The sequence below is a fragment of the Pan troglodytes genome, chromosome 2, assembly GCF_028858775.2.
Source record: "Pan troglodytes isolate AG18354 chromosome 2, NHGRI_mPanTro3-v2.0_pri, whole genome shotgun sequence".
Classification (NCBI taxonomy): domain Eukaryota; kingdom Metazoa; phylum Chordata; class Mammalia; order Primates; family Hominidae; genus Pan; species Pan troglodytes.
Window position 1 is genome coordinate 145,478,086 of NC_086015.1, and position 456,235 is coordinate 145,934,320.

The window sequence follows — 456,235 nt, forward strand, 5'->3', positions numbered from 1 at the left end:
GAACATGGGAAACAGACTTGACATTTCTTAAAAGAAGTGACACAAATGGCCCACAAGCCAGTGAAAAGATTCTCATTGTCATTAGTCATTAAGGAAATGCAAGCTAAAACCACGACTACATACCACTTCACACCCACTAGGATGGTCATAACTTTAAAAAATAGAAAATAAGTGTTGTTAAGTATGTAAAGAAACACAGCACATTGCTGGTAGAAGTGAAAAATGATACAGCTGCTGTGGAAAATGCTTTCCTTTCAAGGCATCTCAATAAGTTAAATCATAACCCCCAGCAATTTCATCCTAGGTATATGCCCTTGAGAACTGAAAACAGGTGCACAAATAAAAACTTGCACATTAATGTTTACAGCAGCACAAGTCACCATAGCCAAAAGGTGGAAGCAACCCTCATGCCCATTAAGCAGCTGAGTGAATAAACAAAATATGGGATACAGTGGAATATTATTCAGCCTTGAAAAGAAAGGACTGATACACGCTGCAACATGGATGACCCCTGGACGCACTATGTTAGGTGAGAGAAGCCTAACGCAAAACGCCACTGTAATAGAATATTTCACAAGTTCTATCTTGACCCAATTTTGAGTCAAGCTAAAACTTGGCTAAAAGTCTTGCTGCCCCTTTGTGGACAGTTTGCTAACTCTCCATCCTGGCGACTTCACACCTCAGGTTCTCGTTGTTCACGGGTGCTATCCTGTCTTATTTCACAAATGCTGTCTTGATCCTGTTTTGAGGTCATGGTAGTAAAATCATATTTCACAAGTGCTGTCTTGACTCAGTTTTGAGGTCATGTCTACACCTCTCAATTTCCCTTCATGGGCAGTTTGCTAAGGCTCCACCCTAGCCACTTCCTTTCTTGGGCTGTAGCACTCTGGATTTCTGTTCATACACACTCAACTGCAAGAGGCCCCAAGGTACCCACAGCCAGGGACTGGCTCTTCTTCCTGGGGCCCATGGAATTATTCAGAATACCCAATCTTTAGGAAGCCCACAACACCCAGCTAACCCCACCCTGTTTGTCATACATACGCTGCTTCTACATTTCCAGCTTGCTGTTACCCTGTCCCCAGGTGTGGTCCTGCATGGTAACGTTTTTGAGTGTCCGGCCATGCAAAGGAACTGTAATTATACCTTGTATCATATAATCACAAAACAGCCACATACTGTATAATTCCATTTGTATGAAATACCTATAGTAGACAAATCCATACAATAGGAAGCAGATGGCCGGGCGTGGTGGCTCATGGCTGTCATCCCAGCAGTTTGGGAGGCTGAAGCTTGTGGATCACTAGAGCCCAGGAGTTCGAGACCATCCTGGGCTACATAACAAAACCTCATCTCTATTAAAAAAAATACAAAAAAATTTAGCCAGGCATGGTGGCCTGTGCTTGTGGTTCCAGCTACTAGGGAGGCTGAGGTGGGAGGATCACTTAAGCCCAGGAGGTGGAGGTTGCAGTGAGCTGAGATTGTGCCACTGCACTCCAGCCTGGGCAACAGAGCAGGACCCTGTCTCAAAAACAAACAAACAAACAAAAAACACAGTAGACAGCAGATTTGTGGTTGCCTGGGCTGTGAGGAAAAAGAGTAGAGAATGACTTCTTAATGGGTACAGAGTTCCCATGGGGATGATAAAAATGTTCTGAAATTAGGTAGTAGTGATGGCTGCACACCACCATGAATGTTCTTAATACCAAAAATGGCACATTTTATTATGTGTATTCTACCACAATAAAAAACTGCAAGTCCAAAAATAAAATAAGACAGGGTCTAAGAAAAGAGAATGCAAGTACATTTAAAAATATCCTAATTTTCGGCAGGGCGTGGTGGCTCGTGCCTGTAATCCTAGCACTTTGGGAGGCCGAGGTGGGAGGATCACAAGGTCAGGAGATCAAGACCATCCTGGCTAACACGGTGGAACCCCGCCTCTACTAAAAATACAAAAAATTAGGCTGGCATGGTGGCGGGCACCTGTAGTCCCAGCTACTCGGGAGGCTGAGGCAGGAGAATGGCTTGAATCCGGAAGGCAGAGCTTGCAGTGAGCCGAGATCGTGCCACTACACTCCAGCCTGGGTGAAAGAGCGAGACTCCATCTCAAAAAACAAAAAAAAAATTCCTAATTTTCCAGTGGAATTGTCTACCAAAGGGAAAAAAAAAAGAATATATAAAATAAAATATTCTAATTCCCTGAGTACAAGAAAACAAAGTTTTATCAATTTCTCTAAGTGCGCATGACTGATATTTCTAAAAATAACCTGACTTTGTTGTCTAAAGTAGAAAAAGTAAATAGATCTGGTTGTGTTAATGTATTTATCAAAAAATAAATAAGTTGGCATGGTGGCTCATGCCAGTAATCCCAACACTTTGGGAGGCTGAGGTGGGAACATCGCTTGAGCTCAGGAGTTTCAGACCAGCCTAAACAACATAGTGAGACCTTGTCTCTACAAAAAATTTAAAAATTAGCCAGGCGTGATGGCACATGCCTATAGTGCCACATACTTGGGAGGCTGAGGTGGGAGGATTGCTTGAGTCCAGAAGGTGGAGGTATAGTGAGTGAGTCATGATCACACCACTGCACTCCAGCCTGGGTGACACAGCGAGACCCTGTTTTGGTAAATAAATAAACAGAACCCCTATATATCAAACAGACTGGCAAAAATTGAAGACTGACCAGACAAATGTTGGCGGGGACGTGAAGTAGCCTGGATTCTCATCTGTCATTGGTGGGAACGTAAAATGGCACACCCACTTTACAAAAAGCCTGACAGTTTTTCTGAAAATAAACAAATGCCTATCTTATGACCCACAAATTCAATTCCTAGGTATTCACCCAAGATAAAGGAAAACAAATGTCCCCAAAAAGACTTGTACAAGGATGTTCATAGCTGCTTTATTCCTAAGAGTGGCAAACCGGAAATAGCCCAGCTGGCCATCAGTTAAAGAATAAATAACTAGCTGTATTCTCCACACAATGGACTACTATTCAGAAATAAAGAGAATCAAATTACTGATGCACACAATAGCATGAATGAATCCCAAAACATTATATTGAGAAAAAGAAACCTTACGCAAACAATACATACTGTATTACTCCATTGATATAAAGTTCTACAACTGGGCAAACTAATCTGTGGAGGAAAAATTTCAAAACAATGGTTGTTTCTGGGGGTTGGGGGTGGAGAGTCATTGGATCAGCTATGAAGGAATTTTCTGTGGGTGATGGTGATGTTCAGTGTCTTGATCATGGTTTAGGTTGCATGTGTAATATACATGCTGGACCTCATGAATTAGTACACTTAAGATTCGTGCATTTCATTTTTTGTAAGTTTTACCTCAAAAGAAACAAAAACAAACCATACAAATATTGAACTCTAGTTGATGATATGCACGTTGAAATTTTGGGGAAGAAAATATACTGATGTCTACAACTTACTTGGAAATGTATACAAAATAAGATGGATTGTTAGATGGAAAGAGAGATGGATAGAAGGAGTAGTATACGCTGAAGTAAGAAGAGGAAAATGTTAATGGTAGAATATAACGAATGTGTACATGGATGTTCACTGACATATTGTTCCCTTTTTATGTGCATTTGGAAATATTTATAATAAACTGTAGTGGGAAAGCAATAATAAGTAAAGAAATAACAAAATATACATCATCAAACTCATCCTTCTTACTGTTTGGAGTCTTAAAACTTGGCAAGGAAATTGGACAGACATTTTTTTCAGCAAGCCAAAGACCCCACATTCTAAGAATGATTTTTCTTTGCCTAAAACTCTCAGTGATCACCATGAGCAACAACAAAGCTTCTTTGTCAGTCTTGACTGTGCTGACTTCATGACAGCTGGGCCAAATGCTGGGAGCCAAAGTCTCTTGGTATCAATTACTAAGCTTTAATAGCCAATTACAGTGTGAGCAGATGACACTCTCTCATTTGAATGAATTAGTATTAATTCTTTGTTGCCTGGGAGTAATCACTCTGCAATGTCAGTCTCAACTTCCTTTCCCAGCCAATATCTGATGGTGTTCTTTTTATCTCCATGTTTTTTCTTCTTCCTTTTTTTTTTTTTAAATTATACTTTAAGGTCTAGGGTACACACGCACAACGTGCAGGTTTGTTACATAGGTATACATGTGCCATGTTGGTTTGCTGCACCCTTTAACTCGTCATTTACATTAGGTATTTCTCCTAATGCTATCCCTCCCCCAGCCCCCCACCCCATGACAGGCCCATGGTCTTAATCTCCCTGACCTTGTGATCCGCCCGCCTCAGACTCCCAAAGTGCTTGATCTTCTAGAATTTTTATAGTTTCAGGTTTTAGATTTGAGTTGGTTTTTGCATAAGGTGAGAGATGAGGATCCAGTTTCATTCTTCTACATGTGGCTTGCCAATTATCCCAGCACCATTTGTGGAAAAGTGTGTCCTTTCCCCACTGTATCTTTTTGTTTGCTTTGTCCAAGATCAGTTGGCTGTAAGTATTTGGGTTTATTTCTGAGTCCCTATTTTGCTCCATTGGTCTATGTGCCTATTTTTATACCAGTACCATGCTGTTTTGGTGACTATGGCCTTGTAGTGTAGTTTGAAATCAGGTAGTGTGACACCTCCAGATTTGTTCTTTTTGCTTAGCCTTTCTTTGGCTATGTGGGGTCTTTTTTGGTTCCATATGAATTTTAGAATTGTTTCTTCTAATTCTGTGAAGAATGATGGTGGTATTTTGATGGGAATTGCATTGAATTTGTAGATTGCTTTTGGCAGTATGGTCATTTTCACAATATTGATTCTATTCATCCATAAGCATGGGATGTGTTTCCATTTGTTTGTGTTGTCTATGATTTCTTTCATCAGTGTTTTGTAGTTTTCCTTGTGGAGGTCTTTTGCCTCCTTGGTTAGGTATATTTCTACCTTTTTTTTTTTTTTTTTGCAGCTATCGTAAAAATGGTTGAGTTCTTGATTTGATTCTCCGCTTGGTCCACTGTTGGTGTATAGAACAGCTACTGAATTGTGTACATTGATCTTGTATCTGGAAACTTTGCTGAATTCTTTTATAATTTCTAGGAGCTTTCTGGAGGAGTCTTTATGGTTTTCAAGGTAAAGGATCATATTGTCAGCAAACAGTGACAGTTTAAATTCCTCTGTACCTATTTGGATTCCCTTTATTTTATTTTAGGTTTTTTTTTTTTTTTTTTTTTTTTTTTTTTTTTTTTTTGAGATGGAGTTTCACTCCTATTGCCCAATCTGGAGTGCAAGGGCCAGAGCCTCAGGTCTAGAACTGGGAGGGGAGCAGAGGGAAAAGATGAGTTGCAGTGAGCGTGGGAGAACTGCAGTAAAGTCACTGAGAGACATCTATCTGGCTGGAAGAGAAAGCTTGAATCTTTATTTTACATAATGTTTTCCCTAACACTACTTTTACATCAAACAATGGGAAGAATCTTATGAATGTTTTCCGTTAAATTGTGGGAGTCCACACATCTCTTGGCACTACCATTGCAAGTCAGCTAGATCTCCACACCTGCACCAAGCATGTCAGCTACATTTTTATCTGCTTTATATAGAAGAATAGTGCTTTCAATCTTATTGATTAAAGGATTCTATGGCTTTAAAAAAGATTCCCTGCAATTGGCAATGGGGTGTGATTGAAGAATTCTGAGCCAGGAAGCAGGTCAGTTTCATTTTAGGAGAAGCCTCTGATAGCAGAGTGGGGAGGCAGGCAGTGTTGCATGGTGTCTCGGTCTCTGGCTTTAGGATCATGCAGATTTAGATTTGAATTCTGCCTTTACCATTCGCCATCTGTGTGTTCCCATGTAAGTCACTTCATTTCCCTGAGTTTTAATCAGAAAACAGGAATAATAATGGCTCTCTCATGACAGTGTGGTAAAGGTTAAATGACAGAATGCTTATGAAGTGCTTGATCTGTGAACAGTATTTCTTACAGTTATTCTTATGGACTGAAGTGGTTCAAGACTGAAAGGAGGGAAAATAGTGGACTATTGCAACAGTCCAAATATGAGAGGAAGAGGACCTGCATGAAGGCATTAACCATACGGATGGAGAGAAGAGGGCAGATACAGGAGATAACAACACACTAGGACTTGGGAACCAACTGGATTTGGGAGGCGAGGAAGGGGGAAGGAAAGGCAGAATCAAAGATGATTCATATAATTGTAACTTGTATTACTTGCTGTTCATAAGTGTAGAAATACCAGATGATGTTATTTCTGGCAAAAAATGATGACTTACTTCACTTAGTGACCTAGAGGAAGTGTAATTGAGAAATCATTATCTGATAACCCCATAAATACTGGTTAAGACTGTAGGTTCCTCTCCTTGCTTTGTGGTTAAAGAGAGAGAGAGACTGCTAGTATTTGACTAAGTTCTTGATTTGGGAGAAGTGTGTGTGTGTGTCTGTGTTTGTGTGTGTGTGTGTGCATGTTTTGAATTCAGGGAAGATTTATCTGGCAATGGTGGATTATAGGTTAAAAAAGTCACAGGCTGGGTGCGGTGGCACACGCCTGTAATCCCAGCACTTTGGGAGGCCAAGGCAGGCGGATCACAAGGTCAAAAGATCGAAACCATCCTGGCCAGCAGGGTGAAACCCTGTCTCTACTAAAAATACAAAAATTAGCTGGGCGTGGTGGCGCACACCTGTAGTCCCAGCTACTCAGAGGCTGAGACAGGAGAATCACTTGAATCTGGGAGGCAGAGGTTGCAGTGAGCTGAGATTGTGCCACTGCACTCCAGCCTGGCGACACAGTGAGACTCCGTCTCAAAAATAAATGAATAAATAAATAAATAAATAAATAAATAATCACAAAGGCCACAAAAACTGCCTTACTAATTTGTTTCAGTTTATGCTGCAATGTGTGCAGATTCTGGGGTTTAAACTCCTGAGTCCTTTGCTTACAAACACCAGCATTTGTCTCATAACTGCTAATTTGAGATTGGCATCCTACTCTTAGTTACTTTCTTATATCACCCTGTAGTGATTTTTCCTTCTAGGGAGGAGTAGATGAAATCAACGAGCTGTGACTAATATCTGCTGTTCTCTAGCAAGGGCCTCTGTGCTCATTCTCCAGAAAATACAGTATGTAGCAACAAATGAAGAGAGTAAAATTTTCTGTCAAAAGAACTGCTTGCCTGGAAATTATGCCAGCTTACTTTTTTAATGTTCTGATAAGAGTGAAGAAAAATTGCTCCTTAAGTTCCTGAGTGAGGCAAGAGCATTGTGTAGTAAGCACACAGTTCCCCTTTCTGTGAAGGGATCGAAATCTGTATGCTGGCTGAGCCCAGGGTTCTCTCCCACTCCTTCAGAGTTCTTCTCTGGAAGACCAGATTTCCTGGCAGCTTCTGGAACACAGCAGGCCCCTGCTATGGTTTGAATGTCTCTATGGTATGTTCCTCTCCATTGGAACTGAAGTCCCAAGGTGATAGTATCGAGAAGTGGAGCCTTTGGGGAAATGATTGTTATGGGGGCTCTGCCCTCATGAATGGGATTAATCCCCTTATTAAAGAGGCTTCAGAGACTGACTGACCTTTTGGCCCTTTGCCTTTCACCACGTGAGGAGGCAGCAAAAGACGTCACCTATGAAGCAGAGAGCAAAGCTTCACCAGACGCTGAATCTGCTGGTGCCTTGATCTTGGACTTCCCAGACCCCAGAACTATGAGAAATAAATTTCTATTATATATAAATTACTCAGTCTAAGGTATTTTGTTATAGCAGCAGAAGGGACTAAGACAGCCCCCAGCTAATACTTACAAAACTGCATTGAATGAACTCCTTTGAGCCGTGTCACAAGTTTTCCCTTCTGCATGGCCAGCCCCACTGATTCTGCCCCTGGTCCTTGTTGACATTTCCTCCAATAATGTCCTGCCCTCTGGCAGAAGGCTCACCTTTTTGGCACTGCATCATCTCTCACATGCTTCAAGGGACACCTTTGAGTGGGGATGCCACATTGGCCTGCCTGCTCTTACATGTCATAGGCCCAGTAACCTGAGTCACAGACGTGGGAACATATTCCTGGAAGAAGCCTATGTGAAGAGCCCCTACAGACAACACTGCAGCTAGAATGCTCTATGCCCCTTAAGTCTTGCTACAAGTAGTCAAAGCCAGTTTTGAGATTCTGCTTTATTTTTTGAAACATTGATTCATCTACTGTTAGTCACATTCTTTAAAAATAATAGATGTGGAGGGATACAAAACCTGGCAAGTTGATACCTAGAGGTCTGTACTATCTTAGCCTGTCCATCTGTAGGTTTAGTCACACTTGATCACAAATTCCCTTATCTCAAGTGAAATAAAGATAGACTTATTGTCACAAATGATAGTTCTTGCCATTCTGGTGCTGCAAATAATTGGTTCAGGGCTGTTGCACCAGAAGTTTGGGAGTTGGATAGGAAAAGACATTGATCCATTTTGGGAAGTCATCCTTGAAGTCTTCTTCCTTGATGTTCATCTGGATTCTTGACAAAGTTCTCCTGTACCTTCTTTTGAAAAAGCAAATGGTTTATTTTTAAATTTAATTTTTATTTTTGGAGACAGAGTCTCATTCTCTTGCCCAGGCTGGAGTGCAGTGGCGTGATCTCAGCCACTGAATCTCTACCTCCCGGGCTCAAGTGATTCTCATGCCTCAGCCTCCCGAGTATCTGTGATTACACTGGTGTGCCATCATGCCCAGCTAATTTTTGTATTTTTAGTGGAGACAAGGTTTCACCATGTTGCCAGGCTGGTCTCAGACTCCTGACCTCAAGTGAGCTACCACACCTAGTCAGAAAAGCACATAGTTTTGCTAGTGCTCCCCACTCATGCAATGTGGCATAATAGTTATTCTTTGACATTCTAAGCAGAGAAGATGACTCAACACGGTGCTCCCAGGAGCTCTTCCAAGATTAAAATATTTCCATAGATGGATAGATGAATGGATATATAATAAAGCAAGTACAGTAAAATGTAAGTGGTAGAATCTAGGTGGTGGGTACATGGATGTTCATCTGATAATATTTTAAACTTAGATTTATCTATTAGAAAATTTTCATAATAAAACATTGGAAAAAAGAAAAAAGCCCTTAACAGTGTCTGTTGCTGTCAGTGGCTATTATCAGCTAAGACCTTTAGCACTAAGAGTTAAGAAGAAATTACTTAGGCAGATATTGAGGGTATTGGTAAAGTTTTCCTTTTAATAAAAAGCAGCCCTCAAATCATTTTCTTTTCTAACAAAGAACAGCCTGTAAAATTGAGCTACAGACATGGACAAGCAAGCTGGAAGCTTGCACAGGTGAATGCCAGCAGTTGTGCCAATAGAAAAATACTATGTGGGACTAGGCAAGTTCAAAATGGTGGCTCCATCTTCCCTTCTCTTTGTCAGTCATGTGTATAGTAAGGAGCAGACAAGATGGCGCTGGCCAAGTGGAAAGCCCATTTCCATAATAAGATTAGGGTGGGGAAACCAGCCTTCCCTGTGGGCTATGTAAACGTCAAACCTGATTGAACGGATCAGTGGGCTTTACCAAGCCTGCCTATAAAATCTGCTATGGTCTGCCACTTTTCCCTTTTTCGGACACCTCTCTCTCACAAGAAGCTGCTCTTCTCTCTCCTTTCTTCTGCCTATTAAACTTTCTGCTCCTTAACCCACCCACATGTGTTTGTGTCCTTAATTTTCTTGGCATGAGACAATGAACCCTGGGTATTTACCCTAGACAACAATGCCGCTTCATCTGGGGGCTCATGCAGGATCAGAACCAAAATGGAAAGTATAAACATCAGAGCAGTAAGGGTGGAGCAAACCTCAAATCTGACCTTTAATTTCAAGGCTCTCAGACTCCATTTAAAAATGCTTCAAACCAGTTTCCTTTCATGGAACTCAATTGCTTAGTTCCTCTGGTTCCATGGCCGGGGGGGTGGGGGCGGGGGTCACACTCCCAGCCATTGCGTGGGGCTGGGAGAGGTCCTGGAGCAACTAAGGATTTCTGGCCAGGGCACACCCTGGTGTTATCCAGAGGCTTCTGGGTTGAACCCAGCCTTTGGCCACCCATCTGAGTGCTGGCAAAAAGGATCTCTAGCTATCCTGTCACAAAATTTTCCTCCTCTTCTATCCATGGTCACCATGTCTCCTATTTTCTCTGCATGCAATATGCAGGAATTTTTATAGTTCAGGGAAGTAATCCTGTTAGGAAAGATCAGGAAATGCTGTAGTAACTGGAATATAGCTCAGGGGACTGCCATTGTGATTTCCTAGGAACAGAAAGTCTTCTCCCACAGTGAGCATTTCACCCTCTGCCCTTGATCTGGAAAGCACATGGCATCTCCAAGTCACTCTCTGCCCTTGAGCTGGAGAGCACGTGGCATTTTTAAGGTCAATATCGCCACCTAGTGAACTAAAAATCATCTCCATGAGGCGTTGTCGGTCCTTTGCCATAACACTGTACCTTCCCAATTCTTCTCCCATTTTGCACCTCTCTACTAGAGACCAAGCTTTATGCTGCTTCTGTGGATGGGAAAACTCTGCATTCAACAATTAGGAGCAAAATGTCCTCCAGAACCAAATTTTAGTTCCAATACTGTCCCATCAGCCGGAAAATCACCATTAGGTCCCTATGTTCCTTTAAGTCACCTATTTATGTCTCCAGTTAAAGCAATACTTAGTAAGGGGATTTTAAGTCCAGAAGTTAATGAGAACCATTCTCTAGGGGGAAATGCTTCAGCATGGGCCATAATAGCAAAATATGGAGTTCAATCTAATACCCTCCAAAGGCAACGACCTTTTTTTTTTTTTTTTTTTTTTTTTTTTTTGAGATGGAGTTTTTGCTCTTTCACCCAGGATGGAGTGAAGTGGTCCAATCTTGGCTCACTGCAACCTCTGCCCCCTGGGTTCAAGTGATTCTCCCCTCTCAACCTCCTGAGTAGCTGGAATTATAGGTGCCTGCCACCAAGACAGGTTAATTTTTTTTTTTTTTTTTGAGATGGAGTCTTGCTCTGTCGCCCAGGCTGGAGTGGAGTGGCGTGATCTCGGCTCACTGCAAGCTCCACCTCCCAGGTTCACACCATTCTCCTGCATCAGCCTCCCAAGTAGCTGGGATTATAGGCGCCCACCACCACGCCCAGCTAATTTTTTTGTTTGTTTGTTTGTTTTGTTTTTTTTGTTTTTTAGTAGAGACAGGGTTTCACTGTGTTAGCCAGGATGGTCTCGATCTCCTGACCTCGTGATCCGCCCACCTCGGCCTCCCAGAGTTCTGGGATTACAGGCGTGAGCCACCACAACCGGCCTAAGACTGGCTAATTTTTGTATTTTTAGTAGAGATGGGGTTTTGCCATGTTGGCCAGGTTGGTCTCGAACCAACCTGGGTGACTTCAGGTGACCCACATGACTCAGCCTCCCAAAGTGCTAGGATTACAGGCATGAGCCACTGTGCCCAGCTCCAAAGGCAACTATTACATAGTCCTTCCCAATATCCATTTTTCAGGGAGGCACGCAGATCACACAAGTCTAGGAAGTCAAAGGGAAATCACAGGCAGAGGACTAGAGTCACATGGGTAAGCGTGACTAATCTCAATTGCTTAGTTCCTCTGGTTCCATGGCTGGGGGGGGGGGTCACACTTACAACCATGGGTGGCATGTTCAACAAGGTGCCAGGACCTAGGAACCAAGGAGGGAAAACAGCAGAGAGGACGCCCCCATTATCTTTTCCTCCACACTTGGTCACACCAAAAGGAAGGAGACAAAAGGGATGCCTTTTTCTTGCTTCTCTTTCTAAATGGGTAACAAACCATCTTCAGCTTGCACCCCTCTGGGGTGCATCCTGAAGCACAGGGACTCCTTTAACCCTGAGACTTTGAAGGAAAAGTGGCTCACTTTCTTTTACACAAGGGCATGGCCTTCTTACTAGACCTTTGCAAGCATTGCACAATCAACCCAGCTCTTGTAGTAGTCATATCAGACAGGCCTATAGAGAATGATTCCCCAAAATTGGAGAAGCAACTTCTGGGGGAACCATCTGAGGATCCCCCTAACTTGGGGCCCCCTAAAGTTCCCTTATCATTACAGGACCTTAGGTAAATAAAGGGAGACTTAGGCCGATTTTCTGACAACTCTGATAGTTATATAGAAGCTTTCCAAAATTTAACTCAGGTGTTTAACCTCTCATAAAGTGATATTATGCTGCTCCTAAACCAAACCCTAACCGTAGCTGAAAAACAGGCAGCTCTGCAGGCAGCAGAGCATTTCAGAGATGAGCAATATGTTTCCTACAGCAGGCCAAAAGGGAAAGGAGAAAATAGAGAATGTGAAGAAATAGGGGAAACACCATTCCCAATAGAAAGAGAGGCAGCACCTCTTGACAATCCTAATTGGAACTCCCAGACTTTTCTGTGGTAATTTTCCTTCTTTCGTTGTTTAAAATGGCTTCTATCTCTTCTTTTATAATGTTCTTCCAACCTGGGAAGAGCTAATTTCCTCAAACCTTAAAATGCTTGGCTTAGAGTTGAGCTAGGGGTAAAGGAACCCAGAAGCCTGACATGCTGAAAAAAGGGTAAAAGTTATGTGTGTGTTTTGTTTGTTTGTTTTGTTTTTTACCAGTTGAGCTTTTGGCTTCTCTTTCCCTGAGTAAACTGGTAAAAGGGGAAATAAGGATTATTGTTTATATTCTCTATATAAAGTTTTAATTAATGAAAAAGGATTTGTGCAGTTGGTCTTAAGCTGTAGCCAATCCGTTGTGTTTTGTGTGTCTTTCTGCATGGTTTTGTCAAAAGAAAGGGTACGTTAGGATGCAGGGCCAGGACCGCATAAGACTGCTATTCAAGCCAGCCTAACAAAATGATCAGTAACAAACTTGGCTACAGGCCTCCATCTTGTTTCGTGTCCTTGGAAACATGACCTGTAACCACGTGGCAATACTTTTAGTCTCCATTTTACAATGGTGGCTGTCTTCTTGTGCTAAGTCAGTTCCTGGGTGGCGGCCACAAAATCAGATAAGCCAGTTTATCAATCTGGGTGGTGCCAGATGATCCATCAAGGCCAGGGTTTACAAAATATCTTAAGTGCTGATCTTGAGAGCAGCTTAGGGAGGGTCAAAATCTTGTAACCTCCAGCTGCGTGACTTCTAGGCCATGGTTTCTAATCTTGTGGCTAGTTTCTTGTCTGGTCCCCAGGCAAGAGGGAAGTATACCTTAGGAAGGGGCTGTTATCATCTTTGTTTTAAACTATAAACTGCAAACCAGGGTTCTCCCAAAGTTGGCTCGGCCCACGCCGAGGGATGGGCAAGGACAGTTTGCAGGCTGGAGCAAGATGGAGTTACTTGGGTCGGATCTCTTTCACTGTCTCAGTCACAATTTTGCAATGATGGTTTCAAAAGCTGCTTACCACCCCTTTGAAAATACCTCATACACTGGAGGTTAAGTTATAACCTAATTAAGGCTTGTTGGTTTCACCTGTGGGGTTACTTTTTGTAAAGTTCAAAAGCTGAAAATCTTAATTGTTTTGCATGGCTGAAGTCGAGTAACAAAAGATTTAAAAGGATTTTCTTAAATAGTGCTCAGCTTAATTAAAAATGGATAGCCAAGTTATAGGTATATTTAAAAGGCATTCATGTTTTTCTCTTCTTGGATCTTATTTTTCTGGAAAAAGGTTTTTTTCTTCTCAGTCGACTGAATTATTTTTCTCCATTTTTTTGTCTTTCCACTCTTAATGCACACATGAGAGGCCCTAAGATAACTTCTGGTAGCCTGGGACTCCTTGGGAAAAACAGAGGAGGCACCATAGATTCCATTTTGGGGGGAAAACCCCCTATTTTCCTCATGTAACCCCAGGAATTAAAAGTGGATGGATCCCTCTCAAAATCAAAGGCTCTGTTCTGTTTTGCATTGTGTTATCTGATGGTTTTAAGTTTTGGGGGTATCAAAAGTTACCTTGCAGTATGAGAGAGCTTTGGTGTGTAATAACTAGGTAGGAAATATACTTTAAGGGATGGCTAATAGTGTTCATGGAGGGATACTTAACTCTTTGCACATTTGAATCAGAGAAGCATGCTCTTGTCCACCTGGAAGATATGGAAACATCCCCACTCCCCATTAAGAGATGAGACTCCATGGAGGATGGGCTAATTACAAAACAAGCCAATTGGCTTTGGGTTGCCTTGCAATGATATGCAAGGTAGAAGCACTGCACTGTCTCCTCCTGTAGCATCTCCCTCATTTTGGGGATCCAAGATCCAGTATAAAATGGCACCCTTAATTTTGGGGATCTGTCTTTGCCTTCAGCTGTGCCTGCTTATTAGGCCCTAAAAATGCATTCCTTCCTGTTCCTCCAACGGCTTTACCCTGAAGCAGGTAATCCAATTAATAAACTTACAAATGAAAAATCTCAGAAGTGCTGAATCTTCTGTCTGTCTGTGTATATATGTGTTGTGTGTAATGTCTATAAAAAGAGCTCTAATTGATTGGCTTAAAGAAAAATAAGTGCTTAAATCAAGTATTTTTAAAGAAAAAATAAAAAGCTCTAATGCTTTTTAGTTCATATGACTTTAATCTTTAAGAAATAAAAATAGTCTTAAGAATTATTGGTAAAATACAAGGGTCATAAACATGTAAATAGGTGGTCTAAATCATGTAAGTCAGATACTAGGTTTGCTAAATGTTCCAACGTTGTAAACTACCTGCTTTACAACTTGGTAAGGCCTGGGGACATACGAAATTAACCACACCCCTAAGTATGCTGGAAAAAGTCAGAATTTATCTATGCCTAATACATAATCAAAACAACCTACCAGGTTTCACATTAAAGTTAAAAATTACCCAAAGTTACCACCATAATGATATAGGAGTTAAGAATGTTTCACGTGTCCGTGTGAAGAGACCACCAAACAGGCTTTGTGTGAGCAACAAGGCTGTTTATTTCACCTGGGTGCAGGCGGGCTGAGTCCAAAAAACGAGTCAGCAAGGGTGGTGGGATTATCATTAGTTCTTATAGGTTTTGGGATAGGTGGTGGAGTTAAGAGCAATGTTTTGGGGACAGGGGGTGGATCTCACAAAGTAACTTCTCAAGGGTGGGGAGAATTACAAAGAAACTTCTTAAGGGTGGGGGAGATTATAAAGAACATTGATCAGTTAGTGTGGGGCAGAAACAAATCACAATGGTGGAATGTCATCAGTTAAGCTATTTTCACTTCTGTGGATCTTCAGTTGCTTCAGGCCATCTGGATGTATATGTGCAGGTCACTGGGGATATGATGGCTTAGCTTGGGCTCAGAGGCCTGACAAAGAAGAAATTACTTAGGCAGATAGTGAGGGTATGGAAGTGCTTGGTACGGTTTTCCTTTTAATGAAAAGCAGCCCAAATCATTTTCTAACAAAGAGCAGCCTGTAAAGTTGGGCCTCAGACATAGACAAGCAACTGGGAGCTTGCACGAATGAATGCAGGTAGGAAAGAACTAGCTGGGACTAGACATGTTCAAAATGGTGGCTCCATCTTCCCTTATCTGTCAGCCACTGTACAGTAAGGAGCAGACAAGATGGCACTGGCCCAGGGGAGAGTTCATTTGCATAATAAGATTAGGGTGGGATGAGGAGCCTTCCCTGAGAGCTATGTAAACGTCACACCTGATTGAACCAATCTGTGAGCCCTATGTAAATCAGACACTGCCTTCTCAAGCCTGACTATAAAATCCAGCACATTCATCGCTGGCCAGTTGTTTTTTTTTTTTTTTTTGCTCTCAGAAGCCCCCTCTCTCTCACTAGAAGAGTTGTTTTCCTTTCTCTTTCTTCTGCTTATGAAACCTCTGCTCCTAAACTCCTCACCTGTGTCTGTGTCTTAAATTTTCCTAGCATGAGATGATGAACACTGGGTATTTACCCCAGACAACATAGCCACTTCAATAACATGTAATTTAAACTACTAAAAATAAATTTATATGCAAGGTGTGTAAAAACAGTAGAATGTATTTTCTAGTAAAAGATTATGAGAAGGCATGGAAATGTACATTTTTCCTAGTCATAAAAGATTGTCTTAAGTTAGATAAGAAAGCTGAAGGTTTAAGCAAGTTATAGAAAGGTTGTAAAAATTAATCTTGCAAAAATTCCATGTGTAAACATTAACTAAATTCAAAAGGGAATTATATGGTCGTTTCATAAATTAAGCATTGAAATAAAGGTTGTCTTAAAACGCTAATCTGCCCTTTAGCAAAAGGGTTATAAAAGGTTTGTAAAGATTTCACCTCATGGTCAAATTGGTTAAGATGAAATGGAATTGTCTATGAGGTTTCATCAAAAAATTGGGGTTAACAATAAACTAATGCAAGGGTAAAATTTTGCTTTGAATAGGATTTTCATGTAATAGTAAAGGCTAATAAAAGGTTTTTGCCTTTTGAGTCATCATTTTGGAAAAATAAATAATTTATTGTAATCTGGAATTCTACTTCATAAAATCAAGTGTTTTAAACCTCTAACATTTAACAGCCTCCCCAAAATCAAACTTCAAATTTCAAAATTGCCTTTCCTGATGTCTGGCTTTCTGGATGGTTCAGAGGGCCCCTGAAGCATCCAGAGAGGTGGTGAATAGAATTATTTGATATGTTTAGTTAGATGGGATTGCCAAAATGATGTTCAATCTTTAAGTTATATTTTGGTGAATAATACTAATATATGTTCCAAAATTGGGGATTTCTAAAATTCTAATGTCTGAATATATGCTATCATCATAATTAAGGTTGTTATGTTAAGTCATTGTAAACCATAGAGATAACCAAACTTCTTTATCAGTTGCATTTTTAACTGTACCTTGGAAATTTTTTCACTTGCAGACAATTATCTTGCTTTGTTCCTTCTGAAAAGATGATTTATAGTCAAGCTATAACATGTTAACAGGTGTTCTCAAATGCAGGTTTCTAATAGCTTTGAAGATTATAACATTGGAATATAAAAAAGAGTACAGAACTCATGAAAAGCTAAAATGTTCACAAATATCAACAAAACCAATAGTTAACTAAGTGAACTCAGAAAGCTAAAGCGACCTTTTCAACTTTTGCTGGGAATATTGCTGATCCTTGTTTTGTTTTTCAGAGTCAAGGAAACTTATTTTGAACTAGTTACAGCCTTTAATAATAATAATACCTCATGAGTAAGGTATACTCCTGTTAATAAAATTTGGAGCATGTTTGTTTCCCTCTGTCTGGTTCCTCTGGAATTTGGAAACTATCTGTGAGTATTATTAACTTATGGCAACATGGTTGTTGGCATCAGTGCAATAAGCATCCATTTTTCTTTTACAACAGGACACCATTGGAAAAAAAAAGTGCTTATTTTACCAGTGCTTTGACTGGAAGCATGTATTTCCCTGTAAGGAATCAAGCTTGACATGCAGAGCAAATAAAAGCCCCTTGGGGAAGACTGGCCTCATTCCTTGTCTACACAGTCCCCATACAGGGTTCCTGACCTGTTGTCAGTAAAGAATGTCACTTTCTAACAGGTCCAGGAGCTCCAAGTTTATCTTGAGAGGATCACCCAATTCACAGGCATTTGAGAATAAAATCCCACGGCTGGGCTGGGCTTTTAAAAGTCTTATTTCAGTTTCCTTGGGGAATAGAGTTCCAACAAAGCCAACCCAAAAGGCCCATGTAGAAATAGTTATTCTTGCTGGACTTCATGCAAATAATCAGGTCAAGTATAAGACTAAAATTTATTCTATGAATAACATGGTCCTATCATAATTTGTTTTTACCAAAATGAGGACAACAGGGAGAAAAATTGTATTCCAAAACTTATACATTTGTCATTAAATTCTAGTCTCATTTTTAAGTTTTTTTTGCTACATTTTAGACTAAACTTGCTTATTCCTGTGAATCAAATCATGATCTCCTGCAGCTCAGAAGAAGCACAAAAGGATGGGTAATGTAAAAATCTGGATCAATATGCTAGTTCTGGGCAATTATCCTGAAAATCCTGCCAGGTAATGAAAGTTAGTAGGGTGTCCATAACCCAGAGGTTTCTTTGTTTGGGAAAATAAAGCCAAGGAACTTCATAAACCTCCAAAGGGAAATTGTGTATCTTGGAAAGTAAAATTTTAGATGGAAATAATCCACTATGTCACCCTTGCAGGAATTGCAATACTCACTCTACTATTTGCAGTAAAGCCATATATGATAGCACCTTCTAACTGAAATATTGGACAGACAGTTTCCATTGTTGTAGTATTTTGCTTAATTATTATACTTATAGCAGGGATAATAGCTACCGATCAAGAAGTAAACATGAAGGTTTTACTATCACTGAGTCTGCCAAGATTTTTTATTGGCTTTGGTAATGTGTCATACCCTAGCTATGCAAAGAGGGTTATAAAGAAAATAAACTTTATATAAGAAGGGATCTTGTATATTAAATTCTTGTCCTAAAGAGAATTACTGGTTGTTTAAAAAGAGGGATGTTTAGGACAAGCCAGAAAGTCTAAGCATGTCATAAATGGTCTGTGAAAGTCACGAAGGGATCAATAATTGCAGGAAAGATTAAAGGTTAACACTAAAGTTATTCTAGTCACCCAAATCCAATGTCACTTATCCTAAAAGAATGTTACTTTTATATTAATGTTTCAGCAGCATCTGGTGGAGGCAAACCAGTATCACAATCCATCAGAATGGGTGACTGCAATCAACCTCCAATGGTGCTGCACATAGAAACACATATGGACATGGCTTTCTTCTGTGGAACCTTAGACCAACCCCAGGAAGAGCCCTAGCTGCTGTTCCCCACATGACACCACTTTTCAGCAGGAAGTAGCCAGAAAGAGTTGTCATCCAACACATCCTAACAGCAGTTAAGCTTACCACTCCTGAGGGGCAGAATGATACAGGAGTTAAGAACAAATTACTTACACAGATATTGTGGGCACGGGAGTCCTCGGTAAGATTTTCCTTTTAATAAAAAGCAGCCCCCAACTCATTTTCTTTTCTAAAAAAGAACAGTCTGTAAAATTGAGTTGCAGACATGAACAAGCAAGCTGGAAGCTTGCACAAGTGAATGCCAGCAGTTGTGCCAATAGAAAAATACTACATGGGACTAGGGATGTTCAAAATGGTGGCTTCATCTTCCCTTCTCTTTGTCAGCCACATGTATAGTAAGGAGCAGGCAAGATGGTGCTGGCCAAGTGGAAAGCCCTTTTGCATAATAAGATTAGGGTGGGGTGACCAGCCTTCCTTGAGTGCTACGTAAATGTCAAACCTGATCGAGCCAGTCCATGGGCCCTACATAAATCAGACACTGCTTCCTCAAGCCTGCCTATAAAATCTGCTGCACTCCACTGCTTTTCTCTTTTTCGGACACCTCTCTCTTGCAAGCAGCTGCTCTCCTCTCTCCTTTCTTCTGCCTATTAAACTTTCCATTCCTTAATCCACCCACATGTCTGTGCCCTTAATTTTCTTGGCATGAGATGATGAACCCTGGATATTTACCCTAGACAATGATGCTGCTTCACCAGGAGATGTAGCCATGTGTTACTTGTATAATTAAAAATTAATTCAAAAAGGAAAAGAGAGAACATGTGTTTTGGGATTCAACAGGCCTATTTTGAATCTCAGTTCAGCAACTATCTTTGGGCAAGTTAACAGTTTTGTGTCTTAGTGTTCTCATTTGTGAAATGAGATATATTTATTTTATTTTATTTTAATTTTTTGAGACAGGGTCTCATTTTGTTACTCAAGCTGAGTGCTGTGGTGTGATCATGGCTCACTGACGCCTTGACTTCTTGGGCTTGAGCAATTCTCTGCCTTAGCCTCCTGAGTAGCTGGGACTACAGGTGTGCACCACCATGCCCGGCTCATTTTTTTTATTTGTAGAGATGGGGTCTCACTATGTTGGCCAGGCTGGTCTCAAATTCCTAGACTCAAGTGATCCACCCACCTTGGCCTTCCAAAGTGCTAGAATTACAGGTGTGAGCCAATGTACCTGGCCCATACCTTTTTTTTTTTTTTTTTTAAGACATGGAATCTCACTCTGTTGCCCAGGCTGGAGTGCAGAGGCACGATCTCAGCTCACTGCAAGCTCCGCCTCCCAGGTTCATGCCATTTTCCTGCCTCAGCCTCCCGAGTAGGTGGGACTACAGGTGCCCATCACCATGCCCGGCTAATTTTTGTATTTTTAGTAGAGACGGGGTTTCACCGTGTTAGCCAGGATGGTCTCGATCTCCTGACCTCGTGATCCACCCGCCTCGACCTCCCAAAGTGCTGGGATTACAGGCGTGAGCCACCATGCCCAGCCAGCCCATATCTTATATTATTATAATATTATTAGTGTTTGGAGGATTGAAAGTGTTATATAAATTGATTGGTACCTACCTAGTAGATATCCCATAAGTAGTAGTAGTTGTTATTACTGAGTCTTGAGAACAAAACTTAGTTTTGGGTTCATGGAGACATAATTAATGATATGACAATGCTTGTGAACAATAGAAGTTATAAAGCCCTGGGGGGAGGAGCCAAGATGGCCGAATAGGAACAGCTCTGGTCTACAGCTCCCAGCGTGAGCAATGCAGAAGACGGGTGATTTCTGCATTTCCATCTGAGGTATCGGGTTCATCTCACTAGGGAGTGCCAGACAGTGGGCGCAGGTCAGTGGGTGCGCGCATCGTGCATGAGCCGAAGCAGGGCGAGGCATTGCCTCACTTGGGAAGCACAAGGGGTCAGGGAGTTCCCTTTCCTAGTCAAAGAAAGTGGTGAAAGATGGCACCTGGAAAATCGGGTCACTCCCACCCGAATACTGTGCTTTTCCGACGGGCTTAAAAAACGGCGCACCAGGAGATTATATCCCGCACCTGGCTCAGAGGGTCCTACGCCCACGGAATCTCACTGATTGCTAGCACAGCAGTCTGAGATCAAACTGCAAAGTGGCAGCGAGGCTGGGGGAGGGGCGCCCGCCATTGCCCAGGCTTGCTTAGGTAAACAAAGCAGCCGGGAAGTTCCAACTGGGTGGAGCCCACCACAGCTCAAGGAGGCCTGCCTGCCTCTGTAGGCTCCACCTCTGGGGGCAGAGCACAGACAAACAGAAAGACAGCAGTAACCTCTGCAGACTTAAATGTCCCTGTCTGACAGCTTTGAAGAGAGCAGTGGTTCTCCCAGCACGCAGCTGGAGATCTGAGAATGGGCAGACTGCCTCCTCAAGTGGGTCCCTGATCCCTGACCCCTGAGCAGCCTAAATGGGAGGCACGCCACAGCAGGGGCAGACTGACACCACACACGGCCGAGTACTCCAACAGACCTGCAGCTAAAGGTCCTGTCTGTTAGAAGGAAAACTAACAAACAGAAAGGACATCCACACCAAAAACCCATCTGTACATCACCATCATCAAAGACCAAAAGTAGATAAAACCACGAAGATGGGGAAAAAACAGAGCAGAAAAATTGGAAACTCTAAAAAGCAGAGCACCTCTCCTCCTCCAAAGGAACGCAGTTCCTCACCAGCAACGGAACAAAGCTGGATGGAGAATGACTTTGACGAGCTGAGAGAAGAAGACTTCAGACGATCAAATTACCCTGAGCTACGGGAGGAAATTCAAACCAAAGGCAAAGAAGTTGAAAACTTTGAAAAAAAATTAGAAGAATGTATAACTAGAATAACCAATACAGAGAAGTGCTTAAAGGAGCTGATGGAGCTGAAAACCAAGGCTCGAGAACTACGTGAAGAATGCAGAAGCCTCAGGAGCTGATGCGATCAACTGGAAGAAAGGGTATCAGCGATGGAAGATGAAATGAATGAAATGAAGTGAGAAGGGAAGTTTAGAGAAAAAAGAATAAAAAGAAATGAGCAAAGCCTCCAAGAAATATGGGACTATGTGAAAAGACCAAATCTACGTCTGATTGGTGTACCTGAAAGTGACGGGGAGAATGGAACCAAGTTGGAAAACACTCTGCAGGATATTATCCAGGAGAACTTCCCCAATCTAGCAAGGCAGGCCAACATTCAGATTCAGGAAATACAGAGAACGCCACAAAGATACTCCTCGAGAAGAGCAACTCCAAGACACATAATTGTCAGATTCACCAAAGTTGAAATGAAGGAAAAAATGTTAAGGGCAGCCAGAGAGAAAAGTTGGGTTACCCTCAAAGGGAAGCCCATCAGACTAACAGCAGATCTCTCGGCAGAAATTCTACAAGCCAGAAGAGAGTGGGGGCCGATATTCAACATTCTTAAAGAAAAGAATTTTCAACCCAGAACTTCATATCCAGCCAAACTAAGCTTCATAAGTGAAGGAGAAATAAAATACTTTACAGACAAGCAAATGCTGAGAGATTTTGTCACCACCAGTCCTGACCTAAAAGAGCTCCTGAAGGAAGCGCTAAACATGGAAAGGAACGACTGGTACTAGCCACTGCAAAATCATGCCAAAATGTAAAGACCATCGAGACTAGGAAGAAACTGCATCAACTAATGAGCAAAATAACCAGCTAACATCATAATGACAGGATCAAATTCACACATAACAATATTAAATTTGAATGTAAATGGACTAAATGCTCCAATTAAAAGACACAGACTGGCAAATTGGATAAAGAGTCAAGACCCATCAGTGTGCTGTATTCAGGAAACCCATCTCACGTGCAGAGACACACATAGGCTCAAAATAAAAGGATGGAGGAAGATCTACCAAGCAAATGGAAAACAAAAAAAGGCAGGGGTTGCAATCCTAGTCTCTGATAAAACAGACTTTACACCAACAAAGATCAAACGAGACAAAGAAGGCCATTACTTAATGGTAAAGGGATCAATTCAACAAGAAGAGCTAACTATCCTAAATATATATGCACCCAAAACAGGAGCACCCAGATTCATAAAGCAAGTCCTGAGTGACCTACAAAGAGACTTAGACTCCCACACATTAATAATGGGAGACTTTAACACCCCACTGTCAACATTAGACAGATCAATGAGACAGAAAGTCAACAAGGATACCCAGGAATTGAACTCAGCTCTGCACCAAGCGGACCTAATAGACATCTACAGAACTCTCCACCCCAAATCAATGGAATATACATTTTTTCAGCACCACACCACACCTATTCCAAAATTGACCACATAGTTGGAAGTAAAGCTCTCCTCAGCAAATGTAAAAGAACAGAAATTATAACAAACTATCTCTCAGACCACAGTGCAATCAAACTAGAACTCGGGATTAAGAATCTCACTCAAAACAGCTCAACTGCATGGAAACTGAACAACCTGCTCCTGAATGACTACTGGGTACATAAGGAAATGAAGGCAGAAATAAAGATGTTCTTTGAAACCAATGAGAACAAAGACACAACATATCAGAATCTCTGGGACGCATTCAAAGCAGTGTGTAGAGGGAAATTTATAGCACTAAATGCCCACAAGAGAAAGCAGGAAAGATCCAAAATTCACACCCTAACATCACAATGAAAAGAATTAGAAAAGCAAGAGCAAACACATTCAAAAGCTAGCAGAAGTCAAGAAATAACTAAAATCAGAGCAGAACTGAAGGAAATAGAGACACAAAAAACCCTTCAAAAAATTAATGAATCCAGGAGCTGGTTTTTTGAAAGGATCAACAAAATTGATAGACCACTAGCAAGACTAATAAAGAAAAAAAGAAGAATCAAATAGATGCAATAAAAAATGATAAGGGGGATATCACCACCGATCCTACAGAAATACAAACTACCATCAGAGAATACTACAAACAACTCTATGCAGATAAAGTAGAAAATCTAGAAGAAATGGTTAAATTCCTCAACACATACACTCTCCCAGACTAAACCAGGAAGAAGTTGAATCTCTGAATAGACCAATAACAGGAGCTGAAATTGTGGCAATAATCAATAGCTTACCAACCAAAAAGAGTCCAGGACCAGATGGATTCACAGCCAAATTCTACCAGAGGTACAAGGAGGAACTGGTACCATTCCTTCTGAAACTATTCCCATCAATAGAAAAAGAGGGAATCCTCCCTAACTCATTTTATGAGGCCAGCATCATCCTGATACCAAAGCCGGGCAGAGACACAACCAAAAAAAGAGAATTTTAGGCCAGTATCCTTGATGAACATTGATGCAAAAATCCTCAATAAAATACTGGCAAACCGAATCCAGCAGCACATCAAAAAGCTTATCCACCATGATCAAGTGGGCTTCATCCCTGGGATGCAAGGCTGGTTCAATATATGCAAATCAATAAATGTAATCCAGCATATAAACAGAACCAAAGACCAAAACCACATGATTATCTCAATAGATGCAGAAAAGGCCTTTGACAAAATTCAACAACTCTTCATGCTAAAAACTCTCAATAAATTAGGTATTGATGGGACATATCTCAAAATAATAAGAGCTATCTATGACAAACCCACAGCCAATATCATACTGAATGGGCAAAAACTGGAAGCATTCCCTTTGAAAACTGCTGCAAGACAGGGATGCCCTCTCTCACCACTCCTATTCAACATAGTGTTGGAAGTTCTGACCAGGGCAATCAGGCAGGAGAAGGAAATAAAGGGTATTCAATTAGGAAAACAGGAAGTCAAATTGTCCCTGTTTGCAGACGACATGATTGTATAGCTAGAAAACCCCATCGTCTCAGCCCAAAATCTCCTTAAGCTGATAAGCAACTTCAGCAAAGTCTCAGGATACAAAATCAATGTACAAAAACCACAAGCATTCTTATACACCAACAACAGACAAACAGAGAGCCAAATCATGAGTGAACTCCCATTCACAATTGCTTCAAAGAGAATAAAATACCTAGGAATCCAACTTACAAGGGATGTGAAGGACCTCTTCAAGGAGAACTACAAACCACTGCTCAAGGAAATAAAAGAGGATACAAACAAATGGAAGAACATTCCATGCTCATGGGTAGGAAGAATCAATATTGTGAAAATGGCCATACTGCCCAAGGTGATTTATGGATTCATTGCCATCCCCATCAAGCTACCAATGACTTTCTTCACAGAACTGGAAAAAACTACTTTAAAGTTCATATGGAACCAAAAAAGAGCCCGCATCGCCAAGTCAATCCTAAGCCAAAAGAACAAAGCTGGAGGCATCACACTACCTGACTTCAAACTATACTACAAGGCTACAGTAACCAAAACAGCATGGTACTGGTACCAAAACAGAGATATAGATCAATGGAACAGAACAGAGCCCTCAGAAATAATGCCGCATATCTACAACTATCTGATCTTTGACAAACCGGAGAGAAACAAGCAATGGGGAAAGGATTCCCTATTTAACAAATGGTGCTGGGAAAACTGGCTAGCTGTATGTAGAAAGCTGAAACTGGATCCTTCCTTACACCTTATGTGAAAATTAATTCAAGATGGATTAAAGACTTAAATGTCAGACCTAAAACCGTAAAAACCCTAGAAAAAAACCTAGGCAATACCATTTGGGACATAGGCATGGGCAAGGACTTCATGTCTAAAACACCAAAAGCAATGGCAACAAAAGACAAAATTGACAAATGGGATCTAATTAAACTAAAGAGCTTCTGCACAGCAAAAGAAACTACCATCAGAGTGAACAGGCAACCTACAAAATGGGAGAAAATTTTCACAACCTACTCATCTGACAAAGGGCTAATATCCAGAATCTACAATGAACTCAAACAAATTTACAAGAAAAAAAACAAACAACCCCATCAAAAAGTGGGCAAAGGACATGGACAGACACTTCTCAAAAGAAGACATTTATGCAGCCAAAAAACACATGAAAAAATGCTCACCATCACTGGCCATCAGAGAAATGCAAATCAAAACCACAATGAGATACCATCTCACACCAGTTAGAATGGCAATCATTAAAAAGTCAGGAAACAACAGGTGCTGGAGAGGATGTGGAGAAATAGGAACACTTTTACACTGTTGGTGGGACTGTAAACTAGTTCAACCATTGTGGAAGTCAGTGTGGCGACTCCTCAGGGATCTAGAACTGGAAATACCATTTGACCCAGCCATCCCATTACTGGGTATATACCCAAAGGACTATAAATCATGCTGCTATAAAGACACATGCACACGTATGTTTATTGCGACATTATTCACAATAGCAAAGACTTGGAACCAACCCAAACGTCCAACAATGATAGACTGGATTAAGAAAATGTGGCACATATACACCATGGAATACTATGCAGCAATAAAAAATGATGAGTTCATGTCCTTTGTAGGGACATGGATGAAATTGGAAATCATCATTCTCAGTAAACTATCGCAAGAACAAAAAACCAAACACTGCATATTCTCACTCATAGGTGGGAACTGAACAATGAGAACACATGGACACAGGAAGGGGAACATCACACTCTGGGGACTGTTGTGGGGTGGGGGGATGGGGGAGGGATAGCATTGGGAGGTATATCTAATGCTAGATGATGAATTAGTGTGTGCAGCGCACCAGCATGGCACGTGTATACATACGTAACTAACCTGCACATTGTGCACATGTACCCTAAAACTTAAAGCATAATAATAATAATTAAAAAAAAAGAAGTTATAAAGCCCTGAAACCAAGGTAGTGGAGAAATTTCCAGCTTTGGCCATAACATGAGAGATTTTTTTCCACCAATCTGTGCCCAGTTTTCTTTTGTAGAACATGCTGTTCTAACATAATAAGCAAAGGTAAGGTGATGCATTACGGGTAAGAAATAGGAGCTTATGCTCTTGGTAATAATCCATGAATGTGATTGTAGAAGTCAACATCCATTTGACATTCTAGGAAATTCCATAAGGCTGAAAGACTTCTTGGAAGGAACTTCTACATTTCTTAGACAATAAAGAGATTCAGCAGGTCATATATTGGAGAGTGTGGGAGAAAGTAATTCACCTCAATTAGGCTTGATGGTCTCGTGTCATTTCTGAAGCTGATACACCTGAAATGCAACACACCAGAGAGAATCTTAATAGGTCAGCCTCAGAGGGTGATCTTGGAGACTCTGCTTCCACATTTCTTGTTTCACTTCAATATCCAACATGCTGAACAATACAAGAGCTTCTAAGAGTGCAGCCACATCATTCTCACTTGAATTACTAAATAGCTTTCTGTCTCCCTGTCTATGCTTTTCACTCTCTGTTCTCTTCAATGCCACCAGTTTTCATTTTCAAACCAAGTAACCCTTCAAAAAAATTATCAAATAGGGCCAGGTGTGGTGGCTTATGCCTATAATCCTAGCACTTTGGGAGGCAAAGGTGGGAGGATCATTTGAGCTCGGGAGTTCAAGACCAGCCTAAGCAACATAGTGAGCATTTACATTAGTTGACCTTACTTGAATTAGGCACAGAGGTGGCCATCTGATGTAAACTTACCACATTTGGAGTTGAGATGGAGATGCTCATTCTAGACTGATTGCTGGAACCAAGGCAATGTGTAACTGGCATATAGAAGCCATGCATGTTAAATAGAAAGGCAGAGGTGAGACTAGAGGAGGCAGCTACCCCGGTTCCTGATGGCTTTCTTGTTCTTGGTCAAAGTCCCTTTAAAACCCAGCTATGTTCCTGTCTTTGGAATCTACATGATTTTCCTGCATCCTTATGGATAAATCTTCAACCCCATTCTTATTTTATTTTTTCTCAAGCTAGTTTAAGTGAGATTTTCTTGTATCCAAACAAAAAAGCTCTCACTAACATGGCATTTAGGATGAAACTCAAACACTTTCACCTGGTTTGCAATGTTCTTTATGCTGGTGCCTGCTTTTGCTTCCATTTTACCTCTCTTAATGTGAATCATACATAATCCAGCTCTGATCAATCTCCTTTAAAGCTCAGCTCCTCCAAGAAAAGTCCCCAATAACTTCCCAGCCTTTGAAGTACTTCTTTCTTGTATATTTGTCATGCTGCTCTTGTGTCTGGTGGTTTCCCCATCCCTCCTCTACTAGGCTCTATGGACAGTCAAGATTAGATGTTCTATTCGTAGCCCCCATGGTTGTGCTAGGCCCTTAGGAGATACTAATAAATAGCAAATAAATGAAAGAATATATTTGTAATAAAACTATCCACTGTTGACATAAAAACCATATTATAAAACCTAGACCTAGGCCGGGCGTGGTGGCTCATGCTGTAATCCCAGCACTTTGGGAGGCTGAGGCAGGTGGATCACTTGAGGTCAGGAATTCAAATCAAGCCTGGCCAACATGGCAAAACCCCATCTCTATTAAAAACACAAAACTGGGCCAGGCGCAGTGACTCATGCCTGTAATCCCAGCACTTTGGGAGGCCGAGGCGGGTGGATCACGAGGTCAGGAGATCAAGACCATCCTGGTCAACATGGTGAAACCCTGTCTCTACTAAAAATACAAAAATTAGCTGGATGTGGTTGCGTGTGCTTGTAATCCCAGCCACTAGGGAGGCTGAGGTAGGAGAATCGCTTGAACCCGGGAGTTGGAGATTGCAGTGAGCTGAGATCGTGCCACTGCACTCCAGCCTGGCAACAGAGCAAGACTCCATCTCAAAAAAAAAAAAAAAAAAAAAAAAAAAAAAAGAAAGAAAAAAAATTAGCTGGGCTTGGTGGTGCTCGCCTGTAATCCCAGCTACTCGGGAGGCTAAGGCAGAAGAATTGCTTGAATCCAGGAGGCAGAAGTTGCAGTGAACCAAGGTCGTGCCACTGCACTCCATCCTGGGTGACAGAGGGAGACTCTGTCTCAAAAAATAAATAAATAAAACCTAGGCCTTATAGTAGAGCAAAGTAGTTAGGAATGTAGGATTTCGAATCAGTCTACTGCATAGGTGAAAACCACCTATTCCATAGGGTTATAAGGATTAAGTGAGATAATGTATATAAACTACTCAGGACATTAGCCTGGGATATAATAATTAATGAGCATTTAATAATCAGTAGATATAGGTCTTTTTCATTCTATATTTAGAATAAAAATATATTTAGAATGTACATCTATTCTGTATTTTAAAACAGGGTTAGGACTCCCAGAACTATAGGGATCAGTGACTCTATAAAGCACTGGAAATTTCTAAAACCAACATTTTGCAACTTGAAGGAATTTAGCTGGGATTGAGAGCTGACTACAGATGTGTCATAGACAATAAGCTTTGGTGAATATTTGCCAAAGCTGGTTTGCAGACCATCTTCTATGTAAAACTCTTTAAGGATTTGACTGACTGCTGGCCCAAGGTGTGGTTGTTGCTTAAGAGCCTACCCTGGATTGGTCAGCATTTTCTCACCTGCCTGTCCAGATTCCGTAAGAGAAGTTGTCCACTCACAGCTCAGCAGGGACTGCCCCTCCTCATGGTGGCCTTGCTCTCCCCATCCCTCCTCTGGATAAATGAACAAAGACCTGATCTGCAGAGTCATAGACCACACAGACCCCAAGACCCCATGGAGAAGAGACAGAGTGAATTGGAAGGTAACATCCCCAATGAAGCCTGATTGTCCTTCCTAGATTGGATTCTCTGAGATTGGCCCACATTCTTACAACACACTTCCTTTTCATAAGCTAGTTTGAGTGGGTTTTGGCTTGTTTTGTTTTGATTCTCAAGTAAAAAAAAAAAAATTACCAAGATGGGAGGCCCAATGTGGGGATAGGAGTTGGGTGAAGAGGGGCAGTCCCTGAGAATCTCGGTGTGGGGAGCCAGTAGCCTGGGGAATAAAGTAGAAAGCCAGCCAGCTAAGTCTCCACTGGTAGTCCTAGACCACGTTTCCTCCTGGATCCAGGTGGCTGAATACCATATCAGAATGTGAGCACTCCTCCTGGTCATATTGTATTCATAAAGTACAATAGGAGAGATAGGTTTATGGGGCAAAGCTGGAAGCAGAAATAGCAGGAAGGCTTTCTTCCCTCCTTACTGTCTTCTTTCCAATTCCTTCCTACCCTACCATAAAGGGATTTTGGTAAAAAATGCATCAGAGTTATACTCTAAGACATGATCAATATTGGCAAGGTTTGTTAGTCTTGTAGCCTCTCCAGTCTTTAAACAAGATTTTAAATTTCAACTTTTATTTTAGTACATGTGCAGGTTTGTTAGATGGGTATATTGTATAATGCTGTTTTGGGGTAAGAATGAGTCTGTCACCCAGGAAGTGACATAGTACCTAATAGTTTTCAACCGTTGTCCCCTACCATCCCTCCCCACTCTAGTAGTCCCCAGTGTCTATTGTTATCATCTTTATGTCCATGAGTACCTAATATTTAGCACCCACTTATAAGTGAGAATATGCTGTATTTGGTTTTCTGTTCCTGTGTTAATTTGCTTAGGATAATGGCCTCCATCTACATCCATGTTGCTGCAAAGCACATGAATTTGTTCTTTTTTATGGCTGTATAGAATTCTATGGTGTGTATGTACCACGTTTTCTTTATTCAATCCACCGCTGTTGGGCACCTAGGTTGATTCCATGTCTTTGCTATTGTGAAGACTCCGTTTTTTGTTTGTTTGTTTTTTTCTCTGTCACCCAGGCTGGAGTGCAGTGGCGCCATCATGGCTCACTGCAACCTCTGCCTCCCGGGCTCAAGCAATTCTTCCACTTTAGCCTCCTGAGTAGCTGGGGCCACAGGTGTGCACCACCACACCTGGCAAATTTTTTTGGAGCAACTTATTTAAACTCCTGTGTCTGATCTCTATTAATTTTTTTAAAAAAATAGAGATGGGGCTTTGCCATGTTGTCCAGGCTGGTCTCAGACTTGTGAGCTCAAGCAATCCGCCCACTATGGCCTCCCAAAGTGCTGGGATTACAGGCATGAGCCACCATGCATGGCCGTCTCCAGTCTTAAGAATAGGAATTAATAGGAACTAAGCCTCTCCCTACATTGCTCTGTAACAATCTTCCACTGCATGGGAGGAAAGATAGAGGGAATGATGGAAAGGAAAAGGAGAGAGAACAGAAGAGTCTCACAGGACCTATAAGACAAAAATTCAATGAAAAAAAAAAACAACAACCAAAAAACCAAGGTATATAGGCAACAAACAGCACAATAAATGGAATGGTACCTCACATCTCAATACTAACATTGAATGCAAATGGCCTAAATGCTCCACTTAAAAGATGCAGAATTGCAGAATGGATAAGAATTCACCAACCATCTGCTGCCTTCAAAAAACTCACCTAACACTCAAGGACTTACATAAACTTAAGGTAAAGGGGTGGAAAAAGACATTCCATGCAAATGGACACCAAAAGCAAGCAGGAGTAGCTACTCTTATATCAGACAAAACAAACTTTAAAGCAACAGCAATTAAAAAAGACAAAGTGGGACATTATATAATGATAAAAGGCCTTGTCCAACAGGAAAATATCACAATCCTAAATATATATGCACTTAACACTGGAGCTCCCAAACTTATAAAACAATTACTACTAGATCTAAGAAATGAGACAGACAGAAACACAGTAACAGTGGGGGACCTCAATACTCCACTGACAACACTAGACAGGTTATCAAGACAGAAAGTCAACAAAGAAACAATGGATTTAAATTATACCCTGGAATAAATGGACTTAACAGATATTTACAGAACATTCTACCCAACAAACGCAGAATATTCATTCTATTCATCAGTGCATAGAAATTTATCCAAGATAGACCATATGATAGGCCACAAAACAAGCCTCAATAAATTTAAGAAAATTGAATTATATCAAGCACTCTCTCAGGCTACAGTGGAATAAAACTGGAAATAAACTCCAAAAGGAAGTTTCAAAACCATGCAAATACATGGAAATTAAAAAACCTGCTCCTGAATAAGCATTGGGTCAAAAATGAAATCAAGATGGAAATTTAAAAATTCTTCAAACTGAACGACAATAGTGACACAGCCTATCAAAACCTCTGGGATACAACAAAGGTGGTGCTAAGAGGAAAGTTCATAGCCCTAAACTCCTACATCAAAAAGTCTGAAAGAGCACAAACAGACCATCTAAGGTCACACTTCAAGGAACTAGAGAAACAAGAACAAACCAAACCCAAACCCAGTAGGAAAAGGGAAATAATTAAGATCAGATCAGAACTAAATTAAATTGAAACAAACAAACAAAAAAACAAGATAAATGAAACAAAAAGCTGGTTCTTTGAAAAGATAAATAAAACTGATAGACCATTAGCAAGATTAACCAAGAAGAGAGAAAATTCAAATAAGCTCAATTAGAAATGAAATGGGAGATATTACAACTGACATCACAGAAATACAAAGGCTACTATGAACACTTTTGCATGCATAAACTAGAAAACCTAGAGGAGATGGATAAATTCCTGGAAAGTTACAACCCATCTAGCTTAAATCAGGAAGAATTAGATACCCTGAACAGACCAATAACAAGCAGCAAGATTGAAATGGTAATAAAATTACTAACAAAAAAAAGTACGGGACAAGATTCACAGCAGAATTCTACCAGACATTCAAAGGAGAATTGGTACCAATCCTACTGACACTATTCCACAAGACAGAGAAAGAGGGAATCCTCCCTAAATCATTCTATGAAGCAAGTATCACCCTAAACCAAGGACAGGACATAACCAAAAAAGAACAGTATAGACCAATATCCCTGATGAACATAAATGCAAAAATACTAGCTAACCAAATCCAACAATGTATCCAGAAAGATAATCCACCATGATCAAGTGGGTTTCATACCAGGGATGCAGGGATGGTTTAACATATGCAAGTCAATAAATGTGATATACCACATAAATAGAATTAAAAACAAAAAATCACATGATCATCTCAATAGATGCAGAAAAAGCATTAGACAAAATCCAGCATCGTTTATGATTAAAATTCTCAGAAAAATCAGCATACAAGGGACATACCTCAACATAATACAAGCCATCTATGACAAACCCACAGCCAAAATAATACTGAATGGGAAAAAGCTGAAAGCAGCTGGATGCAGTGGCTCACGCCTGTAATCCCAGCACTTTGGGAGGCCAAGGTAGGCGGATCACGAGGTCAAGAGATCGAGAACATCCTGGCCAACATGGTGAAACCCTGTCTCTACTAAAAATACACACACACAAAAATTAGCTGGACATGGTGGCACACGCCTGTAGTCTCAGGTACTCAGGAGGCTGAGGCAGTTGAAAGTATTCCCTCTGAGAACTGGAATAACTCTCACAAATTCCCTTTAACATAGTACTGGAATTCCTAGCCAGAACAATCAGACAAGAGAAAGAAATAAAGGGCATCCAAATTGGTAAAGAGGAAATCAAACTGTCGCTGTTTGCTGATGATATGATTGTTTACCTAGAAAACCACAAAGACTCCTCCAGAAAGCTTCTAGAACTGATAAAAGAATTCAGCAAAATTTCCAGATACGAAATTAACGTACACAAATCAGTTGCTCTTCTACACAACAACAGCGACCAAGCTGAGAATCAAAATAGCTGCAAAAAAAAAAAATACTTAGGAGTATACCTAACCAAGGAGTTGAAAGACCTCTACAAGGAAAACTACAAAACACTGCTGAAAGAAATCACAGATGACACAAACAAATGGAAACACATCCTATGTTCATGGATGGGTAGAATCATTATTGTGAAAATGACCATACTGCCAAAAGCAATCTATAAATTCAGCGCAATCCCCATCAAAATACTACCATCATTCTTCATAGAACTAAACAAAAACAAAAACAAAAACAAAAAACAAATCTGGAGGCATCACATTGCCTGATTTCCAACTATGGTATAAGGCCATAGTCACCAAAACAGCATGGTACTGGTATAAAAATAGGCACGTAGAACAATGGAACAGAACAAAGAACTCAGAAATAAACCCAAATACTTGCAGCCAACTGATCTTCCATACAGTATCAGGGAACCTGCCCTGATAGTCACATAGGTTCTTTTCTATTTTCCCTAAGCATCGGCCAGGTTGAGAAAAAAAGGGACAGAGTACAAAAGGGAGAAATTTTAAAGCTGGGCGTCCAGGGGAGACATCACATGTCGGTAGGTTCCGTGATGCCCCACAAGCCACAAAACCAGCATGTTTTTATTAGGGACTTTCAAAAGCGGAGGGAGTGTACAAACAGCGTGTGGGTCACAAAGGTCACGTACTTCACAAGGTAATAGAATATCACAAGGCAAATGGAGGCAGGGCGAGCACAGGACCACAGGACCGGGGCGAAATTAAAATTGCTAATGAAGTTTTGGGCCCCATTGTCATTGATCACATCTTATCAGGAGACAGGGTTTTGAGAGCAAACGGTCTGACCAAAATTTATTAGGTGGGAATTTCCTCTTCCTAATAAGCCTGGGAGCGCTATGGGAGACTGAGGTTTATTTCATCCCTACAGTTTCGACCATAGAAGACGGCCACACCCAAGGGGGCCATTTATAGACCCACCCTCAGGGGTGCATTCTCTTTCTCAGGGATGTTCCTTGCTAAGAAAAAGAATTCAGCGATATTTTTCCCATTTGCTTTTGAAAGAAGAGAAACATGGCTCTTTTCCGCCTGGCTCACCGGCGGTCAGTTTAAGGTTATCTCTCTTATTCCCTAAACAATTGCTGTTATCCTGTTCTTTTTTCAAGGTGCCCAGATTTCATATTGTTCAAACACACGTTGTACAATTTGTGCAGTTAATGCAATTATCACAGGGTCCTGAGGTGACATACATCCTCCTCAGCTGACAGGATTAAGATATTAAAGTAAAGACAGGCCTAGGAAATCACAAGGGTATTGATTAGGGAAGTGATAAGTGTCCATGAAATCTTCACAATTTGTGTTTAGAGATTGCAGTAAAGATAGGCATAAGAAATTATAAAAGTATTAAATTGGGGAACTAATAAATGTCCATGAAATCTTCACAATCCATGTTCTTCTGCCATGGCTTTAGCCGGTCCCTCTGTTTGGGGTCCCTGACTTCCTGCAACAATAAAGCAAACAAAAACATAAAGTGGTGATAGGACACCCTATTCAACAAATAGTGCTGGGATAATTGGCAAGCCACATGTAGGAGAATGAAACTGGATCCTCGTCTCTCACCTTATGCAAAAATCAACTCAAGATGGATCAAGAATTTAAATCTAAGACCTGAAACTATAAAAATTCTAGAAGATAACATTGGAAAAACCTTCTAGACATTGGTTTAGGCAAGGATTTCATGACCAAGAACCCAAAAGAAAATGCAATAAAAACAAAGATAAATAGCTGGGACATAATTAAACGAACGAGCTTTTGCACAGCAAAAGGAAGTCAGCAGAGTAAACAGGCAACCCACAGAGTGGGAGAAAATCTTCACTATCTATACAATTGACAAAGGACTAATATCCAGAATCTACAACAAACTCAAACAAATCAGCAAGAAAAAAACAAACAATCCCATCAAAAAGTGGGCTAAGGATACGAATAGAAAATTCTAAAAAGATGATGTACAAATGGCCAACAAAGATATGAAAAAATACTCAACATCACTAACAATCAGGGAAATGTAACTTAAAACTACAATGCGATACCACCTTACTCCTGCAAGAATGGCCCTAGTTAAAAAAAAAAGAACAAAAAATGATATACATTGGTGTGGATGTGGTGAACAGGGAACACTTCTACACTGCTGGTGGGAATGTAAACTACTACAGCCACTATGGAAAACAGTGTGGAGATTCCTTAAAGAACTAAATGTAGAACTACTATTTGATCCAGCAATCCCACTATTGGGTATCTACCCAGAGGAAAGGAAGTCATTATATGAAAAAGATACTTGCACATATATTTATAGCATCACAATTCGCAATTGCAAAAACGTGGAACCAGACTGGGTGTGGTAGCTCATGCATGTAATCCCAGCACTTTGGGAGGCTGAGGCAGGTGGATCATCTGAGGTCAGGAGTTCAAGACCAGCCTGGCCAACATTGTGAAACCCTGTCTCTACTAAAAATACAAAAATTAGCCGGGCGTGGTGGCATGTGCCTGTAATCCCAGCTACTGGGGAGGCTGACGCAGGAGAATTGCTTGAACCTGGAAGGCGGAGGTTGCAGTGAGCCGAGATCACGCCATTGTACTCCAGCCTGGGCGATAAGAGCAAAAACTCCATCTCAAAAAACAAACAAACAAAAAAACAAAGTGGAACCAACCCAAATGCCCATCAATCAACAAGTAAAGAAACTGTGGTGTGTGTGTACATATAGACATATGTGTACATATAGACATGTGTACATATAGACATATGTGTACATACACACACACACATAGTGTATAGTGGAATACTACTCAGCTATAAAAAGGAATGAATTAGTGGCATTTGCAGCAACCTGGATGAGAATGGAGACTATTATTCTAAGTGAAGTAACCCAGGAATGAAAAACCAAATATCGTATGTTCTCACTCATAAGTGGGAGCTAAGCTATGAGGATGCAAATGCATAAGAATGACACAATGGATTTTGGGGGTCAGAGGGAAAGTGTGGGAAGGGGGCAAGGGATAAAAGACTACAAATTGTGTGCAGTGTATACTGCTCAGGTGATGGGTGAACCAAAATCTCACAAATCACCACTAAATAACTTACTCATGTAACCAAACACCACCTGTTCCCCAATAACCTATGGAAATAAAAAAAATTAAAAAATTGGCCAGGCATGGTGGCATGTGCCTGTAGTCCCAGGTACTCAGGAGGCTGAGGCAAGAGAATCACTTGAACCTGGGAGGTGAAGGCTGCAGGGAGCCGAGATCTCCAGCCTGGGCGACAGAGCAAGATTCTGTCTCAAAAACAAACAAACAAAAAGACTAATGTTTCTACTTTTGGTATCAGCATAGTAATAAAAGAACAAACAGCTTATAAAATCATTCTCAAGTCTTTAATTAAAATCCATAGAGCATTTAACATGAACAGATGTTTAAACTCTTTCAGTGACTCTCATATTTTAAAATCCTTTGCACAGCATCGTGAGGCTAATTTCATGCTAGAAATCTACGGATAACGTAACACCACAAAAATACATTCGGAGTCCATTCCAATGCAAGTTTAAAACACTTTAATTGGCAGACAATGTAAAGATATTTAAAAACAAAAATTACAAAATGAGCACATAAAAGTCTTCCCTTTTGAATTTTTAATAAAATACTTCTCTGTATAAGATCTAATGAAAAATTCCAGTTACTTATAAAATAGTTGAGAAAAGAAATCAATTAAGATATGTATCTATACATGTATGAATTACACTTTTGTTTAAATGAACAAAATGTTGAACACTTCGATGACAGCACAGCATCTATTACTCACATTAAACTAGATGAAAATACTCAAAGAAGCAGTTGGATACAGGCAAAAGAAAATATGATACTTAAAGCCAAAGGACAAAAAAATCCAAAAAATGAAAACAACCTCCCCATCCCCCACCAAACCCTTAACTGTAAGGGAAAGAAAGGAAGAGAGAACTTAAAGCTAACTATGGACCAAATTCTCATTCTTTTTAATGAGAAACAGCATGAGAATTTGGCTTCAAATTACTAAAACAGCTACAGAAACCTATTTGGCCTGGACAATTTAATAGTATACCAACTGCTGAAACAACCAAGTGCAGTTGGTGTACGGCTGGAGGAAAAAAAAAAGACTTTTTACAGGTTTAACTTTGTAAAAAAATGTATCTTTTGGAAACCATAGTCTCCTTCACAAATTGCACTTGAGATGGCTGAATGCATTGATTGAGCAAGGCATTATTATTTGTTCACTGACACACACACAAAAGCAGCTACAGATAGTTGACATTTTGGACTACTAAAACTATTTTATACATGTTTTTCTTCTTTAAGAAAAGGATCTATGATGTTTGTGAAACTTAACGGCCTGTCTGCTCTGCCATGTTTCTGGAGACTTGATGCTGATTCAACACTATCTCTTACTGTATTGGAGAAGTTTGATGGAAATATGAATAAAGTCAGTCCGAACGACATTAATTTCTGGAATTTTAAGCTTTATCTTGACTAGGAAAGGGAGCTCCTGCAAAACCGATGGTTTCACTGACAAAGCTTACAAAATGTATATACTGAGCACTGCCAGTTTGAGTACTATAATTTATCTCTAGAAAAATGACAAATGAACTTCTGCAATTGATTTTTAAAGACAGAGAACGACTTTCACAGCCACTTCTCTACAATAAATTAATTGTCTTCTACAGTAAATACAAAATTTGGAAGCAACATGATACCAAGAAATACAGCAAGCTCATAAGGCTGAGAAATTGTACAGTTGCTTTAAAAAACCGTGCTCTAAATAATGGGAAGAAGCGTGACAGAACTAACTTGAGTGAAGATCTGCACAGCTCTATCTCATATAATAAAGTAAAAATTAGACAACCACTATGAACAGTTATGACTAACACAAATAGAACACATAAATAAAAAGTGAGTAAAAAAGACCCTACAGTTTATCTATTTCCTTGTGCTAGAAAGATACGGTATAGTCCAAAAATGCAGTGACTGGGTATGTCTTATTTAACTGTTTTTCTTCTTCCATCTGCCTCCCCCTCTCTGCCTCCTCTCATTAAAACCAAGAATCTAGCTTAGTTTGGAAGTAGCAGTCTAAAATGAAAGCAGGTACCTGATCATAGAAAGAAACAATAAAAAAACTTGCATCAATAGTTCTTCATTCCTCCACCAATCGGGAAAAAAACCCTTCAATCTTTATTAGTTACCCCTTTGAAAAGCAAGAAAAATCTTAAATTGAAACCAAGGTTCAGTAGAGGTGACTTTAATTTTTTTCTGCAACTACAACTGAGTCTTAGATGTTTAAGACTTTAGTCTACATGATGTTTAAATCAATACATTCAGTCAAATTCTAACTTTGAGGTAATTATTAGGTAATGCAGGAAAATGTGAAAAGGAACGAGACTGGAAGGAGCAATCTTCAAAATTCACTTAAGTTGCTCAAAAAAGAAAAAACTTATTGAATAGAAATATTTAGAAATAATGTTTCAGTTAGGAGACAAAGGCTTAAATAGATTGAAGTGCTCTAGTTATGTGGAAACATAAAGCAATTTGGGGAATCTGTCCTATGCCCTAAACAGTCCACCATTTTCACAAAAAGTCCTCAGAAGATTCAAGTTGAATGAGCATATTTTTAAACTTTGGGGGTGGTCTTAGTCCACCCCATCTCAAAGAGAAAATTTTAAATTTCTTGAAGTCCAACTGCTTTTCAGATATACTCTAAATTCCAGGCCTATCAACAGGTTGTTTCCTCAACATGGGGCAGAAATGGCCTCTGCTTCTTACATCCTCCATAGGGAGGGCACATCTCCCATTGACCTCAGGCCCACATTTAGAATGGGTCTACAGGGGGAAAAGAATAGAGAATGCCTGACCACTATCCAGCCATTATGGAGCTCTCTCCTATCTTAATCTCTTTTCAGTTTTGACCTTTAGAATAATAATGTTAAAAAAAAAAAGTAAGGATAATAAAACTTTTTTCTTTTTTTTGAGACAGAGTCTTGCTCTGCTCTCCAGGCTGGAGTGCAGTGGTGCAATCTTGGCTCACTGCAGACTCTGCCTCCCGGGTTCAAATGATTCTCATGCCTCAGCCTCCCGAGTAGCTGGGACTAAAGGCATGTGCCATCACGCCCAGCTAATTTTTGTATTTTTAGTAGAGACAGGGCTTCATCATGTTGGCCAGGCTTGTCTGGAACTCCGGACCTCAAGTGATCCGCCTGCCTTAGCCTCCCGAAGTGCTGGGATTTGAGCCACTGCGCCTGGCTGGAAAATAAAACTCTTTCACTGCCTATCTGTATAGAACTGTCAGCTTGCTGTGTTCAAATATTGGTCAAGTATCCTTATGGGTTTAGTGCACTATGTCTACTGAAATTTCCCTTTGGAGTTTTCAGAAGATGGCAGGTGTTGCTTCTTCTATGCTCTAAAACAGATGTGAGCTGTATGCTATTTATATAACTGTCACACAGGAGTAATGAGTGAGGCAAATTCTCAATGCTGGAGTTTGTACAGCTGAGGTGAAACATTTCACACTTTAAAGTAGGAAGAGGTTAATATAACATTACTGTCACAATTTAACTTTTCTTTGTATTACCATAATAGATGTTTCCTTTAAAAACAAAGAGAGAGTTTATGAGGCAATAATTATAAACATTGAGGATTTACTTGAGCCTCATTACTCAAGATCCCACTACAGATAAAGAAACAATGTTGGGAACTGATAAACATCTGAACTTATGAAAATAACAGAAAATAAAATCATGGAAACTTATACGACTATGATAAATGACAGATAATGAATATTTCTCTCTTATACTGAAGGCACTGCTAATACACAAATATCCTGCTAACATTTAAACTCTGAAATCAGCAGTTAGTGAAAGGAGTCCATTTAGTTTAATACCAGCATTTTAAAAAACAAGCAAGACTACTTTAAGAGTCATGGCAGAGTTTCCAATGAGTTACATTAAAATCAGATATAACAAGCTGCTCCATATAAAGATTGTGGTTCCTACTTTTAAAAAAGTATGCTATAACTTACTTCCTTAAAAATATAAGCATATCACAAAAACTAAAGAATAAATATATATATATATAAAAACATAGGCCCTGCTGAGAAATCGTCATAAATTCTAAAATAATTTCAACAGTTACAGCTTGAACCACACATTCACATATGACATGCAAAGAGAGAATCCCAGCATCATTGAACAGCTCAGCATAAAGCTAAAAATATAGAATCAGAATGAAATAGGCAGTAAATAATGTATGTCACAAACTGATGACTGTGCCTCCTATATTGTAGCACACCTTGGAACTTAAACAACAATTAGAATTTCTTCAGTCCCAAGAAGCACTACATACCGACCAACTATGAAGCTCTCATAAAATGTCAGGTAAGCAAATAAAAAGCTATACAAAATAATACAGTTTATTAATTAACATGACTAATATTTCATATTTTATTTTGTTAGAAGATTAATTTGTAATCATTGTACCCTGTAGATTTTGAAACAATTTTACTAGAAATTACTAATGCTGGTTCTTGAGTAACCTAAAAAATTGTATTTACTCAAATTTAGAATGCTATTTATAGTTCTAAGCAGTTAGATGAAATATTCTGATTATTCTAAAGTTGCTTTGGTACAAAATTTAGAATAAAGCAAAACTGGCAGCACCACAACAAATGTGATCCTTTCACAGCAGGTCTAAAGACCCTCAGAGGCAACAAAGCATAAGTTAAAACACACATAAATAAGAGCCATTCTCCTGACAATTTTCTTACATCATTAAAAAGAGAAATAAAATCCACATTCAGTAAGTTATACTGGAGGCCCAAATTTCATGCTCCATGTAATTATTCCTCAATGATAGTGTAAAAAATGCTTATTATTGCTAACTGATGTCTAATTCATAGTTCAGGATGCTTCAATCATGAGGCCAATGATTAGAGTGGTACATTTTAATGTTTAGTCCACTGATACTGTGATATTATTTTAATGCAAGGTTTAATTTAGTTTTTTATTACAGATTTATTGAGGTATAATTGACATACAACAAACTGCACATACTTAAAGTGCACAATTTGATACACAGTCTTTTAAACAGCATGAAAAGTGCCTGATAACTTAAAAATGAAAAAATTTCAATTTACACATATTATTTTAAAATAGTACATTCTAATTTTTATGAGACATAGATATGTATTTATAAAAAGGTAGATGGAAAGAGAAGAAATTAACTTAATTCTAAGAGCCAAATTTACTCAGAAGGTTTAGAAACACCAAAATTAACAGCCAGTTTTCTTGATTTTCTTCTTGAAGAAGAGATTGGTGTTGACTTATGATGAGATATACTATGGCCTTGAGAGGCAGTTTCAACTTGAAAAGATGCAGGTTGAGCAATCGGAGAGGACTTCAAAGAAGCTGATGAGCTCTCCCGTGGACTTACTTTGACAATGTTGGAAGAATCTGGCTGGCTAGTCTGAACTGGAGTGGCTTGAGAACTCTGGGCTTCCTTATTCTCAAAGTTCTTTTTGTTTGCAACCCTTTTTTTAGTAACCTGTTAGGAATAAAAGCATCACTAATTAATAATGTAGGCAAAAAAATAGCTAGTGTTGGAAATTACCATAAACCATGCATGCTGTTAATATTTGTCAATCACAGCTGATCTGTGACTTCTACTTATAATTGCCAAGTAAGACTTTAGTAATTCAAAGGACTTAGTTACAAACAAAATATTTAAAATTCTTGGGCTGTGTGCAGTGGCTCACAACTGTAATATCAGCACTTTGGGAGGCCGAGGCAGGTGGATCGGTTGAGACCTAGGGTTCGAGACCATGGCAAAACCCCATCTCTACAAAAAAATTACAAAAACTAGACAGGCATGGTGGCACATGCCTGTAGCCTCAGGTACTCGGGAGTCTAAGATGGGAGGATCACTTGAGCCCAGGAAGTCAAGGCTGCAGGGAGTCGAGATTGTGCATGGGCTGCGTTCCAGCCTGGGCTACAGAGTGAGATCATTCTCCAAAAAAATGAATAATAATAATAATAATAATAATAATAATAATATTACAATTCTTCATAGGTTATTTTAAAAATATTTGTGATTTTATTTATATTACTGATTTTAATCAATCTGTATTAGAATAGCATATTACTTGGTACAATTATTATTTATTAGAACACAAACTCAGAAAGCAGAGACAGGTCAGACTTGTCAACCATTGCCTTCTTACTACCCACACTAGTACTGAACTTCTAGTTGGCACTGAATAAGTAAACTGAATAAAAAAATGTTTATCAATAGTCTTTCAGCATTAAACAAATAATTATCTTAAAAATATTATTTTTCTTACCTGCAGAGGTATAAACTGATTGTGCACACCCCCTGGTATTCCCCCAGCCATGGGCATGGTCCCAGAATATAAAGTATGATGGAAGGGCTTCCCAGGAACTGGCACCGATGGTCCCCATGGCATTGAGCCAAAGAGATGAGACGATGAAGGCATTATATTAGCTGTTAAAAACCAAGGAAAATTTTTCTTTTAGTAAAATGGTATAATCAAAGCTCTGAAATTTGAGACCTCCTTCTGCTAGCCTTTTTGGGCTTTTTTTTTCCCCTTTGGCAAAAGGCCTACACTTACTTCACCTATAATTACTCTTCCTTACAACATTCAACCTCAGGATCCTTTCCTAGGACTGTGTGGACTATCTACACAAATGAATTTATCATTATACTGGCCTGAAAAGGAGAATACTACTACTAATATCATATGCTGATACAAGTTTTAGGAATATTTGCAATTATATTTATAAAAAAAATAAAAGGGTCATGAAATTGTCCCTTGTGAGAGAAAAGCTTGGGCACAAATAGAGAAATCTTAAGGATCTCACCTGCCCCCAATGCATAGTTGCTTCCATAGTGATCCCAGCCTACAAAAAAACCAAAAAACCTCAAGTCCTGAAATCTCATCACCTTCATATGACAGGTAGAATCTTTCTTTTCTCTATTTTAATATTTGAAGTCAAGGCCTTTTTTCACTTACAGTTTGTTTATTAAAAATGTAATGAACCAATGGGTGCCAAATCTAATTTGTATATCTGAATCACTTGAGGAGTTTGTGAAATACAGATTCCTGGACAGGGCCTCAGACCTAGTAAGCCAGACTCTGAGGGGCCCTGGAGTTTGTATTAAGCTCCATAGGCGATTCTTATGGAGACAGCCTGTACCAGTACAGCATTTGAAAACTACATTAAACAGTGACATTCAAGGCACCAGCACACACCACTGAAGAAGATATGCACTATGTTCAAATATTCTTTTCATAGAGATAAAAAGCAGCCAGACCTGTAAAACAGTATAGCTTAATTAAAGTTCAGCTATTTAAGACATTTTTGGATTAGGAGAGAAGAATCATAATATATTTCAGTGTTATGAAATACACATACACAAATTCTAAGAAGAAGAAAACTTTTAATATGAAAAACACTAATAAGATTCAGAAAATTAGGCGAGGTGCAGTGGCTCATGCCTGTAATCTCAGCACTTTGGGATGCCAGGCATGGCACGTGGCTGTGGTCCCAGCTATTCAGGAGGCTAATGTGTGAGGATTGCTTGAGCCTGGGAGGTGGAGGTTGCAGTGAGCCAAGATCATGTCACTGCACTTTAACTTGGTTGACAGAGTGAGACCTAAGAAAAGTAGAAAATTAGGTCTTGAAACTATCTACGAGCAACTTTGGTGGGAGTCATAATGCTAAGAAGGTCTATTTAAAAGATGCTATGCTAATCTTATACAATGGTCAACTCCGTAATTTCCCCAATAAATCACTGTTACAAATATGAAATACATATTCCTCAACTGGGACATTTTACATCACAAATTTTTTTATACCATAAAATAGAAATTTACAAAATAACTTTAAAATGTTAATCTAATGCTTAAGTTGTTCTCTGCTGATTAACCTCCAAATATCTTGGCATTTATGTATTTACATATTTTAACTGGAATATTTGGAGAACACCTTTATAGGACCAAAAGCATTCCAATTATAACCTTAAAATTATTAGTAGGTATGAATAAACTAATCAACATGAAAAAGGTTAAAATATCAATAATAAATGGGGAAAACAAACATTCCTCTTAAAAATATATGATCATAAGACAATTCTTCTTTAGAGAAGTTTGTGTGCAAACTTTTAGGTACCCTACACATACTAATTACTTAAAATTAATCTATACATAGCTACTGTATTCATTTTTGAATGTGAAGCAGCAGCAGTCAAATTAGATTTTATAAGTTATGGTGATACTATTATATTGAGCTATATAAAAACATCAGATCCATTACGTCATGAAAACTTTATGACTAAAACATTGTTGGCTGGGCACAGTGGCTCATGCCTGTAATCCTGGCACTTTGGGATGCCGAGGCTGGCGGATCCCTTGAGCCCAGAGTTTGAGACCAGCCTGAACAACATGGTGAAACCCTGTCTCTATAAAAAGATACAAAAATTAGCCAGGTGTGGTGGTGCGTGCCATAGTCCCAGCCACTTGGGAGGCAGAGGTAGGAGGATCAACTGAGCCCAAGGAGGTTGAGGCTGCAGTGAGCCCTGATCATGCCACTGCACTCCAGCCTGGGTGACAGAGTGGGACTCTGTCTCAAAAAAAAAAAAAAAAAAAAAAAAAAAAAATCCAAGTCTGTCGTCTGTTTTTTTTTTTTTTTTTTTTTGAGACCTAGGCTACAGTGCAGTGGCACAATCTTGGCTCACTGCAGCCTCCGCCTCACAGGCTCAACTGATCCTCCTGCCTCAACCTCCTGAATAGCTGGAACTACAGGCACATGGCACCACACTCAGCTTAATTTTTTCCATCTTTTGTAGCAGTAAGGTCTCCCTATGTTGCCTAGGCTGGTCTTGAACTCATGGCTCTAGTGATCCTCTGAGCTCAGCCTCTCAAAGTGCTGGGATTACAGGTATGAGCCACCACACTCAGCTATCTGTTTTCAAAGCCCATGCTTTTGTTACTGTACTGCACTGGCATTCCTTTGACTGTATAAACAATGTTTTGTTTTGGTTTGGTTTGGGCCTTTGGGGGTTTTCTTGAGATAGGCCTTCCAAAGTGCTGGGATTATAAGCATGAGTCAACAAGCCTGGCTCAGACTTGGATTTTGATGCCAGTTCTGCTAGATAGTAACTTATGACCTTAGACAAATTACATTTAAAAAAAAAATCAAAATACTACATATACATTGTACTAAAAAAGATTTTCTTTTTCTTTTTTTTTTTTTTTGAGACAGAGTCTAGCTCTGTCACCCAGGCTGGAGTGTAGTGGCACGATTTCAGCTCACTGCAACCTCTGCCTCCTGGGTTCAAGCGATTCTCCTGCCTCAGCCTCCTGAGTAGCTGGGACTACAGGTGTGTGCCATCACATCCAGCTAATTTTCGAATTTTCGTATTTTTAGTAGAGACGGTTTCACCATGTTGGTCAGGCTGGTCTCGAACTCCTGACCTCAAGTGATCCACCCACCTCGGCCTCCCAAACTGCTGGGATTACAAGCGTGAGCCACTGCGCCCGGCCTAAAAAAGATTTTCAACAGAAAACAGCAGACATCTGTTCTACTCCAGGTTTAACTGTTTTAGATATTTCCACACTGTTCAATTATTTGCTTATGCTACTTGTTAATAATTTATTAATTTTAGGCATTTTTAGGTCTACTGACTTCCTATTCAGATAGAACAAAATTTAGTTTTTTTGCATTACCCCTCACTACTTACCCTGTACTCCCAATGTAAGTACATTACATCATTTGTTTAAATATACAAGCAGTGTTATCTATTTGTGGTATGTGGCTATGTAAATATTATCACTGCAGAGCCAAGCTGGGTACTCTGATAATGTTTCTTTTCTTGTAAAAAGAGATCCATTATGTATTTTCTTGTAAAACCTTTTGTTTTTACTTGAGTTAGTCATTATCTTCTTTTTTTTTTTTTTTTGAGACAGGTCTCATTCTGTCACCCAGGCTGGGGTGCAGTGGCACGATCACAGCTCACTGCAGCCTTGACCTCCCAGGCTCAAGTTATCCTCCTGCCTCAGCCTCCCAAGTAGCTGGGACTATAGGTGCATGCCACCATGTCTGGCTACCTTTGTATTTTTTGTAGATTAGAGATGGGGTTTTATCATGTTGCCCAGGCTGTTTTGCCACGTTGCCCAGGCTAATACTTATTTTTTAAAAGCTTAGTCTTGCTCATATCAATTCTTTAGGAAAAATATAATAAAAGCTGCTTAGTCTTCTCTATACCCATCCTTAATGTTTTCCCATTGCTCATCTATTAATAACCTTCCTTACTGCCAAGACTTCCCTCTGCCTGTCTAGTTGGGACTAGTCACTTTCTAGACCCACTGAGCAGCTGGCATCCTGGGATTTCCATTCATTGTATAACTATACTACATCTACAATTTGTTATTTTGATTTCCTAATTTTCTTTTAGTTTTTAAACTACTGCTTTGTTTTGTTGGAGCATGTAATTCAGTAGCTTCTTAAGAAAGGGTAGGCAAGGCATGAAGGCTCACGCTTGTAATCTCAGCATTTTTGAAGGCTGAAGTGGGAGGATTGCTTGAGTCCACGACTTTGAGACCAGCCTGGGCAACATAGTGAGACCTTGTTGCTTAAAAAAAAAAGGGTACATAAGAAATAAATTTGCGTATCTGAAAATATCTTTGTGTCTCCTTTGTATTAGATTCACAGTTTGGCTATACAGAGAAATTAGGATGAAACTCATTCTGCCTCAGGGTTTTGAGTTATTCAATGCTTTCTGGCTTCTAGGCACTGTTCAATAGTGCAGTACCATTCTAATTTTTGATCTTTGTACATATTTCTTCTCTGAATCTCTTAGGACCACCTTTTTATCACTAGTATTCGGAATCTGAAGATAATCTGTGTCTTTATTCATTGTGCTCAACATTTGGTGGCTCTTTTAGAGATGCATATCGTTTTGTTTTAGAAAAGTTTATTATTTTTTTGACACTTACCTCCTTTCCTTCATCTCTGATCTCTTTTTCTGGAACTCTAATAAGGTGGGAGCTGGATCTGTGCACTAAATCTCTGTTCTTTCTTATTTTACAGCTTTTATCTTCCTTGGCTTTGCTAGGACTTTATCTACTAAATTTTAAAATTTTACTTAACAATTTTACCTGTACTCTATTCTTTCTTCATCTTTCAATTTCCTATCTGGGGAGAAGGGTATGACTGGCTACAATCTGAGAACAGGATGAGAAAAAGGGAACTTTTCCTTGATCTTTGTGTTTTCAGTCTCACATTCCATTCTCTTCTCTGCCTGGTATTCCCATATCTAGATAGCTCCTCTAGAAAACACACCTCCAGTTTTTTGCTTGCAGAGGTCTGGCTGCGTCACAGAGGGAAGACGGGGGTAGTCTCACCACTTCGCACATAGACTTTCAACCAATCCCTCTCTTTTCAGCACATGCCTCCTCTTTATCTTCTCTAATAGTTTCTGATGCCTCCAAGTTCTGAACCTCTTGGGAACGGCGAGGGACAATCTACTTATGCTCATTTGTAGTCTCTTCTACAGGCACTTTAGCTTGTAGCTTTTAAACTTGCTCTGCTAAAATGGTTACTTCTGCAGTTGTTTTTCTCAACACAAACTCTTTTCAAATCTCTAATCTGCTGATATTTCTTCTATGTCTTCATCCTCGCAGATTTACACTTTTGAAATCCTTTATTATTCAGTTTAATGAGAAGAGATAACTGCATGTCATAAATTTAATCAGTATTATTCACCTTTCTAATGCTTATTGTAAGCATTAGATATTTAGAATTCCTGGAGTATTACCTGGCAGTAGATGCAGAAAAGGGATTTTCTAAACTTAAATAAATTATTGGCTTTAAAACAATAATAATTAAGATAAAGGGAAGCCAACTGCTATTAGGAAAAAAGCTGAGTGATTTAGAAAATCTCAGAACTTAAGATTTAGAATTACAAAATGTTAGTCTCAACAAGATTTTGGACATAGTCTACTACCAATAAGAAAATACAGTCCTGAAGAAATTACATGATTTTTTTTTTACCTTTTGATGTCTAACTTAAACACAAATTTATCTGTTAGCAGCTATTGGAGAGTAAGGGCCTGCCCACTCAACCTCTTCTTACTACTCTAGCCATACTAGAGGCTGTAGGAAGAGAATGGTACTTTTAGATGAATCTGCAGGCTGTGGCTTTAGGCTTTCTCACAATTTCTTCTTACATTCCTAGATATTTGAGTACATTCTTGATTTCTTAAAAGAGCTTAGTAAAAATAACCACTCAATGACAAATACTTATAAATGAAAAATATCTTACCAGTAGGTGGGGGAAAGACTGGAGGAATGGTTCCAGGTGGTACAGCTGAAGGATAATTTGCAAATACTGGTGAAGGCAAAGGGAAATTCATGCCTAAGGAGCCCTGTGGAAGTATTTAAAAGTTACAAGACAATGCAATACAAGCTTTCTATAGGGACTAATAAAAATTTTAATAGAGAAGTCATGGACAGTTCTTACCAACTGTTGTAAAGCAAAAAGTGCAGCTTTTTCTTTGGCTTCATTTTCAGAGTGGCACTGTGGCCCATGTACCAGTAAGCCATTAGATAATTTTACTTGGCAAACGGTCATTGTCTAAAAAAAGAGAATATATATGTCTATGAAATTCTCTGTCTAGGAAGTTGACCTCTCCCAAAGTTTAGTCTAAATAAGTAAAATAATTTTATCAAGAATTTAAAAAAGGGCTTTCAGTTCAAGTTTTCAATTGCCAGGCAAAAATTTTAGAGTTGTTGCCTTATCTTTTTCAGTGTTTACAAAATAAAAAGCTTTCTAAGCTGGCTGAAGGGTCAATCCACCTAATGCAAATGAAAGCCAGCAAAACTGTTTTCTTTATACAAGGAGTTGACAAACTATGGAGTTCTGCCTCTTTTTGTAAATAAAGTTTTACTGGAACATGGCCACATCCATTCTAATGGCTACTTTCACACTGTAACTGTAGAGTTCGGAAGCTGTGATAGAGACTATCTGGCCCACAAGGCCTAAAATATTTACTATCTGACTCTTCACAGAAAAAATTTGCTGACTCATGTTTATACCATCCTTTACTTAGGAGATATTTTGGTAAGATAAGTTAATTGCCAAAATATAAAAGACTCAGAGATTCTGATGTGTTTTCTACTCATATTTAAATTATAACTATATTATACTTTAATTTTCTGTTTTATAAAAAAGCTTGTTTTGTTTTGGTTTACCCTAATTTTTTTTAAAAAATAGATTTGGGAGTACAAATGCAGTTACATGGATATACTACGTAGTGGTGAAGTATGGACTTTAGTGTACCCATTGCCTGAATAGTATACATTGTACCCAGTAGGTCATTTCTCATCCCTCACATCCCTCTTAACCATCCCATCTTTTGAAATCTCTAATGTCTATTATTCCACTCTGTATGTCCATGTTTAGTTCCCATTTATAAATGAGTACATGTGATATCTGACTTTCTGTTTCTGAATTATTTCACTTAGGATAATGGCCCCCAGTTCCATTAATGTTGCTACAAGATACGTGATTTCATTCTTTTTATGGCTGGATAATATTACATGGTGTGTGTATAGGATAGTAGTACATGGTGTGTGTATACACAAACACACACACACACGCACGCACATATACCCACACACATTTTCTTTACCCAATCATCCACTGATGGACACTTAGGTTGATTCCATATCTTTGCTACTGTGAATAGTGCTGTGATAAACATACAAATGCAGGCATACTTTTTATATAATGATTTCTTTTCCTGGGGTAGATACCCAGAAGTGAGATTGCTGGATTAAATCATAGTTCTATTTTTAGCTCTTTGAGAAACCACCATACTGTTTTCATACAGGTTGTACTAATTTACATTCCAACCAACAGTGTATAAACACTCCCTTTTTGCTACATCCTTGCCAAAATCTGTTTTTTGACTTTTTAATAATAGCCATTCCGCCTGGTATGAGATGGTATCTCATTGTGGCCCTAAAATCTGCACTTCTCTGGTAATTAGTAATGTTGAACATTTCTTTCATGTTTGTTGGCAACCCCTTGAGATGTCTTCTTTTGAGAAATGTTCACTCATGACCTTTGCCTGTTTTTAATGGGGTTATCTGTTTTTTACTTGTTGAGTTCCTTATAGATTCTGGATATTTAGTCCTTTGTCAGATATATAGTTTGCAAATACTGTAGATTGTCTGTTTACTCTGTTGATTATTTCTTTTGCTGTGCAGGAGCTTTTTAGTTAAGTCCCATTTGTCTATTTTTGTTTTTGTTGCATTTGCTTTTGAGATTAGTCATAAATCTTTGTCTAGGCCAATGTCCAGAAGTTTTTCCTAGGGTTTCTTATAGGATTTTTATTGTTTCAGGTCTTACATTTAAGACTCATTTCATGAGTTCTCTATATATTCTGGATATTCTTTATCAGATATATCATTAGGAAGTATTTTCTCTTATTCTATGAGTTACCTTTTTCACTCTTGTTATTGTCTTTTGATGCACAAAATGTTAAAATTTCCATGAAGTACAATTTGTCCATGTTTTCTTTCGTGGCCTGTGCTTCTGGTGTCATATCCCAGAAATCACTGCCAAATCCAATGTTGTGAAGCTTCTGCCCTAAGTTTTCTTCTAAGACTTTTATAGTTTTAGGCCTTATCTTACATTTAGGTATTTGATCCATTTTGAGTTAATTTTCATATATTATGTCAGTTAGGTAAGGGCTAACTTCATTCTTTAAAATGTGAATATCCAGTTACCCAGCACCATTTGCTGAAAGATCATCCACTTCCTTTTTTTTTTTTTTTTTTTTTTTTGAGATGGAGTCTCACTCTGTTGCCCAGGCTGGAATGCAGTAGCGTGATCTTGGCTCACTGCAACTTCTGCCTCCCAGGTTCAAGCAATTCTCCTGCCTCAGGCTCCCAAGTAGCTGTGATTACAGGTGCATGCCATCATGTCCAGCTAATTCTTTGTATTTTTAGTAGAGATAGGGTTTCACCATGTTGGCCAGGCTGGTCTTGAACTCCTGACCTCAAGCGATCCGCCTGCCTCAGCCTCTGAAAATGCTGGGATTACAGGCATGAGCCATTGCGCCCGGCTATCCACTTCCAATTGAATGGTCTTGACAACTTGTCAAAAAATATTTTGAACATGTATGCAAGGGTTTATTTTTGGGCTCTCTGTTCTATTCCATTGGGATTTTGATAGGAGTTGCACTGAATTTGTAGACTGCTATGGGTAGTATTGAGATCATAACAATATTAAGTTTTCCAATCCACGAACAGAGTGTGTTTCTATTTGTCTTTTTACAAGTCTTTCAGCAACATTTTGTAGTTTTCGGTGTATAAGCACATCATTTCCTTTGTTACTTTTATTCCTTAGCATTTTATTATTTTTGATACTATAAATAGTTTTGATACTATCATAGTTTTCTTAATTTCCTTTTCAGATTTTTCACTGTTAGTGTATAAAAATACAACTGATTTTTGTGAGTTGATTTTGTATTCTGCAACTTTGCTGCATTTATTAGTTGGGATTTTTTGTGGAATCTTTAGAGTTTTCTACTATAAGATCATATCATCTGCAAACGGATACTGCTTTACTTCTTCCCTTCTAATTTAGATGTCTTTTATTTATTTATTTTTCTTACTTAATTGCTCTGGACAGAACTTCCATTACTGTGCTGAATAGAAGTGGTGAAAGCAGGCATCTTTGCCTTGGCCCTGATTTTAGAAAAAACTGCTTTCTGTTTTAGGTTAGAGGGTATCAAGAACTGGATATAAAGAGAATAAAACAACTTTCTTGCGGTCAGTAGGTCTCAAAGTGCAGTCTGGGGATAGCTGAGGGTCTGTGAGACCCTTTCAGGGAGGCACTGAGATCAAATTTTCATAATTATATATGCATATATTTTTTAGAGTTGGGGTCTCACTCTGTTGCACAGGCTGGAGTACAGTGGTGTGATCAAGGCTCACTGTAGCCAACTACCAGGTTTAAGCAATCCTCTCACATCAGCCTCCTGAATAGCTGAGAATATAGGTGGGTACTACCACGCTTAGCTGTTTTTAAAGTTTTTTTAGAGATGATGGTCGGGCACAGTGGCTCATGCCTGTAATCTTAGCACTCTGGGAGGCTGAGGCAGGCAGATCACCTGAGGTCAGGAGCGTGAGACTAGCCTGGCCAACATGGTGAACCCTGTCTCTACTAAAAATACAAAAATTAGCCGGGTGGGGTTGCATGTGCCTGTAGTCCCAGCTACTCAGGAGGCAGGAGAATCGCTTGAACCTGGCAGGTGGAAGCTGCAGTGAGCTCGTGCCACCGCACTCTAGCCTGGGCGACAGAGCGAGGTTCTGTCTCCAAAAAAAAAAAAAAAAAAAAAAAATTTCTTTTTAAAGAGATGAGTTCTAGGCCAGGCACGGTGGCTCACACCTATAATCCCAGCACTTTGGGAGGCCGAGGCAGGTGGATCACGAGGTAAGGAGTTCGAGACCAGCCTGACCAACATGGTGAAACCCCGTCTCTATTAAAAATACAAAAATTAGCCGAGCGTGGTGGCGTGCACCTGTAATCCCAGCTACTCAGGAGGCTGAGGCAGGATAATCGCTTGAACCCGGGAGGCGGAGGTTGCAGTGAGCTGAGATCACAGCACTGCACTCCAGCCTGGGTGACAGAGCGAGACTCTGTCTCAAAAATAAAGAGATGAGGTCTTGCCCAGGCTGATCTCAAACTACTGAGCTCAAGTGATCCTTCTGCCTCAGCCTCCTGAGTTGTTGGGCTTACAGGTGTGAGCCACCGCATCTAGCGCATGATAATATTGAGGTGCTATGCTCTTTTTCGCATTACTTTTTCTTATTTCCTACTTTCTCACAAGTATATGGAGGACAAAAATGTTTATTGATAAGGTTTCAGATTCCACACTGCAAGATTCCACACTGCAACTAACCTTAAACAAAATACCACTCTAAAGGTTTTTTTTTTTTTTTTTTTTTTAAATGGAGTTTTGCTCTGTCATGCGCCACCACACCCGGCTAATTTTTGTATTTTTAGTAGAGATGGGGTTTCACCACACTGGCCAGGCTGGTCTCGAACTCCTTACCTCAAGTGATCTGCCTGCCTTGGCCTCCCAAAGTGCTGGGATTACAGACGTGAGATACCATGCCTGGCCCACTTTTAAGTTTTAATGTAATATTAAAGTATAGCCAAAACTATCTGAAAAGGCTATTAAGATTCTCTTCATTTTTCTAATTTTGTATCTGTATGAGGACATAGATTTCTACAAAAAAACACATATCACTAGGGATTGACAGTATTAAGCAGACAGGAGAATCTAGCTTCTCCTATTACTATTGTGGTGAGAAGGATTTTTAAAATGTAGAGCAGGACGGGCATGGTGGCATGTGCCTGTAATCCTAGCACTTTGGGAAGCCAAGGTGGGAGGATTGCTTGAAGCCAGCCTGGGCAACAAAATGACACCCCATCTCTTTAAAAAAAAAATTCGAGTAATATCACTCTTCTAACTAAATTTTTTAAGTAGTTAATATTTTTTACTTTCTATTTTTTTTGTTTCTAGTTTTATGAATACATAATAATTATAACACACATTTATGGGGTACATGTGATATTTTGATACAAGGATACAATGTATAATGATCAAATCAGAGTAACTGAGATATCCATCACCTCAAGTATTTATCATTTTTGCTGTGTTAGGAACATTTCAATTCCACTCTTTTGGTTATTTTAAAATATATATTATTGGTTTTTTTTTTCAGTTTTTTTATTTTTTATTATTTTTATTTTTTTTACTATAAGTTTTAGGGTACATGTGCACAACGTGCAGGTTTGTTACATATATATACATGTGCCATGTTGGTGTGATGCACCCGTTAACTCTTCATTTAACATTAGGTATCTCTCCTAATGCTATCCCTCCCCCCTCCCCCCACCCCACAACAGTCCCCAGAGTGTGATGTTCCCCTTCCTGTGTCCATGTGTTCTCACTGTTCAATTCCCACCTATGAGTGAGAACATGTTGTGTTTGGTTTTTTGTCCTTGAAATAGTTTGCTGAGAATGATGGTTTCCAGTTTCATCCATGTCCCTGCAAAGGACATGAACTCATCATTTTTTATGGCTGCATAGTATTCCATGGTGTATATGTGCCACATTTTCTTAATCCAGTCTATCGTTGTTGGACATTTGGGTTGGTTCCAAGTCTTTGCTATTGTGAATACTGCTGCAATAAACATACGTGTGCATGTGTCTTTATAGCAGCATGTTTTATAATCCTTTGGGTATATACCCAGTAATGGGATGGCTGGGTCAAATGGTATTTCTAGTTCTAGATCCCTGAGGAAATGCCACACTGACTTCCACAATGGTTGAACTAGTTTACAGTCCCACCAACAGTGTAAAAGTGTTCCTATTTCCCCATATCCTCTCCAGCACCTGTTGTTTCCTGACTTTTTAATGATCGCCATTCTAACTGGTGTGAGATGGTATCTCATTGTGGTTTTGATTTGCATTTCTCTGATGGCCAGTGATGATGAGCATTTTTTCATATGTCTGTTGGCTGCATAAATGTCTTCTTTTGAGAAGTGTATATCTTGAGAAGTGTGTATATATATACACACACACACATTTTCTTCATCCATTTATCCATTGGTGGACACTTAGGTTGATTTTGTATCTTGGCTTTTGTGAATAGCACTGCAATAAACATGAGAGGACAAATATCTCTTACATATACTGATATTTTTTCTTTTGGACCTATACCCAGCAGTGGAATTGCTGGATCATATGGTAGGTCTATTTTTATCTTTTTGAGCAATTTCCATGCTGTATGTCCTTCATAGTGGCTGTACTAATTTACATTTCCACCAACAATGTATGAGGGTTTCCCTTTCTCTGCATCCTTACCAGCATCCATTATTGCCTGTTTTTTATTTTTTGGTAAAAGCCATTTTAATCGGAGATATATCATTGTAGTTTTGATTTGCATTTCTCTAATGTAGTGATGTTGAGCATTTTTTCATATACCTGTTCGCCATTTGTATGTTTTCTTTTTAGAAATGTTTGCTGAGATCATTTGCCCATTAAAAATTTTTATAGTTATATTTTATTTTTTAAAAATTCAACTTTTGTTTGACACATGGGGGTATACGTGCAGGTTTGTTACATGGGTATATTGCATTTGCCCACTATCAAATGGGATTTTTTGTTTTTTTTCTCGTATTGTTTGAGCTCCTTATATATTCTGGCTATTAATATCTTGTCAGATGGGTAGTTTGCAAATATTTTCTCCTCTTCTGTGTATTGTCTTTTCACTTTGTTGATTGTTTCCTTTGTTGTGCAGAAGCTTTTTAAGCTTGATGTGATACCGTTTATGCATTTTTGCTTTAGTTGCCTGTGCTTTTGATGTCTTACTTATCTTTGCCCAAATCAATGTACTGGAGTGTTTCCCCAGTGTTTACTTCTAGCAGTTTAATAGCTACAGATCTAACATTTAAGTCTTTAATACATTTTGATTTGATTTTTGAAAATGGTGAGAGATAAGCACTTAGTTTCATTCCCTTAAATATGGATATCTAGTTGTCCCAGGATCATTTACTGAAGGGGCTGTTCTTTCCCTAACATATGTTCTTGTCATCTTTATAAAAAATAAGTTGACTGTAACTGTGTGGATTTATTTCTGGATTCTCTATTCTGTTCCATTGGTCTCTGTCTGTTTTTAAGCCAGTACCATGTTGTTTTGGTTATATAACTTTGCAGTATAATGCCTCCAGCTTTGTTCACTTTGCTCTGGATTGCCGTAGCTATTCAGGGTCGTGTGCGGTTCAAGATAAATTTTAGGATTTTTTTTTTTTTCTATTTCTGTCAAGAATGTCATCGGTATTTTGAGAGGAGTTGCACTGTATCTGCAGATTGCCTGGGGGTGGTATAGACATTTTAACAATATTGAGTCTTCCAATACATGAACATGGACAGTCTTTCCATTTCTTTGTGTCTTCTTCAATTTCTTGCATCATTGTTTTATAATAAGTTTTCATTGTAGAGATCTTTCACTGCTTTGGTTAACTTGATTAATTTCTAGGTATTTTATTTATTTGTAGCTATTCTGCAGGGGATTAATTTCTTGGTTTCTTTTTCAGATTGCTGTCAGTATATAGAAATGTGACTGATTGTACGTTGATTTTGTATCCTACAACTTCACTGAATTTATCAATTCTAATAGTTTTTTTCTAAATATAAGATTATATTGTCTACTAACAAGAGTAGTTTGACTCCTTCCTTTCCCTTTTGGATGCCTTTTATTTATTTCTGTTGTCTAATTGCTCTGGCAAGGATTTCCAGTACTATATTAACAGTGGTGAAAGTGGGCATCCTTGTCTTGTTTCCAGAATTTAAAGGAAAGGATTTCATTTTTCCCCCATTCAGTATGATACTAGCTGTGGGTTTGTTGTTGTTTATTATGTTGAGGTATGTTCCTTCTATACCCAGTTTGTTGAGAGCTGTTATCATAAAGAGATGCTGAATTTTATCAAACACTTTTTCAGTTAGTATTGAAATGATCATATGGTTTTTGTTCTTCATTTTGTTGATGTGTCACAGTTATTGACTGCATATATTTAAACATCCTTGCATACCTGGGATGAATCCCACTTGATCATGATGAATTATCTTTTTAATGTGCCTTTGAATTCAATTCACTAGTATTGTGTTGAAGATTTTTATATCTACTTCATCAGATATATCAGCCTGTAGTTCTCATTTTTTGTGGTGTCTTTCTTTGGTTTTGGTATCAGGGTAATACTGGCAAGTTTGGAAGTATTTTCTCCTCCTCAAGTTTTTGGAACAGTCTGAATAGAACTCTTATTAGCTCTTCTTTCAGCGTTTGGCAGAATTCAGTAGCGAAAACACCAGGTCCTGGTCTACTTTGATAAGAGGCTTTTTACTACCGCTTCCATCTTGTTAATGTTGTTCTATTCAAGTTTTGGATTTCTTCATGGTTCAATCTTGGTATGTTTTTATGTGTCTCGGAATTCATCCATTTCTTCTAAGTTTTCCAATTTACTGCATATAGTTGCTCATAATAGTCTCTAAAATATTTTGAATTTCTGTGTTATCAGATGTAATGACTCCTTTTTCATCCCTGATTTTATTTATATGGATATTCTCTCTTTTACAGTCCGGCTAAAGGTTTGTTGATTTTGCTTATCTTTTTAAAAAAAAACAACTTTTTCTTTCATCGATCTTTTGTACTATTTTTAGTATCAATTCATTAATTTCTGCCCCAATCTTTATCATTTCTTTTCTTCTAATAATTTTGGGTTTGGTTTCCTCTTGCTTTTCTAGTTATTATTTATTTAAAAAATTTGTATAAACGTAAGGGGTGCGAGTGCAATTTTGTTACATGGATTTATTGCAGAGTGGTAAAGTCTGGGCTTTTCTTATATTCATCACCTGAATTATGTACATTGCATACATTGCAGCCATTAAGTAATTTCTCACCATCTACTCCCTGCCCATCTCCCACCCTTCCAAGTCTCTATTATTTCACACTCTATATCCCTATGTACACATTATTTAGCTCCCACTTATAAATGAGAACATGTGGTATCTGTTCTGAGTTGTTTGCTTAAGATAATGGCCTCAGTTCCATCCATGTTGCTGCAAAAGACATGGTTTCATTCTTTTTTAAAATGTCTGAACAATATTCCGTTGTGTATATATACACCACATTTTCTTTATCCAATCATCTGTTGATGGACCCTTAGGTTGATTCTACATCTTGGCTATTGTGACTAGTGCTGCAATATACATACAAATCAGGTATCTTTTTTATACAATTTCTTTTCCTTTAGATAGATACCCAGTAGTGTGACTGCTGGAACTAATTCTTCAAGACACACTGTTAGGTTGTTTATTTGAAGTGTCTGTACTTTTTGGATGTAGGGATTTATTGCTATAATATTCCCTCCTAGTACTAGTTTTGCTGTATCCTACAGGTTTTGGTATGTTGTGTTTCCATTTTCATTTGCTTCAGGAAAATTTAAAATTTTCTCTTAATTTCTTCATTGACCCAACGGCCATTCAGAAACATAATGTTTAATTTCCATTTATTTGTATAGTTTCCAAAGTTCCTCTTGTTATTGATTTCTGGTTTTATTTCATTATGGTCAGAAAATATACTTGATTGAATTTTAATTTTTTGAATTTTGTGAGACTTGTTTTGTGGCTTAACATTTGGTTTATCCTTGAGAATGTTCCATTTGTTGAGGAAAAGAATGTATATTCTACAGCTGTTGGATGAAATGTTCTACAGATGTCTATTAGGTGAAAGTTATTTTTAATAAACAATGGATTAATAAACATATAGGTTTACTTGTAATATTTTATATATATATATATATATATGTATGTTTCAGAGACAAGGTCTTGCTCCGTTGCCCAGGCTGGAGTGCAATGGCATAATCGTGGCTCACTGAAGTCTTGACCTCCTGGGCTTCCGTCCTCCTGCCTCAGCCTTGTGAGCAGCTGGGACTACAGGCTCACAACACACATGGCTAATTTTATTTTTATATTCTTTTGTAGAGATGAGGTCTTGCTTTGTTGCCCAGGCTGGTCTTGAACTCCCAGCCTCAAGCTGTCCTCCCACCTTGGCCTCCCAAAGTGCTGAGTTACAGGCATGACCCACTACAACTGGCCAATTTTTTTTTGTTTTAATTTCAAACACAGTAAATATGGATATAAGTAAACAAAATCTCTTTGGGGTCCTCCAAAAAAAGTGTGAAGTTTCTGAGACCAAGAAGTTTGAAAATTGCTACTGTAGGCCAAGATCCCTGGCTCTATTAGTTTGAGGAATCTTGCCAGGATACCTGCTGCCCAGTTCCTCCCTGTCAGCTTCTCTTAGGGCTTTGGTTATGTATAAATATTAGAGCTAGGGTAAGAAGCATAAATCTATGCTGCTCATAAAGTTAAGAAAAATAGGCCCCATTTTATTTTTTCTAGCTAAACATTTTCAACCGATTTATTTAAGCTTAATGTTAAATAATTTATATAAATAGAACAGTAGTATACTATACCTGTGGCGTCCTAAGAAAGGAGAAATCAGGTTGTGGCATTCCAACAAGGGAACAAATTCGAGAAAGTTCAGTTACTGGTGTGGATACAGGAGGGATCTGGCTGGGGGCAGGCCAACACATATTGTCCATAGACTGAACATTATGGTACTCATTAGCACTGTGAGGCTTGTTCATATAAGATGCTACCAAAAAAGAGAAAAGAGTCTATCTTTATTAATAAAATACTATCTCAAATTATGCACTTATTGTAGGGTTTTATAGAAGAGCAAGCAGGAAACTGCTAAAAAGTGAAGTGAATTGCTTAAGGCCACCCATTATTAAATAACAGAATCAGGATTTCAGGTGGCTCTAGTTCCAAATCCTGGACTCTAGCAGTACAACCTACCATCCAAGTGACTGTCAGCTTACCTTCAGTGGTCCTCTGGCCACACACCTTATAAATTTGGTCGAAAACCTTGAGAAATTCAGTTAGACGCTATAGAGCCACCAACTGCATTAAAAAGATGAGTCTTCCATGAAGCACATATAAACAACTATTTAGTACTTCCTAAAATTATTGTGACTTCAGTAAAGGTTTTTGGATGAGTATAATTGATTAATGATAAATTATTAAGATAAAGATTTTAAAATATAAGTACCTAACTGCCAAAAATTAAAACCTTGAGCAGCTAATGACTACATGGTACTGCTACAGGTAAAATTTGAACAAACAAATGGCTTTCTTGTTTTGCAGAAGTAAGAAGAGAAAAATAAAAGAATGAATAAACAAATGGCTTTCTTGAGCTGAAATATAATTCATCCTTAAGTTTTGAAGTTTTGGCTTCCACCTCAATTCTTGCAATTCCGCCTTACATTCTGAGACACATGGATGAATATTTTTGTGGCTCTGAAATAATATTTCTTAAAAGTTTTTTTTGAAATTGTCTTCTAAGTGTTTTTATATGGAAGATGATTTTAAAATTCTGAGTGTTCACATTCTTTATGATTAACAAACTCACTAATAGAACAAGAGCATACCTCATTGAAGAATTAATCCAAACTTCTTACTAATATAGATTAAAAAAGCAGTTAAGTGGCTTGCTCAAAGTCACAGAGCCAGTTAGTTCTATAACAGGGGCTGGATTCTGAGCTAGTGACCCTAAGACTCTAAAGCCTATGAGTTTTTTTTTTTTTTCCTATGCTGAAATAAAGTAAAACTTACTTGTTTTTGACAATGGGACCATCTTTATCTAATTTTGTCTTAAAATTAATTTGGTTCTATTTCAGGACCATGTCTGTCACTATAATAAATAATCACTTTCCTAATATTTTTTGGAATTTTTAATTAATTATCACTGGAATATAAATGGGGTTAGGTTCTGCTTTTATTCCAGGTTTTGTTTTTGTTTTGACAGAGTTTCGCTCTTGTTGCCCAGGCTCGAGTGTGATGGCGTGATCTTGGCTCACTGCAACCTCCACCTCCCGGGTTCAAGCGATTCTCCTGATTCAGCCTCTGAAGTAGCTGGGATTACAGCTACTTGGTGGCGCCTCCCACCACACCCGGCTAATTTTTTGTATTTTTAGTAGAAAGGGGGTTTCACCATGTTGGCCAGGCTGGTCTCAAACTCCTGACCTCAGGTGATCCACCCGCCTTGGCCTCCCAAAGTGCTGGCATTACAGATGTGGGCCAACGTGCCCAGCCAATTCCAGGTTTTGATCTTTAATACGCTTAGATCTGCTTATTCCAAAATGTTTTTGACTTCTCTGAGAAACTTCTGCCCACATCCACTTTTGTATCAGTCATTCTTCCTGGCTGCCTTTAGTAGATCATTATACAGATAAAATGCTAAAGTATAGAGGACATTCAGGGTAGGAACAAATATGGCGGATATTTACTGAAATCCAGTTATGTGCCAGATGTTATGCTATAGGCTTTACAGACTTAAGAGTATGACTCACTTTCCTATATCTAACTCTATTAATGATTTTTAATTGATTTTGTAGATTTTTCTATTTTTACAATGGTTAGGTTATTTTAACATAATATTAATATCAATTATTAGCACCTACAATGTGTTGGACATAATGCTGTTTTATATTTATACATGTTATATAATTACCACAAGTAATCTGAAATGTATTATTCTTATTTTATAAATAAGAAACAAGATTTCAGAAAAGTTAAATAATGTATTTAAGTTACATGATAATTTTTAAATTACCGAGGACAAAAGCTAGAATGTGCAAACTTTTAAAGGTTTGGATGTCTACAGAATGAATATCTATAACACTACAATTAAGTAATCACAAGAAGACATTTAGTGACTGTAGATCTATTGGTTACATGGTTGTATTATTATTGTTCTTTTTGTTTTTTGAGACAGGGTCTATCTCTGTTGCCCAGGTTAGAGTGCAGTGGTGTGATCTTGGCTCACTGCAACCTCTGCCTCCAAGGCTCAAGCAATCCTACCACGTCAGCCTCCCCAGTAGCTGGGTCTACAGGCACACGCCACCACACCTAGCTAACTTTTGTATTTTTTAGAGAGACAGAGTTTCCGCCATGTTGCCCAGGCTGGTCTTGAACTCCTGAGCTTAAGAGATCCTCCTGCCTCAGCTTCCCAAAGTTCTGGGATTACAGGCATGAGCCACATCTGGCCAGTTATATTATTATATAACTGAAACAAATATAAAAATTATAGTTTTAAGAATAAAAGTAGTTTTGGGCCAGGTGTGGTGGCATATACCTGTAATCCCAGCACTTTGGGAGGCTGAGGTGAGAGGATTGCTTGAGGTCAGAAGTTTGAGACCAGCCTGGCCAACATAGCAAGACACCATCTCTAAAATAAATAAATACATTAAAATAAAAGCAGTTTTATCTTTAAAAGTACACGATTAAAAAGAACCAAATGAATTGAATTTTTAAAATGATATTATTGATAATAGTATTTAGTTTACTTACCTAATTTCTTATTTTGTTTAGGCTGAGAGGGTAATCCATATTCATCTCTTCTGTTAGAGGAAATAGGGATTTCATTAGCAATCTGTTTGATTTCATTCTTATGGTCCACAGTGTTAGAGCCATCAATTTTTAGAATTTCTTTAAGCATCCGTGTTCCCTTCTTTTTGAAAATGATTCACATGGAGATGGTGAGGGTGAAGAGAACAAAGTCAACATTACATCTGTAGAACTTATTGATCTTTCTTGGAAAGAATTCCATTGTTAACAATTAAGACATTAACTACATTCAGATAGAAACTGAAAAAAAAACAAACCCAACACCCACATTTCTGATACAGAAACGATACTTATCCTCCTGCTTAACTTTCATCCCAGTTACCTAGTAGCAATGTTTGAAAAGCAGGGGAACTGTGGTCTAAAGAGAAAAAGTATGGCTAAATTGCCCAGGGCAGCCTGGTTTCCTCACAAGATGACAATAATGATGTAACATACCAGCCTCCATGAGGGAAGTGTTTGAACACTTGCATGGGATATGTCTGCATGGTCAACAGTCGAGAAATTACCATAGTAAGAAAGTTCCTACAAAATACGAACCATGGCAAATGACTGTGGTGACAAATGCTCTTCACTTGGAGGCTCCCCATGATGAGATGACTGTACTTCATTTTCTTTGGAGATATTCAAAGATGCTAAAAAGTTCTCAATTCCAGAGTTAGGCTAAAAGAATAAATATTTTGGGCATGAAGATGAACGTATAATACAAGAACACACAAAAAGCTGAGTTTTATGTACAAAAATGGTCATTCGATTTTCACTCAATCATCTTCCCAGGTGTTAAAGTTTGGGAAGAGAATTGGAATAAATAGTTTTTTACCTTATCAATAGCATTTGGATAACCAGTCACAACCTTTTGGGTTTCTGAGACTTCTGGACTTTCATTTCTCTTCAATAGCTTAATATTATATTTGGCAGGCCCTTCCAAAGTCTATTAAAAAAGTAAGAATAAACTTTTTGTGCAAATATATTTATAGTTAATATGTAATAGTGTTCTAAATAAATTGTTGCAAAAAAATTTTATGTGCTATTTTCCCTTTTATATCATAAGAAAAGGGGCCTATAAACTTGGATGGGGAAAATTACACCTTAATCTTCATTAACCTCTCAATGAGATTTAGCATTTCCTGCAATTATGAATATAGGCAACAAAACACTTATATGGTCTGCATGTTTGTATTCCCCCAAAATTCTTCTGTTAAAATCCTAACTCCTAATGGGATCATATTAGGAGGTGGGGCCTTTGGTAGGTAATTAAGTTTAGATGAGGTCTTTAGGGTGCAACATCCGTGATGGTATTAGTGTCCTTATATGAACAGAAAGAGAATACAGCTCTTTCTCTCCATCATGTTAGAATATGAGAAGACGCATCATCTGCAAGCCAGAAAGGGAGCCCCCACCAGACAATGGCACTTTACCAGATTCTAACTGTATTTCAATATAACTGGTTTTCTCTTAAATCTTTTTAGCATTAAAGACATTATTCTGCTAGTGCCTTGATCTTGGACTTCTCAGATTCCAGAGCTGTGAGAAATAAATGTTTATTGTTCAAATGTACCTAGTCTATGGTATTGTTATTATAGCAGCCCAAATCAACTATGAAAACCACAACAGTGGTGATTCTTTTTTTTTTTTTTTTTTAATTTTTTATTATACTTTAAGTTATAGGGTACATGTGCACACTGTGCAGGTTAGTTACATATGTATACATGAGCCATGCTGGTGCGCTGCACCCACTAACTCGTCATCTAGCATTAGGTATATCTCCCAATGCTATCCCTCCCCCTCCCCCCTCCCCACCACAGTCCCCAGAGTGTGATATTCCCCTTCCTGTGTCCATGTGATCTCATTGTTCAATTCCCACCTATGAGTGAGAATATGCGGTGTTTGGTTTTTTGTTCTTGCGATAGTTTACTGAGAATGATGGTTTCCAGTTTCATCCATGTCCCTACAAAGGACATGAACTCATCATTTTTTATGGCTGCATAGTATTCCATGGTGTATATGTGCCACATTTTCTTAATCCAGTCTATCATTGTTGGACATTTGGGTTGGTTCCAAGTCTTTGCTATTGTGAATAATGTCGCAATAAACATACGTGTGCATGTGTCTTTATAGCAGCATGATTTATAGTCCTTTGGGTATATACCCCGTAATGGGATGGCTGGGTCAAATGGTATTTCTAGTTCTAGATCCCTGAGGAATCGCCACACTGACTTCCACAATGGTTGAACTAGTTTACAGTCCCACCAACAGTGTAAAAGTGTTCCTATTTCTCCACATCCTCTCCAGCACCTGTTGTTTCCTGACTTTTTAATGATTGCCATTCTAACTGGTGTGAGATGATATCTCATAGTGGTTTTGATTTGCATTTCTCTGATGGCCAGTGAAAATGAACCCTAGAAGAAAACCTAGGCATTACCATTCAGGACATAGGCGTGGGCAAGGACTTCATGTCCAAAACACCAAAAGCAATGGCAACAAAAGCCAAAATTGACAAATGGGATCTAATTAAACTAAGGAGCTTCTGCACAGCAAAAGAAACTACCATCAGAGTGAACAGGCAACCTACAACATGGGAGAAAATTTTCGCAACCTACTCATCTGACAAAGGGCTAATATCCAGAATCTACAATGAACTCAAACAAATTTACAAGAAAAAAACAAACAACCCCATCAAAAAGTGGGCGAAGGACATGAACAGACACTTCTCAAAAGAAGACATTTATGCAGCCAAAAAACACATGAAAAAATGTTCATCTTCACTGGCCAACAGTGGTGATTCTAATTGTATATCAGTATAACTGGTTTTCTTTAAAATCGTATGTATTTTATTTTAGCATTAAAAATACTATTCTGAGAATAATAATGGCTTCACCAAAAGTCCATGGGCTTCACCAAAGATGTCTATTGCACAAAAAGTTTATCAATCCCTTTTCTAGAAGAAAGGAAATTACAGTATAAGAGTTTCAAATGGAGAGGGCCTTAAAAGTCAAGTAATTAAACTGTTTACTGGTATCTAAACATTAATGGGTTCCATTTACTACCTGTTATGTGCCAAATATTCAGCTAAGACCTTTTATAAATTTAATATATTACTATAAGAGATCAATTTTAAAAAACATATATTAAAATACGATAGGCATACAGAGAAGTACACATCTAACAAATATACGTGTCAAATTTTTTTAGATCAAAGATTTGTTATTCTTTCATTATAAAATGCATCCATAATCCTTGTAAACAGCAGAGACTATATAAAGTAAAACATAAATGATCTCGGCTTCCCCCACACCAATCTAATTCCACAGAAGTTAGCCTGTTAAATTTGCTATTTTGTTCCATGTACTTCAATTGTATATGTAAATATATATTTCTATGTATATATATAAGACCATATATATGTCTATGTGTATATATATAAGACCATATATATATGTCTATGTGTATATATATAAGACCATATATAATGTCTATGTGTGTGTGTATATATATGTCTATGTATACACACACACACACACACACACACAAAAGACCATATATATTGGGAGCAACTACAAGTGATTAATTTTTTTTTTTTTTTTTTGAGACAGAGTCTCACTGTTGCCCAGGCTGGAGTGCAGTGGTGCGATTTCAGCTCACTGCGACCTTTTCTCATGGGTTCAAGTGATTCTCCTGCCTCAGCCTCCCGAGTAACTGGGACTACAGGCACACGCCACCACGCCTGGCTGATTTTTTTGTATTTTTAGTAGAGACGGGGTTTTACCATGTTGGCAAGGCTGGTCTCGAATTCCTGACCTCAGGTGATCCGCCCACCTCGGCCTCCCAAAGTGCTGGGATTACAGGCGTGAGCCACCACGCCCGGACAAGTGATTAATATTTTTATCTCCACTTAAAGATGAGAAAATTGAGGCTGTGAGAGGTAAAGTGAATTGCTCAAGGCCACCCAACTATTAAATGAGAGAATCAGGATTTCAGGTGCCTCTAGTTCCAAATCCAGGACTTTAGGTGTACAACCTCCCATCCAAGTGACTGTCAGCTTAACTTCAGTGACCCTCTGGCCACACGCCTTATAAATTTGGTTGAAAAGGTTGAGAAATTCAGTCCAATGCTACAGAGCCACCAATTGCATTAAAAAATTGGTAACTAGAAATTTGATTTTAAGGAAGCTTACCTGCTTATTGGACATTTTTTGGGACCAACACTCAGCTTTAGGACTCTTACACTCTTCTTTAACTAGAGACAAGAAAACAGAAATTTTCATAAATGGAAGTGTTTACTGCACAATTAAAACTACCAAATATTTATAATAGCAAGGCACTGTGTTAAAAATTCAGAGAATTTCAAGACACGGTCTCTGAACTTAAGGAATTTATAACATAGATAAGGGGGAGAACAGACACTTAGATAATAATAGAGAAAATGGAAAGGTGGCATCTGAATTGGGCCTCGAAGGAGGTAGGTTCTAAAGGGCAGACTAAGAAGTTAAGTACTCCAGGCAAAGCAAATAGTGGGAAAAAAGACATGGAAGCAGAAAGCAAGTTCCACTGGAAGTTAAGGGTAAAATGGAGCTTGAGAGAACTAAAAAAGCAGGTTAGAGCCATAATCTGCAAGTCACTGAAGACTACGGTATTATATTAAGTTGGTAGGAAATGGACAGCCAGTAACAGAAAGGTTTAAGCAGGTAGTAATCTGATGAGAACTGTGCTTTAGGACGATTAAAATATGGCCATAGCCTATTGGCTAAATAGAAGAATAGTACAAGACCAACTCAGGCAGCTATTTTAATAGTTCTGTTAAGGGGAAATTGGGGGATGGTAGGAGAAATGAAAAGAATGAATTTGAAAAATTCTAGGATTTAGCAAATGACAGGATGTGAAGATGAAGGAGATAGGAAAGGATGAATTTGAGAGATTATTTTCATAGGATTTGGTAAATGACAGGATATGAAGATGAAAAATATGAGGGGCATGAGGTAGATATGAAGAAGCACAAAAAGCATAGTTTGTAATTACTGCATAATATTCTATTATATTGGATATACTGGATTATATAGCTATATAGATCTACTATAACTTATTTTTACCACTTTCTATCACTAGAGTGTTCATTAAGCCAGTCTGAAAAAATAAAAAGGTGGGTGGAAAGAGAAGAGGAAAAAGGAAGGAAGGAAGGGAAGGGAGGGAGGGAGGGAATATTAAAAAAGAAAGAGAGGCTGAGGAAAGAAGCAGGGGAAGGGGAATAGTGAGGAGGGCATGGGAGGAGGGAATGAGATCAGAGACAGGGGAAGGAAGGACAAAGGGGAGAAGGAAGGGTAAGAGAAGGAATAGAGAGGAAAAGAGAAGGGGAGGAAGGGGAGTAAAGGAAGGTAATGGAGGCAAGGAAGAGAGGAAGGGAAGAAGGTAATCTTACAAAACAAAGGAAAAGAAAATGTGAGCTGACATGCATTAACACTAAACATTTGTTGAGACATACACAAAAGAAAACTAACTGGAACTCCACATAACTCAAATAGTTTATATACATTTATGTAAATATTAATTTGGAGAAAAATTAAAATCCATTTGAATATAACACCTTTATGCTATATTTATCATTATCAGATTTACAGGGACATTAATCTGTATTTAACTTAAAGAGTAAAATAAACCAAAATAACATACAGATACTGGTATTAAAAAAAGGTATAGCACTTACCAAACTGAACCAAAGTTAAAAACCACAAAATTTTTTTGAAAATAGCTTTTTAGAAAAATGTTTAAAAGATTTTAATACCTATAATATATAGATAAATAAAATACCATGCATATATAAAATATAATAAGTTAGACTCAGGGGTCTGCACTTGATATTTCCTCTACTGGAAAGTTCTTCAACCAGCTTTGCATAGTTCATGCCTTCCTGAGCCCTTTATTAGGGTCTCTGCTGGAATCTCATCTCCTCAGAAAGGCCTTTCTTGTAAACCCAATTTAAAAGAGCACCCCTGTCACTCTATCCTCTTAATCTGTTTTACTTTTTCATCATAGCACTTATTATTATTTCAGATTATGGAATTTACTGTTTACTTGCTTATTATCAGTCTTCATCTTAGAGTGTAAACTCCATTATACTCTAAGAGGTCAGAAAATTTGTCTTCCTTTTTAGTCATGTATCCCCAGCATCTAGAACAGTGCCTTGTACTCAATAAATAGTAGTTGAATAAATAAACGAATAACAAATGAGTCATATTTTGAACATAAAGAATAATTTTCTGCAATTTGGAAATACTTTGGTCAAGGGAAGAGAAATAATTACCACAGGATGAAGATTCTCATTCCCGACTGTGCCTGAACACAGCAGACACTACTGAAGAAATTTAAAGAGTATAAACATATAAATTATGTGAGAGAATATTAACAAAATATTTGCACCTATTTTAAAGAAAAGCCTGTAATATAATTTGGAGTACATAATAGGCAAGTGTTTATAAGCAGAAAAGTAACTGGATCACTCTAAGATTTATCTCAAGTTGTTAGGGAAGGGACATCAGCAAAATGTCAGAGTAAGGACCTCCAAAAATTCTCTCCTCCATAAAAGCAACAAGAGAATGGGCATAAATTAGCAGAATTCATATTTTCAGAACCACAGAAGTTAACCAAAGGCTTGCAGCAATCTAGGGAGTGTTTATTCAAGAAAAAAGACAGTGGGAACTTGAGTACCTGCAAGCCTTGCCCCCATGGACTGAAGTGCTTTGGAGCCTTAAATAAACCTGAAAGGCTGTCTAGGCTACAAGGACTACACGTCCTAGTGTTGAGTTGGGCTTGCAGCCTTTTACTTGCTAGGCATGTGACTTACTGAGACTCTTGCTGGGGCAGCTAAGGGAGTGCTTGTGCCACCACTTCCCCAACTCCCCCAACCCCAGGCAACACAGCTTGAGGCTCCAAAAGACATCCCTCTCTTCCACTTGACGAAAGAAAAGGGAAGAGTAAAGAGGACTTTTGTATCTTGGATACCAACTCAGGCTTGTGTCAGAGTCATGAGACCCCATTTCAGGCCTTAGCACTCCTGGATGACATCTCTAGACATGCCCTGGGCCAGAAGGGAACCTACAGTCCTGAAGGGAAGAACCCAGTCCTGGCAGGATTCATCACTTGTTAACTAAAGAACCCTTGGGACTGAAACAACCAGCAGCGATACCAGGTAGTATCCATGTGCCTTGGATAAGAGTCTGAGACATGCTGGCTTCATAAGAGACCCAGCACATGCCCAGCTGTGGTGATTATACTGAGAGAGTCCTGCTTGAGAAAAGCAGAGGGAAAAGTAAAGGAGATTTTGTCTGCATCTTAGGTACCAGCTCTGCCAAGTGGGACAGAGCACTAAGTGGGCTCTCAGGGTCCCCAATTCCAGGGTGTGGTTTTTAGATGGCATTTCTAGATGTGCCTTGGGCCAGAGGGAACCCCACTGCCCTGAAGGGTGAGTCCCAGGCCAGGCAGCATTTATCACAAGCTGACTGAAGAACCCTTGGGAGTTCATCAGCAACAGCCTAGCAGTACTCCCCATGGGCGTGTGGTTGGTGACGGCCACGGGGAAATACTCTTCTGCCCACAGAAAGTGAAGGGAAGAGTGGGAAGGGTAGTGTCTCAAGGTTTCAGGGCCAGCTTAGCTGCAGTACAACACAGATTTCTAAGGTTTTTAAATTCAGACCCTGTCTCCTGGATGGCATCTCAGGATCTACCTGGGACCTAAGGGAACACACTTCCCCAAAGGGAAGGACACAAGCCTGGCTGGTTTCACCATCTACTGATTATAGAGCACTAGGACCTTGAGTAAACACAGGTTGACAGCCAGGTATGGCGGGCTGTGGGCGAGATCCAGTACTGTGGTGGCTTCAGGTCTGACCTAGTGCAGTCCCAGTGGTGGTGGCCACAGGGGTACCTGTGTCACCCCATCCCCAAGCCCAGGTGGCTCAGAAAGAGATACCCCATTTGTTTGGGAGAAAGTAAAGGAAGAGAACAAGAGTCTGCCTGGGAATCTGGAGAATTCTTTTGAATCTTCTCCAAGACCACCAAGATGGCACCTCTGATCCTGTAAGAACCACAGAATTATTGGTCTAGGTGTGCTCCTTAATGCAGATGTGGCTTAGATCACAAAATCCAAGTCATTTCAAATACTTGGAAAGTGTTCCCAAGAAGGACTGCTACAAACAAGCCCAGACTTTGAAGACTACGAGATGTATCTAACTCTTTAATCCCCAGACACCAACGAACATCAACAAGCATCAAGACCATCCAGCAAAAAACATGACTTCAACAAATTCAGTATGGCACCAGGGACCGGAGAAACAGAGATATGTGACCTTTCAGACAGAGAATTCAAAATAACTGTTTTGGTCAGGTGCATTGGCTCATGCCTGTAATCCCAGCACTTTGGGAAGCTGAGGTGGGAGGACTGACTGAGCCCAAGCGGTTGAGCCTGCAGTGAGACGTAATAGTACCACTGCACTCCAACAACAGAGCAAGACCCTGCCTCAAAAACAAAAACAAAAAATAAAAACAAACAAACAAAATCCCCAAATAGCTGTTTTGAGGAAACTCAAAGAAATTCTAGATAACACAGAGAAAGAATCAGAATTCTATCAGATACATTTCACAAAGATAGTGAAATAATTAAAAAGAATCAAGCAGAAATTCTGGAGTTGAAAAATGCAACTGACATACTGAAAAATGTATCAGAGTCTCATAATAGCAGAAGTGATTAAGCAGAAGAAAGAATCAGTGAGCTTGAATGGGCCATTTGAAAATATATAGGCTGGGCGCGGTGGCTCATGCCTGTAATCCCAGCACTTTGGGAGGCCGAGGTAGGTGGATCACCTGAGGTCGGGAGTTCGAGACCAGCCTGACCAACATGGAGAAACCCTGTCTCTACTAAAAATACAAAATTAGCTGGGCTTGGTGGCATATGCCTGTAATCCCAGCTACTTGGGAGGCTGAGGCAGGAGAATTGCTTGAACCCAGGAGGCGGAGGTAGCGGTGAGCTGAGATTGCACCACTGCACTCCAGCCTGGGCAATAAAAGTGAAACTCCATCTCAAAAACAAACAACCACACACACAGAGAAGACAAAAGAGAAAAGAATAAGAAAGAATGAAGCATGTCTACAAGATCTAGAAAACAGCCTCAAAAGGGCAAATCTAAGATTATTAGCCTTAAAGAGAAGGTAGAGAAAGAGGGGTAGAAAGTTTATTTGAAGAGATAATTTCACACAACTTCTCATATCTAGAGAAAGGTATCAATATCCAAGGACAAGAAGGTTATAGAATACTAAGCAGATTTAACCCAAAGAAGACTACCTCAAAGCATTTAATAATCAAACTCCCAAAAGTCAAAGATAAAGAAAAGATCATAAAGCAGCAAGAGAAAAGAAACAAATAACATACAATGGAACTACAATACATCTGGCAGCAGACTTTTCAGTGGAAATCTTACAGGCGAGAAGACAGTGGCATGACATATTTAAAGAGCTGAAGGAAAAATTTTTTTACCCTATAATAGTATATCTGACAAAAAATATCCTTCAAACATGAAGGAGAAATAAAGACTTTCTCAAACAAAAGCTGAGGAATTTCATCAACACCAGATCTGTCCTACAAGAAATGCTAAAGGGAGTACTTTACTCAGAAAGCAAAAAACATTAATGAGCAGTAAGACATTATTTGAAGGCACAAAACTCACTGATAATAGTAAGTACACAGAAAAACACATAATATAACACTGTATGGTATGTAAACTACTCTTATAACTGATGAACCAATGAAAAAAATAACTATGACAACTTTTCAAGGCATAGACAATACAATAAGATATAAATAGAAACAGCAAAATATTATTAAGCAGGAGGATGAAGTTAAATTATAGATTTTTTATTAGTTTTCTTTTTGTTTATGCAAGCAGTGTTGTTAAGTGTTAAGTTGCTTAAAATAATGGGTTATAAGAGAATTTGCAAGACTCATAACTTCAAATCAAAAAACATAAACAGATACACAAAAAATAAAAAGCAAGAAATTATGTCACACCACTAGCGAAAATCACCTTCACTAAAAGGAAGCCAGGAAAGGAGGAAGAGAAGACCAAAAACAACCAGAAAACAAATAACAAAGTGGCAGGAGTAAGTCCTCACTTGTCAATAATAACAAAAGGAAGAATAATAAATAATAATAAAAGGAAGAATAATAATAAAAGGAAGACAGGAAAGGAGGAAGGGAAGACCAAAAAACAACCAGAAAACAAATATCGAAGTGGCAGGAAGAAGTCCTCACTTGTCAATAATAACACTGAATGTCAATGAATTAAACTCTAATCAAAAGACATAGAGTGGCTGAATGGATTAAAAAAAGGACCCAATGATCTGTTGCCTAACAGAAACACACATCACCTATAAAGACACATGCAGACAAATAAAGGGATGGAAAAAGTTATCCAATGTCAATGGAAACCAAAATGGAGCAGGGGTTAGCTATACTTATATTAGACAAAATACATTTCAAGACAAAAACAATAAGACACAAGGAAGATCATTATATAATGATAAAGAGGTCAATTCAGCAAGAGGATATAACAACTGTATAAAAACAATTGTAAAAAAATATATATCCAACACTGGAGCACCCAGGTATATAAAGCAAATATTACTGGAGCTAAAGAAAGAGATAAATCCAAATATAGTAATAGCTGGATACGTCAAGATTCCACTTTCAGCATTGTACAGACTTTCCAGATGGGAAATAAACAGTATTTGGAAAAACCTGAATACTCCACCAAAAAACTATCAGAACTGATAAATTCAGTAAAGTTTCAGGATGCAAAATCAACATACAAAAATCAGTAGCATTTTTATATGTTAACGGCAAACAATCTGAAAAAGATATCAAGAAAGTAATTCCATTTACAATAGCTACAGATAAAACTAATTACCTAGGAATTAACCAAAGAGTTCTCTACAATGAAAACTTTAAAACATTGATGCAAGAAATTGAAGAGGACACAAAAAAAGAGAAAGATATTCCAAGGTTCACAGACTGGAAGAATCAATATTGTTAAAATGTCCTATTACTCAAAGGGATCTACAGATTCAATGCAATCCCTGCCAAAATACCAATGAAATTCTTTACATAAATAGAAAAAACAATCCTAAAATTTACATGGAACCACAAAAACCCCAGAATAGCCAAAGGTATCCTGAGCAAAAGGAACAAAACTGGAAGAATCACATTACCTGACTTCAAATCATACTACAGAACTATGGTAATGAAAATGGCATGGCACTGACATAAAAACAAACACACAGACCGGTGGAACAGAACAGTGAACCCAGAAATAAATCCACACATCTCATTTTTGACAAAGGCACCAAGAACATACACTGGGGAGAGAGTAGTCTCCTCAATAAATGGTGCTGGGAAAACTGGATATCCATGTGCAGAAAAATGAAACTAGACCTCCATCTCTTGCCATATACAAAAATCAAAATGGATTAAAGACTTAAGTCTAAGCCTAAAGTATGACAGTACTCAAAGAAAACATTGGGGAAAGTCCAACACTGGACTGGGCAAAGATTTCTTGAGTAGTCCCCCACAAGCACAGGCAACCAAAGCAAAAATAAACAAATGGGATCACATCAAGTTAAAAAACTTCTACACAGCAAAGGAAACAATCAACAACATGAAGCGACAATACACAGAATGGGAAAAAATATTTGCAAACTATCCATCTGACAAGATGGATAATAACCAGAATATATAAGGAGCTCAAACAACTTTCTAGGAAAAAAATCTCATAATCTCATTAAAAAATGAGCAAAAGCTTCTAATAGACTTTTCTCAAAACAAGAGGCATAAATGGCAAACAGGTATATGAAAAGGTGCTCGGCCAGGCGCTCACACCTGTAATCCCAGCACTTTGGGAGGCCGAGGCATGTGGATCACAAGGTCAGGAGTTTGAGACCAGCCTGGCCAAGATGGTGAAACCCTGTCTCTACTAAAAATACAAAAACTAGCCAGGCGTGGTGGCACACGCCTGTAATCCCAGCTACTCAGGAGGCTGAGGCAGGAGAATCGCTTGAACCAGTGAGGCGAAGATTTCAGTGAGCTGAGATCGCACCATTGCACTCCAGCCTGGGCAACAAGAGCGAAACTCCGTCTTAAAAAAAAAAAAGAAAAAAAGAAAAGGTGCTCAACATCATTGATCATCAAAGAAATGCAAATCAAAACTATAATGAGATATCATGTCACCCCAGATAAAATGGCTTTTATCCAAAAGATAGGGAGTAACAAACGCTAGTGAGGATGTGGAGAAAAAGGTACCCCTGTACACTGTTGGTGGAGATGTAAATTAGTACAAACACTATGGAGAACAATTTGGAGGTTTTGTAAAAAACTAAAAATAGAGCTACCAAATAATTCAGCAATCTCACTGCTAGGTATATACCCCAAAGAAAGGAAATCAATATATTGCAGAGATTATCTCCACTTTCACGTTTGTTGCAGCACTGTTCACAACAGCTAAGATTTGGAAACAACCTAAGTGTCCATCAACAGGTGAACAGATAAAGAAAATGTGGTACATATACACAATGGAGTACTATTCGGCCATAAAAAAAGAATGAGATCCTGTCATTTGCAACAACATGGATCAAACTGGAGATCATATGTTAGGTGAAATAAGCCAGGCACAGAAAGACAAATTTCACATGTTTTCATGTATTTGTGGGAGCTAAAAATTAAAAACGACTGAACTCTTGAAAATAGAGTAAAAGGATGGTTACTAGAGGCTGGGAAGAGTAGTGGGGGGGAGGGGTGGGAAGTGGGGATGGTTAGCAGGTACAAAAAAATAGATGAATTAGACCTAGTATTTGCTAGCATAATGGGGTGACTATAATCAAAATAATTGTATATTTTTAAATAAATAAGAGAACATAATTATGTTGTTTCTAACATAAAAGATAAATGCTTGAGGTGATGAATACCCTATTTACCCTGATGTGATCATTATGCATTGCATGCCTGTAACAAAATATCTCATGTAACCCATAAATATATATACCTACTATGTATCCACAAAAATTAAAAATAAAAGATAAAAAACAAATAAAAGGCAAGGATGCATGTTCTCACCACTTCTATTCAGCACTGTACTAGTTGTTGTAAACACAGCAATTAGGCAACAAAAGAAATAAAAGGCATTGAGATTATATAGGAAAAAGTAAAACTATCTCTATTTGCAGAAGCCACAAAAAATTAGGGCTAATAAACAGTTAAGGCAATATACAAAAATCAGTTTTATATCTATAACAGAAATGATCAAAAAATAAAATTAAAAACCCAGTTCCATTGAAAAAAGCATGAAAAAGAGTAAAATATTTAGGAATAAATTTAACAAAAAAGTGTAAGACTTGCATAACTGAAAACTACAAGACATCATGGAAAGAAATTAAAGACCGAAATAAATGGAAAGACATCTTGTGTTCATGGACAGGAAAACTTAATACTGTTAAGATGACAATACTACCCAAAGTAACCTACAGATTCAATGCAATCCCTATAAAAATTCCAGCTGCCATTTTTGCAGAAATAGGCAAGATGATCATAAAATTCATATGGAAATGCAAGAGGCCCAGAATAGAGAAAACAATCCTGAAAAAAAAACAAAGAGGGCTCAAACTTCCTGATTTCAAAACTTACAACAAAGCTACAGTAATCAAGACTGTGTATTTCACATAAGGACGGGCATATACATTAGTGGAATGGAATTGAGAGTCCAGAAATGAACCCATACATCTACAGTCAATTACTTCTTAAAAATGAGATGGTGTCTTAATATGTTTCCCGGGCTGGACTCAAACTCCTGGGTTCAAGCAATCCTCCTGCCTCAGACTCCTGGGCAGCTGGTACTACAGATGCATGCCTGGCTCTATAGTCAAATAATTTTTGACAAGGGTGCCAAGACTATTCAATGGGGTGTCAAGAAAATTCAATGGGGAAAGAGTAGTCTTTTTAACAAACAATGTTTGGATAAATGGATATCCACATGCAGAAGAATGAATATGAACTCCTACATCATACCATGTATAAACTTTTACTCAAAATGGAAAGAGACCTAAATCTAAGAGCTAAAACTATACAATTCTTAGAAGAAAACACACTGTAACTCTTTGTGACTTTGGGTTAGGGAATGGTTTCTTAGATGTACACCTAAGGTACAAGCAACCAAAGACAAAGCAGAAAAAATACACAAATTGGACTTCATCAAAATTTAAAACTTTCGTGTTTCAACAGAGTATAAAGAAAGTTAAAAGAAAACCCACAGAATGGGAGAAAATATTTGCAAATCACATATCCAAGAAGCATGTAATATCTAGCATGTATAAAGAACTCTTACAAACCAAGAAAAAAAGATTAAAAAATCCAATTAAAAAATGAACCAAGGATTTGAACTGACATTTCTCCAAAGATGATATACATGAAAAGATGCTCAACATTATTAGTCATTAATAAATTACAAATGAAAATCACAAGAACATTCCACCTCACACCTAGTAGGATGACTATTGTCAAAGAGAGGGACAATAACAAATGTTGTGAAGGATGTGGAGAAATTGGACCTTCACACATCGCTGGTGCAAAGGTAAAATGGTAATATCCAAACAGTTTGGCAGTTATACAAAAAGCTGAACTTAAGAGTTACCACTATATGACTCAGTAATTTCACTCATATGCATATACCCAAGAGAACTGAAAACATATGTTCACACAAAAACTTTTCCACAGATATTCATAGCAGCATTATTCATTATAGCCCCAATGTGGAAACAACCTCCATGTCTACAAATGGATGAACCGATAAAATGTAGCATTCATACAATGGAATATTATTCAGCCATAAGAAAGGATGAAGTACTGATACAGTTGTCCCTCCATATCTGTGGAAGATTGCTTCCAAGACCTCAGTTGGCTATCAAAATCCACATATGTTCAAGTCCCTTATAGAAAATAGTGTAGTATTTGCATATAATCTACAAACATACTCTTTATATATTAAATAATCCCTAGATTACTTATAATGCTTGATACAATGTAAATGCTGTGTAAATAGTTGTCATACTGTATTGTTTAGGGGAATAATAAGATTAAAAAGTGTGCACATGTTAGGAGCAGACACAATCATCCTCTTTTTTTTTTTTTTGAGAAGGGGTCTCACTCTGTCACCCAGGCTGGAGTGTAGTGGCTGATCTTAGCTCACTGCAACCTCCGCCCCCCAGGCTCAAGCAATCCTTCTACCTCAGCCTCCTGAATAGCAGGGACTATAGGTGCATGCCACCACACCTGGCTAATTTTTGTATTTTTGGTAGAGATAGGGTTTTGCCATGTTGCCCAGGCTGGTCTTGAACTCCTGGGCTCAAGTGATCTGCCTGCCTTGGCCTCCCAAAGTGCTGGGATTACAGGCATGAGCCACCGTGCCCTGCCTTTTCTGAATATTTTTGATCCTCAGTTGGTTGAATCCATGGATGTGGAACCCACAGGTACAGAGGGCCGACTGAACATGCTACAACATAGATAAATCTTGAAAATACACAAGTGAAAGAAGCCAGTCATAAAAGTTCATATATTTTCTGATTCCATTTATATGAAGTGTCTAGAATAGGCCTATCCATAGAGGCAGAAAGTAAACTATGGGTTGCCAAGGCCTGGAGGAGTGACTGCTAATAGGTATGGTGTTTCTTTTTCAGGTGACAAAAAATGTTCTAAATTTAGATGGTGGTGTTGGTTATACAATTTTGTGAAAATACAAAAAACCACTTATTGTATACTTTAAAATAATGAATTTACTTTATGGTATGTAAATTATATCAATAAAATGTTTATTTTTTAAAAAAAGAAGCAGCACACACAAGTACACCTTTCTAATTTAAAACTTACATTTTCTGTGAGGGTCATGTTTTCTTTGCTGATATTTAACACTGTTGTCATTAAAGCCAGATTTATGATGTTGATTTACTTGGCTTATTTCTTGAGGTAGAACTGCACCCTGAAAATTAAAATTCTTATAAATTAAACAAAATCTTAATATTATAACTACTTATTATCTTCAACTTTTAATAAATACATTTTTATAAAAATTATATAGTTCCTTAGAAAAAAACTTAAGTAATACAGAAAAGTATAGAGACTTTTAAAGCCACTTGAACTCTATCACCAGACTCATTAACGTAATGATCATCACTCTAGATATTTTTTCTATGCATTAGTTTGCAAGATATAAAGAAAACAATCATTTTATAAAAATGCTACTTTTTTTTTTTTTTTTTTTTTTTGAGACAGATTCTTGCTCTGTTACCAAGGCTGGAAGTGCAGTGGCACAATCTCAGCTCACTGCAACCTCTGCCTCCCGGGTTCATGTGACTCTCATGACTCAGCCTTCTGAGTAGCTGGGACTACAGGTGAGTACCAACGTGCCTGGCTAGTTTTTGTATTTTCAGTAGAGACGGGGTTTCACCATGTTGGTCACAGTGGTCTTAAACTCCTGGCCTTAAGCAATTCTCCCACCTCGGCCTCCCAAAGTCCTTGGATTACAGGCATGAGCCACTGCACCCAGCCAAAAATCCTCCTTTCAATAAAAGAATTAAATCTAATTTTGCTTGATGTTAACAAATGCAGAAACCAAACAAAATACTAAACTTTAGGTAAATGTTTCTTCACCTTTAGAGAAATATCAGTCTCTAAAGATCCCCCTAGATTTGCTTCAAAATAATCCCATCCCTTGGGTAGGTGGAGGTGGGAAATGAGTAGGGGTTATAGAAGAAATAGTACTGGACTAGAGCATGGCAGGGAATGAGTACTGGTGGGTTCATTCATTCTATTTACTTGATGTCATTATGGTTAAACTTTTCCATTAAAAAGTTTTAAAAAATTTATCATTTCTGGCTCTATATTATGAAAATTGAGGATGTTAGCACACTTACATTCCCTTCCATGTTAATTTTTATTAACCCCATGTTTTATTGGGATTAATAACAATCCCAATACCTGATTTTTATTAATATTTATATTGTCAAGGTTTTTAAATGTTGGAAACTTTCAATATTAAATAGCCAGACTGATGATAAAGTTACAGTAATTGAGACAGTTCATAAATAGACAGAATTAGCAAAATGGCATAAATTTCATATGAAGATTCTATCAGATCCTTTCATTTTTGGATAGGGAGAGAAAGCCTGAATGCAAAAAGAGATAGACAATTTCCCACAGTTGAAGCAACAAGAAGAAGCAGAAGTGGAGGCTAGAGAAGGTCAATACAAATGAATTATTTCACCGTTTTGCTTTTGGTAGGCCCTATTTACTTTCTTCTCAGCACAGACAAATGGACACTGGGTACAAAGACACAACATGTCCTAACTGGTAGTGGGCATGCTCCAAAATAGTTGTGATATGCATGGGAGTACCAAGGAAGACCTAATGAGATCACATGGACAGAAACACTCAAGACTCTTCAGTTTTTTAAAAATCTATTTTTCATTTTTTTGTAGAGACAGGGATCTTATTATGTTGCCCAGGCTGGTGTCGAACTCCTGGGCTTAAGTGTTCCTCCTGCCTTGGCCTCCCAAAGTGCTGGGATTACAGGCATGAGCCACTGTGCCCAGCCCAAGGCTCTTCAGTTTTGTTTTTTGTTTTTGAGACAGGGTGTTTGCTCTGTCACTGAGGCTGCAGTGGAGTGGGGTCATCCTGGCTCACTGCAACCTTCGACTCCTGGGTTCAAGTGATCCTCCTGCCTCAGTCTCCCGAATAGCTGGGGCTATGGGTATGTGCCACTATGCCTGGCTAATTTTCGTATTGTTTTGTAGAGATGGGATTTTGCCATGTTGCCCAGGTTGGTCTCGAACTCCTGGGCTCCAGTGACCTACCTGCGTTGGCCTTCAAAAGTGCTGGGATTACAGGTGTGAGCCACTGCGCCCGGCCAGCTTTTCAGTTATTAAGAGTCAAAATGGCATGAGATTTCTATCATCATGGCACAATGGCTGGTGGGGCTTTGGACTACAGCAGTACATTATGGGTGATTTTGACTCTAAGGAGAAGAATTAGAACATCAGGATAGAACAAGTATTGTCTGAGTGTCTTCTATGTGCCAGGTATGGTAAATGAACTGTGTACCCATTGTTTTAATATCATTATAGTAATGCCACTAACTAAATAGTAAAATAAATAAATAATATAATATTATTATTTACATTATTTTGGAGCTCTAACTCCAAAATCCATGTTCACAGTACTACTTCAGAGAAAAGGTAAGCCATATGTTTAATTAGTAAGCAAATATTTGGGTATAGTTCTTTAGGGGGTTCTGTTTGATATCTATATAAAGGTATTTGTACACATTGCCATGTTTTGCCAATGAAAGCTTGAATATTTCTTATCACAGTGAATTCTCTTGAATTTGCTCATCAGGTTAGGCTGCTTATTAATGCATATGCATTATACTTGGGATCTCATAATTCTTAGGACATTTAAGAGATAAAACATAAGAGTGTTGAGCTGAAATAAACAATGAAATAGCACCAAGTAAGAGGGGTTGCATGTAGGAGATAATGAGAAAATATAATATCAAGTGATTCTCAAGGAAATAGGAGATTTTGACTGAGACCTAGGGGGTTATTTGTAGTGAGAGAAAAAATGGGCATTCTAAGTGGAAGGAACAAAAAGAACACATAACCCCAAATGGGAATCATCTGTGGGAAAGAGAAAGTAAAGAGACCAGTCTAACTAGAATAGACTATTATGTCCAAATGGTTGGACATACATCATATAATTAGGTGGGGTTAGATTATAGAAGGCCTTAGACATTAGTTTGAGGAGTTGAGGCAGGATTCCAACCCTGGAGCTGTATATATTCCAGAGTACTACAGCAATACTATTTTGTGGCTGGAAAAGACCTTAGAGGTCATCTAAGTGAACTTCATTGTATACATGAGGACACAGAAGCCTAGGGAAATAAGCCTCTCTCTGAGGAGAGAGAGTATTCCAGACAAACTCAAAGGCCCTGTTGTGGGGACCATCCCTGGCATACTCAAGGAAGAGAAAGAAGACCATTATGGCTGTAGCAAAAATGTGAGTTATAGAAAATGTGATTAGAGAGGTGACACATCAATATTGTATGGGACATTCCAGGCCATTATATAAAAATAATGGCTTTTACTCAGTGAAACGGGGAATCAGTGGAGGGTTTTGAGCAGCAGAAGGACATGATCTCTGACATATTTTAATAGCATCACTCTGCCTGCTGTCTTGAGAATAGACTGTAGAGGAGCCAGGATGGAAGCAGATTACTAGACTACTGTAACCATCAAGGTGAGAGTTGGTATGAATTTGGAGTAGGGTAGTAGGAGCCTGTGAGAAATGGTCCAATTCTAGACATATTTGAAAGAGATTTACATATGATAATGAATTGGATATGAGGGTAAAAGAGAAAGGAAGGAATAAAGGATGTGACTCTTAAGGTCTGAGTGAAAGGAGGGAGTGGCTATTAATTGAGATCGAAATGACATTAGGTAACGTAAGTTTGTGAGGGAAGAACAAGAGTTCAATTTTGGACATGGTAATTTGAGATGTATATTAAGTACTCAAGTGGAGACACAGAGTTGGACATTTGAGTGGAGATGAAGGGTTGAACACTGAGTCTAAATATCATGGAGGACTTCCAAGCTGGAAAGAGAAGTTTGGGAGACATGATGTATGTATTTTTGTAGGTATATATGTTTGTGTGTGTATCTATATCTATCTTATCTAAATCTATTTTTTTCTCTATCATCTATCTATCTGTCTATAATTATCTATGTATCTATCTATGTATCTATCTATCTATGGAAATGGATATAGATACAGAAGAAGTCCAATAATTTAGCCCTAGAGGATTCCATCTTTAAAGAGCCCGAGAGATTAGGTGAAACTGACAAAGAAGACTGAGAAACAACAGCCAATGAGACAGGAAGAAAAACAGGGAAGGGTGGTATTCCAATGACAAGTGAAGAATGGATGACAAGGAGAACTGAGTGATCAACTGTATGAAATGCTGCTGATGGGTCAATTCAGATGGAAACTGAGACTTGATCACATGGTTTTTGCACACAAAGGTCATTGGGAACCTTGAAAGGGCAGTTTCCATAAAGTGATGGGAATGAAAGACCGATTAGGGTGGGTTTAAGAGAGAAGGGGGGAGAGAGGTGCCAGTATAGACAATTTTTTCAAGTTTTGTTCTAAAAGGAAGCAATTCTTGCCTTTATCTATTTGTTCAACTTTTTAATTAACTCCCGCTCTCTTAATCTTTTACTGAGGAATGTTCCTCCAAATCCAACAATAGTTTTCTTTTCATTTTTTGCCTTACTGCTTGACTAATGACTTTGACTGTAACCTCTCTGCTAAGTATTACTAATCTATATCTCTGATTTGAACCTCAGTCAAGATTTAATCCAGTATCTGCAACTTTCTAGGACAGATATTACAGCTGGATACTCCACCATCACCTCAACCTCAAGGTGTCCCATCTTAGACAAGGCAGCATGAGAGAAGAACAACATTTTTTTTTGAGTTAAAAAAAAAAAAAGGTCCCAGAATCGGCCTCACCTAAAATTACTTCTCTTACCCTTATTTCTAACACCACCATTCCTCAGGCATATAATCTAAAATGCTTAGAGTCAAAAATTTTTGCTTTCTAACATTATTTTTACAATGATATTATAAATCATTCTATCATTCTACTCCTCCTCAGTTCCTGCAACTGGACTTTAGATCGTCATCCTTGGCCTAAATTAACCTTCTAACTATGATTCTTGTTTCCTATCTTTTTCACATATAGTCCTTCTTACATACTGCTGCCTGATTAATCTTTCTTAAAGACCCTGTCATCTGTTTTGGCCCCAAGGCATAATTGGGCAAAGTATCTCTTGGGTTTGAACCCAGTTTATACCCTGAAGCAGTGTGGTGCAGTAAGTACAGTACTGGACTCAGAATCAGGAAATCAGGTTTTGTGATTCAAATAGTTTAAAACAAAATAATTTATGGATAACCTAAAGAAAGCTTATAATAGCATATTGGCTGAGGAGAACTATGTATCTTGTCACCTTAATTTTTTTCTTTATTCTTTAAGTTATGACATATACACTAATTTTTTATGTTTATTTTATTATTTATATTTATTTTACCATTTATGTTTATATTCCCTTTGTAATTTTCTCTTTTATCTCTGATAATGCCACCATTACTGCAGGACATTAGAATAAATGAGGGTCTGAAAGTACAGGCTACTGGTTTATAAACTTGAACACTCCTTTTTTTATTTTTTGAGATGGAGTCTTGCTCTGTCATCCAGGCTGGAGAGCAGTGGCACAATCTTGACTCACTGCAACTTCCACCTCCTGGGTTCAAGTGATTCTCCTGCCTCAGCCTTCTGAGTAGCTGGGACTACACATGTGTGCCACCACAGCACCTGATTGATTTTTTGTATTGTTAGTAGAGATGGGGTTTCACCATGTTGGCCAGGCTGGTCTTGAACTCCTGACCTCAAGTAATCCTCCGGCCTTGGCTTCCCAAAGTGCTGGGATTACAGGCATGAGCCACCACGCCTCGCCAAACATTCCTTTTTGATCTAAGCTGAGAAGATAGGTAACTAGCAAAACATGTAGTAGGAATTTATTCCTTTCCTCTTCCTTTCTTTGAGTCTCTAATCTTTTAGCAGCACTTTTTCTCTCTTCTTAATCTCTACCAAGGAATGCATATTTGTTCATTCATATTTAAGATAACCAACTACCAGCATAAAGTGACACATTCAAGTGGAAAAAGTAAGTTGTTAAATGCGATAACGGCCTTTGTTGAATTTAAAATATAGTTACTATGACTTTGTAAATAACTAAAAAAAACCTAAAGCTGATTTAAAACAAAAATTATCTATACTCTCGACTCATTGGTCCAGAAACTAAGGTCTGAAAATAATTATGAAAATTCATGATTACATGGAACCAGAAAAAAGCCCAATAGCCAAGGCAATTTTAAACAAAAAGAACAATGTTGGAGACATCACATTACCTGACTTCACGTTATACTGTAAGTTTATATTACCATGTATCTGCCATGTAACAAAAGTAGCATGGTACTGGTACAAAAACAGACACAAAGACCAATGGAACAGAATAGAGAACCCAGAAATAAAATGGCTTACTTACAACCACCTGATTTTTGACAAAGTCAACAAAACAAGCAATGGGGTGAGGACTCCCTATACATGATGCTGGATAGCTGGCTAGCCATATGCAGAAGAATGAAACTGGACCCCTACCTTTCAGCATATACAAAAATTAACTCAAGATGGATTAAAGACTTAAAATATAAGACCTCAAACTGTAAGAATCCTAGAAGAAAATCCAGGAAATACCACTTGGAGTATTAGCCTTGAAAAAGAATGTATGACTAAGTCCTCAAAAGCAATCGCAACAAAAACAAAAATTTACAAGTGGGACCTAATTAAACTAAAGAGTTTCTGCTCGCTAAAAAAATTATCAACAGAGTAAACACAAATACAGAATGGGAGAAAATATTCGCAAACTGTGCATCTGACAAAGGTCTAATATCAAGAATCTATAAGGAACTTACTTCAACAAGCAAAAAACAAATAATGCCATTTAAAAATGGGCACAAGATGCTTGCTTCAGCAGCACATATACTAAAATTGGAATGGTACAGAGAAGATTAGCAAAATCTTAAGAAAATTTATATTTTAATTAAAAAATTAATTTTTAAAAAATGGGGAAAAACATGAATAGATGCTTTGTAAAATAAGACATATCAGTGGACAAGAAACATATGAAAAAAATGTTCAACATCACTAATTATCAGAGAAATGCAAATCAAAACCACAAGACGATACCATCTCACACCGGTCAGAATGGCTGTCAAAAAATAACGGATGCTGGTGAGGCTGTAGAAAAAAGGGAATGCTTATAAACTCCTGGTAGGAATGTAAATTAGTTCAGCCACTGTAGAAAGTAGTTTGGAGATTTCTCAAAGAACTTAAAACAGAACTACCATTCGACCCAGCAATCCCATTGTTGGGTATATACCCCAGGGAAAATAAACCGTTCTTCCAAAAAGACACATACCCACATATATTAGTTGCATTTGCTATTCACAATAGCAAAGACATGGACTCAATCTAAGTGCTTATCAATGGTGGATAAGACTGATTGATTAACTGATTGATTTAGAGACTGAGTCTTACTCTGTCGCCCAGGCTGGAGTGAAATGGGGCGATCTTGGCTCACTGCAACCTCTGGCTTCCCAAGTTCAAGCAACTCTTGTGCCTCACCATCACGAGTAGCTGGCTAATTTTTGTATTTTCAGTACAGATGGGGTTTCACCATATTGGCCAGGCTGGTCTCGAACTCCTGACCTCCAGTGATCCACCCACCCCAGCCTCTCAAGGTGCTGGGATTACAGGTGTGAGCCACAGTGCCCGGCCAGATTTTTAAAAATGTGGTATATATACACCACAGAATACACACTATGGAATACTATGCAGTCATAAAAAAGAATGAAATAACATCCTTTGCAGCAACATGGGTGGAACTGAAGGCCATTATGCTAAGTGAATGAATATAAGAACAGAAAACCAAATACTATATGGTTCTCACTTATAAGTGGGAGCTAAGCATTGGGGACACATGGTCATAAAGATGGGAATAACAGACACTGGGGGTTACTACAGATGGGGGAAGATAGGGAGGAGGGGGGAAGGGCTGAAAAACCACCTATTGGGTACTATGCTCACTGCCTGGGTGACAGGATCATTTGTACCCTAAACCTCAGTGTCACACAGTATATTCATGTAACAAGCCTGTACATGTATCTCCTGAACCTAAAACAAATAAAGTTGAAATTATTTAAAAAAAAAAAAGAAAATTCATGATCAAAATTGTCATTTTCTATTTTATGAGATGTCACAGAAAAATAATCATTGTAGTCTTAAAAGAAAAATATAAAAATATATTTTCTTTAAATTAATTGTCCATCAAAACAAGGAATACTAACCTTCTCTTGTACAGTTGGCTGAAAGTGTTGCATCTTTCCAGATCCCTGTAAGGACTGCCAAATGTTGCAGAATTCATCATCATCTTTAGTAGGTACCTAGCAAAGTACAATTTCTTGAGAAAATGAAATAGGAAGAAATAAAAATACATCTTAAAAATCAAATAATTCATCTATTAATGTTATTCAGTGGTAGACAGGATATTAAACCTTTTTTTTTTGACTCGGGGTCTTACTCATGTGGGGTCTTGCTCATGTCGCCCAAGCTGGGGAGCTGTGGTGGGGTCATAGGTGATTGTAACCTCGAATTCCTGGGCTCAATCCTCAGCCTCCTGTGGAGCTAGGACTACAAGCGTGTACCATCATGCCCAACTATTTTTTTTTTCTTCTAGGGATGGGTTGCCATGTTTTGCTGTGTTGCCCAGGCTGGTGTTGAACTACTGCCTCAAGCAGTCGTCCTGCCTTAGCCTCCCAGAGTGTTGGGGTTACAGATGTGAGCTACCACGTCCACCCCTAAACTAACTTTCATTATGTGAAATCTCTTAGTTCCTTTTTTTCTAAAGCTCAGCATAGTAATCTCAAAAGTATTCTATGAGAGTGAAACTGGTGTTCTTTATATGCATTAGTTTTGAATGGTTTTATTTGTTGAAAAATATTTAAAGCATAACAAACACTATAAAAGATTATACTGAATCAATATCCCACCAATAGGTTTTTTGTCTTCTAATGTATTAAAATACATTCTCTCACTCAAATTGACACCTAAAGATTTTATTTTTAAAATCTTCACCTTACACAAAATAATCTAATAAATTTAAATATCAACTATTAAGATTAAAACTCTGGAAAAATAGGCACCAAATTTTGACAGTGGTAACCTATGAGATTTGAGAGGACTTTTGCTTGTGTTTCCTTTGTTATCATCTACTTATCTGTGTTTTCCAATTGGTTTATAATAAACAGGTACCATTTGGGTTAAAAAACGTACTTAATAATCATGAGATTTGGGGTCATGGAATTAAATAAAGTGTCTCACACAAGACAACTCAATTTTTGTCCCCAGAAAGAGGAAATAAAGGAAATCACCCATAAATTGTATGGTAGAAACTTGAAAACTGCTTTTGATAAACGTGATATAATCCTTGCCCTTTATCTTTCAAATTTATGTTATTTATAGCAGATAGCATAGGACATTTGGATTATACAAGAAAAAAATTAAATGTTAACTTGAAATGTAAACATTTACAGAGAAAACATGGACATTCTTAAGTTCCTTATTTAAATACACTTTTTTCCTTTAATACAACTGTTATTTTATAGCAGAGGTAGAATGCTAGCAATAGCATTCTTTATTAGCCTAGTATCTTAAATTTGGAATTGACCTGAACCAAAACTTTTTAAATAAAAGAGGGAAACTAAGTTAAATTAGGTTTACATTTACAAAGTCTGCTGTGATTTGTGATTTGTAAAAGGAGTAGAGGAGAAGTTAAAGACTGAGAGTCTTACTTGAGTAGGAACAAAAAGTGATTGAGGGGAATGGTTGAGGCCTCCCAAATGCCCAGAGGAAACTGATGAACTTGAGCTATGTTGATGTACAGCTGGTTGTGGTTTTACGATGGCTGTCAACTTCTGATTTCCAGTTTCAGAGCGACTCCCATGAGAAAGGTTCACCAAGGCACTTGTTGGCAGTCGATAACCTCTACCAGGTGAGCATCTAAAAGTAAAAGTTATATCAGGGTTGGAAGGAAAACAATACTAAATGTGTTAGGGAGAAAAGTCAAATAATTTTTGGTGGACAATCCATCATCAGCGTTAGTAAACATTACTTTTTAATTCGGTAGAGGAACCTCAAATCACAGCAATAGCTCAATTTATAAGATGATGTATTTCTAAAAACTTTCCTAAGAGCATATTTAGTATTTACTAAGTAGAGAAAACCCAACTATGTTCTAGGGGTGTGTGTCGATTTGTCGTTAAGAAGCTTGCATCTTAATTGCTGAATACAACTGAAAATTTATGAATTAATTTTTTTTTTTTGAGAGATGAGATCTCACTGTTATTCAGGATGGAGTGCAATGGTGCTATATCCTAACTCACTGCAGTTTCGAACTCCTGGGCTCAAGCAGTCTTCCCATCTCAGCCTCCTGAGTAACTAAGACCACAGGTGCAAGGCACCACAACTGGCATGCTTTTTTTTTTTTTTTTTAGAGACAGGGTCTCACTATGTTGCCCAGGCTGGTTTTGAACTCCTGGGCTCAAATGACCCTCCATCCTTAGCCTCCCAAAGTGTTGGGATTACAGGCATGAGCCACCATGCCTGGCCTCGAACGTCTTAAAAACTGTGGAGCGGGCATGGTGGTTCATGCCTGTAATCCCAGCCACAGCACTTGGGAGGCCGAGGCAGTTCCATCACTTGAGGTCAGAAGTTCAAGACCAGCCTGGCAAACATGTTGAAACTCTGTCTCTATTAAAAATACAAAAAAATTAGCCAGACATGGTGGCACACACCTGTAATCCCAGCTACCCGGGAGGCTGAGGCAGGAGAATTGCTTGAACCTGGGAGATGCAGGCTGCAGTGAGCCAAGATTGCGCCACTGCACTCCAGACTGGGCAACAGTGTGAGAATCTGTCTCAAAAAACAAAATAAAACAACAAAAACAAAAAAACGAAAACTATGGTTTGGGCAGTCTAGGTTATGAAAGCTCAGGAGCATGGAACCATTCTCAGTATGGCTCTTCCTAAGCAACAGGGTAAATGTCAGCTTTGATCTCATTTGTCTATTGGTCAAATGTGGAGTCCAGCCCTTTTTTCCCTCATTTTCCCATCTTAAAGTTCTGGGCCTGTACCTGGAAAGGCTTAAGAGACAAGTATTTGTGATTTCCATCTTTCATGGCTTTGATAAACGTGTCAGATATTAAAGAAACCTTCTCTTGTTAAGTTTTCAACTCTATCACCTATTTTTTTTCTCTTTGAGAGTATAATTTTCTTATATTGAAAGAAAGTGGAAAAGTAGATTTCTATGAGAAAGCTTTGTAAGTTCAAGGTTGCTAGGAAGTATCTATTTTCATGAGAACTAAACTTACTAAAGATTCTGTATTACAGAAATGAATACACTGCAGGCAGGTAATCTTTTACCCAGCTCTCTATCAGTCAGTAAATTCACTGTCCCTTACTAGGAGAGGGGGAAAAAAAGACACTGAGGAAAAAAACCACAAAAATATACTTAAAATATATTTTGGAAAGTTAGTGAATCAAAGGTATTGGTAATCAAACACTTTCATGAAAAATAAAATCAGACAGGAGATCCGGATTCTGCTGCTGTATGTGAAGAGTGTAGACCGGAGAAGTCTTTGAATAACAAGCATATTTAAGTTGCAAAACAATAATCATAGCATCCTGAAGGTGACTACTTGGTATAACAGCCAAAGACTGTGATTTCATGCAAGGAGGTTAAAAAAGGGTAATTAATTTTTTATTTTAATTACTCACTTATCAAAATAGAGGAAAAAAGGAAACTAACCTAAATTCAGTTCAGTTTTCCAGCTGATTTTTAGAAAGTAGAAAACTGGAAAGGATTTCATCTCATCCTCACAATAACCTAGGGAAGTATGTATATATCTTCATTATAGATGAGGAAATTGAGGGTCAGACACTTAATTAACCTACCCAAGGAAATACAACGTTTAACTGCAAGTTTACACCATGGTGCCTCTCATTTTATCATGATACTTGTTCCTATAACTTTAAACTTTCTATTGGCACTTTCCCCCAAAACACTTGTCTTATCTGTGTTAAATTAAAAACAATTTAACCCTCTTCCTTTAAACCTCCTAACCTCCAGTTAACTTTCTCCTTTCCTTTATAGTCAAACTTCCCAAGTGTTGCCTCAATTTCCTGTCTCCATTACTACACTTGCCATTCACTTGTCAAATCATGCCAATCTGTCGTGAGTACCTACAACTCCACTAAAATTGGTGACAAAGACATACATGTCACTAATTTCAAAGGACATTTCTATTCCTCAAGTTATTTAACCCTAATAGCATTGTTTACATATGCTATTCCCTCTTCCTGTGCAAATGTCATTATTCCCCCCTTTTTTCCCTGGTTAGCTATTATTCATTCTTCAAGTTCTATCTTAAATACCACTTCCTCAAAGAGGCCTTTCTGTTACTCTCAGGATGGGTCATACTCTTTATAAAAACCTGCACTTCCTCCTAGCACTTGCCATGCTTTAATTAAATAATTAATAATGTAATCAGTTGCTTAATTACCTCCCTCACTAAAATGAAAGCTCTCTGAGGGTAGAAAGCATGTCTGCCTTATTCAGTGTTACATCCCTAGTAGCAAGTACGTCTTACACATACCACAAACTGAAATTGTAAACAAATAAAAAGTAATGTAAAGTCACTGGCCACATGAACATATTCACAAAGGGCAATTATCATTGGGAAATACAAACCTTATTGTTAACCCTCCAGGAAATTCTTCATCAAATAATACTTCAAATAGTACATCGGCTTCTCTATTAGCTGTTACAATAGGGAGAGAAAAAGAGACACTAAAAAATCATATGATGAAAAATCAACAGATAAGTTTTTGGAGTGTTTGGAAGTATTTATTATAAAATTCTGGATATGATATAAAATATTCAGGATATGAACAATGGCATAATATTAATATAAGGAACATTATATAAGCTAAGAAACAGAATACCAGTGCCTTAGAGGATCATTATTGTCCCAATTCCCAACTAGGTAATATTATCTTCAATTTGGCAGTTATGATTCCTTATGTTTCTTTATACTTCTACTACATACATATGTATCTATGAATAATACATAGTATTGTTTTGCAAGTTTTGAAACATATACATGATATCATAGAGAATATATTATTTTTCAACTTATTTTTCTTTCAACATTATATTTGTGAGATTCACCCACGTAAACATGTGCATTCAGTTTTCTGGATATATAGTATCCCATCTATGGGTATACAATAATTTATCCATTCTCCTGCCAATAAACATTTAGGTGATTTCTAACTTTTGCTATTATAAACAATGCTACAATGAACATGCAAATGTGTCCTTTATGCAGGTGAATGTTCCCTAGGTTAAAAGTGAAAACTGCTGGGTCTTAGGGCATGTACTTTTTTAAAAAAAAAAACAGCCTTACTGGGCTGGGCGCAGTGGCTCACGCCTGTAATCCCAGCACTTTGGGAGGCCGAGGCAGGTGGATCACGAGGTCAGGAGATCAAGACCATCCTGGCTAACACAGTGAAACCCCGTCTCTACTAAAAAAAAAAAAAAAAATTAGCCAGGCATGGTGGCAGGCGCCTGTTGTCCCAGCTAGTTGGGAGGCTGAGGCAGGAGAATGGCATGAACTCGGGAGGTGGAGCTTGCAGTGAGCTTAGACTGCATCACTGCACTCCAGCCTGGGCGACAGAGCGAGACTCCGTCTCAAAAAAAAAAAAAAAAAAAAACCAAACAACAACAAAACAGCCTTACTGAGGTATAACTGACATATGATACACTGCACATATCTGAAATATACAAGTTAATGAGTTTTAACATACATAATTAACCATAAAGCCATGATAAATAGGATAATCACTTCCAAAACTTTCCATGTCCTTTTGTAATCCGAATCCTCCTAATCTAGGCAACTAAAACTCTGCTGTCACCATAGGTTACTTTACATTTGTAGAATTTTATGTAAATGAAATAATATAATGTGTATTCCTCGTTTGTCTGGCTTCTTCGAGCATAATTATTTTGAGAGTCACCTATGTTGTGTCTATCAGTAGTTGCTTCTTTTTTATAGCTGAGAAGTATTCCACTGCATATGTATCCAAGAATTTGTTTATCCATTCATCTGCTGATGGGGATTTAGATTATTTCTAGTTTTTGGTTATTACATATAAAGCTGCTATGAAGATTCATGAACAAGGCTTTATGTGGATTTAAGCCCTCATTTCTCTTGGGTAAATACCCACCTATGAATGGGATGGCTGGGCCCTATGCTATGATGTATGTTTAACTTTTTAAGGACTTACCTACATCATGATAGCCCACCAATGGGGGGAGAAAAAAAGAACCCACTAAACTACTTTCCAAAGTGGTTTTATCTTTTACATTACGACTGGCAATATAGGAAAGTTCTAGTTGCCCTATATCATTGTCAACACTTGGTATAATCACTCTTTTAAATTCAAGTCTTTCTAGTCTGTATGTGGTAATATCTTATTTGGTTTTAATTTGTATTTCCCTAACAACGAATGATGCTGAGCATCTTTTCATGTGCTTATTTGCCATCCATGTATCTTCTGTGGTAAAATATCTGTTCAGCTATTTTGATCATTTTAAAAACTGGGTTAAGTTGTAAAAAAACTTTTATATAGTCTAAATAAAAGCATTTTGTTGGATTTATGTTTTGCTAATATTTGCCTTTTCATTTCTGTAATGGTGTCTTTTGAAGAGGGGTTTTTTTTTTTTTAAATTTCGATGAAGTCTAAAGTAGCAATTTTCTTTTTGTTTCTTTTCTTTTTCTCTCTTTTTTTTTTTTTTTTTTTTTTTTTTGAGACAGAGTCTTGCTCTGTTGCCCAGGCTGGAGTGCAGTGGTGTGATCTCAGCTCAGTGCAACCTCCACCTCCTGTGTTCAAGAGATTCTCCTGCCTCAGCCTCCTGAGTGGCTGGGATTACAGGTGCCTGCCACCATTCCTGGCTAATTTTTGTATATATATTTTTTGAGATGGAGTCTCGATCTGTCGCCCAGGCTAAAGTGCAGTGGCATGATCTCAGCTCACTGCAACCTCTGCCTCCCAGGTTCAAGTGATTCTTCTGCCTCAGCCTCCCAAGTAGCTGGGATTACAGGCATGCACCACCATGCCTGGCTAATTTTTGTATTTTTAGTAGAGACAGAGTTTCACCATATTGGCCAGGCTAATCTCAAACTCCTAACCTTGTGAGCCACCCGCCTTGGCTTCCCAAAGTGCTGGGATTACAGGCATGAGCTACCGCGCCCGTCTCTAATTTTTGTATTTTTAGTAGAGACGGGATTTCATCATGTTGGCCAGGCTGGTCTTGAACTCCTGACTTCAAGTGATCCACCCGCCTTGGCCTCCCAAAGTGTTGGGATTACAGGCATGAGTGCCCGGCCTTTTTTTCTTCTTCCCCCCTACCCCCGCCCCCACCCCCACCTCCATCCCTCCCCTGGCCTTTTTCTTTTTCTTTTCTTTTTCCTTCCCTCCCTCCTGCTCCGGCCTTTTCTTCTTTTCTTTTTCTCTCCCTCCCTTCTGTTCTTTCTTCCCTTCTTCTCCTCCTTCCCTCCCTCCCTTCTGTTCTTTCTTCCCTTCTTCTCCTCCTTCCCTCCCTCCCTCCCTTCCTTTCTTCCTTTTCTCTCTCTCTCTCTTTCTTTTTTTGACAGGGTCTCAGTCTGTCAACCAGGCAGGAGTGCAGTGGTGCAATCATGGCTCACTGCATCTCCAATCTCCTGGGCTCAAGTGATTCTCCCACCTCACCCTCCTGATTAGCTGGGAGTACAGGTGCACAACACTATGCCTGGCTAATTAAAAAAAATTTTTTTAGTAAAGACAGAGTTTCACTTTGTTACCCAGGCTGGTCTCAAACTCCCGGGCTCAAGCAATCCTCCCGCCTTGGCCTCCCAAAGTGTTGGGATTACAAGTGTGAGCCACGGCACCAGGCTGGCAATTTTCTTTCAGACTCTCTATGTGTTATTTAAGATATCGTTACCGAATTCTAGGTTATTAAGATTTTCTCCTAAAAGTTCTATAATTTTAGCTCTTACATTTATGTCTTCAATTCATTTTGAGCTAATTTCTATAGAAGATGTAAGGTAAGGAGTTGTGGATTATTTTTTTTGCATACGGTGTCTAATTGTTCCAACACCATTTTTTTTCTTTTACACTAAACAAGTCCTCAATATATACCGCACGATTTTTAAATTAAATTACATTTTTTTTCTTATTACTCACCACTATACTAATGGGGACAGCACCATTTGTTAAAGACATTATCCCTTCTTCATCAAATTATCCTGGCACATTGTTGTAAAATCAATTGACCATACAGGTTTGGGTCTATTTCGGGACTCTAATTATATTCCATTGATCTATATGTCATCTTCATATTAATTCACACCGTTTTTCAGTGCAAATTTTACTCTAGCTTTGTAAATTTTACTCTAGCTTTGTAAATTTTACTCTAGCTTTGTAAAGTTTACTCTAGCTTTGTAAAGTTTTGAAATCAGGTAGGGTAAATTCTCCAACTTTGTCCTTCTTTTTCAATTTTTTCTGGTTAGTCTAGAGCCTTTGCTTTTTAAATAAATTTTACAACCAGCTTATCAATTTCTACAAAACAGGCTGCTGGGATCTTGATTGGGATTTCTTTGACTGTATAAATCAAAGCAACTGATTTCACTGACATCTTAACAATAGTGAGTCTTCCAAAAAAGTAAAAAAAGAAAAAATTAGGGAAGAAAATTCTTTTAGTTATGTGGGCAGGAAGATTCAAAGAGGATTTACAAATGGAAAATGTACAGAACCACTGTTCAAATTTAGGTAGGAATCAGGGGAAGGAGTTCAAATCCCAGCTCTGCCACTTATCTATGTAAACAAAGGAAGATTACTTAACTTATCAGGTGAGGAAATAACACCCACCCCTTGGGTGATAGTGAGGGTTAAATGCAAAATGTGTTAGTGCCTGGCACATTGCTGGCACTAATTAAGCAGTTCTCTTCAGCTAGTGGCCCGTCTGTTCTTCCTACTTTTGGGATAGTGAGACCAAGAGGTTCGGTGCCTGGGATATATATAGAGGAATGGTGCTGCCAGCACACTGACTCCTGGGTGCATGATGCTGCTTCATGCTGGCACTAACTTTTTTTGAATCTATGCTATAAAGCTGGTTATTCCAGGAATATCTTTGGGGGCACATTCAGATATTTAGCTGCAGCTTCCTTTTTTTCCCCCTTCTCTGATTTTTTTTTTCACCATCTTAGCCACTTTTAAGCGTATGGTACAGTAATGTGAACTGTATGCACTGATAGGTCTATTTTATATATGTAATTTAGTTGTATTCATAAAGTCCAAATTAATATACACATTTAATTTTCAAATCTTTTAACTGTAACTAACGTAATATATATTTAATCTCAGAAATTAAGTGATTACAATGAAATTTAATCTCAGAAAATAAGTGATTACAATGAAAATAAAGCTCTGAGCAATGAAACTCGGGAGAAGCAATGAAAATTATCAGTTTCATGAAAACATATGTATGCTCACCAAGATCTTGCATAATTTTAATGTGATATAAAACTACTAAATTCTCAGCAGCCCCTTCTCAGTTTCTCCTTTTAATCTCTTTCCAGATTATACAATAAAAAACAGAAGAGATTTTTTTTTCTCTGAAAAGTATAACCTAAAAAAAATTTAACTAAAACATAAAAAGATTTAGTTTGTTCCTGATTTATAGTCACTTTCTGGTTAGATATAAAAAAACAGACAAGCCTGTGTATTACTTTACAATATAAATTACGTTGAAGACATTTCAAGTATTAGGATATTACCTCCTTTTATTCCTATGATGGTGCCTCGAAGGCCAACTGGAACTGAGAAGTTTTCTCTCACATTTACAACACGGTCAAAAAGACAAAATTCTGCATCCCGATCAGGAATGACTCCATGTTGCTGTTCTAAAGGCTGAAGAGAAGAAAGCTATTAATTATAATAAACAAAAAAATTTTCATACTAATATACTGAAAACATCTTTGCTCCTTCCATGCATTCAAAGTGAAAGCAACAACTCTGAATTCTTTGATAGGAAACTTACTCTGTATAGCAAATGGGGTTTCACTGTTACTCGCACCTTCTTATTATTCTTTCTTTGCTGAGGAAAAAGAAAAATTGTTAAATATTTTTAAAATATAAAATTATAAAATCACTACCTACTCACTACTTCCACATGTCTGAATTTTAAAAAGCCAAATGAAGAGATTAATTTTTAAAATATTTAAAGTTCTGCAGCTGCAGCAAGAAGAAATAAACACATATAAAATGCCTATAGCCTAAACTATTATTTAAAAATTTTTTAAAGTAAAATTTTTTGCTGAAGTATAAGACAGCATGGGGAGGAAAATGCAAAATTATAAGTATATAGGCCAATGAACTTTTATAGTGTATCTATGTATAACTCAAGAAACAACATTGCTAAGCACAACACAAGAAATCCTTTCCATCTCCTCCCAGTTACTACCCTTTCCAGAAGTAACCTTACTTCTAACACAAAAGATTACATTTGTCTGTTTTGGCCTTTATATAAATGCTATCCTATTCAAATGTCTTTTTTATAACTATGAAAAGAATTACATACAATGGCCAACAAAGATGTATATATTTTTAAAAAGTATCAAGTACTGACCTATGACAATACCATGAATTTTGTGGCCACTTATAAAAATTATGGTGGCATTCATTTGACAAAACCCTTTGCTTTGAATTTATTGTAAAATGCGATATTAGAATCTTTTCATTATCTAAAAAACGCTGGAAGAAGACTTTTCTCCTATCTTTGATACTTGCTAGTTCTGTGAACTCACACTTAACTACTTTAGGCATCAGCCTCCTTCCATCTGTAAGATGGACATATTATCTGTTCTATCTAATAAAAAAGTGAGAAAAATTTATATCCTTTACAATTTATAAACTACTATTCATACTAAAAAAATTTAAAGTTAATTCTTATCAAATTTTAAAAATTACAGCAGTTTAATTATATGGCAGTCACCTCTCTTTAGAACATAGCTTATGGGAATAAGTACAAAAGGACACAGAACAGATCCAGGCTATAGAATCCATAAACTATAGGGTTCATGTATTTACATACTATAAAATGCTCAAGCCTTTAAACAGTGTCTATTTTCTTTTGTTATGAGACATTTCATTTATTCTTTCAATGAATATTTACTGAGATCCATTTGTGTGCTATATATTGATTAATCTAGGTGCTGGGGATAAAGCAGTTAACTGTTCTCTTACTCTAGTTGAGGGAGATATACAAGAAACAAAATAAGGAAGATATATAGCATGCTAGCAGGTAAAAAGCCTAGAGAAAAATGAAGCAGTTAAGGAGGACAGCAGTAGGGGGAGACATTACAATTTATTATTAATAGAGTGAACAGTGAAGGCCTTAATGACAAAGTGTCTATGCCCACAGCCGACTAGATGCACTAAAAGACTACAACAGCAAAAGGAAAGACTATGAAGAGATTTAAGGGAACTTTAAAAAGCAGGCACAGTGGGGTATTGCACATCAAAAAACAACCCATATGCTCTAAGACATTAACAGGCATTATTACACTATAGCATTGATTAGAGGACATGGATCAAAACCGATTCATCAGGCAAATGAATAAGCTGGGTAATGTTCATAATAGGCCCAACCCATATCTAATGTATGAGAAGTTTGGGGACTGGCTATTCAAAATATGATCACCTAAGAGCTTATTAGAAATGCAGAATCTTGGCCAGGTGAAGAGGCTTACGCCTGTAATCCCAGCACTTCGGGAGGCCGAGGCAGGTGGATCACCTGAAGTCATGAGATCAAGACCAGCCTGACCAACATGGAGAAACCCTGTCTCTACTAAAAATACAAAATTAGCCGAGCATGGTGGTGCCTGCATGTAGTCCCAGCTACTCAGGAGGCTGAGGCAGAAGAATCGCTTGAACACAGGAGGCAGAGGTTGCAGTGAGTCGAGATTGCACCACTGCACTCCAGCCTGGGCAACAAGACTGAAACTCCGTCTCAAAAAAAAAAAAAGAAAGAAAGAAATGCCAGAATCTCAAGTCACACCCCAGACCTACTGAATGAGAACTATATTTTAACAAGATTCTCCGGTGATTTGTTTGTACCTGAAAGTTTGAGAAGCACTGCTCTAGAGGAAGAACCCAGAATTTTATTCTAATTTTAACAATGAGGAAATAGAGGTATGGAAGGAAAGTTCTACCAGTAATTTTGATAATTAGCAGAGTTTGGAAACCATGTTCCAACAAGAAAACTGACTCTTTTTTTTTTAATTTTTTTTGAGACAAGGTCTTGCTCTGTCACCCAGGCCAGAGTGCAGTAACGTGATCATAGCTCACTGTAGCCTCAAACTCCCTGGCTCAAGTGATTCTCCTGCCTTGGCCTCCCGAGTAGCCAGGACCACAGGCGTGTGCCACCATGCCTGTCTAATTTTTTTATTTTTTGTGGAGATGTTGCCCAGACTGGTCTCAAACTCCTGACCTCAAGCGATCCACCCTTCTCCCAAAGTGCTGGAATTACAGCTGTGAGTCACCGTGCCCAGCCAACTACTGATACTTTTAATGATGATCCTGCATTACTAAGAAAAGTTTAAATGATCTTCAGAATTACAGTGTTTTTTAGTTTTTTCTCCTTTTATTGCCCTAGTAACATAATCCTGAAAGAAAAAAAAATCACTCATAACTGCACCTCCCTGACAAATTAACAGGTTTAAGAAAACTCCTGTCTTATCTATATGCATATATGTATGATCATATATATGATTATATATAATACATATTAAATGATATGGAGTTAATATATTACATGTTTATATATAAATATGTATTTATATAAACATTTAATTTATAAACATATAAATTTAACACATATATATAAAAAATGATATGGAGTCTTGCTCTGTTGCCCAGGCCGGAGTACAGTGGCACAGTCTCGGCTCACTGCAACCTCCGCTTCCCAGGCTCAAGTGATTCTCCTGCCTCAGCCTCCCGAGTAGCTGGGATTACAGGTACCCGCCACCACGTCTGGCTAATTTTTGTATTTTTATTAGAGACAGGGTTTCACCATGTTGGCCAGGCTGGTCTCGAACTCCTGACCTCAGGTGATCCACCCGCCTTGGCCTCCCAAAGTGCTGGGATTACAGGCGTGAGCCACTGCACTCAGCCTATATGCACATATATATTTTAAAATGTAATCAATATCACAGACTAAAACGTTGTATATGTATCTTCCATTTGTAAAGTAAAGGGAAAATGTGTGAAACATTTTAGAAAGCTCTGAATCCAAATGGGTTAAAATTGGGGGGCTTAAGGTTTTAAACATTTGTTAACTGGAAAACTCACCTCAAAAATGATGCTGAACAAACTGATTTCACTCTACATTGAAAAGCAATTAAAAAGAAATACAGGCTTTCTATCCTCAGCTGAAAATAAATGACCTTTCAAAAATTAAACTCTTGGCTCTGAGCCTTATATTTTTTCCTAAAGAGAAAAAGAGTCATCTAGTGGTGATTTTCTAGACTATAATCACAGCTCTTCAGTGTGTGATAGGATAATTTAAATAATAATTAATAAAAACATCTAAGCATTATTAGGCATTAATAATAGCTAGGCATTATTAGAAGTAGTTTACGCAATATTAACTCAGTTTATCTTTTTGAGGACACTCTGAGGCAGGTACTATTTTATTCTAATTTTACCAATGAGGAAACAGAGGTATGGAAGGAAAGGTTAAGTATCTTGCCTAAGGTTATTAATATTGAAAAACCGATTCAAACTCAGGGTGTTAGGGGAGACAGCTCCAGAGCCCAGTTCTTAACTTATTCTGCAATTAGTTCGAACAAGAGAATGCTGTGTTGGCAAAGCAACAGCATTTTAATACAAAGGGCAAATTTGTGAAACATGAAATAAAAAGTTGAAAAAGGCAAAATAATCAATTCATTTTCTATAGATAAAACAACGCAACTCTACTATAAAAGTCTACTCCTTAAAAGAAAGCGAGACGTAAGAAATAGGAGAGATTGAGGGAGTTCAAAAATTTTTAGTAACTCAATGAGTGTATGAGTAAGAAAAGTACATTTTAGGCCAGGCACGGTGGCTCATGTCTGTAATCCCAGCACTTTGGGAGGCTGAGGCAGGTGGATCACCTGAGGTCAGGAGTTCAAGACCAGCCTGGCCAACAAGGCAAAACTCCGTCTCTACTAAAAAATATAAAAATTGGCTGGGCGAGGTGGCAGGTACCTGTTAATCCCAGCTACACGGGAGGCTGAGGCAGAAGAATCGCTTGAATCTGGAAGGTGGAGGTTGCAGTGAGCCGAGAGCATGCCACTTCACTCCAGCCTGGGTAACAGAGTGAGACTCTGTCTCCAAAATTTAAAAAAAAAAAAAAACAAGAGTATATTTTAGAATTGACTGTCAAAAGTCAATTAAATTTTTTTGTTCTACAAAAAGATGAACTGTGTCTTTAAAGAATGTAGTTAGAGGCTGGGTGTGGTGACTCACGCCTGTAATCCCAGCACTTTGTGAGGCGGAGGCAGGCGGATCACCTGAGGTCAGGAGTTCAAGACCAGCCTGGCCAACATGGCGAAATGCCATCTCTACTAAAAAATACAAAAATTAGCTGGGTATGGTGGCACCTGTAATCCCAGCTACTCAGGAGGCTGAGGCAGGAGAATTGCTTCAATCTGGGAGGCGGAGGTTGCAGTGAGCCGAGATCCTGCCACTGCACTCCAGCCTGGGCAACAGAGAGAAACTCTGTCTCAAAGAAAAAAAAAAAAAAAAAGAATGTAGTTAGAACAGGAAGAAATAGGGGATTATTAACCTTATTCTCAAACTTTCTACTGTAACTAAAATCACAAAATATTAATTCTCAATATTGGAAACACTACAAGGGCATAAAATTTAAATACTATGGCTTTTGTATATTGAAAATATAATTTTATAAGTTTATAATTAGTTATGATGGCTAATGTAGCCATTAACATATTAGTGCTATACAATATAAATTTGGCATAACACTATTGGCTACTAAAAGCTACTATAAATGGTTAGAACTTTTTTAAATTACAGGATTATTTGATACTAATTAGAATCACTAAGTACATGTTTTATTTGGTTGAAACACAAATGAATTATTTGTAAAGTATAGTCCATTTAATTCCAAATCTCATCAATAATCTTGGTGACTGAAAGTTAGTACCTTGCACTTTTCGACTTCTTCCTCAATTTTCTCAACAATAGCTGCATCCAGAATTTGTAAATCACAAGAAGAACGAGATAAAGTACTGACAGGATGTCCTTTTAGCCAAGTAATAATTTCTTGAACTTTTTCAGCACTAAAGCAAAAACAATAATTTTTAGAATTTGATTAAAACTTTCTCAGGGCTATAAATTATAAAAGACATAAAACTTATATAACTAATAATTAGTCACTGAACTTAATCGGGACTAATTATAAATCTAATATAAATATGGACATGTTACCTCTTAGTAATTAAAAGACACACAAAAAGATTAGTTTAAAAGTATTTGTTGATATAAATGAAAGAAAATTTGTTAAGCTCTTAAAGCAAAAATGTAACAATGCAAAAAATAAAAAACAAAACAAAACAAAACAAAAAGAAGTAACAAGACACGCCTGTAATCCCAGCACTTTGGGAGGCCAAGGAGCATGGCCTGAGCCTAGGAGTCAAAAAAAAAAATTAGTCAAATGTGGAGGCGTATGCCTATAGGCCCAGCTACTCAGGAGGCTGAGGTAGGAGGATTGTTAGAGTCCAGGGAACCAAGGCTAAAGTGAGCCACATTTGAGCCACTGCATTCGGGCAAGAGAGTAAGAACCTGTCTCAAAAAAAAAAAAAAAAAAAAAAAAAAGTAATATGAAATTCTTGAGAAACCAGCTGCACTTGTCATTGAAAACACTGAATTGAACTATGAGGTAATAAATATCATAAATCTTGCTTACCCATTCTCATTTTCTCCAGGCCAAATGTCATCTTCATAGAACACATCCTCTTGGCTATTTTTGGCTATATAACTAAATAGTTCTGGAGCTCTGGTCAAACAAACAAAAATATTGTCTAAAAATATATATGGTTAATTTCAGATAAACTTCCTACATAATAATTTCAGATCCTAAAGAAACATATAAAGCTTACTGAGGACTACTATAATATTAATAAGGGATATTATTAAAAGTGATAGAAAGTGTAAGACTGGTAAGTCAGAGTACTCCTAGACCCTCAAAAAACTCCCACTGGCTAAGGTTCAAGTCATAAACTTATAATAAACTTCAATTACTGACTCTACCCTCTTTCATTATAATGACAGCTGATAGACAAAAATGGTATCTATAAGTTAGTTTTCTAATTTTCACAACAAAACTAGAGCACTCCACATTACAACAAATTAAAATAGATTAAAAGCATCTTCTGATAATTTTCAAAACTCCATTTCTTTCTGAAGAGTACAGGACTTTTCGATACATATAGCAAACTGAACGTATATGCTTATCTTCCATCCCTCTCCAATCCATTAAAATGACAATATAGTATAAAAAAGAGCATAGACCTAGAGAGACAGATGAAAAATGAAGCACGGTATCTGGTGGCATATACAACCTGTTAAAATTTTAGAAACTGGAAACTGGATGAATGAATATTATCTGATTTGACAGACAGGAATAAGTTGAATCTTGAACTACCAGTGGGGGAAGTCAATAAGAAGCAAGTTGATTTAAAACACAGAACACTCTGAAAAAGCTCAGGAATTATAGGTTCCAGGTACATTTGAAAGTGTGGGGTGAGGTTTAGTAAGATTTAAAGTTTGTATAACAAGCAGTTATACTGTCATGTGGTTGCCTGCCTACCACCCCAGCATATGACCTGTTGCGTATATTTTAGAGAGGTCAAATAGATACTCTAGCCTTGTGTATACCAGTCACAGGGACTTAGGGGTGAGGAAGGCATAAGGAGGAGAGGACAGGTGTTATACTGAAAACAGTGAATTAATGAGAGCATAAATACTATACAATGTGTCACTAGGAAGCATAAGGTCTCTAGGAATGGACTCTGGGATGGAGATAAGCATGCAGGAAGTTTACTAGGGAGTGCTTGTTTGATCAACACCCGTGGAAGGGAAGGGAGAGGAAGAAAGCAGAATTGGGCACAGGAAGAGGCTGGGCTGTGACCAATTCTCAATGAATTCCTTGAACAGCCCCACAAAGATCTCAAACTGGGATGGCCCTTCAGACTTGCCATGAATTGGGACAATCAGAATGTCTGGGTTTCTATACTTCCTTATAGATCGGGCATTGATTTGCGGCTGTTGTGGGAAGGGAAAGTAACCTTAGTTGAGGCAGTTCTCCTCATCCAGGCAATTACTAAAGAGGGCTCACAGCTGAGGGCTGCCAGAAAGCAGCATTCCTGCTGCAAGGGGATAGGTCTTTCAGTCTTGAAAAGTGGTCTGGGAGGTGTATCACAGTATCCACTTGGTAATGAAACCTTCTTTCCCTGGTTAACTTCCAGAATACTGGCAATCAGTTTAATCCACTACATTCATATCCACTGTCAAGGAAAAGGGTGGAGGCCACCTCTCTGGGAAAGAAAAGATAAACATGCAGGTAGTGATACTAGGAGGTCCTCTGTAGAAACAGGAAAGTCCCTCCTGATCCACCTGATAAACCCCACCTAAGTACACTAAATTTCCAATCAGCTATTTAGTGCCTCATTCTTAAATATAATTGGATATCAAAGATCACCAGACAAGAACAACAACAACAAAACTTTAACACTGAAAGAGAGACTAAATCAAACAGGAGGAAAAAAAGCAATTAGAGAAAACAGAAAACACAAAAAATAGAAGGATAAATCCTAGAATTATCTTCAGAGAAATAAATGAAGATATTCCATTCACTGTAAGAACAAGATGCTATATTTAGCTAGAGAATAAGGACACACTTTTAGAAATTAAAATGATTAAATCAAATAGAAATTTTAAATGATAAACAATAAAGTTGAATGAATTTCCCTAAGTAGAACAGAAGTATAACAATATAGGAAATGGATGAGGAGAGATAAAACTAAGAGGATCAGTCCAGAAGGTCTAAGATTGAACTAAAAGGATTCCCAGAAATAGAAAGCAGGAAAAAAATAGTGAGGAGAAAATTATCAAAGAAATAATACAAGAAAGTTTCTCAGAATGGAAGGGCATCAGTTGCAAGCCTGAAAGAGCTGAACAGGAGAAGGGAAGAAAAAAGATCCATACCAAGGCACACATCCTTACATTATTAAAAAGCACCAGTAAAGGAAAGGTGCTAAAAAGATTTCAGAAAATGAAAATAGATCACATACAGAAATTCAGAATCAGAATGGCACAGGCTTTATCAACAGCAATACAGAAACGAAAGGAGAATGGAACAGTGGTTTCAAAATTCTGAGGGAAGGCCAGGTGTTGTGGCTCATACCTGTAATCCCAACACTTTGGGAGGCCGAGGCAGGCAGATCACTTGAGGTCAGGGGTTTGAGACCAACGTGGTGAAACCCCATCTCTACTAAAAAAAATACAAAATTTAGCCAGGCGTGGTGGCAGGTGCCTGTAATCCCAGCTACTCGGGAGGCTGAGGTAGGAGAATCACTTGAACTGGGGAGGCAGAGGTTGCAGTGAGCTGAGATCGTGCCACTGCACTCCAGCCTGGGTGACAGAGCGAGACTGACTCAAACAAAGCAAAACAAAAATAAAAACAAAATTCTGAGGGAAAATAATCTCCAATCTAGGATTCTACACCCAGGCAAACTATCAATCAAGTGCAGGAGAAGAATAAAGACATCTCCAGACATGCAAGTTTTCTCAGGAAGCTACTGGAGTAAGTGCTCCATCGAAATGGAGATATAAATCAGAAAGAGTGAGGCATGAAAGTCAGAAAAGGAAGGAATCCTATATGGCAGACTGGTGAAGAAAACTGAATTCCTAGGATGACAGTACCAGGAAACTGCATAATGAGAGCTGCACAACAGCCCTAGAGAGCAATCAGTTCAAACTGAAGCAGGAAGACACAGGTTTTAAAAGAAGTCTCCAAGAGAAAAATGGAACTGAGCAATCACCTGATCTGTTTGACCATAGTGTAAACAGCTATGGCACAGAATTTGTTATGTGAACACAGATAAGAAGCAAATGAAAAAAACAGCAAACAAAAATGTGTACAAGAAATAAAATGTAATCTTAATACTCCATAAGGTCCAACTGTGAACATTTACTTCATCATAAGGAAGTAAACCTTTAATACAGATTTAATAAAAAATCTTGATAAAAGTTTAGTGAGCGGGGAAATATGTGTCTGAGGGAATCCAGAGTGGTGGAAGTCAAAGAAAGCTGAAGCTCAGGATAGGAAAGCCACTCACAGCAGAAAATCCATAAATATGTCAAGTTGAAAAATTAAGAAAAAGTAGTTTAAACATGACCTTTTAAAGAAATAAGAAAGTGAACAGAAGAAATAATCTAAATTTCCAGATAGTAATATGGGATTGAATTGTGTCCTGCCCCACTCAGAAGTTATCGAATGTGACTTTATTTGGAAATAGGGTTTTTAGTAGAGGCAGTCAAACAAAATGTGGTCATTAGCATGGACTCTGATCCGACTGGTGTTCTTACAAAAAGGGGAAATTAGGACACAGAGACAGACATACAGAGATGAAAGATGATGTGAGACACCCAGCAAGAACATGACATAAACACGGAGGATTGCAGGGATGCATTTACAAGCCAAAGAACATATAAGGCTATGAGAAGGCAGAACAGAGGTGCTTCCCTAGTGCCTTCAGAGGGACCATCATTGTCCTGCAATATCTCGATTTTGGACTTTTGGTCACCAGAACTGGTTGAGACAATAAATTTCTGTTGTTTAAGCCACCCAGTTCGTGGTACTTTGTTACAGGAGCTAGCCTAGGAAACTAATAAAGAGATCTTCAAATACAAGGTTAGAAACCAGTGGAATAATGGAAAGAACATTAAATTATGAATCAGATGTAAATATACTTCCTGTAAATCTTTGTCACTAGTAACTCAGTGAATCTTGGTACTTGGCTTTCTCACTTTTGGTATGAGTTGACTTGCTGATTTCCTAGATAATTTCAGCAATAAAATTCAATAATTCTAAGATAGTAACCTGTGTAGCTACATAGTTCTAAGAATCAGAAAAAATCCACTATGCTAAGAGCTTTGTTTATTCATATCAGTTCTCTCAGTGCTGACATAGGTATGCAAAGTAGTGAACAATGTATGATAGTAAGTTAAGAAAAATTTTAACTAAAGAGGGCAATTCTCATTATATATTTTCTTTTTAATAATATGGTATTTTTCTACTCAATTTTAGCTAGTGCCTATGATATTCCATGATGCAAAATTAAGTTTACATGTAACATATGCCAGATTTTACTAATGGAAATATTTGTCCTCTAAAACTAATGTCAGCAAGGCAAAATAAACAGTATTTTCCTAAGATTTTGGAATGACTACTAGTATCTTATTATGTACTTACCTCTCTAAGTACTCTGCCAGAAGTTGTTCTGCTGCAGATGAATACATCCATTCACTTCCAACTTTCTTAGTATATCCAGGTACCTCCTCATTTTTCTTGTTGAATTTGAGATTTAAACCCACATTTGCTTTATGGTCTCCATGAGGGCTGAATTTAAACCACACATGCGCACACGTGCACACACACACACACACACACACACACGAGTTTTAAAATGTCGTTCAAGGAACAAAAAGTTTTGCTTTCAATTCTTAGAAAAGCTCAGTTTTGATTATTCTTCTATATTTTAGTTATTATGGTTATTTCCAAAGTAGCAGTAATTGAAAAACTAGAAGAAAAGCTTCAAAACCCAAGTTAACAAAGCATGTAAATAAATTATGTAATTATAGAGGAAAATGAAATAACAAGATGCAAGGAAATATACTACTGAGGTTCACACACACCCTCTGATACCTTTTTTCAAGGTTCAATTTATTAGCTGCTAAAAAATAAGAACTGTCTTTTCCAACCACCTAAAACATGTGCCATTCAGATGAAAGATTACCATCAGAGAAATTTATGCACAATTTTAAGACAATCCAGAGCAATTAATAAGAAAATAAATACTGAAATATTAAGCATTTAATCTTTATCATTTAATTTTTCTGCCACTTTAAGTAAATTTCTCTAACATAAACTTACTTTCTCCTAGATCCTCTTCCAATAAAAATACTTCCTGTAAACCTTGAAACAAGGTATCCACTCACTCCAAGGCGACTGGCCAACACATATCCTGGGTTGTACTTTATAGAATATTTCTTTAAATATAAAAACAAAAAGGTCAATTATGGAAACACAAGTTTACATTAAATGTTATTTCTTTACCTTTAAAATCTGGAGATAATCAAGACATCACTAACCATTGGATTGTGGCAATATAAGGATTTTCACTTAGATCCATTTCCCCTTTTTTTTGAAAGGATCTGTAGGCAGAATTTTTCTGCTCCTCTCTCTTTCTCCTTAAAGGACAGAATTCCCAAGGATGGATAAAAGGGGGGAGGAAATATACAGTTTGTGAAACTGTCTTAAGAAATAAACTCTACTGTAAGTACTAAATGGCAAACTCCACAGGCAAGTTTTTTGTTTGTTTGTTTTTGTTTTCGTTTTCTACTAATTTTCATATTCCAAGCAGGGCCTAGCAAAGTACTTGGGACAAAATGAGGCCTCAGTAATTATTACATTGAATTAAAAAATAGGTACATCATCAAAATTGTTGCTACTGAGAAAAACTAAAAGTGTCCTTCATATATGGATATAAGTAATATTCTTTTCCCCTAATATTTACTATCATATGAAAACATACAAGCATGTATAGACCCATAATTAATACAGTCAATGAAATGTAACCTTAATTTATATACTTAAGGGAAGAAAACATATTGTCACATTAAAAAAAAAAAAGAAGTAACAGATCATATAATATTTAACCAGGAAGCAAATGATTCATGAATCCAATACTAACTAGGATAAACTACCATATACTCTTACCATCATGTACATAACAATAAAACATACTTAAGAACATAATCAGATTTAGCAATAATGTAATACAAATCAAGTATGCTTTCCAGAACAGTTCAAAGAATTAAGGTAGTAGGTCTCAAATATAAGTAGCAACACTTTTCTAACAAGCATTTGGAAACGTGTAGAGGCACATTTAATTACAATAACTGGCATGGGCTACTAGCACTTAATGCCCTTGAGCCAAAGATGCCAACTGTCCTGCCATATACAAAACAGTTTTATTTAATACATAACTGTCCTGCCCAAATTGCCAACAGTACTCCTTTTGAGAAATAATGGGTTTTGCTATAATTTAAAATTCATTAAAACCATCACAAACATCCTAGAAAATATAAAATAAGTAGCTGAGAATGTTGTGGTAAAAAAAGAAGTCAGCTTGAGTGAAAGTTAAACGTATATAAAGAGAAGGAAACAACACTGTACACTATCATACAACAGGACAGGCTCTTCTAGATCTAGAAAAAGCCAGGGATGAAGGAACACAAGTTATTTAACCTTCACTGATTCCCAGTACAAAGCTCCAGCTACTTTATCTAAAGAGCCACTCTCCTGGTTTCATGACTGCTGTCTAAATTTGTTCTTCAAATGACACCAGATGGTAAGATTTTAGGGATGACTGCCTTCCATACATAAAGTTTCCTCATGGGTGTGCTGATACATAATGCCTTAAATTCATTTCACAGGATATAAAGCTTTATATTTTACTATTAGTGGAAAAAAAAAGGCTAAGTAGCAATAGCTGGTTGATTGTGAATTAATTTTAGCTAAGTTAATTATCCAACCAACCAATAAGAACAAATGACAGATATCAGAACCTTCCCTCTGTTTTAACAGGAGAAAGGAAAGCCACTGGAAATTTTTGGTGAGAAAGTCCTAAAAAAGATGCTGTTAACTTAAATGCAATTTTCCAATATTCTTGAGGGTTGAGACTGTTCATTCTTAGCTGAGTGGATACATACAGCTTTTGCAGAAAGGCCATTTGTCACTTCCAACTAAAAATGCAGGTGCTGAATTGTTATGAAAGGTTTAACAGAAAACACAAAAAATAGAAGGATAAATCCTAGAATTATCTTCAGAGAAATAAATGAAGATATTCCATTCACTGTAAGAACAAGATGCTATATATAGCCAGAGAATAAGGACACACTTTTAGAAATTAAAATGATTAAATCAAATAGAAATTTTAAATGATAAACAATAAAGTTGAATGAATTTCCCTAAGTAGAACAGAAGTATAACAATATAGGAAATGGATGAGGAGAGATAAAACTAAGAGGATCAATCCAGAAGGTCTAAGATTGAACTAAAAGGATTCTCAGAAATAGAAAGCAGGAAAAAAATAGTGAGGAGAAAATTATCAAAGAAATAATACAAGAAAGTTTCTCAGAATGGAAGGGCATCAGTTGCAAGCCTGAAAGAGCTGAATAGGAGAAGGGAAGAAAAAAGATCCATACCAAGGCACACATCCTCACATTATTAAAAAGCACCAGTAAGGGAAAGATGCTAAAAAGATTTCAGAAAATGAAAACAGATCACATACAGAAATTCAGAATCAGAATGGCACAGGATTTATCAACAGCAATATGGAAACGAGAAGAGAATGGAACAGTGGTTTCAAAATTCTGAGGGAAGGCCAGGTGTTGTGGCTCACACCTGTAATCCCAGCACTTTGGGAGGCCGAGGCAGGCAGATCACTTGAGGTCAGGGGTTTGAGACCAACATGGTGAAACCCCATCTCTACTAAAAAAAAAAAAAAAAAATGCAAAATTTAGCCGGGCATGGTGGTGGGTGCCTGTAATCCCAGCTACTTGGGAGGCTGAGGCAGGAGAATCACTTGAACCAGGGAGGCAGAGGTTGCACTGAGCCAAGATTGTGCCACTGCACTCCAGCCTGGATGACAGAGCGAAACTCTGTCTCACAAAAAGAAAAAACCAAAACCAAAACCAAAACAAAATTCTGAGGGAAAATAATCTCCAATCTAGGATTCTACACCCAGGCAAACTATCAATCAAGTGTAGGAGAAGAATAAAGACATCTCCAGACATGCAAGTTTTCTCAGAAGCTACTGGAGTAAGTGCATCAAAATGGAGATATAAATCAGAAAGAACGAGGCATGAGAGTCAGAAAATGAAGCTGGTTGATTGCGAATTAATTTTAGCTAATTATCCAACCAATCAATAAGAACAAATGACAGATATCAGAACCTTCCCTCTATTTTAACAAGAGAAAAGAAAGCCAGTGGAATTTTTTGGTGAGAAGGTCCTGAAAAAGATGCTGTTAACTTAAATGCATTTTTCCAATATTCTTTAGGATTGAGACTGTTCATTCTTAGCTGAAGAGATACATACAGCCTTTGCAGAAAGGCCATTTCTCACTTGCAACTAAAAATGCAGGCTCTGAATTATTATGAAAGGTTTAAAACACCTAAATCTGTTCCCAGAGGGTGTGCTAATCAATGTGCCTCTTATAAGCTTGAACACAATAATCCATAACAATCACTATGGATTAATAACGGGATTTCAGTGATTTCCCCCCCCCCCAAAGATCTACATGAAGTTTTGAGCACAGATTCCACACTTATTTTTAAATACTAGATGCAACTGGGAGAGAGAATCTAATCATTATTAAATAAAATATCTGAAATAAATTCAAAGGAGGTGGCAAAAATATCCTAATATTTTAAAAGTTTATCAATTCTAAATGAAACAATACAAACTACTGTACTCACATGCTGGTTCTGTATTAAAGCATCAAGATTGGGTTCACATGGAATGCTGAAAATCACACGAATCCTACCTTCTGTAATCACATCACCTGAATCCTGAACCTTAGAAGAAAAAAAAATCACAGTATAGTCTCTTTCAGTACATTTTATTTTTTAACTTATTTGAACACTATTATTTTTGAAATACAGTATGACAAGTTGGATAGTGGAAATTCTCTTGAAATTTGTTAAGTGGGTATGAAAATACTGTAAATTTGAGTCACTGTATCGTTGCTTTAATGGTTGTTAATTTGTTTTTTCTTGTTTTCTTTTTGACAGGATCTCATTCTGTCAGACGAGATCAGGTGCGTTCAGGGTGGTATGGCCGTAGACAGGATCTCGCTCTGTCATTCAGGCTAAAGTGGTGGAATCACAGCTCACTGCAACCTTGAACTCTTGGGCTCAAGTAATCTTCCTGCCTTGGTCTCCCCAAAGTGGTAAGATAATAGGTGTAAGCCACTGCACCTGGACAATCATTTTTTTTTTGGCAACAGGGTCTTGCTCTGTCATCTAGGCTGGAGTGTAGTGGCACTATCATGGCTTGTCGACTTGCTGCACTTGCCTTCCTGGGCTCAAACAATCTTCCCACCTCAGCCTCTCAAGCAGCTGGAGCTACAGGTATGCACCACTAAGCCCAATTATTTGCAGAGATGGGATTTTGCCATGTTGCCCAGGCTGGTCTCAAACTCCTGCACTCAACCAATTTCCCCACGCCCGCCTTGGCCTCTCAATGTGCTGGGATTACAGGTGTGTGCCACTGTGCTTGGCCCAATCATTCTTTTTTAAATTAACTTTTTATTTGCAAATAATTTCAAAGTACCAAAAAGTTGCAAAAAAAAAAAAAAAAAGTGGAGGTTGCAGTGAGCCCAGATCATGCCACTGCATTCTATCCTGGGTAATAGAGCGAGACTCTGTCTCCAAAAAAAAAAAGAAAGAAAGAAAAGAAAAAAAATTTATTCAGATTCACCTGTTGTTAGCATTGTAAAACAAATGCCTTTAACATTTGTGTACTGTGTATTTACTTATACATAGTTATCTTTCTGAACCCCTTGAGTATATATTACATACATCATGTCCCTGACCTCAATATTTCAGTGTATATTTCCTAAGATAGATATTTTACTATATAATCACAGTACAGTTATTAAGTATATAAATTTACATTGACATAATACTTTCATCTAAGCTACCATCTATATTCCAATTTTGTCAGTTGACCAAATAATGTCCTTTATAGAACTATTTTCTTCCTTTATTACAAGATCCAGATTAGGATCAGATATTGCATTTAATTGTCATATCTCTTTAGCATCCTTTAATCTAAAATGTATCCACTGCCTTTTTTTGTTTTTATAACACCGACCTTTTAAGTTATTGCTTTTTTTTTTTTTTTTTAAGATAGAGTCTCACTGTGTCATCCAGGCTGGAGTGCAGTGGTATGATCTCAGTTCACCACAACCTCTGTCTCCCAGGTTCAAGCAATTCTCATTCTCAGCCTCCCAAGTAGCTGAGATTACATGCATATGCCACCATACCCAGCTAATTTTTATAATTTTAGCAGAGATGAGGTTTCGCTGTGTTGGCCAGCCTGGTCTTGAACTCCTGGCCTCAAGTGATTGCCTATCTTGGCCTCCCAAAGTGCTGGGATTACAGGAGTGAGCCACCATACCCAGCCAACATTGACATTTTGAAGAATATATAATTTGTCCCTCCCTCTCCAACCTGCCTTTTAAAAACAAAACAAAACAAAAAAACAGTTCCTTATTTTGGGTTTGTTTGATGCTTCCACATAATTAGGTTATGGTAATACATTCACAGCCAGAATACTGCATAGGTGATGTGTCCTCCAAAGGGTATTACATCTGGAGGTACACAATGTTCATCTGTCCTTTAACGCGATGCTAACTTTGATTATACCATTAAGATGTTGCTCAATTTTTTTCCTGCATAATTACAGTTTTCATTTCCCTTGCAGCTAATAAATAATCTGTAGGAGATACATTCTAAGACCATGCAAATATCCTGCTCCTGATTTAAAAAAAAAATTCCCCCTAGATTTAGTTCCCAAAGATGATTCTTACGTGATTCAATCTTTATCATAATGGTTGCACAATGGTTTTTCAACTGCAGCACTCTCTCCAAATTTACTTCTTACATGCTACTACAGACAAGAGCCCTTCCTTTCCCTATTTATCTTTTTACTGTCACTACGGAATCATGAATTCCTGTTTTCCCCCCAGTGGTTTATAATTAATTACTGAATTTAATTATTTTGTCACTCAAAGTATCCAAGATTTGGGCAGTGGTAGTACCCTCAACCTGGTTCCTGTGTTTACATGACATACTCCCACCATTCTTCTGAGCACCTCCTTACTTTCTGACATAACAAGATGTTCCAGGTTCATCTTGTATCTTCCCTGCCCCAGATCCAGAATCAGCAATTTCTCTGAGAAGCCCTGTTCCTTTTAGTGAGGTATGAAATTAGACGTCAAGATCTGGGTGGTGCATGTGCTCATTGTGCTAAGGTGTCTTTGCTTCTTATTCCTTTCAGCAAATAGAGCTAGAAACATATGCATACGTGTATATATATACACACATATATATGTGCCTATATACACAGATATACAAACATATATACATATTTTAGAAACCAAGAGTTCACACTAATACTTCCAAATCTGTCCCTATAGGTTCTTTCTTGCTTTCTCTCCTTCCATATTTACTTTCTCTCCTTCCATATTTGCATGTACCTTTTTCCATTTAAGAACCAAAGTTCCTCAAATATGAACGCATTTACAAATTCACTCAAGCCTATTACATGTCTAAAACAGTTACAAAATCGTTTCATCCATACCACTACAATAAACAAAACTGCTAAAAAAAAGAGATCAGGATTTGAACACACCACCTCTTGATCCTAATCTGCTCAAGACTAAAAGTATATGGTCTTTAGTCTTAGATACATAGTATTTAGATATATAAGTCAAACACTGTGTTCATAAGTTACATGGATAAATTCTTTATTTTTTCCCTTATTTTATTTTAATTTAAACCTAAATGAAGAGAAGTTAAGTAACTGCTTTAAACTAGAGAAAAATGTATCAGTAACAATAATGGAAACTAACTTCTCCAGTGCAGCCATAATAGGGAGTTCCCAGCATAAAGACCATACTTCTCAGAGGAAACAAATCATCCAATGTTTTGATATTGGAGAAACGGGAGTCGAAAGCTCGGATGTCCTACATAAAATAAAAGTAAATAATCTTAGTCATAATTTCTATAGATTGCGTATCAAGTTTTTTTCCTATGGGATTATGACTATGCTGTTTGCAAATGTCAATGTGAAGATTTTTCTACATAATGCCAAGAGCTAAAATTTGTTGACTGGTTATATGGCAGGCACTCTTCTATGTGCTTCACACATTTATTGAGTTCATTTAATCCTCATGACAAACCTCTGTGGCAGAGACCATTATTAGCCTCACTTTACAGATGACAAAACTGGGGCACAGAAAGGGGATGAATCTTGTCCAAGGTCATGCAGCTAAGAAGCCAACTCAGGCAGCCAGTGCTCTTAAGTCACTTAATCACTACACTGTACTATAACACCCCAAATTACAGGATCGCTACATACTTAAAAAAATTTTTGTCCTTTTATCATATCTAAGATTATAAATGCAAAAATAAAATGCCTTTTACATTTATAAGATGATTTAAGGCAAACATTTTTGAAGAATAAAAATATAAAATTCAAGGGTGTAAGTTAATGGTGGGATTTTTTCTTTTAGAGACTAAGTCCTTAAAAAAAACCATAAAAGGCTGGGTGCAGTGGCTCACGCCTGTAATCCCAGCAGTTTGGGAGGCCGAGGCGGGCGGATCACGAGGTCAGGAGATTGAGACCATCCTGGCTAACATGGTGAAACCCCATCTCCACTAAAAAATACCAAAAAATTAGCCAGGTGTGCTGGCGGGCACCTGTAGTCCCAGCTACTCGGGAAGCTGTGGCAGGAGAATGGCGTGAACCCAGAAGGCGGAGCCTGCAGTGAGCCGAGATGGCGCCACTGCACTCCAGCCCGGGCAACAGAGCGAGTCTCCGTCTCAAAAAAAAAAAAAAAAAAAAAAAAGCATACAAAAGCATAAAAGACAAGTTTCCTAACTATATATACTGAGTGTCTGAGCATGTAATACTTCTTACAAATAATAAGTTATTTTGTAAATTATATTAAATGATAATCTCTATTATACATTGCTGAATTAGTCTATTTATATTAACATATCATCTTTTCATTATACAGTGAAGTGTATTAATAGTGTATATTAAGACAGAATTGAAACTTGATATAGACTTACCTTGACAATAGTTTGATAAACAAAAGGAACAACTTGTTTTGACCACTGTTTCTCTAGACGAACTTCACCATTTTGATTTATTTGATATTTACGACCTGTGAGTAACTGAGCATACACAACTGCAGATGTTTCATTTATTATTATTCCTTTTCTTCTCAGGTAGCTAAAATAAAGAATAAACATGAAATATACATATGAATGAGTATGCAGATATTCTAGGACGATAATAAACTATCAACTCATAATCAAATGTGTAAATAAACTTTAAATAAATACGCTAGCAGTTCCAGGTACCTAACTTGAGACTTTTTGCATTATTTATTTTACTCTGTGGGTACTTCTCCAACTGTCTCTGTGATTAAATAAGAACTCATAGAGCTATACGAAACTCCTGTTCTCACATCCACTAGGATCGTTATAATTAAAAAACAGGGAAAAAAAATAAGTTTTGGTGATGACATGGAAAAACTGGAACATCTGTACATTACTGGTGGGACTGTAAAATGGTGCAGCTGTTGTGGAAAACGGTTTGGCAGTTCCTCAAAAAGCAACATATAATTAACACATGACCCAACAATTCTAAGCATTCCAACCCCCCCGGATTGGAAACAGGTACTCAAACAAATATTGATACACAAATGATCATAGCACCACTATTCAAATAGCCAAAAGGCAGAAACAATCCAAATGTTCATAAATGAACAAATGGATAAACAAACAGTGGCATATCCATACAATGGAATATTATTCAGCCATAAAGAGGAATAAGCACTGACACATGCTACAATGTGTATGAACTTCAAAAGCATGCTAAATGAAAGAAGCCTGATACAAAAGGCCATATATCATATGATTCCATTTATATGAAACATCTAAAATAGGTAAATCCATGAAGACAGAAAATAGATTGGGGGTTGCCAGGAGTATGTGATGGCTTTTCCAATCTAAAGTAATTCAGACAGCCTCCTAGTTTTTTAGATAAAAGTTTACTGGAACATAGTTATCCATTTACTTCCTGTCTATGGCTGCTTTTGCGCTACATGGTAAAGTTGAGTAGTTGTGACAGACATTGTAAAGTCTACAAAGCCTAAAATATTTACTATTTGCCCTTTACAGAAGAAGTTTGCTGACCTTTCATCTAAATATATAATCATTCTTCATTTAAGGAATACTTTCTTATCTCCTTTCCATTTTCTCTTTCTAGAACTCCTATTAGATAGATATTAAAATTCTGACTATATTATTTTCATCTCTTTGTGCTTTTGTACTGCTTACTGAAGGAATTCCTAAGGTTGATATTTAGCTCACTGATTCAATTTTTAGTATGCCCATATTACTACTCAGTCCATCTACCGAGCTCACTTTACCAATCACACTTTAAAAGTTTTGTTTATACAAATATGTCATAAAAATAGTATATAATATAGACTATATAAATAGCATACAATATAGTATATAATTATATAACACATTATATATTTTTTCATATCAGCTTATACTTTAATAATGTTGTCTATGGCAAAGTTGGTCTGAAAAAAGTCATGTCACCTTAGCCAGAAACAAAAGTTTTCCAACAAATTTTTGAAACACACCATTTTCTAAAAATTTATTAGAATTTTTTTCTACCACTTTCACTTAAAAGTCATTTAGCCAGTAATCTTGATATCAACAGCTGACCAGGACATTTCAGGAAATCTTTATAATTATGGGCCAGTATTTCTCATGAAAGTAGATGCAAAAATCTTAAAACAAACTTAAACAGATAAAATCCAATTATGTATAAAAGGATAATATATCATAAATAAATGGGATTTATTCCAGAAATTTAGGGGTAGATTAATATTGGAAATTCAATCAATGCAATTCATCAGATTAACAGGATAAAAATAATATAATCAGTTTGACAGCTGCAGAAAAAACATTTTACAAATCAGCACCAATTAATGATAAAAACTCTTAATCAGAATAGAAGGAAATTTCCTTAACCCGATAAAGAACAGTAATTAAAAACAAGCTACAGTGATAATTTTATTTAAAGATAAATTACTTAGTTTTCCCCTGAAATTGAGAATGACACAATAAGCCAGTAAGAAAACTATAAAGTAATGAGAAAAAGATAATCAACCCAATTTTAAAAAGGGCAAAAGACTTGAACAGGCATTTCACAAAAGAGTATGCATATTCAAATGGCCAACAAACACGAAAGGATGTTCAATTAGTCATCAGGGAAATGGAAATTAAAGCAAAATTAGATACTACTACTATACCAAAATGGCTAAAATGAAAAAGCAATAGTAAGTACTTATGAAAACAGAAATCAACATAAGTTCTTATAAACTGCTGGTAGAGCGTAAATTGATACAAAGAGTTTGCAAACCTTTTTGGTAGTATCTGTTCAAGCTGCATGTAGGCATATGCTATGAAGCAGTAATTCTACTCTTAGATATATACCCAAAAGGAATGCATAGACATATACCCAAAAGGAATGCATATATACACGTTCACCAAGAGCCCCAAATGAGAAACAACTCAAATATCCATCCACTGTAGAATGGAAAAATTGTGCTGTATTCATACAATGTAATAGTATCATTAGTGAAAATGAACAAACTATGATTACAGGTAACAATATGGATATTAGAATCACAATACTGACCAAAAGAAATCAGGCTCAAGAAGAATACACTCTGTGTGAATGAACTTATACTGCATAAAGTTCAAAAATAGAAAACACAAATGTATATGGTTACAAGTCAAAATAGTTATCCTCGTCACTGGGGGTGGGGAGGGAGCAGCGGATGGTAATGGATAAAAGGGTGTACAAGGGACTTCCTTGGATTATGGTAATATTCCTGTTATTGTTTCTTGACTTGTATTCTTGTTCCACATGTGAAAATTCATCAAGTAATATACTTATGATTAATACACTTATAATTTGCAAGTATTTTTTGCTCCATATGTATACAGCCATACTTTGGGAGACATTTCAGGTTCAGTTCCAGACCACCACAATAAAGTGAGTCACATGAATTTTTCTGTTTCCCAGTACATACCAAAGTTATGTTTACACTGAGTCTATTAAGTGTATAATAGCATTATGTCTTTAAAAAATGTATATATCTACTATGGTTTGGATATAGTTTGTTTGACTTCACCAAGTCTCACGTTGAAATCCAATCCCTAATGTTGGAGATGGAGCCTGGTGAGAGATGTCTGGGTCATGGGGTGGATCCTTCATAAATGGCTTGCTGCTGTCTTCTTTGCAATGAGGAGGATACGGGGGTTTATCACTCTACTAGTTCCCATGAGAACTGACTGTTAAAAAGAACCTGGCACCTCCCTCCCTACCCCTCTCTTGCTTCTTTTCTTGCCATGTGATCTGTACACGCCTGTTCCTCTTTGTCTTCTGCTATGAGTGGAAGCTTCCTAAGGCCCTCACCAGAAACATATGCTGATGCCATACTTCTTGTGCAGTCTGCAGAACTTTGAGCCAAACATACCTCTTTTCTTTATAAATTACCCAGCCTCAGACTGGGCTAAGACAATACTTTCATTTTCAAATACAGCTGACACTTGAAAAACACAGGTTTGAATGACATAGGTCCACTTACATGCAGATTTTCCTCCTCCTCTAACACCTCCAAGACAGCAGATGAACCCCTCCTCTGCCTACTCAACATGAAGATGAAGATGAAAACTGTTATGATCAACCACTACCACTTAATTAATAGTAAATATATTTTCTCTTATGATTTTATAATAACATTTTCTTCTATCTTACTTTATTGTAAGAACACACTATATAATACGTATACAAAATATGCGTTATCAACTACTTATGTTATCGGCAAGTCTTCTGATGAACAGTAGGCTTTTAGCAGTTAAGTTTTGGGGAGTCAAAAGTTGTATGTGCATTTTTTTTACTGTATTGGGGGTCAGCACCCCTACCTCCCACACTGTTCAAAGATCAACTGTACTTTATTGCTCAAAAATGCTAACAGTAGGCTATTAGTAGTTAACTTTTTGCTAGTGGAGGGTCTCACCTTGATATTGATGGCTGTTGATTAGTCAGGGCAGTGGCCGATGAAGGTTGGGATGGCTGACGCAATTTTTGAAAATAAGACAATAATAAAGTTTGCTATATCAGTTGACTCTTCATGAAAGATTTCTCTGCAGAATGCAATGCTATTTTATAGCATTTTACCCACAAGAGAAGTTCTTTCCAACTTGGAGTCAATGCTCTCAAAGTCTGCCACTGCTTTTCAACTAAATTTATGTAATATCCTAAATCCTTTGCTGTCATTTCAACAATGTTCACAGCATCTTCACTATGAGTAGATTCCATCTCAAGAAACCACTTTCGTTGTTCATCTATAAGAAGCTACTCTTGGCCGGGTGCATTGGCTCATGCCTATAATCTAAGCACTTTGGCACGTTGGGAGGCCAAGGCAGGTGGACACTTGAGAGCACGAGTTTGAGACCAACCTGGCCAAAATGGCAAAACTCTGTCTCTACTAAATATAAAAAATTAGCTGCGTATGGTGGCGCTTGCCTGAATCCCAGCTACTCAGGAGGCTGAGGCACGAGAATAGCTTGAACACAAGAGGTGGAGGTTGCAGTGAGCCGAGATCGCACCACTGCACTCTGGCTTGGGTGACAGAGCGAGACTCTGTCTCAAAACAAAACAAAACAAAGAAGCAATTCCTCATCCATTCAAGTTTTATCATGAGAAAGCAGCAATTCAGTTCCATCTTAAGGCTCCACTTCTAATTCTAGCTTTTTTTTTGCTATTTCCACCACACCTGCAGTTACTTCCTCCACTGAAGTTTTGAACCTCTCAAAGTCATATAGGAGGGTCGGAATCAACTTCTTTCAAATTCCTGCTAATGTTGATAGATACTTTGAAATCCCATGAATCATGAATGTTCTTAATGGCATCTATAATAGTGAATCCTTTCCAGAACGTTTTCAATTTACCTTGCTCAGATCCATCAGAGCAGTCACTCAGAGTCTCGCTCTGTTGCCCAGGCTGGAGTGCAGTGGTGTGATCTTGGTTCACTGCAACCTCTGCCTCCCAGGTTCAAGCGATTCTACTGCCTCAGCCTCCCAAGTAGCTGGGATTACAGGTGTCCGCCACCACGCTCAGCTAATTTTTGTATTTTTAGTAGAGACAGTGTTTCATCATGTTGGCCAGGCTGGCCTCGAACTCCTGACCCCAGTGATCCACCCACCTCAGCCTCCCAAAGTGCTGGGATTACAGGCATGTGCCACTGTGCCCGGCCAAAAATGTATTTCTTAACTACTAAAACTTGAAAGTTCAAAGTACTCCTTGGTCCATGGGTTGCAGAATGGATGTTGTGTTTGCATGCGTGAATGGATGTTGTGTTTGCATGCGTGAAAACATTATCTCCTTGCATATCTCCATCAGAGCTCTCAGTTGATCAGGTGCACTGTCAATGAGCAGTAATATTTGGAAAGGATCTTTTACTATGACCAGTAGGTCTCAAGAGTGGACTTAACATATTCAGTAAACCACACTGTTAACAGATGTGCTGTCATTCAGACTTCGCTGTTCCATTTATAGAGCACAGGCATAGATTTAGCACAATTCTTAAAGGCCCCAGGATTTTCAGAATGGTCAATGAGCACCGGGTTCAACTTAAAGTAACCAGTTGCACTTTTCCCTAACAAGAGAGTTAACCTGATTTTTGAGGCTTTGAAGCCAGGCATTGGCTTCTCCTCTGCACCTATGGAAGTCCAGGATGACATCTTATTCCAATAGAAGGCTCTTTTGTCTATGGTTGTTGTTTAGTGTAGCCATCTTCATCAACGATCTTAGCTAGATCTGGATGACTCACTACAGCTTCTACATTAGCATTTGTTGCTTCAGCTCACACTTTATATTATGAAGATGGCTTCTTTCCTTAAACTTCATGAACCAACCTCTGCTTACTTCAAACTTTTCTTCTGCAGCTTCCTCACCTCTCTCAGCCTTTATAGAATTGAAGAAAGGTAGGGCCTTACTGTGGATTAACCTTTGGCTTAAGGGAATGCTGTGACTAGTGTCATCTTCTATCCAGACCACTAAAACTTTCTCCATATTAGCAGTAAGGTTGTTTAATTTGCTTATCATTGGTGTATTCACTGGAGTAGCACTTTTGATTTCCTTCAAGAATTTTTCTTTTGTATTCACAACTATTTGGTGCAAGAAGCCTAGCTTTTGTCCTGTATCAGCTTTTGACATGCCTTCTTCACTAAGCTTAATCATTTCCAGCTTTTGATTTAAACCTAGAAACATGTGATTCTTCCTTTCACTTGACTACTTAAGAGGACATTGTAGGGCTACTAACTGGCCTAATTTCAATATTGCTATGTCTCACGGAATAGGGAAAGAGAAAGAGACTAGGGGACCGTTGGTTGGTAGAGCAGTCAGCACACACACAACATTTATTGATTAATTCACCATCTCAAATGGGCATGGTTGATGGTGCCCAAAAACAATTACAATAGTAACATTAAAAATCACTGATCATAGATGACCATGACAGATATAAAAATAACAATAATAAAGTTTGAAATATTGTGAGAATTACCAAAATGTGATACACAGGCATGAAGTGAGCACATACTGTTGGAAAAAGTGGCACTGATAGAGTTGCAACATGGTTGTCGCAAGCCTCTAATTTGTAAAAAAAAATGCAACTATCTGTGAAGCACAATAAAGAGAAGCACAATAAAACAAGGTATGGCTGTATTTCGATGCTTCCATTAAAATAAAATCCCCCAAATAGTTAGCTCAAAACTTTTAAATTCCCAAGTGGTTGGAAGATTTTCGTCCATTTACTTTTTCTTTTACTATATACTTCTACTGCTTTGGGGTCAGTGTTGTTGTCTGTTTTAAAATTTCTTAGCCAGACTTGGTGGCTCACCCTTGTAATTCCAAGTACTCCAGAGGCTAAGGCAGGAGTATCACTTGAGGCTAGGTGTTCGAGACTAGCCTGAGCAACACAGTGATACCCCATCTCTATAAAAAATTAAAATAGTAGCCTGGCATGGTGGTATGCACCTATAGTCCCAGCTATTGCAGAGGCGGAGGCAGGAAGATTGCTCGAACTCAGGGGCTCCAGGTTGTGGTGAGGTATAATATGAATGTGCCACTGCACTCCACCCTGAGTGACATAGTAAGACCCCGTCTCACTAAAAAAAAAAAAAATATATATATATATATATATATGAATGAAATAAAATTTATTGTATTTTCTTACTATCCTGCATGAAAGGGTTTTTAATATATGGTGCATAATCTGATCTATAACTTTTACAGCAATGCATTATATTATTTTGATTCTATTTTTGCATATTTGTTTTTTGATTACTAGATCTGTCAGGAGCTGTTCTCCAAATTATCCTCTATGTGCATCACTTTCTCCATGATGTCCCATAAAGTACTTCCTTGCCCCCTTTTCCAGGTCTTCTTCCATTCCTAAACCTTTTCACTCCATTTTATCCTCAATTTCTACCTCCTTATCTGAAGGTTCCACCACTTCCCTATCAAATAGTAGTTGTTTGTTTTCATACCATGCACCCTCAGGGGTAGGAGAGTGTTTTGGTATTCTCCTTACAGCCCACTGAGACCTCAAAATCTCTAGTAGTAAACTACCCTCCACTTCCCATTCTATTCTTATGTCAATGTCTACATGTATGATCTACCCACCACTGTAACTCATTTTCATAACCTCTTTATCTCCAATAACCTCCTTCATTTCACCTAAGCCAGCAATTTCTTTTTTTTTTTTTTATTATACTTTAAGTTTTAGGGTACATGTGCACATTGTGCAGGTTAGTTACATATGTATACATGTGCCATGCTGGTGTGCTGCACCCACTCGTCATCTAGCATTAGGTATATCTCCCGATGCTATCCCTCCCCCCTCCCACCACCCCACAACAGTCCCCAGAGTGTGATATTCCCCTTCCTGTGTCCATGTGATCTCATTGTTCGGTTCCTACCTATGAGTGAGAATATGCGGTGTTTGGTTTTTTGTTCTTGTGATAGTTTACTGAGAATGATGATTTCCAATTTCATCCATGTCCCTACAAAGGACATGAACTCATCATTTTTTATGGCTGCATAGTATTCCATGGTGTATATGTGCCACATTTTCTTAATCCAGTCTATCATTGTTGGACATTTGGGTTGGTTCCAAGTCTTTGCTATTGTGAATAATGTCGCAATAAACATACATGTGCATGTGTCTTTATAGCAGCATGATTTATAGTCCTTTGGGTATATACCCCGTAATGGGATGGCTGGGTCAAATGGTATTTCCAGTTCTAGATCCCTGAGGAATCGCCACACTGACTTCCACAATGGTTGAACTAGTTTACAGTCCCACCAACAGTGTAAAAGTGTTCCTATTTCTCCACATCCTCTCCAGCACCTGTTGTTTCCTGACTTTTTAATGACTGCCATTCTAACTGGTGTGAGATGGTATCTCATTGTGGTTTTGATTTGCATTTCTCTGATGGCCAGTGATGATGAGCATTTTTTCATGTGTTTTTTGGCTGCATAAATGTCTTCTTTTGAGAAGTGTCTGTTCATGTCCTTCGCCCACTTTTTGATGGGGTTGTTTGTTTTTTTCTTGTAAATTTGTTTGAGTTCATTGTAGATTCTGGATATTAGCCCTTTGTCAGATGAGTAGGTTGCAAAAATTTTCTCCCATTTTGTAGGTCACCTGTTCACTCTGATGGTAGTTTCTTTTGCTGTGCAGAAGCTCTTTAGTTTAATTAGATCCCATTTGTCAATTTTGTCTTTTGTTGCCATTGCTTTTGGTGTTTTAGACATGAAGTCCTTGCCCATGCCTATGTCCTGAATGGTAATGCCTAGGTTTTCTTCTAGGGTTTTTATGGTTTTAGGTCTAACATTTAAGTCTTTAATCCATCTTGAATTGATTTTTGTATAAGGTGTAAGGAAGGGATCCAGTTTCAGCTTTCTACATATGGCTAGCCAGTTTTCCCAGCACCATTTATTAAATAGGGAATCCTTTCCCCATTGCTTGTTTTTCTCAGGTTTGTCAAAGATCAGATAGTTGTAGATATGCGTAAGCCAGCAATTTCTATGGCTATGACTTGGTTTTTGACATTATCCATAACTACTGAACCTCTGAAATCACTAACACAAACATCTTACTGTCTGATAACTTCCTCTTCATCCAACTTGCATGTTCAACTACTTTGTTCAATTTTATCTAGGATTTCCAAAACACTAAACTTTCTATCTTCTCCCAGACTTTTTTTTTTTTTGAGACAGTCTTGCTCTGTTGCCCAGGCTGGAGTGCAGTGGTGTGATCTTGGCTCCCTGCAACCCCTGCCTCCCAGGTTCAAGTGATTCTCCAGCCTCAGCTTCTGGAGTAGTTGGGACTACAGGCAGGCGCTGCCATGCCCAGCTAATTTTTGTATTTTTAGAAGAGATGGGGTTTTGCCATGTTGGGCAGGCTGGTCTTGAACTCCTGACCTCAAGAGATCTGCCCATCTTGGCCTCCCAAAGTGCTGGGATTACAGTCATGAGCCACTGCACCTGGCCTCCCAGACTATTACTACTATTACTGTCTACTTTCGTCACTTCTCCCTCTATCCCACTTAGATTTCACCGTCCACCACTTCAGTAACATTCTTGCCAATATTCTAAACTCTCTTGCCTCTTGGTCTCTTCATTGTGCTTATGTGTCAAAATCCAGTGCTGAGTAAATCCAGCCATTTGTTTTTTCTAAGGCTGTGACTGGTGAACTCACTTCTATCCCAAAAACACAGGGTAGAATGTTTCATTATAAATTATGACTCCAACTTCAAAAAGGATCCTCAATACTGCTTACCATTCTACCACATTTTCCTGATAAACTGATAGTCTTCTATTTCCCTGAATAACTATTTTCAAACCTCCTTCACTCTACTTCAACTTATGACCAACCTTCCTTTTCCTCCAGCCATCCTCAATAGCTAAACTCAGCATCTGCTTTACAAGGAAAATATAATCAAATGAGAGCTCCTCAGCTTTCCCCATGCCAAACACACAAACCAACTTATATTTGCTTCCCATACTGTTAAAACAGAGGAGCTATCTCATATCCTATTTAAGAATCCATCTCCTTCCATCTTAGAATTTATTGTTTTCTCTCTGCTCCTTCTCATTGTTTTTATACACAATTAAAACTCTCTGAATAAACCAAAAACCAGCTCTACTCAATCCTATATCCTTCTCTCTTACTGGTGATTTTCATCAGAAAAAAAATTTGTTACACAGGTATACAGAAATTTATTAGGTACATCATATGTGCTTAGAGGGTTTCTCAAAATAAAACTACATGATTTGGGACTTATGGAAATATTTCATGTATATGTTTATAGGAAAAGAATATACTCAACTTAGTAGAACATATCTTAGTTAAGATACATGGAGATATGAGATAAGTAATAGGTTCTACATTCTTCCTGCAAAAGTCATAGAGCTAAGAATGGTCTGCATAAAGATAACTCCTATTGTTAGAGCCATGGAATCCTCACCTCATGCTACTAACATTCTAATGTGCAAAAATCACAAATAAGTAAACCCTCAGGGGCAGAGCAACAGTAATCTTGTGAATTTCACCTTGGAAGACAGAAGAGCTAGGGAGGCATGAAAGGAAGGGACAAAAAGTGAGATGGTATCAGGGGGGAATATGGTAGCAAAGAAAAGCAGTCTAAGAAAATGGTGACCAGAATAAAATAAACCTAAGTGCTCATGAATCCACATAGCCTTGTCTACCCAACTTGGTTGACAAGGTTAAACAGGACAGCCTGAACTGGCAGGCACTAGAAACGATTCTCGAGTGAACGAGTATACATTGTTATCATCTCCAGCAGTCTTCTGCATTGACGACTCTCTCTGTCCTTTGCTGCCCTCATAGAAGTTCAAGCTCATTCAGAAGGGGAACAACAGATAAGAGGTCAAGATCTCTTGGTCTCTCTCTCACAGCTAAACTTTTTGAACAAGATGTCAATTTCTACTGTGTCTCCACTTCTGCAACTCTCAATCATTCCTTTACCCACTCTAGTTTGGCTTTCAGCTCCATGGCTCAATCAATACAGCTCTTGCTAAATCTCTTCAAAATATACGGTGTGGTTTATTACCTTGTTCTTGAAATAATCTTTTCCTTTGGTTTACATGATATAACCCTCTTCTAGCTGTCCTCCTACTTCTGAAGTTGCCACTTTCTTTTTTCTTTGTTGCCAAATCTTCCTCAATACACACTGCTTTTCCTCCTGCCATAGGGCTTTTCATGTAAGTCTTCCCTCATCATGAAACACTTCCTTTTCATTCCTTGCCTAACTCCCAGTCAGCATTCAGATATCGATTTAATCAACACTTCCTTGGGAAACTGTCCCTGACTATGACAAATTTCTCCCTAGCTAAGTCAAATGGTCTCAGAGCACTACTCCTTCAAGTGCAATTACCATAGTTGTCTCCCATCTAGCAGCTGTAAATATCATAAGTGTAGGAACTGTGTGTTTTTACTCATTATTATTCATTACGTGTTTTTATTCATTACAATGCATACTACTGTATCTATTATGGCAGGTATCCATACATTGATATTCACATATCAATGTTACATATATAAACAAATGACTAAACACTTTACCCGAAGTACTTTGAATGATTTTTTTTTTCCAATTAAAGGAGTCTTGACTAAAATATTATCTATTCATTCAAACAATAACTCAGTAATTGAGTGCCTAGGCACTAACCAATAAATTGGAATAAAGAAGTAACAAAAACAGATATGCTCTCTACTCTTATGGTGCATACTATCTAAGAAAGAGTTATTAAATTAATCATACAAGTAAGTTTATTATGGTTTTATTTATATGCTACAAAAGACAATTTAGAATGATATAAACTATGATGGGGTATCTAATTTACACTGTTGGGAGGCAAAAATATGCTCTACCTCTCGAGAGCTATGTTTATCTCCTTTGGTGTTGGATGGTTTTTCATGGTCTTTGAACGTTTTCCCGGTTTATTCATCTTTGAATAAGGATATTGTGGCCTGGTATTAGCCCCAAAATTAGAAGGAGTATCCCTGAATTCTCCGAAAGCTTATCCATGGATAGGAAGGCTGATGGTATACATTTAAAACATTTCATGTGCCAATGCCAGCCTCTCGTATTCTGCTTTTGTTTTGGGAATTCTTGTGTTTGGATGGCAAATGAGAGGTGCTGCTGGGGTGGGATCATGGGACACACACCACTCTGGTGATCCTGAAAACCAGCATTCCCAGGTGGGTTAGCATTTCAGTTTGGCTGCATTCTAAGCCCTGGGGAATATGGCTTGGGTGGAAGAGAGTAAAGGGAATGGGGAACGGGAGAAGATGAGGAACAAAAGAGGATTTTTCTTCCAATTTTCATGACTTACATGTGGCCAAAAAATTCAATGGCCTTATACAGTTAGTGAAAATAGCTCTCAAAATCAGTCAATGTATTAAGTGTTATTCCTAGTATTACATTAATTTGTCATTTTTTTTCTATACTTCATTAGGTATTTTAGTGACAAACTGGGCAAGGCTGTAACTACTGCTAATCAGGTATCATTTTAAACTAGAACTCATTACTTTCTAACACAGGATGAAGGTGTAATTAGTATTCAGAGTAACTACTATGTTAAATGGAAAATAAGTTAGAGAATGAGTACATTAAAACGGATTTTAGTTCCATGATATTAAATACTTTTAACGATACTCACTGTTCTGAAATTCCTTGTACTTCTTTTGCCCAGTTAGATTGTTCTTTATCTCCAAGATGAACCACTTTAGATGGTGGGGCAGTTCTTCCTGAATAAAGCTTCTGTGTTCCTGGAGGTTCTTCCAAGTAAAACCTTAAGAGTTAAAATAAAAATTATATAACCAAAATGTTCTGGTTTAATATAGAGTTCTAGCAGTGTGAGTCTTCCAAATGAAATATTTTTTTCACATGGTATACTAGCAAAAAACCCCACAACTGTAATGTAAATTACAAAACTATAACAATTACAGGTCTTTTTATAAACTAATATAAATTACAGAACAAGGGCTTGTTAATTTCATTCAAATTTTAAAAGCATGGGAAGTACAGAGGAAGAAGAAGATAAGTTGGTTAATACAAAGTTAGATAGAAGGAATAAGTTCCAGTGTTCTATAGCAACAGTAGGTTGACCATAGTTAACAATTTAGTGTATACTTGAAAATAGCCAGAAGAGATTGAAAATGTTCCCAACACAAAGAAATGATAAGTGTTTGAGGTAACAGATAATTTGAAAATTACATGTCATATACATGGATCAAAATATCACATGTATTCTACAAATATATACAATTATTATGTATCAAAAAAATTTAAGGTTGGGTGCGGTGGCTCATGCCTGTAATCATAGCATTTTGGGAGGCCGAGATGTGAGGATTACTTGAGGCCAGAAATTCAAGACCACCCTGGCAACATATTGAGACAGTGTCTCTACAAAGAAAAATAAAAAAAAATGCCAGGTATGGTAACACATATCTGTAGTCCCAGATACTCGGGAGGCTAAGATGGGAGGATCACTTGAGCCCAGGAGTTTGAGGCTGCAGTGAGCTATGATTGCCACTGCACTTGGGGCGACAGAGCAAGACCTTGTCTCTCCCAATCAGTCAGTCAGTCAATAAAATTTAAAAGCATATTTTTTTCCTAAGAGACTAAACATATAAAAATAAACATTTTTAAAGAGTTAAAAATACAAATTCAATATGAAGTATGCATTATCTACAAAGTTTTTTTTTTTTTAAGAGATGGGGTCTCATTCTGTCACCCAAGCTGGAGTACAGTGGAGTGATCATAGCTCACTGCAGCCTCAAACTTCTGGGCTCAAGCAATCCTCTTGCCTCAGTCTCTTGAGAAGCTAGGACTACAGGTGCACACCACCATGCCTAGCTAATGATTTTATTTTTTGTAGAGACAGAGTCTCACTATGATGCCCAGGCTGGTCTTGAACTCCTGGCCTCAAGAGATCCTCTCACCTCGGCCTCCCAAAGTGCTGAGATTACAGGCGTGAGCCACCACACCTGGCCCCTATAAAGTATTTTCACCAAAACAGTTTAACCTGAATCTAATTCAGCTACTAGCCCTAACTTCTAGCTTACAGGAAATATGTGGGATAGAGGACAAAGTTAAATGACACTAAAAGGAAACAACAGAGTAAATCCAGAATTCTACAAAATAACTGGCTGTCCTAAACTCTAAAAATAAAATAAAAAGGAAAAAATATTCTAAGATATAAAATCAAAATAAAAAATCAATTGTATTTTTATATACTAGCAGGGGAAACAAATTTAAAACATAATACCATTCATACTCCAAGAAAAATTACATACTCAGGTATAAGTCTAACAAAACATGTACCTGATCAGTATGATGAAAAAAACCAAAACACTGATGAGAGAAATCAAAGATCTAAATAAATGAAGAGATATATTGTGTTCATGGATAAGAATATTCAACATAGTTAAATCTCCCCAAATTGATCTATAGGTTTAATATAATTCGTATAAAAATCCCTCCAAGATTTTCTGGAGATATAGGAAAATTATAAAATGTATATGAAAAGGCAAAGGACCTAAAATAGCTAAAACAATTCTGAAAAAAAAAAAAAAAAAGTGAAGTTGAAGGAATCACACTACCTGATGTTAAGACCATGGTAATCAAGCCAATGTGTTACTGGCATAAAAACAGACATGGAGGAAGCACAGTCTTTTCAACAAATGATGCTGAAGCAACTGAATATTCATACACAAATATATGAAAGTAGATCTGCCCCTTATACCTTATACAAAAATTAATTCAAAATGGATTACTGATTTCATATAAAATGAGGTAAACCTATAAAACTTTTCAAAGAAAATACCAAAGAAAATCTTCAGGATCTAGGGCTAGAATAAGAGCTCTTAGAGATGACACCAAAAGCATAAAAAAATTAATAAATTGGACTTCATCAGAAAGGTAGGGGAATTAAATTCTGATAAAAAAATCCTCAAGATTTCATATACAAAAGCAGATGCCAACAAAGGAAAAAAAACGTACTGGCACTGACTTCTCATCAACATTACATAAAATAACATAATGGAGAGATGTATGCAGAGCTCTAAGAGAAAAGGAAAAGAAACTGGGCCTCCAAAATTCTAAACCTATGTGTAAATTTAAAAAAAAAAAGACATTTTGGATGTGTAATAACTCAAAATCAAAAAACATAATATCTACCCATCTTCTCTGAAAAAAAATTATTTCAGAAAATTCTAGCCATATGAAAAATAAAATATAAGAAATCAAGATAAAATTTATATGAAATAGTAAAAAACGACAAAAAATAATTTATCTAAATATTTATTGATATAAACGATTGTGAATTTCAATGAAATGTTAAGATATTTTTCTTAAAACAAAAGATATGTGCCCTAAAAAATTAATGTACAATTTAAATGAAATCCAGATGGGGCAGGGAAAAGGGAAGATTACATATGCTATTAATTCTTGTTAGAAAGAGAAATGTATTTGCTAAGTAATATAATGATAACCACTTCTAGAAAAGAATTAGGATATAGAACTTCCAAGAAATTAAAAGGGAAAAAATAACATATGCATCTAAAATATCTTAAGAGAGGTACAATAAACTGTCAATAGTGTTTGAACTTCAAGTGGTGTCATTAGACGACTTTCGTTTTTGGTACAGAGTGTAAATGTTCTTAATATGATTTTGTCAGTTAAAAAAATGAATCAATAAAAGCCATCAAAGTCACAAAGCAAATATATGTTAGAAAAATTATAAATCAAATCTTACTTACTTAGTTTCTCCATCTGATACAGCCACAACTCTAGCTTCCTCAAGGTGAGGCCAATTAACAAAGACAGATTTTCCAAGCACTGATGAAGCTACATTTTCTACGGTCTTAAAGTAAAAGCAAAAAAGTTCATTCATGATTTCAGGTCTAAGAGAAAACTTTACACAGGCAAAATTTTCCAATCTCCATTTAAGTTTTTTTAAATTCTAAAATAAACAAGTTGGGGCCGGGTGCAGTGACTCACACCTGTAATCCCAGAACTTAAAGTACAGAGGTCAAGACCAGCTTGGCAAACATGATGAAACCCCATCTCTACTAAAATTACAAAAATTAGCCAGGTGTGATGGCACACGCAGTAGTCCCAGCTACCCGGAGGCTGAGGCAGCAGAATCGCTTGAACCCAGGAGGCGGAGGTTGCAGTGAGGTGAGATTGCACCACTGCACTCCAGCCTAGGCAACAGAGCAAGACTCCATCTCAAAAATAAATAAATAAATAAATAAAGTGAACAAGTTGAATTAGTTGCTTTACAAAATTCCATCTTCCATCCAGGTGTAAAACTCTATCATTCTAATTATCTTCCTTATTTTTTTATGGTAACTGAGAAAAATAAAAAGAACAGCAGAAATATCTAGAAAAGAACTATTGACTGTTTCATATCAAATAGTCAATTATTTAAAACAGGATCTAAGAAATACAAGCTCATTTCAGTTTATGGTTGGTGTGACGAAAAAAGAATATTAGACTTAAAATCAGGAGACACGGGTCCAAATTTGGGTTCTACCACTTTTTCAGCTATAGAATCTTTGGCATATCATTTAATCCTACTGAATCTCAGTTTTCTTTTATGAGGAAAAGGAATAACATCTACCTTACAATGTTGAGGATAAAAGAAAATCATATACATGAAAGCTTTCATAAACCATAAAATGCTCTACAAATATTCTGTAGGAAATAATATCTTAAGTAAAAAATTCTAGTTTTAAGAAACTGTAGGCTGGGCGCTGTGGCTCACGCCTGTAATCCCAGCACTTTGGGAGGCCAAGGCAGGTGGATCACGAAGTCAGAAGTTCAAGACCAGCCTGGCCAAGATGGTGAAACCCGGTCTCTACTAAAAATACAAAAAAAAAATTGGCCAAGCGTGGTGACAGGAGCCTGTAATTCCAGCCACTCGGGAGGCTGAGGCAGGAGAATCGCTCCTGGGCAGCAGAGGATGCAGTGACCCAAGATAGCGCCACTGCACTCCAGCCTGGGTGACAGAGTGAGACTCTGTCAAACAAACAAACAAACAAATAACTTCTTGACCAAGGGCTTAATACTTGCTACCTTTACTTCCCGTCTACACAATCTTAGCCTAGTTCTCAGAAATTGAAATTCTGCTTCCACCAATCTACCGAAATGGAATTTTCAAAGATCAACATTGATGTTCTAAAAGACAAATTCACAGATCTTATTTGAGTTTTTATTATTCTTCAGATTTATGCAGCTTACATCCTCTGCTCCATGTTTCTGTGGTACTATTTAACTTTGGAATCACTCTTCCTAACCTCTCTGTTTCTACTGGCTCCCTCTCCACCATTTATAACTGTGGGCATTTCTTTATGCTGAGACCATGAACACTCAATGCACCTTGTCTTCAAGGAAATGAACCTCAAAGTCATCAATTCTCTGTTGACAACTTGAATATCCTTCTCTCTCTCCAAGCTCTAGCTCCAGGTATTTAACTGTATATAAATAGCCTTTCTTTTTTTTTTCCTTTTTTGAGATGGAGTTTCGCTCTTGTCACCCAGGCTGGAGTGCAGTGGCGCGATTTTGGCTCACTGCAACGTCCACCTCCTGGGTTCAAGCAATTCTCCTGCCTCAGCCTCCCGAGTAGCTGGGATTACAGGCACCCACCACCAAGTCTGGCTAATTTTTGTATTTTCAGTAGAGACGGGGTTTCACCATGTTGGCCAGACTTGTCTTGAACTCCTGACCTCAGATGATATGCCCGCCTCAGCCTCCAAAAGTGCTGGGATTACAGACGTAAGCCACCATGCCCAACCATAAACAACCTTTCTAAACAGGTTTTTCATCTGAATCAGAGAACACAAAATATGTCTACTTTCTCTGTTCTCTCAAAGATGGTACATAACTCCTACTGTTCTAAATGCACAGAAGATAAGTTAATTTATTGCTTACAATGAATGACTTAGGGCATTAGGGCTTATACATCTTGTGGAATACTGGTTAAGAAAGGCTGGCAAGGCAGTTCCGGTTAAACATCCTAGTGTCACCTTAAAATTCCATCATTATTTATCATTTCATCCCCCTAAACCATCAACTCCCCTGTTTTAACTTTTCTAGTCCAGTAAATTACAATTTTTTTTTTAGTTAATTAGCCTGGATATCTCAGTCACATTTACTATTAATAGTTTCTCTTTTCACCCCCTGTATTTGACAAAATAATGAAACCTATCAGTTTTATTTCATCTTGTTCATCTAGATCTATTGCTACTTCTGAAGTTTATGTCTCTATCACCCGATGCTACACCCGCAAGCTTTCCCGCTTTCTTTGATTTCTCTTTTGTGCAATTTAGTTTATTATACTGCCACCAAATTAATCTTTATGAAAATATCAATTCCAAAATAATGGTCATGGGAAAATAAGTCCAAACTCAGCCTGGTACTCAAGGTTCGACATAATCTGGCCTCAATCTGATTTTTCAACCTTATCTTCTACTATTTCCAAACACAAATCCTCTGCTTCAATAAGGCTTATTTATTCCTTCTCCTCAAATATATCACATTTATTCTAAAGAAAAGACTAAGTGTTAAGAAATAGTTCAGATACACAAAAAGGTTAAAAACAATAATATATGACATTTTTGACTGAAATGACTGGCTCATGATATTTCTTTTGACTAGAATGCCTTTCCCCTCCTTTTCTGTGTCCTAACCTGTTTTTCAGCCCTCAGCTCAAGCCTATTCTCATTTACAAGTCTATACTTAACTTTTGGTTTACATAGCTCTTCTCCTTTTTAAAATTTCTAGAAAATTTGTATATTCATTGTGTCACAGTGATACAGGTTCTTGAACTATTATCTAATTTGTATGAATGTTTCTTTGCTTTATCCTTATTTAGGCTCCAAATTTCTAGAGTTACAACATATAATACCTCCCTGGTAAACATCCCAGCAGCTACAGTTTAATACATTATAGGCATATAATAAATGAATGATAAATAAAATACTTACAAGTTCATCTGATTCTGCATCCACTAAGATTTCCAACATCATGTTTTCTCCACGACTGCTTTGCTGGAATACTTGAACACCACTTTTCTTCAAAAAAAACTTTAAAAGAATTCAAATAATTTAATTTTAATTCTTTCTCCATAATCACTTCACACTTAATAAAGTGAAAAAATTCTGAACTAAATAGCCACTGACTTTGTGTTTGATGTGTTTCAGAGTAGGAAATCCACAGAAATATAATGCTTTCTGGTCAATTCTGGTTATTTTGTTTTTGTTTATGTCTACACGCCAAGCATCTAAGGATATTATTTTATACCTAGAAAATAAATCAAGGCATTTAATTTAAAATTAATACATTACAAACAATTACAGTTTTTTAACTTTCCCTTGAATATTTCGTAAGAGTCATCCTTGCTTTTAAAGAAGAGAATGACGATTAGTTCCAGACAAAGAAAACACAAGCAGATAACCAGCCTCTCTATTGTTACTGGTCTAGACACAATCATGCCTGTAGATTACTGAGTTGAGATTTTCCCCATTAATCTAAAACAAAACTATATATATAAGTTTTAAGAGAAAATATGACACATAACACAAATCTCTATATCCTCCATGTTCCAAAACCCAGGATGGAAAATAAACATTTTATAATGCCTGTTTTATCTTTCTCTTTCCTTTAACAAAAGGAAAAGTTGTAACTGAGAGATGTTTACTTTATTTGCAACTCAATTGCCATCTGGGTAGATTATTTGCAGGGAAGGTGAGAGGAGAGAAAAAAAAAGGAAGATATTTTCATGAAGAGAAAAAAATGGAGCTCTTTATTTCTTATTTCCTTCTTTCTAGTTGGGTGGCTGGGGGGTATAATCAATGTCACAGCGTATCAAATAATGCTAGGAGCAGAAACATTGACAATGGAAACAAAAATTCACATATCCATTCAAGGGAGACAAAATGCAGGGATATACATTAGAGAGAAAAAATTCAAACACTTTTAATAGAAGAAGGAAAGAGAAACAAAGAATCTGACCAAAGTAGAGAATTATAGACACAAGTGTGAGAGATCCTTAGATCCTCTGCAAGTTAGATGTAACTCATTGATTATCAATTGACTATAACTGTCATAAACTATTTGCTAATTCTCCAAATAGATATTCAAAGCTCCCCCTTCCCCACTTCTCGCACCCTTGTGTTAGGAGGGCTCTTTTGTTGTTGAAAAATTACCAAGTAACATTACCTTGTACAACATCGTTCTATGGCAGGGAACTTTTCTGGCCATGGAGAAGGATAGATAAACTCTGTGTCTCTATCATACCAGTACATTAGGCACTCACTATGTTGGTTTCTTTTCCTCTCTTCCTTTTTGAGGGAGTGGTTACATGTCTCCATGGCTTCCAATAATCGCTTCTGAATATAAGGATTGAAGAGAAGGGTTACAAGCATAAAAATTCCATAATCTCAACAAACAGAATAAGTCTTTTTCCTCCATATACAGAATAACCATTTGTGCTCTTGAAAAACAAAAAACCAAAATCTTAACTAATGAAACTCTTCCATTTTATTGCATGAAAAATATGCTATTTATTGTTTCAAAGGGCCCTAGAATACTGCTACCACTGCAAAGTTCTCTGAAGCTATTACCCCAACAGTTGCCACTAAAGTGCAAATAAGCAAGGCAGCAGAAAATCAAATTTTAAGTGTGAATCTATTATAATACTATATCATAATTCACAGAGCATTAATCTCTTACTTTACAAATTCTGTAGTAGTATAGTAATGTCCATCTTTCCAAATTAACTTATACATTTAAAGTAATTCCAATCAGGACATCAATGATTTAAAATATCTTTTTTTAAAAAAAAGAATAAGATACCAGTGTTAATATGGAAGAATAAATGTATGGACAGTAAAAAGTAACCAGGGACTTGTCTTACCAGATTCTATCACTTTTGATAAAGCTACTGTAATCAAAACACTAGTACTGACACTACAAGAGACCCACAGACCAGAAGAACAGAATAGAGTTCAATAATAGACCCAAATCTATGCCAAAACAGTCCTTTAGGTATTTAAATAATGACAATGTCCTAACTAGCTATCCAGCTGAAAAAAAAGCACATGCACTTCTGAACTTCCTACCATATATAAAAACAAGTATCACAATAACAAAATAACAAATGTATCAGAAGAAAATCTAGGTGGTATTGATAATTTAGTGTGATAAAGTTTTATTTAAGGAAGACAGAAAAAAAACGAACAGCCTTAAGGGGAAAGACATTTTTTAAGTAAAAGATAATGTATATGACAGAAGATGCCATATACAAATCAAGAGACAGATGTGATACTGGGGAAAACTATTTCTAATATATAAAGTAGCTAAAAATCAAAAGAAAAAAAGAAAGAGAAATGGGGAGAGAATATAAACAAGCAAATTACAAAAGAGAAAATGTAAAAGGTAAACATACATAAAAGTATTTTCAATAAGACATATGGACCAATGGAACAAAATAGAGAGCCCAGAAATAAATCCATAATTTATAGCCATCTGATTTTTGACAAGGTTGCCAAGAACACACAACAGGGCAAGGATTGCCTCTTCAATAAATGGTGTTGGGACAACTGAATATCCATATGCAGAAGAATAAAACTGGACTTTTATCTTAACATAAACAAAATCAACTCAAAATGGATTAAAAACCTAAACATTAAGACCTTAAACTATAAAACTACTAGAATAAAACACAGGACAAAAGCTTCTTGACACTGCTCTTGGCAATAATTTTTTGGATATGACTGGTGACATGGCTGAATTAATAAAGTCATATTTGGGAGAAAGTAGACGGCAAAAAGGCATAAACATTTTTGTTTTTGTTTTGAGACAGGGATTTGCTCTGACACCCATGCTGGAGCGCAGTGAGGCAATCATGGCTCACTGCAGCCTCAACCTCCTGGGCTCAAGTGATCCTCTCACTTCAGTCTCCCAGGTAGCTGGGAATACAGGTATACACCACAACATCCAGTTCATTTTTTTTTTTTTGGTAGAGGTTGGGTCTTGCTGTGTTGCCCAGGGTGGGCTTGAACTCCTGGGCTCAGGCAATCCTCCCAAAGTGTTGAGAGTACAGGTGTGAGCCATAAACATTATTTTTGATGAGAATTTCAGCTGGAGGATGAGCACAACAGTTGTTAAGATATAACAAAATCTTGCAGTCATCATCCAGTCAGCTTCCCGGCAGTAAGCACAAGCTGCTGGTACAAAATGTTTGTGAAACCAATCTGAAAAGATGTCCCTGGTGATCCATGCCTTTTTATTAGCATAATAATGGATTGGTATGAAATTCACTCCTTGAAAACAGTGAGAACACAAGCTTTTGCTTATAACAGCAAGTTTACACTTATGCATGCCTGCTGCGTAAGTATATCTCAGCACAGTTATTTGGTCTTTGGCATCCTTAATTCTTGCAAGGGCTGTTTCATCAGCTGCAGTCAGTGTCTTTCTGGGGCAATAATGCCCGAACAGTGATGTTTCATCAGCATTACAGTCTTGTTCCAACATCACTAGCAAAGACCCTGGCAAACGTGTCATTGAATTTCTCTAGCTTCATGATAAGCAGGTGCTTTATCATCCCAAACATTTAAAAATTCAATGCTGTGACTTTTAAATTTTATTTATTTATTTATTTATTTGATGGAGTATCACTCTGTCACCACGCTGGAGTGCAGTGGCACAATCTCGGCTCACTGCAACCTCCACCTCCTGGGTTCAAGCAATTCCCATGCCTCAGCCTCCTGAGTAGCTGGGACTACAGGCATGAACCACCAACCTGGCTAATTTTTGTATTTTTAGTAGGGTCAGGGTTTCACCATGTTGGCCAGGCTGGTCTTGAACTCCTGACCTCAAGTGATCTACCCAACTTGGCCTCCCAAAGTGCTGGGATTACAGGCATGAGCCACTGTGCCCGGCCTACTTTTTTGTTTTTATCATTACTATTTTTTAGTATGGAATGCTTCATGAATTTGTATATCATGCTTGCGCAAGGGCCATGCTAATCTTCTTTGTATCATTCCAGTTTTTTTTTTTAAGTATATGTACTGCTGAAGAGAGCACTATGTCTTTTTTTAAACTTTTGCAACCAGTCTGTTAAATGTTCACAGTTCTCTTCAATTTCCAGTTCACTGTGATAGATCTGTTTGTTTCATTATCAGCCTGCCATTAAATGGCATGTATTCACAGCAATGCTGACAAATGCAGTACTTCAATACATGATTGATATCTTCATTTGTAGCTTTATGCAGTATTCTCTTTTTCATTAACTTCTGCTCATCACTTTCAGCACAGAATGTCAACAGCTTACCCTTCTGTTTCTTCAGGTCATATATGGACATTCTAATAGCATACTCTTCTAAAAGACAGTTCACACACCGCTGTCTAGTTTCTCCAACAACTTGACTTTCTATGCTACAGGTAAACATAAATGCTTCCTATTTTTCTTGACACCAACACCCATAGGGGTAGCTGCAGTCCTTTTTGACATTGTCAACACTATCTTCACACCAGACTAAAGAATAAGCGAAGTAATACAGTGAGTAATGCACATAGGCCTGGGGCCCATTTGGGGCATTGTGGGGAATGTGCCATTGGCGCATCTGGCCTATACATGTGCCACTTTATTACCCTTTGTGGGGGTGCTTGGGTGGGGGAATCTGGGTGTGTGCAGAAAAGGTATATTGCAGCTGAAGAGGGCTGGGAGGGCCTTCTATCCCTTGCGATGCAAATAAGCTGTGTTGTGCACCTGCATTTTGACTGCAACCCATCCCATGACACCAGGTGCAGATTTTCTATTTGCGGCATCAGATTGATGCTCAAAGTTTCTAATTTTGGAGCATTTCAAATTTCTGATTTTCGGATTAGGGATGCTTAATCTGTACCACAATTTACTTATCTATTGTCCTGCTGACTGGTATTGGGCAGTTTCCAGTTTAGTTATTATGAATAGTCTTGTACAAAACATTTTTTAAACATACTTTCCCCTCCTCTTGGTAAATATCTAAGAATGGAATTGCTGGGTCCTAGGGTTAGGTGTATAATTTACTTTATAAGAAACTGCCAGATAGATATGAAAAGTGCTTTTATCCATCTTATACTCCCATTAGCAGTGTATAAAAATTCCAATTGCTCCACATTCTTGCCAATATTGGGTATTGCCTTTTAAGTTTTTTCCATTCAACTGGGATTATGGTATAGTGGTATCTTATCATGCTTTTAATTTACATTTACCTGATGCCTAATGATGTTGAGCACTTTTCCATTATTATTTGTATATCTTGCCTTGTGAAAATGGCCCTTCAAAAATATTTTGCCATTTAAAAAATTGGGTTGTGTCTTTAACTTGAGTTGGAGGAGCTGGTTATATACTCTGGATACCAGTCTCATGTATGTGTATGTTCTGCATATATTTTCTTTCTCCTACACTGTGGCTTATCTACTCTTTTTTAAATAGCATCTTTTGATAAATGGAAATTTTTTTGATTTTGGTGAAATCTATTTTCTCAATTCTTTCCTTTTATGGTTAGTGATTTCAGAATCTTGAAATTTTCTCCTAAGTTTGCTTCAAGAAGTTTTATGGTTTTAGCTTTTATTAATACATTTAGATCTATGACATATTTTGAATTAAGTTTTGTGTATGGTGTGAGGTATGGGTCAAGATTCACTTTTATTCACAAATATAGCCAGTTGTTCTAGCACCAACTTTTGAAAAGCACTTTCTTTACTCACTGAATGCTTTGGTGCCTTAATTGAAGATGAATGAACTGCATAAACATACATTTGGGTGGACTATTTCTGTTCCAATTTATCTATTTGCTTATGGCTATACCAATAACAGACTGTCTTGATTAATGTGGCTTCATGGTTAGTCTGGAAATCAGGTCATGTAAGTCCTCCAACACTGTTCTTTATATGGATTGTTTTGGTTTTCTCCTTTGCAATCTTATAAAAACTTTAGAATCATATTTTCAATTATATAAAAACCTGCTAGGATTTTCACTGGGATTGAATTTAAAGATCAAATTGAGGAGGACGTACACCTTAACAATATTAAGTCTTCAAATCCATGAACATGATATAATCCCTTCATTTACTTAGGTTTTCCATCTCTTTCAGGGTAGAGGGCTTCCACATATGTTGTTAAGTTTATAGCTGTGTATTTTATATTTTTAAATGCTATTTTAAGCAGAATCTTTAAGCTTCTTATTTTAAAAGTTTTGTATTTTCAAATGGTTTGTTGCTAGTATATGGAAATACAATTAGTTTTTGTACAGATCTTATACTCTGTAACCTTGCTAAAGTTACTTATCAGTTACAGTTTCTCTTTTGAAGATTTCTTAGAATTTTTACATAGATAATAATGCCACCTGCCACTAAAAACAATTTTACTTATTTTCTTCATCTTAACACACTGAACCTCCAATAAAACGTTAGGAAGTAGTAGTTAGAATGGACATCTTGTCCTATTCTTGACTTTACAGGAAAATGGTCCTTCTTTTACTATTAAGTATGTTGTTTGCAGTAAGATTTTTTATATGCCTTTATCATAAGGTTGAGGATGTTTCCTGTTATCCTTGTTTGTTGAACATTTCTATTAAAACTGGATGTTTGTGAAAAAAATATTCTTGGTCAGATAGTGGAAGGTGGAAAAAAAACTGGATGTTGAATATTGATAATGTGGTAAATTACATTGCAAACTAACTTTGTATTTCTAAAATAAATCCCATTTGGTCATGAGTATTATCCTTCTTATACGCTGTCAGATTCTATCTCATGTTTTTTTTTTTTTTTTTGAGATGGAGTCTGGCTCTGTTGCCAGGCTGGAGTGCAGTGGCTGGATCTCTGCTCACTGCAACCTCTGCCTCTGAGGGTTCAAGCGATTCTCCTGCCTCAGCCTCCTGAGAAGCTGGGACTACAGGTGCCCACCACCACGCCCTGCTAATTTTTGGTATTTTTAGTGGAGACGAGATTTAATCTTGTTAGCCAGGACAGTCTTGATCTCCTGACCTCATGATCTACCCACCTCAGCCTCCCAAAGTGCTGGGATTACAGGCATGAGCCACCGTGCCCGGCCTCATGTTATTTTCTTAGGAGTTTTTGCATCTACTTTTAGGAGGAGTATCAGTCAGTAATTTTCATTTCTTTTAATGCCATGTCAAATTTGGGTCTCTGGAATATGCTAGTCTAATAAAATGTTGGGAAGCAATTTCCTTTCTTCTGTTTTCTGAAAGTTTGTGTAAGATTGGCATTATTTCTTAAATGTTTGCTAGAATTCACAAGTGAAGACATCTGGGCCTAGAATATACAAAAGACTATTCAGATTTTTATATTTTTTTCTGTGAGTTTTGATAAGTTGTGATGAAATATGTTCACTTCATCTAGGTTGTTGAATTTGTTGACATAAAGTTTGACCATAACATTCCTTAACTAACCTTTTACTATATGAAGGAACTATAAGATAGCTCCTCTTCATTCCCAATATTGGTAATTTATTTCTGCCTTCCCCCCTTTGATTTAACTTTCTTGATTAGTCTAGGTAGGATTTACTGACTTTATTAATCTTTTCAAAGAACTAACTTTTGATGTCATTAATTATTCTCCATTGTTTGTTCATTTTCTGTAGATTTCTGCTTCTTTTTATTTCCTTCATTCTGCTTGAGTTTAATTTGCTCTTCTTTTTCTATCTTCTTAAGTTAGAAGCTTAGGTAATTTATTTTAAACCTTTTTCTTGTTTAGCGTCTAGAACCTTAAATTTCCTTTTAAGCCCTGCTTTAGTTGTATCATACTGACCATGGATCCTTTTTTTTTCTTTCCTGAGGGAAAAAAAGCAATCCTACAGTCTTGGCCTCCCAAAGTGTTGGGATTACAGCATGTGTGCCACCACGCTCAGCCCCCATTATGATGTATTGTATTTTAATTATCGTTCAGATCAAAATATTTTCTAATTTTTCTTTTAATTTCTTCTTTCATCATAGGCTATTTAGAAGTGTGCTATTTAGTTTCAAAATGGATTCCCCAGATCTTTGTTACTATTTCTAATTTAATTCTATGAGTAGGTTTATAGCATTACTCAAATCTTCTTTATCCTTACTGAAATTTTTTTTTTTTTTTTTTTTGAGATGGAGTCTCGCTGTCTCCCAGGCTGGAGTGCAGTGGCGCGATCTCGGTTCACTGCAGGCTCCGCCCCCCGGGGTTCACGCCATTCTCCTGCCTCAGCCTCTCGAGTAGCTGGGACTACTGGCGCCCGCCACCTTGCCCGGCTAATTTTTTGTATTTTTTTAGTAGAGACGGGGTTTCACTGTGTTAGCCAGGATGGTCTCGATCTCCTGACCTTGTGATCCGCCCGCCTCAGCCTCCCAAAGTGCTGGGATTATAGGCGTGAGCCACCGCGCCTGGCCATCCTTACTGAATTTTTGTCCTCTTGTGTTATTAATTCTTCAGAGAAAAGTGTTGAAATTTCTAGCTATAATTCTGGTAATTTTTGCTTCATGTATTTTAGGTTCTCTTATTAGATACAACATATTTAGGATTTTTATGTCTTCTTGAACTGAACTGACTCCTTTATCTGTATAAAATATCTCTTTATCTCCAGTAATATTACTCCTTGTTCTGAAGACTACTTTGTCTAATAATAGTAAAGCCACTTCAGCCTTATTATAATTGGCATACCTGGAAGTTTTTATGCACATAATGAAGAGGGTAGCTAAATCTCATTAACAAAACATAAATGGTGATTAAAACCCATTGCTCATTAACCTATGTGAAATAGTCTCTGATTAAGAATGTATGTGTATGTAATGATTATTTCATGCACTGACCTCATCAATAAAAGGGATTAACACCACAGCTTCCCATTCCTGTTGTTTCCCATTTAGGTCAGTTTTAAAATCAGGTGGGTAATATTCTATAATTGGTGAGTCTTCATTGGTCATCAAATGCTGTGAAAATATAAAATAGTATAATAGAAATATAAGAACTAATATCAATATAGTTTTTTGTTAATGTATTTATAATATTTCCTCATATGTTAGTTTAAAATTTCTAAGCAAAGCAAACTAAATTTTTGTATCTTTGATATGTCACAATATACTTGCTATATTTTGATTTTCAACTATAAGAATTCTGATTTCACTACTACTCATCATTTATACATTTTACTGACTTAGTTATGCAGCAAAGTCATCCTTACTCTCAACGTTCATTTTAAATTATTTTTTCTTGTTTTTTCACTCTACAAGACACACAGCTAAATTGTTTTTCTATTCAGACTTCATTTCAGTTCATCTAAAAGGCACCTAGTAGTCCTCTATTTTTAGCCTCAAATTGACAATTTACTTTCATGTCCTGAAGAACTGATTCTATTAAGTAATGTAACATCCAAGATAGTTTAAAATAAAAATATCCTAAAATCCAAGAACCACTGCACCACTAATATCAAAGAGAAATAGTCCAATAACACATTTCTATGACTTTATAACGGAGGTAGACAAAGAAAGCATAAGGAAATAAGGCAGTATACTCTCAGGGTAATATTCAAAATATTTAAAATAACCAGTATGGCATGGGCACTGTACGATAAAACAGACCGTAAAACACTTGCATGGTCATGCTGGTTCAGAGTGGTTGGGTATTAAAGCGTATTGTATCCAAAGGCAGGGAAAAAACAATCAAAGAAACTTACGAAGAAAGGGAAGCCAGGATCAACAACAGTTTAAGGTTCAGAAAGATGCAGAAGGGAGTCTGACACTGCTAAAGAAGTAAAGGGGGTGTGTGTGTCTACTCCAATTCCTGACCAAACCACAGAATTAAAAGAACAGATTGTTACCCTCAAAGAACGATATAAAGTATAACTTCAGAATCACCTTACTAGGCTTAGCGTAATTTTGGTAACCTTATCAACTCCTGAAATATTTTCCTCCTGTTACATGAAATATGTTAACCAAAGAAAGCTTTTTATTTCACAATTTGATAAATAAAATGTTTAAAAACAAACATATACTGAGGTAGTACTGCTGTTGGGATAAATGACTTATTAGAACCATCCCTATACCAAAATGTAGACAGTAAAGGGAAGAGAAATGAATCTATAAATGTTTAGATAAAGTAGATAGCTTCAGATTTTGTCGGTTTTAGCCTACTTTCTTCAGTGTAGAGACAAACTGAAAATCTGTTTAAAGGTGCTGAAAATGAAGCCAGGCTCTGAATGATTTACGGAGTTTCTTTGCATCTTTAAAACAAAGCTAACTTGAAATCAAAGAATTACTTTTCAAGGGACTTGTTAAAAAATACTATGGTTTAAAACTGAAAATAACTACTTAGCTACCAAATAAATTTGAGTATTATTGTTTCTAGGTTTGGAGGAAGAGCTTCTAAATATCAAAAAGGACATAAAAACATTCAATTCTAAGACCCACCTGGTAGCATGCAGGAAGTAAATTTTTGCTGGCTGCTGGAAGTACAGCAAGAAGCTGTTCAAATGGCTTAAAAGGTTTTCCTAGTTCAAAATGGATTTTGAGTGTACTGATGTTGTGTATATCAGACAGGAAAGGTGCATAATGATAAGGATAATACCTATAAAACAAAACTGAGTTTTAAACAAGTGGCATCTTTATGAATTAGGTTAATAATAAGCATATACTTTTCCCCATATTTTAACAACATATAAAAATAATTTTAAAAAATTAGTACTGCCCATAATTCTACTATCTGAATATAAGAAATTAGCAGTGTTGGAAAATTTAGGTCATCCGATGGCAACAAATGTTACATTTCCTGAATTTTTTTTTTTTTTTTTTTTTGAGACAGAGTCTCGCTCTGTTGCCCAGGCTGGAGTGCAGTGGCGCGATCCTGGCTCACTGCAAGCTCCGCCTCCCGGGTTCACGCCATTCTGCTGCCTCAGCCTCCCAAATAGCTGGCACTACAGGCGCCTGCCACCATGCCAGGCTAATTTTTTGTATTTTTAGTAGAGACGGGGTTTCACCTTGTTAGCCAGGATGGTCTCGATCTCCTGATCTCGTGATCCGCCCGCCTCGGCCTCCCAAAGTGCTGGGATTACAGGCGTAAGCCACTGCGCCTGGCCTATTTCCTGAATTTTTAAAGTGTGGTTTCACATTTCTGAAATTGGGATGAATCAGGTAATTGAAAAACACGTATAATGTAATGCTTTTTTAAATTCTCAAAATGTTGATAGTGAATCTTCCAATCAATAGATTGAACCAGAAATAATGAGGTAGTCAGAAGACTTTCAGTTTGGTCACTTGAGCCTGGATCATTTAAGCAAGAGGCTAAAAACAGTTGAACGTTCTGGTAAAAGCTCACAAGGAGAGGAAGAAAAGTGACTCTGAGGTTATCTGGCCATTACCAGTCAGATCTAAGAACTTTTATCTTTGAATTAGCATGCTTATTATTGTATTTGTGATAAGGATGAAACCATGTATTGATCACATACACTAATTGTTTTTGTTTTTATTACCTTCTCATCTTAATTACAGGTATAAATATTTTATAAAGCTTTGAACAAACAATTTTTAAAAATTTCAATATGCTTCTAATGTTTGAGTCAGGATACCAAAAACATTGAAATGTTTTTGTATTCCATAATTACGGCATACATTTCAAAAAAATGGAGGAGTTTAGGAGGCCAAGTGCCATGTGGAATAGAAAAAGGGTAGACTTTGGAATCAGACAGGCTTTGACTTAATTCTTGGGTGTATAATCTTTAGGAAGATTACCTAACCTTTCTCAACCTTTCAGAGCCTCAATTTCTTCATCTGTAAAAGGGAGAAAACAATGTTTACTTTAAATAGTTATGAAGATTATGTGAGAGCATGCTTTTTATGTGCTTGGCCTTAATGTAAGTTACAACAGGAATAACTTACATTCACACTATTTTAAAAATGGCAAATCAAGGATTTTCTTCATGAGATTGCTCCTCAGAGAGGCCCTGAGAATCAGGTGATTATAAAACTTTTTTCAAAGGCTTTATTTAGTAAGTGAAACCATAATTAATGTCACATTATTTTGCACTGGTTTGTATTGCTAGATGGAGCTCTGAAACAGAGCCTAGCACAGGTGCTTTAAACAAAACCAAACCAAACAGAGTTGTGTTATCATCTAAAAGTCTCTAGTATTCACTGTATCATTTTTTGGTTTTTAATTTTTCTACTTTGGTGGATGGTTTGAAAATGCAGATGGGATTTGCTAGAATAGGAAACATGAGAAATAAAATGATTACTATTCTCCATAAAAGCAAATAATTGGGAGGCTGAGGTATGATAATTGCTTGAACCCGGGAAGGGGAGGTTGCAGCAGTGAGCCAAGACTGCACCACTGCACCCTAGCCTTGCTGACAGAACGAGACTCTGTCTCAAAAAAAAAAAAAGAACTCCTTTCTCTTTTCTTCTTCACCTTTCTAGCCCTTCCTAGAAGTAAGCCCATTTTTCAATGATTATTCTGTTTATTTATTTATAATTTTTTTGAGAGACAGAGTCTTGTTCTGCTGCCCAAGCTGGAGTGCAGTGATGCGATCTCAGCTCAGCTCAATTGCAGCCTCTGCCTCCAAAGTTCAAGCGATTCTCCAGCCTCAGCCTCCCAAGTAGCTGGGACTACAGAGGCACACCACCATGCCCAGCTAATTTTTGTATTTTTAGTAGAGATGGGGTTTCACCATGTTGGCCAGGCTAGTCTCAAAACTCTTGACCTCAAGTGATCTGCCCACCTTGGCCTCCCAAAGCGATGGGATTAGAGGCATGAGCCACTGTGCCCGAACACTTCAATAATTATTCTTGATAGAGAATTTTTTAGCAAACACAAAAAATGTAAAGAGAATATAATGAACACCCTCACATAACCATCACTCAAACCCAGTAATTATCAAGACTTTGCCAAACTTGACTAACTTTGATAGAGAACATTAAATCTTTACATTAACTAAGACCTCTTATTATGAGCCTTCTGTTAGGGCTGGAGAAAACATTACCTATATTTCATTTAAACCTGGTTGTATGGAACTTTTAAAAAATTACCATAAGTAGAGGCCGGGTGCAGTGACTCATGCCTGTAATCCTAGCACTTTGGGAGGTCGAGGTGGGCGGATCACCTGAGGTCAGGAGTTCGAGACTAGCCTGGCCAACATGGCGAAACACCATCTCTACTAAAAATATAAAAATTAGCTGGCTGTGGTGGCGCATGCCTGTAATCCCAGCTACTCAGGGGGTTGAGGAAGAATTGCTTGAACCCAGGAGGCGGAGATTGCAATGAGCCGAGATCATGCCACTGCACTCCAGCCTGGGCAACAGAGTGAGACTCTGTCTCAAAAAAAAAAAAAAAAAAAAAAATTACCATAAGTAGAAATAAAAGGAAGTGCTTCCTAAATAAGACTCTAGTAGAATGAATCATTATAAAAAGACAAAACTTTATTTTTGTTTTTATTCTCTCACCAGCTCCAGGACTGAACTCCATGATAGTAATAGTGCAAAATCCACTGTATTGCCTGAACATAACATGCAGCTTGATCAGCCAGAAAGTCACTGAAAATAGAATATTTTCATTATAACATATTTTCTGAAGACAGGCCCGTGTCTTTAGAGCACGGTATCTGCTGATACAACATTTTACCTCAGATGATTTATTTAATCAATGAATTAGCTATTTATGGCTAAAAATTATAATCCTAAAAACTCCAAAATATTTTTAAAAATTACATCCTGTCACATTACAGTTTTCCTAAACCAACTATCAAAATAGATAAGTCTGTTATTCATATTTACTCAGTTAATGTACCACTCCCTTGGTCCAAAGGTTGAAGATTTACCCAATGAAGCTTTCCATAGTGACACTACCACTGTCTTAAATAGTGGGGGTGAGACGGGAGAAAGGGATGGGAATCTTCTTTACATGGGATGATATCTGAGAGAAGCAAAGCAGCAAATCAGGAAGATCTTAAAATTTGGTCACAGAAGCTAGAACGCTTTCAGAAGTGCTGTATGTGAACAATATTCCTTCTAATCCTTTCTTTGTCAAAAACCAAATGCCATCTTCTAAGTTTGGGTAAAATAAGTCTTCAAATCATCAAAACAAAACAAAACAGAGCCCTGGGCTAAAGGCAAAAATATTCACTTAGAAATTACATAACTACATATTTCCGGGAGGTAGTTTTTTAATATGAAAAATATTGCTTTTTTATTATAAAAGAACTATTTCCTCAGGAGTGAAAATCTGGACAATGAAGAACAGCATTTTTATCATCTTATAGCCATCACTTTTACATTTTTAGTGTTTCAGTCTTTTATCTATATCTAGGTTTTTTTAAGTGTTAATGAGAGCATACTGTATGTATGATTTCATGTCTTGCCTTTACAATTTGTACTTAATAATGTACTATAAGCATCCTTCCAAATTGTTATGAACTTTCTGCAAGTACCAGTTTAGCAGTTCTGCAGATTCCGGAGATGGAAGAGGTGACAGAGATGGTGACTGTAATGAAGAAGCAGTGGCCAATTATGATGAACCTTCTTATTGGACATTTAGATTATTTCTAATTTTTTTACTATTATAAACAACTTTGTAACAAAAATCCTTATACATAAGGATCATTTTCTCTTCAGCAATTTTTATCACAGGAATATAATACAAGTCAGAATTAATACCATCTTCTCCAAAACCAGACTAGTTGAAACATACACAATAATTCATGAAACCAAAAAATCCTTTTTCTCCCACTACTTCATCAAAATCATATTTTCTGAATAACTGCAAAATCTAATTTTTTCTATTTTAAAATAAAAGCATTGGCAAAAACGTACTCAGATACTACGTCAACCCCCATCTTCGTCATGTAATATGTTCTTTTATATTGTCTAAACTCAGTTTCAAATAGGTCATCATCTTCAGTCTCATCTTCTAAATTATCTGGGGAAAAAAGTCAGAAAGATAGTGACTGACAATTATGAATAGCCTGTTTTTCCACCTAATGATCTGATAAATGCATATCCAAGTTGATGCTTATATGCTATCACAGAAATCTGTTCCACCCAAAATTAGTAATAATAAATAAAAGGTATAACAATTACCCTGTCAAAGTAGTAACATATCAAAACACATACTTCATACTTACCCTTAGAAGTTATCATTTCGCCTTCATTTTTGTCTAAAGCAGCCCAACACAGAGAATTTTCCTGGCCCTGTAAATTGTAAATCAACATAAAATGAATGGCAAGATACATTTCAAAATGAGACGTCATTTCTCTTCCATGCACCCATTTGCTTTTCTATAGTTCTTCCATGTTATAACATCCTTCATATCCTGCCCATCTGTTTTTCCTCCCTTGTGATCTCAATCCTTTCTCTCCTCTATTCTCTGATTTCCTGTCTACTGCCAATGACTCTCTTTAGTTCTTCCTACTCCCTTATCCCCATTTCCTTTCTTTCATCCAACTTATGGCCTCTACCAACTTCCTGTGTCTGGGCTATTCCTGCACAGTGTCTCTAATGTTAGCTGCATATGGCTGGAAGACTGGTGAAGTTTAAGTACTGAATTGTGGTGGGGGAGCCAGGGATTACTGACAGGTAAGTTTTGTGTGTACAGGTTCCCAAAAAGTTGCAGAGCCCGTTTTCTTAGGGGGGGAAAAAAAGACACACACACACACAAAAACCAGTGGAATGCAGACTGACTGCTGCCAAGTTCCAGTGAGGAAGAGCTAAGCAGCGAGAAGGACTACACTAGAGAAAACAAGGACAGTTGCCCCTCCTGGAGCAAGAGTCATTAAGTTTGAACCTAAATAGAACCAGTACAGCAAGGAGAGTAAGAAACTCAACAGAATCTTGGCCGGGCATGGTGGCTCACGCCTGTAATCCCAGGACTTAAGGGAGGCCAAGGTGGGCAGATCACGACGTCAGGAGTTCGAGACCAGCATTACCAACATAGTGAAACCCCGTCTCTACTAAAAATACAAAAATTAGCTGGGTGGTGGCGCGCACCTCTAATCCCAGGTACTCAGGAGGCTGAGGCAGGGGAATTCAAGCAAACCCAGGAGGTAGAGGTTGCAGTGAGCCAAGATTGCGCCACTGCACTCCAGCCTGAGTGACAGAGTGACATGCTATCTCCAAAAAAAAAAAAAAAAAAAGAAACTCAACAGAATCCAATAATTACAGAGAGGCTGAGGAATTTTTCACAAGAGGTTTACTTTTCAAGTTAACACAAGACATTCTTTGGAGATTATCAGAGATGCTCTGCAGGGTACTATCATATTCTAATTGACTCTATTATTCATTTATTAAGCACATAACATTTACTAGATATTGTGCTATTAGGCTGGCGCAAAAGTAATTGTGGTTTTTGCCATTACTATTAACTTAGACTATTGTATTTTATATGTAAATCATTTCTAGAGAAAAACCACTGATCTAGTTAATGTCTCATATCATTAAACACTATAAATATCCACATTTTAAAAACTAGTCCATTGTTTTAAAATAACAATTTTTTTTTAATTAAAAAAAAATTGCCAGGGGAAAGTGTGAATGCAGTCCTCCACTACCATAAGTCACGCAGTTGTTTCCCACATTTGGCGAAATCGCAGGGCATCAGCACATCCAGAGTGCAATGGATAAACCTCGCCCTGGGAAAACCACCTTCATGATCATGGTATCCTCCCTGTCAGGTTTTAAATAATTGTTTTTCTTTTTTATGAGACAGAGTCTCACTCTATCAGCCAGGCTGGAGTGCAGTGGCCCAGTCTTGGCTCACTGCAACCTCTGTCTCCCAGGTTCAAGTGATTCTCGTGCCTCAGCCTCCCAAGTAGCTGGGATTACAGGTGTGTGCCACCACATCCAACTAATTTCTGTTTTTTTAGTAGAGATGGGGTTTCGCCACATTGCCCAGGCTGGTCTCAAACTCCTGACCTCAGGTAATCCACCCATTTTGCCTCCCAAAGTGCTGGGATTACAGGTGTGAGCCACTGCACCTGGCCTTAAATAATTGTTTTTAATAACATGTTTTAAGTAATTTTTTTAAAAAGCCCAGAAAATAATTCATTTTCTGGGCTTTTATGTTTAGAAATGTTTTCCACATTTATTAACATAAAACAGTGTACCTCTTCAACAGTAAAAATAAGGAACTGATTATTGAAGATCTCATTAAATGACAGAAGCTAATAGAAAAAAAGAAACCAAATCAATTTCTGAAATGCCTATAGAGAGGAAGAGAAATAAAACGAGGCAATCCCAAATCATAAGAAGGAAAATGAGAAACAAAGAATATAATTTTTGCCTTTACAGTTAAAACAATGAAAGGACACCTAAAAAAATAGACACCTTTAACTTTTTCTTTTCCTTGTAGTTCCTGGCTTCTTCTGCTGCGACACCTGCTGCTTCATTGAGGTACTTGTTACCAACTTTGCTTTCAAACCATTTTAGGTCCACAAAAACTTCACTGAAGTGCTCCCGATCAAACTGTACAGAAATATTTAAATTTATTTTTAAATAATTTAAGTATATCTAGAAGAATACAAATCAAACTTAAAACAGTGACTACTACTGGGGTATAGGAAATTGGAGAATGTTACTCTTTTATATATATGGGAGACCTCATGTGTTACTCTAAAAATACAAATAGAAAGCAAACAAAAATAAAATTAATTTAGGTAAAAGTGTTTATATTGAATAAGCAATTGGAATAGAATTATAAAACCCCTTTATTCTGGTATTACATAATTGGTGACTGATCATTTACAGCTACTCTGCGACAGGAAACCAAAAATTTCTAGTTACTTACATCTGATAGTTTCACAAGGTATTTCTCAAATCGAGGTAAGTTGAGGTGCCCACTTTCATTAATATAACCTAAAAGAAACAAAAATTTAAATCTGTACTAAAAGCTGACATTTTTTCTAAACAATTCTACAAAACTCTTTCTACAAAATGTTGAATGTTCATGTTCTACAGTACTAATCAAGAAAAAACAGTGTTGGACTATATCCAAACTGGCCCTAGTTTCTGTGAATTTTATGCTACTATAATATGCAACATGTAAGCACCAAAGCCAAATATAAGAAATTCCAGGTTCCACATAATAATAATCCAACATTTGGTAACAATTAATTAAATTAAATATGATCTATAATCTATCTAGATCATTTAATATGATATGTTAACTTAAGGACTGATGTTCTGCTACCCTGTGGTCTGTTTTATTCGGCATCACTATGTTTGTCAATTTTCTGTTTTCATTGAAAAATCACTGCTTCATAATAAACACTGTGATGCATATCCATTCGAAAAAAATTGAATTTCTATGCTTAAATATGGAAAAAGTAAAACCAATAAAGTATGCTGGCTTTCTTAAGGAATTAAAGGCAAAGATTAGACCGGGTGTGGTGGCTCATGCCTGTAATCCCAGCACTTTGGGAAGCCAGGTCACTTGAGGCCGAAGTTTGAGACCAGCCTGGTCAATATGGTAAAACCCCATCTCCACTAAAAATATAGAACTTAGCTGGGCATGGTGACACATGCCTGTAATCCCAGCTACTCAGGAGGCAGAGGCATGGGCATAGCTTGAATCCAGAAGGCAAACGTTGCACTGTCGCCACTGCACTCCAGCCTGGGCAATAGAGCAAGACCCCGTCTCAAAAAATAAATAAATAATAAAAAAAAGGCAAAGATTAGTTAGATATCAATAATTGAGGTTCGTTAACTCTGTTCACTTTCTTTCCTTGTGAATCACTGAAAATGACAACCTCAGAGGTTAGCACCTTAGACCAAAATAAATCCTCAATGTTTTTCTACTTTAGCTGTGAATGCAATAATCTACTAAACTAAGTCACATTTTTAGGGTAAGGTGGCACTAAATTAAAGTATCCTCGAGAGATTATTAAATTCTTCTTACCCCCAAGTTCTGGCAGGATGGTAACATATGTTCCATAAAGAAGAGGCAGTGCATCATGATTAATATGTAAATGAGGTAGATGAGGGATAAAATCATTACCAACAAGAAACCCCATCAAAATCCAATCATCTATTATCCTTTCAATATCATATTTAAATGTGATCTTTTCCTACAGTAAAATGGAGAACAAAGTCAAATCCAGTGAAAATTTCTGCAATGGAAATCCTTGGTCCATGGCTTTATTAATACTTACTTTTAATACTGAAAACTCATAGTCAATATACTCTCTCATTAAAGACAAGTGTAGAAGGTGAAATGTAGTTTCTTCTGGAGCACATACCCTGGAATTAGTCAGATGATCAAGATACAGTGAATTTTATTTTTAAGGTCCCAGCTTAAAAATGTAACAAAGCTTAAATCAAAAGTATCATCAGAAGATAGTAAGGTCTTGTAATTAAGGCATACAATTTATATGAAAGTTGCAGGGTAACAAAGATAAAAATACAATTGCAATAATAGATAATACATGTTAAAGTTCAAAACAATTGGTTTACATTATGTGTTCTGTGGAAGGATTCTCAGAATTAAGAAGTCCTAAATAACATATAGTAGAAGTAAGAAACTACTGAGATCTGGCCCATTTAAGGCTGGTCTTTTCAACAAATAATGCAAGGAAGATTGGATATCCACATGCAAAAGAATGAAGTTGGGCCCTTACCTTACACTACACACTAAAATTAACTCAAAATGAATCAAAGATCTAACCATAAAAGTTAAAACTTGAAAACTCCTAAAAAAAAGAAAAATAAATGAGTTGGATTATAACAAAATTAAAAACGTTTGTGCATCAAAGGACACTATCAACATAGTGAAAAGGCAACCTACGGAATGAGATAAAGTATTTACATATCATGTATCTGTTAAAGAATTACTATCCAGGCGTAATTTCTTTCTTCCAACATATATGCTATATAATTTACCGTTGTGTTTTTTTGCCACCAAATCGAACTTCTTCTCTTAAGAGAGAAAAATGTGCCTCATGACTTGTTAATCCAAGCATAATCTGTTGAAAAATGATTAAGAAATGTTTTTATTCTCCCATTTTTAATAATATTAGGTTCACAAAAGCAATTAAAAAACAATTCTATACAAGGAAGAATAAGAAACAATTAGCACATTAAATATACAAATAACAAAATATGATCTATTTGTAGGTAATGAATGAGATAAAGTGTACTTTTCTAAGAAAAATATGTTCACCTTAGCTCACATGCTTTTCATAACCATTACCCTATCCCCTGTCCCCTCTCCTCTTCCTATCCCTCCAAATCCCAAACATCTTCTCTTGGTTTTCACATATTTCTACTTGCCGTGGGGGAACTGGTTAGAAATTAGAGGCAGCAGCTTTTCTATGACCAAAGAATGCATGACTCTTTTGGAAACCAGGATAGCCCCAGTGTATGAAAACTCAGGAAAAAAAAAAAAACGGAAAAGAGCGCTTCCAGTTAATTTTCTCACATAGTATTCTTTTTTTTTTTTTTTTTTTTTTTTGAGACAGAGTCTCGCTCTGTTGCCCAGGCTGGAGCAGTGGCGCGATCTTGGCTCACTGCAACCTCCACGTCCCAGGTTCAAGCAATTCTCCCTGCCTCAGCCTCCAGAGTAGCTGGGATTACAGGTATCTGCCTCTATGCCTGGCTAATTTTTGTATTTTTTAGTAGAGATGGGGTTTAGCCATGTTGGCCAGGCTGGTCTTGAACTCCTGACCTTAGATGATCTGGCCGCCTCGGCCTCCCAAAGATATGGGATTACAGGCATGAGCCACCTTGCCCGGCCTCTCACACAGTATTCTAATACCCCAAGTAAGTCAACAGTCTGTTGACACATATCAATCAAACGCCATGTACTTGCATACTGTTTATTTCAATCTTGATTCAAACAAGAAAACAAAATGAAACATTTATGAGGCAATCAGGGAAATGATAATACTAACTGGTTATTTCTATATTAAGAAAAGGTTAATTTCTGTTTTAGGTGGGATGATGGCATTGTGGTTATATATTTTTTCTTAAAAAAACACCTTAATCCTTTAGAGAAACATTATGAAACATATACAAATTAATGATAAAATGTTTAGGATTTGCTTTAATAATCGGGCGGGGAGCGGGTAGGAGGGAGAGGAGACAGATGATAAGGGGTAGAAATTTAAAATTATTTAAGTTAGATGAAGGGTATACGATGTTCATTATATTACCTTTTCTATTTTTGTTTATGCTTGAAAATTTCCATAATAAAAAGTTAATGCCAAAAAAAGTCTACTAAAGGTATATGGAGCATGGAGTTTTCAGATAAGGAGGTATTAAAAGCCAAGTATTAAGCCTGAGGGTAAAAAAGCAGCCCCATTTCTCTGACCTCGGCAAAGTATTCACAGCACTAAGATTAGTCACATCTGTAGACTAATTATAGAGATCTGTTGGTCAATAAACTATGGCTAAAAAGCTCATTTTCCAATGATTTTTAGAAATTTGGTAATGATAGAAGTAGCAATCATTATTGTGTCTCCAATATTTGTTGCCACAGCCAGTAAGCTTCCTGTACAAAATGAAATCTCTTAGACATTTAACTATCAATGCATAAGTTTATAATAATAAAAATTATACCTACCAAGTCAGCATCTAAACCATAAAGACAGTGTCTGGTGTTTGGATCATGATCTGGCTTTGCTTTCTCGGATCTGATAAATTCCATGATTTTATGCTCTCCTTCTCCAGGAGTCTAAATAAAATTGTTTTTTAAAATGCAGTAATATGGTATATGCTTGAGAATATTAAATAATTTTTTAAAACTCTTTAAATAAAAAAAGATAATAACCTCATGGCCTGAGAAGTAGATGGTAACTCCTTGCCATGACTTGTCTGTGGAAATTTTCATATTTACAAAATACTTCAGATGTTCATGTAACCTGGCCATAAATTCAGTTCCTAAAAATAATATTTTAAAAAGGTTAATCTAAGAAAGACATAAAAACATTAAGTTCTCAGTGACAACACATAACTGAATCTGAGTACGCAGGGAATAGCTAGGTAGGTATAGGATCTCCAAAGAAGGTCAAAAGCTCTCTTGCTTATCCTGAAAAACAAGTAATGTACTTTTCCCTTGCAAATATCACAACTGTTTCTAATGTCACCAGTCCCCCTAAATAGAATCAGTGTCACACAGGGAAAGTCAAGGAATTTTACTAGTGTCTCAGCACTGTGCTTCAGGAATTTTCATATAAGGGCAGAGTTTGAGATCTCTAATGAACCCCAACCTTCTATTTCTTCTGCTGAATTCTGAAGGTTTTTTTTTTTAAGGCTTGCAGCTTAAATCAGATTGTCAATAATAATAATAATATTACTACTGAAATTATTATTCTGAAAAATTATTATTAATTTGGAACCTGAGTCTATAATGATTACATTTTGGGAAAGGCTCAGATGGTCAACAGTCAAAAGCAATACAGTCTAAAACCACAATCAGGATAAAACCGGTTGTTAAACTGAGCAATGTGTGACCAATGCACTTAAAGAAAGGGCAAATTACCACTGTTAGTAAAGAACTGATGAGAAAGTTAGATTTTAAGATTTTCATTCAAAGTAAAGAATTATATGATGTTAGACAAAGGTTGTAGAAGTATATAGAGTATGCTGCTGCATACAAAATTAAACATAATACTGATAAATTCATTTTCCTTAAAGTCATAAAAATCTTAACTAATTTTGAGAAGCAGAGTAGTAAGTGCCCTGGACTAGGAGAATCAGTTTCTTACTCTGACTACCACAATCTAGCTACATCAACTTGATAAGCTACAACCTCACTGAGTCTGTTTTAACATAAATAAATGGCAGGAATAGGACAGAAAGATATATAAACATAAGTTTCTTCAAGGTCTGCAATTCTGTCCACCTGGGAGATTCCTGCCCATATCTGCTCTAATTTATCTACATCTGAAAATCCCTACAGTTTTTGTAGGAGTATTTATGACCAAGGTGACCAAATCGTCTCATGAGCAAACATAAGTGGGAAAATACAGTAAATGGAACCCTAAGGCCAAAATAAATAGAGCATAGAAAATAAAATACATTTAAAAACCAAGTTTTCAATTTATATTTCAATTCTGTCATAATTTGTCTCTCAGTGAATTTACCTGGTGTGATACAGTTGGAATCAAATCTGGCCTCTGTAGGAAGAGTTTCTCCCTTCTCTACTGCCTTTTTAATTTTGTCTTCTGCCTCCTTTGCTGACCTTAAAGGTTAAGGGAAAAAAGTACCTTAAGTTTTCTGAAAAAAAGTGAAGATCTTTATATAAACTGCTATGTAGGTGCCTTTATAACTAAAATAGTAATTCACCAGTTTTAACGTTCAAAACATACAAGTTTTGAAATGATTATGATTGATAAAAGTGAGCCTCAGACTTGTCTGTTTTGTTTATTTAAAGAATTGAATTTTTCAGGCCAGGTGCAGTGGCTCATGCCTGTAATCCCAATATTTTGGGAGGCCAAGGTGGGAAGAACAATTGAGTCTAGGAGTTCAAGACCAGCTTGGGCAACAAAGCAAGATCCCATCTCTACAAAAATAAAAAAAATTATTAGCCAGGTACAGGGGCATGTGCCTATAGTCTCAGCTAGTTGGGAGGCTGAGGCAAAAGGATCCCTTGAGCCCAGGAGCTCAAGATTGCAATGAGTGATGATTGTACCCACTGCACTCCAGGCTGTGTGACACAGTGAGTCTCTGTCTCATTTAAAAAAAAAAAAAATTGAATTTTTCGGATTAGGAATACAGAAGTAGGACATTTTAACAGAATGCTAAAAACATAAAATAATTCTTGTCACAAATATATGGCAAATTCATTCTAAAAATAAGATCAAAAGTATAGCTTTAAATGTTCATTATATATACATCTAATGATAATGACATTTAATGATCTTAATCATCATTTAATGTATACATTTAAGATCATTAAAATTATCCCTAAGATTACATAAAAATACAATTATAAAATTGAAATATCTATCTTTGTGTTTCCTAAAAACATTTAAAATGAAAGCCTAATGACATTAATGAAATCAACTGCAAAATCATCACATTTTTGAGGCAACAGAATTTACTAGAAAGAACCTGAGTTTTACAGTCAGGCAAACCTGGATTTGAATATGGGTGTCCTACTACCTGCCTGACTTCTACTGCCACCCCTTTGCAGCGTACCAGCATGCCACATGGCATACAAGTTAGGAAGCTCTGCTTTGAGTATAGTTTCTACAGCCTTGCTACTAGCTTCATCTACTGTGCCCCACAGAATTCTATTTCTGTGATGAACAAACTCTTCTTCAAGTTTAACTTCTCTCTCACCAACCTCTTTAACATAACAAAAACTCTGAGGATATCAACTCGTTTGTATTATCTGCAATGTCTTCTTTCCTCTTTTCTTCCCTTCCTTCTTTGGCTGACCAAACGATTATTCAATGTTGTTATGTCACAAGGTCTTGGGATATAACAAAAGAGAAATTATTCTTGGCCAGGTGCGGTGGCTCACACCTGTAATCCCAGCACTTTGGGAGGCCAAGGCAGGTGGATTATCTAAGGTCAGGAGTTTGAGACCAGCCTGGCCAACATGGTGAAACCCCATCTCTATTAAAAATACAAAAAGAATTAGCCAGGTGTGGTGGTGCGGCCTGTAGTCCCAGCTACTTGGGAGGCTGAGACAGGAGATTCGCTTGAACCCAGGAGGCAGAGGCCATAGTGAGCCGAGATCACATCACTGCACTCCAGCTTGGGCGAGACAGAGCAAGACTCTCCAAAAAAAAAAAAAAAAAAAAAAAAAAAAAAAATTTATGTTCTGAGATTACACTCTAGTAGGGAGGTAGAAAATTAAACAGCCATAATGTTTAATCTGGATGCAATAAAGAAAATGTTTGACAGGAACAAGGTAAGACTATTGAAGTAATCTAGATTAAGATAATGGTAGTCTAGGCTGAGACAGTAGCATTAAAGATGAAAAGAAGTAGACAGATGTGACAAATTTGAGACTGGATAAAGAGGACTGGATGTGAGGAATGAGGAAGAGCGAGAAGTCCAAATAACTCTTGGACTTTTGGATTAGGTAGCTAGTGGCAGGTGTTGCCATTCATTGAAATAGGAAACACAGAAGGCAGACTGTTTTAAGGGGAAGATGAGTTCAGTTCTAAATATGTTAACCCTGAAGTATATCTGGGGTTTCCAAAAGGAGACATTCAGTAGGCATTTGGATATATAGGAGCTTAGGAGAAAGCGATCCACCAGAAAGATAAATTTAGAGTCATCAGCAGAGACATAGTAATCAAAGCCATTGGATGAAATCACTCAGAGCCTAGGACAGAAACTTAAGAAACATTAATATTTAAGAAACACAAAGGAAGAAAAGAAGACAAGGAGACTAAGAAAGTACAAAGAGAGAATGTGGTTACATGATGGTCAAGGAAAGGGAGAAGCTCAAGCAAAGAATGGTCAACACTGTTAAATGCTGTGGATAAATGAAATAAGTTGAAGAAAGAAGTATTCTTTGGATTTAGCCATAATCTTCTTTTTTTTTTTTTTTGAGACAGAGTTTCACTCTCGCCCAGGCTGGAGTGCAGTGGTGGGATCTCGGCTCACTGCATCCTCCGCCTCCTGGGTTTAAGCAATTCTCTGCCTCACCCTCCCGAGTAGCTGGGATTACAGGCGACCACCACCACACCTGGCTAATTGTTTTTGTATTTTTAGTAGAGACGGGGTTTCACCACCTTGGCTAGGCTGATCTTGAACTCCTGACCTTGTGATCCACCCGCCTCGGCCTCCCAAAGTGCTGGGATTACAGGTGCGAGCCACCACGCCCGGCCTGGATTTAGCTGTAATCTTGTCAGGAAATTTTAGTGGCATGGTGGGGATAAAAGAAGGCAGATTTAGAAATAAGTAAAACAGGGAATTATGAATGGAGAAGGTCATCACTGTAGAGAATGGCAGAAAACTGACTAGGGGATTTCTAGGAAAAATGTAGTGCTCAATACCAGCACAGTATTTAATAAATGCTTGTGGTGGTTATAATGCATTGGCCCTCAACTTCCATTCCATTTCCTTTTAGTTTACCTTCTGATACCAGGTAGGTTAGAAAGTTCTCAGGCTTCCCTGAAGCTAAGAGTCTTCATATGACTCAGATTTTGCCAATTAGATGCCTCCATATAAGGTTTGGAAAGTGGAAGTGTGGTGGTGCCTGCATCACAATTGAGGCACTGGAGCTCTGGTATGTCTGTATATCTCAGCAATGGTAAAGAAGATCCCAGTATTCAGTATCTTTAGAGGTGCTGATAAGCAAGGAACAGGGAATCAGTTTTTTTCAGTGCAGATCTAGCAGGTGCACTGTAGCTCTGGAACAGATGCAGCTGTAGCTTCCTAATTGCTGAATTGTAACTATAGTGATGTATTCTTAGAGCCCCAAGTGACAGCTTCTTAATTATTGGATCACAGATAAAGGAGTAAGTTCCCGAAACCACCCATTTTGGTAGGGGGCTCTGAACTCCTCATGTTACCTGAATGTGGTAATAGTTCTGCCACTGGTGAGTCAGTTCTGTAGTGCTGTTTGGGAAGTTATCCCTTACGGCTCATCTAGATTCCCGCCCTTTTGGCTTTACAGTGATTTTTATAAACACCCAATTCCCTGAATTACACCCCTTTTTGTCTGAAATAGCTAGAGTGCTTTCTATCACCTGCAACTGAACCCAGACTGATGTAGTAGGTTTATAAAATCCCTCCTTAACACTAGATTTTCTAGTCTAGTGGCTCCCAAAAACTACTTTAACAAATACCAGGTTGCCTGTTCACTCTGATGGTAGTTTCTTTTGCTGTGCAGAAGCTCTTTAGTTTAATTAGATCCCATTTGTCAATTTTGGCTTTTGTTGCCATTGCTTTTGGTGTTTTGGACATCAAGTCCTTGCCCATGCCTATGTCCTGAATGGTAATGCCTAGGTTTTCTTCTAGGGTTTTTATGGTTTTAGGTCTAACGTTTAAATCTTTAATCCATCTTGAATTGATTTTTGTATAAGGTGTAAGGAAGGGATCCAGTTTCAGCTTTCTACATATGGCTAGCCAGTTTTCCCAGCACCATTTATTAAATAGGGAATCCTTTCCCCATTGCTTGTTTTTCTCAGGTTTGTCAAAGATCAGATAGTTGTATATATGTGGTGTTATTTCTGAGGGCTCTGTTCTGTTCCATTGATCTATATCTCTGTTTTGGTACCAGTACCATGCTGTTTTGGTTACTGTAGCCTTGTAGTATAGTTTGAAGTCAGGTAGTGTGATGCCTCCAGCTTTGTTCTTTTGGCTTAGGATTGACTTGGCGATGCGGGCTCTTTTTTGGTTCCATATGAACATTAAAGTAGTTTTTTCCAATTCTGTGAAGAAAGTCATTGGTAGCTTTATGGGGATGGCGTTGAATCTGTAAATTACCTTGGGAAGTATGGCCACAAAATGGGAGAAAATTTTCGCAACCTACTCATCTGACAAAGGGCTAATATCCAGAATCTACAATGAACTCAAACAAATTTACAAGAAAAAAACAAACAACTCCATCAAAAAGTGGGCGAAGGACATGAACAGACACTTCTCAAAAGAAGACATTTATGCAGCCAAAAAACACATGAAAAAATGCTCATCATCACTGGCCATCAGAGAAATGCAAATCAAAACCACAATGAGATACCATCTCACACCAGTTAGAATGGTGATCATTAAAAAGTCAGGAAACAACAGGTGCTGGAGAGGATGTGGAGAAATAGGAACACTTTTACACTGTTGGTGGGACTGTAAACTAGTTCAACCATTGTGGAAGTCAGTGTGGCGATTCCTCAGGGATCTAGAACTGGAAATACCATTTGACCCAGCCATGCCATTACTGGGTATATACCCAAATGACTATAAATCATGCTGCTATAAAGACACATGCACACGTATGTTTATTGCGACATTATTCACAATAGCAAAGACTTGGAACCAACCCAAATGTCCAACAATGATAGACTGGATTAAGAAAATGTGGCACATATACACCATGGAATACTATGCAGCCATAAAAAATGATGAGTTCATGTCCTTTGTAGGGACATGGATGAAATTGGAAATCATCATTCTCAGTAAACTATCACAAGAACAAAAAACCAAACACCGCATATTCTCACTCATAGGTGGGAATTGAACAATGAGATCACATGGACACAGGAAGGGGAATATCACACTCTGGGGACTGTGGTGGGGTGGGGGGGGGAGGGATAGCATTGGGAGATATACCTAATGCTAGATGACGAGTTAGTGGGTGCAGCGCACCAGCATGGCACATGTATACATATGTAACTAACCTGCACAATGTGCACATGTACCCTAAAACTTAAAGTATAATAAAAAAAAAAGAAAGAAAAATAAAGATTCACATCCACAGTTTCAAAAAAAAAAAAAAAAAAAAAAAAACAAATACCAGGGGAGTATGGTAAAAAATAGTTCCCAGGAGTTTCTCAACTACTAGAGATTCTGATAGAGTAAGTCTTGGGTGGTATTTGAGAATTTAAATATTACTCAGAGACGGCCCTTGCCTTCAAAGATCTCACAGTCTTTCTAAAAATTTCAGTATCTTTTTTCTTTTGATATTGAAATCAGTACTTTTTGCCATCCTCTTCCTCTCACCGGCAGCCTTCTTCAAAGCACCGTCCCACCTTCTTTGATGACTTCCACATTGGATGTGCAGATGGTCTTTCCACTCCTTTACTTGCCATTATGATTGAAGGACTCATTATGCTAATGACCCGTCAAACACTCTCCACTAGGGATTTCTTGCCTTCAATTCTAACCTTTACTTCTGTTACCCATGAACCGGGACACAGCCTGATCTCACTGTTACATAGAAATATTCCACATGTCCAGGAATGAACTTTAAAATCCTAGTGTGTAACCTCTTCTCATCCTTTTACTTCTCCTACCGCCTAAGTCACACAGTGGTGCTGATAATACCCTGAATTTCCTAACTTAGCTCACTTCTCACAGTCCATCAATTGCATTCTGATCTCACTTGCCTTTCTGCCCAGTCTGGACTTTTGCTCAGTCAAAAATCAGCATCTAACCCAGAGTCTGGGCATTCAATACATGTTTGTTGAATTAAGTTAAGTGTCAATAATGTTCTCATTAGAAGAATCTCTTAGTTCACTTTCTAGTTACCATCCCAGGGCAGACTACTATTGGAGCTTTTCTCTACTACAGTACTATCATTTGCAAATTATCAATGAGAAGTATAAAAACTAGTGACAGAAAACAAAAGTGTGACTTTATAAGCAAGGAACAGGGAATCAGTTTTTTTCAGTACAGATCTAGCAACTGCACTGTAGCTTGGGAACTAACAGATGCAGCAGTAGCTTCCTAATTGCTGAACTGTAACTACAGTGATGTATTCTTAGAGCCCCAGGTGACACCAAAACCTGGCCAGACGTGGTGGCTCACACCTGTAATCCCAGCACTTTGGGAGGCCAAGGTAGGCAGATCACTTGAGGTCAGGAGTTCAAGACCAGCCTGGCCAACAGAGTGAAACCCTGTCTCTATTAAAAATATTAAAAATTGGCTGGGCACAGTGGCTCACACCTGTAATCCCAGCACTGTGGGAGGCTGAGGTGGGTGGATCACCTGAGATGAGGAGTTTGAGATCAGCCTGGCCAACGTGGTGAAACTCCGTCTCTACTAAAAATACAACAATTAGCTGGGTGTGGTGGCGGGCACCTGTAATCACAGCTACTTGGGAGGCTGAGGCAGGAGAATCACTTGTGCCTGGGAGGCGGAGGTTGTAATGAGCCGAGATCGCGCCATTGCACTCCAGCCTGGGCGACAAGAGCAAAACTCCATCTCAAAAAAAAAATTACATATAATATTAAAAAAATATATATTTATATATATTATATAAATTATATAATATATACAATAATATATATAATATATAATATATAATATAATACATTATATAATATATAACATATAATATATTATATATTATATAATATATATAAATATATTATATAATATATTATATTATATATATTTTAATATATATATAATTTTTTGAGACGGAGTTTTGCATATATATGCAAAAATAAATAAATTATACATATAAAATATATAAATATACAAATATATTTATATATAAAATATATAATATACATTTTATATATAAATATATTAAAATATGTTTTATATATAAAATTTATTTTATATATATATAATTTATTATATATATAATTTATTTTATATATATAAAATTTATTTCATATATATAAAATTTATTTCATATATATATATATAAAATTAGCTGGGTCCGGTGGCGCTTGCCTGTAATCCCAGCTACTTAAGAGGCTGAGGCACCGATAATCACTTGAACTGGGGAGGCAGATATTACAGTGAGCTAAGACTGTACCACTGCACTCCAGCCTGGGTGATAGAGTGAGATTCTGTCTCAACAAACAAAGAAACAAACGAACAAGAGAACCTCCAACATATGTTTTGAGAAAGGACATCTCACTGAGTTCCTAACTCATTACTCGACTGGTAAAATATGACACTGAGATATTTCCATTTCTGGGGGAGTTTACGCAGAAAATAAACATGAACAGAAGATTGTGTTAAATCAATTATCTTTAAAATAACATATTTTTACTAAGCTAAATAATATTCCAAAATAAAACATAAATGTTTTACCTAAAACGCCTCCCACGCTGCTGGTTCATTTTTGCTCGAGGAGCCACACCATCTACAGCCATAAAGAACACTTTCCTGGGTTTAATAATGCGAAACAACACCTCCAGGTAGTGAAAAATATCAGTAAAGATTTTATCATCTGAAATTCTAAAGTGAACATCATCATCATTAGGATGGGAGCAGTGATGTATAATTCCATTCATATCCAGGTACAAGTTGTCAAATTCAGGAATCTGAAAAACAAAGAAAAATGCTTGAGATCATTTATTTTAATCAACTACAGATATCTTAAGCAGCAGGGAAAAGTGATTATAGAATGATAAAAAGCAGGATTTGTGTATTCTATTATACAAAAACTGAGTAAACAATCACAGATGAATACAAAAAGTAAAGAATTGGTAATATGGTGACAAATTTGGTTTTATATAATGCACCAATGACTTGATCAAATTTACTGTCAGAAAATAATCTACTTATTCAAAATAATAAGCTCCAAGAAAACACCAAATAAAGTGCTTGGTTCATTTGGTACTCAAAATATTAGTTTCGTTCCTTCCTACCATTTGACACTAACTCCTCAAAACCTCAATTTCCTCTATAATGGGTAACAAAAAGCCCATTTACATCAAAAGGCTGTTTGTACATGGTTACTGAAACATTTAACATATGATGTAAAGCCTAATTGTATACTTAATTTCACTGAAGCAGTCACTGATTGGTTATATTAATTTTTAAAATGTTAGATTATGCCAAGAAATTTATGAAACTGAAACCTGAAAAACAGATTTCTTGTTTGTGATATGTGGGTTAATAATTTGTAAGCTCCGAATAACAAACATCTGCTTTTATAAGAAGACCTTAATGGCTCTCTCATTTATTTTTCCTCTATTTAAATGTTTGTGTTGGAACTCTTGGTCCCACCAGGAACAAAAATTTTTTTAACTAAAAAGAAAAAAAAGTAAATGTTTGTGAGGAAGGGGAACATTACTGAAACAAATACACATTAAGATGGAACTGAAATGGGTGAAGCTAAAGAGTTATATTTTGTACTGTAATAAAAGAATCTTAGAATAGAGTCTGCCTTACATATTCATTAAAGTAAATTACTTTGAATTTTTTCCTTGTATAAACATAATAGAAATCACTTCTGAAACAGTAATTCAAGTTTTACAACACGTACAAGTAACAATATATTTTCCTGCTACTGAGAAAATGGCATGCCTTTGAGTTTTGGGAGTGAAAAGTTTTGGTCTCTGAATCAATGAACACCATCAAAACATATTTTTATGAAATACCTATTTATATAGTATTGTATGTACAAGAATAACATAAAAATTCTGGAATGTTCTTACTAACAGGCTGAACTGAAATGACAGTTGTAACCATGAGATTTTTAAAGTGCACTCAAGATTTACTGTTTATTCCAAGAAATCTTAAAACCTCAATGAAAATCTCAGTGTGACTTTTCAACAGGGGTATTTTATTTATTTTTATTTTTATTTTTTGAGACATGGTCTCGATCTGTCACCCAGGCTGGAGTGCAGTGGTGCGATCTCGGCTCACTGCAGCCTCCACCTCCCAGGCTCAAGCAATCCTCCCACCTCAACCTTCAGTGTAGCTGGGACCAGTGACACATGCCAACAAACGTGATAATTTCATATCTTTTTCACACGCTAATTTTCATATCTTTTGTACGAAAAAATACCAGCCATGTTGCCCAGGTTGGTCTTGAATTCCCGAGCTCAAGCGATTTGCCTGCCCAGGCCTCCCAAAGTGATGGGATTACTACAGGTGTGAGCCACTGCGCCTGGCCTCAGCATCAACGACTTGATCAAATTTTTTTTTTTACACTTTTTTTTTTTTTTTTTTTTTTTTTTACATTTTACAGAACGATTTTCCAAAGTTTTCCTAGGAGAATAAATACGCAATAATAGCCAAGACGAGTATTAAAAAGAAGAGTAAGCTGGGTGTGGCAGCACGTGTCTGTTCTAGCTACTTGAGAGACTGAAGTGAGAGAATCTTTGAACCCACAGGTTCAAGGCTGCAGTGAGTGGTGATTGCATCACCAAACTCCAGCCTGGGAGACAGAGTAAGACCCTTTGTCTCTATAAAACAAACAAACAAAAAGAAGAATCAAAGGAAATTTGCCCTAGATAAGTTATCAGACAGATGGTTTGAATGGAAATTTAGTATATAAAAAATAAAACTCCATCTTACGCTAAAACAAAAGAAATTCCAGAAGGATTAAAAATTTTACTGTAAGAAATGTAACAAAAAAATTACATACAAATATTTTAAAACTCTTAGGGTAGGAAAAGCCAGAAATCATAAAGCAAATAAATGGTAGAGTTATCTAAAAATGTATTGTTTTACATATATAGGGTTAAAAAGCGCCATATATAATTCAATTAAAAATGACAAAACGTAGGGAAATGTTTGCAAATTAGAAGTCAACATCTCTGGCCGGGCGCGGTGGCTCACGCCTGTAATCCCAGCACTTTGAGAGGCCGAGGAGGGCGGATCACGAGGTCAGGACATCGCGACCATCCTGGCTAACACGGTGAAACCCCGTCTCTACTAAAAAAATACAAAAAAATTAGCTGGGCTTGGTGGCAGGCGCCTGTAGTCTCAGCTACTCGGGAGACTGAGGCAGGAGAATGGCATGAACCCAGGAGGCGGAGCTTGCAGTGAGCGGAGATCGAGCCACTGCACTCCAGCCTGGGCAACTGAGCAAGACTCTGTATCAAAAAAAAAAAAAAGAAGTCAACATCTCTAACACATAAAAAATACTGAAATACTGAAATATAAGAAAAAGAGCAAATTTTTGACTGGGCACGGTGGCTCACACCTGTAATCCCAGCACTTTGGGGGCCAAGGTAGGTGGATCACTTGAGGTCAGGAGTTCAAGATCAGCCTGGCCAACAAAGTGAAACCATCTCTACCAAAAATACAAAAATTAGCCTGGGTGGTGGCGCATGCCTGTAATCCCAGGTACTTAGAAGGCTGAAGCATGAGAATCGCTTGCACCTGGGAGGTGGAGGTTCCAGTGAGCTGAGATCATGCCACTGCACTCCAGCCTTGGCAACAGAGTGAAACTGTCCCCACCCCCCCAAAAAAAAAAAAAAAAAAAAAAGGCCAGGTGCAGTGGCTCACGCCTGTAATCCCAGCACTTTGGGAGGCCAAGGCGGGTGGATCACAAGGTCAGGAGATCGAGACCATTCTGTGAATGGTGAAACCCCATCTCTACTAAAAATACAAAAAATTAGCTGGGCGTGGTGGTGGGCGCCTGTAGTCCCAGCTACCCGGGAGGCTGAGGCGGGAGAATGGCGTGAACCCAGGAGGCGGAGCTTGCAGTGAGCTGAGATCGTGCCGCTGCACTCCAGCCTGGGCGACAGAGCGAGACTCCACCTCAAAAAAAAAAACAAAACAAAAAAAAAACCAAATTTTTAAAGCAATCACAGAAAATGGAAAGCAATTCAGAAATGAATAAACAAAAAAGTCATAAGTCTAATAAGCACATGAAAAGATGTTCACCATCCAAAATTTCTCATTGAAATAACACATCATTTTCCCACATTAGTAAAAATTAAAGAGACTGATGTTACCCAGTATTAACAGGGCTTTGGGGAAGCACATATTTCATGTTATTAAAAGCAATGGCTGGCATTTATTATGCAATTATTAGGTATTAAACATTAGGCTAAATATGTATATTCATTCTCTGACTTAATTATAACAACCTTAAAAGATAAATATTTAGCATTCTAATTTTAGAGAAAAGTCGTGGAGCTAGAAAAACAGAAATAGGGTTTATACCCAATAGTTTGAGACTAGAATGTAAATTGGCATAACTAATCACAAAGTACAAATTAAAATTTGACCCAGGATTTCTACTAATGAAAATTTATCCTGAAAAATAATCAGATATGATTAACTTGTAAAGATGAAGTATAAAATATTCATGGCAGTATTGTACAGAAAAGATAAAAATAGAAAACTGATGATGGTACATCCATACAATGGAATTCAACACAGCAATTACAAATTATGAAATAGATTCATATTTGGCATGGAATAATATGCATAATATATATCATCAAGTGACAAAGGCAGGGTATAAAACAGCAGGTAAAGTATCCTATTTATAGGAAATATTTATTTACATACATATCTGCATAGAAAAGTTAGAAAGTATATAAAAACAAGATGTTACCATGTTTTTATATGGTTAGGGGTCAACCATGGATGATGAAAGCTTTTTACTTTCCTCTAGACTATACAATAGTTTTTATATTTTTCCGCATTATCTGAATTTTTTAAAATAATTAGCATATATTACCTTTATAATCTAAAAAATACCCCATATAATTTTCCTTTTAGAGAAGAAATATTTGAAAAATTCTCTTAGGTTTCAGACTAGTAAGAAAGACAAAGAATAATTAATCATTGGCCAATGTGTTGAATAAAGTGAGAACATGCAGTAGAACTTTGCTCCCATACAAAGAGATTACTGATAATGTAGTTTCTCTCCTCAGTTATTACATTGGCAAGTTAGACATTTCAAGGTTATTTTATACTCTCTGCCTTCTCCAATCCCATATCCAATTAGTCACTGAGGTATTTTTCTTTTTAATTTAACATCCAAAATGTTTCTAGAATCTTACCATCTTACCCATTTCCACTGTCTTAGGTAATCTCATCCTTTTCTCTATGCCCAGATCTCCCACACTGGTCCATGCCCCTCAGTTTCCCAACAGAACTGCTTGCTTCCAGTTTTCTCTCTCACCACAGTTTAGCTATTTTTCTAAAACATAATCTGATCACATTGCTTCCTTACCTAAACCCAAAGGATACTACAAATCCTTAATAGCATAAAAGGTCCTGCATGACTTGGCTGCTATTTTCCCCACCAATCCTATATTCTTTCCTCTTTCTACATATCTTTACAAGCTACTACAAGAAAACATTTAGGAAAATCTCTAGGACATTGGTCTGGGCAAAAATGTCTTAAGTAATATCCCACAAGCATAGGAAACTAAAGCAAAAATGGAGAAATGGGATCACATCAAGTTAAAAAGCTTCTGCACAGCATAGGAAACAATCAGCAAAGTGAAGAGACAACCCATGGAATGGAAGAAATGTATTTGCAAACTACTCACCTGACAAGGGATTAATAATCAGAATATACAACGAGCTCAAACAACTCTATAGGATGAAATCTAATAATCCAATCAAAAATGGGCAAAAGATCTGAACAGATATTTCTCAAAAAAGGACACACAAATGGCAAATAGGCACATGACAAGGTGCTCAACATGACTGATCATCAGAGAAACGCAAATCAAAACTACAATGAGATATCATCTTACCCCAGTTAAAATGGCCTTTATCCAAAAGACAGGCTACAACAAATGCTAGCAAGGATGTAGAGAAAAGGGAACCCTCGTACACTGTTGGCAGGAATGTAAATTAGTACAACCACTATGAAGAACAGTTTGAAGGTTCTTCAAAAAACTAAAAATAACTAGAATCCAGCAGCCCAGACCCCTTTCTTTGTGGTCAAGAAAGGCGGGAAAACAGGTGCAGGACTGCTACATTGGGGAGCGTAACTAATCCGATAGGCAGAGGTCCGTGGGGGGTTACGCACCCTGGAAAGGAACTCACCCCTGAGCACAAAGGCAATGTTGGGCACGCTGGTAAAGGACCACTAGAATCCAGCAGTCCGGACCCTTTTCTTTGTGGTCAAGAGAGGCGGGAAAACAGGTGCAGGACTGCTACATCGGTAAGCGTAACTAATCCGATAAGCAGAGGTCCATGGGTGGTTACGCACCCTGGAAAAGAATAAGCATTAGGCCCTTACAGGACGCTCTAGGACTAATGCTCATTGGAAAATGACTAGGGGTGCTGGCATCCCTCTGTTCTTTTTTCAGATGGGAAACGTTCTCCCCCGCAAGGCAAAAACGCCCCTAAGATGTATTCTGGAGAATGGGACCAATCTGACCCTCAGACACTAAGAAAGAAATGACTTATACTCTTCTGCAGTATCGCCTGGCCACGATATCCTCTTCAAGGGGGAGAAACCTGGCCTCGTGAGGGAAGTATAGATTATAACACCATCCTACAGCTAGACCTCTTCTGTAGAAAGGAGGGCAAATGGAGTGAAGTGCCATATGTGCAAACTTTCTTTTCATTAAGAGACAACTCGCAATTATGTAAAAAGTGTGGTTTATGCCCTACAGGAAGCCCTCAGTCTACCTCCCTATCCCAGTGTCCCCCGACTCCTTCCCCAACTAACAAGGACCCCCCTTTAACCCAAACGGTCCAAAGGAGACAGACAAAGGGGTAAACAATGAACCAGAGTGCCAATATTCCCCGATTATGCCCCCTCCAAGCAGTGGGAGGAGGAGAATTCGGCCCAGCCAGAGTGCATGTACCTTTTTCTGTCTCAGACTTAAAGCAAATTAAAATAGATCTAGGTAAATTCTCAGATAACCCTGATGGCTATATTGATGTTTTACAAGGGTTAGGACAATCCTTTGATCTGACATGGAGAGATATAATGTTACTGCTAGATCAGACACTAACCCCAAATGAGAGAAGTGCCGCCATAACTGCAGCCCGAGAGTTTGGCAATCTCCGGTATCTCAGTTAGGTCAATGATAGGATGACAACAGAGGAAAGAGAACGATTCCCCACAGGCCAGCAGGCAGTTCCCAGTGTAGACTCTCACTGGGACACAGAATCAGAACATGGAGATTGGTGCCGCAGACATCTGCTAACTTGCGTGCTAGAAGGACTAAGGAAAACTAGGAAGAAGCCTATGAATTATTCAATGATGTCCACTGTAACACAGGGAAAGGAAGAAAATCCTACTGCCTTTCTGGATAGACTAAGAGAGGCATTAAGGAAGCATACCTCCCTGTCACCTGACTCCATTGAAGGCCAACTAATCTTAAAGGACAAGTTTATCAGTCAGCTGCAGACATTAGGAAAAAACTTCAAAAGTCCGCCTTAGGCCCAGAGCAAAACTTAGAAACTCTACTGAACTTGGCAACCTTGTTTTTTTATAATAGAGATCAGGAGGAGCAGGCGGAACAGGACAAACGGGATAAAAAAAAAAAAGGCCACCGCTTTAGTCATGGCCCTTAGGCAAGTGGACTTTGGAGGCTCTGGAAAAGGGAAAAGCTGGGCAAATCGAATGCCTAAAAGGGCTTGCTTCCAGTGCGGTCCACAAGGACACTTTAAAAAAGATTGTCCAAGTAGAAATAAGCCGCCCCCTTGTCCATGCCCCTTATGTCAAGGGAATCACTGGAAGGCCCACTACCCCAGGAGACGAAGGTCCTCTGAGACGAAGTTCTCAGGAGACGAAGGTCCTGCTGAACCAGATGATCCAGCAGCAGGACTGAGGGTGCCGGGGGAAAGCGCCAGCCCATGCCATCACCCTCACAGAGCCCTGGGTATGCTTCACCACTGAGGGCCAGGAGGTTAACTGTCTCCTGGACACTGGCACGGCCTTCTCAGTCTTACTCTCCTGTCCTGGACAACTGTCCTCCAGATCTGTCACTATCCGAGGGGTCATAGGACAGCCAGTCACTAGATACTTCTCCCAGCCACTAAGTTGTGACTGGGGAACTTTACTCTTTTCACATGCTTTTCTAATTACGCCTGAAAGCCCCACTCCCTTGTTAAGGAGAGACATTCTAGCAAAAGTAGGGGTCATTATACACCTGAACATAGGAGAAGGAACACCCGTTTGTTGTCCCCTGCTTGAGGAAGGAATTAATCCTGAAGTCTGGGCAACAGAAAGACAACATGGACGAGCAAAGAATGCCCATCCTGGTCAAGTTAAACTAAAGGATCCCACCTCCTTTCCCTACCAAAGGCAGTACCCCCTTAGACCCGAGGCCCAACAAGGACTCCAAAAGATTGTTAAGGACCTAAAAGCCCAAGGCCTAGTAAAACCACACAATAGCTCCTGCAATACTCCAAATTTAGGAGTACAGAAACCCAACGGACAGTGGAGGTTAGTGCAAGATCTCAGGATTATGAATGAGGCTGTTGTTCCTCTATACCCAGCTGTACCTAACCCTTATACTCTGCCTTCCCAAATACCAGAGGAAGCAGAGCGGTTTACAGTCCTGGACCTTAAGGATGCCTTTTTCTGCAACCCTGTACATCCTGACTCTCAATTCTTGTTTGCCTTTGAAGAGCCTTTGAACCCAACGTCTTAACTCACCTGGACTGTTTTACCCCAAGGGTTCAGGGATAGCCCCAGCTATTTGGCTAGGCATTAGCCCAAGACTTGAGCCAATTTTCATACCTGGACACTCTTGTCCTTCGGTACGCGGATGATTTAGTTTTGGCCGCCCATTCAGAAACCTTGTGCCACCAAGCCACCCAAGCGCTCTTAAATTTCCTCGCCACCTGTGGCTACGAGGTTTCCAAACCAAAGGCTCAGCTCTGCTCACAGCAGTTTAAATACTTAGGGCTAAAATTATCCAAAGGCACCAGGGCCCTCAGTGGGGAATGTATCCAGCCTATACTGCTTATCCTCATCCCCAAACCCTAAAGCAACTAAGAGGGTTCCTTGGCATAACAGGTTTCTGCCAAATATGGATTCCCAGGTACGGCAAAATAGCCAGACCATTATATACACTAATTAAGGAAACTCAGAAAGCCAATACTCATTTAGTAAGATGGACACCTGAAGCAGAAGTGGCTTTCCAGGCCCTAAAGAAGGCCCTAACCCAAGCCCCAGTGTTAAGCTTGCCAATAGGGCAAGACTTTTCTTTATATATCACAAAAAAACAGGAATAGCTCTAGGAGTCCTTACACAGGTTCGAGGGACGAGCTTGCAACCGTGGCATACCTGAGTAAGAAAACTGATGTAGTGGCAAAGGGTTGGCTTCATTGTTTATAGGTAGTGGCTGCATTTGCAGTCTTAGTATCTGAAGCAGTTAAAATAATACAGGGAAGAGATCTTACTGTGTGGACACCTCATGATGTGAATGGTATACTCACTGCTAAAGGAGACTTGTGGCTCTCAGACAACCATTTACTTAAATATCAGGCTCTATTACTTGAAGGGCCAGTGTTGCGACTGTGCACTTGTGCAACTCTTAACCCAGCCACATTTCTTCCAGACAATGAAGAAAAGATAGAACATAACCGTCAACAAGTAATTGCTCAAACCTAAGCCGCTCGAGGGGACCTTTCAGAGGTTCCCTTGACGGATCCTGACCTCAATTTGTATACTGAATTCGCATACAATTTGTATACAATTCATTCGTATTCATATACATAAAATGAATTCGTATACAAAAAGTCCTTCGTAGAAAAAGGACTTTGAAAAGCGGGGTATGCAGTGGTCAGTGACAATGGAATACTTGAAAATAATCCCCTCATTCCAGGAACTAGTGCTCAGCTGGCAAAACTAATAGCCCTCACTTGGGCACTAGAATTAGGAGAAGGAAAAAGGGTAAATATATATACAGACTCTAAATATGCTTACCTAGTCCTCCATGCCCATGCAGCAATATGGAGAGAAAGGGAATTCCTAACTTTGGAGGGAACACCTATCAAACATCAGGAAGCCATTAGGAAATTATTATTGGCTGTACAGAAACCTAAAGAGGTGACAATCTTACACTGCCGGGGTCATCAGAAAGAAAAGGAAAGGGAAACAGAAGGGAACCACCAAGCGGATATTGAAGCCAAAAGAGCCGCAAGGCAGGACCCTCCATTAAAAATGCTTATAGAAGGACCCCTAGTATGGGGTAATCCCCTCCAGGAAACCAAGCCCCAGTACTCAGAAGAAGAAATAGAATGGGGAACCTCACGAGGACATAGTTTCCTCCCCTCAGGACGGCTAGCCACCGAAGAAAGAAAAATACTTTTGCCTGCAGCTAACCAATGGAAATTACTTAAAACCCTTCACCAAACCTTTTCACTTAGGCATTGATAGCACCCATCAGATGGCCAAATTATTATTTACTGGACCAGGCCTTTTCAAAACTATCAAGCAGATAGTTAGGGCCTGTAAAGTGTGCCAAAGAAATAATCTGCACTGCAGGCCATACATTTCAATCCCTGTATCTTTTTATTTTTATTTTTATTTTGAGATGGAGTCTCGCTCTGTTGCCCAGGCTGGAGTGCAGTGGCGCAATCTCAGCTCACTGCAAGCTCCGCCTCCTGGGTTCACGCCATTCTCCTGCCTCAGCCTCCTGAGTAGCTGGGACTACGGGCGCCCAACACCACGCCCGGCTAATTTTTTGTATTTTTAGTAGAGACGGGGTTTCACCGTGTTAGCTAGGATGGTCTCGATCTCTTGACCTCATGATCCGCCCGCCTTAGCCTCCCAAAGTGCTGGGATTACAGGTGTGAGCCACCGCACCTGGCCCAATCCCTGTATCTTTAACCTCCTTGTTAAGTTTGTCTCTTCCAGAATCGAAGCTGTAAAACTACAAATCGTTCTTCAAATGGAGCCCCAGATGCAGTCCATGACTAAGATCTACCGCGGACCCCTGGACAGGCCTGTTAGCCCATGTGCTGATGTTAATGACATCAAAGGCACCCCTCCCGAGGAAATCTCAACTGCACCACCCCTACTACGTGCCAATTCAGCAGGAAGCAGTTAGAGCAGTCATCGGCCAACCTCCCCAACAGCACTTAGGTTTTCCTGCTGAGAGTAGGGACTGAGAGACAGGACTAGCTAGATTTCCTAGGCCGACTAAGAATCCCTAAGCCTAGCTGGGAAGGTGACCGCATCCACCTTTAAACACGGGACTTGCAACTTAGCTCACACCTGATCAATCAGAGAGCTCACTAAAATGCTAATTAGGCAAAACAGGAGATAAAGAAATAGCCAATCATCTACTGCCTGACAGCACAGTGGGAGGGACAAGGATCGGGATGTAAACCCACGCATTCGAGCCGGCAACGGCAACCCCCTTCGGGTCCCCTCCTTTTGTATGGGAGCTCTGTTTTCACTCTATGTCACTCTATTAAATCTTGCAACTGCAAAAACAAACAAACAAACAAACAAAAACAAACTAAAAATAGAGCTACCATATGATCCCAGCAACCCCACTGCTGTCTGTGTTAATATAACCCAAAGAGAGGAAATCAGTATATCGCAGATATCTGCACTCCTTTGTTTGTTGCTGTACTGTTCACAATAGCCAAGATTTGGAAGCAACCTAAGCGTCCATCAACAAATGAATGGATAAAGAAAATGTGGTATATACACAATGGAGTACTATTCAGCCACAAGAAGGAATGAGATCCTGCCATCTGCAACCACATGGGTGGAAATGCAGTTCATTATGTCAAGTAAAATAAGTCCAGCACAGAAAGACAAACATTGCATGTTCTCACTTATTTATGGAATCTAAAAATCAAAACAATAGAACTCATGGACATAGAAAATAGAAAGATGGTTCCTAGAGGCTGGGAAGGGTAGTAGGGGAGTCAGGGGAGAGGTGGGAAAGGTTAATGGGTATAAAAGAAAAACTGAAAGAACGAATAAGACCTAGTCTGGGCACGGGGGCTCATGCCTGTAATCCCAGCACTTTGGGAGGCCGAGGCGGGCGGATCACTTGAGCCCAGTAGTTCAAGACCAGAGTGGGCAACATGGCAAAAACCCATCTCTATTTTTAAAAAGATTTAAATTAAAACAAACAGAACAAAAAAACACAGGCCAGGCACGGTGGCTCATGCCTGTAATCCAAGGACTTTGGGAGGCTGAGGTGGGCGGATCACTTGAGGCCACCAGGAGTTGGAGAAGAGCCTGGCCAACACGGCAAAACTCCATGTCTACTAAAAACACAAAAATTAGCTAGGCGTAGTGGCACATGCCTAATCCCAGCTACTTGGGTGGCTAAGGCACAAGACTTGCTTGAACCGGGGAGGCAGGGGTTGCAGTGAGCCGAGATTGCGTCACTGTACTCCAGCCGGGGTGACAGAGCGCGACCTTGTATCCAAAATAAAAAATAAAAAAAAAGAATGAATAAGACCTACTATGTGATAGCACAACAGGGTGACAATAGGCAACAATTTAAAAACAACTAAAAGAGTGTAATTAGATTGTAACACAAAGGATAAATACCTGAGGGGATGGATACTCCATTCTACATGATGTGATTATTACACACTGCATGCCTGTACGAAAACATCTCATGAACCCCATAAATATATACACTATGTTTCATAAAAATAAAAAATAAAAAAAATAATAATCCCAGGCTTCATTTCACTTTTTAAAAAAATACTGTTTTACAACATACTAATATACCATGTCTATTTTAATATGCATTTCTATATACTATATTTTATATGCTATATGCTATAGCTAATAAATTAATTCACTCAAAAAATATTTACTGAGTACCCATTCTGTTATGCTGCTTTGGTTTTTTCTTTTTCAGGCACCTCTACTATTTGTCTTCTTTGCCTATCTTTCTTATCGTTACTTTTTCTTGAATCTTTTAAATCTACTTTATTTTTTAAAATTTCATCTTTCCACTGCCGATTGTCTTCTTAAATGGTATCATTTGCTCGTCTTGCTTCTATTTGAGCCTTCAGCCCTGCATTTTTTTTTCATTTACTTCTAACTTTCTCTGTCATCTCATTCTCACATTTTCATAATTGATACACGTTGTTCTTTCATGTCTTACCTCATTTTCTTAATGCCTTTTAACTCATTGTGAAATAGATAATAGTTTTGGTTATAATTTTGGTCTATTTTGTGTGCATTTTTTTCATTGCAAGTTTTTATGTCTGAAGAGATACTCTGTCCCTTTTTCTCGTATAATAACTTTGTATGTAATTTGATCTCAATACCTTTCTGTAGCTCATTTTTATGTGAATTTAATTTTCTTGAACTTTTAGAATGAGTAGAGGTTCACGGAATATAAGTTCACAAAGCTGTTCTGGGTAGTGTTAAAAAATACAGTGGTTTGCTTTGTGGTTTGTTTTCTAAGATTTCTTGATTCTATGACTTTGCCTCACTTTTATATGGTCTATCTCCTTCTCTTCTTGTCTCTATTGTCCCTTTCATAAAATTTTATTCCACTTCCAGCATAACATTTCCGTAAGACTTTATTCCACTCCCTTTTCCTTAGGGCTCTGGTCTAGAATGGCACCTTGGCAAGTCAGTTTTGAGTGTTCACAGGAGGTAGACTACTCCTGCCTGTTTGGTCTTTCTTATGGTAGACCTTCACCCAGTCAATAATGGAGTGAATAAAACTCCTCTGTTTCAGCTACCGTTATCTAATTGGCCAGCATAGTCTTTTAGTGGATACCGTTGGCTATTCTGGAATTCTCCTGTTCTAAGGTTCATCAGATGTTGCCCCATTGCTTCCTTCTCGCTTTTGCACAGATGGCAATATCAACGGTGTCTAGAGACTATTGATAGTTTGCCTCACCTAGTTATGTTTTGAGTTTCATGGGGATAGCATGTCACATGGTTTGTTGTAATTGTTTTATGGATTTTAAACTTTGGTTTCTAGTTTCTCTTTCTGTTTTTACAAGATGATTCAGAGAAACTGAAAACCTATGCTACTGAGGCCACACCACTGACTTCCCGTAACTCACTTCTTCTCCCTATCCTTCCCGCCCAGGACTAGCTTTTGAATGCCTGTGACTTATTTAGGCATTACCATCTTTAAGTTCTACTTAACAGAGAAGCTGATAACCTTTGGTCTCTTTTTAATCAAACATTTTTGAAAGGTATCACAACGATGAACCAAATTTTAAAATTTATTTACAGTGAAATTTAAAAATAATTCTCCTCCCAGTTTCTATATAAAGCTTTCATAAAACCTATCCTTAGTGTCCATGTCATAAAACTGCATTAAAGAGATTTTCATTCTTCAGTAACAAAATTCCTCAGGATGGAGAGAATCTAAGATATTTTCACCAAACCAAATTCTGTGCCACAGACTACAGAATAAAAATATTACTGAACAAATTATGTATTAAATCATCACGAATAACAATCGCATTATTTTTGCACTTTAGAGATAAAGTGACTGATGTATAGCAGGTACTGACTGAAGGATGCAAGAAAAGCCAAAGTTGGTTGTCTCCATTTCTGCAATGTACTGGTTTCCTTTTTAGCCCTCCCCGGGGGAAAAAAATACCTCTCTAAACCTAACTCAATCTATGTTTCAAATAAATTCAAGCTAAGCTAACCTTGGAAACTTTTTGTAGTCTATTTCTCATCTACCAAATCTGACTGGAATCCAGCAACAAAAACTCCTTTCCAGAAGTAAACTACCTTCATGTTCGTAAATGCCGATTAAACCATAATTTAATAGGCTATTTACAATACTACCCATCACAACTGATTCAATCAGCTACACAAATTTCAAACTTTTTGTTTTTCTGTAAAACATCAGAAAAGAGATCAAATTCATTAAATGTGACAAACACCGAAGTATCACCCAAAGTCTAGTTTACCTAATAGACGACTGCTTTCTCCTCTCTTTCCACAGTTCCAATATATAAACTACGTTTTCAGAATCTACACATTAACGTTGTCCTGGGGTCAGTACATGCCAAATATTATTAGTAGTATTAATGTTCTATCAATTCGTTTCCCAACCCCCTCTGTCACACAGTGAGGCCTCCAAATAAAAGGTCCTACGTCCCACTCCCCAGCTGGCCCAAGAGTTTTTTGTTTTGGCAACAGGGGATTGGTGCTGCTTTTGAAATAACAGAAAGTAACAAAAGGCATCACCAATATGACCATCAGCCACGTCGGAAAGTCTAGGCTCCGGGGGCCGGGTGGGCCGCGCTCTAGATCAGGGAAAGTAAACAAGGTGACTGCGTGCGGAAGCGGCTGTTATCGTTTGTAAGTGGGTCTGCCGCTCTGGGTGGGATGGGGGAACCTACGAGGACACCCACTCCAGCTTCGCAGCCTCTGTAAGGAAAAAGGCAACTTGCAGCTCCCCGGGAGGAAACCGGAGAACAGTAAAAGCGTTCTTTCCCAGGACTTCATTTCGGAGTCGCGGAAGGACCAGCAGAAGCAGGAGCTGTCAGAGCAGCCGTGAACCCAGCGGCTCTGTCCACACACAGGCAACCTGCGTCCTTAGCCCCTTTCGGCTCATCCGGGCGTCCTCAAACCTTCCGTCCCCCTCCCTAATGCCATCGTCCAGACGACGAAGGGAAAGAGGTGGCTCGAAAGCCCCAGCTCTAAGGTGGAGAGGGCCGCGGAGCCCCGGGTCCTCGGCTTTCTGAGCCATTGCCCCTCGCTCACCCACCTGATGCTCTTTCACCACTTCGCTGAGACAGGGATACCGCTCTGAGATCCATCGGTAAAACTTGGGGACTCCCATTTCGATCGTCAACACTAATCCCAGTCAGGGCCAAACCGAAACCAAACGCCCCGCCGGGGCTCCGCCGCAGCCTCCGGTCGTCGCTCCGCGGATGACAACACACCGCCCGGCCGACCATAGAGAGCGCCCGCCGGGCCTAGAGCGGCAGGATCCGAGGCCGTCCGAGGGGCGGGGCTTAGGCCTCCGGGCCTCGCGCGGCAGGGGCCGCGGTACTGTCCAGTGGCGGTCAGGGGATCTGCGGAGGTTTGCTGGTGTGTTGCAACTTAGGGGCGAAAATGCCCCATGATAGAGTTGTGCTTTCTAAGTGGATTTGGAAGTGGCATGAAAACCGCACGAAGGTGTGGGAAGGGTATCGAACACTGATTTTTGTTCCGCTTGTCTCCTAGGGTTGCTAATCTCAGTATTTTTCATTCAGATTTCGAAAGATCTGGTGATTTACTTGGCTTAGTTTGTTGTTTTGTCAATAATTTTTTTCTCTGAGGAATTTAAACTTACGGTTCTTAATACATACGTTTAAAAACGTTCTTTTCCAAATTGTTCAAAAAAATGTCCCATGTACCCGCCCCCCGCAACTGTTAACATAAGACCGGATACGAAATCATTTAATGTTTAGTTTTGACATTCTTGCATCCGGGTTTATCATATTTTTCCCCATCACACTTTCAACCGGACAGCAAAGGAGAGTTCTATCAACTTAAGTGAAATTATCAGTTTTAAATGTAAGAGTTTTCCACTTATTTGAATGTATTAACCCGTTACTTTGTATTTAAGTCTTCTGGATGAAAACTTACAGAAAAACCTTAAACATTTAATACTTTTTGGATTTTAAGATCTCAGGAAATGTTAAGTATCGCTGTCTTTCATGACCACTGGATTCTGCATTCTGGGACTGCAGTATGGCAGCATCACACAAGTTACAGAATGTTTATTTCGTTTTCACATTCACGCTTCTTGGCTTATATTTTTTCCCTATCACACTTTAAAACAAAGTTTTATTAAGTGAACTTAATGATATGCTATTTATATTTCTCTCTTACTAGACTGTCACTTCCTGGAGGGCAGGAGAGGGTAGCTCTATGCACAAGTCTGGCACAACGCCTTGCCCACAGTATTTATTTCATATAATTTTGTTCTTCAAGTGAATCCTTACAATAGCTAGGACTTTTAAAAGGAAATCAATAGAAGTTGTAAAATGAAATTAGACTTGCTTGTTTCTTGCAAATATAGTTTTTGACCATAAGAACACATGATATTCTATTTCTCCAATTATAATGCACAGTATGTATTAAGAAAGCAGTTTATTTCTTAATAACTGAATGTATATTATTTTACATATAATTAATGATCAGAGAGAAATAACAGTTGCTGAGAACGTAAATTTATGTTGTACTTTAGAATTGAACAGATACAACCACAGACTCATACCAAATGCATTACTTTTAGATTATTAACATATTCTTTTATATAATTTCATTTCACATATATGGAGTCCAACCAAGATACATCTGGCATAGTAAGTTTTCATCAGTAGCTTCTTGTATAAGGTAATGCACATGTCCTTCAATAGATAACGGCAGTCCTGTCACTCTATTTCGAGTCTTGATTACACCTTGTAGTCGCTGCTCAATGTCAAGAACATGGGTCTTGGCCTAAAAAGAAGAAACATAAAACCAAAAACAGATGTTAATAATTTGGAATTACTACCTTTCTTTATATTTTGACATTTAATAAATGTTAATACCATTTTACTGACCAATACCCCTTTTGTAAGAGCAAATACAGGAAAAGAAGAAATTAAACAAATACAGTTAGCTTGTGATACTGATTTTGAGGCTCGCAAGATTGATTCAACATCAACTGCTTGGACATGTTTCTGGACTACGTGAAATACCAGGGAATTATTTACACATTACAATTCTAGAAAAATAATTTTTTAAATCTGCTTTGGAAGTGTTTAGGACTTAAACATTTCAATGAATATTCAAATAACAATGCTGTACTGCCTAATATTTACATTATGTTAGTACATGCAAATGGGTGTTCTAAGTGAGCTACTTGGAACTGTACAATTTCTTAAGCATATCTGAATGCAAAAGGAAGAATAACGTTATTAGAAGAATAATTCTCAGAGGTGGTGCTGGGTGGGCTGGTGGGCTGCGCTGCAGCCCGCGAGCACAAAGAGGAGGGCCACGGGGTGGAGACTGTTGCTGTGCCATCTGCCATCGACTTTTCCACCAAGAGCCTGGACTCCAAATATGACTTATGTTCCAGCAGAACTCCAGGTATTAAAATAACCCCTACAACAGCCAACTTTCCCTTTTGCAGTTGCAAACCAGCTGCCGCTTATTTCTTTGGTGAAGCACTTGAGCCATGTGCGTAAACCAAACCCAGTTCATTCAAGACAGGTGTTTAAGTTACTTTGCCAGACCTTTACAAAATGGGGCTGCTGTCTTCTTTCACTTGTGACAAGTTTAGCTCATTGAGACTACATCACCACAGAGCTATTACTCACTTAATGAGGTCCACTAAAGAGAGAGTTCATCAGGATCCTTGTGAGGCTATTTCTCATATCCAGAAAATCAGATCAAGGGAAGTACCCTTTGAAGCACAAACTTCACGTTACTTAAATGAATTTGAAGAACTTGCCATCTTAGGAAAAGGTGGATATGGAAGAGTATACAAGGTCAGGAATAAATTAGATGGTCAGTATTATGCAATTTAAAAAATCCTGATTAAGGGTGCAACAAAAACACATTACATGAAGGAACTACGGGGAATGAAGGTGCTGGCAGGTCTTCAGCACCCTAATATTATTCGTTATCACACTGCGTGGACAGAACATGTTCAAGTGGTCCAACCACAAGCAGACAGAGCTTCCATTCAGTTGCCATTTCTGGAAGTGTTCTCCGACCAAGCAGACAGATACCAATACGGTGTTAAAAATGGTGAAAATAGCAGCTCACCCATTATCTTCGCTGAGCTCACCTCAGAAAAGAAAAACCCTTTGCAGAATCTGACACTCAAAATCAGAATAACAAGCTGTGAACTACACCATCAATTCCGTCTTAAGAGACACCAGTGAATTTGAATCATCCCTGGAGCTCCAGGAAAATGGCCTGGCTGGTTTGTCTACCTGGTCAATTGTGAAACAGCCCCTGCTGCTCAGGTGTTAATTCCCTCCTAGAGGAGAATTTCACATCCACTGAGGAATCTTCCGAAGAAAACTTCAACTTGTTGGTGATCGAGGTGCAGTACCACCTGATGCTGCACATCCAGATGCAGGTGTGCAAGCTCCAGCTGTGGGACTGGCTAGCTGAGAGAAACAAACAGGGCCAAGAGTGTGTGGGCAAGTTTGCCTGTCCTTATGGCCAGTGTTGCAACAAAAAATTTTCAAGATTTAGTGGAAGGTGTGTTTTACATACATAACATGGGTATTGTAAACAGAGATCTGAAGCCTAGAAATATTTTTCTTCATGGCCCTGATCAGCAAGTAAAAATAGGAGACTTTGGTCTGGCTTGCCCAGACATCTTACAAAAGAACACAGACTGGACCCATAGAAACAGAAAGAGAACACCAACACCTATATCCAGAGTGGGCACTTGTCTGTATGCTTCATCCCAGCAGTTGGAAGGATCTGAGTATGATGCCAAGGGTCTCACTCTGTTGCCCAGGCTGGAGTGCAGTGGTGTCATCATAGCTCACAGCAGCCTCCAACTCCTGGGGTCAAGTGATCCTCCCACCTCAGCCTCCCAAGTAGCTGGGACTACAGAAGTGTGCCACTGAGCCCGGCTAATTAAAAAAAAACAAAAACTATTTGTAGAGACCAGGGCTGGCTTTGTCCAGTTAGATATGTATATAGCTTGAGTGTGATCCTGCTAGAGCTCTTTCAGCTGTTTAGAACAGAAATGGAGCGAGCAGAAGTTTTAACAGGTTCAAGAACTGGTCAGATATTGGAATCCCTCAGTAAAAGGTATCCAGTACAAGCCAAGTATATCTATCACTTAACGAAAAGGAACATGTCCCAGAGACCATCTGCTCTTCAACTGCTACAGAGTGAATTTTGCCAAAATTCTGGAAATATTAATCTCACCCTACAGATGAAGATAATAGAGCAAGAAAAAGAAATTTTTCTTTTTAGTTCTTTTAGAAGAACTAAAGAAGCAGCTAAACCTTCTTTCTCAAGACAGAGGGTTAAGGATGACATGAAGGATGGGGGCGTACAGGTCTAGCCTTCCTCGAGCTATATCAGTAGGATGAAAGTGGACTTAAACTCTTAAGGTAGTTAACTGGAATGTAAATTTTTAATCTTTATTAGCGTATAGTTGGTATAATTCATTGTATTTAGTAAGCCTGTACAAGACTTATTAAAGATGTAAGAGTGCCCCCCCCCAAAAAAAACGAATCCTCAATCTATTCTAACTTATTAAAAACAACTATCTGAGCTAGGCACAGTGGCTTATGCCTATAATCCCTGCATTTTGGGATGCTGAGGTGGGTGGATCACTTGAGGCCAGGGGTTCAAGACCAGCCTGGCCAACATGGTGAAACCCATCTCTACTAAAAATATAATAATTAGCCAGCTGTGGTGGTGCACGCTTATAATCCCAGCTACTTGGGAGGCTAAGGCAGGAGAACTGCTTGAACCCAGGAGGCAGAGGTTGCAGTGAGCCAAGATCGTGCCACTGTACTCCAGCCTGGATGACAGAGCGAGACTCTGTCTCAAAAACAACCACCACCACCACCACCACCACCACAACAAAAAAACTATCTGCAAACTTTGCAGCTTCAACTAAGTAAGAAGTGAATTGCTGCATTTGTTAACATAGCTTGTGACATACTGGTATCATGATATTAAGGCTCAGACCTGTTGTTCTGTAAGTTCAGGCAATTTGTACTTTAGTTTTTCCTACTGTATCTCATAACTGTAAATTGTCTATGGTTAAACAAGTGTGCCATGAACTTTTATTATACAAATGCGAATACTGTTAACATTACTGACAATAAAGAAAACTTATGGCATTGTGATACTAGAGAACTAGATTTCAGAGTAATCAATAGTCACTAACAGTTTTTCCAAGCAGTTGTCATGCATAGAGATGAGAACTATAGCTGCATATCAAGTTCATTTGTAGAGATAAGGACTGCAGCCCATATCAAGCTATACCTTCTACTAACCTTTTCATTGACAACTTCTCCAGTTTCATTCAGTGGCGCTTTGGAATGCCCTTTCACTGGTTTACTCCATTCCACAAGAGGATCATGTAGAAAAGTCTTTAAGACACTAAAATTGAAACAAATATTATGGTACGATGTTATCTTTGCAAGAAGAAATCTTGCTGACATCAATATTTAAGTGAAGGATGAGAAGCTAATGGTAATACTCTTATAATACACATTACTACGTCTTCATTAAGTTATGTGAAATTTCTGTTTTGGTGTGAGGGGAGGGTAAGAGAAGGGAAGGCAGGAAAAAAGGCAAGATAGAGGGGAGTCAGAGGTGTTTTGGAGAATAGAGTAAGATGGGTTCTATGTGCCATCTCTAAGTGTATACTGTGAACTGGTAAATGACTATATGTTGAATGAAGGAATTTTATCCCTTACCATGTCTTCAATAACGATATAACATCTATAGCTACCATATAGACCTAGCCCAGACCTTTTTTCTGCACCCTAAACATCAAATCCAATTACCTATGGGAAATACCCAGTTGGATATGTTTCAAACACCTCAAACTCAGTATCTCCAAAATAAAATTAATTACCTTTTCCCAACGATTTCTCCTGTATTCCCCAAATCATCATCCACCCATTTGCCCTAGACAAAAATCTAGGAATCATCCTTGCCCTGTCTTCCTCTAACATGCAATTACAACTCCTAAATCTCTTTGGAATCTCTTCAGTTATCTCCGTCTCTACTGCCGTGACACTATCCAGTACACCATCATCCTTTCCTGGGTTACTGCAATAAACCTCTAACTAGTTTTCTGGCTGTTGGCCCAAACTAGGACCCTATTTTTTCTACAGTACAAATCAGATTATCTCTTTCCACCCCTTGCCCCCTTTTTATTCCTTCTTAAAATCCTCAATGACTTCTGGTTGCTCTGCAGGCAAAGTTATAATGTAATAACAGGCCCCATGTGAGACCTTCATAATCTAGCCCCTGCTTACCTGTCCTGCGTCATCTCTTAGCACCACCTCCTGGAAGTATACCCTCTGGAATACATACTGTATTTCTCAGGCAGGCCATGACTTCACTTGCCTTGATATTTTTATCACTCAGAACACTCTCTTCTCCCTTGCATGGTCAACTTTATTAACTTTTAAAGTCTCAACTACTTCCTCCAGAAATTATTTCTTGACTGACCCAGACTAACACAAGGGCTCTTGGTAACTGTTCCACATGATGATATACTTCCTATTTCAGAGAATTTGCTTTTGCATATGTCCAACTAACCAGTATTCTACCATAATGTCTGATAGACAGCTTTTAAATAATGAAGGTGAATAAATAAGCTTTAAAAGTCCTTTCAAACAATCTGTTTCCCACAGCTAACATCATACTTAAAAGTCAAAGACTGACTGCTCTACCCCTAAGATCAGGAACAAGACAAGGATGTCCACTTTTAGCATGTCTATTCGACACTGATTTAGTTAGGGCAAGTAGGCAAGAAAAAGAAATAAAAGGCATTGATATTAAAAAGGAAGAAGAAAAACTATATCTGCAGGTGACATGTTATTGTGGAGAGAAAATCTTAAGGAAGCCACAAAAATAATTATTAGAACTAATACATGAATTCAGCAGATTGTAAGATACAATATCAATATATAAATATCAATTATATATCTATGCACTAGCAATGAACAATCCAAAAATGAAATTAAGAAAAATTCCATTTAGAATAAAATCAAAAGGAATAAAATACTTAGGAATACAATTTTTAAAAGTTAAATATAAAACTTGACCCTAAAAACCACAAAACATTGATGAAAAAAATAAAATTCAAATAAATGGAAAAACATTCTATGTTCATTGATCAGAAGACTTAATATGGTTAAGACAGCAGTACTCCCAAATTGTTAAGACAGCAATACTCCCTAATTGATTTACAAATTCAATGTCCTTCCTATCAAAATCCAAGCTGATTTTAAAATTAATATGGAAATACAAGGGACCCATAATAGCTAAATAATCTTGGGGGAAAAAAAGCAAAGTTGGAGCACTCACACTTTCTGATTTCAAAATTTACTACAAAGGTACAATAATCAAAACACTGTGTTGTTAGCATAAGGTTAGGCATATAGATCAACAGAATATTGCTGAAAATCAATTGACCATTTCAACAAAAAAGCCAAGATAATTAAACAAGGGGCAAAATATTCTTTTCAAAAAATGGTGCTGTGACTAATGGATATGCACATGCAAAAAAATGAATATGGACCCCTACCTTACACCATATATAAAAAATAACTGAAGACAGATAAAAGATTTAAATAGCAGAGCTAAAAGTCAAAAATGCTTAGAAGAACACATAGGTGTAAATCTTCATGACTTTGGATTAGGGAATAGTTTCTTAGATATGACAACAGAAACACCAAAAATAACCAGAAGAAAAAAACAAATTAGACTGCATCAAAATTTAAAACTTTTATGTTTCAAAGGCCATCATCAAAGAAAGTGAAGAGACAACCCACAGATGGAAGAAAATATTTGAAAATCATATCTTAAAAGGTCTTGTATCCAAAATGTGTAAAGAACTCTTGCAACTTGGCTGGGCGGGGTGGCTCATGCCTGTAATCCCAGCACTTTGGGAGGCTGAGGCAGGTGGATGGCTTGAGCTTACGAGTTCAAGACCAGTCTGGGCAACATGGCAAAACCCCTTCTCTGTTGGGGAGGCTGAGGCAGGGAAATCGCTTGAACCCAGGAAGCCGAGGTTGCAGTGAGTGGAGATCACGTTACTGCACTCCAGCCTGGGCGACTCTGTCTCAAACAAAGAAACAAACTCTTGCAACTCAAGAATAGGCCAGGCATGGTGGCTCATGCCTATAATCCCAGCACTTTGGGAGGCCAAGGCGGGAGGATCACTTGAGGTCAGGAGTTCAAGACCAGCCTGGCCAACGTGGTAAAACCCAATCTCTACTAAAAATGCAAGAATCAGCCAGACATAGTGGCTCATGCACACATGCTGTCCCAGCTACTTAGGAAGCTGAGGCACGAGAATCGTTTGAACCCAGGAGGCAGATGTTGCAGTGAGCCAAGATCACGCCACTGCACTCCAGACTGGGTGACAGAGCGAAACCCTGTCTCAAAGGAAAAAAAAAAAGAATAAAAAAACCCAATTTGAAAGTGGGCAAAGGATTTCAATAGACATTTGTCCAAAGATGATCTACAAATGGCCAACAAAGACATGAAAAGATGCTCACCATCACTGGTCATTAGGGAAGTGCAAATTAAAACCACAATGAGATACAACTTCACATCCCTAGAATGGCTAAAATAAAAAAGGCAGACAATAACCAGGATAGATAAAGATGTTATCTAAAGATAGAAAAGATGCAGAGAAGTTGAAACCCACATACATTACTAGTGGGATTATAAAGTGTTACAACTGCTTTGGAAAATGATTTGAGAGTTCTTCAAAATGTTAAGTATAGCATTTAACATATGACCCAGCAATTCCACTCCCAGGTATACACAAGAGAACTGAAAACATATGTCCACATAAAACTTGTGCACAATGTTCACAGCCACACTATTTATAATACACAAAAGGTGGAAACAATCCAAATGTCTCTTAACTGATGAACAGAAAAAGAAAATGTAGTATATCCATATAACAGGATACCATTTGGCAATAAAAAACAATGAAGTACTGATACATGATGAACACTGAAAATATTACATTAAGTGAAAGAAGACAAACACAAAAGGCCACATATTAGATGATTCCATTTATATGAAATGTCCTGAATAGGTAAATCCATAGAGACAGAAAATATTATAAATGAGTGGTTACAAGTAGATAGCAGGGGTGGGAGGGGGAAGGGATCAGGAGTGACTGCTAATGCCTACGGAATTTCTTTTTGGGCTGATGAAAATGTTTTAAAATTAGATAGTGGTAATGGATGCACAATCTTGTGAATATACTAAAAACCACCAAATTATGTACTTTTAAAGGGGTGAATTTATGGTATATAAATTATATCTGCATAAAGCTATTATTTAAAAAAACTATTTCAGTCAGTACAAAGTGGTTTCTACATAAAAACAAACATATGTAGGGGCCAATAATTATATTCGAGGTTACTGTTAAATTATTTACAAAGTATAGGTGATTACCTCATTAAAGGCTCTCGCTGATCACGCATCAGCCTCATTGTAACTTCACATGCTCTTCGAAAAAGACCCTCTGTTCCCATAGGACCCATTCCATTAACCATATTATGAGTCAGGCGAAATGGTACAATTTCTGGAACTTCAAAGGTTTCTCCCTTAGAAACAATACATTTTATTACAAACTAACAATGTTAGAATTTCAAAATCTTTACTCAAAGAACTTCATGTCCAGATTCTTTTAGCAAAAAGCAAAAATACCCTCAAAATATTTATGTTGTAATTACATTAGAAGTTTGTAACATGAAGGAGCCGTGTAGCTCTGCCTTTGCTTTTACGGAACTGAAACCATACTTGATCTTGGATAAGATCTAGGAGATAAGTGGACTTACCTTTCACTGAGTTTAGTACAGTGAATAAGCTGTATTACAGAGAAACTTTATGCATTCAATATTTAGTCTCATATTAACTTCTTTAATGTCTTTCTTGAATAATATGAAATACAAATATTCTCATATATTTCTACTTTTCTTTAACACTTTCATCTTAAAACAACAGAAGCAGCCAAGGGTCAGATGCTCACATCCCCTCATAAAGGAAATAAAACATGTCATATAATGAGGTCCAGTTGTTCATTTTCTGCTGTCCTCTAATCTGCCTTTTCTAGGGACCTTTCATCCCTTGTCCAATCAGTTACCCTAAATTCCTCTCTTGTATGGTTTAACCCATGCCAGTATTTTATCTCTGATTTGTTCTCAGTTGGATCTATGATCTTTCTTGGTTTCTTGTGACAGCACAAGGCAACCTGTAGATGATGGAGGTGAAGAAAATAGTGCGCTAACCTACCAGTCTGCCCTGCAGGATTATAATATTGGAAAATTGTAGGGGGCCTTAAAGATGGGTCCAATTGCCTCAATTTATTCCCAGGCCCCACTCTGGACCTACAGAATCTGAATCTCCTGGGTATCTATAAATTTTTTTTTAATTCTTGGATAATTCTGATATGTTGCTAGAATTGGAAACTATCGTATTAAACTACTCTGTCTCTCTAAAACTGAGTCTCAGTAAAATGAACTGATCTGCCCTTATTCACATAACTAATAACTAATTGAGTCAGAACCTAAACCTATGCTCTTGGACTTCAAATTCAGTACTAGCTTTACAGTATCACTCTTCTAAGTTCTCTCCATCCTAATACGCATTACTACATGATCCACTGATGAAAACTAGTCAACAAATCCTCAATATAACTCAACTGTGAGTATAACTGCTACTAACAGGTATGTCAAGGAAGATACAGTTGTTGAGAAAAGGAAATTGAGAGAAAACACAATTAGTAAGAGTAACTCACATCACATACCTTATTGAAAAGACAATTGAAATCTACATGTACGCATTCACCAGTCAAAGAATCAAAGAGAATATTTTCACCATGACGGTCTCCAAGCCCCAGAATATAACCAACCATTGACATTACTGCAGTGGAACGGCAGTAAGCTGATCTACTACTGTACCTAAAAGAAACACAATGCCTATGAAATATCCATATACCATATGAGGCAAATATAAATCTAAAATATTAAAAATAAACATTCAACCATAACAACGTATTATATTCTTGGTAACTTACCATGATGTAGGATCAGGGAATGTTCTCAGAAACCACTCATGAAAAATAGGAGGATGCCTGGGCAGGAGAAATTCTCGGAATACTTTGAGTTTTTCAGATAAAGCTGCTGACTTTGGTAGCATACACTGGCGAAGTTCTTTTCCTGTCATATACACTCCTGCAAGGAAGAGTGATATCCATTAATCACATCAGCCAAATTAAAAAAGGGGCAAAGTTTTTTTTGTTAAAATTGGACAAGAAACATCTACTTTTATTCAAATTGTTATTGAAAAACAAGAATAAAGGAACATTTTTCAATTAAGCATACATAAAGTTACTGATTGTATAATAAAATAATAAACCACATCATCTTCCCTTAATACAGATGACCCTTGAACAACATGAGTTTGAACTGTGTGGGTCCACTTACATGTGATTTTTTTCAACCAAACATGGATCAAAAACATGGGATGCAAAATCAGTATATACTGAAGGCTGACTTTTCATACATGCAGGTTCTGCAGGGCTGACTGAGACTTGAGTATGTGTGGATTTTGGTATGTGAGGGTATTCTGGAAGCAATCCTCCAGATAAGGAGGGACCACCGTACTTACCCAAGTGAAGCCTCTTATTGATGAAAATTAATGTCAGTTAAAACCAGTGTTGTGAAATCAAATAGTTCCAGAATACAAGACTCAGAATTAAGTCCCATATGAATGAACTTATTTTGCATATATGTGTACATATCAATATATATGTATATATACATATATTTTTTACACTGACACAAATTATCAAGAAAAAATATATTTTCAAATCCAAACTCAGACATATACAATATGTCATGTTCATAAATAAAATAGTCAACAGCAAGTTCTTTGAACTCTGACTCAAGTGTCTCTGAGTTTCAGTTTTGCAACTGTGAACTTAGACAAGTTACGTAAGTTCTCTGGCACTGTCCATAAAATAGGGATGGATAATCAGGCGTGTTAACAATAATAAATAAAATAATGTACATAACATACTTGGCACAATACCCATTATATAGTAATCTGTCAGTATTACTTAATGTTATAAATTGAACTTTATCTCTCAAAAAAATATGCTGAAATCCTAATTCTTGGTACCTGGGAATGTGAGCTTATTCAGTAACAGGATCTTTGCAGATGTAATGTTGTTAAGATAAAGTCATTAAGGTGGGCCCTTAATTCAATAATCCAGTGACTGGTGTTCTTGTGAGAAAATAGAGACACAGAGACATAGAGAGAATGCTATGTAACAATAAAGGCAATGTGGTACAATACATCCAGAAGCCACAGAACACCAGAAGGTTAAGAGAAAGGCAAGGAACATTAGCCTTCAGAGAGATCATGGTCCTAATGACAACTTGATATTGTATCTTTAGCCTCCAGAACCGTGAGATGATAAATTTCTATTGTTTAAAGTCGCCTAGTTTGCAGTAATTTGTTATGGCAAATACCATACAAATTATGTATGAAAACATATACTTATTTTCTACTTCACTTTGACAACTTGATCTATTCATTTTTAATGTATTACACCATATGAACTGTAAAAACGTCTTATTTTAAAATAAGTTTAGATGTTACAAAAAGTTGCATCAATGATACGGAGTTCCCACATATTCTTCACCCAGCTTTCCTTAATGTTCATATCTTGCGTAACAATAGTACAATTATTCAAATCAGGAAATTCTTATTGTTACAGTATTATTAACCAAACCTCTGACCTTATTCAAATTTCACCAGCTGTCCCACTAGCACACTTTGTTTAGGGGTCAGGATCCAATCCAGGATTACACATTACATTTAGTTGTCATCAAATGTCAACTCCTTAATGTCATCAAATCTGGGAAATCTCTTTCTTTGTCTTTCATTACTTTGACATTTGTAAGGAGTTCGGACCAGTTATATTTATATTTCTCTACTGTAAAGTTACTATACTTTTCCCTTTATAATTGTTAAGTATCTGATAGGGAGATACTTCAAGATTCTTCAAATAACCTGTTTCTCATCTTTTGCCTATTAATTTTAGCATCCATTAATAATCACTGCCTGCAATAATAATTACTATAGTGTTTGCTAATTGGTGATTTCCTATTTCCATCATCCTTTCTACATTTATTCATTGAAATTCTATTAGTACATAAGGAAGAACTATTCCCACTTCCCTATTTATTTATTTACTCAAATATCTGTTTATATCAGTATGGACTCATGTTTATTTGTTTATTCCATGGGTTATAATAGTTTACAATCATTATTTATTTTGCTACTCAAATTATCCCAGGTTTGGACAGTTGGAGCCTCTTATTCCAATCTAAAACGTCAGACTTCATTCTAGCCTTCTCTCTTTCCTTTCTCCAACAGTGAGAAAACTGGCTCTCATTATACAACATATTTACTTACTTGCTGAAGACTAGTACTGTATATACATAGTTTCAGAATTGTTAACCAATATCTGTGAAAAACAAATATTCATATATAGTTTTGTAAGCTACCTCAAATCCTGTTGGGATGAAGACAGGGAAGGAATCAAAATGGAAGGAAGGAAGGAAGGAAGGAAGAAAGGAAGGAAGGGATGGAAACACTTAAGTGTTTCTGTATATAAAATCTAGAAATTTCACTATAGCTTATATCAAAAAACATATGCTAGCATATATTAATACCAATTATACCCATATTATATAACTTAGTACCCACACTGTATATGTATAAGAATTAATTTTAGTACCCTTTTCTTTATATAGTTTGGTCAGAATAGGTCTCAAACCAGCAGTGTTGTTCACCCATTCAATAATCCCACATTCATCATTTAGTGGAATAACTGCATATGTTCGAATATGAAGTTCTCTTCTACGAGACTCTGCATCTTTTCTTAAGCACTGTTAAAAAATACACATAAATTTAAAAACAAGATAGAACTCAAAATTTCTAAATGTTATATCAAATATATTTAAAGATTGTTCATTTCATAACAAAAGAATGTCATTGAAGGCTTACTATGTGGTATACATGAATAATTCTTCTGAATGGTAGGAAGGAAGCTACTGGGACAGTATCTCTAATCTATTTACAGATTATTAAAAATGTCCTGGGTAGGTCCTTCTTTTTAATTATTCACTATTAATGTGACAAGAATATTGTATTTAAAATATTTAAGTTGTATATTTAACAATGACAAAATACTGCTGTTTTATTTTCTATTGCTTTATAGGTATTACTGAAACATTAAGTCTTTAGGCACAGAGACTGCTATTTAATTTTTCTTTTTTTTTTTTTGAGATGGAGTCTTGCTCTGTCGCCCAAGCTGGAGTGCAGTGGCTCAATCTCGGCTCACTGCAAACTCTGCCTCTCGGGTTCTTGCCATTCTCCTGCCTCAGCCTCCCGAGTAGCTGGGACTATAGGTGCCTGCCACCACGCCCAGCTAATTTTTTGTATTTTTAGTAGAGACAGGGTTTCACCGTGTTAGCCAGGATGGTCTCGATCTCCTGACCTTGTGATCCGCCTGCCTCGGCCTCCCAAAGTGCTGGGATTACAGGCATGAGCCACTGTGCCCGGCCAATTTTAATTATTTCTAAAATACATAAACAAAAGAGCATGAGTTCTATGACATCCTCAAAATGTATTGCTCCTCTTGCGGTTTATCACAACCTTATTTCTAAAGCTATCCCTTAGCAGAAGAAAGCCTTACATATTTCATCTGATTGATCCTGATATATCAGGTGGAAATAAACAGTATTATGTTTAATTCTAGACCTGTATGAAGTAAGCACACATCTGTAATTGTAACCTGCTCAATTCAAAAGCACAATCACTGATCAAAAATACATTTTACTTTAGGAAATAGGTTCCATAACTACCAGGAAAACAATATGGCCATAGAATCTCATATAAAGATCAGTGTGTGGCCTCCAAAACTAACATAGTTTTTTACAAAACTATGTTAGTAAATATGTTACTAACTAAGTTAGTATGTCAGGCTATTTTATTTTACCATGTTTATGAGGGAAAATGTAACAAAATACTTTAATTAAAGTAACAAAGCTGATTAATGTAAATTTATAAACTAAAGCCAGGCCACTTGATACTCAAGTAAATCTGATACTCAGAAAAACACTCAGGGAGCTTTGGAGAGAACATACTAATGGTTCAGTAGTTAGTGAATTAAGGTACCATTTTAACAAACAATACTTTTTTGTTGTTGTTGTTGAGACAGAATCTCACTCTGTCACCCAGGCTGGAGTGCAGTGGCACGATCTGGACTCACTGCAACCTCCGCCTCCCAGGCTCAACCAATTCTCATGCCTCAGCCTCCCAAGTAGCTGGGAATGCTGGCATATACCACCATGCCTGGCTAATTTTTGTATTTTTAGTAGAGAAAGGTTTTTGCCATGTTGGCCAGGCTGGTCTCGAACTACTGGCCTCAAGTGATCTGCCCGCCTCAGCTGGGATTACAGGCATGAGCCACCACACCCAGCCCAAATAATATGTTAAAATAAAAAATAATCCTCCTTTTCATATTGCTTTTGAAATAGCTTTTTAATGTGGTATTAATTTTTAAATTACTTTTGGTTAAACAAAGCAGACTGTAACTTCTTTTTTTAAAAAACAAACTCATCTACTGCTATATCTTTTCTATGCTAAAGATCTATGACTTTAAAATGTGGGAAGGCAATGAGAAGAAGGGAGAAAAAGCTTGTAGAAAAATAATAAAGTTTCATCTTTCCACAGTATGGATCAATTTTTACCAATGGAAAAAGACATACACTATGCATTTACAAATACCTGGTTACAGAATAATTCAAAATACATAAAACCATACATTTATAATAACCCTTTAATAAGATTCCTCATATCATCTTTGAGATAGAAATCAAATACCAACAGAACTGAAAAAATGCTAATGATTACCTTTTATTTATCTATTTATTTATTTATTTATAAGAGTCAGGGTCTTGGCTCTGTCATCTGGGCTAGAGTGCAGTGGCATGATCATAGCTCACTGTAGCCTCAAACTCCTGGGCTCAAACAATCCTCCTGCCTCAGCCTCCTTAGTAGCTGGGACTACAGGCATGTGCCACCATGCCTGGCTAATTTTTTTTATTTTTTGTAGAGACAGGGTTTCACTATATAGGCCAGGCTGGTCTCAAACTCTTGGCCTCAAGTGGTCCTCTTTCCTGGGCCTCCCAAACTGTTAGGCTTACAGGTATGAGCCACTGCACCCAGCCTATTTATCTTTTGATAAATATATTAACACAATAGCCAAAAGGTAGAAGCATCCAAATGTCCATCACTGGATAAATAGATAAATAAAATGTGGATGGAAAACAATAGACTATTATTCAGCTTAAAGAGGGAGAAAATTCTAACACATGCTATAAAATGAATGAACTTTGAATAATGCCAAGTGATTTAAGCCAGTCATAAAAGGAGAAATACTGCACTTATATGAGGTACCTCAAATGGTTAAATTAATGGAGACAAAGTAAATGGTGGCTGCTGGAGGCTGAGGGGAAGGGAAATAGGAAGTTAATTGTTTCATAGACACAGAGTTCCAATTTGGGAAGATGAAAAAAGTTTTGGAGAGGGATGGTGGTGATGGTTGTACAACAATGTGAATGTACTTAATGCCACTGAACAATATACTTCAAAAACTGTCAAATGTTAAGTTTTATGTATGTACATTTTATCTCAATAAAAAAATTAAGTGAAAATGAAAAAGACTTTATATTTCATTCCTGCTTTTTAAGAGTGATCTGTTTGTATACTAAAATGCCTATATCAGATTGATAGTAATTATAGCAACTCTGAAATAAAACCAATCTGGTTTTATAATAGTCAAAATTTTTTTTAAATAAAAAATAAATAAATAAAATAAAAGCAAACTATCTCCCAACCTTATTAATCAAGGAATTGAATTCCATTAGTCTACAATCCTTTCTCAGGTCATCTTTTGGCTTACACATCATGATGTAGAACTTTCCATCTGAGCCTTTTAAAGAAATCTTCTTTGGTTTCTGAAGAGAAGCAAGAATTTCCACCTAAAAGATGATGAGTTATATATGAATTAGGGCCAAAAATTTCTGTGTAAATGTCTATATATTATAAACCTTGAGTTATGTTAAAAAAAAAAAAGAATATTACCAGCTATATTATGTAGTGAATTTGTATTTTAAAAATCTTCTATTTTAATTATCTATGACCTATGAAAAGAATGACTGTCTATGAACAGAAACATTTTCACCCATTAAAAATAGCTATGACATAAAAAGATTACTTCATCGCCAATAAGAGTACTTACATATTCAAATTTAGACACCCCCCTTCAAAGCAGTCAAAATGTTTAAAAGATTTTTGAAACATCTTTTCAGGATCTTTCTGCGGAGCCTGAGACTCTGTTTTTCAAGCTTTATCAATTAAAAGTAATTTGATTTTTGAAAAAACAAACTCCTTCAAAATTAAGTGTACCTAATGAAGTGAGTAAATAAGATGAATAATACTGCTTAAATTAAAAACAAAGCATAGACTGGGTACAGTGGCTCATGTTTGTTATACTAACACTTGGGAAGGCTGAGCAGGAGAATGGCTTGAGCCTAGGAGTTCAAGACTAGCCTGGGCAACATGACGAGACCCCGTATCTACAAAAAATTTAAAAAATTAGCTGGGCATGGTGACATGCACCTGTAGTCCCAGCTACTCAGGAGGCTGAGGTGAGCAAATTGCTTGAGCCTAAGAGGCAGAGGTTGCAGTGAGCTGAGATCGCACCACTGTATTCCATCCAACCCGGGCAACAGAATGAGACCCTGTTTCCAAAAAAAAAAAAAAAAAAAAAAGAAAAGAAAAATCAAATTGTGAAAAAATAAAGATTATAGTCATACTAAAACAACAGGAGCATTTGAAAAATCAAAACGTTACGGTGAATGTGAATCATGAATCAGAACTTTTTTTAATCACTGAATTTTTTTTGCCATCAGTACAAATGAGTTTAGTTTTACTCTTCTGTATTTCCAATTATTTTTCTTCACAAATAAGATTCACGTAGATTTTGTGAAATACACTTTTTATCTTAATTTGAAGTTTTTAACAACTAAATTTTAAAATCATAGTCATATAAAACTGAAGTTTACCATATCATCAAACCCTGCAATATAGGCCCAATGTCCAGGAAATGGTTCATGGCTAGCATGGTTAGCATGGGTACCCAGAATTGATGGAAGTGTAGGTATCATGACTGATTGTAGAGGAATGAGGATTTCACTAAATGTTGCTTCTTCTACCAGCTTTTTAAGCATTTTAAAATGAGTGCTCATGCTTAATGTGGAACTACTTCCATCAACCTGAAAAAATAAATAGTGCATTTTAATTTGTTTTTACCTTAAATTCCACTATAACAAAAATTTCACTTTTACAATATTTTGATTACAAAGGTTCAGCAGTCTGTGGTTTTCTAAGTATTTCCTAATCATCCCATTTTAACCTCTGTCATTTACCTCATTAATAATAGTACCTACATCATAGGATTGTTTAATGATTAAAGGAGAGAGTAGAGGCCTATAATCTATTATCAAATATTAGAAAATCCAAACAGCTCTGTAAATTAAACTCTCACTGAAGAAACAGTTATGTGTTTGATTATGGGATACTCCAACAGGTTACCCTCAGTGGAAATATCAAATATTAAATATGCACTAAAATCTTAAAAATCCTAAATTTCTAAGTGTAGCTTGCCACAAAGGTTTCAGATAAAGAACTGGAAACCTGTACATGTAAAGCACTTACAACAGTGTTAGTGTTTTAATAAATGTTGGCCACCATAACACTGTTTTTGATAATGTCAAGTGCATCAGAGGTCAAATGGGATTAATGGAGATAATAAATGCAGATTACCCTTTTGAGATGTTTATTGATAAAGGAAAGGTGAGAAATAGTCTGTATCTTTTCATCTATAAACACTGATGGACTCTGAATATTTGTCCAGTGAAGTCTAGCTATGTACCTTATTAAAGAACTTCTCTCTCCCTCCTTATAACCACCCCCACCTCCCACTTTTATCTTTCCTATACATCCTTGGGGGTTTTCCTCTAATACTTAGGTAGAATTATGGGGTTACTCCTGTAACCATGTTCCTACTTTAGTCACAAATCTACTGAAAAAAGTACTTATTACTCTAGATAACCATCTGCTTAGTTCCCTAAAAGACTGTAAGCACCTCAGGCATGAGAATAGATTTTATTCATCTTGTTTCCCTTAGCATAGTGCTTGTCCCCTCATAGGCACTGAAATGTGTACTAAAAGAATGAAAAGCAAAACCCCAACCGTCTTCCCTATCATAAGTGTAGTTTAATAATGTATATGAATTTTGAAAGTTTAAAGATATGATATAATCATAGACTACCATAAGTAACTTAGAATATTTTACATACTTATATTTTTATGGCTTATTTCATATTCTCTACTAAAAATTGCTGAGAAACATGGATATCTACTCTCGGAAAATTCTTAATTCACACTAAGAGGAACTTTTAGAAATATTAGAGGGTATTTGGAAGTAAGATGTATTAGAAATATTAAAAACTGCTTTATTAAGACAAATCATACATAATTAAAATATATAATACATTTTGATATATGTGTACACCTATAGTTAGAATTTTAATTTAATTAATCAAATGAAAAAATCTGCTCAAATTATATACATAATTACCCAACATCAGTTTATAAGCACTAAGATTATGATAGTACCGGTTTATTGCACAATTCTAGAAGCTTATCTGTTAGGCGAGTTGCATCTCCAACAAACTTCTCTAAGGATTTTTTCATATGAATAGCTTTATTGAGGATTTCCTTGCATCTGTTCACACGCATGGGATAAGATGACTGTCATAAAAAAGAGTTAAATGTCATAAAAAAGAGTTTATACAGGATTTTTAAAAGATAAATTTTTTGCTTGACAAAAAACTTAAAAAGTATTCATGATGAGAGTTTATATGATACAAATTTTCTGAAAATTTATTTGGCAATGCTATCAAGAGCCATACAAATATTGCCACCCTATAACTTTGTGAATTATAAAGTTATAGGGATCTGCCCTGGAGAAATAATTACAAGTGAGAATAAACATAGACATATCTAGATGTGTTACAATTGCAAGAAAAATAGAAATAACCTTAATGATTAACTAAACAGTTAAATAAGTTATTGAAGGCTATTTTTTAGAATTTTATATATTAAAATTATATCTTCAAATTATATTTAATAACATGGAAACAATAAAGTGCAAAATATGAAATTGTACGGCAACATAATTAAATTTAGTGTTAAAATATGCTAGAAAATATACAAATAAAATTACATCAAAACATTAATGAATGGCCCAAGGTGTGAATTTTAATTTTTGTTTTATGTCTCTGCATTGTCTAAATTCTCCAAACATTTACTTATTACATATATTGACCAACATATGAATTCCCATTAATGATGCAATAACGGTTTTTTAGTATTAATAATTCAGGTACTGGCGGGGCACGATAGCTCATGCCTGTAATTCCAGCACTTTGGGAGGCCAAAGCAGAAAGATCACTTGAGCCCAAGAGTTTGAGCCCAGCCTGAGCAACACAGCAAGATCCCATCTCTACAAAAAGAATTTAAAAATTAACTGTACATGGTGACACACCCCTATCATCCTAGCTACTGGGAAGCTGAGGCAAGAGGATCACTTGAACCCAGGACTTTGAGGCTGCACTGAGCTATGATCCCACCACTGCATTCCAGCCTGGGCAACAGAGAAAGATCCTGTTTCTTAAGGGAAAAAAAATAAAAATTCAGGTAGTTTGGATTAAAATATTTGTGAAAACATAGGTAACCATTTTGCATCAAGCATTAACTGTTTACTAGACTTCATAAAGAAAACACATGCTGAATTATTTGATCTTAAACATACTAGTTACTTCATTTCATATGGTAAATATATCCAAATATTAAGATATAATGCTATAAATTTCTCTCTTTAAAAAAATATTTAAAATTACTAATCTAATACAGGAGAGACGCCCTGGAACTTGTATCTACATATTAGTATTACATAATCAAGTTCATATAAAATGGTAAAAGATCTTTTCATATAAAAAGGTAAAAGACCCTTTTACCTTTGACACAGCTGTCATCATCCACATTGCTTGTTGAGGATAGGCTAGAAATACTTTGGCTATTATTTCCATCAAGACAACAAAAACTTCATCGTGAGAATGACAAATTCGAGAGATCAATTGTGAAAAAGCAGTCAAAAATTGATATGGAGCTAAATAGTTTGTATGCTCTGTGATAACCTTGTTTATTTTACCCAAATCATTCCTCATTTGTACACGATCGGAGCGGCCAGCTGGGGGAAGAAATAAGTTTAAAAAACAGTAAAGGAAAGAGAAAAATCAGTATATCAGTTCATTTCACAGAAGAAAAATTTTGTTTTAAAAATAGCTTTAAAGTATGTTATTCCCAGGCCCAAGGTTAGGTCACTTGCCAATTTGTGAAAAGATAGTTGTCTCTGTCCAACCAGAAAAAATATTTAGAGCCATTCAAAAACCCAAGGGACATTAATTTTCACTATCCATTTTAATTTTTAGGGTAAATTATTTGGCTAAAACTAACACATCTTAATATGTGTTAGGTTCATTAAGAAATAATCAGATTTGTATTTGTGGCCCTGAATTAAAACTACTTTAAAACTCTATGATTTGTCTTTCCTTTTTAACATTTAGTATCTTATTCACACTTACATAATATCTTAATTATCAAATTCATTCCAAGCTTCTAGGAAATTAGACTGTCCAGCCAAATCTGACTTTATACCAAAGTTATAATTCCTAGTCCTTTAAAACTTTTACGTGAAGAGTTATACCTTTTTCCCATTCATATGCCTTTGTACCATAATCAAGCCATAGAGTTAACATTCGTGGCATTGACTGATATATGAACTGATTTCCATATTGTAGAGATCTGCAATTATATAGACAAGAAACACTATTAGCATAGCTGTCATTTTTATATTATACGAATTAAAATTTAAAGATTCAAACTACCACATACCGTTTTCACAAAAATTATGGTATCAATATTTCTTCCTAGAAGTTATTTTTGACTCCTCTGTCTCCTTTTTACCTCACTTAGTTCTACATTCCCTGTACCAAAAACATGTACATACTGTATGTTTCCACTTACAGTATACAGAATTTGTACATTATACAAATTCTGCTCTAATCAAAGTCTATCAATACTTCTTTCAATTTTTCCTTAGGATCTCTGTGCCTTCATTTGCATTCTTTGGCCATAAGCCTAGGTTAGGTCCAATCATTCTATTTCTGGGAAATTATAATAACTTGGTCACCCTAAATCCATATTTCTACCCTTCAGTAAATTCCAGACTAACATTCCTGAAATTCTGGCTTTATCATGCTCTCCCCTTATTAAAAAACAGGAATCAATACCTACATATTAAAACTATATAAATGATTCTGCCTGGGATTCAAACATTCAGAATCTTTTATCTCCATAATTTTCCAATCTTAGTGTCTTGCCACTCACCAGTATATATCTTCCATCAGGTCTAGTTTCTGCACCATCCTACAAACCAACCACTCAACGCTGTTTCTGGTAAAATTTGTGAAAAGTTAAAGTTCTCTCCTTCTTGAATTTTTTAGGGGCCTGGACATCAGTTTATTTTCAAAAGAAATTTTATTGTGGTAAAACATACATAACATAAAATTTACCATCACAACCATTTTTAAGTGTACAGTTCAGTGTTATATTAATATGGTTGTACATTCACATTGTTGCGTAATCATCACCACCATTCCCCCTCCAGAACTTTTTTCATCTTCCCAAATTGGAACCTCGTACCTATTAAACAGTAACTTCCCATCTCCTTCCCCACCCAGTCTCTGGCAACCACCATTGTACTTTCTGTCTTCATGAATTTGACCATTGAAGGTACTTCATATAAGTGGAAACATACAGTATTTGTCCTTTTTGTGACTGGCTTATTTCACTTAGCATAATGTCCTCGAGGTTCATCCATGTTGTACCATATGTCAGAATTTCCTTCCTTTTTAAAGCAGAATAATATTCCATTGTGTCTACATCACATTTTGCTGATCAATTAATCTCCCAATGAACTCTTGCACTGCTTTCATGTTTTAGCTATTGTGAATAATGTTGCTATGAACATGAATGTACAGATATCTTTTTGAGACCCATAGAGACAGTTTAATGACATAGAATTGCATTTACCATTCTACAACTATAGAAGAAGTGGGGACTTTCTTTTCCCCTTCTTATTTTGTCAAGATTAATTTAACCAGAAATTAGGAGAGCTAGCAGGTTTTTTTAAAGGTGCACAACATAATGTTTTTGTTTTTAAACATTTCATTTATTTATTTAAATCGACAAATAAAAATTGTGTATATTCATTGTGCACATGTTTTGAAACATGTATACATTGTGGAAGAGCTAAACCAAGCTAACTCACGCATGCTAATTATTTCACATATTTATTTTGTTGTGGAATAAAATCTATTCTCAGCAATTTTCAATACAAAACATTTGTTAACTATAGTGACCATGTTGTAGAGTAGATCTCTTTAACTTATTCCTTCTATTTAACTGAAGTTTTATGTCCTTTGACCAACATCTCCCCAACTCCTCACTACTCCAACCCCTGGTAATCACCATTCTACTCTCTAGTTCTATGAGTTCAACATTTTTAGATTCTACATATAAGTAAGATCATTCAGTATTAATCTTTCTGTGCCAGGCTTACTTCACTTAGAATAATCTCCAGGTTCATCCATCTTCTCATAAATAACAGGATTCCTTCTTTTTTAAGCCTGAATAGTATTCCATTGTGTGTGTGTGTGTGTGTGTGTGTGTGTGTGTGTATAAGTATACATACATATGCCACATTTTCTTTATTCATTCCCATGTTGATGGACACTTAGTTTGATTCCATAGCTTGGCTGTTGTGAAGATGCTGCAATGAACATGGGAGTGCAGATATCTCTTCAACATATTGATTTAATTTCCTTTAGATATATACCCCATAGTGGGATTGCTAGATCATATGATATTTCTATTTTTAATTTTTAAGGAATCTCCATACTGTTTTCCATAATGGCTCTACTAATTTACCTTCCCACCAACAGTGTATAAGGGTTCCCTTTTCCCCATATCCTCTCCAATGCTTGTTATCTTTTGTCTTTTATATGATAGCCATTCAAACAAGTGTGAGGTGACATCTCATTGTGGTTTTAATTTGCATTTATCTGATGATTAACGATGCCGAACTTTTTTTATATACCTCTGTTGGTCATTTTTACGTCTTCTTTTGAAATATGTCTGCTCAGACCCTTTTCCCATTTTTTTTAATTGGGTAATTTGTTTCCTTTTTTCTATTTTTATTTTTATTTTTTCAGACAGGATCTGGCTCTGTTGCCTGGGCTGGAGTGCAGTGATATGATCCTGGCTCACTGCAACCTCCACCTCCTAGGCTAAAGTGATGCCCCTGCCTCAGCCTCCTGAGCAGCTGGGACTGCAGGTGCATACCACCACACCTGAATAATTTTTGTATTTTTTTGTAGAGATGGGGGTTTCACCATGTTGCCCAGGCTGGTCTTGAACTCCTGGGCTCAAACGATCCATCTGCCTGAGCCTCTCAAAGTGCTGGGATTACATGCATGAGCCACCATGCCTGGCCAGGTGATTTGCTTTCTTACTATTAAGTTGTTTGAGTTCCTTACCTATTTTGGCTATTAACCCCCTATCAGATGTGTGGTTTGCAAATACATTCTCCCATTCTATAGGTTGTCTTTTCACTCTGTTGATTGTTTCCTTGGCTATGCAGAAGTCTTTTGGTTTCTATAATATCATTTGTCTATATTTGCTTTTGTTGGCTGTGCTTTTTGGTTCATATCCAAAAAAATTATTGCCCAAACCAATGCCATGAACCTTTTCCTCTATGTTTTCTTCTAGTAGTTTTACAGCTTCAGGTCTTACATTTAAGTTTTTAAGCCATTTTGAGTTGATTTTTGTATATGGTGTAAGGTAAGAGTGTAATTCCATTCTATTGCATGTGGACATCCAATTGTCCCAACACCATTTATTGAAGAGACTGTCCTTTCTGCATTGTGGGTTCTTGGCACCTTTGTCAAAGATCAATTGACTGTAAATGCGTGGATTCATTTCTAGGGTCTCTGTTCCACTGGTCTATGTAGCCATTTTAATACTAATGTCATACTGTTTTGATTATTATAGCTTTGTGGTATAATTTTGAAGTCAGGTAGTGTGATGCTGTCAGCTTTACTCTTTTTTTTTTTTTTTAGAGACATAGTCTCAGTCTGTCACCCAGGCTGGAGTGCAATGGCACAATCTCGGCTCACTGTAACCTCCACCTCCCGGGTTCCAGCAACTCTCCTGCCTCAACCTCCTGAGTAGCTAGGATTACAGGTGCATGCCACCATGCCCAGCTAATTTTCTGTATTTTAGTAGAGACGGGGTTTCACCGTGTTGCCCTGGCTGATCTTGAACTACTGAGCTCAGGCAATCCACCCACCTCAGCCTCCCAAAGTGCTATGATTACAGGTGTGAGCCACCACGCCCAGCCAGCTTTGTTCTTGCTCAAGATTTCTTTGGTTATCTGAGGTCTTTTCTAGGTCCATACAAATTTTAGGATTTTTTTTTCTACTTCTGAGAAAAAAGTTATTGGATTTTTTTTTTTTTTTTTGAGACTCCCAGCCTGGAGTGCAGAGGCACGATCTTGGTTCACTGTAACCTCTGCCTCCTGGGTTCAAGCAATTTTCCTGCCTCAGCCTCCCTAGTAGCTGGGATTACAGATGTGTGCCATCATGCCTGGCTAATTTTTGTATTTTCAGTAGAGACTGAGTTTCACTATGTTGGCCAGGCTGGTCTCAAACTCCTGACCTCAAGTGATCCACCTGCCTCAGCTTCCCAAAGTGCTGGGATTATGGGTGTGAGCCACTGTGCCCAGCCAGAATTTTTAAACAAAACAAAACAAAAAAAAAAGGAAAGAAAGAAAAAGCTATTGGAATTCTGATAGAAACTACATTGAATCTGTAGATCACTTTGGGCACTATGAACATTTTAATAATATTAATTCTTCCAATACATAAACAGGATATCTTTCCATTTGTTCATGTCTTCTTCAATTTCTTTTCATCAATGTTTTAGAGTTTTCATTGTATAGGTCTTTTGCCTTATATTTATTCCCAAGTATTATATTTTATTTTTGTAGCTACTGTAAATGAGATTGTCTTCTTAATTTATCTGCAAGTACTCTGTTATTAGTGTATAGAAATGCTACTTACTTTTGTATGTTGCCTTTATATCCTGCAACTTTATTGAATTCATTTATTTGTTCTAATAGTCTTTTATTGGAGTCTTAGGGTTTCAGTATATAAAATCATGTCGTCTGCAAATAGAAAAAAATTGATGACTTCTTTTCCAATTTGGATGCCTTTTATTTATCTCTCTTCTCGAATTGCTATGGCTAGGATTCCTGGTACTATATTGAATATAAGTGGCAAGAGTGGGCATCTTTGTCCTAATCTTAGAGGAAAAGCTTTGAACTTTTCACCACTGAGTATGATGTTATCTTTGGGGTTATCATACATGGTCTTTACTGTGTTGAGGTACATTCCTTCTACACATAATTTTTTTTTAAAAAAAAGTTTGTTTTTTTTTAAAAAGCCTCTTTTATTTTAAAAAACAAAGGAATGAAAAACACAAAATTGGGAATAGTGGTTGCCTCCAGGGATAGAGGGGTGACATAAAGGTTAGACTAGATTGATGGATGTTCATTCTATTATTATGCTTTACAACTTATATACATGTTATGTTTTATATATATATTTTTTAAATTATACTTTAAGTTCTAGAGTACATGTGCACAACGTGCAGGTTTTTACACATGTATACATGTGCCATGTTGGTGTGCTGCACCCATTAACTTGTCATTTAACATTAGGTATATCTCCTAATGCTATCCCTCCCCCAGCCCCTCACCCCACAACAGGCCCCAGTGTGTGATGTTCCTCTTCCTGTGTCCAAGTGTTCTCATTGTTCAATTCCCACCTATGAGTGAGAACATGCGGTGTTTGGTTTTTCGTCCTTCGATAGTTTGCTGAGAATGATGGTTTCCAGCTTCATCCATGTCCCTACAAAGGACATGAACTCATCATTTTTTATGGCTGCATAGTATTCCATGGGGTATATGTGCCACATTTTCTTAATCCAGTCTATCATTGCTGGACACTTGGGTTGGTTCCAAGTCTTTGCTATTGTGAATAGTGCCGCAATAAACATACATGTGCATCTGTCTTTACAGCAGCATGATTTATAATCCTTTGGGTATATACCCAGTAATGGGATGGCTGGGTCAAATGGTATTTCTAGTTCTAGATCCCCGAGGAATCACCACAATGACTTCCACAATGGTTGAACTAGTTTACAGTCCCAACAGCAGTGTAAAAGTGTTCCTATTTCTCCACATCCTCTCCAGCACCTTTTGTTTCGTGACTTTTTAATGATCGCCATTCTAACTGGTGTGAGATGGTATCTCATTGTGGTTTTGATTTGCATTTCTCTGATGGCCAGTGATGATGAGCATTTTTTCATGTGTCTGTTGGCTGCATAAATGTCTTCTTTTGAGAAGTGTCTGTTATATCCTTTGCCCACTTTTTGATGGGGTTGGTTTTTTCTTGTAAATTTGTTTGAGTTCTTTGTAGATTCTGGATATTAGCCCTTCATCAGATAAGTAGATTGCAAAAATTTTCTCCCATTCTGTAGGTTGCCTGTTCACTCTGATGGTAGTTTCTTTTGCTGTGCAGAAGCTCTTTAGTTTAATTAGACCCCATTTGTCAATTTTGGCTTTTGTTGCCATTGCTTTTGGTGTTTTAGACATGAAGTCCTTGCCCATGCCTATGTCCCAAATGGTATTGCCTAGGTTTTCTTCTAGGGTTTTTACGGTTTTAGGTCTGACATTTAAGTCTTTAATCCATCTTGAATTAATTTTCACATAAGGTGTAAGGAAGGATCCAGTTTCAGCTTTCTACATACAGCTAGCCAGTTTTCCCAGCACCATTTGTTAAATAGGGAATCCTTTCCCCATTTCTTGTTTTTGTCAGGGTGGTCAAAGATCAGATAGTTGTAGATGTGTGGCATTATTTCTGAGGGCTCTGTTCTGTTCCATTGGTCCATATCTCTGTTTTGGTACCAGTACCATGCTGTTTTGGTTACTGTAGCCTTGTAGTATAGCTTGAAGTCAGGTAGCGTGATGCCTCCAGCTTTGTTCTTTTGGCTTAGGATTGACTTGGCAATGCGGGCTCTTTTTTGGTTTCATATGAACTTTAAAGTAGTTTTTTCCAATTCTGTGAAGAAAGTCATTGGTAGCTTGATGGGGATGGCATTGAATCTATAAATTACCTTGGGCAGTATGGCCATTTTCACGATATTGATTCTTCCTATCCATGAGCATGGAATGTTCTTCCATTTGTTTGTGTCCTCTTTTATTTCCTTGAGCAATGGTTTGTAGTTCTCCTTGAAGAGGTCCTTCACATCCCTTGTAAGTTGGATTCCTAGGTATTTTATTCTCTTTGAAGCAATTGTGAATAGGAGTTCACTCATGATTTGGGTCTCTGTTTGTCTGTTATTGGTGTATAAGTATGCTTGTGATTTTTGCACATTGATTTTGTATCCTGAGACTTTGCTGAAGTTGCTTATCAGCTTAAAGAAATTTGGGGCTGAGATGATGGGGTTTTCTAGATATACAATCATGTCATCTGCAAACAGGGACAATTTGACTTCCTCTTTTCCTAGTTGAATGCCCTTTATTTCTTTCTCCTGCCTGATTGCCCTGGCCAGAACTTCCAACACTATGTTGAATAGGAGTGGTGAGAGAGGGCATCCCTGTCTTATGCCAGTTTTCAAAAGGAATGCTTCCAGTTTTTGCCCATTCAGTATGATATTGGCTGTGAGTCTGTCATAAATAGCTCTTATTATTTTTAGATATGTCCCATCAATACCTAATTTATTGAGAGTTTTTAGCATGAAAGGCTGTTGAATTTTGTCAAAGGCCTTTTCTGCATCTATTGACATAATCATGTGGTTTTTGTCTTTGGTTCTGTTTATAGGATGGATTACATTTATTGATTTGTGTATGTTGAACCAGCCTTACATCCCAGGGATGAAGCCCACTTCATCATGGTGGATAAGCTTTTTGATGTGCTGCTGGATTCGGTTTGCCAGTATTTTATTGAGGATTTTTGCATCAATGTTCATCAGGGATATTGGTTTAAAATTCTCTTTTTTTGTTGTGTCTCTGCCAGGCTTTGGTATCAGGATGATGCTGGCCTCATAAAATGAGTTAGGGAGGATTCCCTCTTTCTCTATTGATTGAAATAGTTTCAGAATGAATGGTACCAGTTCCTCCTTGTACCTCTGGTAGAATTCGGCTGTGAATCCATCTGGTCCTGGACTTTTTTTGGTTCGTAAGCTATTAATTATTGCCTCAATTTCAGAGCCTGTAATTGGTCCATTAAGAGATTCAACTTCTTCCTGGTTTAGTCTTGGGAGGGTGTATGTGTCCAGGAATTTATCCATTTCTTCTAGATTTTCTAGCTTATTTGCATACAGGTGTTTATAGTATTCTCTGATGGTAGTTTGTATTTCTGTGGGATCGGTGATATCCCCTTTAACATTTTTTATTGCGTCTATTTGATTCTTCTCTCTTTTCTTCTTTATTAGTCTAGCTAGCAGTCTATCAATTTTGTTGATTTTCTCCAAAAACCAGCTCCTGGATTCGTTGATTTTGTGAAGGGTTTTTTGTGTCTCCATCTCCTTCAGCTCTGCTCTGATCTAAGTTATTTCTTGCCTTCTGCCAGCTTTTGAATGTGTTTGCTCTTGCTTTTCTAGTTCTTTTAATTGTGATGTTAGGGTGTCAATTGTAAATCTTTCCTGCTTTCTCTTGTGGGCATTTAGTGCTATAAATTTCCCTTTACACACTGCTTTAAATGTGTCCCAGAGATTCTGGTATGTTGCGTCTTTGTTCTTGTTGGTTTCAAAGAACATCTTTATTTCTGCCTTCATTTCGTTATGTACCCAGTAGTCATTCAGGAGCAGGTTGTTCAGTTCCCATGCAGTTGAGCAGTTTTGATTGAGTTTCTTAATCCTGGGTTCTAGTTTGATTGCACTGTGGTCTGAGAGACAGTTTGTTATAATTTCTGTTCTTTTACATTTGCTGAGGAGTGCTTTACTTCCAACTATGTGGTCAGTTTTGGAATAGGTGTGGTGTGGTGCTGAGAAGAATGTATATTCTGTTGATTTGGGGTGGAGAGTTCTGTAGATGTCTATTAGGTCTGCTTGGGGCAGAGCTGAATTCAATTCCTGGATATTCTTGTTAACCTTCTGTCTCGTTGATCTGTCTAATGTTGACAGTGGGGTGTTAAAGTCTCCCATTATTATTGTGTGCGAGTCTAAGTCTCTTTGTGGGTCTCTTGGACTTGCTTTATGAATCTGGGTGCTCCTGTATTGGGTGCATATATATTTAGGATAGTTAGCTCTTCTTGTTGAATTGATCCCTTTACCATTATGTAATGGCCGTCTTTATCTCTTTTGATCTTTGTCGGTTTAAAGTCTGTTTTATCAGAGACTAGGATTGCAACCCCTGCCTTTTTTTGTTTTCCATTTGCTTGGTAGATCTTCCTCCATCCTTTTATTTTGAGCCTATGTGTGTCTCTGCACGTGAGATGGGTCTCCTGAATACAGCACACTGATGGGTCTTGACTCTATCCAATTTGCCAGTCTGTGTCTTTTAACTGGAGCATTTAGCCCATTTACATTTAAGGTTAATATTGTTATGTGTGAATTTGATCCTCTCAGTATGATGTTAGCTGGTTATTTTGCTCGTTAGTTGATGCAGTTTCTTCCTAGCATCGATGGTCTTTACAATTTGGCATGTTTTTGCAGTGGCTGGTACCAATTGTTCCTTTCCATGTTTAGTGCTTCCTTCAGGAGCTCTTTTAGGACAGGCCTGGTGGTGACAAAATCTCTCAGCATTTGCTTGTCTGTAAAGGATTTTATTTCTCCTTCACTTTTGAAGCTTAGTTTGGCTGGATATGAAATTCTGGGTTGAAAATTCTTTTCCTTAAGAATGTTGAATATTGGCCCCCACTCTCTTCTGGCTTGTAGAATTTCTGCCGAGAGATCAGCTGTTAGTCTGATGGGGTTCCCTTTGTGGGTAACCCGACCTTTCTCTCTGGCTGCCCTTAACGTTCGTTCCTTCATTTCAACTTTGGTGAACCTGACAATTATGTGTCTTGGAGTTGCTCTTCTCAAGGAGTATCTTTGTGGCGTTCTCTGTATTTCCTGAATTTGAATGTTGGCCTGCCTTGCTAGGTTGGGGAAGTTCTCCTGGATTATATCCTGCAGAGTGTTTTCCAACTTGTTTCCATTTCCCCATCACTTTCAGGTACACCAATCAGACATAGATTTGGTCTTTTCACATAGTCCCATATTTCTTGGAGGCTTTGTTCGTTTCTTTTTATTCTTTTTTCTCTAAACTTCTCTTCTTGCTTCATTTCATTCATTTGATCTTTAATCACTGATACCCTTTCTTCCAGTTGATCGAATCAGCTACTGAAGCTTGTGCATTCGTCACATAGTTCCTGTGCCGTGGTTTTCAGCTCCATCAGGTCCTTTAAGGATTTCTCTGCATTGGTTATTCTAGTCAGCCATTCGTCTAATCTTTTTTCAAGGTTTTTAACTTCTTTGCCATGGGTTCCAACTTCCTCCTTTAGCTCGGAGAAGTTTGATCATCTGAAGCCTTCTTCTCTCAACTCGTCAAAGTCATTCTCTGTCCAGCTTTGTTCCGTTGCTGGTGAGGAGCTGTGTTCCTTTGGAGGAGGAGAGACCCTCTGATTTTTAGAATTTTCAGTTTTTCTGTTCTGTTTTTTCCCCATCTTTGTGGTTTTATCTACCTTTGGTCTTTGATGACAGTGACGTACAGATGCGGTTTTGGTGTGGATGCCCTTTCTGTTTGTTAGTTTTCCTTTTAACAGTCAGGACCCTCAGCTACAGGTCTGTTGGAGTTTGCTGGAGATCCACTCCAGACTCTGTTTGCCTGGGTATCAGCAGCGGAGGCTGCAGAACAGCAAATATTGCTGAACAGCAAATGTTGCTGTCTGATTGTTCCTCTGGAGATTTCGTCTCAAAGGGGTACCCGGCCGTGTGAGGTGTCAGTCTGCCCCTACTGGGGGATGCCTCCCAGTTAGGCTACTCAGGTGTCAGGGACCCACTTGAGGAGGCAGTCTGTCAGTTCTCAGATCTCAAACTCCGTGCTGGGAGAAGCACTACTCTCTTCAAAGCTGTCAGACAGGGACATTTAAGTCTGCAGAGGTTTCTGCTGCCTTTTGTTCCGCTATGCCCTGCCCCCAGAGGTGGAGTCTACAGAGGCAGGCAGGCCTCCTTGAGCTGCAGTGGGCTCCACCCAGTTCCAGCTTTCTGGCCACTTTGTTTACCTACTCAAGCCTCAGCAATGGCGGGCACTCCTCCCCCAGCCTTGCTGCCGCCTTGCAGTTCGATCTCAGACTGCTATGCTAGCAATGAGAGAGGCTCCATGGGCGTGGGACCTTCAGAGCCATGCACGGGATATAATCTCCTGGTGTGCTGTTTGCTAAGACCATTGGAAAAGCGCAGTATTAGGGTGGGAGTGACCTGATTTTCCAGGTGCCGTCTGTCACAGCTTTGCTTGGCTATGAAAGGGAATTCCCTGACCCCTTGCGCTTCCCAGGTGAGGCAATGCCTTGCCCTGCTTCGGCTCATGCTCGGTGTGCTGCACCCACTGTCCTGTACCCACTGTCTGACAAGCCCCAGTGAGATGAACCCGGTACCTCAGTTGGAAATGCAGAAATCACTCATCTTCTGCGCTGCTCATGCTGGGAGCTGTAGACTGGAGCTGTTCCTATTCGGCCATCTTGGAACCGCTCCTGTGAAACTTTTTAGTCATAAAAGGATGTTGAATTTTGTCAAGTGCTTTCTCTGCATCTATTGAGATGAGATGATCATATGGTTTTTGTCCTTCATTCTATTAATGTGGTATATCAAATATATATATTTGGATATGTTGAACCATCCTTGCATTCTGGAGTAAATTCCACTTGGTCATGGTGAATGATCCTTTTAATGTGCTGTTGAATTTGGATTACTAGTATACCTTCTTCATGAGGTCTACCAGACTTTTGTAGCAATTCAATGCAAAGAAGTACACTTTTGAAATCATAAAGCCAGTGGCTTGTGGCTTGACTTTTGACCTCCATGACTTCTGGACTTGTTTGGTTCACTTTTGGTATCTGGCTAATATAGCCTCCCACATAGCTGGGACCATGGTTGTACACCCTATGCCTGGGTGATTTATTTATTTTTTGTAGAGATGAGGTCTTGCCATGTTCTCTAGGCTTTTCTTGAACTCCTGGGCTCAAGCAATCCTTCCATTTCAGCATCCCCAAATTCTGGGATTACAGGCATTAATCACCGTGCCCAGCCATATCTGATATTTACTACATTTATTTTGATTTATTTATTTATTTATTTATTTTTTTGAGATAGAGTCTTTCTCTGTCACCCAGGCAGGAGTGCAGTGGCATGATCATAGCTCTCTGCAATCTCCACCTCCTGGGCTCAAGCAATCCTCTTGGCTCAGCTTCCCTTGTAGCTGGGACCACAGGCGTGCACCACCATGCCTGGATAATTTTTGTATTTTTTTTGGTAGAGATGGGGTCTTACCATGTTGCTCTGGCTGGTTTTGAACTCATGGGCTCAAGCAATCTGCCTGCCTCAGCCTCCCAAAATTCTGAGGTTACAGACATGAGCCACTGAGCCCAGCCTATTTTGATATCTAATCACACATTCTATTATGTACCATTATTTAAATGTTTTATGTACTTAAGGTTTCTATCCCTAATTGGATCCTAGATTCTTAAGGGCAAACATTGATATTTAATCAGTAATAACACAATTATTCAGTCAGGGGATAAATATGTCTCAATAGCTAAGTTTACTCCCTTAAGCATAAAAATATTTTATTTTAACTACTATGGATAGAAACAGGTTTTAAAATGTACTTACATTCCTGAAGGGTACTTTAAAAATACTCACTATACATAACAGTTTTATGCATATAGAGGACTTTATATAGCCACTTGTTTTAAAAGAAATGTGTTAAGTAAATTCTATATCCCAAGGCACATGATATATACTAAGACTAAAGAGCAAACAAAAGAAGCTATTACTCATTTTTCAAAAGAACTGGGCCAAGAGTGATGGCTCACACCTGTAATCTCAGAGTGTTGGGAGGCTGAGGTGGGAAGATTGCTTGAGGCCAGGAGCTCAAGATCAGCCTGAGCAACATAGTGAGACCCTGTCTCTACAAAAAATTATTTAAAAACATAGTTGGGCATGGTGGCATGTGCCTATAGTCCTAACTACTAAGGAGGCTGAGGCAGGAGGATCACTTGAGCCCAGAGTTCAAGGTCATAGTTAGCTATGATTGTACTGCACTCCTGCCTCAGTGACAGAGTGATACTTTGTCAATTAAAAAAAAAAAAAGAAGAACTGCCTTTAGTACCTTTACTCATTTTGCTACCCTAATACCATTGATGATGAACAAATATTGCTTTTTTTTCCCATTTTTTTTCTCGTGTGACACAGCCCTCAGGAGATCCTGAGAACATATGCCCCCTTTCTTTCTTCTTTTTTTCTTTCTTTCTTTCTTTCTTTTTTTTTTTTGAGACAGGGTCTTGCTCTGTTATCCAGGCTGCTGTGCAGTGGTGCAATCACAGCTTACCACTGCCTTGACGTCCCAGGTTCAGGTAATCCTCCCACCTCAACCTCCAAAGTAGCTAGGACTACGGGCACACACCACCACCCGTGGCTTATAGATATTGCTTTAATTTCTGAAAATATTTAACTGAGAAGTCATAGTACCTCATAATAGGCAATTTTAACAGATATATTGATCTGAAGACATCCTTCCATGTAAAGCAATGGTACATGAGTATGATAAGGAGAATGTATGGAATGATATTGTTTCTTAGCAATTAATAATTTATAAAAACATAAACAGTAGGCCTGAGATTATACTTGACTATAATATACCGATATATGAAATTAAAAGTTATATTTCACCTATTAACTAGTTTAAGAATAAGTACTTTCTACAAGTCTAATGTCAAAATCATTTTCATGTATATATATTATACCACTTCTTATTGGAATGGGCTAGAAGGAAGTACTCCATTGCAATAAAATATAACCACAAAGGCTGAGTGGAGTGGCTCACATCTATAATCCCAGCACTTTGGGAGGCCGTGGTGGGTGGATCACGAGGTCAGGAGTTCGAGACCAGCCTGACCAACATGGTGAAACCCCGTCTATACTAAAAATACAAAAATTAACTGGGTGTGGTGGCACGCGCCTGTAATACCAGCTACTCAGAAGGGTGAGCCAGAGTCGCTTAAACCTGGAAGCAGAGGTTGCAGTGAGCTGAGATCGTGCCATTGCACTCCAGCCTGGGCGACAGAGCAAGACTCTGTCTTAAAATAAATAAAATAAAATAAAATGAAATAAAATAAAATAAAATACAATAATAAAATATATATATATAACCACGAAATATGACATTAAGGGTCTTCTGGAATTCTATGGTTGGGGACTCAGGGGATGAGGGTCTGGAATGAGAAGGATACTTAATTTGGTGCTGTTGAATTTTTTTAAAAATCCAGGCTGTGGTATTATAATACATATATTGGTTTTAGTTCACAGTTACTGGCTCCTAACTCCTCGTTTTAATGTCAGGGCACTTTAGGCCTCAGGAAACAGAATCTCTCTCTATGAGCTTCTCCTGTCCTTCACTCATCTGCCTAAGGGAGGATTCTAATCTGACTGTGAGTCAAAAGATCCTCATCCCAGAGAGGATCCTGCCCCATATCCTAGAGGAAGGAATGCTACATAGAAAAGGCCAAGAAAAGTCTGAACAGACAGACCTTGCTGGGTTTACATTATGAGCTATTTGTCCACTCACATTTCTACATGGTTGTCAATCATGCCCATGTAATAAAGACTCCATTAAAAACCCCACAGGACAGAGTTTGGAGAGCTTCCAGAGAGTTGAACACGTGGAGGCTGACAGGAGGGTGAAGAAGACCTCATCCACGCGCCAGGAGGATGGCACAGCCCATCTCCATGGAGACAGAAGGTCCTGTGCCGGACCCCTCCAGACCTCACCCTATCTATCTCTTCATCAGACTGTTTATTTGCATCCTTTAAAATATCTTTCTTAATAAACTAGTAAAAATGTTTCCCTGAGTTCTGTGAGCCACTCTAGCAAATTTATTGAACCCATGAGGAGGTTGTGAGAACCCCAACTTGAAGCCAGTTGGTCAGAAGTTCCAGAGGCCCAGACTTGCAACTAAGGGAAGGAGGAGATGGTCTTGTGTCACCAAGCCCTCAACCTCTGAGGTATGACACTGTCTCCAGGTAGAGAGTGTCAGAACAGAATTGGAGGACACCAAGCTGGTGTCCACTGCTTGGTGTATGGGGAAAAAAACCCACATCTTTGGTCATGTAAGTCTTCTACTGTGTTGCTGATTGCTGTGTTGGTGTGAGAGCAGAGGAATAACATGGTTAGAGAGAGTTTCCAAAACACATGTCTATATCACTTTTTTCATTTAAAAAGTTTTTAAAGTGAAGAAAAAAGTTGCATAAAGGAAAAATTTACATCTTATCTAAGGTAATACACTGAATCAGTCATAAGCCAGAAAATACCTAGAATATGCTAAGACATGTGATAACAGTTTCAATATTCATAGTCATCCTTACATATTTAATCTGCAAACACGCAGTTCTCATACTCACCTGCCAAAATGAAGAACTATATACCGGATGAGATCACCTTGCTTTTCCATTTTGTTGTCTGTGACCATGGGCATCAATTTGTCATAGTACTTGGCAAGGTAAAAATGCCCATCCTCCCATTCTGGCAGGCATGCGGTCACATCCTGTAAAAAAGAACATAGGATACCCACCTAAGGAAATCCCACGCTATGCTGGGAAGTAAAATATGAATAGATGATTAGGGATCAAAAGTATGTGACCTTTCACTGGGAAAACCAGGATCTGGTCTTTTATAGGGTAGGAAGTGAGCCCTATCTTTTGTGTAGATTTGTGGCAGGGAGTTTCCCAAGCATGGGAAATGGGCTCAGATGATGTGGTTATAAAATGTGAATGTCCATTAAAAGGCAGTCAGTGTTGGCTACTCTAAGCCTTCAAATTGTTGCTTTTCCCCTTCAACAGGGACCAAGGGGAGATACTGGAAACCTCTGAGCTTCAGATGTTGGTTTTTGGGTTTTGTTTTTGTTTTATTGAGATACAGTTCACTTAACTATACAGTTTACCCATTTAAAGTATACAGTGTTTTTTAGTAAATTTACAGAATTGTGCAACTAAAAAAAAAAAAAAAAAAAAAAAAAAAGTATGTGACCTTTATCTAGGCAGAGCAAAGTCAAAAGCAGACTCAATCTTTGATGTGGAAAAGGAATAGCTACCTTCTTGTAAAGGTTTTCTCAGGAGGGCTGATTTGTTCTGGTGGGTTGCCCACTGCCCAACATGAAATAGTGCTGGAAGAATTCGCAACTTAGGAGAAAACTCCATTTATGTCACCACTTTAAAAGATACATCAAAGTAGTGTCTGGATGGGTTAAATTTTTTTATACATATATATGATAGGTGTGTGTGTGTATATACACATATATCATGAAAGGCATTTTTAAAAATCTTCAAAGCAGAAGTAATATCAAGTCTCTAAAGAGTGTAGGACTTTAAAAAGCATAAAAATTTTGGTAAAATAAAAATCACATATTTTGTTTTTCTCCAAGATCTCTCACAAGTTATTGCCCTTTCTCTCAATTCCTTCAGAAGCAGGCTTCTAAAAAGGATTCTCTACCTCACATTGATTCCTAAAACTATGTCTTTTCAGCTTCAGTCTTCACCACTCCACTAAGGAGCTCCTTAAATCCAAGAGATATTTTACAACTCTGATCTCATTTGAACTCTCTTCAATATGTTTCTGTAGTCCAAGTCACTTATTTCAAATGCTTTCATCCCTTGACTTCTGTGAGGCCACCATCTTCCAAGTTTTTTCCTCTCTTTCTGGCCACTCTCACTTAGTCTCCTTTGTCATTTCTTTTTGCTGTTCCTGCCTTAAATATTCGTGTGGTTTATTAATTTTTAATATTACATGAAATGTGATGGGAAATACACAGGATCACTGACAATTTTTTTTTTAATTGAAGTTCCACTTTTCATCTAAAGAAGTTTGAGAACAGTTTAGACCAGAAACCTTAAGTGAGATCTTGAGTTTCTACTGACTCTAATCTTGAGACTCTACAGACACAAACCTGCCTGGGAATAGAGGACAGAATGATATGATTAGATGTGTGGCACATGCTAGGTTCATGTACCTAATCAGCCACACAGGGTAAGGGCTGCCAGAAAAACATATTAGTCAATCTAGTCTTTCCTTCCTTTCTTCTTTCCTGCCTTCCTTTCTTCCTCCTTCCCTAACTTCCTTCCTCCTCCCTCTCTCATTTCAGCTTAGATTTTAAATATTTATTTTGAAAAGTAAAATTCACATACTGAAAAATACACTAATATTACATTTACAGCTTGATCAATTATCACAAAGTAATTACCTTTATATAAAATCTCCTTCCTCCCTCCCTCTCTTCTCTCTCGCTCCCTTTTTAGTTAAGATTTTTAAGTTTTATTTTGAAAAATAAAGTTTATATACAGAAACATATATGAATCTTATGTATACAACTTGATCAATTATTACAAATTTATCATCCTCATACAAGAACTCCAGGAGTTTTTTGTCTGTTTTTGAACTTTCATATAAATAGAATCATACTATAATAATTATTATTATTGGCTGGGCAAGATGGCTTATGCTTGTAATCCCAGCACTTTGGGAGGCCCAGGTGGGCAGATCACGAGGTCAGGAGATTGAGACCATCCTGGCTAACATGGTGAAACCTGGTCTCTACTTAAAAAAAAAAAAAAAAAAAAAAAAAAACAATTAGCCGGGCGGTGGCAGGCGCCTGTAGTCCCAGCTACTCGGGAGGCGGAGGCAGGAGATTGGCCTGAACCTAGGAGGCGGAGCTTGCAATGAGCCAAGATCGCGCAACTGCACTCCAGCCTGAGCGACAGAGCGAGACACCATCTCCAAAAAAATACATATTATTATTAGAGACAAGGTTTTGCCCTGTTGTCCTGGCTGGTGTGCAGTGGCATGCTCATGACTCCCTGCAGCCACAACTCCTAGGCTCAAGGCAATCCTCCCTCCTCAGCCTACGGAGCAGCTGGGACTAGAGGCATGTACCACCACACCCAGCTAATTTTTGTATTTTTTGTAGAGATGGAGATTTGCTATGTTTCCTAGGCTGGCCTTGAACTCCTCAGCTCAAGCAATCCGCCTGCCTCAGCCTCCCAAAGTGCTGGGATTATAGGCATGAGCCACCATGCCCAGCCCTACGTGTATTATATTTTTTATCTGGCTTATTTCATTCAACATTACATTTGTGATATCAATCCAAGTTATTGCATATAAATTTGGTTTACTATATAGTATTCCATTATAAGAATATGCTACAACATATTTATCCATTCTATAACTGATTGCCATTTGGATTACTTCCAATATAAAATCTACAAATAATAATGTTATAAACATTCTTGTGTTTATCCCCTGGGGACATGCTGGGTCATATTCCAGATATGAGCCTCTAATGTATTGCAAATATCTTCTAATCTGTAGGTTGCCTCTAACTCACAATGGTATCTTCTGATAAACAGAAGTTATTGTTTATTTTATGGTTAGTGTTTTTGTTATGTTTAAGAAGTCCTGACCTAGATTAACAATCTACCTCAAGTTTACTTTTGTTTATGGTGGGAAGAAGGGATCAAGTTTGATTTTTTGTTTTCCTATAAGATACCCAAGTGATACAACAACATTTATTGAAAAGACTATTTTGGTTATTCACAGTTTGCCCCTCCAGATAGATACACTTGCCAACTTTAGCCTTTTCCACTCTGCTCAGTGCCCCAGGAAACTGAAATTGATGATTTATATCAATGGGCCTGTTTGCCCTCTGGCTTCCTGTGAAGTTCAATCAATGGAAGGTAGCAATAGATTAGAGGGTGAGGGGAAGAGTGAGGTTAAGGTCTTTATACCTGCTGGTTTCCTTCCTGCTGGGCTGCAGTTGACAGTGGTGGTGTTTCTTTCCCTAAGGTTAAGTTCTGGTCCAATGGTCCTTTCCTACAAATTTAGCTCCCTGTACAGGTTCCAGTAAATGCCCTATCCTTTTGCTCCTTCAGGTCTAGAGTTAGCAACGACTCTCTGTTGTTGCTAGCCATGGGGTACTTTCACCATCCTTTGTTAATTTCCCTTAATCTAGTTTTTCATTAAACTCTCCCCAATTACCTCTTTTGATTGGGCCAACTATTTTCTCCCTGCACCTGACCTCACACGATACAGTAAAGAGCATCTCAGATAGATTGGAGGTCACTAAGGAGATATGACAACTAATGCTATATGGAATCCTTAATTCTAGACAGAAGAAGAACACTATTGGGAAAACTGGTGACATGTGGTCTACAGATAGTTAACAGTATTGTTTATCAATGTTAATTTCCCACTTCTGATACTCTGGTAGTGTAAGATATTAAAATTAGTGGAAACACGGTAAAGGGTAGATATGGAAATTCTCTATACTACTACTAACTTTTTAGAAGTCAAAGATTATTTCAAATTAAAACTGAAAAAATGAAAGGTGACAGAAAAGCTTCTTGGTTATTCTTGGCCTTTATGTTTCCACATAAGTTTTAAATTCTAATTGTCAATTACCTGTTAGCATTTGATGAGTAATGCATTAAACCTCTAGGTCAGTTTGTAGAGAAATAATTATATTATTGAGTCTTCCCATTCATACATGTATTCTAGCTACCAATTTATTTAGTTCTTTTTTACTTCACTCAATTTTAATGTTTTAATTTTTATTTTGTGGAGAGGTCTTGTGTGCAATTTAATCCTAGGCATTTCATCATTTTTATTGCTATCCTAAATGATATCTTTAAAAATTTTAGGCTGGGCATGCATGGTGGCTCACTATAATCCCAGCACTTTGGGAGGCGGAGGTGGGAGGATCAGTAGAGGCCAGGGAGTCTGAGACCAGCCTTGGCAGAACAGCAAGACCCTCTCTCCACAAAATAAAAAATTAGCTGGGTGTGGTGGCATGTGCCTGTAGTCCCAGCTACTTGAGAGGCTGAGGTGGGAGGATCACTTGAGCCCAGGAGGTTGAGGCTGCAGTGAGCTGTAACCATGCCACTATACTCCAGCCTGGGTTGACAGACCAAGACCCTGTCTCAAAAATAAAATAAAGTAAAATTTTAAATCAACTTTCTTAAGACATATACACCCATGGAACCATCATTCCAGTCAAGAAGATGAACATTCCTAACTCTCGAAAGTTCTTATGGGCGCCCACCCTTGCCGTCACTCTCCTGCCAACTACCCAGGCAACTACTGATATAATTTCTATGCATATACGTTAATTGTACCTGTTCTAAAATGTCACATAAATGAAATCATATAAGCATATAGTCTTTTATGTCCCTCTTCTTTCATTCAGCATATCTATGACATTAATCTACCTTGTTGCGTGTACCAGTAGTTCATTTCTTCTTACTGTAGGGTAGTATTCCATTATACAACTGTACCACAGTTTGTTTACCCATTCTTCTCTGGATGGCCAGCTGGCCTATTTCCAGTTTTTGTGACTAAACCTACTATAAACATTTGTGTACAAGTCTTTTTATTGACATATGTAATTGTTTCTGTTGGATAAACACCTAAGAATGGAATGGAATATGGTAGATTTAACTTTTTATAGTCCCCACCAGGTGCATTTATTGCATTAATAGGTATTGCTAGTCTTTCAGACTTTAGCCATTTTAGTGTGTAATGTGTTATTTCATTGTGGTTTTAATTTGCATCTTCCTAATGACTAATGATGTTAAGCATCTTTTCATTTGCTTTTTGGCCATTTGCATGTATTCTTTATGAAGTGTCTATCCAAGACTTTTGCAGATCTGTATTTTTTTTCTTTTAATAGACAAAGTTTCACTCTGTAACTCAGGCTGGAATGCAGTGGTGCAATCATAGCTAACTGTAACCTTGAACTCCTAGGCTCAAGTGATCCTCCTGCTTTAGCCTCCCGAATAGCTAAGACTATAGGCATTCGTCACCATACCTGGCTAATTTTTATTTTTGCAGAGACAGGTTCTCACTATATTGCCCAGGCTGGTTTTGAACTCCTAGCTTCAAGTGATCCTCAGGCCTCGGCCTCCCAAAGCACCGGGATTACAGGCCTGAGCCACTGTGCCTAGCCTCACAGATCTTTAAATTGTCTTACTAAGTTGTAGGGTTCTCTATAATTTAGCTACAAATCCTCTGTCATATATGTATTACAAGTATTTTCTCCAAGTCTATGGCTTACCTTTTCATTTTCTTAACTGTCTTTCTTAGAAAAGGTTTTAACTTTGATGAACATCTAATTTATCAGGATTTTTTAAATGCTTAATGCTTTGTGTGACCTAAGAAAACCTTTGCCTACCCTAAGGTTGTAAAGATTTTCTTCTATTTTTTCATCTAAAAATTCATAATTTTAGCTTTTCAGTTTAGATCTATAATCTACTTTTTTTGAAGCAATTTTGTCTATCGTATGAGGCAGACGTTGAAGATCATTTTTTTCCTCATACAGATATCCAACTGTTCAAGTACTTTCTGCTTGTAAATGGTACGTTTTAAATTCCTTTCTTGTTGTCATATAGAAATAAAATCATCAGGCAATCTTGTTTAATTCACTCAATATTTTGAATAGTTTATAATCTTTTGAATTTTCTACATATGTATTCATATCATCTGTAATTAATAACTTTCCTATATTTTTTCCCTAGTCCTTGTATCTTTTACTTCTTTTTTTATTTAAAGATTGCCATTTGGGTAATATTTTAAAATGACAGCTCTATTGGGATATAATTAATATATTATAAAGTTCACACTTTTAAAGTTGTTGTTAGTATATTTACAGAGTTGTGTAACCATACCACTATTTAATTCCAGAACATTTTCATCACTCCAAAAAAAAAATTGTACCAATTAGCAGTCACTTCCCAGCCCCAACCTCAGTCTCTAGTACCCATTAATCTACCTTCTGTCTCTATGGATTTGCTTATTCTGGCCATTTCATGTAAGTGGAATCATGCAATATGTGGCCCCTTGGATCTGCATGTCATTCTACAGTAGTCAGCCTCTATTCTTTTCTCTACTCATTTCTGTCTACATCATGTATAGGCAACCAGAACAAGAGAAGCAGCTACTGAGGCCTTTATGACAGGAAATTAGGGGTGTATGCAGAGGAAACAGAACCTGAAAAGTTGGTAGTCTGACAACATCTCTCTTCCCTAACCCTGGCTTTAGTACCCAGGCAGAGATGGGAGAACTGGAATATTTGCTATCAAATTCTGCTGTTAAGTACTGGTGAGTTTTTGTGTGCCTCATAAGTTGTTGTGCCTTACATACTAGAATAAATTCAGAAGATCTCTCTAACTGGGAAGGTGAAACTTACAAGTATGGTTTCAGAACTTGCCTCATTATCACTGCCCTTTAGGATAATATAGTTTTTAATGCAAATCAAGGTTAGTTTCTTAGGTGGCATGACATCTTCTTGTAACCAAGGAACAGGAGCTGGACTCCTATTTATCTTCATCAGAATGCAACACTTCCTGGATCTAAAGATTAGCACTGTCTGTGCCATTTGCTTTGGCTGTTGGTCCCATTTAGGTCTTTCTTGTATCTTTGATTTCTCTCTCTTCTCATCATGCTCTTATTTTTGTTTATGTTCTTAAACTTATGGAGCCTATATACAATAGCTGTTTTTAAATCCTGTCATTTCTAGAACTATTTCTACTGATTTATTTATTTTTCCTATCTATGGCTCAAATATTCCTGCTTCTTCATTCACAGAGTAATTTTTTAATGGATGCTGGATATATTTTTACATTGTCAAGTTTTAGATTTTGTTGTCTTGCTTTAAAGAGTGTTAGGCTTTGATCTGGCAGGCAGTAAGGTTACTTGAAGATCAGTGTAATCATCTTAAAGCTTGTTTTACTGCCCTTCTAGTATGGATATAGAGTAGTTTTTAGCCTAGGACTAATTTAGTCCTACTTCTAAGGTGTGGCCCTTTTAAGGTCTTTACTGAATGCTCCATATTATGCAATGAGGCCTCTTAATCTGGCTGGTGGACTGAATAACTCTCAATCCTGTAATCTGAATGAATCTCAATCCCGTGTGAGCTCTGGAAATTGTTCTTATAGCCTCTGCATGTTTATTCTTTCCCCAGCAGTTATTCCTAGCTTGGCCTCATAGAATTCTGAATTATTCATGTGCAGGCTGGTATTCAGCCAACACAATTCCTATGCAGATAGGAACTACTCTGTTTAACTTTTTTCTCTCAGTTAATCTGTCCCACAAATTCTAGCCACCTGCTCTTTGCTTTATTATTTCCTTTCTTCTACTTTTTTATTTCTCTCCCTACTTTTTAAGTTCCTTTTCTAACTCTTTGGGATAGATACTTAACTCATTAATTTTGAACCTTTATTTTCTTCGAATATATGCAAATAAAAATTTAAATCCCTTTTAAGAATGGCTTTAGCTGCACAGGATATGATATGCCATTTTTATTATCATTCAGTTCAAAGTACTTTTAAATTTCCATTGAAAGTTTTCATTGACCCATGGATTATTGAGAGGTATATCTCTTACAACACCATCTATATAAAGTTTAATACCTAGTAAAGAAGTTATAAATTGGTTTTGCTGAAAAATTTTCAGGCTAGGATGTAGTTAACTTTGAGACAGAGGGTGAGAATAGTGATTACTGGGATGAAGGGTAGTGGGGTTATAGAGCTCAAATAATATTCTATTTCTTGACGTGGTGGCAGTTTCATGAGTATATTTATTTTGTGATAATCCATATACTTATATACTCACTGAAAAGTCAAAAAAATTTCCTGGTTATTTTTATACATGTGCTTTGCCATATAGACTTAAGTCATTTTACCTAGTCAACAGAGTTAACTGAAACTGCATTATACATATACTTGCCTTATATTTTTTCATAATTGCATTGCTTTCAAAGTTAGCTGTTTCTTCCATAAATCGGCCCACTAGTAGCATAGCTCGACCATGGATTAACATGTTCTTACCCTCAGGTGGGGTTTCATTTTCAGGAAAACATAATTCAACACCTTTTTGAAGAACAATTAGTGCCTGGTGAACATCACCCTAAAATAAAAAAAGCAACAATAAGTCTTTTAATTTAAAAACATACTTCTATTTTCTGCAAAAGTATTAGTTCATTATGTTTTTGTACAAATCCATTTGTAATTTCATGTTTATCTTTTATTTGCCTCTTATTAAAGTAAAATTCTAAAACTGAAACATTGCTTCATCTCATTCATTCATTTACTAATTAATTTTATAACCGCAGTTGGCTCTCTGTATCCACAGGTTCCACATCAATGGATTCAACCAACAGTGGATAGAAAATATTAGGAATGGCTGGGCACAGTGGCTCACCTCTGCAATTCCAGTGCTTTTGGATGCCAAGGCAGGGGGACTGCTTGGGGCCAGGAGTTTGATACTAGCCTGGGCAACATAGCAAGAACCTGTCTCTACAAAAAATTTAAAAATTACCCAGGTGTGGTGGCTCATGCCTATAATTCCAGCTACTCGGGAGGCTGAGGGGGAAGGATCGCTTGAGCCCAGGAATTCGCAGTTACAGTGAGCTATGACACACCACTGCTCTCCAGCCTGGGTGACAGAGCAAGATCCTCTCTCTTAAAAAAAAAAAAAAGAAAGCTAGGCATGATGGCTTATGCTTATAGCCTTTGATACAAAGTGCAGGGTGAGGTGGGAGGATTGCTTGAGAGCAGGAGTCCAAGGCATCAGTGAGCTATGATCATGCCACTGCACTCCAGCCTGGGCAACAGAGCAAGACTCTGTCTCTCTCAAAACATAAAAATTTAAATTAAAAAAAAAAAGAAATATTACAAAGAAAAAATTAAAAATAATACGAATAAGCAATACAAGTATAACAACTGTTTACAAAGCATTTGCACTGTATTAGGTATTATAAGTAGCCTAGAGAAGTATACAAGAGGATGTCCGCAGGTTATATGCAAATACTGTGTATGCCACTTTATATAAAGGACTTGAGTATCCACGGATTTTGTTATCCATAGAGAATCCTGGGACCAATCCCTCCATGGATATCAAGAAAGGACTATAATCAAAGTTCAGGGAATTGAAGACAATCACAAACAAATTAAAATCCCTGACATAAAAAAAGTTCATAGTCACATAAGAAAAGAAACTATGTGAAATAAAAGCATATTTGCTAAGTGTTACAACAGAGGAATATACATCAGCATTATACAGGATAGAGAAGAGAGTCCCTTAAACCTACCTGAAGAATATAGGAAAATGGAGAAGAACTGCAGTCAGGAAAAGTTATCAACGAAGAAAATTTGAATTAGGTTTTCAAGAATGAGTAGAAATCTTCTTGGCAGAGAATTTAGTGAAAGGCATTCTAGGTAGATGGAATAATAATTTTAATTGGAAGAAAAGCACATAGTCTGATTTTAGCTGAAGTTTAAAGGGTTTTTGAGATGGTGATGAATGACACTGAGGAAGTAGGCCAGGACTTGATCAGAAAGGGATTTGTGTAGTTCCTAGAGTTAGGCTTAATCCTAAAGGTATGAAGAATACTTTGTAGGATTTAATCTTTTTGAAGGAGCAACATGATTCGATGTGGATTTTAGAAAGATCACAAACTGCAGTAACGTATACAGGGAAATGGTGAGATCCTAAAATGGTTGTTAATATTGTTAGAGGAAGTAAATAATAAAGTCATAAGTTAAAGCAGTGGAAATAAATAAGAGGGAGAGGATTCAAGAGATATTTCTAAGGTTGAAGAACAAAGATTTAGTCTCCAGCTGGATGTGAAAAGTGAGGTTGCAGAAGGAATTTAAGATGATGTCCAGATTTCTGCTTTTGATGGGAGGATGGAATAAAGTCTTGTTCAGAGAAGTAGGAAACATGAGAGGAGAAAGAGATATTGAGTATTAGGTAATAAATTGCATTTTGAACATTTTGAGTTTAAGGTATTATAATACATAGACTACCACTAGCTCAATAAAATGACCAGGTACTGACTAATGCACACTGAATAAATTGCTTTCCCCTCTCATCCAGGAAACCTCTCCTGTCCTTTCTCAGCCACCACAAGTTGGTGTAACCACAAATGGCACCAACAATAGTTGCTAAGTATCAATTCCAGAACATGCTATTATTATTAGTAATGCCTATTACTAATTCTAAACTGGTGACTAGCCTGAGGAGAAATTTAAGTAACAGCCATTAAATCTGGGTTATTGGCCAGGCGCGGTGGCTCACGCCTGTAATCCCAGCACTTTGGGTGGCTGAGGCAGGTGGATCATGAGGTCAGGAGATCGAGACCACCCTGGCTAACACGGTGAAACCCCATCTCTACTAAAAATACAAAAAATTAGCCGGGCGTGGTGGCACACACCCGTAGTCCCAGCTACTCAGGAGGCTGAGGCAGGAGAATCACTCGAACTCGGGAGGCAGAGGTTGTAGTGAGCGGAGATCGTGCCACTGCACTCCAGCCTGGGCAACAGAGCGAGACTCCGGTTCAAAATAAATAAATAAATAAATAAATAAATAAATAAATAAATAAATAAAAATAAAAAATAAATCTGGGTCATAAACCTTGCAAGTAGTTCCAATGTTTAAAAAACCCCCTTCTTATTACTTTGGCTTTAGTCTGAGGTCTGCCGTGAACTTCTGTTCAGATGCTAGGCCCTTTCTGGCTAGATCAGAGCTGAATATTTACAGTAACACTGGCAAGTCCACAGAGAGCTAATTATCTGCCAGCGACTAAGTGACAGAGTTACATTCATTTAACCAACATTTACTGGGTCACTACTATATACACCCTGTATACATACATAAGGTGAAAAATTAAGAGGTCGTTTTCCTCAAGGAAAATGTAAGATAGATGAAAACTGAAAAAACTCCACATTCAGCCTTGAAATGGGAAGGTATCTGGGGACTGTAGAGTAAAAAGAACAATTACTTCCAGGCTATGGTAGATAACTAATGAAGAAAAGTGATAGAAAAGGAAGGTTCTTAATTTGGATTAGTTATGTTCTCTCAGTTGGCCTTTTAAGGAAGTACATAATTCCCGAATATATATATATATCTGATGACATTTCCCTGGCCATTACCTTGGACCAGAGCCACTTTGCCCTTTCCACGTACAGTTCAGCGAGTCGTGATTCCCCTGCATTAAGGAGAGCATTGTAGGCTGTCTGGTGGTGACCAGCCTTTCTAGCTACTCTGGCACTCTGCAGCCAGCATTCTCCAACCATTTCATTGTAATCTGGTCTAAAGGAAGTAACAACACATCGGTGAGAGAGACTGTTGGTAAGTGTACACAACAACTTAACTTAAAACAATTTAAATCTAGGTCATAAACTTTGCAAGTAGTTCCAATGTTTTGAAAGCCTCTGTTCCCAATACAGAACCTTCTTCATATACTATTTCAAAGGAATTAATTATTAATTTGTTTAAAAAGCCTTGACTTAACTTTTCTTACAGTGTTCTGTTTTACCTATTATGAACCTTATTCTTGATTTTTATCAGTAAAAAACATATCCCCCAGATATGTTTTTAACATCTTAAAAAAGAGAAAGAAATGGTGTCTAAAAGTGATTCTTAAGTTCTAGGTTCCTTTCAACCAGATAGTGTAGCCCTGATAATTAAAAATAGAAAAATGTAGATTCAGACAGAAAATTAAGAAATACAAACACCCCCAAATAATATCCAAATATCAAATTCAAGATAAGTGACATTTTAAAAAAAAGTAGTGTGAGAAACCTTTTGTTGAGGCTTAGTAAAGCCCTCCGGAGAGCCAGGATAGGCTCCTTGGCTCTGTAGGAATTCTGGGTCATTTCTAGTCGAGCTACCCAGTTTAGAGAATCTTCTTGAGAACTGTCACCTGGAGAATGCTGGAAAAGTGGTTTGATGCTATGCTCCAACTCACACAACATGTGCAATCTGAAGATAGATAGAGCCTATGTTAAAATGTTATCATATTCAGCCTTATTAATCTCATATATAAAGCATGTACTTTAAATCAGAAATAAAGAATTTAAAATACACAGTTGTCTTTAGTAGAACTTTAATATATCCTTGCTAAGTAAATAATTACATTTATATCTTTTCAAACTGAATGTAAACACCAATTTATGGTGGTTTATACATTTGGTGCTTTAGCCAGGCATGGTAGCGTGCACCTGTACTCCAGCTACTCAGGAGACTGAGGCAGGTGGATCACTTGAACTCAGGAGTTCAAGATTGCAGTGAGCTATGATTATGCCTGTGAATAGCCACTGCACTCCAGCTCAGGTGACATAGCAAGACCCCGTCCCTTAAAATAATAAGTAAATAAATAAATAAATAAAATTAATTACATTAAACTTTTAAAATAAATATTTAGGGATTTGCAGTGAATCCCAAATTCCTAATTAAACTGGAGAATGATGGATAAAACTAAATTCAAATGTATGAAACCAAAATTTACCACCTAAATGAAGATAAAAGAAAATATGGATCCATTATAAACCAACATGAGGTATTTGCATATATTGCTGGTGCTACTATAAGAGGGCCTGGCATAGCAGATGATAGTAAAAAGTTATGAAATTAATGTAGTTTTTTTCTAAGAGTGATGGAAACTTTGATACATTCACACTAGCTTTTTCCCCCTTGTATGATAGTCAGTGTCTATGATTCAGTGTTCAAGGTACAAGGATATAGCTGAGTAGCTACAGAACAGAATTAAACTCAGTGGTCCAATCTCTAGTTTCATTAAGATATCACCAAACGGGTTGATACTAAATATAATGAATTCTTCTAACTTAAAAAAACAGTGCTATGTAGTAAATTTCTTATACCTTAATTACAATATTTAGTTTATCATTTTTCCTCAGGTAGAATTCATAGACCTAAAATGTTTTCCAACATTTTCTTCCTCACCTATAAAAGTTAATATTCTTTCTAGTAATGTGATGCCTATATTTTTGGGGGGAAATATCAAACACATTTCTAAATGAAAAGGAAAGGGAAACAACGAATACCGAGCACCAATGTGCCAGGTGCTATAGATGTCTATATTATATTTGGTTATATAGAAAGCAAACTATGACATTACAAGAGGACAAACATAAGATATTTTTATTATGTTTTTCATTAGTCTCATAGTTGCCTTTCCTTAAAAGGATGTATGTTATAATTTTAACTGTAGGGTGATTGTGAGGTAAAAAGAATGAAAGAGCTATCTAGTGTAGCTATGCATGAAACCAAACTCACTATCAATTATTTACTCAAAAAAAATTTCCAATCCTGTCAGGTGACATTTATAGGCCAGAAATATAAAAATGGAAATTCCAAAATACCTCACAATATATTCATATCCTCGTTGGTAGGAGCCTCTTTCAAAGCTTGCAGCTGAAAGAGGTACAATTTGTTCTGCTCTCACTAGTTTCAGTGTGTCATAAAAAGCTGTGATATCTCTTTTTTTGGCTGATAATAATAGCTGTCCCAGTCTGACACTCCATGTTGTAGATTTTCCATCTGAAAAACAAATGAAGAGTCAAGAAATGTCACGGTAGCTGGGTCCAAGAGTCAGCTTTATTTCATTAGATAAAATGGTCAGCTGAAATATCAAACAGGTGGCTTCATTCCTTTTTTTTTTTTTGAGACAGAGTCTCACTCTGTGGTCCGGGATAGAGGGCTATGGCATGATTATAGCTCACTGCAGCCTTGAACTTCTGGGCTCCAGTGATCCTCCCACCTCAGTCTCCTGAGTAGGTGAACAGGCATGAGCCACCATGCCCAGCTAAGTTTTTTAAAAAACATTTTTGCAGAGACAGTCTCAGTATTTTGCCCAGACTGGTCTAGAGCTCTTGGCCTCAAGCAATCCTCCCACCTTGGCCTCCCAAAACACTGAGATTACAGGTGTGAGCCACCATGCCCAGCCTGGTTTCATTCTACTTTGAACAACTAAACAAGGCAATCATAAAACAGGCTAAGATATTAAGTATGAATGTTGCTAAGTTACTTAAGTCGGAATATTTATGTCATATTAAAACAGCTTTTTTTTTTTCTTTGAGATGGAGTCTCACTCTGTCACCCAGGCTGGAGTGCAGTGGCGCAATCTCAGCTCACTGCAACCTCCAACTCCCAGGTTCAAGCAATTCTCCTGCCTCAGCCTCCCGAGTAGTTGGGACTACAGGCGCGTGCCACCACGCCCAGCTAATTTTTTGTATTTTTAGTAGAGACGGGGTTTCACTGTGTTAGCCAGGATGGTCTCGATCTCCTGACCTCATGATCCGCCCGCCTCAGCCGCCCAAAGTGCTGGGATTACAGGCGTGAGCCACCGCACCCATCCTAAAACTGCTTATATTTTAAGAAGTAATTTTACCTGCTGCCAAATAGTTTTCCACCAAATCCCACTGTGACAATTTCCAAGCTGCTTCCACTCTGTACGTGTTTAATTCATCTGTCCACTCGGACCTATTAAAAGAAACCCATATCAACTAAACTTTAATTTATTTAAGGTGACATTCAGAGATTTTTCATTGGTTTACATACTCTATTTATTATATTTATTGAATTTGCATTATATTGTATTTTGTTCTTAGATATAAAATAATTATCTCTATCCAGAAACTATCCAGAAAATTTTAATCTTTCCATCCTTCAAAAATATTTTTTCACTAATTACTTCTGATACACCATTTAAAATGACATTCTTCAACAAATTAAAGTGTGCCATATATTAGAGCAGAGTTAATTCCTGAATAATAACTAAGCCCATTGTAAAAATAGCTGCATGCTTAATTTGAACAAAGAGCAAGGAAGAAAAAGAGCCAACTGAACACACATAAATTCAGAGGTAAGCAATTCCAATAACTCAGAATTCTGAATTAAATTTAAGACAAAAATACAGGGGGGCCAGTGGTATAACTTACGGACAGTTGGGAGGTATCTAGAACAATACCAAGAGCAAAAGAAAGTTACAATGATTTGTCAATGGCATAACAAAGTATATAAAACTAGCTACCTAAAATATATACCTATTTTTAAACTACTTTCAGTTAGTTTAAAATTTGAGTTTGCAAAACCAGTATGATATAGGCTAATTATTTTGTTCTAAGCATTCTACTTAGGTGACATTAGGATGACCAGTGATATTTGAGATCATGACTACACAGAAACCGCTAGGCTTTCCTCATGTTTCTTTTTTATTAATCATACTTTCTGAATTTCTGCCAGATGTTTAGATCCTAGGCTAGGTACAATTTTCCATTTAATAATCTAATAACACTGCATACAGCACATATATATCCATATTATAAATAAAGTAACAGAGAGGCTGGAATCAATATCCTCAAAAGTTTTCCTTGCTCTTTTTATTGTAGTAAAAACACATAAAGAAAAGACAACAAGTGATCTAACAAGTTTCATTTTTTTTAATTCTAAAAATAGAAGCTAGAGGATTTCCAATTTCTAAATTTATGACCACCACCAAAAACAGTTTAGAATAAGGCTAAAGAAATACAACTGAAATGTAATTTTCAAAAGTCCAATTTTGAAGGACTTTACAAGCTTACCATCAGACACCAAAATATAAAAATTTCAGGATAAAAATCTCAGTAGAATTAGGCAGTATTTGTTATCCAACTGTGGGATAACAGATTATCTATGGGATATCAGATAACAAAGGGGATGTGTCACACGAAGACTTATAGCAAAAAGTACAAATGGCAATCAGGATCAGGCTGTGAGAATGTATCCACATAAATGGGTACATTAAAAAGAATGATAAATAGGGTAGGCACAGTCAATATTTTAGGAAAAATATTTATTTAATGCAAACAGAAATTACCCCAAGAAAAACATGCCCCATCCATAATCATTTGCTTCACCATGACACAGCACCCCTTCATTGAATATTGACGCATGCCTTTTTCACAACCCAAATCAGGAGGCTCTATGTATCCCAGACCCAAAGAGAAGAAAAGAGGAGTCTGAATGTGTAGTCTATGTCAAAAAGAAATTTGACACCCCAATTTGAGCCATGACTCTTTCCCAAATCCCTGTAATCTATTTATTCATAAAGTCTCTCAACTAATCTGGAGAAACATATCCACAACATATAAGCATTCCTTCTCTACTTCTGTAAAACTTCCCTTGTGATTTCAACTACTGTGATACCATCTGACCAACAGTGAACTTCTCTGCCCTTAGACATTGTAAAATGATAGTCTTTATGAATCACAGTTTTGGAACCCATACAAACAGTACTTAGAAAAGGCTGGCTTCAGAATCTATAAAAAGCTCAAATAAATCAACAAGCAAAAAAACAAACAACCCCATTAAAAAGTAGGCAAAGGACATGAGCAGACACTTCTCAAAAGAAGACATACAAGCAGCCAACAAGCATATGAAAACATGCTCGTCGTCACAATTATTTGAGAAATGCAAATCAAAGCCACAATGAGATACCACCTCACACTAATCAGAATGGCTACTATTATTATTATTATTTTGAGACAAAGTCTCCCTCTGTTGCCCAGGCTGGAGTGCAGTGGTGCAATCTCAGCTCACTGCAACCTCCATCTCCCAGGTTCAAGCAATTCTCCTGCCTCAGTCTCCCGAGTAGCTGGGATTACAGATGTGCACCATCACGCCCAGCTAATTTTTGTATTATTTTAGTAGAGATGGGGTTTTACCATGTTGGCCAGGCTGGTCTTGAACTACTGGCCTCAAATGATACACCCGCCTTGGCCTCCCAGAGTGCTGCGATTACAGGCATGAGCCACCACACCCAGCCCAGAATGGCTATTACTAAAAAGTCAAAAAAGATGTAGAAGGGGCTGCAGAGAAAAGAGAATACTTATACACTGTTGGTGGGAATATAAATTAGTTCAGCCACTGTGGAAGGTGGTTTAGAGATTTCCCAAAGAACTGAAAATAGAACACACAGCAATCCCATTACTGGGTATATCCCCAAAGGAAAATAATCCATTCTACCAAAAAGATACATACACTCGTATGTTCATTGCAGCACTATTCATAATAGCAAAGACATGAAATCAACCTAAGTGCCCATCAATGGTAGATGGGATAAAGAAAATGTGGCACATATACACAATGGAATACTATGCAGCTATAAAAAAGAATAAAATGGGAGCTAAACATTGGGTACACATGGACACAAAAATGGGAACAATAGACACTGCAGACTACAAGGGGTGGGGGAGGGAGGGAGGCAAGAGTTGAAAAACTATCTTTTGGGTACTATGCTCACTACCTGGGTGATGGGTTCAATTGTATCCTAAACCTCAGTATCACGTAATATGCCCTTGTTACTAACTTGCACATGTACCCTCAGAATCTAAAATAAAAGTTGAAAAAAAAGAGAAAGAAAAACTTGGCTTCAGAGTAGTCCAAAAACAGTGGCCTGTATAATCTTTGTTTAACTGAGATCCCATTCCCTTTTGACCAGATTTTACTGCCCAGAATAGCCATTTAGAGTCTGGTGAATAAATCAAGGAGTACAGCTGTCAGCTCTCACAGCAAAGCAGCTTCAAGAGCAGTGCTAATCTCCACATTTAATCTCCAAACTGGAAGAACTACTCAGCCTTAATGTTTCGCCACATACATGTATTATTTTTTGTTTAATTTGATTTTCTACAATAAACCCACCTTCTTTAGGAAAGGAAGGCTGCTTTCACATTCATCAATCATCTAGGGTAAAATCAATGCACACAGTCTACAGTGGTATTCCATAAATCAGTCACAACCTCTAGCACGGAAAATAAGTGGTACTGATACTGTAAGCAGAGCATAGATGCCCTTTGAGGCCCAGGAAGTCCCATCTGAGCCTCACCAATAGCCGGTGGGTTCTAGAAGTTCCTTGTGTTAAAGCAAATCTAATTCAAGGATGGCTCTTTAGACAGAAGCTGTTAAGTGGTAGACTGACTATGAAAAACTTGAGGAAAAAAAAATGTTGGTGCTTATCTCCAATACCATGAAAACACATAAAACATTTATTACTCTACTAAACATTAAATTACCCAATTCACTAATTAAAAATTCTCCATTCAGATGCAATAACAAAAGAAAATCATTTTATAAAATATTACCTGTTAGCATGCACTCCATTCACCTGAGTGATAACAGTAGACAGCTGACCAAGACCTAACATGGACTTTACTACACCATGATAATGAATGATCTAGAAATTTAAAAATATTTAAAATAGCAATTATCACTTCAATAATAGCTTGGGGACCAAAAACAGTTTAACTGATATTCTTTAAAAATTACTATTTACTTTATTGCCCTTATTTTTTTATTATTATTATTATTTTAATTTTTTGTAGAGACAGGGTCTCGCCATGTTGCCCAGGCTGGTCTCAAACTCCTGGGCTCAAGTAATCCTCCCGCCTCAGCCTCCCAAAGTGCTGGGATTACAGGCATGAGCCACCATGCCCAGTCACACCTTTCTTAATTTAACAATTGACTTGCTTACTTACATGGCAGGACCCCCATCAATGTCCTAACACATTTAAAGTAACATAAATAAATGTAGACAACATAGAAAATCTCAGATTGAAGTTATTATATTTTTCAATTTGGACTACTTTTTGGTTCACATCCAATATAAAAAGTATCTAATATCTTTGATATTCTGTTTAAAGATTGTCATATTTCTCACATAAACATTCAAGCTCAAAGGTCCTGATGTTTTAAATATGGATTTCGGGCTTTAGCACTAAAAAGTTAAAGAGGATTATGTACTATCCTTTAAAATGAAAAGAAGATTGTGAAAAATAAAGAATTTATATATTGTGCTTCTGAGAAACATGTCAAATATGACAAAAAGCAATATCCCAAAATTAGAAAGAATCTAAAGGCAAGATTGTAAATTAATGATTCTAAACCCCTTTCCCATTCCAATAGACACACAGCTTATTCCCACTACTAACTGTAACTCTGTGATTCTACAGGACCATTTTAGAGACGTGCAGGTGGGTGAGTAGGTGTATAAAATATGAAAATGTTTCTCAGGCTATGGAGAATCCCTAGTTCTACAAATTGATCCATGGCTTACACTTTTAATAGCAAACTAAAATTATATACATTTTAGAGTTATTAAATGAACATTTTAATACAGATATACTCCATAATAAATCTTATTCATTTAGGGGATTTCTAAAGTCATATAAATATAGTATTGGAAGGGACTTTTTTTTTTTTGAGATAGAGTTTCACTCATGTTGCCCAGGCTGGAGTGCAATGGTACGATCTTGGCTCACTGCAACCTCCATCTCCCGGGTTCAAGCAATTCTCTTGCCTCAGCCTCCCAAGTAGCTGGGATTACAGGCGCCCGCCACCACACCCAGCTAATTTTTTGTATTTTTGGTAGAGACAGGGTTTCACTATGTTGGCCAGGCTAGTCTCGAACTCCTGACCTCGGGGAATCCACCCGTCTTGGTCTCCCAAAGTGCTGGGATTACAGGCGTGAGCCACCGCATCCGGCCTGGAAGGAATTTTTAAAATCATCTAGTAAAGTCTCTAATTTTATCTGTTAGGAAACTCAAGCTTAGAGAGGGTTAAATATTTTCCAGACACTCAGTGACACTGATAGAAACAGTATTAAAACTAAGGTTTCGGCTGGATGTGGTGTGGTGGCACACACCTGTAATCCCAGCTACTCGGGAGGCTGAGGCAGAATTGCTTGAGCCCGGGAGACAGAGGTTGCAGTGAGCCAAGATCATGCCACTGCACTCCAGCCTGGCCAACAGAGCGAGACTCTGTCTCAAAAACAAAACAAAACAAAACAAAAAAAACTAAGGTTTCCAGAGTTCCTATTCAGGGCTATTTTCATTACAGTTGCCTTTCAATTATTATCTTACCTGGTCTGGTTCTAGCTGAATAGCCCTGTCATAACAAGCAGTGGCATCCCTCAGCAAGCCAAGGCTTTCATGTTCAAGGATCTGTTCTTTTAGAGATGGTTCTGCCTTTCTAATTGCACTGACTCCGGCCACTCCATCAGGTTCATGCATAGCAGCATACAATTTCTTTGTTCAATGATTAAAAAACAATCAAAAACAAGAAAAAAACACAACTGGAAATAAAACTATAAAACCACCTGTTTATATTGAAACAGCAATTTTTTGAGAAATTTTTCCTCAAAGTAATAGTAAGCATTTGTTTCATGGCAAAGTCACAGTAAAATTATAAACTTATTTCCAGGCATTCTATTCCCTCAACATTCTTATTCCTTTTAAATACAAATCTATATCAATAGCTGTTATTGATCATAAGGGTTATAAAGAACCTCAGGATCCTAAAACTGTCTAGATCCAAATGATAACATATTCTGTTGAGTATAGTTTATAAGAGTTTTATTGAATTTTTAAATTTTTAAAAATGTAAATAACCATTTTAATATATTGTTATTGAGATGACTTCAAGAAAACCAAGATAGCAATCTGGGCTCAAAGGAGATATTCAAGCTAAAGATAAAAATTTAGGAGTCAGCACAAAGACAGTCTCTCACAACATGAGAAAGAATGGGATGATCTAGGAAATGGATAAAGAAGAAAAGCAGACTGACGATAGAGATTAGAGTTTCTACATTTATCAAGAAGGAAGAGCTGGCAAATGAAACAGGAGAAGCGAGATAACTTGGAAGAAAACTGGAGAATAAAATATCCCAGAAGCCATGGGAGAAAAGCAAATGATGTCTTAATGAGAAAGGCATGGTCAATGATACTGAGGTTAAGAAAATGAGGGCTGGGAAAAATTTACTGGATTTGGTAACACGTGGCCACCAATTTTCTTAGCAAGAATAGTGTCAACAGAAAAGAAAAAGAGAAGTCTTGTTGAAATGGGCAGAGTGAATGAGAAACAAAGAAGTGACTGCAGTATAAAGAAACTAGACAATTCCTTCAAAAACCGGTTGTGAAGTTCCGGAAACAGAGAGATGGGATGTATCTAAAGGAGAAGGTAGGATTTACCAGAGCATGTCTATATGCTCTATATACTCTGGTTCCCAAAGGGAAATTAATTACACTAGAGAAAGAAGGAATATATGAAGAAGTTACATCTTGAAATTGAGAACACAAGTAGAAAGACTGAATTTTGACAGGAAGAAATCCTTCCTTAAAAATAACAGAAGAAGCCAGGCACAGTGGCTCATGCCTGTAATCCCAGCACTTTGAGAGGCCAAGGCAGGCAGATCACTTGAGGTCAGGAGGCCAGCCCAGGCAACATGGAAAACCCCGTCTCTACAAAAAATACAAAAAATTAGCCAGGTGTGGTAGCAGCGCCTGTGGTCCCAGCTGCTCGGGAGGCTGAGGTGCGAGGATCCCTTGAGCCTGGGAGGTGGAGGTTGCAGTGAGCCGAGCTCGTGCCACTGTACTCCAGCCTAGGTGATAGAGCAAGACCCTATCTCAAAATAAATAAATAAATAAAATAACAGAAGGGAAGAAAAAGAATGTGGTGCAGATGCTGTTTCATTTGCAGATTTTTCCTAATGAATCATGAAGCAAGATTGTCAGCTGGAAGCAGGGAAACAAAGTGAAGGTAAGAGACAGTCATCTTGACAAAGGGGAAAGCAGCCTTACTAGAGAAACACAGCCGGTCTGAAGGTAATGTTAGAGTCCTGCAGTTTTAAAGATGTTTGAGATCATGAACTTAAACTGAAACCAGTTATAACACCCACTGTGTAATTTTTCTCCAGCTGCTTACATGGTTGGAGTTTGACAAACGGAGTACAACACAGTGGGAAAAAGACAAGAAGTTGAGCATCACTCTAAGGGAACGATTTTAACCATGAACCATAGACTTAAAGCTGGACAAGGAGGAACACAAAGATAGGAAGGGGCTAATATTCATCTTAAGACTGCAAGTTACTAATTTTCTAGTTATTTTATCACACTTTGCTTTTTGATTTGAAAAGCCCACCAATCTTGAGCTCTTATTTAATTCCACTGTATTCGCCTCACCTGCTCTTACTTTCTTTTCTTCCCTACACAATCATAACATCGCCTAAATCATTATTTCACCAGCATTTTCATGCTTGATACCTGACATAACTGGCACTTGCCCCCACTAACTCACTCCCAAATTCAGGACCACAACTCTCACAAGGAGAAGAGTAATTCCTTGAATCATAGCCCTTCCAAACTCCTCCTCCACAACTGCCACAGGCATTTAGCTAAAATTCCGTTGTGACCATAACACTTCCCTAGTTCACACCCTCCAAGAAGTTTGGGCAACTTAAAAAGTCTTCTATTATTTGTGATCTTTCCTCTACCATTCCAAAACCGACACTTTACTCTTTGGCATATACCATGCTCTTTTCAAATACTCCACAGAGATGCCTCTGATTATAATGTCTTGCCTCCCTATACTGCTCATTTTTTAAGACACCATCTCCAAGAAGCCATTCCTGACCTCTGGCTCATCCGCTTCCATCTCCCACCCTATTCCACATGGATGAGTTAAGTGTCCTTCCTCAGGGTACATGTGTGTTACTGTACTTAAAATATTATACCAAATTGATGTTTATCTCTCCCCACTAATCTATAAGCTTCTAAGCATAGCATATAAAACATTCAATAAAATGAACAACATAAACATAAAAGACTGGCCACATTAATTTTCATTATTAAATTCACTATATTAACTTCAGACCTGTAAAAATCCAAGATGTTCCTGAATATTTTGCTTCTTTTCTGTAATAAATGATTCAAAGTGCATTACAGCTCGTGTGTATGCTTTGGAGCGAAAGGAAGCTACTGCCAGAGTATCCTGGGGTATGAGGTCTAGAAAACGGGTTACACTCTGATAGTCTTCATAATCCACAGTAGATACTAGATCATAAAAAAAGAAGTTGAGTAATTAAAGACTTATAAGATAAAATTTAAAAGTGTCAATTTAAGTATTTAAGTTCAATTTATTTCACTAAACAAATTAATCTGAATATATTAGGATATCATATTTAGAATGTAACTAACAACAGAACAATTGTTCAGAGAGTCTTGCTCCAACTCTGCCATTATAACTTACCTTTCTTTGGACAGTCATTTAATTTACTGAGCCTCTATTTCTTTACCTATAAAAGGAAAATGTTAGTACCTGTCTTGCCTTCCTTACAACGTTGTTGGTGAGGATTAAATATCAATCTATTATTAAATTTTGAAAAGATATAATGATGATACAAAAGATACAAGATTAGTCATTATTTTTGATAACTATAAAAAATGATTAAATGTAGCTATTTTGTAGGGAAAGTTCAGAACTATGGAAATAATCTTTTTTAAAGTTTAGAATTCTTTGTTATCCACCTATTTTTTCTTGGTTGCCAAAAATACAGTATCACCTATTACAATAGAAATTGAAAGTAATGGCTGGGCATGGTGGTTCACGCCTGTAATCCCAGCACTTTGGGAGGCCGAGGCAGGCAGATCACAAGGTTAGGAGATCGAGACCATCCCGGCTAACACGGTGAAACCCCGTCTCTACTAAAAATACAAAAAATTAGCCGGGCGTGGTGACGGGTGCCTTTAGTCCCAGCTACTCGGGGGGCTGAGGCAGGAGAATGGCGTGAACCTGGGAGGCGGAGCTTGCAGTGAGCTGAGATCACGCCACTGCACTCCAGCCTGGGTGACAGAGCGAGACTCCGTATCAAAAAAAAAAAAAAGAAATTGAAAGTAAAAGTGCCTTCAAAGTAAAACCACAAGTACTTTAGGATAATTTTTCAAGAGTGTACAAAAAGACAAAAATTAAAAACTTCTAAATGAGGACAGTCTAGTTTACGAATTATTCAAAACTTCTAAATTTTAATGATTCATAAGTGTGTAGAAAACAGGCAACAAATTTCTTCAAAATTTAAATAAGGCAGTATATTTTATTTTTATTTATTCACTTACTTTTTAAAAAAATTTATTTTGATCTCATTCTCACTGAGGCTGCAGTGCAGTGGCAAGATCATAGCTCACTGCAGCCTTCACCTCCTGGACTTAAGTGATCCTGCCTCAGCCTCCCGAGTAGCTGGGACCATAGGCATGTGCCACCACGCCTGGCCAAGTTTTGTATTTTTTGTAAAGATGAAGTCTCATTATGTTGCACAGGTTGATCTTGAACTCCTGAGCTCAAGTGATCCTCCCGCCTCGGCCTCCCAAAGTGCTAGGATTACAGGTGTGAGCTACCACACCTAGCCTAAGGTAGTATATTCTAAACAGATTATATTTAAAATAAGGTCCTTATTTCCATCAAAATTTGTAGATGATTTCAAATTCTGATTTTTTTTTTTTTTTTTTTGGAGACAGGGTATCGCTCTGCTGCCCAGGCTGGAGTGCAGGGGTGTGATCTTGTCTCACCGTAGCCTCAACCTCACAGGCTCAAGCAATCCCCACACTTCAGCCTTGTGAGTAACCTAGGACTACAGGTGCACACCACCACACCCAGCTAATTTTTGTATTTTTTGTAGAGATGGGGGTCTCTACAAAAATGTTAAAGAAATGTTAAAGGTATTGTACTTTTGAATCATTACAAATGTTATTCTTAAAAGCTAGAATTTTGGCCAGGCACAGTGGCTCACGTCTGTAATCCCAGCACTCTGGGAGGCCAAGGCAGGTGGATCGCCTGAGCTCAGGAGTTTGGGACCACCCTGGGCAATGTGGTGAAACCCTGTCTCCATTAAAATATAAAAAATTAGTCGGGTATGGTGGCATGTGCTTGTAGCCCCAGCTACTCAGGAGGCTGAGGCACAAGAATCGCTTAAGCCTGGGAGGTGGAGGTTGCAGTGAGCCAAGATCATGCCACTGCACTCCAGCTTGGGCTATAGAGTGAGACTCTGTCTCAGGAAAAAAAAAAAAAAAGCTACTGTCACTGAAAATGGTGATAATAGAGTGTTTGGTTTTACAGTACCATTTTGACATGCAGAAATAAAAACTAACAGGCTGGTTGTGCTGGCTCACACCTATAATTCCAACACTTTGGGAGATCGAGGCAGATGGACTGCTTGAGCCCAGGAGTTAGAGACCAGCCTGGCCAACATGGTGAAGCCCCGTCTCTACTAAAAGTACAAAATATTAGCTGGGCATGAGGCATGAGAATCACTTGAACCCAGGAGGTGGAAGCTGCAGTGAGCCGAGATCACACCACTGCAACTCCAGCCTGGGCAACAGAGAGAGACTTAGTCTCAAAAAAAAAAAAAAAAAAAAAATTAAAAACAAACATTTAATAGTTAAATATAAAAATATATTAATAGCCACATTCCAGACAAAAACATTCTCCAAGCAGGTAATTATTGGCAAGTCCAGGAAATTTTAGAAAAATAATCAACTATTTTGCTTAACAACAGGAAAGTATCTGCTTCAACAGAACAAGAGGGAGATGCTCACAAACTGAGAATTATGGAAGTGAAGGCCTCTTTAAGGACTGTTAGATAGTTTTTCAATTAGCCTGAAAGCCTGAAGGAAAAATACTTGATGTCTGTGAGAACAGCTAAGGTATAAGGCCAGATTATAACCATCCACTTATTGCCAAGAATGGAAAAAAAAAAAGGTTCAAAGAAAGTAAGAATATCCATTAGTGTGTGATGAATATAATTCTTCTCATCAATGCTTATATCATAGGGACAAATTAGCAGGTGTCATTTTTAAATCAAGATTCTTCTTAGTGAAAGTTGTAATATCACAGGAAAAAAACAGTGCAAGGTAAAATAGAGCAGGGTGTAGTGTAGTAATGCATACTAAGCATATCTGGACAGCTGGCTAGATATCAAACACTACTAGAGACAAGAAAAATAAATAAATAAAAATAGCTTCTCTTTAGGCCATGAAATAAATAAAATTAAAATCTCCCTTGAAATTTAAAACTTAAATGTGAAAAAGATTACAAAGAATATTTTCCAAGTGAAGAATGACAAAGAACAGAGTACACACATACACACACACACACACAAACACACACACACACACACAAACTGAGGAAACATGTAATATGTTAACAGGGAGGATTAGGTTAATAACAATATTAGCATCTCATTTATTTCACATTTTATAATTTATCTGTTCATCATCTCATTTATTCCTCACAACAATCTCCTAAGGGAGATAATATTAACCCCATTTTGGCCAGGTGTGGTGGCTCACACCTGTAATCCCAGCACTTTGGGAGGCTGAGGTGGATGGATCTCTTGAGGCCAGGAGTTGGAGACCAGCCTGGCCAACATGGTGAAACCCCGTCTCTACTAAAAATACAAAAATTAGCTGGCCATGGTGGCACACACCTGTAATCCCAGCTACTCGCAAAGCTGAGGCAGGAGAACTGCTTGAACCCAGGAGGTAGAGGTTGCAGTGAGCCAAGATCCTGTCACTGCACTCCAGCCTGGGCAACAGAGCAAGACTCCATCTCAAAAAAAATTAATAAATAAAAATAAAAATATTAACCCCATTTTATACAAAGAAAAAATAAATATGTGCCTTGTCGAAGTGAGAGTAAGAAGAGAGAAAGGTCTTATTACTATAAATTCACTGTTTTTTCTCAGTGAAAAGGCCACACTATTACCCATTTTAAAAATACACAAAACAGCTGGGTGCGGTGGCTCATGCCTGTAATCCCAGCACTTTGGGAGGCCAAGGCAGATAGATCACCTGAGGCCAGGAGTTCGAGACCAGTCTGGCCAATATGGCAAAACCCTGTCTCTACTAAAAATACACAAAAAAATTAGCTGGGTGTGGTCGTGGGCACCTGTAATCCCAGCTACTTGGGAGGCTGAGGCAGGAGAATTGCTTGAACCCGGGAGGCAGAGATTGCAGTGAGCCGAGGTCACGCCACTGCACTCCAGCCTGGGCAACAAGAGGGAAACTCCATCTCCAAACAACAACAACAATAAAAAACACGAAGCAATGTATTTTTTAAGCTAGTGCTTAAATTATAGAACTGATAAAGGGAAGAGCTAATTGGTGAATAGCTAAAAAAAAAAAAAAAAGAAACAGAAGTGATAACTCACCCATTGAGTCTACCTTATTTCTGTTTGATTTGCTGTGTGGACATTTCTCAGCTTTCAGTGCCTGAAATTTGTGCCTTGCCCACTGTGTGAGATGGTCAAGCATGGAGAAAACAGTCTGTGTACTGAGTTGACACAGATCAGATGCAATGTCTTGGGTATTTATGGTATGCTGATCGTCATGCTTTAGAACTGCCATAATTTCTGCATAAACCTATGAGAATCATTTATAGTTAGTAATAATATCTATATAATACCATTTAACTATTATATGACATCTAAAGCTAACCATTCTAAGGCAAAAATTTTCAAAAGAAAAAACACTATCGGCCAGGCATGTTGGCCTGTAATCTCAGCACTTTGGGAGGCTGAGGCAGCCCAATTGCCTGAGGTCAAGACCAGCCTGGTCAACATGGTGAAACCCTGTCTATACTAAAAATACAAAAAAATTAGCCAGGCATGGTGGCACATGTGTGTAATCCCAGCTACTCAGAAGGCTGAGGCAGGAGAATCACTTGAACCTGGGAGGTGGAGGTTGCAGTGAGCCGAGAGCATCACTGCACCCCAACCTGGGCAACAAAGGCAGGCTCTGTCTCAAAAAAAGAAAAGGAAAACACAATTGATCAATAATACATTATTGTTCTTATCTATAATTAAATCAATCCAAATATTAGTCTAAAAAGAAAATATGCTAACGACTAAAGAAAATTTTAAAAATTTTAAAATATTCTAGATTATTCAATAAATGATAATGAAACTTTGTTAATAGTGAAAAAAACTTACAGTAATATTTCACACTATATGCAAAATTAATTTCAGAGTAATTGAAGACTAAATATAAAAACAGAAGGATTAAAAGAAAATATAGCAAATAAGTTCATGACATTAGATAAGGCATCACATAAAAGGTTTAAAATTAATAATCTATAAAAGATGTATAAATTTTGCATTTACATTTAAAATTTCTGCGTGGCAAAAGGTGAAAAGGTTAAAAAGAAAATGACTAAGTTGGAATAATTTTTGAAAATATGACTGGCAACAAATTGGTAGCTAGAATATACATAGAACGTCTATCAATTAAAGGGATACACACACCAAACAGGCAAAGATATGTAAATGAACATACATAGCCATACATAGGTCTACATTTCCTACTAATAGGTAGCCTTTCTAATACTAATTACATTGGAGAAAGTAAGTTTCACATGTTCAAAAACCAAGTAAGATGATTTATCTCACCTCCTGCTGATCTTCTTGATTACAACCCAGTAAGACATACACCAGAATATGTGGAAGAAGATAGATGGTCACTTTGAAATCATGCTTCATCATAATGCTACAGCAGGTGAAAATTTTACTGGCAAGATCATGTCGAACCTGTAAACGCAAAATGTGTAGACAGTAACACACTTTCATATATTGATTAAATGTCAAAGAGTAGCATGTGAGATAATTTATCACAAACGAGTATTCATTTTTAAATTTAAAAAGTTTTTTAATTAATTTTTTAATTAAATTATTTGGGGTTAAAGTCAAATTTTGTTATGACTTAACTTTTGATTTGCTAACACTGTTGAACTCAAAATTTTAAAGAGATTTTTTCTTCAAATACAAAGCCAAAAAACAAAAAAAAACCCATAATATTCCAGAGCTGAAAATAGTTAACAGTATTCCACATTTCACACATTATATTTTCAGTATATTCATTAAAAAAAGAAAATGTCAGCCGGGCATGGTGGCTCACGCCTGTAATCCCAGCACTTTGGGAGACCAAGGTGGGAGGATCACAAGGTCAAGAGATCGAGACCATCCTGGCCAACATGGTGAAACCCAGTCTCTACAAAAAAAACACACACAAAAATAAGCTGGTATGGTGGCGGGTGCCTGTAGTTCCAGATACTTGGGAGGCTGAGGCAGGATAACCACTTAAACCCGGGAGGCGGAGGTTGCAGTGAGCCGAGACTGCACTCCAGCCTGAGTGACAGAGCAAGATTCCGTCTCAAAAAAAAAAAAGAAAATGTCTTGAAGTTACTAACTACGAATTAGTATAATGATATTTTAAAACACTAACAGAAATGTTAATTAAAGGTGGGGCACGGTGGCTCACGCCTGTAATACCAGTACTTTGAGAGGCAGAGGCGGGCAGATCACCTGAAGTCAGGAGATCGAGACCATCCTGGCTAACACGGTGAAACCCTGTCTCTACTAAAAAAATACAAAAAAATTAGCCGGGCGTGGTGGTGGGCACCTGTAATCCCAGCCACTTGGGAGGCTGAGGCAGGAGAATGGCGTGAACCTGGGAGGCGGAGCTTGCAGTGAGCTGAGATCGCGCCACTGCACTCCAGCCTGGGCAACAGAGTGAGACTCCGTCTCGAAAAAAAAAAAAAAAAGTACAAAGATTAGCTGGGTGTGATGACTCATGCCTGTAATCCCAGCTACTCAGGAGGCTGAGGCGGGAGAATCACTTGAACCCGGTAGGCGGAGACTTACAGTGAGCCGAGATCGCACCACTGCACTCCAGCTGGGTGGCAAGAGCAAGACTCCGTCACAAAAAAAAAAAAAAAAAGAAATGTAAATTGAAAACAAAAATTGTAAATTTTAAATATACTGTAAACATTTTCTTGGAACACAGAGTACCTTTTGTCTATCCAGCATGTAAAAATTTCTCATTAAGGAAATAGAAATATACCTGTTTTTCTATGAAAATTCATTGTAAAAATCTTTATTTTTATTTTAGAGAAAGTTCAGATAATATAACTTCTTTTAGAAATGCTATTAGAGTATAATATATCTCTTTATTGAATGTCTTTTTATTATGTAAAAAACTCTGACATAGCATTTACATCCTTTTACATAGTATTATTTTACAATATAAAAGGAACAAACGTAATTTTACACACACATTAAGACCATAGTAATTTTCTTGGTAAAACAATTACTTTTCACTCAGAAGCTATTATTAGTAACTACAGAGAAATTATTATTCTCTATTAGTTAACATTTTCTTCAAAAATTTCTATGATTATCAGCACAAATACTTCAATGATTATTGTGTGTGCCAGGCATTCAGATAGATGTTCTGGTTTCCTTTAGAATTTCCATTCAGTTAACAAACTGAACAGGGTTTCTTACCTTTGTGATAAGATAACCTGCCCAAGATGCTGACCATTCTGCAAAGTTACTACCCAATTTACTTAAGTAAATTGGCTTCTTTACTCCAGACCAATCGGTTGACTTCTGAGAACTCTTGTATCTGTAATTTTGAAAATTTGTTTATTAAAAAGATAAATCCACCTGTTTAGAATTTTAGTAAATTACAGCAACTCCTTCAGTTGACTACCGCAGTACTGCCTTGCCTTTACTGCAATCTGCTTACCTTTTTCCAGTATCCTTCTTGGGGGTGAAGTAGATCATTCTTGGACACCTAAAGTACTTCTAAGGATTTGAGTCTGCCCCTTCCTCTTCCTCAGATCCTTCCAACTCTATTCTTATATAAGAAAAACCTGTTCCTTTGAAGTTCAAGCCACCCAGGTATACTACCATTTTCTACTCCTCATTATGGGTAACTATGCAACACACTGATTACCAAACTCATTGATAACTTTAGAACATTGCTCAGGGTTTTCTTTCTTCCCAGTGTTATTATCATCCTGGGTGACTTCAGTGTCTAGCTGGAGCACTTAATCAAGCTCAGAAGTTTCCAATGACTTTCTTCTCTACTTATCAGGGCTCAGGAATTATCAGGGCTCCCATGCTAATTCAAAGAATTTCTTCACTTTGAAATCAATTATTTAGACATCTCATTGTATGGTCATAGTTTCCTAAATTTCCAGTTTTTTCACCCAGTTATTCCAGCACACCCATTCTCTCTTGTTGAGATCTTCTGTTCCGTGACGCTGCTAAGCTCTCCTGATCTATGACACCCCTGTCTCTTTGCCTCTTTCCACAACCATCTTAGTCTGTATGGTCCTTCACTTCTAGCATTCTCTTGGTAATATCCTCTACCCACTCCATTGCCACACTGTCTTTTCCAGCGGTATTCATCTGCTAATCTCCCAACCTTGAATCAGTCTAAATATTTGTCTTTACTGAAATGATACTCAGGCTACTGCACTGATACAGGAAAATCACTAGCCCACTTATAAGATTAGTACTACTATGTATTCTTAGTTTTCAATGTCAGTGGGCCGCTAAAGTTACAGAATTCCTTCTATGTTTTCATTATTGGCTCTCTTCTGTTTTCCAGTGATTATTTCAAACCATCACCACCCTCCTAAAGTCACCTACACCAACTCCATTGCCACTTTCAGCCAATGAGGTCATCTCCTATACCTCCTACTTCACAGAGTAAAAACAAAATCATTGCTTCCCGCAATGAAATCTGTAAACTTAGCTGTGTTCCATCCATTATTTTATCTTTCCCTATTGCAAAAAAAGAGATCTATTCCTTCTAAGTATAATTCCCTATAAGGGCCACGGCTCTCCCATTCTGGATGCTCCTTGGGGTCCTTACTACACCAACTATCACTTCTCTCTCACATTACTTCAACATGACCCTTTCTATTTGTTCCTCAGCATTAACATTTAAACATGTTCACACAGCTCTCATCTTACGGCTACCTGTGTGTAGGATTTTTTTGAATGGCATGGGTTTCTTTCAAATCACCAATAAAAGCTTAGGAAATAACAAATGCCCTATACCCAAAGTCTTATACCCAAATAATATATATATATATACATATTTCACTGTATTCCAAGTTTCTAACAGTTGAAAAATCCAATAATCTCTCAGTTAACCATCACACTAAACCAGGAGAAAAAATTCAAATCCCTATTTTGAATCATCACGCGTATAGTTCTCTAGATGATTTTTATCAAATTTATAGTAAACTTAGCTAGAAAACTACTGATACTGGGATACAAGCCAGGCTCTGCCTAGTCATATCCTGATGTTTTTTCCTAAAGTTATTTCTATGGTGATTTTGAACTGCAGTTGTTCTATCTGGTTCTAAATTTCAGTCTCCCAAATACAGCCATCCTTTAATCCAGATTTAGTGATTATATATAAAGAGCCCAAATTAAAAAAAAAAAAACATAAAGTAGGGAGTATAACTTAAAGGCAGCAAAAATACGAATATGCTTTTAAGAAATTCCATATTTCCCTAGGTCCTCTGGAGTAAATATCAAGCAGTCCAAGCTATAAAATTGAGCTACAGGCTAACCTGGTATTTTAGTTTTTCATGCAAAAGGGAATCAACGCTATTGAAAATGCGCTCTATCAACCTCTTAATTTTATGTGGCTCCAATTTCAACAAGCAGATCCCAACTAGGTAAATCTCCTAACTTCCATCATTGAGGAACCATTCGAGAGGTTATTCTAACTGCTCAGGTATAAAAGCTAAAGACCAAAAGAATTTCCATTGCTTTGTTAAGATCTACTTTTAAAAGACCACTTGAAAGTTGCTTCCTATGAAAAACATAACAAGTAGGCAGAAATGTTGGCTTCTACTTCTTATGAAGTATATGATAGCCAACCTCACAAATTCTCCCCCCAAAAACAAAGAACTTATTAAGCAAGCTAGGATTGAATAAGCATTTATTATTGAGTGTCAACTAAATATCAGGCACTTTGCTAAGTACTTTTAATATTATCTCCTTTATTCCTAACAATAATCATACAAAGTGAGTAAAATTATCCATGTTTTCAAAATTAAAAAATTAAAACCTGGAAATGTTAAATAACTTGCCCAAGACTTCAGAGCTAGCAAATGCAAAGCCAACAATCAAACCTAAGCCTGTGTGACTCCAAAGGTCATAAACTTTCCAGTAGATTACAGAAATTCTTTGACATCTACAGGTGCTATACAAAATACAGACTAAGAAAATGGGGGAAGTATGGAGTCCTCAAAAATGAAAATCCAAATTTTAACTTTAGTCTTTACTTTTTAAATAATGCTAATAGTGGCCAGGTGTGATGGCTCATGCCTGCAATCCCAGCACTTTGGGAAGCCCAGACAGGCAGATTACTTAAGGCCAGGAGACCAGCCTGGCCAATATGATGAAACTTCATCTCTACTAAAAATACAAAAAGTAGCCAGGCATGGCGGTGCACGCCTGTAATCCCAGCTACTTGGGAGACTGAGGCAGGAGAATCACTTGAACCCAGGAGGTAGAGGCTGCAGTGAGCTGATACCGCATCACTGCACTCCAGCCTGGGCAACAGAGTGAGACTGTCTCAAAAATAATAATAATAACAGTAATAATTCTTCTTTAATAAGGCTAATAATAATAATGTTAAATAATCACTTCTTTAATAATGCTAGTCATAAGACATAAAATGATGTTTAAAAGATTTCTAAGTATAAAAAACTATCTAGGAAATAAATATGCATACCTCTGGGCTTTTATAAAGACTGTTAGTATAAGTCTAGGCACTTTCTAAGGTTCAAAGAAGTTATTTGTCCAAAGTCAAGTATCTAATATGCATGTGTACCTAGGGTACCAAAAAGTAGTTTCTAAATAGAAATAATTTATAATTGTATGGATTTTTTTCATATAAAATGCTTCATGTATTTGCATGTCATCTTGCATATTTCGTCAGTCCTAACAAAGTCATTTAAATTTTTTAAGGATTAAATACACTTTTTTAAAAGTAGAGGGTGAAAATATATTCATGAGGAGAAATTGGGAGTAATGAAAATCTTTAATTGGGCCTACTAAAGGTTTTCTGACTAGCTTTAAACTTTAAATTTCTGTATTACTTATACCTATCAAAGAATTCAACTCACATTCAGCTTAAAGTACATTCTTTCAATTTACTACCGACCATTGAACTTTTAAAAAAATCAATCCTTTTAACTTCAATAAATTTATCTGAATATTTAAAGTTGTAGAATTTAACCCAATGAGCAGACTGCACTTCTCATCTAGACAAATTATAAGCATAAATCATAGTGAAAAATATACATAAGGAGATACTAAAACACTTTTAATGTTAAAAAACTATATCAAAAATCACATTAATTTTTTTTTTTTTTCCAAACAAAGTCTCGCTCTGTCACCCAGGCTGTAGTGCAATGGCACAATCTCAGCTCACTGCAACCTCTGCCTCCTGGGTTCAAGTGATTCTCCTGCCCCAGCCTCCCAAGTAGCTGGGATTACAGATGTGCACCACCACGCCCGGCTAATTTTTTATTTTTAGTAGAGATGGCGTTTCACCATGTTGGTCAGGCTGATCTCGAACTCCTGACCTCGTGATCCACCCGCCTCAGCCTCCCAAAGTGCTGGGATTACAGGCGTGAGCCACTGCACCCGGCCAAAAAAATCGCATTAATTTTTATATAATTAAAAACAATTTTATGAAAATACATTAAATAAGCCTACATACCTGGTATTTAGATGAGGTTCTAGTATTTCCCGAACATGCTCAGGAAATCTCCTCCACAATTGGTGACCTGGGCCGTTGGTCTCCATCTCTCTACAGTCATAAATAGAAAGCAACTCCTACAAATACATATTTTACATTTGTAAGTCCACAGTGAAGCAGATAACGCTTTATATTCGTCAATGTTCTACATATCTTAGTTATAAAAATACAGCCATAACTCATTTTATTGCACTTCGCTTTATTTATGCTTCACAGATGCTGTTTTTTTTTGTCTGTTTGTTTTTTTAGAAATAGAAGGTTTGTGGCCACTATGCATGCAGTAAATCTATCAGTGCCATTTTCCCAACAACATATGCTCACTTCATGTCTCTATGTTGCATTTCGGTAATTCTCAAAATATTTCAAACTTTTTCATTATTACTATATCTGTTATAGTGATATATGATCAGTGATCTTTGATGTTACTGTTGTAATTGCTTTGGGGCTCCACAAACTGTGCCCATATAAGACAGTGAACCTAATCGATAAATGTGGTGTGTGTTCTGACCAGCCGTTCCATCCCCCTCACTCTCTTTGGGACTTCATATTTCCAAAGACATAAGAATATTGAAATTAGGCCAATTAATGACCCTACAGTGGCCTCTAAGTATACATATGAAAGGAGGAATCGCACATCTCTCACTTTAAATCAAAAGCTAGAAATGACTAAGCCTAGTGAAGAAGGCATGTCAAAAACCTAGACAAGCCAAAAGCTAGGTGTCTTGCACCAAACAGCCAAGTATAAATGCAAAGAAAAAGTTCTTGAAGGAAATTAAAAGTGTTACTCCAATGAATACATCAAATATAAGAAAGAGAAACAGTCTTATTTCTGATATAGAGAAAGTTTTAGTGGTCTGGATAAAAGATCAAACTAGCCACAACATTCCCTTAAGCCAAAGCCTAATCCAAAGAAAAGCCCTAGTTCTCTCCAATTCTATGAAATCTGAGAGAGGAGAATAAGCTGCAGAAAAAAAGTTTGAAGTGATACGACTCAAGGGGCGCTTCTTAAAAAACAAAAAAAACCCCAAAAAGTTTGAAGCAAACAGAGGTTGCTTCATGAGGTTTAAGGAAAAGAAGCTGTCTCTATAACATAAAAGTGTAAGGTGAAGAAGCAACTATTGATAGAGAAGCTGCAGCAAGTTATCCAGAAGATCTAGCTAAAATCATTCTATTCTGTTGGAAGAAGATGCTATCCAGGACTTTCACAGCTAGAGAGGAGAAGTCAATGCCTGCCTTCAAAGCTTCAAAGGACAGGTTAATAACTCTCTTGTTAGGGGCTAATGCAATTGGTGACTTTAAATTGAAGCCAATGCTCATTGACGATTCCATACATCCTAGGGCTGTTAGGAATTAGGCTAAATCTAAATATATGTGTCTACTATATACCCATAAAAATTGAAAATTAGAACAATAAAAGTAAAAAAAATTTAAAAATAAAAAATTATGTGAAATCTACTCTGCCTGTGCTCTATAAATGCAGCGACAAAGCCTGAATGACAACACATCTGTTTACAGCATGGTTTACTGAATATTTTAAGCTCACTGTTGAGACCTACTGGTCACAATAAAAGATTCCTTTCCAAATATTACTGCTCATTGACAATGTACCTGTCACCTGGGAGCTCTGATGGAGCTATACAAAGATATTAATGTTGTTTTCGTGCCTGCTAACACAACATCCATTTTGCAGCCCGTGTATCAAGGGGTAATTTTGACTTTCAAGTTTTATTACTTAAGAAATACATTTTATAAGGTTATAACGGCCACAGATAGTAATTCCTCTGATGGATCTGGGCAGAGTAAACTGAAAACCTTCTGGAAAGAATTCACTATTCTAGATATCATTAAGAACGTTCATGATTCATGATAAGTCAAAATATCTATCAACATTAACAGGAGTTTGAAAGAAGTTGATTCCAACCCCTCCTGGATAACTCTGAGAGGCTCAAAATTTCAGTGGAGGAAGTAACTATAGATGTGATAAAAACAGCAAGAAAACTAGAGTTAGAAGTGGAGCCTGAAGATAGGACTGAATTACTGCCTTCTCATGATAAAACCTGAATGGATGAGGAGTTGCTTTTTATAAGCAAAGAAAGTGGTTTCTGGAGATGGAATCTACTGTGGTTCCACTCAAAATGCTGTGAACACTGTTCAGGTGACAACGAAGGATTTAGAACATTACATAAACTTAGTTGATTAAGCAGTGGCAAGGTTTGAGAGGACTCATTCAAATTTTGAAAGAAGTTCTACTGTGGGGAAAATGGTATCAAACAGCATCACAGGCTACAGAGAAATCTTTCATGAAAGGCAACTGATGTGGCAAACTTCGTTGTCTGATTTTTTTAAGAAATTGCCACAGCCATTCCAACCTTCAGCAACCACCACCATAATTAATCAGCACCATCAACATTGAGGCGAAATCTTCCACCAGCAAAACCATTATGACTTGCGAAGGCTCAGAAGATGGTTAGCATTTTTTAGCAACAAAGTATTTTTTAAATAAAGGCATGTACATTGGTTTTTAGACATAATGCTATTGCACACCTGACAGACTATAGTATAGTGTAAACATAACGTTAATATGCACTGGGAAACTGAAGAATTCATGTAACTTGCTTTATAGAGATACTTGCTTTATTGTGGTGGTCTGGAACTGAACCCCTACTATCTCTGAGTTATGCTTGTACATAGAAAAATAAACAGAATTTTATAGTTTTAGAGCTGTGAACATCCTTAGGACATTTATTTCAATGCCTAGAATGATTTAAGTAACTCACTTAAGTCACAAAGCTGAGGCAGTAGTATATATTTGTATATACATACAAAAATTTTGAAAGTAACTATACCTATAATAATCGGTTAAGAGGTATGCTTCTGTACTCTAAAATGTTTATCATGAACTTGTATAACTTTGATAAAAGTGAGAATTAAAACAAAAAGGAGTTTCACAAGTATAGAATTTACAACGTTCTTATTTGAATTAAACAATTTAAAGCCAGTAATGACTATATCCACTCTTACCTGAATGGCATAGGCAGCTGAATCTTGAGCTCGGCTATTATCAGCATACGCAAGGTAAGCTCTTGTTAGCTCCATCAATAATCCATAGGCAAAGCTTGAATCTTCTACTCCAGTCTCAATCAGAAAAAAAAAAAAAAAAGAAAATTCCAGGATAACTGCTATAAATTTTCTTAGGTGTACTGCTTTTTCCATGGTGAATTTAACTTAACTGCTTAAGTGAATTTAACTTAGACAAAGGAAAAGACAGTGAGGTTCAAACTAAGTTTGGTATCAAGACTACAATATAATCTGTAGCTAAAAAGCCAAAATGTAAAGCTTTTTAGGCTATTTCTAAGGTGTACAAAAAATTATTCAACTTTTGCATATCTCTGACAATTTGCATTGTTTGTTTTTTAACCCTTAAAAAGCAAAATGTAGGCCAGGCATGGTGGCTCATGGCTCTAATTCCAGCATTCTGGGAGGCCAAGGAGAGCGGATCATGAGGTCAGCAGTGCAAGACCAGACTGGCCAATATGGTGAAAGCCCATCTCTACTAAAAATACAAAAATTAGCCAGGCGTGGTGGTGCACGCCTGTAATCCCAGCTACTCGGGAGGCTGAGGCAGGACAATCGCTTGAATCCAGGAGGCAGAGGTTGCAGTAAGCCAAGATCGCACCACTGCACTCCAGCCTGGGTGACAGAGTGAGACTCCGTCCAAAAAAAACCACAAAATGTATACATAGCATCTCCTACATTGCATTCTGTAGAGCCCAAGAGTCATCTGAGAACCTCTTAGGAATAATTTTAATATACGCATATAGTATAACTCTTGGAGATATAGTCTTAGAGATTCACAATGCACACAGATACATTAAAAGTCACATTTTTTTTAAAAGGTCACATTTAATTTTGTTCTATATGGAGTTCCCAAACTCATTTGACTACAAAACATTACTACTGTAATATCCTGGAAACTAGTTTTCCATGGAAACACTAGCAATAATGTTTAAAAAGTAATATTTAAATAATTGATTAGGCTTTAAGTATTGTCATTATTATATTAGGAAGCTTTATTTACAAGAATATAACACCCTAGATGGGGTTCAAACTTTATTGCTTTTGGCTAAAGGTTTCTGCAATAGTAAAAGAAATAAACTCAGAAGTTAACTGATTGTCTGGTTCTAGGTGAAGCTTTTATTAAGGATAACCTGAATAGTTCTTTGTAAATGAAATATATAAACCTCAATAGGACAGAGAACTCTTTTGTCATTCCAAATTTCCACTACTTACCACAAATGTAAAATCTTTTCCTTGAGTTTCAGTTGTTGAGAAATCTAATCGACCTGGATCTATCGCCCCCAATTCCCCTAAACATTCCCCACAGAGCAACCGAGCTTGAGAGTTTGCATCTTGGCAACCTTTCAAAAGCACTGTCACCAACTGTGAGATAATAGGTTCTACTGTTTCACTGTCTGTTGCATACTTTATCAGTTTTTCCTAAAATAAAAGTAGAAAGAAAATTTATACGTAATTTCTACAAACTAGTATGTTTTCCTGAGCTAGGAAGCTTAAAAATATTAAGGAATATCTAACATAAATATTGACAAAATTAAATTTCTGTATCTGCAATGTTTTCAGCTAGTTTTTGATGAGTTCACATAATATAGTTCAACAATATGTCCTGTACAATTAGAATCATTAAATGTCTGAAAGTCTTTGATCATTAATCCATTAAACAAGCAGTTACTGTGCATTTTATCAATATACAAAAAATCAGTAAAACAAGTCTTAACAAGTTCACAGTCTAAGAGGAAAACAGACAAATAACTAAAATATCATATGATATGTACAATAACAAATATACTTGTATGGCAAAGAAGCAATGAATAAGAAAAAACACAGAGTAACTTTTAAAGGACAGTGGACAGATATTTCAGTAGATAAGTGAAGGAGGAACAACTATTAGGTTAAAACAAGAAGTTTGAAAAGTGTATAACAACTAGTAAAGAAGGAAAAAAGATATAAAAAAGGGTTCTGTGAGGATGGAAAAGAAGAGGGAGGAAGAAAGAGGTAGCCAAATGATAAATATGTCAATTCAAATAGTCTTTTTTTCAGCTATCTCTTCAGGATGCTGTAATGAATAAAATGTTAAGTAAGAAGAAACAATTCTCAAGCCAGTGAAGATTTAGACCTTGCACTTGTGTGATCACTTTAAAGCTACTTCATTTATATTATTTTCTTTCTAGCACAAGTCAAGTGTATAGGAGCATCTCAAACTCCATGTTAGAACTGTAATGAGTAATACAAATTACAGTAATACATTTCAAAAGAAAAACGAAAAGATATTTAATCTTATCCAGAATCTTCAATAGCTGATTTCTTAAATAACATTACAGGTTAATTCAGCTGTAAAGACCGTCTCCCCACCCCCACACATACACACCCTGGTAATCAGTTAAAAGTAAAACTCAGATAAGAAGTGTCACTTTTTATCATATACTAAATGTCCATATGTACTTGGGTCTATTTCTAGACCTCCTATTGTTTCCCACTGGTCTGGTTATTCATATACTAGTTACCTCTTTGTTATAACTGTAGTGGCTACAAAGTATATTAATGTTTGGTTGGGCTACTATATTCTCATAACCTTTTTTTTTTACAGGGGGAGTTTACTAGCTATTTTTTACATGTTTTATTTTTCCATATGAGCATTATTATAAACCTCCTACAGTTAAAAAAAAAACAACTTTGGTGACATTTTCATTGGGATTGCATTCCATTAATTAACCTAAGGAGAACTGAAATCGTTATAACATCAACCTACCCAATAATAAGGGATTGATATAGCTTAGGTATCTGTCCCCTCCAAATCTCATATTGAAATGTGACCCCCAGTGTTGGAGGTGAGATCTGGTGGCAGGTGTTTGGGTCACATGGGTGGATCCCTCAAGAATGGCTTGGTGTCATCCCTGTGATAATAAGTGAGTTCTTTCTCTATTAGTTCAGGTGTGAGCTGGACTCCATTAGTTCAAGTGAGAACTGGTTATTTGAGAGTGTGGCACTCCTCCCATTGCTTTCTTGCTCCCTCTCTCACCATGTGATATGCCAACTCCCCTTCCCCTTTGGCTATGAGTAAAGGCTCAGGCTTGCTGAAACCCTCACCAGAAGCAGATGCTGGCACCATGCTTCTTGTATAGGTTGCAGAACCATAAGCCAAATAAACCTCTTCTTTTTAATAAATTACCCAGCCTCAGGGTAATTTACTATAATTCCTTTACAGCAAAGCAAACAGACTAAAACAGTGATGGTTTCCATTTAGTTAAATCTATTACCCTTTTGTGTCTTTCAGAAGCATTTTACTATTTTTCTTTTGTTGGTGTATGCATTTCTTGTTAAGTTTATTCTCAACTATATTGTTTTCCTGTTGCTATTGTAAATGGGGTATTCCAAAAAAATTTCTACCTGGTTACCGCTTGTCATATGAAAATTATTAATTTTTATGTTAATTTTATATCCCCTATTTTACTGAATTCATCTGTGGTCAAGTTAGTTTTATCAGTAATTCTCTATAATTTCCGAAGTATATTGCATAAGAAATGGAGATAATTTTACATCTTTTCCAATTCTTATGTCTCTGATTATCATATCATCTGTAAATAAAGATAGTTTTACATCTTTTCCAACTTTTATGTCTGATTGCTTTTTTCCCTAAATTCCTTAGCCAATACCTCCAAGTGAACGCTAAATAGTGCAGATAATAGGAAACCTTGCTTTCATTGGGAATGTTTCTTGTTTCCCATTAAGTATGTGTATATATGTACTATGTATATATATACATAGTACATATATAAACATGCATACATATATGTACATATATACATTAAGATAATATTCATCAATTTCTGTTTTCTTGAGTGTTTTCATTTGAAGTAGGTGATGAAATGTGTCAAAGTCTATTCGGCATCTATGGAAATAATAGCATGATTTTCTCTTTAGATCTATTAATATAGTGAATTACATTCATGGATTGCTAAGTATTAACCATCTTTGCAATACTAGAATAAAATGCAACTGGTCATGGGGTATTGTGGGTTTGTTTTTGTTTTTTTTTTTTTTTGAGACAGGGTCCCGCTCTGTTGCCCTGGCTGGAATGCAGTGGCATGATCTTGGCTCACTGCAGCCTCAAACTCCCCAGGCCAAGGTGATCCTCCCACCTCAACCTCCAAGTAGCTTGGACTTTAGGCATGTGCCACCATGCCTGGCTAATTTTTGTATTTTTTGTAGAGATGGGGTCTTGCTATATTGCTCAGGCTGGTCTCGAACCCTTGGGCTCAAGCAATCCATCTGCCTTGGCCTCCCAAAGTGTTGGGATTACAGGCATGAGCCACTACACCCAGCATGGAGTGTTTTCTTAATGTGAAATTGATTTGTTTGATAATATTTCATTTATAATTTTTTACACTGATATTAAAATGATAATCTTTAATTTTTTGTTTCATGCTATCTTTTTTCGGTCTACTGAACACTGTTATATATTGCCGCTTTTTTAAAAATGGAAGTTTTCTTTCATTTCCTATACTCCAGGACAATTTAAACACCATTGAGACTATTTAGTTTGTGAAAATTTGATTAAAAAATCCCCTTATCTGGGCCTGGTGCTTTCCTATGGATGAAGTTCTTTTATAATATTCTCTATTTCTCCTACAGAAACTAATCTTTTAAGCTTTCTATTTCAGCTAGAGTTCATTTTGATACACTATATATTCCAGGAAAAGTATACATGTTTACAAATTTATTTGTGTAAAAGGGTACAAAGTAGTCTCTTGTGATTTTCAAATACCTTCTATGTTTCAACAGTTTATTATTTACATATTTGACATTTACCAGTTTCGCTAGTTTTTTGCTAGCATTTTTACTCATTAATTAATTTTACTGCTTTCTGTTCTCTATATTTCTGCTTTTATTTTTATTATTTTCTTCCTGTACTATCTTTTCTTAAATAGTTGTAATAAAATATTTGTTTCACATACTATAAAATTAACTCTTCTAGGGTGTACAAATGAATGGTCTTTAGTATATTCACAAGTTTTAGTATAACGAAGTATATCACAAGTGCAACCATCACTTCTATTTAATTTCAGAACATTTTTACCATCTCAAAAGGAATCTGTACCCATCAGCAATCACTCCCCATTTCCCCCAAACCTCCTAACCCTAGGCAATCATTAATCTACTTTCTATCTCTATGGATCTGTTTATTCAAAAATACCAAAGGTTGCCAGCAAACCACCAGAAGCTCTCAAAAGGAACCAACCCTGCCACCACCTTGATCTCAAACTTCTAGCCCATGGGAACTGTGAGACAATAAATTTCTGTTTCTGTTGTTTAAAGTCATTCAGTTTGTAGTACTTTGTTATAGCAGCCCTAGCAAACTAACACAAAGATCCAACTAATACAATAATCAATTTTTATGAATGTTCTATCTGCTCTTTAGAGTAAAGTATGCTTCTATTATCAACGTGTAATGTCTGACATATATTCACAATAGCTACTTTATTATGTTATTTAGATCTTCTACGTATTTATCTACTAACTTATTTTATACTGAGAATAACATGGTAGTCTCCTCTGATTGAGTTTCTATATATATCTTCTTAAGCTTCTTATTTTGGCTTTATCAAGGTGGCTGGTGTGTTATTTGGAGCATATTCATAACTATTAAATCTTCCTTATGAATTATGGCATTAAGCATTAAAAAGTATCCATTTTGGTCATATTTAATGCTTTTCAGCTTCAGTTCTATTTTGTTTGGTGGCAGAATGAGAATTCCTGCTTTCTTATACTTTCCACTTATCTGGATAATTTTTGCTTATCCCTTTATTTTTGGCCTTTCTGAATCACTTTAGGTACGTATCTTGCATGTGGTAGAGAGTTGTTTCTTACTTTGTAAGCCAATTTGTAAATTTTTTAATTTTAAGGTTGTTCACACTTATTAATGTGACTCAGATGCTTGGCTACAATTCTGTCAGATTTTTTATTATAATACAATGGATTATAGTTATAATACAGTATACTATAATTAGTGCTTTCTTCCCTCTACCCTGTTTTGTGTTTAAAAAATCATTTATTTGGGTAAGGATGAAAGTTTATACTTTTGTTCTGGAATTATCATATATATATATATATATATTTTTTTTTTTTTGAGGCGGAGTCTCGCTGTGTCACCCAGGCTGGAGTGCAGTGGCGCAATCTCGGCTCACTGCAACCTCTGCCTCCCGGGTTCAAGCGATTCTCCTGCTTCAGCCTCCTGAGCAGCTGGGATTACAGGTGCGCCATCATGCCTGGTTAATTTTTGTATTTTTAGTAGAGACAGCGTTTCACCATGTTGGTCAGGCTGGTCTTGAACTCCTGACCTCGTGATCTGCCTGCCTTGGCCTCCCAAAGTGCTGGGATTACAGGCATGAGCTACCGCGCCCAGCCTATCCAATATATTAATACCTTTAATATTAATTAAAGGTGAAATATTATTTACCTTAAAGGTAAAATAAAAATTAAGGTAATTTTTTGAAATACCTACACTCCCTCTTTTCCTTATTTGACTTTCTATAACTAGTTTGCCAGTGTAAAATGGTATATTTTGACTCCCAGTTATTGCCTATGCAACAATTACTGAGCTTATCTTACTTACTCCTTACTCTCCCCCTTCTCTCATTTAAAAAAATTGCATTATTTCTAGTTTGTTAGAATATAACATTTACATATAATTATCCCACCCTTGCCCCATTATTGTTTTAGTCTTATATATTTCGTTAAATACATAAACAGTAACCATCAGACCTTTTGCCAAAGTCTGCCCAGTCATCTCTTGACTTAATGAAGCTCATCCTCTAATACATCTCTTACGAAGGGATCACTTATGAAAACCATATTACTTCAATTCTTGTAGGTTTAAAACCATGTTCTCATACATGATACTCTAAGGACAGCTTGACTCTTTCTTGACTCATACTTTATGACATTTTTTGACATTTAAAAAAAATGCTGCTATTTTCTAGGCCCACTCTGTACATTTCTACTGAGAATTCTGATACCAATCTACTTTTTTTTCTCCTTGCAAGTAATTTTTTGAAAAAAAATTTTTTGGCCAGGAAGTTTGAAGACTTTTTATTATTAAAGTCTAGGATATGTCTCAGAGTTAATTATCCTGGGTCAATTTTCTCCAGGATACAAGTCTTTTCAATACGTAGATTAGGTCTTTTATTTCCAGAAAGCTTTCTTGGATTATAATTTTAAATATTAATTCTGTTCTCTTGTTTTGGTTTTATTCTTCAGAGACATCAATTATTTGCAGGTGAAATCTTTGCCAATCTTCCATTTCAACTACTTTTTCTTTTTACTCCTTTTTACTCCTTTATCTATTTTACTCCTTTATCTCATTTTTCTTCTGTTTTTTATACCTTTATTCAATGCCCCTTGCTAAATGTTTAGTCAAATATATTCTCCCCTGTAGTTCTTGTAATTTAATCTTCATTTCAATTTCTTTCCTAAGTTCAATCACCCTCGTTTCATCTTGGTTTTTATTTCTCTTGTTTTTTAAATTTTTCATGCAACTTTTTTTATATCTGAAAATGATTGTTTAAAATATTCAATTAAAGTTATACTGCTAAGTTCAATCTTCTTCCATGTTATGGTTGGTTTTGAGGAGGAACTGTCATCAATTCACAGACTTTATTTTCATTTTCTATTTTTGTCTTACAGGAACCTTGCATACATATATTTTTTCTACACATATTGTGAAATTTCTAAACTAGAAAACCCTCCATAACAGCTATCTGCAGTAAGCATTCTGTAGTGGCTTCAGGATTTCTCTTTCATGAGTATCCACGTCAGCATAGTGAAGTGCAGTTTTCTTCATGAATAGCTTTTTTTTCTTTTTCTGGTAGCAGGGGGAGGATTTGGTTCATCTCTGATTTTGTACATTTCTTTTACTTCTGCAGGACCCTTAAAATTCTCCCTCTTACTTTCTTCTTTCTGTTTATGCCATAGTCTCTGAAGAGTGCCTCTCCTCTCCTCTTCTTTTACTACTCCCAAGAAACTGATTTTCAGAGACTACAAACGTTGGGCATACTTTCAAGTACCTTCCCTGTAGCCAGTAGTCTGACATACCACATCCTGGACTTATTTTCAGTAATGTTGCACTTAAGAGTATGACTCTCTTTCTGTTGGTGATTTTCTCTTTGCTCCATCAATTCTTAGTTCCTATTCTTCATTTTCTTCTTTTTTTATACAGTCTCATCAGAACGTACCCGCTCTCAACACCATACAAGGTTAAGATATGAGCTCCACAGATATCTCTGTTAGTTACAAGTAATTTGAAGTTCATAATTCTGTCTCAAAGTTCTCTTGAAGGTGTAAATTATGTGTGGTTTCAATTGCTCTGCTTGACACTCTTTATGATATTTCAGGGGCTACACAGAAATTCAGATGTAGGCATCCACCATTATCCTAAGACAACCTGAAAGTCTCTAGCAGTTTTATTTTATTTTATTTTTATTATTATACTTTAAGTTTCAGGGTACTTGTGCACAACGTGCAGGTTTGTTACATATGTATACATGTGCCATGTTGGTGTGCTGCACCCATTAACTCGTCATTTAACATTAGGTATATCTCCTAATGCTATCCCTCCCCCAGCCCCTCACCCCACAACAGGCCCCAGTGTGTGATGTTCCCCTTCCTGTGTCCAAGTGTTCTCATTGTTCAATTCCCACCTATGAGTGAGAACATGTGGTGTTTGGTTTTTTGTCCTTGAAATAGTTTGCTGAGAATGATGGTTTCCAGCTTCATCCATGTCCCTACAAAGGACATGAACTCATCCTTTTTTATGGCTGCATAGTATTCCATGGGGTATATGTGCCACATTTTCCTAATTCAGTCTATCATTGTTGGACATGTGGGTTGGTTCCAAGTCTTTGCTATTGTGAATAGTGCCACAATAAACATATGTGTGCATGTGTCTTTATAGCAGCATGTTTTATAATCCTTTGGGTATATACCCAGTAATGGGATGGCTGGGTCAAATGGTATTTCTAGTTCTAGATCCCTGAGGAATCGCCACACTGACTTCCACAATGGTTGAACTAGTTTACAGTCCCACCAACAGTGTAAAAGTGTTCCTATTTCTCCACATCCTCTCCAGCACCTGTTGTTTCCTGACTTTTTAATGATCACCATTCTAACTGGTGTGAGATGGTATCTCATTGTGGTTTTGATTTGCATTTCTCTGATGGCCAGTGAGGATGAGCATTTTTTCATGTGTTTTTTGGCTGCATAAATGTCTTCTTTTGAGAAGTGCCCTGCTTCGGCTCACGCTCGGTGGGCTGCACCCACTGTCCTGCACCCACTGTCTGACACTCCCCAGTGAGATGAACCCGGTACCTCAGTTGGAAATGCAGAAATCACCCATCTTCTGCGTCACTCATGCTGGGAGCTGTAGACTGGAGCTGTTCCTATTTGGCCATCTTGGCTCCACCTCCCAGTTTTATTTTCAATAGCCTCTTCTCTTATGTGTAAACGTTAGTAAATGTCATTTTATTAGAATTCTGCATTGCCATAAAAGTTTATTTTGGCTTCTTACAAAGTTATCTTTTTGGGATTTTATCAAATGGATTCCTGACTAGTATCAATCTTCAGAAACCAATTATATGGTTTCTTAGTTTGATCTCTAGTCTGACTTTTCTACATAGAAATCATTTTCTGCCATCCACTGAGCTTAGAAGTCTTCTATTCCTTCAAAAATATATATTCCTCCTTAAAAATAAGTAGAAGGTGTCATCTCTTCAATGTCAATGACTGTCTGGGACTACCCATCAGTACAGGGCTTTTGCAGGGTCATTCCATAAAAATAGTTAAGTATCTAATGCTATACCAGCCATCATCTTATTAACTTTCTTATCACCACCTCTTGGAATTTGCTTTGTTGCTACATTACACCCAATCATTTGTTTAGCCACTCCTACCACAACTTTAGGTATATTTTTAAATAAAAACCTCCTTTCAATCCACTCTTAAAGTATCTTTTCCTCTCCCTGTGGCTAAATTTTAAATTCTAAAACAGAATCTTTTGCATCTGTTGTCTCATGGACTCTTAAGAGTACTGACTACAAAGACTCTGGCCTCTCATCCTCTTATCTTATGCCAGTTTCATGCTCTGGTGGTATTCCTGTAGGTTCAACCAACTTGTAGAGCTGCACTGTCCAATACAATAGCTACTATCCACATGTGGCTATTTAAATTTAAATTAGGCCAGGTAGAGTGGCTCACACCTGTAATACCAGTACTCCCGGAGGCCCAGGCAAGGGGACTGTGTGAGGCCAGGAGTTCAAGACCAGCCTGGGCAACATAGCAAGACCCCATCTCTTAAAAAAAAAAATTAGGTGAGCATGGTGGCACACACCTGTAATCTTAGCTACTCAGGAGGCTGAAGTGGGAGAATTGCTTGAGCCCAGGAGTTTCAGGCTGCAGGGAGCTATCATCACACCCCTGTACTGGAGAGACCCTGCCTCTAAAAGTAAATAAGTAAATAAATTTAAATTAGCAAAATTAAATAGAATTAAAAATTCTGTTCCTCAGAACATAATGTTTGAGCATATATTTCAAGTGCTCAAGAGAGCCACATGTGGCTAGTGGCTACTGCTGAAGAGTATAGATATAGAATATTTTCATCCTCACAGAAAGGTCCTTTGGACAGTACTATTGGAAGTCTTAATTCAATTGTATTCAACTTTAATGCTATCTTCTTGCCACAGTTGGGAAAAAACCCATTTCCTTCTCTCTTTATTCCTAGGTGTTTTGGGCCAGTGCCTGCTGGAGTATGGTTAGGAAGACATGTGTTTCTGGATCTTTATTCTTTTCTTACCTCCTCATGGATCTTCCAATCTTCCTTGCCTTTAGTTTTTCTTACCAGCCTGCCATAAATTTATCCAGTTATAGATGCTAAACTACATTAAATACTTACTTTTAAAAAATCCCATAATAATATACGGCTATTATATCTTAATCAGAGTACTCAAGACTCCTACAAGTACACTTCCCTTCTTATTCTGTCTAGGTAATCTATTAGCATCGGGGCTTTACATTGAAGGAATCCTGTAAGGAAGTTGCCACATATGATTTATCTTCTGTGATCCAGGAGGCAAAGTGGGGCAGCTGCGGCTTTCCTTAAGACTGTAAGAAATCTTCTTGAATTCTCAGATTTAGTTATTTATATCTAGGAAGTGATGATTGAGGTGAAGTTTCCTTATGTTAGACAATGACTGTGCCATCTGCTTGGAAATAACCTAAACTAGAAAACCTCTATGCAAAGAGGAGAAAACCTTTGTGATTCATAAATCTCTGTATTAAATTAAAAGGCTAAAAGTCCTTTGAGTTACCTGAAAACCAGGTAAAGGTATGGGGCTAGGGGCAAGCACAGGGTAGTTTCATTGTAGTTTAGAGCAGGAATAGAGGCTGTAACGTTGATAATGCACATCTATAGTCAGGAAGGCACAACACTTAACCTAGAGGAGATTCAAGGCTCCTCCCCTCTGTTGGGATCATCTCCACACTGGCTGCTACCCACATTGGTTATACAAACTCACTGCCCCAGAAAAATGTGCTCATTACCATCACATATATCTTTTGTCCTAAGTAAGTGCTTGCTTCTATTAATGGAAGGAAATATAACCCTTCCATTATAGAATGGTAATCCCAAAATTCATGAGGGTCTTAGGCTCTCATATCTTACCATATGGGTTCTAGATATGCAAAAATGAGTAATTCTGTTAAATTTTTTCCAATTTATTCATATACAGTGATCTGGTATTTTAAATACCAGTTCTCATTATCATCAAGTTTAGGGATAATCTACATTATGTTGCCAAGGAAAAGAATAAAGTTCACTCACCCCTTGAAAAAGTAAACTTAAAGATTTAGCTTCATTAAAACTAACGTTAATTCAGTCAAAATGTACAATAGTAAAATTGCTGACATTTCATATGACATATATCCATAGGAAATATGTGAGAAGACTTACATAAACTGCTGCTGTATTATACAATTATATACATGTTTACTTACGAAGATGCAGTAACCTAAAATATAACCATCAAATCATGATCCTTCAAAAACAATAAAAACTGCAAATCCCTAAGATTCAAGCTCAAAGGGCATCTCATGGATTCCTAATTCTCAGTCAGATCTGATAATTCAGGTAAAATAAAAATTTCTTCTTTCACTAAATCTCAAACAAAAATGTCATTTTGTCATCTTTTCTTTAAGCCTCCAATCTTTCTTTGTTATACATTTTTAATTATATCATATTAGCATACCTGATTTTTATACAAGGTTTCCTTCAAGCTTGTAAGAGCATGAATACGAACATCGACATTTTCATGTTGAATGGCCTTCATAGAGAGCTGAAGAGTTGTCTGAAGATCAGTGCTCTCAGAGGTCTCCTATATACAAAGCACAGAGAGACAGCCCTTATTAATCAACTATTTTAACAACCATTTCCAAAGGCCTGAATTCTCTATATAGTTACCATTAAACTATACCAAACCAATTTTTTAAAGTAATGAAATTTCCATTCCTTCCTTTGTACAGCACAAATCATTTTTAGTAATTCTGAGGGAAAGGGATTTCATTATAAAACTGTTAGACCTGGAGAAAAATTTTATCCCAACTAAGAATTTACTTCTCTAAAATAAGTACTTCTTGACAGGAAGTACAAGTTTCCCTTAATTTACAAAGGGCTACATAATAGCTTTGAACCAGGTCTATGGATTATATAGGTAATTCAATTCCTTTCACTACCCAAGGTGACACTTAAGGTCAGGTATCCCACTTTCTACCCAGAAGTTCTATGAAATCACCACTAACATCTTCATAATTTTAGAGAGCTCACTAAGATTTAAGATGCTGGAATTATAAATTATTCCCCTTCTAAATCTCAGGAATCATTCACATCTGACATTTCTATATCATGGTTTGTAGCACAACACAACTAGAATCATCCCACAGCTTTCCTTTCTTCTCTTAGGGTGTGCCGCTGTGGTAGTGCTTCTTTTTGGGACAATAAGTAAGGACACTTTGGTCTGGGTAGTAAAGGCATAAGAATTGTATTTTTTGCTCTCTGTTCTATCTAATGCTGTTACATATTTAATCTAAATGCTAAAACTTCCCTCCAAAAGTCATGGATTCATGGTAGCATTATCTACTCACCAGGAATTAGCTATCAGAATAGGACTACATTATCCCTAGATATGATCCTAAAGGATCTTTATTTCATGTATTGGAACTTGGGAACAATTCTGTATTAATGATCTCCTAAACCACAAATTAAAAATTAAATACCTTTCTGTATTCCTGGAGAACGGCTTTTATCTTTTTTAATTCTGGATGATCAGGTAAAAAATATATTTCATGAAGAAAATCTTGCACAGCATCCCTAATAGTTAGTTGGAATAAAAAGAATTATTTGCCAAGAATATGAATACTAAAAAAATGTGAAGTAAAAGTTGAAACTAAGGCCAATTTAATTCATAATTAAAAGTGCTAGTTGATTACTGAGCTGCAAAGTATTTTCTAACTATGTCTACGATGCTCAGCTAAATTATTAGTGGAAAATGACCAAAGCTATGAAAATCACTCTATAATAGTGCTACAATAAACCATGCTTCTCAGCATACAAACCCATATATACAGTCCCTTCCTCTTCAAGCTGGGCTGAGTGTGTGACTTGCTTTAGCAAATAGACTGTGGCAGAAGATATGCTGTGCCAATTTGGGGCCTGTTAAAAATGCCTGCAAGTTTCCATTTGTGTGTTCTGGAGAGCCCTGAGTCACTACGTAAGAAGTGTGGCCACCAACATGGACAGACCGTGGTACAGAGAGACAGACTGTGAGACTACACGGAATGAGAGAGAGGCCCAGCCCAGTCTACCTGCCCCCTGAATGTGGCCACATCAGTGACCACTTGTAAGACCAGTAGAACTGACCAGTTGAGCACAGTCCAGATTGCAAAATTATGAGCAAATAAAAATGCTCATTGTTTTAAGATACTAGGTTTTGGAGTGATTTGGAATGTAGCAATAGACAGCCAAAGACTACCTCAATATACAAATTATCATGAAGAATTATAGAAAAAATATATAAATAATCCTTGTCAGGGCTATAATTTTTAATTTCCTTCTAATATAATAAATGCTCTAATCTTTCTGGGTCCAAATATAAGCATTTCTAAATCCTAGTCTTCATTAACTCATGCAATAAATATATATTAAATAACTACTATGTGCTACTACATGCTAAGCACTCTGCTAGTCAGTGGGGATGGAACAATAAACAAAGCCAAAGTAGTGCCTTCATTCAGCAAGCTTAAGGTCTTCTATCTTGCAGCATGATCATAACTCACTGCAGCCTCAAACTCCTGGGTTCAAACAATCTTCCTGCCTCAGCCTGCAGTAGCTAGGATTACAGGCTCTTTTTGCTTTTTTTAAAAAAATGTTTCTGTATTTTTTGTAGAGATGGGGTTCTCACTATGTTGCCCAGGCTCCTGGCCTCAAGCAATCCTCCAGCCTTGTCCTCCCAAAGTATTGGTATTGTTGGCATGAGCCACCATGCCTGGTCAGGATTTTTCTTATGATTATGAGAAAGGTAGAGAAATGACACTTCTGCAATAAACAGCAAAGACATGACTATGTACAAAAAAATTTATAAGGTACTTGAAAAGTAGTCCCAAAATCTAAATTAGTGATTTTGTTGTTTTATCATGCACAAAATATAAAAATATCAAAAATAAAAGTATTTTAACTAAATAAAAACACATTAACTTTTCCTTCTTCTATGATTTCTCCCTCATTAGACAGTTACTGCAACTGACTAAAGGGACCAGCAATAGCATATGGGTGAGTAGGTAAATAAGTAGTACTTCAATCCCAACTTTTCACAAGCAAAGGAATGATTATATACAACATTAAGTAAAATCACAGAAAAAAATTTAAATATATAAAAAGACATCCCAGTCTAAAAAGCAGCCTGAATCAAAAATACAAATGGGAAAGAATAATGCATGTTCTGTCAATAGTAATCCACACTGGCTATAGCCTAATGCCTGTTTTGAAAAATTGTGGGGGAAGATAGTAAGAAATAGTCTGTGGCCACATTTTTAGAAAGCCTTCAATATCAAGCTAAGCAATTTGGAATTTATCAATTAGGAAATGGAGAATCTCAGAATGCCTTTGTATGCTGGAATGACACCAATAAAGAGATATTTTTAAAACACAGTTCTAGTAACAATATCAAGAAAAGTGATGAAAGCTTAAAGGAAGAGAGGCTGGTTCAAAGCTTAACGCAATGAGGTAATAAGGGTTTCAACTAAGGTAATCTGCAGAAAGTAGGTATCTCTCCTAACCTTTCTCATGCTATTCAACTATCTGCCTTTTGACTGTGAAAAGAAAGGTAAATTAGGTTACACATTTACAGAATTAATGAAAAGTAATTTTTAACTGGTGACCTATTAGTGAGCTTTGGAAATAATTATAATAGAAGCAATGCCACAACTGAAATAGCATCATTTCAATATGTAATTACATGCCAATTACTTTTGTTTATTGATAAACCCTGAAATTCAAAAAAGTGACAGTTTCCACATTACCATCAGTAATTTTGAGACATAAAAATACAGTTTAAAAAGTTATTATTTTACTATTAATTTCAGTTACAATACCTGTTTTCAATTATGAGGTAGTGAAAGATAGCTGCAGTTTCTTTAGGCTGGATGTGTATAAGAGGTAACAAAGCTACTATTACATGACTGAGAAGGGAGCCCAGACAACCATGATCCAGGCAGCGAACAAAGCAGTCCCAAGCTCTATGTGAAAAAACAAATAGAAATGAAGTCCAATTACTTTTATTATTTGTAAAGCTCTATCAATCAGTAATTAGTTGAAGACACATGATATATACAAACAATAGATTAAAAGGCAGCTTTAAACATGGAATAAAGATCAGTGCTATATATTCAAATAAAGTGATGTCCAAATTATGTGAAGTCAAAAAAGCAAGGTGAAAAACAGTGTTTGGGGCAGAATTAATAAAAAAAAAAAAGTATGTGTGTGTGCATTTACTTATTCTTTTACAGAGGGTGGATATACAAAAATTAATAAAAATAGATATCTGTAGAGGTCGAAATTGGAATCTAGATTTCTGACTATAATTTGTTACACAGATTTGAATTTGGGACTATGCAAATGTTTTATATAACTTTTAAATTAAATAAAATAGAGGGAAAAAGCAACCCTTAAAAGTTTTAAAGAAACTGAAACAAGTGAACCTAACTAAATGTTAAATTGGTAGCACGTGCACACAGAAAATAAGTACTTCACGTGATTCTAAAACCTATTCTTTATAAAAATTTTCTAGTAGCTACATTCACTTAAGACTTAGAAGCAATGACAGTAGGCCCAAAGAGTGCCTATGCTTGGAATTAATCTGGGCTCAAAGGAACCAGAGCCAGGTTTCCTTGAAGAAATCGCTAATTTTGAGTCAGAGGCAGGAAATGTTCAAGATAAGTCCAGGTCATCTTGTCATGCCAGAAAGCAGAGAATCTATAAGAGATTAATAGAGGTCATATCAAAACTCATAGATGCCAATTTGAAGGGATTTCTACTTGCTTAAGATGGGACAATTTCAGCAATAAAAAAGGATAGTGATTTTAATGGATAAAAATTAATCAAACTTATAAAAATCTATGTTATCAAAATGATATTTAAAAAAACTTCACTGGAGGTTGCTACAGCACAAACCTATATTCCTAAATTGATTAACTAAAGGGAAATATTCAAGTATTTATGAACTGCTTTATATGAACTATGGTTGTTTTGCTTTTAAAGACAAGGTCCTGCTATGTTGCCCAGGCTAGACTCAAACTCCTGGCCTCAAATGATCCTTCCACCTCAGCTTCCTAAGCAGCTGGGACTACAGATATGCACAATCATGCCCGGCTAGCCAAATTTTATGAGGAATTTTGTTTTAAGAAGAATCTCACCTAGTAAATACAGAAGGAATAATAAAATTAGAAAATCATTATTTCATCAACTGCAATGAAATAATGGACTTAGGCAATGATCATTAATTAATGCTAAAATCATCAGGTGAAAGATTAGTGGGGAATTTTATAATAAAGGGATTCAGGTTGATAAAACCTACTGTCTAATCTTACCATTACTAAAAGTGGACAACCAGATATTATTATGTGGCTCATACTGTGCCACAAGAGAAGCACAAAGCCTCACCTATGAGGTATGTTATCATAATAAATTGAACCTAAATCTAATCAAGCATCTATATCTAAGTACCCATTTATAGAAAAGACAGGGAGGAAAGAAAAAATAGAGGGAAAAGTTAAATTAGCTATTCACCAAATCCAACATCCTAAAATCTTAACAGCCTAAAATAAGTAAAATGTGTGAGTAGAGAATTTAAGGGATGAGGCTGTTTACAAGAGACACTTAAGGAGCCAGGCAACCAAATACACATATGTAAACTTCATTTATAGTCTAATTCAAGAAACTATGATACATACAAACATCTCTGGAAAAACATCTCTGATACATACAAATATCTCTGGACATATACAACATAATATATACAATGTCTTTGGGAAAAATACCTTTGAGACAACTGGAGGAAATGTGACTAAGGACTGAGTTTTAGATTAGATATTTCTATTAATCCTGCTAAGTATAATAATTCATGAAGGTTATTTTTTTAATGTCCTCATCCGTTAGATACATCTAAAGTATTTACAAGCACAATGATAAGATTCTGGGATCTTCTCTAAAATACCCCAACCAACAATCAAAAAGGTAGAAGTGGATTAAAAAAAACTAGCAATGTTGATAACTGCTAAAGTTGGGAAATAGGTATGTAGGTTCATTGATAACTCTTCTATTTCCCAGTATGTTAAAAGACTTCCATAGTAAAATGTTTTAAAAGAAGTAAATATGTTCTATTTTAAATACAAATAAATAGTCTTTCTACCTTATTTATTATTTGAACCCAATTTCCCTCAAAGAGATAAGAATTCAAGTTAGTGCTATTGGAAAATGCAAAAAAAAAAAAAAAAAAATTAATAAACTCAGGCAGTCATTTACCTGCAACACAATTCAGGAAAATCATCCTTGAATCGAAGGCCAGTTCTCAGTGTGGTCATCATCTTCACCCTCACAGAACTGACATGTTTGGGTCCCATTAACTTCATCAAAGACATCAAACTGTTCAAGGCCTATAGAGTTAAGTAGTGCTTCAGAGTAAAGCTTATAAACATGCTGCCAGAAGCAGATGAGCCCTAAGGACAAGTGCTTCCCACCCAATATCAGGGTGTCATCTATTCTCAGATAATACAAAAGATTGAATAAATGTTGGCCAGTTTGTTTTGTCCAATTGCTTATGTCTTATGTGGTAATTATAAATTTGAAAAATACAAGTTGAGTTCTTTTTTGTTTTTTCCCTTGAAGGTGATTTGTTATTTTAGCCCACTATTCATCTAGAACAGTACAATTTCTAATTTATTAAAGGTATAATGCATATTGTTTAATTTCTTTCATATCTATCCCAAACTGCCATACACATATATAAAACAAACTGAATTAAAATCATTTAAATTTGAGACCATATAACAATTTTTGTAGTAAATGGAATACTTCCTAGTAATCAGTAGTTAAGGAAATTTTTGTCCTAATGATATTAAATTCAAGATGTCCTGAATTTAGTAAAACAAATAATTAATGATATACTCAGAAAATGAAACACATGAAAAACACAGAACCAGACCTGTTATCAGCAGCTCCAGTTTATAATGAAGGGGTAAAGAAACTCTGGTTGACTTTATATGCCAAAACATGTTAGCTCTTTATGGTTTACAAGACAAACTGTAGTTTTCTTAGATTCAAGGTGATTCTCTCCCTTAGGATAGCAATTGGGGAAACAATAGGAAAGAAGCCATGTAGATGGAATAGTAGTTGGTTGGGGGATTGAATTTACTAGTTGACACCAAAAGAACAGGCATTGGTTGCTGAAATTTGCAAAATTTAATATGGTAACATATGTCTTTCTTGGATCCTTAAGATAATAATAAAAAAAAAAGGAGGGGAGAGTATACACTGAAATAAAAGCTTCCATTCATAGGTGTTTTTTGTTTGTTTGTTTTTATTGTAATCTTACTGACTGCAGAGGTGGAAAGCAACAGAAAGAGAAATTTTATCAATATCTAAAATTTTACTCCAATTTATAGGACAAAAATTTCCAACGGTGGCCAACTGTTGCAGCAGTCATAATGAAACTTCACTGTGGCACAAGCATTTAAACATAAAGTTGCTTTACATTATAATAACCTAAGATTTCTGGTGTTCAAAAACACCATGGGCCATGACCCACACCAGACCAATCTAAACCAAGGAGACTCAATGATGCAACTTTTGTTTGAGCTTTCAGTGATTGCTAGTCTCTCTCTTCAAATGCTGGACTAGATGTTGTGATGACGTGAGCTTGAAGCCATTGAGGTCATTAACTGGCTCTTAAGTACAGAGCCAACCCAGATGAATCTGAGCCAAAAGACTGACTCTGAGAACTTTTTTGAGTCCAAAATCAAGTTATGCCTAAAGCTACATTATCCTTACACTTTTAGTAACACAGCCACAAGTTCCTTTTAGTCACTTTGGGTTGGGTGTTCTATCCCTCCTAAACTAAAGAAATGAAACGAATACAATTCCAATTTTTAGACTCCCAAAAAACGTATATGAGTTCTTCAGCAATAGAGAATGTCATATTTGGTTATTTCTCATCTTTGAATGTTTGTAGCTAGATGCAGAATTTATCTATATTCTGTATGAATTCTATCTTAGCACTCTGGAACTATCACCACTTACCATTTTCTTATCTTCAATGCCAACACTAGAGCTCAGTAACTGCATGTTAAAAAAAGCCAAAATGCCCAACAATTTGGGTTGTAAATAATCAGCCTAAGAAATAAAAACAGATAATATGTAAGCTTTATACAGAATGAATTTCTTAAGTTGACATTTTAATTATTTAATTAATGTCATTTATATTTTACCTAACTAGATTAGCATATTAGAAATAAACACTTGGTTAATTAAGTTTCTCCAAAAGCATATATCTTCACATGTAGTATTTAAAGAAACATGTAGTATTTAAAGGAATGATTTATAGTCACCACGAAAAAATATGATTAAACAGTACAGTACAATGAGAAAATGATGAGTTTTTTAATCATGGAGTGAACTGGGGTGGGATCCTCAGGATCTAATTCAAGTCGGGATGTGGGGTGGAGAGGAAAAGAAGAAAGAAAAGAATAGAGAAAGACAAGGGACTGCCCTTATTCTATGACATTTAGAGCTATGGTAGAAAAGTACGATTAAGGAAAAGGTATTCTACCAGAATAATGATCTGACATAGGGGATAATATCCCTGGAAGTAACAGGGGAAAAGAGGCACAAGACCATGGGCATCAAAAGTTGCAGACTAGATATCATCATCCATGACACTTTAGGTTTCCTGAAGTAAACAGAGTTCCTTCCTTAGTTCCTTCCTTCCTTCCTTCCTCCCTCCGTCCCTCTTTTCCTCCCTCCCTCCGTCCGTCCCTTCTTCCTCCCTCCTTTCCTCCCTCCCTCCCTCCGTCCCTTTTCCTCCCTCCCTCTGTCCGTCCTTTCTTCCTCCCTCCTTTCCTCCTTCCCTTCCATTCCTCCCTCCTTTGCTTCCTTCCTCCCTCTTTCTCTTTCTTTCTTCCTCTTTTACTTAAACAGGGTTCCTTCCTTCCTTCCTCCCTCCCTCCCTCTTTCTTTTTCTTTCTTTCCTCCTTTCTCTTTTTTCTTAGAGTTCCTTCCTTCCTATTTCTTTCTTTCCTCCTTTCTCTCTCTTTTTTCTTTTCTCTCCTCTTCTTTTCTTCCTCTCTTTCGACAGGTTCTCTGTCACCTAGGCTGAAGTGTAGTGGCACAATCACGACTCACTGCAGCCTCAACCTCCTAGACTCAAGCAATCCTCCCAGCTCAGCCTCCTGAGTACCTGTGACTACAGGCACGCACCACCTCGCCCAGCTAATTTTTTGTATTTTTTGTAGAGATGGAGTTTCGCCATGTTGCCCAGGCTGGTCTCAAACTCCTGGGCTCAAGCAATCCTCCTGCTTTGGCCTCTCAGAGTGCTGGGATTTCAGGTGTAAGCCACTGTGCTCGGCCAAGTTAATACTTTCTTAAGAGAAGGTCCTGGAGGAGAGGGCATGGGCTTTAAGTCAGCCAAATCTAGGTTTGAATCTTAATTTTGACACTTCCTAATGTGTGATCTTCTATAAGTTACTTAATTCTTCCAAGTCTGTAAAATGTGAATAATAAAACCACCTACTGCATAGAGTTGTTGTAAAGGCTAAATAAGATACCATTTATTGGCCAGGTGTGGTGGCTCACGCCTATAATCCCAGCAATTTGGGAGGCTGAGGCAGGTGGATTACATGAGCTCAGAAGTTTGAGACCAGCCTGGGTAACATGGCAAAACCCCATCTCTACAAAAAAAATTAGCCAAGCATGGTGGCATGCACCTGTGGTCCCAGCTACTCAGGAGGCTGAGGTGGGAAGATTGCTTAAGCGCTGGAGGCAGAGGTTGCAGTGGGCTGAGATTGCACCACTGCAGTCCAGCCTGGGTGACAGAGCAAAACCCTGCTTCCAAAAAAAAAAAAAAAAAAAAAAAGATACCATTCACTAAGAACTTAGTATATAGCTAAGTATTAAATCAATTTGTTCATATTATTACAAACTGAGAATGTGACCAGTCTGTAAAGAAGAATATTCTTTTGTTTCATGTCTTTATGTACAGGCAGAAGAAAGGAGCAAAAAAAAAAAAAAAAAATGAGCTGGGAATGAGTAGCAACTAAAGCATTTTGAACTCCATAAGAAAGTTGCACTGCTTGATGTTGAGGCATCTGATTTAGGTATCTTCAGGTTCCATGCATTACCAAGAAAAGGGTAGGAGGGTGTGTGCTACCATATAATAGAGAGGAGTGAGGTATCCTACAAGTCTCTCCAGATTAGATGTCAGGATAAATCTTTATCTTGCCTAGCACAGGAAATCATCTGGTTTTTAAAATCTAAAATTGCATTTTGTTCTGCAAACTTCTGATTTAGGTTGAGACTCAACTTTGGCATGGTAAGCCACAATTCACTAATTGTATGGTTCCAGCCTATGTTGCTTAAATAAAAAGCAGATAAGGATCACACAATCTATGTCAACATTCCAATATTAAAGTTCTTGCACTCAGACAAACAATTATTTGACTTTATCTACCTACCAATATATTATCTATCACCAAATACTTATTACGTATGCCTAGAATCCTATACTGGGTACAGGTGTACAAGATAAGCAGAGTCATTCTCTCTCATTAGCTTACAAGGTAGACTAGCATGAATGGAAGACACTAAATAAGTAAGTATGTAAACAAAGTTGTGATAATGCTATAAGAAAATAAACACAATCCTGTGATAGACAAGAAATGTGGTAAGGGAGTCGAGACAGGGTACTCAGGAAACTCTTGAAATCTAAAGAATGAGAAAGATCCAGGAGATTATTCCAAGCAGAGAGACCATCCAGGGCCTAGGTCTCGAAGCAGGAAAAAGTTTGGCATGTTTAAGAAACACAAAGGAAACCATGTTGAAATATAGGGAGAAAGGAAGAAAAGAGTTGTACCATGTGAGAGTAGAAAGGTAGGCAGATCATGTATGCCTTACAGATTTTATTTTATGTTAAGGGCAATGAAAACCATTGAAGGAATTTAATCAGGGGAATGATATGAGTTTGTAAAAAGAGCACTCCAAAGGCTGTGTAAATAATTAATTGTAGAGAGGGAAGAATGAAAGGACAGAACCATTAGGAGATGTTCACAGCTGTCCCAAGAAAGATGATCATTATTTGTGTAAGGGTGGTGGTGGCAGAAATGAAAAGATATATTTTGGAGAGACTTGATAGGATTTGCTCATTGTTTGATTATAAAAGGATAAAGGAAATGGAGGGCTCACGAATGCTTCTCAGGTTTTGTCTCATGCAACTGGTAGATAGCGGTACCATTACTGAGATGGGAAAGACTGGGAGAAAAACAGATTAGAAAGGGAAAATAAAGATTTCTAATGAACATATTATATTTGGAATTGTTTGAGATGCTTATAAGACATGAGAGTAGAGATGATGAAAAGGTGAATATCTGTTTGCCATCCTCTGTCATCCTCAGGTCCATTCTCTGCCGCCTTTTGCCCTGCTCCGTACCTGGGACACTGACCGGACTGCATTACTTAGGATCCCTTGCCCTCTGGCTTTCCACTGAATTCAGTCAGCAGGAAATACCACTAGAACAGAGGGTAGGAGGAGAGAGTATGGTATTCATATTTCCTGCTCTGTCTGTGTTTTGAGGTAGTTCTGGCAGTGGCTATGTTCCTCTACAATGAGAGGACCCCCCTCATGGTTCTGGCTCTCAATCAGGTTCTAGTAACACTATTTCTTCCCCTTTCCCAGAACTAAGGGGGGCATTAAGTTTTCTGCTGTTTGTGGGTTCCTTAACATTCCTTGCTGGTTCCCTTAACCTTGCCATGTCACTAAAAGTAGCCCCTTTGTTAAACTATTTCTGTGTAAATGTTTGTGTGTATGCCATCTGTTTCCTCCCAGGACCTAACCTATATAAACCAAGCTCAGAGGCAGTCTGGACTGAAATTTCAACTAAAAATTATCAAAATGTAACTCATATTAAAGAAAAAGATCAAAGAAGATCATTAAAGGAGAGAATGATGACTAAGAAAAAAGAGCCAGTTACATAGTCCTGAGTTATTCTAACATTTAGAGGATAAAGTAGATAATTTACAGGGAAAAAGCCAGTAAAGAAGCCTAAATATGAGTGAACAGTGAAGCAAAAAAGAAAATCAAGACAATGTGGTATCACAGATGCCACGCAGGAAAGAATGGCCAATTGTATTGAATGATACTGAAAGGTTGAATAAGATAGGACAGAGGAGTGACTATGAGATTTAATAGCCCAGAAGACTGTTGGTGATCCTGACAAAAGGAATTTCATGGAATAGTGAGAAAGGAGCCAGACTAGAATGGGAAATGAGAAACCAGAGATAAAAATCTCTCTTAATGAACTTATGTCTAGTATTCCATTATTGGAACGGTAAGCTTGTAGAAGTTATTTATATCCTACTGCTCAAGGTCATCACCAAAGTCTGATTTTTCACAAAAAAAATTTGCAACCTCTGGCATAAATGGGTTAAAATATTTTGCCAACAGTCCTTTAAGTCTGTTACAAGAATAAGGGCAGTTGAAAGAAAAAATAATAATTTAATTCTGAGGATTTATATATTTGTTTAAGATAGATAAACAGTAAAGTGATTTCAAATACAAATTTATGGTAGGGAAAGATTTAAAATAGAGAACATATTTCCAAACTTCCCTTCTATCCAATAATGGATTAAACTACAGTTAGAATTGAAAAGTTTCATTTGTTGACCTAAGGAAAGAGTAGTCGGAGGGGCAGGGTGAGAGGAGAGCTACAAACATATTCTAATATACATGTAATTTAAAAGTAGTAGAGAAAAATAAACTTCAACATTTTTATTCAGTGAAAAAATAAAATCTACTAAAAACACTTAAAAGTCCACATTTTTCAATGCTAATATATGTTGTTAATGCCCTAAATATGTAAATATGTAAACAAAGTTGTGATAATGCTATAAGAAAATAAACGTGATCTCGTGTTCATGATCTTGTGCATGTGACCACGTGATTTAAATCAACCTTTTCAAAATAAAAATACCAACTTAAAATTTAAACAAATGGCTAGCAGCCAGAAAATGACCAAAAATATGATTTCTTCAATTTTATAATTAAGCTGCAAAAGGAAGAAAAACAAACAAAAAAACCTCATAGAACATATTCCTTACCATCAGTTCAGGTGATATGATATCTCTTGGGCCCTGATATGGATCATCACTGGATGCAAATGAGGCAAGTATTGACAAACCATTAAAAACCTGTTGATAGTGTTCTCCAATACGCAGCAATAATTCATTATGCAATCCTTGGAAATCTTGTCTCAACAGGCTCCCCAGTTCAATTTCTGTTTCATTCTAACCCAAAGACACGTTAAAAAAAATTTTTTTCTTCATACTAATATCCTGGAAATAAGTATACTGATTTTAACATGCTATTAGTACATCAGGAGCTCTAGCCCAGATGACAGGATTTACTAACGGTATTAAGAAAAGGCATTGGAAAAGATTCTAATCTTATTCTATCCTGGTAGGTCTCCCATGGATTATATGTAATGAAGAGAAGTGATCCAACTTTATTTAGAAATAAAATATTAAAAAGCAAGTCCTAGTTTTCTCTAAGGTCTTATAATATCATCAACTCATTATTGGGGACACACAACCCTGGGAGGAAACGTAGTATAGTGGCTTATAGCAGTCTTTCTGTTCAGATTGCTTTAGTTTAAATTCTAGCTGTCATTTATCAGATATGCTGACTTGGACAAGTTACCTAATCTAACCTTACTCTGCCTTAGTTCCTTATCTATGAAACAAAACAAAAAAATAGTACCTTTGGCTGGGCGTGATGGTTCATACCTGTAATTCCAGCACTTTGGGAGGCCAAGGCAGGTGGATCACTTGCAGCCAGGAGTTGGACACCAGCCTGGGCAACATGGTGAAACCCCACCTCTACTAAAAATACAAAAATTAGCCAGGCCTGGTGGCAGACACCTGTAATCCCAGCTACTCAGGAGGCTAAGGCAGGAGAATCGCTTGAACCCAGGAGGTGGAGGTTGCAGTGAGCCGAGATTGTGCCACTGCACTCCAGCCTGGGCTACAGAGCAAAACTCCCATCACAAAAAAAAATAATAATAATTAAGAGTACCTTTATCTCATTGAGTAACTGTGAGGATTGCATGAAAAGATCCATATCAATTGTTTAGCTCAATTTCTGACATGTATTAAATACTCCATAAATACTTATTACTATCATTCTATCTCCACAATATACAGTTGAATAATACTTTCTCAAGATGAATAAATACATTTGATATTCACTAACTCTCGTGGAAAGAGATGTGCTGCTGGCATATATTATGAAACAAATTAAGTAAATTAACATCAGAGAAAACAGTAAAGTTATATGCATATTTCTCAGTTTTCCTGTTCCCATGTAGTTTCATATTCCTCAGAGATATTTTGTTAATATGACACCAAAAAAAAGAAGCACAGGTTATAATTTTAAATGTAAAAACTACCAAAAACCTGGACCAAATTGTAATCAGAATACCAAGTAACTAAAATATAGACATTATACTACATTTGAAGGTGATTGCCTCTTCCTATGGATATAATTAAGTGTGTATCATCAGTCAACTTATAACTCCAATCAACTGAAAAGTACTATAATGAAATAGGCTGAGAACCTCTCCCATGAAAGGATGCCTATCATATCCCATTATGGTGAAATGATCAAAGAAAACAAAAGGAGAATTCTATTTAATATGCTCTCAGGACAAAGATTATTTAACATAACAACATTTAAACTTACATTCTTCTAGGATAGGCTATAATTTACTCACCCTCCTTCCTAGAAGAATGTTACATCTTTCCTATAATGCTAATTTATATAAAAAAGTAAAATATATAGAAATATTCAATTACCTTCAGATAATGAAGGGCACGTTCTAATTCATCTTTGGAACAAGAACAGACCAAATGAGAAAAAATATATTTGAAGTTGTTTATTAAAATCTCTCTACGATTGACATTTAATTGTTTTCCTAAAGTTCGAATGAGAGCAGAAGCTGCAGGGCTTGCTTTGGCAGCAAGATCAGGTAGTAGAACTTGTAATGTCCTCTGAAAAAGAATGCAACAATTACCAAAAAGTACATTTGTCTGGGTGAAAAAAATACTCACACAAGCTACGTGCAAAAATATTTTTAAATGCCACACATATTTGGAGTCCACTCCATACTATAAAATATGTAATAGTAGATCATTTATACCACTATAATTTTATACTTTATTATTCCAACACCTTAGAAGCAGAAATGATCATATTAGACTTTGAATTACCAACGGAAAAAATCATAGCACCAAAGACATAAGGGCTCAAATAGCTAACTGAATTGATTAGCATTATTCAATTAGTATTAACTTTTCAGGACAGCTAACCATAAAGAACAATGACTCAAATCCACTTAAACTTAAGTTTTACAGCATAAGCAATAATCTCATATCAAAGTCAAAATCTAGAATGGAATGAACAAAATACTGAATTGCAAACCTCAAGTGAACTATATGTTGTAACTTACAGTAAGAAAACGATTAAGATCAGGAAAGTCAAAAACGTTGGCAATTTCAGACAACGTATTTAAAGCCATTTCTCTCTGGTGAGCCACATCTTGTTTTCGCATGTCAGCATTCTGGCATGGAGTATTCGGAAGTGCTGTCATCTGACTAGAGTGAAGGGATTCTACCAAAAACTAGAGCAAAAACCATTTTATTGTGAGTTTTCACACAAAGAAGAAATTTTAACTAATACTTTTTAAGCCACCATAGAGGGCAGTATCAAATAGTATTCTACATTATCTGAATTGGTCCATTCAATTTTTATAACAACCTTAATGAGGTAGACTATGTCATAATCTGCCTTTCACAGATGACATAATCAGACTTAGTTAAAAAACTTGAATATCATGCTAAGGATTATACCACAAATAAATTCAGCATTTTAGCATAACCTAACTTTTCAGCCATTAATTGAATATATTTAAAACAAAGTGTCATATAACATAATATCAAGGTGTAAAACAGTTTACTATCACTAAAAAGTCTATACACCATTATAAGATGATTTTCTTCCTCCCTCATTTATAACCTGTATCTTCAGACCAATATCCTAAAATATAAAAATGGCAAGATTTCAGTTATAGTAAATAAACTATAAACAAAATACATCGTTTTTGACAATAATTTTTTTTTTTTAAAGACAGAGTCTTGCTCTGTCACTCAGGCTGGAATGCAGAGGTGCGATCTTGGCTCACTGCAACCGCCACCTCCTGGGTTCAGGCGATTCTTCTGCCTCAGCCTCCTGAGTAGCTGGGATTACAGATGCCCGCCCCATGCCCGGTTAATTTTTGTATTTTTAGTAGACATGGGGTTTCACCATGCTAGCCAGGCTGGTCTCAAACTCCTGACCTCAGGTGATGCGCCCGCCTTGGCCTCCCAAAGTGCTGAGATTACAGGTGTGAGTCACCACGCCTGGCCTTAACAATAATTTTTTAAAGCAAGCACAATGCTTTCTTTTTAAAACCAGGCACAGTGGCTCATGACAGTAATCCCAGCACTTTCAGAGGCAGAGGTGGGAGGATCATTTGGGGCCAGGAGTTAGAGAGCAGCCTGGGCAAAATAGGGCTGCTCTCTCTAAAACACCATCTCTATAAATAAATAAATAAAAATTAGCTAGGTGTGGTGGTGCACACCTGTAGTCCCAGCTACTCAAGAGGCTAAAGTGGGAGGATCTCTAAGCCCAGGAGTTAGAGGTTTCAGTGAGTTATGATCACACCATTCCATGTCACTGTATGCTGCCTGGACAACAGAGTGAAATTTGGTCTCTAAGAAATGTTTAAAATAAAAAAGAAAATAAAACTTTTAAAAAGCAAGCAAATGGAACAGATTAGAGAACTCAGAAATAAGATGACACACCTACAACCATCCGATCTTTAACAAACCTGACAAAAACAAGCAACGGGGAAAGGACTCTCTATTTAATAAATGGTGCTGGGAGAACTGACTAGCCATATGCAGAAAATTGAAACTGGACCCCTTCCTCACACCATATACAAAAATTAACTCAAGATGGATTAAAGACTTAAATGTAAAACTCAAAACTATAAAAACTCTAGAAGAAAATCTAGGCAATACCTCAGGCTATAGGCACAGGCAAAGATTTCATCACAAAAACACCAAAAGCAATTTCAACAAAGCAAAAATTGACAAATAGGATCTATTTAAACTCAAGAGCTTCTGCACAGCAAAATAAACTATCATCACAGTGGACAGACAACCTACAGAATAGGAGAAAATGTTTGCAATCTATTCATCTGACAGAGGTCTAATATCCAGAGTCTACAAAGAACTTAAACAAATTTACAAGAAAAAAACAAAAGTGGGCAAAGGACATAAACAGACTCTTCTCCAAAGAAGACATACGTGCAGCCAGCCAACGAACATGAAAAAAAGCTCAACATCACTGATCAAAACTACAATGAGATACCATCTCACGCCAGTCAGAATGGCTATTATTAAAAAGTCAAAAAACAGATACTGGCAAGGTTTCCGAGAAAAGGGAATGCTTTTATACCGTTGGTGGGAGTCTAAATTAGTTAAACCATTGTGGAAGACAGTGTGGCAACTCCTCAAAGACCTAGAGGCAGAAATACCATTTGACCCAGCAATCCCACTACTGGGTATATACCCAAAGGAATATAAATCATTCTATAGTAAAGATACATGCACATGTAGGTTCACTGCAGCACCATTTACAATAGCAAAGTTGGCCAGGTGCAGTGGCTCATGCCTGTAATCCTAGCACTTTGGGAGGCTGAGACGGGTGGATTGCTTGAGATCAGGAGTTCAAGACCAACTTGGCCAACATGGTGAAACCTCATCTCTACTAAAAATACAAAAATTAGCCAGGCATGGTGGCAGGCACCTATAATACCAGTTACTTGGGAGGCTGAGGCAGGAGAATCACGTGAATCTGGGAGGTGAAGGTTGCAGTGAACTGAGATTGCACCATTGCACTCCAGCCTGGACAACAGAGCAATACTCCATCTCAAAAAAAAAAAAAAAAAAAGCAAAGTCATGGAGTTAACCTAAATGCCCATCAATGACAGACTGGATGAAGAAAATGTGGTACATATACACCATGGAATACTATACAGCCATAAAAAGGAACAAGATCATGTCCTTTGCAGGGACATGAATGGAATTGGAAGCCATTATCCTCAGCAAACTAACACAGGAACAGAAAACCAAACACCACAAGTTCTCACTTATAAGTAGGAGCTGAATGATAAGAACACATGGACACATGGGGGGAACAACACACACTGGGGCCTGTCAGGGGGGTGGGGGAAGGGAGAGTATCAGAAATAATAGTTAAGGCATGCTGGGCTTATACCTAGGTGATGAGATGACCTGTGCAGCAAATCACCACGACACGTTTACCTATGTAGCAAACCTCTACATGCTGCAATATACCCCTGAACTTAAAATATAAATCGAAGAAAAAAGAAAAGCAAGCAAAATAAAACATGTATAAATATTCTTCTTTTTTGTAACTCTTAAAAAGTACTGCTGTTGCCTATAGTCAAGACAAACGCTGACTCTTACCTGACAGATGGGTTTCTTATACTGGCTGAAAAAACTTTGCAGTTTAACACTTTTAGCTGCAACCAGAGCTCTAATTTCTGTGTATGCTGCTCCAGAGACAGATGCTGACTTGGATAACAAACAATGCAATAAGTGTAAGAGTGCAAACGGTACCAAATCTCCTTTTGCGGCCCTAAAATTAAAAACAACATACATATGAATACACACACACACACACACACACATATATATCTCCAATATCCCAGAAACAAACGGAAATCTACAAATAAATTCATGTTGACTCACATTTTGTCTATAATATCACAAATATCATATCACCATTTTTAACAGCAAGCAAATAAAAATGGAGAATGGCCAAAATAAATAAGGAAGAACACAAATGCTGCCAAGTATACCTTCCAATATCCCCTGTTGTAAGAATCAAGGTATCCTTCAGCTCATTATTTCTTGATATTTGGGCATGTGTATATGCTTCCTTCATTCTTAAGACAAAAAGCTAGAACAATAAAATTAACTGGTTAAAGAAATTTTTAGAGCTAGGTTGACGTAAACTCAAATGTTAAAAACAAAAATTATCAACCTCCTTTATAAATCCATCTTCAGAGTCCAAGGATTCCAATATGTGCTTGATATTTCCACTAAAAGCCACTCTAACATCTTTGTCTGGATCTTCCATTAAATTTAATAAAGTTCCAAGAACTGCTTTTACATCTGTTTCATCTTCTCTAAAATCAAGATGCTTACAAAGATGATGTAGATTATCTATGAAAGCTGAAGGACAAGAGTATACAATACCTAATTTAACATATTAAATGTCAAGGTTGTACTGTAAAAATATTGTCAACAAATAATATGTCATGAAGAATCCTAAGTTCTCTTATAATGTCAATGTTTCATATTTAAGTATGTATAGCACACAGAATTTTAGGAAATTAAAATGGATACTTATAAATTAAAATTACTTTATATTTAATAAATGTCACTTTTTTTTTGATATAGGGTCTTGCTCTGTCACCCAGGCTGGAGTGCAGTGGCATGATCACGGCTCACTGCAGCATGCAGCCCTGACCTCCCAGGTTCAAGTGATCCTCCCACCTCAGCCTCCCAAGTAGCTGGGACCACAGGCATGCACCACCATGCCTGGCTAATTTTTGTATTTTTTGTAGAGATGGGGCTTCACCATGTTGCCCAAACTGGTCTCGAACACCTGAGCTCAGGCAATCCGCCTGTCTCGGCCTCCCGAAGTGCTGGTGTTAAAGGAGCGAACCACTGCACTCAGCCTGTAAATAATTTAAATCTAAAATAATTTCCAGAATTGTTATAAAATAACAAGTCTCTTTCAGATTTTGTAGACCATTATATGTTACCAAGATAAACTTAAAAACACATTGCAGGCCAGGAGTGGTGACTCTTACCTGTAATCCCAACACTCTGGGAGGCCAAGGTGGGAGGATCACTTGAAGCTAGGAGTTCAAAGACCAGCCTGGGCAACAAAGTGAGATTCCTCTCTACAAAAAATTTAAAAATTAGCTGGGTGTAGTGGCACATACTATGGTCCCAGCTACTCAAGAGGCTGAGGTGGGAGGATCACTTGAGCCTGGGAGATCAAGGATGCAGACTGCAGTGAGCCATGATTGCGCCACTGCACTCCAACCTGGGTGACAGAGCAAGACCCTGTCTCTTAAAAAAAAAAAAGAAGAAAGGCCGGGCATGGTGGCTCATGCCTGTAACCCCAGCACTTTGGGGGGACAGGGTGGGTAGATTACCTGAGGTCAGGAGTTGGAGACTAGCCTGACCAACATGGTGAAACCCTGTCTCTACTAAAAATGCAAAAATTTGCCAGGCCTGGTGGCACACGCCTGTAATCCCAGCTACTCCGGAGGCTGGGGCAGGAGAATCGTCTGAACCCAGGAGGCAGAGGTTGCAGTGAGCCAAGATGGCGCCATTGTACTTCAGCCTGGGCAACAAGAGCAAAACTCCGTCTCAGGGAAAAAAAAAAAAAAGAAAAAAAGAAAAGCACATTTCTCAAGGGGATCTTAGCTTTATTGTTAACCTTACATTACAAGATTTAGGGAGTACTTTCTATTGCTTTGAAAACTTCAGAACAAGTTTCAACTTACTACCTAAACAAATGGATCTTCTAAGTATTTGTATAAATCTCATACTTCATAAAAATGTATACTCCATTACCACTGGAAAGTGGCCAAGAAGATACATTCTATAGTCCTCAGTTGGGCAAAGTAATTTAACTATTTGAAGTTCTCAAGGTCCAAGGTGGTAACAGGGGGCACATTAAGACGATCTCTGGTATCACTAAAGAAGATATAGAATATTGAATCTTACAATATTGAAACAACCATCAGGTATGCCCCATTTAGGCTGTCAAATCACAAGAGTATTCGAAAAATCCCAAAATCACCTCTCCTACCAGTTTTGTGATGCGATCTAATACCAGTTATCCCATTTATAACTAATCAATACTGAGCACTGAATCTATAAAGCATGTGACTTCCTGTAATTTTTCAAGGTTTCAGTCTAATTCTTTTACTGATTTGAAAAGCAGAGCTTAAATAGGTTTTAAAATATTAAATAAGTCATAATCACTCACCAAGTTTTACAGGACTAGGTGTTTTTTTTTTCAGTAGGAAAAGGAATGGCTTGCAGACAGAAGCTTTTAGTTGAGAAGATGAACATTCATGTTGAGAAGTGGCTTTCAAGTTCCTACAGAAGAGGTCCACATGTCCGTGTTCAGAGAAAGGTTCTGTTAAAGAACTTGTCAGATAAAACATGCCGTGAAGAGTACAGACAAGTTGACCAAGTATAGAAGCAAATTCTTTCTTGACAATGTCAGAATCATCTTTGACTTTATCTCTGGGGAAAAAAAAGAAAAAGTACTAAACTTTCTTGCCTAATTTTGTGGTCTAAATAGTCTTGCTTAATTTGGGACAAAAGTACTGGTAAAACAAAGCCTAGAAGGAAAAAATGTTAAATTCTAAAACTAAAAGCAACATTTGCTTTACATATTCAACAATAAACACAACCCTGCATATATAGCCAGACAATTATGATCTTTCCAATAGAGCGATATATTCAAATTAAAATCTTAGTACATACATAAGAATCCTGGGAACTCTGTTACAAGAATTCTGCTGCTGCAGTAAGATAAAAAATCCACTAACACAACTAGCCCGGATTACTTCATGGGAGCTCTGCAGGGCCCAGTTGTAAACTGCTGTTCTCCATTCAAGGAATATTCTTCTTGGAAACAGAGTCAGAAGAAACACACATCGTGATTGTGCCTGTGGTGCTGAAAAAATTAAGTCTATTAAACAAGATTTCTACTAATGTTAATTTTATGTATACACATATACATATATATGTAAAGTAACATTTGTGTATACATATATATAAATAAAAGTCAAGTAACACTTAAAATACATTTAATACCTAATTTAATTAAAAGCTCCTTTTCAGAAAATAAAGCAAGTGCACTGAAAAAGGTCTATACACAACCTTACTAAATAATCAAGGAAATGCAAATTGAAAATCATACCTACCAGATAGGAAAAAGAAAAAATTTAAGATAGTTAACTCCATGACATTTTTTATTTTCTAGATAGCAAAGATTTTAAAGTCAGCTAAGTGTCAGTGAGGATGTGGAACTCATACTCTGCTAACAGGAGTGTAAACTGGTGTATCTTTGGAGAACAATACAGCAGAATAGAGGTGAAGATGTGCAAACTCTATAACCCAACAATACTACTCCTAGGTAGGTAAAAACGTTAAAATAATGCTTCTCAAACTTTAATATGGATATGAATCACCTATCTTGTTAAAATGCAGATTCTGATTCAGTAGGTCTGGGTGGAGCATTAGATTCCCCATTTCTTTCTTTCTCTCTCTTTTTTTTTAATGTGCTCTTTCAGCAGAATCAAAGACGCTCCATTTCTAACAAGTCCCTAAATGGTGGCGATGCTACTGGTCTGTGGAGCATACTTTTCAAACAGCAAGGACTTAGAATGACTAAAGAATCATTTATAAAGATATTCATTTAAATGTTGCTTGTAATTGTGAAAAATTGGAAACAACTTGATTGTCCACCAATAGGAGGTCTGATAGTGTCCATCCAAATTTAGCTACTATTTGGAAGTTTAAAAAAACTAGAGTTACCCATATCACCATGGATAAGTCTCATAAAGATAGTGTTGACCAACAAAATGTAAGCTGTAAGAAGCAAAACAATTTCTTATATTATTTATAAATAAATACATATATAGTAAAAGTAATAGAACATTCAACAGAACAATCAACACCAAATTCACAACAGTAGTAATCTCTGGGGAAAAAATGAGGGGAATGAAATCATAGAGGGACAAAGGCTTCCATCATATCTCTAATATTTTTATTTCCTTTTTAAAAAAAATTCATGAAGAGAGGTAAGGGTAAAGAGAAACTGACTTCAAAGGGCTTTGATGTTTTTATTTCTTTTTTCTTTTTTTTGAGACAGAGTCTCACTCTGTTGCCCAGGCTGGAGTGCAGGGGTGCAATCTTGGCTCACTGAAACCTCTGCCTCCTGGGTTCAAGAGATTCTTGTATCTCAGCCTCCCTAGTAGCTGGAACTACAGGCGTGAGCCACCATGCCTGGCTAATTTTTGTATTTTTAGAAGAGATGAGGTTTTGCCATGTTGGCCAGGCTGGTCTCAAGCTCCTGACCTCAAGAGATCCGCATGCCTTGGCCTCCCAAAGTGCTGGGATTACAGGCGTGAGCCACCGTGCCTGGCCTAATGTTTCTATTTCTTAAACTGAGAAGTTGGTATAAGAATTTTTGGTATATTGTTCTTCTTTTTAAAATATTTCTCAAATACTTCCTAATTTTATTAAATGAAGATAATGATATGTAAGGACACATTGCAAATGTTTTACAAAAAGAAAGGAAATGGGATATGTGGGGCAGGCTTTTATGTGTTACTTTTTATGTATCTAACCCCCTTCTGAACTATTAAAAATGTACCTGCTCTTTTAATTATTGAAAAAAATAAATAAGTCTTAGAAGTCCTATATAGAGATGAGTTAAAACAAACCACACAAGGCCAGGCATGGTGGCTCACGCCTGTAATCCTAGCACTTTAGAAGGCTGGGGCAGGTGGATCACTTGAGGTCAGGAGTTCGAGACCAGCCTGGCTAACATGGTGAAACCCCGCCTCTACTAAAAATACAAGAATTAGCTGGGTATGGTGGTGCGCACCTGTAATCCTAGCTACTCAGGAGGCTGAGGCAGGAAAATTGCTTGAACCTGAAGACAGAGGTTGCAGCAAGCCGAGATTGCGCCACTGCACTCCAGCATGGGCGACAGAGTAAGACTCCATCTCAAAAATAAATAAATAAATAAATAAATAAATAGATAGATAAATAAATAAAACAAACCACACACACATTCTTGTGAGCACTTACAATAGCTATCTGAAATCCTACAGCTTAATGTTAGAAGATTAGTGGCAAATGTGGTCAACTTTAAACAGCCATCATCAGAATGGGAATAAATCCATGGAAGTGAGAGCATTCCACATAAATCTTCCAGGATATGATCTTCAAATGAACTGTTTACTACAGAAGCACAAAATAAGTCATTAATTATAACTTTTCCTTAATCATATCTCTTTTAAATAAAAATAAAGACATTTGAAATACTATCATAATGATCATTTGATAAGCAGAAATTCTTAACACAGAGATCCATAAACGATGGTCTGAGGTCTGTGAACCCAAAGAAATTAAATGTGACTTTATAAAAACATGTTATCTATGCCTGTTTTAAAGAAGAATCACGGCATTCCTCAAACTCCCAAATTAAAAAACTTTGAAGTTATAAATAATTTCTATTGACTAAAGAATCAAAATATTATGCACATAAATTGGCAACTCAGAAATTATTGACAAATTTAATAGAACTGAAATCAGGAAAAAACTTCTGAGTATTCCAAACACGCACTTAGGCTTCAGGCAAAAAAGAAAGCATATTTCTATACTGATTATCTTTAAAGGTTATTCTGATCTGTTGCTAATTTGTACTCACCTTGCATATAAATCAAAGCATCATAAATTTTCACCACCTTATCAATGGTTGCCTCCAGGTCCGGTTTCTGAACAGATTCTAACAAACTTCTACAGCTCTTAAGCACTTTTGTGTAAAAATCCAATGACATCCAAGTTATCACTACAGAAGGCTTCTTCTTGGATTTATGTTGACAGTCCTTGAAAGTACGGCTGCAGTAAGTACATTTTGTTAAAAACATTGGAATTAAGATGAATTTTGTTATAGTCAAACATAAAATTGTAGTAAAGCCAAAAGAAATTGTGAGTACGAAATTTATCTATAACAATTTAAAGTAAACATGCAAATCAAGTAATATGTTATTACTATTTTAAGTTGAATCTATTTATGTCAGCTTAAATCACCCTTAGGATTTGGGAACTAAAATGACTTTGGGAGCCTGAGGTGGGAGGATCAATTGAGTCCAGGAGTTTGAGACCAGCCGGGCCAATATAGGGAAACCCATCTTTACAAAAAAAATTTTTTCTAAATTAGGGTGTGGCGGCACATGCCTATAGTCCCAGCTACATGGGAGGCTCACTTGAGCCCCGGATAGAGATCAAGGCTGTAGTGAGCCATGATCATGCCACTGTGCACCAGCCTGGGAGACAAAGTGAGACCCTGTCTTCAAAAGCCAAACACTGGGTTTTGAGTTGTACACAAATGTGTTCTGGTACTTTCTAATCATGTGTCCCCAGGAAAGTCAGTTTTGGCTTCAGACAAAAAAGAGCCTCAGTTTCTCTGAGTGTCAGTTTCTAATTTTTAAAATAGGCATAATAGCATTTACCTTACAGGACTATTGTAAATATTAACTAAGATATATACAGTGCTTAGCACCGTACCTAGCATTTGACTCAACAGAAAATAAATTTATTAACTACTTCAGTGAAAAGTTTGTGTTCTAAGGTTACATGAGTCAAGTGAATAATGAGTAAACAGTAAATCCAAGTTCATTACAGGAAACCCAACCCCAAGAAACAAGAAGTTTGTTTTACCAGTTCATGTTTTGATGAGAACAATGAACAGTACACAGAGCAGTCAGTTGTAAGACAACAGCAATTCCTTCTAACATCTCAATAACAGGATTCTTTAGGCCACTGTATTCAAGGGAAATCTGAAGGGATTCAGCTTTCTGTTTCAGTGCACTCCATAATATGCTCTTTTGGTTCATGTCCACATGTTTAATTCTATAATTATGAATACAGTAGAGAGATATTCATATGCAATATAAATTTGGTTAAAACATGAAACATATTTAGAATAAAACATACTATGTAATATCAACTATTCAAAAAAAATTTTTTTTTTTTTGTGAGACGGAGTCTCACTCTGTCTCCCAGGCTGGAGTGCAGTGGCGCCATCTCGGCTCACTGCAAGCTCCGCCTCCCGGGTTCACGCCATTCTCCTGCCTCAGCCTCCCGAGTAGCTGGGACTACAGGCGCCAACCACCACGCCTGGCTAATTTTTTGTATTTTTAGTAGAGACAGGGTTTGACCGTGTTAGCCAGGATGATCTCGATCTTCTGACCTCGTGATCCGCCCGCCTCGGCCTCCCAAAGTGCTGGGATTACAGGCGTGAGCCACCGCGCCCAGCCTGAAATTTATGCTAAGATTTAAAACAATTAAAACAATGTTCAGAAGTAACTGAAATACGGCAACTTAGCCACTTTATAAAAAATAGTTGGTTAACATTTTAAAAATTGCTAATAGATGCACAGTCTCAAAGATTTTTCACATATTAAAAAGTTAAATTAGATAAGCATATAAAAACATGCAAAGTAACTATATTTAACCATGAAATGTTTTATACTACTAACCGTCTACAATAATTATAAAAATATTTTAAGCACTCCCTTGGCTACATTTAGAAAGATGTTCTTTGTGTATTTAAATCAAAGCACTTAACTAAAGCTGATTTTTAAAAGTGAACAAAGTTTTATTTAATGGCTAAATACAAACTGAACGAAGGTCATCATACTCCTCAGTCTGTTTTGGTGCTCTTTTAGAAGGGTTTAGAGACGAGCTGAGACGACGCCTTTTGGGTGATATTCCATCACTATTACTGCTGAGGTTTTCCTGTTGAGTTTGGCATTGAATCTCCTCAATGATTTCCATACTTTCCATTTTCAAAGCTGCATAAAGTGGGCCCAACAAGTACTGAGAAAATAAAAAATAATTTCCAGAAATATTCCTTAGAAAATATATTTATATTATTCATAGGCAGCAAGAATGTATTAGATGTTAGGTGTTTTCTAGTGAAACTACTTTTAGAGTCTCATAAAGCAAAATAAACATCTAAATTGATCTATATTATTTAAGTCTATATATAGACTATGGTTCTATAGTCTTAGAAGGTTTAAACAAATCCTTCTCTCTACATCCTGTTTTTCCTCTTACCAAAATGATATAAATTTTAATTCCCTTATAAAAAATTCTGTAAGGGAATTACCAACTTTCTTCATGTAACTTTAATCCAGCAAGATTAATAAACTAAAATATTTAATCAAGTTACTGCATCTCTGATGATTTTATTGTATTACCTGACTCCCACAGTCCAAATAGAAAAAAGCGCATAATTTGGCATGATTAATCATTCATAGGTTTTCTAAAAGTGATTGATTATAACTTGTCAGACACATAATATGATTGACCAAAGCTTCTGCAATTAAGTTGGTAACTGCCCCCTTTTAATTAATAATGCAACAAATACATTTACACTTCACAGATTCTACTTAGAAACATTCTACTCCATTGGCAGTTCATTACCAACTTAATGAACAAATCCTTCTGAAATCAAAGTAAAAGTCCATAATAGTGAGCCAGACTACACTATGAAAATCATTATGTTCCAAATATAAATTACTATTAAAGATATTCTATTTTCTTATTATTACATTTTGCACATATGTATACAATTAAATGATGAACAAAATACATACTTAACTAGTAACCTGAAAAATTACTTACCTCTGCATCTACCTGAATTCCAAGCACATCCAAAAGAGCTTTACAAATATTTCTCACATAGACCTTCCTGACTTGTAAAGCAGATTCATACCCAGCTGGCACAAATTTAAGGAAATACTGCAGTAAATGGCACAAAGCTGCTTTTAGCAAATCAGACTTAAGCCGCATGAGCACACCGTCTTCAAACATGACACAGAGTTTTTCCAGCAGCATATTTAAATAGACAGGTTCAATATTTCTATAAGCTTCTGCTTCAAAGGGAAATAGTGTCTTTATCAGCTTTGATAATGGCTCTTCATAGAGTTTCAATTGGTCAGTATCCATTTCTACAAGGTGTTTTAATAATTCCAACAATGAGCTGAAAAAAGTGCTAGCTGGTTGTGCTGGTAGTCCTCCAAGCTGAAAAAGTTCTGTTAAAAAGCTAATTGCTAGGGATTTAATTTTTGGACTACCATACTCTAGCAGAACACAACCTATCTGCCAAAGTAAGAGTTCTTGCCTTCTAAAAAACACAATTGCAATAATACGAGTAAGAACCGTTAATAAAGTGACTTCAATAAATTCTAAATTTTGCATACTCATCAACTGCAAAGGAGCTGATTGTAAATATCCCATGTGTTCATCTAATTGACTTAAAAATCGGCTCATGACCACTGGCCATTCCACAGCATGACTCATCACATTTCTTCTATGGAGGTAAACCAAGTCTTCAAAAAGTTGTAATAATTCTTTTGTGAGTACCCCAAAAATAGCAGGACTCTTGCTTTTAAAAAGAAATAATAATGAACAGATGACTTCACAGATTTTCTTGTGTAACAAATGACAGGAGGGAGTTGCTGCAATCCGCAGAAGTCTCGTTATGATCCAATTACTGAATTCTTTGAAATAAACAAAAAAGATATTAAATAAACAAGTATATCCGAAGTGTTAATTCATTTGCTAAATCCTTGACGATTGACTTTTAAAGAATAAACTTCACTAACAAGAGTGTAAAACATTCCCTTCATAATGGAAACATAATAGTTTAGAACACAGGCATACCCAGTTTTATTGCACGTTGCAGATACTGCATTTGTCACAAATTGAAGGTTGTGGTAACTCTGCATCAAGCAAGTGTATCAGTGCCATTTTTCCAATAGCATGTGGTCACTTCATGTCTCTGTATCACATTTTGGTAATTCTCAAAATATTTCAAACATTTTCATTATTATCGTATCTGTTATGGTGATCTGTGATCAGTGACGTTTGATGTTACTATTGTAATTGTTTGGAGCTGTCATGAACCACACCGATATAAGGTGGCAAACTTAATGGATAAATGTATGTGTTCTGACCCACCGACCAGCAGTTCCCCATCTCTCTCCCTCTCCTTGTGTCTCCCTATTCCCTGAGACACAGTATTGAAATTAGGTTAATTAATAACCCTTACAATGGCCTCTATGTGTTCAAATGAAAGGAAGAGTCACACATCTCTCACTTCAAATCAAAAGCTAGAAATGATTAAGCCTACTGAGGAAGGCATGTTGAAAGCCAAGACAAGTTGAAAGCTAGGCCTCTTTCACCAAACAACCAACTTGTTAAAACAAAGAAAAAGTTTTTGGAAGAAATTAAAAGTACTACTCCACTGAACGCACAATTGATGAGAAAGTGAAACAGCCTTATTGCTGGTATGGAGAAAGTTTTTGTACTCTGAATAGAAGATCAAATCGTTAAAAGATGAGGAAATTTCCAGTAGGAAAAAAAGAAGATCAAACCAGCCACAACATTCCCTTAAGCCAAAGCCTAATCCAGAGAAAGGCCCTCAACATCAAGGCAAGACACTCCACCAGCACAAATATTACAACTTGTTGAAGGATGATATAATCGTTAGCATTTTTTAGTAATAAAGTATTTTTAATTAAGGTACATACCTTGTTTTTTAGACATAATGCTATTCCACACTTAAGGTACAACGTAAACATAACTTTTATATGCACTGGGAAACCAAAAAATTCATGTGACTTACTTTATTGCAATATTCACTTTATTGTAGTGGTCTGGAACTGAACCCACAATATTTCTGAGGTATGCCTGTAACAACTTTGGAGTCAGACAGGCAAGGTCCTAGCTTTCCACTTACTAGTTGTATAAACTTTTCATTTCTCTGAACCTCTGTAATTTCATGTATAAGGAGAATAATGCTATCTATGTTATGGGTTACTGTGAGGACCAAATAAGAAAATGCACATGAAATACTCAGCACAGTTCCAAAGTAAAATAAATGTTCAATAAAGGGTAGCTATTGTCATTCTTTCAACTAAAATTTGAGTGGTGACTCTGTCTCAGGTACACAAGAATAAATCAGTCATAGTCCTGTCCTCATGAATCTCACAGTATAGTTTCTTGAGCTTTTTGACTGCAACAAAGAAATAACATTTTATATCACGACCCAGTACATATACATGCATTTTATTTAAATATTTAAAACAAAAGGTTCATTAAATAGTACTTACTCTTATTACATACAATGTACTATAATATTTTCTTTTTTTTTTCTTGAGACAGGTTCTCACTCTGTTACCCAGGCTGGAGTGCAATGGCATGGTCTTAGCTCACTGCAATCTCTGCCTCCCAGGCTAAAGCAATTAGTGTGCCTCAGCCTTCCAAGTAGCTTGTACCACAGGCATGTGCCACCATGTTCAGCTAATGTTTTTTTGTTTTGTTTTGGTTTGTTTTGGTTTGGTTTTGGTAGAGACAGGGTTTTGCCATGTTGCCTAGGCTGGTCTCGAACTCCCAAAGTGCTGGGATTACAGGCGTGAGACATCGTGCCCAGCCTATGATATTTTCTAGTTTATTTCATCTTGTTTTAAATGCTGATAATTGCCTAATTTCATAACCCACTAGTGGGTTATGACCTGTAGTTTAAAAACTACTGTAGGAAAGAATATAGACAAACCAATGATTAGAGCACAGTTTAATAGCCTCTATGATAGATGAAATGCAGAACACTTAGTACTAAGAGAGAATAAAGGAATAACCAAGCCAGTTCTAAGCAGTTAGAAGTAGTGCTCAGAAAAAAACTTCTTGGAGGACATGCTATCAAAGTTGAGTTAAAGTTTGAACAAAAAATTTTAAAATACTTTATCCATTATACAAAAAAAATGTTTATTTTGCATCTCTTTATGAAGACACCAATGAAGGGACAAAAGTAGTAGGTGCAATAAAGAATAAGCCTAGAGAAAAGCTTCAATATATAGAATTGCGGTCAGCAAACTTTTTTTAAAGGACCAGATAGTAATATTTTTGGCTTGAGTGCCCAAGTTGCCTTTGTAGTAGTCACAGACAATAAGTAAAAGAATGAGCATGGCTGTGTTCTAATAAAACTTTGTTTACAAAAACTGAAGCCAGGCACAGTAGCATGTGCCTATGGTCCCAGGTATGCAGGAGGCTGAGGCAGGAGGATCCCTTGAGTCTACCAGTTCAAGACCAGCCTGGGCAACATAGCGAGACCCTGTCTTATTTAAAAAAAAAAAAAAAAAAGGAAACAAAACAAAACACAAAAACTTTGTTCACAAAAACAGGCAGCCACCCTGTGGACTACAGCTTGCCAAGCTCTGATCTAGAAGAAAGAGATTACCAAAAACAGAAAAAAGAAAACTATGCCAAAGTGTTCAATGGCAAATAAACAAATTTGATTATTTCTAAGTACCTAGTATACAATACTAAAAAGAAAACAATAAGGATATGTGAAGGAAAAATAACCATTACCATTTTGCTCCTTCAATTTATAGCAAAGCTGACCCAAAAAAGTATAATCCTGTACATGTAATATTTCAGAAGAGCAGTAAAAGGAGGATTTTATAGAACATATGGCAAGTGAATGCATGAATAACAGCACTTACCAATACAACTGCCTTTGGCCTCATGGCTTCCACTCACATTTACAAACATAAGTGGGGAGGATTTCATGATATGCTGGATGAAATCAAGCAACATCACGGAGGTTGGCTGAGAGTCAGTTTTCTTTACAAGTTCTACAGCAACTAAAACAATAAGATTCATTTTAAAGAGTCATGACAAATTAAACAATGGTCCTTTTGTTAAGAAACCAGACTGTGGGCCAGGCAAGGTGCCTCACTCCTGTAATCCCTGTACTTTGGAAGGCTGAAGTGGGCGGATCACCTGAGCCCAGGAACTCAAGACCAGCCTGGATAAGATGTCAAGATCCCGTCTCTACAAAAAAAATTTTTCTTAAAATTAGCTGGGAGTGGTAGTGTGCCTATAGTCCCAGCTACTCAGGGGGCTGAGGCTGGAGGATTCCCTTGAGCCCAGAAGTTCAAGGCAGTAGTGAGCTACGATCACACTATTGCACTCCAGCCTGGAACAAAGCAAGACTCTGTCTCTTAAAATTAAAAAAAAAAACAAAAAGTGGGGGGGGGGGGGACCAGACTTTGGTGACCAGAATTATATCCAGCACAGCTCTCAACAACATTCAAGCTAAATTGATGGGGCTAAACACTACAGTCTTTTTTTTTTTTTTTTTTGAGACACAGTCTCACTCTGTTGCCCAGGCTGGAGTGTAGTGGTGTGATCTTGGCTCACTGCAACCTGTGCCTCCGGGGTACAAGTGATTCTTCTGCCTCAGCCTCCTGAGTAGCTAGGACTACAGGTGTGTGCCACCACACCCAGCTAATTTTGGTATTTTTAGTAGAGACAGGGTTTCGTCATGTTGGCCAGGCTGGTCTCCAACTCCTGACCTCAGGTGATCCACCCACCTCGGCCTCCCAAAGTGTTGGGATTACAGGCGTGAGCCACCGTGCCCAGCCAACACTACAGTCTTATCTAATTTTAAATGTTTAAATATCACATGCATTCCTCTACCATACATCTATTTATCAAACATGTACTTCAGGAATAATATGCCAGGCAATGCTAAAATCTAAGGATTAAAAAAAAGTTCTCACAATCCAGTGGGGCGCCAAACAAACCAACTAATAATTATAATACAATATGGTAACAGCACTAATCCAGAATAAGGAGAAACAGGTATCTGGGAGGACACTGTGAAGGAAATGATTCCTAGATGAGGAGTTGGTCAGAGAGGGGAAGGGCAAGTAGTCTAAACGGAGGGAATATGAATACGATACAAAAACACATCTTGTAAGTATTCAGTAGTCCTTTGTTATTTTTCAGCAACCCATCATTTTACTGATTGAAAAAGAAAGGATTAATGGCTAGTCTAAGTCATAAAATCTGCGCCAAATTTGGAATCCAAATTATAAACCCTGAGCCTAATGCCATTTTATATTATCCCTCCCATGTAATTTCAACAGATATGACAAATGTGACACCATCTTGCCAGGTTGGTAATATTCTGTCTATCAGATTGGCACAAACAGGCAATAATTGATTCAGTAACTCACATAATCCTATAATCTCCTATAGGCACAGGCATGAACTTACTTAAAGAGTAACTTACTTAAAGAGGTTTTTTTGGGTGGCATTTGCTATTAGTCTACCACTGGCATAACAGCTAACCAAAATAGGGTCCACGTGATTGGTACTGGACAAATATTTTTACATATAATATCCAATATTAAAGAACTCATAGCAAGCAGTAGAAAATCTAGATAACAAACAGGAAAAGAGAATTATTTTAAAAGCCTAATTCAAATTTCGTAACAAGCAATAAGCAATACTGATTAACAAATAACTTGCTTGAAAATAGTAACTATCATAAATACTCTATATCTAAAACTACATGGAGAAAATGCTACTATAATTTATACATGGAAAAGAAAAGTCTAATTTATAAAGTTTATATAAGAAATAATCGGTTTCTTACCAACATTTACATCTGTAAGTATCCGGTCAATGAATTGACACAGAATTTGTCTTGGCTTCTGTACAACTGTATTATATTCCTCTGGTGTGGCACTAAAATACAAATTAAAAGCTTTTAATCCTTAAAGTGACTCAGTTTCATTTGCAAAAAAAATTTATCTAAAGTAGAACTCATCAAATGTGTTCAGTGTCAATGTTGATATTCACAGTATTCTTCTGTTTAAAAATTGAAAAGAAAATCTGAATATGTTACCAACTTACAAGAAAAAAAGAATATGCTAAGTAATACTAAAGAGATCCAATCAGCAAAGCCTAGACCTGAACTTCTCAATATGGTGGCCACTAGCTACAAGTAACTAGGGAGAACTTGAAATGTGATTAATACAAATTGAAATGTGCTACTGATGGCAGTGGCAGCCCAGTTGGAGCGGTGAGGAAGGTGGTGCTAGGGCTGCTCTCTCCAGGGCGCTAGTGGGCAGAAGCCCCGCCCCCTTCTGAGGCGCAAGACAGGTGGAAGCCCCGCCCCCTTCCGAGTTGCAGGGTCGGGAGCCCAGCCATCCTGGGTGCAGCTGCAGCCGCCCAACCATGGCTGCAAACCCAGGCATCCCTGCTCTCTCCAGGGCCGGGAAGGCCCCCTGCCCTCACAGACTTGGAAATGCCTGCTCCCGCTGCCTGGCCTCTCCCCGCTCCCGGCACCCACACCAATTTCGGAGCAAAGTTGTGGGGGAGCCCAGGTGTTGTCACGACCAGGCCGTGTGTGCATGTGCTCAGGACGGCACTGACACACCAGCCCCCTGCTGCCTCATCTCCCTCTGGACTTTGGGCAGGCCAAGCGGTAGGCTGAGGGCAGCTCAATATGGGCCTGCAGGCGCCCCTCGGCACGAACAGCCTGGGTGTAGTGGGTGGCAGGTTGATGGCAGCAGGAAGTAGACAGGCTCCTGGGAGGAAAGGGGTGGGTCCCCAGTGAAGACCCACCTTCAAGCCAGGAACAGCTTGAAGCCTGGAAGCCTGGCTGCCAGTTACACGGACCACAGCGAGAACTTAGGGTGCTTTTTCCAGGCCCACCCATGACTGCCTATGGACCAATTAGCATTCACTTCCTCCCTTCTGAAGCACATAAAAACTAAATTTTTGGTGGAACTCTAATACCCTTTTCCACAGTGGCTGTACCATTGTACACTCCCACCTGCAGTGGACAAGGGTTCCAATTTCTCCACATCTTCACCAACACACGTTATTTTCTGGGTGTTTTTTTTTTTATTATTTTATTTTCCCCTTTTGGCGACAGGGTCTAACCCTGTTGCCCAGGTTACTGTGCAGTGGTGCACCCATAACTCACTGCAGCCTCAACCTCCCAGCCTCAGGAGATCCTCCCACCTCAGCCTCCTGAGTAGCTGGCACCACAGGTGCATGGCACCACAGGTGCATGTCACCACACCCAGCTAATTTTTTGTATTTTTTGTAGAGACGGGGTTTCACCACGTTGCCCAGGCTGGTCTCAATCTCCTGGGCTCAAGCGATCTGCCTGCTTTGACCTCCCAAAGTGCTGGGATTGTAGGCACGAGTCACCATGCCCAACTGTGTTTTTTTTTGTGGGGTTTTTTTTGTTTTTTGGTTTTTTTTGAGACGGAGTCTTGCTCTGTCACCAGGCTGGAGTGCAGTGGCATGATCTCAACTCACTGCAACCTCCGTCTCCCGGGTTCAAGCAATTCTCCTGCCTCAGCCTCTCAAGTAGCTGGTACTACAGGCATGCACCACCATGCCTGGCTAATTTTTTGTATTTTAGTAGAGATGGGGTTTTACCATGTTGGCCAGGATGGTCTCAATCTCCTGACCTCGTGATCCGCCTGCCTCAGCCTCCCAAAGTGCTGGGATTACAGGCATGAGCCAACACGCCCAGCCCCAACTGTTTTTTTATTAATAGCTATCATAATGGGTGTGAAGCAGTATCCTGTGGTTTTGATTTGCATCTCCCTAATGATTAGTAATTGTGAGCATCTTCTCATGTGCTTATTTGTCCATCTGTATATCTTCTTTGGAGAAATGTCTATTCAAGTTCTTTTTCTATTTTTCATCAGGTTATATTTGTTGTTAAGCTGTAGGAGTTCTTAATATATTCTAGATATTAAACTCCTTATCAGACATATGATTTGCAAATATTTTCTCCAGTTCCATGGGTTGCCTTTTCACTCTATTGATACTGCCCTTTGATGCACAAAGTTTTTAATTTTGATGAATTCCAATTTATCTGTTTATTTTGCTGCCTGTGCTTTGTGTCATATCAAAGAAATCATTGCCAAATCCAATGTCATAATGTTTTCCCTCTATGTTCCCTTATTTTTATTTATTTATTTATTTTTTGAGACAGAGTTTCACTCTTGTTGCCCAGGCTGGAGTGCAATGGCGCGATCTCGGCTCACCGCAACCTCCGCCTCCTGGGTTCAAGCGATTCTCCTGCCTCAGCCTCCTGAGTTGCTGCGATTACAAGCATGTACCACCACGCCTGGCTAATTTTGTATATTTTTAGTAGAGACAGGGTTTCTCCATGTTGGTCAGGCTGGTCTGGAACTCCTGACCTCAGGTGATCCACCCATCTTGGCCTCCCAAAGTGCTGGGATTATAGGTGTGAGCCACCACGCCCAGCCCCCTCTATGTTCACTTCTAAGAGTTTCATAGTTTTAATTCTTATGTTTAGGTATTTGTATGCCTTTTGGACTTTTAAATTTTTCCTGTAGCGGTAAAGAGAGAAGCCAGATTGCAAGTGGCTGAAAATCTAATGAAATGTGAATACTGAGAATAGCGGGTTCTTTCCAAAGCTTGATCATGAAATGAAGAGAAGTAGAGTTGGTGATAACTAAAGAACTGTATGAGATCAAGAGGGCTTTGTTTTGTTTCTCCCTTATAATGGAAAGACCTAAGCAACCAATTCTTGAGATGTGACTCCTCTTCTTGGAACCAGATATAAGTAAAAAGACAATCCTTGGACAGGAGGGTAACTCTTTCATAAACATAGAAAGAATGGATGGGTACAGACGCAAATAATTTAATAAATTCAAAAGGCAAGTAAAACAAGATCCTCTGCTTCAAAGAACTCAGAATAGTTGCTGGGGAGAGGAGAGGAATGCACTTAAATAATCAAAAGCGGCCGGGCATGGTGGCTCACGCCTGTAATACGAGCATTTTGGGAAGCTAAGGCAGGCGGATCATGAGGTCAGTAGATCTAAACCATCCCGGCTAACATGGTGAAACCCCATCTCTGCTAAAAACACAAAAATCAGCTGGGTGTGGTGGCGGGCGCCTGTAGTCCCAGCTGCTCAGGAGGCTGAGGCAGGAGAATCGCTTGAATCTGGGAGGCGGAGGTTGCAGTGAGTCGAGATCGCGCCACTGTACTCCAGCCTGGGCGACAGAGCGAGACTCAGTCTCAATAAATAAATAAATAAATAAATAAATAATCAAAAGCAAGTATCATGTACACCCAAAGCAGGGAATGATTAACTCTACCTAGAGGATTCACAGAAGGTTATGTGTGAATGATTAGCAAAGTCCATCACTTCTGACAAAACAACTTAGGGTGTAGTAAGACAGTTACTTATAAATAATAGCATATATTTCATATATGTCACAATTTATTTCTATATAGCACTGTAAAATGTTCATACATTTTCCCCACTTATTATCTCAAATAGTGGTAAAAGAAAAAGAGTGAATTTTTTTCTTTTTCTGATACAGAGTCTCGCTCTGTCGGCCAGGGTGAGGTGCAGTTAGTGGCACGATCTTGGCTCACTGCAACCTCCGCCACCCGGGCTCAAGCAATTCTCCTGCCTCAGCCTCCCAAGTAGCTAGGATTACAGGCGTGTGCCACCACACCCAGCTAATTTTTGTATTTTTAGTAGAGACGGGGTTTCACCATGTTGGCCAGGCTGGCTCGAACTCCTGACCTCAGGTAATCCGCCCGCCTCAGCCTCCCAAAGTGCTGAGATTACAGGCGTGAGCCACCGCACCCGGCCCTTTTTCTTTTTTTTTTTCTTTTGAGACGGAGTCTCGCTCTGTCGCCCAGGCTGGAGCGCAGTGGTGTGATCTTGGCTCACTGCAACCTCCGCCTCGCAGCTTCAAGTGATTCTCCTGCCTCAGCCTCCCGAGTAGCTGGGACTACAGGCACGTGCCACCACGCCCGGCTAATTTTTTGTACTTTTAGTAGAGACGGGGTTTCACCATGTTAGCCAGGATGGTTTCGATTTACTGACCTCATGATCCATCCGCCTCGGTCTCCCAAAGTGCTGGGATTATAGGCGTGAGCCACCATGCCCGGCCTGATTTTTTTTTTTTTTTTTTTTTGATTATTCAAACCACAAAGTCCAATCCTAATTGATTACATATAGGATCAATGGCATTTACAGCTAATAAATGCCATAAAAGAACTGATACTGGTCGGGCATGGTAGCTCATGCCTGTAATCCCAGTGCTTTGGGAGTCCAAGGTGGGCAGACTGCTTGAGCTCAGGAGTTTGAGACCAGCCTGAGCAACATGATGAAACCCCTGTCTCTACAAAAGAAATAGAAAAATGAGCAGGTATAGAGACACACACCTGTAGTCCCCAGCTACTCAGGAGGCTGAGGTGGGAGGATCGCTTGAGCCTGGGAGGCTACAGTGAGCCAAGATTGTGTCACTGCACTCCAGCCTGGGTGACAAAACCAGACCCCTGTCTCCAAAAAATAGAAAAGAAAAAAAAGAACTGTTCTCTGGTCCTGGTACATAGTAGACATTTAAAGAAAAAAAAACAACTGTTCAATGAATGAATGGTTCATAAGAACCTTCCTGAATTTTGTGGTTTCTTCATTCCTAATGTACAGCCTTCTGGACCTATGGAATATTTACCTATTCCCTGCCACTAGACTATAAGCTCCTACAGGTGGCAGACTGTGCTTTATTTCTCTCTGCATGTCCTAAAGTGCCATTAGACCGTAAGCTCTTATAGGAGAGAAAATGCATTTTATTTCTTTTTGCCTCTGCTACATCACCTAGAACTTGCTTAATAGAAAACCTTACTGAAATTAACAAATGTTTTTAAGTAACATAAACTCTAGACACAAAGAATCAAAGGGCCAGGCGTGGTGGCTCATGCCTGTAATCACAGCACTTTGGGAGGCTGAGACGGACTGATCACTTCAGGTCAGGAGTTCCAGATCAGGCTGCCCAACATGGTGAAACCCTTTCTCTACTAAAAGATAGAAAAATTAGCCAGGCGTGGTGGTGGGCGCCTATAATCCTAGTTACTTGGGAAGCTGTGGCACTGAGGCAGGAGAATCGCTGGGACCTGGAGGTGGAGGTTGCAGTGAGCCAAGATCGCACCACTGCACTCCAGCCTGGATGACAGAGTGAGACTTCATCTCAAAAAAAAAAAAAAAAAAGCAAGTTTGTATATGCTACTAAATAAAGTCCTTAAAAAAAAAAAGAATCAAAGAACAAGTAGTTACATTTGCATATGAAAGCAAAACAACTTAGTGCTATATATCTTATTTAAATCAGCGCTGGCCAATAGAAATATAACGTAAGCCATAATTTTGTTATTTTCTGGTAGCCACATTAAGAAAAGAAACAGGCAAAAAAAAATTGATCCTAACAATATATCTGAAATATTAGGTGAATGTGTAATCGATATAAAAATTATTCATGAGATCTTTTACATTCTTTTTTCTGGTACTAAGTCTTTGAAACCCACTGTGTATCTTATATTTACAGCACATCTCAATTTAGACTAGCCGCATGTGAGGTGGTCAATGGTCACATTTGGCTAGTGGCTACCATAGTATAGGGCATCACAAATTTAACAAAAAATTCAAAATCTGTAATTACAAGGTAACATGAATTGTTTTAGACAAAGTCAGGAGACATTATGATAAACCACGGTAATTTCACAAGTATCATTTAAAAATGTGAACAAAGAGGAACATGGGAAGAGGAGCCAGGATTGTGGGTAGTGGTCAGAGTTTCTTACAAAGTTTCATTTTGTAAAGATTATGTACTCATGTATTATTTGTGTAATTTTTAAAAATCAGTTTTAGAAAAAAAGTAAATCGATTACCATTCATTAGATCTACTATCAGAAGAAAGAAACTTGGCCGGGCGTGGTGGCTCGTGTCTGTAATCCCAGCACTTTGGGAGGCTGAGGTGGGCGGATCACTTGAGCCCAGGAGTTTGAGACCAGCTTGGGCAACATGGTGAAACCCCATCTACAAAAATACAAAAATTAGCCAGGCATGGTGGCACACACCTGTAGTCCCAGCTACTTGGGAGGCTGAGGTGGGAGGATCACTTGACCCCAGGAGGCAGAGGTTGCAGTGAGACATGTTCACGCTATTGAACTCCAGCCTGAGCAACAGGTGAGCCAGTCTCAAAAAAAAAAAAAGAAAAAAGAAAGAAAACTCACAGGAGTGAGCACTTCTTATTTTGTGACTTCTACCCTGGAACTGAGCTAAGAGGGTATAACTTTTCAAAAGCATACTATAAAATTTGAGTATTAATGTAAGTATTATATAAAGCTTAGGCACCTCCTCTGAGGTAAGCATCAAATACCAGGATAACCAAGACAGAATGCACCTGCCCTAAAATAATTTGCAGATTAAAGGACAAACAAGAGGTAATTATGGTTAAGAACTGATAGGCCCAAGAAAGAACACAAAGGGACACTCAGCCCTGAGCAGGGCCCTGTCAGTCATGGCTTCCTTAACGAGGTGATACAAAACTGACTCCCTAAGGGACAAGGCAGTGAAATAAGGGTAAGAGGGAGAGTAGTCCAAGCACTGGAAACTGTAAGAGGCTCTATGTGGCTAAAGCCTTTAGAGATGCAGCTGAAGAGGGAAGATAAGGTTAAATTTCAAAGGACTGGCTAAGTAGTTTGGATTTTACACTGAAGGCAATGTGTAAGCACTGAAGGATTTTAAGGAAGTAAAAATTAAGCAAGTTTTAAAAAACTTGCTTATTTCCCTGTTTAAAAGATTCCAATGGTTTCCCATCACACAATAAAATCTCACTCCTTTTTCTAGCCTCCAAGGTGCTGAAGGATGTGGCCCTTGCCTACCCCTCCCTGTTTAACTCATACCACTCCCCTCTTTACTCCCTGTGCTCCAGCCTTCTTACTATCCTTTTAAAAGTAGGCTCATTCAGCCTTGGCATGGTGGCTGAGGTGGGTGCATCACTTGAGGTCAGGAGTTGGAGACAACCTGTGCAACATGGTAAAACCCCATCTTCACTAACAATACAAAAATTAGCTCGGTGGTGCAAGCCTGTAGTCCCAGCTACAGGAAAGGGAGGCTGAGACAGGAAAATCGCTTGAACCCGGGAGGCAGAGGTTGCAGTGAGCAGAGATCACGCCACTTGAGAGGGCGAGACTCCGTCTCAAAAAAAAAAAAAAAGCAGGCTCATTCCCACTTAGGGGCCTTTGTACTTCCTATTCCATCCCAGATTCACATGACTAGCTTCTTTACACCATCAAATCTCCTCTAGTGGCTAATGCTGCTGCTCCTCAGAACCTCCTCCACATCCCACTGTTCCATTTAACATTTTAATAGCAACTATCACATTTGAAAATGTCTTACAACTACAAAGCAATCTCAAGTAGGAAAATCAGAGAAGGTGATTCTGAAATGACATCTAAATGAAACCATCCAGTGTTCAGATAGAAGGAACAGCAAACGATTAAAGGCAGGAACAGCCTTGGTATCCTGGAGAAACAAGGTCAGTATCACTAGAGTAAAGTAAGCAAAAGAGGGATAGAAGGTGATGAAGTCAGAGGCAGGCTGAGCCAGATTATGTAGAACCTTAGTGGCCTTGGTAAGGAGTTTGGATTTTATACTGATTTTAAGTGTGCTGGAAAGTCAAAGGACGGTTTTGTGCAGGGGAACTTACAATATGACTAATAGATGAAAAATCACTTTACTGAGTGGAAAATCTATTATAAGTAGGTAAAAGTAGAAATGGAAAGATCAACTAAGGTTACTGTAATAGTTCAGGTAAGAAATTCTGGTGGTAGCAGTGGAGACAGTGAGAAGTGTTAGATTCTAGATGTATCTTAAACATATGGTTGTCAGAACTAACTTATGGATTATTAAGGGACAAGGGAAAAAAACCAAGGATGACTCCTAGGCTTTTGGTTGGCATATTTACGATAACACAGGAGAAGGAACAAATTCAAGGGCGCAGTAAATCAGGCGTTCTGCTTTGGATATGTTAATTTTCACTTCCCAGTGTGGATGTTGAGTAAGCAACCTAATATATATCTCTGATCTAGAAATATAAATTTGGGAGTTACCAGCATATGGATGACATTTAAAGCCATGAGATTAGGTAAGATTACTTGGGAAGACAGCACAGATTAAAAGAGGGCCAAGGACATAGACTGAAAGCACATGTGAAAATAGTTAAGAATGACTTCTGGATTTCCAGTTTGGAGAAATAAGTGAATATGGTGCCATTTACTGAGATATCTCTACTTCAATGAATAAGAGAAAAATAATTTTTTTAATTTAAAAAAAGAAAGCTTGTGAAAGCTAGGACATGTGGGGAATTTGTATTGGATATGCTGAACCTTAACTACACATAGGACACTCAGTGAAACTACCAGTATACAGTAAATATACAATTCTATAGAAGACATGATTTGGAGAAACATATTAGGAGTCATCAAATAGCAGATTATAGTTGAAGGCAGGAGAGTGGAAAGGTCATTTAGCAAGATTATGCAGAGCAGACTGCTAATAGCAAAAAAACAATAGGACAAAATTTATCTGAGGGACTGAGGAAGAGCAGCCCATAAATTAGAACACTAATATCTCTTTTTATTTCAGTAGTCTAATTGCCATAGTCAATTAAGAGGAAACATTTTGGAAGAAAAGGCCTTGAAAGCTTGAATCTGAAACCTAGCTCTGATATCTGCTAGCTGTGCCTTTGGTTCTTCAACTTCTCTGTCCCTTTTTCTTAAACAGTGGTAACACTTGTTCCATTCTATGTCATGGATATACTATGAAAATTGATTAGCTTTTTTGATTCAAGTAGTTGTAATGAAAAAGCCATGACAATTAAAAACTATTAGACAACTCTCTGTGGGTCAGTTTTTCTATTCTTTCTCTTGGAATAGCTACAAATAAATGAAAGGTAACATAAACTCTACTGATGAAACCGACAATATATAATCCAAGAACCAATTATTTTTATTAACAGGACTCACGGAGGAAGACAGAAGAGGGAAGAGAAGTATTAACCAGTTAATTCTACTTTAAAGCAAAGTGGCAAAAATATACTCAGCTTCACAATGAGCCTGAAAGATGAAATTTGTAAACCAACTTCCTACAATGATCACTTTTCTTCCTCTTCTTTTAGAGAGGTAGAAGTTATTTTATAAACTAAACACAAAGTATACTTGCCACAGATAAAAAGTGGAAAAAATTCACACACTCAAAAATAGTGATGCAGTTACGACAAGAATGGTCCCTTCATTTATCTTTTTATTCATATATTGAGACTAAATTATTTGGATGGCCAACCAGTGGAAATGAACACAACTGCGCTGCAAAAAGAAAGAGAAGTAGCTATCCCATTGGCTTAATGTCAGCTTTGACTTTGTGTGGAAAGTTTTCAAACAGTTTAAGAAATTGGGAAGCAGTTATTCCAAATGATAATTTAACTGCGGTAGCAGCACAAGCTTATTTATTTCTTGTTCGCAGTAGTGTAGAATTAAAACAAACAAAGCAAAACAAGCTCTACCGAGTCTTTAGGCCTGGTTCAGGGAAGCCTGCCTGTGTATTGAAGAGGTGTGAGAGCCATCAACACCTCTCCCTCCTTGTGGTAAGATACTGGTTTTCATGAGGTTTACAGACAACATTCATTTGCAAATGAAATATTAAATTGTCTCCAAATTTTGGCAACACTCTGTGCACGCTGAGATTTTGTGGACCCAGGGGTCTATCTCTCCAATTTCTGACTAAAATAACGGATCGGGAACTGGACGATCAATACGAGGGAGGTTACATCTTCAATATGTACTATGACTTCACTTCAAAGAAAAAAACTGCCTTTTCCAGCAAGTGATGTCACTTGCAGAAAATGAGAAGCGGTGATTTTCTTTCAAGGGCAGTTTGGGGACAAAATGTAAGGCTAAAAACCAATTCCTCCACGAGTGATCACAAAGAACAGAAACTGATGGGTCAAGTCCCTCGTCTAAGGAAAAAGATTTTCGAGAAGAAAATGAGTGTAGAAAAGTGACCAGAAAGCGATCAGCAGGGACTCTTCCTCCAGCTGCAGGAAGCAAACTCTCGATCGGGGTGAGTGGTAAACCAGGGCCGGCAGACGCCTCTCTCCCCCACGGACCGGCTTCCCGCAGGTTTGTGGCGACTGCCCCATGTCCTATCAACGGGCACTCTGAGGGAGAAGCGCCCAAATCAGCCACGGAGCATCTCCACAAGGGCCGCAGCGGGGGCTTAGGGGATCCCAGCCATAGCGCAGCAGGGGAGGGGAGAGCACGTGAAACCCAAGCCGGAATCAGCGGAGGAGGATGCAGGACCCAGGCTGGGCCTAGCCCTACCTGCCCAGCTCCCGCAGGGCGGGGATCATGGAAGCCAGCTCCAGGCCATGTTCCCCCATGCTGAGGCTGCGAGGCACTAGTCAACCACGCCAACGCGGGTTCCCGGCGTCTCCAAAGCTACCGCTGCCGGAAGAGCGCGGCGCCCGACGGAGCCGTGTGGAGGCCAAAACTCCTCCCGGAAGCCGCTACTGGCCCCGCTTGCCAGGCCCAGCGTCTTTTCTGCATAGGACCCGGGGGAAGCCGGGAAGCCGTTAGGGGGCGGGGCAAGCGGGCGGGCGGGCGCGCGTCGGTCAAGTTTCCCGGGTCGCGTCAGGCTTCTTTCTCAGCACCGAGCGAGCGACGTTCGTGAAGCTTTCGTTTTGAGCGGCCAGACACTGCTGTTCTCAAGCCTGGGAGGCACAGCGAAGCAAGACTTCCGCATCGGGGGAGGATAGGGCTTGAGGCCCGCCAGCCCAGACTCGCTTCACAAATGTGAGAACTATGACAGTTCAGCGAGTAAAGGCCAAGAGTAGACTCCAGGTTTCCCCAGAGTAACGCTCTCACATTTTAAAAGTTCCTCACGTTCCCACCGCTCTTGTCCCTCTTTCTGAGAGATACAGGCCAAAAGGTGGGCTCTCCCTGTTTTTTTCCTTTTAAGCATTTTTTTTCAACTTGAAGTCACTGTTAGGTTTCGTTGAGGACCCTACCAACTTTTAATATTTGAAAATGGGGTTGGATTATATTTGTGTCTCATCAAATCAGCAACAGTACTGTGTGTGGAAATGCCACCATTACGGGCATCCACAACCTGTGATTTAATTTTTAAAGTAAATCAATGGATTTTGGCAATACACATTTTCTAGCTCAACTCAATTTATTGGAAAGATGACCACCATAAGAGATTGTTGACATGTCAAAGTTATGTAGTTAATCACTCAAAGTCATGCAGTATGTTTACATTTGTTCTTTGGTACATGAGGATAGTTAACCGATACAGTATCTTAAAGAAAAAAGTGATGGAATGACAGCCAAATATGCTCTTGCCTCAAGAACTTTGCATTTGCTGTACTCTCTGCCTTGAACACCACTCTGTCATTGCCCTTTTTCCTTCAGGTGTTTGCCAAATTAACACCGAAGAGCCTCATGTAGACTAACATATATACACACTCTGTCTCACCCTCTTTTTTTTGTTAGATACATTGTCTTACTCTGTTGTTCAGGTTCTAGTGCAATGAATGTTGCAATCATAGCTTACTGCAGCCTCAATCTCCCAGGCTCAAGCGATCCTCTCACCTCAGCCTGGGCTCAATTGATCCTCCTGCCTCAGCCTCCTGAGTAGCTGGGACTACAGACATGCCACCACGCCTGGCTAATTATTTTTTGTAGAGACAAGGTCTTGCTATGTTGCCCAGGCTGGTCTCAAACTCTTGGCCTCACACGCTCCTCCCACCTCAGCCTTCCAAAGTACTAGAATTAGAGGTGAGAGCCACCACACCCGGACATACTATATTATTGTCTCTCTCCAGTTAGAGTGTAAGCTCTTGGAGAGCAAGGTCTTGTCTATTTTGTTCACTCTCAGATACCCAGGACCTAAAACTGTGCCTGGCACATAGGTGGTGTTCAGTAAACATTTGTTGAATGAATCACTGAATGTTTTAGGAAAAAGGACATGGGATTGGGAGTTACAGGCCCTACACAAGTTCTCATTCCATCTGCTAGAAACTATATGACCTCAGTAAAGTTACTTAATCTCTTAATACTTCCATTTTTTCATTTATAAAATGGGATTAATAATGTCTACCTCACAAGATTACAGCAAAGATTAAATAAGAGGTGGTAAAGTCATAAAGTGGAATATAATTTCTTGGTTAAAATGAATGAATTATACTACCTATACCAACGATGAATCCTGAAAACTACGTGGATTGAAAAAGCAAATTCAAAGGTATACATAATAGTGTCATATCATTTATATACAATCTTAAAACCACAAAACAATGCGTTGTGTGAGTTATGTATACAAATATGTTTGATAAAAGTATGAAAACATGTTTGGCAAAGATAGATATCAACTCCAGGATAGTTGCACCTGTGGAAGGGAGAGAAGGGAATGAAATGATGAAGCTTCAACGTATCCCTAAGGGTTTTCTTTTAGTAGGATTTGAATTAATTATTATTTAATCAAAATTTAATGTTATATTTGGGTGGATGTTATATTACTATTTGTATCTGCATAGCCAGGATATTCCAACATGTATTAAAAAAAATAGCTCCTTCCCGTCTTGCAAGATGGTGGGGGAAAAAGTTGAGAAGCCAGACACCAAGGAGAAGAAACGTGAAGCCAAGAAGGCTGACGCTAGTGGCAAGGTTAAAACATAACTTCGGTTGGGCACGGTGGCTCACGCCTGTAATCCCAGCACTTTGGGAGGCTGAGGCAGGCGGATCACCTGAGGTCAGGAATTCGAGACCAGCCTGGCTAACATGGTGAAACTCCATTTCTACTAAAAATACAAAAAATTAGCTGGGTGTGGTGGTGGGCGCCCGTAATCTCAGCTATTCTGAAGGCTGAGGCAGGAGAATCGCTTGACCCCGAGAGGCGGAGGTTGCAGTGAGCCGAGATTGCATCATTGCACTCCAGCTTGGGCAACAAGAGCGAAACTCCGTCAAAAAACACAAACAAAAACACCTCAAGGCTAAAAAGCCAAAGAAAGGGAAGCCCCCCTGCAGCGGAAATCCTGTCCTTATCAGAGGAATTGGCAGATATTCTCAATCTGCTATGTCAGAAAGGCCAGGTACAAGAGGAAGTACTCGGCTACTAAATCCAGAATTAAAAAGAAGAAAGTCCAGACTTGAAAAAGGAAAAGGTTCTTGCCATTGCTACAAAACCAGTTGGTGGCAACAAGAATGGTGATACTTTTTGCAAAGTAAACCCTACAAAATGCCTAGATCCTTCCAAAGATGTGCCTCGAAAGCTGCTGTTGAGCCACAGAAAAAACAAACAAACACCTCAGTCAGCACAGAGAAAACTGCAAACTAGCTTCTCTCCTGGGATCATTCTGCTGATCCTCACTGGGCACCACAAAGGCAAGAGGGTGGTTTTACTGGAGCAGCTGAGGAGTGGCTTGTTAATTGTGACTGGACCTCTGGTCCTCATTCAAATTCTGTGGGAAACACACCAGAGGTCATCACAAAATTGAAATCAGCAATGTGAAAATTCCAAAACATCTTACCAATGCTTGCTTAAGAAGATGATGCTACGGAAGCCCAAATACTGGGAAAGTGACATCGTCAACACAGAAAGAGAGTAATAGAAGATTATGGAGCAATGCAAGGTTGATCAGAAAGCTGTGGACTCATGGTCAGGCACGCTAGCTCACGCCTGTTACCCCAGCACTTTGGGAGCCTGAGGCGGGTGGATCACTTGAGGTCAGGAGTTCGACACCAGCCTGCCAACGTGGTGAAACCCCATCTCTACTAAAAATACAAAAATTAGCCTGGCGTGGTGGCGGGCATCTGTAATCCCAGCTGCTGGGGAGGCTGAGGCAGGAGAACCACTTGATCCCGGGAAGCAGAGTTTGCAGTGAGCAGAGATCGCACCACTGCACTCCAGCCTGGGTGACAGAGCAAGACTCCATCTCAAAAAAAAAAAAAAATTAGAAAGCTGTGGACTCGTAAATGTTACCAAAAATCAAAGCTATTCCTTAGCTCCAGGGCTACCTGTAATCTGTGTTTGCTCTGATGAATGGAGTTTATCCTAGCAAATAGGTGTTCTAAATGTCTTACCAAGAACCTAATAACTGATGCATTTAAAAACTAAAATAAGTATACTTTTAAGCTTAAATAACACATCTGAAAAATAGTTTAAAAATACCAAATTTTAGCTATTTTTAGAACATATGAAGAAAGATTATAAAAATTAGAATGCTATCTGGAAGGCAATAGCTAAATAGCATGGTAATTCTAAAAAGCAGTATAAACTTGCAAGCCTTATAAGTAATAGAGCCTCGGAAATCCCATTTAATTCAAAAAGTCATTTTGGGCAAGATATTGGGTTAGGTACTTCTGTGACAGACACAAAAATGAGGAAGATGAAGTTAGTTTCAGCGGGGCATAGTGGCTAACACCTGTAGTCCCAGCTACTTGAGAGGCTGAGATAGGAGGATGGCTTGAGCCAAGGAAGCCAGGGTTACAGTAAGCCACAATCTCACCACTACATTCCAGCCTGAGCAACAGAGCCAAATCCTGTCTCAGAGGAAAAAAAAAAAAAAAGTTAATTTCAGGTAATGTACAATTTGTGGATACAGAAAGGATATAATGAGAACATAGACAATTAAGAGCAAAGTGAAATCCAGTGAATGCCAGTACGGGGATATAAACAGCATGTATTGTAAAAATAGAGGACACAATCTACTCCAGTGGAAAGAAGAGGTGTATCAGGAAGGAGCTCAAGGAGAAGGTGTCACCATATCTGAGATTGGACTTGAAGGATGAGGAGGACTTCAAGAGACAGAAATTGGGGAAAAGGAATATATTCTAACTAGAGGCAGCAGTATGAACAAAAAGCATGCTGAGGGAGGGACACGGTCCCCTTTGGCTGGTACAAGGGAACATTTAGAGTAGTCTGAGACATTTGTACAGACTTCAGTAAGTATTGGAGAGGCTCTGGGAGATTTCATATAAGAGTGATGGTCAAAGCTACACTTGAATCTGGCAGGAGAGTGTAGAACAGAATAAAAGGAGAGTAGCAGGTCATTTAGAGAAATCAAACATCTATAGCAGTATTTTAACAAATGAGTTGATTCAAGAAGTCAGCATTCCAAGTAGACATCCTCCCTCTAGTAACTCATGTATTATCCAGGCTGGTTCCATTTCTACACCTTCTACTCAGCCCTAAACCTACGTATACTATACTCTCCTGTTTGCCCTCCCACCCCTTAAGTGCCTCTCACCAGAGTTACCAATTACTTTCATATGGCTGTTGACCAGTTCTTTCCTTTGACCTTTTAGCAGCATTTGACAACAGAGACCAGCTGTCCTCAACCTTTTTGGCACCAAGGACCAGTTTTGTGGAAGACAGTTTTTCCATGGACAGGGAGGTGGAGGGATGTTTTCGGGATGATTCAAGCACATTACATTTATTTTGCACTATTATTACATTGTAATATATAATAAGTCATTATTCAACTCACCATAATGTAGAATCAGTGGGAGCCCTGAGTTTGTTTTTCTGCAACTAGACGGTCCCATCTGGGGTGATGGGAGACAATGAGAGATCATCAGGCATTAGATTCTCATAAAGAGCATGCAACCTACATCTGTCACATGTGCAGTTCACAATAGGGTTTGCACTCCTATGAGAATTTAATGCCCTGATGATCTGACAGGAGGCGGAGCTCAGGCAGTAATGCCAGTGATGGGAAGCTGCTGTGAAAAGAGATGAAGCTTCACTTGCTTGCCCTCCACTCACCTCCTGCTGTGTGGCCCGGTTCCTAACAGGCCACTGGCCAGTACTGTGGCCCAGGGGTTGGAGACCCCTAATGTAGACCACTGCTGCTTTCTTGGAAAGCTTTCTTTGGACTCCATGACGCTTACTTGTTAACAACACTTCTTTGCCATTCCCGTTACTGTTGATATTCCTCAGGATTCTAACTTAGTTTCTTTTCTCTTTTTTATTATTTCATTCACACTCAAGGCTTCAATTAACTTTCCGTCTGCTGTTCACTCCAAAATTCATTGCTCTTCCCTTATCTCTCTCCAAGATTTATATTTCCTATGTCTATCTCCCTACTGAATATTTTCCCTTCAGCATTTCCCAGGCACTTTATTTTGTTTAACTTTTTGTTATGGGGACTTTCAAATATATATAAAAGTAGACACAATAAGGAACTCCTTTATGTCCATCACCCAATCAATGATTATCAGCATATGGTTAGTCTTTGTTTCATTTATAACCACCTTTCTCATTTTCTCTCTCCTCAGTTGGATTAAAGAAAAGTCTAGACCTCATATCAATTTATCTGCAGATACTTCAGTTTATATCTTTAAAACATAAGGACTAGATTCTATCTCCTAAATATCAAACCTATCCACTTTCCCCCAAATTCCCTTACCACCATTCTAGGTTTAGACCATCATCACCTCTTGCCTAAATTACTTCAACAGGCTTCTAGCTTGCCTATCTGCCTTTAGGCTTGTTTTTCTCTAACCCATTCTCCATACTTGAGGGGGAGAGAGTCTCCCAGACCTTTTATTTTTCCTGAAACGAGTCTCACTCTGTCGCCCAGGCTGGATTGCAATCATGTGATCTCGGCTCAGCTGCAACCTCTGCCTCCAGGATTCAAGCCATCCTCCCACCTCAGCTTCTCAAGTAGCTGGGATGACAGGTGCATGCCACTATGCCCAGCTGATTTTTGTATTTTTAGGAGAGATGGGGTTTTACCATATTGGCCAGGCTGGTCTTGAACACCTGACCTCAAGTGACCTGCCCACCTTGGCCTCCCAAAGTGCTGGGATGCTGGGATTTAATAGGAGTGAGCCACTGTGCGTGGCCATCTCCTAGATTTTTTTTGTGTGTGTGTGTGATGGAGTCTCACTCGCTGGAGGGCCGTGGCACGATCTCGGCTCACTGCAACCTCCGTCTCCAGGATTCAAGCCATTCTCTTGCCTCAGCCTCCTGAGTAGCTGGGATTACAGCTACTGTAATCCCAGCGCGTGCCCACCACGCCTGGTGAATTTTTGTATTTTTAGTAGAGATGGGCTTCGCCATGTTGGCCAAGCTGGTCTGGAGCTCCTGGCCTCAGGTGATCTGCTGCCTTGGCCTCCCAAAGTGCTGGTATTATAGGCAGGAGCCACCATATCTGGCCAATTTTTAATTTTTGTGGGTATATAGTAGGTGTATATACTTTATGGGGTACATAAGCTATTTTGATACAGGCACACAACGTGTAATAATCACATCAGGGTAAATGGGGTATCCATCACCTCAAGCATTTATCTTTTGTGTTACAAACAATCCAATTATATTCATTTAAAAATGTACAATAAATGTTCGACTGTAGTCACCCTGTTCTGCAATCAAATGCTAGATCTTTTTTCTTTTTTGAGACAAGGTCTCATCTGTTGTCCAGGCTGGACTACAGTGGCCTGATCTTGGTGTACTGCAGCCTTGGGCTTCCAGGCTGAAGTGATTTTCCCACCTCAGCCTCCTGAGTAGCTGAGACTACAAGTGCACACCACCACAGCTGGCTAATTTTGGTATTTTTTGTAGAGACGGGGGTTTTGCCATGTTGCCTAGGCTGGTCTTGAACTCCTGGGCTCAAGTGATCGGCCTGCCTCAGCCTCCTGAAGTGCTAGGATTACAGGCTCAAATACTTATTCTATCTAACTATATTTTGTACCCATTAACCATCCCTACCGCACACCTGTCACCCCCCCACTACCCTTCCCAGCCTCTGGTAACCATCATTTTACTCTGTATCTCCATGAGTTCAATTGTTTTTATTTTTAGCTCCCACAAATAAGTGAGAACATGTGAAGTTTGTCTTTCTGTGCCTGGCTTAATTCACTTAACATAATGACCTCCAGTTTCATCCATGTGGTTGCAAATAACAGGATCTCATTCTTTTTTATGGCTGAATACTACTCCGTTGTGTACATGTATCACATTTTCTTTATCCATTCATCTGTTGATGAACACTTAGGTTGCTTCTAAATCTTGGTTATTGTGAATAGTGCTGCAATAAACATGGGAGTGCAGTTATCTCTTTGATAAACCAATTTCCTTTCTTTTGGGTATATACTTAGCAATGGGATTGCTGGATCATATGGTAGTTCTAGTTTTAGTTTTTTGAGGCACCTCCACGCTGTTCTCCATAGTGGTTGTACTAATTGACATTCTCACCAACAGTGTACAAGGGTTCCCTTTTCTCCACATCCTTGCCAGCATTTGTTATCCAACTTTTTAAAAATTATTATTCAGTAGTACTGTTGAAATTTTAAAAATTTGTATCCTAATATGTGCACATTTTTATTAACCATATATAGTTCTACATCCTAATGTACATGAATTTCATGATAATGTAAATTTGAACATAATACAACTATTAATTGATTCCTGCATTCCTGTCAGCCCTCTTTTTATCATTTGGGGAGTGGGAGTTTGGAGGAGAGGGTGAGGCAGGAAGCAGAGTGGTTGGTGTGGATAGGTCCCAGTGTCCCTGGTATTTCCTAAGCCCAGTGTCACAGATCAAGTTGCCAAAGGGGCATCAGTCAGTGTTCTGGAATTCCAGTCAGCCATGTGTATAGAATTATCCCCATTCATGATTAAACTAGAGTGGAAAATGACCACCAGGTGGTACTACAACCCAGTTGAGACTAAGATAGACTTGGTTCTCAGCCAGATGCCCAAACTCCTGGTTGGTTAGCTATGCAAGTTCCAACATAATGCAACAGTTTTACAAGTTCCTTTCTACATCCGAATGAACTTCAGTGGACACCTCTTGGTACACACACATTCAATAATATGCATTTTTAACAAGCTTCTAGATGATGCTGATGTTGTTTGGAGTTGTTCTACACAGCAGTCAGAGCAATCTTCTTAAAACCCAAAGACCATGCCATTTCTCTTCTTTAATAGCTTGGCTATGTATGGGATATTGTCAGACATAGATTAAGGGTAAAAGGGGGCACATGTCTGTTAGTTTTCTTTGGGTAAAGCCTCAAATAATAGACAACATAACCACAAGCCAATATTCTGAAATTTAATAGTGCAGAATAAATGATCCAGTACAGCCAAACTGCACCAATACACTTGTCCCATTTAGTGGAAACACTGCAAAAACCCATTACAAAAAAAAAAAGCCATCATAAAGTAACAAAATATTTAAGAAACTTAAAAGTAAGCCATTTGGCTTCCTATCCCTGTGGCAGTTTCACATCTACTAAGACTGTATTATAGAACTAACTAACACTCCACTGTATTTGGAGACAATTCAGAAATAAGGACATGGACTACTTCTTTATGTCTCCAAGAGATTTCTATTTCAGTAATGAATTATTGTCATTTTCATTGCTAGGTCCTGAGTATGACCCTAAGATTATGTAAAATATATTGGAATAGTATGATTATTTGTATTTGTGATTACTATTTTTACTTTTCTGAAAATACTTTCACCTGCTATTATCCTCCAAGTAGCTCTGTAAATAAAATGCAGAGAGGTTTCAGAGTTCTCAAAATTGAGCATGCATCAGAATCACCTGGAGAAATTCTGATTCAATCGGTCTGAAAGGAAACTCAGTAATTCGCATTTTTAACAAGCTGCTAGATGCTACTGCTGCTGGTCCACTGCCCACACTTTGAGTTAGCGCTGTTTTAGGGTAGTGGTTCTTAACTTTGGCTACACATTGAATTTATGTGGATAGGAAGATTTTAAAAAAGTATCTGGGGACTCCCAGAGATTCTGATTTGATTAGGTTACGGCACTTACATGTATGTATATGCATTTCTCTACTTACCAGCAAGTTCAAGCATCTACTCATGTCTATTAATCATTTGGATTACCTTTTTTTAGTAAATTACCTGTTTAGAATTTTATCAGTTTTAATTTGGTTGTGTCTTTTTTATTGATTTATACAAACATTTTAACATATTATGAATTAAACCTTTTCTGATTTATATCTGAGAATATTATATCTTAGTCTGTCACTTGGCTCTTATGTAGGAATTTTAATTTTTATTATATCAAATCTACCCATCATTTCCTTTGTGTCTTCTGGATTTTAGTCTTGCTTAGAAAGGCTAACCACAAGATTTAAAATGTTCTTTTATACTTTTCCCTAACATTTTTGTACTTCAGTTTGCTAGTATTCGTTTTCCCATTTATCTACAGATCATTTTTGAAACAAGATCAGACAACTCATTTCCCAGACAGATAGTTCATATGTTGGTATTGAAGTCCCTTCTGCCACTTTCAAAATAAAGGGTTTAAGGGATCTAGGTGATATACAAAATCTTTGAGAGAAACAGGCTTCATCATGAGTCTTCAAGAACTCCCCAAATTACCTGTCAAGGCAGCTGCTAACTCTGAAAGGATCAGGACGCTGCAGAATTAGGAATCTACCCAAAGGGGTTCATGCCTTTCCTCTCTCTTCATGTAATACAAATTTGAATCAGTCTAACTTGGCTTGGTAAAACCTAAATCATTTTTGGAATCCTAGCTACAAGTGAATGTGGGAAATATTGGTTTTGGCTTTCCAGGAAGGCATCCAAGAAGAGAGTTGGTCAATCCATGCATGGTATCTGTTACTATGTCACTGACTAGTCCATCATTCTCCTGTATTTTGAAATGCCCTTATTTTCATAAATACATCATAGATATATTTAATGAAAAGATATTTGGGGACAATCAGCAGCCTTTGCCACACCCCATAGCTCTTTCATAATTTGCCATCTGTTTCAGTTAATGTGGTATATGATCTTATTTTTTTCCAAATAAGTAAGGGCAAGGTATGGGGGGAGGGTGGAGAATGTAGAAAATTGCCTCAGGGCACCCTTATAGGCCCTAAAGCCATTTTTTTCTGCCACTGCTAATTGGGGTGACATCATTCTGGGATAATAGGCCAGCTTGATTTTCCAGTTATTAATCTATGTCTATTCTGAAACCCAGACCATTCATTTCATTTTTTAATTTCAGCTATCATATCATATATATAACATATATCATATATATCTCATATATATATATATATATATATATATATTTTTTTTTTTTTTTCTAATAGGGTCTCTGTCACCCAGGCTGGAGTGCAGTGGTGCAATTATGGCTCACTGTAGCCTCAACCTCCTGGGCTCAAGTGATCGTCCCACCTCAGCTTCCCAAGTAGCCGGCTGGGACTACAGATGTGTGTCACCATGCCTAGGTAATTTTTTTCTTTTTGAGATTGAGTCTCGCTCTGTTGCCCAAGCTGGAGTGCAATGGCGTGATCTCGGCTCACTGCAATCTCCACCTCCTGGTTCAAGTGATTCTCCTGCCTCAGCCTCCTGAGTAGCTGGGATCACAGGCACTCACCACCATGACTGGCTAATTTTTGTATTTTTAGTAGAGACAGGTTTCACCATGTTGGCCAGGCTGGTCTCAAATGCCTGACTCAAGCAATCCAGCTGCCTCAGCCTCCCAAAGTGCTGGGATTATAGGCATTAGCCACCGTGCCTGGCTTCCTAGCTAATTTTTGTATTTTTGTGGTGATGAGGGTTTAGCCATGTTGCCCAGGCTGGTCTCAAGCTCCTAAACTCAAGCGATCTGCCTGCCTCGGCCTCCCAAAGTGCTGGATTTACAGGAGTGAGCCACCACACCCAGCCTCAGTTATCAAAATTTTAAATTTCCAAATATATAGTCAAAGTTTTTGTACATATGACATCTTCTCATGTTTCTCTGAAGATATTATACATTTCAAATGTCTTCTTCTGATTGTTCTGTAGCTTTGTTTTCTCTAATAATAATTGTAAAAATGGTGCCTCTTTCATGGTGACTTTTTTCAAATGTATGATAATGTGTTAGCTATCTGTTCAATTTTGTATTTTAGAATCTCTCTTCCTTTTGCCTATTTATTTATGGTAGCTGTTCTCTGCCAATTTTGTATAGGGAACAGCACTTATAAGACAAGGGTGTGTGGTTGCTCATCTTTAAAGTGTGGAAGACTGGTGTTCTTCCTGGTGGTCTATTGCTTTCTGGGCCACAATTTAGAACCAGTTGGAGAGAAGAAAGTGGTTGACCAGCCTAGCTACTCTAAATCTCTTATTCTAATTACTCCCCCTGACCAATGTCTCAGTACCCTCCTCCCTACCTCTTGATCTGTTAAGTTTGTACACCCTCTCCCCAACTACTACTACTTTTGCCTTTAGCAGATTCCTCCATATGATTTGAGCTGAATTTTCCTTCCATTTGGTTTTTCTGAGATTTAATCTATCTGCATTCTGTCTTTTCTCAACATTTCTGGTTTGTCGATGGCAATTTTTTTTGTTTCTAGGATTTCACCATGTTGACCAGGCTGCTCTTGAACTCCTGAGCTTAGGTTGATCCACCCGCCTTGGCCTCCCAAAGTGCTGGGATTACAGGCATGAACTACCACACCCAGCCTTCTTTTACTTATTTTTTTTTTTTTTGGAGATGGAGTTTCGCTCTTATTGCCCAGGCTGGAGTGCAATGGCACGATCTTGGCTCAATGCAACCTCCGCCTCCTGGGTCCAAGCAATTGTCCTGCCTCAGCCTCCTGAGTAGCTGGGATTACAGGCATGCGCCACCACGCCAGGCTAATTTTGTATTTTTAGTAGAGATGGGGTTTCTCCATTCTGCTCAGGTTGGCCTTGAACTCCCAACCTCAGGTGATCTGCCTGCCTCGGTCTCCCAAAGCGCTGGGATTATAGATGTGAGCCACTGCACCCGGCCTTTACTTTTTAAAAGTATCTCCTGGCTGGGCCCTGTGGCTCATGCCTGTAATCCCAGCACTTTGGGAGGCCGAGGCAGGCGGATCGCTGGAGCTCAGGAGTTCCAGACCAGACAGGGCAACACGGTGAAACTCTGTCTGTACAAAAAATACAAAAATTAGCTGAGTGTGGTGGTGCATGCCTGTAGTTCCAGCTACTCAGGAGGCTGAGGCAGGAAGATCAATTGAGCCCCAGAGGTGGAGGCAGTGAACCATGTTTCTGCCACTGCACTCCAGCCTGGGTGACAAAGTGAGACCCTGTGTCTCAAAAATAAATAATGATTAAAATAAACAAATAAAATTATCCCCTTTATCATTTCATGAGATTTTAGGTGGTAGGTGGGTTTAGGTGTGTGTGCTTTGTTGGCTATTTTGATCTTATCTGTGTTAGATCAAAACGGTGTGTGTGTTAAATTTTGTGTGTGTGTGTGTGTATGCATGAGAGAGAGAGAAGTTTTGCCCTGTTTTTTTGGACTTATTTCTCATATTATTGTTTTCTCTTCTAAATGATTTATCATAAATTCAGAGTTGAAATGAATACTGAATCTCCCATCCAAGTACTAACCAGGTCTGACCCTGCTTGGCTTCCGAGATCACACGAGATCGAGAGTGTTCAGGGTGGTATGGCCACAGACTGAATATTGAATCTTAGTCTTTCTCACATATGTTTTTTTCTCTACTCTCTTTGTTCTGGAAAAAAAAAACCAGCCAAATGAAATAAATATGATCACATCACACTTGCTGGTATCATTCAGAATGCACCTACTTTTCTAAAATTGATTGTAAAATTGGTGCCTATATAGTAGCTGATTTCGGGATGCTGATCAGGGCTGGGTTGCAGTGGGGTGTTGTGGTTATAAGCATGTTAGAAACCATCAGGCTCTGGGGAATGAACTAACATTAGCCACATTCACAGAAACTCGGTTATAATCCAGAATGCCAATATTTTCCCCTTAGAATACAGGATATATTATAACTTTGCAGGGACCAGTATTGTAAATAGTAGAAAACTGGAGTTGAATCCTGGTTCTTCCATTAGCTTTTTTTTTTTTTTTTTGAGGCAAGGTCTCACTCCGTCACCCAGGCTGAAGTGCAGTGACGTGATCTCAGCTCACTGCAACCTCTGCCTCCCTGCTTCAAGAGATTGTCCTGCCTCAGTCTCTCAAGTAGCTGGGACTACAGGCACATGCCACCACACCCAGCTAATTTTTGTATTTTTTGGTAGAGATGAGGTTTCACCATGTTGGCCAGGCTGTTCTTGACCTCCTGACCTCAAGTGATCCACCTGTCTCGGCCTCCCAAAGTGCTGGGATAAGCCACCGCACCCGGCCCGCCATTCACTCTTGAGTTGGAATCCTGGTTCCGCCATTCGCTGTCTTTGTTACCTATTATTATTGAATCTGCACTTTTGTCTTCATGAATATTAAATGAAATAAACAATGTGAACTTCTTGGCACAGTAGCTAGTACATAGAAGACATGGAATAAATATTAGCAATGATAATGAAGATGATGATGGCAGTAATCACCAGAGCTCTGCTTTTTTGGTAGCCCTCTTAGTATCAATGAGCCTGGAAAAATAAATTAATAATTCAGATGGATCCTTGGAAACTGTGAAATTAGCAAAGATTGTCTTTATATAAAATATATTTTAAAAATGTAGTTGTAATTAGTTATTTAGTCTTTAGTTGTGTTATCATGGGAAAAATAACATTTTGTACTTCAGTTTTCTCACCTGTAAATTGAGGATAATTTCATAGGGTTGGCATGGATATTCAATGAGTAAATACGGTGAAGTGTTTAAAATGGTGACTACCCAGTAGCAGCTCAATTTTTTTTTTTCGGATAGGGTCTTGCTCTGTTGCCCAGGCTGGAGTCCAGTGTAGTGAACATGGCTCACTGTAGCCTCAGACTCCTGGACTCAAGAGATCCTCCCATCTCAAACTCCAGAGAAGCTGGAACCACAGGCACATGCCACCACACCTGGCTAATTTTAGTTTTGTTTTTTTTTTAGAGATGGGTTTTTTCCACGTTGTCTAGGCTGGTCTTGAACTCCTGAGCTCAAGTGCCCTTTCCACCTTGGCCTCCCAAAATGCTGGCATTACATGTGTGTGTCACCATGCCCTGCTTTATCCTCGTTTTATTTTTAGTTTGTGATTTTTTATATTATTTTGAAAAACAACCCCCAGCTTAAAAGATGTTATTTTTTTCAACCAACAGTTGGAATACATGATTAGATATAATTTATGTGATAAACAAATATTTAAATGAAGACTATTCTACAAAAATTGGAACATATGGTTACTATAACTACAGTGTACATTTTTAACTAGTTTAAAAATCTTTGTATGTATTTTTTCTCATTGCTCTGCAAGCCAAAAAACAGTGTACACTTTTGATTACCAGAATACTTAGGTCCACCAAGTATACCATCTCTTTGTGAATTCTTACGACCTGATACTATTACTTCAATTGTTTTCAAACGATTGCTCTTTTAATTATCAATGATGGCCGGGTGCGGTGGCTCACACCTATAATCTCAGCACTGTGAGAGGCCGAGGAGGGTGGATCACCTGAGGTCAGGAGTTCGAGACCAGACTGGCCAACATGGAGAAACTCTGTCTCTACTAAAATTAAAAAAATTAACTAGGTGTGGTGGTGTGCACCTGTAATCCCAGCTACTCAGGAGGCTGAGGTAGGAGCATCTCTTGAACCTGGGAGGTGGAGGTTGCAGTGAGCTGAGGTCGTGCCACTGAACTCCAGCCGGGGCAACAGAGCGAGACTCAGTCTCAAAAAAACAAAATTATCAGTGAAACCCTTTTATCAAATAAGATTTCACAAGATACTACAATATGTAAGCAGTCTGGGTTAGGGTCCTTGATCCAGAGCCCTGTGTATTTTTCTCTCCATGAAACCCAGAGCTCCTGGAAACACAGTTTGAATACCTTATTTGTCATTGCTAGTGATACAATCAGTTAAGCAGGTAACAATTTTCTTTATATAATTATTACACGCTGGTTGTGCATTTCTTTTTTTTTTTTTCTGAGACAGAGTCTCGCTCTGTCGCCCAGGTTAGAGTGTAGTGGCTTGATCTTGGCTCACTGCAACCTCTGCCTCCTGGGTTCAAGAGATTCTCCTGCCTCAACCACCTGAGTAGCTGGGATTACGGGCGCTTGCCACCACGCCCGGCTAATTTTTGTATTTTTAGAAGAGACGGGGTTTCATCATGTTGCTCAGGCTGGTCTTGAACTCCTAACCTTAGGTGATCTGCCCACTTTGGCCTCCCAGCATGCTGGGATTACAGGCGTGAGCTACTGCACTGGGCCCTGGTTGTGCATTTCTAATGATATACTCTAGTTATTATTTTACACTTGGAAACAATTTTGGGAAACGGTTTTATCAATGGTATATTTACAAATCATATCTTAGGGTTGGCTGCTTTTACAGAGGGTTGTTACAGACATTTTATATGCATTATTTTTAGCTTCATTTACAGAGGATGACTTTTTATTTTACCTTTCCCAAATCAGGTTATACCATATTTAGAATCTACGTTTCCTCATGAACTTGCCCTGGTCAATATTACCACGAAAAAAAACAGATCATAAGAGTATTTCATGAAAAAGTGTTCTCTTATCAAACTTATTGGTGAATAATTTACACACATTTTTCATGTTTAAAGTGTACAACTTAGCGATGACAGTTGTATACACCTGTGAACTTGTCACTACCATCAAAACAGAGAAAATTTCCATCGTCCCTCTCCAAAAATATTTTTTCTGCTCATTTGCAGTTTATCCTTCCCTCCACTCCTGGCTCCAGGCAATTACTAATCTGGGTTTTGTCATTATAGGTTAGTTTGTACTTCATATAAGTGGGATTATACAATATGTTTTGTCTCTAGTTTCTTCAACTCAGCATACCGATTTTGAGAGTTATCCATATTGAGTCCTGTGTGAGAGTATTTCTTCTTTTTTATTGTTGAGTAGTATTGCATTGTATAAATATACCACAATTTGTTTTTTCATTTACATGTTGATGGACAGTTGGGTTCCTTCTGGTTTGGGGCTTTTGTGAAAAACAGCTGCTATGAGCATTCCTGTTCAAATTTTTGTGTAAGCATATGTTTTAATTTCTCTTGGATAACATCTAGGAATGAAATGGCTGGGTCATATGTTAGATGTATGTTTACCTTTTAAAGAAATATTTTGCTTTATTTTGTGAGAACTTACTTAACTCCCCTTGCATATCTAGATAAATAAGTATCAGATAAGGATACTAAATTTACCAGATTCTGTAGGTGGCAGGTGGGAAAAATCAGATAAGAATACTAAATTCACCTGATTCTCTAGGTGGCAGGTGGGAAAAATTCCTTATCTTCCCTCTCCATGGCCCACCTACTTTCATAGTTCATTGCCCGTCCAATTTGTTTGAGTTCTTAAAATAATTTCAACTTCACCCCCCTTTTTTTTTCTATTGTTACCATCTCAGGGTTGGTTGGGTGCCTATTCTGTATTGGATATTGTGTTAGGCGCAGAAGGGGCACGTGGGACTTTGAGTTAAAGGGGCAGCAAAACCTTGTTCTGTTCTCTGGACTGAGTTGGACAGACCACAACTACGGATTATGCTTCAGGCAAAGTATGTGAGAACTCTTGAGGCAGCATTCCATTTACCTGACTCACATGCGAGAGAAAATATCCCACTTTTGTTTGAGTGTGGGCTTTAGTTATATATTTATTTTAATCAGGTGTGGCTGTTAAAGGAAAAGGAAGCAATCCGTGAAACAAACGGAAAAAAAAAAAAGTAGGGGAGAGAAACAAGTCTTCCTTTAATAACGTGTACCTTTCCTTTTGACCAGCAGGTCCCAAAGGGTGGTACCCAGACTAGTAGCACCAGTTTTCGCTGAGAACATGTTAGAAATGGGAACTGTCGCGCTACGCTCCAGACCTAACTGAATCGGAAACTCAGTTTCTGGGTTTGGGATCTGTGATTTAAAAAGCTCTCCAGGTGATTCTGATCCACGCTCAAGTTTGAGAACTGCTGTGCTAAACTCATTCCCAGGGTGTAGGTGGTCATCTTTAGACTTGGGTAACTGTGGGCGGTAGAGATAACGTTGCCGCAGCGCCCGTCCACCTCTCCCCATCCACGCTCCCAGCGCCTGCAACTCCTCTTTCACCCTCAGCCTAAACCCAGGTTCTGGGCTTCCCTTTCCCTCCCCTGGGAGCCGCAGGCAAAACGTGGCAAGTGGATTCAGAGTTTGCGGGCCCGGGTGCCGGCCGAGCATGCGCAGTGGCGCGAGCGCAGCGGCTACGCGGGCGCGGAGAGGTAGCCGCAGAGTGGACTTGCAGGTACTTGGATCTCCAGTGGGAGCTGCGCTCTCGAAGGCAGGACAGCGGTGGCGGCAGGTACGCGGGGGTGGGGATAGGGCCCAAAAGGAAGGCTGGACAGACAGATGGAAAGCGAAGCGTTACTCCTTTGGGGGCGCGCGGCGGCCCGGGGGCAGTATCTCCGGGTCCCCTCGCTCGCGTCTCGTCTCCTGGCTGTGCAGTGTGGCGCCCGCCGTCCTCTGGGCACGCTTTTGCCCAGTCCCGGCAGGCAGTGCCCGCAGGTGTTAAATCGCGTATTTACACTGCTTAAACAATAAGCCTGTTAACTGAATTGTGATTCCATGCAATGAAATAAGGTATTTCATTAAGTTTTCTGCTTTCAACTTTGGGTGGCTGCCGGTGAGGCTTTCTGAACCAGCCTGTTTTGTTTTAATTCTGGGACTGGTTTGTTTGCCTTTGGCCTTTTGGTGCATAGGATCAATAGGGCTGTAGTGAAATCCCATCCGTGCTGTTTTTGGTACCTTTCCTGGAGCATAGGGACCTCTGGATGCGGCATAAAAATGTCAGTTTTCAGCGAATTTCACTGCCAAAAAACTTTCCGTGTTTCAGCTGCATTTTCAAGTGGAGACTTAAAAAAATTTAAGATTTCTCCCTAACTTTTCAATTATTACTGTATTTCGGTCTTCATTTGGTACTATTAAAAGGAAGCGGTCGTTTAGATGAGTAACAGAATTCTCACTTTTCCTCCTTTACTTACTTACTGTGTCACATTTTATGGCTTATACCGTGATATCTTTCCCTCCAGCCACGGTGTTGGATACACTTGTATGAGGCTTCAGCTGTGCTGCATAAATTTCTTGAAGAACCTGTGAGCCAGAAGCAAAATTTCAGGACAGGGGGCACACACTGAACTTGAAGCAAGTACTTTTACACCCCCACCACCTTTGTAATCAGCTTTCCTTTAAGTTGAATTATGTAATGAAATTCTATAGTAAAGTGTTAAATTTGTAATGTGGAGGCATATATATATACAGAGAGGTAGTAAGTTTAGGAAGAGGAAATTTTAAGTTCAGGAAGAGAAACCTATATGGAAAGGGAATACAGGTATCCTGCCCCCCTTCATTCCTCCCATGATAAATGTTTTAATGGTAGAAATAATATACAGTTGGTCTAGTTTTGGCTGTAGAGACCTTTGAGGTCAGCCAGTTCAGCTGCTTCAGTTTACAAATGAGAAAACTGAGACCAGCGAGGTTAGATGACTTGCTGTGGCCACCCAAGCCCCTCATTGGCAAAGCTAGGCCTGGGATCCAGGTTTTCTCATTTTCTGGGGTCTTTTTACCACTCCCTGCAGATACTCTTCTTTGCCTCCATTATTAAACTTCCTTTTTCTCTTCTACTTATACCATGAAGTCTGGCTTAAGCAGAAAATTAGTTGTTTCTCTTACTAAGCTTCCTAGTACCTCATAAACTCCTTTCAAAAAGTGCCCTTTCACTGAAGCCCCACCTAACAATTTGCTGGTCCTGAAACCGCCCTCCTTCCTTCCCTCAGTCACTTGGGCCCTTTGCCCAAAATGCCTGTTTGCCTCCCTCTTTCCGTATTGAAGTCCTGCTCATGCTGCAAGGTGTAGCTCAGGTGTGACCTCTTTTTGGAAGCCTTCCTTGATTGCCTTAGCATGAAGTAGCTCTCCCTCTTCTGAACCCTATAGCACTTACTACTGTTGTTTGTGCTGTTAGTATCCCCATTGTATATAGTATCCTGAGTATTTTAGCACCTCCCAACTTCCCGACCAGGAAGTTGACAGGTTGTGTAAGCTCTTGGAGGTTAAAGCCTATGACTTAAACATCCCACCCAGCACTAAGCACAAAGTATATTCTTAGCCCCTGTTTGTGGGAGGGAGTGGGGGAAGGAAGTGCAGTATGGATAGTTTTGTAAAGGGATTTCATGTGTGTTCTATAATATGGGGAAGGCCATGTTAGAGCTGTATCAAGACAGCAGCCAAGTCCATTTCTGATTCCTCATATTTTGATAACAGATCACAGATTAGTTAGGGGGATTACGGGAGACAGGCGTAAAAACAGGGGTCAGTTGGTCCAGGCCCTGGATTAAGCCTGTGACTCAAAGTGGAGAAAAGAGGGCACAGAATTAAGAAATGTAAAGGAAGAAGCATGTGGTGAAAGACTAAATGCAGAGAAGGAAAGACATGTTGAAAATGAATTTCGGGGTTGGGGTGTTAGTAATGGGTTTATAATGTTCTTTTTATCTTAAAAGTACCTCCAATTGGCTGGGTGCGGTGGCTCACGCCTGTAATCCCAGCACTTTGGGAGGCCGAGGTGGGTGGATCACAGGGTCAGGAGATTGAGACCATCCTGGCTAACATGGTGAAACCCCATCTCTACTAAAAATACAAAAAATTAGCCGGGGCGGCATGGTGGTGGGCGCCTGTAGTCCCAGCTACTTGGGAGGCTGAGGCAGGAGAATCGCATGAACCCGGGAGGCGGAGCTTGCAGTGAGCCAAGATCATGCCACTGCACTCCAGCATGGGTGACAGTGCAAGACTGCATCTGAAAAAAAAAAAGTACCTCGAATTGTGACATTGTCTCTGTTTCTTATAGTTAGTGATGTAATTGTCTTATTTCCCATTCTAGATGATAAGCTCTCTGAAGGATGACCTTTAACCCCTCACAATACCTGGCACATTGCTTTGCAGTATCAGACACTCAATAGTTATTACATGAATGAATGAATGAATGAATAAATAAATAAATAAAAAGTGCATTTTGCCATGGGGAGGGTGGGCATTTAGGATCTTAGAGCTATATGGTAGTGCTTTATCCAGACTATCCCCTAATTGTATAGAGGAGGGACTCAGATATTCTTAACTAAGCTAGTTAGTGGGATAGCCAGAAGCTCTGTTCAAATTTCCTCATTACTAGACCCAAGCTCTTTTCATTAACTATTACTTTTTGAGGTTGTTCGCCCCACGATTATTTTTATTTATTTATTTATTTTTTGAGACAGGGTCCCACTCTGTCGCCCAGGCTGGAGTGCACTGGCATGATCACTGCTCACTGCAGCCTTGACCTCCCCGGGCTCAAGTGATCCTTCCCACCTCAGCCTCCCAAGTAGCTGTGGCCACAGGCACGTGCCACCACGCGTGGCTAATTTTGTATTTTTTTGTGTTTAGAGATGGGGTCTCACTATTTTTCCCAGGCTGGTCTTGAATTCATTGGCCTTCCTCAGCTTCCCAATGTGTTAGGATTACAGGCCTGAGCCACCATGCTCAGCCTCCCAAGATTAATTTGAGTTGGTAGCAAGACACTCCAGTTCAAGATGTTCTGTGGACTGAAAGCCCTCAGAAACCAATCTAAGGGGGAAATTTGGTGGTCGATGAGAGAATGTGTGTGTCATCTGAAGAGGTGAAACACAAGGCTGCTGGCCAGTTCAAGGTTGAGTGTACACAGTGAGGAGGGAGTGAGGCTGGGGTCCTAGGAATCTTCACACTGGGGAGTTGAAGTCTGGAAAGGTCATGGTAGCTTAGCTTGTCAGAGGCAGACACAAATGGGTTGGCCCAAAGTCCTTGGGACTGAGAGTCTATTTCCTAGATATATTCTACACTACCAGGAGGTGGTGAGCAATGGCTTTGGAGAGGGTAGGCCAGGTGCAGTGAGGGTAGGCCAGGAGGGTGGCACCAAAGGGTGGTGTTTATGACCCAAGAACATGGGGGTGAGGTAAGGCTGAGAGAGAGACAATTGTGATCAGATTCTACCTGGAAAAACAAGACAGAAAGCAGTGCTGCTGAATCCAAACTTCCAGTTCAAGAGGTGGTTTGGAATATTTGTTTACTTGGAACAGATGTTGCATTTTGCAAATCATAGCCATTTTGCAAATCAAAACACAGCCTTTCCATTGAGCTGCACACAGCGATGAGGGAGCTGTTGGATGCCACATCCTTGCCATTGACTTGCACACTGTGGTTGACCACCATCTTCATATTTCCACAGGCAACGATGGTCCATTAAAAATGTCAAGGAGAGAGAGAGCAGTTGAGAGGAGAGACAGAACAAATGAGCTTGAGAAATGGCTAGCAGGGGGGAAGGGAAGGGTTGGCCTGGTTTTATATATTTTATATATATATATGTTTTTCATGATGACGTTAGTGAAAATTGATTAGGCAGATGCAAAATCAGGTAGTATGTTGAAGTTAATGTCTCATACACTTAAATGTCCAAATATTAAATCCTAGAATTTACCATGGCCCTTTGTAAAATGACAAATATCTTTCTTAAAATAATAATAGTAATATTAGTAACTAGTATTACAGAATATCTTCCATGAACCAGGCACTATACTAAATACAAGTAATATATCATTTCATCTTTATAAACCATCCTGTGAGATAGGTGCAACAATTACTCATTTATTTTTAATTTTTATTTTTTAAAAACAGGGTTTCAGTCTGTCACCCAATCTGGAGTGGAATGGCACAGTCATAACTCACTGTAACCTTGAACTCCTGGGCTCAAGCAGTCCTCCCGCCTCAGCCTCCCAGGTGTGGACCAACGTGCCCGGCTTATTAAAAAAATTTTTTTTATAGTGATAAGGTCTTGCTATGTTGTCTAGGCTGATCTCAAACTTTTAGCCTCAAGCAATCCTCCCACCTCAGCTTCCCGAAGCCCTGAGATTACAGGCATGAACCACTGCACCTGGCCTACCCTCATTTTCTAGATGAGAAAATTGAGGCTTAGAGAGATAGATAAAAGCATTTATCTGAGGTCACACAGTTTACAAGTGGCTGAGCTGAGATTTGACCCCAGGCCTATCTGACTTTATACACTGAGCGCTCAAATAACTTAATCAAATATCTTAACAAAAATGCAAAGCTCTTTCTGAGGTAACTCTAACAGATGCTTAGAATAGCCACAGGTTTCAGCTGGTGGAACCACCAACATTCTTTGAGCCACATTTAAAAAAACCAAAACAACAGTGGTAAATCGTTCCGGTTGTTTTTTTTTTTTCATTCCACTTAGTCTTTATCTCCTTTTCTCTTGAAGCATTCCTAGAGAAAGGGACAGCAGCTTTTTCTCTGGGTACACCATTAAAGCCACTTCTGATCTGCTCCCACCCTCTTTTGGGGTGGAGCTGTAGTTGGGGAGTGAGTTGGTGGTCATCCAGGGCGTGTCTGTGGAGTTGGCAATGGGAAACTGGGAAGCTCACCTTGTGTAGGAGCCTAAGAACTCTGGAGTGACCAGGTATAAGGATTTCTTTCCCTGGGGTGTCAGGATCCACTGCTGGAAGCTCCTGGAATATCTATGGATCATGACTCTAATCTTAGGCCTTTGAACTATGGCCATAAACCCCCAGGAAGAATCCAGGTGTGAACACATTCTCCCCCAATTTTTAAGATTGGAGAGTTGTGAAGTCCCTGTGGACTAATTGGAGGTGGGTGTGGATACCTCAGGAAAGGCCCCAGGTCACAGACAAATAATTTAAAGGCCCCCCCCCACCCCATAGGCCCCAGCTTTGACCTGTGAGAAAATGTGCTCCTCTCCCTCCTCTTGATGAACCTAATTACATAGAGAACTTCCTCTCCTGGGAGTCTCAAAATGGAACTCAGCTGAGAGCGTGCTTCCCTCCCTTGCTGCCTGAGCTCTCTTTCCATTTCCTGGTTCTGCTTTACCTTCCCCTGAGTGGTTCTGTGTTCCCAGGGCCTCTTCTCTGGATATGAAAGGCAGGGCCGCAGCTTCTGGCTTCACCGGGCTAATTTTTGTATTTTTAGTAGAGTCGGGGTTTCACCATGTTGGCCAGGCTGGTCGCCAACTCCTGACCTCAAGTGACTCGCCCGCCTCAGCCTCCCAAAGTGTTGAGGCTGAGGCCACCTCTGGCCCTCATTCTCTCAACATTCAAAAGCTTGTCACTTCATCCAGTTCCGAATTAACATTTTACTCTGGCTGATGATGAATGTCGGGGAGAAAGAGACATTTGTGCTGCATACGGGTTTATTGGTTATAAAATGGTTATACAATTTTGATTGCTGGAAACTTTGCTGACCTGTAAGGTCACATGAGATGTGAGGCTGTTCAACTTTGATCATCTGATTTCTTTTTAGCACTGTGTCTGAAAGTGCCTATGTGCCGTTTTTGGTGAGACATATGTAGCATGGCTTCTGTAAAGGCACGTTGCTTTTTATTATAGTAATATTGTGGGCACAGAAAGGGTGAGGAGTTAGATGATTGGGAGAGTTTTTTTCTTACTTAAAACACTTGTTTCATCAGAAAATATTTCCTAGCAGAGTTAGACATAGCTTTGTTCATAAAGTCCAGTGGTGAAGGGACTTCAGGCTTTACGATAAACTAAATTTTATGATTGACTTTTGTGAGCAATTCACAGCTATAAAACTACGAGACTGGCTGGGCATGGTGGCTCATGCCTATAATCCCAGCACTTTGGGAGGCTGAGGCAGGTGGATCGCTTGAGCTCAAGAGTTCAACACCAGCCTGGGCAACATGGCAAAACGTCGTCTCTACAAAAAAATTATCTGGGCATGGTGGCGTGTGCCTGTAGTCCCAGTTACTTAGGCTGAGGTGGGAGGATCATTTTGAGCCCAGGAGATTGAGGCTGCAGTGACCTGAGATTGTGCCACTGCACTTTAGCCTGGGTGACAAAGTGAAACCCTGTCTCAAAAAAAAAAAAAAAAAAAACCTACAAGAATATCTGGGTGATAACTCACTGCACACAGACATGCCTCCTTCAAAAGATCCAAGCTGACCACAAAAAAAAAGGAGAAACTGTCTTTTCTTGATAGTAAATTGGATGGAGACATTAGTAAGGTAGAAGGTGTCTGAGGGGCTTCTTCATGATAAAAAGCAAAAGGTTTTGGGGTGTCACTGACCCAAAATATTAGCAGAAATCAGATTTACTCTATTATTGAGGAACACAATACATTAAATTGTTTATAGATCCAGTTTCAAGAAAGAAGTTGTTTATATTAAAAAAATGACAAAATCTCCTTCAATTTTTTTGAGAACTAAGAAATAAGAGATTTTAGCAGTACTGCCAAAATAGAATTTGGATTTGAATTTAAGACACTGGTAAATGTGTGTGGAAGGATCGGTCTTGTTAATTACACCTTGGACCAAGGGCTGCTTGGAATGAATAAAAGAGGGGGAAAGGTTTAGACAAGTAGAATCTCTAGGTTGATATCAAGTTAGTATTTATAATCTTTGTAAATAAACCAAAACCTCTCAAAGACTCCTGCTGTCTCTTCCTGGAGAGCACTCTGAATTCTTTCCTGGCGGTCTCCCTTTTCCTTCCCCTCTCCCCAGTTTAAGATCATTGGGACATCCTTTTGGTCAAGGAAATGTTTCTAAGAGTGACCTAGTTATTGGAATTTTAAGTGTTAATCAGGTCAGTGAGGTGCCATCTGTGAAACACAGCTCACCAAAACCCAATGTTTTTCATCAGAAGTTGTCATGGAAGTGAGTTGATTTTGGAAAAACAACAATAATAGCAATTTGCTTGATCCCTTTCTTATCCTCAAATAGCCAAATTAAATTCAAGATTATTGGCTGGGCGCAGTGGCTCACGCCTGTAATCCCAGCACTTTGGGAGGCCGAGGCAGGCGGATCACGAGGTCAGGATATCGAGACCATCCTGGCTAACATGGTGAAACCCCGTCTCTACTAAAAAATACAAATAATTAGCCAAGCGTGGTGGTGGGTGCCTGTAGTCCCAGCTACTCAGGAGACTGAGGCAGGAGAATGGCGTGAACCCGGGAGGCAGAGCTTGCAGTGAGCTGAGATCACAGCACTGCACCTCCAGCCTGGGCGGCAGAGCAAGACTCCGTCTCAAAAAAAAGAAAAAAAAAATTCAAGATTATTATCAGTGGAAAAAGGAAATCTGAAAATCTCTGAATGTTTAGTGGTCAATTAAAATGAGTCTTAGGGCAATTTAAAGTTTAGATACCTGAAACCAGTTGGCCTATGATCAGAACCATGGGTGAGAAGTCAAAGTCTGTGATTCTGTTTCTGACCCCATGAGAAGGAAGGCCTTCTCTTCAGCTGTAGGTTTGATAATTAAACAAGATAGTGGATGTGAAAGTAACTAGTCAACTACAAGATAAAGAGGAAAGGCATTTATTGATGTTTAAAAAAGCTTTCTGATTTTACTTCCTTTCACTGATAAGTGGCCAAGAATTAGAGAATGACTTGCCTGCTGGAGGTTGCCTGATTTGAAACTGCCAGAAATTAAACTCATAACTGTGTCTTATAATTTCAACATTTGAAAAAATGTCAGGGTTAATTTTTTTGAGACAGAGTCTTGCTCTGTTGCTCAGGCTGGAGTACAGGGGCACAATCTTGGCTCACTGCAACCTTTCGCCTCCCGGGTTCAAGTGATTCTCCTGCTTCATCCTCCCCAGTAGCTGGGGTTACAGGCGTGTGCCACCATGCCCAGCTAATTTTTGTATTTCTAGTAGAGACATGGTTTCTCCATGTTGGCCAGGCTGATCTCGAACTCCTGACCTCATGGGACTTCAGTCTAGCTCCAAATCTAGTGCTCTTGCAGTCAATTCATATTTTCTTCTGTTACTGACCATATAAAATAATTCCTCTATGAAATTTATGTGCAATTTTTATAAAAGTCTAAATGTATTTTATGGCTAACCCTCAACTATGGAGCATATTAACATTAAAATGAGTTCTTGAAATAAGAGTTGATTAACATGGGAAAATATCCATCTCTTTCATCTTGAACAAAGTAGTTTTGTTTTAAAACTTACACTTCCTGCTAATGTACATCTGGAATGTGTAGGATAAAAGATTAAACTTTCTAAATATTTTACAAAGTTATATTCTCCCTATGTGATATATATTGTTCTGTGGGAGACTAAGCCTTAATTGAAGTATTTCTGCAAGGTTACTATAAGCATTTCTCATACCACTAGGACAATAAATAATGGGAGAACCCAAAACATTGTAATTTTCTAGTAATTCAGAGGAAATAACTGAATCCTGAAACATTGTACAAAAGGGTACACAATGATACCCATTTTTGCATGTTAATGTATTATTAAATATCAGTGGGAATAGTCTGCATGCTATTTCACATCTCAGGCACACTTAAGGAAGACCTTGTGATGTGCGTGTTGCTCATTTAATCTAGAAAGGATACCAAGATTCATTTAGAACTTATTTATGCACAGTTTTTTTTGAGTATGTTATGTCCTGAGGCATTAAGGGTATTACTAAAGCAAGCAGCGGGACTTCTCAGAGAAATTAAAGGTTTCATATCAACCACACGTTGTCAAAATCTTCACTTTGAATAGGATTAAATGATGTTTCATCAGTATTCTTGGCACACATGACATTGTTTTTAAAATAACAGTTTTATTACTCTTGGCTGTGACAGTTTCTCAGACTTTCCTTAATATCATACAGTTCTCCAATTTAAACTGTATAGTCAGTTTTACAATATTTTAATTACCCTGTATTCATTAGCACTTTCCTCATTTTCTACTACCTCCTCCCCAGCTGCCCCTACCCTAGGCAATGCCAAATCTACTTTCTGTCTATATATTTGCCTATTCTTGAAATTTCAAATAAATGGAATCGTATAATATGTGGCCTTTTGCGTCTGGCTTATTTCACTTAGCACAATGATGTCAAGGTTCATTCATGTTGTAGCACATATCAAGACTTCTTTTCATGGGTGTGCATAATATGCCATTGTGTGGACATATCACATTTTATGTATTCATCCTTCAGTTCATAGACATTGGGGTTGTTTCTTCTTTTGGGCTATTATGAATATTGTTGCTGTGAACTTTTGTGCACTGGTTTATTAGGGGCATTTATTTTCATTTCTCCTGGGCATATACCTAGAAGTGGAATTGCTGGGTCATATCACTTAGCATTTCGAGGAACTGCCAAACCGTTTTCTGGAGCAGCTGCACCATTTTACATTCCTACCAGCAATGAATGGAAGTTCCTGTTTCTCCACATCCTCACCAGCACTTTATTATCTGTCTTTTAAATTATGGCCGTTTTAATACATGTGAAGTAAGTATCACATTGTAGTGACTTAAAAAAAAACTAATAGACTTTATCTTTTAGAACTGTTTCAAATTTACAAAGAAATGAAGCAGATGAAACAGTGCTCCCATATACTCCCACACTGACATACTGTTACCCTATTATTAACATATATATGTATATATTTTTTTTTTTTTGAGACGGAATCTCGCTTTGTCACCAGGCTGGAGTGCAGTGGTGCGATCTCAGCTCACTGCAACCTCTGCCTCCTGGGTTCAAGCGATTCTCCTGCCTCAGCCTCCTGAGTGGCTGGTACAGGCATGTGCCACCACGCCCAGCTAATTTTTGTATTTTTAGTAGAGATGGGTTTCACCATGTTGGCTAGGATGATCTTGATCTCTGGACCTCATGATCCACCCGCCTCGGCCTCCCAGAGTGCTGGGATTACAGGCGTGAGCCACTGCTCCCGGCCTTATTATTAACATCTTACATTAATTAGTATGACATGTTTGTTATAATTAATGAACTGATCTTGTTATATTATTAACTAAAGTCCTTAGGTTATTCATATTTCCTTTGTTTTTAGCCAAAATCCCTTTTCTGTTGCAGGATCCCATCCAGGATACCACATGACATTTAGTTACTGTGTCTCCTTAGGCTCCCCTTGGCTGTGACAGTTTCTCAGACTTTCCTTGTTTTTTGATGATCTTGAGAGTTTTGAGGAATAGCGATCAGGTACATTGTGGAATGCCTCTATGTTGGAATTTGTCTGAATTTTTTTTTTTATCATTAGCCTGTGGTGACATTGATTTTTAGTATTCAGGGCAACTTGATCAGAATTCGAAATCAGCAGAATGTGGTTGGTGGGAAATTATTTTAATTTATTTTTATTTTTAAAATTTATCCTATTTTATTTATTTTTAGAGACAGGGTCTGCCATGTTGCCCATGCTGGTCTCAAACTCCTGGGCTCAGGCAGTTCTCCTGCTTTGGCCTCCCAAACTGCTGGGATTATTATAGGCATGAGCCACCCACTATGCCTGGCTGGGAAACTCTTAGGAATTTTAAAAATTCAGTTGCCTCTAGAAGATGAGCAGACATTTAACTTAAGATATGTTTTCCTAACAAGAGCTTGATCACATTGGAAGATGATCAAATTCGGTAGTGGAGTTTATCTTCATGACTGTTATGAGACAGCATCTAACCTAAAGGTAAAGCCAAAGATACATTTTTCACGCTTTAAGAGAATGTTGTTTTGCTTGTAATAAAACATAAAGTTAATAGAAATTCAGATTAACTTTTAGAATTCCATAGTACTATGGCAGCAAGCATCCAATGTATATTGAGTACTTCCACCTACATCAATCCCAGTAATTCTCAAAATGCTTTGTGAAGGGAGTAGGAACTGAGGCTCAAAGAGGCTGTGTCATTTGGTCTGAGACTCACATAGCTTGTCAGTAGAAGAGCTGAGATTTGAACTCAGGGCTGTGGAAGCCTATACTCTGCTGCCTGCCAGACTCCAGAGTTTCCAGTGGTTTTAAATCATGAATGTATCAAAGGACACAGGCTTGAGTCCTTATCTTATTGGATATTTTTACTGCCAGCCAAAGGAGATAGTATGTCTCTGTGTTTAAGGCCCCACTGAAATTGGTTGGTCCGGTTGACAGCATACTGTTGACTGCTAACAAAGGGAAACTAAGCCAGCTTTGCCTGGGGCACTAATTCCTGCCACATGTCTTCTGAAAATGAAGCCTGAGGGTAATAAAGCAGGCAATGAGCTATGTGGGAGAACAACATTAGCTGAGTATGTTTGCCAGCAGTTACATTGCTCAATGTATGTCTTAGTTACTTCTCAAGTTTTTTCAATAAGTGAGTGTCAGAGAGGATTTAATTTTAAATATTTATCTTTAAATTGGAGTAGATGTGGTAATACTGTGTGAATGCACTTGAAATGGAATAATAAAGTTGCATAGATAGTTGTCTGAGGAAGGTTTGGAAAATTTCCCTGCTCATTCAGCTAATTTTTGTAAACTGCCCAAGATGATTGATCACAGATTAATACAAAGTTTCTTTCTATACTACCAAAATATCAGACTTTATGTATTAGTCAGGATAGAGTAGTCTGTGCTGCAGTAACAAATTAACTGTGACATCTCCATTACTGTCTTGTTCATGTAAATGTCAGTGTTTATTGGCTGTTCTCCAGGGCAGCTCACCTATATGCAATGACTCAGAAATCCAGGCTGCGGTGATTTTTGTGACTTTGCTTTCCTAACATGGGGCTTTCAAGTGGTCCCACCAGAGGAAGGGGAACTGGATGATCACGTACCAGCTCTGAAATGCTTTGACCTAGAGTGACAAATATCACTTTGACTCACAGCCTGTTGGCTAGAACTAAGCTCATGACCCTGCTTAATAGCAAGGGCCTAGAAATAAGAGGGAGCACATAGGTATTCAGTGAACAATAAATGTCTTTTGCATCCCTGGTTTTAGAGCAACAGAAGCAGTTAAATCGTTTGCCAAAGTCTCTTCTGTAGAGATAGAAAAGTGGACTGAATATTTAGTGATAATTACTTGCTAAAAAATTATAAGTGAATTTTGCCGTAAACTATTAACATTTGCAATAATTTATGTATAGCTGATTTAGCAACCTGATTTCCATTTGTGGATATGGTTATACCTTCTAAGGGTATAACAATAAAGTTAGCTTCTTTTACATTATAATACTTCAGCTGATGGTGCTGATGATCAAAGCTTGTATGTATGTATGTATTTATTTTGAGATGGAGTCTTGCTCTTTCGCCCAGGCTGGAGTGCAGTGGTGCCATCTTGTCTCACTGCAATCTCCACCTCCCTGGTTCAAACGATTCTCCTGCCTCAGCCTCGCGAGTAGCTGGGATTACAGGCACAGGCCACCATACCCAGCTAATTTTTGTATTTTTAGTAGAGCTGGGGTTTCACCATGTTGGCCAAGCTGATCTCGAATTCCTGACCTCAGTTGATCCATCCGCCTCGGCCTCCCACAAAGCTTGTATTTATTAAGTATCTCCTATGTGCCAGGTACTCTAAGTGTTTTATATGAATTACGTTAATTTAGATTGGGCACTGCAGTTTCATCTCTATGGTAAATATTCTCCAGTTCCATCAACTTGCCTTGTTTGAATGGTGCCTAGATTAGACCCATCACCATGCAGATAGCTCCCCTCTAGAAACCAGATTGTCACTAAATTACCTTAAAAATAATGCTCCGTAGGTTGAATGTGACACTCTGGATATTGTCTAACTAGCACAGAGTACAGTAAGATCTAACATTTACTGTGATTCGGATCATACTTAAATATAGCAGCTTAAGACTTTGTAAACCTTTTAAGCAGCCATATCTAAAAATAAGCTTAAGGTGAACTAAGCCCATAGGATTTTTTTTAATATAATTTTTTCCCAAATGAATTTTCCTGTGTTTTTGTGATTCCAATATTGTCTTAAAATGGATATATTTGATGAACGTAGAATTCTCTTGTTAGTTTGTCCTTTTGATGTCTCCCCTTTCCCTACTCTCTTCAGTGTGGCCTCAAATTCCACCATTAGAATGATAGGATGACAAAGACTCTCGCTGGGCCACACAGACTGGGGCAGTCCTCTCTTACTCAGTTTTCAAAAAGGCTCTTGGTTGTTTGAGCACAACTATCTTTACCACATATGAGGAGCCCCATCTCAGGCTTTTCATGTTGATTCCACATTCATTCATCAAAAAGCTGAACACAATTTTGGGCCCAGGCACTGAGCTAGGCCGCATCTGTCTCTACCATTGTAGAGCTAACAGTCTAGACCAGAAGTTGGCAAACTTTTTCTGTAAGGGGCCAAGTAATAAATATTTTAGGCTTTGTGTTTCATGTGGTCTCTGTCTCTGCTACCTAACTCTGCCCTTGTAGCATGAAGGCTGCTATAGACAATATGTTCATGAATAAGCACAGCTGTCTTCCAATGAACTTTATTTGTGGGCACTGAAATGTTAATTTCTTGTAATTTTCCCTTGTCACAAACTATTATTCTTTTGATTTTTCTCTTAGCTGTTTAAGAATGTAAAAACTGTTTTTAGTTCACAGGTTATATGCAAGCAGGCAGTGGACCAGATTTTGGCCTTCAGGCTGAGTTTGTCAACCCCTGGTCTAGAATGAGCTCTGTGTTATTTTATTCTCACAAATACATAGTGAACTGCCTTAATAATTACTTAAATTGGTCAAGCATGGTGGCTCATGTCTGTAATCCCAACACTTTGAGAGGCCGAGGTGGGAGGATCATCTGAGGCCAAGAATTCAAGACCAGCCTGGGCAACATAGTGAGATCTTGTCTCTACAAAAAATTTAAAAATTAGCCAGATATTGTGGCATGTGCCTGTAGTCTTAGCTACTCAGGAGGCTGAGACAGAAAGGCCACTTGAGCCCAGGAGTTTGAGGCTGCAGTTAGCCATGATTGTACCACTGTACTGCAACCTTGGCAACAGAGCAAGACCTTGTCTCCCCCAAATTTTTTAAAAATAGTACGTATATAGTATTATATATAGTATGTATGTAGTGTTATATAGTATGTACATACTATATACATAAGCGCACACACATATTGCTTTTGAGGACCATTGATTTTATGATAATCATGAATCACCAATATTGAAAATAATACCTAATATCTATTGGGCATTTACTATTACATATATTAGGCCTTTTTCTAAGCCTTTTGCTATTTGTTTTAATTAAGCCTCCCTGAAACTGTATGAAGTTGGTATTATTATCTTCTTAACTTTTTAGCTATGAAACCAAGACTCAGAAAGGTTAAATGACTTGTTTAAGGTGATATAGTTAGTAGAAGCAGACATTCTCAAGAATTCTAACTCTAAAACCAGCGCTCTCAATGACATATTATGCTTCTCTAGGTACTGAAATATATGTGCAAAAGTCATTAGGCCATTTTTTTATTACGATGTAAGAAAATAGAAGTAAAGATTAAAAAATTATTTTTCGTAAGAAACAAGTACATGATTGAAAGAGGAATTTAGCAAATAAGTGCTTTAATAGTTCTCACTGGTTTAACTTTAACTTGTTTCTGTCCATGAGAAAAGATGATCAACTCCAACTCTAACTCAGGATAAACAGCATGCTGGGATGTTTCCCTTTTCTGAACTTAATTAACACTGATAATCGGGGCAGGGCTGGATTTACAGTGTAATGATGTGTCCAGTGCCAAAATTGTAATACAGGTACATTGTATTTGTATATAAGGTTTAGAGAATGCTCTGTTATATGTGATAAGTGATGTGAAAGTGCTTTGTGACCTGCAAATCATATTCCAAAGGGATCATTGTTCATCATCCCGGTGGCTCATTCCACTGTAGATATAGCCTTAGTCCTACCTTCATATTGCTTTAGTTGGATCAGTAGAAAAGGTTAGATCTCAAGTAAACACAACTGAAAGATTCCTAGTGGACTATTTAAAATTTCCCTTCACCAGCCAGTTGTGGTGTTGTGCACCTATAATCCTAGCTACTGAAGAGGCTGAGGTGGGAGGATCAGTTGGAGCCCAGGAGCTGGAGTCTAGCCTGGTCAATACAGCAAGACCCCGTCTCAAAAAAAGAAAAAAAAATCCCTTATTTAACTTTGAGCCTGTTTTATATTTAATTTTTATTTTTTTTTTGAGACAGAGTATCAGTCTGTCACCCAGGCCGGAGTGTGGTGGCACAATCTTGGCTCACTCCAACTTCTGCCTCCTGGGTGTTCTCCTGCCTCAGCCTCCTGAGTAGCCGGGATTACAGGCATGTACCACCACACCTAACTAATTTTTGTATTTTTAGTAGAGATGGGGTTTCACCCATGTTGACAAGGCTGGTCTCGAACTCCCAACCTCAGGTGATCTGCCTGCCTCCGCCTCCCAAAGTGCTGGGATTACAAGCGTGAGCCACCGTGCCCTGCCAATTTTCAGTCTGTTTTATGTTGAACCAGGAGAAAAGGACTAAAGAATCTATTCTCATCCTGGGAAGTCTGAGAAGAAAGAGAAGTAGGATCAGATACAGTTTATTTTCCCATTTAAGTTCTGGTCTTAGGGCTGGGCGCCGTGGTTCACGCCTGTAATCCCAGCACTTTGGGATGCCAAGGAGGGCAGATCACTTGTGGCCAGGAGTTGAAGACCAGCCTGGCCAACGTGGTGGAACCCTGCCTCTACCAAAAAAATACAAAAATTAGCCAGCTGTGGTGGCTCAAGCCTGGCCTGTAACCCCAGCTACTCAGGAGGCTGAGGCAGGAAAACTTGAACCTGGGAGGTGGAGGTTGCAGGGAACTGAGATCATGCCATTGTACTCCAGCCTGGGTGACAGAGCAAGACTCTTTCTCAAAAGAAAAAAAAAAGTTTTCAACTTAAAAAAAGAAAAGAAAAAAGCTAAGTTCTGGTCTTAGAAGGAAAGAGGTATGAAGGAGAAGGAAGGATTTTGAAAAGAAAATATTATTTACCTTGATGCTGACTCACTAATCTAATCTTGTGGGCAAAGACCAAGAATTCAAAAGATACCCACACTTGTGCCACCCTGGGGTGCGTCTCTTGCTGTAACACTGAGGTCATAGGATGGCATAGTAGTATCTTCAACCAGCTCATTGTACATGCAAATAACAGATGATTCAAGACAAGAAAAGATCTTTGTACACTTTTATTGCACTGTGATTGTTTCCTGTTACATAAAAATTCTCCTCTAAGCTACTCTGTAGTAGAGCTTATTGCTAAATGAAGAGGACTACCAGGTGACAGGGTCTTTCCAAAAACAACATACTTTTATTTGCTTTATGTATAATTAAAAATTAGTTGCACCATAAAATTCTATATTTGGTACCTTCTGATTATGGAATTGCTGTCCTGTAACAATACAGGATATGGCTACTTTTTCTTTCATTAGTCCAGATCTTTTAAGGAACTAGAAATGTTAAAAAGAGGATTGCCTTTTTATTTTGAGTCCCTTTACCATCTCTCTCCTCACCCTCTGTGAGTCAGGCCACTTTGGGATTTGCTATTTGTTCATGATCTGTACAATTACAGCTTCATGACTGAAAATGGAAGCAACCACCAGCTGAGGAGGAAAAAGAATACATATGTTCTTTCTCTCAACAGCACCATACCATACAATTTCAGCTCAGGGATAGCTCAGGAAATTAGCAGCGGCAGGCAGTAGAGCTTACACTTAACTACCAAGGATAGAAGGATGTGTAGAAGGGGGTGGTCATTCAGGTATGCTCTGTGGAAGAAGGCAGTGAAACAATGAGGATGGCAGGGAATCACAAGGCCTGTGCCAGACTTCAAGGTTCACATGTTATCTAGAGGGTACAGCAACCCTGGCTTAGCCCAGTGTTACCATATAGGAATGTGGGTGCAGTATTGCCAGACATTCTGATTTTAAATGAAAAAACAGAAATCTGAATTTTATGCTAATCTCCTAATTTTTATATATTTGCTCCAAAATTAAAAAAAAAATCCAACACTCAATGAGCCACAGAGGATGTGTGTCCAGGCAGTGTTTGGCCCATGGGTGCCATTTTGTCCCTTTGGCAGCCAGGAGAGTCTCTTAGTTTGGTGAAGGAGGAGTTACAAGAGCCTGTGATGGGTGCCTCAGGAGTATGGCGGCTATAGAGTGTGAGACCTGGCCTGGGCTCCATCTGCTGCTTTCTTTTTCTGTTTTGTGGAGGAGGGTGTGTTTTAATTCTAATTAAGGAAAATCTTTCGCTCTCTAGATTTCCTTCCTGGAGAAAGAGGGGCTGGAAGTGTTGAATGCTGTTGGGGACTTCAACAGCTGGGTGGGGCTGGGCAGTGGTGAGGCAAGCCCGGCTATACTACGGGTCTCAAGGCAGGGTGTCATTTGAAAATTGAGACAGAGAAGCATCCATCTGCAGGATCTGGGTAGGGTGGGCAGAACACAGAACAGAAACAGAGCTTCCAGACCCAAGGATGGAAAAGGAGGGTAGAGTGGGGGTAGTTAAGAGGTGCCCAAGGCACTGAAGAATAGCCCCAGGTCTTGGCTTAGTTGTGGATGGGAAGGAAGCTGTTGAGGCAGCCAACATGGTCTGGACAATTGTTGATGATTGACCCAGAGAAGTGATGTAGGCTGAATTTCTTGAAGACCGTATATCTTCTCTCCATTTACATTACTTTGGTGGTAAAAGCATGTTCCACAGGAGCAAGAACATTATTCAGTGTATACAGATGATATCATCTGGCTTCAGCATTATGGCTGAGACAAGGCAGGGTGACTGTGCTTCCAGAGTGAGGTCACAGACTTTGGAATTCCTAGTTACATTCCCGATCATTCCTCAATCATGATCATGATGGATGCTCTTGAGGGGCCTGATAATTCAGACTCTTCTTCCTTTTATTTTTTGAACCAACTGAGAAATAGATACAGGTCTCTCAAATGGAGTTTGAAATGTCAACTTTATTCTTGGTGGAGGTGGACCAGGATTGCAGCCTGGGCCCGTGTCCAAATGGCCTTCCTAATATCCTTCTTCCCAGGAGCTTAATGTCTACTCACCACATCCCAGGGAAACCTAATGAACAATTGCCTCTGGGTCTGTTATCATGTGAAGGAAGAGGAGAGCTTGTGTCCTGAGGACAAGCAGATGTTGAAGAGGGAAGGGCCAAACCATGTAAGGACAGTGATGTTTAACACTTTACCCCACCCCACTCTGTAAAAACCACTTTAGCTCCATTGAGTATAGCAGTGGTTTTTCAAAAGTGTGGTCCCCAGACAAGCAGCATTAGCATTACGTTGAAGCTTACTAGACATGCAGACTTTTCATCTCCATTCCAGACAAACTGAATCAAAGATTGTGGAGGATGGACCCAGGAGACTATGTTTTAACAAGCCCTTTTGGTGATTCTATTGCATTTAAAGTCTGAGAACTATTGCAGTAGAGGAATGAGGGTCAGTGGGCCCAAGACACTTACTGTCTCTCTGGTGAGGTAAATCATTTCCCATTTTATGGAGGAGAGTGAGAAAGAAGTGCAAAGAGGCCAAAGCTTCTGCTTTGACAATAGGTCCTCATGGAAACATAAAGATAAAGGTTTCCCTCAACAGATAATCCTGCCCTGTAGTCTGGAAGATGATAGTTTGAGGAAAAAATGCAAGAGCAAACATGAAGACTTTCTTCAGATGCTCCTTTTCTCATTTGTTAATGTTTTCTACCTTTTCTATAAAGGATAAGGTAGAGAAAAAAGAATGATGGAGGAAGGCACACTAGCAGGAAGAGAAAGAACACTAAACGATATAGAAAATAATAGGTATTGTATTTCTTCCTTTACAATTAATCACTTATTTTACTATATTATTGATTAGATTTTTAGTCTCTGATTTGTTTTTCTAGTTGTGACCCCAACAACAGGCCATTTGACTGTGATCATGTCAGCATGGACTGCAGTACTATTTGCTTTTTGTATCTATTCATTTTCATGTTGAATTGTGTGTATTGTTTAATGACACAATTATTATTATTATTATTATTATTATTATTATTGATGGAGTCTCACTCGGCCACCCAGGCTGAAGTACAGTGGCACGATCTCAGCTCACTGCAACCACTGTCTCCCGGGTTCTAGCGATTCTCCTGTCTCAGCCTCCCAAGTAGCTGGGATTACAGGCACCCGCCATCATGCCTGGCCAATTTTTATATTTTAGTAGAGATGGGGTTTCACCATGTTGGCCAGGCTGTTCTTGAACTCCTGACCTCAGGTGATCCATCAGCCCAGGCCTCCCAAGGTGCTAGGATTACAGGTGTGAGCCACCGCACCCGGCCAGTGACACAATTATTTATGTCCTTCATATTCATCTGGAGTTCAGATTATTCAAATTGCTTTGTAACCTTGAGTAGGTCATTTAATTGCAGTTTCAACAGTCTTCAAATCACAATGGACCATTGCCCAGTTAGCCACTAAAATAGCCAGTGATGGCAGATGCTTGTCACAATAATCCATATAGTTGGCATTTCATATTTTAAGGTTAAAAAAGGGATACATTTCTAAAATGTTGTGATTAGGAAGATTTTTTTTTTTTTTTTTTTTTTTTTTTTTTTTTTGCTTTAGCCAACCTTTTTAGAGGTTTGGAATAAAATTATGCCCCCTTGGGTACATACAGCCTTAACTAGACATGGATGCCAACCTCTTGTAAACACGCTCAAGTCCTTGCAGTCCAGAATGGAAGCTTGTTTCCATTAAATGTTTAGTCTTTCCAGATACTGTTACAGGAATAAAAAATGCTAAAGAATTCAAGCTGCCTCTGATTTCATCTGAAAATGGAATTATGGTGGTAGTGATCATCATAGTAACTGAATAGTTACCGTGTTGCAAGAACTGTGCTTAATCTGTCATAACCCTGTGGGCAGGTAGATCTTTCATTCCTTTTATACAGATGAGAAAACTGAGGCACAAAGAACTTAACTGACTTGCCAAAAGCACCCCATCTGTGCTTGAGAAACAGGAGCAGACTCAAATCCAAGTCTGTTCATATCAAAGCTATGTCCTTAATCATCTAGTCTGCTAGATGGGCTAACTCCTGACAAGATTTGCACTTGGGGCCTTGATCAGCATAGCAGAGGTCTCAGGTAGTTGGTGGGAGAAATGGGGAGTGCTTCAGCAGTATTAATCGTTTGTTCAAGGAAAAAATTCAGAAATCCTTATTTTAGATCTCATTCAGATTCCTAGGCCCCATCCTAAAACTTCTGAATGAGACTGTTTGGGTTGAGACCCAGGAATCTGCATTCAAAATAAGATCCACATGTTGATTTTATGATTAATGAAAAACTACTACACCTGGCCGGGCATAGTGGCTCAGTCCTATAATCCTAGCGCTTTGGGAGGCTGAGGCGGGTGGATCACTTGAGGTCAGGAGTTTAAGACAAGCCAATTCAATATGGTGAAACCCCATCTCTACTAAAAATACAAACATTAGCCGGGCTTGGTGGCATGTGTCTGTAATCCCAGCTACTCAGGAAGCTGAGGCAGGAGAATAGCTTGAACCCAGGAGGCAGACGTTGCAGTGAGCTGAGATCGCGCCACTGCACTCCAGCCTGGGCAACAGAGCTAGACTCTGTCTCAAAAAAGAAAAGACAACTACTGCACCTAATTGCTAGGCATCATTTCATGTCTATTTCAGTAATCTCTGGGGCCCAGTCTCTCAGGAAGGGTTAAGACAAAGGTATCCCTGCTCATCATTATTGGCAGAATCTTCAGTATTTTTATTTTTATAGTGTTTTTCTTTTTAAGCTCCTACACTAAATATTTGACTAACATCTAATATGTATATGTTATTGTTGGGAAAATTTATTTAAGGAGAACTGTAAAATCAACATTGATCTCTCCCCTCAAACAAACTCTGCCTACCCCCCACCCTGCTGCATCTCCCAAGTGATAGCTGTTCTCTCGTGGACAATCCAAGGCCAAGGTGATAAGAACATCCCATTCTGAATAAAACTATCTGAGCCTGTATTAGCTTTCTGTTGCTCCCATAACAAACCACCACAAGTTTAGCAACTTAAACAATACAAATTTATTATCTTACAGTTCTGTAGGTCAGAAGTTTGATACAGGTCTTGCCAGGCTAAAGTCAACACAGCAGGACTGCGTTCCTTTCTGGAGGCTCTAGGGGAGAATCGTTTTCATGGCTCATTTGGGTTGCTGGCAGAATTCAGTTTCTTTTGATGGTAGGCCTGAGATCTCTGTTTTCTTCTTGGATGTAAATGGAAGGCCATCCCCAGCTTCTAGAGGCCACCTGCATTCCTTGGCTCATGGTTCCTTTCCTTCATCTTCATAGCCAGCGACAGTTGGTGAAGCCCCTCTCATACTTTGAATCTTTCCTCCTCCTCCTTCTGTTTCATCTCTCTGAGCCAGCAGAGAAAGGTTCTCTGCTTTTAAAGACTCATGTGATTAGATTGGTCCTGCCCAAATAATCTAAGACAATCTGCCTCATCTCAAGGCCCATACCCTTAATGAACATCTGCAAAAATCCGTTTTGCCATGTAAGGTACCATATTCACAGGTTCTGGGGATTAGGATGCAGACATCTTTGGGGGACGGGATATTATCCTGCCTGCCACAGATGTGTTGTCTGCCTTTGTTGACAAATAAGATAGCGGTGGTTATCGCTACCAGCAGGGCTCCAAGCATTCATGTTGATGTACATGAGAAAATGTGACTTAACTGGATATCTTTCTAAATAGAAAACATTTCAGGGCCAGATTACAAAACAAATAGTTTTGAAAAGGATGTTTCAGGGCTTTTGTGTAGTCAAGCAGAGCTGCCACAACATTTATCTCTGTGAGTAGGAAAGGAAGGCAATTCACATTAAGCCTGCTTCTCTGGTAGCTTGGATTCAGAAAAAAATTCTGATATGAGAGAGGCACACCCATTGAGCCAGACAGAATATTTGCTTTTTGTGACTCATTGCCTGCCATATGCTCCCCTGCTTCCGCACCTTTGTTCATGCACTTCCAGCTGCTTGGTGTGCCCTTATGTCTACCAATTTATCTATGATACATATTTATGACAAGTTTTGACACCTACTTATTCTAGGAAACATTTTCCAAGATGCTAAAAGTATGGCTTCTACTCATTTTTCCCAAAAACTGAAGTAAAATGCTAAAAAGAATCCATGTCATCTGCCAGATTTCCAAAGGCTGTTTTTGAGTTCTTCTCTAAGATGTTTTCCTCCATAAATGCGTACAGCATTAAAGAAGCCCCTGCAGCATCTTGGAGATAGTAAGTACTTTGTAACTACTTAGTGATTTGAAGTAATAAATCTAAGTAATTGATTATATTATCTTTATACCAAAAGTCTGCAAGATGTGTGTATGTATTGTGTCCTTAGAATATTCTAAACAAAAGAACATTGCTAATAATGTCTCATATAAGCAAGTAAAACTGGGATTGTTAGAGGTGAGGTTTCCAATTCATCTTTTTCTAAATATGTTAATTCATATTCTGTCAGATTACTCAGAGGTATAATGGGCAAGGGAGTGGACTTTTTTCTTCTATTTTTTAATGTGATGTATATATGCAGAAAAACGTAAAAATTATGTATATAGCTTGATGAATTTTCACAAATGGCTACTCCCACAATCAGCACCCTATCGAGAAACCAGAATTACTCCTGGCTGCCCAGAAACTCTCTGGTTGCTTTCCAGTTGCTGTCATTCTCAGGGGTCATCACTACCCTGATGCTTCACAAGTTTGAGAAGTAGACTTTTTTTTTTTTTTCTTTTTGAGGCAGAGTCTTGCTCTGTCACCCAGGCTGAAGTGCAGTGGCACGATCTCGGCTCACTGCGATCTCCGCCTCCCAGGTTCAAGTGATTCTTCTGCCTCAGCCTTCCAAGTAGCTGGGATTACAGGCGCCTGCCACCATGCCTGGCTAATTTTTTTGTATTTGTAGTACAGACGGGGTTTCACCATGTTGGCCAGGCTGGTCTAAAACTCCTGACCTCAGGTTATCCACCCGTCTCAGCCTCCCAAAGTGTTGGGGTTACAGGCATGAGCCACCGTGCCAAGCCTGAGAAGTAGACTGTTTTTAAGATGCAGAAAGATATTCTCACAGATGATATGACAATCTTAGAAACAAATCTCTAAGCAAATGTTTATGGGTTTATAGAGATTTTTTTAAAAACGTGACTCTTGCCCTGAAGGTGCATTTAAACATGGAATAGTAAATTCTTTTCTAAATGTTCTTGCTTTATCAAATAGTTTGAGTTACAGATACAACTTTGATTCAGTTTATTATTTTCTAGTATTTATTGAGTACTTGTGATGGTTCAAAATACTTACGCCTCAAATATTCATAGGCTGTTAAAACTGCACCATACAGGCCATGTGCAGTGGCTCATGCCTGTAATCGCAGCACTTTGGGAGGCCAAGGCGGGCAGATCACTTGAGGTCAGGAGTTCAAGACCAGCTGGCCAACATAGTGAAAATCTGTCTCTTCTAAAAATACAAAAATTAGCTGGGCGCAGTGGCAGGTGCCTGTAATCACAGCTACTAGAGAAGCTGAGGCAGAAGAATGCTTGTACTTGGGAGGGGCAGATGTTGCAGTGAGCTGAGATCGCACCCCTGCACTCCAGCCTGGGTGACAGAGTGAGACTCTGTCTCAAAAAAATAAAATAAAATAAAATAAAAGAGCAAACAAGAACTGCACCATACACTTGGCCCTGATCAGTGGCTTGGCACCATATCTTTTTCTACATAGTTGTTACTGAGATCAAATTAAAAATTTTTTCAGTATTTTTTTCCTGGAATTTTGGTTTAGGCTCATAGTAGATACTAAAGAAGAATATATTGTCAGCAAAAGTGACAGTCTCCATACTGTACATTTTAACTGTCTACTGTGACATTTCCCAACAAAGTGGAAATTGAAATTGCTTGTAACAGAATGGAATGGGTAAACTCTTAGAGCAATTGGATTCACGGCTATAATGTCCCTCATAATACCACAGAGGGTAATGTCCCCATCTACCCTCTGTGTTCAAGGATGTTTGCTGAAGTATTATTTCTAAAAGTAAAACATAGGAAACCACCTTAGTTAGCAATATGAATGCTTAAGTAAATCATGGTATAGTCATACATGGACTATTATGAAGCATGAAAGGCATACTTTCAAAAACTGAAAACTTTAAATAATATTAAGTAAAACTATATATAGCAAATATCAATTTTGTTTGGAAAATTGTATATTCATACACATGTGCATAGAAGAAAGATTGAAAATTTATAACATTTTGGCCTTGGTTATTTCTGAATGGTGTGCTTGAGAGCAATTTAGATTTTATTATTTTCCAAATACTTTTAATTCTGCATATTGCTTTTCAACAATCAGAAAATAACCACACAGGATCCATTTTTTAAAAGGACACATAGGGCAGATAATTGGTTTTTCCTGTGAAGTGAAGTCCTGGGGGAAATCAGAGCAAATACATGTTTTAGTCAAGAGGTTAGCAGAACTCCATGCAACAGCAGCAGGACTACAGCCATCCGTAAGTGGTCTCCTTGAAATAATGGAATTTTCAATGCAAAAAATATTAATGCCACAGTATCCAACTTTCTATGTAGGAATTCCCAAAGACCACAGCCTGTGTGCCTCCAAAATTGACTCTGAGCTTTTGGACACACAGGTCCAGTGTTCCAGGTGTAGAACCTCACTGTTCCAGTCCGGGTTGTCTCTGGACCACGTGGACAGAATATTTCCTTACATTCATGCAGAATTTGTCTCCTGGTATTTCTGCCAGTGGTCCTAATTCTACCAGCTTGTGGCCATAAAGAGCAAGAATAAGCCTTCTTCAATACAGATGTCCTTTAAAATATTTAAATGTGAGTGTGTATTTTTAACATTCATTGAGGTATAATTTAGATATGCTAGACTGTACCCATTTAAAGTGGACAACCGGCTGTGTTTTGACAGGTATATACATCCACAAAATCACCACCACAATCAAGACGTAGAACACTTTTTTCCTCCAAAGCCTCCTCATGTATTTTGTTTTCCATCCCTCCTTTCACCCTGTTCCAAGCAACCTTTGTTCTGCTGTCACTATAGGTTAGTTTGTATTTTCTAGAATTTCCATAAATCGGATCATACAGTACTGTATGTACTTAAAAAAAAACTGGCTTATAAAAGTCCTTAACTTTTTCTTTCACTTTATGAAGCAGTTTTATAACATCTATTCTTTACCTTTATGGAGCCATCATAAAAGATGTTTTAGACTTTCCCTTCAGATAATTAACCAGACAGTGAAAATGCATTATACATTTTATAAGTGAAACTGTTCTTGCCTCACTTAAATGGTAGTATTGGACTATAACCCGTGGGGCATCTTCTGGTTTTAACACTGTATAATATTATAACATGTTTTCAGTTACTATTCAAAGATAATTTTGGATATTTGCTTGAAATTAGTCCAGTGACTCTAATTGAAATTCAGTAAGATGTTAGGGTTTGTTTGTTTGTTTTTGGTTTTACAATTTCCTAATTATTTCTGGGAATTAATTCTTCATGATTTTTTACATGATGAAAACAATATTGCCATTTTCTTTTCTTTTTTAAGAGATAGGGTCTTGCTGTATTGCCCAGACTGGAGTGCAGTGGCTATTCACAGGAGTTATCATAGCACGCTACAGCCTTGTACTCCTGGGCTCAGGTGGTCCTCCTGCCTCAGCCTCCCAAGTAGCTGAGATTATAAGCACATACCACTGTGCCCAGCTCAACATTGCCATTTTAAAATTAAAGTGGCAAAGGAACATTTATAAAAAGAATATGGAAGCTCATAGGGTAGTCCCATTCCATAGGAAGAAAACCTGCTTGGGTAAAATCTAAGGGGTAAGGTGAATACCACAATGTATTTTAAGCTCCCCAGCTATAATCAAATAGAATGATGATGACATCCACATTTTTGCCTCTTGATTTTTTTATGGTTCTGAACCACACCCATGTTGCAGATTGGCCTTTCTACTGAGAGTAAGTTCCATCAAGATTAATATCTGTAGTAATAGGCAGAACACTTCAGTGTGGAATTGCTTCTTTTCTTTGGTCAAACACTAACTTTGGCAGAGGATAGACACAGCTTAGGAAGACTGAATTTTAAGTCTTCTGAATTGTTTTTCTGGACTTCCAAATCTCAAGTGATAAGACCAGCAGAAGCAGGTATACAAAAATTTCTCTCTGTCAATAGCAGTAAGACAGCCTCGGATTCCAGGCTGCTTTTTCATATAATTGTTAAATTGAGATAAACACCCTCATAGTATTTCTTTTTTAAATGCATTCTTGCTTTGGGACTCTAGATGGCTTTGCATAATCAATGTAAATAGGAACCTTGGTGTGAAGATAATATAATTCTTAATTATCTCTTCATTTTTCTGTTTGAAAACTTTCTTCTGTAAGCACCACTGGTTAGAGAAGAAAGGACTGTTTTGGTTTATTCAGGGTTGGATAAAAATATTAGACTCATAATTCTTGATTGGGCTTTGATTTTCCTTTCAGAAGTGGATATAAATTATTAGGAAAATGCTGAAGTGACTGAATGTACTCTTTCTGTGCCATCTAGAATGTGTGTGTATTATTGCTTGGAAACTTGATGCTTTCAGTCTGATGGAAACAGCTCTTCCAGTCTATAGTTTAATTGTGGATAAGCAAAACTCCGCTTTTTTCTAGAGAAATTTCACAGATTATAAGACATAGTAATAGAGGATATCTCCAGTACTAGGAATGTGTAAGATTCTATTTAAGCAGCTGGAGTCTGAAGAAAATATCTAAATGGAAATAAATTCTTTATCATTATATTTGTTCTTCAGCATTTCCAAGTACCAAAATGTACTTGGGGATAGCGACTTTGCTTAAAAGCTTTTCACTGTTTCATTGAATTTGGGAAGGGCCTGAAAGCTTTCAGAAAGATAATTTTCTTATAAATAGTGTACAAATGAGCAAGTTGCTCTTTAGTGAGCATTTTTAATGGTTTCTGAGGCTGGCCAAAAAACTCTATATCTTTACCCTATGCAGCCCTAGAAGCTGTAGCAGCCTTACCTTAAGTTCTTTTCTTAGTAAAGCAGAAAATGAGCAGTTCCCACCCTGTGTAAAGCTGAGAAGATCTTGAATGATGCATGTTGAGGAAACTTGGATACTGATACTGCTGGCAATTTACATAGGCCCCAGTGCCAAAGAATTAAAGACTCTTGAGTTTTCTTAAAAGAGGCCAGCTTTTAAAAAGTTAAGTATGTTTTCTTTTTGCAGTGACCTGAGCTCTTAAACCTAAGTAGAGAATTAAGACTTGCTCAGCTTTGTGAAGCAGTCAACTTATTTGTACGCACCATAGAATACTCTTGTTAGAGAAGTGAATACATTATGACCAATTAACCATGGAAAGTGAGTGCCCTGGGAAAATTTTACATAGTTAAAACAAAACACATAGCTTTCTTAGGAACTGGAATTGCCTTTCCTATATTATACCTGGAGTCCAACAAAGGCTATGCCTTTGTGCCAGTCCTTTTACAATGAATCAACCAATTGCTCAATTGTATTCTTGTGGAGGAGGAGGATAACATTCTTTTATGATCCCAGTTTAGATCAGTTTACCACCCAAAGCATGATATTTGATTACCCTTATTAGGTTTCTTTGCATAGCTACAAATGTTACTAATGGTTTGGCCTTGTCTAGCCATTAAAAAAAAGTCTGCCTCTGTGATGACTTAACAGTCGGTGCTGTAAAAGGCACGATTGCTTGGAACCCTGGAAATACGAGCTCAAAGAGAATAGAGCAGTACTTTGGGGTTAGGGATAAACTGCAGAAACAAACCTCTTAAACTCCCGAATATGTCACTGAGTGCCTGACTGCCTATTTTTTCTTCTAAGTGCTGATTTTAATCTCTAAAGCTCCCTGGGTCTGGGCCTCAATTGCTTTAAGAATTATAAAAGTTTAGCTACCATTTCTGACTATGTTCTTCTATTAGAATTGAGGTTTCTAGGGTTCCCTCTTTCTCTTTCCTTCCAAATGTTTCCAACTCAGTTCTCGGTATTACAGGAAAAACAAGGTGCTGTCAGAAGCCGCTAAATTCTTATCCCTATACCTGCTCCAGCTGAGGTGGGAGGTCAAGATGCTTCTCCTTTTCAAATGTTGGAGCGGTGGTCCCCAGGCTTCTGAAATTTTTAGCTCATCAGTAACAACATGTTGTGCATATACTACTTGCAAGGTCTATATTTTTAATTTTTATATACAAAATGTTTATGTTATACATGTTCTACTTAATGTGTAGGTTATATATACTAGGGTATATGTGAAAATAAATGCTGCTGGATGTGGTGGCTCATTCCTATAATCCCAACACTTTGGGAGCTGAGGCGGGTGGATTGCTTGAGCCCAGGAGTTCAAAACCATCCTGGGCAACATGGCAAAACCCCGTCTCTACTGAAAATACAAAAATTAGCTGGGTGTTGTGGCATACGCCTGTAGTCCCAGCTACTTGGGAGGCTGAGGCAGGAGGATTGATTGAGCCCAGGAGTTCGAGGCAGCAGTGTGCTGTAATTGTGCCACTGCACTCCAGCCTGGATGACAGAACAAGACCCTGTCTCAAAAAATGAATGAATGAATGAATAAATGAATTCATGCATGCATGCTACTCAGGAGGCTATGTCTTGCTATGTTGCCCAGGCTGGGATTACAGGCATGAGCCACTAAAACTAAACTTAAGAGGATAAGAAGGGGAGCTCATAGAGATTGTGGTGGACCCCTTTTGCTAGGAACTGCTACTTCCTCCCAAGTAGAGCACAGACAGATCAGGAGTAAATAAGGCATGGGACATAGTTTTAGCAACAAGAAGAGTGAGGATGATGGAAAATCAGGAAGCGAGCATCTTAGCAAACACAATATGTTAATAAGCAATGAGACATGGATTTGTTAGGGAGGATGGAGGGGCAGGAGTCTAGAGCAAACTCCCTCGCTGCTGCTGTTTGAGTGCTCTCTACATCACTAACATTGTGCTGGGTGCTTTTTGTACATTATCATTTCATCCTGGCAGCCAAACATAAAGTGGGGTTTAAGATGAGAAGACTAAGGCAGACAGGAGTTAAATGAAAAAAAGATAAAATAAGACGATTTTTTAAATCTATTGTTAACTGGAAAGACTTTATCATATCATTAACTAATATCTCATAGTACAATATGTATGCAAGATACTGTTTATTATTAATGAGTGAGTATAAAGTTGTATTTTATATAATCTCGATAATTGTGACTTTTTTGCCCAACATGTGATCACACTGCTCCTCTTTTGTTTTCTGATGTAGCTGGTAAAGACTCCTACTAAGATTAGAGGTGTGTGTTCTACTGTTTTCTTATGCTTATATGATTTGTATTTTTTACAGTCTCCAATTGCTTTGCAGACATATTTTTAAAGCTACTTGCTTATTTAGTGAGTGTAGCTTTGGTATCAACTGGGTTATATAATCTGTTAATCCACTCAACCAGGCATGTACAAACTGTAGAACATCACAAATGCTGGAAGTGAAAAAAGGAATGACAGTCACTGTCCAGGCTCTTTGTAGAACGTCTACTCCTCTCTTGTGATATCCCTTGAACTGTTTGTGTCATGGGATCTTGTCATAAGGACCAAGTTAGGATTCTACTGAAAATATACACATTAAATATTTGTAAAGCTAATTTTGTTTCCTTTTAGTTTTAAAAATAAACATAGTTCTAATATTTACTTCCTACACTGTGGTAGAGATCATTGTTTTTGGTGACTCTTGTCTTCTGAGTAGACAAGGGTGTGACCTCAGTTTTCTCATCTGTTAAACAGGGAGTTGGACTAGATGACTTTTTAGGTGTTTGGGAAGGGGATTTTTTTTTTTAACCACATTTAGTTTTGTACCTACTTTTTTGTACTGACATATGCCTGTTAACTCATCCTTCTAAGTAACACTCACTGGTTGGAAGTTTCTGTAAGGAATAATGTTCAGAAATAGGAGTGACATATTAAGGTTTGCTTTTTAAGTCAAGATTTTGGAAATATCTGTTACATCCAAAATGGAACTTGAAAAGCTTTCTTACTCTTCAAGGCCCATCCAGTTTAAACTCTACCCTCTCAGGAAAATTTTTGTCAGACCCATGTTTGAAGTATCTGCTATCTGTTTTTTTTCTTCTATAGAATTCTGCTTCTACATTAATCAGTAGACTTGAATTATGGTTATATGTGTACATGTTTGCTTTTTATGAGGCACAGCTGTTTATTGTTTGTTTTGCTTTTGAGACAGTGTCTCGCTCTGTCACCCAGGCTGGAGTGCAGTGTTGCTATCAGGGCTCACTGCAGCCTCGACCTCCCAGGCTCAAGAGATCCTCCTGAGGAGCTGGGAACACAGGCATGTACCACCATGTCCAGTTATTTTTTTTCAGACTTTTTTTTTTTTTTTAATAGAGACAGAGTCTCCCTGTGTTGCCCAGGCTGATCTTGAACTCCTGGCCTCAAGCAATCCACCTGCCTTGGCCTCCCAAAGTGCTGCAATTACAGGTATGAGCCACCACGCTGGGCCAATCATATTTTAATTTTTAGAAAAAAATGAGGATTTGGAGTTGTTAGAATTGAGAAACTAAAAAGAACCATGTACAGAAAGAATTGTTTTGTAAACCTCTGTACTGAGTCATCTAATTTCAATGTCTACATAAAAGAAGCTCAGAGCTCTTTCTTGAATATCATGTAGAAAGATGATACCTTGGTTCCCTTGAGAACCTGATTCATGACATCATTGCTTTTGGCCATTCAGGAGTCAGTGTGGTTTATTGAAAGGAACATGGAACTGGGACTCGGGCACACTGAAAATACTACCAGCTTTGACACTTACTAGTGGATGATCTAGGCTGTTTAGCTTGATCTCTCTGAATCTGTTTCCTTATATGTGGAAATGGGAATAAAGATGGGTCCCAGAATATAGTGTGTGTGTGTGCGCGCACATGTGCATGCAGTGTGCATGTGTGCATGCATATGTGTATGTGTATAAATTTATGTAGTGTAATAATATTATTTTTATTCTCATTTTACATATTAGGAAACAGCTAATAATTCTATAATATGTAATATTCAGTCCTGTTCCTTAGCTCACTGGGCTGATGTGAAAGTCAGATGTGATAATACATCTGAAAGTGCTTTATAAATTAGAAAACACTTAAATGTGAAATGTAATTTACCTTGATAATGGCACCTGTTACTTATAATATCATGGTGGGCTTCCTTAGTCTTTGGTTTTAGGCCACCATGAAGAATCACTTTCAAACTTATTTCTTTCTTTCACAACATTTGTCATTGTTATTAGCTGAGAATGAAATCTCTAGTGAATTTGTCCTGAGACATTCATACTACCTTATGACTTAATGAAAAAACCCATCACTTTGAAACAGACAAACAAAAAACACTGGGTCAGCCAATTAATGCTATTTTAAGTAATGAAGTTAACTAAAGTAAAATATTCTAAGGTTTCAAAAGCTGTATAGAGTCAGATTAACTCTGTAAGCAGAATGACGAAATTCTCTTACGGCAGGTCCAGAGAGAAGCTTCCTGGACCCAGCCTTAGATTGAATAGTGATAATGTGGACTTGTTTCTCACACTTGTTTCAAGTTTGTTTCCATATGACTGTAGTTGTTTTGATACTAATATGTGCCTACTAGCTGAGTGGTACCGGGCAAGTTAGTTAACCTTAGTGAGCTTGATTTTATAAGTAAAAATAGAGATAACAACTGCTACTTTTGGGGGCTGTTTTAAGGATTGGAAATAATTTTTTTTTTTTTGAGACATAGTCTCACTCTGTCACCCAGGCCGGAGTGCAATGGCGCGATCTTGGCTTACTGCAACCTCTGCCTCCTAGGTTCAAGCAAGTCTTCTGCCTCAGCCTCCTAAGCCTGAGTAGCTGGGATTACAGGTGCACACGACCATGCCCGGCTAATTTTTGTATTTTTAGTAGAGACAGGGTTTCACCATGTTGGCCAGGCTGGTCTCGAACTCCTGACCTCATGATCCACCTGCCTCGGCCTCCCAAAGTGCTGGGATTACAGGCGTGAGCCACTGTGCCTGGCCGGATTAGAAATAATTTATATAAAGTTCCTGGCACATATTCATCAGAATTCTGATTAGCACACATGGGTATGAGGAAACTAACTGGAGACCTGGGAAAGAACTGTCGGGAAGGATTAGAAGGAATAGTGCTTAGCACTCACACAGACCAGGAACAGTGCCAGTTCTTACCAGCCACACGGTAAAAAACCATGTAGTAATGTACAGCTTATTGGGTACTCAGAGGCCTCTTGCCTCAATAATGGGGAATAATTAGCCCACAGACAGTGTGGTTTCTCAACCTCAGCACTATAGGAATGTTAGACTTGATAATTCTTTGTTTTAAGGGGATCTCCTGTGTATTATATGATGTTTAGCAACGTCCCTGGCCTCAACACACTAGATGCCAGTGATGCCTCCTTTTGTGAAAGTAAAAAATGTCTCCAGACATTGCCAGATGTCCTCTGGGGATCATAGTCATCTCCTGTTGAGAATCAGAGCCCTAAACTCACTTTTGTGCTGGTCCTGCCTAATGAAGCTTAAAAGCAAGACCTAAGGGTCAAACTCTTTCCAAGTAATTTAACTGCATCCAAGAATAAAGATCAAGAATGGTTATAGGGTTTCCCCCCACCTACAGAAACAGAAAAAAAATTTTAAAATTTTGGCCTGGCAAGGTGGCTCACACCTGTAATCCCAGCACTTTGGGAGGCCGAGGCAGGTAGATCACTTGAGGCCAGGATTTTGAGACCATCCTGGTCTCATGGTGAAACCCCATCTCTACTAAAAAGACAAAAACTATCGGGGCGTGGTGGCAGGTGCCTGTAATACCAGCTGCTCAGGAGGCTGAGGCGGGAGGATTGCTTGAGCCCAGGAGGTGGAGGTTGTAGTAAGCTGAGATTGCACCAGTGCACTCCAGCCTGGGCAACAGAGTGAGACCCTGCCTCAAAAAAAAAAAACAAACAAAACACTCTGAAATATAAAATCCTGGCTGGGTGCAGTGGCTCATGCCTGTAATCCCAGCACTTTGGGAGGCCGAGATGGGCAGATCATGATGTCAGGAGTTCGAGACCAGCCTGGCCAACATGGTGAAACTCCATCTCTACTAAAAATACAAAAATTAGCCGGTCATGGTGGTGAGTGTCTGTAATCCCAGCTACTCAGGAGGCTGAGGTGGGAGAATTGCTTGAAACCAGAAGGTGGAGGTTGCAGTGAGCCAAGATCATGCCACTGCTCTCCAGCCTGGGCAACAACAGCAAAACTCTGTCTCAAAAAAGAAAAAAAAGAAAATCTCAAGCAACCTTGAATATCCAAAGCAATCTTGAAAAAAATAGACAGTGTACACTTCCTGCTTTCAAAATATACTACAAAGCAGCAGTCTGATATCAAGATGGTATAGTACTGGCATAAAGACATATATATAGACCAATGGAACAGAATAGAGAGCATGTAAATAAACACACACACACGCACACACACACACACACACACACACATAGAGGGAGAGTCAAATGATTTTTGACAAGGGTCCCAAGACTTATACGACGGGGCAGAGACAGTCTGTTCAACAGATGGTGTTGGAAAATTGGATATCCATATGCAAAAGAATGAAATTGAGACTGGGCATGGTGGCTCATGTCTGTAATCCCAACACTTTGGGAAGCCAAGGCAGGTGGATCACCTGAGCTCAGTAGTTTGAGACCAGCCTTAGCAACATGGCAAAATCCTGTCTCTATAAAAAATACAAAAAAAAAAAGGCCGGCATGATGGCTCACGCCTGTAATCCCAGCACTTTGGGAGGCCACGGTGGGCGGATCACTGGAGGTCAGGAGTTGGAGATCAGCCTGGCCAACATGGTGAAACCCCGTTTCTACTAAAAATACAAAAATTAGCCAGCTACTTGGGAGGCTGAGGTAGGAAAATCGTTTGAACCTGGGAGGTGGAGGTTGCAGTGAGCCAAGATCGTGCCACTGCACTCCAGCCTGGGTGACAGAGTGAGACTCCATCTCAAAAAAACAAAAACAACCAAAAATCCCAAAGCTGGCGTGGTGGTGTGTGCCTGTGGTCCCAGCTACTTGGGAGACTGAGGTGGAAGAATTACTTGAGCCTGGGAGGTCGAGGGTGCAGTGCGCCAAGATCATGCCACTGCAGTCCAGCCTAGACAACAGAGTTGAGACCCTGTCTCAAGAAAAAAAAAAAAAAGAAGTTGAACCTTATACCATATGCAAAAATTAACTCAAAATGAATTAAAGACCTAAATGTAAAACCTGAAACTCTTAGAAGAAAACATTGGGTGAAAGCTTCAGGACACTGAATTTGGCAATGATTTCTTGGATATGGCATCAAAAACACAAGCAACAGAAGCACATATAGACACATGGGACTTCATCAAACCAAAAAACTTCTGCACATCAAAGGAAATAATCGGTAGAGTGAAAAGGCAACCTTAGGTGTGGAAGAAGATATTAGTAAATCATATGACTGATAAGAGGATAATATCCAGAATATATAAAGAAGATCTGTAATTCAGTAACTAAAAACAACCTAATTAAAAAGTGGGCAAAAGATTGGAGTAGATGACATTCCAAAGATGACATACAAATGGTCCATAAGCATATAAAAAGATGTTCAATATCACTACAAATGGTCCTTGACTTACAGTGGTTCGACTTACAATTTTTTAACTTTATGATAATGCAAAAATTATACACATTCAGTACACTCCTCCACTTATGATGGGGTTATATACAAATAACCCCATCACAAGTTGAAGTAAGTCAAAAGCGAGTTTTCTATGCACTTTCATCATCAGGATATAATATGACTGTAAGTTGAAGAACATCTGTATTCATAAGGGAAAACAAATATGCATCAAAATCATAATGACATATCACCTTATGCCCATTAGGATGACCAACAGCAACAAATAGAAAATTTAAAAAGTGTTGCTGAGGGGATGCAGAGTAATTGGACCCCTTTTGAGAATGTAAAATAGTGCAGCCATTATCGAAAGCAGTATGGAGGGCCCTCAAAAAATTAAAAATAGAATTAACATATGATCCAGCAATTCCACCTCTAGGTATATATTTGAAAAAATTTAGAGCAGGATTTTTTTTTTTTTTTCCCTGAGACGGAGTCTTGTTCTGTCACCCAGGCTGGAGTGCTGTGGCATGATCCCAACTCAATATAACATCTACCTCCTGGGTTCCAGCGATTCTCCTGTCTCGGCTTCCTGAGTAGCTTGGATTACAGGTACATGCCACCATACCCGGCTAATTTTTATATTTTTAGTAGAAACAGGGTTTTATCATGTTGGCCGGGCTGGTCTCAAACTCCTGACCTCAGGTGATCCACTTGCCTTGGCCTTCCAAAGTGCTGGGATTACAGGCATGAGCCACCGTGCCCAGCCTAGAGCAGGATCTTAAACAGATATTTGCATATCCATGTTCATTGCATCATTAGTCACAACAGCTAAGACGTGGAAGCAAACTACATGTCCACTTGCAAGTGACTATATGAAGGAAATGTGGTATAGAAATACAATAGAATATCAGGCAGCCTTTAAAAGAAGGAAATCTTGTCATATGCTACAACATGGATGAACCTCAAGGACGTTTTACTAAGCAAAATAAACCAGTGACAAAAGTACAAGGACTGTATGATTCCACTCATATGAAGCATGTAGAGTAGTCGAAATCACAGAAACAAATTAGAAGGGATTGCCAGAGGCTGGGAGAGGAGAGAGGGGAAATTAGTGTTTAATGGGTATAGAGTTTCAGATTGGCAAGATGACAAAGTTATAGAGAACTGTTGCATGACAATGCAATATAATCAACACTACTGAAATGTATACTTAAAAATGGTTAAGAAGGCTGGGAGCAGTAGTTCACACCTGTAATCTAGTTTCACACCTGTAAAGCACTTTGGGAGGCCGAGACAGATGGATCACCTGAGGTCAGGAGTTCGAGATCAGCCTGGCCAATATGGTGAAACTCTGTCTCTACTAAAAATACAAAAATTAGCTGGGAGTGGTGCAGGCACCTGTAATCCCAGCTACTCGGGGGGCTGAGGCAAGAGAATCACTTGAACCTGGGAGGTGGAGGTTGCAGTGAGCTGAGATTGCGCCATTGCACTCCAGCCTGGGCGACAAGAGCGAAACTCCATCTCAAACAAACAAACAAAACAAAACAAAACAAAACAAAAAACATGGTTAAGATGGTAAATTTAATGTTATGTGTTTTTTACCACAATAAAAAAAGTTATAGGAATATAAAACTGTTACCCAACAAAGTAAACTTTACAGTGTCTTTCATCCAGTAAAAAATTACCAGGCATGCAATGAAGCATGAAAATATTACCCATAACTAGAAGAGAAAATCTGTCAATCAAAACTGACCCAGAACTAACACAGTTATTAGACTTTTCAGACAATGGCATTAAAATGTAATTAGAGCCATATTACATTATGGCTTAAGAGAGTTAAGTGGAGACATAGAAAATATTTTAAGAGACCGAATTCAAACGTCTAGAGATAAAACCTACAGCACTTGAGATGAAAATACAATGGACAGGATTAAGGGCAGATTAGACATTGCAGAAGAAAAGATTAGAGACCTCAGAGACATAACAATGGAAGCTGTCTAAAATGCAGCAAAAAGGAAAGAACTACAAAAATACTTAAAATAGCAGTAATTTGCATGATAACTTTAAGTGGTCTAATATTTGTGTACTTATGTTCCCTGAAGGAGGAGGGAGGAACAGAAGAAATATTTGAAGAGATCATGGCTGAAAAAATTTTCCAAATTTGATGAAACCTATAAACCCAAAGATCCAAGATGCTCAGTGAACCCTAAACAAAAGCTATATGAGGAAAACTATATCAAAGCATAATTGTTTTGTTTAAATCCACTGATAAGGTTAAAATTCTAAAAGAACCCAAAGAAAAAATACACATTACATAGGAAGAAAGGTAAAAATGATGTAGATGTCTTTTGCTTGTATTCAATTGAAGTCTTCAGCTGTGCTTGTGGATTTGTCTATTTCTCACTGCAGTGCTGTTAAGTTTTGCCCGCGATGGTGTAGTATAGATAAGATAGTGGAGGAACATCATTAAGGTAGTAAAAGAAAAACAGTCAACCTAGAATTCTACACCCAACAAAAATATACTTCAGAAAAAAAGATGAAATTAAGGACTTTTTAGACATGTGAAAACTGAAAGAACTCACCAGCAGCCTTGCCTGACAAATGTTAAAGGAAGTCCTCAAGGCAGAAGGAAATACAGGTCTGTACAAAGAAGAGCATCAGAAATGGTGCTACATGAGTAAACAGATAAGATTTCTTATTGTTTAAGTCATTTTAAAAGCCAGTTGTTTTAAATAAAAATAATAAAACATATGGGGTTTGAGCGGAAAAATGGAAGCATACCACTGTAACTTTTTTTTTTTTTTTTTTTCTTTTAGAGACAGTTTCTCACTCTGTCACCCAGGCTGGAGTGCAGTGGTGCAATCATGGCTCACTGTAGCCTCCGAACTCCTGGGCTCATGTGATCCTCCCAACCTTAGCCTCCCAAGTAGCTGGAACTTCAGGCACATACCACCACACTGTAATATTCTTATGCTATATTTGAAATTGTGTAATAGTGCTTGAAGATAAGCTGTAGTAAGTTAAAAATGTGTATGCTATAAATCCTAAAGCAATCGCTAAAATGACAGAGAATTATAACAAGAGAAGAAAGGAGATAAAATGGAATTATAAATCATATTTGGGTAATCCAAAAGAAGAAAAAAGAGGAAAAAAGAAAACAAAGAACAAATGGGACAAATAGAAAACAAATAGCAGGAGGAAAAACTTAACCTTATCGATAATCACATTAAAGATTAATTGTCTACATATCTCAATTAAAAAGTAGAGATTCACTGGCCAACATGGTGAAGTCTTGTCTCTACTAAAAATACAAAAAAAAAAAAAAAAAAAAAATTAGCTGGGCATGGTGACGCGAGTCTGCAGTCCCAGCTACTCAGGAGGCTGAGGCAGAAGAATTGCTTGAACCTGGGAGGCAAAGGTTGCAGTGAGCTGAGTTCGTGCCACTGCACGCCAGCCTGAGTGAGTGACAGAGTGAGACTTTGTCTCAAAAAAAATGTTTGAATAGAGATATAACATGGTGATGAACTCTCAGTATTGTTCAGACATCAGTTCCCCAAAATCAATCCTTAGGTTTACTGGAATTCCAAGCTAAATCACAGAAGGCTATTTTGGTAGAAACGGACACCCTGATTCTAAAATTCATATGGAAATGTGAATGACCTAGAATGGCCCAAACTATTTTGCACAAAAATAACAGAACTGGAGAACTAGTGCTACCTGATTTCTAGAGCTTTTTGTTTGTTTGTGTGTGTGCATATGTTTTGTTTGTTTCTTTGTTTGTTTTTAAGAGACAGGGTTTTGTTCTGGTGCCCAGGCTAAAGTGCAGTGGCATCATCATAGCTCACTGCAGCCTTGACTTCCTGGGCTCAAGAGATCCTTTCACCTCAGCCTTTCAAGTAGCTAGGGTAACAAGAGCATGCCATCACACCTGGCTAATTTTTTTTTTTTCCTGTGGCAATAGGGTTCTCACTGTGTTGCCCAAGTTGGTCTCAAACTCCTGGCCTCAAGCTGTCCTCCCACTTCAGCTACCCAAAGTGTTGTGACTGTAGGTGTGAGCCACCACACCCAGCCCCTCTAGACATTTTATAAAGTTACAGTAATTAACAGTGTTGTATTTGCATAAAGATAGACATGTGAATGGAATAGAATAGAAAGTCCATAAATAGGCTCACACATATGGACAACTGAATTTCAACAAAGATGCAAATGCAATTCAGTGGAGAAACAATAATTGCCCACAAATGGTGCTGGAAAAATTGGATACCCAGATGCAAAAAAAAGAACATTGATTCATACCTTGTATTATAAACAAACCCAAAATAGATTGTAGACCTGAATATCAGTCCTAGAAAATACAAAACTTCTGAAAGAAAAAATACTGTGACCTTGGGTTTGGTAAAAATTTCAAAGATACAACGCCAAAAGCATGGTCTATGATAGAAAGGGTTGATAAGTTGAACTTCATCAAAATGTAAAAGTTTTAGCATTTCAAATAAGCTATTAAGAGAATGAAATGACAATTCTCAGACTGGGAGAAAACATTTGCAAAGTATATATCTAATAAAGCACCTATATCCATAATATGCAAGCAACCGTCAACTCACTAAGAAAACAAAATGCACAATAAAATCATGGGCAAAAGATTTGGACACTTAACCGAAGAAGATATATGGATGGGTAGATAAGCTCATGAAAAGATGCTCATCATCATTAGTCATCAGAGAAGTGTAAATATCATACCATAGTGAGATAGCACTATTTGAATGGCCAAAATTAGAAAGATCAATCATACCACGTGTTGGTGAATATGTGGAGGAACCCGAAATCTCATACACTATTGATGGGACTGCAAAATGGTATAATTATTTTGGAAAGCAACTTGATAGCATCTTAAAAAGTCAAATATACATTTACCACAATTTCCAGCCATTCTACTATAGGCATTTACTGAAGAAAAATGAATGTGTTTGTCCACACACAGACTTGCACACAATAGTTCATAGCAGCTTTTTTGTAATAACCAAAATCTGTGAACAACCTAAGTGTCTTCATGATTTATCCATTCAAAAGAACACTACTCAGAAATATAAAGGAATGAACTATTAAAATACACAACATAGATCTCAAAATATTTATGCTGACTGAAAGAAGCCAGAAGAAAAGAGTATGTACACATGATTCTGTTTATATAAAACTCTCAAAAATGCAAACTAATCTATAGTGACATTAAACACATCAGTGGTTGTCTGGGAACAGAGGAGGATGGGAAGGAGGGATTACCAAGGAGCATGAGGAATATTATAGGAATCGTAGACATGTTCACTTTCTTAATAGTGACAGTTTCAAATATGTTCTAATATGTCAAAACTTCACATTTTATACATTAAATATGTGCAGCTTAGCATATGTCAATTATACCTTAAAGCTATTAAAAATCAATTTATAGTTTAGAAAAATGATCATGAAAAGCTTTAACATCATGGGAAAATACTTACAATGTAATATGCAAAGGTGGATAGTTTTGTGTAAATTATGTTTTAAGAAAAAGCCTGTGAAAAGCCTGTGAAGGAACAGTCCAAAAAATTGAGTGTAGTTTTCCCCTGTGTATATGTGTATGTGTATTCAGGATATGTAATTAAATATGGAAAAGAAAGTAGAAAGTTAAAGGTTATCCCAGATTCCATCATCCTGATTAATACTTTTTATCTGTAGATAAACAACATGCCAGGCCCCCCCACCCCCCCCCCCCTCTCTATATATATGAGATTTAGAGCTGCTTTAATGGCCAAGAACTCTTTCTCCATTCTTTATTCCTCTACTCATCCTCCTGCTGTCACTGCTCTCGAAGAAGCTAGCCAGCGCCATCGGAAAAGGTGATAGTTGCAATCCGTGTGTGAGATGTGAGTGTAGGGGGCCAGGGGATCCCTTTTCCCCAACATACCTGTCTATCTGCTCGCTTAACCTGAGATTCCAAAATTCCTAGAGAATAAAACTTTTTATTCTATAATTAAGTCGTTTTAAGCATGCAATCTCCTGAAAGAGGCAATAAAATAGTGCCTGGCCTTTCACATGTGCTTTCTCATTTGATCCTGACAACGCTATGAGATAGGTATTATTTCTTCCACTCTAAAAAGTGAGATCCAGAGAGGTCAGATACCCCAGATTGCACAGCTGGTAAGATGTAAAGCCAGCATGGCATCCTGGATCTGCCACGTTTCAAAGCTCAGTTGAAGGCAAGAAAGCATAGGGTGTTGAGAAGGCAGAAGTGCTGCCATGAAGGGTTGACACCTGTAGTAACTGTGGCCCTCTTAATTGGTCTGTCTCTGAACACAGGGACAACAGTGACACTTCAGGGTTGGCGGAAACATGCCTGCTTTTGAGTGCTCTAAAAAGGATGCCTGGGAATGGTGTTTAGCATGTGTCTTTAAACTCTTTCTAGCCATACCATCTGTTTCTCTGAGGCACATTTTCTCAATATTCATTTTGGAATGTAATGATGTACTAGCTTGTATTATATTTGATTTATAACTCTGTAACAAGGATGAATTCCCAGGCCTCAAAATTTAGGTGTGTAAGAAACACTTATCTTCATTTTATTTTATTTTATTTTATTTTTGAGATGGAGTTTTGCTCTTGTTGCACAGGCTAGAGTGTAATGGTGCGATCTCAGCTCACTGCAACCTCTGCCACCCCGGTTCAAGTGATTCTCCTGCCTCAGCCTCCTGAGTAGCTGGGATTATAGGCATCCACCGCCACGCCTGGCTAATTTTGTATTTTTAGTAGAGACGGAGTTTCTCCATGTTGGTCAGGCTGGTCTCCAACTCCCGACCTCAGGTGATCTGCCCTCCTCGGCCTCCCAAAGTGCTGGGATTACAGGTGTGAGCCACCACAGCTGGCCTATCTTTATGTTTATTATAACGTAATTTCTATCATCGGTACTTATATAATAGAAGACTTCCTTAGGGTAAAACATACAAGTAAAACTCAGTCATTTAAGGCTGAGCTCAGTTGTCATCCCTGGGTGGTAGCAGTACGTTTTCAGAAACTTCGTCGTATCATAGCATGGATAGGAGGGTGAGGAGTTCAGGGCTGTCATTTCTCTTAAACCAGCTTCTGCTGAGACTTTGTGTAGTCCCTGGGTGTGGTTGTCCCTCCCTGCTGACATCTGAAGTGTCTGAATTTCCCCTTAGTCTGTAATAATGAGGTCCTTGTGGGGTCCCTTCATTAAGACCCTGAATCCCCTTCAAGTCCACTTGGTTTTAGTAGTGGAATGGTAGAGGGAATGGGTTCGGATTGTCAAAGAGTAAGTTATAATTTAGCTGTTTTACTCCATTACACTTGAGATAACATTGCTTTTCTCCAATTCCTACTTCTCCTTTGAATACTTTCTGTATCATTTGAATATACGGACACCTCTTCTTCATCTCACCTCCTTAATTCTCTGTGTCTAGACTGTACCAGATGGTGAATTTTATTGATTACACTTATACTAACATTGCTGTTTAGCTTACTAATTTGTTTTTCTTACATCCCCCCAACTAGTTTGAAAGCTCGTGGAATCTCTAGACCAGAAATTAAACTTCTTGATGCCCTTCGCAGTGCTTAGCATATGACTGAGTGCACAGGCAGTTCTTAGTAAGTGTTGGCTGGATGAATAAATGAATGAATTTAAACTTTCTAAGTGTAGAGAATAAATCTAATATTTTTTCTATATCCCCTATGATGTTTGACATAGTGTTAAACACTAAGCAGTCATAAACTATTTACTTAATTGAATTGAATTGAGAGCCATTTTATATTACTAGTTCTACATGTATTTCAAGTGTCTAACGAAGCCTCGAAAAACCAAGTCTGCTGCAGACTGCTCATTGGAAAATATTTTAAGCTATTGATTAAAATTGACTGGGAGAATTTTATACAATAGAGGAAATAAGTGTGATTACATACATGGCATGTCAGAGACAGGAAACAATACAAGACCAGAAGAATTTAACATCCTGCTAATATTATTTGAAATGTATATTGTTTAAGTGGATATAAGCAAACAGTGGGCAGATGAATCTACTTCACTTCTCTGAAGGTATGGGAGAAAAAATGAACTAAGAAGATGATTTTCTTGAATTTATCTTTTGGTAGGGTTTTAGTGACTTTCTGTACTTGGGTTCATACAACAAATTTTTATCAAGCAACAACTATGGATAAATAATGCTTTTGACAGTTTTCAGAGATAACCTGAAAAAAGATGTCTCTTATTTCCAAGAATGTGTAGTCCTTGATGAAGGCAGGATGAACAGAAAGTACTGTGTGCAAAATGGCATTAATCAGAAGGCTCAGTGAGTTCCTTTGACATCACTGAGTAATATGATTGCTTATTCAGGCTGAAGGATTTGAGGAAGACTACACAAGAGAAATGGTATTTCATTGGATCTGGAATGATTACCAAGACTTTAAAGGGTGAAGAAAGGATGAAGAGAATTTCAGGAAAAGGGCATGTATAGAGGGTTAATATTTAAAAATAACATGTATGGGATCTGCTGATGTGCTCAGTTTGATTGCAGCATGTGGTATGGAGTGTGTGGTTGGGTGGTGTCTGATGTGGATTTGGCTAGGTTGTAGGGGCATTCATTTAGAGGCCAGTTTGGATTTATTGTAGTAGTTTATCAAGGTTTATGCCCTTAATTTCTCAAAAATTCTTTTTAGCCATCATATGGGAATAGTTGTGTGAATCTTCACTTTTTTTCTTCCTCTCTTGTCTGTTATAAAAGTAATATTTGAGCTGGGCCTGGTGACAGCCCATGCCTACAGAGACCAGCCTGGTTAAAAGAGTGAGACCTGGTCTCTACAAAAAACAAAAACAAAACAAAACATTTAGCCAGGTATGGTAGTGCATGCCTGTAGTCCTAGCTTTGAGAGGCTGAGGTGAGAGAATGGCTTGAGCCCAGGTGTTTGAAGTTGCAATGAGCTAATGATTACACCACTGTACTCCAGCCTGGGTGACAGAGACCCAGAGTGATTATATATATATATATATATATATATATATATTATATATATATAATCTGTCTATATTATATCTATATTATATATAGATATATAATATCTATATATCTATATATCTCTCTATATATGTATTATCTATATATCTATATTATATATAGATAAATAATATATATATTTATGTTAAGTAATATTTGGTCATTGTTGGAAATATACAAGTATATAGAAAAAAATTAAGGCATTCATAATCTCACCACCCTCATCCCCAAAATAGCTCCTATTATCATTTATATATATGTATGAATATATATATCCTGTTCTTTTTAAAAGATATATAATTTTCTTTTTAAACATTTTCTGTTTTTATGAATTCCTTTTTGTTTTAATCTCTGAAAAATTTAGACATATTTATTACAAAGTCCTTTTTGAGATTCCCAGTTTGGAAGTCTCTTACTTTCATGCTGATGGATTCTTACAGTTCGTAATTTTTGTCTGTGTAAGTTTTGTCTTAAGAGCACTATCTTCAGCTGGAGTCCAGTGTGTACTCTGGGTGGTGGCGGTCTTCCTACAGAGCACTTCTGCTTTTGCCTTTGTGAGATCCTTATGGTTTCGTTGGTTTCTTGGGTTCTGGGTTTCTTTAGGGGAGATGGTGTGAATTCAGGCTCCCCCTGACACCTAGGGCAGCTTTGGGGTTCAGATTTCTCCTGGGTGCCTTTTTGTTTTTTTCTATCTGTAGTATGTGTTAAGTATACCACTTTACAGACAGGACTGCCTCTTCCCAGTTTTGGCCTTTCTGTTCTACTTCTAACTTTCTGCTGTGTTCAGGATCTGAGGGTCTCACTCCCTTGAGTTGTGAGTGTTGCCCTACTCTTATGCAGCTTCCCACTTCATATCTGGCTCTGGAGGTTTCTTTTGCTTGCTCTAGATCATGTATCTATTGAAAATATTTAAAGATTTGTATTTTATTAAACATTTCTACATGTTTCCCTTATCACCTCTGTCTAACCTGTCTTTTTTTCTTTGCACAGGTGTATACTTTAAACAAAGTTGGGAATATACTATACTTACTGATAATCTCCTTTTTGGAAACCTGATAGTATATGGTGAATTTTTTTCCATATTCTTTGAGAACATGATTTTTAATTACTATCTGATATTCCTTTTATTGGGAGATTTACCATATATTATTAAATAAATTATCTATTTTTTAGAAGTTTAGGTTGTTTTCATTTTCCATTATTTTAAGTAAAAATGAAGTAAAGATCTATACCAAAATTTCTCCGCTCATTTTGGAATACTTCTGTAGAATAATTCCTACAAATGGAATTGTTTCATCAACATTTTTGAAGAAAGCCTTGTTAATTTGAGGCTTTTGAATCCATTGCTGCTAAATTGTGCTACAAAGTTTGTTCCAGTTTTCACCCCATCAGTGTGGTCTGTCAGTCTGTGCCCCATATGTCAGGGTCTCTGTTTCCCAGAACATATAATCCGATTATTATCCCTTTAAAAGTATGGTTAATTTTCTGAGCAAAACAATGGTATTAATATTTCATTGTTATTTGAATTTTCATTTAGCTTAATGGCCATTTAAAAATATAGTTTGAATAGATCTGTGATATTTTCAGCTTTGCAGCCTCGACCTACTGGGAGCTCAAGTGATCCTCCCACCTCACCCCTCCAAGTAGCTGAGACTACAGGGAAGCACCATCACACTGGGCTAATTTTTGTATTTTTTGTAGAGACAGGGTTTTGCCAGGTTGCCCAGGCTGGTCTTGAACTCCTGAGCTCAGGTGATCTGCCTACCCCACCACCATCCTTCACCCAGTCCATTTCCCACCCAGGATTATAGGCATGAGCCTGTTCCCAGCCTTCTTTTGTTATTTGCTGTCTTCCTATTGCCTCCCAAAAGAGTTGGATCTTTAGGTGGAAGTTGTATTTGTTAAGGGCAATGATGGGTGAGAGAGGTTGCAAATTGTAGAAGCTGAGGAAAGAATTAAATTCCTTAACATAAGAAAAGCTGTTGAGATGGAGGTTGAGGGAACAAGGCCTTGGAGAAGGGGAGACTGGAGCCCAGAAAGGAAGGGCCAGGAGTTGTGTCAGGGTAGAGAGTTTTAGAGTGATCAGAGAGGAGGTGGCTCTCTTGCAGAGAAGAGCTTTGGAGAAAGATAGAACAGTTAAAGGAAATTTTGCAGTTTTGCCCAGTGGTGTGTAAAGTAAATTTTTCTTCTTGATTTCTCCACAAAGTCTTAAGCAAGATATTTCTTGTTAAATGCATTGCCAGGTTGGCTGTATTTGATAGGAATGCATTGAAGCTGTGGTTATGGCCTATGATGGGCATCAGATAAGAGCCAAATACTGGATGGAGAAAGGTCGAGCAGAAATGAACCTCCTGAAGTAGCCCTGGTAAGACTGAAGCAAGGCTACGCTCACTGATGACAAAAGGAGTCCAGTTTTTCCTCTTATATAAGTTCTGGGGTCCTGGTATACATCAAAGAATGGAGAGGGATCTACATAACAACTAGCATTGGTCTTCTAATACTGAGTATGCGTAGAGCTAACTTTGATTTAGTTTAGGAAAATAAGGAACATAATCTGGGAGTTATAGAATATATTAGTTGAATTCTCTTTAAAACTATCAACAGCTAAGATCTCCTACAGTAGTTCTGCTCTTGTTAATTTCTTCATTTCATTTTTTTTTTTTTTTTCTTTTGAGATGGAGTTTCGCTCTTGTCACCCAGGCTGGAGTGCAGTGGCATGATTTTGGCTCACTGCAACCTCCACCTCCTGGGTTCAAGCGATTCTCCTGCCTCAGCCTCCCAAGTTGCTGGGATTACAGGTATGTACCACCACGCCCAGCTAATTTTGTATTCTAGTAGAGATGGGATTTCACCATGTTGGCCAGGCTGGTCTCGAACTCCTGACCTTAGGTGATCCTCCCGCCTCAGTCTCCCAAAGTGTTGGGATTACTGGTGTGAGCCACTGCACCTGACCTCTTCTTTTATTTCTAAAGTTATACAACCCATGGCATATAAACATTAATGCCTATTATGTCTTAATTTTGGCTTGAACCTCTTAGGCCTGTAAAATGACAGTGGTTTTCTTTGGTAGGTTTTTTTTTGTTGTTTTTTTTTTGAGACAGGGTCTCACTCTGTCGCCCAAGCTGGAGTGCAGTGATATGATCATGGCTCACTGCAGCCTCGACTTCCCAGGCTCAAGGGATTCTCCTACCTCAGCCTCCTGAGTAACTAAGACCACAGGTGCATGTCACCACGCCTGGCTAATTTATTTTTATTTTTCATAGAGATGGGGTCTCTCTGTGTTGTCCAGGCTCGTCTCAAACTCCTGGGCTCAAGCGATACTCCTGCCTTGGCCTCCCAAAGTGCTGGGATTATAGGCGTGAGCCACGGTGCCTGACTTCTTTAGTAGTTTTTTATTTAAAGTCCTCTTTTGATGTGCATACTCTTACTCAGCATTGTCAATGACTTGTTCTGGAATGTGAAGCATATAATTTTACCCCTCAATCTAAATGCTGTTTTTCTTAATTGTGGAGTGAGGAGTGTTGACAGGACTTTATAACTGTTAGAAATCATTAAACTTGAGTGTCGTGATTCATTTATGAGGGTAACATCATCTAATAATGAGGTAATGGATGTGGAACTGCTTTGGAAAGTATAAAATGCTTGATGAAGTGCAGTTACCAATTTTTCTAATGCCAAGATACTAGTGAGAAACAATTTCCAGAGTTGGTAGTGGGCACCACTTTACTTCTCCAGAAGCAAAAGGTATAATTACTTCGTAGTTCTCTGGCAAATATCTGGTTTCCCTAAGGGGCATCCATCTTTTGCGAGTAGGAAAAACTCTAACCTATTTGGTAGAATCCTTCCAAACTCTAACCCATTTGATAGAATCATTCAGTGGTGGCATTCAGACTATTAAAATAATTATAAAACATAGATTTATTAATTAGTTGTATTCTTTAAGTAAATTGTGTTAATAATTTGATAGTTAATTATTTGTTATGGCATTCTTTGTGATTGATATTTTTCAGTACCTTTTCAAATCCATAACCTATCGAAACTTAGGATTTTAGGAAATACTTCTATGAATCCTTGAAAAAACATGCATGTATAAGACAATTCCTTCTTTTGTCTTTTAATAGGGAAGGCCAGCGTTGGATTGTGTAGGTTGCAAAATGCAGTACCTCAGACTTGCAACTCTGAAAAGCACTGTTTGAAATCGCTGTAAAGAGTGAAAAACTTCAAGTTTTAACCAATGTGTGTTTTAGAGGTTAAAGTTTAAACCCTGACTTGGAAGCACGCTGGGTAGGACTCCTCTGCTCACTCAGACTCAAGTTGGATCATCAGAATCTCTCTTGTGTTGCTGTGAATGATTTGCATTGAAATTCCCAGCTAGAACTGGAGGAAAGAGGATTACAAACCAGGAGGTAATACCTGGGTTATTCCAGAGCACTTGGAAATGACTCACAGCTTCCTGCTCTCTGACAGTTCTTTAGTGTTGGTCTTGAGGCATTCGTTCTGAATGAGATATTTGTCATTATGGGGAGTTACAGTCTGAGCATAATCTCTAATGTATAATTTCCTGTTACTAAATAATACATAGAAAATAGGAACAAGGTACTTTTTCAGAGGAAAAAAAAATGATTTAAAAATTTGTGTCATTTTCACAAAGCTCATTTAAATCTTTTAATCCATTCCCTGAGTATCATAAGACAGGTCACATTCTGCCCACACTTCACCCTGGCAGTTCTGTACCGACAAGTCAGGTTCTAGGGCAGCTTCTAACAGGAGAAGGTCTTAGGGGGTACAACATAAGATGTAGGCATGGAAGGGGCTTGATGGAGACCACCAATATGAAGGTATTATATAATTAAGGATCTGGACTTAGCAGACTCCTTGGGTTCAGAGCCCAGCTCTGCCACTTATGTGAAGCTTTTGGTCTCAATTTCTTTAATTCTAAAGTGCGAACTGTAATAATATCAACCTCAGAGAGCTGCTGTGAAGATTCAATGAGTCAATACATGTAGTACTTAGAACAGTGCTTGGCCTATAGTGAACGCCCATGAATGCCTGTTATTAAAGGGGTAAGGGAAGTCTCACTTGCTGTGTGTGGACTGCCACTGTGTATGAGGCATGAGTGCTGTCTTTTGTGTTTTTTGGATAGGGAGCTAGGGGGAGATTTTATGAGCCATGTTTATAGAACCTTCATGTGTTTTTGATTGGATGCAATGAGTTCAGGTCAGGAGAAGATTCTTAGGACGGCATGCTTGCATTTGCTTAGGATTCAGATTTAAAACTTCATCTTTGCTTCATGCAAATAAAAAGACTACAGAAGGCAAATGAGTATAGGAAAAAGTTTCTCCATAGCTTTAGGTCTTGTCTTCTTGATATCCCTTTACTACAGGCATGGGCATGTTGCTGAAGCTCTGCCAATCACACAACATCCTGGGAACTAGACTGTCATCCTCAGATAGCAGCAGAGGCATCTGGAGACAGTGCTGCAAAGCAGCACATCATAATTCTTACTGTGGAGCTCCGTGGAGCTGTCTGGCGCCTGTTCTTTGGGAGTCTATTTCTTCAACTCTCTCTTGATTCTTTGAGTCAATGCCCTGAATCTAGTTCATTATTTTTTTGATAAATGTTACCAGAATCAGGTTTGTTTGTTGCTTATAGTGAAAATACCTTAATTGGCACAAATAGCAAGTAGGAAGATTAAATCTTTCCACTGTCAGTAGGTAAGGCGACACAGATGAAGCTAAGAGTCCTGGAAGTCATAGAAAATTCCTTCTTAGAAAGCATGGCTTGGAGGGAGTGAGAATATCCCTTCTTTTCTAAGGTACATAAGAAGAAATGCATTTTTGACCTATTTGGGTGGAAAAAGGGAGAGTCCTTAAGTTGGCCAATGTTGGCCTGCTCTAAATACAAGGTGTAGCATGTAGGTGTGTTTGGAGATGGGAGTGGTGATTTTTCATGTGCCAGATATGCAAATTACCAATAGTCAAAAAGACTAACGGAAAATTAAAGGCTTTCCGGAATTAAAGCCTTTAATTAAAATTAAAGAAGTGACATTTTTTTAATAGAATCATCACCATCATTGCCACTGAGAAATTAAAAGTGATGTTGTTAACTAAAATCTATATTGTATTGCATCAACTTATCACCTTAGGAGTTTCTTTAGGATAATGGTGTATCATATTTCTTCTATACTTAAAAATTACAAGGTGATAAGATGCTATAATACAATATAAATAGTCAAGAACTCCATTTGTCAGATTATGAGTGGTCTGTTGGGAAGACCAGTAAGGTTTTTCTCCCTTAGCTGGGGTTTGCATCTTTTTTAGTCTGCCTGTTCATTTTTCTTTTTCTTTTTCTTTTCTTTTTTTTTTTTTTTCTTGAGACAGAGTCTCGCACTGTTGCCCTGGCTGGAGTGCAATGGCACAATGTTGGCTCACTGCAACCTCTGCCTCCCGGGTTCACGCGATTCTTCTGCCTCAGCCTCCCAAGTAGCTGGGATTACAGGTGCACACCACCATACCCGGCTAATTTTTTGTATTTTTAGTAGAGACGGGGTTTCGTTATGTTGACCAGACTGGTCTCGAACTCCTGACCTCATGCCCGTTCATTTTTCAATTCATTTTTTCAGCCAATTGGTACCTACTCTAGAAAGCCTTCCTTGAATCTTCTAGTCAGATGATTCTTTCTTTCCTACTTATTTCATTCTAGACTGTACAGGGGTTCTAGTTCATTTTGAGAGCTGACTCTCTAGTAGGGGCTGTGTGGAGGACTGTGTTGAAAAGGGATCCTGAACCACTCAAGGCTCAGTGAGAAAGAACTGCAATTGGTGAGGGATGTCTGCAGTGGATAAGGGAGTCATGTGTTTGCCATTGCTGTCATCTTTGGTTCATTGACTCCCTTACTAAGTTGTAAACTCTTTGAGTCAGGTCTGTGTGTGAGTCACCATTTGATTGCCTCCAACACTAGGCACAACACCTAGCACCTTAGATGTTCTCAATAAATCTGTTCTGAAATGAAATGAGGGCAATGAAGGAAAAAATTCATGGTGGAATTTGAGCTTTGCTTTGAGTGGGGGTAAAGAATGGCTGTGGGAGAATAGAGTTTCTAGGGACAGGAAATGGCATGAAGGAAAGTTGTAGAACAATACGGAAGAGGCCTCAGGAGAAAGAGGAGGCCTTTTTCAGGATGTAGTGGGAAATCAAGATTGTTGAAAGGTTTGGAGTCTATAGGTAAAGGTTTAACTAAAATTGTTACGGCTGTGATCTCATGAAGGAAATTGAAGTATAGTTTAATGGAACAAACTAAAAAAGACGAGAAAATTCAGTTGCGGGAGGCATCAGTTTTTGGAATATTTTCCTCCTCCAGGATTTGAAAATAGAGAATTGGGCAGCTTGTGTGATTATGAGTAGCAATATAGTGACATTATTATGGTCAACTGGAACTTCAAAACAATAATAAAAGCAACAAATAGATTTGATAAAGAAGCTCTCATTTCTAATGTTCCTACATAAGGTTTATTTCAGGCCAACTTTTTTGAGAAGCTGTACCTATGTTAGATATCTGACCATATATAAAAATGCCTGTACAAAAATGAATGGAGAGTTTTTAATTTCTTCAGCTTCATTCACTCCTGAATTGTCTGCCATACATCCTTCTTGTTCCCTTTGTGCTTTGAAAGCACATTATCATGCCACACAGCAAACTATAGTGTGGGTCTTACTGAGACCTGGGTCAGGCACCACTTTGGAAATCTAACTAACTTAAAGGGACTTGCCACTCAGTGTACCTGTTTTTGGTAGGATGTTGGATAAATCTGCAAACATCTTGGACATATATATTTTTTACTCTCAGATACTAAGTAAATTGCTTTTTTCTCTTTACATGCAATACTTTAGAAGTTTCCTGATTTTAACGATTTATTGACTTTGTATGTCATTGCAGCTAGATTGCCCTGCCCTGCCTCATGTCAGAAAGACCTGCCCATTTCTCATAATATATTACTACTCACTTTGTCATCTTTAGCTGAAGGTGAATTAAAAGTTAATAGGAGCCGTGCTTGGTGGTACACGCCTGTAGTCCCAGCTACTCGGGAGGCTGAGGTGGATCATCTGAGCCCTGGAGTTCCAGGCTGCAGTGAACCATGATCATGATACTGCACTCCAGTTTGGGTAACAGAGTGAGACCCTATGTCAAAAAAAAAAAAGGCCAGGCATGGTGGCTCACGCCTGTAATCCCAGCACTTTGGGAGGCTGAGACGGGTGGATCACCTGAAGTCAGGAGTTCGAGACCAGCCATGACCAACATGATGAAACCCCATCTCTACTAAAAATACAAAAAATTAGCCAGGCATGGTGGCTCATGCCTGAAATCTCAGCTACTAGGGAGGCTGTGGCAGGAGAATTGCTTGAACCTGGGAGATGGAGCTTGCAGTGAGCTGAGATTGCACCACTGAACTCCAGTCTGGGCAACAGAGCGAGACTCTGTCTCAAAAAAAAAAAAAAAAGTGAATAGGAAGAATTTTTCTGAATGAAGGGAAAGGGAAGAAAAGGTACAAAGCAGTCATAGGTCTAGGTCTAGAGACCCTTAGGCTATGAATATAATCTTTAATACTGCTGATCAATGTGGGAGCAACTATAAACTGACTTCTGTGGTTCACTGATGCACTGAGTTTCTGGGATTAGGTGAGGTGGTGGTAAAATACAAATTATGACCAAAGTAATGCCTATTATCTAGATATAAACTTATTTGGAAAATATAATTATAGTTAATTTTCTTTCCCAATTCAGAATGCCCAAATATTCTCCATCCTTTGAGGAAGTGACTTGCCTCTCATTTTCTTCATGTAGATTGTTTGTTTTTGTCTCTATATATTCGTTTAGACACTTGTTGCTCAAAGCAATAGAAACCCAGTTTAAATGGCTTTTAATAAATTGTTTTGAGTAACCACCAAAAGAAAGAAAAAAACCACAGTGGGATTCAGGACTCTGAATTCGTGACTACCCTGCCAGAATGTGTCTTGTCTTTACTGTTTGTTTTCTGCAGTGTTGGTTTTGGCTTCTTCTTTTTTTTTTTTTTTTTTTTTTGAGACTGAGTCTCGCTCTGTCGCCCAAGCTGGAGTGCAGTGGTATGATCTCACCTCACTGCAACCTCTGCCTCTCAGGTTCAAATGATTCTTGTGCCTCAGCCTCCTGAGTAGCTGGGACTACAGGTGCCTACCCCCATGCCCGGCTAATCTTTGTCTGGTTTTGGCTTCTTCTTAGCCTTGTGTTCTCTCTTTGTTGGAGGCATGATGGCTGCAGCTGCTCTGACCTCTACTTCCTCTCTGATTCAGGGGATCATGTGGGGATTCTCATTATATAACGCTTTACAAAAGCCTTGTTACGTCTTGTTGGCTCCAGCTGGATTTTATGCCTATTCCTAAAGCAAAATCACTGTGGCTGGGGAATACGATGTGCTGCGTGGCTTGGACCTGGAACCTCAGCCAAAAATGGCATGGATGTATCATTACAGGGGGAACATCAGAACTAAAGTTAGGACTGTTGCCAGAAGAAGGGAAACAGTTTCTGAAGGAGAAAATAAAACATGTTGAGGAAATTACACTCGAAGTGTTAATACAGACATTATAATGATGGGGACTTGGGTAATACTCATGTGTTGAATTTTCCCAGAGAGCCAGAGAAGGCCTAAAGTGGCAGTAGGGGTAGGGGACAGTAGATGGGATATAAATACTAAATGAGAAGAAAAAGATCCTGGGATGCTAGGCAGGCCCAGTTGCCTGAGCTGGGAAAGTCTCTGTGGTTAATAGGCTTGTGACCTGCTGGCCCCTCATCTTTCAGAGGGGGTGACAATTGGAAATACCCCTTATTGGGTTCAGGGATATGATGAGTGGTATAAAACTGAGGTTGGGTTTTGACAAATTTAGAGAGCAAATGTTTTCTTCTGGCCCTCAGTGAGCTAATTTGACAGAAGCATTTCTTTTTCTTTTTTCTTTTCTCTTTTCTTTACTTTTAAGAGATGGAGACAGGGCCGGGCACAGTGGCTAACGCATGTAATCCCAGCATTTTGGGAGCCCGAGGCAGGTGGATCACCTGAAGTCAGGAGTTCGAGACCAGCCTGGCCAACATGATGAATCCCCGTCTCTACTAAAAATATACAAAAATTAGCTGGGCATGGTGATGTGCACCTGTAATCTCAGCTTCTTTGGAGACTGAGGCAGGAGAATCACATGAACCCAGGAGGCAGAGGTTGTAGTGAGCCAAAATTGTGCCATTGCACTGCGGCCTGGATGACAAGAAAGGAACTCTGTCTCAAAAAAAAAAAAAAAAAAAAAAACCCAAAAAACAAAGAGATGGAGACAAGGGGGTCTCACTGTCTTGCTCAGGCTGGATTCGAACTCCTAGCTTCAAGCAATCCTCCCACCTCAGCCTTTTGAGTAGCTGGGACTCCAGGCACGTGCCACTGTGCCCAGCTGATGGGAGTGTTTCTAAAGAAACACACAGCATTTCCATCAAGGCTCCCTGGGAGGCCAATGAATGAACAGAATCAAGAAGGTGAGGAACCAAACTTAATAGACTGAAGGACTCATCTGGCACACACAGTGCTTTATAATAATTCAAATTGTTTGCCAAAGCTTAAAAATCAAATTTCACGTAAAAATATTGATCTCTGACTTTCTTTGAAAAATCAGAAGATCTGGCAACCCTGGGCCTCATTTCTCTTGGCAATAGTCCACAGGAGTTCAGCAGTGGCTGCTCCTTGTCAGAGCCCTTCCCATCCCCTACCAGGCCTGAATCACACTTCTGACTTCCTGCCTGGCCCTTGTAGGCTTAGAGACATGGATGGGATTTCCAGGGGGTAGGCATTATGGACACATTAAGGAAGGGGTAAAGGTTGGGGAGTCAAATGGGGAGGGGCCTCTTTCTTCATCCAGGACTTCAGGAACCAGGAAGAATGTTCATGGCTGTAGATTGGAAGTCTTGCTGAGCTTGGGGCCATGGGGCATCATTGTTCAGCAGGTCCTCAGAAGAACTGATTCCCACTTCGTAGATTCTAATTTCCTCAGCTTACAAGTTATCTATATTCACCCAGTGTTGGATTTAGAGAGGACTTAAGGCTTTAGGAAAGTACTGGGGACTAAGTCATTCCCTTTCTTTCACCCCTACAAATAGTTCCAGTCAGTCTTCTATTGATACTTTTTATTGTGCATTGGTCAGTAAATCCTACTTTGCACCTTTTATATATACTTTTAATCTAGTTTCCTATTTTCCAGCTAAGAAAACTTACTAACCTTGGCTCTACCAACAAAGAGGCAAAGATTTTTGTGCCCCTTGGACAAGCTGCAGTGAGGGAGCAGTGCCTGTGTCCTCGGAGGCATGGCAAATCCATTAGCGCATCTATCTGAGGGGAGCCGAGGGCACAGAGTAGGAGGCGGGGGAACCAAGGTGAGGCACGTTTCACATTGTCCCTCTTTGCCTAGGCCATCCCTTCAATATGTACTTCCTCACTGATCACTTGAAGTGTTTGGGTTTCAAAACTGAATAGCACCTGTTTGGTGTTAGCCATGGATAATGGGGAGAACTCTGGGATAAAGGCCTTGTGAGAAGAGGCTACATTGTTGTTGGTTTTTCTTTGTTTGCTTGTTTGTTTTTGGCATGCTGATTTAACCATTCAGTAAGCAAGTCTAACTCTGCACGCTCATTCATTCAGTTGCACAAGTCAAATAACATTTGAACCTCTGTGTTTGAGTGACCAAATCCCATGTGTTAAAAAGTAAAGTCAGAGCTGTGGTGCCAGCAGCTTTGATTTCAGTATGTTGTCTTTCCTTGGGAAAGTTATTTCTTCTAAGTCCTTCTGTACAGCCAATTTTTGGGTCCGCGTCCATATTTTTCTTCACCAAATACTTGCTGAGTCATTGCATGTTTTTACATTGTTATTCTGGTAACTGCCGCCCCTGACGTGCACTTAGGTTTAATGAAGAAAGGATAATTTTGCTGCAACGTGAATCTCTCTCATACCAAATGCTTTTCCAAGAGCTTGTTTCTGTTTTCTTCACGTCTTTGGTCTTTGTCTTTCTCTTATTCTTGTTTTCTCTTAAACGCATGCACGTGAGTATGTGTGTACATATGCATATTCTTACCCACCCCTTTTAGCCTTCTCACATCACCATTCTATATGATACAATTGTCTTGGTTACAATTAGGTCAGAAACTTTTTTTTTTTTTTTTTTGAGATGGTCTGGCTCTGTTGCCCAGGCTGGAGTGCAGTGGTGTGATCTCGGCTCACTGCAACCCACACCTCCTGTGCTCAAGCGATCCTCCCACCTCACCCTCCAGAATGGCTGGGACTACAGGCTCAAGCCACCACGGCCGGCTAATTTTTGTATTTTTTTTAGTAGAGATGGGATTTCACCATGTTGCCCAAGCTGGTCTCCATCTCCTGAGCTCAAGCGATCTGCCCACCTTGACATCCCAAAGTGCTGGGATTACACGTGTGAGCCACCATGTCTGGCCCTAGCTCAGAAACTTCTAACCCAAAGCCATATATGATATATGCTGAATAACTCCTATAATACGTGGTATATAGTATAAAAAGAGACCCCTTTATATCCAGATTTAAACAGAAAGTGAATTAGAAGATGATTCTAATTTGTTCATCAAAGAGCAATAATCATAAGATTGTACTATTTACAAAAAATCAGTTTAAATTAAACTTTTCAGGCATTAACAGTTGAACCTGATAAGCACTATATTGTATGAGTATAGTTTTAGGAGAAACTGATTCTTACCCATCTTTATATCTTCATTTAGCCCAGCCAAATAGGATTTATTTGTTGAATACATGAATGAATGAATTTAAACTCCCTTACTAGGGGCCACATGTTGGGGCTTTTAAGTAAATAGTAGAAAAGTCTTGGTGGCAAGTCTGACAGCCACTGAAGGCCATCCCAAATTGCAAATGCATGGGAATATAATGACCGTGGCTGGTCATGGAGATGACCATGGTGGCGGCCCGTGTGGTGAGGCAGTAGGGAGGGGATGTAGGTAAGCCCTGTCTGTTCTCTGCTTTGCTAGAAGATTTCTTTGTTTATATATCTAGTGTTTGCACAAGAGGATCAGAACTTAAAAGCTTCACCTAGGGAAGAATGAAGGCTATATCATTAACTCCTTTGTAAAATGATTAGGAAAAAGTTTACAAATACTATTATTTTTTTGAGACAGAATCTTGCTCTGTTGCCCAGGCTGGAATGCAATGGCACAATCATAGCTCACTATAGCGTCAAACTCCTAGGCTCAAGTGATGCTCCCATCTCAGCCTCCCAAGTAGTAGGACTATAGGTGCGTACCACCATGCCTGGCTAACTTAAAATTTTTTTTCTTTTTTTGTAGAGACAAAGTCTCACTATGTTGCCCAGGCTGGTCTTGAACTCCTGACCTCAAGCAATCCTCTGGCCTTGGCCTCCCAAAGTGTGGGGATTACAGCATGAACCACTGCCCCTGCCCAACAAAAATTATTTTGGTAGATTTAGAAGAAACACCATGTATAAACATGTGGATTAAAAAATTTGAATGCTGTCAAATTAGTCTTTGTGCTTCTAATACACAGCACAGTAAAGAGGTACAGCAAACAAGTGCTCAATAAGTTGTTGTTGAATAAATAAATGGGTAAGTGAATGAAGAGAACTGGTTATTGACGTATAGAAACTCTTCATCTCCTCTTGTCAGTTGGTGGCACATTTCCCATAAACTGTTGTTTTATTTGGCCCTTTGTTATCTAGTACTCCTTATGCTCTGTGAAGAGAAATATTAGAGAAATATTACCTTTAATGAATTTTACTAACCTTTCCCCACATATACAACACAAGGCCAGTGGGAATATAAAAATATAAAATATCCTTTACCTGCAAGGAGCAAACAATGATAGGAAGGTGGGATGAAAATAAAATAGCAAAATAAGACCATTACAACACAACACATAACCAAGAATAAATTAATGTACATGAACGGAATAATACATAAGAAATGAAGACACTGAGCAAAGGAAAAGACAGAGGTGATGAAGTCTTATGCCAATGGGAAGGCGTTAAGGATATGGGGGAATTGGCCTTCCAAGCTGTCAAATTGAGAGTGGAGAACCGAGACCGCATTAATTTGGCAATGTGGGGTATAATGAAATGGTAAATACTTGGGAAGACTGAAGCAGAAAAAAGTCCCAATGTTAAAATAACAGTGTATTGTTATTTTTTGTTTTTGTAGGAGATTATCAGGCCTCCCTTTAAGAGATCACAAGCCGGGCACCGTGGCTCATGCCTGTAATCCCAGCACTTTGGGAGGCTGAGGTGGGTGGATCGCCTGAGGTCAGGAGTTCGAGACCAGCCTGGCCAACATAGTGAAACTCTGTCTCTACTAAAAATACAAAAAATTAGCTGGGCGTGGTGGCGGGCGCCTGCAATCCCAGCTACCAGGGAGGCTGAGGCAGGAAAATCGCTTGAACCTGGGAGGTGGAGGTTGCAGTGAGCTGAGATCATGCCATTGCACTCCAGCCTGGGCAACAAGAACAAAATTCCGTCTCAAAAAAAAAAAAAAAGATCACAAAAGAGTTAGTCAGTTTGGAACCAGTGTCACTTTACCCCCGGTGCGCTGTTCCTGGCTTAACACTTCATAATGGTGCATAATTGAAGTTCTCGAGGTCTCTAGGATTGTCTAAGCATGTGGGAAATTATTTTATGTGTTTGAAAATAAAATTGTCTTTTTAAAATAGCCCAGGATTTGGCAAATCCAGGCTGTTGGCAATCAAATTAATTACTTTTTTTTGTTTGTTTTTGAGATAGAGTCTCACTCTGTCACTCAGGCTGGAGTGCAGTGGCGCAATCTCAGTTCACTGCAACCTCCACCTCCCTGGTTCAAGCGATTCTTGTGCCTCAACCCCCCAAGTAGCTGGGATTATAGGTGCATGCCATCAGGCCTGGCTAATTTTTGCATTTTTAGTAGAGACAGGATTTCACCATGTTGGCCAGGCTGGTCTCGAACTCCTGACCTCAAGTGATCTGCCCGCCTCGGCCTCCCAAAATGCTGGGATTACAGGCATGAGCCACTGCACCCGACCAATTTTTAAGAAAAGTTTTCTATCATAGCTGTCCCTTGTGAATGAATGAAAAAGTTGAGCTCAGTTATTTTAGTGCTGAAGGATGCTCAGGAAATTTTTGAATTATATTGCACCATTTTCATATATTTTACCCTTTGTCCAAAGGACAGTCAAGGCTGTTATGTAGAGTAGGAGACTAATATTTAACAAAATAAATGATATCCCAATTCATACTTATATTCAACAGTCAGTAGACATTCCAGTTAAAGAAAATCTGATAAAAAATGGACAGGTTGATATGGAATATGAATACTTTTTCCAAAATGAATGATACAGCTCCCTGTTGTGAAATGTGGTTGAATAAGGAGATTGCTAGACATATAGATGAAAATATTTTCCAGGTTTTCCTTTAAACTAGAAGGAAAATTCTTCAACTATTTCATAGCTGTTTTTTTTCACATAGTGATTTATTTCAGTGACCTTGTGATCTGTAAACTTGTAATGGAGGGCTGAAAATGGGAAGTAACATAGGAAAAGGGAAGGGCTGTGGTGAGAGAGACAATAATTTGCAAAGAAGAAGAGGACATGGGGTACCAGTAGAACTTCTACTCACCAGAGATACTGAAATATTCTAGAACCTCTGATCTCAGTCAGTTCTCCATAGGAACACTATCAAGTCTTTTTCCATAAAAGTCAGATAAAAGAAAGATCACATTTCTTGATATTCTTTAAAGCAACTTTATTTTTATTGTCATGCTTCATCCTGCCCGAATACTGCCAAGTCTTTCTCAGGCACCTGGAATCTGCTCCTCAGCCTCTGTTGTCCTGGGTCTAATGTAGAGCAAAAGGCTGAGAGGAAGCTCTTCTATTCTCCATCATCGGTCTTCAGTGGCTACCTGGGAAACACCCCTTGGCTTAGTCTGCAGATTCTCTCCGGTGAGGTTCTGTTGCACCTGCCACCCCTAGGGCAGCAAGCAGCAGTCTTACTTGCTGGCACCTAGAGATTTCCCTTCCTCCCCGTGGGGGCAATCTTTCCCTCTCTCTGCCTTCCTCATCTAGTGGTTTCTCAGAGGTTGCCTCTTCCCCCTGATCCGATTGCCAGGACATCCAACCTAAGTAAGCCCTCTAGGAGGTTCATGCTTCTTCCCAAAGACTGAGGGAACCACAGATTCTAGACTGGTTTTGCCTTCTGTGCTGCCAGAGTCCCTCAGATAAGAAAGTGTTATAGTGTTATTGCTGTTTTGTTTTGTTTTGTTTGTTTGAGATGGAGTCTTGCATTGTCACCCGAGCTGGTGTACAGTGGCGCGATCTCTGCTTGCTGCAACCTCCCCACCTCCTGGGTTCAAGCAATTCTCCTGCCTCAACCTCCCAAGTAGCTGGGACTATAGGCGTGTGCCACCACACCTGGCTAATTTTTGTATTTTTAGTAGAGATGGGGTTTCACTATGTTGGCCAGGCTGGTCTCAAACTGCTGACCTCGTGATCCGCCCACCTTGCCCTCCCAAAGTGCTGGGATTTCAGGCGTGAGCCACCACGCCCAGCGTGTTATTGCTTTAATTGAGGAGGAAAAAGAATAAACACAATTTAACATTTCAATAAATTATTCTCCCACAATAATATTAATTATTTTAATTTCTCAAGATTGAAGTAGTTAAGTTTCCTAAAGCCTTGGTAAAATTTCTCCTGTTCAAAAACATATTCTTGGTCATCTTTATTTTTTATTATTTTTATGGCTTGATTTTCCTTTATTAGTGGCTTGTGGCTTTGGATTAAGAAGCATCCTTTTTTCTCTTTAAGAATAATTTTTTATAATATGAATTATTTAAAGCAAAAGACTAAAATACAGAATCAATATAACCTATGTCCATGTACTCACTTCCTAGATTGAGCAGACATTAGCATTTTGCCATAACTGCTTCAACTGTATCTTTAAAAAATATGTAACAGGCTGGGGACATTGGCTCATGCCTGTAATCCGAGCACTTTGAGAGGCTGAGGCAGGCAGATCACTTGAGGTCAGGGGTTCGAGACCAGCCTGGCCAACATGGTGAAACCCTGTCTCTGCTAAAAATACAAAAAAAATTAGCCGGATGTGGTGATGGGTGCCTGTAGTCCCAGCTACTCGGGAGGCTGAGGCAGGAGAATTGCTTAAACCTGGGAGGCAGAGGCTGCGGTGAGCTGAGATCATGCCACTGCACTCCATCCAGCCTGGGCAACAAAGTGAGACTTTGTCTCCAAAAAAAAAAAAAAAAAAAAGATGTAACAGATTCAGCCCTACCCTGCAAGCCCTGCTCCTTGCCTCCCTCTACATAGACCCCACTATTCTGAATTTGTTGTGTTATTCTCATGTATGTTTAAGTTTTACTACATATGTATGGGATCATAAGCAACATATATAGTATTTTGTGTTTTTATAATTTATAATAAATAGTATACTGTATGTATACTTCAGCAGTTTGCTTTTTTCATTTAGTATGATTTTGAGAAACAGATGTGATTCATTTATTTTACTGATGTATACATGTTGATTAAATAGTAATGTAAATATAGTTGGAAGAATTAACACTTTACAGGCTTGGTTTACTGGTTATTCACATTTTAGTGTTAAGTAGTCATCATTCCTTTCTTTAAAACTAGTTATGATGCTTGCCGTGAGAGAGTAGGAATGCTAATTGAACTACATGTAGAACTTAAGAACTTGGGCACTAGAAAAACATTTGCTTTTGAATCTCTTATTTTGTCTACCTTGGGCAGGTCACCTAATCTCTGTAGGCCTCAAATATACATTTGTAAGGGATGATGCTTGTACCATCAGTAGAGCAGATAAATGCGTAGTGAACTCATGTATGTGAGGAGGTTAGCACAGTTCCAGACCCATTGAAAGCCCTCAATAAATATTTGCCATTATATTTCATATTTCTAGACGAGGAAGAATAAAGGAAAAAGGAAATTTTGGAGGATGGATAAGGGGAAAAGCTGGCTGACCCGAGTCGGGGGCTAGCTTGAGAAGTCAGAATTTCAAGTGACCTGTGACAGGCCCACTGTGGAAGATGGGAAAATAGAATAGCTGGGAAATGAAAAGGTGCCTTTGTGGAAAGCTATAAATTATTTCACTATTTTAATCATAGATTTTGCTTTGTAAAGAAACATAGGTGCTCTTATTTAAAATGGTCACTATAGGTACTGTATATATAATTTTATCATTATCAGTATTCAGTAATGTGTATCTTTAGACCACTAGTATTTGTTTCATTTTTAAAAAATGTTTTACCAAAATTGCCTTTGCTTTTCAGTTATTTGTTTGTTTTGGTAGGCTGATAGTCTAAAAAACTGAATACAAAAAGCGTATAATGAAGAGTAAGCCTCTTCCTAGTCTGCCTCAGTCTCCATTTCTCCTAGAGGATCAGTTCCTCTTCCACTTTTCTTTTCTTTTTCTTTTTCTTTTTTTTTTGTTGTTGTTTTGTTTTGTTTTGTTTTTTGAGATGGAGTTTTGCTCTTGTTGCCCAGACTGGAGTGCAATGGCGTGATCTTGGCTCACTGTAACCTCTGCCTCTTGGGTTGAAGCAATTTTCCTGCCTCAGCCTCCTGAATAGCTGGGATTACAGGTGTGTGCCACCACGCCTGGCTAATTTACTTCCACTTTAAGCACAAATCATTTTAAGTGGAACCTTCTTTCATCAATTAAAGCCTCTTTCTTCCTCGCCTAATCCTCAAGTATACTGTGACACAACCAAATATATATTTGGAAAGTTAAAGAAGCACATTCTAAAAGAGACTTTTGAAAATTTAGATAAAATTGGATTTGATCTTTCATCCTCCCTCAGATTTCTTCCTTGAGCCTTTTAAAAGTTTACCAAAGTTAGTCAGAGCAGTTCTTTATGATTGGCAGAATCTAAAACCCTTCTTAGAACAGTTTCAGGAAAAAAAAGGCAATAGAAACAACCCTGAATTGCCATGAGACTAACAACTTAAAAATCACAACTGTTACCATTTTTTTGTACCCTTCCAGAAAATGTTTTATAAACATACAGCTGGTACCATCACTCTCCTTCCCCTGCCACACTTACTTTTCTGTATCTTGTTTTGTTTTTTTGAGAGTACAGATGCTCCTTAACTTAGAGGAGTCCCATTCCAATAAACCCGTCCTAAGTAAAAAATATATTTTGTATACCTAATCTACTGAACCTCATAGCTTAGCCTTGCATACCTTAAACATGCTTAGAATGCTTACAGTATCCTAAAGTTGGGCAAAACTTTCTGACAACGTGGTAAATGTAGAGTATTGGTTGTTCACCCTTGTAATCGTATGGCTGAACGTGGCTCACCACCTCTGCCCAGCATGGTGAGAGTATCATACCGCTCTCTGCTGACTGTGTGTAACTTCCACACCATTGTGAAGTTGAAAAATTCTAAGTCAAATCATCGTAAGTTAGGAGCTGTCTGTATACAATCTTGAAGATCCTTTTATATTTTTCTGTTTGTTTCATTTTAATGCCAAAGGATTCAAAGCAACATCTTTACACTTATTAGCTATAAAAACAAAGCTTTAAAGATAGGAAACAACGTTGTATGGGTAAATTGCTTTTTTGATAAGTTTACATGTTGCTTTTGCCTGGTTATAGGAGACTAAAAACATTTTATGTAATTAACAAATTATATAAATTTGAATAGGCATGAGCAAAGAATATAACCCCAGTTTTATTTTTATCATTTCAAATGCAAGGTCAACACAAACACTGTTAATTTGCAGCCTTTCTGTGGAGTGCAAATGCTAAAATTGGGCCACTATTTTTAAAACTTGAGGCAAGGGATAGAAAGCATTTTGAATACAGGAAAGGATATACAGGATGACTGAAACCACAGAGATTCAAAGCCAGCCACAACACAAGTAGCATTTTGCAGACCCAGGGAATTATGCTTAACAATCCTAAAAAAACTATTTAATCTCTTTGAACACAAAATAAGAATGTCTGTAAATAGTTTTAAATATAGTAAAGCTTTCTAAAGGTGAGAATCCAATGAAATGAGTATTTAATGCTAAGATGTAAGAAACTGCATCTGGGGAGTAAGATGACTTCTATTTACTCCTTTTTCTACTGACTTGAGCTCTTTAGAATTTTTTTAAAAACAATGTAGAATTAAATAGCAGACAATAGTATATTTAAAATAAGACCAAAAGATTAATTGCACATTTAATTAGAACCAGGCTCCAGAAAAATTGTAAGAGATAGAAATCTGTGATTTTGAAAGAACACCAAAATTCCTGAATAAATTTGTGTACAGATCACAAATGAGCCATACTCTTAGAGGGCTTCGCACAATTTAATTTTTCAATGATCAATGAAATTTCAGTGAATAAATTATTTTGAAAATTGATGTGCTTCACTGAAAAATTAGGGATGATATTGAACCTTCTGTATAAATACAAGTTTATAAAAGTGTATAAAAAAGAGGATTTTCCACTTAGCTTCAATTCCTATTGTTTTATAAAGCACTTGTTTTCACTTATTTTCTGAGGCACATATTAACTGTCTGATAGAACTAAGTGTTTATGAGAAATACAATATAATTTGTATTCATCTTTAGCTTTACACTGAATAGAAAAGCCACTAAGTCATTTTAAAAGTAAGAGTTGTGGCTACTCTATGGAGTAGCCATTCTTTTATTCCTTTACTTTCTTAATAAACTTGCTTTCACTTAAAAAAAATAGGAACACTCTTACACTGTTGGTGGGAGTGTAAATTAGTTCAACCGTTGTGGAAGACAGTGTGGCAATTCCTTAAGGATCTAGAACCAGAAATACCATTTGACCCAGCAATCCAATTACTGGGTATATACCCAAAGGATTATAAATCATTCTACTATAAAGACACATGCACACGTATGTTTATTGCGGCACTGTTCACAATAGCAAAGACTTGGAACCAGCCCAAATGCCTATCAATGATAGACTGGGTAAAGAAAATGTGGCATATATACACCATGGAATACTATGCAGCCATAAAAAAGGATGAGTTCATGTCCTTGCAGGGACATGGATGAAGCTGGAAACCATCATTCTCAGCAAACTAACAGAAGAACGGAAAACCATTCTCACTCTGTATGTTCTCACTCATAAGTGGGAGTTGAACAATGAGAACACATGGACACAAGGAGGGGAACATCACACACTAGGGTCTATTGGGGGGTGGGGGCTAGGGGAGGGATAGCATTAGGAGAAATACTTAATGTAGATGACGGGTTGATGGGTACAGCAAACCACCATTGGCACATGTATACTTATGTGACAAACCTGCATGTTCTCTGCACATGTATCCCAGAACTTAAAATATAATAAAAATAAATAAGTAAGAGTTGCATTGCTAGATATCAGAAGTCTTAAAAATGTAAGTAATTCTACTTTTAGATATTTATCACACAGAATAAACATGGAGAAGAACAAAGATTTATCTGCAAGGATGTTCATTCAAGCATTATTTGTAATGAAAAATTAGAAACAGTACAAATACTCTGAAAGAGGGGATTTACCAAATAAGTTATGATATAGTAATATGTAGCCATTAAGTATTATGTTGATGAACAACATGAAAACATAGTGACAATGTGTTAGTACCAACAAAAAGGTTATAATATTGTATGGTCACATTGTTCTCACCCCCAAAAAGGTACACATGTGTTTTGAAAGTAGGTCAGAAGGGGGCCGGGCTCAGTGGCTCAACGCCTGTAATCCCAGCACTTTGGGCGGCTGAGGTGGGTAGATCACTTGAGGTCAGGAGTTCGAGACCAGCCTGGCCAACATGGTGAAACCACGTCTCTACTAAAAATACAAAAATTAGCTGGGCATAGTGGCACATGACATGACTGTAATTCCAGCTACTGGGGTGGCTGAGGCAGGAGAATCGCTTCAACCTGGGAGGCTGAGGTTGCAGTGAGCTGAGATCGTGCCATTGCACTCCAGCCTGGGTGAAGAAGTGAGACTCTGTCGCAGAAAAAATAAAAAAAGAAAGTAGGTCATAAGGATAAAGACAATAAAATTATATTTGTCGATATTTCTGGATAGAAGGATTATGAGTAATGTTAATTTTCTGTTTGGGACATTCATTATCAATTATTTTCTGCAGTGAACACACACCACCTTGTGACTTTTCCTTATAGCCCAGTTTTACATAATTTTTTCCTCTTTAGTTTGTCTTACTTACTCAGAATACAAAAGCCCCCTTGCCCCCAACTTTCGAAGGCCAAAACAGGAGGACTGCTTAAGGCTAGGAGTTCAAGACCAGCCTGGACAACATAGTGAGATCCTGTCTCTACAAAAAACTTAAAAAATTAGCTGGGTGCAGTGGCACATGCCTGTAGTCCTACCTATTCAGGAGGCTGAGGTGGGAGGATCACTTAAGCCTAGGAGTTCGGGACTGCAGTGAGCCACAATCATGCCATAAAAAAGAAGAGCCCCACAGACCCTCAGAGACTTCACATGGGGTAGGGGAAAGAATGTGGCAGTGGTTGGATATTGTAAAGCTGAATGTTAAAACCACAAATCCCATTATAAGATAAGCAGATGCTGAATTTACCTTTTTAGTAGACATTATTCGTGTCTTAAAAAATTTTACTTTCTGACCTTATGCTGTACATTTATAAATGCTATACTTTTCTCAAACTTGAAATGCAATGCTTATTTTCTTGAAATTGTGGGGTAAAATGCAAATATAAATTATTAATTCATTAGGCTATTGAGAAATATCTGTGTAAAAGCACAAGGTGAGAAAAATAGGTGTTTCTTCCCCTTACTGAGTCTCAGTTATAGTTTGGCTGGCCTATGCTGAGAGATTGTTACCAGGGGACCTACTCATATTTGTTCTTTGTCAGCCAGATCTCATAGATAATTCCTCCTAGAGAATGTACTTCCTCTGTACCTTATATTGCTTAGTTAAATGTTTCCAAAGGCTTCATGCTCTTTTTATAATATTGCTTTTTCTAGATATAAAGACCTGAAGATAGTCTTTTCTGTCCAAAGATGGAAAACAGTACTACTACCATTTCTCGGGAGGAGCTTGAAGAACTACAAGAGGCATTTAATAAAATAGGTATGCTTGAGAAAAAGTAAATATGATATTACTGGTCTGCTTGATGTCAGACTTCAGGAATGGAAAAATACCTTTTATTTCATCTACCACCACCCAATTACCTCCAGATTTATTCCTTTTTTTCTATCTAGGTTTCACTGGATTCTTTCTTTCTGAAAGATAAGCTACGACTGGCTTGAATTTCTAGGTGAATTGGACTTTGAATTCTTTGATCATTTCTTTGCAGAGAGTAATCCAGGTTAATGAATGACAATGTAACTGAATACACTTTACACGGTATCCTTATTACAGAGAAAAAAATATAAAAATACTTCCTTGTGTATAAACTGAACTCTGGCCTTCACATCTCTGCACTAACAATAACACTTTCTGACTTCATGCAGAATATTTTTAAAATCTCAGTATTGTTTTTAAATGCCATATGTCTTATTTTCCTTCTCCCACATGCATAATTTAGAAAGTCTTAGTATTGTTTTTAAAGGCCATATGCCTTATTTTTCTTCTTTCACTTTTTATAGCCATTTAGTGTTTTGTCTTTATGACATTATCATTTTGACAGTTTCGTATTTTTCTTCCAAAAATTTTTCCTCATACTCTGTTGGATCTCAATTCTTCTGCAATTTGCTCTTAGGAAACCCATCGTAAACAAGGAGAATATAAATACCTTTTTTTTTTTTTGCTTTAGTTTGCAAATGCATGCAAGTGAAAGGTGAACCCAGTGAAAGGTGAGCACAGTGAATAGACACTGGGATAATGACACCACTATGTTTGCCCCTTACTCATCAAGCTCGTTCTCTAGTGTAATAGAGCCCTCCATGAAAAACAGTCATATGGTAGATCAGGGAGGAGAAAATGATCACCGCTGGTCTTGTGCTTAGATTTCTCACAAACCTAATAACGACTAAAATTAATGTGAGTAAAATATCATGCAACATGAGTTTTATTGACCAATACAAAGAAAAACGATATGTTTAAAAAAAAAAAAGCACTCCAAAAAAAAAAAAAAAAAACCAAAAAACTGTGAAACTCAGGAAGCTCATGTTTTACAAATCATTACTGTGAAATAAAGTAAACTAAATTCTACAAATCTCTGGGCTCTTCCATTTCTCCCTGGGAATGGCATATTTGTCATTAGAGCATTGTATGAATATGGTATGATTTTCAGAAAACAATCATACATTTTATAGAGAATTGTATGTAGTGTCCAGAATCTTTTCAAGACAAAAACTGGGCAATTGTTGAAATGTTCTGCTCATTCTGAGCATTGAAACAGAGGAAGTAATAAAAATGTATCTCGTAGTTTGATATTTCTGTTATTTTATAGATGCAGTTTTGTAGCTTGAATAAAAGTTCTACCCAGGTCTTGGTAAAATAAATGAATTAGTAATATATTTGCTTTGTTTAGCACAACAACTTTAATCTTTGACTCATGAACATATTAATATAATCTTGCAATATTTATTTAATGATATATTGAATAAACAATTCACTGATGGAACAATTTTTTTTTTAAAACAAAACCTTGTATTGAGGGCTGACTTTCAATAGATTATAGTGGGGGAGCTGCTCTGCTAGGTACAAAACCCCAACCCAGAAGCAGGTCCTTGATGGAACAATTTTGAGAGCAAGATAATTTGTTCTGTTTGAGCAAAGCAGTAACACTAGCAGAATAGGTACTTGCTGACTTTATTTAGGAGGTAAACTGCTACTCTGTGAACTCAGAAACCTCTCTGCTAATTTGTAGCACACTTTTCTCAAGGATAGAGGAACACGGCCATCCAATGTTATTAGATGGAGTATTTGGGGGCCACTGGGGAGAAGGGGGAAGTTGAAATATTTCTCTGTATTGTTTCTTTTTGAAATTGTGGTAAAATATACATAACAGAATTTACCATTTTAACCATTTTTAAGTGTATAGTTCATTAGCATTTAGTACATTCACATTGTTCTACATTCATCACCACCATCCCTTTCCCAAACTGAAACTCCATATCCATTAAACAATAACTCCCAAGCCCCAGGTGACCATCATCCTACTTTCTATATGAATATGACTAACCTAGGTACCTCACATAAGTGGAATCACATAATATTTGTCTTCTTGTGACTGGCTTATTTCACTTAGCACAATGTCCTCATCAACAGCTTCATCCATGTTGTAGCCTGTGTCAGAATTTCCTCCCTTTTTAAGGTTGAATAATATTTTATTGTATGTATATGCCACATTTTGCTTATCCATTCATCCACTGATGGCCATTTGGGTTGCTTCCACCTTTTGGCTATTGTGAATAATGCTATGAACATGGGTCTACAAATACCTGTTGAAGTCCCTGCTTTCAATTATTTTGAGTGTAAACATAGTAGCGGAATTGCTACATCATATGATAATTCCATATGTAATTTTTGGAGAAACTACCATACTGTTTTCCATAGTGGAGGCACCATTTTACATTCCCACCAGTGGTGTACCAGGGTTCCATTTTCTTCACATCCTCACCAACACTTGTTTTCTGTTCTTTTGGATAATAAGCATTCTCCTAGGTGTGAAGTAGTATCTCATTTTATTTGCATTTTCCTTATGACTAGTGATGTTTAGCATCTGATGTGCTTATTGGCCAATTGTATATCTTCTCTGGAGAAATGTCATTTCAAGCCCTTTGCCTATTTTTGAATCACGTTGTTTTGTTGTTGTTGACGAGTTGTAAGAAAGTCCTGTTTTCTTTTCAAACTGTGATCTTTATGGTTATTTAACTTAAGCCTTTATTTCCTCACCTTTAAAATGGGAATGACATTAGTAACCACCTCAAAGTTGTTGTAAGAATTTCATGAGATGGCCGGGTGCGGTGGCTCACGCCTGTAATCCCAGCCCTTTGGGAGGCCGAGGCAGGCGGATCACAAGGTCAAGAGATTGAGACCATCCTGGCCAACATGGTAAAACCCCATCTGTACTAAAAATACAAAAGTTAGCTGGGCGTGGTGGCACGCACCTGTAGTCCCAGCTACTTGGGAGGCTGAGGCAGGAGAATCGCTTGAACCTGGGAGGCAGAGGTTGTAGTGAGCTGAGATCGCACCACTGCGCTCCAGCCTGGCGACATAGCGAGACTCCGACTCAAAAAAAGAATTTCATGAGATAAGTCAAGTTCTTATCGCTCCACTGCACTCCAGCCTGGCGACAGAGCAAGACTCCGTCTCAAAGAAAAAAAGAAAAAAACAATTTCATGAGATAAGTCAAGTTCTTAACAAGTCGCTTGGCTAAGCATGTATGTGCATTAGATGGTTTCTATTAGTTCTTGTCATGTCACACCAAAACCACAGAGGGCCTAGGGATGGAGCCTGGGAGCTTAAGCCCCCATATCTGTCTTCAGAATCCTAGCTCTTAACTAATCCTGTTAGTTTAACATGATCGTTATTAGGCAAATAACTTCCTCAGTCTTGTTTATTTTAAAATATTTCCTGCTATTATGCTGGTTTAGAAATAAGCCAGCCTAATCTATGTGTGTATTTCAGAATTATGGGAAACAGTTCTGAACTGGTCATGTAATGAGATTTTTCTCTAAATTCAAAGAAAGCAATATTATTGCAATATCAAGCAACTTAGCTTCCTAGCTGAATTTTGCAATTATACCAATATTTTGGTTATTGGTGGTTCTAGTTTAGAAATATTCTATCATTCTGAACAGTATTAATTCTAAAACTTTCATTTGAAAGTTCCAAAGAAAAGTTTCTATCCTAACCATTAATTCAGTTAGTATAGCAGCTCTTTTATTAAGAAGAACAAGAAATATAGGAAACAAAGCAGCTATTAGCAGATGAGCAAAGAGAGCCTATACAAGGTGGATCCAGGCAACAAAACAGCGCAAAGCTCTGCTGTCAACTCTGGGCAGAAGCGTTTTGTGTTGCCTTTGTTCTGAGTCAAGAAGTGATACCCAGCCTCTAGGGAAAACCTAGGGAAGGGCATCTCTCAATGATGCCATGACATGAAAACACCTGGAAACCTGTTTCCCAAAGTCCAAATATAGGTGTGAATTTCTTGAACACCTAATCTCAAATGACATCAAGCATGATTCAGCATACGTAATGGTATCATGAATACATAATGAAGCAGCAATGAATTATTGACAGATGAAACAGAACTGCCACCAAATGAAACGTAGAACACAAATGCCTTATGCGTATTTTACACAGCGCATGTATTTTATATGGAATGTGGGGTCAGCAGATTTATTTTCTAAATTCCCTCAAGAAGTTAAAGTCTGAGTGGGTGCTCCCTTTTTAGCTATCTGTGACTTCCCCATGCTTATTCCTTTTTTTTTGAGATGGAGTCTCACTTTGTTGCCCAGGGTGGAGTACAGTGGCGCAATCTCGGCTCACTGCAACTTCTGCCTCCTAGGTTCAAGTGATTCTCTTACCTCAGCCTCCTGAGTAGCTTTGATTACAGGTGCCCGCCACTATGCCCAGCTAATTTTTCCATTTTTAGTAGAGATGGGGTTTCACCATGTTGACCAGGCCGATCTCAAACTCCTGACCTCAGGTGATCTGCCTACCTCGGCCTCCCAAAGTGCTGGGATTATAAGTGTGAGCCACTGCGCCTGGCCCCCCCCCATGCTTATTTCTTTGATGCTTAGTCATGTGCTAAAACTGGGTTTTCTATCAGAGCAACAGTACCCTTAAAATATATATGGTGGCCCTAAATCTATGGGGATAAACTCGATTTAAATATATACAAGGTTTTTGTTTTGTTTTTGTTTTCATTTTTTAAGAGATGGGGTCTCACTCTATTGCCTAAGTTGAGGGGCAGTGGTGCGATCATAGCTCACTACAGCCTCGAACTCCTGGGCTCAGGCAATCCCCTCACCTTAGTCTCCCAAATAGCTGGAACTACCAAGCCTGGCTTAAATATGAATTTTTAAAATAAAGCATATAGCATATTCTGTACAGTTCAGGTACAGGAAAAAATGTTACTGCCATCTGTGAAACAAATGTGAAAGGCTCTGTCTGCACATCTATGAATCCTCCCAAAAGGCATTCTTATTGTACACCTTCAACAAAGATTACAAAATATATTTTATGATATATCTTTACAGATATTGACAATAGTGGGTATGTCAGTGACTATGAACTTCAAGACCTGTTTAAGGAAGCAAGCCTTCCTCTGCCTGGCTACAAGGTGCGCGAGATTGTGGAGAAAATTCTATCAGTTGCTGACAGCAACAAAGATGGCAAAATCAGTTTTGAAGAGTTTGTGTCAGTAAGTAATCTAATCCTTTCGGGCTACTGATAATCTTGCTTAGAGCAGAATTGTAGTAATGTCATCACTAGCTTTGGTTAAATCCAGCTTCAGAGACCAGAAAAAGGACTGCTTTAAAATGATGATGATGATGACAATAACTATTATTATTGAAATAATTTCCACAACTAATTCATAAAACAAAGGAAAAAAATTATTCTCAAATTGTTGGAATGGAAATCAGGTTTAGATAATAGTAATTCGTTCCCTAGAATAACTAGGTGAGTTCAATGCTTATTGACCATTAATATAATTGAATAAATATTTATGAAATATAAATTGTCTGGTTTTGCATTCTTTATTGATTAAGCAGGTATTTTAGCTCTTCTCTTCCTAGAAATTTTGCTAGGCACTGTGAGTAATGTGATGAGTAAAAAGAAACGTGATTCCTGTCTTCATGGAGTTTATATGTGTGGAGAGGACTGCATTGCACAAATTGATAAAAGATAATTGTGAGAATTGCTATGACAGAGTGGTACAGGTCCTGTGAGAGTTTGTGGTAGAAGGAATTGAATTTGGAGGCAAGGCTGGATAACCCAGGGACTCAGGGAAGGTATCCCTACAGTGTGAAGACTGTGATGTGTTCTGAAGAAAGATGTTAAACAGATAAAAGTGGGTTGTGGGAAAATGAATAATGTAGGAGGCAGGTAGACATGACAGCATGTGTAGACTCCCTGTGGCTTTAGAGATGGTGAATATTCTCAAGCAACTGAAAGAAGGTTTGTGTGACTGGAGCTGAGATGGTAAGGGTAAGGAATGTAGCTGGAGAAGTAACTCAGAATCAGGTCACACAGGGCGATGTCGAATTTTTGTTTTTATCCTAAAAGCAATAGGAAGCCAATGAAGTGGGAAGAATAGAATGTGAAGTGACAAGATCAGATTTGCATTTAAAAAAAACCCAATCACTTTGCTGCAAGCAGAACTGATTGAATTGAGTCTTGCCAATCTCTGGTGAGTCCAGTGAGAGAGTGATTGGGAAAGGGAGTTTCTGTAAGCCTATGTTATTTCCTCTAAGAGCTGACTTATTTTATCATGAATGCATTTGAGATGTTCAGGCAGGAAAATATCTTCATTAAGGCATTCTTCTATCTTTAGCATGTAGTTAGTTATTTCTTAGGTTTTCAGTACAAAAGATTATGGCAAGCCAAGAAGAATAATTTCAGTGTGTTCAATTTAAGCTTAGTTATAAAAAATTTATTCCACCGTTTGGGGTTCAAGTATTTGTCTATTTTGTGTTATTGGTAAAATGATGAAAGTTATCTGTGTATACAAGCAATAAGTACAACTGACTAGTATTTAATTTGATGTCATTTCAAATAAAGAAGTGTAAATAAATATCCATTTTGTCAGGTTTTTATTGATTATCTGATTCTCAATTTTACTTATGTTCCATTCCAGCTAATGCAAGAATTAAAAAGCAAAGATATCAGCAAAACATTCCGAAAAATAATTAACAAGAGGGAAGGGATTACTGCTATTGGAGGAACTTCAACTATTTCCAGTGAGGGCACACAGCATTCTTATTCAGGTAACTGACTTCTCCAAATTTGATCTTTTAGTCACTGATTCATTCATTAAGTGGCATATTTAATCAGTTCTAAGATGCCACTCATTGTGATTCATACCGTTATTTTATGTGCCACTGAGGAGAAAAAAGTACTGCAGACCACAGTATAACATGCCATTGAATTTGAAATACATCTCAGTTTCACAGATGTCAAAATGAAAAATCCTAGAATCATTGAAATCAATGAGTTCCTGCTATGTATCAGGCTTAGTCTACAGAAACAAGATTATAAACAACAAAGTGGAAGTTGTTTATACTCCAGCATTAGATGTATTTAAAAGTGGCTTTTCAATGGCTTTTCATCCTGACTGATGAGGTGGCTTTACTTTTAGACCTGAGCTAGGAATGGGGGAGAGGCTTCTATCACAAGGATTTTTCTCTTCCATTTTCTGAGATCTGAGATACCCGATTCACCTTTTATCTAGTAACCAAGTGACTAGAGAGCATAGCACCTGATTTGCTTGATCTGATTAAACCACTGGACCATTGCCCAGTGGGAAATGCAGAAGCATATTAACTTTTAAGATGAGGTGTCTTCCCCGTGTTAAGTTATCTAAGATGTCTAAGAACCTTTGGCCAAGTTCTTTTTATTTATATGAACATAACTAGAACTATGCTTTTTGGCCTTTTGACAAAATTACCTGTAACCTTTTCCCCTCTTTCTTCATTTCAGATCTGAATCTGTTAATTATCCTCTTGATTCTGTCCCTTCCTAATTGGATTTTCCTCTAGCGATACACTCAAATTTCTCTCCTCTATTATATGTTTTTCCTAACTTTTTCCCACTAGGGAAGCAGCCATAAAGGCAAAGGTCCATAACTGTTACCTTCACTTTTTGAAAGGTATTCACCCCTTAACCCAGTTTCTGCCTGTCAATTCTACTGAAGTGGCTTCTTTTTAAAGACAAAAAAAATTATTAAGGTATAATACACATTCAGCAAAGTGCTATAATCTTAAGTATATGGCTCAATGAATTTTTCCATGTGTATACATTCATGTAGCTGCCAACCAGAACAAGACATGGAATCTTTTCATCACCTGAAGACTCCCTCATTCCCCTGATAGTAACTATTCTTCCCTAGAGGTAACCTCTTTTCTGATATTTGTCACCATAAATTTTTGTTTACTTATTTTTTGAGGTATAAGATACTTGTAGTAAAGTGCATGAAGTGTACTTTTTTTTTTTTTTTTTGAGATGGCGTCTCGCTCTGTCGTCCAGGCTGGAGTGCAGTGGTGCGATCTCGGCTCACTGCAAGCTCCACTTCCCGGGTTCACGTCATTCTCTTGCCTCAGCCTCTTGAGTAGCTGGGACTACAGGTGCCTGCCAACACGCCCAGCTAATTTTTTTGTATTTTTAGTAGAGTCAGGGTTTCACCGTGTTAGCCAGGATGGTCTCGATCTCCTGACCTCATGATCCACCCACCTTGGCCTCCCAAAGTGCTGGGATTACAGACATGAGCCACCACACCAGGCTGAAGTGTACTATTCTTAAGTATATGGCTTGATGATTTCTTTTAACCTATGAATACACCTATATAACTATTCTCTAGAAAAATATATGGAACATTTAATGGCTTTTATAAAAAATAGCAGCTTTATTGAGATATAATTGACATACCATGGAATACATTTTTAAAGTATACAGTTCAGTAGTTTTTAGTGTATTCATAGTTGTGCAATTGTCATCACTATTTAATTTCGGAACACTTTCATTACACCAAAGAAAAACACTATATTCATTATCAGTCACTCCCCATTTCCCTCTTCCCGAAGGCTCTGCAACCATTAAACTACTTTCTATTTCTACAAATTTGCCTATTCTGGAAGTTTCATATAAATGGTATCATACTGTAGTGGCCTTTCATTTGACAGGCTTCTTCACTGGTGTAATATTTTCAAGGCTTATCCATGTTGTCACATATATCATACTTCATTCCTTTTTTTCTGACTGCAGCCTTGACCTCCAGAGTTCAAGGGATCCTCCCACCTCAGCCTCCCAAGTGCATAACCATGCCTCCCAAATGTGCACCACCATGCCCAGCTAATTTTTCTATCTTTTGTAGAGATGGGGTTTTGCTATGTCACCCAGGTTGATCTTGAACTCCTGGGTTTGAGCGATCTGCCTGCCTTGGGATTACAGGTGTGAGCCATGGTACCTGGCCCCTTCATTCCTTTTTATTGCTGAATATTCCATTCTATGGGCAATACCACATTTTGTTTATCCTTTCATCAGATGATGGACATTTGGGTTGTTTCTAGTGTTTGGCTATTATAAATAATGCTATATGAACACTCATGAATGCATTTGTGTGTGGACATATACTTTGAATTCTCGTAGGCATATACTTAGGAGTAGAATTGCTTGAATTTTTGTTAACTCTATGTTTATCATTTTTAAAGAACTGCCAAATTGTTTTCCAAAGTGACTGCACTTGTGAGGGCGATCTGGCTGCGACATCTGTCACCCTATTGATTGCCAGGGTTGATTTGGCTGATCTGGCTGGCTAGGCGGGTGTCCCCTTCCTCCCTGAGTGCTCCATGTGAGTCCTTCCCGAAGCTGCGTGCTCGGTTGAAGAGGACAACCATCCCCAATAGAAGAGGACTGGTCTTTGGTCAAGGGTATACGAGTAGCTGCACTCCCCTGCTAGAACCTCCAAACAAGCTCTCAAGGTCCAAAGTGGCTGCACCATCTTACATTCCCACCAGCAATGTATGAGGGCTCCAGTTTCTTCACATTCTCACCAACACTTGTTTTTGTCCATTTAAAAAATTACAGCCATCCTAGTGGTTGTGATGTGGTATCTCATTCCTGGTTCCTATACCTGAAACATCCTTTCTTTCCTTGCCTGTATTCACCTATTGAAAAACTATATTTCAAATAGTACCTCCTCCATAAAGCCTTTTCTTGATCACCCTAACTAAAAGTGATTGCTTCTTTTTTTAAATTCTGCAAACATTGCATATATATTTCTGGTGGTGTGTGTATTTCCCTTATATCACATTTCTTTGTATATTTGTTTTATAATTACACTAAAAAATTCCTCAATGGCAGATACAGTATTTTAGTGATCTCTGAATTCCTAGACTCCAAATCCTTCTAAGGAGGTGTGTATGAGGAGGCGAGAAGATAAGGCAGATTATGATATGTACAAAGAGGAAGTATTAGTACATATTTGTGTTTTTGTTGACTTGTGTGTGTATGTATGTGTGGTGGATTAAATTTTGGGGGTACCTGCAAAATATTCCCTTGGGAAAATTACTTAATTCTAGGAACTGGGGCAACAATGGAGAAGGCCAAATCATTATGTGCTACCCTCTGATGGAAATGGGGATTATTTACTTTAAGGATTTATAATCTTAAATGGTTTTTATATCTACAGAATAATAATAAAGTTGTACAATGTTTTTACTTTAAGTTCCTTCCTATTTTCCCCACTGCATAACCCAACAAAATTTTCTACTTAAGATCAATGTACCCATACTAGAAGCCATGTGTTGAGAAATTGTTGGATGAAGATGGCCAAAGATAGTGCTTGTATCTAGATTTGTGTCAATTTTTTCTTCGTTTTTTGTTTTTTTGAGACAAGAGTCTTGCTCTGTTGCCCAGGCTGGAGTGCAGTGGCGTGATCTTGGCTCACTGCAACCTCTGTCTCCCAGATTCAAGCAATTCTCCCTGCCTCAGCCTCCAGAGTAGCTGGAATTGCAGGTGCCTGCCACCACACCTGGCTAATTTTTGTATTTTTTAGTAGAGATGGGGTTTTGCCATGTTGGCCAGGCTGGTCTCAAACTCCTGACCTCAGGTGATCTGCCCACCTCAGCCTCCCAAAGTGCAGGGATTACAGGCATGAGCCACCACACCCAGCCAATTTGTGTCAATTTTTTAATAGTTAAATTCCATTGAAATTGAGCTGTTTTATTCATTTGAATAACTCTTGACTGAATTCAGTATTTCTGTTGTAAGCTAAAAATCACAGCTCTCTAAACCTTTTGGGGAGGATGGGATTTATTGCCATGGTATTTGTTTCTTGTATTTTTTTCCTTATTTAATTACATATACATATTTGACCTCCGATGGTCTGCTTCTGACTCATTAGCTTTCAGAAGCAATACATATTTGGAAATATTTTTGAATCAAACCAAATATATATTGTGCTCATTTAAGATATATACCTTCATCTCTCCTAATAGATCAGTTTTTTGTTTTTTTGTTTGTTTTTTGTTTTTGTTTTTGAGACAGAGCCTTGCTCTGTCACCAGGCTGGAGTGCAGTGGCGCGATCTCGGTTCACTGCAAGCTCCGCCTCCTGGGTTCATGTCATTCTCCTGCCTCAGCCTCCCAAGTAGCTGGGATTACAGGCCCACGCCACCATGCCCAGCTAATTTATTTTTGTTTATTTAGTAGAGATGAGGTTTTAACATGTTGGCCAGGATGGTCTTGCTCTCTTGACCTCGTGATCTGCCCGTCTCAGCCTCCCAAAGTGCTGGGATTACAGGCGTGAGCCACCGTGCTCCCCGTTTTTTTTTTTTTTTGAAAGGGTCTCTCTTTGTGGCTTAGGCTGGAGTGCAGTGGCAGGATCTCCACTCACTGCAACCTCCACCTCCCGGTTCAAGCGATTCTGAAGCCTCAGCCTCTCGAGTAGCTGGGACTATGGGCATGTGCCATTATGCCTGGCTAATTTTTGTATTTTCAATAGAGACGGGGTTTCTCCGTGTTGCTCAGGCTGGTCTTGAACTCCTGACCTCAAGTGATCCGCCCGCCTTGGAAGTGCTTTGGGAAGTGCTGGGATTACAGGCGTGAGCCACCACACCCAGCCACCTTTCTTCTTTTCTTGAACCCTTTTGTGTTTTAGTAGATTTGTAATAATGGTCAATTATTATCTTTGAGCAGAAATTAACAAGTATGTTTTTGTAGTGCAATAGCTATGTATGTTTTTATAGTGCAATAAAGTTTGTGAAATGAGATTTGCCTACCAAGGTTTTCTCCTTTCAGAGGAAGAAAAAGTGGCTTTTGTTAACTGGATAAACAAAGCCCTGGAGAATGACCCTGACTGTAAGCATCTTATACCCATGAATCCCAATGATGATAGTCTTTTCAAGTCACTTGCAGATGGCATCCTTCTTTGGTGAGTTGAACTTCTGGTTAAGGAAGCTGCGTTCTTGCTGATTACATTGATGAGCATTCCATGAAAACTCCAATTCAGCTGTCCATTGTCTTTTGGAGTCAGTAGCTACTTAGGTCATGAAGAATTTATATTGCATAGAAAATGAACTACTGTATATCTATTGGAAAATTTCCAAAATTTTCCTTCAAATACAATCCCTTGTTTTTCTGTTGCCTTTTACGTGTATTACTGTAATAATTGCCAGGAATCTTTTGAGTTATTTGTCTGATGCAGTTTTAAATATTCGCAGGGTTTCTCTTTTCTTTTTCCAGTAAGCGAGTATTGATTATTGACTGGAATGGGACATGAGGAAATGCAAAGGGAAGATATTCCTTATTTGTACCTAAGTGAAAATAATGTTTTGATTCAGCCTTGTGTTATCCTTGGCTCTTTGCATTCTATTTTGTCTCACTATATTGTAAACTCTCTGAGGGAATGTCTTTGTCATTGTTGTGTGTACCACAGTCCCAGCATACTTCTTTGGACAAAGCAGAGGTCTTTCCTTTAGTTTATAAAAAGTACGAAAGATTTACAAAGTAGAAAATAACCATCAAAAATATCCTTACCACCCATAAATGACTTATTAATATTCTAACACATTTCCTTCAGTCTTTTTTTTTATGTTTTTACTTAAAAAGGAAAACAAAACCTTACCCATAAGTACAGGATATTAGATTTTATGACATTAAATATAAAATATACCTTGACCTCCACCTACAATTCTTATCTTTCTTTGACTCTCAGAGAAATTCCTATTATGAACCGAATGGGTATTTTCCTATTCTTGTTTTAAAAGGTAAAATTCTAAAATATAGAGACAAAATTTATATTAATTTCTCTGAAAATGTCTAAATTATTGGTCTTAGATGAAATCTCTGGCTTCGTATCTTTCTGCAACAACAGTAATTTTAACAGTGTTGATACTACTTTATGAAACTTGGCTTCTTGGAGAATTTCTTTGTTTTAGGCTGCGGAATACTGATGATCATTAAGTGAAATAAAGACAAAACTAACATAAAGAAAATTCAGGGTGATGACTGGGCGTGGTGGCTCACGCCTGTAATCTCAGCACTTTGAGAGGCTGAGGCAGGAGGATCACTTGAGGTCAGGAGTTTGAGACCAGCCGGGCCAACATGGTGAAACCCCATCTCTACTAAAAATACAAAAATTAGCTGAGAGGTGGCACACACCTGTAATCCCAGCTACTCGGGAGGCTGAGGCAGGAGTATCACTTGAACCCAGGAGGTGGAGGTTGCAGTGAGCTGAGATCACACCACTGCATTCCAGCCTGGGTGACAGAGGTAGACTCCCTCTTAAAAAAAAAAGAAAATTCAGGATGGTTAAAAAAAATTAGGAGAAATGCCAAGATTACTGTTGCAGTGAGTGATGGATTTGTTTTAGGAATGGGAATATTTCTTGGATTTTAAGAGTTAAGTTCCTGGCATGAATTATAGTTTAATTAATTATTATTATTATTTTTTGAGATGAGGTCTCTCTGTTTTACACAGGCTGGCCTCAAACTCTTGGGCTCAGCCTCCCAAGTAGCTGAGATTATATGCATGTGCCACCATGCCTGGCTTACTGTTTAATATTTTAAAGTAATGAATTATTTTCAAAATTTATCTATTTTGGCTGTTTGCAATAATAAACTAAAAAAATTTCTTGGAGTATTAAACTAAATTATTCTCATTTGCTCTTTAGCAAAATGATCAACTTATCTGAACCAGATACAATTGATGAAAGAGCCATCAATAAGAAAAAGCTCACGCCATTCACTATTTCTGTAAGTATTTGCCCTTTGCTTATTATCATGTTACTATGCTGAGAAATATAAGACCTTTATTAATGAATGCTTGGACCCAGATAAAACCTTTGATTTAATTGTAATGCTATTCTCCTATAAAAACTTTTTTTTTTGGAATCCTTTTTTTAATTTTTATTTTATTTTATTATTATTATACTTTAAGTTTTAGGGTACATGTGCACAATGTGCAGGTTAGTTACATATGTATACATGTGCCATGCTGGTGTGCTGCACCCATTAACTCGTCATTTAGCATTAGGTATATCTCCTAAAGCTATCCCTCCCCCCTCCCCCCACCCCACAACAGTCCCCAGAGTGTGATGTTCCCCTTCCTGTGTCCATGTGTTCTCATTGTTCAATTCCCACCTATGCGTGAGAATATGTGGTGTTTGGTTTTTTGTTCTTGCAATAGTTTACTGAGAATGATGATTTCCAATTTCATCCATGTCCCTACAAAGGACATGAACTCATCATTTTTTATGGCTGCATAGTATTCCATGGTGTATATGTGCCACATTTTCTTAATCCAGTCTATCATTGTTGGACATTTGGGTTGGTTCCAAGTCTTTGCTATTGTGAATACTGCTGCAATAAACATACGTGTGCATGTGTCTTTATAGCAGCATGATTTATAGTCCTTTGGGTATATACCCAGTAATGAGATGGCTGGGTCAAATGGTATTTCTAGTTCTAGATCCCTGAGGAATCGCCACACTGACTTCCACAATGGTTGAACTAGTTTACAGTCCTACCAACAGTGTAAAAGTGTTCCTATTTCTCCACATCCTCTCCAGCACCTGTTGTTTCCTGACTTTTTAATGATCGCCATTCTAACTGGTGTAAGATGGTATCTCATTGTGGTTTTGATTTGCATTTCTCTGATGGCCAGTGATGATGAGCATTTTTTCATGTGTTTTTTGGCTGCATAAATGTCTTCTTTTGAGAAGTGTCTGTTCATGTCCTTCACCCACTTTTTGATGGGGTTGTTTGTTTTTTTCTTGTAAATTTGTTTGAGTTCATTGTAGATTCTGGATATTAGCCCTTTGTCAGATGAGTAGGTTGCAAAAATTTTCTCCCATTTTGTAGGTTGCCTTTTCACTCTGATGGTAGTTTCTTTTGCTGTGCAGAAGCTCTTTAGTTTAATTAGATCCCATTTGTCAATTTTGGCTTTTGTTGCCATTGCTTTTGGTGTTTTAGACATGAAGTCCTTGCCCATGCCTATGTCCTGAATGGTAATGCCTAGGTTTTCTTCTAGGGTTTTTATGGTTTTAGGTCTAACGCTTAAGTCTTTAATCCATCTTGAATTAATTTTTGTATAAGGTGTAAGGAAGGGATCCAGTTTCAGCTTTCTACATATGGCTAGCCAGTTTTCCCAGCACTATTTATTAAATAGGGAATCCTTTCCCCATTGCTTGTTTTTCTCCAGTTTGTCAAAGATCACATAGTTGTAGATATGCGGCGTTATTTCTGAGGGCTCTGTTCTGTTCCACTGATCTATATCTCTGTTTTGGTACCAGTACCATGCTGTTTTGGTTACTGTAGCCTTGTAGTATAGTTTGAAGTCAGGTAGCATGATGCCTCCAGCTTTGTTCTTTTGGCTTAGGATTGACTTGGCAATGCGGGCTCTTTTTTGGTTCCATATGAACTTTAAAGTAGTTTTTTCCAATTCTGTGAAGAAAGTCATTGGTAGCTTGACGGGGATGGCATTGAATCTATAAATTACCTTGGGCATTATGGCCATTTTCATGATATTGATTCTTCCTACCCATGAGCATGGAATGTTCTTCCATTTGTTTGTATCCTCTTTTATTTCATTGAGCAGTGGTTTGTAGTTCTCCTTGAAGAGGTCCTTCACATCCCTTGTAAGTTGGATTCCTAGGTATTTTATTCTCTTTGAAGCAATTGTGAATGGGAGTTCACTCATGATTTGGCTCTCTGTTTGTCTGTTATAAAAACTGTTTTTTAAAGAGATGAGGGTCTTGCTATGCCACCCAATATAGATCACTGTAACCTCAAACTCCTGGGATCAAGTGATCCTCCAACCTGAGCTTCCTGAGTTGTTAGGGCTATAAGCATGTACCACTATGCCCTGCTAATTTTTTAAAGTTTTTGTGGAGATGGGGTCTTGCTGTGTTGCTCAGTCTGGTCTTGAACTAGTGGCCTCAAGTGATCTTCCTGCTTCCGCCTCCCAAAGTGCTGGAATTATAGTCATGAGCCACCATGCCTGGCCAAAACTGGATTTTTATTAAATAAAAATTCAGTTGGATTTTGTAATGAATGAAATGAAGATTCAAGGTACTTTGGATGCACTTACTTAAGCTGTAGTATTCAGTTTATATTATTGTAATTGTTGAATTATTTATTAATGAACACCTGTTTGATGCCAGTGCTCTTATTAGGTGGTTGAAAAAGAACACTGCAGTTTTATCATTTCACAAAATTTTAAACTAATCTTTTTGTACTAAATTGTTCTGTAGTTGGCTCCTCCATACAGATCTTGTATAAGTCCAGGTATTTATACTTACCACACTTTCCCCCTCAAAATCTCTAGAACAATGAGTGGATATTAATATTTACTGAGTACTTACTGGGTATCAGTCACTGTTCTAAACACACTATGTAAATTATCCTCCCAGCAACTTTATAATAAGGTATATACTATGATTTTATAGATGAGGAAACTGAGGCACTGACAGGTTATACAGAGGCAGAGCCAGGATGTGATCCCAGTCGTCTAGCGCCAGAGCTCATTTCTTAATCACTGTGTTATACTGCCACTCTCATGTGGTGGTAGTAATAGCAACTATTTAAGGTGTGGTCACAATAGTAGCTATTAAAATTCAGCTACTGCTAACCTGTGTCCTTCATTTGGCAAGTGCAATCCTTGATTTCACTAAAATTGTTGAGTCTTCTATAGAAAGCTAGTCTTCTATAGACTATTACCCCCTGCATATTTTGGAAGTGTGCTATCTCTAAAAATAAAACTGCATGATAGCCTCTCAGATCCACTCTGTGGCTACCGCAAAATACTTATAGAATACTTTTTCTTTATTTTCTTTAATGCACTAAATATAAATATTAAAGTAAAACCAAGCAATAAATGTATACGATAGTAAGAAATGCTGTATTTCAGATTGAGTGACCAAAAAAAGGTCATGTATATATTCTATAAATAAGATAGATGTTAATATTTTCAGTAATCATGGATATTAGATGAAGATCCCAGTACAACATGTGAACAATAATCTGGCAATTGCAACTGGAAATAGGCTTCTTCAAGAATGGTAATTTCTATTAGTGATATGCAGCATTATTGACCTATTAGCAAGCATGGGACAAGAAAGCCACGTAGTCAACATCCAATTCTGTACTTCTCAAAGATTATAGGAAATGAGGGAACCTGTTAGACAGTCCAAGCCTAACCATGTACCACTGCCCTAAGAAGGCAGGGCCACCTCTCTTATGTTTCTTGTGTTGCCACCAGTTGTTTGTGGTTCCCTACTCTCCCTATCTTTCTGCATCAACACGAGTCTTCAGGAAGGCTGGGCATTCAGGGCAGTTGTCCATGGTAAGAATTGTATAGCAACTTCTCCATGGGGTTCTCCTGTTACTTCTTGTTCTTAAGATGTTTAGAAGTAGCTTAGTGTGGCCGTTCCATTCCCTACTAACTGGTAGGGCAATAATGTTGTATTTATCAAGTGGAAACTACCATTTACTTGAAAGAAACGTGTTGCAACTCCTTATTTTCTACCCATTTTTTAAAGCCAAATTACTTTAAAACATTTGATATGCTTGTAAAGCAAACATCTTTGAATAAAATTAACATCAAAAGCGTTTTTTCTCCTGTATGACCAACACAACCCGTTGATAAGACAAAGCTGAGTTAACTGTTTAATGCAGTAAGAGAAAATACTTGCAAAGCTTTGTTAGTGTCTTGGTGCTGGGAAAGTGAGGGCAGCATCTGAGAATTGGAATTGTGGTTTAGGGCAGGTCTTTCAATATGAGAGGGGGCAAGAGGGCAAGATTGGGCAAGATTCTCAATACAGCAGCCCAAGATTGGTGGCAATAGCAAGGGGAGGATTTTAAGGCGAGGAGGTCAAAGAATCTTAGAGTATAAACTGTCATTGATGTTTTCTTTGAAGAGTTAATGGGTCTTTTAGGTAGCGCCTGCAGTGAAAAATCAGACCTTTTGCCTAGGGTCAAGACTCCTGGAAGAATAAGATCATGCTAATGAAGACAGAGAGTAAAGTCATGCCAGTGAAGACAAGAGGATAGCACACAAGGTCATGTTAATGTAGGCAGTAAGATGTGGTTTTGTTTGTCATTGTCCAGGCTGAGAGTAGTGGTAGGTTTTGGTTCTTACTAGTATTGCAATCAATTTAGCGAAATTACACACTTCTTTTGGCCCACAGTACCATGCTGTCAACTGCATATGAAATGGGTTATTGTGAGGTTAATACTATTATTGGCTTAATTTTCAGTCCAGTTCTTTCCCCTGCTGATGCATTCTGGGGAATCACAACTGGAGCAAACATCATTTATGCTCTTGGAAGCAAAGAGAAAAATATTAGTGGTCATGCCTAAATCAGCAGAAGCTGTCTCTTGAAAGTTGCATAGATTTGATTTAAGGTAACTTAAAAAACATTTGAAGCAGGAGTGTTAATTAAAAACACCTGAAGTTATTAAAAATCTTAGATTTCCACAAAGTATTTGTAATTTGCTGTTAATTTTTTCATGTTTATGTTTATTTGTAGTTAATTATGAGGTTATAAAAATATTGAAGGCTTCTCTGGTTCTGCTGCTTCTTTCAGGAGAACTATATTTAAATGAACATTGCTTAATACTACTACAAAAATAATTCAAAATGCTAATTTTAATCGCCCCAGATGATCCCCCAAAGATACAGCCATTTATTTACTTGGAGCTCAATAAATCACTTCAGCACACTATAGGAGGAAGCTGCTGAAATATTCACTATGCTTTGAGAACCTCTATGCTTTGCTGCTGTTGTGACCAGCCCATTAAATTGTCGCTATTACTGCTACAATATGAGAATGGCAGTAATGCATGGCGATTAAGAGGATGGGCTCTGGGCCAGGTGCGGTGGCTCACGCCTGTAATCCCAGCACCTTGGGAGGCCGAGGCGGGCAGATTACTAGGTCAGGAGATCTAGACCATCCTGGCTAACATGGTGAAACGCCATCTCTACTAAAAACACAAAAAATTAGCCGGGCGTGGTGGCGGGTGCCTGTAGTCTCAGCTACTCAGGAGGCTGAGGCAGGAGAATGGCGTGAGCCCAGGAGGCGGAGCTTGCAGTGAGCCAAGATAGTGCCATTGCACTCCAGCCTGGGTGACAGAGTGAGACTCCGTCTCAAAAAAAATAAATAAAAAAGAGGATGGGCTCGGGAGACCGCTGGGATCAGACCCTGGCCTTTCCACTGTGGAAACTGTCAGTGCTGCAGTTTCCTCATCTGTAAAATCCATCTTAAGAGTTACTTTAAAATTATCTTAAAACCTAATTGTACATCATTTTTTAAAGAAGTGCTTCCAAATGAGCACTTTACAAAAATATCATGTTGAGTTTGAGGTATTGGCAGAACATCCAGGTAGACATAACCAAGTACATATATAGATACAGAGCTTAGAGTGGAGACTCTAAGGTCTGGGTGGAAATAGGGATTTGAAAGTCATTGGCATATAAGGTAACAGTTAAAACCATGTGTTTTTTTTTGAGTAGTGGTATTTTCGTTGTATAAATATTATGTTTATAAATCTGAAATTTGGCAGTCCATTGTTTCTTTTAGATAATTTTTATAGATAAGACCTTAGAAAGGACTTCCTCATGTGTACTTTTTTTTTTTTGGCAATTCAGGAAAATTTAAACCTAGCTCTGAATTCTGCCTCAGCCATTGGTTGTACAGTGGTCAACATTGGTGCATCAGATCTCAAAGAAGGAAAACCTCACTTGGTCTTGGGACTTCTCTGGCAGATCATCAAAGTTGGCCTTTTTGCTGATATTGAGATTTCCAGGAATGAAGGTAAGATCATTAGAAATATTTGCTGTTCATTGACATGTACTTGCTATGGGAAGAATTTACATTTCGCTGTTTTGCTCTCAGCTCTGATTGCATTGTTAAATGAAGGTGAGGAACTAGAGGAGCTGATGAAGCTTTCTCCTGAGGAATTACTGCTGCGATGGGTGAACTACCATCTGACCAATGCAGGATGGCATACCATCAGCAACTTCAGCCAAGACATTAAGGTTTATATTTAAATGTTCAAATTTGTGACATGAAATAAGGATGTGCAGTGTAAAAATAAAAGGGGTTCAGACTTAAATTTGAATTAAATTCACAAGAACACTTGGGATAGAAAATGAAAATTTGCATTACTGTGTGAAGTAGATCCCCCAATTATATTCACAAAATATATATTTTCTAAAAACCAGATATATTGGCTTTTAATAAGAACTACAACTGACTGTGAGAGGAAAGAGGTGCTAGCCTCAACAGATTAAAACACACTTTCTCATTTTTTATGCCTGAGATCTGCTAGATTATAATGAGGATGTCAGTCTGTTCATTTGGACTAATAATTATATCTGTTTACTGGTTTAACACTCTTACTCCCACTTTGCCAATAACCAGCTAACAGGAAATCAGATTATCTGAGGGTACAGAGAATCAGTAAATAAAGGGGATCTTAAGGTATGTGCCTTAACCAGGGTAGCTTAAAACACTTCCCTCTCTACTGGGAGAATCTTGTCAAGGAAACTATAACAGGCATTTTTGTCTAACGACAACTTTCCCTTGGTTACTGCCTGGATGGGCATTGCCAAGCCGGGTCGCTGTGACTTTTTTCTTCTCTCTGTTTCTTTATGTCCTCCCCTATCCTGCCCCCCAAGAGTAATCAGTGCTGGCTCTAATTCATGTTCCGTCTTTAGCTATATAACCTTCAGTCAGGTTATCTTTTTCCATAATGGCCTACAGGACAGTCTCTCAATTTGAAGTGACATTTTATTTCTCTGCTTTCATCTACTATACACTGTTATATTTGAAAGTTTATTTGGGAGATTTCTCTTATTCTGAAATCTCTGAAAATTCAGCTAATCAAACATTTATTCAGCTCTTTCTGAGGGGCATTATGCCCAGGCGATGCAAAGACTCAGCTCTTGAGAAGCTTGCCAATTCTACTCAGAGACAAACATGTACCAGAGGGATATTTCAGTTATCTATTGCTATATAGCAAATTATGCAAAATTTGCTTAAATAATGATTATTTCTCATCATTTTGTGGGTTGATGCATCTTGGCTGGGTGGTTCTTCTGCTTCACATGGTTTTGGCTGGGATTACTAACTCGATTACATTCAGCTGTCAGTTGGGCTCATCTGGAAAGTACACAAAGGCCTCAGTCACATGTCTGGTGCCTCAGTGCTCCTCCACAAGGCCTCTCTACATGGTGAGCTCAGGCTTCCTCACAGCATGATAGTCTCAGATAGTTGGACTTCTTATGTAGAGGTTAACTTTAAGAGAGAGGAAGCAGAAGCTCTTAAGATTTGGGCGTGGAAGCCCCAGAACATCACTTTCACAGCATTCTCTTAGTTAAAGTGAATCATAAGGCCCGTCCAAATTAAAGAGGACAGGAAATAGCTTCTGCCTTTTGGTGGCAAGAGTTAATGTATGCATGGGGAAGAACTATATATCCATCTTTGGAGACAATGACATTAGATGATTTAATAGTGTGATCACTGTTTACTTATTAAGATAGGCAAGGGGTGCTGTGCACTACAGAAGAGGGGTTCTTAGTTCATCCTAGAGAATCCAGGGAAGGCATACGGGAGATAATACTTGACCTGAATCTTAACTGATGTTGATGCTTGGGTGTGTAAACAGATGGAAAAGTAAGGGAGGGTATCCAGGTGCAGGAAACAGCATTGCTATAAACTCTGAGGTGTGAAACAGGATTGCTTTGAAGCTCTGAAGTGTGAAACAGCATGGTACATTCAGGAACCTACAAGTAATTCTTTATTTTTAAAGTTATTCCATTCTTTGAGATAGAGGCAATTTCTTCAGTTTGAGCACTTGTTTTCCCTAAATTCAATGATGATTTTATTCGTTTTAAAAATGCTATTTCATATCTTTCCTTGAAGGACTCGAGAGCCTATTTTCATCTGCTTAATCAGATTGCCCCTAAAGGTGGGGAAGATGGACCTGCCATTGCCATTGACCTTTCAGGAATTAATGTGAGTGCAATTTTTAACTTTTAAAATATATTGTGGTAAAATAGACATAGAAAATTTACCATTTTTATCATTTTCAGTGTTCAGTTCAGTGGCATTCAGTACATTTGCATTGTTGTGCAGCTATCACCATTATCCATCTCTACAAACTTTTCATCATCCTGTAGGGAAATTCTGTACTCATTAAACAATAACTCCCCATTTTCCCCTTCCCCCAGGCCCTGGTAACCACTGTTCTACTTTCTGACTATGAATTTGAATTTCAGTAGCAGGTACAGTCAAATTTAGAGTACAGTTCTCTACAAGCAGCATTCCCCAGTAGAGCCCTCAGCCCTCCATTAAAGTTTGGTGCTTTGCTCTATGGAAGTTTTTTCCATGCCCAAGGCTCCAAGCCTCCATGTCAAGCCAACTGGCTGTCATGACGGAAAAAAGGGAACTGTGTAATTGTGACCTGGAGTATTTTTGGAATCAATCCTACATTCATGTTTCCCTGGTGCAAGGCAATTGGAACTCACCAGGGTGCTCTTTTGACTGTCAGCATATGCCAGGAAAGGAAGCAACAACCTGTTGTTAGATTTTTAAGCAATCAATTATCAGTTTTACCAGCTTATATTTAGAAATATACAAAATAAAAATAGATACTCATGGTGTAGGAAGGACTGATACAGATTCTGACCTACCAAGCATACTTCCTAGGAATCTCATTCTTTTAGCATAAGTTATAAATATCAGGGATGGTTCTATCTAAATCAGGATGTCCAGTCTTTTGGCTTCCCTGGGCCACGTTAGAAGAAGAATTGTCTTGGGCCACACATAAAATACACTAACACTAACAATAGCTGATGAGCTAAAAAAAAAAAAAAAAGGTGCAAAAAAATCTAATGTTTTAAGAAAGTTTACAAATTTGTGTTGGGCCACATTCAAAGCTGTCCTGGGCCGCATGTGACCCACCGGCCGTGGGTTGGACAAACTTGAATTCTAAACATTAAAATTTGGTCAGATAATAGACTGTATGAAAATATGTCATGTACTTAAAGTGCGGCGTCCGTAACATTTGGTTTTAAAGGCAACTTGAGTCATTACTAATTAATTATATCTCACATTATTATAATGACATATTTCAGAAACACAGTATTGCAACGCTCTGTAAAATGTGCAAATCATTTTAAGTAAAAAAATTAGGAACTTAAACTTATGGAAAATTTTGAATATATTCAAGAGAACAGACTTAGTATACTAAACTATCAGTTTCAACATCCCTCAGTTTCAACATCTGCCAATTCATGGTCAATCTTATCTCATTTATTCCCTATTTCTCTCCTCTCCTATATTATTTTGAAGCAAATCCTAGACATTACTTCATGGATAAATATTTCAATATATATTTCTAAAAGACAAAGACACTTTTAAAATAAAACCACAATACCTTATCATACCTTAAAAAATTACAACAATCTGTAACATCATCAAAATATCTAGTCAATGTTGACATTTCCACTTGCCTCATAAATGCCATTTTTTTCATAGTTTATTTGAATTAGGATCTAAAATAAGGTCCACATGTTGTCTTTATTTGTTTGGTTTTTTTTTTTAGATGGAGTCTTGCTCTGTCGCCCAGGCTGGAGTGCAGTGACACAATCTTGGCTCACGGCAACCTCCGCCTCCTGGGCTCAAGTGATTCTCCTACCTCCACTTCCTGAGTAGCTGGGATTACAGGTGCACACCACCACACCTGGTTAATTTTTGTATTTTTAGTAGAGACGGGGTTTCACCATGTTGGCTAGGCTGGTATCAAACTCCTGACCTCAAGTGATCCGCCTGCCTCTGCCTCCCAAAGTGCTGGGATTACAGGCATGAGCCACCACGTCTAGCCACATATTGTCATTTTTTGATGTCTACAATGGTAACTTTTCTTTGTTAATTTAATAATCTGTTGCTTTCTCTGATTTCATTTATATGATTAATTATTTTGCAACTCTGGTGCACAGAATTAGGTAGGTTATCTTTGGTCATGATATACTCATATGGGTCTGTGCATACCCATTTTTAAATTTATTTTTGTGTGTGGTTGTTTGTTTTGAAATTGTAACAAGCCTCATGAACTCTCAATCTAACAGGAAAACTAAAACCTTGACATTACATTTTCTGTACCGTTCTTCCCTATTCCATCTCTGTTTTAGCCCAGTGTGGTAACCACAGTCTTGAATCTTGTGTTCATTGTTGTTTTGCTTTTCTTTTTATGTAGTTTCCCTTCATCCAAATGTATCCCTTACAAAATTAAATTCTTCATTTTACTTTTTAACTTCCTTTAAAGTTTATCATGTTATACTTAAATTTCTAGTACTTCTTTTTGGCCTTGTATCTCTAAGAGTTACCCATATTGGATGTCATTGTGTGAATATACAAATTCATTCATCTGCTCTCCTCTTTATAGGTATTTGGGTTGTTTCATTTGTTTCCAGGGTTTTGCAATTGTGAAAGGTGCTTTTCCCTATGATTTTAATTTTTAAAATATGTATTTCAACTTGTTTTTCATCAAGAAGAGCCTTCTGGAAATGTCACTCAGTGTACAGTGGGTATGATAACTATGCCTGTTATCCAGAGGGCACTCTACTAGCTGGTCTTGAATAAGTTATCTATAGTGCAACCAGTAGGAGCTTACTGATACAATATTTGAGGATTTTGCTGAGTATTTTAGCAAAAAGGGTAAAATATAACTCAGTTATCCCAGCAAGGAAATTCAGAGACTTTTTTCCTTTTAACTTAAAAGGCACGGGGGCTGGGCGTAGTGGCTCACAGCTATAATCCCAGCACTTTGGGAGGCCGAGGTGGGCAGATCAGGAGTTCGAAACCAGCCTGGCCAACATGGCAAAACCCTGTCTCTACTAAAAATACAAAAATTAGCTGGGCATAGTGACATGTGTCTGTAATCCCAGCTACTCAGGGGCTGAGGGAGGAGAATCACTTGAACCTAAGAGGCAGAGGTTGCAGTGAGCCAAGATCACGCCACTGCACTCCAGCCTGGGGAACAGAGCAAGACTCTGTCTCTAAATACATAAATAAATAAATAAATAAATAAATAAATAAATAAAGGAATGGGTAAGTTGACTTGGAATTACTACACATTTTGATCTTATTTTGAGTTATTATTTGATATATTTGTGGAAAAGTAATTGCTTATAAACATGTATACCAATAAAAATTATGCCAATTAAAACTTCAATTGTAACCATTTTTGTTTTATTGTTTAGGAGACAAATGACCTGAAGCGTGCTGGACTCATGCTTCAAGAAGCAGATAAACTGGGCTGCAAGCAGTTTGTTACTCCTGCAGATGTGGTTTCAGGCAATCCTAAACTTAATTTAGCTTTTGTAGCTAATTTGTTTAACACATACCCATGCCTGCACAAGCCGAATAATAATGACATCGATATGAATTTACTGGAAGGTGCGTTCTTTCTGCCTTTAATTGACTTGCTATATTTATCTTCTTATGGTATTGTCTTACTTCACTGTCAGAGATAGGGGATTGTGGTGGGAAATGCAATTTAGTGTGTGTAGGTATGTGTATCTATTGAAAAATTAAAATTATGGAAGGTGGTTGCTGGTTTTGGTTAAAAGAGAATGCTGGGGTAAATCTTATCTTTTATTTCTCCATAAGAGGTTAGTGAAAACTATCATACATTTAAAATATTCTCATAAATGATCACATAACAGCTCTACCACCAACATGGACAATGAATTATCTATTAGAATAAAATAATTATTTGTAGGTGTTTTTCTCCTTTGAAAGGTCCAGTTTGACTCTAGTATTGTTCTCTTTTTAAGGTTTTTAGTGTACATGAAAAAAATTACAGTGTTCGTTATTTGTCTTTTGTGTGGTCTATCGTTATCTGTCTCATAATATATAACACTTTCCTATTTTGCTTCATGAAATGCAGATTTGACCCCTCCTAATGTAGGTACTGTATTTAGTACTTTTCTATACTCTATAAATATATTCATTCTGAATGTTCTTTTTATTAGTACCATTTATTCTTTCCATCTGGGTTGATATTTTACTTTTTGCATTGTTCATGCTGTGTTATTTCTCTCTTAATATGCCCATAGAATGAAACACAAATAAAACTTAATTAGAATAGCAGAACAAAGCTTTGATTTTATAAAATTTCTACCTAATTTGCCTTCCATAATGATGGGATATTGTAGTTGTAAACACATTAGAACTCAATTTTGAGAACTGGAATTCATGATTTGATGTAAAATCTTTATCCTTCTCCTGTGACAAAATGTCAAGTAATCTTTGAAAGGATTCATTTAGGTTCTATAACATATTATTTTGTATCAATTAGCTATGTTATATTTACTGAACCTCATTGAAGCTTACAATATATGAATCATAATAACAAAACATTCTCAATACCCAGTTCTTACTCATTTGTTTCCCAGCCTTTCTTTTTTTCCCACTCTCATACATACCAACACCCACATTAGTATCAGAACTTAAAGTAAAAACAGTGGCAGTGGTAATGGCAGTTGTTGAAGGGAAAGGCAGTTGTCAGAGGAAGGCGCCAATCTTAAGATTTTTCTTGCTAATTGCCCTGGTTTGGAGAAAGCAGGGATTCTTCTTGGTAGGGAGAGTATGATGTGCGGTATTCATGATCTCAGTGTTCATTCTCTCACAAAACTCACACTTATCCCTTCTTTCCCAGTGAGACAGAATGAGAAATCAATTTCATGATCTTTTTCTGCTTGACTGCCATAACCAAAGTTCCAGTGTCCTTGTCACCTCATAATTACAGTTTTGTGATTAATGAACAACGTTTCAGATTTAACAAATATATTCTTCAAAGAATATGAGTAATTCATTCTTCTTGAAGGTCCCGTAAAATAAAATAAAGATTATATTTTCTATGTAGATATGTAACTGAGAGGGAAAATAGACAAAAAATGTAGATTTTTCAGCGAAGAGAAATTTAGGGTGAGAGATTAGAACTTGAAAAAAAATAAGCAAAAGCAACACTGTTAGGTTTTATCAGTCTGGAAAATTTCAAAATCCCTCTGTCAGTAGAAGGCATTGTTTAGAGTGGCATATTAAAAATGATCTGCTTTTTATAGTCATTGAATTCTTGCTAGGTATCTTTTCCAACTTGCTCGCTTTCTTATTTTTCATGTTTGAATTCTTTTTGCTAGTGTTCAGCATGCTTTTGGAATTTTTCAGTGTGAATAGGATTGCTAAATATTTCCATTATTATTTACTGTCTATTAAGATAACATGGGAAATATTTATCAGTCATCTTTATTATGTATGTCCTCATACATCTGCCAAAAATGTATTTGACTTTGACTGTCATTGGATTATTTTCCTCTGTAAATTTGTGTTTTAATATATCCTTATGAAATTTGAAGCTTGATCATATCACATCCCAAATTCATATGTTAGTATGTCCTCATTGGCAGAGAATTTTCTCTCTAGGGAATTAAATAAAACACAATTAAATATTAAACGCTCACATCAAATTGAACCAGATATGTGGGCTACGTACAGAAAGATCATCTCAGAATTCATTTATGGTTACAGAAGGTACACAGGCCATAAACTATCAGACTTTGTTCAAATCATAGTTCCACTATTTAATCTGAATGACCTCTGTGAGCCTTGGTTTTTTTCATATATAAAACAAGACTAATAAACTTAATTTGAAGAGTTACAGAGCAAGCTAAATGTGATCATGAATGAAAGAATACAGTATGTGTTTATTAATGGTCAGGGAGGGAGGAGGAAAGCACTTCATATGTCACAGCACATTTGAGTGTTAAATATATGTTAATTCCTTTTTTCCCTCTTAGTAACCTACTTCTAAGATATTTGTTATTTTTATTACTATTTTTTATTATTTGTAGACGTCAAATTGAGCCTGCAAACGAAAAGAATGTTTTATAGTTCTTTCAATCTTGTATATCAGCAATTAAGATTTTACTTCTTGAAATTGTATATCAGATCTAGGGGGAAAAAAAGGTTTTACTTCTAAGATTGCTTTAGCTGTCTATAATCCAGACAACATTTTCCAATCTGGAATACATATATCTTTGTAATGCTTTACCATGGCTGTTGCACAAATGCATAGTGCCTCTAGCTTTGAGCATTTATTTACCAAGACACTTTGAAATGTTATTAGATAAATAAATGCTCATTTATAAAATCTATTTTACTTTCCAGGTATCAAAAATTAAAATAATTATATAATCAGTTGAGAACAATAGGAAGAAATATGAACCCCCGAAGATAGTTTCAGAACTCAATCAAAATGCAAGTTTAGTTATTTTAAAATATTATTCACTGCATCATTAGGTTCAACAGAATTTGGATATTTTAATTAAAAATTAAACCATTATGGCACTATTAATCTTCATAATTTTAAGACATTTAGATTTTCCTAGATGGAAATAATGTAAAACTTCCGTAACTATTAGAAAAAAGTATATATATATCTTTATGATAGATAGAGAAACAACTGAGAGGTAAATCCAAATCAAAGGCATCAAGTTATTGATCATAGTATGTTTATATTTATGTCACTTTGGGGATAGTTCATAGATTTAATTTGTACCTGTTTAATAATTCCTACAAATAAGGCTGGCATGGATTCTAGAAATATTTAGTTTAGCTTGGTTATTCTTAAAAAAAGATTCTCATGTAGACTGTTTATTATAAAGTGGTGGTAGCAGATACAACAGACTGATCAGTTACCTTTTATGCAGACCAGAGGGAACAAAATTTAAGCAAGAAATGATAGGGCTACATAATAGAGCAATAATTAAAGCAGATTCTGGGAAAGCTGTTAGATAATGGCATTGAAATCACATGAAACTACAGTGGGTAGATTATTTCCTGAACAGTTGGCACAAATAACAGAATCCTTTAGATCTGACAAGGCTTGCGTTCCTATCATGGGTGTGCAGGTTTATACTGTCTTTGGCACTCAATGTGAAGATGACTGTTGCAATCGCTCTATACGAATGAGCCCCTGGAACGCAGATGATTATAGATTTATGTGCCAAATTGTCCTGTGAGTCTCACATGGGCCAAAATCTAGAGAGTGACTTGAACTTGCCTATAACTTAGAAGTGATGACAGGTATAAATGTTTCAGTTTTTCAGGAGTCTGCTGATAAGATGTAAACTAGGCCATTCCACTGTCTAATAACTTTGCCGAAGAACAAATAATCATGATAGTTACTTAGAACTATTTGCAATCAGGAGATGACTAGAAGGCAGACAGTGGCAGAGCCAGCCCACATCCCTGCTCACTTTGTGGTATACTATGACCCACATTTTCCTTATAGATGATGTAAGCACTGTTACAAAGGGAATGCTCAGGGAGATATGGTTAAATAACAGCACCTGAAGGAGTTATCTCCTTGAGGGGATCTTTGAGGTCCAGGAACTTACTATGATGAAATCCGTCTTTCTCTTATCAACCTGTATTGGGTCTGTGTTCCTTATGTATTTTCAGTAATGATAATCTAAACTAACTCAGGAAGCCTGTAAAATAGTTATATTCCCCTCATTGTGTGTTTTTATATTTACCTGTAATCCCCTCTGCCCTTCATTGTGTGGTGTAAAGTGTAGGTCTGTGTGCTGAGAAACTTTCCTATGTAAAACCATAATTTGTACAAATTTAGAAACACTGCACCGAGAAAGGTATAACTTTTCTATTTGTGTTTAATGTGCTAATGTTACCCTGACTGCGAAAACATTTTGTTTTTATTAATGTTTAGTGAATCCCTTTTGCATCTAATCATAATTATAGACCACAGAAGTGTATCTGTTATTTCTAGGTAGAGAAACCCATGGCTCAGTACTAGTTCACAGACATCAAAGGGAATCTAGAAGGAGAGATTTAGAGCAAATGGAGGCTTCCTAGATAGTAGGAAAGAAGGGACTTTGGCATTAAGAGACTTTTTTTCTCCCTTTAAAGAAACTGTAGTATCTAAAGAACCATGGCAAGGTAGGTTTGACCAGTTTGTACCTGCTAGAATGGTTTAACATATAGTTCCTGGTTCCTTTTGTCCTGAGTCATCAGTGTGAGCTTGTGTCTACTCTAGGAGAGAGCAAGGAAGAGAGAACATTTCGGAACTGGATGAATTCCTTGGGAGTCAACCCATACATTAATCATTTGTACAGGTAAATATTTTATTGTGTTTCAGCTTTACTGTCAGGGTCCAACTTTTCAAGTTTCAAACTGTAGGCATGTTTAAATGGAACATTTTCTCAAGTTGCAAGAATTTTAGCCAATTTTTAGAGTTTCAGGATGCTGGGAATTGGCAATACAATGGATTTTAAAAGAAAGCTACTATTCAAAAAAGGAATAATAGTTATGTTTTTGATGATATACATAAATCAGTAAAGATAATCCTTACTTTTATAGTTATTGATTGTAAAAATAATTTCAACTTTAACAGATTAGAGTAACAGTAATAACTGATAAATTGTTGTTATATCAGTATTTTTATTATGTCATTTTTCATTTATTTTTGCCAAAACCTTAATTATTCCATAATTTTTGTGTATATTTTTTTCTAATTTGTAAAAGTAACTTGTTTTCCTTGAATAATTGTTATAGCTTATCTCATTCTTTCTTGTTTAAAAAATGATAACACATTATTGACATTAGTAGGGCTAAGAAAATATTTTACTAAATCAATTCCTGGGCTAACGATGCATCTTTCTAAGTGTGGATGAGAGGAAACCATTCTTCTCTCTTTATTATACAATCTACCAGCCTGCCTTGATAAAGTGCAAAATAAGCCAACTTCAGCTAGTTGTATTTTTTTTTAGAAAAAAGTTCTAATTAGCTAAATGTATTAATAATTTATATACCCAAGAAACTCCTTAAACAAGATTATGATTAACTCCTTAAAGAAGATTAATGTCACAACAGGCCAAGTTCACTGGTTCACTGAGGATTTATGATGTTGTAATTTCTGCTCCTTGGTGTTTATTCACAATGTTCTTTAAAATTGAAAACCAGTGTTACCTTATTATGGTAACTGGCTTTGATGTGATAGACCCATATTTGTAAAGCTCTTAAAGAGTGTGTAAATTTCAGCTGGATGAGGAGATATACGTCAATTAGACCAGAGCTCCTGTTACAGTAGCAGGGAAGTTAAAACACAAATATTGAAGGTGAGGAGGGATTCACTTTTTATGGACTGATTTGAAAGAATGTCTATAATATATAGTCAAGAAAAAAGAATAACAGGTCTAGTATGATCCCATTTTGTTTACAATTTGAGTGTGTGGATATTTGTATTCGAATTTTAAAAGAAAATCTAGAGAGGTACATAGAAAACTCTATGTAGCCTGGGTAGTAGGAGTAGAGAATAGTAAGGAGACTTATTTATTTATTTATTTATTTGAGATGGAGTTTCACTCTTGTTGCCCAGGCTGGAGTGCAATGGCGTGATCTCGGCTCACCGCAACCTCTGCCTCCCTGGTTCAAGTGATTCTCCTGCCTCAGCCTCCCGAGTAGCTGGGATTACAGGCATGTGCCACCATGCCCAGCTAATTTTGTATTTTTAGTAGAGATGGGGTTTCTCCATGTTGGTCAGGCTGGACACGAACTCCTGACCTCAGGTGATCTGCCTGCCTCGGCCTCCCAAAGTGCTGGGATTACAGGCGTGGGCCACCGTGCCCAAGACTTTTACTTTTAATCTTAGTAACTTAAACATGATTGCATTTTTTTGGACCATGAGCATGTACTTTTCTATAATTAAAGAGTAAGCTTAAAAATAGCAGATTAAGATTTGTTGATACTCATGTAATTATTTCATAAATGTCAGGAACACTAGAGTTCTATCACTGACAGTGGAGAAAAGAATTGACCAAACCTTTTAGCTAAAGATATCTGAAGAATATCTTTATTCAAGAAATACCAGCATAGGGCTTCTGAGCATATAGTATTTTTTCTTGCAAAAAGAACTGTTACTTTCAGAAAATTCTTAAAAGTAACATAATCTTGGAGAACCGTCAGATGTAGAAGAACAATAGGTGGACATCTAGTTGACACTGAAACCATGTGTCCATAGAATTGTGTCTGCATCATATTCCTAAACCCACCCCCAAGAATTTTTAGGTTCCTGCCTATAGTATAGCCAGCCCATACCAAAACAGCTAGATTTTCACTGAAAATTCTCTTCTCTAAAATGTTATATATTTCAAGAACTATTAGTCCTAGAGTTTTTCTATGACCAGTTCGTTCTAGAACTCATCTTGAAGTCTATGGAAATCATTTAAACTCTCTGGACCTCAGTTCTATTTGCAAAATAATAATAATAATAATAATACCATACTAGACAGGAATGAGAATGAATTCATTTAAAGTAAAAAAGAAAAATACATGAAACATAAGATTCCAGAACCTATAGAAATACTTCAGTGATTTTTTTTTTATACAGAATGTTTCATGTGCCTAAAGATAATCTACTCAGATCTTAATTACCTTCATATCAGACTTTCTCCCTGTATCACCCAGTACTGGGCCCAGCTCCCTTCACTGCCATATGGTTTGTGCTCAGAGAATGCAAAGTAATTTAATATGAACCTTAGCGAAACATAACTTATTGGACAAGCTGTTGGAGGAGAAAAGCCATATAATATATCACAAAGCTAGCAATTTAAAAAATCAATTGCTATTGCTTTATGTCCTTAGCATACAGCATTGAAAATAGACTAAACAGCCATACGTTAACCTTCTCAGGAGAACATATTTTTCTGAATCCAAAGTAGTAATATTTTTACTTTGAGAATTCCTACTTGTTCATAAGTTCCTTCCTCTTAACCCTCATTCCTGAACACAAACAGCTGCCTACTGAGTAGCTATTGTGATTTTCCTGTAATTATTTTTTAAGTTAAAAAATAATGTATAAATAATACAGGAACTTATTCTTACTGTACAAGTTTCAGGAAGTATGTAAGTATATGGAATAAAATAAAACATTCCACCCTTACTCTCTCATACTCCCCTTTTCCTGACCTCTTTCTTTACCTAATAGAGGTAATTGCTATTAACTGTCCTTAGCATATATAGGTACATAAATACATTTGACTCTAAATTTTTTTAAATAAATGAGATCAAATTGTATGAAGTGTTCTGCCATTTTCTTTTTAAAATTTGATATGTCTTGCAAAGCTTTTCATATCAATACACAGAGATATGAATGAATCAAAGCATTCATATCTTATGTCCAATGGTGTCCAAGGAGTTTATAGTATAGTTTACTTAACAGCTCCCTACTGCCAGGCACTTAAGTTGTTTCCAAATTTATAAATATTGTGGCAATGAATGTCCTTGGATGTATACCTTTGTAAATATTTATGTAAACATTTTGGACAGATTCTTAGACTGGAAGTTCTGGGTCAAATGATATGTCCTGTCATTCTTTAAGAATTAAATGACTTATGTTCTTAAAGATATAAGTCTATCTCCAGTGTACTTAATAAAATTAGGTAATACCCAACATTTCCTCCTCCTTTATCTGCTTTTCCTTCCTGTTTTAGTGACCTTGCAGATGCTTTAGTGATCTTTCAGCTCTATGAGATGATCCGAGTGCCAGTCAACTGGAGCCATGTCAACAAACCTCCTTATCCTGCCCTTGGAGGGAACATGAAGAAGGTGAATGAAATAATGGCCATGGATATATTGTTATTGTTCTGATATGAAACAAAGAATTTAGAGTTTCATGAAGTTAAACGTGCTCTGTCCCCACAATTCTGATTCAGACCAAAATGTGTTAAGCTTAATAGCCTTTTTACAAGTTTGCTTTAATAAATTTAAAGATGAAGGCAATCCCTCTAGTCAGACACTTTATATAACTATTTTCATCTTTATCAAGTCATAGTACTTAATGTTCTTTGAGATGTCCTGTAAATGTATTCTTTTTTACAATTGGTATAACGTTCAGAATGTTTATTGGTTATCCACTCATTTATTCAACAGATATTTATCAATTACCTAATACCTATACAGTGTTATGCAGGATGTAAAAAAAAAAAAAAAAAGTATAAAGCATGGAGTTGGTCCTCAGGAAAGCCTAAATAAATTAGGGAAATATGTGTGCAAACAACTACAATATGGTACATGGTAAACAAAAGTGAATATTATGAGTTCTAGGGAAGAAATTTGAAGAGCTATTGAAATAGTAATAGCAAAATGGGAAAGACACATGAATGAACAATTCATAGAAAAATAATGATGAATAATAGAAATATGAAAAACTTTTCACCCAGAATAAAGAAATGCAATTTAAAACAAGAAACTATTGAACTGCATCCAATGTAAGAGGAAGTATTCATTTGTATAATCCTTCTAAGACCAGTTTGTCAATACATATTAATCTTCCAAAAAATCTTTTGACCTAATTTCACCTTTTTCCACCTATCCTGATGAAAAAATCAGAAAGACACAAAGTTGTGTGGCAAAATGCTAATCATAGCAATGTTTATACAGCACACAAGAAAACAACCTAGTTGTTCAGTAAAGGGTTAATAAAATTGATACACCCATAAGATGAAGTAAAATGTGCCATTAAAAATAGTGTTTGACAGGAACAGAAAACCAAACACTGCATGTTCTCACTCATAAGTGGGAGTTGAACAATGAGGACACATGGACACAGGGAGGGGAACATCACATACCTGGACCTGTCAGGGGTTGGGGGGGCAAGGGGAGGGAGAGCATTAGGACAAATACCTAATGCATGCAGGGCTTAAAACCTAGATGATGGGGGCCGGGTGCAGTGGCTCACACCTGTAATCCCAGCATTTTGGGAGGCTAAGGCAGGTGGATCATGAGGTCAGGAATTCGAGGCCAGGCTGGCCAACATAGTGAAAGCCCGTCTCTACTAAAAATACAAAAAATTAGCCAGGCGTAGTGGCGGGTGCCTGTAATCCCAGCTACTCGGGAGGCTGAGGCAGGAGAATGGCTTGAACCCGGGAGGCAGAGGTTGCAGTGAGCCGAGATGTGCCATTGCACTCCAGCCTGGGTGAGAAAGCAAAACTCTGTCTCAAAAAACAAAACAAAACAAAACAAAAACCTAGATGATGGGTTGATGGGTGCAGAAAACCACCATGACACATGTATACCTATGTTAACTATCCTGCATGTTCTGCACATGTATACCAGAACTTAAAGTATAATCAAACAAACAAAAAATAGTGTTTTAGTAATAGTGGTATGGAAATGAGCAGGACACAAAATTATATATATACATAATATGAATCTAATTTGTTCAAAATACATAACACATACAGAGATGTATTCAAAAGGGACTTTTAGTTTTCCACATCTATAGAATGAAAATGTATTTATAGACACTAATTTTAAAGAAAAAAATTTTAAAAGACTTTTAAAGGGAAATACATCATAATATTAAAGTAGTTAAATGGGTGGTATAATTATAAAGAGTTACTCGTATTTTTCAGCATTTCTAGTCATTGGACTGCCTGCATTTTTAATTTCATTTGATTTGCATATAATTCTTTTCATGGGAGTAGAATTCAGAAAATTTATTGACTAATTTCATGTAAGTTTTTTCTCCAAAATTTTGAATGCAAAATGTAACAGGAAAACAGAAATTAACCATTCATTATACCTGGAATTTTAATGTGAACTACAAATAAATACATATGTCACAAACGAATCATATGCAGAATACTTTTTCAACAAATACAGAATGAAACATAAAGCCTGAAATAAATTCAAGATGTTTAAAAAATGAAGAAGCAGTACTTTCATGACACAGTATCACAGGGAATTATTTTATGGAATTTGGGCAATAATCAATACATATCACTTTCCTTCACTTACAAAGTTCTTAAAGCTGCACCATTAAAATAGCCTTTCTTCTTCGTTATTATTATTATTTTATTTATTTATTTATTTATTTATTTATTTATTTATTTGAGATGGAGTCTCGCTCTGTTGCCCAGGCTGGAGTGCAGTGGCATGATCTCGGCTAACTGCAAGCTCTGCCTCCCAGGTTCATGCCATTCTCCTGCCTCAGCCTCCTAAGTAGCTGGGACTACAGGCGCCTGCCACCACGCTCAGCTAATTTTTTTGTATTTTTAGTACAGACGGGGTTTCACCGTGTTAGCCAGGATGGTCTTGTCTCCTGACCTCATGATCCACCCGCCTTGGCCTCCCAAAGTGCTGGGATTACAGGCGTGAGCCCCTGTGCCCGGCCTTCTTTACTTTTAAGTATTTCTTTTCACTTGAACCCTTGTGTCCCATTATGTAACTCTTCTCATTGTCTAAATGATCTAAGCTTCATTTTTGTCCAAAGCATTTAAAGTACTTGGTAATTGATATGGTTTGGCTGTGTCCCCACCCAAATCTCATCTTGAATTGTACTCCCATATTCCCATGTGTTGTGGGAGGGACCCAGTGGGAGATAATTTGAATCATGGGGGCAGTTCCCCCATATTGTTCTCATTGTAGTGAATAAGACTTAAGAGATCTGATGGTTTTATCAGGGGTTTCCGCTTTTGCATCTTCCTCATTTTCTCTTGCTGCCACCATGTAAATAGTGCCTTTTGCTTCCTGCCATGATTCTATGGCCTTCCCAGCCATGTGGAACTATAAGTCCAATTAAACCTCTTTTTCTTCCCAGTCTTGGATATGTCTTTATCAGCAGTGTGAAAACAGACTAATACAGTAATCATTTCTTCCATTAACTCTGTGAGACTGCACTCCAAGTTTTTCTTGCTTTCTTTGTGCTCATTCTTACCTTGCATAGGTTCTTCATCTTTTAGCCTGAGAACTCAGTATTTCCAAGGCCTGGTTCTTGGGCCAAAGGTCTTAACTTTTATATTTACACCCTCAGGGAGCAGATCTGTTTTTAGTGTTTTAATTGCAGGTTGAGTATCCCTTATCCAAAATGCTTGGGACCAGACATATTTCAGATATTGGAATATTTGCAGTATACTGGTTGAGCATCCTTAAGCTGAAAATCTGAAATGCTCCAATTAGCTTTTCTTTTGAGTATTGTGTTGGTGCTCAAAAAGTTTTAGAGTTTGGAGTATTTTGGATTTTTGGATTTTCAGATTAGGGATACTCAACCTGTGCTACCATACACATGGATTACCTCTAGGAACCTAATTTCTCATTCTTTCTCTAGTTTGGTACCTCTCTAGATCTCTTAGAAGTGTTCTGCCAAATTTGGAACCAAATATTGCCCATAAAAGAATATATGCTTTCCCTTATGCTAGCACCTATTTCCAGTTTCTCTTTCAATGCTGGTCCTATCAATATATTCTTAGGCCTCTATACTAGCAACCCTGAACTCCTTTCTCACCATCATCTCCCTTAGGAACTTTGGTAGAACTGTAAAGCAGATGGCTCTTCATTGAAACACATTTTACACATGTGATTACTGCAGTTTGCTATAAAATTCTCCCACTGAAATGGGTGTCCATGGTAAATATGCTGGCTTTTTACTCTCCTGTACACAGTGTTAAATAATTCAAGTGCTAATGTTATTTTCCATAAATTAGGAATCTATTCTATTTTTTAAAGTCTACATTCTTACAGCATATATTTCTTTCAAGCAGGCTAAGCCTATAATATGATTCCAAAAAATGTTTTGGAATATTATCTCTGCATTAAAAAATTCTTTTAAAAACTTTTTAGAAGTAGGGTTTCACTATGGTGCCCAGGCTGGAGTGCATGCTATTCACAGGCGTGATTATAGCACAATACAGCCTTGAACTCCTGCCCTTAAGTGATCCTCCTGCCTCAGCCTAAGTAGCTGGGACTACAGGCATGTGCCACCACACCCAGCTTCTCCTTGGATTTTAAAAAAATGAATATATATCAAACATTTTATTCAATTTGTGAAGTTAGCCAGGCAGATGTTACAGCAGGTTCCAAAGATCTTCCATTTTTATTTGTAGTAAATTGAACTTTGGGAATTTGGATTCTCTTTTTTAAAGAACCATAACCATATATTTGTACAAATTCTTTTATTGTATTAGCTGTCTCACATTTCCTGCAAATATTTTCTTACTATTGGGGAAAATGTATCTGTGTACCTTAGGTTAGACTGTTTTGTAATGGTACCTTAACTAACTCGTGGAAGAAAATTAAGAAAAGTAGTGTTCTCCTTTTAAGTGTTTATTCCAAAAAGTACTTAGTGTAAGCACTTTTGTTCCTACTGGTGATATAAGATTATGAGAGCTTATAATTTCACTGGAGCAAAAAGACTCAGATACGTAAGAATTTATAAGTTCTGATGTAAGAAACACAGCAGTAGATGATGCAGGTAAAAAACCCTATTGACTCCAGGATAGATAAAAAAATTATTAGAGAAAGGACCTAACTGGACTTATATCACTGGAAAGAAGTATTGTGGTTGGGGAGGGTAAACAATTTATTAGGTGTTTATGTATCAGATTCTTACTTTAGGCAGGGCATTGTGCTGGGAGTGGGGACAGTATGATATAGATTTGTGCACGTAAAAATTTTTGTCCTTTAGAAGAAGCTTATACTCTAGTTGTTGAAAGGAAACACATACAAGGCTAAGTATAGTAGAAGATGGTGCATAAGCATTACAAAGTAAGCATTCTTAGGAGTTCAAGCAAAGGATAGATCATTATTAGCTGGTACAGTTAAGGTTAAGCCTTTATTGAAGAAAGTGGGCCAAAAGCTGAATTTCAGAGGATAAGTAAGATCTGGGTAAAGAATATCGGAGATGAAGTTAGATTCTTAATAAAACAATTACTTTCTTCTCTATTTTTAAATTTTAAATCTACACAAAACATCATCTATTACTTCTATGAAAGGAAAGCAGGACACCTAGGTTTTTAGGCACAGATGTGCCATTAATAAGCTATTTCATCTTGGATAGTCAAGAATTTTTTTTTTTTTTTTTTGAGACGGAGTTTTTGCTCTGTTGCCCAGGCTAGAGGACAATGGCACGATCTTGGCTCACTGCAACCTCCACCTCCCGGGTTCAAGCGATTCTCCTGCCTCAGCCTCCTGAGTAGATGGGATTACAGGCACCCGCCACCACACCTGGCTAACTTTTGTATTTTTAGTAGAGATGAGGTTTCACCATGTTGGCCAGGCTGGTCTCGAACTCTTGACCTCAGGTGATCCACCTGCCTTGGCCTCCCAAAATGCTAGGATTACAGGCGTAAGCGACCACGCCCGGCCTGGATAGTCAAGATTTTTAGAGTAGGAAGGGATCTTAAAACTTTCCGACCAGTTGTTCCTCTATCTAGGTTAACCCACTTGGTGCTTTAATATCTTCAACTATAAAATGGAAATAATTATGTCCTTGCTTTCCCTGGGTTATTATTATGAAATTGGTCATATAAATTTAAGGTGTCATCATAATTGTTTTTCAGATGGCTGAACTAGGCTGGCCTATTCTGGAATATGTTTTTAAAAATCTTTTTATACCCAAACTTTTACTTATTTATAGATTGAAAACTGTAACTATGCAGTGGAACTTGGGAAGAACAAGGCCAAATTCTCCTTGGTTGGCATTGCTGGGCAGGACCTAAATGAAGGGAATTCAACACTTACCCTGGCATTGGTATGGCAGCTGATGAGAAGGTAAAGGCTGATATGTTGGTAGCAACACTGCCTGTTTCCTCCAACAAGTAATCTGAACCAAATTTTTAGCTATTTTTGAACAATAATGAACACAGAAGAAATATACAATGCAAAATATTTTAATTTTTAAAGGATTTACTGTTGATTATGGTTTTTTTGTAAATTATATTTTATTTAAAAATGGGTCAATATCCAGAAACACTATCACTTTTATTAATGCCTCTTAAAAATGGCTTCATAAGGAATTGCTTTAAGTTTTAAAAATACCATGTAGTAGTTTTTGTTTCTGATTAATGAGGTTTGTAACTTTGGAATGTAACTGGGTGCAAATGCCAGACTAAAATTAGAAATATTTATTAGAACTGAACTATTTCTTAAGTATTTATCTAAACATTGATATAAATTATGTGAAAGCAAATTTCACCCTTTTCAGTCTCAAATATACATCTTTTCTGTTGCAGGTACACATTGAATGTGTTATCGGATCTTGGAGAGGGTGAAAAAGTAAATGATGAAATTATAATTAAATGGGTCAATCAGACTCTTAAAAGTGCAAACAAAAAGACTTCTATTTCCAGCTTCAAGGTAATCAAGAGTCCTAAAAAAAAATTTTTTTTTTGTAGGTATAGGAAGGAATTTTTTTTTTTTTTTGGAGATGGAGTCTCGCTCTGTCACCCAGGCTGGTGTGCAGTGGCGCGATCTTGGCTCACTGCAAGCTCTGCCTCCCAGGTTCACGCCATTCTCCTGCCTCAGCCTCCTGAGTAGCTGGGACTACAGGTGCCCGCCACCACACCCGGCTAATTTTTTTGTTGTTGTTGTATTTTTAGTAGACATGGGGTTTCACCATGTTAGCCAGGATGGTCTGGCTCTCCTGACCTCGTGATCCGCCCGCCTCAGCCTCCCAAAGTGTTGGGATTACAGGCATGAGCTACCACGCCTGGCCAGGAACGAATTTTTATTGGAAATTACATTGGTTTGGTTTAGAAATATATTAATGTTGTATGTCAGAAACATGATTTATGAGTTTAGGCATACTAATTATTTGGCCTGTGTAAACTTGAAATATTCAGTTTTAATTACTAAATTTTTGATTGGTTGTCCAGTTAAGTATAAATGTAGGTTAATATTATCTGACTCTGGTAATCTAATCTTAAAAAATAAACAGAATAGAGCTAAAAAAAATCCAGTTATCAAATGAAAAAGATAAGAAGCCATTGTTTATATAGGACCTATAATGTTTTGTGCTCCCTAGCAGCAGTCTCAGAATTGTATTGACATCATTTCCAAGGCATAACAGAGCCAGCCAAACCGATTCAAGTGGGAATTGAGAAAACTGGTAGGAAAAAAAAAAATCTTGTCATCTGGCTTCATAATGGCACTTAACACTCACTTCCAAGCATTTGTGGATGATTCATAAAGCACTCAAAATGTAATCTGTACGTACATACCCACTAATTTTCATGCATTTCCATTGTGTTTTGCTTTTGCATGCAAGCCGATGTTAGCTACAAATAAGCATGTCTGCTTGTACACATTCATTCAGTGAGCCTTGTGTTTGTGATTTTATTATGTGTGAAAAACTAGCAATAAATTTGTGGGTTTTTTTACTGAAATAAAGTACAAAGAGATGAAACACTAAGCTATCCTAAGAGATTATCTACCCATTTTTATTTCTCTCTTTGCCTTTGCTCTATATGCTTAACAACATTGCAAAGTGAAAGAAATGTCAGAAATTTATCAGTTCAATCTTCTCATGTTTGCCAAAAACTAAGACCCAAAACGGTTTTAACAGGACAGCTGGATATTGGCAGAGACGTTGCCTGAGTCCTAGTTCAATTGATTTCCACCCCCTCTTTTCTATCTTGGAAGAAACTAATGACATTGAGTTTTTGTTACTGCTTGTTTTTTTTGAAGTAATTTTCAGTGCATGATTTGTCTCTCTGTGTTTTAAACATAAAACACAAAAATATAAAATAGCAATGGGGATTGTATTATAAAATTCTCTAATTGGCAGTTATTCTTTAAAATTGTTATGTTGAAATTATATGCATTTGCACATTATAGAAAATATTAAACATGTATATAGTTAATATGAGAAAATATTTAGGAGCAAATTAATATTTATTGAGCTCCTATTAAGTAACTTTTATAAGTAAAGAAAAAGGCATAAAGTATAGGAAATTAATTTGGCCCTCAGAGTGTTCACCATTTATTTTAAAGACAAAGATTGTATAACTGAGAAGGTAACAATACTATAGAGTAATAAAATCCAAGTAATGCAACTGATATTATGGATGAAAAGTCTGATCATTTCCAATTGAATGGTCAGTGAAGAGCCGATAAAGACAGCTGGATTTGAACATCATAGATGGTGGGAGGATTTGAATTAGTGGAGAGAAAGGGGGATAACAAACTTAGAAGGGTCCATCTTGAATAAAGGCATGTCTCAGAAAGTTAGGAGAAATAGGACGGTTCCTAAGGGATGTTGCGCAAGACATAAATTGGGTCAAGATTGTGGAGGATTTTGGCCTAAATAAAGGATATTGAGTAAAGGGGGTAATAAGAAAGGCAATTATTTTAGGAATACCAATCTGAATGTAGTGAACAGGATGGCGAGGGAGAATAGTGTAACTGCAAGGACAGTGCAAAAGAATCCAAGGCAGTACTCAAGGTGTGATGTAATAAGGGGGCCGGGGCTGGGAATGGAAATGGTAAGATTAGAAAGCTATAAGTTATTGCAAAAGAAGAACTAGGATTTGGCTTCCTGATTTGGGGAAGAAGGAGGGAGGGAGGAGCCAAAACTCTTCATGTTTTGGGCATGGGTAACCGGAAAACAGATAACACTAATAGAAATGAGGATGCCATGAGGTACAGCTACTTCCTGGAAAAGGTGATGAGTTCAGTTTTAAGCTTGAATTTGAGGTAATTTTAGGAAAATGGGGGTGGTGAAAGGAGATACTAAAACTGGAAAGACAGACTTGGTGATCAGTTGAATAAAAGGGTTGAGAAATGGGAGTGCATAAACCTTTTAAGGGAGAGCAACCCTAGAGAACAGCCGACCTGAGAGTTTGGCTCTACTTAGAACTGAGGTGGCAGAAACATCGCAAAAGTGCTTGGCATTTTGCATATGCTTAATGATAAAATCTTTAAAGAGAGTGCAAATGGTTAAGAAATGAGGCAGTGAATGCTAAAACATAGTTGAGGTGAGGGAGGTATTTTTCCAACTACAGAAGGCATTATGTTTGAAGGCTATAATAAGTGGCACTAGCAGAAAAATTTTAATTATAAACAAGGTAGCACTATAGGAATTTCAGAAAAGACAAATTTACCCTTTTTAGCCATAAAATAAATTTCCCTTGCTAAGAAGACAGAGAATGTGGTAGATCAGCAAATAATAATCATAATTACCATTTATTGAGTCCTTCGTGTCACTGTGTTAAGCACTTTACACATTGTTTAATTTTCTAAATACTCTGAGCAAAAAGGTGAGCATTAGAGAAGTTAAATAACTGTCTACTGTCATACAGCTTTTAAGCAGAACAGCTGGGTTTCATATCCAGGTCTGTCTACACACAAGGTGAAAGCCAAGCTTTGGAGTTGTATGGCCCTGGGTTGACTTTTGGCTGAGCTACTGATTAGCTGTGTAGCATACTGCTCATTTATTCCATAAATATTCAAAGCTTGCCCTGTGTCAGGTGCCTTGCTAGTCGCTGTGGCTACATAGTGCCCTCAAAGAGCTCACTATTCAGGGAAGGTGGCAAATAAGAAAACAAGAATCACAGTATGGGGTGTCAGCAATACTATATAAATCAGCTAAGGGGGGAGTGTGGGACCACATGAGAAGGGCATCTGTTTTACAGAAACCTTAGCGGTTTAAACTAACAGCAGGGCTACATCTACTGATGAATAAAACAGAGCTTACTTCTGGCTCAGCATTTAGTATCTGTGTGACCATGGGCAAGTTATTAATTTCTCTATTCTTCAGTTTCCCCATATCTAAAATGGGGAAATTAATAATCCCTCTCTACTAAGATTGTTGTTAGACTACATAAGTTAACAAAATGTAAAGAGCTTAACAGTACCTAGCACATATTAAGGGCTCAATAAATGGGGCTTACCACGCTGTTGGCATTGCTAATATATAAAGGGCATCATATGTGGCAGGACAGGGGACTCTGCTGAGCCTCTTAGGGAAGTCTGGTGTCCACATCACTGTTTTTCCAGATTTATTTGTTTATTTATTTATTTTTTTGAGACTGAGTCTTGCTCTGTCACCCAGCCTGGAGTGCAGTGGCGCGATCTCAGCTCACTCCAACCTCCGCCTCCCAGGGTCAAGCGATTCTCCTGCCTCAGCCTCCCGAGTAGCTGGGACTACAGGTGCCCGCCATCACGCCCAATTAATTTTTTGTACTTTTAGTAGAGATGGGGTTTCACCGTGTTAGCCAGGATGGTCTCAATCTCCTGACCTCCTGATCTGCCTGCCTTGGCCTCCCAAAGTGTTGGGATTACAGGCATGAGCCACCGCGCCCGGCCTTTCCACTTTTATTTTTTAAAATGACAGAAACAGCAGTGGAATGAAATGTTCTAATACATATCAAATAAAGGGAAAAATCATTATCTTGAAAATCAAGCTGTGGTAATTCTAGATTAAGATATTGAAATTCTTTTTGCCGAAGTCATTTCTTTATGATTAACTTAAGGAAATAAAAGGAAAACTAATGGAAATGTATTTATATACTAACCTAAGGGTTTTCACTATAACCCCTTTCCCTTTGCAAAAGTAAAATGTCTTTCACTGATAATGTACAAATCAGAGGATTTGGAAGACAGGGCTATTTTCTTGGAAACAAGAAGATAAGAGATCTGATACAATCTTTAGAAACTTAAATTCTTCATTAAACTCAGTAGAAGCTTTACGCAAGGTAACTCATAAGAAAATGGGTGGGAAAAATACTTGTTTCCTAAATCTAAATGAAATATTTAAAATAACACAAATATGTAAATAAAGAATCAAATTATAGCACAATTAAATAAGTCACTTGTATTTTAAAAAATAATCATATACATATATGAAAGGTAAGCCCATAGAAATTAAAATGCATTCTAGAATGAAATATTGTTTTTAGAAAGTATAATACAGTACACATTTAGAGTCATCTAGAAAGCTTATTAAAAATGTAGATTCCCAGCCTCATTCATAGATAACCTGACATTAGTTTGAGTGGGGCTAGATTTGCACTTTTAACAAGTACCCCACATGATTTTCATGTAGGTGGTCTGCAGACTGATTTCTCAGAAACAGAAAAGATACAAAAAGCAGATCCAGATTACCAGCATCAGATAGACTTAAAGGACCTAATTATTTTTACCCTCTATCTCTTACCCCTGCCCAGAGATCTGTATCATAAAATGAACATTACCCCTGGCCAAAGATCTGTATCATAAAATGAACATTCCTGCCCAAAGATCTGTATCATAAAATGAACATAAGAATATAAATTTTTCTAAAATTAATAAATGAGGCCGGGCGCAGTGGCTCAGGCCTGTAATCCCACCACGTTGGGAGGCCGAGGCGGGTGGATCACGAGGTCAGGAGATCACAACCATCCTGGCTAACACGGTGAAACCCCATCTCTACTAAAAATACAAAAATATCAGCCGGGTGTGGTGGCTGGCGCCTGTAGTCCCAGCTACTCAGGAGGCTGAGGCAGGAGAATGGCATGAACCTGGGAGGCAGAGCTTGCAGTGAGCCAAGATGGCAACACTGCATGCCAGCCTGGGCAACAGAGCGAGACTCTGCGTCAAAAAAAAAAAAAATTAATAAATGAAGTGGCTCATAGATTGTGGCTCAAAGAAGCTGTTACTCTTCTTCACATGGCTTCAGATTATTTTATTAGATATTGATTAAGAACTGACATTTGGCTAGAGCCTATACTAGATGCTTTCACCTATACCACCTCAGTATTCCTAAGAATCCTATGACATTCTACTTTAGAGATTAGGAAAGGGTGCTCTGGCTTCAAGTAACAGAAACCCAATTTCAAGTGGTTTAAACCAAAAGGAAAGGTATTGACTACAATAACAGTAATCCAGAGGTAGGGTAGACTTCTGGATTGGTTGAACCAATAATTGAAGAATGTCATTCAGGACTTTTTTTTTTTTCCCATCTCTGCTTTGCCATCTAATGTGCCAGCTTCACCCTAAAGCTGGTTTTCCTTTTGGTCATAGGATAGTTGCTGCTTGTGACAGAGGTTTCATTCTCTCATTCATATCCAGGAGGAGGGGTTGCTGGCTTTCCATAACATAGGCCCAAATTAAATTACTGTGGTAATAGAATAGCATTCCTCTATTTGGCTTAGACCAGTGTTTTGAAATCTTAAAAGAAAATTATCCTCTAAGGAATATTTTTAGACCTTTTTTTCCCTTTTTGTCTCTCCCATGAAATTTTAATGCAGAGATACGCTGTATACCTGTTTATGCACTGTATGCTTTATACATAAACAAGGTTATCACCCTACCCCTATTGAGAATGCTTGACCTAGATTAATTTAGGTTCACTCCTGGAACTGTGAATGTCAGCTTTCCTTGAAGCTGATGTCTGTGTGAAGGAGGTATGGATATAGAGCAAAAATGTGGGTTCTACTTGTATGAAAGAAGTAAAGAGTGTGTAGATTCTGGGTAGGCAAGCAGTGGTGGCCACTATTCAGGCTGAGAGAGAAAACAAATAATTTGTTCAAGTACTGATAAGTGGTAAAAATCAGTTCAGACCAGGATGTCTGATTTCATCTGCAGTGCGCTATTCACTATAATTTAGTTGTCCATTTTTAGCTTGCCTTGGTGGTAACTTAAAAATGGAGAGACTCTTGGGCATTTTAGAGTCAGACTGTCATGGGTTCTGTATTTACTGGTTGTGTAAACAAGTCATTTGAGCTATCTTAACTTTATATTCTTCATCTTTTTTTAAAAAAGAATTCCTTTACTATCAAGATGCTAGGGTTTAAAAGGTGGATTAAATAAACTAAAACATGTAAAACAACAAGACAATGTCTTTGTAAGTGTTAGTTCCCTTTCACTATTTCATTTTTCTTTCTGAAAAATATTAAGGGAAGGCTTTGGGATTCATGGTCTAAGAAATATGTGAGTAGAATTTATAAAATTGTTAATTAAAAATTCATCTATTCCCTTTCAAAAGTTTTGTATTTTTTACAGAATGGACACTATAGTTAGCATACTTAGGAGCTATCATGTCCACAAACCTTATTCAGATATGGTGACAACTCTATATTATATATAAAGATTCAAGGAAAAGTATATTTTAAAGGGTTTATTTACGTGTGCTGGTTGCAGAAAAGCTGAACGTTAGGTTAAGTACAAAGAATTTGTAGATTGCCTTCAGTTATCAGAAGAGTCTGAAAATAATGAAAATTAAAGGTCAGATGTTTATGAATGTTCATCTATGCTTTATTTTCTAGGATAAATCTATAAGCACAAGTTTACCTGTCCTAGATTTAATAGATGCCATTGCACCAAATGCAGTTCGTCAAGAAATGATCAGGAGAGAAAACTTATCTGATGAGGACAAGCTGAACAATGCTAAGTAAGCCTTTATGGTTTATATTACAATACATGGCCCTTTAATTCTCTAAAATCCTTATAGGAAAAGTTACTATGCCCTTAAAATTCATATTTTTAAATATAACTTATATGTGAGTCTTAGATTTAAGACTCACAAACTTAACCTTTTCGTAAAACTAATCTTGTCAAAATATTTCACTCTTTTGTTAAAATATGTTAAGTGAAAACACCGTGGATAACACCAAGATATTTTTGTCTCTTCAAGATATGCCATTTCAGTTGCTCGAAAGATCGGTGCCCGGATATATGCATTACCTGATGACCTCGTAGAAGTGAAACCAAAGATGGTTATGACGGTGTTTGCATGCTTAATGGGAAAAGGACTGAACAGAATAAAATAATCATTTCATATGATTTTCTGCCACATTAAACATATTGTATGCCTCACAGTTTACAGGATTCTGAAATGTAGTGGGTGTAAAACCAGAGATTATTTGTATGCTCAAAATAGTTATATATTCATTAATGAATTCAATATCCTGTTCATACTAGTTAGAGCTGGTCAGCCTTTTTGGGTAACACAGTTAATTTACCAACTGATACAGATAATAGAATATATTCATAATCAAGCTGATACTTCATGATTAAATTATTTTTGTTGCTTAAAAGTCGTATTAGACAAGACTAAATCATTCTTTTTTATGGTTCAAAAAAGATGAATACAAACGTTTTTGCAGGTTCTGCTGTGAAATGTGGTTTGATTTTTTTGGTGTGTTAATTTTGATCATAAATGCATTCATACTCATAATCCAGTTTAATCCTTTTATTTGCTTCCTCCAACTATTTAAAGTGGTCCAAAAACACTTTTCTGTAAGTTTCTATACTGTCTAAAACCTTATGGTGACCAGAATTGTTTATTAATATCAAACTTTTTTATATATGAGAACTAATTCTTGAATAAACCCCAAAGTTCACTCTCTTGTTTAAGTAGCAGCAGCTTTTTACTTAAAATTTAATTTTAACTACATTGATACTTTACATATCCTAGTTTGGTAACACAGCTTTAACTATGTCATGCAACATATATATGTTGGTAGGATGTTATTAGAGAGATATGTGTGCATATATATTTTTTTGCACCTGAATCACCCAGCTTTTCATAAGTGGTATGTTTAATTGGTCATTCAGCCAACCATCAGTATTTTCCCCCCACAACATGTGTAACACTTTTCAGTCTGTGGATATCTGATACATTAAGATTTCTTTTTATAAGTATTGATTTTGAATGTGCATATAGTTATTTGACCCCTTCCAAATACTTGTAGCCAAACATTGGCTAGAACATCCCAAGATATGCTGACACTGTCCTGTTAGCTTCATATTATACTTGCTAGTTTAGGTCTCTATAGAAGCCCTATATAATTTAGAATATGCCCACTGAATATCTTTAATAGAAAGTAACATAAAGCTAGTATTCAATGTAGAGTATTTTCATATGTTTTTTCACAGCCCGTTACAAATTGGCAATGTTTGGTTAATGTTTGTATTACTTGGAAATCGCTACAGCTTGGACTATTTTTTTCTAAATTTTTAGCATTAGTCCATTTCTGCTGCTAACAATTGAATCCAGAAATCTACTTTCTCCATCTTCCACTGTTAGTGCCAGTGAGCAATACTGTTGTGCAACAAAAATGTCACTTTATCTCAGTGTGAATGAGTAGTCTAAATTCCCTTTCTACCATTGATTTAAATATATATATTGGTAAGAGAGACTGCCCATGTGTTTAGAATAGAATTTTTTAAATGAAATGATCAACAGGTGGAATTTGAAATATATTCTTCTACAAAAGAGATTTCTTTCCCTTTTATATTTTGATGATTGTTTTCTTAAGATTAAGATATGTTCTTGCTCTTTTATAAGATTATTTAAATTATGTTTCCCTCTGATTTTTTTTCACCATTGTATTTACTAAGTTATTGGATTTACATAAAATCTGGCACTTTAGGGTGTTCTTTTTCTCACAGAGTATATTTAATAAAAATGCTGTGTATATAGAAATGTGTTTATATTTATTTCATTTGAAGAAAAATATTCAGCCTTGAAAATTAGTCTAGCATAAGCTTATTTTCCAGAAAAGAAAAGAATTCCTAAATGAGTTAGTAAAACAGAAAAAAATTGTATTTGATTTCTTTGAAGATGAGGGTAGTTCTTTTGTTCTTAAATATGAAGAATTATTAAAAACCAACTGTGTGATTACTACAATTTAGTTTGTGCTGAAATAATTCAGGTGAATCAATCCATTCACAAACTTATCATCTATTATGATCCAGATACTATGCTAGACACTGGGGATTCATCTGAAAAAAATACAGATGAAGTCTCCTGACCTCATGTATCACATCCATGTATCATATCCTAGTAGAGAGACAATTCGTAAATAGGAATTTTAGACAGTGATAATGCAGTAGAAGAAATAACAAGGTAATGTGATAGAGACTGACTTGGGAAATGGAGTGGAGATTATTTGTATTTGGGTGGTCAGGGAAGGTCTCTCTAAGGATATTTGTGCTATTAAGTGTTCAGCAGAGAGAACAAATGTAAAGAACCTGAAGCAGGCAGTCCTGTAGGCATCCTAGAAGACAAACAGGTGAACATGACCTGAGAGTACTGAGGGAGAGGCAGAGTCTGGAGATGGAGATGGAGTCTAGGGTATTGTAGGACTAGATCTAAATCTGGATTTTTTTTTTTCTTCTCTGACTGGAGTCATGACTGCTCTTTTGTATATGTGGTTTGGGTAAGCTGCTTGAAGTAATATGCTGCTTCTGAATCTTGGATGCTACTGTTCATCATAACTCTGCCACTGGTCTCTGTATCACCTGTGTAGAAAAAACTGATAGGCTGCATAGATTATGTTAAAATACCCCAATTTATGCTGGATAAATAGTGTACCAGGCCAGGCACAGTAGCTCATGCCTATAATCTCAGCACTTTGGGAGGCCAAGGTGGGAGGACTGCTTGAGGCCAGGAGTTTGAGACCAACCTGGGCAACATAGACTCTTGCTACAAAATTTTATTTATTTATTGAGACGGAGTCTCTCTCTGTTGTCCAGGCTGGAGTGCAGTGGCACAATCTCGGCTCACTGCAACCTCTGCCTCCCGGGTTCAAGTGATTCTCGTGCCTCATCCTCCTGAGTAGCTGGGATTACAGATGTGTGTCACCATGCCTGGCTAATTTTTTTGTGTGTTTTTAGTAGAGACAGGGTTTCACCATGTTGGCCAGGCTGGTCTCGAACTCCTGACCTCAAGCGGTCTGCCCGCCTCGGCCTCCCAAGGTGCTAGGATTACAGGCATGAGCCACTGGGCCCAGTCCTCAATTTTTTTTTTAATTAGATGGGTGTGGTGGTGTGCACCTGTAGTCCTAGCTACTCAGGAGGCTGAGGTGGGAGGATTGTTTGAGCCTGGGATTTCGACACTATGATGAGCTATGATTGCACCATTGCACTCCAGCCTGGGTGACACAGCAAGATGCTGTCTCTTAAAAACAACAAAAAGTGTATCAGAGAGGTAAGAGAGGATTTCTGCAGCTGAGATGATCCAAAAAGACTTGTGAAGAACAGGGTGCAGTTGCAACACTGGCTTAGTTTGAAGTAGGAACAGCCCCCCCACCCCCAGCACTTTGAAAGGCCTCCTAGAATTATCTACCAAAGTAAGTTGGGATTCCCCAGTCTTAGAAATTAATCCAGCCCCTATGGGAGTCCTCTGGATAAAGAATCATCTAGGTCCAGCAACTTGCAAATGCCTCGGATTAAAGTGAAGCTATATCTACATCGCGCTCTATCTCGCTTGCTCTCCTGCTATATCACATGTGCGACATAGTTCTGAGCCATCTAAATTTTTTCCCTCAAACACGAAGTTTTGGGTACATCAGGGTTAGTGTTTTTCTGCTACTAACTAAAAATTGTGCTGCACTACAGAGAGTGTAAGCACACACGCATAAATACAAATATGTGCCACTGTTCACTGGCCACAAATTTACAGGAACAATCTTGACATTCCACCAAATAAACTTGGAACTGTATTAAACATTACAAAATGAGGAAGATTTACCATCTACTAGGGATAAGACAGAAAACAAACTCAATAGATTATCAACTGTTTTGAAGTAAATACATGAAAATGTTTGGAAAGACGGTCTGCTAAGGCCTCTTAGAAAAGACCTAACAAAGACTTTGAATTATGAGAAAGTTGTATTTAGGAAATTTTGGGAGTTAACGTGCTGGCTGAGACAGGGATGGAACACACCAGCCTGAACAGGATAGGGAGTATTTCCTCCAAATATAAGATACTCTGAAGTAAATTTATGTATTCTTTTAAAAACCTAAAACTTTAAAGGCACAATTTAGAGTTTTCTATATGATTATGGGAAGCAACAGGAATTATTCAAGAGGCGGAATTTCCAGTTTCTCCTCCATTACCTCTTAAAAGCAGAAGACAATAGCAACTCTATAATGGTTATAATACTTTAAAAGTTTGGTTAAAAATAAATTATTTGGCAGGGTATGATGATTCATGCCTGTAATTCCAGCACTTTGGGAGGCCAAGGTGGGCGGTGGCACTTGAACCTAGGAGTTCAAAGGCCAGCCTGGACAACATAGTGTGACCCCTTGTCTACAAAAAGACTTTAAAAAGTTAGCCGGGTGTGGTGGCATGCGCTTCTGGTTCCAGCTACTTGGGAAATTGAGGTGGGAGGATTGCTGGAGCCCAGAAGGTTGAGGCTGCAATGAGCTATGACTATGCCACCGCACTCCAGCCTGGGCCAAACAGCCTGACCCTCTGGGAGAAAGAGAGGAGGGAAGGAGCACTTACGGAGCTTCATTCAACTCTTGCCCAAATAACAGATCTGTCTTTTAAAATCAGATTCATAAACGTGACGACAAACTTATCCAATAGTTACATGTCCATACTTTTGAATTAATTGCAAACACATGTGTGACAATAGGAATCTTATGCCAATTTCAGATCACAAACTGGTTGTTAAAAAATATACAGACTCGGCCGGGTGTGGTGGCTCATGCCTCTAATCCCAGCACTTTGGGAGGCTGAGGCGGGCAGATCGCGAGGTCAGGAGTTCAAGACCAGCCTGATCAACACGGTGAAACGCTGTCTCTACTAAAAATACAAAAAATTAGCTGGGCATGGTGGCGGGCACCTGTAATCCTGGCTACTCGGGAGACTGAGGCAGGAGAATTGCTTGAACCTGGGAGGCAGAGGTCGCAGTGAGCCGAGATCGTGCCATTGCACTCCAGCCAGAATGATGGTGTGAGACTCCATCTCAAAAAAAAAAAAAGAAAAAAAGACCAGGCACAGTGGCTCACACCTGTAATCCCAGCACTTTGGGAGGCCAAGGTGAGCAGATCATGAGATCAAGAGATTGAGATCATCCTGGCCAATGTAGTGAAACCCTGTCTCTACTAAAAATAACAAAAATTAGCTGGGCATGGTGGTGCACACCTGTAGTCCCAGCTACTCGGGAGGCTGAGGCAGGAGAATCACTTGAACCCGGGAGGCAGAGGTTGCAGTGAGCCAAGATCACACCACTTGCACTCCAGCCTGGTGACAGAGGAAGACTCCGTCTCAAAAAAATAAATATATATATATATATACACACACACACACACACACAGACACACACACACACACAGAGCCTCGAGAGACCTGTGGATGGTTCACATCATAGGACTCAGTGCAGACAACCCCCAGTACCAGCCCAGAGCCTGATAGACTTGCTGGGTGGCTAGATCCAGAAGAGAGATAACAATCACTACAGCTTGGCTCTCAGGAAGCCACATCCCTAGGAAAAGGGGGAGAGTACTACATCAAGGGAACACCTCATGGGACAAATGAAGCTGAACAGCAGCCTTGAGCCCTAGACCTTCCATCGGACATAGACTACCCAAATGAGAAGGAACCAGAAAAACAATTCTGGTAATATGACAAAACAAGGCTCTTTAACACCCCCCAAAAAATCACACTAGCTCACCAGCAATGGAACCAAACCAAGATGAAATCCCTGATTTACCTGAAAAAGAATTCAGGTCAGTTACTAAGCTAATCAAAGAGGCACCAGAGACAGGTGAAGCCCAATTTAAAGAAATAAAAAAAAAAATAGAGGAAATACGGGGAGGCCAGGCATGGTGGCTCATACCTGTAATCCTAGCCCTTTGGGAGGCCGAGGTGGGTCGATCACTTGAGGCCAGGAGTTCAAGGCCAGCCTGAGCAACATGGCAAAACCCCGTCTCTACTAAACAAAAGAAACAACAACAACAACAACAACAACAACAAACAAAATGAGGGGAGAAAACTTCAGTGAAATAGATAGCATAAATAAAAAACAATCAAAACTTCAGGAAACAATGGATGCACTTAGAGAAATGCAAAATGCTCTGGAAAGTCTCAGCAATAGAATCGAACAAGCAGAAGAAAGAACTTCAGAGCTCGAAGACAAGGTTTTCAAATTAATCCAATCCAACAAATACAAAGAAAAAAGAATAAAGAAAAAATGAACAAAGACTCCAAGAAGTCTGGGATTATGTTAAACAACCAAACCTAAGAATAATTGGCATTCTTGTGGAAGAAGAAGAGAAATCTAAAAGTTTGGAAAACATATTTGGGGGAATAATTGAGGAAAACTTCCCCAGCCTTGCTAAAGACCTAGACATCCAAATACAAGAAGCTCAAAGAACACCTGGGAAACTCATCGCAAAAAGATAATCACCTAGGCACATTGTCATCAGGTTATCAAAAGTTAAAATGAAGGAAAGAATCTTAAGAGCTGTGAGGCAAAAGCACCAGGTAACCTATAAAGGAAAATCTATCAGATTAACAGCAGATTTTTCAGAAGAAACCCTACAAGCTAGAAGGGACTGGGGCCCTATTTTCAGTCTCCTTAAACAAAACAATTATCACCCAAGAATTTTGTATCCAGCGAAACTAAGCTACATAAATGAAGGAAAGATACAGTTTTTTTCAGACAAATGCTGAGAAAATTCACCACTACCAAGCCAGCACTACAAGAACTGCTAAAAGGAGCTCTAAATCTTGAAAAAAATCCTGGAAGCACATCAAAACAGATCCTCTTTAAAGCATCAATCTCACAGGACCTATACAACAAAAATACAATTTTAAAAAAAACAACCCAAGGTATACAAGCAACAAAAAGCACAATGAATGGAATAGCACCTCATATCTCAATACTAACATTGAATGTAAATAGTCTAAATGCTCCACTTAAAAGATGCAGAATTGCAGAATGGATAAGAATTCACCAACAAACTATTTGCTGCCTTCAGGAGACCCACCTAACACATAAGGATTCACATAAACTTAAGGTAAAGGGGTGGAAAAAGACATTTCATGCAAATGGACACCAAAAGCAAGGAGGAATAGCTATTTTTATATCAGACAAAACAAACTTTAAAGTAACCACAGTTAAAAAAGACAAAGAGGGACATTACATAATGACAAAAGGCCTTGTCCAATAGGAAAATATCACAATCCTAAATATATATGCACTTAACACTGGAGCTCCCAAGTTTATAAGACAATTACTACCAGACCTAAGAAATGAGATAGACAGAAACACAATAATAGTGGGGGATTTCAATACTCCACTCACAGTACTAGACAGGTCATCAAGACAGAAAGTCAACAAAGAAACAATGGATTTAAACTATACCCTGGAACAAATGGGCTTAACAGATGTTTACATAACATTCTACCAAACAACTGCAGAATATACATTCTATTCATCAGCACGTGGAACTTTCTCCAAGATAGATCATATGATAGGCCACAAAACAAATCTCAATAAATTTAAGAAAATTAAAATTATATCAAGCACTCTCTCAGACCACAGTGGAATAAAACTGAAAATCAACTCCAAAAGGAACCTTCAAAACCATGCAAATACATGGAAATTAAATAACCTGCTCCTGAATGACAACTGGGTCAAAAATGAAATCAAGATGGAAATTTAAAAATTTTTCAAGCTGAACAACAATAGTGACATGACTTATCAAAACCTCTGGGATACAGCAAAGGTGGTGCTAAGAGGAAAGCTCATAGCCCTAAATGCCTACATCAAAAAGTCTGAAAGAGCACAAATAGACAATCTAAGGTCATACCTCAAGAAACTAGAGAAACAAGAACAAACCAAACCCAAACCCAGCAGAAGAAAGGAAATAAGATCGGAGCAGAGCTAAATGGAATTGAAATGGAAAAAAAAATACAAAAGACAAATGAAATAGGCCGGGCGCAGTGGCTCACGCCTGTAATCCCAGCACTTTGGGAGGCTGAGGCGGGCAGATCACAAGGTCAGGAGATCGAGACCATCCTGGCTAACACAGTGAAACCCCGTCTCTACTAAAAAAATACAAAAAATTAGCCCGGCGTGGTGGTGGGCACCTGTAGTCCCAGCTACTCAGGAGGCTGAGGCAGGAGAATGGCATGAACCCGGGAGGCAGAGCTTGCAGTGAGCTGAGATTGCGCCACTGCACTCTATCCTGGGTGACAGAGCAAGACTCCATCACACACACAAAAAAAGAAACAAAAACCTGGTTCTCTGAAAAGATAAATAAAATTGATAGACCATTAAAAAGATTAATCAAGAAAAGAAGAGAGAAAATCCAAATAAGCTCAATTAGAAATGAAAGGGGAGATACTACAATTGACACCACAGAAATACAAAAGATCATTCAAGGCTACTATGAACACCTTTACACACATAAACTAGAAAACCTAGAGGAGATGGATAAATTCCTGGAAAGATACAACCCACCTAGCTTGAATCAGGAAGAATTAGATACTCTGAACAGACCAATAACAAGTAGCAAGATTGAAACGGTAATAAAAAAAATCACCAACAAAAAAAGTCCAGGATCAGATTCACAGCTGAATTCTACCAGACATTTAAAGAAGAATGTCACTATTCCACAAGACACAGAAAGAGGAAATCCTCCCTAAAGCATTCTATGAAGCCAGTATCACCCTAATACCAAAACCAGGAAAGAACATAACCAAAAAAAAAACAAAAAACAAAAAAAAAACAAAAAAAAAAAACAAAAAAACCAAACTACAGACCAATATTCCAGATGAACATAGATGTAAAAATCCTTAACAAAATACTAGCTAATTGAATCCAACAACATATCAAAAAGATAATCCACCATGATCAAGTGGGTTTCATACCAGGGATGCAGGGATGGTTTAACATATGCAAGGCAATAAATGTGATACATCACATAAACAGAATTAAAAACAAATCACATGATCATTTTAACAGACGCAGAAAAAGCACTTGACAAAATCCAGCATCCCTTTATGATTAAAACCCTCAGCAAAACTGGCATACAAGGGACATACCACAATGTAATAAAAGCCATCTATGACAAACCCACAGCCAACACAATACTGAATGGGGAAAAGTTGAAAGCATTCCCTCTGACAACTGGAATAAGACAAGGATGCCCACTCTCACCACTCCTCTTCAACATAGTACTGGAAGTCCCATCCAGAGCAATCAGAGAAGAAAAAGAAAGAAAGGGCATCCAAGTCAGTAAAGAGGCAGTCAAACTGTTGCTGTTTGCTGATGATATGAGTGTATATCTAGAAAACCCTAAAGACTTCTCCAAAATGCTCCTAGAACTGATAAAAGAAGTCAGCAAAGTTTCAGGATACAAAACTAATGTACACACATCAGTAGCCCTCCTATACACCAACAGCAACCAAGCTGAGAATCAAACAAAGAACTCAATTCCTTTGACAATAGCAGCAAAAGTATTTTGTTTTATTAGAAAAATAAAATACTTAGGAACATACCTAACAAAGAAGGAGAAAGAACTCTACAAGGAAAACTACAAAACACTGCTGAAAGAAATCACAGACGAGGCAAACAAATGGAAACACATCCCATGCTCATGGATGGGTAGAATCAACATTGTGAAAATGACCATACTGCCAAAAGCAATCTAGAAATTCAATGCAATTCCCATCAAAATACCACCATCATTCTTCACAGAACTAGAAAAAATAATCCTAAAATCCATATGGAACCAAAAAAGAACCTGCATAGCCAATGCAAGATGAAGCGAAAAGAACAAATCTGAAGACATCACATTACCTGATTTCAAACTATACTATAAGGCTACTGTCACCAAAACAGCATGGTACTGGCATAAAAATAGGCATATAGACCAATGGAACAGAATAGAGAACCCAGAAATAAACCCAATACTTACAGCCAACTGATTTTCAACAAAGCAAACAAAAACATAAAGTGGGGGAAAAGACACCCTATTCAACAAATGGTGCTGGGATAATTGGCAAGCCACACGTAGGAGAATAAAACTGGATCTGCATCTCTCACCTTATACAAAAATAAACTCAAGATGGATCAAGAACTTAAATCTAAGACCTGAAACTATAAAAATTCTAGAAGATAACATCGGAAAACCCCTTGTAGACATTGGCTTAGGCAAGGATTTCATGACCAAGAACCCAAAAGCAAATGCAATGAAAAGAAAGATAAATAGCTGGGACTTGATTAAATGAAAGAGCTTTTGCATGGCAAAGGGAAGAGTTAGCAGAGTAAACAGACAACCCACAGAGTGGGAGAAAATCTTCACAATCTATGCATCTGACAAAGGACTACTATCCAGAATCTACAATGAATTCAAACAAATAATCAAGAAAAAAAAAATCCTAACAAAAACTGGGCTAAAAACATGAAAAGGGCTGGGGGCAGTGGCTCATGCTTGTAATCCCAGCACTTTGGGAGGCTGAGGCGGGCGGATCACCTGAGGTCTGGAGTTCGAGACCAGCCTGACCAACAGGGAGAAACACTGTCTCTACTAAAAATACAAAATTAGCCGGGTGTGGTGGCACATGCCGGTAATACCAGCTAGTTGGAAGGCTGAGGCAGGAGAATCACTTGAACCTGGGAGGCGGAAGTTGCGGTGAGCCAAGATCACGCCATTGCACTCCAGCCTGGGCAACAAGAGCAAAACTCTGTCTCAAGAAAAAACAAAAAAACATGAATAGACAATTCTCAAAAGAAGATACACAAATGGCCAACAAACATATGAAAAAATGCTCAAGATCACTAATGATCAGGGAATTCCAAGTCAAAACTGCAATGCCGTACCACCCTACTTCCGCAAGAATGGCCATAATCAAAAAAATCAAAAAATAATAGCTGTTGGTGTGGATGCAGTGAAAAGGGAACACTTCTACATTACTGGTGGGACTGTAAACTAGTACACCACTATGGAAAACAGTGTGGAGATTCCTTAGAGAACTAAAAGTAGAACTACCATTTGATCCAGTAATCCCACTACTGGGTATCTACCCAGAGGTAAAGAAGTCATTACACGAAAAAGATACTTGCCCACGCATGTTTATAGCAGCACAATTCGCAATTGCAAAAATGTGGAACCAACCCAAATGCCCATGAATCAATGAGTGGATAAAGAAACCGTGATATATATATATATATATGTGGTATATATATATGTGATATATATATAATGATGGAATACTACTCAGCCATAAAAAGGAATGAATAAATGGCATTCGCAGCAACCTGGATGGGACTGGAGACTATTATTCTTATTCTAAATGAAGTAACTCAGGAATGGAAAACCAAACATCGTATGTTCTCACTCACAAGTGAGAGCTAAGCTTTGAGGATGCAAAGGCATAGGAATGACACAATGGACTTTCAGGACTCGGGGAAAGGTTGGGAAGGGGGAGAGGGATAAAAGACTACAAAATTAGGTTCAGTGTATACTGCTCGGTGATGGGTACATCAAAATCTCACAAATCATCACTAAAGAACTTACTCATGTAACGAAACACCACCTGTTCCTCAAAAACCTATGGAAATAATATGGAAATAAAAATTTATATATTTGTATAAATTATTTAAACATAATATAATCATATATCTATATATCCTTTATAAATGAGAGTTCATTTCCAGCCTAAAATGAGTACAACATACAAACCCACAAGTCTGGCTCTCCATTGTGCTTTAAGCATAGTGCACCAGAATATGAAATAGCTGGACAATTCCACAAAGGATTTCGACTAAACATTAAGTCGTCAGAGACTCAATTAACATACTGCTCCATATTTGCTTAAT

The 456,235-nt window shown here is 38.0% G+C and overlaps 3 protein-coding genes, 2 non-coding genes and 1 pseudogene across 45 annotated transcripts; 2 read left to right on the forward strand and 4 right to left on the reverse strand.

Annotated features, from left to right (window-relative positions):
* Positions 1-36,710: 36,710 nt before the first annotated feature.
* XRN1 (5'-3' exoribonuclease 1) lies at positions 36,711-180,932 on the reverse strand. 20 transcript variants are annotated; one of them, XM_001161640.6, is made up of 42 exons: positions 180,688-180,932; positions 165,425-165,657; positions 157,840-157,937; positions 156,525-156,634; positions 156,318-156,428; positions 154,637-154,719; positions 153,910-153,997; positions 153,657-153,825; positions 152,547-152,614; positions 152,087-152,224; positions 149,889-149,955; positions 149,578-149,683; positions 148,213-148,302; positions 145,189-145,345; positions 143,593-143,712; positions 135,968-136,137; positions 134,929-135,049; positions 134,734-134,832; positions 131,503-131,606; positions 128,400-128,531; positions 115,622-115,784; positions 114,397-114,510; positions 111,236-111,334; positions 107,626-107,741; positions 106,945-107,091; positions 102,376-102,465; positions 101,614-101,749; positions 96,448-96,504; positions 96,185-96,317; positions 91,057-91,126; positions 88,101-88,308; positions 86,598-86,693; positions 78,447-78,555; positions 66,673-66,734; positions 63,039-63,161; positions 62,445-62,601; positions 59,507-59,688; positions 48,914-49,027; positions 48,716-48,818; positions 43,252-43,290; positions 42,714-42,874; positions 36,711-41,917 (listed from the first exon to the last, which is right to left on the reverse strand). In XM_001161640.6, exons 1-42 carry the CDS (start codon positions 180,760-180,762, stop codon positions 41,618-41,620), a joined length of 5,118 nt encoding a protein of 1,705 aa, XP_001161640.4. In that variant the 5' UTR covers positions 180,763-180,932; the 3' UTR covers positions 36,711-41,617. The 20 variants fall into 20 exon arrangements, 16 of the variants coding, with proteins under 16 accessions (XP_001161640.4, XP_009444862.4, XP_009444865.4 ...); XM_009446587.5 differs by having other exon boundaries at positions 62,445-62,604; XR_010155347.1 differs by lacking the exon at positions 43,252-43,290 and adding an exon at positions 47,734-48,092 and having other exon boundaries at positions 41,357-41,917.
* On the reverse strand, positions 138,721-138,822 carry LOC112208762 (U6 spliceosomal RNA). Its single transcript, XR_002943337.1, has one exon. It is a non-coding gene; the product is annotated as a U6 spliceosomal RNA (small nuclear RNA).
* On the reverse strand, positions 151,280-151,445 carry LOC112208884 (U1 spliceosomal RNA). The gene has a single exon (XR_002943432.1). It is a non-coding gene; the product is annotated as a U1 spliceosomal RNA (small nuclear RNA).
* A 1,111-nt stretch (positions 180,933-182,043) lies between the features above and the next one.
* On the reverse strand, positions 182,044-311,845 carry ATR (ATR serine/threonine kinase). 6 transcript variants are annotated; one of them, XR_008547125.2, is made up of 48 exons: positions 311,555-311,845; positions 300,980-301,071; positions 299,037-299,177; positions 295,156-296,033; positions 294,167-294,345; positions 293,185-293,376; positions 292,172-292,362; positions 291,550-291,702; positions 289,213-289,405; positions 288,707-288,969; positions 286,679-286,869; positions 286,494-286,594; positions 286,099-286,270; positions 283,014-283,184; positions 282,361-282,555; positions 280,609-280,794; positions 275,542-275,634; positions 273,769-273,899; positions 271,341-271,484; positions 268,968-269,061; positions 267,944-268,069; positions 256,866-257,072; positions 255,597-255,710; positions 252,537-252,652; positions 248,282-248,402; positions 246,389-246,526; positions 245,153-245,363; positions 240,826-241,004; positions 238,038-238,202; positions 236,262-236,353; positions 232,532-232,623; positions 231,504-231,681; positions 229,924-230,103; positions 229,272-229,431; positions 226,066-226,245; positions 217,698-217,840; positions 202,621-202,718; positions 201,872-202,104; positions 200,469-200,603; positions 198,854-199,063; positions 197,624-197,767; positions 194,458-194,608; positions 191,725-191,881; positions 191,455-191,608; positions 190,101-190,252; positions 185,939-186,044; positions 183,275-183,411; positions 182,044-182,411 (listed from the first exon to the last, which is right to left on the reverse strand). XR_008547125.2 is itself a non-coding variant. In XM_016942090.3 (47 exons), the coding sequence occupies exons 1-47, from the start codon at positions 311,611-311,613 to the stop codon at positions 182,238-182,240; spliced, it is 7,935 nt and encodes a 2,644-aa protein (XP_016797579.1). In that variant the 5' UTR covers positions 311,614-311,845; the 3' UTR covers positions 182,044-182,237. The 6 variants fall into 6 exon arrangements, 4 of the variants coding, with proteins under 4 accessions (XP_016797579.1, XP_054537089.1, XP_063662360.1 ...); XM_016942090.3 differs by lacking the exon at positions 183,275-183,411; XR_010155346.1 differs by lacking the exon at positions 194,458-194,608 and having other exon boundaries at positions 182,125-182,411.
* On the forward strand, positions 182,922-185,077 carry LOC129143535 (eukaryotic translation initiation factor 2-alpha kinase 1-like; annotated as a pseudogene).
* On the forward strand, positions 311,060-446,094 carry PLS1 (plastin 1). Of its 17 annotated transcripts, none has more exons than XM_054681132.2 (18): positions 311,066-311,294; positions 360,323-360,415; positions 377,746-378,030; positions 396,678-396,783; positions 401,868-402,031; positions 403,469-403,598; positions 408,626-408,758; positions 410,499-410,580; positions 416,474-416,639; positions 416,721-416,863; positions 418,752-418,844; positions 422,093-422,288; positions 426,949-427,027; positions 430,403-430,517; positions 436,327-436,460; positions 436,922-437,045; positions 443,933-444,057; positions 444,301-446,094. In XM_054681132.2, the coding sequence occupies exons 4-18, from the start codon at positions 396,714-396,716 to the stop codon at positions 444,434-444,436; spliced, it is 1,890 nt and encodes a 629-aa protein (XP_054537107.1). In that variant the 5' UTR covers positions 311,066-311,294; positions 360,323-360,415; positions 377,746-378,030; positions 396,678-396,713; the 3' UTR covers positions 444,437-446,094. The 17 variants fall into 17 exon arrangements, with proteins under 17 accessions (XP_054537097.1, XP_054537107.1, XP_054537100.1 ...); XM_054681130.2 differs by lacking the exon at positions 360,323-360,415 and adding an exon at positions 372,132-372,224 and having other exon boundaries at positions 311,072-311,294; XM_054681124.2 differs by lacking the exon at positions 311,066-311,294 and adding an exon at positions 311,847-312,161.
* Positions 446,095-456,235: the final 10,141 nt, after the last annotated feature.

Bases quoted from the DNA above. Each gene is read 5' to 3' on its own strand.
- PLS1 (XM_054681122.2), top strand. From the start codon at position 396,714: ATGGAAAACAGTACTACTACCATTTCTCGGGAGGAGCTTGAAGAACTA. The intron at 402,032-403,468 runs GTAAGTAATCTA...GTTCCATTCCAG, and splicing joins GTTTTGAAGAGTTTGTGTCA to CTAATGCAAGAATTAAAAAG. The intron at 418,845-422,092 runs GTGAGTGCAATT...TTTATTGTTTAG, and splicing joins TTGACCTTTCAGGAATTAAT to GAGACAAATGACCTGAAGCG.
- XRN1 (XM_009446587.5), bottom strand. From the start codon at position 180,762: ATGGGAGTCCCCAAGTTTTACCGATGGATCTCAGAGCGGTATCCCTGT. The intron at 136,138-143,592 runs GTCAGTGCATGA...CCTTATATTCAG, and splicing joins TAATCCCTTTTATTGATGAG to AAGCGATTATTGGAAGCCAT. The intron at 63,162-66,672 runs GTAAGCTTCCTT...TTATTCTTTTAG, and splicing joins AAAAAATGTCCAATAAGCAG to CCTAACTCTGGAATTGAGAA.
- ATR (XM_016942090.3), bottom strand. From the start codon at position 311,613: ATGGGGGAACATGGCCTGGAGCTGGCTTCCATGATCCCCGCCCTGCGG. The intron at 292,363-293,184 runs GTAAAACAAACT...TACTTACTGCAG, and splicing joins TCTCATCAAAACATGAACTG to CCGTACTTTCAAGGACTGTC. The intron at 286,271-286,493 runs GTATACTTGGCA...TTTTAATTTTAG, and splicing joins ACAACAGGGGATATTGGAAG to GGCCGCAAAAGGAGATTTGG.